Here is a 576,716-nt window from a genome sequence, read left to right as displayed (position 1 = left end):
TTTTATTAGACTTTAAGTCCAGTTTCTGTGGAGAGATCAAGGCTTTGTCATTTCGCCAGTGGTTGCTTCAAAAGTTATCTTTGAGGCTAGGAGCTGCTTGAATTTTCTCAGGAGCCAGAGCGGGAATATGGAACAGGTCTTGGCAGGTATCAGTTCCTAAAATCTCTTATTTTTTTCCCAGGGAAGTGTTTGAGACTTAGTCACACCAATAATTATGGTCAAGTTGACTTCAACAAGTGGCTACTGGTACGTGCAAACTTAATCAATACTTCTAGGAAATTTTACAGGTCTTGACCGCATTTATCTACTGAAGAATAATAAAGATTTATTGATGTTTGATGCAACAGCTACTCTTATAGTTGTTGTGATCTCTCTCAGTAAATCTGATAGTTGTGATTTCTTGTGATAGCTGAACCATCTGGTGCTCTGTCATGTCTCCATTTTCCCTAGTTAGGAACTAAGGCAGTTGCCTACAGTAGGTTATGGCCTGACAATGAGATCTAGAATTTAGGACAGAAAGTACCATGAAAGACCTAAGTAAGAGCTGCCTGTTAAGCATAAAAGGTGGGGTAAATTCCTAATCTACAAACTGTTTTATTAATAGTTATCATAATCCATACAAAACATTCAGCTAAATGTTGCATAAGCTCCTGAGCAACAGATGGGGGACCCAGTTCTTGCTTGGTGTTTAGTGAAACCACATGAGCACACAATTGCCAGTATGGGAAAATTCCTGAAAATATCCTCCTTCCATCATCTCAAAGGAGATAGTTTTAGTTTACCATGGCACCATATGGGAAAGAATCAACTTGGAGTCCTTTGGCTGGATTACTTTGTAATGCGAAAGGGGGAGAAGACTGTCTCCAATTATGGCAATATATTTTGCCAGTTTGCACTGATGGAGTGTTGCCAGGGAAAGTCTCTAATCATCAAAGAATGTATTAGTGTTAATGTGATTTTTTTTTTTTGTATGTCTCCTGAGGGAATGGCTTATGTCCTTCCACAAGAAAGGCACTGCTGAATTAATCATCAAGCATTCCTTACCAATGGGGCCCTGCTAAGTATATTGTACAAATGAAGATTATTTTCCTGAAAGGAGAGGTGCTTTTCCCCCAAGCATCACACCACGCATGCTGGCAGCAGCTGCTTGGAGGCATGTGAGCAGCTGAGGTTTTTCTCGGGGAACACTGCCCAGATAACCCTGCAAGTTAGCAGTGTGGCTGACGGGACAACAGAAACATCATGCAAGCAGGTCACTGTCCCTTTTGGGGAGACCATGAAGCCCAGCGCAGACGCTTCTGGAAACTAAGCTGTCCTGTGCTGGTTTGCTCCCTATGCATCCTTGCATCTGCTGTTGCGCTTTCTGATTTCGCTGTCCCTGCTACCCAAGGGCTTTCCTCTTTCTTGGCACTGCTGCAGAACTGTATCCAGACAAAATGCAAATGCATCTCCTAACCTGTGCAGAACTCTGCCTGGGGCAGCAGCCAGGATATCTCCCTAAGAGGACTGCAATGATCTGCTTTTCTCTCCAGTAGCCAGGTAGCATCTATGGAAATGGGATTTAAATGCAAGCAGTCTTCAACCACAGGGTTGTGATAAGTTGGAGTTTATAACCAGCCAAATCCCTTCAGGGATGTGTTGCTTTGTATTTGCTCTTTTGAGATGAGTCCCAGCAACCCCGAGCCTGTTTAAATAGCCTGTCCTGCCTTGTGGGTGTTAGATCTGGGAGGTTCTTACTGACTTTGAAGGTAAACAGGTACACGATTGTCTTTGATTCAGGATTTTGGGTGCTGATCATGGAGCTTGCCCTGCAGGGAACACGTGCAGATGACAGACACTGACTGATGGGACTTATATCTGCCCAAGCCATTGGCAGCCGTGGAAACTCATCTATACCCAGCATTAGCCCTGTCACTGATAACCCTCTGTCTCTGTCGGGAAACTGGCTGAAAATGGAGTGGGTAATGACTGCTCTGGTGGCTTAGAGCACAGGCTATCAGAAGGGTTTTCAGTCACTTTCAGTTGAGGACTGACACAGGCTGGCTGAGCATCAAGCAGGAGAGGGAGGGCTAGCAGAGGCTGGCAGCTGGTGACATGCTGGGCTGCCCAGTGGCATTGCAAAACTGGTAACACACAACCACCAGCACAGCCAGTGTATGAGGACACTGGGGACACCAGCATGGGTACCATCCACCCACCACGCTCTAGGAAATCCCCAGGAAAGCTCCCCAAATACAACCTTAAAGGTGCTTGGAAGAGTTTTGGGGTTCAGATGAGACTAGGAACCACTCAGTCATCTGTGTCCTCTCATTCAGCCTTGGGGACAAGGGTAGCAAACCCCAATGTCATGAGCAAAATCCCAGCATGGTTCTGCTTGGGCTGCTGCCTACTGACAGTCCCTTCACACCTCATTCTGTAAAGGCACGTTGCTACTCCCTGGCCATATTTCTTACCAGGACATAATGAAGATGGGAACATTCTAGCAGTTGGTACTGGGTCCTAAGGATGTAGGGCAGGATCCAGGTACACACCCTTGTTGGTCAACCTAGAACATCCCTAAACTTCCCATGGCACCAGGAATACCACCCAAGCCCCAGCAGCACCCACCAAAGCAGGAGCCCTCACAGATGCTGTGCTGTTTTTCTCCCTTTTTTCAGTCCCTCACACAGAGGTGGGAAGAACTTTGGTCTCTTGAACCCTCAATCCTTGACTCTGCCGAGGCCACAGTACCTCCAAGGTCGTGTGCAGCTCATCATATATAGGTTCTCTTGCTTCAGACTATTTTATTAGGTCTTCAGGAGGTGAAGGTGGAAGCACATTCCTTATCCCTTTTTGACTGGAAGACTCACCTTGAGGTCAGGCAGGTTGTCTTACTCTGTTTGCACATAGTCAAATTTATTTCTAGGACTGTTTTTCAGGAGCATAAGGTTTACCAGTGGGTTGCCGTGGAAAGCTTTTCTACTATACAACCTACATCAATTGTACTGTCTAAAGCAGTCTTCCCTGGGTGGCTTACTTTGTTCTGCCTTCTCTCTCCAGCTCTCTATAAACCAAACTACCTTGGCAAAAGTCAAAGAAACACACTGAAATCTTCCTGGCTGTCTGCCCACAAATACTCCCTAGTTACCCCTTGAGTGTTGAGGAGGGCTGGTGAAAACACATGGGGTAGCCTTGGTTGTGTCTGGCTCAAGGGTCCAGCACGCCCCTGAGATGCTGCCCGCACAGTGGTGCTCTTAGCCATGGAGCTGTGTAGATGGCGGTTTCCAGGCTGCGAGGAGTGAGCTGTCACAGCAGGCAGCCCAGGGAGCGATGGAGTTAATACTGACCAAGCTGGCTTCTCATCACCAGCGCCAGACTGTGCTAGAAAGCTGTTCATGCTCTTGTTCTTCATTCACGCTGCCAGGCAGGTCTCCAAGTACACACACAGAGCCCAATAACTGCAATAATTCAGAGAAGGAGGGAAGAGAGGGAAGCTGTGTTTGTGGGTTGCAGCAAAAAGATGTGAGTATTGGAGATTTCTACCCTGAGGCCAGAGAAGAGCTGGCAGTCCCCATGCTGAGCTCAGGGACTTTCTGGATTCTGTGGGTATTGGAAGCCACAAGAGAGGGCTCGATGCCTGCGTGCCTTGCTGTTTCCATGCAGTTGATGTGTTCAGAAGACAAATCGCAGACTAAACCTACCTGTGCCTTAAAGCATGTGAAACATCTCACCTCCTCCAGTGCTGCTGTTGTGAGCCTGGAAATTATACTGTTTCTCTGCTGGTCTTTGCCCTCAGATCCATGTGTGAATTTATTCTTTAGGCCTTAAAAATCTTTGCTAAAAGCAAACAGAGAACATAAGTTGTGGGAAAAGTTGACTTGGTCTGGGGGTGCTGGAACTGGACATGTAAGAGTTGAGTGCCCTTGTCAGATGGGGACAAGGTAGAGGTCTTATGCCTAGTTAAATGTTTCTGATGTGCAACAGCCTGCATGGCAAACTGCAGTTCCCACAGGAGCAGGGAAGTGCCCCAGGTTGCAGCAGGAGCTCTGCAGGTGCTGCTCTCTGGGTGGTGCAGGCAGGACTTGGTAACCAAGGCAGCTTCTTCCAGATGGAATTTTATTTTTTTTTTTTTCTCTGTGTACATTAACAAAACTAGAGCATTAATTAATGAAACTTTTCTGTTTGAAGGAAACTGCTAAAACTTCACCACAGAGCTGAGCAGAGAGAAATGTCCCTGTCCTCTACAGAAAGGAGCAGAGGCACAGAGCTGCTTTGTTAAATGTCCCCATGTACACGGACATCCCTCTCCCAGGCCAGGCCAACCATGCAGTCACTCTCTCAGCCATGTTCGGGTACTGCCAGCCCCCAGCTATGGCAGCAGTGGCATTTGTGGTGAGTGAAAACCCCATGGGAGATGCTGGTGAATGGTCAGCCTGTGTCAAGCTGTGCATACCACTGGCCCTGGTGAGGCTGGGCCAGCGTGGGCTTGTCCTTGTCCACACAGTCCTTGAGGACTCAGCAGCTCTGGCTGTGAGACACTGGGTGTTGAAGCTGGGGATGGAGCTGCTTGAAGTGGGTGGGAGCATTAGAAAAGTTTAGCTTCTGCGTCTAGATGGAGACCACTGGGACTCAACAAGCCAGCGCTGGGGACTCTTCAAACACTGTTCGTCTCCTTGGTCCAAGCTGTCACCTCTTGGTGCTTATCCCGTAACTCTGGATAACTTTGGCTAGTCGTGTTATGTGACAGTATCCCAATAGAGACAGAACTGGAAAATTTGGCCCATTTACTTTTACCAGAAGAGTAACAGCTGATCAACCAGATTTTAACTAATGTATAGTTGCTTTCTTGTTACAGTTAACAGTGTATGACAAACCATGTGTGATATTAAACAGGCGTTCATTAAAGGTTAGACATAATGTACTGTATCTCTTAATCTCCTCACTTTCCTTCTTTCTCCCAAAGCACCATTCATGTTTATATGGTTCTTTATATTTTTCAAAGCTCTCTGCAAACATGAATTAATCCTCACAGCCCACTATACATATGCTTTAATTAATTAGTACTCATTTACTTAACTCAAACTGTCTCATTAAATATAAATTGAATGTATGTTTGGGAACTTTAACTAGAAACATTACTGGGGATTTATACTAAGCATGAATGCAAAATATGTTAATAGTAGCTGGAGGCAGCAAAATTCAAATACCAAGGTATTTAGTGAAAAATATGTTGTGGTGTCAGTGAGCAGAGTCAGACAATTAGCTGTTCCTATAAAATGCACATTTTGTCATGGTCTCGAAGTCATCATTCACTCCGTGCTGTTACCATAGTAATCTTGATAATTTGCTTCCCATAATGTCTGTCTACACATTTTGTTCAGTTAGTTTAATTTTTCAGACTTGCAGAAGCTCAGTACTCTGTGGGCTGGCAGCTTGCTATGAATTACTCGGATCTGGAGCGTGCTGATATGGACACATAAATGCTAATGCTGAGACTTGCTATGGACAATGGGTAGTCTCCTGTGCTATAATCCACTCAGCAAAATTGTGATGAGACGAGTAACTGTGTTATGGTTGTCTCTTGATAGCTCTGTCTGGGGGTTGCCATTGGCAGGAGGCATAAAACTGAGTGTGTCTCAACTTCCCATAACAGACCATCACTCACAGTGAGAATGAGCATTTGCTGTCGTATGCTGACCAAACATTGTCTTGATTAACTGCATTGTCACAGCTACCTGTGGTTATTTAAGGCCCAGCCACCATGGATGTCAGTTAGAGTTAGAGCCAAAGTGCTCCTGAGGATTTGGGCTGTTTTGCCCAGGTATAATTCTCTTGGCTTCTTGTTGCATCCTCAAGCACTAAGCAGTTAAACAAGTATTGCCTGCCACCCAAGAGGCAATCATAGCTCAGTGATGACTGAAGTGTTTTCCTAGGAATAAATTTGTAAATCAGAAGATGAAGAGTTGAGGGAGTTTTTTACAAGGTTGTGAGTGTCATTTGCATCATGGAAATGTGGCTAGAAATGAAGCATTATTTATACACCTTAGACTTTGGTTGAGCCCTCCAAATCCTGTTATAGAAAATTATTGTTGTTTGAAGTATTGTGGGTTGTTTCACCTTTTCCATCTTCCCATACCTTGGAGCAATAGTGAGCCAGAGTTTTGAGTTGTTGCCAAGAGGCAGCTCCAAATGTAATTGATCCTTTCCTCCATCTGAAATTGAGACGTTTTTCTTTTTAAGTTTTGTTCCCAGGGGTCAGCTGTATTTTATCTCCTTTTGTTTTTACTGTCCTGTGAACAGCTCACTCTTCATATATAAGAGGCAAGAGTAATTTGCCAGGGCTTACTGGAGAGGTATGAGAAGGTGGAAGCTCCTGCTCATCCCACAGAGACCACTTGTTGTAGGAACAACAGCAGCAGGAACACTTCAGTTTCAACAGGGTTTGTACAAGTCTGAATGTATGTTCCTTTAAATGCTATACTTTTAAATTAGTAAGAGCTTTCCAGGCACAATCAAGCTCTTAGCGATGCTTGATCTTTTTACTAGAAGTATGTTTCTTTACAAACTATGTGTTATCTTGTTATCTCAAAGAGGTAACAGGGCTTTGAGAGTCAGTCTGGGTCTCCTCCTTCCCTTGACTTCTCTTTGTCAAGAAAACTCCTGCAAGCTGAGTACAAACTCTCTGTGCAACCCCCGATGCCTTCAGGAAGGCTTTCTTCAGATACTTGACTGAGTCTTTGCAATCAGTTTTCTTGGTAATACACAGGAGAGGCCAAAGCTCTTCATTTTTCAAGGCAGGCAGGAGCTAAAAGGAATAGAAATGTGTTCTGTTACTCAAGTCAGCAACTTGTTTAAGGATGCTCATAAAGAACAGCACGTATTGTATGGCATACTAACACTTCAGAGCATGCTTCACTTGAAAGTAATGAGGAGTGCATGGTGTGACACCAAAGTAACTACTGGCACAAGGAATCTGACTGTATTTTGGGAAGGACATTGTAAACATTCTTTTCAATTGAAGTTTTTGTAGCAGTAGTACTTCTTTCCCTTCTGTTTTTACCAGAATACTGAAAGCATGCAGTAACACTATTTCCTCATCTTGCTTTTCCTCCCAGCAATCTTTTGTCTTGTCCAAAAAAGAAAATCTTATAAGAATGTGAAAATAAACATGCTGGATCTAGCCCAGTGTCTCATTTACAGCAACATACAGGCAAGCATAGTGGTAGTTTTCCAAGCATTCTTGCCTCCAGCAATTTCTTGTGCAGGGCTTTCATAAAGCAGTGTCCGTCTTTGAGCATTTTTCTTCAGTGAAATTTTCCAGTTTTTAGCCAGTCTCAGCTTCTGTCATCCACAACATCTGGAACAAGGGTTTCTTTGGCTGCTGTACGCATTTATGAAGAACCATCTCCTTTAGATTGTTTTGAACCTGGTTTTATGGCTTTGTCTGATAGCCCTTAGTAATGGTTTGGAGAGAGCACATGTGCAGTCCGTACCTGTTCCCTGTCTCTGCCACTCCTGATTTTATGGACATTTTTGCACTTCCCTTAGCTGTCTCTTTTCAGGATTGAAGAAACCTAATCTATTTATACTGTAACCATTTCAACTTTCATTGACAGCTACCTCAGGATGAAGATATGAGTATGTGGAACTGCCATTCAAATAAATTCACTGGCTTGCCCTTAACTTGTGGGAACAGGTTTGTTGAAATCAGTGCCATTCTCAGAAAATGAAGCTTTGGGTAACAGGTATGTGGACCATTCAGATCAGTCTGAGGCCATGTGAATGTGGTGACTTTGCAGGATTTTGTTGATGGTGTTTTTGTGATAGATGAGTATGGGAGAAAAAGAGCTAAGAGCTCTTTCCTGTTTTATTTAAGATCTTTCTGGTAGATTGCAAGCCTGCAACACCACAGCTATGAGAAGTAAATGAAAGGCTAGTTCTTAGAGCACTGTAAAGGATGTAGGACGATTGATTATGCTGTTCCGTTCAGGGTGATATTATAGGTTTGGAAGAGATGTGGAACGTGTTAAAATGTTAGGCAAGTCTTGCTGGTGCTTTTTGATTTTCATTTTGATACCTAAGAATAATTCTTTTTGCTCCAGCTGAGATGTGTCTAAGTGAAAGGGTAAAAAGTCAAATTAAAAACCTCTTGAGACAGTTGCAAACAGAATAAACATTGCCTGAGAAGATGCACGCTGTTGGCCAGCTCTAAGTCAGTTGCTGCCTGTCCCTTTCTCTTGTACTATTTCAGACTCCTTCTTTGTGATTCATCAGTTCATTACAAAATTTACTGCATCAGACAGATTATTCTAGTCTCTTGAATAAAGCTACTCTAGTGCTGTCTTGAGGGCTTGTCTCGTGCAGGATGCCATTCATCCTGGGCAGCTACAACAGCACAGAGTCCTCAGGAGAAACCTGCAAATGCATTTCTCAGGGTCTTGGCTTTTAACTTCTTTCTTAAGTGACAGTATTTTTCTCCCGTAGTCTTTATTAGAAAATAATAGGGGTAAACCAGAGTCGTAATCAGTGTGCTCTGGTCCTTGGGGTTCTTGGTTCTGCTCTCTGAGCTGCTGTGAGATTCTGACTGCACGAGTAAGGGCTACGTGTGAATGTGTCTATAAAGCACCAGTGTAAAAGCCTATTTATCACTTGTACCAATAATCTCTTGGAAGAAGGACTGGGGAACAAGGTGTGAAGCAAAATCCTCAGGATGTGCCTGCACAAAGATTCTATCTAGTGATTAACTTTCCTAATAGCTGGAGTTGATTTCTGGGCTTTGCCAGCCTGTGAGAAGACCAGGTGAAGTCTGATAGCTTCACCAGTCACCCAAGACATGAGTGGAAAGAAAATACATGTTCCAACCCGAGCCTCTGTTTAGCCCAGAAAATAATGTGATTGATGACTGTGGACTGTGCTTGCATGTGAGTTTTCAATGTCTTCCAGACTCATGAATTTTGTTGGGAGCTGTTTAAAAGTGATGGCACACGAACTTTCATGTGGCTTCGGTTCCAGCCCTATTCCTATTCTTTTTTTCTGTTATAGTTCAGTTTGCCTCATTTAGTGCTTTTGGTCCTTGCCAGAGTTCTCAGATCAATATTTGCAAAAATACTTTTATGTGGAATCAGTTACAAACAAATGCACAATTGTTTTATGAGTATGTGTGTATACAAAATTTTAAGACCATTCTTCTTGACCAGCTGGAGAATGGAGACATGAAGTCAATGTCTGCAAAGAGTTCGCATGATTAGCTTTCAGAATTAGTTCAGTATGGTCCTAAAGAAAAGTCGCAGCTCTTGGCTTCCTTTTGGAAAATCTGGCCTCCAATTTGAATTTGGCATCTCTTTTCTTGGAATAAAGAAATACATTACTAAAAACTCTTGCTTGTTGCAAACCGTAGTAAAAATGTAAAAAGTTTTAATAATCCATTTGAAGCTGCTACTGAGGAGATTTTTCTGAAGTCAATTTTGCAGCCTTCAGAAATACCTGAGATGAATTTACCTGAGAAAGAAATTACTCTCTGCTTACCTAAATCCACCCCACATTCACACCAGAGTTTCCGCGGGTTACTGGAATCTGCTGTACTTCAAAGCCCTCACCAATTTGCAATGTTGCTCTGGGTTGTTAAGCACACAGAACCATGTGCTTCCTCAGAGTTACCATTACTGGTATCTTGATGAGTTCAGAGATAAACACCTCCATAAAGCCTGTCTGCTGCTCCTTCCTTCACTTCTTTATTTTTCAGTGGGGAAAAGAACATTTTTAGTTATTTTCATTTCAATAAGAAAAGCAATATTGCTTTTTTAATGGATTTGGGTTTTCTCCTCTCTGCAAAAACCTCCTGGGAGAATGTGGTTACAAAGAGATGACTTGACTGTTTTTCTGTTTTGTGGGAGATGGACGGGAGGTGAATGGAGAAGTTTCCAATTAAAATGCCTTTTTCCTTTGCTCTGTCTTTGACAAAGTATGTTCAAGGAAGATGAGAAACTGTTCCACTTTAGTGAAGCAAGTACTAACGATAGAAGTCACAGGAGTTGCGGAAAATTGGGTTGGAAAGGCCATGAGTCTATGCCTTTCTTCCTGTTTAAAGGCAGGATAGACTCACCTTGCTGTGCTCCTGACAAATGCTTTTCTAAACTGTTCTTGGAAGATTTTTATGGCCGGAGAATCCAGGTCTCTCATGTACAGGCAATACCAGCTCTTCTCTGTCCATTTTGCTTGGTTAAATATTAAGAATAATTTCTGAATTTCCTCTACTCCAGTTCAAGCCATTTGCCCAGACAACCACAGAAGAACTGATAACTTCTTTTCAGTAGTAACCTTTTATTTTACAGAACATCAAGTGCATACCCTCCCTTTTTTCTAAGTCAAACACTGATTTTTCTCTGTGCCTCTGCCCACTTATGCTTGCAGTCCCTGGATGTATTTCTGAGCTGTGATTCCAAAGCTGGACATAAGACCCTGGCAGAGCTGGGTGAAGAGGGAGACTTTCTAACTGTGTCTTCTGGGCAACATGTGGGTTTCTGCAGCCCTGGCCAGTGTCTTTTTGGCTTTACAGCAGCTGTCTGACCTCCTACCTCCTTTGGATCTGCTGCTTGGCCAGTGGCTGTCCAGTTTGCCTTGATGCCAGTGAAATTCAGACATTGTTTATGGGATTACATTGTTTAAATCTTTCAGTATTTTGTCAAGACTATTTTGAATTGTTTCTGTTCCACAACTTGTTCACAGCTGTCTCCAGCTTAGCAGTATCTGCAGATTTAGTAAGCGTGTTTGTCCCTTCTTTATCCCCTTATCTACTGGAAATCTCGAACAGCAGCAGATCAGGACTGCCATCTGCAGATACCACTGTTCAATTTGTCAGCAAGCTGTTGGAAATGTCTCCTGGGGTCTGTTTTTTCCAGTCTCCTCTGCCTTACCACAGCTCTACCTGTTTATGTTTCCATAACTTGTCTATGGCAATGCCAACAGAACAGCAATGGACACTTTCGAAAGTCAGGATACATAGGTCTTGTGGGTAAAGCACAAATATCAATTATTATTCTACCATTAAAAAGAAATTAGAGTGATTTTTAAGTGATTCAGTTTTGACTCATCTGTGTAGGGTATTACCTGTCTCCTATTGCTCTGTATATTTTAGGGGCTTTGGTAGAAGTTGACTGGTGCCTAACACCAAAGCTTCTCCTTTACCCCTCTCAAAAGTCTGAGCTCTCTGCTTGCCCCGTGCAGAGAGCTGGACCCTTCCGTACCCACCCCAGTCCTGAGGGTGATGCTTCATCTTGTGCTGATTTGCTTGAGGGTATTCTTACAAGGGCTGACTTCCTCCAGGAACTGAAAACAGATGAACAAAAATAATTTCAAATAAACAAGGAAAGGCTGAACAGTTTGAAACTCAATAAGACCTCATTGTTTTTCTCTGGTCTTCTTTCCCCCAGAGGAATATATATTTTATTCTTTCTAATCCTACTCCAGGCTAAGAGGGAGCTGAGGGTGGAGTGATAAGGACTTCGCTGAGGGATTCATGGAGGGCAGCAGAACAAGAACAGAAAAGTCAGAAGGACCGAATTTATGGTGCTCTGAGCTCATCTTGAGCGTGTCTTGTGTAGCATGCTGAAGACTATTAACTGGCACCAGCACTCCTTTCCTTTCTGTTGCATATCTGTGTGTATGTTACTTCTGTGCCTCGGTTTCCCCATCTTTTACAGTGGAATGCGTGATCCTGAAGACCTCTGTAAAGGACTTTGAGAGCTAGTGGAGAGGACAGCCAGGGATTCAGCACCAGTGCTCTCAGTGGGTGCTACAGCCTTAGGACTAAGCACAGTTTACCTGAGTTGCCCAATTCAGACTGTTGGGGTGACGTTTGTGCGAGGACATCTCTCTGAGGCTAGCAAGCAGCTGCCTTCCAGCTTCAAGAGAGAGAATTTATTCAGTTATTTGTCTTTGATTCCTTGCAGGTGCTACACAAGCCAGCACTTAAACTAGTCAGATGTAATGTGGTCAGAATTAGACACTAAAGGTGCATATCTGTGCACACACATATTCGTGGGTCATCTTGAAGGTCAAAAGAGTACTATACAGCCAAAGTGCTTTAGTTACCTAGAATATAAGGAATTTATACCAGAATGACTCGATCTGACATGCTTTTAAGGGGTGGCAGACTAAACTTGCCAATCCATGGAAATATTTCATATTCCTTCATGATATTGTACAGTTTCTCTTTTTTTCCTAGGCAGCTGTTCTTATGCATGTATTGAGAGGGATTTGTCCTGCTGTATTAGTGAATTTATTTTCTTTCTGAAACAAAAATACAACTGATGTAAATGAGTGCCTCATTTTTCTTTTGGGCTAGAGCTGTCTCAGAGGTGAGGCTGAGCAGCTGCTGCTGTGTCACATAATAGAAATCACACACTGTGTTCTTGCAGCTACCCAGATGAAATCTTCAGCAAATTAAGTCAGCCCCCAAACTATTTATATCATTGCTGCACATCCAGAGACCATTAGATAATGAAATGAGAAGAATAATGGGCTTGTTCAGAGGTGTCCCCCACCCCATCAAAATCCCACTTCTGAGATATGCCTGGATGTGCAAGCCTGCAGCTCTGCAGCTCTCCCCCTTGGCGTAGGGAGATACCTGTGAGCTGCTCTCTGCCTGCACGGAGGGTATTTCTCATGGGAAGAAACAAGTCCTTTGCTTCTCTTTTATCATCATTTTTCCCCGGTGTGTAATAGAGATCATGCAGAGCTCCCTTGTGGTCTGGAGAGAGTAATGGAGTGGTCTGGAGAAATGCCAAAGTCTGTGCTGCCATCTGAAAGGTCTCGGTCTCTCCCGGGAGGGAGGTGTAGCTGTCAAGGGTGGTGGCATTCACACACTGGCTGGGAGATGGACCTGAGCAGGATTGATTGCTCTCAGGCAGATCCTTTAAAACCAAGTGGCAGACTAAACTGTTGTTTCAATCAATAACATAAATACACTGCTCGCTTGGCCCTGAGAAGGTGGGAATTCTGTGTGGAAGAATAGGCATTAAGGTTATTTATCTTCATATGGCACAGAGGTAAAATATTGGACTTCCACAGCAGTTTGGAGGCATAAAGCTCATTTAAACCCACTTTTGAAATCTAATTAAACTGGGACAAATGTCTTTGAACATCCTTGCTTTGCTGTAAAAAGGGTTTCTTCTTCACCTAGGAATTTATAGCCCTCTGGTTACTTAATATAAAGGCCAAATTTGCTTGGTAATCAGGCACAGGTTATATTGCAAAACCATAACATCCTCTCATTTCTATGCTATATTATTAAGATGATCACAAATAGCCCAGACAGTGAAGAGAGAAATCCTGCAGCAGCAAGCATGAATGCAGTGAGATGATAACTGTGCAAACAAAGACATTCTTCAGTCTCTAATCACACCCGCTTGAAGAGGTTTCTGCAGTTTAAATCACAACAGCCAGGAGTGGCAGCTTTCACTGGGGAAGCCTCACATTTTGATTGCAGAAATTGCAGCTAGAATAAATTCTGAGCTGTGTTTGGATGTGCCTTCCTAAGTGCTGCTCCAGCAGCCTGGAGACCATTGCTTGTCTGCATAACTCTCCAGTGGTCTTGCTGCTTTTCTCCGTGCCTCACCCTGATCTAAAAGCTGGGCTGGAAAAGTGAATTTGAAGCTTTCTTATTTTTTTCGCCTTTTCCTGCAATGCCTACATTCCCCTAGCACTCACTCTACTCCTTCCTCCCTAGGCTTTCCCAAACATCTTGTCTCCTCTTTGAGGTAGCAACAACCTCTAAAAGTTGAAGCTTTGCAGAGATGGTGGTAGTTTTACCTTCTCTTCCCCTCCATGGGGATTAAGCAGGCAGTTATAAGGACTCAAGTGCTTTCCTTTCCTGGCTGAGACCTGCTGCTGAAATATCTGGTAGTCCAGTTTGCTTATTTGGCTGCTGGCCTTTGAAGGATGTGCTGCCACAGAGTTGTCATGAGCGCTGCTCGCTGGAGCAAATGAGAACAAATGAGAGGCAGAGAGATTATGGCCTGAGCAGCAGCAGTCCTGCCAAAACCTGGCCCGATGTCCAATAGCTCTAAAACCATCTAACGATTTAGACAAAGGTACAACAGGTACCAGCAACCAACAGCTCTGCCTGATTCACCTTCCAAGGGCAGCTCTGCAAACTGTATTTCCAAGGTGCTGCAAGCTCTGAACAATAAAGCAGCCAAAGCATTGCACTGCGCTCATCTTGTGGCACAGCATCACCTGCCTGCCCAGGAGATGGTGTGCCTCCACCTGTGGGGGTGTTTCATGATGTAATGAGTAACAAGGGCTAGAGATGGGAGGAAGAGGAAGGTGATGGTATCTGACACCCCTCCTGCACAGGGGTCCTGGGGACTTCAGCAGCTTTCAGTCAGTCTCTCGCTTCAGATAAATCTTCAGGCTGAATGCGAGCTGCATGAGACATGCTATCACTTTTTCTAAGCCCTTTCTGTGTCAGAGGGAGGGAAAATAAAGCCTGGAGAGGAGGAATGATGGGGGATCAAAGTCTGCAAGCAGCAGCAGGGATCAGCTTCCTAAGGGAGCTGCCCAAAGGCAAAGTAAGATTCTGCAGAGAGGAATGGTAACCCTGCGCAAAGGTCCCTTGCTTAGCAGAGGTTATTGACAACCCTTTCTATAAATTTCCTGTATAGGTATTTCCCTGAATTGTCATTCAGGGCCACATGGCACGGCAGTGCTCAGACGGGGTCTTGTTCCCTACTAGCGCCCTGAGTGACCATGGTGCCATGGAGTTCTTGTTTTAGTCCATGAAGAGATTTGATTTACTAATTGAATTTCTGTCACAGGGATTCTTTGGCAACTTTCACAGGTTTTAAAATGAGAAAAAGTATTTATAAGGCAACTATAAAACCAGAATTCCCCAAGTGAGGCAGGAAGCTGAAGCTCTTATCTTACATTTTAGAGGATATTTCTCAAAAAATGTAACCCAAAGCGAGTTGGCCTCAGAGAAAAGAACCTTTTTTTTTTTTTTTTTTAGCAGTTACATTGTCTTTCAAATCCACCTCCCCTCCCAGTGAGAGGAGATCAAAGGGACACAGCTAAGTGCATGCAATGAGTGAGCTCAGGGGTAGGCTGGAAGTTTTTTGAAATGCCTCATTATTTTAGTAGAAGCCCTTAAAGCAACCTCAAGGAAAGCAAGAGGAAAGCTATGTCAACCCTCAAATCTCGTTGGAAACAAACATGACAGAGCATGCATTGGTTTCTTAAAGAGATGGAAAGAAAAATAATTTAGGTTGTTCACAGAATACTTCCCTCTACAGTTAATAAATCAAAATATGCTGCTTCCTACCTTGTCCTCAGCTTAGAGGTCACAGCTGTGTCATTGGACATGGGATGTCATGAGATAAAGGGTTGGGAGCTGATGGGAAAGCAACAGCCCCTTCTGAATATGGCATAGGGAGTGCAGAAGGTAAAAGGAAAAAGAGGAGGAATTATCAAACTCTGCTTTGTCAGCCAACCAGTTCTCTTTATTTTCCTTTTGCATACTGAAAGTCACAAAGGAAGTTTTTTATGTTCCCACAGCACCCTCTTCTTGTGCTTAAATAAAGAAAAATATTTAGAAAATAACAGAATGAGGAACTGTAGCTTTACAAGGTCATATAATCGTAAACAGGTGAAGGTGATCTAATAAACATCTTCTTGGGAGACCTGAGCATGTACCAATGTCCAGTAACCTTTTATCCCAATATTTCTGAAGCACAGATCTATATTAGTCTTCCTCAACCCTCATTTAGTCTTCATGTGACAGTCCTGTCTCAAAGAGTTCTGAGAAGGGTCAGGAACAGGAAAGAAATCTGTGTTATTTTTTCTGTTGGTCAGTAATCACTGGCAGTTTTCACTCTACGAATGAGCCACCTCTGTACAGATAGGTTTGCTGTTCACTTGCTGATGTTGCTGAGAAATGAATTTTCTGAAATCCCACATTTCTCAGTGTGCTGGTAGAAAAGTGCGAAAGTAATAGATAAGTTTGTAGACATTTCTGGTAAGACAAGGGTTATATTGTATTAATTTATGATGGTGTAATTCCTAATGAGCTGGAATTTGGGATAATCATGCTGGATGGGAGATCTACAGACCCTAATAGCCTTGTTGTCTTTCAGTATTTGAGTCTACTCTTTCCCAATAAAGGCAGTTTGCAACTGCCTTGCAGAAGTTTCACCATCAGAAAGATATTTAAATATGAATAGCAGAAGCGATACTTACTTTTGCTCTGCATCCCTAGATGTAGCAGGGCAGTGATGAAGCTGAGGGGACAGGTAACCCTCACTAAGGCTGTGTTGCACCTGGGCCATAAGCAGGGATCAGTGCTGGGGCTGCAGGGCAGCTCTGGTGGCCAGCTGAGATACTTGGCCAGAATCTGACTTTCCAAATGGATTGCTGCATAGAGGAAAAAATAAATAACAAAACACGTTAGGACAGATGAGGTTTCTGATTTGCTTGAATGGTCGATGTGTGTGTGAAAAATCTGTGTGCAAGTTTATCACCACAGAAGCAACAGAAAAGACAATCTTTCTACCTTCTCTCTGACTCCTGTTGCCTTGGGGATGCTCATTCTATACCTGCCAAGCAAACCATTTGATTAAGTACTAAACTTGATAAAAAGTAAATAGCCTATTTAAACATGTTAAACACAACCTGTCACCTACTTGGAAGTTATTTAAACATAACCTATTTAAATATGCCTTCATCTAAGTCTATGTGGATCTTGTTTCATGCCACATACCTTGCAAATGAAATGCTTTATAATAACAAAATGAGGTGGTAAAATATGAGAAAAAACATAAGTTTTGCTTAAAAAATGCAATGAACACTGACATGGGGTTTCAAAATATTGTATTGCTAGTCTGTGGCATACATTGATGTTTGAGGGAGAAGGAAATTCATTAACACAGCTACACAGCTGGCACCAATGCTGCACTGCCATCACTGCTCTTTGTCAGAGACTTAAACTTTTGTGCCTCCTCTTCGTTCCACCATGTGCCTGAATTTGTCTTCTGTATTACTTATTGAGTTCAGAATGTGTCTGAAAAGGGAAGGGAGAGCCAGGATATAGCTCATCTTAATCACTTCCCATTTTTCTGTCCCACGTTCCAGTGAAATCCTTGTATAGACCAACAGGACAATCCTATTCTGCATCTCCTTGCACAGGCAGGGACTGTTCCATCCCATCCCTACCCTGTTATAGGTATGAGTCCAGAAAAGCTGACAAGTTTTGCAGGTTTGGGAGGTGGCAGTGTGGTTTAGGGATAGGCAGCAACGTAAAAGCGAGTCAGTAGCACTGTGTCCAGCTGTGGCATGGCCTTGCCCTGTGATCTCAGTCAACCATTTGACTTGCGTTTTGCCAGTCGTACTTAGTTCTTTATATAGAAACTGTAAGTTCCTTCTGTTCTTGTTAGGGTCTGTGAGAGTTATTTAGTGCCATGGCTTTGTTAAATTCTGGTATGACACTGCTAACAATGCCACACAAGACTCCAACAGCATCTTCTCCAACCTAGGAAAGAAAGTGGTTTGGACCATGACTTTTGGTAATGCTGTGGATTCCAAATTGAGGTTTATGTTAAGAAGAAAACATCTTTTCCCTTATCTTCATGGGAGTCCAGACAAGCAGACGGTCTTTGCTCTCTGGAGCTGTCTGTATGAGAACATGAAGGGTGAATTACTGCCATTTCCATTAGCAGTTCCTAATGCAAAGAGGAAATTCTAGTAGTCTCTCCTCCCTGGAGGAGAGGTGATGCTTGACCTTTTGTTGAGGAAGGGAATGAAAGAGGAAAAATGCTAAGAACGGATGATCTGCTGGGATGCTGTCATTGGCAATAGCAGTGACCTTTTCCCTGTGGTCAGCAACTGGCATCATGAAGACAAATGACTTCAACTCACAAGTTTAAAGATCTTTGTACTGAGCAAGAAAAATAAAAAAAAAAAACCTCTAGAAGTCAAACAGTATTTGCAACTGCAGTTAATGTTTTCCAGTTCTTTTATTAAAATAGTTGCTATGCATGAAAATGCAAGGCACCTATCATAGTTGGACACCTAAAACTGACTGGTGATTAATCTGTTGTAGAGGATTTTAGTTGCAGGGTTGCACCAAAATCCTCTATCATTCTAGTGAGAATGAGAGCTACTGGGAATATCCAGGCAATCCTGTCCTTAGGGGTCACTGCCACCCAAAGAATGCAGATATTTTTGTTTGTTTATATTGGTTTTGTTTTTCCACTGAACCTTGGAGTCTCTTTAGGAAGGATAATCAGTGACAACACATATGGTTCCACTTCATCCATACTTATTTTCACTTCTAGCACTATACACTCAGTAATACCTTGAGGTCAATATAGAACAGTCAGTAGTATTGTCATGGCGAAAGCTGCAATTCCTCCCTTGTGGTTTGGAACCACATGGGAGGGCAGCTCTGACAGGTACTTTCTAATTTATTGCTCAGCTTCATTTTCTGCCTATAGAGTTTATAGGTAAGGTCACTCCTCATATCTCATTTATTTAACCTTGCCTTTATTCTTTTTATTGAAAAGCAAAACTGGGAACAAATGATTGGGGCTGTGTGAAGGGAAATAGGAGCGAACATTTTTGAGCAGCTACGGACCTTCTCATTTTAGAGGTTGATATTGGACACTTGTTGGAAGGTGTCTATGGGAATGCAGACAAAGGCATGGGGAGTATGACTGTTGCCACTTCTTTTTGATTTTTTAAATGACAGGGTATTCCCTGAGAGTCACAGAGTTGATATTTAGTTGATTCTAAGTACTGAGACTTAGGATGCCTCCATTGCTGTTGACAATCAGTGGCATTGCAAGAGCCACAGTGGGAGGTTGATTTGGTTCTCAGGTTTGAAGTAAGACACAGGTTATTGGAATCCTAACAGCACAAAATGCATGGGAAAGAAACACTAGTGCTTTAAGGGCTTTTATTTGAGAAGGCAGACCCTCAACAGGACAGTCTAGCTGGCCATGATGAGGATGATGTGGTCTCCAGAACAGGTACTCACCATCTCTGTATTCTGCAAGCATTTTGTTTAGGAAACAACCTGAAACTGAAATACAGGCAAAAGTGGATTATGTTAGTCTTCATTGCTGAGTTGTTTCCTCCAGCCCAGGGAATTATTTTTCTTATAGTAAAACAACCAACCGTTCCCAAATGCATTACTTGAGAAGTCTCAGGCTGCATGCCAGGATATAGGAGCTAATAGGGAGCTCCAGGATGGGGATGGATGGGGATGGCTGCAGCCTGGAGATATTTATGTGTATCTACATATATTATTTCAGAGAGAGCGAGAGCAGCGTGCTTAGACTAAAATTTACCATTGAAACACCCTAAACCCATTTTCAAACTGGCAACATCATTTAAAAGGCCTTGCAGTCCCTGGGGTGACTCAAGCGAACCTCCTCCCTCCCCCTTTCCCTGTGTCGCTCACATCTCACCTTGACTGCAGGTGACTGGATGTGACTGTGCGAGCAGAAAGGGGACAGCAGGGGATGGCTGCTGTGACAGCAAGGGGACAGCTGGCAGACAGCAGAGCTGCAGCCCCAGGGTTTCTTGTTAGCTGTCCCTAGCTGAGAGGATGGGGATCAGCTGCGGGAACCCCAGCCTTGGTATTGGGAGGCTGGGGACAGGGAGCTGCAGAGGTGATGCCTCCGGCACTGTCTGCGTGAGCTGCGGCTGCCTGAGCTGCTCTGTGCTTGCTAACTTTGTCTCAATGAGTGCTTGGGCTTCAGTGATGAGAAAAGCAAATTCTGTACAAACCCGTAAAGTGTCTTGAGGGACTGGCTATATCGAAGCATCTCCTGGCACTGCAAAAAGTGGGATAGCCTTCCTTTTCCTGTTAGATTTTTACTGTGAATGGATTTTGAAGACAAAAGCTGTAAGTCAGCCCTTTTTCTTTCCTGTTTAGTATATAAAGATCTATGCTGTGTGCAAGAGTCCAGTCTGTGCAGGATGCATGCCAGTGAAGGGAACTTGGCACACATACTGCAGTATCATCCCTGCTCTGCAGTAGACGGTGCTGTAAGAAAATGAAGTTCATTGTCTGTTCCCAGCAGGAGCCTGTCCATCCATCTGCTACCTATCATTGTCTGTCTTAGAAATTTAAACAGCCACCTTCCTCTGTGCCTTTCACATAAAGCAGTAATAATAGTAGCCTTTGACATGTCCAGCCCTTTTCTCTCTCTCTTTTCAAAGCTTTGTTAAGCCAGGGCTTTTCTGATGGGGAGAAACAAGAATAGACAGAAACTGTGTTTGGACTGTAAATGACACTTTTCAGGGAAAAGGATTTTCATGCAGGGGAAAGTCATGCGGGGGAGCTGGTCTTCTTTGGGGACACAGTCCCTACCTGCTCCCCTGCCTGGACAACCCCTTTTCTTCAGCTCCCACCAGTTGCACTGGAGACCTTGGAGTCTACACTGTCCTTGGGCAGCAGAGTGTGTGTTTCACAGGGGGAAATACAGGTGTTGACATAGGTCTATGGATTTTGGGCAATGAGGACCTCCATTTCAGAGTGGTGGCAGGGAAGGGGCCCTATTTCCAGCTCTGGTATGCTCAGGGCTGCCCGATTGATGGGGTGGGCAGACAACTATGCTTCTCACCAGCAGGTGCCCATGTGTTACAGTCATCTTGGGCTGCAGCTACAGCCCCTAGGAGATGGCTGCAGTGACCTGGCTTGCAAGGGACACTGGCAGTTATAGACCTGATGGGAAAAGGGATGTTCAATTGCCATCATCCATTCATGCCTGCATCTCCTTATGGCAGGGGTGAACTTGAAATTTGACTTCATGCTTCCCATAGCAGGTACCATCTCCCACTTCACTGCTTGCTCTTAGGGTATGGCTGGAGTGGAGCTGCAGTGCTCCAGTGCAGAGTACCAGGGGTGCCAGGACATAGAATTAGTGGGAGACCAGAGCTTAAAAATGGGGGAAGGAAAACATTACCTCAGCATGCTCCAGTCTCTATAATGAATCGTCTTTTGAGAATTAATGTTTTCTTAGATTCTCATCTAAGAGAAAGATGGGGATGAAAAAGGGCAAGTCAGAAATCAAGACTTTTTGCTCATTGCACTCAGTGGGAAGTCCTGCTGGACCCCAGTGCTATGTGGCTATGAACTCCATGGCAAAAAAGGAGAAACTGTCTTGGCTGTGCCTCTGGAGTATGACCTACATCTGAGCGCCATCACTTCAGCCTTGCAGGGGTTCAACCTCAGCAGCTATTTATCCAAAAGCTAATTTCCTGGGTTGTTCTGACATTTCAGAAGTGGTTGCATCACTTGAAAGTGATGCTTGTTGCTTAATTTTGTAAGTGCAGTGCTGGCAGCTTGCTTTCTCTTGCAGAGGCATGTGGAGAGGCAGGGACTGTACAGATCCCCCTGGGAGGTGACAGATGAGCCCTTCACTCGGAGTGTTGCCTGGGCTTTCTTTCTGAAACCTTGAAGACAGCACACTAGCAAGAAAACTTGCTAAAACCACGGTATCATAGAACAGCTGCCAGCTTCATGGTGAGTCTGATGGTGAAGAATTCTCTGGGGTTTGACTGCTGAGTTCTTGGAGCTTAAGACACAGAAGGAGACTCAGGACTCCTGGGTTTACATCCTGTGAATTCCTAGCTCTCTGTAGGCCTCATAAGAGACACTTAATCTCTTTTTACTCCTAAAAATAATATGTGAATTATAAGAGCGGTAGAAGACCTAGGAGAAATTACGATGCAGGCTAATAAGTAAACAGTTCATCTAAGAAAGTGAAGATTAAAGAGGTTAAAGAGACTTGGTCTGGCTGTACGTGTATCATATGGTAAATACTGACCAAATATTAAAAAAAAAAATAAAAATCTTGGCCCTAAGAACTTATTAAAACAAGAGACTTTGATGCAGGAAGCTTGGTTCCTTTATGAGGCAGTTAAGCCTTAGGGTTGCTGAATGGTGCTAAATAGAGCTAAAAGGGCTAGGCAATTTGGAAAGAAAATTCCCCTCCAAAGAATTCAAGAACGACATAGAATAATGCCAGTATTTTTCAGCTTGCTTTACAGAAACACATCAGTAATATACTGCACAGTGGCAAAGCGACAGTCAGAATGGATATCAGATGGGATAAGAAATATGCTGATACTCTTATATTGGGTGAGGTCTTTCCCAACAGATAATTTCACTTCATCCCTCTGAGGAATATCAGTACACAGGCTTACAGCTTGGGTCTGGCTCCAGTTTTCAAAGGGCTTCTGAGATGGTTCTGTGTAAAGTTGACCTTGAGGAATTGCACACCCCAAACAACTGTGCGGAGTCACAGTGTAGCACTTCATGGTGGGTCAGGCCATGGTGAAACCCTACTTGTGCAACTGGAGGCCCTCCTGTGCATTGCTTTTCAGCTTGCAGAAAAGCTTTGTACTGAGCCAGGCTTGCAGTGAGCAAAGCTGAAGACCCCACTGGTTTTGTTGTCTCAGCTTTCACTGCTCAAGTAATACATGGCTTTCTGCACAAGTCCTTGCTTCATTTGGTTCTAACCTTTGGCAGTTGCAGATTCCTCTATGACAAAACCCACTCTAGCTGAGATCTTGGCCAAAACCTGAGCCCCTTTTCCCCTTCTGCAAGACCCAGCCATTCTTCATGAGATCCTTCAGACACGTTCATTTCCTAGGCTACCAAATGTGCTTCAGTGACCCCCTGCATAGCAACCAGTGAAAATGTGAATAATCTCTGTTATTGGAAACCACAGGACATTGTGTACCTGGGAGTGAATACAGATTTCACTTGTTTAAGCACTAAAACAAAAGCTTTGCAAGGATAAGTAGTTTCACTGTCAAATGAAAACTGCTTGAAAAATATATTAAGGACGTTTGAAGAGCTTTGGTAATAAAATAAAACATTTAATAAAGAATACTTTGCAGTTCTGTAATGTCTTTCAGCAATGGAGATTTACCATCAGGGTGCTGCCTGGATATTACAAAGAATGGTTTACTAGAAATACAATAGAAAATAAATTAAAGAGATTAAATCTCATCCCCTGTATATGTGTTAATAAAATATCCCTGTAATACTCCCAAAATACAGGAAGTATAAAAGATAATAGCAAAGGTATGCAGTGGAAATAAAATGTTGTGAGTGACTAAACTAATCAGTGGATTAATGCATGACCACTGCGAACAGAACCCTTTTGGCAGCCCACACAAATCCCAGCAGAGCTCACTGTTTTGTACTGAGAATAAAACTGACCTTGATATGGAGGGTTGCAAAATGTCTGAATGCACTTCCTTGAAATATTGTCCATAAAATCAATCCCATCATTAATAAATGACCCACGTTTTCCATTCTGATGAACCCAGCTTATCTTCTGGGAACCCACTGATCAAGGAGAGTATAGTTTCCAGAAAAGAAGGGGAGAACTGGAACTGTGTTATATTTGTACCTGTTAGCTTGATATACAGTGGGTAGGGGTAGATTAGCAGTAATATTAATCTTTCTGGGGAATTTGACATAAGAAAAAGTTCAGATACCTTAGTACCTTTAGTTATCTAGCTCGAGCGTATTGTCCAAAATAGTTGTTAGAGGATAGAAAGCTCATGCTTTGGACTCTAGTGACCTTTAACCCTTGCTTTTTGGTTCCTCACATAGTAAGTCAACTGGAGATTGCTCTGCTTGTTTCTGACAGCTTATCTTTTATTCGCAGCAGGTTTTTCTAGGGCTTTCAGGCATTTGTGAAATGCTGCTATTCTTAACAATGTAATATATAGAACTGGAATGGATGTCTTCCCAAATTAATCCTTGAAATCATTGCTAGGTTTTTCTTCATTTTATTCTGGATAGATTGTGTCTAAAAAATTGACATGTGCACGTGTACATACACACATGTATATACATATTCACAGACATATATTAATATATAAAATCCAATCTGGCCAAATACAAGTTTAAAAAAATATCAAGTGTATTACTCAGAGATCATAAGAGGATTGAAATTATAAAGCTCTTTAAAACATATGTTATTTTGAGTTGAATGTATAGTTACTTCAAGCTGCTCTGTAAAACCACAGAGATGAGAAAAGTACTTTAAGAACATGAAAGCTGGAAATTTTTTAACAGGATCACTCTAGTAGCTGGGGCTGTAAGTGGCATATTAAGAAGTCTTGGAACTTATAGTGACATGGCAAATTTGACAATGGTGAAAATGAAGTAGATTTGCAGAATGCATTTGTGTTACCTGACAGCCCGCAGAATGAAAATTCCCGTGTATGGCTACGAGTTGGCTATATTTCTTATGTCTGTGTCTTATTCTGTTTATTATCTCCTAGTTCTTGTGTAATGGAACAGATTAAAGATGTCAAGTTTTCTGCTTTTGGGACACACACCTGCAAGCGTAATTCACTTATGAACAAACTGGAACAGCCTGAAACAAAACAGGACCAGAGCACTGATATTTCACTGAGGTCTGACTGCAGACACCAAGTGTTCTATCAGCTCTTTAGGAGAACACAGATCTAGGAAATCTGGACAAACATGAGTCACAGAACTCAAGGAGAGGGGGATGATTTCAAAGCGAGACTGTCTGGGGTTAACATAAGAGACTGTAAAACACTAGAAAAATCTAATCAAGCATGTAGAGAGAGACCCTGAGACTGAGCATTTAGGGGGTGTTTGCCTCATTATTCTGACAGGCAACAGAGGATCCCTGAAAGATGCTCACCTCAACTGAGAAAGCATCCACACTGTAGCAAGGAAACAGCAGCACAGGCATGAATGAAGGGCATGTCCCCTTGAATCATGGCACTTTTTTTGTGCCAGGTAATGGGGAACATGCTTAGAAACCTACAAGTATGTTAGGGGTTTCTGCAGAGTTATATTCTGAAGTGCAGGAGGGTAATGAGCTAGGAAAAAGCAAACTTAAGCCATTGGTGAACTGGAGGAATTGGAGGCTGTTTGGGGCCACCTATTTCAGCAGTCCTATTTCAGCAAAGCAGGAAAAGCTACCTCAAGAAAACATACCTGAGAGAACAAGCTGGAGCTGGACAGCAGACCTGTGCTTCCCAAGGGAGGGGGATCCATGCCCTCCCCAGCACCAGAGTGGCACCTTGGGCTCCCAGCCCATGCCAAAGGCTCTGTGGGTGACCTGATGGCTGTGCCAGCCCCACACCAGCTCTGCTCATTTGACACTGTTGTTTGGAAGGCTCCTGCAGAGCTGGAGCGCAATGGTGCTGAAAGCACCAGCTCGCTATGAATATATAAGTAACTGAACGCATTCAATTAGCAGAAAATTTGGTTTGTCTCATTGCTGAACAATTGCAATGCGGAGAAATTTAATTTTATGGTGGCTGAAAACCTTTTGTATGCAATGACAAACTAAGGAAACTCCAGCAGTACAGTTATCTGTCATGGAGCTATTTTACAATTCCTTATACTATATAAATGACACAGTGAAAAATTCGCTTATTCATATAGATGGCTATGGTTCTCTTTCACTAACAGTAAATTAGTTGTATAGTGCTTGCACTGGCTGGTCATGACAAGAGGTCTCCCTCTCAATTAAGAGCAGGTAATTTCATAAAAAGCCAGATCTCCACATATCAGGATCATCAGCCACTCCCTGGCTCTAGTTCCTAGCAGAGAAGAAGGATGTAACTTTTATCTAGTGGAGTGATTTGTTCTCCTGTCTCTGTTTCCAAGGCATTACTTGGGAGTGCTTCAGTTTCGGGAAAGAAATATGAAGTAAAAGGCCTCAGGTGGGGCAGGATGGCTCAAGATAGAGCAAAATTTTCTCATTTGTCTGGTTCAGCTGTACTGTCTCTGGAAGGTACTTGCCTTCAGTCCTGTAGTTCTGGAAGAAAATAAACCCTTTCACTCCAGGGCTTCAGTAAATCATGTAGGAGGGATGAAGAAGTAGCTTGCTTTCTGTGCAGCTCATTCCATTAATGTCTCCTGAAGTTTCTTGCAAAGTTACTGGTGTTGACTACTTTCCTCAACACTTAAATTGGTTGTTTTTGAAGACTGGGTGATGCATTGTGGTTAGCCTTTTCAATACTATTATGGCAGGTATGGTGTACCTAGGCAGGAGGAACGATGAGGAGACAGAAAGATTTTTCCCAGCACTTTGTAAGTCATTTTTGTAAGTAAGAGGTATTACCCTGGATAACCAGCATCCAAAAGGAGAAATGGTTTCATTTTTCTTCCCTAGTAGCACTGTGTACAGAAAACAGCTCTGATCAGCACTAATGCGTTCTCCTTCCTGGAAACCTCACCCTAAAGACAAGGCTATGGACATCAATCCAGACTGCAAAATTCAGATCTAAAGTCTGATGTCTGGGTCATAAGTTCTGGCTTTGTTTCTTATCCTCAGTGGACTGACCTTTGACTTCAGAAGCTGTTGCAGATCTCAGCTTCCCCTGACACAGCAGTCGTGCAGAGCTGGTGTCCCTCCACAACCGAAGACAGGGACGGAGGATCAGAGGGTTGTGCCCTGGAGGTGACATTTGCAGGAAAAGGGGATAAAACATCAGAAAAGCTCTGTGGGGAGTATCTGTGTAGGTGGAGTTTGTTCTCACTCTGATGTCGAGCATTTAGAAACACTATTCCAAATACAGCTTGTACAGAAATATGAGCGAGAAAAACCTGCCTCAAGATTAAACATTTAAAAAAAGAGAGGTCAGAGGTGACTTGCTCAGAGTTTAAAAGGGCAGGAGATTTTCAAGAACGAAGGCATCACTAACTGAGCAAATATAATATTTGGTGACCGGAAGCGGAAGACATAAATTCCTGGTTAAATGAAAAATATAAGTTCACCAGGGAGGATAATTCAAAATTTGTTTGAAGATGAGGGGAGTCTTAAGTCTTGGAAGTTTTACATGAGCTCAATTATGAGACTCTTGCTGGTCATGGTTATTCTGGGTGATTTTTTCCTTTTTCCTTGGGCTGCAGGTTGGGGCAGATGATCACAACAGCTACTTCTGGCCTGGGAGTTGTGTGCTGTTGTTTATAGTGCAACAACTCTGTAGAGAGATCTTTGAGTCTCCATGTCTCTTGACAGAGCAGTTCTGCCAAGCAGGGAATGTACTTTAAATACACATTAAAGAACAATGAAGGTGTCTTGTTGGCAGTGCCTGATATATTAGTCTTTGATAAGGGATGCAGATTCCTTAAATTATTTAGATGAAAAGGGACATTTAGTTTGTCTGAATGTCAGATCTCCTGGGTGAGAGCAAACAATATATTTACAAAAAGAACTGCACTTAGTGTGTCTGGAGGGAATATTGATTAAAGGAAATGTTGGAAAGGAGATATAATTCAGGACAGGATGGGAGATGACCAACAGTTTATCATAGGTTAATTCTGAAAGAGAAGAAATTGTGTGCTCCAAATAATGAGCAGGGATGGAGGAAACCAGAGAAAGCTTTCAGAGCTTTTAGACGTGCCATTTGTATTTCAGACATGTTGGGCTTTTCATTCAGAGATGTGATACCCTTGAGTGATGAATAGGGAAGCTCCAGAATTGTGAGAGCTCCTTGAGATGGAGCCACGAGAACCTGCCCAAGCTAGGCTTGAGTGCTTGGGGAAGGTCAGTTCTTGGGAAGTGAGATGCGGTTAAGTGTGGGGTTAGGCTGTGAGGGAACACAAGAGAGAGGAAAACGTGAGGATGCAGAATATATAGCATGATATTTTGGAGACACTGGGCCAGTCTATGAGTCTCACTTGCATGATCCCACTATGGAACCCTGCCAATCTAAGGATTAGGTTTTACAAGCCCATGGAAAACAACTTGGAAAACAAAAGCTTCCCATCTGTAGACTGAAATGTGTGGCCTCAGAGGGCCACATTTCCATCTGAACATTTTTAGGAGTTTACAGATGTAAAGAATTTGGAAACTTCTCATGCAGGTTGAATTAGAAAAGCTGATTTAGAACTGAAGGAGACTTGCTAGAAAACCTCCAAACTCCAAGCTCTGAAAAGTTCTGCGTTACATGTTTGGAAGAGTCCAAATGACTGTGCACTAGCAGCTTAATGAATAAATGTAAGTGTAGAAGTAGGTGCATTTTTCTCCTAAAATACTCACCTAAAATATTTTCAGAAATCAAATAGCAATAAGAATGATGGATGAAATAGCTTCTGAGAGTAAGGCCTGGTTGCCCAGACTTTGTGGTCAGTTCTAAATACCTTCCATTGAAAAACAAGTGAACAATTGACCTCAAAGAAAGAAAATTGGCAACAGTTTGTTGCTGCTGGGACTGATTTACTTAATTGGGTTACTGATTATAATGAAGTTGCTACTGTAGGTCAAGTCAGATAGGAAATTCCCAATCCATATTTCTAGAACTTATATACATATATATATATATATATATATATATATGCACTTTATAAGTATATCCACGTATGTTGTCCTGAAACATGTCCTGGAGCATCTTTGTGATGGAATATAAGCATTTGCTGTCCTGTGGAACAGTATATTGTCTACAGCGATACCTTCAGTGGTTAATATGTAAGACATAATGTGTGTATGTGCATAATCAATCTGCGTTCATGAATAGACACATATTCTGATCTTCAGATTCTGATTTTTACATATATTAGCATAAATCTTCAACAACTCAAGAGATCTAATTCTGATCTTAGTGAATAAGTATGGATTTGCTCTACAGATGGCTATGAAGTTACTCTCTTTTTACATCATTTTGACAGAAGAATCAATTACAGTGAAATTGCTTTGTGTGTGTTTCCTGTTATCTGCAGGGCGTATTTTCAGTGTATATTATATTATATCCAAACTTGGTGGAATACCAGAAACAAACAAGCGTATTTCTAAACAGGATGAATGAGCCCTGTAGAAGCACCAAACTAACCTTACATTCCTGCTTATATCCAGCTAATTCACTGCATCATACAATATATCTCTGGATGTGTGATGAGATTTTTGAAGACATATATAGAAGCAATTCAATAGGTAATGTACACCAATTTTTTCAGAGTCTGGGTGCTTAGCTTATATTAAGACCTTTGGAAATTGTGTTTGATATTCTGAACAAAAAGTCAAAGAGGGTGTTTTTACTTTTGATTAAAAATTGACTGAGCAGGTGTAAAGATATATTGCCATTAGCTGGAGGGGAAACATTTTCCAACAAAGCCTACAAGGTCTTCCTTTGGTTTTTATTTATTATTCATCTTAAAGGTTGCAGGAATAGATGGATAGAGGATGAATATGTCACTTCATTACCTGAAGTTAATCAGATTGCCCTATTCTCCTCACCTTGAGGAAAGCCTGTTAGCCAGCAATGCCAGGCGGGGACCTGGGACCTTTGTTCTTCTATTTCTGAGCATCTGTCACATGGTGCTTAAATGTCTGCTTCACTCATCACAAACACTAGGAAAACCAGCTTGATCAAAGTGGTGGGGGGAATACAGATTTCCTTATGTCCTTCTGAGGTAGAAACTTTCCACTGCCCTACAAGTCATTGAATTTGTAACATCGAGGGAGACCAGAGGGAGCTGGCAGCTGAGTTGGAATGTCATTAAAAGGGAATTGTGTTGTGGCACTACATGTGGGCCAGGGAGGATAACCTTGTGAGGATGGCATTGAAGCAGAGAGGCTGGCATGGCTCACGTGGGGATGGCGTGACTCCAGGAGGGAGGGCTGTCAAGTCACAGCAAGCTGACAGTTTGGCACTGACCTACACATCTGAGATGGGATCAAGACCCTGTGATGTGAGACAGCACATACTTTTCAGAGGGTGTCATCCTCATGATGGTCTAAATTCTGAAGTAAGGGGGTTTATGCTTTCTAAAATTCCTATTTTACAGCAACCGTTAGAACTTGGGGCTTCTTCTCATTAAAAACTTCCATCCTTCCTTCAGACTTTACTTCATTCTTCAATGTCACAAGTGTCATGGTACCTATCAAAACTCATTTCTCCTCTATAAAAACACACCAGGATGTATGTTTTGGTCTCTCTCCACTCATCCTTGAGTCAGGACCACACTGGTTTTCTGTGTCTGTCTCACAACATCTGAACTGTACTTGCAAATGCAACGTTTTTCCCTGCATGGAAATTTTCCTGAGATACGATGTGTCACCTTCCTCTCTGGTGCCTACGTGGTGAGATGAACACCTTCAACCCCATTTGAGAACACTGGGTCTGTGATCATAGTCTTCACGTGCAGTGTGGAAATCCAACCAGAAGTCAAAGTCTGAGCAAGGATTTTCTTATTCTCACACTTTATTCTTAGAAAGGACTAAGGGAATTATACCCATGTGCATGAGGGAAACAACCAGTCTTGAACACAGCCTTTCACCCTGTCCACTGTTCACTTCTGATTGTTGCCTGTAAGTGAAGCTCCCTTCTGATTTTGCTTCTGTCTGGCTTAATATTTTTGTGTGTTGATGGAATGACCCCTATCAAATGGTTTTTGAAGCTCTCTTTTGTTCTGATTCTGCCATGTCCTTGCAAAAAGGAAATTTTAGCTTCCTCCTTGTTTGTGTGGGTGGCTGGGAGGTGAGTGGTTCCAGTGTGGAGAGTCCATCTCAGCATCTCAAGCACACAACACTCAGGATAGATGGATGGTACCTGACATAGTAGATTGATAGTACCAGGTAGTACCTGGTGGCCGTGTTTTCCCAATCTAGCATTATCAGTTAAGGACATGGTCATAGGTATGCTGATGGGAAAGAGATTCCACCAGCTGTTATGTGGGGAAATGTTTTAATTAAACATTGGTGTGGCATGCCTGCCCAGGCTTAGGATCAACCATGCTGTGAAGGCAAGGGCTGCTTCGACCTTCAACAGAGGTCAGCCCTGGACAGGACTGATAAAACCTGTAGAAGCAGTGAAATAGTATTTTCTCCATCTTTTACTGGATTATATTGGTGTTTGGGGTAAGGACAAGGCCTTATTCTCCTGAGACCTCAATCCAGCCGTTGTATCTAGTACTAAATTCATATTTTAATATTTTAATACTTTGTCGTTGTTAGAAATATGTGGTATAAAGGCAAGGAATTTCATCCTGGCTGCTCCTCTCTACAGAACAACAGTTTAGTGATCTCTTGAGTGGTCCTTGCTTTTCCCTTTTGCCCTTAACTGACCACTTCTCTTTTCTGCTGAACATGGTTGCAGCTGACAGCATTCATCTGTAAAGGAATAAAACAAACCTGAAGGGACAGGACAGGCAGTTTTCATCTGCATGCTTCATAACAGTCCTTTGTCTGATTTTTGTGCTCCAAAAGGAAGGGAAAAGGCATTTAATAAAACAGAAGTAAGCAAGTGCAAAGTGTGGCCTCTGCTCCCAAGCCCTCCTCCCTATCTGATGAGGGAAGGTGTAGTGCTTGGACCAACAGAGCCATGAAGAGCTGGTTCTTTAAACATGTTTTACAACTCTCGTCAAAGCAGTGGGTCTCTGCAGGGAAATGCTGGTATCAGGTCCCTTGAGGATGTTGTATTTCTGTCAGTTCGCACCTTCTGGTGATTACTTCAAAACCATCCTGTTTATTTTTAAATAAAGACAATCCCAGAAAAAAAAAAAAGGCATAAGACAGGAAAGCAGCTATTCTGCAGTCCCACTTGTTTTGGTTTAATTTCCACTTTGAGGGGGAAAAAGTCTCTAGCAGGAGGGATTAGAAGAAGAAAATTGGAAGCTACATTTAGTGATGATGATACTGACCATTTTAAAAAAGGATACTAGAATTAAAAAAAAATGTGGCAAAGCAACTTGGGAAGGTTTTGGGGAGCTGGTGAGAAGAGGAGGAGTCAATCCTAGAGCAGGGACTAAAGACATGTCACAATCAGATGAGCTCTGCTTGGCTTCAAGGCTTAGCTGAAAATATTTTTGTGTCTCTCTGACTATATTCTTCCTTTATCACTTGCATGGCAGGACTCAAACAGGCCACTCTCGGTCAGCGTGATTTTAAGCTAGTCTGGGACCAGACCAGGGCTGAGATACCCCCATTACTCATGAGAAGGTCTCATGCTGATGTCTGGAGCTCCTGCCCTTGTGTAGAAGTCATCTAATATCTGTAGGGTGCCTGCAGGACTGGTTGAACACAGACACACCTTGGTGTCCCTGCAGCCATTGTCACGGTCTGTCCCTGAAAACCTCCTGCTGCTGAAACAAGCCTAAAAATGTGTTCGTAGATCACAGGGTGCCAGACCTGAAAAAAGGAGTAGCCAGTGGGGAAAGCAACAGGCTAAAGAAGAATGAGGGAATGAGGACTGGCAGCAAATAATACAACACATGCTTCTCACACTTCACTGTTGGCATCCTCAGCACTGCACCCTGGGCGAACCCACCACTCCTCTTGAGATCCAGGGAGCATCAGGACTGTGGGTATCTCTAGGGAGATGCTGCAAATGTCTCACAGACAGAAGCAGAAGTGTGTCAGGACAAGATACAAAGATTAATCAAATGAATATCAGAAATGGAAACGTTTTAAATAAACTCAATTGTTTATGGCTAAATGAAGAGCCTCTCATTAATCCTCTAAGCTGGGGGGACAATGCCAAAGTATGAAAACTTAATAGTTCCCTCTAAAAATATCCTACCCAGAAAACAATTTAGAGTCTATTAGTAGATAGAGAGAACAATAAATAATTAGGACAGTTGATTTTAATGCTTCAGAATTGACAGCTGGAATTAGTATTTACAAGCTGAGTGAACTGATATCTCTAAAAGAAAATACATACATATATATGTATATATCCCTTGTGCAGATTAAATCTAGGCTATTTGCATATTTTGTCTTGAAAAGGAATCCAAACAGAGTCAAATATGATGTTCATTTAAAAAAATTTCTGGGGAAAAAGATGGAGTAGAAAGTGGCTGCTGGTGCTGCTACCTTTGACAAATAGCCGTACCCCCAGAGCACTGTGCAGAGCACAAGCCCACAAATCTTTTGGCAGATAATGAAGCTGCACTATGCAGCAGTGAAATGAGCAGATGTCTGCAGTACTGAGGAATTACATGCAGTTTAGATAAGGTGTCAAGAATAACTTCACTCACTGTCTTGCAGACTGTAATTTTAGGCAAGTACAGCATAATTACTGGACAAATGTTGCAAACTGAAAATGTCTATTATAATTCTTTAATTTAAAAATTCAATTACTGTAGCAACTCTTATGAACCTTTCATGCTCATATTCTGCTTTATTTGCAATAAAGTTTTACTGACATAAAATTTTCAGTGAAGTAAATTTTAGAGTTATGCATACTACTAAACTGAAATTAAAATTTCGTGAGGGTGATTGTCATTCTCTTTCCCCAGAAACCATATTGTGACCAATTTTCTCTATTTGCTACAAAGCAGCACATCAGAGGCTCATTGGTTTCAAACCTTCATGATTACCTGCTTGCAAGCCAACCCTAAACCACAAAGCATGAAAATATTTCAGTAGATGCAATGAATAGAATTGAATAGGAAATATATACGAAACAATAAATATCAGATCACATATAGCTCTTGAGAAGGAAAAGTAGCAAAAACCATACTATAAACTAACTGTTGCAAGTTATTAATTCAACTCATGAATGATTAACAAGTCTGGAATTTGGCCAAGACATGATGGATTTATTTGTTTATTGGAAGACCTGCAATGGTGATTATGATTTTGACACAGGACTAAGTTCGTCCTCTTGAGTAACTGCTGCTTTATCAAACTTACTCTTTAGTATTTAAAATGTCCTAACAATAATGCAAAATAAATGTACAAGGCAAGTGATATATTGCATCCAGAAAGTTAGAAGGATAAACCCTCTTTCCTTGTCAAAAGTGCCAGTAAGTCCTTATTGACCACTAATCCCGAATAAGCTGACTTTGAACTAATTTTCTAATTTACTTCCATATTCAGAGAGTTCAGCTGATATTGAGGGAACCATATGTGAAGTATGGTGTTAGAAACGAATATATGTAAATTTGGTCCAACAAGGAAACATCCTTTGCAAAGCCCTATGTTGTTGCATCATGAATGATCCAAAATCAATGCAAATTAGTTCTGGGAGAAAAACCCTCATAGTAAGACTTTTTTTTTTCTTTGTGTTTGAGGAAACAAAAATCCAAATTTGACTTACTGATTTTTTGGTGACTTTCCCACCCCCCTTAAATGGACATAGCTTTCACTTCTGTCAAAAAGGATATCCTACATCAGAGAGGAAACGGTTAACTGGATTGTCTGACCTGTCCTGATTTTTCTAGTGATTCTCAGGGAAAACTGACATCTCTGAAGCCACTACAATGAGGTATTACAGTGATAGCAACCCCTCAATCCAACACCAAGCATGGCAAAGTCCAGTCCTTGCCTGGACTCTAGGATCCAAATGCTTGCATTTCTTGCCACTAAAAAGAAAGGTATATTACCTATGTAGTTCAGATCCCTACGTTTAAATATTTAAATTTAAGTCAAAGGGATCCCAGTCTAGCAGTAGACACATTCCCAGCCAGAAACAGGAGATGAAAGGGTTGCCCTTCTGTCTCAGGAAACCTTCAATAAGAGAAAAATAATTGGCTATAAAAGCTGACAAAATGATTTGAAATGATGCAATTTCAAATCTGTTGAGCAATTCCTCTCTGAAAGACTGAGTAGGTCAGAATCACAGATGTGGGAATGTCTCTCTCATTAATGCCCTCCCTGTTCTTCAAGACCCTGCATATACACCATTATATATTCAATTTACAATTGAATTTAATTTACATGCTTAATGATCCAGAAATACAAGAACACAGTTATAGGTGAATAGGAAGTTTGGCAACATTAATGGAATAAAGAAAGGTTAATCAATCAGGTACCTAGGTTATAAGAAAAGGAAAAGATAATAAAGACAAGCAATGAGGGTTGATTCAGAAGCAGCGCATAGACCACTCAGAGAGTAGCTATTCAGGCAAAAGCATGAGAGTCCAAGTATTTTTTTTGTTTATCGTATCTGTTTCAATAGTTTTATTATTTGCTTGGTGTCTTTGAATCATAATGCAAATACGGTTCGAATAACTCTATACAAAGTCTGGGACAAATCTGTTGTTTTCTGGTTAATTTTGCAACAATACAGAGCAGTTAGGAGTTTAGCAGCACATTCTGTAGAACACGTTTATGATACATTGCATGAGCCATGGAGGCTGGAGAAAACTGGACTACAAAGGAAGACACATAGTTTGCTCCAATCGAGGGATCAGGGAGCAAGGAGTCATAGCAATATCTTTTAAATGACGTTTGCAGCAATGGCACATCTACAGAGAAGATCATCACATGCAGGGTGGGTAACCCAAGCTGATTTTCATCTGCTTAAGGAATTTCCAGAAATAAACATACACAAGGAAGAAGAATTTTGGCTGGAGATCTGAGTTGTTTACTAGATGGCTATTGCTGATGTGTGAGAATGTAGTATTGCCACCCATCACAAGAGTAATTTTTCCTTAATTTCCCACTTGACTGAGGCAGAATTTAAGCTTCTGGTTATTTTGTAGTCTTCAAGATTGCAGAGAGAAGTTTTTAAATGAGAGTTCTAAAGGCTAAAAAACCAGGAAAAGGTTAAAACAAACTGTCTACTATTGTGATGGTTTCATGATTTTTCAACCCATCTTCATGTACACTAAAACATACATTTGGGAGGCAGAAACGTTCAGTCTCATTCCAGCAATCTGTGGATCGTTAGCGGCTTCACCAGGATCATCAACTCACCCGAGAAATGTTGGTCTGACTGATCAGAAACTGAGGATGGGATGGTAAATCCTTTAGGTGTGATCCTCGAAGGGCAATACTGAGACATAGGAAGAGCAAAGTAACAGGGACTCATGTTATTGCTGTTCTCATGTGTTAAATCTGATTTTCTTCTAACTTATTGATTTCAGAAAATGAAGTCCTGATATACTCCAGACTAAGTGATAAAAATAAAAAAGGATTTCTTACAGCTATGGAACTGCTATGCTGTAATTTTAGGAATGCTGTAAGTGTTTGATTGGTGGCATAAAGTTACTCTTTACTGCATCCATCATCAGAGTTTCTTGTAGAGATGAATTGCTTTTGCTTAATAAGGGAGGAGAGACAGCAAAAGGAAGGATCCAGACACCAAACATAATTCTGTTGAAAACAGGTTGTGAGATTTGTTCCAATAACTCTGAGTACTAATAGATAATAGTCCATAAACAGTGTCAGAAAGTGACTTGGTCTGAACACACGTTTTCCTACTGCTTTCAACAGCAGCACCTGTGTTCATGTTTCCCTGCTTGTGAGCTAGACACCTGGCTCCAAACCTGAGCCAGTATGGTGGGTCATCACAGAAGCTTCAGAGGAGGTTGCTGGAGTTCAGGCTGAAGTGACAGCTGGGTCACGAGAGAGCACGACAACTCCTAGGTTGGCAGCATTACCAAAAAAACTAAGAAGGTTTTAAGCAGAGTGTCCCAAAACAAGAAAGGCTGGGAAATAGTGAGTGTGGGGAACATGGGCTGTACCAGACTTTAGAAGTTTTAAAGGAACCGTGTGTCAGGACTCCTACTGGGAAATTGTTTGATATCCAGTGAACAAAGTGTGTTAATATTCCATACATTTGTTGTTGGGTCTCTTTTGCCCTGAAATACTTTGAATTTATAAGAGCTTTCTGGTCACTGAGCAGCATTTTCACCACGTCCAGAGACAACAGAGTGACATGTCTGGATGCAGATCCTGTTGAGTTACCGAAGGTTTAAACTATTCAGTCAAAGACTGGGTTGAGACAGAAACTTGTAGGATCCCATTCTCAACCTAGAATCAGACTGAAAGAAGAAATATACTTGGTAAGATGTGATTGAGTCTATACAGTGAACACTTTCACAAAGCACCCAATCATCTTACTTAAAAGTGACAGCTACATTTACTTCATTTAAAATAAAGTTTTTGGATTGAGGCTCATTGTTGGTCATTACATCTACAAGAACAAGCGCCAATAACGTGCAAGCTCCCTTTCTCCAAACCTCAGATCATTTGCTGCTCTAGGTTGTTTGTAATGAGGTTGCTTAACTTCCCTTTATTGAAGTGTTTTATTCTCTCATTCCAGGGAGCAAGAAGGTAAAGGGAACCAAAGGGAAAGATTTCAACAAGATCACATCTGTTAGTGAGAGAAACATTACTAGAATATTGTCCTGTCATTTGCTAGATGGTCCTAATGAAAACATTATAAAATTTGCTGTGGGATAAGAGAGGCTTCTTGCAGATGCAAACAGATGTTTCAGTGCCGAAGTAAAAATGCTGGGAATAATTTAAGCTGTAATTAACATAGTGCACATTATAACAAGTTTGTACCTTTAAGAGTGTCTCAAAGCATTAACCTTGAATTATATGATTGCTTTACGATAGGCAGAGCGTTATGGAAATTTACTCCAGGAAGGGTGAAACCACCGCACTTCGCAAGTTCCCTCCTTGCCTTCCCAGCTCCATGATCACTTCAATCCATACCTTTCTGCCATAATGATCACTGAGGAGACATTTCTCCCTGTTTCCACCCGGTGATCAGCTCCAGCCCTGAAGCCTTGGGGCTGATTTGATAGCCCTTATAATTTCCATCCTGCCTAGCAGTAGAGGCTGTTTTCTAGGATATCTTGTGTATCACAGGGGATGAGTAATGGCATTTAGAGGTTTGTACTGAGAATGAAGACATTAAGAAATGAGTTTTTTGCAACAAATCACTCTTGCCCTGAAGAACGATGGTGACTGCGCTGTGTCTGAGCCCCGTGGTGTGAGTACAGCTGTCCTCCTATGTCAAAAGTGCACCAGCCTCATTAATGTCAGTGAGAAATGCTTGCATTAATAATCCCAAATAATCTACTCACTGTGCCAAAGTAAAAGGGATGTTCTTTTGTGCTAGGAAACAGCAGCCAAGTGAGTTATTGTCATGGAGGGTATATCCTTGTCAGCCTTAATGGTCATTTGTGTTCCTGGGTCAGGCGTTTACACGAAGTCAGCAGTGTCGCTAGGGAATGAATCAGCAGAAGCTGCATTTTGGAAAGTAACCTCTGGAGCAGGTCTGGAAACCAGCCTCCCTCCAGCTCTTATGCCTCCTGGTGAACTCAGAAGGATGCTCTGACAACCACTAGTGAGGATGGGACAAAACTGTCCCTCTAGTGTGTGGATCCAGGGCTGGGAGCCTTCTGCTTGGCCCAAGTCCATGCAAACCCATGGTGATGGGAGTGCTGACAGCAATGAGCAGCACAGGTGGGGGACTGGTCACAGTGGTTGCGTCTGCAGTATAACACATCTGTGGGACTGTTCATGCAGGCTCCAAAGGCGCAAAATTATATAAAAATAGGATTACGTATTGAATCTGGGACTACTGAGTCCAAAAGAGAAAGCATTCGCATCCTCACAGGGTGTGGGTATCTCAGAAGTGCAAAGTTTGGGACCAGTTCAAGCCCGGATCTCAGAGCACCCCAAGGGCAACCCCTGCATGGGGCAGTGCTGAGACCATGGCATCAGAAACACAGCTGCTCTCTGTTTAATGATGTTGTTCACTTCTCCCCCACTAAACCCAAAACTGGTTTCCTTCCTGATGCTGCCTGTGTAATAAAAGCCTGAGCATTATCCCAGCAACTGAAAACTTCTCTCCTTTTGCATTGAGATGTGGAGCATAAAATCAAAACTGTATGACAGTGCACATTCAGCCAATTGGAGTAAGCAAAAGAGCCAGTGCAATACATACACCTTCATATACACCTGTGTTGGTGGGGATACTAATTTGGACCAGATTTGTAGAGTATCCTCCAATTTTTTATGAGGATACATAGTCTGTGATGATGACTGCGATTCTTTTTTATCAAGTAGCATTTTTTCCTTCATGTCAGCGGAACATTACTGACTCTTAAGTCATTGCCAGACGTTTATTTACCTCTAAGTCACACACTCACAAAATCCCAAAGGATGCTTATTTACCAATGAACCAAATTCAGTAACTGTGCATCAATGGGAAAGGATTATTTGCAAATTCAGCCTATGTACATGCTTTTACTTTAATTCTGGCCTTACAGATAAGGAGATCTTGTTAAAGTGCTCTATTGACCTGCAGTATATCCTACTTGATTCACTCTATTCTGCCCAATTTTAATGATAATGGGTGGTATTTGATTGCTATTATTAAGGGGACAGATCCTGCTTCACAGTGCTGTAAATCCAGAGCAGGTCCATTACAGAGTTCCTTCACAACACTACTTCTGCATTGTATAGGAAAAAGGAACTGAAATTTCTTTTATTATAGAAAATGATAGACAAGCAGAAGCACAACTGAGTTAAAAATCCTGGTACAGGGTGTGAAATACCTGTAATGTTAAGGGCTAATCTGGTAAACTCTGGGAGAGGAAAAGAACTATCTTTCTATAAAACCTTTTCAAAATAAAAAAGTTGACACTTCTTTAGAAAACCTGGCATGTGATTCACTTCAGGAAAAAAAACCCAAAACAAAAAAACAAACCAACAGTAGATTGATTTTAATGTTGATTGCAGTGTGGTGAATTTGTGCTGGCCAGGGAATGGAGGGATGGAGTGTTCTAGGTGTAGTTGGCTAAATAGCAGGCACCTGGGGCACTTTACTAATGCTAATATGTTGGCATTTAGTTCAGGTGAGACTAGGGGTTGAACCTGAGATTAGTGTAGGAGTAGCTAGAAATAGGACTTGAAGTTTAAAAGACAAAATTGGAAGAGGGACTAAAATGCAGCTTTTTTTGTAAAGGAGTGCATGGGCTGGTTGAGTGCTATGGATGTAGTGGTTGAAAACAGCCAGGGTTAAGGTTTTGAATTTGAAGCTGTTGTAGGCTTTCCTTATTTCTGATCTTTACTAAAATAATGAGGAACCTCCCTTTCATGTTTGCAGTAACAGTAAGCATTGATTGCTGATTTCTTAAAGTTAAAGGTAAATAGAGAAGTTAGTGTCAAGGATCAATGTAGCAGCTAAACAAGTTTTCATGCTTTCTTCTCCATAAACCCTTGCATGCTGCCCTCTCTCCTTTGCCCTGTATTAACCCTGCACAATCCAATCTAGAAAACTGGCAGCAACCTACACTACCCTTACTGTGCTTTCAGACCATTTTAACCACTACAATTAAGCAGATATGCAAATTCAAACTTATGCAAATGCTTAATTTCATTGAAAAATGTTCATTAAAACGCCAGTGGCCCTTGTAAGGAGAGAAAAGTATAATGTTCCTTTTAGAGTTGAGTGTGGGGTTGTTCATGCACCTGGCTGTGCCTCCTCAGCTGTTTTCAATCACATTCAAAGTGCTGGGAGCCTTAGAGCCCTCGGAGGCAGTTTGCTTTTCATGCACAAACAGTAATTGTGCTGCTTTGCTTTTTCTCTCTATTTTGGAGTTTGTTGGTGTGGATGTTTTACTGAGATGTGCGTGACATGCTACAGCTCCACCAGCAGTATTTGTCCTCTGCTACCCAGCCTGGTCCTGTCCCTGTGCAGCTCAGAGCTCTGTAGCTGAACTGAGTCAGCCAAAGGTAAGATGCAATCCTCAGAGGTGCTCTAGGATGACGTGTGCAAAGAAACCCCTAACAACCTCTTCCTCTTGCCAGTTGTTCAGACTGTCAAAAGCAAAAGGATAAAAGAGATGGTGATTGTATTTGATGGGGAGAACACTGAGGAGGAATGAAAGGTGTTTTGAATTGATGGACAGTGTTAGTATAAAACTGTGAATATGTTTACGTTGGGAATTGCAGGGAGATTTCTGCACAGGAGATGCATAATTTTTGATGTCAGGACAGGTAGGGTATGTGGCTGTGCAGTGCCTTGCACTTGGAAGTGTGTAGTAGAAATAGCTCAAAACCAGCCCTTCTCAGCAGGTGTAGTAGATGCTAAATGCTTCCCCCTCATGCTGCCTTCCCAATAAAGCCCTGCGATAAGCTGTTTGAGTATGTATAAGCAAGGCAGATGGGCTGCCAGTCAATAGAAATAGAAAGAAGTTTCTTGAGAAGGGCAGAAATCTGTCAGATACTCAAAGGTGTAACCTGCTGCTGTTTCTTTTCCCTGCTCTTAATGTGCTGCATAGTTAAATATTTTCTTTTGCTGAACATTGGGCTCTGTTTGCAGTGTACAAGAGCTGTGAGCTGCTTGGCTTGTTGACACAGGCTATCTGCTCCATTGCTACGAGAAGGGTGAGGGCAGGAGGGAGGGGGTCAAAGTGTGCTCCAGGAACAGACTTGAGGGTTGAAGCCTCCAGCCTGAAATTTCCACAGCTCCTGGTCCCAGCCTGTGTATCCCAGAACAGCTGACTTAATGCTTTCTCCTCCTGTGACACAGCCAGGGTTTACTATGTGTTTTCATGCCTTTGGGCAGTTGTCCTGAGGGTTTTTTCAGTTGGTATTTGTGATTTCAGAACAGCTATTTAATGAGAAAGCATGTGCTTGAACACCGTGGTTAAAATGTCTCCTCTGTTGTTTTGTTATCTGCTGCTACAATACAAACCTTCACCTGAGATAATTACTTCAGGAACTGTTCTACTCGTTCTTGCTTGATTTTTCTAATGGTAAAGCTTGAGAATTTTTCAGGTGCTGAGTGAAAAGAATTATAAGCAGAGAGGGTGTGAGAAACAAGAACCTCCTCTTTCCTGCTTTTCCCATTAAGAAGAGAGAAACTAGAAATGTTAAGTTGGAGTCAGTGTTTTCCCTGGATAGCATTTTTCTTAATTCTTTGTCATCCTCATTTACTGTTTCCCAGACTGTGCCTCAGCGATTTGGATTAGGTGGAAACCCACAATAACTCACAGCAGCTCGGTGTGCACAGTACAAAAAGAAGATGTTTCTAATACAGGGATGCTGTATGCATTCTTGTCTCTGAAAAACAAAGTGGAATAGAGAGACTGTGTGGGAGGATGAAACTAGTCACTATTTCAGTGTCAAGTGCAGGATCAGTGAAGAATTGGATGGTGCAATTAGTTTCAATGACCCTGGATTACCAGGACTCCCTTTTTCATGACCTGCAGTCCACCATACTAGCATGCCCTTTCCTGAAAGGGATGCAGTCCAACACAGCATTGCCAGCAGGAATTAGATTCATGCAGAAGCCAAAGAACTGTGGGAGGAATAAAATCTGAAGTAGGGAAAAAGAGAGGCTGGTGTATTCCAACATGTGTACTAGAGATACAGCTGATGTCAGTGCCCAAAAAGGGTGACTTCATCTTTCTGCCTGTTTGTGAAAACAGGAATTGAGTTTGGAGCATAACTTCCACACCCCAGTGTGTGGCTTTGGATCAGACCTGGAGCTCTAGAGTATGTATGCAGCAAGCTGTTGCTTCTGGGGATTTTATATATTAATAAAAAGGAAGGACATTCTTTGTACTTGAGCCAAAAGGTAGTCCTAACCTGTTCTGTCACATCCATCCTTAAATGCTGGGAGGAGCAAATAGTGCATTGCAGAGCTATTGGACACTAATTGTAGAGGGACCAAGGTTAATGGTTATTAGCGTATATGCTCCACTCAGTTCTCTGCACTCACATTCTGTCCGCTGAATTTAAATTTTGTAGATTTCTGCAGTACTCATGACAAATGAGCAGGGTCTTTCTCTTAAATCTTTCTCTTAGAAACAGAATTCCCATGTGTTCAAGACCTTGCTGTTGGATCAAAATACAAGACAACCTAGAAAGATCCAGAAATCCAAATGCCTTTTCCTCATGTTGAGACAGCAGGATAATCAAAACAAAAAATGTGCACCATCCCTGGAACACTAACAAAGCAACAAGGGTAGATAGGCTGCTCTCTTGTGATAACCAGACCTGGTCCTCAGCCTCCAAAGGTATGGCTATCTTAGACAATTAGCTCATCTCACAGTGGTCCCTCACACAATCCAACTTACTATCTGCACATCCTTCTCAGGAGGGAGTTGGGGGCTCAGCCAGACTAACTCTTCCCTCATTGTTTCTTCTTAGTTAATAGAGAGTTATGGCAAAGAGATAAGCAGTAGGTCTGCCTGGATATAAACATAAGAAAGAGGAGGCTTTGAGTCTGGCTTATCTTGCCTCTCTATACTCCCAAAATGTCTAACAAACCACAGAAATAAAAGCAGAATCAAAATAGTTTTGTATTTGCTTTTTTCTTTTGTCTAACACTATTGGTTTTAAAAATATACTTTGAAAAGTGAGGTTAATTCTCAAGATATAAGATCCCTGCAGTAAACCTCAAGATGCTTGCAAACTGTCTCATTTCAGTCTTGTAAGTAGCTGTTGCCTTAATGTCTGATTTTGCTCATTTTCCTATACATCCTAGCAAGCAGCCTTCTAAATCCACTTCAGGTTAAGCCCCTGCATTAGTGACAATTTGAGCGAAGACCCCCAAAAAGCAGATCTTTGAACAGGAATCATCTTGGGTTAGGAAAGCATGCCTTTTAATGTTACTATGATACTTACTGTTTTATTTTTCCAAACTCTACTTCTGTGACCCCTGGCTTTCAGGTTTTACCTCTTGTTCATGGGAGGAACAAGGTTAAAATATGAGTAATGTAGGCTATGTGTATGGAGGATTACAGCAACTGACAAAGAATGCAGACTGTGCTGGAGTTTAGTCAGAAAATTTACAATTTCAAACTAATTTCATTAATTCAGTGGCATGACTCAGTGTTTTCTAACACATCTTGGTTCAGCAATAATATATTGTTCAGGTAATCTGCTAATAGCATCTTTAGATTGGTGATGCTGATTGTTGATGCAGCCTGTTTTGAAGCACTTACTGACCCCCCTTTATAATATTGCAACGGGGTATTTGTCCTGCTGCAGGGCAGGAATTCAACGAAGTATACTTCATGCTGTAAATTAGGAACATGATAGCAGGAGTTCAAGATAACTGTTCGGTGGAGGGTGCCACTGGGGGAATTACATCAGGTTCTCAAACAGCCTGATTTTAGGGCTGTATTTTTGCCAGTCATTTACAGACTGATTAAAAAAAGAGGGATTATCAACACAGGGGAAGGACTGAACTTGGAACTAATTAACTTTTATCTTATTTTAAGTACACATGCATGTATTGATAACTATTTCATTAAGTGTCTCAGTCCTCCAACAAACCATACGTTACAGAGCATCTCAGAGAATCTACTCATCCACTTGCCGTGCCTCCTCCCGTAAGCAGGAAACCTTTTGGTCTTATTTTTACTGATAAGAAATGTCAACTACTCTAGGCTTCCCAGCAGCAAAAGAGAGCCCAAGGGTTTACCTTCACAACCAGCTGGCTTGATATCTTTGTCTTTCAGGCATGTTGTATCTGTTAGACAAAAACTGTCATGCACATCAGCGTATCATGCAGCTTCTCTGGCAGTCAGCTGAGAGAGGCTGTAAATTTCACAACCAACGCTCTCAAGCACAGGCACCTTTTCTGTGTTTCTTGTTTTCTCTGCTCTTTGTACTCTATAGTGAAAGAATACATTTTACGATATAATAGGATTATTATTTTGACTTTTCCCCCCTTTCCTTTTTTATTTTTTTTCCAAGGCATATTGATATTTCTATTACTGTGTGCCCCTGTAAATCTCTAGCAAAAAATTTTGATAGAAAATACTCTCCTAACATATAATTTGTGGGTATTTCCTTGGCTTGTGGCTGAAGCTTTTAGACTTCTAGGCTTGCTGTTTTGAATCACTCCATAATGACTCCTTGCATGATGTGCTACCAAGTCACTCTGCAATACAGGGAAACCATAAAGAGGACAGGGCACAGGAGTATGCAAGAAGTGCTACAGTTTGCACTATCTGCCATAATATATTTATGTAAATCCTGTGTGTTTTCTAAGGGAAGGGTTTGGATCCAGACCTTCTTTTGAGAAACGTGTTCCAGTTGTGGGGACAGGAATTTCTTAGTTCTGCTCCATGCCCCTGCATGAGAAAGGACCATACCACTGGAAAAAAACAGCATTTGACTTATGGATTTTGCTGGTGGTGTGGTCTGGTACAAAACCACTACTCTACAGCTGGGCACAAGCAGTTAGAAATACTGACTTAAAAGAGTGCAGAGCAAATTCAGGAGGGGTAAGAATCATGGTTGCCCAGATTTGAGTAATGCTTAATTATGAACTGGTAGATTGACTTATGCCTGTATATAACAAGTTTATAGCCGTGGAGAATGCATGAATAGCGCACAAACATCTCCATTGCTCTCAGCAGATATAAGAGCGTTGTTCTTCCTCTCCTTCTACCATACTTAATTCTTTAGCCCTGACTCCCCACTACCTCTTGTTTTTCTGCTGTCAATTTGCTGAGGTTGCTCTCTGTTCTGTGAATATTTTAGCAGTTTACCAATAAAGGGTAAACTTGCATACTTCATGGAGAAATGAGGAAATGCTGCTCAGATTTGACAGTAAAGGCAGTTTGGAGGATGGGGTAGAGCAACCTTGTTGATCACACCAGAACAAAACCTGCTTGAAAGAGGCATTGACTTAACTATGTAGTCTATTGCTCATAATGGATGGTTGCCTGTTTCCTGTTGGGAATATTTAATATATCTGCTTTAAGGCTGCATGGGGACTTGAGGTTGGCTGATCTTATTAATAATGCATGGGATGGCTGAATTTAAGTAATAATTATGCACAGTGTATAGTGCAGTGACATATTGGTGCAGAAAATGATTCCTTTAATAGGCTTGTTCCTTTTGGCTAGATCCCTCAGATAGCCAGTTTGTTTGTTTGACAGGTTTATGCCTTTTTTCCCCTTAGCTTTTCATTAAAGCCAAACACTTTTGCTGAGCAACTTCATAGTGTTCAAGAAATCTCAGGGCTTTCAAGGGGAAAGGGGAGGTGGGGTGCTGCCCTGGGAACTGGTTTTCATTGGCATAAAACCTATCCCCACATCCCCTAAAGAGATGGGGCTGTTCAGAGGTATAAGGCAGACTACATAACCTCCATGTGTAGCAAGTGTTAAACAGAAACCCTTCCTGCTGCATGGACTTCCTGCAGGAATCTCTGAGAAGAGGAGGAGGTGCTGGAGCCCATTTTTCTGTCTTGTCCACAGTGCCCAGGGGATTTGTCTGTGCAGGACATACAGAGAGACCCTGCCCTGAAAGCTCACAGACACAGCAAGGGAACCCAAAGCTGAAATAAATGAAAATAATATACTTTGAATGAGTAGAAGGAGGGAAGAAAAAGTGAAAACTGAGAACCTAAGAGATGGCAGAGCTGGGATTCTTCATATTTGGATTCTCAGGGGTTATTACTGACATGGGAATAGCCCAGTCCTTAGTAGGATGATTTCTTTATGTGTAGGTTTCATGAGCACTTTCCTGCTTTATTTATCCATAAACTGTTGCCTTCGGAAGACAGCTATGGCTTGAAAGGGTGTGATCACTTAGTGCATTCCATTGTAATGCATACAATCATTTTCTTTGGATTAGTCAAACTGAAGTCATTTATAGAAAGAGGATCTTGTAGAGACTGATCGTTAAAGAAATTTCTATCTCCTTAAACATTGACACTGGTCTTACAACTGTGGGAGCAGGAACTGGTCAGGAATTCATTTTTGACTGCACAAAATTCTGCCATTTTACTTTCTCTGACAACATACGCTGTTTGTTCAAGACATGAATTTCTCTTTACTAAGTGTAACAAGAGATCAAGAGCACTGGCTCCTTTGGCAGAGCTCCTCATATTACATGAGCTCTCCAGGTAGACCAACCTTTGACTCTTTCTCCTCTGTGTTACCTCCATCAGTTAGAGCACTTTATCTAGAGAAGAAGATCTAGGAATCCCATGGCAGTTTGTGGCAATCTGGCAATCTTCACTTAATTAACTTACCACTAACTCTTAACAGCTTGTAATTTTTTTTTTTTTTCCCAGACAACATTTTCATGCTAGATCCCCCAAAAGCCCCACAGTGTGTTTAACTGAAGATATGATAATTGTGAACTACTTTGCTGCAGCTATTTAAAAAGGGGGGAAAAAAAATCCATTAAGGCTATCTGAATTATATCACAGGAAAAAGTTCCGCTTTTTATTATTTATGCTACCCTTAGGCTGAGCTAAATTGCTGCTTTCATAGCTCAAGTTGAGGGTGGTTGCTTGAGCTTTTTGTACTTTTTAATGTCCTTTCCTGAGTCAGACAAACCAAGAGAATATCATTGCATAGTTTAATACAAGAAAGAGTGTGTTTTATTCCTTTAGAACTTCAGTTTGATGGCGTCTTGAGTATTTTGACTTGCATGTCAAGTCCCTGCAACATTACAGAGAGCTGGCATTAGTGTGTGAATCTTGGAGTTGCCAGGCCACTTCTGCCCTTGTGGTGAAAGATGTGATGCATCCTTCACCGAGCACCTGTGCTGTGTCCCCTTCTGTCACATCCCTGCCTGTTCAGTTGGTGAATCCGTTGCTGTTCCATTTTTTGATCAGACAGGAAATGGGCAGGGTTTTTTGTGAAAGGCTTCACGTGGAGATTCTACCCAGGGAACTTTTGGCACAATCACACCCATCAGACAAGTGAAGTCATCTTGGAAAGTGGCAAAGTGGAGACACCTAGGGACATGTCCCCAGTTTTCCCTGGAGTCAGCAGGTTTAAGATCACTTATCCCACAGGGAGGTTTTTAGGCTCAGTCTAGATATAGCTGCATTGAGAGATGTCCTACAGAGAAAGACTACAGCTTCTCGTAATGGGAGCTTATTGCAAACTGCTAATTCTTTTGTTTGAACAGCAGGATGTGCCCTAAAGCTCTGTTATATTCCATTAATAAGGGAAAAAATGCTACAGCCTCAGACTGCAGCATTAGTAAGTGATAAAACTGTGTGTACGTGTGACTCTTTCAATAGGTAATTTGTTCTAATAGTGGAGATTGCTGGTAATAAACAGTATTTTTAAGGGTTTTACCTTGTTGCCTCTAGTTAGAAGATGTTAGCTCTCACTATTTATAAAGCTACTTCTTGCTGAAATCTACCCCTATATACATCTATCAGACAGACATGGACTGAACATTTTTAGATTTACTGACATGAGCTATGAACCCACCAGACTTGTGTTTTACAGAATCCTGATGCACATGTATGGCATGAGTCATTTTTTTTCTCTCTTGAGTCTTTAAGAATAATCTTGAATACTGAACAAACTGCTTGGGGAAATAATCTGACTCATCTCCAGGTAATCTCCAAGGCTGAGAGAGTTGGGGTTTGTTCAACCTGGAGAAGAGAAGGTTCTGGGAAGACCTTATTGCGTCTTTTCAGTACTTGAAACGGGCCTATAAGAAAGATGGGGACAAACTTTTTAGCAGTGCCTGTTGCAAGAAGACAAGGGATAATGGTTTTAAACTAAAAGAGGGGAGATTCAAACAAGATATGGGGAAGAAATTTTTATGGTAAGGGTGGCAAAATACTAGCACAGGTTGCCCAGAGAGGCGGTAGATGCCTCCTCCCTGGAAACATTCAAGGCGAGGCTGGACAGCGCTCTGAGAAACTTGATCTAGTTGAAGATGTCCCTGCTTGTTGCAGGGGGCTTGGCTAGATGACCTTTGAAGGTCCCTTCCAACCCAATCTATTCTATGATTATACATAAAAGGGGTTTCAGCCATTTGCTAGTGGGAGTTTCCCATGAAGCACAATTCAGCCTCACAGGAGCCCAACTTAATCCCGATTACTCCTTGCTCTCTGTCTAGCAGGCAGCCCAATGAGAGCAGATCTGCAGAGCAACACAGTGCTGAGGAGCTGATGTCTACACCATATGCATTTCATAGTATGTGTGCAGCAGTTGCTCTGTGCTAACTCTGACCTAGTCCCACAGTCCCCCCTAAGCAGGCGAAGCACACTGGTGCACATCTGCACAGCATCCTGCAGTGTGATTTCATTTGGAAGGAAACCAGTTCTTGCACTTAGACTGCTCCATGATACAGACCAAAGTGTGGTAAGGAAGGATGGGTGAGAGATTTCCTTCCAAAGCATATTCCTTATCTGAACTAAAATACTAATGCAGAAGCATCAATTACATCTTGAAATGTTTCAAGCAGCCCCAAAGTGAAAGAGAATCCCCTGTGTACATGGCCAGCTGCTACATGTTACCTGGAATAGGAGCTATGTTGCATCTGATTTATTTATTTGCATGCTGTCCACTCTTTGTGCTCAAGGACACACTGACCTTCCCTATAACCAAATGCTCAGGGTGTCTTGGGAGCTTTGAGGGACTAGAGGTGAAAGAGTTCACTATGTTATGAGCACAAGAAAATGTATTTTGTGTCCAGCACAATTGCCATTAGGAGGAGGTGCTTGAGGGAAATGTTCAAAACCTTATTCTCAATGATAATGAAGTGCAGTGAAGTAGAATGTTAAAATATAAGCCATCTTGAATGAATTACAGTCCTGGGGTTTGGTGGGTGTTTTCTTTCCCTGTAAGGATGGGGCATAGGCTCTCCTCTCATCCATTAAGAGTTCCTGAAATGACAGCCATTCCTATGGGATTAAAAGCATGCTGAATCAGAGATGGCTAAAAAGTTTTATTACAATCTCTAAGGAATAACTCTTCTGAATAGAGCTTGCTTTTAGACCAGCAATGTGTGACAAATCAGCCTCAGGGGCTGTTTGCAAAGGCATTGCAGTCTGTGACATTCTTCTAGCTCCTTGCATTTGAATTTCGCACCCATGGAATGCAAATGCTCTCTCTTGATTTTTGTGTTTTTAATATATTCTTAAAAAAATAACAAAACTTATGGGGTTTGGATCTGAGCTGTTGCTTCAGGGTTGATATTGGGTTGGTGAAGTTGGCATTGCATTAAACCTCATCCTTCCGTGCTTGTGGTATGGGTTGTGGTTTTTTTGTTTTGGTTTGGTTTGTTGGGTGTTTTTGTTGTTGTTGGTTTTTTGTTTTGTTTGTTTGGAGGTTTTTTTTGTTTCTGTGTGTGTGTTGTTCTTTCTTTTTTCTTTTCTTTCTTTATACGTACCAACAAGTGATCTAAGAAATTTCTCAACATCCTTCCCTACCTGTGTGCCCCGTGGCTTGACTGAAGCAGTTGGTGACCACAAATTATTTGTGCTGACTCCCATTCCTTAAATGTAAGCCTTGTGCACTAAGGCGACCAAACCAGAACTTCTTTGCCACTGCTACTATGCAGTCACATCACTGTGAACCCCAGTAATTTAATAGTACAGCTACATCAGCTGTTGTTCCTTGCTACTAGGATATGGGCTGATATAAACTGTAGCCCTGAGGAAGATTTACAGCGATATCCATCCAGGACAGTGTTGCTGAGCCATCACCCTTCAAGAGAAAACTGCCTAATTTTTTTTTTAAGACAGCTTTTATATAAGTGGCTCCTCTCACTTGGCTCCACTTTCCATTTTCTCCAGTGCTAAAATGCAAGCCTCTTTATTTCCTCTCTCTCTTTTTATTTCCTCTTCCCCCCCTTACCCTCCTTTTTTTTCCCCTTTCTTTTCTTCAAAGTTAATTTCCCCACAATTTGGGAATTGTTTAGAAAGCCACTAGAGAAATCTCATGCCTAAAATTTCACAGAATAAAAACAGAGCATAAATTACAAAAAACAATACTGTGACTTCAGATTTCTAAAGTAACTTTCCAAAAGAAAGTTGTGCTCTGAATTACTTAAACCACCTTCTTACCTCTGTCCCAGCTTAACCCATAGCCAAAGCATGCTCTGATGTTGGCAGCCTAGCAAAACTAATGTTTTTTTAAGGATGATCTGTTCCTGAATATATATATATATATATATTAGTATACTGGGCAAAAATAACCTCTCAGTCAAGGTTAGTACATGGACATCTTTTGGTCTAGCCATCTTTTTAGAGGAATGTATTAAGAGTAGTGTCAAGTATGATTTATCTTGCATTTCTTTGCTGTCCCTCTTACTCCCAGTAAAGGAATAAAACCTTTGCTTTGGCTAGTAGATAAAGTATTAAAAAGAGTACAGCATCCCCCGAGTCAAAGCATCTCTCTAATCTTCCTCCACCCAGGAGAGGGTGTGTGCCTGTGGGTTGTGGCCATGCTTCACGCTCCTGGTGCCAGTGCACATCTGGCTGAGAACCAGCTGCAAACCTGCTCCCAGTCATTACACCTGAACTTCTGCTTTCTCTTTCTGGAGAACATGTTTCTTTTGACCAAAGCCTTTTTTCCTCAAAGCCTCAGTGCTCACAGAGCCCACCTTTCCCTGGCTTAATATCTGAAGTTACCTCTGATAAACTCTTTGGCAAATTAAACTCTCTGCAAACTGTAGAAGTCAATCACAATTTTGCAGCCGTTGCTACTCTCTGATTGACCCAACTGTTGTGTTTTGCTGAAGCTCTCCTATATTTATAGAGAAGTTTCTGGAACAGATTTTAAAACCATGGCATATATAGTTTAAAATCTGAAATTCTCTGCTTGAGAACCACTCTACAAAGGACAAAAATCAGATCAGATTTTTTCCACTTTAAGTAGTGGCTCTGGTGCATTCCCGTTACAGTCATTTCTGATTTTCACTTTCTTTGTTTATGACAGAACAAATTAAAACAGTATCTCATCTCATTCTGAGAATAGTGCACTACAATGTACTAGGGTTACTAAATATTTAGGGCTCCATAGTGCTGTCAGCACTCGTTTGTAGCGCATACTTGAATTAACTGCAGTTACGCTATCGGATCCCAGTAGATTTAGAATCTCCTTGCCTGTGTGCAGCTGCAGGTCAGAGTCGCTCACGTGTGCAAATAACCTGTTTTCCTCTGTGGGTTTGAGAGGGCTCAGGCTATTTAGGGATGAGGCATCCTCTATTTCTCTCTGTAAATTGATTACCTGTTTTGTGCTTTAAAACCACCACCAACAAAATCACTTGTGATTTTCAGGGTGTAAGTATAGAAACTGTGCTGTCCCTGGGGTAGCAAGCTGAGAGGATGATTTCTTCCATGTGGGGGTGGCTTTGCTGGGAGAAATCACAGTCTGGCCTGTGCAGCAGGGTAGCTGCTTCATGAAAGATGATTTGTCTGTCTTTATATTGCACTTAGAGATGTCCTGGTGCCTCTTTCTGTGCTACTGGTTGAAATCGGCTTCAAGGCAGAAGGTGAAAGAACTTGGGTGTTTTGGGTGGGAAGGTAAAAGACATGGATGTTGCCAAACTGACTGTAGGGGAAACAGCCATCCTGCAACCTAGTAAGGGGAACCAAAGCAGCTGGTGCTTAATAAGTCTATTTGAATTCTTTTTTTTTTTTTTCCCCACTAACACGTTAGGATAAATAAGAGGTGCCTATATGAAAAAAGAAATACAACAGAATTAGCCCTACAGGAAGGGGGAATGTGTGCTCTTCAGCAGGGGCTGGCGCACTGTATCAGGTCATGGCCACTGCACCATTTTCACTGCTGCTGCATCCAGGTGGCAATGGGGTTTGTCTTGCTGGAAACTGATGGGGCTTGTATGTGGACATCTGATTGCAATTTGGTCAATAAAGGCTGAATGCTGAAGAATAGACATCAAAGGGTTCCTGTGGCATGCTTGGCGGTGAACCTGAAGTGACCCAGGAACTGCTCTGTGAGTTTATACATTAGAGGGTGTTGACTAGTCTTTCTCACTTCATACACTTTTCAAATTCCTGATGGTTGTTTCTGTAAGAACTATAGAAATTCCATGTTAGAAGAGGGAAAGATTTCTGGAGATTGTAAGAAAGATTTTGGAATAGTATTTGTGCTCATAATCAGCAGGTACAGAAGTCCTCTTCAGCACTGGTAAATTGAACTGCTTTGAGTTTCACCTGGGAGAGGAGAAACAAAAAACTTTTGCTTTGGTGACTGTTACTAAAAAATACTGATCAGGACTGTTCTTGAAAAGTAGGGCTGACTCAGATGACTCAGACTTCCCATTTACCTTTCGAAATATGAACCAGTCTTTCCTAAGTAGTGTATTGGGAATTGGATTGTCACTCCTTTGGCAGAGGCCAAGACTTCCCCGCAGACTAAGGTCTTGTAGTTATAAAAATATCATCTTTATAAACATCTGTTTTAACACCACATACATCCTAATACCTCTGTGATGGAGTCTCACCTAGAAGTGGCGATGGGATGGACTTTGGGAAGAGCTGCTTTCTTGTAGAAACTGATGCATTCCACTAAAAAAAAAAATAAATCAAAAAGGAAAATTTATTAAATGGCATAAAGCATTAATTATTATTGTAAAAGTGCTGAAAATCCTTGTAAAAATGGATGCAACATATCTTCAAAAAATTTATAGCTGTTTACAGACTCCAGCAGCTTGCTGTATCCTGGATGTGCTGTACCGGGGCTGTTCGTTCCCTCAGTTCTTGATGTTTGGTTAACACCTGTCCTTGAACACGAGGTAAAGCTTTCCTGCTTTTAAGTCATCTACAAGACCAGCCTTGAACAACAGATTTCCTACAGAATTGAGGTTTTTGTCAGTCACAAGAATCTGTATTTGAGCAGTGTATTCAGAGCTCTCAGTTTCTTCCCTTTACCAAAGGAAATTATATTTTCTTCAACTTTCTTCTGGAAAAGTAAATTCACTTAAAATGTGCATTACTTTTAGGGTCCTTTAAAGTTGTTATGTCAGTGAAAAAATTGGGCAGTGTCCAGCTCTGAATAACATTTCTTTTTTTCTTTTGCTCAGACCTTTTTATAAAAACACTGAGATTTGTTAACATGGCCTTATTTATTGCTGGTGTCATCAAACTTATGGCTTAAAAATGTCCTTTAAATTTTCAGGGAAAAAACTACAGTCAGTGGTTGTCAAAATAAAATATTCTGAACTGCTCTATTCCCCTAAATCCTTTGAAGATTGCAGGTTGTGTTGTGGGGTTTTTTGTTGTGGTTTTGGTTTGGTTGGTTGGTTTTGGTTGTTTGGGGTTCTTTTGTGTAGTGTGTGGGTTTGGTTTTGTTTTGTCTTCCCCTTCCAATTTGACTGTGAATAATTTTTAAAGGCCAGGGGAACTATGATGAGAAAGCTTCAGCCCTCCCTCAGTATTTGGGAGATGTGACCTGAGAGGAATAGATTAAATTATACCTAGGGTAAAAAAGTGATGCCATTTCCAATACTACTCTATTGCATGTGGCAAGCCTATTCCTGAAGTTTTAACACTGCTTGATATTGTGTTAGTCCTTGTGGAATTAAAAGCCTGTGGTCCTTGCTGCTGTACAAAACAAGGTTAAGCTGATGGCAAAGAAAGGTAGCACTGTGTGTGCAGAAGTGCCTCAGAAAGTCTTAATCTTTCACAACCACTTACAACCCCTCTGAGAAGAAATTATTAGGAAGCTGAATTGCAGTGTTTGAATACCCAAGGTCCCAGCAAGACGACTGTGTGGATGAGGGTGAAAATCGGAGTCTGATCGTTTTTCCGACCAAATTTCTGGCACTGTGCTGGTTTGCCTGGAGGTGGCTGTGACTCACTGCAAATTTTAGTTCTTGATTTTTCTTTCCCCTTTATTCCCCCTATCAAATCTGGGATGTTTTAGGATTTTTTTTTTCTTCTTTCATGCATTTGCAGATTTAAGTTATAGGAGAAGGGATGCAATTAATGACGATTTATTCAGCAGCCAGAGACCCATAGTACAGAGACAGCACCTTTCTTAGAAAGCTGTCATGGGAAACCCTCTTGCTGAGTCATCTGCCATCCAACCGTAATTTGTCATGCAGGTATCAGCGAGGCATTGGAACCAAGGCTTTTGCTTCACCTAATGGCTTTATAAATTGGAAAGCTTAATTCATTTTATTAGCTAGGTCTGGGGCAAGCTTTGGCTTCACCTGGTACCAGTCGCCCTCTCATCCTTTTGTCTCTGCCCTCCCTTTCATCTTTTTGGTTTCCTCTAGATGGCATTGCAGGAGAAACGGAATTCAGATGGAAAAGTAGTTGTTGGTTTGTTGTTTTGCTTTTTTCTAACTGCTGAAGAAGGAAAAGTTGCAGGAGCTGCTTTGCATTTTGATGGTGCTCGATTATCTTATCCGCTAGACAAGCATGTGCAATATTAACACCTCACATGTCAGTCTCCAACAGGATGCAGATAAATATTTCTTCTGAGCAGTTTTATTGATTGGTTCTTCAGCTAAGCAGTCTTTCCAGCTTTCTTTTTGTTTGGGTCATTTGTCTGTGGTTTCCCAGGATATTTGTGTTTATGCAAGGAAAAAAATAATACAATCATGTAAGTGTGTCTTTTGATACAAAAGGACAGTGGAAACTTTTTAAAAGCACCTTGCCTTTCTCTCACTTTTATCTCCTGGGATTTTATTTTATTTTTTTTACATGTAACTCACTTTGAGATAGCAGAAAGAATTTATTCTGTTCTATTTTTTCTAGTTTGTTTTCCTCCTGCATTTGACAGCACTATCTGCATAATCAATTTCTCTCTTTCACTGTAGTAATTCCTCTTTTTATGGGATGTTCAGGCAAGCTGAAAAAATAAAACCCAACTTCTAACACTGCCCACACTGGCTGCAGGACTGTGATGCAGATTGCTATCTGGGGAATTCAGTAGCTATCTTGTAGTCCTCGTAAAAGTATAGTGCAATGCCCAAATATTTTCTTTTTAAGAGATTTTTGGGAATCAAGCTCTTTGAGCAGGTTTTCCTATCAGCGAAGACAAGAGATACCAGCCCTGTTACCAAGCACACAGGCTGCGTCATCAGGTAGGATGATTTTTCCTTCCTTGCTTGTCTTATTAGGAACTGGTTACTTCTGACCCCTGTTTCTATGAGAGCTAAAACCTGCCATCTCACTGCCAGCCCAAGCGTATTCAGCGGCTTTTAGCCCAAAGAGTTCTCCTCCTACTACCGTTTAATCCTGGAGCAAAGGGATTGTGTCGCCTCTTATAGCCTTCTTTTTGACAGACTAAATCAATCCAGCTTGTTTAGTTCTTGTAAAGCAGTCTTTCCACTACTCAAACCACACTAAGAGTCCTCCTCCTACCATCTTCTAGAATTTATTCGTCTTGTGCTTAAACATCTCAGATAAATACCTCGCAGGTACTTTGTATGTGGTATCTAGCACTACCACACTTCCAGGTGCTTGATCTCCTCTGGAGTGGGCTAGGATCACAGTGACCTTTTTGGCTGCGTTATGGTGATTCAGTTGTCATAGGATCCACAGGTTTTCCTCCTCAAACACTTCCAATTATAAGCATCTAGCTTATAATTGAAATTCAGTTTTTGTTCCAAAATGAATCTATTTCTGTACTGGTTTTAAATACCAATTCTGTTGAGTATTCGATATCATCTGTACCTACATGATACTCAAGTCCTTTGCTGTCCCATTAAAGCCAAAAAAATTGGTGTCATTGCAAATGTCATCCATGTACCACTGTTCTCAGTGTTAGGAAATAATTGTTGCAAATGCAACCCACTCCTTTAGTAAATGTTACTGTGCTCAGATTTCCTTTGCTTCTCCTGACAGAGAAGGATGTTGGATCAAACAAATCAAATTCAAACTTCCTGTATGTAACACATGTTGTGTTTCAGTCTGGTCTTCATTCACTCACAATATACTTTGTTTCAAAATCTGTTCTGAAGGCTTGAAGGCTATTAAGTCAGACTAATAGTTCTCTTGCTCCATAGACTAGCATGCTTTTCCTCTTTGTTTCTTAAATATAGGTGCTCTTCTAAAGCTATAAGGCTATGTCTGCAAACTCAGGAGCTATTGAAAGCTATGTGGGTTTTTTGTTGTTTTTCCTCAGATATTTTAGCTGTGGTAATTTCTTTGCATCCCCTCCACTACCCGTTACCCTTCCCACGTGCTTTGCATGGTACGGCTGTGTTTCCAATATTCTTTTGCCCTTGGTATCCAACCATATTCAGATTTAAATATTTAGTTTTAATAATAAAGCTGTTATTAGGATTTTTTTTATTCACACCTTTAGAAAAAATACATCAAAGTAAGACTCATCCAAAACAAAGTGTATTTCTGAGATGATGTTTTTCTAATCTCTTCAGATCCTAACCTGTGTGCTCTGAGAATAAACAAACATCAGTTCAACTGCCTTATTCTGTCCAAGTTGAAATGTAGTTAAAAACTTTCTGGACTTGGCGATCTTTTCTATTAAGGGGGTTTTATATGTGGGAACTGAAATTGAATAGTCCCATATGCAGAAGGTCAAAGTCTTCACTGAATGGCTGGCTGCTCTGCATTGAAGATCTCTTGTTTGAGGGAAGTATTTAAAAATACTTCTCTGCTTTCACCTAGCCTTGTGAATTCATCAAATGAAGGCAAGTTGGTAGCAGCAAAATCACTGCAAATCCCTTGCCTGGTACAAGGAAGCTGGCACCCATTTAAAGTGCACCCACTGGCCTCTCCATTAATGATCTGGTGTGGAAAAGTGGGTATGGGCTGGTCCTGCTGTGTGCCATCCCCACAGGACCAACATACAGGGGACGACTCTAACTCCAGGATTCAGCCATGCGTGGTGTCTGATGGTGACATGCTGTTGCAAGTGAGACTTGGAATCCATATATTTGTGCCTGCAGGATTATTGATGTGCCTGGGTGAGGTGCAATGCCCTGGGGCTTTGGAAGAGGAGAGCCTGGGGAGATTGAAATCTTTGTGAAATTGAGTATTGATTCCTCTTGCTTAGAAAGCTTTAAAATCTAAGCTTAACTCAGGGTTCTAAAATTTTAAGGATATCACAAATTATTCGCTATGTTCCATTAAAGGGAACTTTTTATCAGTTGAATCTTCCACATGTAATGCACCTCTAGCACCAGCTCAGCTGTGGCGCACCAAGGGATGCTACTGGCTCTTTTACTTACACTTCATTTCTTCTTTCCCAGTGGTACCATTTAGGGCTGGTAAAGCTGTGACTTTAAACCAATATATTAGCTAAGACGTGGGAGGGAAGTTTAAATGAAACACTGATACCTGGGAGTGCAGTCCTAAGGACAGAGAGAGGTAACCAACATACAACCATGTTGGCATAACCCCTCAAGGTGTTCCCCTGTGGGGACGGTCTGACTCAGGGGAGGGTGAAAGAATTGACCCTGGCCTCTTTAAAACTACAAAATGGTCCCTAGGTGGGTTGTGTGTGTTAAGTTCTGTGACAGGTTTATGGTGTGCTCCCGTAGGACATGGGTCCAAATAATGATCACCTCTTTCTGAAGAAAAAAAGAATGCTTTGGAAGTAAGAGCTTATTTATGAAACAGAGTTTAAGGGTTTGCCCCTAAGTCTTTTAGGTTTTATTTTTCTCTGATTTCATTCTGGTTTCCGATCCTTTCTTTCTTTCTAATAAAATATTAACTTGGTCTGTTTATTGGTGCTATTTAATTAAATTTGTTTTCAAGAAACAGACTTTAAGTAACACTTGCAATAAATATTCTGGTTGCATTCTTTGAAGATTTAATTTGAAAATATTAACTTGAAAAATTAAGCAAGGTCCAGTGTCGACAGTTTGGACAAAGCATGTTTGTTTCCTCTCTGATTGATGACATTATCTTCCCAGAGCTGCTGCTCCTTCATAAGGAATGCTGCTTGTTGTATACAGCATATTCTTCGTCCCCTTTATTATTTGGTTGCTATTATTGAAAGGAAACAACTGAAGAAAATAATGACAGAAAAGATTGTTTGCTCAAATATATTTCTTGATACAAATATGAAATAGGGTTTACCTCCCAACTCGATGACTTCTTTTCAGTTGTGTCCATTTGTTTTCACCCTGGAAGATTTCTTGGTGCAGTTAACCAAGAAATATACCATTCCCTACCCTGAATTAGCTGATGTTTTGATCCCTGATTTCAGGCTCCTCTGTTTTCAGCAGGCCATATATATCTGGTCATATATATCTAGCCGTATCATAGTGGAGAAATACTGAGAAGAAAGAGATAAATTTAGGCAAGCTGGAAGTAGTGCATACTAGAACTAAGCTTTGTATTAACCTTTATCCTTCTGCTCGAAACCATCCCCTTTCATTTTGGCCAGGCAGACACTGCTGCTTTGCTTTCTACACAGGCATTGATTCACCTTCCCAGCCTTGAACCACCTCCCTGCTCCTTCCAGTCCACTTTTTCAGCTGCAGTGTTTTGGAGGAGTTACTCAGGTGCTGGAAACTCCTGATGCTGTGTGCCCCATGCTTGATTTTCTTCCCCCCCACCCCAGATAAAAAATTCAGGCTTTGGGACCACATAAGCTCAATTATCAGTGAGAGCTATCCTGACCTATGCTAACTAAACAGGGCTCTATCTTTCTTTATGTTGATCAACAATTTGCTTCACAGTCTGTGCCAAGGAAGTAGCATTATGGTCTGTGCAGAGCTATAAAGAGTCTCTATGGAAACAAAATTTATGAAATCTGGGGCAGTTTCAGCTTTTGTATCTTATACAGGGAACACTTGCTGCTGATACCAAAGTAAATTCAAGTTTTCTTCATTTAATTGTTCACAATTCATACTAGGTAACTTGGCAGATTCAGCTGTATATAATCTTTGGCCAGGCTTTGCATGGTACCTTATATCTTGATTAAATTTAGCATTGAGAATGGGGACACTGTCTTCCTGCAGTCCCATCAAGGCTGTTGAGATGTTCTCGTATGCTGACACCTGGCATCTTTCATGGAGATTGATACTTGTAATTGTGACTCTTCCTTTGTCTGAGGCTTTATTGCTTTCTCTATGGGCAGTTTGATTCTCCTCCATTGCCTTGTGAATGGACGGATGGGAAAAGCTTAAAGCTGGTGTAAAAGCCTTAGTAATGCAATATTCTCTTTACTAAGGAAATGCTAGGCAGTGTGTTGGGCATGAGACAAATCTGAGTTCCTCTGACAACAACTTCTTCCCCACTGAAGTCTGATCTGTTGAAGCAAAGTGTGCCAAACTGCTTAAGTCTCATTACATATTTTGAGCAGAGCTGGTAACTTCACATTTACACCAATGTTTCCTGCTCTCCATTGAATTGGGGGTTTGGATTAGTTGGTTATAATGGTAGAATCTTGTCTTTAGACCCCAGGGGTAGACTTGGGCATGAATCACCTCTAAAAAAAATCTCCTAACACCTTTGCAGTAAAGGGGCTGATGCCTAAATCAAAACAGAAATGTCTTCTCTGACCTTGTGCTCAGTTTGCGGAGGGAAAAGGATGTCACTAGCTTGCTTCCCAAAAAACTTCTTGTTCTATTTAATTCTCTGTCAGGAAGCATTTTCTTGTGCCAAGGGAAGAGAAACAGTGAAATTGAGGAATTCCCTGTTCAAACAAGCAAGTTGCATCTCAGTGGGGTGTTAAGAAACAACAGCTAGAACAGAAGTAGAGGCTGACAAATTGAAGGAGCTCTAAGAGGCATTTAGGTTGTTCTTCTGCAGCATTTTCTGTGACTGTCTGATGAAGCTCTTCATAGGAAAGAGACTTCTGCAGTAAAATCAAAGAAAAGGAGCAGCTGAGATAAAAATTCCAGTGCTCTCATGGATAAATGAAGTAGCTTTCTCACATCTCAGTTTGGAGAGGATTCTTGAAAGCCAGAAAAGGAGAATGTCTCCTGTGGGTTGGTTGGTTGTGGGTTTTGTGGTGTGGGTTGGTTTGTTTGGTGTGGGTTTGTGTTGGTATGTGGGATTTGTTGTTGTTGTCTGATTTTGGTTTTGTTTGGGTGTTGTTTTGTTTGTGGTTCTTGGATTGTGGGTGGGTTGGTTGTTTGGTTGGTTTCTTGTTTCTTTCTTTTTTTTGTGTCTGAGTGCTACCCAAATGAACGGTCTCTTCCAAGGAGAGCTGGGTGTTTAGCAGCACACGTATAATGTCACTTGTGGTGCTCGACACAGTTCTGGAAATGATGTGCCTTGCACACAAACCAGTGATGCGTGGGTCCCAGATTGTTCCTTCAGGTAGGCAGCAGCACTCAATGACACGTGTTGGTTTTGGCCATACAACAGCTGTTGGCGCCACTGGGACTGGACCTTCTGTTTGTAATCTGTGTGAACCTGTATGAGGAGAATGACTGGGTTTTTTTGGTATTCAGATCTTGTTTTCAGTACTGAAAAATTCCCTTTCCCTCATTGCAAATTTACATGCAGATAAAAAGAAAATGCAAGCTAAAACATTTTTCTGACCAGCATTAGTGTTTTATTTCTGAAAGCTGAAGATGAATGAAACCCAGTTCCAAACTTCCTGTACCAGATGTTGCTTTCATTCCTTGGCAACTGTTGTTGATGTTGCTCAAACCAATATTACCAAGAGGAAAGTCTTTCTGGGTTGCTTCATCTGTTTATTAGCATGTTTATTAGCTGGCTGGAAACGGCTTTCTTCCCAGACTGTATCATTCCCATTCCCTTTTCCTCAGTGTTTTTTTTTTTTTCCCCCTCTATTTTTTCTTTTTTTCCTTTTATTTTCCTTTTTGGTTGGGGACAAATTGGCATTTGAAAAGTCAAAAATTGACTCCAGCTTAGAGAACCATGTGTTTTAGTAAAAATGTCAATTAAATGTGAATTCTTTTGTTTTTTTCGGAAGGAGGAAACAAAAATAAAAGGCAGTTGAATGAAAATAGTGTATGTATATATATATGTATTTTTTTTTAATATAAAATCTCCTATTTTTTCATTAAAAACACTCGAAATGAAAAAGTCTTTACCACAATTTAATGTACATTAATCTTTCATTTTGGAAGCGTCTATTCCAAGCCACTGCTCCTCTAGATTGATATTATCATTCTTTCACCAAAGGTAAATTTCTGGTGCTGGCTGTGAAGATTTTTTTCAGAATCTTAATATTCAATTTTCTTGGTTATCCTTAGAAAACACTAAAGTGTTCCCCTCAAAACTACCAGCATTCTTCAACTGACATAGTGGATCATCCTGGGGATACATCATTAATATAAATTAGTCAGACCAGGTTCAAATTATGAAAGTTAAAAACCACTTAGTTCAATGTCAAATTCTAACGTTAATGCAGTGTTAAGGCTCAGTGGGCTCATTTGATGAATGACAATAATTAGTAAATATGAATTCTCATCAAGAATACATGTTTAAGCTGGTTGCTTTTGGGTATTATATACTGTATATATAATATGTTCTCTCTGAAATGCTCATTCAGAACCTCTTTTTAAGCCACACGGGGAAGCTAGAGGTGTGTGTCCTTCATCAGAAAGGCTTCTTTGCATGAAAGACCAGGTTATGGAATACAGAGGGCTCATTAGAGTAGGTCAAATACTGCAAAGCAGCATTTGCAAACATTCACTTCTATTCAGCAAAGCTGTTTGGTCCAACTATGTTTATCCTTGTTGTTTGCTATTCTTGAATATTTGCACATATGTTCTGGGGAAGCCTGCTGTTCCTGCCGATACCCAATCTGCATGTGAAACAAGGGATGTGTCAAATGAGTGCATCGCCTCCTGATTATTCATTATTCCCTAGGGTAAAAACTAAGAAAAACTTTTTATTCTTCCAAGCAAAAGAAGCAGGGAAGTAAAAGAATAAAGTACTTTGTGACTTCTTTTACTACTCATTGTGAATAGATGGAACTGTCATCAAAGAAGCCCCAAATCCCTGGAAGAAAACAGCTTTGACCAATTAATCAGTGCTGCCCTGCTTCATCCTCCTCAGTGCTTCAGTCCTGCTCAGCTGTGGATCGCTGGTGGCTGTTTCTGGAAGGATTGTTTGCCATGGTGTTAAGTTTTGTATGTGAAGAAACCCTCAGTGAGGCATGAGGAATAAAATAAGAGATGTGTTGCCAGCAAAACCGTCTTGGAACTGTTCTAGAAGAATGGAGTAAAATGAACTGATGGATTAGAAACAGACAGGGGTTTGTCCTTCTCAGCAAAATGTGGTCATCTGAAGTGGCACGCGTGAGAGATGCTGAAATGCCAAATATTTGAGGAAAAAAAAGATGTGTAGGTCATGTTTGCAGATTGGGGGACTGCCTTCAAAAATAGTGGCACTGAAAAAAATCCCCTAAAGTTACAATTAGGTATTGAGTAAGATTATTTTCCTGGTGTGAGGTTGTGGATGTGTGGTCTTGGGCATGTTGAGAAAAATTGATTGCAGGGTGCTGTAAATTTGCTTCTGGTTCTGGTGTCCTTGTTTCCAAAGGACCCCGAGAAGCTGGAAAACATCTAGAAATGTGCTCTTCAGGTGATTCCAAGCTGAAGAATCTCCAAAAATGGTTTAAGAAACTTTTTTTCTTTCAAGAGCAAATTAAGGGTGGGTCACAGTTTGCAAACTTCCACATAGAAGAGAGCTCAAGTATGTAGTAGATCTAACTAGGCTCATTAGAACACTGGAAGCTAGCAGTCAAATTTGAGCTATAAATAAATTGTTAATGAGTCAACTATTAGAATAGTTTAGTTAAAGCCATATTAGATACTCCAGCACTTGTCATATCTCTCTGAATTCTTACTGCCCTCTTCAAATAAGAGAAGTGAGGGATTTGTACAGGAGCACCTGGCAGCTGAAGGCTGTGGATCCATTGCAGGAGCTCAGGGTGGTCTCTGCTTTTGGGCTTGTGCTTGAACACAGAGGAGAGGGTGAGATTTGCATTATGAAGAGAAGGCATGATGGAAAGGATGGGAATAAGCAACAGTGCTTGTTTATTTTAAGAAAGAAAAAATGAAATGGCAGAAGCCAAGTAACACCATACTTCATTTACTAACTCTTCAGAGAGATTGGAGATTGCTTTTAATCAGTCTTTGTCAGCTATTTCACTTTTAATACATACATTTTCCTGTTTTCTGTGCTAAGAAAACTTTCATTAAGTGGGTGATTTATTTCCTGCATATAAGAATTGTTTCCATAGCTAGATCTCAAAAAATGCTGTGAGTGTTCATTCATCTTACCAAGACCAAGCCCCTGATCTTTAGGAGAGAGGCCTCAAGGAACATTTTTTTTTAAACAATATTAGTCTGTACCCACAAACACAGCATGTGCTGCAAGTCCAGCAGGCATTCAGGCAGTTATCTGGTAATGGAAAGGTGTCATCTGCTTGCATTTCTTCCAGGTAGTATTAAACTCTAGCAGGAAAGGTGTATGAGGTCTTTTTATTTGTAATTTTCATACTGGAAATGGGAAATGGCTGTGGTGGTAGAAGTATCACAAATATTGATCTAAAATAAAATCTTTCTACTGAGGGGAAGACGACATTGAATACCTAATCTGAAAAAAATGCAGTGTTGGCCCTGAGCCCACTCTCTTCAGCTTCTATTGAAGTGAAAGGCTTTCTGGATAGCTATACCCATGTCTTCACCTGATTTTTGCTGAGAGAAAACTGTTTTCCACATGTTGATGAGAATTGTGCATAGCAGCATTTCAATATGTTTTCCCTGGTGTAAATTAGGAGTAATTCAATTGACATGAGAAGTGTCTTGGGAAGAAGCAGGTATGAGATCAGGAAAAAAAATACTACTTAGGCTTGTTCAATGTGGAGTATGTTGGAAGTTATTGTTACCTTTGGGGCAAGAGGTTTAATTTAAGCTTTGAATAAATACCTAATGAAGCGTAGAAATGCTTCTCTACAGAGTTGCCCCCCCTTGACTCCTGCGGAGTGAATGGAGGAGGCAGATGAGGGAGCTGTTAGAGGTGTGACCTTGCCCAGCCAGTGTTGTTCAGGACCCTGTAGCAGCTGGGGACAGGCTCAGAGTTGTCTCAGACCCAGAGTAGCACCTAACCCAGCAGAACAAACACCCTCTGAAGACTGATGCATTTGGTTTTTTTCAGAATATTTTAACAGGCTTATGACCAAACTGGTATCTCTGCTTTATGCACAGAATAAAACCAGTCTAAGTGGTTGTTTCCAGACAGCTGTATATTTCTGTGTTGATCCTAAGCTCCTGCTCAGCTTAGCTGCTTGCTGGGGTGATTGAGGGGCTGCACAGCCCAGTGAAGAGATGGAGTTAATTGCCTTGAAGCTCATGTGTCAGGTTTGGAGACAAGTGACTCTCCTAGTTGTGACACAGAACACAATGTGTCTCTTGAGTGTGAAAGCCCTGGTGCGTGGAGAGGTGCCTGTCCCTGCACTGACAGAAAGTCTAGAAGAAGCCCCGTAAGTTTCACCCCTTGTGTGATGCTGTGGAAAGCTGCTTGGCATTCTGCCCGCACACGCAATGGACTGAAGGCTTCAGTGTGTGCCAGGATGAGAAGCAACCACAAGCTACCAGGCCAGTTTGGACCAGTGACCCATCTCATCCTGCCTTCTGGCCATCCTGGTGTGAAGAGCCATGGGCTCGAGGCTGGCACAGGAACAGGATGAGTATCCATGGGAAGTTCTTCTTTTAAATATATGCGTTAAGCAGTGCATTTGTATGAGGGATAGTTTAAATTCGATTTGGTCCAAAGATTATTTTATTGTTCATCTAAGCAAGTAGTCTTTTGGCTTACTTAGGCGGTTTATATCATTACCCATATAAATTTTGTAATTGCTTTTACTTCCCAAAATTGCGTGTCGTGATCTTCACAAAGATTAATACTTTTATCCACTGATCTGAAGTCAAGGCAGAACTGCTAACGGTTCCCAGCTACAAAGTAACAGGAGATAATTCATGGGAATCCCCTCCCAACTCAATCTCATCAATTTTTCTGCTACAAAGGCAAGATAAAGAATTTTTAAGCTCTTCCATGTAAATATTTGTCTGGGTTTTAAATCCTACAGATGTATTTACGGCCTTTCTTGTTTTTGTTGTCCCTAACAAGGAAGACAAGTGCTACAAGCATGGGTGACTTCCCCAAGGCTGTAATGAACCTTCATTAATGAGAGGGACAGAGCAATAATCTTCAGCTCATGGACCAGTTCAGTATTTTATTCCTGTCCTTTCTTTGATACTTCTTTTTGGGATTTAGCAACCAATGATGCTACAAGTCAGTTGGCAGTCTACTGCACTGGCTTGGAAATATATTTTATGATTACAATGTTGTCATTATTTTCCAGGGAGGGCTACCTTGCCTTTCTACCTAAATGTACTTACAATCTCAGTAGAATGTGTAATTTCTATGGATGGCTGTGTCTTAAAAAAATAAGTGGTCACCATAAAAGGAAATAAATGAGTTCATACCTGAAAACACTCCTTTGAGACAGTGAGGGGAAAACTTTACTGTAAAGCAACTTTCTTCTTCTCGTGAACTAAAGGAAATAAAATGTAAAGTAGTACAGCATCAGATAGAAAGGCTTGGTTTTGCGTGTAGGGAAATGAATGTACATGAAAAGTTACCATCATTTTTCAGATTACTATCTGAAGTTACAATCATTTTTCAGATTAGGGAAAGAGGAGAAGGGGCAGGGGAACCACACACACCACCATATCCCAAAATCACCAGAGCTAACTTCCCATTCTTGCCTAAACATCTAAGCCTGAGAGTGTATCTGTCAGAGCACAGCCTACATGAGGTTTTACACACACCTTCAGCTACTCAGGGGTTTAAACCAAAAGAAAAAAAAAAATCAAAACCCCCAAACACCATAGTCTTTGCTAGAAGAAAGAAGAGACAGGGTCCCAAAGCTAAAGGGAAGAGATTTGAACTCTGCTTTCATGGCATAAGAATGTCCAAAACTGGTGATGGGTAGTCCTGTGATGGGGAATTAACACTACTAAACTGCAGTGGCTTCTTTCACAGCTGCACCTTATAACACATGCACTATCTCCCCAACCCAGGTGGCTGCTTGCACCTCTCTGGGTGGGTTTTTTTCTTGGCCCTGGTGTAAGTGGGCAGATCCCTGCAGTTTGTAGCAGCAGACAGGATGTCTCCTGGTCTTTTTCTACACAGGCACCCAGAGTGACAGTGCTGCAAAGCCTTCAGCATTTGCAGTTACCTTTTGCCTTAGTACCAGCCTGGCCCCAAGATACCCTTGCTCCTCCATGAGTCTCCCCTGCCTCTCTGATGTGCTGCATCTTGTGCAGAATCACCCACAAATCATGAGAGTGCACATGCTGGTGGGTGCTCAGGCTGCAGGCAGTGTTGGGAGTGGCACAGGATGCCCTCTGAAGGAAAGGCTTTGCTGTCCAGAAATCCATGCCAGGTGGTGGCTGTTTGGCAAGTGCCTGTCCTCTCAGCGCTCGGGTTGTGGCAGCCACAGAGTTAAATGACTGCACCAGCTGAAATGTGCTAAACTCAGCTGATGGCAGAGCACTGATTCAATCTGTGGAATGACTCCTCTGAGCTGCAGAGATCACCTCCTTAAATCTTGTTTGCTTTGCTTTTTGTTTTGCACAGAGGGGAATCCCACAAGCTGGAGAAATATCCTAGCTTTGCTTATTATAAAGAATTGCAGCTGGCTTCCCCTGAGAGAGGGTAGGCGGTTGGGGGAGGGATGTCTAGGTTTGTGTAGGATGGCCCGCTGAGTTCCTTAGCATAACTCCATTGCTCCCAGATCTGCACAAGAACCAACTAAAACCTGATTTTTCCTCTATAGTCTGAGTTTAAATGCCAATAAAGGTCTGTCCTCTGTGCCTGGATCTTTGTGTCTGGGATTTTGTCTTCTCTCCCTTTCCCAGGTCTGGACCATTTCTCTAATTCAGATACTGAAGCCACCTTCATTTGAGATCTGTGCTTTCAGTTCTTGCTGTAAGGAGCAATGTTGTTTTTACAAAACTGGGGACCTGGTGCCTGACTCCCTGTAGAGGTGAAGGGCTGAGAGACATCAGACTATGAATCCTTAACGGAAAGCATAGTCTCTTCGAACTAATCCTGGAATGCAAACTGATTACTGTATTTAAAACATTAAGCTAGGGGGAAGGGTAACCAAAGATCCAGGAATCCATGTTTTAAATAAATCAATGAGGGAGAGGGCATTGTTAGAATTAGATGAATGAGATAGGTAAACTAAGGCAGGTGTCAGGTAGTCTGTAAACCCTGAAGTACCAACCAATGGGGAGCAGGGAAGGGCCAGGATTTGGGGGGGATATAAGCAGTGGCTTTTTGCCCTATTCCATGCACCTACCTTTAGGTAGAACACCCAGTCTTGCAAAATTGTTAATAAAATGTGCTTTGCTCAGAGATCCTGCCTGCGCCTATTATATTGGCAAGGTAATAGTCTCCTACACTACATTGCTATCCCAGATTCACAGGAGATCTAAAAATGGGTTAAAACACTGACTCTCATCCAACATTTTGGTTATGTTTACATCTAGTGTTTGGATTAATTTAAAATCAATTTAAATGTGACTTACGAATCTGTTGTGCTATTATTCAAGGTAATGAAACCAGCAAGGTGCAAATCTCCTGTGCCAGCCCCCAAAATGATTCAATACAGTTGGATCCTTTGTGGGTGGTTTTAAATGCAACTATTATGTGTTTGGCTGGTGGGATGCCTTGCTGTGAAGTGCGTGCAAACAGATACTTAGGCCATATCTGCCAAGGCTGAAGCTGCGGGCTGCAGCAAGTGAGATTTTTCTCTTTCTTTTGTTTGTTTGTTTTTGTTTTTCTTTACTGGTGTTTAGATGGCGAAGACACTCATCACTGCTCTGTAGATAACATAATCCTTGCCTTCAGTAGTTTTTTGGTCTGGTACTCAGCTGATGTTCCCAGTGCTGGAGGAAGGAAGAGGAGCAGTTCATCTTATGAACTAGAGGGAAGAGTGTGAGATGGAGTAATAGGGAAATCATCCCAGAATTCAAGAGAAGTGGTTCACCTTACAGTGAAAAGGATAAGAGACTGTACCACCTGCTACCTGTCATCACTTGCTAAAATAATGATTTTGATTTATAAATTAAAATCATAGCTGGATTCCTTTGAATTTCGTTACTTCATTTAAAAGTATGGAAATGACCCTTTGGATAAAGCAATTTTATTTTGTTTGCACACTGCTAAGCACTGTGAAGTCCTGATCAACCATCAGGCTCCTGGGTCCAATCTTGGTGCTACTAACAGTAAGTCAGAAATCAGAAGTGAATTGCAGCTCCTTGCCCTAGGCATCATCCTTCCTCCTCTGCAAAGTGGCAAACACCAACAGCACAGATGAAGTTCTGTTGTGTGTAACCGAGCGGTTCCTCACCTTTTTCAGTCGCTGCACAGAAAAATAGGGCCTTGTAGTATCATCTGTAGATCAGCAGCCCTGGGCTTCTTCAGAAGCTGAAGAAACTTTTGTTGTTTGGTGATGAGTGAAGAACATCTTGGCTTCGTGCCTTGAAGCCAAGTTATATAAATTCTTGTCCTAAATCTGTTCTTCTACATGGCCTTTTTTATGCTTTGACATAAACAGAGATAATGCTGCAATATTGACAAGCAGTAATACCAGAGCATCTAGCTCTGTAACAGGACTCTGCAGTCTCTTCTGGGCTGCACATGGTACAGAGAGTGATGAACCCTCAGTGTTGTCTTCACTGATCTCCCTAGAGTATGCTGGAGTTCAATGAGACTTGCCTTGGATTTACTTTCCACAAAAATAAGATGGAATAAATATTCTGCTTTTGGGGCCCTTTGGCTATCAGGGAGGTTTGTCGTGAAGCTGGGGAGCTTTCTCTGGGGGGTGCAGGAGCCCTGGACTGTTTGTTTTGTCCAAGGCTGAATACAGAGTGCAAGCTGTCTGAGATTGAGATGATGATGATGATTATTATTATTATTATTTTTAGTGAAAATACCACATTTACTTTTACAGACTGTTTTGGAGGTCTGTTTTCTAGTTTTGCTTCAAAAAAATCTAATTCTTGCATTAAATATTATTTGGGACTCTTTCTTTTAAATGAAAGACAGAGAAACTGGTGTTCCTTACTTCTTGTTGTTGTTGCTTTTTTCTTCCTCGCTCTAAAAATGACAGTATTTTGAGCCAGCTGTGCTCTTTCCTCTTTCACTAGGAGATACGTTTCAAGTGCATGAGATAAGAGTGGCAAGGGAAATTTGGGTTGAAGCAATTGCTTTTCTTATGCCAACTCTGTCCTGCAGGAGATCAGGAGCTGAAAGGCCAGCAGTTTATTTTGAGATTGCACTGATATGAAATCAGTCCTAAGCATGCCCATCTAAAGCTGCCAAACAGGCTTGGTGAGGTCTTAACTGGAAATTGCAGTGATGTCAGTAAATGAGAGACTGAACTATTTTCTTGACCCTGACAATAGGAGTTGAAGTCACTTGAGTGATGGGGACTGGTCCCAGTTTAAGACTAGTGGTGGGATATATGGAGATGGTGGCTTCTACAGTGAGTGGCTGAAACAGACTCCTCAGGCTTTTTGCCCTGGAGAAGGTCCTTGGGAATTTCTGTGGTTTTGAAAGCACTTTCAAACCTGTCCACCGTGTGCTTCAGGTTGATGACAAAACCCTGGGATGCTCCTCTCCCTTGGGCTACTCCTACCTGAGCTTAATAAAACACTCCAACTACTGTAGTGCTCTTCCTTAAAATAAAGGGCTCATTCCAGCAATAGTGAAGCTGTGTAATTTGATGGGTTTCGTAAAACAGTATGAATGAGAATGTGGTATGAATGATGTTACAGGTACAGTGCTCTCGCCAAGGTACACAAGGAAAGTTTATTTTTCTCATCTAAGATCTCTGAAGTTGAAGAAAACCTTTTACCAGTCAAGATGCCTCCCAGATAATGATGTCATCTGGAATGCAGCAAAGTCCTGGATGTTTTGTCATTACTGCACCATTTGTAATCTGGAGGGAAAAAAGGCATTAATAAATATTTAAGCCTTTTCATCCTGTTTTAGTTTCATTCTCTAAAAGCAAATATATGTCATGTTTAAAAATCTCAGTAATTCTAGCCCTCTGATCTGAAATGAAAGAGAACAGTATTAAAACTCTTTAAGCCTGTGTTTGTACCAATTTCTAAAGGATTGTGTCACCAACTGTATTAAAAAAATATGAGCTTTTCCAGCAGATTAAGATGTTTTCAGAAACAGATACTCAAACCAGCTGGCAAACTAATTTCAATATTTGCCCAGTCATTATATTTATTAATAAAATTGGATTGGGAAGGAGATGATGCCAAAACCAGGGAAACATTACAAATAGGTTCAGGGTTGTTTCTGCATGAAGTCTGTTTCATCCTAAAGTGGGCACCTCCATGCTGGAGAGCTGTGCCTCCTTCCTGGATGCTATTAATGGTATTATTAACCCCAAAAGATGCAGTCATGCTTGGAAAATCCATCTGTTTCCATATCACACAACCATCCTGTATATAACCACAGGACTGCAAGAGCTGAAACCAGCTGCTCTTCCATGAGCATCTCACATTTCCTACTGGAGATCCTTCCTCATCCTTCTGCCACAGCAGCTACTGGTTAGTATCCAGAATGTTCTGCTGAGGTAGGGTGATCCTTGGCTTTAGTGGTGCTGGGACTACTGGGGTTGGAAAACAAGTAGCTCTGGGCTGCACTGCCAAACCTATGAGGCTCATAATGTGGCTCAATTTCATGGATTTTTTTTTCACTCTGTTCCTTCATAGCAGCCAACCCTGAGACTTGGAGATATATTTTCTTTTGTATTTCTTTATTGTTAAAGCCTCTCAAAGCCAGCTCTAGTCTCAGAAGAACAGCAGGATTCCAGTCTCTGTCCTCCTAGCTGGTTGACTTTGCATTCCTAGAACTGTTGTTTGACCTCCAATTTCTTTGCATGTTCCTGGGGTAAAACTTGCTTCTCTCATCCTTACAAACCAAAGGACCTGCCTGAGTAGAGGGAGGGATGCAGATACTTGGTTTCTACCTTGCAGTTCTGCTGTAAGCATCAGAGCTTTGTGCTGGCCCTTCTCCATGTGTCAGAACTCAGACAACCCTCCAAGGTTAGTAAAAATATCTCCTGTAACATCTCTGTATGACTGCAGCTCACTACTCTCTGGTCCTTACACCAGAGATGCTTTCTGTCCCCAGATCTAAGACTTGGCTTTGAAACTCACACACTGATTTCCCTCACATCAGGGCATTTGTACTTGGGTGTTCTGGCATCACTGATGTATGTAACCAGTTGTTATTTTCTCTAAAATCTGTATGAAATCAATATGCCCCTCAGAAACACCTCTAGTCCTGACATGAAGACAAATGCCATTCTGCTGCTGCAGAAAGCCAGGATTTATCTTTTGAAGGCAGCTGTCTGCCAATGGCATCTTAATACCTGGAAGAGGTCACCAGGATTGGGGTGATAGAAATTTTCACTTTCAAATGCATGATTTTTTTCTCTGCTGTTAAGCAAAAGCATTTCAAGTGAGTCTTGTAAATTTTTGCCAGCCTGAGGCAATTGGCTCCTTTAAAAGGTATTTCTTATTTTAAAATACCATAAAATAGAAATAAGTGCATAGGGAGATATACAGTCCACCCACTACTGCTGTATGTCTTTATGGTATAGGCATACATTATATACAGTCCTATGTATCTGCCAACTGCTCAGCTTAAAATACTCTCAGGCTTTCCTTTCTAAATCAAATTTTGTGCTGAGAATTATAAAAGTCCCATGAGATATGCAGATTAAAAGATTTTGCCAATTAACTTAGAGCAAAGCAGAGCATCAAAACTGGAGACAAAAGGATACATTTCTGGGTCTTGCTTTTAATGCTTTGCAGCTTCTAGAATTGAAATACCTCTTGGAAAGGAAGGACCCCACCAAAGTTTAGTCCTTTCTTATAATTTTGCAAGTCTTGCCAATCAGAATCACAGTGTTAAGGTAACTTGTTTTCTACGAGAATGCTAAGTAAAGAATACACCTACACAAGCAGTGATGCAATCCTCGCAGATTCAGGCATGTGTGGCAGGGCAGATTGGCTGCGTGTTCCTCCTGAGAGAGTTCACCACCTCGCAGTCATCCTGGACAGCAGCCTTTGATGACACAGCCTTGGGCTTGTGGACATTGGGATGGTTCTGCAAGTGCTGGTCTAAACATCTTGTGTTACCTGCAGGTCCCTGGCTTGCTAAGAGCCACAGCGTGAGGTTGGGATTAGTGCCCATGTTTGCTAAATCCTCTGTCAAAACTAAATGGAGTTTCCTTAGAGTTTCGTTGGGATTAGCCAGAACTTTGCCAGTGCCCAAATTACACTAAGCAAAGGCATAGACTAACATATACATCTTACTTCATTCTTCTCACCTTGCAAGCAAACCGTAACAAATAGCCTGGTGTAGCTGGAAGGAGCTCAGTTAGCACCACACGGGCACTATTCATAGTTAAAAGTAGAGCATGGCGACCATTGGCCTTGACGCAATGAATGAAATGAACCCCATCAGCTGGTTAATTGGTGTAACCTTTGCCTGTGGCTGAACCCTTTAGTTCTGTTGCCCAGCCTGTTGGGGAGGAGGAGGAGGTATCAATAGGCTGAAAGGAGACCTGGGGGAAGATCTATGATACCCAAAACCAAATGTTAACAATGATAGGATAAATTATGGGAGCAAGGTCATTGCTGCAGTTTTAAAGCAGTTTCAAAGGGGGAGTTTGCTCAGTGCTAATGGCAAGTTACAGCCATTAGCCCATATTTATTGCCTTTAATAAAATAAAATTGTTAGTAATGCTGAGAGCTCCAGATTTGGAGGTCTGAGAACAGCTCAGCCTTCCCTGTGTTGTGTTTTTTGTTTGTTTAGTTGGGTTTTTTTTGCTATAACTCACAGATATTTCTTCTTAAGAATGTTGCTGTATTATTTTCATCCCAGTAATGCTATGAAGCTCAGGATACTGTTGTGCTGGATGCTGTATGTACTTCTACTAAGTTTTACAGAGAGGCAGCAGTAGCACAGGCAGTTCAGCACACTGGTAGAGGGCAGACTGGTTACATGGTGGGTACGGAAACAGGTCCTGTAATCCAAGGGCATTGAGGCCAAAGAAGTGAAGGGTTGGAGACAGCATGGGAGATGGATAAACAGTTATTCCTGGTTTGGGAAAGATGAAACGAGTTGTTCAAAGCCAGAAATCACAATTGGAACTCTTTCCTTCCTTCATTTTTCTTGTTTTGGTAGGTTACCGAACATTTTCTTGTCCCCTGTAAATCCTTAGTTTTGCCAGAAGCTGAGTAACTTTGGTCTTGTGCAATGTCTGTAGAAATCAGGTCTGCTGTTTCAGGCTGCCAGATTGTCTATAAGAGAAAGGCCAACGGGCACTGAAGGAGGTGTTAGGCAGACGTGGAAAAATATAAATTCAGTGATGACTACAGTTGGTTTCATGCTAGTCATGAGACTTCACATCATAACTCCCCTGGAAAGAGCACAGAGAATGGCCATGGAGCATGTGATAAGTGTTAATTGCTTTGTGTTGTCCTGCATAGGATGCAATTAATATGTCATTATCTATAATATACTTAGTGAAACAGGCTGAAAACCATCAGATGGGAAACTGGGGGAAGTATTTTTCATTATTTTCAGTTTCTTGTTGTTTTAATTTGTCTCCTTACCAGAGGACACTGAATTAGCCAAAACCACAGGAAGAACATCCTGATGAGCAATGTACTAGAAAACAGGAAAAAAAAAGAACAAACAAAAGTGGTTGAGCAATTTGAACTGTGTGACAGAGTTATCACTTATAAGTTCATTTGTCACTTTGAGGACTCTGTCTGCTGTGTCATACAGGTATTAAACTGGCAATTATATCAGTGTTATAGAGCAGAGAATTGGCTATAAAGCCCACATGAATGATCTTCTGTCTGTATGTGCTGTGTGCAGGTCATCAGTGCTGGGGACCTGGCTGGGTCTGGGGTGGGTGGCACAGGGCACAGAAATGCTTTTATCTTGGTAGTCCATCCCAAACCTGTCTGTAGTTGCTATGGACACTGCCAAGTTCATCCATCTTTGGATCACGCTCTAAATGTCAAAAAAACCTTTCTGAATAAATTTCAGAGGTGGGCTTGGGGAGAAAAAAGGCTCAATCCAGGCCAGCAGTGCTCTGTGGAGCTTACATGTTCTGGTTTCACCTATTAGACAAAGAGGCAATTGCATATTTCTTGGCTGGTTTTTACATTTCAGGAGTGCGTTTCTCCCCTGTCTATTTTAACTGTGTTGCTCTGCAGAGGTGTATAATGAGGGGGTTATGGCACTGGTCTTCTATTGTCACACGTAACATCCTCTAAAATATACACTTAGGTATATTTTCTTCAGGGTTATCAGTGGAATATATGGATTCCTGTGGGGGTGGGGGAAAGCCCAACTTTTTCCATTAGTTAACTATGTAGTACTGACGCTTGAAAATCACTGGCTCAAAGAATGTGGTTGTGTACAGCATTTTCATATTTGTCAACATAGAAAGAAATGGACACTTTGTCGCTTATAAGTTCAGTTTTGCTATTTTGTAAATCTGGTATGTGTAGTTGCATTTTTAATCTATATTTCCATATGGATCACAGCTCACTGAAATTGGGATATTTGCCATCACTGCATCTTGTGCAAAGCATTTTTCAGTAGCAGTCAACTTATCCCCACTCTTCCTACCCTCTCCTTGCCCCCATCCTGAAATAATTGATTTCATGTATTATCAGACATATGTCTGAACTGCTTTTTTAACTTGCAATGTCTGTCCTCATGATAGAAGAAACCGTCGCTTAGCCAGTGAACACTGTTGATATGTGTTGTCGGTGCATTGCATCAGTGGTTTCAAATGCTCTAATGCCCAACCATAAATAAATGCCTTTCCAAGTGAGACCTAGTCAGAGAGGGTTTTCTCTTCCCTTCTACTGCTGATGGAGCTTGTGTGTGCTATACTGCAACAGTCACCTTTTTCTACTTCTGTCATTGCCAATAATAAATCTACTTTATTTAAAATCAATAATTTGCAATAAACTTGAAAAGCTCAAGATGTGCTTGCCTCTTTTATATAGAGTACATTGCCACAACATTGGAGCATTTCCCTCAGGTGAAGCAATTTATCTGCACAGTACTCTAGAGAGGATGGAAACATCCCTGTTCTGTAGTGGAAACCCAGTTTTGTAATTTCTTCAATTGGAAAGCCAGGAGATTTGGGTTTTGTTCTGATATTCTCTCTGGCTATAATGTATGTTTGTTTTGCCTTTTTTTTTTTTTTTTTTTTCAAGGGTCTTAAGCTGAGCACTTCTGTTTTGAAGTAAATCAGAGTAAATAATCATGCTGCCTTTGTAAGATCAACCTGAATATCTTTTATAGCAGGGTACTAATTTATTGAGCAAGAGGAGATGACAGCCCTGTTAGCTCCCTGAAAAACTCCTGCCTGAAGTAGCCTTTCTAGGGAAGAGCTAGAAGTGCCTGTGTCATGGAATGAAAAACAGTCTGGCAACCATTTATTAAGAAAGAGCCTTCCACTGATAGGGGCAAGCCTACCTGCCCTTAATGGCTTTTTCTATTTGACCCTATCACCAACAGTTTGGCCCTTGTATGAGAGAAATTCAGTGAGTGACAGTCTTACCTTTTGTGTAGCACTGATTGAGAGAGATTATTTCTACTGAGATAAGAATTATTCTGACAGCCTCATTACTGTCAAGGGAAAATTAGAGCAGTCCTGAAACTGCAAGTCTTAGCCTGGAGTATCTGTTAATTGATGCCCAGATGGAAAGACACCCTCCATGGACTGCAACACTCTCCTTCATCAGGGATAAAACAACTTACCCGAAGTAATTACACAACTCAAAACCAGACACAGCCCTCTGAGAATGAGATGAGATGATCTGCTCTGCTCAGGCACTTTTTCACTTGCAAAGAAACTTAAAGGATAAAGGCAGAGTGGGCATGTTTGACATCTGTAGAAATAGCTTTTAGGAAGAAATAGTCCCAATTTCATTTTTAATATACAATGCATATAGCTATAAAATGGTTTGTGAAATTGCAATACATATATGAGAAATCAGTTTTTAAGAGTACTTACAGACAAATAATTGATAGCTAAAAAGTAATTTGGACCATCTTTGACCCTTCAACCCCTTGCTTTCTAAGGAAGTGCAATGGCTTCTTTCCTGGTTTTGGTAAAATTCTCAATAAGATAAATGACACTTTCCTTAAATGTTGCTAGTGCTGGTCACGAGAGACTGCTGAATAACTAGTTCTCTTTGATGGAGCACTCTGCTATATATAATGTGTGTGTCTACACTCATACTTTGAATAGATTAACTCCCTTCAGCCTCAGTATAAGTGATAGAAAAGCAAAGAGTTTAGAAAGGTTACAGAGACGATTATTGACTTTCATGCTTTGGTTGAAACTGAAGCATATTCTGCCTGGGTTATCCCAGCAGCACATTTTACAGGAAAGTTAGTGCATATTCCCTGAAATATTTCATTGTCTCCCTTTTCTATACCAGGGCTTTCCCTTTTCCACTCTTAATACTGAGAAATTCAGGAAATGCAGATTGATCTGGCTTTCCAGTACCTCTTGTCTACTTCTGACATGTTAATTAGATTCATATAGGGCCTGTCTTTTACATTTTACTGTGTATTTAAGAGTTTATTTGTGCTATAAGACTCTGACTGGTTTCAATGACTTGGAGAAGTAGTATTTTGCCCAGAGATGTGCATCATCCCTACCAGCCTCTGTGCACGCTATGGTCTTAGGCTGGCTCTGCACTTGAACTTTTCATTTCCTTTTCCTATTTTGAGTATGCTGCTGCCAAAAGTGACAAATATGACAAAATGGTGACACTTTCAAGTTGTTGGTACCTATGCCCTCAGACATTATGTCTTTTGGGGTGACTTGGAATCAAGGAATCCAGAACAAAGTGAAAGAGGATTGAATTATAGGTGTGAATCTGTTTGACTTCTTCACAATCCTAAATCCAGGATTGCAAACTGCTGAACTAGTAGCATGTGTCTTTTTAGAGCTGCCCTCACACCTTCTGGTTCATACTGGGACCTCATTCTATGTTTACAGGATTCTGTCAAAACATTGTTTTCTGTTTGACTTTGCACACTTATCCTGTGAACCTTTTCAATAATATTTTCTTCCAACCAACATTTTTCAAGTTTCATCATTGCAATATATTTGTGCCAGCCCCCAGCATCATTTCCACTCCATGGAAGGGCAAAGCTCACAGCCTGAGAATTCCGTAAAAGATTAACAGGCACCACAAGGCCACAGATCACAGGGAGCAGATCCCTTACAGGCTGGGGTGAGCTGAAGCTCTGAGAAGTCTTTGTGGTGCTTATCTAGACTAGGTGCTCTCTTGGTCTTCCCTGTGTATTTGTCCCTGAATATGTCCCCATGAAACTGCAAATGCAGAAGACAAAACAGGCTATTAAAACTCTCTGTATGTGCATTAAAAACAAATCATAGCCTCCCAGCTCGGGAAGGTAATTGACAAATGCAGAATGCATGAAATCTCTGCAAAGCTGGGAGCAAAGTAAGAAGTGATGAAAATATCAGTCTCCAGCCTGTGTGTTAGCCATGCATTCTGAGCCATAAATACCAATTACTGAACCACCAGCTGTCAGTCAGCCATATAGTTCAGGGCTGAAACACCCTCTTTCCCCTCCTTTAGTGATAAAAATAAATAAATAAAAATTAAATAGGTTAAGGAATAAAAGATCTCTTAGACCTCCAAGAACCCTAGTTTTTGCTTGTCTTTTGCACTAGTGAATTATACACAAGTAACCCTGGTAGAAATTACCCTTGCTGGAAACCCCTTAATTACATCCATGAAGAAGCCTTGTCCAACCTTTATCTCTCCTATAATCTTTTGTGCTGTTCTATTGAGGGTGATCTGCAAGGTCTTCCCTTTGAAAGACTCAGCCCTAGTGTTACATCTGAGAGGAGGCAGGGGAGCTGGAGTAGGTGGATGGAAACTTGAGAGTAACCTTCTTCCGTATTACAGCATTAAAAGGATGCAATTATGGGTATTTATTCTTGTGTTTCTCAACCTCTTCTTCTCCCTGAATCCAGAACAACAGTAGAACACATGTTGTTAATGCAAGCATTTTCCTTCTCACTATGAGCCAGGCAGCGCATGTACCTCAAAATCCCTGCAAAAGTAGTAATTAAAAGAAAGGTCTTTCTTAGCTCTCTAGACAGTGTCTTGCCTAGAACAGTATTTTCAGCTTGAAACTGGTGCTTGTTAGTCTTGTGCAAAGCTCTTTGGAGATAAGGATGGTGTGAACATGACCACAGGGCATATAATAAAAACATCAATCTAAAGGAAAAATTTAAAAATCTGTAGTTTCTCCCCACTTTCTCGCTATAGAGAACTGCTTGGTTTTGCACTGTGAATTTTGTGTATCCAAAACTTGGATTCACGTTTGATCACATTTCATAACGCTGGTAGAAGTTGTTTCTAGGATATACGACAAGAATGGGTTAATTTAACATGCTGCAGTATTAAGCTAAGCAGCATCCGTATCACTGTATACTATCCATAAGTATGTTTGAATTTGAATGTCATCAACAAATGGTCAGCAAATAAGGTTTATTGCCAGGCTAATAAACTCTGTTCCTCAGCCACTGATTGAAAAACCTTCATTGCCTCTGCTCCTTTCCAGTCCTCTATGTTTTTGTTTACCCTGATACCAAGACAGTGTCTGCATTTTTATAGCATCACTTATTACTTGTTTAACTACTATTACCCTCCCCTAAAAGCTGTTACTAACCTCAGAGCTTGTTCACCCTCCCCATTTTGCTTTGCCTAATTTGATAGTGATGCAATGCCAAGGCTGTCATCTCCCTTCAGACACATGAAATGAGGTTGATGATATTTGAAAACCCAATGAGCTGAAGTTTTAGTGAGCAAGAGCTCATTGCCTGTATTACGCATTGGTGAAAAGGGGGAGGATTTGTTTCCATTGCAGAAAACAGTAGTGAAAGACCAAAGGAGCTGAGTGGTGTTATCTCAAGTTTATTTAGTGATCAAATACAGTTAATCTGCAGAGGCTTTGTATCAATACTTGACTTTTTTTTTTGAAAGTTAACATTAACGCCTAAGAATCTCACACCTGGACGGTGGAACAAATTGAGAGAACTTTCTCTGAAAAAAAAATCTACTTTATGCTCCAAGTTCTTGTATCCTGATGAATTTTCTGCTGGGAAAATCCTGTCTCAGTGGAAAACAACGCACAAGTAGTTCTGTAGTAGTGATAAGTCAGAGATTGCTTGTTGTTAGAACTGGGTGACCCACCCTTTGAGTTGTGGGTTGGATAGTAAAGTTCTCAGACAAACCTGGACATTTTTTCCAAAGAGGAGGACCTGTTTCAGCTACACTGGGGATATGGGACAGTGATGCCCACTAGAACAAGTATTACTAGTTCTAAAAGACTCTTGTGTCTTTCCAAAACTGAAGGTAAAATCAAGCATTAATACAAAATGATTCTACAAACCTCATACCAACAGGACTTTTAATATGGATGATTAAGTAAAACATCTTATTAGGGTGCAGAGCACTTAAGCGGTTCTCAGGAGCAGACATGGTCCATTGTGTTTTATAAAATGAAGAAACTTCAAACATTTTTGTATTGTTCTCTGTAATGTGGAGCATTTAAACTGTCTTGGTTTTCCCTATAGTTTTTGCTCTGCTGACTTAATAAAATATTTGTAACAAACGGAAGTATGGATGAATGGAATAATCAGGAATCATCTCCCCGGTGCTCATAAAAATAGAGAAACGGGCATAAAAAAACCCATAATGCAAAAGTGTATGCTTTCTTCTATGTCTTCTCATTTGTATGCCCGTGGGCTTGGAGGATGCAGATTTTGTTTCCTGATCAAAAGTGTAATGGATGGAGATGACAAGGCTCATCAGTCCAGGGCTGCTGATAGTCCCCTTGTCAGCAGCACTTTTTCTTCAGATTTAGCTCCTGACTTACTGCCAGGGGGAAGAGGTTAATCAGTTCTGCCAGCCTCAGCCTTGGTGAGGGTGGCTGCTACTCTATTCCTCTGTTGAAATGCATTGCTGGTTGAGTGCCTGTGTGAAACTAAAACCTTCGAGATGAGAGGATCCTAAAATTTTGCCCCCTTCATGTCAGATCAGGCACTTCAGATATCACACAGAGGAGCAGGGTGGGTTTGTGTTTCATACAGTAGAAGAGAAACAGAGAGACTTGAGTTAATTTACTTTCTGTTTGTGTGTTTAGATGTACTATTTACTTGTAACCCATTTTTTTTTTTCACTAAAGTATCTATGCCTCGTTTTCCCATCTTGGCAACCTCAGTCATCCTACTTACTTACTCTATTGGGGGTCTTCTGAATGTTAATATTGATAATGCACTGTGTGATTCATTGTTGATCACAGGCAAGTATTTATGTGTCAAATACTATTAGTTCAGTCTTCTCTTAAATAATGTTTCTCAGTCTATGCACACTGATGATGGGGCTCCATATGAACACAATTTCCCTCTGTAGATCATCTGCCAGATGCCACAGCGATCCTTAATGTAAAGCTAATGACTTTTTCAAATGAATTTAAACAGCCTAACAATGAGATGTAACAGAGAAAATTAAGGATGCCATCATGTGGGATGTGTAATAGGAAGTATAAATGTGGTGTTAATCTCAAACTGCAAGTTCAGATACAAACTACAGCTCCCAACTTTATTCAAATAGCTAACAACAAAGACATAGAGGTGTGCTTTCATCCTTAAAGATGGAGGAAGTTTTTGCCTAGATCAGCTTTCATCTTCAGATATTGCTGGGTTGTAGTTATGGTTTGATTACTTACATAAATTGAAAATAAAGTGGTGTTTTCTAGTTGTGGATGTGAAAAGAGTCATTACCCAGAGCTGCTTAGTAATCAGTAGCTTTTCAAACTTTCTTGGGCGTGTTTAGTTACAGAAAACAATCCAGCATATGTGGGCCCATGGGCTGGACAGCAGCGCAATAACTCTCCATGGGAGATATTTTTGGGGAGGGGAGAAAGTGTGGTTTAAAAATGTGCTGTCGTGAAAAGTGACATTTTACTACGGCTACTCAACCTCCATTGCTATAAGTAGTCAAAAGTTTCTTACAAACTTAAGTGCTTCTATTTGAATGTTGGTGGTAGGAATTTAGATTTGGTACCTTATTACAGAATGTTAGGGAGTGGAAGGGACCTCAAAACATCATCTAGTCTGGGTAAGTGGATGTCATTCCTCCCTCCAGAAGCTGTTATTTCTTATGCTCTATAACCTAAACTTAAAAATGTATGTGGACTGGACACCACTTTGTGACTTAGGGTAAAGTACTGAGGTTAGAAAAGAAAGAGCCTCTTCTAGAAGCAATGACTTTGTTTTAAAATTTGCTTTTATTGTTCATTAGAAGCTGCTAAATGCTTCTTTCAGAAAGCATCAGGATAAATAAATGAACCTAAAATACATAGAAAAGATATTACTACGAGGAATTAAAAAACAAATGTCGTCTTTATCACCCAGCCCCAGTGTTAAACACAGCACAGTCTGCTGCAGAGTACCTAGTGTACAACCCCTTTTTGAGCCTTTGAAGGACTAAAGCATGACATTGATTTAATGTTTTTTCGCATTATCTACAACAGCCTGGACTCTTTTTATTTTTTTGGAAGCGAAACTCTGGGACCTCAATGTGAGATGTCAGATAAAGCCAGATGTGCATCATATAAATCAACACAGATAACAATACGTTTTTATTCTGAAGGCATTTATTGATTTCAAACATTTTACTAGAAAATGTATTGGAGTAATTTTATTATTAATGTAATGTTCTTCTGGCTGCATTTTTCTTTATTTTCCTTTTATTTTAGTTAATTTTATTTTATTGAGTAACAAGTGAGAATGAACTCTATTGATTTTATTCATTTGTTTTTTACCTCTGCTGCAGACTGGCTTTGTTTATTCTTCTGGTTTTAATTGTTTGAATAATTTAAATTTAGATTCAGTGCTGTTATTCAGCTTCTGTTCATTGCATTATGAGCTTCTATGTGTTCAGCCTACACTGAACTTACCGTGTCGGAGTGGGAATAAAGGAGATTTTAAAGGCACTCAACAATTTCTTAGCAGCTGCTAACACTGAGCACTGTTTCTGCTCTGAAATCTTCCTGTTTCAAAGTAATCCTGGCCCTGCAGATGTATTCATAGATAAAAGTTCCAGTCAGATTGAACATTTTATCTCTCTGAAGTGATGTACTAGCTATCACTTTTCATGTAGGTTTTTTTTAAAATGACTAAGCTTTTCCTATCTATTTTTTCCTAATGAAAATGGAAATGTGGTTAAAGCAGCTCAGAATAATTTGATCATAGACAAATTCTGGCACAGAGCTAAATCCTAATCTGGAAAGAGGGTGTTTCTTTGCTGCCAATGATGAGGTGTTTGTGTTGGCAGAGGTGAATCATTTAACAGCAATGGTTTGTTTGGCTGTTGATGTACAGTGTATGATAGGTTGATGTATATTCTTGTTGTGGTATGAAGCATTGTGGTGCTCCATGGGTTAGTCAGCAGAAATTATATCTAGGAACAAATAACAGTAGAGCTTTTGGTTGCCCACATGGCCATTTGTTCTTGCTTGGGACAGCGTGTATGACAGAAGCAGGTCACTTTCCCACAAAACAAGACCAACCAAGCCATTGATACTTGCTGGCCACATGTTCTTTGTCCACAGCAAATGCAGGATAACATAATGCATGTGAGTTACAACCAGGCACACTGATATCACTGGCAATCAGATGATGCCAGAGTGTTTTGTTAAGCTGACATACCTTATCTATGTGCCTTAATCCACATTGAATACCAGCAATATTTACACTGGGCCAACTTCTATGTGCTGTGCAATGCACAGCCGATAATGTTGTAGACCTCCCTCTCTTTAATGGCAAACAAGGTCATCTTGTAGAGTCCCTGAGTGTTTTCACTAAGATGCCAGAGAGTGGTAAGGGGCATCCCAAGGCTTGTCTCTGAGCTATGACAAAAGCAGGCAGCACAGGCATGGTTCTGGAAGCACCATGGGTGCTCTGATACCTGGGTGAAATTGCAAGAGGCACCACAGCTCTTTGCTTGTGTTATCTGAGCTCTGATGGTTAACGACTGGAGGAATGTAAGAATAGGAGAGAAGCACAATAATGGTGCCTGTGGTTTTCCTTCTGGGAAGTAACTTGCCCCTAGAGGTGCACAAATGTGGAGTAAAAGCTGGAGAAAAATATATGCTCTCATCCACTCATCCCCCTGGAAGGTCCAGCTCAAACCACGAAATTTTAATCCTTCCCAATGGATTAATTTACGGTGCAAACATGAAGATGTGAAGGATTTAGAAGGGCTGGGCCTTAATGCAGATTCCTGTTAGCTACTTCCTAGGGCACATTAAGAGTTTGGTGTATTAATGGCTCCAACTCTGCGTGCATTCACCACCCTTTTGACATGAGGGGAGCTACTTCCATGCACAGGGTCCTGTCCTGCACCCCCTGTGTCTCAAAGAACAAAATCTGAGAAATTCCAGAAGTACAAAGTGCTGTGCTCTTTGTCTCAGTACTTGAGAAATTGCTGAAAACTGGGAGGTGAACTCTTCGGAGCTTCAGCTATGAGAAACTACAGCAAAGGCTGATCCCTTCCACTCCTAGTTCCACTGTTATTGTACTGCAAGGCCCCCTGAGCCCCCTGATAAACTAAAGCATCCCCTCTACCCTGTCAAGGTGACAGCATCGTTACTCCTGACAAATTCACTTCCCATAAGATATTCAAAGGATACCCAGTTCATTCAAATGTACCAGATTTAAATGTATCTTAATTTATGACTGTGTTCTAATCACCAGAAGATGATGAATATAATTAAAGATAATGAATGGCCCCATTAGTCTTTTGCTTGCTGTGATAATTCCTTCAGACAGACACTTCCTTTGTCTCTGTGTGGTGTGGAAAGATGCCTTGGCAAGGGAAACTTATTTTGCAACTGCTCTTCACCCTGGAGCTTAAGAATTGTATTTAATAGTAAGGCTGGGAACAAAGAAGAGAGAAGGTGCAGACCTATGTGCTGAATAGTATGCAAGGAAATGCTGAAGATGGAGGTAGAAAGAACTGGTCACACCTATTAAATTTTGCATGTCCTGCATGGAAATCTTGGAGCTCCCTCACCATATACTGGTATCTGCATCTCCAGTGTCTCAGCTCCACATTTTTATCTTTGATTTTATACATCATAGAAAATATTGCTGGTAGCCTTATAATATCCACTATCCCTTCTTAACCTTGTAGCCACTCTGGACTGGCTCAAGATTGTGCAATCAATTTATTTGGCACATGGGTTTTCTGTCTCTCATCTGGTTACTGAATAAACCTGACACTGTGAAGCTTAGACACTTCAGTGGCATTGCAGACTTCCACTGATGGGGCTGCAGACAACTGAACCAGGACTGTGGTACTGTTCCTGGTAGGCTGTGTTATGCATGCTAAATGTATATCCTCACCCACCTCCTTCACGGCCATGTGATGAAGGCAAAATGCAAACTCTGTAGTGTTTTGTTTGATAGGAAGTGGTGAGGTGGTAAAAGCAGGTATAAAGTTGAAGTTTCTTGTTGGTGGAATTTGAGTGCTGAATCGGAAGTTGTGTCCCAGTGTGGTCTGTGAGATTCATGGTTTTTTTCTGTTAGTCATCACCCACATCATTGATGAAAACCTGGAATAGGACCGCTCTGGAAGGGTTTGCTTGAAGGAGCAGGAGAATGACGGCAGCAGGACCTTGGGTGTCCTCACAGACTTTGCATCCATATGGCAGCTATTTTCTTAGCTCACCAGGGTAGCAATGGTGAACCGACTCTTTTGCCTTAGAATATTTTTATGAGACCATGTTGAACTTTTGGGGGAGGATTTCTACCCTCTGCACCTTCCCCACAGCATTTTCGCTTAGACTGAGCTTTATGTTTGTCTGGACACTGACTCTGCAAAAGCTGTCACTAAAGACCTATCAACGTTTGCCAGGTTGCTCAGGAGTTCAGGCTTCTCTGACCATCATGGTACAAGCAAGAGGCAGGCTGCACACTTGTGTCTGCTGGGACTGCCCTTCCTCACTCACATCAGGCTATTGAAACCCATTTACTGGCCTGTAAATCTCTTTGAAAACACACACATGAGGAGAAAAGGTAGCCTTCAGAGCGTGTCGAAGACCAGAACATTTCTGCACCAAGTAAGAACCGTTTCAGACCAAAGAGCAGCAGATGCTGCTCATCTCCCCCTTCTGACACTATCCCTTCTGGGCCATACTCAGTAGATGTTTATGACTTAAACCTGTCAGCTGAGGCCATGTGATGCTTCACAGCTCTTTTGAGTCCCAGCAGGAAAATTTAATATCTCTGGATGAGGGAATGTCAAGCTTGTTCTCCTAGCTCGGAGATATCAGAGGTGTTGTGAAACCCAGAACTTCAACAATATGACTCCTGGCTTTTGATCTGGTTATTTCTTGTTGTTAATCTATGTGTAAAGAGGTCTGCATAATATTATAAAAGTATGCAGGAGATATGTGACAATGGTCCTGTTGAAATCACACACTGAAGTCCTGTTAACATGAAGGCAGCAGGGTTGAGTGGATATTAACCGAGTTAACAGTCTGGGTTAAATTATCTTAAAAAGCTGGAATTTGATGTTGACATGTACTGAGGGTTTTGTCCCTCTCGTTCTTCAAAGGGGAATTTTGTATGTAAAACTGTCCAGAAAGTTTTCAAATATTGTATCTATCACAGACTGTGTCATTTCAGCGTATGACAGAGCTAAGTCCACAGACCAGTGTGAATGCTATACCCGCTTCTCTGGGGAAAGCTACAGATGTGTGAGCTTGGGGAAAAGATGCAAACAAATAATAGGGAAGAGTGAGGAAGAGACAGAAAAGAAGCAGCTTAATGGGATGCCACTTCCTTGGCCCTAGAAGTTGTCTTGAGCTTGCCTTCTACAGGTTTTGTTCTGTATGTGCTAGTATTTTTGAGGTGTAGGGTTCTCAGCTAACAGTTGAGTTCTCAAAGGAGCAAACTTTTTGTGAAATTAGCTCTTGCTGAATAATTTCATGAAAAATGAAACTCCCTTTATTTTGTTAAGCGACAAAATATTTGATTTCTATTTTTAAAGAGCAAAAAGACCATTTATGATGGAACATGTTTTTTTAATTTTTAAAAATTGCCTAAGTTTAAAAAAATTAAAAAGAAAATTTGTAAAAGGAATTTAAAGCAAAGAGTGGAAATAAAACTGTTTAACAAAAAGAAGCAGGATGGAGTGCTGGGCTTGCTTGTGAGCTCTCCCATTAATGGAGCTGGAGTCACTTGCCACAGCTGGTAATGGGCTCTGGGAAGCTCAGCAGGGCTTGTGAACAAATTTCTCTAAAATGCAAGAATGAGCACCTTTTCTAGGAATAAGTTCCAAGGGATTTGCCTGGACCGTTTGCTGCTTCTTGTGCATATCTGAAGTCAGTCTCAGAGTGTTTTCCTTCTGCAGGAGGTGCCAGAAGCAAGGGCCTCACTTGTGGCGTGGTGCCCCATTTTCAAGGCTTCCTTGCCACACTCTTCAGCCATCCTGACAGTTGATTAATGCCTCAGCTGTGGAGTGACAATTCTGTTTCACACCTTCATCCATCATCCCTGCACCATTTCCTCAGGGCCTCAGGACCCTGGCAAATTGTCACATAACCTAGTGGGGACTTGCTGTTCCTCCAATTGTCTGTCTGAATAAATGTCCTGGGTTTTTTTTTCCAAAGTTTGCAAGAGGAAGAAAAAGAAAGGGCTGGAAAATGGCTTCCATACCTTTCATAGGAAAAGGAGATTGGTGTGATTTGGGAAGGTGCTTAATTCACCTTTTAAAACTTTTTGCCCACCCACATGACCAGGAAAGCTGATGGGAGTGCAAAGTGCAGCTCCTGATTCCCTATGGGTGGGGATGGTCCACAGTGGTGTTTTGCAGAACAGCTGTGATAGGGCTAGGAGATAGGTGTAAAAAATGAATCCTGGCGCTGAACCCAACTCTTCCTCCAGGTTTATAGGCATAACAAAAAATGTTGATCTTCTCTTCCCTCCATTTCCCATTGTAGCATGAGGATGAGTAAAGCAATTGGTCTGAACTACAGGAGCTGGGAAGGAGATCCAGTCTCTGCAGAGGAGTCCCAGCAAAGTGGAAGAGCCTGAACTGCTCATGGTATGGGCTGGGGGCTCCTCTGAAACACTCAGGCTTTGCCTCGTTTGCCTGCCTGTGCAGAAGGACAAGCTTCTGTCCAGGTCTGGCATTTTTTTCACTTTTTTTTTTTAAAAAGGAGCTTCCCTGATACCCTATACAGTGACACACTGTGATTTCACAATTGCTCTGCTTCTCTACCAAGATAACAAGATGATATCAAGTTAAAAGACGTCTACCTTTTTGCCTTTTGGGCAGGGATGTGCAGCTGCTTATTCAGCCACTTTTGTTCTGAACCAGAAAGGACCACTTGAAAGAGGGAATGGGTGTGTGTTGACAAGGGGCCCTTGTCTGCTGTCTGCTCAGTACAAGAGAGCTGCCACCTCAAGTGACAATTTCCCAGGGGCTGAACAGACAAAGGTGATTTATTCTCAATGCAAGGGCCTTCCATAAACCTGGTCTACCTCTGTAACAGCATCACTCCAAGCACAACACAAGTTTGTGTCGCTTAGTAGCGCAGAGCTCCGGACCCATCAGACTCCTACTACCGACACTGGTCAGAAGCTGCTCCTGCTGGTCTGCTCCCTTCCAAGCCCAGCAGCACACCAGCTCACCTACCTTGTAGCTTGCTTGCAGCTTCAATGTGTGGTTACCAAGAGGTACAGCCCAAGAGCCATAGATCTTGGTGGTGGCTAAAAAAAGTTTGCTTTCCAGTATCTGAAAAAGAGGCATTAAGTTTTTTTCTGATATATGGCTACAACCACTAAAGCATCTCCCATACAAACAGTTCAGCTTGTTGGTAAAGGAGGAGCCAGTGTGTGTACATAGATAGGTGAAGACCACAGCCCTCCTGACAGGTACATCTTTAAATGTACACAGAAGTAACTGATCTGAGTCTTTGAGGCACATGGTGCTGCAGGGGTGGGGCTTGTGTTAAGTACCAGTCACCTATGCGAAGGTTGGCCTCAGGGGTTTCTGGCCATCTAAGAGGGTTTCCTGATTTGCCCATTGGATATCACTGGAAGAACAGAAGAAATAATCTCTTTGGTGTTTACATTACTCAGGGTTGCTCAGTGATTCAGCTAAAAGTGCAGAGAGCTCTCTTCAGGCAGGGCTGGTTGGAAAGGGGCAATTCAGTGTTGGTTTGGTGAACTGCACCTGTGGGCATTACCATCCAATTAACACCAAACTCCAGCTTCCAGTAGGAAGCTTCCAGCTTTCATCACAGCGTGGTTTACTTATTTTGTTCAATTCTGTGCTGCAAAACTCTGAAGTGAGCCATTGCAGATCTGTGGTATCTCCAGGACCTGCTGGTGTGGTTCCTCCCACACAAGGAGTCAGTGTCACTGTTGGCCAAGGGAGCTTGTAGCAGAGGAAAGGAACCCATCTAGTCCTACCTGAGCATTCTTGGCTAGGGAGAGTTGCCATCTAGCAGAAGAGATGTACTGTGAATAAATAAGAAAAAAAAACCAAGCACATCTTTCAGGATGGTCTAGACAGCAGATCAGATTTCTTTGTAAAGCTCACACCTCCCTCTGGCATCTGTCTGAGAACTTCATGAAGGAGACAAGCCCTAGAAGTTCATGTGCAGAGCAAGTGGGAAAAGTTAACTCTGAGTGATCCCATTTGAGCACGTACTCAGAGCATCTTTTCCTGGCTTCAGCCAGCTCCCCTGTGCTGCCCATCTGCTCCATCTCAGGGTCTTGCTGCTCTGCCAGTACTAGTCTGAGCTAAATCCTTTCCAGAGCGTGGGTTGATTCTAGTGTCACAAACTGCTATTTCTGGCTGTCGGATCTAAGCTGGGTATTCCTCTAAGCTGAGGAACTGCCCCTCTGATTGCCCTGTGGTGAGTGATATGGGTGTTGCTTCCTCATCAGCCTACAGCTGCCAGCAGAGCAGAGCCTGGGGGTGGCAATCTCAGCAGCACCTCCAGTCACTCCACACCTTCCTTTCCTCACTCCCGAGTCATTCTCTTTGTGGGCAGCACATCCTAAAGTAACCACCATTGGGTGGGAAAGTTTCCATACCATGTCATTAGCTGGAGGAAACCCCATCTCCCCAGTGGGCAGGTCTGCTTCAGGGCACATCCAGCATATCCTCACATTTTATTAGTGGAAGTGTCAACAAAGATGCAGGCAACAGCTGGAGAAGACAAAAGCAATTTGATTATTTCATTAAAAAAACTTTTGTCCTTTTCTCAGCCCATGCCCTACAGACTTTCTTTTTGCTTTAATAACAAGCATGACATTTTGAGGCCTTTGGAACTTCTCCAGTCTCTGTCTCCACTTTCATACTTCAACTATTTTCTGAAATAAATGAAAGCCCTGGAGCCAACTGCATGGCTGAGAGGGACTGTCACCTCCACACCAGCACAGGATTGGGGTGTTCATAGTTTGATGGGACTGATACCATCTGCCTTCATTTAGAAACCAATCTGGGAATGTAACTGTGTGTGGTAGGTTATGGGGATTCCTTGGCTTTATTTTAAGGGGATGCAGAAATATCATCTTCTCAGATGCATGATATTTTTGTATGTAAATTATAATGGGATTTTCTAGAGTTGTTGCACACGCTGTACCTGCTCAATCCCAGAATCAATGGGGAAACAAACTCCTGCTGTCCACATGGAAAGGGAAAGCAGCACTGAGCACTCCAAGCAGTGTCTCTTGCTCACGGCCTGTGCTCCTTTGATCAGGTCTAGGACTGACAAACGTTGTTCCTGAGTTTGTTGTTGCTGTCATTTCTGTTTGTGTTTTGAATTCGAAGGGCAAATTTAATTTCAATCAACTATAGTCACATATAATCAAAGCTAATGAGCAGGTTCCTATCTGTATTAAAGTAAGTAAATAATTCAATAATTTTCAAAAATCTTTGCCAATGAGTCACTTTGCATTTGTCCAGCCAGGGATGATATTGCAAATCTAAACAAAACAAGTCAAAACATGTGTGCGAGCATGCTGAGTGGGGCTCGCATGGGAGCAGGTACCATCTGGAATCACAGTTGCTCTCACAGTTAGAAGGGGCAGAAAGATGCTGTCAAATGGGAGAGGTGCACAAGTGAGCCATGGGAGGCTCTTTGGGCAGGAGTGTAGAGACGGCTTTTTAGCTTTTTCCATCTTGTGACCAACCCTCTGCCCTTTACTCTCTATGCTGCATGTATTGTTCCAGCACAGGCACTGGTCCTTGCCTGTGTGTGTGTGACAAGCATGCTGGTGGGGGGTGACGGTGCTTCCTGTGTCAGCGGTACAAACCTGAACATGGGTCGGTCTTTGTATATGGACAACCAGCTGAGTAGATCTTATAGCCTTGAACCTTATCCATGGATACTTCTACTGCTTGATTTTGGAAGGCGCTCCATGTGTTGGCAGCAGAGGTAGGCAGATGCTGGGCAAAGTGCCATGCATGGTTCTGCAGCTCAGAGCATCTTGGTTTGACTGTGGGCTGGGCGGGAGGCATACGGCAAGCTGGCAATGGGAGCCTGCCCATGATCTGAAGGTGCTTTCATGTCCAGCCACCACATGGTACAAAAGATGCTTGTGCAGCTTCCATATTTTTGCTGCAAATAGCATCCTTTAACAAAATCATTTCTTGTGTACAGGATGCAAAAGGACAGTGAGTCTAGGCTGTATTTGTTGCCTTTGTAACTGTTTCATACGTTCCTAATGTCAGAGTCTCCTGGTTTATTTTTGGGTACAGCATTTTATGTCTGTTACCGTCCTTGACTAGCTCTTGTTTGTCTGAGTTGCAACCTGTATCCTTTTAGCTTCCATGTGCTTTGTTTGCTAGCACAACTACTGAAAGTAATGAGGTGGGACCATCATTACACAAAGGGCCTTGGTGGAAAAATACTGTTCTTAAACAAGTTGAGAGCATGATAACAACTTAGTAAATGCTTGGAGGAGTGACAGCATATGCTGTTCTGTCATTAAAACAAAAGCTGTATTTCAAAATATTTCAAAAGCTTTTTTCCCCCAAAGATTTTATGCAGCTATAGCTCGTCTAACAGGAATGTGAAGTGGAAGAGCTGACGAGAGTAACTGCCACTGAGAGAGGTGGGGGCAGGTGACAAGAATACAGATTTCAGTGGGATGCATTCAAGGAGAAAAGCTGCAATGTAATTTGCCAAAGACATCTTGGAGATAGTTAATAAGCAGATGGAAAACTCCCCTCGCTGCAGAAATAAATCAGCACAGAGCAAGGTGATGGATACCAAAATTATTTTTTGGCAGGGAGACGTTGGAGGGTGCTCTGGCATGGCTCCTCTTTGCCGGAAACATCCCACCCTCTTGCTGGATTTGGATTTTGCTGGCTCACTGGAGCAGGTTGCTATCTCCTGTGTACTCCCTGCTCTCAAGGGAAAAGAAGAGAGAGCATATGGGCAGAGCTGGAAGGAAGATCCTGAGGCAGAGCCAAGCTTGAGGATAAGCTCTGAGCTGATCTTCGTTCATAAATTCAAGCTGAAGGACAGGGTAGAGTTTGAACTTTGCAACTGTACTGCCACAATTCGTGCAGTGCTGATATTGCATTTTCTCAGAAAGCTTCATGACACACAGCGTTTTTTAAAACAGAACTTGGAAAAAAATGTGCTGCTTAGTCCACTCCAGACCTATGAGAATGGACAGTTCCAGTTCAGAATATACATCTACTGACAGGAAGCTTCTTCAGCTTTATCTGTATTTGGATGCACACACTATTAGCTTCAGAATCCCCACCACACTCAGTGGAGGACATTGTATAGAGCAATGTCTTGTTATATCCAGATTTTCACTAACATCATTTTAGTTTTAGGTCACAGAGGGTGAGAAAGTCTTGGGAGTGGACTTGACCTTTATTCTCACACAGACGTTATGGGACATTGAGCATGGAATGATGCTACACACAAAGAGTTGATTGCATTATTTTCCCATTGCCAGGTTGTAGATGATTTTAAATACTTGTGACCAACAAAAAGGGAGGAAGGAAAATGGGGAGGAATCGAGCTATCAGAATTGCTGTGGATGCCAGGATGCTGTGTCCTGGGGCTTCCAGGGGCACATCTGTATGTAGTAGCACTCTGCTTTCTGTAAGTTAGCATATATGATGTGTATGGTGTAGTGGGCTTTGAAAATACTGTTTCTGAGATGCAGCTGAATGAAAGAAAGAGTTTTGTGGGGATTTGTGCTATGTTGGAGTTGAAAACCAGGCAACACTGTGCTAAACGTGTGGGAACTGAGACTTTTCTAATAATGACCTCTGCTATTCCCATGTAAAACCTTACCATGAAGTTTGAGATAAGATTTGCAGAGGAAAAATCAACAGGGGACTCAGCAACAGCCAGCATGGTTTAAAATAAGTAATTATATCTGAGGACATACTAACAGACCTAAGTGGTTGCTGCATGCCTGGCCAGTCAGAACTGACCTGTGACAAGCTATTCAGTCTGAGTGACAGCTTTGTCAGCTCCCTTCACCTCTAAACCTTTTATTGCCATCCATATATGTGAGATTTTCAGCTTAGCACTAGCAGTGTGCATGTGCATTCAGATGACTAATAGGCACTGCATAACTTGTCTGCTATGGGCTAATTTGGCTGGGAAAAACCTGCACTGGACTAAAGCAAGCATCTCCAGGGATGCAAAGTGTGAAAAGAAGCACTGATAGATACTGATGGTGCAGGCCAAGGGGCTCATATGCCATGAGAGCGAGGGTGTCCAGAGCTACTCCATGCAAAATGCTTTGGCAGAGCTGAGACATCAAAACTGCTGCAAAAGAGGGAAAAGGAGTGGGAATATCAGTTTAAGGAAAGCTTTAAAATATGTTGTTCTCAGTAGTGCAATAGTTGAATGCAAAGGAAAAAGGCTGCTGAATGTGGCTTTCCAGTGTCTCCTCTCCAGCTTATTTTCATCAGAAATGGTGTGTACAAGTTTAAAAAAGTAAAGGTAAAAACTTATTGTGATTGTGTTCTTATTGCGATTTGCAAGCTTGACCAGATATGAATGGCGGAATTAGACAGGAAAGCTGGAAAATGCTTTGTGATGTTAGGTGAAGCACTTCCATAGCTGCAATTTAAAATATCCCCATCCCATTTCATGCCCCAAGGACATTCCTGCTGTGCAATAAATGAGGGTAATGTTACAGATCTTCAGAATGCTCCCAGCCTTTTGCCAGGTGAAGGGTAGTTGAAAAGTCTGTTAAAGGCAATTTAAAATTTATGGTGGATTTTTATTCTTTCAGAAGATGTCTAATTCATCTCTGTTATATCTGAAGCAAAGTGTACATGGGAAAGGTCTGTGCTGTGCAAGTTAAGTTAAACCATCAGTGCGGTCCCTCCTGACTTGACAGCAATGTTTGTGTTGCCCTTCTCTCAGAGGAGTCAGGGGGGAGCTCAGATCATATAGAATGGGCTGAAACAAAAAGCATACCCTTCCTCTTTCCCCAGGGAATCCCTTTTCATACCATTCCTGCGTCCCTTCATCTTTCCTAGTTCAGGAGTTTCTCTCACCATGCCAAATATGCAGCTTTTTCTTCTCTTGAACCCCTCTCCCCAGGCCTCTCCTCTAAACTTTTAAGTGTGTTTGCATCTTTAAGTCACTGTTGTTTTTAAATTTAATCATAAAGGGGAGGAGAAGGGAGGAAGAGAGAGAAAAACATGTTAAATGAAGAAGAAAATCAATTTTGCATTTGCCACATCTCAGCAAACATTTACCCAACCCTGCCCCTCCCCTGCCTGTCAGTGCCAGGCACCGTGGCTTAATCCTTTCTGCATCTTTTCAGGCTGGTTGCATCAGGAATGTGTTGCTTTTTGATGCTCCTGACCTTTAAGTGTGGACTGGTGTCCTTGAGGTATAAAGCAATTTAAAAACTCTCTTCTCTGCACTTCGCAGAAACCTGGTGTGGTTTGTATCAGCTCAGGAACCGGTGCTTGATGAGAAACATCTATTCTCATCCTGGGTGACACTTCCAGTGCTACCTGCTGCTGTGCTGCTTTAAACATACTGGAGGGACATTGGTGAAGCAAGGCAGAGAGCAGCAGTTGTGCTGTGGCCAGGCAAGGCTGCTCCAGCAAAGGGGACTGGAAAAGGGGGTACCCACCTGATGCTGCTCTGGTTGTGCTTTTAGCTCCCAGGGAAGAGGGTCTGATCAGTCTCCTCTGCACAAGGAGAGCAAAGGGCTGAGTGTGATCACAGCCAGGGATGCCTGAGTGCAGCATCTGCCAGAGGAACTGGAGCTTTGGGACCCAGCACTCACACAAGGTTTCTTCTACATGGTCTTGTTCTTAGCCTTGCAGCTTTATCCTCTCTGAAATTACCTCTTTTCATTGCTTTCAAGGCTTCTCTCCAGAAATGCTTGGCACTAGAAGAGGTGTGTACTCTTGTGAGTTACAGATGCCTTTCAGGTTACATATGAGGTGTTAAAGAAATGTTCTGCAGGGGTGAAGGTATGGCCTCCTGGCCAGGTCCATGTCATACTGCCTGTGGGCTCTGATTTCCTTCCATAAAACCCCACAGCTGACACAGGGAATGATGTGTGCTTGCCTGAAAGTAAAATATAGTGAGGCAGAAAGCAGTCTTGCATGCCAAAATTCAGGCATGCTTGTTGGGTCTCAGCAGGCTGTGTGGTATGAGGTTCTCAAAGAATCTGCCAAGCAGTGCAGCCAAAGAACCACAACCAACTAAAAGAATGTCTAAACTTTTGTTAGTGTCTGCTCACTGAAACAGAAATGTAAGAAAATGTCAATTTTGGAAGAAAAAAATATATTGTTTTTAAAGAGATTTTTGTTTCGTTTTAAAACCTATCATGTTCTTAAAGAAAAAGAGGGGCTTCTTATCCAAAGAAATTCTATGACTAATGCTGACAAAAAAACCCTAGAAAATGTGTCTCTATCTCATTTTACTAATATTTCCTATAATATAAGGGTTAAAAATAAAATAATAACAGTAATACTAATTCCTCCTCCAGCTCTCACGTGAATTAGATATTCAGCCTAGATGGCTCGAGCAACAAGAAATATAGCCAAGAATGCTTTTGTTTCTAATATTAATTGGCTTGTTTAATTTGAGTTGTCTGCATTATCAATAGCTATTCATGTGTGTGTTACGTGGCTTGAAATTGCCTTGCAAGCCTCAGGTTTCATCAAAGAGCTCAAAAGACAGCAGCACGAAGGATATATCTCTGCGTTTTATTCTTCTGCCAAACCTCAATTCCAAAGTACCAGCGTACTTAAGCAATTCCTGCTGGCGTTTCTGTTTGTAGCTGGGTTGTTTGGCTGACACACAGCTGTAAATGAGGCTATGAGAAATACTTCATCAAGATGGCTTGGTTCAAAGCCATCTTCTCAATAGAGGATGATTGTTACACTTGGGCCTAGTGCCTAGAGGAGATAATCTTACATAAGTAAATAAATGTTGTATCTGCTTTTCATCGGGGCGAAATGGACACTGGATACAAAATTTTCATAAGGACTTAATTTGTTTAGAGCATGAGTAAAACTTTGGGAGTTAGGAATGTCCTCGGTCATTTGAAGGCTTTGTCTTCATGCTCTGCAAAATGGTAAGAAGTTGGTTCTCTTTAAACTTTTGAAGTCCAGAGACACCTGCAAAGGTGCTCACCAAGATGAAACTCTTTGGTTCCTCCTTCTTCTCTGTCTTCAATGGTGGAAGAGTCTGAATTTCTCACTTTCAGTGTTTTGGTTTAGAAGGACATTCCCTTGTCATCTTGTCAGCTGAAGAAAGCATCACACTCGTGCAGTGTTAGGTGACCACAAAAGGAGGATTTTATGCATAATATTTTGCACACGTGAAAAACGTCAAACAAGGTTTGATGTAGTGGCAAATCCAGGCCTTTGTGGCCTCAGGCGTCCCTGGTCTGATGCAGTACCTGTTCTGGATGTGCTTGGGGCTGTGGCACATGCAGCATGCTTGCTGGATGCTGGTGTCTTTGCAGCCTTCAATACCATTGTGCACGAAGTCCCATCAGCTCACTGGTGTGCACTGGCTCACACGGAATACCAGTAACATGGGCATGTTCCTTCTTTGATTGCTGAGGCTTTTGCAATAGAACTGGTGTGTGACATTCAGCCTCTCCAGCAGCCTCCAGTCCAGCTCTGAGCTGGGCAGAGCCACAGACAAGGCGTATAATTGATATCAAAGAAAGGAATAAACATTTTTACGATCTAGTCTGACCTACAAAACAAAGGTAGGAGAAACTTCATAATTAGTTTTATCTTCCTCAAGCTCGTAACTCTTTTTTAAATTAAACTTGTGTTTGAATTAGCTCAAGTTTTTGATAAAGCTATGTGGTTCCCACTCACAGACTCACAAGATACTCTGTTCTCATTTTGGTTTGAATTTTTCTTTCTTCAGTGGCAGCAACTGGACCTTATTATTTCTTTGACTTTAAGTTAGGCAGCTGGGTGCCTCACCCCAAATCTAGCTTACCTGAGTGTTCTGCAAAATGAAATAGCCCACGATCACCTGTTCCCTCTGCTAAAATACCCTGTTAGGTCATTATATGATGAGATACTTCTTAGTAAGCGGTCCTCTAGATCAGACTCTCTGTAAAACTTCTGCAGCTGAGACACTGATCAGTTCTGTGACCTCAGCATAAAGGTAGCCAGCTAAAGGAATGTTTAGAAGTGCTGTAGAGAAAAGGCAGGAATCTAGAGTGTGAGCTTGGTTTGCAATGGAAGGATGCTGGCACTGCAGTTTTTAATGTCATCAGTCCTCGTTGTAGCTATTCCCGCTCCCCAGGTTACTACTACCATTTTCCCCCGCCTTCAGATCAAGGAGAGAGTGCCTCAGTCCTTCTTAGCCACATAAACCCGTGTGCTTTTCTGATTTAAATCTCTTTATTTACTTCCCTTTTTAAAACACACAGATGAGGATTATCCTTCCAACATCTAAACTATTTCCTTTGGTTTCTTCTTGCACCACAACCTCCTCAGTCATAATGTGGGCTGAAACCGTGCTTCCAGAGATGCCTTTCAGGGGAAGAGAGGCAAGGATGCTGGCTGGGTTTTGGTGCTGGGAGTGCCAGCTGGGTGATTGCTGTCAGTGCAGCCGCTGATGAGCTGCCTGGGACCATGTCTGTGCCCCTGTTCTGCCTTCCCCAGGCTGGCTGCTGTATCAGCTTGTTGTAGGGACCATCTGCCACAAAGGGTCTGCCCCATTGCTGGCTCCACTCAATTGCAACGAATGTTAGAAAATACAACTACCAATAATAATTTGACCAGTGTTTTCTACAGTAAAAACTTTAAGAGGAGACCTGCAGAAAGGCCTTTTCATGCTTTTCAGAATCCAAAATGCGGTCCTAGACTTAAGGACTACTTTAATTTTTTTTCGAATAAAAGAAACAACTGCTCCAACTCTTATTTCCCATTTAAAGGTCAGACTTCAAGTACAAAGTCCTTTCCACAGCCTTCTCACTAACAAGCTGCAAGGCCATCATCATTCTGAGAAATAAGTCAACAATAATTTTGCATAGCATGTCTGAGAGAATGGCATTCTCTACGCAGACACTTTCTGAACTGGAAAAATTATTTCTAATTTATTCAGTTTCCCATACATGTAATAAAGAATCCCATAAATTGAGTGATTCTAAAGGAAGAAAAAGTATTAAAATTGTTTTGAGTAACATCGGTAATCATGAAGAGAAATCCTTAATATATAGGAACAACCAGCAGTGGCACTAGCAAATGAACCACGTAAATTGCTCTGAAAATACTAATTGCAGCCTGCTGAAGTTTGCAGCATCTCTCTGATGTTTTGTGGTACAATGACAAGCCACCTACTCGATTTACATCAGCAATAGCAATTGACTGTCAGAGAAGGATCATTATTTAAATGAGTTCACTTTTAAAGATTAAATCAAGACAGTAAATTGCCAGAAAGTGTGAGTGAAAAGCGGAGAGGTTCAGATAATCCTCATTGCCAGACAGATGGTGATCTCCATCTCTTAAGTGCTTACCTCCTCTAGACGTGGGCTGTGATGGACCAGAACTACTCAGGAGCAGATGCAACCAGAGCACAAGACCTTCTGCAAACACAGAACAGAAAAGGAACCCTTGAAAAATATTGATGGCTGCTCATGGGAATGATCTCCTGGCTTCAGAAGTATCTTTACAAAACTATCCTGTTCATTGGTTACCTCTCATTCTGTTCCGTTTTAGAAATGCTCTGTTCATATATATGGTTATCCATTCTACTGTGGTTTTCAGGTCTATTTGAGGTAATATGATTAAAGTGATGCTCTGGATTAACCTATTAAACTTTCTAAGACAATTAAATTAAACTATTTCTTCTGTAAGACATAAACTGACCTTTGAGTCTTGTTGTTCTGGAAAGATTTAAGCTCCAGTTTTTCACACACGTACAATATGGAAAATTATTTTTCTTTTTAATTAAAGAAAACTATTTCATTTCCTTATCTGATATAAAAAAGCAGTCTGTCAACACTTGTTTTTCTTCTAAGCACTGCCATGTAAGCCTCTTTAAGTGTAAACCATCTGAGTCACATCGAATGAGAATAATTTAGAGATAATGTCAATGAAAACACTCTTGTCAAAGGGTAATGGTCTCCTGCTGGTACATGAATACAGAGTATTTATCAGAAATAAGCATTAAATGGAAGTGAAGGAGCTATATAATGCAGGGATATTGAAAAAGGATCAGTGCTCTTGTGCAATTGCAAGGGGGGCACACCAGAGCAACGAACATGTTCTGATGTCTGTGAGCATGAAGAAACTATGCATCTAATTGCCCACCTATCCAGACAAATGCCTGTGTTTCATGGTGGAAGTTTTCAGGTATTCACGGCAGGAGAGCAGTTATAGGTCTCCTCTTGTGTAGTAACATGGTGCCAGAATGGAATATCACCAACCACATTATTCCTATTTTTACTTTATCTTAGGACAAATAAAGCCAGGTGAAATTCCTGCTAGAATGTGCAGAATATTGTGGGGACAAGGAGGATTAAGATACAGCTTCAGCCAATGGACTTTTTGTTGAACCAGTCTTCTTTGTCTCTGATAGCCTTTTACAGAGGTGCACAGCATCTGTTAAATTGTCCAGCAAGGATCTCAGGCAGAGGGATGTTGTAACTCACCCTCTTATTAAACAGTCAGAAACAGAGTTTGTTACTAACACTGATGGGGCCAGGAATCAGTGCTTCGGGAGGTTTATTTGCATGGCTCAGTGTGGCACATCTACCTCTGAGCACGTCCACTCAGGAGAGAAATAAAGGAGCATGGGTTTCCTCGAGGGACTCCAGGCGGAGTAGCTGACCCTGCACTAGTGCAGAAGCATTAGCTGCCACTGTTGTTTTGGAAGCTGCGTCTCATCTCTCTTGCCAAATACCTGTCATTTTTGGAACATTAATAACTGTAATAACAAGCAGAAATGAAATTGAGAGGTTCTAGATTGGCAGACTTTTAAAGATAATTCAATACTATATAGTGACTTTTAAAATTAATTTATAAATATTTAAAGCTATGAATATTTCAGTCTTTTCAATTCATTTTGTTAATTATTTAGCTATAAAACACATCTCATACTCTTTCCCTCCTGTTCAAATTGTACTTTAATTGCATTTTGAAAGCCCCAGTCTGCAAACTGTAGCTGCAGCAGCTCAAGATTAAAAGCTGTATTTTGCAAGTGGTTGCTTTGGCTTGGCTTTCCAGGGAGGAAGGGGGGACTGTTAGATGCATTTATTTTACATGCCGAGTTTCTTATATCTGCAACCTGGGTAAGAATTCCAGTCACACAGGTACTTGCTGCCCTCATGTGCTTTTGCAAACCAAGGCTCAGCATATGCCCATCAAGTGGCTTAACTAAAAATGCATGTTCAGGAAAACAGTAATTCTGCCTCCTTGCTAGAGACCACTCCTTATATTCATGACCAGAAACAGTGACAGCCCCCCTTTGCAAATAACCGAACCATCAAGATTTAACAAAATTTAATTAACATCTTTGTGATAAATGGAGAGTATCACAGACCAGTCCTGCTGATTATCTTCATCACTCTTTTATTAGAAGAATCAGTAGGTCCTTCATAATCATCAATTTGTTGGAGCATAGACTGCTGTTTTATTGTTGGCTTGTGCAGGATCAAAAGCAAAGGTATACAAGTGCACCATAGCGGTAACAGGGACCGCTGCACTGCAGCCAGTCCATTTGGAAGTGCTGTTGGTTCTATAAGGGCAACAAAGTGTAGTGCTGAGCTACAGGAAGCTGAACCACAAAGTCTTGTTGGAAGTATGCTCATCATTGCATTTGAGGAAACACATGCCACACCTGAGGGGAAGATAGGTGGAGAGAGGAGACCTAGGGTAGGTGTTGCACAACCATGTGGACTTAAGTTGCTTTATTTTTCTTCAGAGACTATAAAGGAGGGTTAGATCAAATACAGGTGTAATTTAACTTCCGTTAGGTGCCTGAAGTTGGATAGGATGAGGAAAAAATCACATCTTCCTTTTCTGTATTCCCAGTGGTTTGTGTCCGTGTTTTTCACAGAATTCTCTGGGAGAATCTCTTACAGCATGAAAATATCAGGCACCCTAGAAACCCACATCTCATAGTGGGTACCCGAAACAAATTTGTGGCATTGCCTGCATCTTTAACATATGTAAAGTAATGGTAATACTTTTTGATGTCATAGAGCTGCTAGCAAGGTTAATTCATTAGTTTTTATGAAGCGTCTAAATCCTGTAGTGGAAGAGTCCTGCTGGAAAGCTAATGAGAAAATTTGAGATGGCTTTGGGGCCAGGCTGATGGGCAGGGAAACAAAACCTTTGGCCGCATGTGAGTTCGCTCTTTAAGAAGAAAATAAAAATTATCTTAAATAATGACTTTCTTGCCAATGAGAATTGCCCTTGTGTACCTGAAACAAACACTGCAGTCAGGATTCTCCTACTGCAGCTTGGTTTGCTGTAGACTAGTGAAAATCACCTCCTGTGCATTGGATGCCTGCCCTACAGAAAGGGGATCACCATTAGTGCTGCCTGCAATTGCCCTGCACTGTGCTTCCAACCGGAAAATGCTGCTTCCTTGAAACCAGACATTTTCCAGGAATCTTGTAATTGCAGGGACCTTTCATCAAAAGCAGAGAAATCTTGGCACTCCTTGTACAGCAGATCCTCTGCAGGGCAGATGATCTGAGAGTCAGTTGCTTTGGTTAGAAAGTGAAATAACTAAGTGCAATGGCAGCATTAATGACAGAATCTTCAGCTGCTTCCACCCCCCAGTGTGTACCTGGCTACTCGCCTGGGTGGCCATGGTCCTTGCCGGCAGTTCAGTGCGACTGGAGCTGTGGACTTGAAGTGCCACAGTGCTTCAGTGGGGAGAGAGAGGAGGAGGGTTCCATGGCTGTGGCACCTGCCTCCCCCTCATACCGCTGCTCCCAAGCAGGTGTCTGCATGGGCATCATCTGTGTGATTTGTGCAGCATTTTGAGTCTCCGCAGCAGCCAAATTCTTGCTCTGCTTAAGAGTGACCTTGGGAATACAACCCGGAGCCAGATGCAGTTATTCATGCCTCTGCAGGGATTCCCTTCTCCCATGAGAAATGCTGATAGCTGCAGGGCACTGTATTCTGCAGAGTGATGGAAATTTTGCTCATTCCTGTTGCTCTCACTTGTGGTGTCAGGATGATGATTATGATTTATACTAAGCATCTGCAGAATTTTTCTTTTTACCTTTCAATTTGCTTTCAGATCTTTCCAAATGTTTTTTGCTGTTAGATATGTCTTAATACTGCCATTATCTATGTTCTGATTTGTCTGACAACGGGACTACTCTGTGATGATGCATCTTTTCTCAGCTAGCTCTTAAATTGCCCAGCCTGTCCCCCCAGGTTCACTTGTCACTGTTTCAGAAGCCCCATGGTGCAGCAGACTTACCCAGCTGGATTTGACATGTGCTGATTCCATTCTCCTTTTTACCAAGTAAGTTTTGCTTGGCTTGATCAGCTCTGTTTCACTTCTTATTTTAATTGGGCTCTGAAGTTTTGTGGGAGATTTTCACACCACCATCTGTGGTGATTTGCCTGAGACTAAATGAGAGTCTGAGTGAGTATCGGACACTTCCCAAATCCAATCCCTGCTTTATCCCTGTAACTGAGCTTGGGGACAGCAGACCGGGCAATTCTGCTCAAGTTCACAGGTGGTGACTCATGGAAATATAGCTCAGAAATACAGCTGTGATGAAGTTAATGTAGCAGGAAGTAAATCAGCAAATGTGAGAAGGAAAAGCTTTTGAGGGAGGATGTATTTGTCTCTCTGCCAGAACAATCCTTAGTTCAGTAACAGTTCTTCAAAGTCGAGGCTGCATTTCACCTCAAGTCTTTTAAAGACTTTGTGCTTTCAAGCTGCCTTTAGCAGAGATACAGACACCGCTAGTCCCATTTTATCTTTCCCTTTATGTTTTTGTAATAGTTTTGTGGCCTTTCCTATGTCATCTGAGTGCATGTCTCGTTGCTGAAGCAATCCTTCGTGAAGAACTTGCCCTGATAAGCCAGGTACTTAGCAAGGGAAAGCGATGATCATGAAGAAAAACAAGAGTAAGCAAGTTTGCCACCTCCCTGCTGATGTTTCACCTGACTCAGCGCTGTATGAAGGGTTTCTGACAGGACTAACTCCTTAGCACCAAGGTTATACAGGCGTTGGAGAAATGTGATGCAGCTATCCATGAAGCCTATGAAGTCTCAGGATTGTAAGTGTGAGTGCCTCAAACCAGCTGCTTTTCAAGTCTTTCTTTTGGGATGCAAATCTTAACCCCAGGGGCTGTGAATTGCACACAAGTCAGATGGCTGAGCAAGGAAAAATACTTCAAAGGCTTGTTGTCCTGCTTTAGGGGAATCCTTGTTGCTTGTGCTGCTCCCTTTACAGATCTCAGCAATTTTAACTGGCTGCTTGAACTTCACTTTATAATCTCAAATCCCCAGCAAACTAGGGCGGAGCACAACACTTCAGAGTAAATAAAAACAGCTATCTGCAGCGGGCGAAAAAAAGATACTGTATTTTGAAAACTACCTCACGACTGTCATCACACACCTCTGCCATGTGGTGGGCACCTTCTGGGTGGAGGAAAGAGGAGAGCAAAAGGGACCTGGCTGTAGGATCTTCTTTCCACAAGAGCACACCCAGCTGCATGGAGGTGGCAGTGTGAAATCACTGCCACTGCCACATGCTTGAGGACTCAGGATGGGAGGAACAGGAGAGCCTGGTCCCTCCCCTGTGGTGGCAGTGGAGAGAGTATTAATGTAAGGAGGACAACGAAGGATAGGGTCTGATTCACACCTTGCTAGTTCTTAAGGGTGACTGCTGTCCTGGGGAGAAAAAGAGAAAGCCTGGCACAGCTCTACTTTTTTTTCCCTGGTTTTGTTCCACTGTTTTCTGTTCACTACCCAGGCTGCTGGAAGCCGATAATAGAAAAATACCTTCTGTTCCAGCTACATGTTTTTTATCCATTGCCTGTGGCATTGAATATCTCACCCACACTTGTGAGCATCAGGCAGGTTGTGATACCTACCTGCATATGTGTATTCAGTTGGCACCAGTGCAAGCGTGTTTAATGCCAGATGTATCTCTAAATATAACACAGGAAATCATGTTTTTGTTTGCAATAAGCATTTATTTTTTTTCTTGGTAACATAACAGGATCAGGTTTTAGAGAAAAGAAAACTGATTATTTGTGGACAGAGGTGATGTTCTTCAGAACTGTTTGTCCACTGGGTGTGTGTTATCGTAATTAAATTTATTGTTCCAGTTAAACAAAAGCAGGCTTTTCCCCAAAATTAATTAGTTCTCATAATTAGAAATTGTTTTTCAAGAATGCATTCAATTTATATGCTAGAAATTACCTAGATTATGTTTTGCTGACAGCTATCAGGGTTGGCCATGCATACCTAATGTTCAGAGATATATTAATTACCTTACTTAACTAGCATGCTCAAATACATTAATAACTCCCTGCCTTGGAGAACTGCTTACTGAAAGCTTTTTATTGAGATGCAATTTCTCTTGATGCAAAGTTCCTGTTCAGATGAGGTTCTTGTATAGACAGAGTTACTAAAAACAACCTGAAGGAGAACTAAGGTTGGAAGCCCTTTTGACTAAACCTGGTATACATGGACAACTGGAGACTAGTGGAAAGCGATGGCTTTCTGAAATTAAGATGAAGTGCACTAAAACCAGATGTTACTTCTTAAAAATGCACAGAAAAATGCCAGGTCCTGCTATTTTTCCAGTTTTCAGCTACTCCTGAAAGCTCTTGCCCTCCCACTTGTCTTTCCCTCTTTCAATCAAGCTAAAGTAACTGTGGCTTTTTTATTCTCTGTCTCTACTTTTCCTGGGGATGGCTGGAACCTGACTCCAGCTCTAATATGGACCTGTGTCCTGAGCAGAAGTGCTTGTCCCAGGGAGGCTGCACCAGCCCAGGCTCCAGCCCCTGCGGGCAGACCTGCAGCAGGTCTGGGCAGAAAACCTGGGGAAAAATCAGTGTCCAAAACTCAGCATCTGTTCCTAGTACTGCTGTGTTGCTTTCACCAGCTACACCATTAAATAAACTTCGTTCTCTCAAAACATGAATTTTCTTCCTCACTGCATGGAAGAGTAGCCATGGAATAGTAGGATTACACCAAAGAACAGACAAGAAGACCTGGCGGCCAGACTGGTGGCCTTGATCCCTTGCACTGAAAATCAGGGGCTGAGCTCAAGTCTTACTGGGCTCTCCAGTGTCTCCATACCGTGCTTTAACCTCATCTATATAGACAGCTTCTCTAGATTTGAAAGGCATGCCACATCTTAAACATGAAAGCATTATTCAGATCTTGAAACGCTCTTGCACGGTTATTCTACTTGCAGTTATTCTACTGTTTCTAATGTAAACAAGAAAGAGAGGACTTCTACCAACTTTCAAGATATGAGAGACACTGTGTACCTAATTTCCCATTCCAAGGCTTTTTTCTGATGCTGCTCTGTTTTTTTTTCTGGAACTTCTCTTCATGTTGATAACTGATTTTATATCTGGGCTTATGTCTCATCAGAAAATTTCTCTTTGTGCAAGGTATTCAGCAACGTCTCCCCTTCTTTATATTTAGTTCTAGTTTTGGAAGAAAGCAGCAGATATGGTGAGCTAAAAAGCTCCAGTTAAGCTTGTTCATCCTTATTCAGTTAACTACTTTGGCTGGAAGATTCAATGAAGGCAGGTTTAATTCCCCAAATCCTGCTAAAAGTCATTCAATCCTGTGAATAGTTTAGCCTTAAATGCCTGATTTAGTGGATCAAAATAAACTTATGCATGGACTTGTATACCTGGGGAGCTGCTACATCAATTATATTTGGCTGTAAAAGAAAGAGACCACTAAAGATTCAGCGACAGTGTACTGGCATACACTGTGTTTTTTAAAAACAATCTTTCTACCTGAAAAAAAGTATAGTACATTGCAGTTGATTCAATAACCGTGGCATTCAGCTGTATATAACTCTGAGTCAAGGTAGTATGAATATACATATGGTGCATATGGTATATACTGAAGCCAAGGTAGACAGAGCTGAGTTTGAATTCCCTGATGAAGCAACTTGTCCTTGTTTCTACCCATTTATTTTAATTGATCCTAGCCTGTGCTAAGTTATTTTAATGGTCTCATTATACTGAACTTTCTATAACTGACTTTTAAAAGGAGCATATTTCACCAAGACAACTTCAATAAATAAGATCAAAGCTATTCTGGGCTGACGGGTTTGCGTTTTGTCCTTTGCAAACAGAGACATATGCCTGATGCATTTTTCAGGAGTGGGGATTGAAGGAAAGTCAGTATGAGCATTAAAGGTAGGGAAGGTTGGCCATTCAGTACTTTGCTTTACAGATGTCAAAAATACCGTGCTGGTCATCTTCATGGGGCGGAGACAGAAGTTTATTAATAGCACATGAAATTTTAGGTGTTTAGTTCACAATTTGAAGACTTTTTCGACTGGAGTAGAGGGTCTCTTTTGTCTGCTTTGAAAGTCTCGCCTTTTTTAGGAATACAGAAATGTGAAAATGCAAAACAGCAGAGGAAAATGCCAGGCAATGATAATGTCAACTCCCAGAGCTATTTTGATAGCACCTGTGAGTAGCGAGGAATGCCACAGAGGCTGGAGGGGGTGGACTCTGCAGTCAGGAGTGTGCAGTAGTGACAGCTGGAAGGACAAGTAGAAGGAGAAATTACCTCATTATTTTTCTAGGTAGTACAAACAGCACTTGTATTGGTGTGTGGGAGCTCCCAGGAGCACAACACAGCTTTGCGATCAGGCATTGGAGAGGAACGCTTACAAACAGCCTTGAGTGCTGCTGGTGTTTTGATATCCTGCAAGAGAGAACTCATTTTTTGTTTTTCTGCACAGAAAGAGTCACTGGGCAGTCAAGGGTGGTTGTGTTTTGCCAGGATGCCACTTCCAAATGTGATACGGATGGGGATGTTTCTGGAGGAAGGGATTGTCGTGTGTGGTCTGCTCGAAAGTTTCAGGACCAATGCAAAAGTTACCAAAAAAAAAGAACTAAAAATAACACCCAGGTGCTGCATTCCTTAATTTTTATTTTCTTTTTCTATTGAGAAGCGAACTGAATTGCTGTGACATCTGATACTAACAAGCAGAGAGGTCAACAGGACATTACAAATGGGATTTGGGATATGACACCAGGTAAAACCTCAATAATCCAGAATTCCTCCTTTGCTCCTAAGACAGAGATATGGTATGACATCTCTAAAAACAAAAGGCATGTTTCTGTATTCCTTTGAGAGATAACAGAATTTAATTTTGTTTGCAACCAATCTTTTCATCATAGCCCAGTGCTTATAGGTTTACATCACAGGTGCAGTTTCTCTGTTACTCTTACATCTGGATCTGTGGATACTCAGCCAGTGCTAGAAATTGTATTTATGAGGTCTTCAAATTTCCCCTTCTGTAAGATGAAAGTAATGTTACTTATGCGGACGACCCACCATGGAAACTGGAGGAGATGTACTGGTTAATTTTTGTAAACAGCAATAAGGCGATAAAGTATCCTGTAGGTGATAAATACTAGTATTTTTAACATGACATTTTTGATGGCCGAGGCAGTTTCTCCACTGAGAGGTCCAGCAATGTCAGCCATCAATTTAACAACATGAATCTATCAGGACAGTAATACATTAGCTTCTAGTCATGCTATGTCCTCCCGTTGCAGTTACCTTGACAAATCACTCAGTTCGGAGGCATTGCATCAAGCATTATTTCTCTGATGGGTAAACCAGGATGCTCATAAATGCCGTGCTTGGAGGTGGAGGCGGAAAGCTCAGCTCAGGGAAAGACAAGTCACTCCTGGCTGCTACAGAGAGGGGCTGTCCCCTAAAGTAACCCAGTGGTGATGTGAAACATTGCTCCTCCAGAGGGATGGACCCCAGAGGTTATGCTAAATAAAGTCGAAGTGAAGAGTGGGTTGTGCAACCCTGGATGCTGAAGGAGGGGAGGAGGACCCTGGAGCTGCTTGTTTACTTCAGCAGGTTGGAAGGGAAGGCTGCAATTTTGGTTTTAAGGCAACTTGCATTTTCAGAGTTTGAGCTTTGCTGGTCTGGCACTAGGAGACTGTCTTTCTGTGGGCTGCAAAGCCAATTTCACCTTCAGTGCTGGAAAAAGTAATCAGGGTTGGTTTGACTTGCAGGTTGTTGTTCTTTTGTGTTCAAGATAATATTACAGTGGTCTCTTTTCAAGTGATTTTTCTCTTCCCTAAGTGTTCTCTCTCATGTCTTCACATCAGAGCTCAGTATTTATGCTTTTGGTTCAGGTTAATGTACTACAAGGCTTTTCAAAACCTGAGTACATGTGAAGAACGAAGCCCTTCCTGCTTGTGATGTGGTCAGTGTGGTGGTAGCAAAAGTTTCTCCCTCTGCCAGGAGAAGTTTTGTCTTTTCTGTATGTGAAGGACTTAAGGAAAAAAAGAATCTCCAAGTTGTGAATTTGAACTGTGCAACAATATAACTTCCTTCCCAGAACCCACTTTAGTGTGGACATTTACACCATAGATACTACAACAGTGTTTTTCCTGGCAAACATGTATTCACATTGAAAAGGAAAAAAGCTATGCTGAAACATATTGTGTGCAAGAATAAAACACACATATGGGATTTGTTCCTGGTTTGATAGGTTTCCTGGATCGTCAATGACAATGTAAGACAATGGAGGAACAAGCTGCTCCTCCAAGGGTTAGGTTGTGACTGTCCTGTGATTTTATCATTTCCTCTGTGAACACTACTGGGCTTGACAGAAGGACAGAAACAACACCTGGCACAGCTGGCAGCACTGAGTCCCTCTGCCTGCTCTTTGCTGACATACAGGAGTTTCTCTTGCCAGCCTGGAGCTGACCAGAGCTGTGGGATGTGCTATCAGGTGCCAAGCCTGAGTCAGTGCATGCTCATGGCTCCTCTGGTGCAGGCAGAGCCAGTTCAGGTCAATCAACAAGATGCATGAGTTTACAGGGGAGAAAAATATTGTTGCACACCTGCCCTGTATGGTATTTGTGTTCCTGATGCAGCGCAACAGTGAGGCTGTTTCATCTCACCTCCAGCCCCATCAGCATCCCAACTGTGTCTGTTACGTCTCCAGACATACAGAAAAAAACGCAGGCACTAAAAGTCCCCAGAGACTTTTGCTCAGGACAAAACCTGGGCTGCTTCTCTTGAGTCCCTGCTGTTACCTGGGTTGGCCAGACTGAGCTGCTGCAGACGCTCTAACACAAGGGTGTTAAACTCATTTTGTAGGAGTTGCTGCATTCTATACAGCCCTAAATTTACATTTGGCCTGTTATAGGCAACCGCGAGGCTGATGTGGGCCCCAGTGAAAATGAGTTTGACACCCCTGCTCTAATGCATCCTACCATCCCACCTACAGTGCTGGGCCAAAATACAGGTTGTCTTCTGGAGTGGGGGGAGAAGGGAGAGCAGCAGGCTGGATAGTATACGTTCAGGAGCTTGTTTTTGGCTATGTATTGCCTTGATGACAGAGTCAGGATTTGAATCCTAGTCCTTTGATCTAGTACCACAACAAATAGTGGACAGCCCGTGGCACTACAAACCCTCCTGAGCTGCTTGACAGTGGAACAATAAACATAATTGTTTTATTGGTAAGGCAGCCTCTGCCAGGATTCTAGCAACACTCCACCAAACAGTTTTGAAAGCAACAGAAAACAGCACAGGTAATAAAAGTGCAGTGCAGCATTATGCTGGTTTAGTGACTCCCAGAGAGAAACCATGGCCCTGACCCTGCAAAACTCCCAAATAGTCTCCTTGACTTCGGCAGGACTGTTTACTCGTGCAAAGCTGCAGAAGGAGCATTAATGCTTGTGAAGATGAGCTATTAAGGCTAAAATCCAGCAAAACTGTATCCAGCTGAATCTGTACAACATCCCAGTTAATGAGTGTATGCAATTTTATGTATTATATTTTTTTCACATTTGTTTGATTACCAAAAAGTAGTTCTTACAGGGAGAAAACCTCTTGAGAGCAAGAACAAAGTTTATTTTGCAGTCATTGGCAACTAAATATTTTCACCAAAATCAGAAGCATGCTATGTTAAAGTTGTGTACAGAAGCATTTTTTGGGGGAAAAACCAATTACAGATTTTTTTCCCAGTTTTCCTCAATCTCTCAGAGTAACAGAGAGATTAACATTATGAGTGATAAAAACGCCGAGCTAGAATTATAATAATTAACTCCGACATTGTATGTAATATCAAGAGAAAACTTTCTTATTATGTATGTTGTCTTTAATTATAATTTAAAGGTTTGAAAAGGAGAAATTAATTATAGTTTTTACCCTGAGATTGGTAAAACTCAAAACATCAAGCTGATAGAGGATGCTCTGGAGAACATCTTACCCACCGTTCAATTTAAATGTCATTTAAGAACCCAGCCTCCTGAGGAGTTGCTTAGATTTCCAAATCATGAGATTCCCTTGTCATTAAAAGCACAGTGTGAGACCAATTTCCAGATGTTGTGAAAATGATATTGTTCAATAACCTGAAATGTAAATTTTCAGGTCATCATACCTGGTATTTTGAAGTAACTTTCTTCTGAGGGCCTACAAACTTTAATTTATTTCTTCAGCTTGTAGTTGTTATTGTGGCACAGGTCTGAAAACAGCACTTTTGGGAAAGATCTTAAGCTATTTAGTCATCAGTGCATGTATTAGCAGCCCATAATCTTTGCAGAAACATGGTGTTACCCTTAATACCATGCTGTAGACCCTTTGAAGCACTACAGCAGAACAGAATAGAGACAAAATGACAATACCCACCCTAATCAGAGGTGTACAGGTCTAATACTGTGTTTATAATGTATCTGCTACTGCTCCTTTAGTAAACAGAAGCTGCTCTTAATAATTATTCCTTATCAATAAGCTTAGATACATTTTACAAGTCATAATACCCATCACATGCCTAATTAAATTAATTAGGGGTGTTTTTTGTTGCCAATTGCAAGTGATCTTCAGAACATTCCTGAAGCTGCTAATTATAACTTATCTCTGTCTATTTGTCTAATGGCTGAGCGTTGTGGCACTGGGAAGCAAAATAATATAATCAAATAAAGATGATATAATTACGTATTCTTTACCACCATGGAATTAATAAGGGTTGTACAAGTCCAGGTTTACAATTAAATGAGGCTTGGAGAAGATTTCTTGAGCCCAGAAGAGTTTTGTTTCAGATCTGAGAAAGTATTGTGTATTTTATTAACAGAAAACAAATGTTCTGTGTTCTGCAGCAGTGTAAGATGAAAGATGGAGATAGCACTGTTGTAAAAGTGATCTGTACATCATGGAAAGATGAATATTTATTCTCAAGTTGAGGGAGGATTATAATGCTATACCATGTCAAGTGTTCTAATTTAACACAGGTAATTAGTTATTTTAAGTGAGCCTCAGAGATTAATTTTGGGGTCTGTGTGAGATTTTTCTTTCAGTCTTAGCATGATTTCTAGAAGAGAAGGGACCATGTCAGAAGAGCTCACCTCTCCACTGGCAGCTCTTTGTGATACTGAGCAGGTTTATGTTACCCTTCAATGTATGGTGGGTACCTCTAGATCTCCATGTGACAAGTATGTCTTTACTGGGCTACATGTTTCTTGGTGTAATCACAGGCATCCCTTCTTTCATCCAGGAAGGCAGGAGATTTTGTTAATATAGTTAATAAAAAAGAGAGGTATGCACCATTTCCAGCTATTGATAAACAATAGGCTTTGTAAAGTGGTTTGAAAGAAGCAGTCGCCTGAGCTTTAAGTATCATGTCAAATTTCAGCTGCATTTAATGGCTTTTGGGGAGTCTTTCAGAAATGTTATTATGTGTACTTTTATGATTTTCTTCTATCTAAATGGACAAGCATTTTGATAGAGAGAAATGCCTGTTACCTTCTGCAATGCACTTTACCATCTGAACATATATCATTCAAGCCTGTGCTTCCTTCCTTTGATTATTATTTTTCCACTCATAGTTCATGTTCAGGAAGTTAGCAGCAGTATCAAGGGGCACTACTGTGGCTGAGCTGCCTCACAGCCAGGACCAGTTTGTCCTAATCACCAAAGCAGTAACATTTTAGCCCGGTTTCTGTTAGCTGCTTGGCAGGCTCTGCTTGTGCCATCACCAGATGCTTTTGTCTGTATTTTATTTAAGTTCATAAATTGAATCTCAAGGAGTTAATTCTAAACTCCAGATGCAATGGACTGAGTTGAGTATTGCCCATTGGTGTTGAAGCATGAGCAAATGCCAAGTGCGTGGAGGTGAGATTACATTTCTGGTACCAACCGTGTCCAGAGCAATCCTTTTGTGGGGGATAAAAGCCAGACCTCCTTCAAAGAGGTGAAACATTAAACGTGCTGCCAAAATCAGCTCTTAGAGTGTCAGCCTTGTCTGTTGTCAAGCTGCTGATCGACTATTAGCAGAGACAGTTTAATTTTGTAACGGTGCCAGGCAGATGGTGTAACTCAGAGCTGAGATCCTAGGGCTTGGGAGGAGTACAGGTCCCCAGGATGCTGGGGAACAGCTGCCTGATGGTGGTGACGGCAGGAGCAGTCTGCCCGCAGAGAGGGCAGGAGATGGGTAGGGGTCAGCTCAGGATGCCGTTTGCAAATTAAATGAGGTAACCAGCCCAAAGTAACGTTTTCCCTTGGACTGACCCTAGCATGTCCATGAAGGGTGTCCTTCCCGCAATGTGTTTTCTCTGATGTGGGATCTGACTGCAGGCTCGGGCACTGCTGCCACCTCTGCTCTCATATGGATTACCCACACCGTGAAGCACCTGATAAAGAAGATTTTGCCGAGTGCAGATGATAGAGAGTTCCTCTAGTGTTAAAGCAATCTGGAGAGCACAGAATTCCAGCATTTGACCCAGGGTGGGGTGTTGTCAGCACAACTTAATCTCTTTCAACACAACCAGAACTAAATGCTTTGCAGCCTCCAGCAGAAATATCAGGAGACGATACAGCCATCTCCTGCTGCCAGCTCTCCTCTGCTCTCCAGCCCCTGAATTGCAATGCAATTTGCTTAAGGGTGAATGTAAATTTTTGGTCTGATCTTTATCATAACTATAGAGGGCAATTTGTAATAAAACAACGGAATTGTTCTATGAGTATTGTAAGCCCTGGGAAAAAGTGTTCAGTCTGTACTTGATAGAATTTGCCTCCAGTGAGATTAAGGAACACCTTGCTTTTCTTTCCCCTGTCTAGGTTGGATTTTAATGTCCGAGTTGGGTTGCTGGCTGAGTTCCTAAAAGAGTTATTATTTCTGATTAAGGATAGAAATGCTCATTTATACCAAGTTCTTCGTGTGTCAAAGCAGCAGTAGAGCTGTTCTACATCACTGTGTTTTACTATGGTAGTGTTCAGTCACCATCCTATCATACCTGCTGCAGAACTGCTCCAATGTTGCATGGCAAAAAGGATTTATCCATGGAAAGTCTGTTTTCATTAACTTTTCTGATATGCAAATATTGGAGAGTAGCGCCTATTGTCTGTCATATGTAATGTGTTTCTGGCAGCCCTATCCATATGATTTTTATAGACAGCATTCTTTTCAGGTCCTCTGAAAATCCAAGAGGATGGTGCTCAGGTGCTTATGATTGGGAGAGTTGAAATAAGTAATTAATGCAATTATACTTATGCCTATGTGCTACAGTACTAATGAGACATATTACATCTTCTGTAACAGAGGAAGTCACTGCAGGAAAAAGTTAACTACAATTAGCTACTCCTTGAGCTGGTGTAGTCAGTTCCTCTGGTTTGAATATTCAGGCAAATTTTCCTGTTCACAGCCCCAGCTGACAGTCAGTGCATTACCTTGCTGGTTTTTTTCATTTTAAGCTGTGGATTAGCAGTCTTGCAGCCACAGGTGAGGTGAAGTTCATTGACCCCAAAAAGATCAGGCACATGAGTATGCAGGTCCACTTCTTAAAGTGGAAGTCCAAATCTGCATTCTGCAAAGGAAAGGATTAAAATGCCATCAAAGATGAAATAAGATATTTTCAGGGTGAAAACTCCAATTTCAATGAAATTACAGCAGTAGCCCTAGATAAATGTGAGGGTGGGTTGACAGTAAGATTGGAGGCAGTCCATTTACTGATTAAATTTGATTTTATACGTATAGCCATGCTAAACTCCAATTATCGTTATTCAAGAAAAGCACCTGGATTAATCAGACCTGCCATATCTATCTTTTTCTAATGCCTATTCCACATTTATCTGACTGGCTTTGACTCTGACAGAGGAAAATTTCACCAACTGATTTAAAACACTGATTAGTTTTACAGCCCTTATATTCCAAGCTGCCCGTAGGAAGAGTCAAAAGCAGACCTCCCCACCTTCTTGCCTTCCCTCCCAGATATGTTTAGAGAGTGATCTGTGTACCACCAGAGGAAGCGGGGAAACGTGTCCTTCAGCAGGGCTCCTGGAACATGGGGCCAGGTCTGGTGGCATGCCCAAGGTACAGGTCAGTGCTGGAGTTTCTCCGCTGTTCCATAAGTAATGTCACAAAAAAGCGAGATGCCCCAATATCACCAATTTTAATGTGGATGACAAAGCCTAGTTGAAGGGGGGCATGGTGAGATCCAGTGTGGGGATGAAGGCAGGAGCCTGTCTTGAGACATAGGAATATGCAAAACCCCCAGTGCAACAAGTGACAGACAAGAGACTGGGCATTGCAGACAGACACATGTGGCACCAGAGCTGCTTTGGTCAGGGGCTGCCTCTCCACAGGGAGGATGTTGTGCAGGAGAAGATGCGATGAGAGGAGAAGGTTTTAGGAACAGGGCTGCGTCTGAGCTGGCTGGCGGTACGTTATGGGCAGTGGTAGAGTGGCTGGAGACAGGCTTATTTGCCTGATCTGGAGTCCTTATCGCTAGGTTTGGCAGGTCATCCCCTTCACATCCAGTGATAACCTTGTGTCAAGGGATAAGAGGATGCTTTTTAATAACATATCTCAGGGAGAGGCAGTTCTGGCTCTTACTGCCAGCGATAGCTGGGCTGTCTGAGCAACACAGGCTGAAGAAACACCCAGCCGAGCTCTCTAATTGTTTCTGGCCACTGATTGAATATAACAGCCTGTGGATTCTCAGGCTATTCCCTGCTGGCTGAAATGCCTGCAGGAGGAGAGACTTTACCACTACTCAGACATTTCTCTTAAGCCAAAGGAAATCTCTCCTTTGTAGTTTCCTTCAGCAAGTGAGATGACATAAGTTCTGTGGGTGGATAAACGTATTGAAAACCTGTCAAAATTCGTAGTATTTTCAGAAATGTTCAAGCAAAAATGCTGTTATAATCAGCTAGTCTCAACTCCTTTCTATCACAAAGTCTGGAGAATCTCACCCAGGAACTTCTACAATTTGCAAAGCTAGAAAATTGAGTCTAAAAGCAGAGTTCAAATGTTCAGCAAGAAGGTAATTAGTACTGAACAGACAAACAAGAGACAAAGTAGATTTTCCATTGCTTATTACTTTTTCTTACAACCAGGTGACCTTCCTAGTGATAAACTGGTACTAATCAGAATTATTTTACTGATCAAAGATATGCCAGCTGGTATACTCTGTATTACACAGGGAATGTGAATGCTTTGCTCTACCTTTGGCGTCCACAAATCTTTGAAACGTGGAACGGCTGGGAAATGGGTTTGTGGGGTGTATTTTGTAACTTGTAACAAATCTGCTCGCCAGAAACCTAGCAATATAATGGGGAAAGTCTGAATGCTTGTGTGCATTTGTTTGGCTGCAGATTAAATATTAGCTATGAAACTACATGTCCTGAGAACATGCATGAATGAGGTTTTGCAATAGCCAGTGTGCAATATGAAGAAGGATTCAGAGAAGGCCAAAAATAAGCTTCTCACTTTTTGATCTTTGGCTTCACTGTATCTTTCTCCTGTGAGTAAAGAATGAAAGTTGCATGCTTGCTTTCTTAAACAATTCCAGCTTTCTTTTCTTTGTATGCAGAATGATTGTAGCCCTCCTGCCCTCTCCTGTTTCCGAGAACATTTTCTTCCTTCAGTTCTAATGGACCACTCTCCAACATTTAGAGTCAATGTTCTGAAGCCTCCCCTGGATTTAACAGTCATGTAGTTAGATTTTGAAAGTTAATAATGCATTTTCATGGAGAGGAAAAGCACTTGAAAAAAGGCACGGGAAATTATGCACAGATCAGAATTTCTGAAAGATTTTGCAAGTTCATAAAGCCTTATAAATACAAAATGGGCTTCTTAGAGGGACAGCCTGAACGCTTCCTGAAGGCAGGAAAATCACCATGTAAATAGTCTGAGCACAGTGCAGCGCTTTCTGCATACTGCCTGGCAATGCAAATGCTAGCAGCCCTCTTCTCACAGGTCCTGTCTTTATAAGCAACCAGCACAGCTTGTATCTTTGCTGGATTCCCCAACCTAGTTTTGAAGAGCTGCCTGACTTCTATTCCATGCACCGTTTTGCAGTTCCTCAACTGTCAAACGTGGGATGGGATTTCTACCCTTCCTTTACTGCATCACTGCCAGCTCCACATGGTTTCTGATCTCTCCCTAAGCCAACCCCACTTGCTCCACAACTTTTCTCATCACAGTCTGAGCTGGGTTTCCAGTGCAATCTCTGTTATTAACTAGAGGACAGCCCAGCAAGGGGAAATATTTTAGAACTTATTCCTCCTCGTTCCCTTCCTTTGCTTCAATCTGGTATCAAAATCTCTTCTTGAAGCATTCCTCTGGCTCTTGGAAAATATTCAGAATAATTCAGCTTTCCACCTTTATTCTGGAAAGATTTTTCTTTTCTCTCTGTCACTCAGGCACAGGCAAAAATCTGGTAATATGCCTGCTTTTGTGATGGCTCTTTGAAAGAATCTGAGATAATATAGCCAACAGGACTGAGGACTTGTGGTGATGACAAATTTGACCAGATTTTGGTGCTATGTGCCTTTATGCCATGTCACAGAGATGTGACTTCGTGGCAGAATAATACATTGCTGTGACAAAAGTAAGTGGTCAAGAGGTGAGAGAATCTTGACTTATTGAGGACACAGGTAGTAAAAGTCCTCATGAGCTAATGGGAATATGATGCAAAATATCCAGGGCCAGCCCAGGAGGTGAGGGTCTGTAGAGTCTCCTGATGAACAGTCTGTGAATGCTAATGCTGCTAATTAGTTAAGGGAGATGCTGTTATAAATTCAAGTGCCAAAAGAATCTTTTTGTGGCAGATAAGCTATACAATGAATTTATTCATTTCCTGTTTAAGAGCATGGTGATATCTATAAGGGTTTTTTTAATTGTTCATTGCCAATAATTACTTGGTTTTTAAAAGAGGAGACAGCATTATGAAATAATTGAACTATATATTTATCACAAATTAACACCAACCAATATGCCCCTGGCTACCAAGGAAGATTGTTGAGGTAGGAGCTGTGTACTTTTACCCAATACAACAATGGTTTTCTGGCTCTCACCTTGTTATTTTTTTAACTGTAAAATTACCTTCTTTTCCTCTGTCCATGGGCCGGGGGAGAGCAGGACTTTGTCTTAGGAAAAAGAGTCTCTGCAAAGCCCAGACTTTGTTTGAATTGCTGTTCCTACCAGAGGAGTGACATGAAATAAACTCCTGTATCAGAAAATTCCCTGGTCCTTAACACATGGGGAGCTGCAACAGGCTAACAGCTGGTGCTTCATTGCTTATGTCCAAATGTTGTTGCCCACGTGCTTGACAGTGAATTAGCTGCTAATCATGGATAGCCAGACTCTTCTGGAATTAAACATTTACAAGAACCGACATGCTGCCAAGTTTAAAGCCTGGGAACACAAGGCAATTTCAAACCTGTCATTTTCTCACAGAAAGGGGATTATTGCTTTGTTATCAGCAAAGATACTATGCTGTGTAGCTTTCCTGCCCTTGAATTATCTAAGTTATATGGGCTGGACACGGGTTATATTGAAATATACATCTTCTGGGTCTGTGTGTTTATATAACATATATATGTCTATATAAACCTCTAGCACAGAATCCACTGCTGATGTGCATACCCAGTGTAGTCACACAGGCCACATACATACAAGCGTTAGTGCTTACAGACTCACCAATTGCCTTAGACAGCCTCTGTAACAAAGATTTATTGTTAGCTTGGCTCCTGCTGTTTTCAGCATTCAAGGTGCTTCCTGTGATAGATGTAAGGAACCAGTGCACCACCTGAGGCCCTGATTGAAGGCAAAGTTGGCAAACACCCTTGCTTTATTCTTTGTGTTACAAGCCTTTGGCTTGTATAAGCTGAACTCTACTGCTTTGTTCAGAAAGGTGCTCTGAGAGCCATCTCTTGACCACGGCATTTCTATAGCCATGCTTATTTCTGTTCATCCACACATAAAGGATCTGGCAAATGATAAAGTTGCCAGATCACATAGACTGTGGATTGTGCTGTTGCAGTTGATCCTGCTTTGACTGTGGATAAGGTGTTTCATGCTTGTTACTGGGTTTTGCAAGGCATTTCTGTGGTTCCTGATGCTCAGAGTGTACATACTGGAGCTTCAAATAATGCGTTCATGTGCTTGTATTGCAGAAAAGTGAGAGATGCAGCTGGGCTGGACCTAGTTTTGGAAAAGACTTGGAATCCTAAATCATAAAAAGTACCTAAGTTTCGCTCTGGCTTTCCAGTAAAGCCTTGCTTCGGCTGCCGAGTGTCCCTTTTACTAGTGAGAGAACAAGAGCCAGGGTGGACAAATTCATAGTAAGCTACTTGTTTGTAGAAGAAACCTAAAACCGTTAGCCTTGTTTCAGTTTTGATGTGACATCAAAGCATACAGTGATAATAAAATGCAACAATATTTTGTCGCTGTATGGTCATTAACAATACAAATATTCTTAGGGTGCTCTGCAGTCTGTTTTTCTGCACGTTTATTTTCTCTACTGCACAGTATTTTGTTAACACTGTCCTGAAAAATCACATTATTTAGAATGTGTATATTTCTCAAGAATCAGTTTAAACTTGAATATAAGTTGTTTTCTTGCAGTTGCTCAAAAAGCTGAGAATGTATTTTCTGTATCCAAGGCTGATATCCTGTAGTTTTCCAACAGAAGTTGTCACCACGATCTACAGAAAATAGCATCCAGCTTTACATGAGATAAAACAATTATTTCATCAGCTTGTGTAGTGAAATATACATGTATGTGTGATGTATCTACACATCTGTAGTATATGCCTATACATATACATCTTTGGCACTTCACTTATAAAAGATGTGTCAGTTAAAATAATGTTTTAAAATATTTAGACTGTAAAGAAAATGTTGGGATGTTTTGAACTTCGAGTAAATTCTTGTAGTTAATATGCATATGTATTTACCTTTGCAGGGCAGTACCTGCTTAATGAAATGGTGCTGTGCTGCAGAATTTTCTTTGATTTACAGCAGCAACAACGTGCTGATCAGCTCAAAGGAATTGAGACAGCAGGGCTGGCTCTGTCATAAGATTTAATGTATTTCTTTTAACTGTTTCTTTCTAAGGGCAAGGCAGCTGCATCAGTCAGTAGACATTGGCATATTTTAAAAGGGCATTTCCCTCACAAAAGCAGGTTTAAGCCCTGGGAAATTTAAATTCCTCACTGTGTGAAAACCAGAGGGTAGAGAGAGGCTGTTTGGAGGGCTCATTGTTTGAGAATTTTTTTAGGAAGCATTTCATCAGTAAATCTGTAGACTTCCCTGCTGCTTATTCTAAGCCAAGTAGGAAAAAACATTTTTTTTTTCTGTCAACACCTGGGATTAAAAATGATGAAACAAGCATTTGTGGCAGGTTAATTGTTCCTCGGATATTTGCAACCCCTGCACAGAGTGGGTGTGAATATTAACTCCAGCAAGTCGCGGGCTTACCACACAGGGAGGCCGTATTAGCCAGACGTATATGGTCCCCAGTAGGCTCCTACCCAGACAGAGTGTGCATGGCAAGGTCAGCTCAACCTTCCCCAATTGTTAGCTGAATCAGTAAACCCAGCGTTACAGAGCTTGCAAAGCAGCAACGCAGCCTGCGATGGAGGGAGAGGAGGAAGCCGGGTTTGGAGTAAAACTGTTATTCTTCAAGAAGCCCATAGTTATAAAACCATCACACAAAAATGTTTGCCAGATGTTTCTGTCTCTCATTTAAATATCCAGCTTGCTTGTGCATCACACAGGCACACAAACACAGCTTCTCTTTTTTCCTAAAGACCTATATTCATGTTAAAGCAAATAGCTGGTGCACTAACATTTGGATTCACCCAAGATTAGCTGGAATAGCATGTATTTACACCTGGAAATTGTCAGGCTAACATACCATCAAAGCAAGAACCGTATTTTTATGACTGTATCTAAATATGTGTTTGAGGGCTTTGTTTTCTCTTGTATTTTGTTCTACTCAGACCTTTAGCTCACAGAGCGTGGGCACATCTGGAAATGTGGGGAAGTACTTTAAGTGAAGTGACAGCAGAACCAAATAGTGATGAGGGCTGGTCTTTCCACTCAGTTCCTAAGAAGAGGCTTTGGAGGAGACTGGCTTGTCTGTCTGACTCTCTGCTGGAGCTTTTTGACTGAAGTCAGGTTACTCGATCTTCTATAGGAGATAAAGTTAGAGATCAAATGTGCAGTAATCTTTCATATTCATCCCATCTTTCATTATTCTTGTGCATAAATACAGCTGTTAATGCATTTATTCTTCAATGCTGTCTCAAGGCACAGTAGCTCTATAATCCTGATTTTGCAGAGAGGGAGTTTAACTGCAGAGTCACCTGGCGAAGGTCGGGCAGAGGCAGAAAAGGGAGCACAACATCTTTCTTAAACCCTTATAGAAATTCCTGCCCATCAGACTAATCCTGTGGGGGATGAGGACTGAGCAGGGCAGGCACAGGCATGGAGCTGTGACTCACTTTTACCCTTTCAGTGCCTGATACTAACAGATGTCTCGGTGTTGGCCAGAGGTGACAGCAGTTCCAGCTGCATTCCTGGTATATGTATAGGTGACACCTGTTTTTGAGTTGGGGTACACAGAATAAGGACAAAGTGAAAGCATCCCCTCAGGTTTCATTTTAAAACTGCTTTGGATGGATCCAAAGGAGCCATGGTGAGAAGTGACAGCAGGGAGGGCAGGAGAGAGAACATGTAAAGAAGGAATTCTTGAAGCAAAGCACAAGGTTTTGGAACGAGGCATCCAACCTCACTCGGTGCTGGGAGGAGAGGCTCCCAGTTGTGATGGTGGTACTGCCAGCTCAGGAGTGAAAACTCTTTGCCTCTTTGTCATTGTATTTGCTTTGGATTTAGGCTGGTATATGCTGGGGAGCAGAAATGAGAGCCTGTTCTGCGCTCTTCATCTGTCTCAGGAGTCAAAGGAAAGAGTCACCTGGGGTCCTCTTCCCAGCCCGCTCCCTGGCTGCTGCCTTGCGTGTCCCACCCTGGCGCTGTCCTCCTCCCACCAACTGCAGTCCCAGCGACAGACGCTGACAGGTCTGGATGATGACACCTCTTTTCTCAGGACACACTCTCACTGGAGAATGCCAAGATATGTTGGACAGCACTGACAGCCATCACCCCCTGTCTGTCATCAGCAGCCTGTCTGATTTCAGGATGTCTCTTTGGGAAGGAATTAGGGGACACAACCCCAAGATGCATCTTATCAGCTGTGATTTTTTGCAGCAACACATTATCGTTGTTCTGCACCATGTATCATATTGTTCTTTCTTACAAAAAAAATGCTGCTTTTCTTTGATTTGCTTTCATTTTTCTTTGCTGTCCCCAGGGATTAATGCAGCCTGTTGTTGTGAATGTAGCTAGGCATGGAACAGAGCTGGGAGGTCATGTCGCAAAATAAAGTTTTGATCTTGTTTTCATTCCTATCCTTCGTTTTGTGACCAGGATGAAAATCAAATGTAAATACATGGACCTGAGTTTGTATCAGCTTTCTGAGATATCTTAATAGAGATGCTCTTGTTTGACACTGCTATATATGAAGAATTCTTCACCAATGAATTGGTAATCTGGATTCAACTTTTGGTTTTAGCTGGGTTTAGCTCCAGTGGTCCAAACCCTGTTGTCTTCTGCAGCTGAGGGGAGATGCAGGTGTCTCAGAAAGCAGCCACGGAGCTCATTTGTGAACTCTTTTTGTGGTGACCACTCAACACTTGATGCAGATAACTTAGTGCAGTGACCCAGCAGCAGCCCCCAATCGGATACCTCACTTGGTGCACCAGGAGAGCGTTGGGCTCTGCAGGGTGGGAGACAGCCAGGGCCCTTCCCTGGTGCAGCCCCTGCCCTGCAGCTCCTCTCAGGGTTTGCTCCCATCCAGGGCTGATGGAGCAGATGTGCGAGTGTGATAGCACCTCCTGAAAAACACCAGGTTTGTTCCTTTGCAGATGGGTTTTTTTTTTTTTCTTTCCTTCCTGCGCTATTTTTACTCTGGTTTGAACTGGTGTTTAATTTGCCTCTTTACATTTCTTGCCTCTAATAGAAACTCTCTCATCTCACTGTTTTCCCTGATCGTTTTTCCTCCTTCTTTGTTAGATGTCTGGTTTCTCATGTTCTCCTTTCTTCTCATCCTGTGTATTCAGTCTTGCACACTCCTCCTCATGTACATTTTCCTGTATTATTTATCTGCAAAGCTCTTCAGGGCATGTTTGGTGGGTGTATTTACAAGGCAGGGGAAAAGGTCCCGATCCTGCCAGCTGCTTGGACACGGGCTCACAAAGACCCATTTCCACGAATGTGGCAGATCAAGAGACTGATCTCTGCTAAAGAAAGCCCCTGCAGGACTCTTCCTTTTTGTTGCAACAGTCCCATACCTTATTCCTGAGCTCCAGCCTACCTTCTCACCTACTGAACTTGCTCTTTTGCTGGGGTGTCTCAGTCTTATCAAAAAGGCCTTCAGCCAGCTGTGGCATCTCACAAGATGGGCTGGCTTAGTTTCTGAAACCTGGTGACAGCAGGTTCCTTCAGACAAGTGTATGGCTGTGAGTCTGTGGGACCATCCCCAGACAATTCCCTGACCAAGGTCTCTCCATTTTCTCTGGGGCTCTTATCAACCCCCATAGGTAGCTGCAAGGCTCCAAACTAACAAAAGCAGAAGGAAGGGTACAAATAAGGATATTGCTGGGTGACTCTACCTTCATCTGGGATTTAAGCTCCCATCGAGCCAGCTCAGTCATGCACGCATGTATTTTGGGTTTTCAAAGAGTGGGAGTAGTCTGTTAAAATTTTCCTTTTGCATTTCAAACTTCCCTTTCTCCTCCATCACCAAAAGTCTCTCCCTAACAGGAAAGATCAGAAGATCTGCCAGATAAGTGACCCCTTGCAGATTGAAAAAGAAAAAAAAACAATAATAGCCAGAGGCCTGTTTAATTATTCTTGTATTGTTCAAAAGTGCTGAGAACCTGTCCTAGAAGCAGCTATTTAAATGCCCACCCAACCCCAAATCCTGCCAGGCCCCTCCGAAGGACCTTCCCGAACCATTCCTGGTGATGTTGGCTCAACCTTCAGTGACACCATGTCCTTTGTTGGCGCAGGATGGTGCGGGACAAGTGGCACTTCAGCCGCCTGCCCCGTGGGAACTGGACCTCCCGCAGGAGGACTCAGTGAGGTCCCATCACCTGCAGAATGGAGCTGGCTCCTGCCTTCACTGGTGTGGAGGTTGAGGTCTGACCCCAACAATCATGAGCTGGACCAGACAGTAGCTGTCCAGAGGGTTAAGTGGGAATGTTTTTCCCATTTCTGTAAGAGTTTTGAAGAATTAGTAAATTATTTTCTTGCTTGCTGTTTTGGAAGAGAAATTAAAATCTCAAGTCATTGACAACAAGTTTGTAAAAGAAACCAGAAGTCAGGACAACCTCAATATTTCATTTTTGATTTTGTCTTTTTAAGATTTTGTTTACTTCTTCATGAGACAAGAAATCAGTCAACATGCAGAATAAAAGTGTTTCTCATGAACAGAAAGGAAGAAATGTTTCTTCTGTCTTCTATTTCTTAGAAGTGGCTTAAACTTTCAGCAAAGAAACATTAAAAAAAATAAAAAAAAGAAAAAAAAATGAAACGAACTGATGGGTGAGAGGAATGACTGATGATTGAAGGGGATAATGGGAATGTGCTGTTTGTGCATACTGTATCATAAGCCGAAGCCTGAGAGTCAAACTAAAAGACATCCAATTAGTTAGCAACCTCTGAATTTAAGTACATTTTTAAAGTCAAATAATAGCAGGAAGAAGCTGGAGTTGCCACCACCCCTGTCCAAAAATATCATTGCTGATTCTCATAGCATGGCCAGAGGCCAGCTGCTTTTGGGCTTTTAGCCACAGGGTGCATTTAAAAACCATTCTGTACTCCTGTTTTCTTGTCAGTCCAAGTGAAAATAATTGTAAATAACCATTTTCAAGGTGCCCGTGTCCAAGCAGAGTGTGTTGTTGGGTTCCCTGGGATTGATTGGAACAGGGAACAGAGAGGATGAGGAGTCCCAGAGCACTCAGACCTCGCCAGGTTCATCTTCTACAAACATCTGCTGGAGTCTGAGGGTGGTTTTGCTGTAGGGATCAGGTTCTTCAGCAAATGTGTGGGGCTTGTTTGAGGTTTGCACGCACTCTAGTTGAAATCTGGCCAGTGCAATCATCTGATGGTGTCAGTTCACCACAGCCTTCTATGGGCTGGATGAAACTCCAAGGAAAAGACAAAGCCACCACACAGAGCTGTAGAAATACCCAGGTGAGGGAAGTAATTCTCCCAGGAAAGATTCCACCTGAGTGTGTTTGGCCATTGTTTCTTCCCATGGATCTAGGGATGGCTTTTGTGAGCATCCCAGATAACCTGATTGCTACGAGACAACATATGACTGGTGAAGTCCTCTTTTATTTCTTTTACAATATCTCTGCAAGAAAATGTGTTGGGTTTTTGTTGTTGTTGTTGGTTTTGTTTGTTTGTTATTTGTGTGTTCTGGTTGTTGTTTTTGTGTGTTTTTTTTTTTTCTCAGAGAAAAAAGACTTTTTTTTTTCTATTTTAGTCATCAGAGGGAGCAGGGAAGAGTGTTTTGGGGTTTTAAGCCTTCTGTATTTTCTATTGGTATTGACATTTTCCATTGAAAATAAGACAGACAGCAATCAAGCAGTAGAAAGCCAGCTCTGATTAAAACCCAAGTATCTCGGCTGTTACGTTCATTTCCTTTGCCCTGCAATCTAAAAAACATCTCCAATGTGTGGGGCCCTTTTGCTGTGGGGGTGGGATGTAGGCACTGGAGGTGATTGTTAAATTACTGTGACTACTAAAGCTGCTGCACTGCTCCACTCCAGCACTTGTTCCCACTTGCCACCATTTTTGTGGCACCCCTGGGGAACTGGTACTGCCAGATCACAGGAAAATAGATACCAGATCCCTTTTATGTGCTTGTGGCACTTCTCTTGAACTAGGGACTGAGGGCCACTCACAAAGTATAGGGGATGCAGTCAGAATGATCCTGTTTAACTTCCTGCAAGGCTTGCGCTCCTGCAGAGTTTGTGTGCTCCATATCCAATTTCCCCTGCATGCAGAGGACCTGCTCCCCAGAAGAGCAGAAGCATTTCCAGGCTTATTTCTATCCTTTCCTGTAAGCTACAGACTGGTTTAATCACGTCTCAGCACTCACGTATACATGTACTTATGGATATATATACACATTTGTAGCACGTCTCTGTGTCTGCCTGTGACTGTGTGTGCTCATACACACGCTCACACAAACTGTAGGTGGCACTTCAAGAATTAGCAAAGACGCTGCTGTGGCCTGTGCTGGAGCACGGCTCTATGCACACCAAGCAAGGGGGAACAAAAAAATGGATCAGTTAATAGTGAGGAAGGCAGAGAGAGAGCAGAGGCTCCCTGGAAAAAATACCCCTCTCCTTCCTCGCATTCACGGGGACTGCGGCACTCAGCTGCTGACAGCCTCTTTCGGAGAGATGTGCCAATACCCGTACTTTTCTTTATGGTATGCTTTACTTATCTGCCTCAGAGGAGGACGCCTGCTGTACTTATCACCCCAGGAGTTCAGCTGGGTACAAACGTTAACCGACTGGAGAAGAAACAGCGTGCTCCAAAGGTTTTATCTTTGTTTAGTACATAGCGAGCGAGTGCCAGGCACAGATTATGCATTTACAGAGCTGCTGGCCCTCGCCTGCCTGAATTGTCAGGCGAGAAATTCAAACCACGGTGTGATCAATTTGCTGTCTGTCAGCAACAGGGAACTGAAGGGCAACCCTGGATCAATTTGTTCTTGGAGCACTGTCCTCATTTCAGAGATTACCTCGTTTCTGCTGTGCTGTATTAACACTTCAGGTACCAGGTGTTAGAGAGCTTTGTGTGTGTGCATGTGGGTATCACCTTCGCATGGTGTCTGACAGAGTGGTATAGGAATTTTTCACAAAACTTGCTCTATATGTGTTTAATGCTGTTCTGTGTGAGATCGAGATTGGCCTCTTCAGTTGCATGCCATAGCTCTACAACACACAGAGGGTCCCTCCTTTCATTCTACACAACAGATTTTGGGAGATTATTCAATGTTTTCCATGAAGCTCTGAATGCCCCTGCAATGTGCATCACTGGGTGCAATATTAGAGGGTGATAATGGAGAAGAGTTTGCTGTGGTTCACAGTCTGAGAAGCTAAGAAATGTTTCTCAGTCTGCTGAAAGATCATCACATGAAAACTTGCAATGATAGTGGCCTTTTCAGCATCTGAGAGAGGATCTGGGAATGTCACTATTAATTTTTAAAGAGGACTAAATGTCATAGAAGTCTATAAGAGTGGGGCCATGATGGGAAGAGCTTTGATCATTTGTGTTTTGGAAGTTGTTACTCTCTTACTCATTGGAGATGGCTTTAGGCTCCCCAAGGTGCCAGACTTTGAGTGTCTCACTTAAAGAGCTGCTTTCAGCTGGTGTGAAGTGGATCCCATTAGCACCTGAATAAACAACCACGGTAGGGGAGTGCCATTTCATGGGCATGTGCTGTATCCTCACCTTCTTTGAACTGTGATTTAGCAGCCGAAAAGGTAGAAATGGACTAGGACCACATACCTGTAAGCTACTGGCAAAGGCAGACTCCTCTCTACGAGCTGTTGGGCAAACTATTTCCATTCTTCTTTCTCACTCATTTGTGCACTGACTGCTGCAAGTTTGGGTGGAGCAGAGTAAGCAGATGGACTTCTTTTCGCCCAAGGCTTTAGTCCGTACTTATCATCCACCCTGGTGCTGTTGAGTCTCAAGTTCTCTGCCTAGGGAAGTGAGCTGGATGTATGTATAATGTGGACTCTACTTTACAGTCTTTCATTCTCTTTTCATTTTGTTTCGGATGGGTACTATGAAGATGTCACTGTGTTAATCACGGTGTTTAAAGCGGAAGACTGCATCTTGCCTGTATCAGCATAAGCGAATGAATTTGCAGGGCTATCCAGGACCTTGTATGACAACGGTCTCAGGTAAATCTGCACTCATAATCAGAAGTATTCCTGCAGGTATTTGTCTAAGAAGGCTGCATTCCAAAAAGATATCAAGACTGCTGCACCATCAGAATTACATCTTCATCGTATCCCATTCTATCAAAACTTCTCTGGAGTTTTTTAATGATAACAAAAAACCCAGATGTGTAAAATCTACAGCCCTATTTCTTTTTTCTTCCCCCCCGTCATCCCCTGCCAAACTCCCTCGAATATGGCATCAGTTTAAGCACTGTTCATTTAGGATCTCCAGCTTTCAGTGCAGATAATAATGGAGCCAGGGAAGCGTGCTTTGTTAGCTTTGATTGTGTTCAGTGTGGTGCAGCACAACAACTGGAATAATTGAGATAATCTCTCAGTTTATGGGAGGGGGGACATGATGCTGAAGCAGGTAGAAGAATCAAAAAGGAAGGAGAACCGGCAGCACAGGAGCAAGGGTGCTGTAATACAGGGACATTTTGGCAGCCGGCAGATTTCAACAGCTCTTTGGAGTACTTGCACCAGGCGAATCTGGTCCAGTTGTGCGCTGGAGTGCAGTGGAAGGTACATTGTCACAGATTGTCTTTGTTGGAGACTCGTTTCCCCATGTATAAGATGGGACCAATGTTCTTTGCTGGTTTTGAGGCCCAATTCACTGCAATGTGAATGTGCTGGTGACTTTCACACTGAAGATTCACGAATGGCATTGAACAAATTCATTTCCAATCCTTGTTCATAAAGTCATCAGGGGGTCACAGTGTGGCAGCTCTGAGCAGCCGCTTCTTGGAGGAGGCAGAGGATGCTACTCCTCTGAAATGCACCGTGAGATCTGCCTGTGCACACAGGGACCTATTAACCCAGGAGCATGCTGCAGGACCAGGCTTTCTTAAGTATTTGCACTGGTTTATCTTAATCAAAAACATTTATCTGAGATTGGAAAAAGCTGAAGTTCACACTGATGCAAAGGCTGTCTACAAAACCAGTCAAGAAACAGTGGATCCTCCTCTTAGCTCGGGATTGCAGAGGATAGAGTTGTCACTCCTCCCTTCCAGGACCAAATATCTGTGAGGCTATTTCGAGATTTACAGAGGGGAAAGCAGTAAGTTACAACCTCATAACCATAGTAGTTGCAGAGTCTTGGAAATCAGTGATGATGGTTATACTTCAGGGCTCTCAGCAAGGTGTTATTCCAGCATTCAGTTCCATCTGACCTGACAATGACATCTTTCTGAATGGTAACTAGCACACTTGCAGCAGTTGCCTTCTGTTTCCAACATTTGTCACCAGCCCCTAAGCAAAAGATAAGATTTTCCTGTTAGATCTTTAAAGAACCTTTCTAACCCAAACCATTCTGTGATTCTGCTCTCCCTCTTCATTGCTCTGCCATCCTTCCTTTCTCTACCAAAACTGATACACCTGTTTTTGCAGGTGTCTACAGCTCCTTAGCAGTTTCTGGATCTCAGGTAACTCTTGTAAGGCAGTCATATATGCTTAAAAGAAAAAAGAACAGTCTGAAAAGTAAATTAAGGAGCCTGTGTTGGATGCAATGTATGTATAACTGTGTATTACAGAAACTCTAACATGCCATGGTAAACTTTACTTAACAGCTTGCTTAATCTCTACAAATGTTAACCTCCAGGTTTTTATTTACTGAACTGGTGGTTTATGATGCTTTTGTCTAATTGAAATGTGTTCATTCATTCTCCAAGTGTCACTGCTAAGCATTTTACTGATATATAGCAAGAGAACTGAAAGGGATTTGCTTTCTTTCAGACTAAACTTGGGAGACAGATGGTGTTCAGAAAGTACAGATGTGGCAGCTTCTATTGCCTTGTTTATGGAGTCTTTCTTGCCAGCTAAGCACTTTTGTTTTCAAATGACAAAATGGTAATTTCCACAGGCACCATCGAAAAACAGCCAGGAGTGCAGGAAGGAGATGTAGATTTGCACATTTTCAGCAACGAAGGCATTTACTTCCAAAACTAGAGCTGGAGGTAGCTGGAGCCCAGTTCACATTGTGTCTTGAGCTCAGGCCATGGCTAATAGAGCAGCAGTTTGGATAGTCTAAATCCTTCCCTTTCTTCACTGTTGCATTGCTTTCCTGAAGCTTTCAAAAAGAAACTAATGGTTCAGATGGGAAAACTGAGGCTCAGGGAAAGAATCTGAGCTGCACAGCATCATGAAGCAGAGGGAAGTCTGGGGACGGAGCCAAGGCAGCAGCGGGTACTAGACCCAGTCACCCCCACAGGGGCGAGGGGAGCAGAGAGTGAGCACAGGCAGACTTGGGGCTGCTAGTGGAAGCAGAACCCCAGAACTAGGTGGCATTTATTCCAGTATTCAAATCCTTGTAGTTTGGGCAGATTCAGAACAGCAGATTTGTTAGCAATGCTTTTTTTTTTCCCCTTGAACAGCTCAGATGCTTGCAACGGTGCTATTTCCTGTGACATTGTTAATATGGTGTTATTTACTATGGGGAGAAATTGTACGACTATTTCACATAGAGGATAACTAATCCTTTGAAACTCACTATTCTGGATTATCACAAAGGTAAAGAGCTCAGTAGAAATGGTGCAGTTCAACTCCTTCCCTGTAAAGCTTCTTATGGGTAGTCTTACCGAGATGTTACTGTGCACCCCAGACAGGGCTATCCTAGGAGATGGGTCAGAGATTTTGCCTCAAGCAGCCTTTGGGACCCTGCTGCTACTGTGGATGCTTTTCACTACCGGCTAGTCACCTGCCACTGGCACTAAAACCCTGGGAAAACAGTGGTAAGGAAGGCCAGTCCTGACTCCAGCCCATTTCTTATAAGTTGTTCACTTTTCATAAACTAGTGCTTTTAGCAGTGTAATTTAGAGAATGAAATCATACCTGCCCTGAAACCCATGGGAATTGTGCGAAGTGGGCTGGAGCTTCAGTCCAAAGCAGACTAGACCTCTCTGAAATACTACAAAATGTGAAATTTTGTCCATAAGCCTCTCTCACTTTCTAATTAAAATATTTGTTTATTTATACAAGGTGCTCTAGAAGCTGGTTTTCTTCCCTGGGAAGACAGCTGAATCTGTGCTGCCTTCACTGAGGGCCACTCTTCAAACCAGACTTGCTCCCTGCTCTGACACCAAGCTGGCAGGACAGACGTGGTTGGAACAGGCTCCCTGGTGCATCCAGAACAGAGCTGAGCACAGCTGGCAGCTTTGCACAATGCTGCTAGAAAGTTTAGGCAGTTTATTTGCTGTCATGAAGACCAGGCTGCTGTCAGCAGGCTGCTGTCATGCAGACTACCTGTGGACACAGGGCTGGGAGATCTCAGGGTCTGCTGTGACCATGGCTGTCCCTGACACAGTTAGTTAGCAACAGTGCTAGAAATAGGGCAGCGATCTGTGGCACGATAACCCTGCCTCGGTGTATTCATAGTAGCTGCATAGCTTTAACATGCTTCTGTTCATGGGTTGTTGTTAATTCTCATTTCTGAAAACAATCAACATAGAAAGTCTCTGATTCAGAGCAAAAGCCAACCTAAGACTGAGAGTCTCTCATTAATCTGACGGTGGCTAGAAATCTTCCACAGTCTCCTGATCTGACTGTTCTGTCTGCAGTGGGGATGGCAGGTGCTGAGGACGTGGCTTGACAGTATGGATAAGATGGGCTACCTGCTGCCAACTGTCATTGTCGTCAACGTGCTCCCACCCTGTCCCTTGTGCCGACACTGGCTCTTGGCTGCCCCTGGGGTGAGTCTCTTGAAGGGCTAAACCACCAAGTCAATTTCTTTAGGTTCAGTGCTTCGGACTAGCTCAGAGCTGGGCTCAGATAACAGGTGGCGTGAGCACGAGGGACAACCCCAGCCCCAGTTTGGCACCAGCTACTTGCCACATCAGTTTAGCTTGAATCCAAGATATGGGGACAAAGACTTTGCTGGTTTTCAACCAAACCTGACTTCAAACCCGTGGGTGGCTGGTGCAAAGATACGGAATGAATTCGCTATTTGCTTTCAAAGGGCATGAGCTGTCTGCAGTGAATCAGGCAGGCTTTGCCTGTGACTCTTCCTGACAGTGCAGTCTCTCTTGCAAATCGTTCTGCTGTTAGGTGGCTATGGTTTCAATTTATCCAGCTTCTAACATATTTTGCTTTTTATCAGTTTAATTACGAGGGGCCTGCTGTTGTGCTGTCTGACTACAGAGTGCCAATTTAAGTGTCTACAACCCTGAAAGTGCAGTGCCCCTATTCCCAGGCCCAAATCCCTCTGCCTCATGCAAGCACGCTGTGTCGAACTAGATAAGTGGGTAAATGCTAAAAATTTAGCAATTTAGCATGCGTGCAAAGCTGCCAACTGGCAAGAATCCTCAGAGCGGTAAGATGAAACATTCTGAGTTACAGAACAAAATGTCTGTGCTGGGGTACTGAAATACACGTATTTAATGTACTATTACTGAGGTTTAGTGGCAAATCAGAATGAAAGCTATTTAAACAAATCCTCACTTCATGTAGCATCGCTGTAGTCCAAGTCATTGCTCAGCATATCATGCAAGACAATATTATCCAGCTTTTGTTCAATACGAATTACTTTTCTGCTTCAAATAATAAGGAGCATTTTTCAAAAAAATGGGTTTTTCTTAGACATTAGGGAAAATAGAGTTAACAGACAATCACAACTCTCTGAGAAATTTGCTGCGAGGCAGGCACAAGTATAATAAAAGTAATTAAAAGTGAATACTGATCATTTATTTACTGGGATAGTAACATAGTTAGAGATGTCAAAATCCTATTTTATCTGTATTGACATGAGTAGGCTTTTTGAAAGGGTTTCCATGTTTCCAGCAGTGAGACTTTAAATTTCCAGTGAGGCTGTGAGAAGTACAATGACTTTTCCATTGCAGTGGAGAGGAGGGCTCACATTGGAATTTGGAGACAAGTGGGAGAGTTCAAGAGGAGTTCAGCCAGAAGGTCTAAGTCAGACTGGGCTCCTGTGTGAACATCAGTCTGGGTTGCATCGTGTAGGGATGGGTGTGAAAGTCACTTTGGCCATCTCAACAATGTTAAGTACATTGAGTGTTAGACAACAACTCTTGTAGAGGAAACAAAGTGAGGTGCAACAGATCTGATGTTCAATCTTCTTTCCTCAGGCAGGTTAATCAGGAAGGTGGAAGGTGGGAGAAATGCTGCAAAGAGCCTCCAGCTTCATCACAGACCTTGAACCCATGAGGAGCAGCCTGCAGCAAGAAGCCTCTGACTGGACACCAACTGATGCTTCGGTTTGAGGAGAGGTGAGGGAAAAATATTATGTCTCGGTAGCTGATAGGGCCCACAAAGTGTGTGACTGTCAGGAAGGGGAGAGAACAAGGCAATCTCTGCTCCTGGGCCACTGCATCTGGTCAATGAATTTAGGGCACATGATACTGCACTGCTCCATGTGTTGTGGCAGTGAGGGGATCATGGACATATGCTTTTAGTCACAGCCTGTCACCTCAGGTGCTGTGGGTGAGCTGTAGGGTCAGATCCCACCATCACACCTTCTGTAAAGGGTGTGTGGAGCTGTTCTTCACAGGCAAGCCATACTAACCCAGTTATCACTGGGTCTGCTCAGAAACCCAGGGAAGGTGAGGGACGGGTGATGATGGTATCATCATGGAGCTCACTATGGAGCTCCTGCCACTGAAGAAATCTTATTCTAGTAGGGGAGTTGCATTGCATCCCAAAGCAACAAAGCATATATGTGCTTAGCAAACTCAAGCTCAGCTCCTTTCACAAACAAAAATAAATTGTTTCCATGCCTGCTCAGATTCTAAATTAGCAGAACAAACAGTCATTTAAAATGAATGATTTTGAGTCAGAGGAATACAAATCAGAGAGTGTATTTCTTCTCATTGGAAGAATACTGTTACACCAAAAAATATTACCTAGATTTTCAGTCTTCTATAGACTGGGCAAAAGATCTTCATTATAAAGTGGTCACCATGGACTATAACCAGTCCTGACTTCTGACATGTCCAAACATGGAGAGATCATTCCCTTTGGTGCTTTTACACATAACAAGGGTTGACAGCTACAGGGTTCACGTCTTTATTTGGCTTATGTGGAGCTGCACCCAGAAAGATTTTACCCCAGAATTCACCAATATGAGCTGTTTCTCTGCTCTGTTGTGCACTGCAGGGACACCAGCAGCTGCAGCAAAAGACAATGTCCAGGTATTGGCAGAGGGAAATGGGGGTGCAGGAGAAAGGGAGGAAGGAGTGCCTGCACTGTCCTGTCTTGAAGGGGAAACAGAAAAGAGGGACCAGGCAACATTAGCTGAAACTTCACACAAAGTTATTTGGAGACCTTTCTACAACTCTGCCTCAACTGCTCCCAGCTCTCTTGAGCTGCAGTTCCATCTTTGCTACCATCCTTGTCAGCCTGGGCCAAAAAAACATTTTTGCATGGAAGGAGGTTAGCAAGTGATCCTGGTTCATAGCTGTTCTGAGAACGGTTATAAGAAGTTACCCTCAGGCAAGTATAGATGTGTGATGAACACATTACTCCAAAGGGAGCTCATAGCTTCATACAGACCTTTGGAAGCATCAGTACCAAATTCCAGTTGTGCAAATTTAAACTCTGAACGCTTCAGGTCTGATTCAGACTGCTGCAGTCAACAGGAGTACCTCACTGCCTCCAGTGGGTTTTTGAGATTATCTTTATTGAATAAAAAATCAAGAAATAAATATGTATCAAATTTGATTACATGGTCTCCAGATGCTGGATGAACTCTGCTGCATCATGAAAATACAACATTGGTATGTGAAATTCCAGCAAACCAGAGCAGCATTTCCATCACCCAGCTGGGTACCTGTGGCCAAGCTCATCTATGATTTCTGGTCCTAAGTCACTAGTCCTTGTTACACAACAGTTAAGACTATGATTTACAATGGTCCTTTCTGTTTTTAATAATCTGTGATGAGGTCTTCTTTCATGAACTCTAAGTAGCTGCAGGTGCTGGTACCAGCTGGCAAATCTGCCCCACAACCAGTCACCCTTTCCACAAGTCACCATGTTTCTAAGACTGTCAAGATGCTGCCCTGAGATGATCCAAAGGATCTCTTTTATTTTAACAGCGCAGCTGTTTGTTATTCTGTCCAGGAGCAGTAAAGCTATCAATTGCACAGAAGGAAAACATTTTAAAGTACACTAAACAACAAATAATCCTCTGCTCAGGATATTAAAATATCACAAACCACAAATTTCCCAGTGTTATTGCTTTGTAGCTGACATCTGTGTGTTTTAGCACCCCAGTCCATAGACTGAGGGGGTGACATGTTCATCTTAAACCTAGGGTAAAAAGGCTACACAAGATAGCCTTGTACAGTCTGCTTCCAGGCAGGAACTGTTTTTGAAGACCCTTTCTCTCCAATATACAGACTTAAAATCACTGCTGTGTTTGAATGGCATGTCGTCTTTGCCCTAATGGTGCTAGGTACTGCTGGATGTATCAGGTGGATCTTTGGCTGGTGTGTATGTCAGAGACCACCTTACTAAGGAGAGGATTCAGCCTCATTTTTGGGCCCATCTGCTGTTATCAGAGGTGTCCGCAGGGTCAGATCCACCCAGACATCATGTGTACTGTTACAAGGGGTATTACTGAGGAGATAAGAGGAGAACAAGGCTATAGGCATCGATAGATAGACAGACTCTCCCTCAAAAAAAAATAAGTTACGCTTGTGGTTTGTCCTTCTCAGTCCTTCAACCAACAGAAAAATGCTGGTCACACTGTTAGAGAAAATCCTACAGATGCGGAAAAGAGGAGCTTCCCTTAAGTTAAGATAGAGGATGAATGGTATCATCTGGCATTAAGGGAGATATTTTGGAAACAAAGTCCGCTGCTCTGTGGAAAGATATTGCATATGGCTTTGGGGGACAGGAGAAGTGGCACATAGCAAATATAAGGTCTGGATTTTACCACCAAGAATCTCTGTTATTTCCTGTGATTCCCTGACACTGTGTAATAATTTTCTAGCCCTGAAAATGATGGTCATGGTTTGATAAAAGGTATAACTCATCAGTATGTGCAGAAGCATCTGCAAAATCCAGATGGGAAAATGACCTTGGCTCCTGCAGTTAAAGAGAAAATGAGGCTTGGGCCAGATTAATTCCCAGGGTTGCATATTGATTTCACTGGAGTTGCCCTGAGGGTGAGTTCAATCCTCAACTCTTTAAAGTTTCCAAAACGAAGCAAAGTCCAGGTGGGTAGCAGTATGGATCTGGTGGGGCTTGGTTGGTTGTTTGGTTTTATTCCAGTTGTTTTGGTACAATCTACCATGCCTTAAAATTTATTTCTGGTGATCTGTAAGAACAGACAATTGCTTTACAAAGAAAAAGTAAAGCCTTCACCTGGAACCAGCTCATACTGCCTTTGGAAATATTTCTCTTCATTGATGAGATTGTATTTGAAGTACCCCCAGCTTTCACTCTCAGAACTGCATCAACTTAGTCTCTCTCTGAAGCTACCACCTGCTGATGTGTTTACAGAAGCTTCTCCCAAGGAACATATTTCTTAACAGGAAAATGGTTTTACTGAATTAATAATAGATAGGCTCAAGCTGCAACAGTCGAAGTTAAATTTTTACATGGATGTGGACTCCAAAGTTTGAGCATGTCTACAGTTAGGTTATTGTGCTCCTTGGCAATCAGATATAGCTGATACTTAACGTTTTCTTGTTTAAGATGCTACCACTTTATAAAAGGCCCAGTCAATCCTACAGATGGAATAAGATTCTGAAATAGTCCAGTTTTTGCATTTGGAGATTCAGGAAAAGAAAGGCGAGCACAGGATTTAGGAGTTAGGTTTGGTTTTATAGTGAAAAATATGAAAGGGGAATGAAAAAATGGTGAATTTGAACTAGACCATGGCAAATTTAGGTCTCTGAGTCCTCATGGTAAGCTTTCCCTGGGAAGATTTGATTACACACCCTGACTGCACAGTTTGAATTCAGATTTATGTCCTACCTTGCAGCCCTTTGACCTTGCTGGGACGATCGCTTGAACTTGCTCATGAAGAGCAAGCATTGTAGTGCTCTAAATGTGCTTGTGAAAGCTTGTGAAACCTTGTGAAAGCTCATTACGTACTCACATGAAAACTACGCATCTAGAGCCCAGAGGAATTTTTGTAGAGGTATGACTGGGCTGGGAATCACCAGAGCATCCAACTTTTCATTAGATAATGGTTTCTGTTTCCACACCAGAAGTCAATGTTTTTCCAGTGTATTTCTCTCTATTAGTTGTGCTTTCTGTTCTGTCTGATAGCAGGAAGCATAGAAAATAGTGAGAATTAAAAATGAAGATAATGCAAAGTAAAATACACCTCTTTTTGATCTTCGAATTGAGTTAATGTCAAGCAAAACTTGTGCTCTATGTACTGGCTTGCCTCTTTGTTTAATGGTGAATTGAGTGGAACTATTTCATTTGCCAGCTTGTGCAGTAAGTTGGAAAATAAAATTAATAAGATGCAGTGTCAGAGTCACAGTATGTAAGTCACTCCTCCGAGGCACAGTCAGATTGGAATCTCTTTGCCTCTGCAGGGTCCCGTTATCATTTGATCAGACCATTTTATAAGCCTAAATGCTGTGGTCCTTATGACATCCCTGCAGCAGGGCTGGCTGCTGGTGGTTGGAGCACTCTGGGCACAGACAAGGGACGGCAAAACAGGAGGGCTGACACCTCTGTGCCTCAGATTTTGGGTTCTTGCTATGGGGTCTGCACACATCAGGTGTTTGGAAGCAGAATTGTCCAGGACATTGAACCTTGTTTTCTTGTCTTTTCTGGCATGTCTGGAGATATGTGATGTTTTGGGGATGACTCTGTGAGGAGCCCCTCCGGGTTGGACCATCAGCTGAAAGCCTGAGCAGCGTACTTGGCTTGGGATCCCACTGCTGCCCAAACAGAAACTGCTCTGCCTCGTTTGGACTAGGATGCCCCAAGGACTCAGTAAGAACAACCTCCCAGGGAAACTTTGACCCCTGAGAAAGAAAAGCATTGCTGCATGCAGGACCCAACTCAGGAGCCGGATGTAGACACCTAAACGTCACCAAAGTCCTAGTTTAGGGACTGGTGCCAAGATGGAGCCACTGTTCGCTTTTCTTTTTGCATTTTTTCTCAGAGCTCAAGGAATTGGAATTCACCATAACCTTAATTTCTGAAGACATTAAGTCTGACATACTTTGACCTTCACAATGTCATTTAATTTGACTGTCTGACCAATATCTTCCTCCTCCCCTGTGCTGCCCCTTCGTTTTTGTATCGAGCAATGGGAAAGAAGGATAGTAACCAGCTACCTAAGATGCAGATTACACGCAAGGTTAGCACGGCAGAAGCATATTGCCTCCTTCTATCAGCTCTGCTCAGTATTTAAGCTGATATACTTAGTTCCCATGGGGAAAATTGTACTAGAATAGAAAAAGGCACAGCATGCAGCTATTATTGGGGCAGTGATTGTAATGAGCATGGAAAATGGAACAATATATAACCCATTCTTAATAGACTCTTGGGAGGGTTATCCTCTGCTTCTCCTCAGATCCCATAACCAGACACTTTTTTTTTTTTTTTTGGATAATAGTTGATAATGCTTTTTTTTTTTTTTTTTTGAGAGAGAGAGAGTGAGCACCCAGATCCATTTGTATTGCTCAATAAATATTAATGGTATTTCCCAAAGATGAATTATCCCAATCCCTGCACCAGAGTGTGGTTTGAATAAAACACGCTGCTGCTTTTCTTTTTCCAACCAGCTGTTTGACCAGAGTTCTTGTCTTTCCAGAAATCCACAAAAGGTCAAATCTTTCTGTGCTGATCCTCCAGTTGCCTTAGGTGGGAATGCTCTGGAGCCTGTGCGAGCTCCTTGCACTGTAACAACAACCTGTAGTGTTTGAACTGGTGAAATGAGTCCTGGAGCCATGCTGATTGAGACCTCCTTTGCCAAGGAGAAGGCGCCTGAAGTCCAAGAGGGAAGCAGGTTGGGAAGACGTCCAACTCTCTGCATGCAGAGATACGCAAGTATCACAAAAAGAAATGCTCTCTCCTGAAATGGTAGTTACTCAGCTTTAAGATGCTGATATATTTAAATGTGATGCTAAAAACCTATCAGTCTGGCTATGGGTTTTTTTTTTTTGGTATTTAATCACGGTGCCTAGGTAGAACATGGGGAAATTGGTTGATGCCAGGATTGTTGCTTACCTCTCAAAGCAGAGTAGTCTGCTCCGTGCTGGTGTGGAGGATGTAAGCCTTGCTGCCTTCTACTCCATGCAAAACAGGTTTCAGTTACCCTGAAGGCTAAAGCATTAGTGGTGGGAGAGGGAAGAGTTGAATTCCATGGAAACCTCTCTTCCTCACTGAGGAAGTGGTGTTATATTGATTTTACTCATAGGTGCTTGCAGTGGGTCATCTCATAGCAGCAATTAAAGATTTTGTTGCAGTTTTGGGAGAGGAATCTAGTCCTAAAGACACGCACTTTTTTCTTTTCTTGTCTTTTTTTTCTTTTTTCTCCCCTCTTGATGCGAAGTGGCACACAAAGTGAGCCCTGCCTTCCAGGGCCAGAACTAAGCTATGACACAGTTAATACAGGTCTAGCGTTGGACATGCTCTGGGGCCAACATCCTCCCCATGTTAAAAGTTGTGTATTTTAGTCTATGTATGTCCATTAGCAAAGGTTCATTTTATTTGCTGTAACCAATGATAATTCAGAATTTTATTTTTTTTTAGGAACTGTAGTCTTCAAAAAGCCATTTTTTTCACTTTTTTCGCTTTTACCATGCATGTATGCTGCAGCTTCGCTGGCATGAAACCAGGAAGGATGGCACACTTTGTTTCCTGCTGGCTCTAATCAGCCTGAGGAGCTTACAACACCACTTGTTTCAGCTTTGCTCAGAGTGTGGCAATGATGTCTTCCTGGTACAGTGACGCTCATGGCACACGATCAGTGCAGTTTAAGATGTGAAGGTGCGAAGTGAGGCCCGTGACAGCTTGAAGGATTGTGTGGAGCTTTGTCAGCCAGATCCTGAACACAAACAAAAAAAATGCTGTTGACAGACAACTTTCATGAATTGCTTTGTTGAGTGTCAGCTTCGCTTTGTAGCACATTGTCACACGCCAGTGTTGATTCTTGTGGCATAACTTGCTGGCACAGTATGGTGTGCTTGTCGTGCTGGTATGTTGGTGGCTTAGTTAGTTCAGAGACCTGCTAGCTCATCGTGTTGGTCGTGAGGCTCTACTTCTTTGAATGTCATCTCTTCGGTAAGTAAGCAGCCCCCTGCACCCCTTAATTTGGGGTGCTCTCTAGTTTGTGAGGGAGCTGAAATGTAGGCGATGGATTCTATTAGATGGAGTGTGTGAATGTTCCTGATCTGAATATGAATTAGTGATCTTGCCCTACTGTTGTGGGATTAAGGGATTGGAGGAGTGCAAGAGTCTCTTGACTCCCAGCATGACTGGGAGCCCCAGATAAACCTCATTGTTCTGTGCTGTTGGCACACAGGTGGTGGTGGCCTCTGTGTCCCTATAGCATGGAGGGACTGCCTGTTAAGCATAGCACTTAAGTGGCAGAGCCATGGTAAGAATCTCTTTATTTCAAGGTTTCAGCTTTTCAAAACACAAAAGGCCATACTTGACATTCAGTTCTTCATGCTGATCCTGGGAGTTTTCCATAACCTTGAAATCTGGCTCTCTCCTTAGCTTTCCCCACTCCCTCTGTGCCTGTATGGAGCTGCTCACCAATCCCTGCCACACATCAGTGCCAGCATGTGCCGCGGGGCTGGTGCTGCCGGGGTCAGCAGGAAGCATCACAGCCAGCCCAGGCACTCCTCACCTCCTGCAGCCACAACATCAACGAAGCCTCAAGATTTAAGGTACTATTTGATATTTTGTGTATGCCTAAAATTTATGAATGACTCAAACACTCCCACCTGGGGTTGTAACAGCAAGGCTTTAGGCTGTTTCCCCTTGTATAATGAGCATTTCTGTCCCACTCACCCCTCTCCATGCCCTTGGACCTTGGCTTATTCATTTTGCTTTTCACCTCACAGTGCCTGTTTTTTCTAACAGCAACCATATCACGTCTATGGTTTGCTGGTCCCGCCTGTAGGCCCTGGTTGCCTGAGGAGATGAAAAACTGGTGTTAATGTGTATGGGCAGAAAGGGGGCATCTGCCCTTATCTCCCTATTGAGTCACCATTCCTGGAGGTGTTTAAAAGACGCATAGATGAGGTTCTTAGGGACATGGTTTAAAGGCAGACTGGGCAGTGGTAACAGTTGGACTCAATCCTTTCCAGCCAAAACGATTCTATCACAGCAAGGGTACATGACTCGTTGCTGAGCCCTGGGCTACAAGTAAAGGAAGAGCTGGACATGGAGAGACTTGCAAATCCCAAATGCCCTAGTTGGTGCAGGTGGGCTCATGGCTTAGCATCCCTCACCCCATTGCCCTCTTCCTTGCCTTTCCCTGTCTGTGAATTTGTTACCTCCAAAGTGTTTCTCCAGCACCTGCAGCCCCAGTATCTGCAAGACACAGACCCACAGCCATTCCCAGGTTTCTGTAGCACCTCAGGGGTTCTCATCCCATAACAGTTTTGGCAGTGGCAAGGCTTTGGAGTTGTTTGATACTGGCTTTGAAAATGTGTAAAATGAAATGTGTGGGGAGCCGTAACACTTAGGGAAAGCCCAGCTGCTAGAAGGAACCAGCAGCATCTCCTTGTCCTGGCACAGCTGGACATGCACAACCACCCATATTCCCTGTAGCTGCCCCCTCCCCTGCACACCACACCTGCTCCCTCCCCACCCCCCTCTTTCTATCACTGAAATCCCTGCCACCCCCTCACATGCCCCATGCCTTGTAGTTTCCATCTGACAGCAAGGATTTCAGCAGTGTTTCTTGCTCTGTTTTGTATTTTAAAGCAAGCAGCCATCCCTCTTTCCCTTTATCTTCTAACTCTCCCCTAATAAATATGATTACTTCATCCTGCGAGACCTGAAAACCCATTTCCAAAATTCCCCTGGCAACTAATACAGTAAAATAAGCCTATAAATATAAATAATTGTGATAAAAAGGCATAAAATGCCCGACTTGGGTCAAACATACTCACACGCTGACACTAGCAACAAATAACTACACGGTGTTTGAATGGAGATGGCAAAAGCTGAATACAGAGTAGCTAGTTTGTTGCCCATAACTGCCAGACTCCTAATTCGGACAGGCCATATTTTATTGATAGCAGAACAAACAGAGACATAATCCACCCCTACCTTTCCTGCTTTGTGAAAAATCCCATCCATCCCCAGGGAAGCGGGGATGGAAAAAACAGTGGTGTGAATGTGAGGTGAAAGTATAAGATGGCAAGCACAGTCCCAGGCTGCGTTTCCCATGTGTTTCTCGCACATCATATGCTAAGTTCAATTTTCCAAAAGCTTTGTTTTATTTTTAAAGGTAACATCTTTATTGTTATTATTATTATATTTATTAGTACTTATTATTATTATTATTATGCAGAGATGAAATTTTTTCCCTCTTTGATCAGAGCAAACAGTTTGCTTTTGAAAATGTTAATGGAGTCCTGATTTAAAACATTTTTTTTCTTCACTTTTTTGTTGTTGTTGTTGTTGTTGTTGTTGTTTTTTAAAACGTTGCAACAGGCAGGATCTGGGATTCAATTTCTTCGTCCTACACAAAGAAAGATTCTGGAGTTCGGACTCCTAGCCACTACCGGTAGGTCCTGCCTTGCTCAGTTGTTGTCATCTCAGTGTGGTTTTGCCAGGTGGGGTGGGTGGTGGGTGGGAGGGGAGGAGTTGGAAGGAGGGAGGGTATTTGTCAGCTATGTCGAGTCTTGGTTAACAACTTTGCCTCCATTCATGGTTGGTGTCCCTGAACTTTTTCTTGAGCGTCCTTGTTTTTCTCCAATTTCATGCAGCGATGGCTCTCTGTACATGCACACTGCAAAGAGAAAAGACACCCGTTAACAGCCCTGAAGTCACAGACATTAGTGGCCATTACTGGTCTGTTCTCAGCACTTGGTATTTTTACCCCTGTAAATCACCAGAGACAGCCAAGGCTGTGAGCAGACAACAGGGATGAGTTCATAGACAGCAAGCCAGGAGCTCTGCGTGGTTACCTGGCCGCACCTGAGAATGGGGTGGATGGAGGGCACCTTCTATCCAGACCCTGATTGAGCAATGTGCCTCCTACAAAAACATACTTGCTGGAGCCTAGACAGCTCGAGAAAGAAATGTCTGCCCAAGGCACAGCACATCCCCATGTCCTGTGCAACATAAAGCATTTATCAACTCACCATCTCGCACCAAAGGGATCAGCTCTGATGAGCTCATCGCAAACGTGGTGGGGTGCATATGTGATTGAAATAGTGAGACACCTCAAGGGCAGGCATATTGGAGTTGAGGTAGGTCCAGACTGCTAAATGTCATGCCTGGATCTTTGCAAAAATTAGGATAGAAAGAAACGATTGTGTACTGCTTCATTTTGTAAAGCTGTCACAAGCAATGACACAGAGCTCAAACACAGGGATAGAGCACGTCAGGTTTTGGTTCCAGGTAATCAAGAAGAACAAAATTTCAAATATTATCTGAAGAAATGAAAAAAATACCCCATGTACAAAAAGGCGATGCAAGCACTTATAAATATAACCTCCACTGATTTGCAAATAAATCCTGGCAATTAGAGCCAGGCTACAAATGACATTATTGCTTTGCATTTTACTCCCAGCTAGATAAACAGTTATAGCAGTGTGCAACAATACAGGACAGAGATAAAGTGCAGTCAACTGTGTATTAATAGGAGGGATATTACATTGAATATATGAGCAGTGGAAAAACATTACTTTTCCCTTAGAGCATTTTTCAGGCAAGCCTTTCCAAGCAGTTTAAACAAACACAGACTGGCTGGGCCTCCCAGTGTGGCTGCAAGGTAGGTACTGTTCTGCAAAATGTTATTGCTACTAGAGCCATTTTTTTTTTATGAAAATGTAAAAAAAAAGAATGACTTATCCCTTGGGTCTGGACCAGGATGAGCAATGCCAGGATTGCCTGTCAGCTGCCCAGACTACCGGTGCTGTCTGAATGTTGCAAGTGAAGTGTATAGCATGGTTGCAAAAGGAGGAAAAGGGACCTCACGTCCTCTGTCAACCGCTGAGCTGCCCCTCATACTGTGAGTGTCACTCAACAGCCTGGTGATGGTGAATTTGCCTGTTGCTGTGAAATACCTAACAAACTCTTGAAAAAGTTAACTGAGGAAAACCTGTGCTCTTGTGACTTCTTGGCCGGACTTGCAGAGCCTTTTGATGACCATGAGGATGGGCATCACTTCTGTGACTGACCTTATTTGCCGACATCATGTTTGCCCAGCAGAGGTGGGTATCTGTGCTGGCACTACCGCAACATCCCACATGCACAGAAGTTCTGCCTCAATGCAGTGTTGTCTTCACCCTGAGCTCCCTGGTCCCAAGCTGGAGCTGAAGTGATCTCCATGAGCTCTTCCCTCAGGCAGCTGCATGTACTAACCTCATCTTCCTTGCTTTCATCTCCAACACCCTGTTGGGCTGGGCCAGATGCTTAACCACAAGGGTTAAGCCTGAGCAAAGCCCACAGCAGCAGCACCATGGCACGTTGCCTTTCTTCAGCTCCCTGCCACTCATCATGGCCTTTGGACAAAAATACTGAGCTGCTAACAAGGCCCACAGAGTAATGAATATAAATCAGGCTACAGAAATAAACAACATTTGCTGCTAAAAATTTAGGAAAGCCTGTACCTAGGAAGTAGGGCAGGAATTATAAGTTTATCTTCCAGTCTACAAGTACTAATATGGGGCATAGCTGGAGGCTGCTCACGTTGTACTTTTCAGACAGCACTATCAAAGCTTCTGTACCATGCCAGAAAAATCTGTAGCAGCATAGGACAAGTGTATTTTCAGGATTTAGATACACTTACAGTACCAGTGTATGAAGTATTTATATGGCATCAAGTACAAGGTAGTGCCTGCATATTCCCCCTGCACAAGAGGCTTGTGTGCATTTGCTAAGCTCTGGCCATCGCTCAGAAGTGGCTGAAAACCTACCTGCATGGGACAGGTGTGTGCACAGAGACACACAGGGTTTGTGTGCACACAGCCGCACATGCGTGGGACTTTAAGGACAGTGTGACGTGTTGTACAACACAGGCTCTTGGACTGCAGTTTGTTACTCCTTGTACTGAGGAAGCTTGAGTATGACTCATGCACAGAGATGTTAGTCATGGACTGGAGAGGGGGTGTCTGCAAATGGACTGTTGTGACTGCCCAGGTCTTCCTGGCTTTAAACTAAATCTTTGTGGTTCAGGACCAACACTCGCTGACAGGTCTGTTTAGGGTTCCTGTGTGTGCATTTGTGACACGCTGTCCCTGTCCTGCATCAAGGTAAAGTTGCAGCAGTGTGACAGTTGGCACATCCAGACACTTGGGAGGTCTGCTGGTGCACACAGCACAAGGCAGCTTTGGAAGGATGAGCAATTTGGCTAGAACAAGCGTCCCCTCCTGCTTTGCCTTGCTTCTCCCACCCACCCACACCCACACACCAAGCCAAATACAGCCCTTAACGTCTGGAAACCAAGCTAATGCTTTGGAGCTTCAATCAGATAATCAGCTCCTATGTCCCAGATTCTAATCAACACATCCATATTCATGCTTTAATTGGAAAGTGCCATTAGCTTGATCTGCTGAAGAGCCACAGGCATAAATGGAAGGGGGTGAGCAGCAGCGGGGCTGTGCTGATGTCTGCTTCTTGCGGCTTTTGATTCCCTGTTTCCCCGTTAACCAGCAGTGCCTGCCATTCGCACACTCAAGAAAACAATTCTGCACAAAGAAATGACTCACAGATTAGACAGGAGACTAGAGGTACAAGCAGGGGGAAGGGGGCAGTGGGGAGCACCCTTCCTGAAGGCAAAGGCATGGGGGGTGCTGTCTGTCATCCAGGAACAGCTCCATCCTTCACCTGCGTACTGGCACAGGATTTCAGCCTCATTTCTGCTTCTTGGCACACCACCCACATGGTGAAACCGAAATCATCCTGTGTGGTTTCCCTGGACATCAGGGACTGCCTGAATTTGGGAAGAACACACCCTTTTTGTGTCCTGACCCCAGTATTTCTCACTTGGCCTCAGTGCAAGTTGAGGAGGGCCACGGGATGCAACAAACTCCATCTCCTTTCTCTAGAATATGAGAAAAATCTTATCAAAGGACCTTACATATACTCCATCCATCCAGCTTCACTCCTGGCTTTCCCTGCCACAGACTCTAATGAGTGAAGAGGAACCAAATTTTTCCCAAGTTGCTGTTTAGCAGGTGGGCAGGTCATTATCCCGGCAGGATGACGGTGTGTCCTGATGGCAGCCTGGACCAGAGTCCGGCAGGGCTGGGCACACACCTGCTGGCAGGCAGCCCCGAGACAGGCTCTTCTCCTTGACAGATGCCACAGCTCAGGGTATCTGCAGTAGCAGATGCATTAGCTAATGCTTAGGTGGAGAGAATTGTCTGAGCAGCAGCTAGGGGCAGGAGGGAGCAAGTGATTATGCACCCTCGTTTTCTGCCTCTAATTACTGTGTTCTAAACCCTGTCCAGATGATGCATTTCAGAGACATTTGACCTCACATCTATCTGGCGGCTAAATCTGCAGGATGCTGTCAGATGGAATCACTGTTGGTTAAGGTAAGAAAGAAATGCAGTACAAGATGACAAAAAGCCAAGCAAAAGCATAGTTAAAATACATTGCATTTGACATTAGGAGTTTGATAGATGAACAAGTGAGTTAGTGTGGGATTGAAAACATACCAAAGCCTGCCCACCCAAAAGAGGAGCCGTATTAACAAAGACAAAGATCTTGCGGTTTGTCTTTTTTTTTTTTTAAGAACACCTTTTAGAATGTTTTGTGGCTTCAGGTGATCCCTTTAAAGCATTTTTACTAGGCCTGCTACATCTTCCTACTCAACAGCATCTTGTACTCCTTTGCAATCTCAGGGCTCTGCTTTAACAAAACCGGGATGTTGCATCCCTGGGAAAACACACTGGGAAAGATTCAGCTGCTGTTACTTGTTTGTCCATCATGAATCACTACAGACACTTAAAGAGAGTGAAACTGCTTCAAAAGATTATTTGGTGGGCAAGTGACAATTATACTCAGCTGATTTCTTGTGCAGTCTGGTTCAATCTATATGTCTGCACTTCAAGGGCTCATTTAGCTTGAATGATCAGTGATCAGAAATAATAATATCAAAAGAAATATGTTGCGTATATGTATTTTTAACTAAAAATGGTGCGACACAGTACATTAGCTGCTGCCTGCCAGGCTGTTTGCCTTGGCTTTGCTTGCGCACAGATGGGAGAGGAACTTAACGTTTCCCCTGTCATTACTTAGTAAGTTTTCTGTGCTTTTATATTGATTAAGCTTAATGTTATTTCCAAAAAACAAACAAATCCTACCTACCCTAAACCAAAACACCCCTCCTCCTAACCAGATCTGAAATTTTTTCCCGTTGTTATCTACTGACTTTTGCACAGAACACCTCAAGCATCCTGACAATCTACAGGAGCGAAAACAGTCAGTGGGATTAGCACAGCATAAAGCTGTAACTGCTAAAAGCAATAGATAACACACATCCATACAGATACCACTGTAGATATATGCACATGTACACATGTGTAGTCCTTAGAAATTATCTGGGAGGATATTTCATATTTATCAATTAATTTACTGGCCATTTGCAACTTCAAATAGAGGACTTCTAAATTCAGAAAGCAGTATGAAGCAACAGGAGTCAAAAGACCTCTGGGAGCAACCTGGACTTTCTCGTGTTGCCTTTCCCTGCGAACACTCCCTTCACTAAGCTGCCGCAGAATTTTTCTGCACACGGCAAACAACTGGAAAGTTTAATCTCAGAGATAATTGCCATTGAAGTGGTGGGTGAAGTGATTCCTAGCAATGCATGTAACACCTCTCCTTCCCAGGGGACCAGATTCCTCCTGGCATACATCACTGTGTCAGCCATCATGTGGCAGGACTAATGCTGCTGGAAACCTGGGTGAGTTACTGCAAATGGAAGCTGCAACGTATTGGCCTGAATAAACAGCAAACCCCACACTCCGGGACATGCCACAGCATTTAGTGAAAGGGACATGCAAATACAGCAGTAGAGTCCTTTGACTGCTTCCTTAGAGTCATGACAAAGAGAAAGAAGCTGCTAAAACAGAGAAGGAATTTCCCCATTTCTGTAACATGTCTGCTCGCAAGCTCTGCTCGCGGAGACTTTGACGGGTGCAGCACAGAAAAGTCACATGGAGCTGAGCGCATTTTACTCCAACCCTCCCCACAAGCCTCTGCTACCTACAATGAATCTTAGGCTTGGGAACAGAGTCCTCTGTCTGGAGTCACAGTCCCAGACAGCTGAATGCTTTGGGAAGCTGACACGTGCCTCGGCTTGGGAGACTGCCAGCCCTTTGATGCAGCACTGCTCACAGAGGCTGACTGCAAAGCGTGTGGAGGAGGGAAGAGGTGGAGGAGCCCTTAATTTGGCTGCCAACTCCCAAAGCGCTCACTCGCTCGGAAGGTTATGTGACAGCTGTGATTGAAGCAAGTGTGGGAGGATGCAACTGCAGGAAAGGGAAGGGAAGCTCTCAGGCTGGGCTGGGTTTTTCAAAATGAACGCCCGAGCGGCATTTGCTGCAATGAGAACTCCGCTGTAGGTCAGACACCTCTATTAAGGCAAAGCTTTCCATGAGGAGAGCCACAGGAATGGCCTAGTTTAATGCAGAAGACAACTATTGAGCCATTCAGCAGATGCCACGCACACTACATCAAAAAGAAACCTCGATTCAAAAGAATGTGCTGATCAGTGCCAACACCCAGCCAGGCAGCAAAGAAATACCAGAAGAAGCTGGAAACCCAGCTGTGAAAGCAAGTACTTGCAGAAGACTCTCCTCCCAGCCAAGACAGAAGAGGAGACAGAAGAGAAACTGGTGATCGACCCTAAGCCTGAAGCAAGACTTGTTCCTCAGCAAAACTCAGTGAGGACTTAGGGTACCAATTCCACTAATGCCTCAGATAAACAAGAAAAGGTTCCCGGCTGCAGAAAAGCTGTTGAAAACAAGCAAAGGACAAGAGGCTACAGACCATTCTCTGCTCTTGCAATATCTCCGTCTCCTGTGCAAAGGCCATGGATACTCTGGGAATGCTGAACTGAATTTCTCTCATCATGCCTCGCTTCAGTGGTCCAACAGATTTCAGCCTGCATTTCTGAACTGGCCTTTCAAGCAAATACACACACATGCTCATCTGCGCCTGCACCTTAGCTGGGAAGCTGTTAAAAGAGCTACTAATCCATGGACTTAGCTGTAGCCTCCACCACGCATGAGTGGCACCTATCCGGAAAGCATCCATTTATTCCTTCTCTCCACGTTTCCAGCCCTGATCCCACAGCCAACATGGGGTTAGTGAGAGGGGGCATGGAGCCGTGCAACCAGGGCCAGCCCCAGGATGCACTGTCCCTGAGGTGGCCACTGGCAAGTCTGAGATGCGGTTGGAAAGGTGTAACCTGATTTGGGGATCAGAAGGTAGTAAAATCTTTAAGCAACAGAAAAAAAGAGGTCTCCCTGTTTCTGGACTCAAGTTAGTACCTGTCAAATACTAGGTTAAGAGTGCAGCCCTGCAACTTTCTGAAATGTTACAAATATTGTCCTTGCTTTCTGGTCTTTCAGCCCAACACCCCCACCCAAGAAGCTCAAAACTGCACTTGCAAACTCCCCATTCCCCATGCTCCATGGATGGAGCGAGCGCGCAGATTCCATACCTTCAATGGGTTTGGGTACAAAATGTGATGAGGGTTTGGTTTTTTTCACTCGGTTTCCCTTCATAATTTGACCTTCTTTATTGAGTCCCAGGAACCACGCTCGTCCAGATTCCTGCTGCCGGTACAGCGTGGAAGAATAAATAACGTAGTAGTTTTCAAAGACGGATTCCTTAAATTTGCACTCTGGTGTGAAAACATCCTGCAGTGAGAGAGAAGAAAGAGCAATGGAAGGAATTAATCACTGATCTCCTAAATTAGGCATTGCTGAGTGATACACGATGGTCACGCATTGCAGATAGTTTGACAACGGAAAACAACAGGCATCAGCAATACCAGCTCCCAGCAATAACACACACCCAGAAAACTCCCCACTGAAAGGGAACATTCTCCTTCCCTGGCAGACCTGCGGTTTCCAAAAGAGCCTGTAGTGAACAGGCATGAAAAAATGTGCAGGGAAATCAGGCATTCTCCATGATTTAAACTGAAATACTAAGTAAGATAAAAAGAGAGCTGAGAAGTAGAGACAACCTTGCTGCTCATCTGCTGCTCCCGGTGCCTTCCTGTCACTCTTGCCTTCTCTGTCATGGGCAAGGAATGTGCAATGATAATTTTATAAAATATTAAGGCTTCTTCAAATTCTTACAAGGAAAAGGCAGTTGATCAGGGACATTTAAGTGGATTTGTAGAAATGTGGTACAAAAGCAAGTAAACAATATCCTTATTTTCAAAAGTGATGGGAGGAAATGCTGACACAAAGCCTGGAAAACTTTAAGCAAAGAGAAAGAAGTCATTTTAAAGATTTCTGACATGAGTATTTCTTCAGATACCAAGAACTGGTCCCACACCTGCCCAGAAACAGAGGACACATGGGCTTGGGGGTGGCTGTGTCTTTGCTGCTTGTGCTGGCTTTGCAGAAAGTCTCAAGAAGGAAACTACACTCAGCTATGGAACAAAACTTGTCACGTCCCTGTAACTTCTCAAGATATTAACAACAGGGAAATATTAAACCTCATTTAAAATAGCTGTCTGGCCAAGGGACTGTGTGGCAGTGGGTTCCCAAACCTTCCCAAGTCAGATGTGGCTGTTGGTGAGCTTGTGATTTTGTTTTGTCTTGGTGGTTGTTGTTGTTTTCCTCAGACTTTGATTTTGAGCAGAAGATTCATCCTGGTCGAACAAATTCTCCTACTGTATTCCTTAAAACTGTGACATCTTTGCAAAAAAAAAACAAAAGCAAACAAACAAAAAGCATTTTCAGAAGAAAAACTGTTTTAACAATGAAATCCCTTCTTGCAGGACCCAGACAAGGTATCTCAGAGCCCTGCGGGTGAGGGCAGGTGCTGCTATAGGTGAGCGATGCTCTTTCCCAAGCCCTTGCCACACAGAAGTCTTTGGGAGCTTCTCCAACCTTGCTAATGGAAAACCCATGACCAACATCTGAGCAAAGCATTTGGAGTAATGCCACATATTTACTGCAGACCTCATTTTAAGAGTGAACATTTTGAACATTCAGCAGCACTCAGGTATGTGTTCCCAAGCACATTGGGGTTATATAAAATGTTGCTGGCCTGACAATAAATCCTGCGTGCAACAGACCTATGCAGCCAGGTAGGCTTGAAGCCATGGAAGATTAAGCACAGCAGAAAGCACAGAGCTGTGCTGCACATGTGAATTTTGCATCAGTCATCAGCACCACACAGATAAAACCACCGTCAGCCCAATGGGTCATTTTGCTCTATCGGAAGGAGTCTTCCATCCTGCAGAAATAAATATTTTAAGAAGAGAGTGAAGCAAGTTAAAAGAGATCTAGATGACTTAGAGCGCTAAAAAACAGTGTTTGAAGTAGCTTCCCAGAAGATCAGTGTTTAAGCGCTCCTTAAATCCGCTCTTTATCTCCAGGCTTTGTCTGGCCTCGGAAGACACAGCTCACACAAACCCCGCAGTGGAGAGCGGCTCTAAAACCAAAATGGACAACTCAGTCCCCTTTCTCATGCCTTTGTTACTCCATCAATAAAAAGTTATCAAGAAAATTCCCTTTAGGGGGACTGAGAAGTTGGCAGGCTGCAAAAGATAGCTATCAACTTGACCAGAACATGAAATTTACTGTGTATGAGACACCTGCATTTCCAATATCTGTTTTAACAAGACTAGTTTTTATTTTCAAGAAGAGAAACATAAAAGCCAATGCATTTTTAAAATGTTGTTTCAGAAAGAAAAATAATCTAGATTTTGATATAAAAGTTATTGAAAGTTGAGTTTCCAGATGGATATCTATTTTTAAATTACCACATTATAAAATTTTATGACATGCAGTAGTTCAGAAAAGCAAATGCTGTGTCGTATATACACTTGTACCACTAAAGCATCAAAATTATTATATTCTTTTAAAATAAATGCATTTAAAGACATCAACCTAATGCAAAGACATCAACCTAATAAAGATTTAAGAAAAATAAATAAAAAAAATAGTGATTTCTTTTAAAAATCTCAGCTCCCCTACAAGCAAACGAAACTGTCCACAATTCAGTTGAAATAGCACTTCAGGACATTAACCATGGCAATACCACCAAGAAACATCACAGCTCTGTCCCTCTGGCAGTTTAGAAAACCCACAGATTTGAGAGTTAAGTTCTAGTTAAATAATGCCATTTTTACCCATTATCCTCCTTCTTACCTACATCACCTCATCAGCAACAGCTGATGTCCCACTGTGCCATGCAGGGACAAACACATCCTAGGACACAATTCATCCTGCCACCAAACTGACATGCCGTGGCGTCCTCACAGGTCTGAGCACCAGTAACCTTTGGTGTGGACACTACCATGGTGCAGATGTGACACAATGATCAAGCAGATGGAGAAGGTAAAACCAGTTGACCAGAAAGGAGATGAGACAGACAAGCAGGACACAGGCTACCCTCCCAAGCACGTCCTGGGGATATTTGGAGTGTCCTCTAAATTTATTTAACCTGCACCATTTTTGTCATTGATATCTTCTTGGTGGCCAACATGAAGCTTTCAGCTACACCCTGTCAGTTTCCACACGTGTCTCTTGCTGATGGCTTTGGGGCTACCAATAACAAATGACTACTGAGATATTAATGCCAGAATCTCTCTATAAGCTTTACTGTCAAAATTAATTGTGGAAATTATGTCGAATTAGGTGGGAACTGCTGTTTCAGATGTCCTGGGATGAGAAGAGCTTGGAAGAAAGAGTAAAGTGCAGGTGAGCTTAACAGGCTTCACACTAATAAAGCAGTTCTTAGTGGTCACTGCTGCACAGACTGAAATCTGAGATAACTGAAGGTATTTTTGGAAAATCAGTGATCTATTGGCCAGATCTCTGGGACATGCAAGCTTGTTTTGTTTGTTTGTTTTTTAAGATAAATTCAGTGTTGATTAAATATGCTTGATGGAGTCCAACACCTTCTCTTCATCCCACAGACACAGAGTGGGTATAAACAGCAAAGGGATCCTCAGGTTGTGTCCCTCACATGCTTCTGACAGTACACAAGGACATCCTCCTCCAGAGGTAACAGAATGGTCAAGAGTACCCCCTTGGTGCAGGGACCTTTTGAAATAGGCTTATAACAAACCCCTCTCAATTATTTTCCCAGCCTTCTCCTTGATAGCAATAGCATGACCAGATACAAGACAGTGAGAGGACAGCTGGCTTCATCTTTTAATCACTGGTCTTTTTTCAGTCTTTAAACAAATAAATCATGATTCTATTTTCTGTACAAACTTCACAATGCTCCCGGTCCCCTGTCAGCACCATCAGGAACTCAGCTCACTCAGAAAACCTACCAGTTCTGCTCATTAAAAACTATGCTTGTGATTTGGTGAAAGAAAAAAGGAAATTTGTCTGGTTTTATCTTCATCTGAAATACGTGTCTTTAGCTAAATTATTTTTTCATACAAAGTAAATAAATACATTTATTAGTTTACTATTTGGAGATTTAGAGCCGGAGGTATTTTGTTAAATGTCTATACATGTTACTGAAAGCAGTTTGAAAAAGCAAGTCTTTTTTTAATTGTTAAACTAAAAACCTGCATGAAATATTTGTAAAACAAATGCTAGTAATTTACATAGAAAACGTTTAACATCTGCCTGCAACTTGTTTTCTGTATCTCAATCCAATCCCTTGAACAAAACGCATTTCCAGTAAGAAGAGTAATTAGATTTGCTTTGAAAAACAAACATAAGTCTGGTTTGTGCTAACTCTCGTTCTAACAGAAACTGCACAGTCTAAGAGGAAAAAAAAAAGTTGCTATTACACAGAAAATTAGAGAGACCACATTCAATGAGACTTGGAATCAAAGTAGGGAGCAAAGTGGATGATGCAACTACCACTTGGGTGGGATTCAGTGTGTCAGATATGCTCAGGGAGGGTATAAGGTACCACAGATTGCCCCAAAAGCTTTTTCTGGTTTAAAAAAAACCAAGGTATTTCATTTATCCTCAATCCCACTAGTGTCTCCTGCCACCTGTAGATGGAAATGTGGACAGGACTTCCAGCCACAAGCCAGTTTCTGCATCACTCGGGCCGCTCTGGCCTTTCGGGAAGGTGATGGGAATGCCTGGCCCCATCTGTGCCCCTCGCTGCACAGGTTGGGGGTGATTTGTGAGAAGACAGATTTTTTTTCTAATCTACCTCAGCTTTCATCTGCCCTGGTTAGGTTAATCTAACCCAGTTTCTTGACCTTGAACATAATAAGCATGACTGGACTCTCTGCACTTCTGTAAAGCTGGAGAAGCTCCACAGACGTTGGTGGAGAAGCACTGCTGCCAGACCTGTGGGTGGGAGGCTGCAGGCTGTTCAGGGAATGCACCAACATGCTCGGATATCTCAGCTCCTTCAAAAAATGCCCATCTGGTGGTGTCGGGCGCAGCGCTGCCAGGACATGGGCAGCCCTGGTGTTGCTCGAAACATGAGAGACCAGTGTCAGCCCTTGCCTGTGCCAGGCTGGGGCCATCACTGCCACCAGCTCCCTCAGCTGGGAGATGAAAAGAAAGGGTCTCCTGTGAGCAACAACATGGTGCTCCTTGGTACTGATCACAATTTGGTCCCTTGTTCATTGAGTCCAAGTTCTGACCGGCACAGAAGCCTCTATAGTCACAATTAGGTTTCTTCAGCTTTTTTTTCTTTTTAATAGAAAATATTCTAGTCCTCCAAATTAGAACCTAAGTGTTATTCAAAAATTCTGCTTCATGTATTTCTATGTATTTGTTGGACTATGCTCAGATGCCAAAGGAAGGAAACATTACAAATCCCGTGAGGATGAATCGTGAGAGGATATTAACAGAAAGCTGGTTTTGGTTAAGCTCATAATAGGAAAATATTACACTTTTGAAGAGTGTGTAAGAACATTTATTGCTCTAACTTCAAATTTTACTTAAGGTATCCATTTGAAAAATCAATCACAAATGATGTGTGCCATTATGGGGATAACGAAAATGACGCACCCAAATTATATTTAGCGCTGTACAAACAGTAAAGAAACGTTAAAGAAACATTAAAGACCACAGCAGGATGGTGATGGGTTTCCAGGGGTGATGCTTGGGGACAGGAATGAAGCCAAAGGGAAGGCTGCCACTAGTTGTTGTACACAAATCCAGCTGCTCACTCAGCATCCCTCTGGACTGGGCCACTTGTTTGTATTGCTTGCCATTTCCCTACAAACATTCTCAAAATTGCCAGATAAATAAAATATTTTTTTTTTTCTTTTTCCCTCAAGATGTCCTTGTATTATAACCCAAAGGAAAATGGCAAATATACACATCCACACTTAAACCTAACGACTTAATAAATTTAGTCACTGAAACTAGCAGCAATAAAAGAAAAAGCCATTATGCAAGTAGTTTGTGACATTGTTTAGGAAAGGGATGTTAATGACGAGTACTGAAATATCTAACTAGCACACTCCCAAAGTAATAGTTTTCCTTTGTTTACAGCACTTACGGGTTTCTCTTTTATGTTCTGCACAATTACTGAGCCAGATCTTCAGATGGGATAAAAGCACTAAACTGCAGCCAAGTCTATGGCACGGCAAGGCTTCCCTCTCAGAGAATCTGGCTCCGGATACTTACTGATGTTAGCGTTAATACTTGGAGCTCATCAAGTCATTTAAAACATATTAAGTAGGAATCATAAATATCATCACAGTTATCAGCAGTGGCATTTCATTGTGGATGTGGAGGCAGATCACAGAATGGCTGGATCCTGTTCACTGTGTATAAGCGCAGCTCCATCCCAGAGGAAAGGATGGTGCCGCAGCAGAGCATCTGCTTTATGGTGCTCTTTACCCAGTAAAGCCCATTCTATATTCCTCACTGACCTCAGCCAGAACAGAGTTTAATCAACACCCCTCTGATGCCAACAGCACTGAGAAGTTCAGCATTGGTAGCAACACACATAGACCTGTGTGGATGAACAAAGACACTGGATTCTCATGGGCATCTGGGCTCCCAAATGAAATGCAAATGCCCAACTCCCATTTAAACCTGTGGAAGTTCAGTGACTAAACATTGTCTTTGAATCTCTCAGAATTTGTGACCAGAAACCTCATACCATAGCACTGGATCCAGGCACACTCTTATTCCCAGGACAGGTCTTGAACCACACAGGTCCTGTTCCCAGGACAATCTCTATGCAGACCACAGCAGCACTTGCATGGGCAATGATGCCTCGTGTACAGCCTGATCTTGTTCAGTGTCCTCCTGCTTCCATGCAGCTTCTCCCATGACCTAGGGTTGCATCTGTCTGGAAATGCTTTAGAATAATTGGAGCTGAGCTCTCTCTTTGGCAAGTGATCAAGAACCACAAATGTGCATCCAAACTTTACATCTCATCACATCTTTGTCCAGATGGCAGGTGATATTCTACTGTTCACACTCTACTTTTCCTCCCCCTTCTAGCTCCATAAGAGATTGGTGACAAGTCTTCTTGGTGGCCTTTTAGAAGTAGGAGAGAGCAGATACGTTTTAAAATAACAAGCTGCTACATGGGAGTGTACAGCCCTGCTGCACAGCAGAGATTCACTTGATGAGACAATATGCTATCTGCAAGTATTCTGAGTCTGCCTGGACCATCTGTGGGTTGGAGGGAGCACATTTTCAAATAAATTACCATCCATGCAGGTCTGTTCCCCAGCTCTGGGAGCTGAGAAGCAGCATTAGCAAGCAATCTGATTTACTGCCTCTGAAAACCATAACTAGAGGGCTATCTACCCTCACTTTTGTAGGAACGCTCTGTGCTCAAGGTACATATTTGTTCAGTTGGCTTCATTTTAAAATAACCAAGCAAGAGGTGGAGTGCAGCTCTGCTAAGTCTTGTAAACTGACTCAATATTCCTGGACAAGTAAAAAAAAAATCAAGTATTGGCCAAGCCTCTATAATCAAGCTACAGATCTTTACATGTGGACACAATCTGTCCTAAAGCACCTTTCTGTGTTCGAGGACTAATTAAATCATCCATGTGACCACAGAGGAAGTTTGTGAATGCTGGAGACAAAGGTGTGATTGCAGTGTGGACGTGCCCAAGGTAACCCTGCAGCAGCAAGGACATCTGCCCGAACAACAGAGTACTGACAAAACCTGTGTCAAGTTCTGCAGGACACGCGGAGCTCCAGTCTGCCCTGGCCAAGTGGTTACTTAGATCAAAACAAGCTTGTATATACCAGCACAAGCTACTGTCTCCCATTTAGCTACAAAGCAGATGAACCTCATGAGTTTTGGGGATCCAGATTCAGACCTGCCCATCCCTTCATATCTCAGTATTGTGTTATGCTTTCAGCTCTTGGCCTGTCCACTGTGCACGCACATTTCTAGCAAGCACTTCATAAAAATGACCAAATCCACTGCATTGGCCTTTAGCGAGCTGCTTATGCAAACCTGATAGGAATACAGCTTTCAACTTGATGAGCGCTGACAAAAATGTAACTCAGGATGACTCTGAGCTGGGCTGCTCACTTCCATGCCTCCCTGGAGAGCCTGGGTAGGCTGGGTGAGAGAACAGGCTCTGGAAGTACGATTCGGGTACAGCGTTATCTGGGGAATGCTGCACACCGAGCAACTCACCAATGTGGCACACGGAGCAAGTAATATGCATTGTCTTTTGCTTTGGTTTTTCTTAATCCTGGAATCATTTCAGTTCGAAGAGACCCTCAGGATCATCGATTCCAACCATAACCTAACCTAACTCTAGCACTAAACCATGTCCTTAAGAACCTCATCTAAACACCTTCTAAACACCTCCAGGGATGGTGACTCCACCATTTCCCTGGGCAGCCTGTTCCAACACCTGACAACCCTTTTAGCGAAGAATTTACCCTAATATCCAATCTAAACTTCTCCTTGTGCAACTTAAGACCATTTCCTCTCATCCTACCACTTACTACTTGGGAGAAGAGACCAAAACCCTCCATGCTACAACTTCCTTTCAGGTAGTTGTAGACAGCGATAAGGTCTCCCGTCAGCCTCCTTTCCTCAAGGCTGAAGAGCCCCAGTTCCTTCAACCACTCCTCAAAAGACTTGTGCTCAACTTCAAGTTCGTGGTTGAGTAGAATAAATTTTCATCCCTTCTTTTTAAAATATAAGGTATATTTGGATTTTAATTGATTGATTTGTTATTTAATTTTGGATCTTATTTCAAGCTGGAATTTTAAAACCTTTTAAAATTTGGAGCTGTTATGGACTCCAGTAGTGATGGCAGAATAACTCATCCACGTGGCACCTGGCCCATCCAGTTCAGCATTACTCTCAAAGAAAGCAACTGCTTCCTTCGAAGGGGATTTCCTGACAGCATTGTCTCTGGTACTGCATTCCTGGCAGCCTGGGGATCTGGTAAAACCCCAGGATCATTTCTAACCTCGGAACCCCAACTCATCCATTGTCTTCTCTACAGGCTGTTTTTCTGAAAAAGTGTCTGAAATTTGTAAAAATGTTATCAAGTCTGCTTACTCCAAAACAGCATCCTGAAATATATCTTTACATTTGGAGATAATGATCATGAGGCAAGATGGGACAAGGTGAAAATACGTTAGTTGCATACAAGAAAAACAAATTTCCTAACTTAGCATCATACTGCATCATCTGCTAAAGCCTGAAATAACTGTGAAGAAGAATAATAATCTAAAAACCCTAGAAACACAGCCATATGGGATACTTTGAACCTGTGATCTCTGTATGGGGCCAGAGAGAGTTTCTTGGCATCAGTTTGAGCGCAGGGCACAATAAATTAGTTTGTGGCCTTTGGTGACTTTTGCGATATTGCTATTTTTATTGCTGTTGATAAGAAAAACAACAATGTATAAACTAAAATAATGATTATGCATTTGTAAACATGACACTATTTTCTTCTGAAAGTCAAAAGAAAGCTCTTAGTGGGAAATCAGTAGTGAATATTAGGTTTATCATGTTATTATTTATATTAAAATTACCCTCAAAAGCTCAAACCAGAGTATGAATGCTTTCGACATTTAATAAAAATGCCCTCAGCATGACAGGAGTACAGGGGAGACCTCTTACTTCTAGATTTCTGTGCCAAGAACCTGAGCACTGAAAGACCAACTGGCTTGTTGGCTGTTCTGTAAAACAAGAGGGGTCAGAAATAGCAAGAGAAACTTATTTCCCCCAGGTTCTAGTTCAGTTACTTAGGCAAAAGCCCCCTCTTTGTCATGTAAGTTAAATAATGCGGCTATAACAAAGTCAGGGAGAAGGGGACTGCAAATGAGTCCCAGTCCTTGTCTCGCAGACCCTCCGGTGGCTGGTGTTTCAGCAGACAGACAAAACTGTGCTTGTTCATGCCCAGTGGTACCGAGCTACACATGGAGAGCAGGTCTGAAAAGAGAAAACAGCCTGCGCCCAATTTTCAGTGTAGTTCATTTTTTTGAAGTAACGCATCACATGGGCAGAAGATAAGAGGACTTGCCGGGGAGCTCACCAGGCCTATTACAACAATAAGCTGCTGATGTGCTGAGATAGCCTCTTCACTTCGACTCTTACATTGAAACCACGAGGCTCGGTGGAAACACACCATCTCTGACACTCTCCCTTATCTTCCCTAACGCTGGAAAGATCTCTCCTGCATTAAACCAATTTCAGAGCTGTCATACCCAGGGCTGGAAATTCAATTTCTTTGCTGCTAAAACTTCCACCCTGAAAATGAGTGGTGCCAGATTATTAATATTTTGACAGCTTAGTGACACGCTGGCTACAACTGGCCAATTAACAGTGAGTCCTGTGGTCTAAAGCATTCACCAAGGCTGGGGTGAGCTGGTCTTGGATAGGCAAGATCTTACAACAAGACAAAATGTTATGAAGTGTGACAATTTATGTGGCTTTTCCCTCCCCCTTGTACCAGCTGCTGTGGCGCCTACACAGAGAAAAGGAAAGGTTCATGGCATATTCTTGGATGGAGGCCAGCTCTGCTGCCCACCAGAAGAGCCAAGCAGAACCCATTGAGATCTGTACATCAAAGCCTGGGTCACAGCATCTTTTCTGCTCATGAAGCCAGCAAAAAATCTCAGTGGTGCTCCCCTAAAATCTGCCAGGGTGACCCTGAAGTGTCTCCCCCATCTCTGCCGGGGGCTGCTTTACCACAGCTAAACAAACAACGTGCCCAGCACTTCAAATCCCTCTGTTCATCATCCCAGCTACCAGTGAAGGTGGGTATGTGCCCTAAAGGAAGACTGTGAAGAGGGGTTGCAGGAACATTTCTGTTGGTCCTGAGCATCATCTGCTGCCAGTGAAGAGAGCTTGTTGAACACTTGTCACGTAACTGAGGGACTGGATTTTAATTCCTGAGAGCAGGCTCCTCTGCTGGTCCTGACTCCTCCAGGTTCTGTGTCCTTGAGTCAGACACTTTGGGCTGGTGTCTCATCTAATATTCTTTAAATTGCTCATTGTGGATGAGGAGCCTGTCCTTGGTTGTACACAACAAAGGGATATTCAGCCTGAGGAATGAACGAACCTCCAGTTCCTCAGAACATTTTTGGGAGAGAAAAAGAGAAGAAAGAAAGTGTTTTGCATGAAGCGCAGACAGCCCTTTGTTCATTTATTTTCTGAGAGTTCAGAAAATCAGCCAAGTTTGCTGCGATTTAAGTTCCATCCACATATTGACCATGTTATTTCTGCATAACCTGGAAGAGCTGACAAATCTCACAGCCCAAAACAACTTCACAGAGAAGACTCGGCTTTTTTATACTTTGAATAGATTTCCACCGTACGTATGGCTTTACAACATGACTTAGTCTTTTTCCGTTAGTTTCCTTTTGATGTGAAATAACCCATGGACAATGCACAAACATTTTGAATGGACCCAAACTATACCACAACTTAGATCTGACTGTTCCAGCATATGCAGCCAAGTGATCCACCAGAGCTGATGCTTTGCTTCCCAGGAATCAGACAGATGGAAGTGTGTCATCTGGGATTTTGCAGTGGTGGTTATAGTGAATTTTTTCACTCTGTTGCACACTTTGCTAGAGAACTCAGATGAATTTTGGCATCTGATCCTGTTCAGAAGCCAACTAATGACTGCAACTTCCAATCTAAGATAATATAGTCACTCTAGAGAGAGTAATTTAATAGACTAACTCTATTTGGCGCAATGCACAGTAAAGCAGGAGACCGTTTTATTGTGTTACTAGTATACAGAAGACTGTGCAACTGTCTTTAAATTATATGACCCAAAATACATCAACAAAGCAATCCAGAGTTAAAAATTGCTATTTCCTATTTGTAGCTACTTACTGCAGCATGTTGCCTCAGTGAGATCCAGGATTCACAATCAGACCTGTATACATTTGATTTTTTTTCACAGAGGCTGTGTCTACAGCACAGAGTGAAACTGTTGGTAGCAAGCGCTGGACACTCGCAGTATACACATTTCAGGATGGGTTCAGTCTTTCAGTCTTTTTTAGCTGCCACCTAGTCCCACTGCCTGAACATCTGGCACTTAAGGGGCACTCCTGGAGAGCACCCTTCACTTTAGCTTCAACCAAAAGGAATCCAGTTTGCACAGCCTAAGACCAGTCTCTGGTACAAACCAAAGAGGTGTACATGAGCATAGCTAGAGGACTTACTCCTAAAGTATACTCCTGATCTGAACTAAAACACTAATCCCAGAGATTACTGGGGTACTTGGCTTGCTGCAATGGGGTATAATAAAGCAGGTCTGTGATGGAAGTGAAATGTCAGCGACCAATTGCACAATGGTGATCCCTAAAAGAAGCCAGCAGCCCTGTGTCCACTCTGATCACAACACACACTGGAAAACAGGGATGTGAGCAGCATGCTGTAACCTGCCATGTGGAGTTTGCACTTCATAGAATCATAGAATAGAATAATGGAATCATTTTGGTTGGAAGAGACCCTTAAGATCATCAAGTCCAACTATAAGCTAACTCTAACATTAAACCATGTCTCTAAGAGCCTCATCTATACATCTTTTAAACACCTCCAGGGATGGTGACTCAACCACTTCCCTGGGCAGCCTGTTCCACTGCTTCACAACCCTTTCTGTGAAGAAATTTTTCCCCATACCCAATCTGAACCTTCTCTGGCACAACTCGAGGTCATTCCCTCCCATCCTGCCACTTGCTACTTGGGAGAAGAGACCAGCATCCTCCTTGGAAAGGGTTGTGAAGTACATTGTAGGGAGCGATAAGGTCTCCCCTCAGCCTCCTCTTCTCCAGGTTAAACAGCCCCAGTTCCCTCAGACGCTCCTCATAAGACTTCAAATTGTTCCTTTATGATCTGAAATGCCTCACAGCCACACTGGGTATAGGAATAAGAAGCTTTTCGAAAACCACTTAACCACTAACATCCACAAGGAGAAACAACCACATTATTGATAATAACAGAAAAGGTCAGCTGTCAAGCCCACCTATTTGAATCTCTGTACTTGCTTTCAGAGAGCCTGGCATTGACTACGTGTCACAGCTGGATCATTCAGAGGTCTGAAAAGAGTTTACTTAGCATGCTAAATTTTAAAGAAGTCACGTTCACCTGTTCTAACAAACACATTAGGAGGGGGATGGAAACATAGGGCTGTCCTGACTATTTTTGAAGAAGGAATGTGCCTTTACTGCTTCCTTCTGTGCTTATCCAGAACAGGGGGAGAAAAAACAAAAACAAACCCAAAACAAACCAAAAAGCCCCACAGAAGAGAAATCAGTTGCTCATAGGCATAACAGTCCTTTCTCACTATCCACAATATTTCATAGTTTTCCTATGTTTTCATCAATGCTAAGTCCTGAATCATTACTGCAGCAACAAGAGCAGAACTGGATCCTCTAAGAATCACTGAAGCTGGGCTACACATTCTGTTCAAGGAATAAACACTGATTCATTAATGTTTCAAAATGAATGGCTATGATCACTTTCAACAAGTGAAACAAAAGAGAAGATTACAAGACCTTTGGGAACGTAACTTCTGGTGCTTGGAAGAAAAGACACAAAGATAACCTGTCCCAAAGTGTCTGATTTAACTGAACCAAAGGCTTGGACTTCATGCAAGCAGAATGATTCAGCAAAACTCTGTTATCTGATGATGTTTTCATGCTAATGGACCTGAACAATCACTTCAGTCCCTGTAGTCTACGGTATTGGGGTCAGTAACAATAACAGTGTCCCACTCTGTCAAAATCTGTCATACAGGGCAATGAACAGTTTAGCCATGAACAACTGTCAGCGTATTTCACAATACAAAAGCATTCGGAGGGTGAAAACATGTGAAGCAAAAATTCAATCAGGCAAGTGGGAGAATGCTTACAAAATCATTGGGCTTTATTTACTAGTTCTACACCATTGCCTCTCTACTGACCTAACCAAAGCATATCAGCATATTGCTAATACACAGAGAAACACATGCAATAAGCCTGTGCACTTGGAGGAACACAGAAAGTAAGAGCACCGTGGGGATCATTTCACTTAGAAGAGGGCAGTAAAAAAAATATGAGGCATGTGAGGCACAAAAGAAAAATAATGAGAGCTGAGAGATTTTGCTTTTTAAGCTGGTCATAAGAAAAAATAAGCTTTCAACTGACAAGGATGCTTTAAAAAGTCTGCTTTCTAAATTTAACTTTGATATTGAAAAGTCTTGGGTTTTGGTTTTTTTTTTTTTTGTTAGTGCAAATTTGATAAAAAAGGGGCGTGATAATCCTGGTGCTACGCATTTTCAAAAGCCATTTCTCAGTTCTAGCCTCTTCAGAGGGTGAAGATAACATTTGCGTGGATACAAAGCCCTTGAAGAAAGAATGTTCCTTAAGGGCAGAGCTGGCTGTAGGGTTTAATATGGTAGGAACTGAGATTCAAAATCCGCAGCATTCACATTAATAGCCATTAAATTATTTATTCATATCAGGTTCTGGAAGCCTGTAAAAAGACTAGGTTGCTCTGAAGGCCTCAACTCTCATAAACTTTGTTGTATGAGTTACTTTCAGTTACTGTTCTGAGGAATGTACATTCATTTTTACAAGTCTTGAGGTATACTAAAGCCTTTTGTCCCGTCTTTCTCCAGTTCTGTGAACTGGGAAAAAAAACGTCCGTGCACCCAGTAACGTCCAAATCCAGGAAGCAGCTGCCATGGTACAGTACAGCAGGAGAGAGAAGGTGCAGTGTGGAAGAGGTTCCTTGAATTATTTGATGCAGTCCTTGCAATGGCACAGCACCAGTTCTCAGCAAAGCCCCATTTATAACCCCCTGATTTCTTCCCCCCACAACTCATACTACAAAGCTCTTTCAGAAGCAAACTGCTCCAAGAACTACAAACCTGCTTTCCAGACAAAATCTTGCCCAAAGCCCCCAGTGACACAGGCATCAGGCTCAGGGATCTTGAGGGGCTCCTGTGGAAAGGCTCTCCAAACGAACCGATCGTCTGCTCCCCCCAGCCAGCTGACCATGGTGCTGTTGCTGGCCACCTTATTACCATGTGAAAATGACCATCTTGCCTGTGAGGCCAGAGGGACAAGCAGCAGGGCCACACAAAAATAACCTGAGCTGAAAAAGATGCCAACAAGTTGGTATTCTGCACTAAAAAGCCCTCAGCCTTTTTTTCCCCCTGCTTGTGTCCTGAGCCCTACTGCTGACCTTGATCCATTTAATTACCTCCGTAACCAAATTACACTGTAGCAGAATGTAATTATGCAATCAAGTAATGAGCTATGGTTTTGCTCTTGGTCTTGTATGCAAAGCCACCTTTGAAGAGGGCGATAAAAGAAGTGATTATTATAAAAGGACAGCGCAGCCCCATGTACCAATTATTGGCCATGATGCAGGGGACAATGTCTGCTGGCAACTCTGATCCATCAGCTGCTTTTCGCGGACAGCTGGCAACCTTCTCTGAGCTGCAGCCTCACAGCCAGCTCTGTTGGTTCCATCCCGACGCCAGACATAAGCTCACGACAGGCATGCTGTGTGATGGGCCAGCATTCCTGAGGATAACCAGCTCCTCCAGTAAGTCATCTCTGCTTCAAACACACTTATTAAAACTGACTTCAAAAGACCTGTACGGAGCCAGACCAGCAGTTTGGCGATGGCCAGTAGCAGTACTGAGAGGAAGGTGTAAAACCAGGGCAAGCTTGTGGTGAAAGCTCCAACTTGCTCCCAGCAGCCAGGAGCCTCTGCCTGCTGCATCTGGTGACAATGACCTGGTGCTCAGGGAAAGTATCTGGTTCCCCATGGGAATGCACAAGTGTGGTGGGGGTTGTGTGTTCAGAGCAGGGTGCAGGAGCCAATGTAGCTCCCCAGGGAAAGGTGAGAAGGGTCTGAGCCAGGAGAGGCTTCAGGAAAACGTGATGGGAGTTTCTCTGATGGGGCTCAGCCTACAAGAGCAGTTCTAGGATTGCACTTTGCAGCCTAGCTCGGGGGAGGATGTACTCCTGTCAGGTCTCAGCCCATTGAAAATTTGCCTGTGTTGCATTAGATTTTGCAGTGGGTAGAAGGAAAGGGCAAAAGAGAACATGATATTTTTAGGGAAAAAATAAATTGTCAAACAGAGTTTTGACCATCATGATACTTGGCTGTATTGTGCTAGACTCACACACAGATGTGCAGCTCCGTGGGACAGAAGTAGGTTCAGCCCCATAATGCCACAAGTAAGGGTGGAAGTTTGCCCCTATAGGGAAGCAAATGATGCCTATCAGCAGAGCAACTGAGTATTTTCAGCTGCCTCGCTCACACAAGGGTCCTACAGTGAGGAGATAAAGGACACAGAGGAATGAGGTCAGGTGCATAAGATCCTTGGAAAGGCTGTGTCATATTTTCTGAACCCCAGCCCAATGCTTTCAGTGTAAAAGTTTTTCTCTGCCCCATTCAGGCCACAAAGGGAAGATGATGGTGTGACAGACAGAGCAGGATCCAATCTGCAGGAAAGGTCCACTCTACATCACCTTTTGAGCCCAAGAGCCCTGGCACTAAGGCACAACATTGCTGTAGCCTGTCTCATTTTTGTGACTCTAGCAGTAGTAGCATCAATGTTTGGGAAACATAAAGTTGTTCAGCAGCAACGCCAAGCACATGCATATCAAAAAGCCCCAAAAGGTCCATAGAAATGAATTCCCTGTCGTCAGCAGCAGCTTCTCCCTTTGCAAAGATAAATAGCTTTTTATGTATGCAGTATATGTGCTAGCATGTACTCTACCGCTGAAAATGTTCAGCCTCCAGTGTAACTTGTCAAAACCTGATATGCCTTCCCTTAATCAATGTGGCAAGCTCCTGAACACCATGTGCTTCAAGCAGTGGGCTGTTGTCCCTGCAGGCAAAAGAATGAAGCACACTGTCATTCTTGCTGCTGCTCTTCGACACATGCATCTCAGGGTGATCAAAAGCCAAAACAGAGCTGGATATAGCTTCACCACCACAATCCCTCTAAGCTACGGCTCCTCAAAAGGCCCTAAGATGAGATGCTACAACAACTCTTGCCTCCATTTGAAGACACAAAACAGAGAAAGCGAGGACACACAATGCCGGATGGCCACAGCACTTTAGAGGCTTCTTCTTGTCCCAGTTCTAACTGTACCATTTCTTGCTGTTTGCTTTGAACTGAATAGGATGAGGGTCATCTCAGCATGAATCATTCATAAAGCAAATTCCCCTGTATTAGCTGCTGGGACAAAAGACGAATCTGTGCAGACAGTGATGAAAATATCGTGGCGTTAGGAAAATTTGCGACCAGATACTCAGCAGTGTTTATAAGGGGAATTGCTGAAACCAGACAATTTATGAAAATCTGATGACCACAGAGCAGTGGGGGATGCCTGAGGCGTGGCAGGCAATCCCACAGCTCCCAAAGCCATTATTAAAGCTAAAGGTGTGCACTCAGGGACAGGGCACCAGGGAGATGTGTCTGCATTCACAGGTCATGCAGAACAGCTGCACTGACTGCACTTTCAGGAGAAATGTGCTGGGGACAGCAGGGAAGCAGAGTGATTTCATCTTCATCATATCTGACAACAGCCCTTTCGGGGATGACCCTGCAGAGCGTTTCTTCTTTGGGCCGCTTGGACTGGGAAAGGGATGTGCTCTCTCCCATGCTTTTTGGGATAACAAACAACTTGTCTCTTCAGTCTCGCAATATGGGCAATGCCACATCATACTAATTTCTTCCCCTTCCTTCAGTTCATAACCTACATGATCTTTAACCCACTTCTGATTCCTTTTTCTTTATTCCCTGGCACTTTACTTAACCACAGCAAGTTTCTGTTCCTGAGCCACAGTCTTAAACAAATGAGATCACCTATTCAGCTGTTCTGATGGGTCCTTCGGGCACAGGGCACACATTCTGTGCCGTACTCTAGAAACATTTAGACACAAACCCCCTCTGGTTCAACTTCAATTGACTGTAAGAAGCAACTTCTCTTCGGTCACTTCCATCAAACAGAAATGTGAGACAGGAAAAGGGCTTTTAAGCATAATGAGAAAGGGACATACTGTTTCCCCATGAGAAACTTCACAGGCATGATGGAGCAAAAAGTAACAGGACCGAGGTCACCATTAACATCTCATCCCAACACAGAGAGCCTCAGCCCCAGCAGTCATCAAATCTCAGACTGTTGAACATGCAAAATAAGTTTCATGCCACTGATTTTAGCACATCTGTTACCCTCTCTCTGCTGCAATCCTGCACAGAGCAGTGATGGAGAGAAGCCTCTTGGCTGGCAGTCTAATCACACAGGATAACACTGGAGTTAGGAGCTGTGAACTGGTCTAGCCTGGGCTAAGAGGGCATCTCGTGCCCACCAAGGAACAGCACTGGGTTTTCCTATCCCTCCCTTGCTCTCACACATGCAGTCCATGGCACGTAAGCATCCTTCATCACCTCCCCTCAGTGCTTAGGGTAGGAATTTAGGAAAGAGCCTCTGCAGCAGCAGATATTCAGCCTCTGAACTTCTCAAGCCACACTGAGGGCCCGCTGGGAAATATTTCTCAGTCCTGACCCCCCCGCAGACACACCATTCCTACGGCTGTGCAGAACGCGGGAGAGCTTGCCACACTGTGCTCAGGCTTATCTGTTCCTGTCACTCCCCTGCGGGAAATAGAAACGCACCTAGCAGACGCACATATTCAGCATGTCCTTGTACATCAATACTGCACAGTCGCTGCATAAAAAGGCTGGATGAGTTCAACACGCTGCATTTCAGACACACCAGGCTGACTCGTACATATTGTCCTGCCTACACATGCGCAGCAGCTGCTTGTGTGGGATTTCTCCCACTTGAGATGAAACCCCAGCAACAGCTAAATGTCTCTGCATCGACCTGGGGGAAATTTTGGTGTGAAAAAGGAGTTTTCTGTCCTGCTGCCACACTTCTGTAGCCAGGAAACCCTGGGTCTAGCCCCCCAACTCCTCCACACAACATGCAACCCTTGCAACAGCTGGTAAGTGGTGCAGAGATGTGGCTCCTACCCAAACACATGACAGTTTATTGCTGCTGTTGTCAACTCACTCTTGAAAATAATCCTAATGGGAACAGCAAGAATCTTTGTCCAAACAGGTTAATTTCCACAAAAAAAAGCTGTTTCCAAGGAAAGAAAGAGCTAGAGGCAATGTACAGTGATGGACGGTCAGGAAAAACTACTTGGAAATTCAGACCCTGAGTGTATCACCAGGACTGAGGGGGTTTGCACAGAGTGGTCCCCATGCAAGCGGCTGTCAGCATCCTTAGGAGAAAAGGAAAGAGTGGGACAGCAGAGACCACACACCACGGGCTGGCTGCTCTTCTCTGCAGCATGCACTGATGGCAATCCCAGAGCTGGGATTGCACTGTGAGCAGCCCCGTGCTCACACGGAAAAGAGAATCAGAAATTGAAAGTAAAAGCAACCTCAAGCCTGGCTTCCTCCAAAAGATAAACCCACTTGTTTGGCAACGCGGACTTAAATCCACTACCCCACAGCACCCTGCACACACAGAGTAGCAAAAGCATCATTTTCTCTTAGTAGGAAATGGCTTTCATATAATCACCCTCCCTCTCCCCAGCTACTGGGCTCATCATGTTTTCAGTCTAAATATACTACAACAGATATGCAAAATGTGCCTGGACCCTGCAAGCTGACAGAGGCATCTCCTCTCTTCTGTTTATCCCTGTATTTAAGAACAGGTCACTAGAGAGGATTTCAATAACTCTCGCTCATCGATTACCACCTTATCCAAACAGCACTCTTCCCAGGACAACCATGCTGAGACTAGACCTTGGCCTCAGCAGGGACAACATTGTCACTGGTGAGTGAAAGCAAGACAAAGCAAATTCCTAAGCCAGTTCTGTGTCCTGCACATGCATTCAGGTCCTTGCTTCCCAACTGTCTTCTCTTTATTAAAACCGATAAAACAGCTGTGTGCCACCAAAAAAAAAAATCTCAAAAAATAACACAAAATAACACACACGGATGGAAAAGGTGACAGAGGAAGGAGTGTGGCTGGCAGAGTCACAGCCTCCATGTCCTGTCACACTAGGGCAGCTCTGTGACAAAGCAGGGGACCTGACAGGTCCAGGAGAAAGGCACATTTTTAATAGAGGCTCTCTGCACAGACAGCAAGTTTGGTGCCAGCAGGTTACACGGTTTGTGCTTTTTAGGTTTGATTTTGTCCAAATTCATATACTCATGGATAGAAACCAGGGACCAGACTCTCCAGGGAATTTATGATGTCAGAGTCATCCCTCCTGTAAATAAGGGAGTATTTAGGGTAGCATTTCCCAAAGTCTGATTATTTCCTTGACAGTGTGGGGACTGGAAAACACACTGACATGCACTAAACTAACCCTCAGTACTCCCAACTTATTGCCTCCATCTTGGAAGGAATCATCAACGACCTCAACAGATTCTGAACATCCACTGTGGTCTGATGCTGCCTATGAAAAGCTGCACCATTTTGCTGTTAGGTGAAAACACTGGCGATAATTCTTGGAAGGCCTCTACTTCTGCCAGAGAAGGCACAAGTTGTAGTTGGCTGTGACTGACAACAGGATTTCTCTGCTGTTCTGTCAATACAGGTATAATATTAGATGTGATTTTATATGCCTTCAAAGAAGACAAATACACTACCCATGGATGGGTAAAACTTTTCTGATCTCCCCTGACCTTGAAGATCCCTTGACAAAACTTTCCTCTGTATTTAAACTGCTGTTTCTATATTATTGATGAACCCTTCAGTCACGCCTAGTGAAATTCCTTTAGACATTTGGAATATCAGAGATTGGCTATTTGGACAGGTGACAAGCCCAGTTCTGCTAAGCCAATATTTTTCAAATCAAGAGTCACCAAGCAACGGCAATAAGAGTGAAACACGATGAGAGCTGGAGATAACACCCCAGCTCCCAGCTGATTTCCTGAGTGTTCTGCCAGCCAGAGTGAGCTCCTGTGCTTGATTAATTTAAATTGGGAGTTTCTGAAAACAAAAAGTGTCACACTCAGCTTCTAATCAGAGCGTAAAGGTCCCGCAACTGATCAGCAGGCAGTGAACGCTCAACTGCACTGTGAGATACTCATTCTTCCGAGATCTTTTGCCAACAATGATATTTTCACTGTGCAGCTCTTTATACTGAGACAAATAACCTCAGCAGCAGGGCAAATAACCTCTCACAACTGTGGCTCCCAGGTAATTACTCCAGGGAACTCTATGCTGTGACAGCCCCACTCCAGGCACAGCCCCCACAGTTGGATTTTCTTATGGGATGAAGCTACAAAACAGGGCACAGCGCTGCCTGTCCGAGCATCCCTCTTGTCCTTCCAGCTGCTTTCCACATCCCTCTACCTGTTCGAGTTTCCATCAGAATCTGGGAAGATGGACTTTTCTTTATGCTGCATATTCCTGGCCCCAGGCTATCCAGCTGCAATGAAAATACAAACCAGTGGCTAACAGAAATGGCCATTACTAAAAGGTTTCTTGGTACATTACTTTTTATACAGACTCTCATTTTACATCGAAACAGTCACCTTTTTCTAACGCACGCCTGCACACTCAGTAATCTGTGAAAGTACAACTTTATTACCACGAATTTACCTCAAAGGGCAAAACTGAGCCAAAAATCAATTCAGGTTTGCTGACAAAAAGCAAAATGCTAATACAGTGTTAGGGAATCAAAATGTCACTCCTTAGCACCTGCATGAATATTAATCACCTCATTTTTTTACATAATATTTTCCTTTCCTTTGCTCCACAGCTACTTTGCAGTGCAGCTTATGCCTTTCTAGGTTTGGCTTGCAACCAATCTATGCCATTTTCTGTGCCAGATGTGGATTCAGGTTTGAGGGTCAGAGGCCCTTGGCATTAAAATTAATTGATTTTGAGCAGTTCCTTCAATTTTGTCATCAGTTCAGTAATAAGGTCCAGGTTTAATGGCTTCAGATCTGTATAAGTAATATCACAGTGGATGGTCACAAGTGGAAATCTGGCCCTGGATTTTTAGAGCTAAAAGCATCAGTCTTTCCTACTTTAATTACTGTCATAGAGAGACTGTACTGGAGTACAGTACATGCTTCGATGCCCATGTTCCAGGGCAGATATTTAGCAGCTTTGACATGAAGTTCATTTACTTACTAAGGTTAAGAAACAGCTTTGGCACCTAGCTCCCACTGAGTGTCAAAGGGAATTAGGCACCCAAGTCATTTAAGCACATTTGTAAATCCCACAAAGCTTCCATAAGCATCTTTCCACATTCAAATACTACTGGAAATCTGTATTGTAATGTAGGAAGTAGAAGATGCATAAAGATCTATAAGTAATCTAAATGTTAGTGCTATTAAACACTTATAAGTGGCTATGATACGTTATATACACAGGACTCTAATAATAACAGGATGTGGGACAAGGCTTGAATTCTGATGCAACAAAAAATATACAGTAAACAGCTGTGCACAAATCTGGATCATAATTATTATCCTGGTCCAAAACCACACAAAAAACCTTCAGTCTCATCTGAGCAACCAGGCAGACTACAGAAGAGCCACCTCGCAGGGGCACTAAGCATTTGCAGCTCTTTTTCACCTAGCCCTGATGGCCCTGCAGCCAGGGCATCATCTCTGCAGCGGAGACATTAAACTTGGCTGTGCTCACTCTCACTGTTTGAACTCTTTCAAGGGGAAATGTGCTTCTGTGATTAACTGGGGTTATTAGCGGTGCTCAATGACTTGTAATGCCATTGGTAATTGAACAGGTCTCAAAAAGTGGAAGAAGAGGAATTGAATAAGGTTAAAACACACTGACTGTCTACAGCCCATCATCCCAGGTCAGTGATGTGCCTGTGCCTACAGCCTCCTATGTATACACAGAAAATAATTCAGTGACTGCAGATGTACAGATGAGGACAGAATATGATTTTGAATGTCTTTGCTTAGAAGACACTCCAGCAGTCAAGCATCATTTTAATGTGAAAATACTGCTGTCATATAAATCACTGACTTCAGGGCCAGGATATATCTCTAGAGACCTCAAATCTATCTGCTCTGAAGAAGGAGCAAGTATACCAAAACCAATCCTTAGGGATATTTGCCTAACGTGGCCTTAAACACGCACAATGTGCCCTAACTACTTGGTCCAGTGCTCTCCTAGCTAGTGAAGTTCTTCCTTCCTCTGTTGCTGAGAGTTAAAGCTGTTGGTTTTTGCTATTCCCACAATACTGATACAGAACAAACGGTCACAACCACCCTATGAACAATTTCTGTGTCAGTGAATGCTGCTCTCATGTCTGTCAGTCATCCTTCACTCCTCTGTGCTATACTTAACCTTCTCTTTTCTAAGAAAAAAAATGCACTCCATCCTCCCAATATTTTATATTTTCCCCTTTAAACCTTACTGTTTTCCTCTGGATCTCTTTTTTTCTTCCTTGTCTTTTTTCCCAGCCATTTTCTTAAGCACAGTGCCCAGATCTGGCTCCAGTCCTCCACCTGAGTAGCAGAATAACAACCCCTTCCCAATGCCATCCATTGAGAGCCAGAATGAAAGTTGCCTTTTGTATAACCTTCCTGTGCGGTTTGACTCATGTTCGATTTGTGGTCTGCTGTAAGCTCCTGTTTCTTTCCTGCAGCGTTGCTGCCTTCAACATTTTTCATTTCCTATCTGTGCATTTAAGTTTTCTTTCTGGAGTCTAATTAATGAGAAACTCATGTTTACTAAATTCTGCTCTATTGATTTTGGTCTACTTCTCCAATGTATCAAGGTGATACTTGAATTCTGGCCACATCCTTCAAAGTGGATCGCAATCTGGCACAATCCACACGTTTTTCTAGGAGTACAGTCTCCTATCACATGCACCATGAATGAAAACACTGGCTTGAACCAGACTCAAGACAAACTTCTCAAAACTCTTCAGAGTTTGTTCCCCATTTAACCTCAACACACTGCTATGCACTGAGGGAGATTTTTGCACCCACCTTACATTAATTTAATCCAACCCCCTTTTGCCCAGATAGGAGTTCCTTGTGGAGAGTTCTCAAAAGGGTTACTAACACTGTAGTGCAGGGCTATCAAACTCATCTTTACCAGGGGCCACATCAGCCTCGTAGCTGCCTTCAAAGGGCCGAATGCAATTTTAGGACTGTATAAATGTGAAAATGAGTCTGACACTCCTGCTGTAGTATATTGCATCCCCATTCCTTCCCTTTTGACTGTTAGGTCTGTCAGCTCCTTTGCCAAGGGCAACAACTGCATTGGTTTAGAATGATCTGCTATAGCATCTCAAGTCCTTTATACTAATGCAAGATCACGGTCCTGGAAGAAACAAGCAGAGCTCATCACCCTGCAACCTGACTGCAGTCACCGTGCAGATGCGATGGGACTAAGAAAAGAGTAAGGCCGTTTTTTTTCAAACTTATATGCTTTTTAGATACATAAATCTTTTCTGTTCAGAAATATGGGTTCAGTCACTTAATAATGGCACTGGAGTGTGAAAAAATCAAGGTAAGTCTATAAAAAGTGGATGGACTTTCATGCAGCTAATTCTTTATACAGAGCTTTCTTTGCTGTATTCTCCAGCTGCTTAATAACTATTTCCCCTTGGAACAGCCCCTCTGTGTCCTTGCATTCTCTCTTCTCTTCTAACCTATGTTCAGTTCCTTTGAGAACAGGTTTGAAAGCTGCCTAGCTCAGCGATTTGCCCAAAGTGCTCCATTTGACAGAGGAGGGCTACCAGAGCTGGGCAAGCCCCAAGGGGAAGCAGCAAGTCCCTGGAACTGGTTCAGATTTTGTTAATGAGCCTGGCAGGTGAAAGGAGGAAGCCAAGTGTCTGTTTGGCTTATCAGCAAGGACCCTTTCTAACCTCTAGTTAATTGGCTTTTATTGATTTTCAGCATGAGAGAAATTTCTCTGAGATTCTGAGCAATTTCAGGGGATATGCTGGATCGCTTATCAGTTTGAATTCTTCCCCACCCAGGACCTGAGATTTCTCTATTTGCATTTTTCTCTCTCCTGGGCTCAAATTTCACCTTTGTCCAGGGATGAAGACACACATGGAGAGGAGAAGGACTGGAGACAGGACAGAAATGCCATGTTCTCGAGAGCTATGCCAGAGGAATCCGGGTGAGCATTCAAGCCCAGCCAACAGGCAGGGTGCTACACGGACTCAGTCCCCCCAGACCTGGAGAGATGGGTTCGTGTCTAAATTGCTGTGGCAACGCCCTGCAAAGACACACTCCTGTGTTCCCACAGCCCCTGGCCCACAGGCCAGGCTGTACAAGGTGCTCCTATGGCTCTGTCACACCATAGCCACTTGCTGCATGGTTCTTCAAGTCAAAGTGCTTGAAATAATGAGAGAGTCATGCTGAAGCCCAGTGGTGATGACGGTTTTAGAGCACCAAATTGAGTACTGGTTTGTAGCTTGTGGGGGCGTAAGAGATTAAAAGACCTGCCAAGATAATTGTGGAGGACTGTACAAGGAATGGAAGAAACCAAGCCTGGTCTGTTCTCTCCTCCACACTGCCTCCTGGGGAATCGTCACTACCCCACAGCCCTGGGGGAAACAGGTGGTTCACTCCAAAAATGAGCTTGGGAACAAGCTCATCCATTCAGTGTGATTAACTGGGGAAACTGGGCCAGGGAGAATAAGGAAGAATTATATTAACTGATGACACGTAAATGGGGTAGGGTTGGCAGATTACCTCAATCCTATCTACTGGAGAATATTTTTTCATCTTCTCTGAATGGGTAAGCTACAGGATGAGATGGGAATACACAGTTGACCTAGTATGGCAGCTACTGTGCTTTGTTTTTTTTATTATCACAAGAAAGCTGATTCTTGCTGTGTTTGCCATACTAATGATGTGAGAGTCACCACAAATGACTGAGTTTTGCAAACTCCAATGCAAGGGTTGACACACAATAACAAAAAGTAAAAAGGCAAAGGAGGAAGCTAAGAAGACATGCTCTGTTCATTTACTTGACATGAGCAGTTTGGTTTTTAATTATGCATGCCACTGCTTCGCAGGGTGCTGGGGACCATTTCATCGCAGCTTATTCTGAAAAGTAATTTAATTCTGAGTAAGAGGAATCCTCACTGCTGCTAAATCCTTGCTTGAGATCAAAATGGAAACTATCAGTGGCATATGAGTGGACAGTCCCCATGCAAGCCAGGAAAACATATATGGCTGCACACATGTATACATAGGCGCCTACACAGTGACAAGTTATCTACTAGTCATGAGGGTTGTAAATTCAATAAAATGATTCAACTTAACTTCAACCTCTACAAATTTCAGTTTTAAGTGCATGAAAACGTGTATTTGCACAAGCAAATGCATACTACAATGCCTCTGTTTAGCATAAGTCTTGTAGATTTAAATAGTAGGTAAATTACATTATTAAATATAAGACTGCAGAGCTACAATCTAAGGGCCCTGCAATCAGAGGGGAAGAGCAGCAATCCTGTTTCTCATCTTCCAACAGCCTCAGTCCTCAGCTGGAACAACGTCTAATGCCAGACGCCAACTGCTAGGGCAGAACAGAGGGAAAAGCATGCCCTTGGAGTTCTGATGGTTTTTACCATTATCTGCAGCCAATACTTGGGCCCTGCTGAGACTGAGGGGATACTGGTTACTGAACCAAGGGCAGAGGAGGAAGGAAATAATATTTGCAATAATCTAGTGACATGGCAATTTCAAATAACTGCTTCTGGGTGCTGTGCTAATGAACAACGGTGCAACTAGTGGTGCAGAGCTTAGTTCAGTATTGATCTTGACAGACTAGAAAATCTTTTTCATCACTAAAAGGGCACAAACTGTCAAAACCATCAAGTACTCCTTCAGACTGTATTTCTCCATTTTTATTTCCCGTCAGTGATTCCCAGTTAATATCTGTATTGGACACAGACAACTCCAGCCACAGGTTTTATTTTTTGCATGCAAGTTCTCTTACTATACGTAGGAGTTGCCACACCAGATACAACCTGAGGGGTGTCCAATAAAACATCCCCTCTCTGAGCAACACAAGCTGCTTCAGAGAGTGTGCAAGTGCCATGGCAGTAACAGCATAACTTGCCTCAAGGAAAATTTCCTCTGTAGCCTTAAAATTTAAAGGTTGGCTTAAATAAAAAGTCCTTACATCAGTTCAACTCCTGGGGAAGCCAAATCCACAGCCACAGCATTTCTGAACCTCTGTGTCCTACCAGAAAGCACTTCATTGCAGAAAGGGAGATTGAACTCATGCATAAAAAGATAATAGATTTTTAAGTAATAGAAGGGAAGATAATGTGGCCTATAAAGGGCCATCATAAAAAATGTCACACACTGACCAAGGACAGAAAATGACACTGGCAAGTCTGGCCTAACATGTCGCAACTGCGACATAATATTAATAATAACAAAAAAAAAAGCAAATAAATGTTACCACCCCACCAAACCTGCCACTTGTGCCCATAGGACTGTGATTTCCACAGCTCCACGTGGACACCCCCACCACAGGGTGGCTGCGATCCCTCAAAACATGAGGTTCTGCCTGAAGAGTTTCTCCCGTCCCTCCCAAGCAGGAGTGGGACAGCTGGATTAACCTCCAGCAGCACGTTTGATGTGCATGGAAACCCTGCCAAGGCAGCCCGTCACTTATTAAGAGCATTTGTCAAGGTTGTTAAACAACCTTGACAACAAACCCACAGGCAGTAGCAGCAGCAGAAAGGGGCCTGCGATGCTCCCTGGATTTGCTTTATTGAACGTAGCCTCATTTGATTCAAACATCAAATGAACTGGCAGTGACCTCTCCCATCTGAGGGCTGATAGGAACAGTCTGAGAACTGCAGCCTGCACAGGTAGCTGGTTGTCACCTATGGAAAATCTTTCCAAATCCTCCTGGGAGAAAACCCACATGGGCTGGCAGGGCACTAAGTTCCTGTCCAGTGCCTGAAACCCTCTCCTCTGTGTCCCCACCACAGCTGCTCTGGGGCTTTTCAAGGAGGATCCTCCTGACCTTTTCAGTGTTTCATCTGCTGGTGAGGACAGGTCAAGGGGTAGTTCCTTGGATGTGCTCAGCAGCTTAGAGACAGCAGAGGTGAATTAACTGGACAAGAAGGGAGGTGGCACATAGCAAGTCCCTGTAGTGCACGCTCCACACCTGTGCACCCACCCACCCTCCCATCCTCAGCCCCACCACAGCTACAGCAGCCCTGCCTACCCAAGAATGGGGGTTGTATGACCAACTTTGGGATCTCCAGCTTATATACACATCTCATTTCCTCAGGCTTTTGTTCAGTGGAGCTAACGAATGGCAAATAAGCAAAGCACAACACTGCCTAAAAAAAACCCCAAAGCTTAAAAGAAACTTGTTTCATTGAAAAGTGCTTCATCAAAATCAAAATATCTGTGCCTTGCACAGAGTTCCAGTGGGAGGTCTGAGGTCCCCGGGTTTGGGTGTTTCTGTGGACATCCCAATTTCATCTGCTCTCCTCAAACTGTTCCCAAGCTCTCATGCTTGTGTGGCACTGAGACCTCTGCAGAACAGAAAGATTTTCCAGCTGCCCCTTATCACTTTGCTCATCAAAATCTGGAAAGAGGCTCGATGACAGGCAGGAAGAAACCACACAAGGAGATTTTGGATAGCAGAGATGCTCTAGGCAAAGACTGAACCTGACGAAAGCAGTCCCAAGCACAGGAGTAACCACTGAATTTCAGTTAGTCCCAAAGGATTGTCCCCATGCGTCATGCAGCTCCTCTCCAACATAGACTGTTAGTTAAGAAGGTATTTTGGTTCACATTTCCTTATTCTATTTTTCATCTAGCAAACAGCTGCCTCTTAATAGGCTTTCTCAGTACAAAACATACCAGTTTTATATATGCTTTCATGTTCTATTCATAAACCTGTCAGCAGCAGGTAGTGAATGGTGTCCTGTCCACTGACAGTGCAGAGGACCAGGACTCAGAGCATGTATTATATAGAATAGATGAAGCAATAACTTATTTCTAGCCATACAGGGCAGGCCGAGGGTTAATTAATTCACAATTCATAAAGTTGTTTGCAGTGTGTGGGATCATTCAGCTATTTTAGTATTAATTAATAGCTATTATAACAAGAGGAGGCTGGTAATGGTTTAATTAACTATTAGCATAATTTTGGTGGAGTTTAGCTGTACTGCTAGAAAATTCTGGACATTTGAGTGGTTTATGGCTCACTATATGACCTCAGTGTTATTCCTCCACACATGCCTGTCCTTGCTTCTCTTCTCAAATTCAGTTTGAATGGGACCTCCTTCATCAACTACAGACAAGGAAATCTAGTATGTGTGTGAATGATGACCAAGGAATTACATATTTTATGAACAGAAGAGGCAGGCAAGTGGATTCTCTGATGGATATATTCTTCTAGATAAAGGACATGTCTATGTTTGGAACATCCTGTTTGGGAGAGAACAAGAGCCACTAAATAATATTAGGTCAAAATGTTCTGAGCTTTGGTTCGCATTTACATAAAAATATCGTTCGTATATGCAAAGTTCAAACATGATGTTTCATTTCTATCCTCTGTAGTCATAAAATCAACACTGTTGTTGCAGCCTTTCTTATTTCCTATTATGTCCTTCAAGTCTGATCTTTTTAGAGAAGCATTTTGTGGGACTCAGAGTGGATATTCTGTGAATTTGTATCTAATAAAAGTCAATGACATAGTTATCTGTGATTGTAGAAGAGCAGACATGAGGAACACACAGTGCATAACTTTCCCTACCACTTGTTCCTAGGACACTATGATGCCTCATCAGAGGTGATACTGAAGTGCCTTATGTCTGTATTCTCAATTTTGAGATAAGTCACACTCCTGTTTCTAGATGTCTTACTCATTTCTGCCCAGCTAAGCCACTCTGGTGGTTGGTGGGTAATCCACTGCCTGCACCAACTATAGATAGGACTTATGGGCCAGGTCACGAAATCACAAGGGAAAACAGCTGATTCTTTTTAGATTTGCAGTTATCATTCTTAAAGACTTTATATATGCCTATTTTCATCCTGACATGGAACATCAACACCTGTGTGTGGATACATGCAGAACCACCACAGAGTAGGGAGATCTCTAGAAGAAGGGGGAGAGAAATCAAAACCTTCTATCAAGTTTAACAGGCAGTTTGATACAGAAAAATCTGCAGGACCATTCTCTCAATGCAGATAAGGTTGAAAAAAAGAAGAGAGATTATGGATTTCTGAGGGCTCTTCAATCCCTAGTTACCCTGAAGATCAAAGACTGAGCTATCTCCTCCCTTGGCAGGAACAGGAACAACATTCATGTCAGTGATGAATCAGCCTTAGTGCACATGAAAAGAGATACTGTTTTATTTTGCTCAGGTTTATTATGTATGTATCAGGAAAAATCATGAAAAACTATTCTTCTTGATATACAACTAAATAAATATCTTTGGGTTTAAGACACTTTTTGTTTTCTTTATGGCTTTAAGCTTGGACAATTTAAAACTAACCCATAATGTATCACGATTGGAAAATACGCTTGAAACCAACAAACCAACAGAACTTCACTGGTGGCTGCAAGAGGGACCTGGAAAAACAGGCACTGCACAACCAGGCCAAAGTGCTGTTAAAATCTGGGGGTTCAGCACCCAGGTCCATGTTCACATTCTACAAATGAAGGCTATACAAGCTCTGTATAGCGACAGCTCTGCAGAACCAGAACATCTTTCTCAGTTTAGACTAGCTCAATATCACTGTGATAGAATGGCAATGCTATAAATGGCCTTTACATCCTCCAAAATCTCAGACTGGAGCCTGTTCCAGCATGGAGCAGAGACAGCAGGACAGATGCTTTGAGTCCTTAGAAAGTCTGTTTGGTGTACTTGGCAAGATTTTTTCCACGTATCATCTAAATTGCAACAGTTTTACTGAGGCTAGTCCTCAGGATGTGTCTATCTGCTTTTCAAGGCACCAGCAATGGCCACATCTAGGGAAGACAACCTTGTTCCTCCAGAACAATCAGCATATTTTTCAGTGTTTCCTCCTTAGCCTTGACTTCAGGCTCTCATTACACAAGCACTGTCCCTTCCTGACACCATCTGACAACCAGATCTGCAGATAAACCTAGCCAGAGTTTTTCCACAAGTACAAAGGAAACATTAAAAGTTCCCTTCATACCGGAATTTTCATGTGAAATAAAAGTCTTGGAACGAATGAGGATGAGCTTCTAGGGAAGGAAGAGGAAAGGAATCCCAAAGAGAATTCCACACTGCATTGCTTAAACTTACATTTCCTTGACATGAAAATCCAGAAAAAAACAACCAGCTAATTCTCCTTTCTGACAGCCTAATATTGATTTTAGACTAATTCTCTATATGTAAATGAAGTAATTAATATCCCCCATTCTTTGCAGTTAGTCTTTTATTGTATTTTTCTAATAAGCCAACCCTTTGAGATGGGCAAGAGTAAGAGGAGACGGATAGGAAAGATGAAGGGGTTTTATGCATCTCCTCAATGCTTCACTGAAGTATCTCAAACAAACTGAGATACAATGAGAACTATAAATCCTCAGCTATGTCCCAAAGGAATCTGATTTGAATTAACCTAGCAGCTCTTTTTCCATCCAGCAACCTTGCTTTTACCTTTCTTTCACTTTACTCTTTAGCCTTAAGAAATATAAAATGCTCCACAAGATTTAGTTACAATAATACTTTGGTTCCAAGGATGCAGTGAGGCCAAATTTTGCTCTCCAAAAGAAACAAAATGGCGAGATATGTAACTACCAGAATATACACAGCATGAGGCTGCAGGACCTCACATCACAGGCTGTACAATAACATACATGACAGTGGGAGTGAACCACCAACCTCACTAGGAAAAGTTTATTTTTCTGGGAATGTCTGGAATTTTCTTGGTTCAAAGCAGGACAAGATATTGATGTATTAACCAAACAAAAAAAAAAATTAAAAAAAAATCAAACAAATCATAATGTTATGACATATCAATGCCAAAATGAATTTTTTGTTTCAATTCATCTAATTGAAAAATTATAATATCTCATCAATTTGTCATTCTCCCTTTGAAAAAGTCTAGATCTATGAAAGTCAGATTTGCCATCTAGAAAATGTATTAGCTGAAAGAGTGGAAGTGGCTGCCTGTATCACCTGCTCTGACCTGTGGATGACGCTGAGCACAGCTCCACGTGGCATCAGTGCTTGTAACCTTCAGATGGTTCCAGTTCTCATGGGCTTGCTTAAACGGGGAGTTAAAGACAGGGTTTTGCACTTTTGCAGCATCTTTCGTCCTAACACGGCTCATAAATTATACATCTTTTAATGAAATGCATTGCTGCTGGATGAAACATGACGGTATCACGTACTATCATCTATGGTCCGGTTCCTCACACCTTCTAAGGTCATTTATATTTGAAGGCAAAGTGTCAGCTACTCAGAAACCTGTTGAACATTTATACAAGCTTGGACAAGAGGGCCCCTCTGTTTTAATCACACCCAGGATAATATGATTATATTCTGTGATTATGCTATGTTCTATTTGTGTCCCTTATTAAGCCCACGGCTGCTTGCAAAACGAATGGAGCCTGTGTGAATATTGCATGACACAATACGTTATTGACAGGCACAGAACTATTCAGTGTATCCTATACAGACCGATTCAGAGATGAGGTTCTCAAAAGCCAGCCTGGTAAACACAATATCCTTCTAGTGTGTATTGTAAAAGGGCAATAAATTACAAACGTCAATATGGATAGTAAAAATCTGAGCCTGTGGGGCAATCTTTTGCTGAATTAAAACAAATATCTCCTTGACTACAGCTGAGGGAAATGGCAGCAGCATCATATTTCATTTTAATAGACTGCAGAGAGGTTTGCCAGGGGAGAAATCAAAGTGACTTGATTATCCCGTCATGTTAACTAACATCACATTCAGGCTCTGTCCCTAAACCAATTTAAACCTCTACTATAAGAAGTTTTCAAAAGGGAGAACTGGGTTTAAAAGCATTCAGAATAACGTCTCTGCTTTTAGCCTTTATCCTGTGGTGTTACAAGCAAATGTCCAGGCAGTTTTTGTAGCAGAAAGAGGACAGAGGAAAAGTACTGGAGCAGGGCGTGATATAGCAGGAGCGGATGTTGGCACCCTGAATTCAACCAAAATTCTTGCTGTTTGGGATCCTGCGAGGACCTGGGTACAAAGTCCAGTCAAGGCTCTGTCCAAAACCCCACACCACAACTAAAGCTCTCCACCACCTTCTCACAGCCTCTTTACTTTCCATCTTCTGACTTCCCTTGCCCGTCAGGTGCAATCGCAAACCTGGAGGAGAAGAGGATGGACCCAATGCAACCTCTCAGCTGCTTCCCTCCCTACCTGCTGGAAAGACAAACCACTCTGCCCAGTAGTTCTCAGGGGCTTGTGACTGAGATTCATGGCTTTCAACGGTTTACTCCTGATTTACAAAGCAGTGCAGCTGTACAGGAGCTGCTCTGCTTCCCCTCTGTGCTCAGGCAGCCACCTGAAGCAGTCATCCACTGAGGAGCAGCTCACCATATCTTCAGTGGAATTCCCCATGCCTTTGAGTTTTGATGCATTTGTATAGAAAAGCCCAAGGAAGTGTTTTGTGATTATGAGAAACAGCAAAAAAAGATACTGCTAAAAACAAATAGCATCTGGCAACCAGTTTGAGAGGAAGAAGGCAGTATTATGTCTTGATTTTCCCTCCAAGAGGGAGAAGAGAAATAACTGAAGGAAAGAGAAAGTTTGGCACTCTCAGACACTGGTATTTTTCATTCCCTGAAATCTAAAACCCAAGAAATGTGGTTTTTTGGTAACAAATTAACAACTTTTCTATTTTCTCCCCAAAAATTTTCACATAGATGACTTCTCTTTCAGACAGCTTGGCTTCTTTTGCCATCAGCAGCTGTCAGGGCTAACCACATGGCAAGTCCTGTCTTTGAGGGAGCAGGAGGGACCCAGGACACAGGTGGTTCCTCTGTGTTATATCCTGCCAGCTCATGTACAAAAAAGACAGGATCTGCACCAATCTCTATCACCATCTTTCTATACATCTATTTTGGTTCTTATGCAGCATCCATAACCATGACAACTGCCTGCCCAAACTATCAGACATATCCAGAAGCTGTCTGGTTGTCTAGGCGGCATTTAAAGAAGTGACCAGCTGAAGGAGGGCCTGGGCTGAACTTCCTGAATCAAATTGCACAATTCAGCTCAATTAATGAGGAGATTGAGTGGAAACAACCCCACGTTTCCCACTTACATTATCCCACTGCAGCACTGGTTTCCTGCAGCAAGAAAAAAGTCACAAGCTAATGTCACAGCAAAGTGTTTCCGACATTGTTGTGCGGGTTGGGCTCAGCTCATCACCATGACCAGGATGACTCATGGAATGTCCTCCGTGCAGAACATTTTGGAAAGTATGGCAGCTGGCCAGGCCCAAGGTCTCTGACAGCAATTGGAAAGGGTAGTACCCTATATTGGGTCTCATCCTGTTCTCTAGAAGTTAGAGAACACCTTAAAGCTCAAAACACCTTCATAGTATCTTGCTACATGGCACTGAGTAGTCCACATAGCAGGTCTTTCTTAATTCAGCTCAGAAACAGAAACTGGACTTGACAAATCTGGAGAAGCGTCTCAAACATCCTCCCTACGGCCCCAGGCACCTCCCCAGCTGGTGAAAACTCATGAAGTGCTTTTTCTTTACTAGTCACCCTCACTTTACTACTTCCACATTTTCAGATGCATCCTGTTGGAATGCAGAAACTGAACTTGTATTAAGTCAATGTCATCTGTAACAGGACAGACCAAGGGCAACAAAATAAACTGTCAAGAAACTGAGCAAGAGAGGGTGAGCACAACTAGGTGGTGTACACTCCATCTGTCCCAGACTTTTTCTCTTCCATCTATTCAGCAAAGACAGGCTAAACTGACACACAGGCTTCAGGTTTAATCTGTTCATTACACGTGAGCAGATGAGAGAGATACACAAGGAGGAAACCTGCCCAGAATGGGTGTCTTGTACTCCTGGTACTAACACTGGGACAAGTTAGAAATTCTACCTTGCAAACATCAAACTGAACTGACAAATGACCCGGAGTCGCTATCTTGGATTTTCTTGGTTAGATTTGCTGGCACAGCCCGTGCTCTCAGGAAGGGCACTTCGGAAAATGAGATGGCAATCCATCAGTTTGGCACTGCCACAAATCTCCCTCAAACCTGAACCACAATGCAGAGATATGGGACAGGCGAAGAATCTAAGGTGTGACACAGTACTGGGGACGATGCACAGCATGGGTTTTGCTACATTCGCATTTTAGGAGTAACAAGCTGCTTTCCACTTTGTTGTTATGCTCATAACCCTTACATATATAAAAGTAGAGCCACAGCCTTAAGTGCCAGGGTACTGGTGTTCTGCACTCTCTTAGGTGCCATTTATCTAATGGTGTTCATCTGTGCAGTGCTGATGCCTCAGAATTACACTGCATTACCGAATTTTGCTGTTGTAGGTGAAACTATTATTAAGGTTGTCTGACAAATCCCATGATAACCCCCTGTTTTCAGATGCATATAACTTTGCCAAGGTTTAACCATTTGACTGATAATTTCAACTGTTGCAAGATGAATTCACCTGGAAACTTTCAGTCATGACAGCTCATACATTTCCAGGAAAAAAAAAAAAAAGTAAAAAAAAAAAAGATAATTCTGGTGAAGTTTTCTTGCAGAAACATTCCCCATCCTCATCATTCAGAGTGAAGTATATTCACCCAAGCTTTAGTTAAGCTGATGATCTGTGAAAATGAGCAGTTCACACATGAGTACAGGGGAGATGTGCTATAGTTCAAGAGCTGTTATTTCCTACTGATTCTGTCCAAACGGAAGGCATTCCAGTGAACAAATTCCTGGCAGTTTCAACTCTGGATGGTTACAGGCTGTGCCAGGACTGCTCTGAATTGACAGCAGAGAGATTTCTTTTCATCTATCTTCTCTGCTGGGTCCTGACAAAATAGACGAGATGGCCAATTTGAATACAAATGAGAGAAAGCTGGACCAGCAAACGAGAAAGAGAGATGAAGGGAAATGTGGGAAAATGAGGAAAGCAAGAGGTAAACTGGGACTGACTGGGCAGGAATCAATAAAGGAAGTTACTGAGATTATCCAATTTCAGAGGATAAGATGGAAGAAGAATTAGTAAGGAGACTGCTCGGAAGAAAGAAACTGGACCAGGAAGAAAGCAGGGTTAGGTTGGAAGGGAAGATCATTGACTCTCTTAGTCCAGCCACCAATGTTTCTGTGAACTGGAACACTTTCTCCAGGAGACACCAGAACAGCCCAGCCTCAGTACACCATGCTGCCTGGTGGTTACACCACTCCTCCTCAAGCCCTGAGGCCTTTGTTCAAAACCCCGATGCACTGGATATTTATTTACACAAAGTGGTAGTGTGCAACCAAACTAGTGTTCCAGTACTCCCAATTGCTGCTGTTTCACAAGACCTGCTGGGAGATGCAAGGTTCAATGTTCTCGGTAGACAAGGGTTTACCTTACCCTGATGAGTTACCAACAAGAAGTGAACACTGCCACCTGCTTTTCCTCCAGCATTTTTGTTTGAATCAAGCATTGTAACAAAGCCTGAATTCCCATCTGTTCACAGAACTGTCAATAAATACTGAGGATGAAGGGGAAAATTTTTAAAAAGTAATATTTATATCTATTCACCCTCAAGAAAGACACCCAGCCCTTACGCAAGCATCTGGGGAGGAAGAGCACAATCTGTGCATGGCTTACCCCCCCCCCGCCACAGTCAAACCAGCACCACTCCTGTGCATAATTCAGGACCATACCAAGGGAACATCACCAGAAACAGCTCCCTCCAACACAGCAAACTTTGCCATCCAGCCTCTTACATACTTCGTTGTCTAACCCATGTAGGTTTGAACTTCAGAATGCTCCTAGCTGAGTTTGATGTCATATTTTCTGCATTTTCTGTCTTCACTGGTTGCTTTCATACACAATTAACTCACCAGGTGGATATGAACAAGAGGAAGAAAAACAAACGAGGCTGACTTAAGTACCTTAAGTAGAACAGGAAATCACTGGTTTGCATAAGCTCAGTAACTTGTAGAATATTAATCACTGAGCCACAAGTGAGATGAAGACATCATAAACATCTTTGTCTCTCAGCAAAGAGCAAGGGAACCACAGAAGATGCAAAGAGATGAGGAGGTGATTAGTTTCATTTAGCTATGGAAAAAAGTGAGTGGTTTTCTAAAATAGCGCTCAGGTGGAATCACTAGCACAGCTCCCCCTTTTAAGTCCGACACTATACGAATAAAAGGTCTGGAACATGTATGACATTCCCCAGGATTCTTGCTGAGCAGCTTTAACAAATGGGTTGGGTTCAGGTACCAGAGAGCAGCCTGGCAGGCCATGGGACTCCTCTGCCTTTCATCTAACAAGAAGAAAGCTCTCCCACACTCAGGAAGGATTTACAAGCCCTTTCCCATAGCTGCGGACAGTGCTGATGGACCGAGACCATTGGCCACCGCTCTCGGCAAAGGCTGTGCCATGGACACAATGGGCACTTTCTGGGCACCCAGGTTTGTCCCTCCACACTGGAGACAACCAGGGCACAGCTGGGAAAAGTCCCTCAGTCATACATACGTTTAACAGGAAAACAACTTCAGCCATTTTCAGAGGCTTACATTACAATGTCCTCTGGCAGCACTGTGACCCATGTTTTATAATTTCCTTCTTTTTGTGTGTTCCAATTCACAAGCAGCATCCTACAAAGGTGCATTTATAAGTACTTTTGCAATTTTCCAAGGGAATACTTAGAGGGCTTTCAACATCTATAATTTGCTTCTCAATGTCGTTTATAAATTACTTCAATTTAAAAAAACAATCTCACCATAATTGGACTTCTAGCTATAAAAAAATGGCTGTTCCAAGACAGAGGAAAATTACTAGGAAGTACCCTCCTCGTTCACACTGTCAGTTCCTGGCAATATCTCATCATCCCTTTCATAAGTCCATCAAGTTTCACTTTTAAATGAGTTATTGGGTTGGATTCACTGCCAGGCAGTGACCATTTGTTCTTGTGCCAGCTTTGGCCTTCAGCATAAACATTGCTGGTATCTACCCCCTGGTGTTAATTTATAAAGTAATTATAATGCATTTTCATCTTCCATTTTGCTGCGGACTAAACAAATCAGTTGAATGCAGATTATACAAAAAAGACCTTCTCTGAACTTGCTCTACTCAATCTTTTTTAATACAATTAATCAGAAATGCATGCACAAGTTAGACTGGGTCTCCATGATGATTTCTTTAGCATTCCAGTATGCCTTTAGCTCTCTATGGCTAATCTGTGCCTATTACGACTTGCACAGTCATTTGGCATTTTCGAAGTTGTCTGATATAAATAATACAGCCAAGGTTTAAGCCATTGTTTCCAGTAAATTTAATAAGTCAGAGTGCAAATTCTTATTATTAGGCCAAATTCTCTAATATCCACTTAATATGACAGCTTTTTGTGTAACTGATGCTTCTATAACTCCAGTGCCCCATAATTACCTTGTTGTTCTTACGTAATATTCCTGTTGCCCACTGCAGTGACAGCATTTCCCAGATCCAGCTACACCAGACGCTTGTTTGTGCTTTGTTTGTTTTAAATCTGTTTGACTAAGTGTCTTTCCCTATCAGATTCTTCCTTTGTCTTCTATATTAATTCTACATGTTTTTCCCTCTCTCACATAGCAAAAAAAAATCCAAGCCACTTTGGCATTCAAGTCATGAGCTCTACAGTTTAGTTTGCCTCCATAACTAGTTTCCTTCACTTTCATGAAATACTAAATCTTATTTACAGTTGAATGTTTAGCTTTCCATTTAATTTAAACAACTCATGATCTCCCAGCTGAAGGTCGCTTTCTATGTCTAAGTCTTCTACAGTAATCTCAACACTTTGCAAATATGCATTGCTTTTTCTTAATGTAATAACTATTTGGAAAAGAAATCTATGAACTATCACGTCGTGGTACATCTGGGCACAGCATTAGTGGCAGTATTTGTTCTCCAACATCTATTCAGAGAATGAAAATCTCTCAAAACGACATAATTTCTGAGAGGTTTTATCTCACCAATAATACAAACGAGATTTTTGAGTCTCAAATATGCCTTAATACAATGAAACACTTTTTTTTTTGTGATTGAGTTTAACCTGGTATAATTTAATCACAAAATTACAGACAAATCTCAGTAAAGCAGGCTGACTACATATCTCTGCACCTCTGCCTTCACCAGAGCTCATTTGAAAAAATTCTCACCGTTTATATCCTGCTTATTTGTACCATAAGAAGGAATTATTTTCCCCTGATAATTCCAATTAAAATAATTAAATTTTGCAAGCCATTGTGTCCTAGCAAAGTTCTGTATGCAGTAGTATTATGGGTGCCTTTAGCTGCTAAGGCTGGGAACTAAACAGCCCTGCTGGGAGCAGAGGGAGAGGTGCCCACCCCGTGCCGTGTGCCAGGAATGCCCGTCTGCTCCCGCTGCCCACGGAATGCGCTTTGAGGCTCAGGACGAGGACGCCTGCCCAATAGCACAGCCACCCTATGCTGGAAGCAAAGCAATTCAGACTCCGCTTCTCCCCCAGTGTTATGATGAGCCCACTTGAGTCACGCCGGTATAAATGCAAACTGACTTGCGCAGCTCTGTGGTGAGTAATTCTCACTTTCCCCTGGTGAAAATAGAGCCAGGGTGGTCCTTACTGCCTTCCCAGGGAGATGAAGGAAGGAGGTGCCGAGGCATCAGACTGAGACACGCTGCTCGCATCTGTTCTGATGGGTAGCTGACAAGCTGGGACGAATCCCTGCTTGCATCCCTGCTGTCTTTTTCAGGTTTCCTACGGGCCCTAAACAGAGAAGCTCTGATCCCCAAAGGGAAACCGGACATGTTCACAGAGCAGTCCCCACTGCCTCAGTCACTATGATGTTTTTGCAGGAAAAGAAGTGGCACAGGAAATAAGTAGCAGGTAGTAACTGAGGAGAAGAGTAAAAAATCCTAATACAAAGTCATAAATGGAGGCCACACACCCAGCACAGATACAAATATAATAAATACTCACGACCTTCAGCCACAAATAGAGCAAATGGAAAAAAGCTACGTTCCCCTCCTGGCTATGCTGGAGCCCAACAGTCAAAAGTCAGGATGATGACATGTGCTGTTCCCCTAATCAGTTGGGAAAACATTGGCATCAGCTCAGAGCCAGAAGTCTAGAAGCTCCTTTAACTAGAAGTTTCTAAGATCAGATGCATCTATGCTACACATACATACATAACAGACCAAAATCCAGCAGCCTACAACACATGCAATGCAAATCGGAGAAGGTGCTTCCAGGAAAACCCAACAGGTAAAAAAGGTGAGTTAAAAGAATACTATCATCCCTTGAAACGAAAAGCTGCCAAGAGATCTAACAGAGCTAGCATGGAAATGCTGCCAGTGTCCTTGCTGGAGGATTGCTGCAGGCTCTCCTCAGTTCTGTGCCTGGGCTTCACAGCAGATCCCAACATCTTTTTTCCAGAGAAGATGGTAAAGAAGCAAAGTGGCAGCTTCAGGGCATTTTACTTAAGCACCTTCTACAAATAGTTCATTTGCGAGATGGACAGTTAATTAACACACACTGATTGGAAAAGAAAAGCTTTCTTCAACTCCCAAATTACTTGTTATCCTTTGCAAATGAGAGGGATTTTTCTTCTGTTGGAATAAAAGTGTCCCTTGCATACAGGTATCAAAAGGGAGGGTACTAGTAAAACCTGCCCTTCCCACCCTTGGTTATGAGCCAAGTCAAAGGACACATCCCTAGCAGTGTAAAGACAGGTATTTGAATCACATTCCTGTACCTATATTCACTACACACCTGGAAACCTCCATTTTGCAGAGCTAAAGTTACTGAATTAATGCACTGCCAACACCAGGTTTATGTTCATTGCTGGTTTCCTGAAATCATCCCGATTCTTGGCCAGTACAGCACAATACACACTCTATCTTCTCCTTTATCAAATGCTGTTACCATTCCCTTTCTTAATGCACCCCATCCAACCCAGCCCTCAGCCCTGTAGCTGTTTCTGTCACCCTTCTCTGAATTCCTTCCAATGTCTGACTCACGAAGGATTTATTGGACTAAAGATCTGCTTCTAATATGTCTCCTGCTGTATAATTTCACTGCTGAAGTAACTCAGGCACCTTCTGTCCTGTTGGATTGTGGCTTGGAACAATCCATGACAGCATGTCTGGAGGAATTTTGTTGAATAAACTCACGGTCACAGAAATGTCAGATACATAATGGCAGGAAAGATCCTCACAGGGAGAACTTGGGTGACTGGGGGAAGATGCCGCAGCGGGAGAACAGTGAGACAGCACTACTGACCTTAATAACGTCTGCTGTGAATGTGCCCACAGTGATCAATACACAAATGTGGAAGCAATTACAAACCATCAGCGTGCAACTCCTGCTCTCCCCCCACTAAAGGAATCAGTGGGAACAAATCCCAAATTGTAATAAAATCTCACAGATGGTTTCTGGAGACCTTTTAATTAACACTGCAGTTTCCAAACTGAACAAGATAATCTCCCTGGATTCTCGCTGAGTACCAGCAACAAATGAGCTCCCTTTAAAGGCACATCATTGGGAACGTTATCTTCTCCTTCTGAAATGAGAGTGCAAATTAAGTGGCAACATTTTTATTACCGATGATTGCAGGATCATCTCAAAGCTTCTGGAGTGTCTGGGAGGAGGGCTGGCGCACACTAAGGGAAGTGACACACATACCAACACAATATTCATTAAAACTTAGTAACACAAGAACAGCGAGTATCGTCCAAGACACGGAAACGCAGCATGGAAATTGTTGGGCAACAGTCAGCTGTAACAGCTCCTAGACCACACATCGCTGGCAGCAAACTTTTCTCTCTAGACTGGTTTCTCTCCCATCCCAGACAGTCTGTTCAAGATTGAATTTCTATACTGGCAATAATGACTAATAGCAATTGTCACCAGTGACTAATGACATGGCGCAGATGTGAACACTAGTCAAGAGGTGGAGATTTATTGGTGTGGTATTGAGTTGGACAGAGAGGAATCTGGACACGCAGGTGATAGGTTTTGCATCATGTAACAAATCTTCCCCACCACTTATTATACTTCCCCTTACCCAAGTCTTGTCTACCATTCCTGTTTAAGTTACCTTCCTGTCACTGTTTCTTTTAACCTCGTGGAAAAATAGGCGTTTTATGGGGCAGAAAAAGGAAACTATTAACACAAATGCAAACACGCAAATTTTTTGGGGAGAGATTTTTTTTTTATTGTTCCCTTTTTAATGGTAACCAGATTGCTCCTTCAAAACAACCAGGACTTTCAGCAATTTAATAGCTTCAGTCTGTATCTGAGCTCTCTATTAAAATTCCTGTGCCTCCCTCTTTTTTTTTTTTTATCACCTAAAGGCTGATACTGCAACACAAAAGACATTCATGTAGCATAATTCAAAAAGAGGCCCGTATGCTTCTGAGACATTGAAGACTGATTATTACCTTTCTCTTTGATTTCTGGCTTCCCCAGTAAGTTTTAGTGGTCTTTGCAGATGGCTCTGAACCTTTCTGCTGGGATATTTATGCACTAGCTTATTACAGCAGGTTGCCCTGCTGCTGCATTTGTTTCACTGGGTCTAATCTTGGTAACACATTTGCATTTGCACTTTAAAGCCATCTAAAGACATTCCATAGCTTTATTCTACTCTGTGGTCCTTTGTTAGCTTCCATAGCTAGGATGCCACTTCAGCTGAATTTTACAACTCGTCCCCAGGGCCATCTGCAAAGACCTCTAAAGCTTACTGGGAACTCCAGAAATCAAAGAAAGACGTAATCTCTCCAGTCACGATTCTAAGGAAATGCTCAGGTCTTCTATGGACATCCCGTGTGCCACTGGTGGAGTTGCATGAGCTTCCTCTAACTCCTGCTTTCAAATGGGCTTAGTCATCTGCCCTATTGTCAGCCTGCTGATACCCCATTGCTGTTTTTGAGGGGTGCTTGGAAGTTACAGGCAGATAAAGGTTCATTCAGAGCATCCTTTCCTATTCCTTTGCTCCTAGACTCTCTTGAACACATATTCCCTTCTGTCAGAAATCCATCCACATGAGTGTTTTGTTACTGGCAGGGATTGGTACTGGATGTACTAGTGTAGGAATATGGCTTACAGTCCTGAATCTCCAGCAATCTGTGCTGTCCTTGTCTTTAACATGCTATCATGTATTATGTGAAAATGATCTTCCTCCATCTTAAACTTGCTAATGTTCTTCTGGGAAATGTTGGCAGGGACACACAGAGAATGAGGCTCACCTTACTCTGAAGCTCTCAGTAGGGCTGTGTTTTCAAGGTCTCACCTCTAGGCTTGAACCTCACTCCTTGTTTTCTTTGTCTTTTCTGCACACAAACATGTACAACACTTTCACTGACTCTAGGACCTGTTTTGCTTCACCACTGTGTGCCTGTATCTAATTAGTCTCCTACTTGCTCTGCTCTGTCACATCACATGAAACTTTCCAAGCACCTTCCAAACTGCTGCAAGAGCACAGACAGTCACTCAGCACACGCCATCCTCCTTAAAGGACAGATGAAAACCCTCTAGTCCTGGCTCAGCTGCTTCATTAAAATATTGCTCCAGGTAAGCATGATTCAAGCAAGTTTGACAGAGGCCTCACAGTTTGCTTTCCACAGAAAGACAAACTGGTCGGTTCAATCACACTTTCCATCTTGCAACTAATTTCTCAAATAAATCTGCAGGTATTCTAACACCAAAGGTGATGGGATGTCCTAAGTAGAAAAAGGGTGGACTGACAAGCTACTGAGATGCTGTTGTTCCAGGCAATGAAGACCTTCTAAAAAAACCTCAAACATGAAAAAATTAAATAACAGAACTTCATAAGGAGTGTATATTTCAGTCAGTTGAGACTGAAAAGGCACAGTTATTAAATTGTTGAAGGCTGAAAACATCCAGGAACACATCTCTCCTCCTCATTTATTCACTGTAATCTAAAGACCAGGTTAAATAAGTTCTCCTTTGCAGTATGGGCAGTTACTTTCTGCTGACTCCACAGTCACACACTAAAGAACTATTCAATGGTTTTTATTACCTAGAAACCAGAAAAGGCTCAAAAATAAAATAGGAAAATGGCTGATAGGGAATTCTAAAGAGGTATCTAATCAGGAAATAGCATCATTTCAAATGCTTTCAAGCCAGAAAATACTGTAACAGGGGAAATAAAAACTGTAGATTTTTATTGGATTTGTGGATAATCCCCCTATTTACTGAAATAATTGTTTCTTAACCTTTATTTTTCTCTGAATAGACATATTTGAGGAGTCACACCATGTATTAAGCTAATGCACTAGCTGATTTATCTAAATGAACAAGACTCATACATAAGCCCACTTCTTCAAATACGTAAATCTGGTTTGTCCCCTCAGCATTATTGTTAAAACAGTCTCAGAGTATTATAATTTACATACCTAGCATGCACACTGTGCTTTTGCTTTGCAAGAATTTCTATGCAATTACCCATTCTGAGTATGTAAATTCATCTTTGTCCTAGTGAATGTGGATTTAGCTTTGTATAGCTGGCAATGTAGTTCCACTGAGGCATTCCTCCTTCCTTCCTCCATAAATTTTTCAAATGAAAAGTGGTCAATATTGGCATTATAGTCACAAGATAAGGGGCAACTGGGACGTCCATTTTAAAAATTACACTGCAGTTCTGAGTGGTGAAAGAAAGCAAGCAAGCAGCTGCAGAAAGGCTGCACAGTGCTTGCCATGCACTAGCAATCATTGCATCATTGGCTTCGTCATTAGAGGACTCTATTTGGATGGTCAAACTCTTCAGCACAGCCATCCGTTAGTGCTTGGGAAGATTGGAGAGACAGATGGCTCCTACAGAGAGATGAGTGAGAAAGATGCAGGGAGGGATATTTTCACCAGATGGATGCTGCCAACTTTTACAGGGCACATGAGGTGCCCTGAGGTCTAGATCAAAAGCTAGTCCCCCAGGATCTTCTGGAGGAAAATAGTTCTTCAGGTCAGCTAAACACTTGAACAGAAGAGTAACTGGTGACACAAGAGTTTTCCTCTTGAATTAAGGATGTGCTTGTGTCCTTGATGACTTAGTTACTGCATAAGAACACTGAATCAGTCAGAGAAATATCCAGCAAAACCTGTGTGGATATGAAGGACTCCTGACTCTAACTGCTAGCGTAGGAGGAATTGTGGCAACGGCCACTATGGCCTTCACTTAAAACTGTTTTCAGTAAAAACCCAAAGGATGAAAGTGAACTGAGAATCCACACAATGCCAGTGACTTACAAACGCACTCAGAAGCCCTCTATTGGCTTTTACTTACTTTCCGGATGTTCCAATGACTAGAGGTTCAAGTGTTGTGGGAGGGAAAGTATGTTGTTGATAATTACACGAATACATTGTTCATGGAAACTGAGAAACTGTTAACCACAAAGAATTTAACGCTTTGAAGTGCCACTACTAAGAGCAGATTATAGCCTAGTATTTGAGCATATGACTGATGACTACAGGGATGGAGAAAGGAGATACTGTGAAAGTGAAGATAAACAAAAGGACATAATGACCTAAAAACGTGCATGCTGCAGACTCTCTCACAGGTTCTTTGAAAACATATATGTGGTTACTCAGTTTCTTCTCTGAGAGTTGCATGGCTACAGCTTGTGCTGCAGAACATGGAGGTCTTCACAACCTCCTCTTACTGCCCCCAATGCACCCACCTCTCCCATTGCACAGGGGAGTCCTCTGCTGCAGAGAATAATTGCTTGATTTTTTCGGGGGAGACCTGAGGAGACAGACAACATAATAGCCCTGCCCTAGATTTCAATGGGGTATATAGCTGTAACTATCTATAGTGCCTACGATAGTTTGGTATCTTATGTCCCAGAGACTTCCACTATTGGGTTCCCACAGTAGAAACTTTGAACAAAATCTCTTGGCTATAGAAAATTTCTTTCAGACAGTCTCCAAATGGATGTCAGGAAACAGAGTTCTAAATGATGAGCATAAAACTGAGCTTTTGAAGTCTGTAAATAAAAGGGGAAAGAACTGCAGGGGTGGTGATTACTTTGAAATTCCACTAAAACCACAGGGAGCTGCACGTATTTACAGCACCACTGGCAATGAAGTAACTAGGTGCCAGAATAGTGATTTAGCTGAAAAATAAGATACCTAGTTCTGAGTTTATTCTCTCAGGTGGTGCCAGGTCAATTTATTCAATTTTGAAGTCAAACAGTAATTTCCCTACCTTCCCACACCATTCCAACTTGGCAGACTTGAAAACCAAGAGCCTTCTTTTGCTTTTTCTGTTTTTTTAAACAAATAATAAAGTTATCCCAAATGGAAGCTGCCTCCAAATGCTGCTGAGGCATAGGTACACTCCTTTGGTTGAGTGATGTGGGGCAAATTGGTAAAACAGGGCCAGGATGATTGGACTCAGAGAGAAACGCAGCTAGACCTGGAGCAATGTCAGCCTGGGAAGGATTCAGGTGTGAGAGGCTCATGTGAGCTCATCTCCCTTTCACAGCACTAACAACCTGATAGGAAAAGAACATGTGAAGGAGAAAATCTTTTGAGGTAAAAAACAAAGCAAAAACACCTCATGCTGTCATGTAGTCATTCTCTTATCTATTCAAACTCTTATGCAGTGCCCTCAACATAGCATCCAAGTGCCTGTCAATCACCGATGCACTTATCTCTACATTGTCTCTGTGGGAGTAGGAAAGAAATCTTATCTCTACCATATAGATGAGCAGCTGAGGCAGATAAATTAAGGCCTTGATCTAGTTACCTAAACTTCATTTTCTAGTGCCATCTAAGATGTCTTGGGGCATGCAAGACATGCACACAGCTGGCAGGTGGGACATAGGACCTAAGGGAGATCCACGGTCTTCTGGAGGCCAGGCAGGATATGCTGGCACATTGCCGAGGGAGATGAATGTCTAGGTTTAGGCAACTGAACTGAACCCTGCAATCATGGCAAGGTATTTGTGGCAGGGTGGGGAGCTGAACCCTACGAACTACCCTACTAGCACCCTAAATACAAGAATTGCCTTCCATCTGCAAAGAAGGACATTTAACATTTTCTTCACATTTTGACTGCAGGCCTGTATTGTTACTAAAGCCAGGTTTCATGTGCTTGGGACCTGCGAAATAACCACTGCTGTCAGGAGCCTGTGTATTTTCTTTTTCCCAGCTGAGTATAAACATACATCCACATTCATCTTTTCAGTCGCTATCAAGAAAATCCCACAGGACACAAAATTATTTTCTGTCAAACTCAATAGAAGCACTTAGATTGTAATACAAGGAGCCAGAATCAGCATCAGAGTGGCCTTCTTCCACCGTGTCTGCAAGCCCAGAGCTCACACCAAAAGGTGAATGTGCCTCCTTGTGACAGCATTTACTGAAAGAGACTTCCATTGTACCTCATGGCAAAACCCTCATGACAATTTAAGAGCTTGTAATGAGCTCACTGAGGAAGAATGAAAGGATGGTCAAGGTCATAGCCCCCATAGAAGTGCTATCAATCTTGACATGTACAGCAAATAAGGTTCTCAAACAGCTGCCAAATCAGAAATAAGCTGTATGCAGACAAGCTGTGCTGGCCTCACTGCAGGCTGTTATTTTGGTGCATTAGGCTGAGGACAGGTTTGCGAAACCACTCGAGCAATTCGGACATTTGGTTCCCCTTTGAAACAGCTCAGTGAAAGAGGTGGTGGTGAAGCACCAGCCTGGCAGGTGTGGTTGCTAGAGCAGCTTTCTACAGTGCAACCCAACCTGCAGCCACGCAAGCATTTGCCCAATTTGGGCTGTGTCCACACACCTTGCAGGTCTACATCTCAGCTGTCACTCAGAAACACGGGTGTAACCAAACAACTCCTAGGGATGAGACCAGTTTCCATCCTCCCTTCTGACCTCTCTTCAAAGATAAAATACACACATTAGACACAATTCTTTCCCCAACCACACCAGGTACCCTCCATTGTATTCACAGCTGCAACAGTGAGCAGAATCTGATCAATGTCTTAATTTACTTAAGGCTCCCAAATACTTGAAAGAAGAGAATTATTTTTGTGGTTTTTCTTTTTAATATGTTAAATCTGATTAGAATAATCCTGGTAAGGCAGAGAGTGATAAGTGAATAGAGTAGGTGAAAAAAGGTAGTTTTGAAGAAGGAAATTTATTTCCTTCCATCCTTCCAAATTTGAATAACAAACTTGCACAAAGAACTCCTTTGCAAGAAACTCCCAGATATGCAAGAAACAGTAATTAAAATACTTTAATAATAAATCATCTCTCAGAGTTCCTTAGAAAAATAGAGGTTGCTGCAGAGTAAAATGTTTGAGACATTCACACTCGGAATCCAGAAGCCAACACTTTCATGTAAGTGCAGAAGAATTTGATAAAACACTTTAAATTAGCCAGTGTTGTGCAAAAAATTGATGCTATGAGAGTCTTGGTGCTTTGCCTGCTTTTGCATCTAAGGACCTACAAACCAAAGACATATGTGGCCATCAGGCATCTTTTCTTTTTTTACACCTCAGTTTTCTAGTGTAAGAAAGTGGATAATCCTCTCAATTTTCTGGAAGTCACTTTGAGATTTCTAGTAGAAAATCCATTCTTGTTATGACTTCAGCAGAAAGACAATTTCCAATTTATGAAACAAGCACAGTTTCTAAGAGATTACCATTTATTCACTGAAATCATAAACCACTATTAACAAAGAAACTTAACTGAAAATTCATATTCCAATGCTTCAGAAAAGAATTTGTTTCCTATATATGTAGTAGTATGAGCATGCACACATCCACTGGACATCACCCACACGACTGAGCAGACTACAGTCTCAGATATGCTACAGTAAACACACGCACGTCAGTTTTCTGACTATATGACCATCAATTGGTTTACTGTAACCTGAAAAATCCCTCAATACCATGGAAAGTGTACTGTTCCTCCCACTGTTGACTTGCTATGTGATGCTTTACAGCCATGCTTCCATCACCAAAAAAATACTCCACAACATTTTCTGTTGAGTCACACTCAGTCCACCTCCAAGCAAAACCACTAGCGCAGAGTTTGGCCCACAGCTCTCATTGAGTCCTTGGACATGCCTGGACAGCACAAGATGTCCTGGAGAGAGCACGACACAGTGCATAGCGTCATATCGGAGCTCAAAAACGCTACTGAAGTACCGTAGAATGCTGGACAGACTGCTCAGCAATCCACCCAAGATGGTTTCTGGTACCCAACCTAGCTCTGAAAAGCCAGGTATTATTTGTGCACAGCTTAAGGCGATGTTTGCTCAGTGGTCAGATAGCTCATTAAGCTACTGTCTCAGTTACTGATTTCTCCTAGCTGCATTATGAATGGCACCTACTGGAGCTGAACACTGAGTTAAACAGACCCACGAAGGCCATCCTTACATTCGCCTCAGTGAAAGCAATGGATATATTAGATGCCCAACACCTCTGAAAGCCACACTTAAAACTGTCTGAAAATCCATGCCTGACTTTGTTACTGCAAACGGTTTTCTCGTAAGACCTGGCTGTTCGGCTCCGGGGGGCATCAGCACGTTACAAGTGCTTCTTTCCAGAGCACTGTTGCAATCCCGAGCTTCTCAGAAGCTGTTTCCAATTCTTCACCTACCATCTTGTGAAGCCAACATTGTAAACAGCCTCAGCTCCTCGGGTGGCTGAAAAAGAGATATCTGTGGAGCCCTGAGCAACTGCACTTGACATATGGTATTAAGATGTGCAAGGGAAGATGGCTGGCAGGGTATGACTCTCCTGTGGTTCTTTTGCCTGCTCCCATTATCCTCAATGAAGATTGCTAGGGACATAAATGCTGAGGAGCCAGAAAAGCAGTGAAACAGGAAGAAAGAGAGGGAGATGCAAGCCCTGCCTACACAGTGCACAGATTTCAAAGCAAATGGATTTGCTCAGACACAAGATACTACAGAAGCAAGTTGTACTGCTGCTGATGCGCCAGTTCCCTGAATAATCACAGCAATACAAAAGAAAGCTTGTGATTATGAATTAGGATCCGGAAGAACAGGAAGCCTAATCCAGTCTCCATGCACGACCTTGGGCATGTCACATCACTCCTCTATGCTCAGTTTCCTTAACTATGTGACGAAGCTTTCCAGCATGAGTAGAAAATTATTCAAGAACATCTGAGAGCCCAGGAGCAACTCACAGGTAAGTGGTAACAGATTCTTCCACACCATTGGCATCTTAAGCTGCAGCTAAGTGAACTCCTTCCACCACCAATGATCCGGATGACCCAGACACCATCAAATCAGCACATCCCTGAAGACCAAGCATGGCATGTAGCTTTAGGCAAAAGAATTGCATTGTAGCAACCCTATATCTACCAGATGTGAGAGCCACAGGCTGGGTCCTGCATTATGCTGACAATATTTGTGTGGTGCTCCCATCAGGGACTGAAGTGACACAGCACCTCTCTGAGCTGGTCTTCCATCAAAAGCTGGTGCTCAGCATGAGCTCTCACTCCTCCTCATCCAACATTGGCAGATACCACCAGACTAGTCAGCTTCTGATTTCACCTCAAGTACTTCTAGAGTCCTTCCCTTTGCTCCATTCCCTTCCTGCTCACCACAGACTACGGTGGGATTCCCCAGCATCCACATGGAAATTCTGCTACAGACAGTAAATGTGAATCATAAACCAGGTGACAGGGTTCAAACTGAAAACAGTCTCAAGTGCAACAGGACCATGACATGGTTGGCCAAGCTGCGGTTTGCTCTTAGAGGTGCTTTGTATTTTTTTTCTCCCTAAACAAAAACCCTTAGATGTGACTCTTGCAGAGATCCTCAGCTTTCTCTAGCTGGAGATACAATATCTGCTTTTGGCTTCAGTGTCTCCAAACTGCTTATTAGGGCAGGGCACAGCTTTGCAATCCAGAACTGGGAAAATGAAGGAGGGAAGTCCCTAAACAAGGTCTCCAGGTTTTTTTCCATGCCAAGTCAGTAAAAGGGTACGTCAGTTCCCAGGCATGCCTACAAGTTAAGAAGCATTGAACAGCAGTAGCATTTTAGACACCTTCCTATCATACCAGATGTCTCCAGGACATCCATAGACATCCACTGTAAACAAGACCATGCTGAACCTCTCTGCAGACACCGATCAGCTGTGTTAATGTGTTAATTCCTCAACCCACCAGGAGAGGGAAACAGTCACTTTAAAAGGCACCGGATGTCTGGCACAAGTGTACAGGCTTCAAACATAGCAACAGCAAGACCAAGAACTGCCTCTCTTGACCCCTACTTGCTTTGCAGAAATTCCTGCTGGCAGAAGCAATAGTCCAGCATTGCCACTGTGCTTGTGGGAATGTCAGAATCTTGCTCCTCATATCACTCTGCACGTGCCTAGAAACTTGGATATTATCTTTCTCAGTGCTTCCTCACCTAGCAGCCTTGTTCAAAAACCCCTGAGGTTCTATTTTCCTTTCTTCTGTTTCATGCTTACAATGATTTAATGGTGGAAAAGAAAAGGCTATGCAGGGGATTCATGCTGATTTCTATCTCAGAGGCTTTAGAGTGAAGGAAACAATCTCTGTCCAGCTGCAGTTAATGCCTCTGCAGCACTCCAGACAGCATCTGGGAGTCTGTAATGTGTGCATATGTGCATGCAACTCCAAGTACTGCTATCAATAATGCATTTAATGTGCAGCCTTCAGAGGAGCTGACCAAGGAAGCTTCTTATAAAGAGAAGTCAATCCTTCAGTCTTCTCAGGAGAAAAGTGGTGAGGAGATAGGAAGACTTACCATCTTCATGCCATGTCTTATTTATGTCAAGAGGGCATTCACATTTCAGAAAGCTTTTAGCATGGAGCTGGTGCCTAGGTTTGTATTTGGGGGATTAGAAAGCACATTGGGAATATTAAAATACTTCCAACTGTCTGGGATCTTGCTAACTTATACAAAAGAGCTGCATGAAAGGCTACCAGGCCCCCACAGAACTGTTTCTCTGCACCTCGGATGCCATTGGTATGTCAGAGGTGGTAGGACACAGTCTCTTTACTGCCTTCATGATGGCTAAGACGTCAAACCACATAACTTAGGCATGTGCAAGGGATTTATTGATTTCAGAGAGGGACAATTAGTCTAACATAGTTTGAAAGTTTCAGGGCCTGTCAGGCTTTTCCACAGAAGAGTAGCCACCTCCGTACAAAAAATGATGCAATCTGTAGTTCACCATCAGGGAAGAAGGCTCCTTTTTCAGTCAAGCAAAAGCTGCAGGGGAGGCCACAGGCATAAGCCTGCATTGCATCCACCCACCAAGACAAAACCTTCAGTTGAGTATGTTGCCTGAAACACATTGATTTGAGATTAATAAAAAGTGAAAAAGATGACAGCAACAAGGCAGGTAGTTATGCTCAAGCAATGCTAATCAGTCTCTTGCTTGAACAGGCAAAAGCTAAGTCTGACCTAACTCATTGATACAAGGTGCAGATCAGCACCCTCCCCATGGGAGTCCTGCTGGGTGCTGTGCTAGGAAAGTTCAAGGAATATAGGTCCCTCAGCAGGATGCCAGATGGGAAAACCTGCCCAAAAAAAGCCAGAGTATTGCACTGTCCCAGCTCTCCCCAGCTGACAAACAGTCCAGCAGTCCTGCCAAGTGAGGTCATCGCTATTTCTATCTCTTGCAACATCCTGAATAACCCCTCAGCCACTGTGGGCCAGCACTGGTCCTGGCCAACTTGCACCAGTCACACACAGGATGGGTGAGCTTGCTTTGCTGGGGTGAAAGGAAGTCAGACCACTGAAGAGCTCCAAAGAGTCACGCAGAGCAACATCAGCAGCAGCACCTCACCAAGAGAAAAGGGACCACTTTGCTATTGATGTCTGCATTTACAAGTTTCTGTGCTACATGGGTAGCAATGCCAGGGTGCCTGCCAGGAGCTGTATTTTAGGAACACTGGATGCAAGGCAGGAATCTGCTCCCAGGGGCTGGCTCTCCTAAGCACAGCTGCTTCCCTGAGCATCCATTTTGTTCTCTCCATATTTATGATTAAGCCAGGGGACAGGAGGAGTTATACATCTCCCAGTTCGTGCCTTAATTCAGCAAATCCCTTTAAACAGCCAGTGAAGAAGAATAGAGACTCTGATGGGAAATTAAAAACACATTACATTGGGTTCCTGCTGTGCTTCGCCTTTAGAGACATTTCTCTCTCTCCACTGACCTGGCTCCCTAATGAGGCATGTAACTAGGGAATCCCCCAGCAAGTGTGCTTGCAAAGTTCACAAAAGGGAGATGTCCAGGATACCTGTCTGGTCTCTCTGTACTTCTGACCCAATCAACCAGCACCACTGGAGGTCAAATAGGAATTAAAGAAATGGCATTGGCAGGAGCAGGTTTAACACCCCAAGCCTATTAGGGGAAAGAATGCAGCATTATTGAAGCCCCTGACCTTGAAATGATGTAAATAAGAGTGCGGCAACCCTAGAGGAGTTGAAGCAAGGTAGTTATGGCATTGCAAGCAGATTAAAAAAAATACAGTTAATATACATACTTCCCCAGATGCTTGTTTATTATTATGCAAGACATGTTTATTATGCAAAATGATAGAGCGGAAAAAAAAGCAGAGAAAAAGAAAATGCAAAGACACACTGAGCTCTTAATGTGACTTGGGCTTTTTCAACGCTGTTTAGAATTTTATTGTGCATAATCATTCCCTTATTAGCAGGAATCTTTGAAGTGATTCAAGCTTTAATTTCAGCATTTCAAACTCACAGGTTTATACTGTAAAATCATACTGAGCTCTTGTAAGCAACCCATTTTTTTCTTCTGTATTCTGCATCTCTGCTAGGGTTTTCTCAGTCTTTCCAATAAATTATGTATCACAATTTGCCATTTCAAAAATAATTAGAACTCCGAGTTAAACAACAAGGAATATCTGAGAGCAGTACATTTTAGAAGAGAAGTGTTATGCACTTGGGGCAAAACCAATCCCAGCTGTGATGCTGCTGAATTACACATATCACCATATTGAGAGCTGCAATTTCAGCATACTTGGAGTGATTGGGTGGGCCTGTGGAGGGTCTATTGCCCCATCATGAGCATCTACTCCAGGAGAGCCAGGTTTGTCACTCAGATAAAACACTTTGCAGGTGCTCCCTTCCCCATGCTCCTGTGAGCTGTTGCAACAGGGTGAAAAAGAGAAAGCTGGGTGCCAAGGAGCAAAACTTACCACAGAAAGGTTATACAGGAGTAGGAACCAATTTGGCAGGGGAGCTATTAACTCCAGGCAGAAACAGGTGAGCATGTTCTGTGTCTTCTCCTGTTACAATTAGGCTGTAAACTCACTGAAGCAGGACATACCTCTTTATTCTGTGTTCCTCTCTCCTCTGTAACTGCCAGCCTTTGGTCTCAGCTTCCCAAGAGCTAAGACAGCACAAGTAATACCCACTGCCCTTCATTATTCTGTATTTTTACTTTGGTATTAAAATGCTAACAGTGGATCCTCAGGAGACTTGTGTCACTCCCCAAAACAGGTGCTGTTAAAAACCTTCATGGACCATCAGGGAACTTACAGCTTCTCTACATTACAAGAAATCTCAAATGGGAGCACACCAATGACTCTGCAAGTTTGTTATGAAGACAGTATTTGCATCCTACTGTCTGCAGAGCCTGGTGCCTCAGACCAAGACCCATTTTTCTTGCCTACTAAGCACCTAATTTCCCAGCAGACCTCAGAAGTAACAATAACATAGTCTGGGGAAAAACAAATAAAACAAACATACCACACACCAAAAGCAAACAAATAAACCAACCCCCACACAACAAAAGAACACCAGGTATCAAGTGTAAGTAAACAACACATGAAAGTCATAAATAGCTTCTTCCCATGCAAAGAGGCTTTGGCATCCAACGCATTTAGGTCTCTGAAGTTGGCTAGGGATCTACGGTTGGCTTCAGCCCAGCAACCCAACCACACACTGTCCCTAACTGAACAAAAGAGATTAAGGAAACTCATTGCCAAAGGTATCAATGTGGCTTGAACACATAGGACGGTCTGGAGTGTTTCTGCAAAGAGCCCTCTCACCAAGTTCAGCTTTAGAGGACCCCACTCAACCCTGCTTTTGTGCTAATTGGCACCAGGAAAACTTTTCCAAAGGCTGGTTATTCTAAACCAATTCATTCAAGAGCCCATTGGACCAAACTCAGAATGAACTGGCACAAACCATCTCTGAGACCAGGTTGATAATAGCCTCTGGTTTTATCCAGGGCACAGGATGCCAGCCAAGGCCCCGGCTGACGCACAGAGATTAAACATCACCCAAAAAAACCCCACACCACCAAAGAGAAACAAAATAAACCCACAGTGATGATATGTTCAGTTACAGCCACAATCAGGGATCAAGAGGGGAAGAAAAATGTCAAAACCTACAAAAAACCCCACCATTTGCCTGGACAATTGCATTTTATCTGAAAGTACTCCTGGGCTTGAGGGTGCTCTAAGAAGTCCTAGCAGGGCTAAGCCTGGGACAGACAGCAGTGGAGGCAGCCAAGCAGCAGAAAAGGTTGGTTTATCAATGGATCTGTAGGAGTGAACAGTACCTATGGAGACCATTGACCCATTTTTCAGAAATCCCTCAGAAAAGGCTAGTGACAAAAAAAAGGTACAGGCACAACAGTGAAGGAATCTGGCCTGAGACAGAGCAAAGCCATAATTTAGGGTCTGCTAAGCAAAGGAACAGGGACAAGGTGTCCTTTGGTGTGAGCAGCAGTCAGGTCCAGGCAGCAAAGACGCAGGTCCTGCTTACCCAGAGAGGAACAGATCAAGTCCTGCCAAAGCAATTCACCAGCACAATCTTCTGAGACTGACACAGCCAGGCCAAATGTTGGCTTGGAGTGAGATCCTGGCCCCACAAGAAAAGCTGAAGCACCCAAAAGAGACTGAGTAGGTTGAGCTCTTCTCAGCCATATCCAGTTCTCTTATAGGATGCTGGTCTCATCCCTTGTCTTTGATGTTATGAGTGGCTTGAGCAACACTCCCTGCTCCTAACGGGCTTTATCCACAATTTTTCTTTTTCTTGGCTTGGGGTTTGCTCCAAAGCACAGTGTATTCATTGATTTACTGCTTTAAGACAGACAGAGCCACTAGACAACACAAGAAAATAGGGTCCAGTGAGTTCCATCTCCCTCGAGTAAAGGTGGCCCAGTAGCATCTATTTACTGCAAGTAGAACTCTTGGATCAAGTTAAGAAAATTAACAGTTTAACTTTAATTAGTTCAGCCAGAGCCATCAAGCCACAGCATGTAATGAGGTCCATTTCATTAACCACTGGCCATCACAGTGCATCCTTAGCCTTCCCTGATTAACCTTCCCTATTTAAGACAGGTTCACTTGCTGGGAATAAGCAGGCCCAATTAAACCACCCTCATTTGAACAGATGTGTGATCTGATGCCTTTCAGGAACCTTCATAGGACTAGCAGATGTATTTCCTGAACACTTTGTCCTCCTGCTGCCCGCCATCTCTTGGTATGTCCCTCCCACCCTTCACATCATCTCATTCCTGCTAACAAGAAATCCTTTTTCCCTGCATTGTCTCTCAAATGTCAATCATCACATTTCCAACTCCCATTTTTTTTCCCAAGCCTCACACCTTTCCCTCCCTTGCACTATTTGTTCAGAAAATTCTGACCCTCATTGCTCCAAACAGACCACCCAAGGCTGGATGTGGCTCTGGCACACACTGCTTTCCTGCAGTCCTCATTTGCAGGGCACTGGTGGTACAAGGAGCCTCAGCTCTGGGCCAGGACCCCTTTATGCCCAGCACTGCACAAACATGGGGCAAAACATCAGTCCTGACCTCCCAACTACACACCTAGAGGGAAGCACACACAATAATGCAGCACCACACCACACCTGGCATTACCTTTAGAACTCCAATAGCTTTACAAAAAGAGGTCGTTTTCATTGTTAGTAAACCGATGTAATTTATTTAGAAGCAGTCATTTATGTTTACTGGGCTATGAAAGAACAGGAAGTGTCTGGCATCCGCAGAGATCCAGATTGATCTCTGTCTCTTCTTGACAGGCAGCCAGTTTTGAGATCTATCTCGTCAAGCATACTAACACATCCACTTGCTGTGGAGACAGAACTTCATTACCTCCCAAGGAAAAAGGAAAAATCTCAACTATATGATCACTTTAAAACTGATCAGGAATGAAGACGGATAGTGAGAGTTTAGAAACATCGCATAGGAACAACTCGGACTGCTGTCCTTTCAGTGGTCCTATCTCCAATCTCACGTACACTTTTAAAACAAAGTAAATGCCTAGACAAGAGGAGAATTACTGCACTGTAAATTTACACAAAGGCAGATGAGATTAGAATCTCATCCAGACGCTTTAAAGATATCATAACCACAGAAATGAGAAGTGTATTATTAACTATCACTTTTTACTATGTAGAACTAGAGCAAAGTTATTTGAAGCATAAAAAATGCTGGCAAAGGGCTGCCATATTTAATAAATCACTGAATCAATTATTCACTGTGAAAATCAATTACTTACTTCAAATGAGAATCTTATGAATAACCTCATGCCCTTTCATGCCATCTAAGAAAGTTATAGGGAAATTAGTCAGTAAAAAATGCCTCACTTATCTTTTATGTGCATTAAAGAGACCACACAAATACAGGGAAACTCTCCTCCGCTGAAGCACTCTGCCAAAAGAACAATCCAGAACTGTTTTAATGAAGTCAGTGTATTGCTGTGGATTTACACTGCAGTCAGAAGCAGAGTATGACCCATTGGGGCATCACTCATGATCAGTTATCCAGGCACAATTCAGAAGCAATTCTGTTCAGCTCATGCCATTTCTCAAATATGAAACCAGAATATAACCAGCCAACCACACAACCTGTTCTACAGCGTGACCTACATTAAGTAACTACTCAAAGGAACACAAAGTGTATCTTCACAGGTCAGGAAATATTGCCATGAATCTCCATGGAGAGACTTTAAAGTGAATATTGCATGTCTTTGCAGCAGCTTCCCCATTCCCGCTTTTAAAGGTTTGGTGATCCGTGACTGTTTTCAGAAAAAGCAGCAAGTCCCAATGAAGTCTCCTCCCTCCCGCCTACAAAACCAAACCACTCCAGGATCCCAGCAGTGTAAAGTACTTACTGAGCTGTAGAGATATCCCTCAGCATTCATGGCAACGTACAGACCTGCCTTCACCCCTTGGATTGCCACCACACGAAGACCCACAGGAATTAGATTGAAAAGGGCTGCAGAAGGAACAGAAAAGCAAAGGTTACAGAGACATCACCCTGTGTGGTCGCTGCTGTTTTTTGCCCCAGGGCCAGCCCACCCCATTCCTGACTCTTACAAAAAGATACTGACCTAAAATCAAAACTCCTGCTTCCAGCTACAGGAAAGGTCTGCAGTCATGGGGCCAATGTTGAAAGTAAATTTTAAAAAGTACAGAATTTGGCTGCCTCCCAGAAGCTTTAACACACCCATCAGTCTGTCTGATCACTGCCTTTGCAGTGCCAAGGGCTCATACGTGCACTCAAGCTAGTGCATCTCATTGGCATCCTGTGGGCCAGCTGAGCTGTGGTAACTGCACATGTACCCAGTTTTGCCCCTGGCAAACACAACAACACAACTTAGTTTAGCTCTCTCTGAAACAGATTTTAGCCTAGTCACACTTTGTTGCATTTGCCATATGCTGTAAGAGTGTACAGACAGTGACCATGGCCAGCAGGATGCAAATTAACTTGACTATGTGTCTATCCCTGCGATCCCTGCTGCTAAAGGAATGAAGAAACTTGGGAAGAGACACAGCTCCACTCCAGGACCAGAGCACTGCTCCTCATTCAGAGGCAGCGCTAAACAAGACAGAAGAGGACAAGACCTTTCAATACTCAATTATACTGCAAACTTTTTGATTAAAGCATTGCAACCACTTCCAATTAATTACTTTATTGCCCAATTCCAAGTAGACCCTGTATCTCATTGAAAGACTTTTCCCATGAGCATATACATTGATGTACAGTCAGGCTTCTGCTACATTTCTAACAGAACGTGCTCAAAGAGGAGAGGATGTCACTGTTGATAGACTGAACGTTTCAGCATTAGCATGGTTTTATTCTCACTGAGATTTGCAGGACAAGGGTATCCAGATGTTGCAGGACCCTTTGTGCTTCAGCTTACAAAGAGCTGACTAGACCTTGTCCCAGGGAGCTCAGGATATGGAAAGAGGGACACTGGTTGGGAAGCAGCATGGGCACAGGTGCCATGGAAATGCTTCATTCAAGGTCTCTTCCCACACAAGTGCCCTGAAACAAGAATAGTGTTTTCTTGTTTCCTAGTCACGAGGTCAGACTGCCCTTTCCACATCCATGAAGCATTTCTCATGGCTTTTTAAATATGCTCTTTTGCAAAATGCCTGCTTTGAACTTCTCAAGAGCTTGGGGGTGTTCAAATTAGCCCAGAGGAAACCTGTTAATGGGAAGAGTGCAGAGAAAAGGCTGAGTGAGAGAACATACAATGAAGCATTCCTGTTTTCCAGCTGACTATTAAGGACATCAGCCTCTAGCTGATGCATCTCATAGATCGTTTACAAAGTTTTATGCCTGACACATCACAATGGAACAAGCACAGCACGAAGGGGTCTTTGCATAACAGTTGTAGGTAAAACAGTCCTCCTCACTGTGCCATCTCGCAGTTCTTTTCCCGGGAGATGGACCACTGCTAACTCAACATTAGCCCTGAAGCATAAAGCAGCTTTTGCTGAAATGGTCTATTCAAAATTCTATAGCTCCTCAGGTCAGGCTAGTGTTAATCCTCTTACAATGAGAGGGAGCAAAGTCTGGCTCAGCATCAACCCCCTGCTCTGAGGAAGCTGGTTAGATGTGCACACACCAGGTAACACATGGGTTTAACTCAACCATGAGATGTTTGCCAAGAACAACCCTGATGTACAGCATGTGAATTATCACAGAGTGAAGGACAAGAAGAAAAAAAATAACAGAAAACATGGAGAGAAAGGAGGGGGAAGATCTGAAACTGCAGCTTGATTCCTTCCTTGCAGGCAGTGTGCTTGTTCCAAAGTCCTAGGAGTTGTACAATTTTTAAGAGGAATAAAACAAAGCCCAAAGGGTGTGTGAAATGTATTGGGAAACTGGTTATGTTTGACCTAAAATCATGGTGGATTTGTTTAAAGGTCAGAGGTGGATACCTTTTTAGAAGTAAAACTTGAAAAGAACAAAGGAGATAGAAAGCCACTGTGCTTGAGATAGCTAACATGTACCCTGGCTCAGCCGGTTTTAGGACTGCCTCTAAGAAAAAAAAAGAAGGATTCAGGAAATGTATTTTCCAATGAAGACTCTTTTTTCCTCTCATGATTGCCAAGGAAGACAGGATGACTGTCCTCGGTGACCCACCTAAAAAGAAGGTACCTCAAGTCTGCTGAAAAGAAACCTAGCCCCAGGCCCTTTTATTGCCTTTAAGCACCATATTCAGTAAAATCTCAAAGCATGCGCTGAAGTCTCAAAGCTAGCACTTATATATTTATGTGATTTTTGTAGGAGGACATTAACAGGCATATATGGCAAATGAAGTCCCACCTGGATATTGGTCTGTGAGCACCTGGAGTTAAGGATGGTGCTACTCTGATACTGCCCCCAGATGAGACAAACACAACCCAGTGTAGCTAATCAGTCATAAACAGCTGCATTATAGCACAGTGCTACTGTTGAAAAACTCACTAACCAAGGCAAGCTTATATTTCTATTACTGTCTCACTACCATAAAGGTCTGAAATCCTCTGCAATTAACAATCTATTTATAAGCAATTCCCCTTCCCCAGTTTTTCTCCCTACTGAAAACTGGAACATATTACTGCTAATAATGAAACAAAATGGGCATCATCATTCATTCCCTACAGCCAACTTGTCTTGCATAAAAAACTTGTGACAGACCATTCAAAGCATTCATTAGGTAGCGTGGTGATAATACCAGAATTAGTGGGTGAGAAGTTTCACTTCGAAGCACCCACAGGTCTCCAAATCTCTCTCTTTCCACCTAGACAGCTAAGGGAGCAAAAGAACAATCCTGCTGTGCTTTGTGTTACAGAAGCAAGACGACACTCATGTCTCAAGCTCCCTGGGACCGTGCTCCAGACCACGGTAGCAACAATCACAGCTTTTGGGCAATGCAGAGCATCTCCTGCAATATCCTGCAGAGGAGGGGGGTAAGCAGGCAGGGAAGCAGGAAGACATGCATCCACCATAGGTAACTGACAGCCAAAGAAGTTTTAGGAAGCAAATGTCTTCCTCTGTTAAAAGTGGTTTGAGTCAATCAATACTTTATAAAAATCAGACCTGTTTCTGCACTCAAATCTAGAAATATCTTTGAAGAAGCTGAGGCTTTTTGTTATCATGCTTTCAAATGAATATTTCATCTTGTTTTGGAACAGATTTCAAAGCTTTTAAGTTTTACTGTAAGAATGTAAAAGTGTTCAGGGGGAAACCCTCAACCAATGTTGAAAGCAAATTTCATTTTTCATCAGGAAAAAAAATCTGGTTTACACGAAACAGCAGATTTAGAGATAGGGAAGAGGTGGTAGAACATGGCTGGCCACAGGGTGTGCTGATGTGAAAAAGAAAATTTAAGACTCTTCTAAAACCATCTACTGCAAATAGTAGATTTGATATGCCACCTACAATTACATGCTGTTCTATTTAATGGGAAAAAAAAATTGAATATTTCTGTCCATTTTCCTTCATTATGCCTTATTATTTTCAGCCAGCAGTAGATTTACACCTGACTGTGTTTACCAATGATACTCCTTTTAGCAAGCTCCAGTGCTAAACCCCTTGGCCACATGTATGTTGTTTGCTGTGATATCAGTTTATCAGCTGCATAACACATTTAAAATCTGAAAAATACTTGGCTGTGGGTCTGGGCTAACTTGTTTACAGAAATGGAACAGTAAGGCAAGACACACCATATACAAGATGTGGCCCAACACTCAGCTGATTTAAATAACAGTAAAACATAGGAGCTAGATTAATTTATACCAGGTGATTTGTTCTGGAGCAGGACTCAATCTTAAGGGTATCTTCACACCATAATGATTCTATGATTTGTGCTGCATGCAAACAAGAGCTAACAGAGGATGCAACACGCAACAGCAACCTCAGTGCACCATGAGACAGGAGGTTTAACATCCTGAGGGGAGTGAGGAAGGCTGCTAAGGTGATCAAGAGGCTGTGGTGCAACATATGAGAAACCGAGGGAACTGGGTTTGCTTAGCTCAAGGAAGGGAAAGATAACACTGCCAGACACAGACTTTTCTCAGAGGAACACCGCAAAAAGACAAGAGGCATTAGACAAAAGCCTCAGAAATAAATTATGACTGGATATAGATAAAATTCTCTACAATGAGAACAGTGCAGCACTGGAACCAGGGAGTTTATGAATCTATGAAATAGCTAATTCCTGGAGACATCTGAAATGACTAGACAAGGCTTTTGTGCAGCTGAAGATAACCCATCTCTGGGTAGGAATGTTGGACTAGAGACCTCTAGAGGTTTCCCCAGTCTTAACCTTTCCGTGTTTCTGGGTGGAAAGCCCCAAACAACATCCTAAATACACAGGGTTGTTTCCACCTGGTCAGCATAGCTGACCTGTCCTTTACGTACTGTCCACTTGCTGAGGCTTCTCAGACATTCAGGAGGATTATGTTGGCAAATTAAGAAGTCCATTTCCTCTCTCAAAGAACAGGAGTTACCCTGTTCAGCCCAAGAAAGAGCAATAATGGTGCAAACACTGAAAGCAACAGTCAGTCCTGAAAGACCATTTGAGATCACCAGAGCTGGAGAGAAAAAATACTGCCTTAAATTCAGGATCATATAGAACATTAAGAACACAAGCAAGAGCCTCATACACCATGAAACTGCACTCTGATTAAAATAAAATTATTCAAATATACCAGTGTAAGTAGGCAGAGAATCTGCCTTCTTGCTTACATTAAGATGGCATGCCTTTAGCTGCATGGTATAAGGAACAGATGTCCCAAGCGCTGTTTAGCGGGAAGCTGGCTGGATGCCCATTCAAATGCCATTAGAACTTGGCTTCTGGGTTTTTTTCTTTAAGTGAGAGGAGGTGGAAAATAAATGCCACCAGCCTCTCAAGAACATACATAAAATGGGCACCAGATAATTAATTTTAAAATTGCTTAAATATTAGCAGTTCCTCTTACATAAATAACTGGATTTTTATTAGAACTTTTAATTGCATCAGATGTATCTGAAGGACATTGTCGTGTCTCACTTTAAACATTTATTTTGCCAGAGTAAACCAACCTAATGTATTACACGAAAATTGAGTTTCCTTTCATAATGGTAATTTGAATAATCAGTTTGTGGCTAAAGAACACAGAGCAATGTATGGAACATGGTGTTCAACACATACTTTAACTATGCTATGATGACTTCTGCATGGAGAATAGACAATCATCCAGGGTGGGAAGTATGCTGCTGTGGCCATCAAGATTGTCCTTTTCCGTCAGTGGATGAGAGTTAACCAAACCCCCTCCAGGGACAGGGAAATACTGCTCATCTAGTCTTTGATCAGTTTTGCCCTTGCACAGAGATAGTGCACAGTGACTGGCCAGGAATCTTCTGGAGGCATATTTTTAAACAGAAAATATCAGTGAAGTAAATCTATAAGCTGTTCACTTAGACTAGTGAGTTTTGAGTTCTCTAGTCAGAAATTGAGATGTTTGGAGGAATAGAAAAGGAAAAGAGATAGTGTGCCTTAATTTGGCATTTCCAAAGTGAAATATATTATTTTGATTTGAAGCTGTAACTGGAAGCTTCATATAATATAAAATGTTGACTCAAACTGAAGATTTACAGAAGAGAGTGTGTGGTAATAAAGCACATTCTTAAGTTCATTTTCAGGAGTCAAATATCAGGTTGGATTTTTTCCCCCTTTTGATATCTGTGAGATCATAGGATGGGGAATCCTTTGGTCTCAATCTTCTCTCAAAAACTTCACTAAAATTTTCAACACAGCCCATGACTTTGAGCAAGTGGCTTGGCACACTTAACCTAGATGCCTCCTGTCCCACCAAGCTGCCAAGGCAAGGCTGCCATCTCACCACATAAATTTACGCTCTAGAAGTGCCCTTCAGCCCATCTATTTCCAATGAAGACGACTGGGTAGAAGTGGCTCACAAGTACTCAGCACCTTGCCAAACTCATCTCTAACATTTCTACCAGGATACATAAATAAGAGATGTTTGGGCAACTGGGGCTCACCAGATGCAGCTTCTCTCATCACCCACCAGCCTGAAATATTGCAGAACAGTTCTTACATTTTATTCTCCTCTGCTGTTTACCTAAATTCATCTCTGCTTCCATTTAAGCCCATTACTTTGTTGTTCAGTTCTCACTGATAGATGAGGGTAATGAATCCCTGTCACCTCTAGCAGCTCTTCCCATGTCATTGACAAATAGGGCTCCAATGGGATTTTCTGCAGATTGAGAACACCCTATGTCTTCTTTCTTTAAGAAAAAACAGCTAATACGACCTAACACTGGGTCATTACTCACTCACTAAAGCCCATTGAACTAATCACATATATTGGTGTCTGCCTGAGAAAAATCACAATGCCAGACTCTTCTTTTAGGAAGATATCTGCTCAGTCTCTCATGGAGTAAAAGTGTGTGTGGGGAGGGCCACAGGTTCTTCTGCTCCAATGCAGATTAAAAGTTGTGTCATTACAATTTGTGGTGCTTCATTTGTTCAGCAGTAGCATATGAAAAAAAGGGGACTAAAGCCTGACACATCTGCTACAGGACAAGTTTCTGGCAAACGAAGCCTTTTGGGTCATTTCACAAGGGCTTTGCCAGCCTCCTGTAACTTTAGTCACCATCTTCTCAGAGTTACTTTTTTACGAGCTGCTCCGCACACAGACCCCAGCCCTGAGCTGGCTGCAGCAGAACAGCCCCACCACAGCACCCTGGCAGCTTCTTGGGGATGGGGCAAGCACCATGGATGTGGGTCTGCAGTCACCTTGCACTCTTGTCCAAGCACAACTTCACAGGACAACACCCACGCCCTGAGATGTGTGCTGCACCACTGCAGAGACCTGTCACCCACAGCCCAGCCCCTGCCTTCCTGAAAGAACAATACCTTCAATACAACTTGGCACTTCTTTGAGTTAGAACATAATTTGTCCCCAAATTAAGTAGTTTCCACCTTTCACAAAGTACATGAAGTTTGCTTGAATCAACCCTACCACAGAGATTAACTTCTGTTCATCTCCAGTAAGGACTGGGAAGACACCTTCCATGCAGGACAGGCTAGATATTATGTCCCTTCAGCAGCAGCACAGGGAGTTTCAAACCAACTCAGAATGACCCAAATTGAGACTTAAGTCTTACTCTGTTGATGCAGTTTGTGGCACCAAGTATCTGAGCTTATTACTGGCCTCTCAGAAACATCAATCTGATTATGAAATGAAGAGTGGTGCAGAAAATATTCTACACCTTTAACCTTTTGAGGAGCCTTGATATTAACAAAACAATTTATTTTGCAAAAGAAATATTGGTTACTGCTTCACATTTGTTTAAACCAATATGGCCCCTGCACATGAGCATCATTTTTAAACCTATGTGGCTTGCTGCACTTCACTATCCTTTGTTGAACAGCATGAACCCAAATCCTTTGATTTGATACCTTCAACCTTGACACGAGCCTCAAAGCACTAGACTTTAGTGAACAGTTGTTTTTCTCCAACCTGGAAATTCCTGATGTTTGCTTAATTTTCCAGAATAAAATAGTGAAAATAATTTTCTCCCCTTCTCCTTGGAGAGAGAATTCCCTGTATCCTCTACCCATGTGGTATGTGTATAAATATAATCCCCTTTCTCTTCTGGCAGCAATTCAAATCATGGGTTTTATTCTCCACCGCACCCAGATGGCAGTTACAGAATCGGGGCGGGAGGGAAGAAGATCGGAGAGGAAACATATGAAATCATACAGGCAAGATTTAAAGGGGAAGGATAGATAGGAAAAATGTGCAGAAAACAGCTGGCTTCTTCCTAATTTGATCTTTTCAAAAATAAAGCTGCAATAAGTGAGATCCACTAGGTGATGTATTTGATTGTAACTAGGTGGCAAAACAGGCTATTTTTTCTTACTGTAGTCACTGTTTTCATCCTTGGTCCCATCAATTGTACCATCTGGGTGCATCTGCAGGAAGTATTCCTGCTGGCTGAATAACCTTGTCACAATTCCTTTCAGCTGGGGTTCTGTAAAAAAATAATAATAATTATTATTAGATATACCAAATATGCAGCAAGTAGCAAGAGACGCAATTTGCTTGGCCCCCATTAAGCTCTAAGTAAATGTAGAAGTGCTTGGCAGATAAGACAGCCTTCTGAGATTCCTTTCAAGTGTGGTTGTAAAATATTCATATAAACATAGACATACAGGCAAATAAAATGGAGACAGGTGAGCAGGCAAAATGCGATGCATAGCTGGTACAGCAGAAAGTAACAGTTTTATAGAACATCATTTTGCTGAAAGTTACCTACCAAATTAAAGACTTTAGACACCTTATGTATTCGAAATATGCCACTTGTTCAGAAGAATATTTGCCAGCAGTGTTAGAAAGAATTTGCTTATTGTTTCTCACACTGCCTGTGAAGCCAACTACTTTGCTTTTTCTATGGTTGATTCACTATTGTGCAGTTCCAGTTTTATGCCGATGAAATTCTAGTTAAATCAACGGTATTACAGTGGTGTAAAACCAAAGTAACTGAGTGCTGAATCAGGCTGCATTAGCCCAACCACGTGGGACTTGGGGAAAAAAAAAATCCGAAATGAACAGATGCAAGACACCTCAAAAAATGAGGTCTGAAGCATTTATGAGCACCTTAAAACATCTCTTTCAAAATCCTGCACATTCCTCCCTGCTAAAATACATCACATACTTTGGTACATGAGACTCACTCTTTGCTTCTACCAGGGTCCCTTCCCAGACCATGTACATCATGAGCCAGCCCAGGGGTTCCCTATTGCCTCTGCAACATTTGTACCTGTGCTGAAGAAGAAAAGTAAACCACAAAAAAAAAAAAGCAGAAACAATTTGAGCTCACATGACAGAGGTCTGCAGCATTGCTGCCTGTCTCCCTGACGTCCAACTGATCAAACACAAATTAAGTGGTCAAAAATAAATTCACTTCTAATCATGTGAGTCTTACAGTTTGTCACAGGCATTCCTTCTGGAAAGCAAGCTAGCTGTCTACACATGAGCTGACACCCTACCTGAGTGGCAGAAACCCTCCTTGTGTGACAGGAGTTTGTAGTTTTATGAGACTACCCGCCAAAAGTAAATAAGACAGACCGAGTTATTGCTGGCTCAATAGACGGGAAAAAAAATCCCACATAGCATATCAAAACCTCATCAGCCTCCCGTCTTCCATGCCTCTAGCGAGGCTATTTAATAAGCCATAGTCCTTATGTAACTCTGGTCACATTGCATGTTAAGTGTTTCCATCAGGAACCCCATCTCTAATGATTCTGCACCACCCTGCACAGCTCCCACTCTGAGCACCCACACAGACAAAACCCACTACAGCAAACAGGGGTCCTGAATGCAGATGCAAAAGATTTCAGCTTCAGCAACCCCTCCACTGGCTGGAGGAGAGTCAAGTACTATTTTGTAGCCACAAAAGCCACTGAATAAATCAGTATCAACTGGTTTCTATGTTGCCTTAAAAAAAAACGATTCATAGCAACAACAGTGCTGTAGACTGCAGGCAGGCTTTCTCCCAGCAAGACTCAATGCTGGGACAGTAAATATATACAATTGTACTGGTGATCTACTAAGAGCTAGCATTGGTCAAGCCGATATATATCAAATTGAGACTTAGATTGAGCCAAGTATTTTGCTTTCTTCACAAAATTAAATATCTATTTTGTTGAATGTAGGATCTTGCCTTAACTTGTTTTCTAACAAGCACATCAAAGTTGGAGGAAATGAAAAGCTGTATTCTCAGGCACAGATGACTGCACCACCCTCCTCAAGCCGGTACCCTTCCCCTCTTTTATCTAATAGCACAATACTTAAGGCACTATCTGATAGGAGACCTATGATTGAGTCCCTAAAAGAGTCTTGGCCTCATTTTTACTCTATACTTAAAACTTAGCTTTTAAGTACTTCACATAAAATGGAAGAGCTCTAAGCAGGAGAGATTTAGAAGATGTTCCTACAGCCTGATGCTGTGTACTGGGGAAGGGAGGAGATCTTCTCTTAAAGTCCCTCAGGGATAAGAAGAGGGCAGACAAAATAATCCTGACCTTTTCCTCCTTCTTGGAAAGATGATTTAGCTACAGAATACAAAGTCCTTTTCCTTCGGGGTGTGAACTATACTTCAATCATGCAAATAATTTTGGAATAACATGAAAACTTATCCCACTTTCACTAAATAGCCTATCAAGTATAGCACAAATCTGCTCATCATTAGGAGCTTCACATCATTTTTAGAGTTTATCAGAACAGCAGCCAAAATCCCCTGAAGGTCCCCCCACATCCTTGCTACAGATGCAAACACCATCACACCAGAAGGCTCAGTGTCACCAGAGTAAAACAGGATAAAGCCCCAGGGTCACTTTTTGTAACTGATCTGACATAGACACATGGCCAGGTCTGATTTAAGCTTTAACAACTGCCCTCTTCATAATCCCAGGCTTTTCTGAGTCAATGCCTACCTAGGGTCAGGCTGGAGGAGAAATCTTATCTTACATGTATTTTTTTTTATTTGACCTCTTCTTACTGGAGTTCAAGGCTCATGCCCAAACTCAAAGGAAATGGAGAGCTCTCAGCCACACACAAAACCACCACATTCCTCCTGGTCCTAACAGCCTGACTGCAGCAGTATTCCCGTCTCTCCTTACTGCACAGAGCTGCAGGAACATCCCTGCTCCCCAGACTCACTTAGAAACAGCATCAGCAAACAAATATCTTTTCTAGATATCAAAGAGTCAGGAAGCACTTTGGAGACATACAGATCTTTCTTTCCCTGTTTCCGCATTTTTCTTGGGTCTCTTTCTCTAAGAAGAACTGGTGAGCAGCTGCACCTTTGGGTACCTTCCTGAACTGAATACAAAAGCAGGTCAGAGACAGGCACAGCCAACATTGAGTTCTCTCCTCTAGTGTAGGGTTGGGGAGTTGCTTGGTCAGTGGGTGATTTGTCTCAGTACAGGTATCTCCACACCTGAACTGGCCTCCCTTTTCACCCCAACAATCAACAGGCAAGCCAGGCCAGGTCCATAGGGTCCTGAAACCACCTGCATCTCTCCACTGATTGCAGAGGAAACAGATCGAACAGAAGCAGTTACACTGGTGACAACAGCCGGCAGAGTAGCTGCTTCCCACCAGGGAACCTCCTGTCCCATGTCTGGGCATAAAGCAGGACACTGGGATTTGTCATTTCTACAGCAAGCGGTGTGGCTGGGAGGCCTACAGACAAAATTTTAGGTGAAGGCAGCTTTTAACAGAGAACAAAGATTCAGCCATCTTTTCCTCCCAAAGCTCACTATAAAGTTATTACCTGAAGATGGAACTGTATAATCACAGGACAGGATGTTTCCTGCTAGCCCAAAAGCAAAATTCAACACATGACTTAAGGAACATGCTACTTTTGTCACATCATATGTTTTAACATTATTACTTTCTACCTACAGAGATATTTTATCCATCTTCCAGCATTGCTATCCATTATGCTGCAGCAATCATGCTGAAAACCTCAGTTTGTAGAAAAATCTCAAAACCAGCAGGTCAGCTTGAAAATTAAGGATGGTGGGATGTGCTTGTAAGTCTGAACAGAAAGCAGAAAGACAATGAAACAGACTGAGAACTTTTCCCAGTTTCGCAATTAGAAAAAAGAACAACCATTCCCAGCAGGCAATAGTCCCAGTAGGCAATAGTCCTAGTACTTATTGGAGCACTGAGGAAAAAAAATAAATAAAATAGAATCCTACAACCTTGATACTTTTGTTTAAAGCCCCCTCAATGATACTGCTCCAGGCTATAATCAATAAGAGAAAGAGGCAAACTAAAACAGAAAACAAAAATGCAGCACAGGTAAGCATATACCCTGCCATGAACACTTTCTTTCTACAATTCACAAAATTTACAAGAAAGCAAACTCAATCCTACTCTGTAACCTCATCCGTGTGTAGCAAGGGGAACTCAAATCCTGTTGCTCTTAAAAGAGCAATACTACATAAAGCACTTGGGATAAACCTATTCCTCCCACTCAGGCTTCTCCATACACTATTTTGCCGTAGGAGCAGATTTCCCCGAAAAAAAATGGAACTGCACTAATATGGACAAGATTTCAGCACCAATTTACCACCTCCCTAAAGTCAAACACTTCAGAATGGATTCAAGAACAAAGTTATAACTGCCTTGATCCCAAAGTACCAGCTAAACACAAGAGATTTCCACACAGTATGCATTCCCAGCACAGACCCCATGCTATTAGGATCCCCATACAACATACAAAAGGATATTTTTACCCTTAATTTATAAGCAAGGCTGTTATACTTTAGGATGCTTACTTTAAAGATCCTGTTCTGGTTGCCCATACACAGCTGTCCAGGGCTCAGGGCTGTTGCAGAAAGCTCAGTGGACTCTCCCCATATGCAGATGCAGCAAGCTGAAATCCTTCATATGTGGCACTCCCAGAAGATGCAGGAAAAGATCATGCCCAGGAATCATCCCCAGTGGAGAGCAGACCAACCAGAGTAACAGGGAGTAAAAGCTAAGCCACAGGTCTGTTCCCAACCTGCAGCATCTGCCAGCCTAGGGGCTCTTCCTAGGGTGAAGACATAGTTCTCAGATGACAACCCTTCTCAGAACAGTCAGCCAGCAACCAAGTCACTGCACATCCCCTGAAGGACATCCTGCTTGCTCTACTTTCAACAGGACAAAATCAGTTGCTCTGCCTGCCCTGCTTTTAAGTTTCTGAGCCCTTTGACACAGCTGAGGCCAACTAAATCATGATCTGATTGCTAATCTCCTTGTCTCTGCTTAAATCGTAATGTCATGCTGTCATTATTCATTTCAGCTGTTCTGCTGCTGAGTCTTAAAGTCATCTCAGTTCACCATCAGCTGCTGTGTGTCCTGCCTTATTGTACAGCTATACAGTGATTTTCTCCCTCCTGGGGCTTGCCAAGGACATGATAGTTGCAGGGTGCTCACACACACTTTGCTTGATCTCTAGGGATATGCTCACAGAAGGCCAGGGGATCAGGTACAAATCAGCTACTCTACAGAGTCACATCCCTCACCCTCATATCACAGGCCTTGCTGGAGGGATTTGCTGTGTGCTATGGGAAAAAGAGCAAGAGCTCTGGCAAAAATGCTTCCTATCAGAAGTTCTGCTATTTAAGGTGAATATGGAACTCACCCAATTAACTGGAAAATGGAGAACGTACAAGCAGAATAACTCCCCTTAAGGCAGAGAGGATCCATGAAGTTATGCACCAATGCTGCATTTAGCAAAGCCTCATTGAGGGCTCTAACTCTTGTTTATTCCGATCAGCACAGCAGCAGCACAAAGACAATCTGGCCACGTGCAGCAGCCTAAACCCCTGGGCACAGAACCCTACGCTCTATCAAGCACTGTAGGGTAGCTCAATTCGATCCAAACCTTGGGCTCTGGAGGACGAAGGAATAAGGCACAACACTGATTTCAGGCTGAGACTCTATTGTGGAAGGCAGTCTGCCGTGGCCTCATTTCTTGCAATTCACAGAACACCTCTTATTACAGCAATACAATGACATGGGGCGGCAGCAAGCCAGACCCCGCTTTGCCTTGAGCTGGGAAATCTAACAGGACTCAACAAAACCCTACTAACAGAAGTCGCCTTAATCTGAACTCTCCAAGTTAATGGCAGGGATCTCGGATAGGGTTTTCAATGATATCTTGAAAAGATGAAGAGCTTAGTGACCTCTCAGGGATTAGAGCCACTGGCTCCAAGGATTCTTATAGCAATGCTCTGGTCAGCAGGCAGGCCTCCACTTGAGGTTGTTGGTGCAGAACTGCTTTTAAATCCATTCCAGAAGTTACTGTGCCAGGTGTCAGAGGTGCTCTGTGTTGGTTATAGGATAATCTCTGAAGCTCTTGGGGTTATTGTTCTTTGCACAACAGGCTGTCAAAAAACAGAGGACTCTGCTAGCTTAGACAGCAAGCAGCCATTTTATATTCAGCAACCTCCAACAAGGTAGAAGGTACCTGCTGCGTGATTTTGACAGCAGACTTGCTCGCTAGTTTGCTCTCTCTTTCTGCAGCAGGACACAGTCTGACTCAACACCTCAACCCGGGCTTAGCACAGCAAGGCTGTCAGAGATGCCAGAGGCAGGATCCCCAAAGAGCCCTTCTGGTTCCTGCTAACAACATTGGTCTGGCAAGGGAAGAGTCTCCAGCCCTGATGTGAGCCATGGCTGGGCACACTGCTGACTCTCTTGTGTGTCTGTGCAACAGTTTTGCTGAGGATGTGACTGCAAACATGGGACCTGGAATACCTCTCAGGAGCATATTTCACAGAAATGTTCTTTAAACATTTGTTTATTGTAATTAAACATTTTAGCCTGGAATTTACACATTTCATTATTCTTATTTTCCCCCATTCAGGCTGCAGCTGTCATAATGGGAGGCTGATTTATGACTCACCCAACCAGCACTCAAATCCTTAACGCACCAAAACCAGCATTCAAGTCAGAGCGTAAACTGCTCCTAATTTACTTAGATTAACTCCATGTTTAAAGTATCACTGCAGAAACCACAGTTCCCCCCCCTGAAAATGAGGGGTTCCAGAATACGCGATAAGCCAAATACACCAAACACATGCAGACAGAGAAGGGCAATGAAATCCCTTCTCTGGAAGTACAGTATTAACGAAGGCGTCTATTAACTTGGCACGAAAATGCACCAGTGAGCTCCATGCAGATTACTATGGTGACAGGCATTGCCACAGAACTCAGGGAAAAAGAAAAGATGAAAAGCTGAGGGAGAAAATTGTTGGGGATTTTTCCCAACCAGGAACTGCTAAATTCTCCAGGGTGTTTGGAGTTACAATGAAGTGGCTGTCTTCAATTAAATGCACTACTGTCAGCATAAGATTAATAGCTCAACTCACGACAACGATTCACTGAACCCACCCAAACTGGGAAGCTCAGGAATAAGAGTACTTGCGGCTGCACCAGGAGCTGCTGTCCTTGAAGGTCAAGGGTGTGTTTCCCCCAGCAGAACGCTGTGCCCAACTCTTCCAAGCTGTGACACGGTGGAGCATGAGGCTTTAGCAGACACTGCGCACAGGTGTCCGTGACTGCACCTGCAGTGACTCATGCATGGAGCAGGTCGAAGCCTCCTGAGCCACACAAGGGGATCCTGGAGGATGCTCCAGCTGCGTTGCTCAGGTGCGGACGCAGGAAATCCTGCTGCAAAGTGCTGAGCATTCTCTGCTCCCACAGGAGTCAGTGAGTGCAGAAAAGCACACAGGCGGAGGCAAGGAGGACATTTCCCAGCCCCACAAAATGTTTGCCACAGCTTCTGTGGCAAAACTCAGCAAAATTGGAGCAGAAGGACACGCTCTGCATTGAGGAAGCCTACAAGCAGGTGGCCTGGACAGACTGGGCAATGCAGCCTGTAGCATCTCCAGGAAGAGGCAGGGACAGGGCAAATGAACTGCCGAGCCAAAAGAGGTGAGCAGCGTAGGGGGCACTGGCATTTGGATGCTTCCTCAGGCTGCCTGCACAGACACCGCATCACGGTGGACAAGAGCAGTTGCCCAAGCATTAGGAGGGGCCCAGTAGCAAAGCTCAGCATCCAGCCTCGCCTTGCAAAGCTGCCACAAACCACTTCAGTTTAGATACAGCCATGCAGCCTAACACACGGGCACATCACCCAGTCTGTGAGTAGGATGGAGAGATGTAAACAGACCGATGATGCTAAGATTTATTCCCGAGGTCTGTGACTCTGTGTGTACCGAACAGTTGATCCCAGCTCCTTTCCCAATGATGCAGAATAAAGGCCATGCCCAGCTCCAGTTCAACATGATTACAGGGTTAGTGTCACCCTCCAATTACAGGGAATTTATTTTGAGAAGAAAATGACTCTCAGACAATAGGGCTGCATAGCAGACTCGTGTATTTACTCATCTCAAGTGCAAATTTCCACCCAGGGCTACTAACTACAGAGAGACAACTGGTGTTTCCAGGATGCATTACATGAAATAACAGGCTGTGCTGACAGGGATGGCCTCTGCGTTTGAAGGAGAAACTTCCGAAAATGACATTTCCCTAACTCAGAGAGATGACAGGCTCAAGCCGATGACAGCGCCCATCAAAGCAATTGCCTCCCGTCACTGTCAGTGAGTCACTAGAGCAGAATGGCACTTTGTAGGCAAAAAGAGCATCTAGAGAAGTGATTTCCTTTCCTGTGCTGATGCTTGTAAGGAGGAATAGTAATGAGCCCTCCAACACCGAGCACAGCTGCCTGCACCCTCCACCAAGAAGCAGACATGTGAAGCTCTGCACTACGACTGCTTTGCTCTTACAAAGAGGAGTCCCTCCAGAGAAGTCTTATTTCTCAGTTGTAGAGTAGGTGAAAAGGATGGGGTTGCATGGCACTGGCATTTATGCAGGCCCTCCCGTACCCAGTGAATCAGCTGTACACAGATGTTAATAAAAGTCAGAGGTAAGGAGTAGAGACAAGAGTCATAAAAAGCAATGAAAATATAAGACAGAACTTGGGACCACTGCTACATGTGTCTCCCAGACCATCCTCTTCCTAGGAGGCTATGGATGTTAGGACTTGGAGAAGCCACCCTGCAGAGTATGAGCAGGGGAAGCTATTAAAAAAACTCCATCTCATTAACAGGGAAAAAAAAAAGGAGATCTGAAAAGAGTACAAGTATTGATTTTTTTCTTTTGAGACGATGTTTTGTTTGGAAATCTAATGAAAAAAAGAGATGTTAAAAGAGTTGGACATGAAGGCCAAAGTTTAATTTTGAGTAGAATGAAATATTGCATTGGATTTGAATCCCCTCCTCCCCAGAAACTGCTTTTATTTGACCAGAGAGCTAAAAAAATCAATTATTCATACAGCCACACTCCTGGGTTTGTCTTTGCCTCCCCCAGGACATGGTTTGTGTTGCTCTGTTGATCCAGTGTGCTTTACCCACAGTCAAAATTTCGAAACATATCCCTTTAAAGAGCAATCTTCTATACCTGTATTGACTTGAGCTCCAATGAGGACAGAACCAAAGCCTGACAGAAATTAAAATCATAAAGGAGAGATGTAGGGCTGTTCCAGAATTTATGCAGGGTGAGCTTTTTCAGGTAAGGGAATTAAAAAAGCGAGAAGTTTAATGGGAAAGACGTCGTAGCTACAGCTCCTAAGCTGTCATTTTCTAGCACAATCAATGCCTTGGCTACTGAAGGTTAAAGCATACTCATAAGTATGGATAGCAGACCATGCAAAATATATTATTTATTTTGAGGAACACCCTGCAATTATTCCTGACATATTGTGTAATTAGCCAAGATTACAGCATATTCACCCAGAGTGAAACAGAGAATAGCACAAATATTATGTGTGAGCCCACAATCACAGAGCGCATTTCACTTGGGTGCAAACGTGACCACATGAACCAACCACACGGTTCGTGGCAGCTTCTCCCCAGTTCCCATGGGCCGCAGCAGCTCCCAAGTGGGCATCCACGAAGGGGAAACATCAGGAGTAAAATCCACATTTTCCCCATGCCAGCTTGAGTGTTACAGAAAGATTTAGCAAATGGTTATCCCTGCCCTGCAGAGCATTTGGGTTCAGGGATGATTGAGCCCAAAGCTCACACTGGCAAAGAAGGGGACCAAGCTCTGCTGTCCCCAAGGGCAGTGGGAAGGCAGGCACGGAGGATGATGCCCGGAGATGCTGCTTGCTGGGCTTCGCTGCCTGGAGCTGGCAGGAGGGAGAAATGGAAAAGGAGCCCTGTCCTCTCCCCCCACCTGCAGCACCTCTCACCCCACAAACAGATGGAGGGGGAGAGGGTATCCTACAGGGCCACACGTCACCCAGCTGCAACCCCAGGGGTTGTCTGATGGGTCAGAAATCCTGGGCAACCTTGTGGCAGCCCTTTGCTGCTTGCATGGTTAGGAAGGCTGTGTTACGCTTTGTTGACTCCAGTGTGCAACATAAAACTTTTTCACTGTGAATTAATCAGATTTCTTCCCATTTTTCTACAAAGATTTAGGTTGGATATTAGGAAATTCTTTCTACTTAGAATTGCTCCATGGGAGGGTGTAAAAAACAGGTTAAAGAAACGCCTGTCTGGGCAATGTACGTCTGGCGTCAGTGCAGGGCTGTGGCTGGACTAGTCAACCTTGGTGGTTGGTTTAGGAGACCCACAACTTGGTGACATTTCCACACCTCTGCACTCCAGGTTTGTTGAAAGGCTCCACGGCACCGTCCCCAGCTCCCCTCACCTTGAAGGTGCCCCACACAAGGCACCAGATCACTAACAGTCCTCGCACAAGCAGAGCAGATGATGCTGTGCTGTTCACATCTGCCACAGCCCTGTGATTTGTTTTGTTCTCAGATGCTACATCTCTCCGCTTCCCCCCACCAATCCAACATGTCTGAAACACCGCAGAAACACTAAGTTCCTCACATAAACAAAACACGCCATGGAAACAGCTATATCATTCTTCCACCCTGTTCCGCATGCCTGGGAAAATAAATTAATTAAAATAGAAAATGAAGAGAACATCTTATCAACAAGCACTGAGCAGAAATTAATCACTTAAGATGCTATTGGTCTTGAGCAGGGTACCTGGTGCTACCAACACCAGGCCACAGAAGAGCCCTAGGAAATCACTGGGTAAAATCTGGGTACCAGTGTCACTCTGCAAGCATTCAATAACATCAGGCAATAATGTTCCCTTTGGGCTCTTTCATGCACTCCCTCAGCATTTTTCCAGAGGGATGAGAGGTGTGAAACTTTATTTAACAGATAATCAGTCTGTGATGTGGAAAAATTAAAGCTTGAGTCAGTCAAGCCTGTATTGTAAGAACTTTTTGCTCTTTGCACCGATGTAGCTTCAGCCTGCCTGTAGAAGTTTACAATCATTTTTTGACCCAAAATTATGATGTTACTGAATTTCAACAAATCTTATGCAACACCTAAATGCATAAAGAAAACGTGTAGCATGTGCCACTCAGGTTTGAAACAACATTACAGTTCAAAGACCAAGATCATGTTAAAAAGAGCCAAAACCCACCATGTGACTCAAAGTTCTTTCCTTTTGCTTTGTGAAAATACACCTTCTTTTTTTTTTTTTTTTAAACCTGCAGATTTTCATTTTCCATCTGACCCAGAAGTTTCCTTCAACCTAATGAAAGCATAGTGTGAGAAACTCATCATTTTCCTCATTCCACCTAAAGCTCTGTTTTAAACAAGGATGGCATTTCATGGTTCATATCTCACTACAAACACCTCGTTCCTGATGCTGGGTGACCCTCAGAACTCCAGGGAGATAGGAAGGTTCACTGGCCGCTCCGTTGCTCTCTCAGAGCTGTAAACAGTGAGCTCCCTCCCCAGGGATGCATGTGCTCAGGATGACACAGTGCAGATGGAGCAAAACCAGAAAATCTGCCTCTCCAATAGGTCTCCAAACGCAGCTCCAGCTCCTGCAGCTGCCCAGGAGCCACTCGCTGCCTGAGGGCTCAGGGTGAAGGAGCTCTCAAACCTCACCTCGTGGTTCCTAATCATTCAGGAGCTGCTATCAGGCTCTAGCTCTAAAACCTAACATTTATTTAATGGAAATAAGAGCTGTGTTTTTGAAGAAACAGAAAGGAAAACAGTAGAAGAAACATTCAGGGAAGTGGAGAAGGTAGGAGTGGCACAGAAGGAAACAAAATAAAAGCGAAACCAAATGTTTATAAATTTTTAAATAACGATACTGTGTGCTAGGCAGCAGGCAGACCCTGCACTGAAGAGCATAAAACCAAATTATAAAAAGCCAACAGAGCACTGGTAGTTACTCTACACGCTCTGACAGCCCTTTTAGCCACCGTCACAGAAAATCCCCACAAGAGCGTGATGTCGGTCACCAGAGGATGCCTGCACGAAGGGCTGCAGATCAATACCGGAGGCGGAGGGTGCAGACAGCCAGCAGCTCAGACCCGATACGGTTACAGGAGCTGTGCCAGGGAAAGGACCAGCTCCGGAGCAGGTGGCCAGCATGTGATCCCTCCATCTCCTGCAGCCCCGCAGCTCCCAGGTCCCCAAGGAGCATCCTCAGGAATAGCATGTGCTTCCCAAATCCGAGCTGGTCCCTGGAAGCCAAAACCACCCTGTTATTTTGCTAATTTCTACTGCTTTTCAATTTTCTGGAAGATGTGTACTGGCTTAACTTGCAGCAGTCCCATAATGCTTGACCTTTTGCAAACAGTTTTGCTTTGGGGAATGAAGGAATATATTTATTTGGCAGTTAAGGCAATATGGGTGACAGCTGCTAAGCAAAGAAACTGTGCAGACAGCAAAGGGACGGGACTGCAAACTATGCTGTTCTAGATAAATATCAATTAAGTGAGCATGTTCTATTAACCTCAAGACCTGGCTCTTTTCTTCCTTTATTTTGATCCAAAATGTTTAAATATTTCAATAAAGGAACATTTCAGGGTTTTCTAATCTTTAGCATGATTGCAATCAGCTTTCAGCTAGGAAAGTAGAACAAGTAAGAGAATTAGATTGCCTCTCTGTGGATATTTTGCCAGTTCACAGCATGCAGCTGTCCACTGGATATAATACATCCCCTGAACAGAGCACGCTGCTGGAGGGGAGGCGAGACAGGAGAGCCACGGGGAGAGAGCTCTGCACAGTGCACTCCATAGGTGCTGCAGTGGGATGCGGGAGCACCTCTGTGCTCTCTGTCACTGGAGCTGCTGTATCTAGCCCTGGATCTTCATCCTCAAATCCAGACCCTGCCATTGAAGGCAACCAGCCACTTCACATCTCCCCTTTTCTGACATCCATCAATGGAGTCAAGTGCTCCAAATGTGAAATATCACACTGGAAAGGCCCCAGAAAGAAAGACGGGGAGCACAGGAAGGCACAGCATCACCGCTTCCCTTTCACCTCGGCTTCCCACCTTCTGGCCAGAGAAATGCCACAGGTCCCCAGCTGAGGGTTTCTCTTTGGGAACATGATGGTGCCAAGGATCATCCAAAATAGAGTTCATCCTTGTGCTCAGTAACACTGAAGGAGAAGGGGGCACTGATGCAAAGCAGAATCTGAAGAAGGTGGCCCTGGGACCAAATCCCCCCTTCCTCCCACATACGACTTCAGGTACAACAAATGCACATGTTGCTGAGCAGAAAGTAGAGCTGCCAACCTTCCCCCTTGACTTGAGCCAAGGTCTGCAAAAGGGGTCTGCACAAGAGCTCAATACTCCTCCAAAATCAGAGCTTTGCCAGGAACAACACAACCCCATACAGCATCTCCTTAGCAGGATCCCAGGAACAGTGGCACAGTCACCCCCTGCAATACTGGGGGAAAGGGACAAACCCAAAGCCACAGAGCAGATGCAGGAACAGAGCTGCAAAGCCCCATTCCACAATGATGCTGTTTCCAGCAATAGCGCTTATCTTGCAGCCCAGCACACTCCATGGGCAAAGGGCAGAGAGCAGAAATGCCCAGAGTCACTGCTCATAGCCAGCCTTCCCCACCACACCGGCTACCAGCCAGCAGCTCAGCCCTGAGGACAAGAAGGGCTCAGGTCACCACCCTGCCTCCAAGCCTGAGGCTTTGTCCCTCTGTCACCTTTAGTCAGGGTATCTCGTAATGCACAGAGGACAGCAGAGGTGTCTGACGGGTGTCAGGGAGTATCCAGCTGAATTTTCTCAGCAGCCACGGCAGCTCCATCAGGATTTCAGAGAGCCCCAGTTCAATACTTGGAATAAGCACACGGATACTTATCTGTGCTGCAGCCCGGGGGTTGGAAAAGCCAGCGTGGTCTGCCTGAATGGTAAATACCACAGACGTGTTCTGCAGCTCTCTTGAAAGCTGCTTTCTGGTTTACCATTTAAAAAATATGTTGTAGCTGCTATTTTCAGAGCCAGTACTGTCAGGAAGCTGTAGCCCTGCTATTGTGCTGCAAAACCTCAGCATCCACGTTGACTCCCCTCAAAGCACAAACCCTCCCTTTAAAAGTAATTTATTCCAGGAGCCTATGGTAGCAGTGTTCGCTGGGTGAGGGGCACAAAGTGTGTCCATGGTTCTATAACAGCTTTTAATAGGGATGCAAAATAAAACCAGCCTCCAGAAAGAATAAGTTATTTCAGGATTCTGCTACTTGTCAGAACAGGGTAAATGTAAAACAATAGGTGTAGTAGTTTGCCTTATGCTCAGAAAGGATAATGTATTAATATGAAGAATATTGTGTTAGCTAGGGAATAGAGACAATCCATGTATTAAACAAGAGAACGGAGTATAAAGATACCATTTCCCTGATAGAATGCAGTGCAAACAGCCTGAGTACTGGGTAGATGATTTTAGTACAAGTCACTTCACAAGAGACTTCCAACAGCAAGGCACAACAATAAGGCAGCCTTGGCAATGATACTACAGTAGCACACAGAGCATATGGAAATGTATGTATGTTTAAATATTAGTTCTTTGGAGTTGCTTTCCCTGACCTGCTCTCTTTAGTACTCTTGGTCACTTTCTGCCAAGCCATGGAACTTGCAAATACAAAAGGGACGTCAATCTCTTACATATTTTGCTTGTTAAAATTTTTACTTTGATTTCAATAATAATAAATCACAGCTTGGCTTCAACTGTGCAGGAGTAGGAAATTCCCAGGAATAATATGCACATGGCTTTTCAGAGGGATGGATCAAATGAAACGAATGCCAGAGGAACAGAATAAATGCCTAGCTGGCCGATTTGGCAGTTAATGGTGTGCCCACTTGGGGAGGGGAAAGAAAGCAGATAAGCCCAAGTGAATTTGCACTTGCTCCTCAACATAGTGAGACTCAGGATCATGTTTGTCCCTCACAGGAGTGAAATTCATACAACCTCTTCAGCTCCTGTGGCAGCCCTGCTCTCCACACTGCTCGAGTCAAACAGTCGAAGTTTTTTTTTGTAACAGATATCTATTAAAATATGTGGTATGTGGTATGTGGTCTACTGAAACTATTCTAAATGCATGCTGAATTCAGCAAAGCAAGGAAGGAAGGAAGAAAATCTTGTCTTCGTTTCAGTATTTTTGGAACTCAAGCTTTTGGTTTAGTATTTCAAAGCAACATTTGATTTAGAAGTATATCTGAAAGTTAAAGAAAAATACACATATAAAAATCCTCCAAATTAAATTGCACCTTTTTTCCCCCCAAAAAAACCCAGTTATATCAGTCAGTGATAAATTGATTTATATGGATCTTTTAGTTTATGGGGAGGGAAAATAATCACTCATGAACCTCTTTTCACCCTGACTTTTCCATTTGGCTGGTGACAGAGGAATCAATCATTTGTATTGCTCTAATGGTGAACCTCCTCTGCTGGCTAATGATTTTCAGTGCTCCCACAAGCACAGCTACCCCTGAGGCCATGGGGAGAGAAGATATCCATCCCTCTCAGAGCTTGGATGACTTCCACTGATTTTCTTGGCATCAACCAGTCCAGGAACAGTATGAAGTGACTTACTGACTGACATGCTCACCCACAAGCAGTGTTGCAAAGCAGGCTGGCTGCTGAGTTCTCCATGCTCTGGAGTGAGCCAGGAGCCTGCCCATCGTCCCCCAGATTTTGGAGCCAGAGAGCTTGGGGTTGCTATCTGCCCACTCCCCCCACCCAGTAACCGAGCACAGACACACACCGTGATAGTCACCACATCTGCAAGTCACGAACGTGTGTGATACCACCCCCGGGGATCAACTTGACAAAATGAAACTCATCTGCGGAGCTGTCATGAGCAGGAGGGAGCCTTTTCCCCCGCTCCTGATTATTTTGGCATTCATTAGCACCGGCGGATGCAGAAGGCGCTTACAGCACCAGCGGCAGACCTCTCCGAGGACAGACTGCCCCAAACAAGGAGGACACATGCCCTCAAGGCTGTGTCCGTTCCCCTTGACATTATCTAGGCTTGTTTGGCCAGCCACTTGGCATACATGCCCTCATCTCAGCTAGTACTTCCAACAAGTCCTGCTGGCAAAGCGATGCCAGGATTTCCAGGCATTTTTATTCACCAAAGCCACTCAGATGGGGCACAGCACCAAATTCTGCAGAGGAACAGGCAGAAGAATGCGACGGCCTCCCCCTTGGCTAGTGCACACCCAGAGACACATACACACGTTATGGAAAAGCACTGGGATCCAGCGGGAATCCTGCTGCCGACAGCAGCTACGTGCTGAAATAACGAAGACATCGGGACACAATAGCAACGGAGGGGCCAAATTCCACAGGTTAGGCAGATATTGCAGCTGTTCTGAGATGAACTACTCCATAAAAACAGGCAAGGATTATGACAAATTTAACGGGGTGCTAAAATGGTGGTTTTTTCCATGAGTTTCAATCATCGTTTTCATCCTGCAAGAAATCAGAAAGGACTTCAGGATTTAATTCGGGGAATTTAACAGCTTGCAAAGATGACAGACTTTTCAAATGTTTTAAATGGATCCCTGAATGAACAAAGTCCTTCTGTGTCCTTCAACTAAAGTTGCTCTTATATTTTACTTATACTGCTGTAAAAATACCAACATAGGTATATTTAAATTCCAAATCTCCGTTTATTATTCAAAACAAGAAATACCGCAAAAGGAAAACATGTTTGAAGTTACTGCTTTTTTTTCTATGCGTGAGCCATTTCCTTCAGTTTGGAAGAAGCCTTTATATTTTCCTTAATGAAAAGCATCCTTTCCTTAGAGGAGTGCAAAATACATATCAGACAGGGGAACAAAAACCAAAACAAAACAAAACAAAAGGCAGAATTATTTTCTTTTCCCTGGGGTAAAAAACCTGTTTGAGACTGAGCTCTGCATTCTGAGCTAGAAACTCATCTACAGAAGCAACACCCGAAGGGATGGAGATGATGCTACACAATACCTGGCACCGCCTGACCCAAAGCTGCCTAAATACAAATATTATTTCCCCAAGTAACGACACCCTTTCAGCAGGCTTCACTCAGAAAAAATCCCCACCAACCCTCACTGATGCCGTGCCTGATGCTCCAGCCTTTTTCACTTTGTGCATGGCCCCAAACTCCCCAGCTTTGCTGTTCAATGGCCATGGATGATGGAAAACCTGCTCCACCCCAGCTTTCCAGAATGAGCTCTGCCTGAGAACAGGTGGTGAAGCAATGGCCACAGCTTTCACAAACAAGCTGGATCCACCAGCCCAAGGCTTCCAGCCTATTACAAAACAGCCGAAAAAGGGATGAAGAAGCTGTAAAGCGGACACAACTGCTTGGTTCAACCATTTGTTGGCAGAGAAGTCATGTAGAGAGAGCTGCTTTGTCTAGTCTTCTGCATTCCCCTCTTGGATCCATCATTCTCTGATGGATGATCCATGTCTTGAACCTGCATCCAAAAGCCATGCCATACAGCAATTTATTTTGAATCCTCTATCAAGTTAATATAGTCACAGCAAAATATATACTTTAATCTTTTCCATCTGCACTTTATACATATAATTGTACAGGTGCTGTTGTACACACACATATTTTGCTTGGCACCTGCACAACTGCGGTCAATGACCTGCATTAATTCACAATAATGGGATTGAGCCCATGTGTCCAAATTTTCAGCTTGGTCCACGATACTCAGCATCTTTATTTGGCCTGTGTTAAACCGTTAAATCATATCGTGAAGTCAAACACATGCAAGAGATATAAAAGAACACAGAGTGTGCATATGCAAGAGCTGCCTTTGCCCATTGAAAAGGGAGATGGAACAAGTGCCCATTTCACAACATGGTGCTTATTGCAACTGACAAATAAGATGTTTACGCAGTCTGTTTGGTCTGTTTTCCCTAAGAGCTGATAGCTTTGATTATACAAGATGTCCCTTTGTGGCTCTGGGTCCCCATCGCTTGCCAAAACCTGCAACTTCTCATGCGTGAGCCTGAACCTCTACCGGGTGTGAATTCTCCCTTCCCATATAAGAGCAGGAGTATTTTGCTCTTGCTTCACACAAGCTTTGAAATGAAGCACAAGGTGCCAACCAGTGCAAAATGTAACTCCGCTCACGCACATCTTTACTGAATATTTTAGTTACAGCACTGAGTCGCATATAAAAACACTTAATTGATGTAAGCTCCGAGAGTTACTTTTACAAAAGCGAAGGGAACATAGACCACAGAGTTATATTTCTGCAATGGTGCGAGATGTTACAGCTCCACCATTGTCTCTTTGTAAGCTCACTGGCAGTGAGGGGCACAAAGTGCGTTGTGCTGGAACGAGCATCAGGAATTAGATCTCTGTTTCAGGTGATGCTCCATGCCTTGGTCTCACTTTCTGTAAAATGAGGAGAATCCTTTCCATTTGATAGACCTTGTTGAGTACTACAGATGAAAATCACTCTGTAAATGTGAAGTATTTTGACAGTTAGTCCCCTCAGCCATAAAACGAGGTCATGTTTAAAAAGGTAAAGACAGTTCCCCTACTACTGTACCATTTCCAAATGGGACTGTACCCCTTTTGAAAAAGGACGTTTCTCACGTTCCTTTCACTGGCTTGCAAAGTACTGAGCCAGCAGATCATTAAGAACACATAATCACTAGGGTTGAGGGTCACTGCACAATGTATGCATTTTTCTTTAAACCAGTTTCAATCCATTTGCATGTCATTTCCTATGCAGAAGAGCGACTCTGCAATGAATAAGTTATCTGGGCACAATACACTCCCTGAATAAACAATGTGAATAGCGGCAAACCCAGTGGCACGCTGCTTTCTGAGCAGCACACCTGAGTCCAGGAATAGAAGGCAATTTAAAATATTGATACAGGGAACTAAAGCAGACACAGTCCATAGACTAGGAAAGGATGCTTGAATTTTTTTCAAAGCGACTTAATTCCTCAGCTTCTTTAATTTTATAAAATGAATACTGTACTGGTTACAAGTGATTGACTGACAGCTCTAAAAACTGAACAGCTCTATTTTTACAACACTGAATAGCATCAATCCTTCTTCTAAGCCCATAAAAAGTCTTCCTTAAATCACTCTGGTCTGTAAGTCATCAATCACATTCCTCAGCCTGAAAGTCCATGCAAGTTGAGGGGATTCTTAGAACTCATCAGTTCTTCACAGGTATTTAGTGAGTCCAAAGGGAGCAGAATTGGATCTGTGAAGCTGGGAGTGCTGTGGCAGGATCAAAACAAAAAGCCTCACCAACTACACACTGCTGTGAAAGTCACTCAAACTTTAACGAGACAAAGCATCTTGAAATCTAGGAACAGGTCCAGACTTCCCAAGCACTTTTAGTCATTGAGGGACCTCATTCAATAGCAGATGGAGAAGCGAGAGGAAAGGGAAGAGATTTCAGCAGTGAGACTCCCAGGTCCTACTCTTGATCCTACCAAGAGTCATTCCTCAGACAAAATGACCACACTTTTTCGACAAGAGCCATATTTTGGTCTGTATTCACAGGACAAATAATATATAGGATGGTCCAGCAAGCTATCACTCATCAAAGCTTGGTAAGACAAACAAAAAAAGTATTTTTTTTTCTTTTTGAATATTTTAAGTCATGCTATATTTCAGGTATTTTGCATCCTCTTTTGGTAACTGCTCTAAAACACATCATTAAAGTGCCTACTTTTCACAGCCTAACCCCGTGCATTTCAAGTCTTGAAGCATTTTGCTAGCTACATGTAGTCCCTGCCCCACAGTCTGTGAATCAGGGGTGCCGTCAGCAATCCAGAGTAATTATTCCTTCCCCTTTGTTGACAGCAGTAAAAGTAAGCCATCTCCTATGGTGAGCAGCCTTCCCCCTATTTCTTTTTGTTCCTCACTTGAGTACAGGTTATGTACCCCAACCTAAGACCAGAAGAGCAGCCCTCAGCAAGCTCTGACACCTTGCTGTAGAGTCATGACTGACAGACTTCAGATGTGGAGAAGGGGCTTCATGAAGAGACTCATCAACAAAGTATCCATGTATATGGGAAACATAGGATTACACAGATCAATGGCACAACCCTAAGAACTGAAGTAAACGAGTGTGTCTCATTTTTAACCATGATACTGACAGACATCTGAGAAAAGCACATTCACAGTGGCTTTCTTACCTTAGTGGTGATTTACAGTAGTAAAAAAAATAAAGAAGTAAATACAAATTCCACCAAGAAATCACAGAGGGCCTACTCTTGCCAGGTACTGAACTGTCACACCTACCAAGGACGGGTGAGAAAACAAAGCACCTCTCAGAACTGGAATTGTGGGTGGTGGGACTTCATCACGGAAATGTGAGCAACATGTACACTAGGACTGAAGTTTTCCACTAGGAACCAAGATTACACATAAGCACACAAAGATATAGAGAGGAAAAAAGACTATCCTGAAATGCATTCCTAGGTCCTTGCAAGCTCACTGCTAGGTGTAACAGTTGTGCAGCTGCCATCTGGAAAGCTTTCTAAGCTAACAAAATTCCCTGTGCTCATGAAGTAGCACTTGATGGATCTAGTTATCAAATGGCCACAATTCTAATTGAGCCTCAGTTTATCGATTTCCTTGTCACCATGCAGAAAATAAGAGGAAACTGTTTAAAAAGTGAACCTACAGGGAAATGGAAAAATGCAGTTCTGGGCTAAGCTAGCACAGATTAAGTCACCGCGTGTCTCCTGCCGAAGGACCCACTTCGCTCCCGCTTCAGATAGGAGCAGAGGGATGCTGGCAGCTGGTCTGTGCCCACCCATCCCACCAGCCCGGAGAAGATCCGACGGGAACCAGGCGAAAGTTCAGCGTGGAGCAAGCCTGTCCCCAGCCGGCGGTGCCGGGAGAACCCCGGGGCCGGCCAGCCCCTCCGGAGCAGCCATCCCGGCAGGTCCAGGGCTGCCCCACCCCGCGGACCGGATCCCCACGGCCTCGGCCCGCCGTACTCACCCGGTCTCCTCCTCACCGGCCTTTTCCTGCCGCTGCAGAAGCGCACTTTGCTGAAGACGCCCAGGACGTGCCTCTCACAGAGGGAGCGCCCGTCCTTGCTAGGGCTGGAGCGGCGCTTGGAGGCGGACACCCGGTCGCTGTTGGACTCCCTCGCCTGCCGCTTCTGCCGGATCAACGAGCTGGCGATAGCCGCTGCCATCGCCGCTCATGGGCCCCCCACGCCGCTCCGCGCCGCTCCGGGGGGCGCCGCCCGGGCGCGCTGAGGCCGAGCCGCCGCCGCGCCCCGCGGGGACGGGGCTGGGGACACCCCGCTTAATGCGCTGCAGCCCCGTGTCCCGGCGCCGGGGAGGGCTCAGCCGGCCAGGCGGAGCAGGGCACCCGGGCTAACAACCATGGCTGGCCGCTGGACCCCGCCGCCCATCGGTCTGTCCCCGGTGAGCGCCAATCCCGGCGCGGGCGCCCGTCGGCGAGATCGCCGGCCGGCCTGGCAGCGGCCCCGCGCCTTGTAAATCCGAGAGGCTGCTGCCCCGCTTGCAAAGGTCCGCCGGCGGCAGCTATGTCCAAAGGGTGGGGGCGCGGAGGATCCGCGGGTCCCTGCGGCGCGATGCCGCTCTGCTCTGCCCGGCCGCAGGCGGCGGCGCTCCCTCTCGCCGGCCGCGTTCCGACGAGGGGCCGTGGGATGAGTCAGAGCCCCCCCGGCCCGCGGCGAGCCCGGACCCCAGCCCGGTGGCTCCGAGGCGCGGCGCGGCAATGCGCGCACATGGACGCGGCTCCGCTCCGCTCCCACGGCCGGGCTCAGGGCGAGCCGCGCTGCATCTCTATTCGCACTCCTCCTCTTTTCCCCCCCTCCCCACTCCGCTCTCAGAGAGGGCAGGAGGGGAAGGAAAAAGCAGCCACGGGGAAAAGCACCAGGCCAGCAAACAAACAAAAAGAGGCGATTAAATTAAATTAAATTAAAAAAAAAAAAAAAAAAAAGCGCCCCGGTCGCGGGTGCGAGCTCACATCGCCGCAGCTCGGCGGCCCGGGCTCATAGCGCCATGGCTGGCGCAGCTCTCCCAGCCCTGCTCGCCGTTTCTGCCCCGGCAGCGGCTCTCCCCGACAGCAGCAACCCACATCGTCCGGCCCGGCGGGAGGCCGCGGAGCGCTCGGCACCGGGGCGGCCCCGGGCCCGGCTGCCGCGGCGGGAACGGTGGCGGGAGGGGCGATGCGAGAAGGAGGTGGAGGGCGGGGGGTGCGGCTGCCTCTGCTGCTGCTCCGTGCGGGGCTCAGGATGCTCCGCGGTGCCGCCCGACGGTGGCGGGGCGAGGAGGAGCCAAGCCGCGCCCGCTGCCCGCCCGCATCCTCCGGTCCGGCCCCGGGAGCTGGGGGGGAGCGAGGCGGGGAGAGGGGAGGGAGTGGCCAGGGAAGCCCCCCCGGACGCCCACGCGGCACGGAGTTGCTGCCAAAGCGGCGGGGAGCCTCGCAGCACCGCGGCGGCCGGGTGGGTCGGTCGGTGTCGGCCGGGAGCTGGGCTCCGGGAGAATTGCAGCTGCTCCCGCTCGCCTTCCTCTACGCAATCCTACGTGATCGAGGTTTGGATGAGAAAAAACGCGCAGGCAGAGCGAGGCGACTGCAGCTCCGCGGCTGCTCTGCCCCTCCGCCCGGGCAGCCCCCGGCCGGCCCGCCGCCCCCTCTGGGAGCCGGGCTTCCCCGGAGCCGCAGCCCCGCCCGTCCCCTCCGAGGGAGTCGCCTGCAGCAGCCACCCCGGCCACCTCCTCGGCCATTGCTGCAGGTGCCCGAGTGCCCAGCCTGAGCAGTCGAGCATCTTCATCACTTTCCCTGCTTCTCCGTGCAAGGAGAGACCGGGGGACAGCTCCTGGCACCCCAAGGGCTGCGCTGCCGTGGGGCGGGGAGGTCGGTGCCTCGGCTGGGGACCGTGCAAGCCGGCTGCAGTGGCGGGCACCACCGCGCTGCCCCGTTTTAGAACGGTCCCAGGCAAACCACCAGGTGCTCTGCTCGGGCCAGTCCGCAGGAGCCGGACCGGCTCCCTCGTATCTCCAGCCACAGAACTGCACCAAACAAAATGTAAGGAGCAGAAATACATCTCCGGTTATCCAGAGAGGTGACTGCTGTAGTTTCCCTGAGAACAGTGCTCCCCAGTTTCACGTTCGAATAAGAGCTAACAAGCGTATATGCAGGAGGTGATGAGCAAGATGCTTGGGGGAGCATATAGCAGTCAGGGTGGAGGGAGATCTGCCCCAGCTACACTTCGGTGAGTACCAGTGGCACGACAAGACTAATGCAGTCCTGAAGATGCAGGGGTGAAGCATGTCCCTCGCTGAAGAGGGGACTTTAAACCAGTTGGTGATACACCCTGGGAATTACCAACTTCAGCAAAATAATCCTTTTAACTACTTCATTACAAGAACTCCAGCTCTAAACTCATGTAATGTATCGGGGAAAAAGGCAACTAGAACAACCACCCACTAAGTCCTTAAAGATTAACTAAAGTCTGGCATTTACTTCTTAATTTTCGCTCTTAATCCCTATGCATACCATAGGAGGTGGAATCAGGTTCTCCAAGAGAGAAAAGGGGAGGAAGATACTCAGAAACGTTTGGGAGATATAAATGTTTGACTGTTGATCTCTTTTTAACTGTTGCCAAGTTTTTTGAGCAGATTTCACTGTCCTGATCAATAAAGATTTTTCTTCCCTTTCCTGTAACTAAAATGCTTCATATTTTAATTTTCTCTGCTGGATTATTTCACTTGACATCAAAGAATGTAGCAGTACAAGGTACAGGCATGGCCTAAAGAAAGCTGTTTGCAATCAGAGAATCACGGTCTGAACTGCCAGTGATTTATCCAAAGCTTCATCTTCAAAGAATGTGAGCAAATCTGGTATCTTCCCAAGAAAGAGGTTTTACATCTATATATAAAGATACTTTTTTGCCTGTAGTCTTCAAATCTCTGTTGAAAGAATGCTGGTTTATTTCCCCCTCATATTAGATAAGTTTCAGTTATTTTGACATGCAACTAATTGGTTTTCTTGTGTAGCTGTAAACTAGGAGCAGCAGCTTGGCACTATAAAGTGATCCCAATCAGTGATAAGGTTGGTCACAGTATAATTTTTTTTCTGGTGATTTGTGCATCTGAAAGAAAAGCTACTGCAACTCTAAGAAGAAATGCTTCTCCCAGGTCTCTCTGCTTCTGCAGTGATGCAATTAAATTAAAGCAGAGTTTGTGAAACTGAATATAATGTTGCATTTGCTAGCACGTAGGTCTGTCTTTATTTATAGATGGCCAAGGAGTCCATGGGCTTTGGTTCTGAATACAGGCACAGCGCCATGAACTCATCCGTCATGACGTTACTGGCATGCGCATCTGCTCTGCACCATTCTGGATCATGCCCCAATTTCACAACGTTTTCTGAAGAGCCTTTGCTTTTATAAACACCAAGCAAGCCTAGAGCTGTCTTGAGCTGGAAAATTGAAGACAAACCTCATTGTGCTCCTGCACTGTCAGTCTTGCAGGTGAAACTTTACCTTTGGTGGGCTGCCAAGAAAAGCTTCCATGTGCTGTGGTCTCTGCCATTGGAAGTTCTCTCCTTCCACTTCCATTTTGGTAAAGAGGGCTCAAAACACCTCCCATTTTCATCTGCATCGGCCGCTCCTCTTTGAGGGTAGTACAGCTTACACTGTTTCATCCCAACTAGTCCCTGCTGAATCCAGGGGCTGCATTCTGTTGCCACCAATGGAAGCTGAATTGTTTGATCAAACTGGGCAAATATGGCATTTCTCCTTAAGGCACATTTTTTACATATTTATCCATCTATATTTAATAGAATAACCTCTATATTATAGAATTATTACAGCAAGTTTTTCTCTACTGCCTCTTCACCCCTGGGCAACCACTCCTCAACTTGAGTCCCAATCTGGAAAGCTGCACTGTGCACACTATGAAGACGGAAGGAAAGAATAGCACTGATTCATAAAATGAACAAGCAAGACAGTGTTTTGATCACACTGGAGACAAATGCAAATGTTCCTCCTGCAGTTTGTGAAGAAACACCCCATCCTGCACACAGGAGCAGGCAGAGGGTCAGACTCTCCACGGCTGTTGGAGAATCAGACTCAAAATGCTTATTAAATATCCTCACCCCACCCTAAGCATACAAGAAGCCTATGCATTAGGTACTCGCTATGGAAGGAGGCCAATACAAACATTAGAAGACACTGTCATTTCTGAGGTTTTGTTCGCTTTATATATTTCTCAACTCTTCCGTCCTCAGTTGCTGAAGTTTAAAATGAAGGCCTGGTTGAATTTCAGGGCTTTCATGGCTTGAACAGAGAAGAGATCTAGAATTGCATTCCCTTATCTTCCTAAACAGAACAATCTATCTAGGTCAAAACGGAGGTTATTGGCATCTTTCCTTAGTGAAGTGCAATAATTCCCGCAGGGTTGCTTACAGAATATCCTGTTTGTTTTTCATAGAGCCTTCAAAAGCCATGGGCTATGTTTTGTAGATTCAGTCATTAGGCATATCATGCTTTACTAATTCTGTACACATAGAGCTAACTACAGATAGAAGTGCATGCAGGTTTTATGCTGTTTTATCTGCATAGCTACTGAAAATGAACACACGAAAGTTAAGGAACAGATTTAAATTTAATACCACTTTAAAATGTGTATGTGTATTGCTGTGGTTGAATGGGAAAAAGAAAGACGCCCATCTCTGGCCAATAATTATGAATGGCCTAATTCACCATTTTGCAGCAGCATAGCAACAAATCTCTTCCAATAGGAAGGCACCGTTGAGTTGGAAAGTCTGCATGCAGACACCTCTTAAGAATTGTACTGAATTTCCACGCCATCTAAATTACATCTAAAATGTGCATTGCCAGGGCTGCTTATTAAGCAGTATTAAGCCCATATCCATGTTTTATTAACTTTATTCTTTACAAGGTAGCCCCTTGTTGCATGTCTAGCATAATTAAAATTCATGCAGCTTTGGCATTCCCCAGTCTCTCTGCGTGGGTGGACTTTTTTAAAAAGAAAAACATGCCTGGGTAACCTGATAAAGAAAAGACCTCACAGTATTTTGCTCATTTTATGTACAGGGTAATTCTGTTTACAATGCAAGGTTTTATATCTGTGTTTGGATGCCTAATAAGAACTCACATGGCCACTTAAAAATATGCTGTTCAGGGAGAGAGATCTGGCCCTAAAACAGCAGCAGAGTATGAAAACTGCCTGGCTTTCTGGGCTTTTCTCGCACAGCTGAGCTCTGAGCTGACTAGGATTTTAATATACACAGAAGAGCCTGCATCATCTGATTGCTATATTAAAATAATTTATTTAATAGGCCCCTTATCCCCCCCCCCCTTTTTTTTTTGCTTCAAAGATTCATTTAAAACAAAATTTGCAGCTCATCATGAGGTGTACTTATTAGCCTACCCGGTGTCTTTAAAAACAGCTCTAGCCGGGAGAGAAGTTAGGCTTGTCTGTGTCTTAAAGCACGTGGCAGGTAAGCAGGTACACAGATAGCAGAATGAATGAAACCACTGCTGCAAAAAGAGGGCCACAAGCAGCACCAACACAACAAAACAAACTGGAGCCCAGAAAAAGACATAATTTCACTCCTATTTTATATGTTCTTAAGTATTTTTTTCCTTTTTAAGGGAGGATTTCTACTTAAGGTTTTATTTCTCCTCAGTGACTTGTTGCCTATACCAGCTGGAGGCAGGGGAACACAAGAAAGCTTCGCTTCACTGAAGGCAACTGTAGCTGACTAGGAATGAAAATGCCATGATGCATGTCTTCTCCTGTGTGGCTGAATAGACTTTATCTCCTGGGTTCTGGAAGCACCTGCTGGAAACAGCAGGAAGGGACATCATCTGGGGTCAATTCTGCTTCCTACGTCTTGCTGCAAAGCTCGTCACCCCAAAACAAAGCCTGAAAAGGAGTAGTAGTGAAGGGGCATCTGAAATCATTGCCATGTACAAGGAGAGACCTCCCTGCAGACAAGTCAGCGCCTGTCGCATGTGCCAGAGCAAGACCTGGGGCTTGTTCAAGATGTGCTCATCTCAGAAGCTGCTCTTCCCAGGTCTTACATCTGCATTCACAGCATGCAAGAAAAAAGTTCATATCCCTTGCGCTTTTAATGCAGAGCAGGACCTTGAGGCTGAAATGGGTGAAACAGCTACCACAAAACAACGTCAGTCTTGAGCCTGAGACTGACTAAACACACATCATGCCTTCCTCTGTCTGCAACAGAGACCTAGCCCTCCAATCTCAGGGTAGTGGCACTTCGAAGACAACTCCTGCAACCTTCCCCTTCCTAGGAGAAGTCACCCATCCCCATCTTTTCATCTTGTTTGATGACTGCCTGTAGCCCATTTTTGCCTATGCTTTCAATAATGTGAGATTCAGCCATTTCCCACGGACATTGAACTGGTTGTGTCTGGCTTTACATCCCATCTGTCTGAAGGTGATGTGGTCTGGTGGAGAGTGTGACCCCACTAGTACAGTTTCAGACCCAGAGCCTCCAAAGACCTGGGCTCAGGAGGTCTAAGGGGCTACCCATGATATTTCCCCCTCCTTGGGAGGAAAGAAAGCTGCTTGAGCTGTGAAACCTTCTTATGCTTTAACCATACAGTCAGACACTGATTCTAAACAGAAATGTTTTTAAGCATGTCGGGAGAAGTCTTTCAATTTAAAGTTTCCATCAAGCTGACTTTGCTGAAAGTCAAACAGATCCTTCGTGATTAGATCTCGGCTGAGGCAAAACAGCCCGATGATGTGATTGAGAACGATAAAAAGAACGGAGGGATAACGAAACCCCTATCACATTCCTCCAGCAGGTCTGCTCCACAGCAAGTCAAGGTTTGGAGATTGAAAACATCAGCTTTGTTAATGCACATGTGTTACACTGGCAAAGGCCAGAAGAGGTGGAAGGGAGAGAAGCTGTCAAGGAGAAATAAACTCCCTCGAAACTCATAAATCTCTGTATTTGCATGTAATAGATTCCCTGATCCCAAACTTTGCTTGTCCCTTCATCCAGCCTCTAAATCTATAAGAAGCCCAGCATTTGCAGCCCGAACCAGGTTGTATCTCAAATCCTGCTGGGTCAGAAGAGCAGTGCTTCAGATGGGCAGCCCATTGCTCTGTCACTCGGCAAAGGCTCCTTGCAGTTCAGAGAGCTCACAGGAAATGCGGTGACTCTGACAAAACCTGGTACTCCCACTGCCATCAAGCTCTGCAGAACAGGAGTGCTGGGACATTAATCCTGCCCTCAGGATGCCTCTGAAGTTACATACATCCAGATTGCATCTTATTTAACCAAACCTGCTTATTTCTCCCACATACTGCATGGGCATACTCAACGCTAAATGTAAATAAGAGATAACAGCTGTCATACAGCTAGGACAAAGTTCGAAAATTCCCTCATCCCCTGCTGATCTAAAGTGTTGAGTAAAAAGGATCTGAGTGAATACACCACTTCCCCCACATACCCCTGGCCTCCAAACACACCTCTTGCAATTTGCATTGTAATTTATTTCCTTCCCCAGCAATAAATCAACTTTTCTATCTCCTCAGTGAAATGAAATCCCATGTCCTCTCTCCCTGCACTCTCACAGCTACTGCAATCCAGACACCAATAAAGATATCTGTAGCCTGGAAGCAAATCTAAGTTTGCCAAGGATACAAAGACTAATGCAGTAGTAATTGATGATCGCAGCAGGTCTGGTGAAGAGACTAAACTGAACTGACATGGAAACTGAGCATATATTATAGAAACAAGTTTCATTTTAATGCAGCCAGATCAGATCCCTGGGGATAAATCGTGCAGTCTGTATTACTTCAAGACTGGGCACCGTTTTGTTTTGGTTTTTTCCCCAGAAAGCAGAGTTCTGGGAATTGGGAACCATGAGAGAGAGAGAGAGCTGTAAAGGAGCTTTTTCCACAGAACTGCAGCTAGGACAGCCCAAGCCCAGACCCCTGAAGTACATGCATGGAGGAACAGGGAGCAGAATCAGAAATGCTCTGTCATATTTGTACCCACCAGTGCAGCAAACACCAGTATCACGAAAGTCACAAAGCCTGGTTGCCATACTTCGGAAGTGGCAGGAATCGGAACATAGCTCCAAGAGGGTCTGAGGTCTACAAATATGGGTATAGTGAGAAACTCAAGCAGTTCAATCTCTTCGTTGCAGTAATAAGCACATCTACAGGTGATTCACATGGTGCCACCCTGTGAAAATGCTCTTGGTAGTCAGCTGTATTTAGTCTGTTAATACTGTACCCACTGCTAGTTTGCTGTTGCTGAAAATCTGGCCACAGAAGAAAAATGGCTGTATCCACGAGAATGACAGAGAAGATTTGGCTCTGACTGATAAATCTCTTACTTCTCAGTAAGAACATTTTCAAAAGGAGGGGCTCTTTCAATCCAGCAAAGTCAGAATGAGATCTAGAGGCTATGAGTCAAGGCTAGGCTCATGTTTATTGTTACTAGGAAAGGTAATTCATCAAGAGAATGATATGGCAAGAGTTGTGATGGATTCTCTATCACTTCACCCTAAGAGACAACCTCTTTCAAAAATAGATGAGCTGATATCATAGTGTATAGGTACAAAGGACCCTGGAGAGGTCACCCCTGTACTGTGCCAGCAGTACCTTCATCATCACTGACAAGGTTGGTCTGATCACTGCTTAGGGACCTGCAGCAGTGGAAATCCCAATGCTGCCTTGGGAATATGGCTTTGCAGCACCCTCAGCTGAGAAAAGCTCCTCCTAACACCTAGTCCAAGCCCAACTTATGCAGAAGCTTCTTGCTCTATTGATATGTCTGCCACTGAGGACTTAACGGGCTTGTTCTGTGCAGTCCTGGCATGAGTGAAGCAGAAGACCAGACTGTACAACCACAAATACTTCCTTTCACCTGACTACTGAGACTCACCCAGTATGAGTCAGTATTAGAGCTAATATGAACAGAAATATGTTTTGCAGAAACACTTGGGTTCAAAGCTATGTTTCTTCTCCATGAAGAAAGAAAATGAGAGCTTTTGGAGCTCACTATGAAATGCCAGAAGAGCAAGAAAGCACACTGCTGTGGTAGAACTGGTTGTCTCACACCACTTTCAAGACCAAGACTCAAGTCTCTGCTTTTGCACTAGGCAGAGCAGCCGTGTGAAACCGGGTTTTTAAATCCCTGTACAACAGGCTCCTCTGAAATGATTATTTCTTTTCTCCGTCCCATAGTTTTGATTAAATGGCATTTTTCAACAGAAAAAAGCACCGCTACCAATTGTTTGGCTGCTCCTCCTGCAGGCATCCATCATACTCTCCCAAACCTGTATCACTCATATGTGTCTCCCTGACGAATTACAGTTTTGGCCTTTTCTGCCCTCAGACTGCTGAACTCCAGAAGCGTTTAAAGCAGAAGCTGCCATGGGCGCTCTAACCACTTTGTAGGGCCCTCTGGGGCTTTCCAAGGGTAGCTTTTGGACATGGGTAACCCCGATTCCTTGCATCCTTTATTCATGACCTCTCTACAGCCCCTGTCTTAAGCAAGGAATTCCTGTGTGATTTCTTTCCTCTTCTCTGGACATGCTTGCCTGTCCTCCCCCTTCACAAGCATATTTATTTTCCCACTTCAGGAAAAGAGTATCTCTTTGGTCTTATTCCATGTAAGGATTGTTGGAGTCTGCTACAAACAAGTCGTTGGTTGAACTTGGTGCCCAGAGACTACCCCAGTAAAACAGCAGAAATAAGCAGAGTGAGCAATGCCTTCTATCAGGCATGGAGAAACGAGCAACAGACCCTGCTTACCCATCAAAGTCACATCCTAAAGCCTTTCTTTTTGAATGCAGTTGGACAAGATCCCCTGAGTTTCCCTTTCACCCCCATAAAGAAGGCTGCAAGGTTGGGAATGCTCCATCCCCACTGCCCCAGTGACAGTGTCAGCTGCCCCTTGTGTAGTATCCAGCACAATGGCCATGGCTCATCTTTGCCATCTGCCCCATGGCATTTACAGGAGCCCATGGTCACTCCTGGGACAGATGTCTGCTGTCTAGTGCTGCTACCCCAGGGCAGAGGCAAGGGGCAGCCCCCAGTAATGAGAGGAGCTGGCAAGGCAGCCAAACGCTTCAACAAATGGTGCTGTAGCATTGCCAAATGTTGTCAGATATAGGGAAACTCACAATAAGAGCTTTCATCTTTCATTAAGTTTGAATGCTCCTGCTCTAGCCTGTTAGAAATACGATCTTCTGAGGTGCTATGGGTTCACAGAACTTCATGCAAGGTATTATAAACCAGGGGGCAAGTTATTTGCATTTTCTCTTGGCAGAAGCTTATACATAAAATAAGATGTGCTCAGCAATTGGAAAATGTACGAGTGTGGGGGTGAGCAGCCTAAATTAAAAGCCACTTAAGTGGGTACTTGAGTAATTATTGGGAGGCTTCTGAAGAGATATTTTTGTCAGTAATTAAGGAGAACATGGCTTTGTGCTGAGTACAGGTGGCAACATGGCGGCAGAGATCATCAGCACTCCACATAGAGATGACCAGCTATCCATTAGCTGCATGTTGGGATTTTTCTGCCCCAAGAGCATCCTTCAGAGTTGAAAGAGGTCCAGGACAACAGAGGGGCTGAAATCCTGATACTATCAGAGTCTCAGATCCTCTGCATGAGGGAAAGGGATGCACAAAATTATTTCTTTAAGCCACTTAGCTCCCGAGGTCCCTGTTCCTCAGCAGAGGTGGGTGCTGCTGGTGTCTCTGTCTTCAACAGCCCCAGAGGGTCCAAATTCCTGGAAAACCTTCCCACTCAAAGGAAAGGAAGCAAAAAGTCCTGGGCAGTTCCAGCCTGGAGGAGAGTTGGCTTATGCTTCCTATCAGTGACATGGGCAGGTCAATTGTGACCTGGTTCCAAGGGTGTGCGCTCTCTCTCTCTTCCCTGACTTGTTTTCATAAGCTTCTCACAAACTTTGTGTCCCATTTGCTTGGCTTTTCAGATCTGTTTGTTAAAGAATGCCAATAATAAATGCTCCCTTCTCAGTGTTCGTAGACAAATATATTATTTCTTTAGTCAATTATAGCAGATACTTCTAGAAACCAATGCCTCTAATACCCACACAAGCCCACCTCAAATACTTTAAAATGTAGAGTGCGAGAAGGTGCCCTCATATGTAAAGACTTATTTGACGATGAAGTGACTGAGAAGTAGAGCTACTCTTAAGTCTGCAGCAACTTCCTCATGACAAATTCAGGCACTTAGGAAATTAAGTGTGAAGCTCTGTAGCAACTAGGGCAACGTCTGCCTCCTCATTAAAGATTCAGGTAAAGAAGCTTGAAGACAGTAGCAGTAAAAGGCGCATATGCAACACAAACACGTCCTTGTGAAGGGGCATATTTCATAGACACTTCATTACCTTCAACAACTTTCAGGTCCTTGCTTATTCATCAGCAAATCTTAACTGTATTGAGCCAAAAAACATGGGTCATGATTATCAAAATGGACATAAATGAACCAGATTTCCCCATCTCACTGATGCTCCAGGGACGCCCCCCACCAGCTCCAGCACTCCAAGACTCTGTGCTGAACGTAGGGTGTGCAAGAGACCTCTGTGCAGCACGCACCAGCCCTCACCCCAATTAAACATGCAAGACAGACTCCTGCAAAGTTCCCCTTCAAAAAAATAGTTGACATAAAGAGGCAGGCACCAGACATTCGTTCTAGAAAAGGCTACATGCTACTCACAGCCTTGTTATATTTGCACTTGGATGGCTCCTGCAACTAATGCAATCCTCTCACTTTTCTTTCTTGACCCGTACCACGATGTAGGGTCTGAAAAGTCTTCTTTGTGTTGTTATTTATTTAACCATTTCACGTGGACTCTGTCAGCTTGAATTTGGCCAGGCTTTTCAATTTTGTGGGGGAAAAAAAAAAATTAAAATGGAGCATTCATAGACCTTCAATCAAACAGAAAATGTGCCCACAATATTGTACAGCTTGAATGAAAGCTTTTCTTTTTAAAACAAAGGATGCTCCCTTGTGTTGCTTGAAAACCTGGCACTGGAGCAATTAAGAAAGTGAAACTGGCTACAAACTAAAGCAGAATGGACGTGTTTCATAGATCTTCATTGTCCAGGCAGAAAGAAATGTAAACAGGGCATAAATTACAGCAGCCAGAGGACAGATAAGCTGAAGGACAATGCTGGCACAAGAGCAAACGGGTAGGAACTGGCCAAGAATAAATTTAGACTAGAAATTAGACATGGTTTCTAGCGATCAGAGGAGTAAGACACTTCCAATATGACCAGTGGGCACATCTCTGCTCTCATCCTGCTTCTTCCTTTCCAAGGAGGATTTTTGCACATATTTGTGAAAAGATGGTGTGACACAGCCTGTAACAACATGAGACAAGAGACCCTTTCTCCCATTGGTAGCACCAATACTTTCGATCTTTACAAAAATCCCTTTTTAATGCTCTGAGAATGGGTAGGTGTTTGATGCACACTCAGTAGTTTTTAATGAGCATTGTCCCTTTAACCTTTGCTAATTGTTCCTTCTTAAAATATATCTATCCTGATAGCCTTGATCATTTAATTGATGAATTAAAGTAAGCAACAGCAATTATTGAGTGTTTTTATTTAGTGGCATCACTAAATAAAGCTCAAGAAAATAAGATCCCATAAAATACAAATAGTCTTATGTAAGTGGTGTTAGGAATGCAATGACAGGAGGGCATTCAGTCAAGTGTTTATATTGCTACTAACATTCAGACTTCAGTGCCAAAACTCATTTAATTTCAAAGCCACTCCCTGCACATCTTTGCTGCTGATTGGTGCAGGCTGCAAAACCACCATTTTCCATAAACTCATACCTGAATAGGGAAGGTGTCAGCTCCCACGTGTGGGCCCCCCCCAGACAGCTGGTACCCACATCTGTCTGCATGTGTCTTTTCTGCTTGCCAGATTGGGAATAACCAGTATTATCTAGTCGGGGGGTATTCTGTTGGCAGGATGAGTTGGGGAGAGAAGTACCCTCAGCTCTTGGTCCTTGGAAGATCTCCCCTGACCAGGACTGCTGGGTTTTCCACTTAGCTACTACTCAGCCTAAGTAAAACTTATGTTTATGCCTGTAATTTCTGCACTGAACTGCTATATTGCCAGTTAATGTTGTTTAGAAATGAATTGCTACTGCATAATGTAGAGCAGAACAACAAATACACATTAGCTACATATCACAAATCAGATAATTACCAACCAAGATATCCTTACGCGTGTTTAACCTCTTACACGATGTAATAGGACACTATCAAAACAGAGCTTGCGTTACAATGACAGTTTTGGCTTCTAGCACTTTGGCTTTTATTGTAATAAATTCTAATTTTCTGATTTTTATCTGCTCCTCCCCCTGCTCCCAGTGGTGTAGAAATTATGAATATGCCAGCTCTAAAACGAGACTGCCTGTTTCTAAAGCAGTCCTTCTGTCTGATTCACAAGCACAGCACTGAAGCATTTGAGACACAAACATTGCAGATCATCCTCAATGCCAAGGGCAAAGCACCAAGTTCACAGGCTTCACTTTGACTCCCACGTCCACCACCAACCTGCAGAGTGACCCACAGGTGCGTACCCTCGTCCCCATCACTACACATTCCTCCTGTCTGTAAAATGAGGGCAACAAAACTGCTTTTGTGAGCCTTGCCAATAGGAAAGCTTGCAAAGATACTTCCATGGAGGGGGTCAGATGGATTTCAGAGTAGTATTTTTCAAGCAATGCAACCAAGGGGTGCCAAAAAAGGAGACTCCACTTTGCCCATCCTCACACAGATGGAGCTGTCAGGAAATGTCCCCCTGTTTCTTAAAGGACTGGTGGACTGATACACCTTTCACAGCATCCCCAGGGTGTCCAGCTCAGCTCCTCCCCACCACGAGTGGAGACCCTGTCACATCTCACCTCTCCCAGCAAGACCATAAGAAGAGGGCTTGGCATCACTGCTACAGAGGAACCCTGGCCCCACCACCCACATTCATAAGCTCTTTCAGCATATTTACAGCTCACAGGATTTCTGTGGAACTGCTATACAAGACAAGGTTACCACTTTGCTTCACCAGGACTTCATTTTTTAGCCTCACAGAACCATGATACACGAGCTTGGCAGCCCAGAAGCAGGAAGATGGAGGTGCCACAGCAAGCTGGGGCACACTTGACCCTGTGCCCCAACAGCCACTGGGCAAGCAGCAGGGACCCGCTAATCCCACCCAGTGCCCCGCTGGACTTCAGGCTGCACCTATTAAAAACATTTTAATTAGTAACAGACACTGCTCCTGGGTGTCGGGGAAGCCCTGCCTTTCCAGCATCATGAACAGGGGTCGGTCCTGCAGCCTTCACCCTGCTCCTGGGAAGTACTGGGGCTTCACAGAGATGGTTCCTGCTCAGATAGATCCTTTTCCATCCTGCATAAACAACTGAGGAATCCAACTACAGCAGCATGGCAAGAGTAACTGCACCCCACAGGGTGGGAGGATTAAAGCTGTCAGCATATGCAATTTCAGAAATTTTCAGAGCTTTTTTTTGTGCATGTAAGGCGAGTGAAAAGTAAGAAAAATACATAGTATTGCACTGAGGCATCTCTTTTCCCCCACAATGAATTAAAAAACCTGGAAAACAATACTGGGTTCACAGAACTATTTTTTTTTTTTTTTGCCTCAAATTGATCTTGTTTCTTTTCCACATTATTTAACCCTCAAAAGGTTAATTTTCAGGGAAACTCAAACTTTTTCAACCTTTTCAATATCTCATTTTTGGGCAGGGGGAGGGGATTGCAAAATAACTTGGAATTTGTCTCTCATGGAAAAACTTGAAGTGCAATTGGATAATGATTTGGAACAATGTAAAGCTCTCCAGGTCATGCTTTTTTAGTATTTTTTTCCGAAATTAGGAAAATATCTCATTTTGTCTCTAAATCCAATATCGTGTCTTGTTTGGGGGCATCCTGGTCACCACTGCATCTAAACCGAAGCTTCCCCAGTTTTGTTTGCGATGGTCTGTTGGTTAGAGCAAGCCTATTTTTTTTGTTGTTTTAATTTTATTTTTCCAGATGGGATAGTCCACATCGGGTATTCGCGGGCGGTCGCGGAGCGGCAGTGCCGCCCAGCGGCGGTTCAGCCGTCGCCACTGCTGCTCTGCAGCCGCGCACACACCGCGGGCCGAAGAGGAGCAACCCGGACCGCGGAGCCGCCTGCGCGCCCGCGACTCAAGGGAAAAGGGGGGACTTGGAAAGGGAAATAAAATAAAAAGAAAGAGGGAAAAAAAAAAAAAGGAGGAAAATAAAAAGGTGGAAAAGAAAAGGGAACAGGAAAACTAAGAAAAAAATATAAGGAAAACTTAAAAAAAACTAAGAAAAAATAAATAACAGAAAGGAAAAAAGGAAAAGAGGGAAGGGGGAAGAAAGGGAAGGGGGAAGAAAGGGAAGGGGGAAGAAAGGGAAGGGGGAAAAGGGGTAAGGGAAGGGGGGGAAGTGGGGGACAAAGGAGGGGAAAAGAGTGGGAAAAGGGTGGAAAGGGGAGGAAAAGGGGAAAAACTCCACACCTCCCCCCAAAAAAACCTAGAGTGTAAATGCAGAAGAAGGTTTTTCTATAGCTGTCTGGAAGACCTTTATTCATTTAAACTGGAACTTCTGCACACCGACTCTCCCACAAGCCAGGCTGGGAGTTTGACAGCGTTCACCTTCACCCAGAGACCTCTCTCACCCTTCTGCTGTCCACTGGCTCTGCAGCAGAGACCTGGATCTCACACAGGCTACAAAGCTGCCCCAGGAGATTTTACTAGGGGCCAGGACTTACTGCAGGGTCAGCTGGAGGGAAATGGGGCTGCTGGCAGCCAGGAAATCCTCCTCTAAATCCTCCGTTCAAGAGGAAGGAGGGAAACGAGGGCTCCGCTCCAGTGCCCCAGGGCCAGGCGGGGCAGAGCCGAGGCGCCTCGCCACCCCGCTTCCCACCAGGCAGAATTTGCAGCCCCAGTTCACTGTGTGCAGCAAACCACCCTCACCACATCACAGATAGAACTTGTAAATATGCATGCCCTGGAAATCATTGAACGGGGACAGAGATACTGAACACCTTCAAAGGAACGGGCTGAGGGATTTGCCGAGGAAGTCGGGTTGTTTCCCGAGCAGGACACTCTCCTGCATCCCAGCACCCTGCGGGTGTGTGGGCACACTGGGGACCCGTTGTCCCCGCGCCAGCACTGCCACCTGGTGCTCACAGCGACACGTGTGTGCTCTGACACCCCCCTTGGCACTACTCAGCAGCACTCCAGCAACCCATCTGCAACCACCCCAAGACCTTGCCCAGGTAAACCCATCCATCCTAGGCCCTTTCCTAAAGCAAGAGTTTTCTCCAGCTATACCATGGCTCTTCTGCCCATCCAGGGCCACCACTTGCTCCTGGTCAAGTGTTTCAGCTTTGCACTGTTTTTAGCAGGGCTTTTCACTTTGTCTAATAAGTGGCTCTTTAGCTTTAGAGCTCTTGGCATCTTTGTGAGAGATGCACAGATACTCAGCCCTTCAGGTGACACATCAATAAAATGATCTATGTCATCACCTCCATGTTTGAAAAAAAGACACCTGCATGTGGTTGGACCAGAATATTTGGTTGATTTGAGCCATTTCACAGTGCTTGTTTGAAGAAAACTTGAAAGAACTGAAAGCAAGGAAAATGTTTTTATCTGCAAACTGAACGCTTGCCTATTCTTTTATGCAAAGTATTTTTAACAAGTTTGAAACAGAGTGTGTTTTTGTTTTAGAGTTCTGGACTGTTTCAAATCTCATTCTTTCCCTCCAACATTTTTTGGCACTTCCTGAAACCCCAGATCTGTTTATCTCCCAGCAACTGCCTTTCCCCTTTGCAACCCACAGCCCTTGTGCTCTCCACCCAGAGAATCCACATGTAAATTCTAAGCTAGACTTGTCTGCTGCTAAATACAAAGGTCTGTGACTTACACTGGAAATGCCTACTCACCTCCATAGATGCTCTGCTTTACAGACTCGTGAAAACTGAGTACATACCAAGGTCACCTTCACTTGCCGCTGAAAATGCAACCAGCAACAGGGTGGAACAAATCACCTGTTTAAAAGCGCAGAGCACCACCCTGCAATGTCCCTGTGAGAGCAGCCAGGGGACAGCGCAGCAAAGGAAGACAGGGATTTCTGAGCAAGCCACAGGCAAGCCAGGAGCTGACCAGAGCGGGTATCATTAAACACCTTGGCATTGTTTCACAGCTCAGGGAGATCATATGTGTTTCAGTGCTTATGTTTTTCAACCCCATAAGGAGTATGCAACAGTTCCTTACACATTCATTCCCAGTCCTGGTCACTGCAAGCCAGGATTCCCTCAGAAGCAGGAGGCAGCTACCCAAATCTGGATGTGTAGTTGTTTCATACATAAAATTTACAAGAGGGAGTCAGGTTTTGCCCCTTTACCATTCATTTTAGCATAGTCACCCTATACAAATGGCAAGAGCTGGCAAGTTTAGATTCTGCACTTTAGTTGTCTGAATATATGCCCAGTAAAATCTGTTAGGTTCCTCAGGATACTGCCAAGCAATACAGGACACCACTCACACAGATGTACTAACCACATCAGTTCCAGATATTACAACCTTCAGGGTAATGCTGGTGCACAGATCACAAAGGAAAACATTAGCTGACTAGTTTGGCCTTAGCTGTATTGCTTGTTCATTTGTCTGCAAGTTGTTAAAATCCCCCCTCGCTCTGTTATTCATAGCTATTTGTTTATGTTGCCTTGAGCAGTTCTTGCTCTGCCAGTCATGCAAGCCCAACATTTGTAATTTGTCCTATAAAATCGGAAATTAATGTAGGAAAGAGGCCGCATACAGCTTTCCATTGCAGTATTAATGTCAAGTAGTATATTCAATTCCAATGGAATAAGGTGAGTTTGTGTTGTATTGGCTAGTTACTTGCCTGTGAAAAGGAAATTTCCACAGTCCTCTTGGTCTCACATCCTGACTCCACAGCAAGAACCGAGAATAGATCACGGGGATAAATCTTCTAAGTTTTGTTTCTCAGGAAACAGATCTATTCAATACTTGTGCTTCAGGAGATCTTCAAAATTTGCAGAAATAAACAGGAAAAAAAGCCACAAAGGCAGCTGTTCCTGTCCAAATACCCATTACTCCTACACATAGAAATGTGTTGGGTATTGCTTTAGCTGACCACAGAACAAGTTACTGCAGAGCTGTGGTTTAAATGAACCTATGGTATGAAAAGTCGTCGCCTTACTGCTAGTTGCTCTCTGATTAGCAAGTGTGTTACAAAGTGAGAATGTAGCAGTCACTCACATCTCTGGCCTATTTAAATAAATCTTCGAGGTTACCTTGCCCAACAAAATCACACTGATAGAGCCCATTATTGCTAACGCACCACTGCTTTCTCTCCTGGGTACTATTTTCCTTCCCAGTATAGCCTGTTTATACAATTAGGCTTTTCCTACCCTGGGACACAGCCTTTGCAGTGTCATTGATCACAGCAAATAATAAGTACATGTAGGATGCTGCAAAGTCTCAGTGGGCCAGCACTGAGCTCTCCTCTTAGCAATTTTTCCAGTAGATTTTGTTTTGAACAAGGTGCAATAACAGCCAGAACAGCCTCCTGTGTACCTGCAGCACAACCCTAGGTACAGCACAGGTATGAGTTTAACTCTATTAGGAATAAAATGACCTGAAAAGAACATAGATAGTGCTCTTCCTTCTTAGCTTTATGCTAGAGGAAGTATTTAGGGTTACTATGAGACTCATTTTATAAGATTCTTCCAGTTTTCTTGGTGCTAAGTAATTACAAAGACTTCCCAGCTGATGCCTGTTATACCAATGTGAACAGAAAGTGCAGCCACTTTTGTTTGAGCAGGACCCTGGATCGGGCACATGATGCTTCACCAAAAGCAAAGGAGGCACAAATGCTGAAATCCTGGGAGTCACCCTGAACTTCCGGAGTGGCTGCAAGGAGCAAGCCAAGCCCTGCTTACGTTTCTCATGCTGTTGAGTCCGCCGCAGACAGACACAGTGCCATGAGCTACTGTGCCGGGGTGCCGGTGACAATCCCAGTATGTAGCCTGCAGCTCAGCGTAGCATCGCGGGCTGGTATCACCCTCAGCAGCTGGACTGCGGACAGTAACCAGCTAGCCTGAAAACTCATCAAGGAACAAACCACAGCGGTACATTTATCACATCCTTTAACACAAGCTGGCTGTGAGCTTCCCTCTCCCACTCTCACCTTACAGTACCTAACTGGTGGTTTCTGTCTTAGGGAAGGGAAAAATGCATCTTGCAGCGCAATAAGCGCCTGGCTCCTCTGTGTATCTGCACAGTTGGAAAAATGTGGGTCCAGGACAGCTTTGGTTTTTGCAAGAGTATAGCATCCCAAGTAGGCTCCTGGGGTCCCTGAAGGGTTCATGCTCTGTTGTCATTGTCTCTGTGAGCTCATGGCAAGCTGGGACAGTGTCTCAGCCCTGCCAGCACCTACCTGCCCTTTGGGGAATGGGGTAGTGTCCTGGTAGGAGCTGCCGCTCTGGCAGGCTCTCAGGGGGCTCTGACCCACCGTGCTGCCATAGAGCAAGCCTGTGTCTCGGTGCCAGGTTTGTCTTCCTGTGGTCCCACAGGTGCCTTCTTGCAGACAGTGAAAATTCAAAATGACTCTTAGTGAATAATTAATTGTCCCCATCCCGGATTGTGTCTTTAATGAATGAAAGGTCAGGAAACCTGCTGGGCACAAGAACATGGCTCCATGATCAAGACACAGATGTGCATTTCTGCAGGTGTTCCCTGAACTCCCTAGTGAGAGATCCTGGGGCTGTGGGTTGAAATCCCCATTCATTATCTCCTTTCAGGGCCCAGAAACCTGAAAACGCTGCAGGAGAAATGTTAATTTCACTGAAGATGTCACATGCATCACAAACTGGGCACAGAAAATGCATTTCCCTGTGGAAAAGGCAGTCCTGTGACAGGTGCAGAGAGAACAGTGGAGAGAAATAAAACAGGCTGGGCTTTGCAGATACGTTAAATGACTTCTGTCTAAGAGTGGGTGTTTGGAGCTCCCTGAGCCATGTGACCACTTTCAGGCTGTCCCCCCCGAGGAAGAGGGGGCTCTCAGCCACCTGCCAGCTGCCGTCGCTGCACTGGTTCTGCAAAAGAGGGTTAATCTGTCCCTGCTGCCGTGCCACCAACGCACCGCAGTGCATGGCCCATTTATCCCTGCTGGGGCTGCCGCAGCGCTGCCAGCTCCGCAGGGGATTTGGCCGCTGATTGAGGTACCCAGGCTTAGGAAAAGGCTGATGAGGGTTCCAAACCTGCACAGCTTTCTGGTAGGGGTGAGTGCTCAAAAGGAAGCAACAAATTTATTTGCATTTTTAGAAGCCAAGATACTTGTTTAAGCAGCAAAATGTGCTCTTAGGACCTCTCCTTCCCTTTCCCAGCACTGAGCTTTGCAGGTGATGGTAGTGGCACTCTCCCCACCCCCAGGGGCTGAGGGTGAACCCACTCCAGCTTCTTGAAGCTGTGTGGCCCAGCAGCCACAGGGAGGCATCAAGGGGATGCTCTGGCTCCTCATTAAACCAGGAGAAGGAACGAAAGGCCTTGGGCAGAATTACCTTAATGAAGCTAGCAGCTCTGCATGCTAACAGCACCTGACGTGGGGGTTTGAAGCACAGCTGCATAAACAACCACCAATGCTTTCTGACCCTTTAAAAAAGCATAAGGACCTGGCAAAGCAAATACCTGTCTGAAAGGAGCCTAGATATCCGTGCTACAAAGCAGACAGCAAGTTTGCCTCTTAATTAAGCATATGTGTGTGGAAAGCATCTGTGCACTGAGAAGTCCCAGCCCTTCCATGGTCCAGCATAAAGCAGCTGGGTGACGATGTGGGTGACATTGGCCTTAATGCCCACAGCAGGCCTGCCTAGTGCCAGCAGCCACAGCACTGACAGCAATGAGAAGGCAGGGTGGTTTTTTCGTGGTTTGTTTTTTGGTTCGTTTTTGTTTGGTTTGGGTTTTCTTTCTTTTCTTTCTAGCTTTTAGAAAACACCAGTGACTTGCAGGTGATGAAAAACTGGAAAATACGGCAGCAAAAAGTGCAGAGAACGTTTTGGACAGCAGACAAAGAAGGATCCCATGTTCTGCCCAGCATGCATCTTTTGGACTCGGATTTTGTGTCATGCACAGCGGCAGATTAGGTTGGTGAGCGCAAGTAGTACTATAGCATACGGAAAGGAATGTTTTAAAGCCGTGGCTGCTCCCACCCTGATCAGACCCAGTTTGCAGATGGGAGGTGCGGCGGCTGCTCCTGTGCGGGCTGGGTGAGCCGCCAGCAGCGTTCGATCAGCCTGACTCGCTGAGGGATTTTTTTGCTTCGTTATGGAAATGTACCAGGACACATTCAAGTTCAGGCTGGCTCTGACAGGCCATTCTTCAAAACTGGCTTGATGAACTCCTCTTTCCTGACCATCACAGGAATTCGCAGCCAATATTCCCCATCTGCATCTCTGCTCCCCACATTTTACTTAACATTGGTTCCCTACACCACAGATATTTGCAGAGTGTCAGGAAAAGCAGAAAGAGCACAGAATTTTACACAACTGATCCATTCAGTGAAGCATGCAAGGCACTTTAAACAGGTATCACAAATTACATAAAAATGCTCTTTTCAGTTCGGTATTTTGCTGCACTCTATGAATATTACAGTACAGACAAAAAAACCAATAAGTAAATAAAAGACAGAAACATGGGCTGATATTTTGAGGCTGTGGCTGCCTTTAGGAATAGCTACCAATCCGTACTACTAATTTTCAAGCTTGGTGCCGGTTATCATTAAAATAAAAGGCGCACACATGCATCTAAACTAGATGATAGTTTGAAAAACTATGTAGCAGATTTGGATATGTATCTCATGCTAGTTTCAAGAATAAGCAGAAATTGAAATCCAGTACAGAAGAAACAGTAGCCAAAAAGTTAAGATTATTTTTTTAGAAAAGAATTTGGCCACTCCTTTCTGTCAAGGAGTTGACAACATCTGACATTCCCTTCAAGTGGTAGAAGCTGGGCACATCAGGAGCTTGGCTGAAAACAGTTGGTTGATCAATTTTCTTCTGTTTTGGGTATGATCACATTAACTGGAAGAATGCTATCTGTGGTCCAAGACAAGAGTAATCCTGGTGCTTCTTATGGGACATAAATTTTACTGGAAAGTCCAATGAAGGATGGGTTAGAGGTGGAGTGTTGCTGAACTGAAGGTGTATTTGAGCTATTGGTAGGAACACCTAACTGTAATCTATTTATCCTGCATAATAAAAATAGTAGAAAAAACCAAATACTTGAGCTGCAGCATAACTTACACCAGCACACTAGCTGTTCTGAGTATGTGCTTATGTGATGAATACATCAACATTGCTATTGCTGCTGGACCTAGCTAGATTAAAGCAAATTATGCAAATCTCTGCTCTGCATGTCCCCAAATTCAGTACAAGCATCCTAAAGGAAAAAAACAAAAAACAACCCACACACAAAAAGGACTACTACTACTACAAGAAAGATGGGGAGAGGAACGAGTCCAGCTAATGGACATGCCAGGAGACAGCACCATTGTGAGACGTTACTCAAAAATGTGACTCAGCCAAGGAGGGGACAGAGGTGACGCATAGACCTAGGCTGGGGGTCTCAGCTCTGTTCCATGAGGAGCTGGTTTGGTCTCAGGGACAGAAATTCCAAGGAAGCTGTCACTGCTGACCTAGAATCATCCAAAGTAGCACAACATGAAAAGCCTTCAACAGAGAGAGGTAGGAGCACCACAGCTGCCTCCACCGCTCTGTCAGAAGGGAACAGCAAGGACTCTTGTAACCAAGTGGTGGGTTTTCTCCCAGGTGGCCCTGAGGTCCCTGCTGACAAGTGTGCCCTGCTCTGCTATCGAGACTGCAGCAATGTTTAGGGTCAAGGGACATCCTACCCCAGCACAGCATCATCCCAAGTCTTCATCCCTTCTTTCATTATCAGCCTCTTGTCAGCAGTTTAAGGGACTCCAGATGCTTGCCAAGACCTGTAGGTCTGGCAAACGTACTGCTACTGGATCACTGATAAACCTCTGCTCTCCCCATACACTGTTCCAAGGACACGGCAATCCTGCTGCTATGTAGTTTTCCTGCATAGCTGCTGCAAATTTCCTTCTAGGCCCCGCAAAAGGGAGAAACCTCCTTTGAACTGCTGTGTGGGACAAGCTCATATGACCGGCTAAGACGTCTGTAGAGGGACCAGAAATTTCCCACCTGCTGCTGGGTCATGCACTGTGAGCTCCATTGGATGTCACAGAAACAAGGAGGAAACTGTGATTGATCACTGGAGCCAAAGCAACAGATCTGTCGCAGCTCCATATCACGAGCCCAAGCAATGGATCAGCTGCAATGCCATTAGCCTGGACTGCATGACAGATACCCTGGGCTCCTGCCCTTCCAAAACATTTCCCCTCCCTGCCCAAGCTGAGGAGGCATTTCTACTAATGCTACTGGGCTTACGAGACAGCCGTTGAGAGCTCACCCCAGGCACTGCAGGCAGTAGGAACACATGCGCAAATACATACACACTCACCAAACATTTCAGGACAGAGTGTGATTTGTAAAGCACCACTGCTTCCACATCCTCGAACGTTTAGGGAAAGACTTTTTAATCGGTAAAAATGCACCCACATTTCCACATTTCATCAGAGGAGAAATGGGATCTGGAAACAGCCTATGGAAAGATCCTTCTTTCTACAAGAAATGTCAACTTTTCCCCAACAGAGTAAAAAAATAAAAAAATAAATAAACAAACAAAAAAACCCCAACAAAAACAAAGCCAGTTTTGTTTGTTTTTTCCTCCACTTAGCAAGTTATGTTATAATGGGAAAAAACAAACCCCCAAACTCAAATGGCTTTTTTCTACTGGCTCTCCTCTCTACTGCCTTCACTAGGTAGCCATTTCTAGAGAACTTTTGAATCTTTGGGAGCAAAGCCAGAAAGCATCCCCCATGCTCCGCAGACTGCTGGGCTCAAATTACTTAGTGGATTATCTCTTTATGATTAAAGGATTTTGGCTCATGTTCAAAGATGTTACAGTCCTTCCCATGAGGGGTCCTGTTTACTCAGCTACATCGGCATTTGATGTCAGTGTAAATGCTTGGAGAAAGAGTGACTAGCCACCAATTTGGGTTTGGTTCATATATTCCTGTGAAAAGCTGCCAAGAGGTGCTGGGTTTGGGCACAAGATGGAAGAGAAGCAGGTATGGACTTGAGGTTTGTTTCATGGATGCATTTGCTTCCTGAATTACATGAAAATATGAAAAAAAAAAGCTCATGTCTAGAAGGGGTAGAAGAAGTAAATTATTCCAACAAAATCCTCAGGGACCTTCAGGTACAAACAAGGGCAAAATCATGTATTTATACATCTGCTGCCTACTAACCCAGCACCTGTTCTATGTAAATACTTATCCTACAACTCTGGCTGCTGTAAACGCATACAATAAAACACCATTTAATGAATTAATTCTAAACCCAAACCAAACAACATGCCGTACCTATCCTCACTTACCACGGGAACTTCCAAGCCCTGCTTGACAAAGGCTGGCAGAGACAGGGCACTGCTGCTTTACTCGCTGCCCCTGTTACCCTGTCACTCTTGTCATAGGCTGGTGACTGTCTTTGCATGGGACAGGCCATGTGGGCAGAAGGAAGAGAGGACTCATGCTCCAGAGCCTGTCTTGCTGGCTGCCACTCCTCCAGCCCTAATGCAACGGGATTCATAGCACTGACTGCCCTGAGCTTAAAAGTAACTCAACTAAAGCTGGTTAGAAAGATTTATACCTTTCAGCAAGTCCCTTGCTTCCATGCTGTATACCAGCAATCTCCTGACACGGCACAGAAACATCTTTATATTAGGAACAGGCTGTCACCACCCTGTTCACAAGGGTCATCCTAAACCTGATCAGGTGCCTTGCTCCAGTATTTGTCTCAAATCCTGGGCTGTACCTGCAGCCTCAGGGACCAGAGGGTGACTAGTCACAAGGTTGGCACCGTTCAATCCTCTTATTTGTTCCTGTGCATTCAACCTGATTGCCAATGCATCAAAAGGCCACACAGCAGCTCATGGGCAGTCCTACACAAAACCTCATGACTTGTGTGCAGGTTTGCCTTAAGTAAATCCTCCAGAACCCTGGATATGGCTGTCTGGGGGGATAAGCCAGGAATTGCCTTCTCCAAGACTTCTCCTTCCTGCTCTTCTGCTTTATAAGTCACCTTTCTTTGAAGCATGAAGTTGTAGTGTTAGAACTTAAAGTCATCCCACTGCCCACAAGACCACCTGGGAGTGAAGATGTTCTTCAGACCTCCCATGCCTCAGGCTGTGCTCCCCCCTGCCAAGGCTATGGCACTGCACAAGGGCTGTCCAGTGGGTAAACCAAGGAGCTGAGAGTCTCAGCATTTCCTGTACGCACCCAGTTGCTTTGCTCTCCTGTACAGCTGGCAGAATATAGATTCCCATATCAGGGGTCTGCCTAGCAAAACCCAGTGCAGGCTGTCTGATATCAAGGGCAGGATAATTATCCTGACTATCATTAATGGATAAATATATAAAGATAAAATCTCTGCAGCCCACTGCTAGGTGCATGTCAGAGTCTTGCTGAGATAACTGCATTGTAAGGGTAAGTGCAGAGACAGGTAAGTGACCTTGGTTTGCTCCATCACATGGTCAAATGAAGTTACTTATGAAAGCCTCCATGTGGCCTTTTGCATTTTTAACCATTTTCCCTTGCCAGTGGGCAGACACAGCTCCTTTTAAGATTCAAATGGCATGTTGGTAAGCACTCTGAATGCACAAGAACTTGCATTTCCAATGCAAAATTAAAATGCCTGAGTCACCATTTTATCAGGTGCTGAATAAGAAGAAGTTTATTTTTTTCATGTCTATAATTATACATTTGGGAGGGGCTGGAGAAGCTCTCAGAACAAGGAGGGAAGATGCTCAAGCAAGCTACGCTGATGGAGAGGGCCCTTGGTTGGACAGGGCAGGGATAAAAGCACTGCTGGGGTCAGCAGAAACTGATGATCCCTGGCAAAACACGTTCTGCTTGTTTCTTTCCCACGTTCTTCTTCACAGCACAAGAAATGTTTATGCTTTGCAAACGATCAGTAGGATTGGGCAGGAAGAAAATAAAAGTTTTGTTTTGCTTGGGAGACTTTTTGGCAATGGTACTACATTTCTATAATTAAATCAGTTCCAACCCAGGCCAGGAATAACAAGAATCAAGTTCCCCACTTGAAGTACATTGATGTCCCAGCATTTCCTAGCTAGCAGACAGGCCAGGATTGGCATATTTAACGTCTCATCCCTATAAATTGTTTCTTCTCAAAACGGAGAAGGAGCACAGAGGAAAAGAAGGAAATACACTGCTGGTATCATTCTTGACATATGGCTATATCTGGGTGTTTGCTTTTGGCCATTCAGTACCTGCCACATCGCCTGGCCCCTCCATCAGGCAGCTGTCGATACTGGGAAAATTGAGTTTACTCTTAATGAAAAGACCACAGCCAATAAACAATCAGCTGGTGTGCTCTCTATGCTGTGATTAATGATCCAGGGGATATTTGTCTTCCGCAGCACCGCTGTGGCTCTCCCATCTCTGCAACTATAGCTCCGAGTCACATCCCAAAATGGGATGGCCACCTAATCTTTAAATTTGACTTAATTGTTTATCAAGATGGAGAACATGTCAGGAGCAGCAAACATGACGCAAATGTCACCAGGAGGGGTGCAGTACCTCATCGCTTTCAAACACAGACAAGTAATTAAAAAAACAACAAAAAAAGTTAGTTTCCTGCTTTAACTTATAAACCCAGCACTAGCATCAGCTTAGGGATGGAATGAGAGTCTGTGCCTACCGGTAATGGGAGCACAGGCTTGTTCTCTGCTCTTACACAATAGTGAAGCCACTGGGGAACTGCAGCCTCAGTACCATCCCCAGGAAGAGAATACTCTGTAGACTCATTTATCTTACCTTTTTAATTCATCATGTTTAAAACAAAACACACAAAAAATTCCACTATGTTGCCAACAAATGTCTCCTGCATGCACAAGTCTCCTCAGGAGGGAGTAAGAGACTTGACAGATGAGAGCTATAATCCTTCATGAGTGCCTGGAAACTACTTAAATATTACTATGGCCATTTAAGAATCTATCGAGACCCGAATGGGATATGACTGTCTAAATTACAAGATCAACCACTTAGACGAAAGAACCTCTCTTACATTGAGTGAAGTGGACTTGAGAGGAAGCAGAAGGGAATAAGCATCCTCAGCCTTTTAACATCTGAAAGTGGAGAGTTAAGAGATGAAAGGAGATCAATAAACACATTACCAAATTAAGCTTCCGGGGTAATATTTAGATATCATAGAAGCTGGCACCTTAAGAAGACGAGAGAGAAAACAGGTCAGAAAAAAAGAGAGAAATCTCCAAAAGTCTGTTCTCAGATGCCAATTTCCAGTGGCAATCATGCTAATTGCACACACAAATTAGGCAAACAATCATGAATGCATTTTTCAAAATCAAGCCTCATTTGTGTTACTCTCACAAGAGTTTCCAATCAACAGTTTTCAATTGCAAATACAGAACAGTTTAGTCATCAAAAAGCAAAAGGATGAAGAATATAATGAACATGAAAGGAAAACAATCTCTTTCCTATCTTTTCTATGCTTCTGTAACCAATTCTTTCTGAATATTTAAAAGAATGTCTTCTATTGACACAAGCCATAAAAATACTTTGGTTTAATGAGCTCCTCTCAAAAACACAGAGATAAAAATGTAAATGCACCATAGTGTTTAAAGTAACTTTGAAGGGGCTGTTATCGAAGTACAAACATGACTACTGTCTGACATCCTGACTGCTACTAATATTCTTTATGAAAATCTGGATAATTGCTTCAAAGTGTAATTTACACTTTCACCATTAAAATCACTTATATGTTATAATTCACCTAGCTTGAGCAGTGAAAATGCAGTCTGCTTTCCTTCTCTGAATAAGCACAGTTTTAGCAAATCACTTAAGCATGGGCTTAAAATTAACTAGCTGATTGAGGTCACAGCCCACTTTGCCTATGTGTTAGCACGCTGCTGCAGGTGATGCAGAGAGGATAAGCAAGCCTCAAACAACAGAGAAAACCCTGTTTTCTCTGAAATCAACCTCCTGAGACATCTCCATTAACATCTAGTGTGTAGAAGTCATAACTCTGAGCACTTTAAAATCACTGCTGCTGCTGATTCCATTTTAGAAACCTTCACTGAGCAAGGCTGTCTTGGGAGGGATAGAAGGACAGGACATTTGTTATCCACACATCCACCACTGTGCTGCCCCAGCTGCTGGCTGGCCGCTTGCTAACCCTGTAGGTCTTGGCTTACCAGTCACACTTAACCCTTAGAAAGCAATTACCTTCATCTGTTTCTCTTAAGAGGCAGCCAACATATTCTCCCTGGCAAGTTGCACTCCCACTGAACCTTAAATACTTTTACATAAGAAATTTGGAATGCATGGGCTTTTAATGGGAGCTGACTAAATGCCTGGAAGTCTCAAATGCCTCTTAGAGCACAAATGAGGAATCTCAACTGTCCTCTAAAATTCTCACAGTGCGTCTTCTGCTAAATACCTAAAATCCTAACCCATTCCCCCAGTCACAGTGTCCAGACAGAGTAATACTAAACTACTTTGAAACGTACAGTTCTTCAGTGGTCCGTGCAGATCCTGGGTTAGTCCCACAGCTAACCTTGCAAAGAAGGCAGTGTTGCCTCCATGCTACAGACAGCGCAATGAGGCAGAAGGAGGTGTGGTGGCACCCAGGGTGGAGATACATGCAGACACCCACAGCCAGACTGAGCAACTCTCCCCAGCTTCCCCTACACTCGGTGGATATCCTGTCAATACAATTAATGGGGTTAATCTGCAGCTGATGTGTACTACAAAGGAGCTCAGTTGTACTCCATGTATTCTAGTTCCTCTCCTCTGGCTGCAGGACAAGCCCAGATCAGCTGCAGAGATCTGTACAGGATGGGCAGCATTTCATCCCTTGCTCCACCACCTCGAATCAGCATGGAACCAGTTCCCCCGCTCTTGTCTGGGCCATGGGCAGCAAACTACCATAGCAGCTCATCAGGAAGAATAGAGTTCAAACATCCAAAAGATGAAACCATGCCTCAAGGTGATCCCCCATGCTTCATCACACACAGAGCTTTCGGCATGGCAATCCTCATCTCGTGACATGGTTAAATGGCTGACTGAGATCACAAGCTCATAGGGACTGACACATCCAGGAACTCATCATTTGGCTGTAATAGCCTATTCACCAGCCTGCTCTCCTTTCTGCACTCCACAAGAAAATGATCACGTCTCCAGCTGAACAGACCCCACTGTTTGTGAGCCCCTGTGGATGGGAGCAGGGTCCCATCTGGTCCATTGTATTAATAAATGAAAGCAAAGAAAATAGATATCTTGCCTTTTTTTCTTGGTACTTGAGGTAGGAGAAGAAATTAAGAACTGAGATGCCTGCTTACAGCCCCAAGAAATTAACGGAAAAACTGCTTTTGTCAGCAGGCACTGCCAGGTGAGGATGGGGACTGCCACTGCACATGGCATGCCATGGAGGTCAGTCTGGCTCAGGTCCTCCTGGCTCTTCAAAAAGGGACTTCTCATTCTGGAGAACACACTGAACTTCATCAATTGTTGGGACTTGTATTTATCTATGATTCATTTATCCTCCCTGGCAAACTGGTTTGTGTGAGATGTCTACTGGAGCTTTTTGATGGAAGTGTAATGCAGAGATGGGCTGTTTGACAGTGCAACCAGTTGCCCCTTCAGCTCTAGTTCAGCCTCTGTTGGAGAGCTGAGCATGCAGCTGACAGCCACAGAGGGGAAATATCGTGGGGATGAACATGAAGAGCAAACCTGAACCACCAGTAAACCCAGGAGTATTTTCCTTCCATGCACAAGAATCAGAAAATCATTTAAGTGCAAAAAAATTAGAAAGAAGCATTAGAGGAGGCTTCAGTTAATTTTTCCCATTTACCCCTCCGATGTTCAAGCTATAGTTTGTGTGTGGTGTTGTGCTCCTCTCATTACAACAAGCACTTACTAGAAGTGGGAATGGTTTAGAAAAAGGCAACAAAGATCAAAGGCTTTAGACTGTGAGAGAGACAGCTTAAGAGAGGTATGCTGGAGGTTCCCAAAGGCAGGAATGCTCTTCGCAAGACCTGCCGCTTTGCCAGGAATGCCAAACAAGTTCAAAACTAATTCACAAAGGTATTTCCTCAGTAAAGGACACACTCCCACTTAGCCATGCTCCTTATTCATAGTTGTCATACCACTTAAAGACATTTGATTTTTCTAATTCGTTTTTTCTAACCTCAAAAAAATCCACAAAACCAACCCTAAAAAACAAAGTCATGTCACCTTCTTTGCTGAGGTGCCATGAATGAGCTGCAGGGCAGTAACAGATCTCCAGTAAGATGTTGTGAGATGCGTGTCAGCCATTTACCAGGCTAGGTGGAGGGAGGGAAGGAATATTTCACCTGCTGAGCAGCCTGCAAGTGGCTGGGAGATATGAATTATATCTCCAGAAGTGCCAGTTCAGGTTAAGGGTGAGAACAGTAAAGGATTCATCAGAGAAACTCCAGCTAGGGCAAAAACAGAGAAAAAAACCAAATACATTTCTTTATCTATTCCATAAATGGTAAATCCCAGTTATTGGAGAGGAACACCAAAGCACAGCTGCAGGATGTTGAGCCACAGGTGAGTATTTATATACATATTTGTCTGATCAAACAGCCAAATATTTACAAAGGATATACTTGTTTACACAGAACATGAATACCTGGGGAAATCAGCCTTTCAAAAGCAACACCTAAGAGTCCCTCCAGCCCCACTATTACACCATTTGGAATATCCGTACTCTGTTTCTAATTTCAAGAAGCAGGGAAGCAAAGGACCTGGGAACATGAGGAACACCATGCACTGGAACAGAGGAATGTGACCCCAGACTGTCAGGGTCTGCACTTGAATTTCGCTGCTGTGATTCCACATAGGGTCAGACACACTTAAATATGCTGTGTCAGTGCTATCCACTCATGAAACAAAAAGCTGATATCTCCACCAGCCAAAAAAAAACATAAACAAACCACAAAATTCAAAACATCAAACAAAAAAAACACCAAAACCAAAAACAACAACAAAAAAACAAAACAAAGGCAAAAAACCCCACAAAAAACAACAACAACAACAAACACCACACCACAAAACACCAAGGAAGAGGATAAGCAATGGCAACAGTAAGTCACAGGAATTCAGAAAAACAGTGGCAGCATGTTGGCTGCCCAGTCCCAGCAGGAGTATAATCACTACTGTTTGGTTTGGTTTTAATTTCACATTGCAACAGAAGATAAAATCCAGAACTTGAGAAGGAATTTGCAGCACAGAGCACTTGGCAATACCTTTCCAGAGGTAGATACACCAATATCATTGAGATGCTTAAGTATTGCCACTGTAAGAGTGGCAAAGACCCTTGTGTTTTTCCATCCCAAATACTCTAAGTATGTCCAGCTCAACCCCAAGCCCTGTAAAGAAGACCACTATGGCCAGTCCCTCCCACCTAGCAAACCTTGGATCCTCCCGGCAGACTTCTCCACCCTGAAAAGTCACTAGACCAAAATAAAGCAGGGAGCATTGTGTTGGGTACTTTTATCCTCAAAGAAAACACAGCACGTGTCACTAAATTTTTAAAGGTGGTTTCAATAGAAGTCGCCCTTCCTCCATTCCTCTTCCTCAGTGCTCTCAGCTCCTTATTCCACTCCCATGCTCATGTAGCCCTCCCACGCTGTCCATGTCTTCTCTACCTTTTGTGTGTCCAAATTTTGCACTTAAAACACTTCTCCATGTTTCTCTATGCCTACACACACATTCCCAATTCTGGACCTTTCCCATGAGGAACCCAGCATTTTCTCTACCTCCTGTCCACATTCCCTGCAGGTACACTTGCACAGTCACTGGCACACCAAAGAAGTCTGCTTGAGAAGCCACCCCGGAAGAGGGTTCAAAACTGGGACCAAACTGACTACATTTGTCACAATCCCAGCACAGGGCAGGGGGTTTTCTTGTCCTGTCTTCAGGAGGACCAGCAATCTCAGCAATGGGGTATCAGGCCTATGACCCTGAGGATAAAGCCAGTGTATTTCTCAGATAGAAGACTTCTGACCTACAGCAAATGGATGGCCCAGCTGGTCCCGTGCACAGCAGTAACTATAAAAAGACCTGCCAAGAAACTAGCAGGACACATATAAGAACAGAGAGCAGGAACTCCCCATCTCAGCTCTACCAGAGCCCAGCAACATCAAGTCGCTTCACCTCACTGTACTTACTGTTTGTTGCCCACACATCCTCTCAGTGGCACAAAAACGCTGATGAGGATTGAGCAGGGTGATTGCCAAGCTATGTACAAGTGAGTTTTCAAGTGAACAAATGGCTGTGAATGCACATTAAAGCAGGAAGAGAACACTAATAAGCAAACAATTAATTATTTCATGGTTTTTAGAACATTTTTTTCTCCTATTCTTCCTCTTATCTGAAACAAACAAAGCTATGAGGGAATAAATACAATTCCAGAGATAATCCACACTCTGAATCCTGGAAGCATTCGGTGCTGAATTCTGGAAAACAAAACAATGATAATGACTCACGCTGGGCCTGTGGGTGGCTGATCACAAAATTAGCAGCAGCTTCCATGCTCCCAGCTGAGATTGGCTTTGCTAGGTTGTTTTCACAGATCTCCAGGACTGCAATTTAGCACATGCAAATAGGCCCAGCAGCCAATCGCAGCCACAATACCAAAAAAGCATAAACATGCCATTTAGAAAAATGCTTTGCCATACAAAACATGATTACCTCCTTCCATGCCATTTCAGGCTATGGGAAGAAACGCTATTTTTATTATTAAACATTACACATCTCTTTTTCTCCAGGGAGAAGAATCTATTTAAAGGCCTTTTAAGCAAACATCTATTCATACAATTGAAAGCTTTGTATGCTACCACCACATAAGCAATCTCATCTAGCTTTCAGATATGATATCTTCTAATGATATCTTCAACACCTGGCTTAAAATGTTTACTAACTAGCATCAGCTCGGTTAAAAAGGAACTGATTACTTTTGGAAAGAAGCAGAAAGGACTGTGGGGAGAGAAATGGACTGATCTAGAGCCAAAGTTTAGTAAGCTACAAGTAGATAATTCTCACAAACAAAGCAGTAGGGTTGGGATTGCTTTAAGGAACAGGGCTTTTCAACTGGCAGCTGATGGCTGTGAATTCCTCCAGAGGGGTCCGCTGAAAACAGAAAACAAGTCTATTGTTGATGTTCTGTTGGACAGGGAAAACACAAAGAAAGCTAGGGATGATACAGGTTAAAAAAGATTAAAAGCCATTAATCTAAAACAATGATTCTGGTAAGTATTCAAGTACCTGATCTTCTTAAAATGGTGCACATGTAGAGTTAAATGTGCACTTAGACGGTTCACTGAACTGAGACCTACCTCCGGAAATGCTTCTTGGTCTTATGAGTAGACGTGACCTAATGATCTTCACACAGCTCTTAAGCTGAAAGCATTTGCTCTGAAAGTCATCAGCTTTAAATATTCGCTTATGAACCTAGATTCTTTTGTTACTTTTCAATTGGAAAAAGAGGAACACAGAAAACCGTATTTTTTGTACACAATTATTCAGGAAAACCAATGGAAAAGCTGGAGAAAACTTTTCATGAAATTCTTGGTTAACGTTTCCCACTCAGACTTACAGTTTAAAATGTGTTACAATTACACATGGTGTTTAAATTGAGAAAAACGCTTTCTCTTTCCTGGATTTAGTTTGGGAAGTGAAGAAAGTTAAACTTCATTCCTTTACAAAACCATGTAAACCTCTAGGTGAGAACAGCCACAAACTAGCCAACCTCTGCTTCAGAGAACTTTTAAATCACCTTAATTCCAGATAGTTAAGAAAATTCAGATGAAGCTTATTTTGCCTGAATTTGCTCATTTGCTGAAAGTAAAGCATTTCACAAATATGATTTGATATCAGTGATGTTCTGGTGGGACCCACACAAGTTTCAAGACTCAGAAGACTGAATGAAGATCTGGCAGTTCTAAATGCCCAGCTCTGTAATTCCACACACCTGGCTGACAACTATGCATTGCCAAAGCACTTCCCACCTAGAGAGTGTACCAGACCTGCATTTGCTTTTGAAGATTTCTAAAATACTTTATCGCAAACTGAAGTATAAAATACTGCATAATATCAAAGACTTCCCTTTCACATTGCTACACAGAACTGCCTATGAGCACTTAAAGTTATATGCATATAACTTTAAGTTCATTTTAATCTATATCTCTATATGTATATCTCTGATAGAAACCAAGCAATTTCACCAAATACTCCATCAAATTAATCATATCTAGTCATAGCTCAGCCAGAAGAGATTTCTCTACAAAGATGCAGAAGCAGTATAAGGTTCCAGGAGAGATGCTTGGCATATGTCTATATGAGAGGGTTACTTCAGAATAAAGGAAATTGTGGATTTAAAATGCTATAGCTATTCTTGAATAATACCCTAGAGGAGTGCTCCTATTACAAAATAAAAAAGATTTTTCAGAGTTTTGCTTAATTCATTTCCCAGGTGAATTAAACTAAATCAGACAAAGGTATTCTTTCCACTAGCATACGAGTGTCAACAACAGGAAATACCCCAGAACAGCAGAGGTACTTAATGTCCACTGGTCAGCAAGAGTCACTTTTCCAAAGACACACAGCAGGAAGAGGGACCCTAAGCAAAATATACAGAGGAACACTGAGACACTCTGAATAGTGGCAGAAAACAACATGCAAGGGACTTGATGCAGGAAGGAGAAATTGCCAATGACCTCCAGCAAAACACCACTGCTTCTCAGCTGTGTCACCAGCTCCCATCTCCAGCTCAGGGGCACTGAGCCACCACCGCCATCTCCCACCAGCAATGCATATACCATACTCTGAACTGCCACAGACCAGAAGGGCTCTCGGTGCTCCATAAACCCAGAAAGGAGTTGCAAGTTTTACTATTTGTCACTTACATACACAGAGCTATTGCTTCCATTAACTTGAAGCTGACTATACAGCATTTGCTACACGCTATAACCCCCTGTCTACTTGAATAAACAGCAATAGGAAAATTTCCTAGAACTAGTGTATGCAAGTAAAGCACACATGAATGCACAGATCATTGCACAAGCAAAACAAAGTATGTCTGTTCTGCTCATAAGTCAAATGTTAATCTTGCATATACAATTATACCTGGTATGCGTATGATTCCATTTCCATCTGCAGATGTCTTGCATGTGCAGACACTGCAGACGTGTTATGACAGTGCCCCAAATAGTCTCAAAACAAATGCACAGATACATATTGACAGAAACAGACAAGCTAATGGTAGAGCCACAATCCAACCATGTCTACCTAGACAAAATCCTCATTCATAGTGCCCCAAATATCAAACTCAAGTGTTGTAATGCTTAGAGATATGTGAAGACCTACTGTACCAGACATTGTTTTAATTTGCCATAAAGCCAGTATCAATCATCATCTTTCCAGGAGCATCTCCAAATTTTACCATTTGGAGAGTCCCATGGAAGTCAAGTTCTAGGTTTACTTTCAATATGAGCTTAATTTCTACTGAAAGCATCAATTTGCAGAATATGGATTTAAAATGACTACCACTCTTATCTGAATGTTTAGGAATAGATCAGTTTCCAGATACAACCACATCTCTACTACCGAAAACAAAGCTAAAAATGCATTGCTGCTGAATGTTGTTGCTAGTTGATATGATGACATGAAAAAAACTGTGGTTTTAGCAATGATGCATCCCACAGGGGAGTCAGTACAGGAGCCAAGGGCAGAACAAGCATAAGACAAAACCACTCATACAGTCAAATAAAAAGTCCTTATGGACGAGGACTGAAACACTTGCTAGTAGAAATCCTCACACTACTATTAAAGTAGGCTGTGAGTACATGGCCTTTTGCATCAGTGTATGCAAACCAGGTACAGGTCCATTCACAGTTATATCAACATTGTGATAATTATCTGGTGCCTACCTTGAACTTAACAACGTAGTAGTTATGTCATAATGTTGACTAGGAAGCTAAAAGCAAAAAAAAAATTCTGGACTGGCAAATAACACCTCCAAAGCAAAGGAGAAAAAGATGTCAGCAGAGAAAACAAATTCATTAAAAAATATTTAACAAAATTATTTATGATGGCGCCATCCAGAAGGGAAATAGCTCTGCACATGCAACACAATCAGTCAGGTTACAAATTCTGAAACTAAGATAACAAGTGAAGCACCTGGAAGATGGTACAGGACATTGCTGTGCTAAAATACTTGCAAAGAAATACACAGAGGACGAGGAATAAATCTCTTGCTCTGTACTACTATGAATTACTTGCACTTTTGTGGTGCCTTGGAGACCCATTAAACCCCATTTTGCAAGGTGCTGCTCAAGCTACCAAAGAAGCCTGCCCCTGCACAGACTAAGACAAGTATCGGCAGACCTCAGAAATGAAGCATAAAACAGGCTAGAGTTAGCTCAGAGTAAAGGTGAGAAATCTTAGCATGGTAATAACAATAATCTTAATAATATTTTTGCTAACATCACAATAGAGCTGCACAGTACTCTACAGTTGTCTTCAACATTTCACTGTTTTTCTTTGAAGTATCACACATTAGTTTCTGTCAGAATCAGAAGTGGTCTAAGGCTCTGAGTCAACACGATGCATGAGTATGAATCTGACTCTAAACATGTGCTTACATCCTTATAACTTGTTTGCATTAAAAAAAACATAGGAGGAAAACAAAGGCTTGGCCAAGACATAATTCAACTTAAGTACACAAAGCGCCAAATATTTTGGCATAAACCACCTACTATCAGGATATCACTTCAGATCAGAGGATTGAGGGCATTTAATAGCTCACAGCACTCTATGCCACCACTGTTGTAGTCCATGTTTCCATGGTCCTTCCTCTCCTGTAATTTATAATCCTTCTGTTGGTTTATATCTCTGATTGGCATAGCATCTACAGTGTCAAGCTGGATACAGTACTACACCTTTAGGGCTGTTGTAGGAGTACACATCTATCTCCTGAGGCATGCTTATCTGTCAAAGAAGTAGCAAGGAGATCCCTCCATCAGCAGATCTGGCCCACACTGACCCCTTTATGGAGGAAGCTTTCATTTTTATGATAAGTTTTTCAAGAATGTAAAGCTCAACCTTAACGGAAAAGGAACAAATGCAGCCAAAACCAGGAAACTTATTTTAGCAACCTGATTGACAGCAACAGACCACATCTGGAGTGCCCAGGTTTGTGGTGGCATTGGGCTAGTATCTAGAGAACAAGACTAGCTGGAGATAGTGAAAGGACGTAATTTCCATGGGTTGCTTCCTTACAGCACAACATCAGGAAATACAGAGACTATGAAATGTTCAGTATCATCCTATCAGAATAGTAGATCTAATGAAAGGCTCAGTCACTACATATCCATCAAGCATGCTTTAGCACAGGGTCCACCAGTAAAGCCAAACCAGTTCAGCAGGGCAACTATTAGGACACGACAACCAGCTTCTAATTCACTGAAGTTACAGCCTGGAGTGTCCTAATGACCTGAGCACAACCCCATTTTAACTAGTAGGTTATTGTACCCTTTACTGCCACAGGTAAGTTTCTAAGTAACAAAATGACACAAAACCAACATTCACAGCTAGCACTATAAAGAAAACTTCAGCACGGGTTTTCATTGAAAAGACAACTGTATGTAATGCTTCCAAGCACAGCCACAATTTGTTCTTTTTAGTGTGATCATATTTTTCATCAAAGCAGGGCAGAAAATACTTTCAAGGGAGTCAAGCCTACTCTCTCAAAGATTTCCAACATGTACCCTATTACCATGAGTCCATTGCAGGCAACAACTTGCACACACAAGTCTTGTGGATGGAAAAGGGATACTGAGGCATAAACAGGTGGCTATAACTATTAACAAATTCTCTTTAGCAGGGACAAAAGGAAACCCAGGCTACGTCAGCAACAGTGGTGCTCCCCCAGGCACAGCCTTTCTCTTCAATGGATGATACCAGAAGACAAAAATTTTTCTCCTCTAGGTTAAAAAAACAACACAAGCATTAGCAACTAATACTGTAAAATACATCCTTGTAAGCATCTGGTGTCTATAGATTACAACATTCAGGGTTTGATAAGCAAATCTACTCAAAAGTCAGATAGGAACTAAAACCAAGTCAAGCTCAAAGCGCTTGGGTTAGTGCTGTAACTTCTGCAGATCTTAATATAGTAAGATAGGGTTTCTTTCCATAGACCAGGGGTGTCAAAATGCACTGGGGGCCACATCAGCCTCAAGTCTGCCTTCAAAGGGCCAAATGTAATTTTAGGGCTGTATAAATGTAGGAGTAGTTACACTTATGCAGTCCTAAAATTACATTTGGCCCTTTGAAGGCAACTGTGAGGCTAATGTGGCCCTTGGTGAAAATGACTGACACCCCTGCACAGACATTTACCCAGCATTGTAGAAAGGGAAAGTTAGACTCATAAAACACACATAGTACAAAACAAATTACAGAGACATCACTTAAAAAGCTTCAACAAGATCACCCAAAGCTCAGGCATAGAGCCACACCAAGCCAAGGCACTTGTACATTTATTTCCCTATTCAAAAAGTGCTCAAATACAGCTCAAGATCTAGCACATCCTTCAGCCCTTCACCCCACTGCACTCCCCATACTGGTGCAGCTTCCAGCAATGTTCCCTCCCCAACAGGCTGGGAGCCGATAGAGGTGCTGGGACTCTCCTGCCCCCCCCATCAGGACCAGCCTGGGGAGAGGGAGGAAGAGTCTTTTGTTTCTAGGGACATCCCCACTCAAGAACACATTTAAAACCCTCCATCAGAAAAACATTGCAACATTGCTACTAAAAACACAGGATACGGAGAGCTCTCCCAGTGGGCTCAACCCCAATGCTAGAGTCACACAGAGCCATAAGCACACTGAGGAAGGTCATCTTTATCTTGACCAGGTAATAATAGAGACCATGGTCAGGGGTTCTACGTAGGATGGGTGATACAGGAGTCTTGTGTAGGGAAGAGGGAGCTGTGGGGCGGTTCTGTGTGGGTGTGGGCTGCAGGTGGGATGAGACACACAAATGAGGGTCATGTGTGAGGCAGAGATCCACATCGGGAAGAGGGACCTCTGTGGAGGTTCTGTTTGGGTGGGGGCTGCAAGTAGGGTGTAGAACCTAGGTAGGGAACACAGATCAGGTAGAGTCCTCAGGTGGATGACGGTCCGAGTTAGGGATGGTATAATGAGAGAGGCACCTGCGGGCGGACGGGACCCCTGTTTTGGGATCCCAGGTTTACGGGAACTCGGGGTCGGCGGATGCGCGGTGGGGTCAGCACCGCGGACAGCGCTCGGTCCCGCCCGCCACCTGTGCGCGGCGCCGGCGAGACAGCGTCGGAGGAGGAGGATGGTGGGGGAGAAAAGCGAGGAAACGGGGCCAGCCCGGGCGGGGAGCGGAGGGCGGTGGGGACAAGGACGCGCGCTCCCCACCTGGGCTGTGGCTGGATCTCAGGCGCCTTCCACAGAGACACTGCAGCATATGCGAGCCTTTCTCCAGGAGAAGCCCGAGAATCCTCATGGATTTCACTTTGTGGCGCCGTCCTGCTCCTCGGAAAAGGGACCGGCCCCGGAGCAGCCGGCTCTCAGCAGCAGGGCGCCGGCCCCCCTCGGCGCCAAACTTCCCGGCCCATCGCCGCGGCCCCGCCGCGCCCGGGGGAGAGTGGGGGACCCCGCCGCCACTTCTCGGGACTTCTCCGCCGGGGAAAGGCAGGCTTTGCTGGGAAGGGGGTCGGGCTAGCTGGAAGGACGTCAAGCCCTAGAAAGACAAGCGGCCGGTTCCCAGCCCTGCCCCCTGTCGGCACAGCCCCCGCCGGGGCGGGCAGCCGCCGTCGGGACCCCCCCAGCTGCCGGTAGATTCGGCCGCGCCGCTCCACTGGCAGGGAGACAGACGGAGGTAGTCGCTGTTCCCACCGCAGCTCCCTCCGCCGCCGCGGAGAACCCGGTCCCGCCGCTCTGTAGTTGCCCGAGTCCCGGCGGGGAGGGAGGCGGCCCGGCGTCCCTACCGCCCGCCCCGGGGCTGCTCTCCGGGGACGCTCTCCGAGGATGCTCTAAGGAGCAAGGCAAGCTTGGTCCGCCGAGATATTCCCAGCGCCGAGCACGGCCGGGAAGGCACCACGTGCAGGGGGCACTGAATGGCCCTTTCCGGGGCTCCCTGCCTGGCAGAAACCACGGGATCTGCAACGTGGCTGGGAAGAAGACACACCTCTTGTCTTAAATCACCAGTAGGAGCGTATGCCTGGAGCAAGGGGTGTTGCTATAAGCGAAAAACGGAAAGAAGGTTACAGTCTCACAGATTTAAATCTAGGCTCAGATTTGTGCTGCACAGAAATGTAGGGCCGATATTTCATAAGCAAGGAAGGTTGGGGAAATCTTTTCTCCTTAGAGATATCTTCAGTTAATGAAATTACCACGTGCAAAACCCACCACACAAGCCTGGAAAGCACAGAAAGCTCCTCAAAAGAAATAGTACATACAAAAACCTTTCAAATGAACTCCTGCACCTGAGTAGACTCCAATACTCTGCTGAAAGGCAGGTGCCTCTTGGACAAAACTGAGCCTTGCACCAGGCTGAATTTCTACCTGGATTATCTTGTGCTACCTACTCAAGCACCAACTTTCAAAGCTCTTACTGTTCCTGGCGCATAGCAAAAGCGTCTGGGCTTCTCAGACCAGTACATGAGATGAACGGTTTTAGAGAGTTCACTTGGAATGCAGCAGGCTTTTGGCCCACATTCCACAGAGATGCAAAACTGAGGACAAACACCTTACTGTTAACACTTCTTAGGGTATCTCTCAAGTCAAAACAAAAAGAATGAGGCAACAGTCCACATGTTATGGGATGCAACACTGGTTTGCTTACTGGAATTTCCATTAAGACGGAACAGTAAAAGCTAAAAAATACAAAGAGATCAGAGTATCAAGGCACATAAATCAGGTATAGCAAAGGAAATACTGTTCTAGTATGAGAGTTTGTTGAGGATTTGTGCCAGAACCAGTACCTGTGAGAGCACTTGGAGTCTTTCATACCCTCAGTAAACATCCAACAGTTTCAGTTTTCCTCTAGAATAAGAAAAAATAAATAGTTAAAATGCTAAATGTTTCATGAAATGGAAGCTCTAATTTTCCAGTCAGCCCTACTTCGTACACTGAAAACAGCACTCAGCTAGAAGCAAAGCCAGTAACATATAGTTCAGGACTGTTAAAAGGTTGCAAGGTATTAATAACTAATCTTTGGGATCCATGCTAAATTCAGTTTTTGTTGTCTGTTGTGCTGAAAACCACCACTTTGTATGTCTTAATTCATCAGCTATTTTACACAGGACCTTGCACATGTACCAAATCACAATAAAAAGCTAATTGAAACTGCCCTTCTCCCCTGTTTCTACATGTCCCTGCTTACCCAGGGTCATTGTTCCTGCTACAGTCCTTAGCAATACCCAATCTACGGCAATCACAGAAGACTATGGTGCCATATCAGGGCAAACCAAACTGAGACTATAGCTGATACCTCTCCTCTTCACTCACGGTTGTCCTTCAGTTCTACACTATACTGATCACTGAGCAAGCCTGTAGCCCCTCTGGAACAAGGCCAGAAGTAGCTCACACAGTGAAGTCCTAAACCACCACCAGTGGTTCTTGGGTACTTCTATAAAAGCACAAAGAATAATAGTCCTCTTTCTGTAAATGCATCAGCAGCATGTTTGAGATAAGAACAATTCTGGATCTGGCCGATCAAGGACAGTACAGTGAGATCTGAAGTCAAGGTGCCCTCCTTACTTAGCTGCCAACATGGTGCTGTAAATGAGGGGGCTCTGATTTAAAGATGCCAGTACTGAAGTGCAGCACCAGGTACCGGGAGAGAGGTGCACTCAGATGTTTCACATATTAAGCCAGCATGGGAACAATCAGGCATCATCACTTGGACATGTGAGGACAAGTGTATTGGACACAAGACAGATGTTTGTAAGAAGAAAAAAAACAAGAATGTAACAGGTAACTGAAGTTTGAGACCTCTGTTTATTAAACTAACAGAGTTGTTCTTAGAAAATTTATTCAGAATAACCCAAAAAAAACACTAATAACCTAAATTTCATCACCTTGCAGCAAGGCTGATGATCCAGGCTTAACAAGCACTGATCTGACAGGACTTCTGCCTTTGTGGGGCAGGCTCCAAGGGGTCAGGTCCTGATTTACATCAGAGCAAAGGGGAGCAGAATCAAAACAGGGAAAAGAATGAATGAGTGTTACTTGACATTTCCAAAGAAGGGCCATGAGGACTACTACAAGCACATGTTCTTCTTTCAAACCAAGTAGGTTCAAGTAAGTTTAAATAGTAAAATGGAAGCATAAAAATGGCACAGGATGATTCTTTAGGAACTGTAATGCATATGACTCAAGTGTTTACATGCCACAAAATACTCAGTAATATCATGTACCCAATTAGGTAAATCTTAAACCAGTAAACAAAGCTTATGGAACTTGGAAAGATAAACGGAGCTGACATGAATCAATATTGCTAGATGAGTTAACTCATTTTAATCAAAAAACAAGGTAAACCAAAATAAAATTTATTTCTCTGCAAAGGGACAACATGCACCCAAACAATATTTCAATGAGATGTAAGTGATGCATAAATCTTGCTGTTCCTTCATTGATGGGCTCCACTTCTAAATAATAATGCAAATAACATCTCAAAACTTACTGTGAAAATGCTATGGATATTTAAATTTTGTTCTTGAATAAAACCAGATATTGTATTTGCTGGAACACAAAGAAATCTGTGAAAGACTCATTGAGGTCAGAAGACAGTTACAGCAAACACAGTGTCATGTGTGTTTCTCCCTTATTAAATTAAAATGCCATTGGCCTTCTGAAGCACAGAGCAGAAACGAGAATATGTTTGGGATTATGGAATTTAAATTAATACCTTCTACTAAAAAGAGGAGTGCACTGTGCTCTGATCAGAGAAAAATAAGGTGATTTAGCAGACAAGGCTCTTTGCTAGGTATTAAAATAGCATAATATGCATGAGTTCATCAGTCACAAAAGCCAAAAATTAAAAGAAATCCACAAAAGCTCATAGAAGAGACTAGTCAGGAAAGGCAATTTCCTTTGTGTTCATACAAAAGCAGGCAATAATCTTTCAAGGTGCAGGGTCCATTCCACTTCTGTTTTCACCCATGTTGTCCACTTATAGTTCTTTGAACATTGCAACTGGTACACAAATAAACACCCTGTGCAGGTGGGTTGTGTTGCCTTTTTTTTTTTTTTCTTTTTTCCTCCTCAAGTCTTTGCCTTTGTTGTATTTTCTGGCCAAACACAGTTAGATATAGAGATAAATGTCTCATTAGCCTCAACAGCTTTGGTTAAGCTAGTGCTAATACATATCTCAGGCCTTGTGTCTCTCCATGAATTTACAAAACTCCTATGGGAGCACTTGGTGCTCATGTCTTGACACTCCATAAATCTTATTTGTGATCAGTGATAGTATATTCCTCAGTGATGGCAGATAAACACTTCTCAGCACCTTTCTTGCAGAAGCCATCTGAGCAAAATCTACTCTGGAATGGGCCAAAAAAGCACAGCCCTTTTCAGTGCAAACAAATACTTACCCCACTGTTATCACTGTGTTCTCTGAGTATTTCTGCTTATGTTCTGCTCTTGCTTTGTGAAGCAGAGCACTGCTGACAAGGAGGGAGAGCAGGCTCTGCTTTGGAGAAATACGAACCATGTACAAATAGTGACCACCTACAGCTCCTCCTGCATCCAGCTCCACCAAAGCACAGAGCACTTGCACCAGAGCCAGTGAAAGCCACAGCACAAAGTTCAGAGGTTTGCTGAAGGTCACACAATAAATATGTGGCCAAGTAGGGAATCATCTGTCAGTCCTCATTCGGGTGATTTAATGAGAGGATTAGCCTCTTCCTGATCAGTATAATATTGTGCAAAGATTGTAGCTATGCTGCTTTACCATGGAAAAAGTGTACCACACACCTTCTGACGGCAAATAGGAGATGAGACAGAAAAAAGACATAGCTTGATTTTGTACATCAGACAAGAAAGACCAATTTCTTGGTTGCTCTTCTGTAGTCAAAAAGCAGCGTTATCACATGAACAAGAGAGAACAGAAACCACTTACTCCAGCTCCTGGTAGAGAGACCGACTTGGTAAAATCTCAGCCTCCTCTCAGCTCACCAGGAGAAAAAGAAAAGATGTCTCACAGCCTTGATCATTTAATAGGTTTATCCTCAGACACATAAAAAGCTCATAGTAATAAGTACTTAGTAGTTACATTTCCAGACAGTAAGAAGAAACCTCAAATTACATGTAAAGGCGGCTTTGTGTATCAAATACCTTCGATCTAAATTAGTGAGAAGTGGTTGTTCTAGATGTTTTCCAGCACAGTGATGCTTCCTCAGAAGTTGGAACACCTAGGATTTCTCCAAACCTGTTTCAGTAGTAATACCCAGAGCTTGGAACAGACACACTTGAAAAAAGGGGCAGCCATACATTGCTCCTTCCACGTACTTCCAGAGCCCTGCAGCTTTGCAATTTCCTCTTTGACAGGATGTCTCACAATGTGTTTAATAACTCTTGGTAGATTTCTCTGCAATAAATATTTATAATAGTTTTTTGAAGCCAGCAATATTGTTCATCTCCTCGCTACCTTTTGCCGAGAAATTCTACAGGTTATCACGCACCAGGAAAAGCTTTTATTAGTTTAAAACTGTGTCTTGGTAGTTCCATTTAATGCTCATCTTAGTGGTTATATTGTGAAATGGTAATTTTATGTTCTCGGTGACAGTCATGGTTTTATACGCCTCTGTCGTATTTCCCTCCTCAATTGTTTCATTTCTGAAGACACCTGAAAATGCCTAATCTGTTCCATTGCTCCCCAGGCAGCAGCTATTCTGCAGGCTCTGTTGACCTTGTCACTCTTTCCTGTGTATTTCTAGTCCTAACGAATCTTTTTTGAGATGGGATAACTGGAGCTGCACACAGTAGTCAAGGTGTGAGTGCACCAGGGATTTCTACCACAGCAGGATGATGGGTCCTATTTGCTCTCTGTACCTCTCCCAGTAATTTCTGCTTGCTTCTGCTGAGCTAGCACTTTCAGAGAGATCCACACTGTCTCTTTCTTGCCCACTTCTGCTTTTTTTACTCCAAGTGATTTTGTTTGTCTTCTCTCTATCCCCCTCTCTCCTCAGGATCATTTAGGACCATACTGGACTACGCAGTCCTGACCCTCTCCACTGACGAGACTTGACATTTTTTCTTTAAAGGAAACAACCGGTAAGTGAAGTATTTTAGAAATCCAAGTGTGTGACTTCTGCATCACCTTTAACCAGATGCTTAGTGAATACCAAGATATTTGGAGGGTATATTCCCCTCTGCAAGAGCCACAGAGCCCCTTCCCCAGATGACCAAACCTGACTGCCAGCCCCCCATGGTGGAGGGAGCTGTGATTTGGGGTTTATTTTTGCAGGTGTCTGGATTTCAAGGCAAACCCTCAAATGTTGCCGCATTTGTCCTTTGCACCTGAGAGCAGCAGAAGCACCTTCTGGAGACCCCTCCTTGGTGGCTGCAACTTCCTTGCCAGTTCTGCTTGTTGTTTTGCATCCGATCAGTCTCTGCAGCCCCTCAACAAGGGAAAAAACATGCAGGAAGGCAGAAGATGCCCCTGGTCTGCCAATCCCCCCAGGCTCAGAAGTGATGAAAGAGGAAAGCAGGGCTATAACGCAGCCAGCATGGGGAAGATCTGACCCACTGGGCCCCAGCAACTGAGGTTACTAATCCACTGTAGGTAGCAATAGCTTTGCCTGAGGTATTGTCTAAGTTTAGAGGGCAACATCTTGCCCTTGTACCAAGCTTTTGGGGTGGGCAGGCATATTAGCTTGTTGGTCAACCCCTTGGCTCCTTTGCTGTCAGCAGGCAGCTAGTGAGGCAAAACCAGCACTTGAACAGGTACATCTTCCAAATTCAACCAGGGCACGCTCTTGGCTTTCCCCACCAATTTGCTGCATAAAACATGAACAACCAGCAGGCTATTTTCCTCACCTAACACTGCAACTATCCATCCATTCCACAGGAAAAAGTTGTGAGGCTTAATACAGGAGATATTCATAGGGCAAGTACAGTAGATCACCTCCCCAAGAAACCAACCGCCCTCCCAGCAAACTCACTCCTAATGTTCAGGAGTGCATCTGAGGTTGGGAGCAGCATCCATGGAAGTATGAACCTCCCCATCTGCCTACTTCCAGTGGCACATACAGAGCCTTTTATTGTCATCCATATCTGAAGCATATTTATTCTGACATGTTAATACAACATGTGTGGCACAGTCTCATGAAGACAAGCGCATATTTGCCTGCCTGACTCCCTGCCTGGGGAATGATGGTACAAGAAACATTTTCTGCTCCAATTCACAGCTTCTCCAATCACAGTAAAGCCACTATCAGGGTACTATGGTTCAGATTCTCACTCATTAACTGGCCACAGTGGTAGAACAGCACGTGAAGACACATTTGAAACAGATTGCACTGGCAAGACCACTATTCTGGAGCCTGTAACTCCCACCTCCTCCAGCATATCATCGCTACAGCAGCAGGGTCTTTACTAGACTCACAAACAGGTTTGTCCCTGTTGGTTCTGAAGGAAGTGTGGCTATACATGTAAAGGGAAGTTTTCATTTTAAAAGAGTTGCAGACAGGATTCACAAGACTTTTATAAGAGTCAGCATTGAAATCCTAGCTTCTTAGGAGTTAATATTTGGTACATCTTTTCCAGGTAACTTAGCTAAAAGGACTTTTTGTCTGGAAAAACTCCATTTCTAAGACTGTCTCATGCAATGAGACAACACATTCATTTTTCCTTAAAATAATGTTTTTCTAAAGTATTTCAACTTTGCTGAAATATTTTGACAATATTATGAAAAAGTTGCAAGGAAAGGTTCTGATCTTATCAAAATGAAACACATCTGTAAGTTTCTTAAGCAAAATTTGACAATTGAGGAATACCCAGGAGCATTTGTCTGGCACTGGTGTGAACTGGGAAGAACTTAAGTAGTTAACTCCTACCTCATTGGCCACAACTTCCACCCTGCTGCTGCAACCCCAGCTCCAAGCACAATGAGGTGCATGCACCACAGACCGACTTCACAGGACAGAGGAGACTTTTTGCTATTCATAGGTTCAGGATAAATGGGGAAGGCAGTTGATATTACAAGGCTCAGACAACGCCAGCTGCAAAGCAGATCCACTTCCTCCATCCTCTGCTAGGAGACTGAAAACAAACCTAAGTAATGAATCTGGGGTTCATTCTTGCTTTTGACTCATGGTTTAGGGTCTTTTAAGGTTTCTGTTGTTAGCTTTACTCCACAGCCATTAGAACCAGAAAATATTTAAATATGCCAAGTTGTCATTCTTACATAATGGTTTGGGGATTTAAGAAAGGCCCCAACTCTAAGAGTTAGCAACACCAGTTTGCAGCCATCACACCAGTGACAGGTAACATGTTTGGTTGCCAGAGACGCGAATCATTGCTGACTTGTGACATACTCAGTAATGGCCTTACTCTGCTTCTGCTGAAAATGGAGAGATGTTAGCCCATACTGCAGCTTAGACTGATTCACAGCCCCTGGGATGTTCTGCTTCCCTATGACAAGGTTAAAAAACCTCCTTTCCTCAGCAGCTGAAGATATTTCACCTATGTTAGAAGAAAATCTCCAGTGAGTCCCATTTCAAAACATGCATAATCGGGCAAAACTAGGGAGGAATGAAAAGGGTTCAAGTGAAAGATGAAGCACCATTCTATGAAGGTTGCTTCAGAGCACAGCAAGAAAGAGGAAATCACAAAAGATTAATGACCAACGGGTGGAATTCCAAGAAGAAAATAAAATACGAGAGACAAATACTTCCGCATGTGAGCGGATAAATCAGCGAGACCTTACTTTATCAGCAGGGAGACATGCACAAGGCATTACCAAAGGCCACTGCAGTGGCTGTCTAGTTCCTCTAAGCAAAGTTCAAAAACCAGACCACACAAAAGGCACATGTGATGGACTTATCATGGCACAAAATGCAGCTCAGCACAAGCTAAAGCTGTAACTGCAGCAGCAGAACAAACCAATGAAGGGTTGGACAAAGAGGTGGCTGCACAGGATTTACTGATAATGTTAGATAGCTAGGGTCAGATTCAGAGATTCAGACCTGCTATAAACTGATACTACTCCATAAGATCTTAATTCAGTCCATATATTTCAGGAACTGTTTGTTTTTATTTTGTTTTGTTTTGTTTTCCCCAGGCACTTTAGAGATTCAAAGCTGGAATGATAAAGCTGAGCTGCTGCCCCGTCAGCATGTGCTAAGTTATTTCTGAGTCACTAAAACACACCTTTTCTAATTCTCACCTTGGCTTGTGAATGGCATGTAGCCAATGCTCTTTCTCTGGCTACTTGAGAGAAGTCACCACAGCATGTTATCCATTGAGGCTGTCAGCAGAGCCACTGCAGCAACTCTGCTGCAGGACATGTTTGACCTCCAGCTAGTTCTGCATTAGCCATATCCCTGTTTACAACAAGACAGTCACAGACACTGTCCAAACAAGTGCCACACAACGGCAGCATTAAATTTTAGGAAGTGCATCCAGTGCTTTACAACCCTCAGACCAGAAAGTTCCTGCAGAATCAAAAAAACTTAAGTGCAGATTTGAGTCGTCTCAAGTCCTCAGTGCTGGCTGGCCCCACACACCATTTCTGTACCCACACAAGTGGTTCTACCAGGTATACTGGGCTCATGAGTGAGTGGAACCAGTCATCACTTTCCATTCCCAAAGAGCTGCATCCCACAATTCAGCAGTAAATCAGTAGTTATGATGGGGAAAAAATGTTCAATTAAAGCCAAACTGTTCTGAGCAAGCCCTCACATGTCACAGATCCATCCCAAGATCACTGGCAAAATTATTTCCTTCCAGCTGGCATTTGCTTAAACCCTCAACCACCTGTTGTAAAACACAAATTAAGCTATTTGCTTTTCACAATGGTAGAGCCACAAGCTCCTGAGGGCAGTGCCAGGCACACCATAAGGCAGCACATGACATCTGAGGATGCAAGGAATGGAAATGCAGGTTCCCAGGGGGGTGTCTTTCCTATTCCCCTGCTGAGTTACAGCAAGTATCATGGTTACATCACCTATTTTTCATTCTCTTGCGCCCAACATCAAGGCATAATGAAACCATAAGTAATCCAGCGTCTCTCAGCAGTATACAAAAGCACACTGATCCAGTTCTGCAGAGATGGACTGTACAGTGTGTGGTGTTGCAGGAAGGAGGAGAGTCTGATACCAAAAGCCAGGCTGCCCATTTTTATTTGCTACACTCCTTGAAGAGCAGTGATGGCAAGCAAGATAGAGGCATGGCAGAGAAAAGCCTTACTTCCTACCCTGCTCCCTCAAATCACCATCCTGGTTGACCAAGCAAGACCACAAATGTCCAAGATGGTTAATGCCAATTGCAAACTACATGGGGGAAAGCAGGTGAAAGCAGGAGGATTGTTCTCAGGATGATGCTCTCAGGAGACAGATTATCCAAAGTCACTTATAAAAGAACATGTAAGTGGGATTCTTGGGCCTCTACCCAGCTGCCTTTCCCCAGATCCAAGCCATCACTGACCTGAGGAGAAGGGTGTTTCCTGACAGAATCCATAGACCTGCACCATGGCCGTGAGTCAGGCTGTTCACGCAGAGGTGCAGGAACAACTCACCGGGAGACCTAAGGATGGTTCCTGCTGTGCTGCCACCCCCATGTCCCTTGGCAGATCACCTTGGCTCAGGCAGAAGGGCCTTGGAGCCACCTCTTTGCCCATTTATCCAGACCAAAAGAAGCAGGGACATTTCTCAGCAAGCATAGAAAGCGTTGACAGCCCATTATCTCCAGGTAAAACACGCAGCTGCTTTTGATGACAGGCAGAACAGACACCAGCTTTACATGCACACCATAGGGGAAGAGCCTGGTAGTGGGCCTACATTAAGAAAGAATAAATTAATAATCAGGAACAATCTCTGAGCTGACGTCTGCTCCAGCCTGTGAGATAGTCTCTGAGCAGCTAAAACTAGAACAAAGCAATTCCTGGGGAACAAGTCAAAGAGAAAAGCCTGCATTGGTCTGTCAGGAAGGTGGGCAGCAGTGCCTGGATAATCTCATTTCAAAGTTTCTTCCTTCTGTTTCACCCCAGCTTGCTTTCCCCACTTAGGCTCTTGCCTTGTAGAAACTGTTGGGCTATGCCTCTGGTACCCCATGATTTCTTCCTTAGTGTCTTTTTCACCAAGGGAAGTTTAATGTAGGATGCCTGAAGAGGACAGTTATCATTTGTCCCAGGGGTGTTAACACCGACTGCGACGGATGGAGATGGGCATGTGATGGCTTGGCCAGTCTGCTGCACAGCAGCTGTGCTTGCACTGCACTTCACTGGGACCCTGCTATTTCATTTAATATTCCAACTTCGCCAGATTGTGAAGGAATACGAAGTGTGTGATGCAGAATAAAAGTAATCTCTATGTAATTCCATGTTCCCATTAAGAACTTGCTCACCAGAAAAATCATGCTGAAAAGAGTGAGATTAAATAAACATGTGATGGTTCAGCCCAGGGTCAGGGTAGTTAACACAGACACAAAATGCTATGCATTGACCAGTATAAGGCTCTTCCCTTAGCACATGACTGAAATTACAGAAGGTAGAAGAGCTGCCATCCACTTTCACAAGGGCAATAGCCTCAAATGCCCTTCTAGAACTGCTGTCAGGATCTTCCCACCCTACAACTGCTCTTGAAAAATGGGAGAGGGCCTTGGTGGCTGGGACCATGCAGGAGCAACAAGGATGTTGCCGCTGTGTGTGGGTGCAATACAGCAGTTTTATAGTGTGGGAGGTCCAAATGGTCAGCATCCCCTCTCCAGTCTTTCTTGGAAAAAGGAGAAAAGGTTTTGGCTGATTTTTGTTCTTCACACAAACACTATGACCACAGTTTAAGCATTACAAGGGTTTACAGAAGTTCTCCCCTTTGGTGGTATAGGGTTGAGCAGCAGACTCTCTGCATATTTAAGGGTTATAAATGATACTATCTGTTTTTAAGACTACAGATAATATTTCCTATAGTTTAATAATTGCACTGAGAGGGTCCCTATAACTGCTGGCAGCAGTAGGAGTCACTGTAGTGTGTTAAGTGGAAGAATTCAACTAGAAGTAAAAGCCTAAGGGGGGGGAAAAACCCAACAAGCTGAAGTATCTTGTGACAACTTGCCCCAGAAGCCCTATCAGTCTGCTAGGATTGCACTACCCAGGAGTTGGGAGTGAAGCAAAGCCATCCACTGTCTAATGCTCGAGAGCTCTTTAACCCACTCCATCTTCAACTGCTTTCTGTTGCTGGCTGCTTTTAACCTAGTTTTCAGCCTCCAGAACTTTTATTTCTGGCTGCAGCTTTCATTAGCAGAGACATGGTCCCCATTCAGTTCCTTCCAGAGATGTAGGCTACATCCCCAAAGTGCCTTTTTGGGGAAGCTGATACACTCCCAGACTGAGTGTGCAGTGCCCTGGAAAACAAGGAGGAGCATAGCTTCAAGAGTGCATTTTCCCCTCAGTACAGAGGAGTTCAGCCTCACTGGTGAAGCTTTTAGATGGGATTGTTCTTTTCTAACCATTGCCAGTTTTGTCTCCAAATTGATAGGACTGTTGTTTTAAAGGACATGAAGCCGCCTTTTCCCTTTCTTTGTCTCTTTCCCTTTCCTTTCAGAGTGGGAACACTGGATGCAACACTTCTTTCTCTGCTTTTTCACACCTCCATTTTTGATGCCCTCTTATACAGGCAGCTAGGGAAGAGGTTACCTTGCACAAAAAGGGTCTCTGTGCATGGCAATGCAACAGCTTCCAGGAACTCCCAGTGATCAGACAGACCCTCATCCCCACCTGTCAAAGTGCTTTTCTGCTGAGCCTGTAGGAATCCCAATTTTCTGAAATACTCCTGATTTCCTGCATGTAAATCTTCTCCTGTTACTACGCAGACAGGCTCTACAAAGGGGAGTAGAGCAGGCTGGGGTCCCCCTTGCAGAGGTGCTCACAGACATCCTTGGTATCTCCCTTACTTTGAGGCTGCCAGCCTGCATCTCATCTTCCTCCAGACCTAGCTGTTGTCTGACAGTATCAAGACGGAGATTGAAAGTACAAAAAAAATTATTTTAAAGTGAAAATGCCTCAGTTGCAGCCTTCTCAGTCTCACGTCTCTGCCATCCACTTGGTCACTGAAGTCAGGAAGAGGGAATTGGGGTTTAAAAGCCGGTCCTCTCTTTTCAGAAGGGTCTATGCTCTCCTTTTGTTGGCAGGTGAGAAGTTTCCCTGAGAGGGATAGTTGTAAACTGTCTCCAGTCCCAAAGCCCTGTAACCATGTCAACAAAGCACAACACTTAGCTGTTTAGGTCTGCTGGGAGACTGGATTTATCAGCTCAGACACCCAAGCAATTACACCACCTGCAGTCTTGAACCAGAGTCCAGTCAGCCCAAAATACAGCCCAAACAAGTTTGCATCTGGCTGCTAAAGATTGTGTATGACATACCCATGTCTACTGGCATCAGCTCAAAACATTTCTTAGGTTTAGAAAGCATCAATGCCAGAAAGTGGATTTGGGATGCTGAACATCAATAGCAGAGCTGCTCCCACAACAGCTGTGTACATTAACAAATCCTCACAGTATGCCTTGGAAGAGATGCTGACATTGGCATTTCTGGCCCCTCTTCGCAAGCAGGGCCATTGCAGCAGGATTGAAATAAGCAGCTCCCAGAGTCTCACGCAAGCAGCCCACAAGACCATGAAAGGAACTATATTACAAGTGGGCTTTGCACTCAGGACTGCTGGGCTCAGACATCTTGACAAGAAGAGACAGAGCTTTGAAACCTAAAACTGTGTTGTACACCTCTACACTGACCACCTCTCCATCACGTTCTGTGGGGTTTCAAGTGGCTTTACAAACAGCAGGTTTGGCTTGATAAAGGTCAAACTACAGGAGATGGGTCATCTGCTACTGCAGCATATTCTGTGGTTGAGGTAACCCAAATATGCTGCATCCCCTTCTCCTGCCTCAACCATAAAAAGCTGTTTTTTCCTTTAAGGTGGCCTTCCAGCTGTGCTTGCTGCCCCAGTGGGCTTGTGGTCTTACTCTCTCTCAAGGCAAATCCAGCACAAAAGGCACTGGCTGCTCTCCACTCCAAACATCTGCCAGGTTATGAGATCGATGGAGTTCATTTTAAAGTGTATTGCGAATTGGAACAACGTAAGAAGCTAACAACAATCATTCTGCTGAATGTAGCAGCTTATATCCCAAAGGACCTCAGCACAGTCAATTTACAAAAAAAATGCACCCAAAACAGCAAGTGCTTTTATATTTCAAGTCATCTCTTGTGAAACTTGACCTCTGCAGGACTTTCACAATTAGATCTCTTTTGAAAACCTGTATAAGTCCTCCCTTACTATCCGTATGTTTTAAGTGTGTGAGCCCTAGAAATATCCAGTGCAGACATGCACTAGGGAAAAGTGTGCATGCACACACACACCAGCAGTGCCCTTGAATTGCTTTTCTTATGCCTTCCATGCAATGAGAATGTGATTTCACGTCACACCCCACAACTTCTCAGCCAACATTAGCAACTTTTCCTTTTCTTACAGTCAAGGTGCCTCTCAGAGCTCCACTCAATCAAGCCCTTGACTCCCTACACAGGACACAGTTTCAGCAGCACACAGCTTCTCAAATTAACAAGAAAACCCAAGGCTAGAAGCTGAAACTAAACAAAGTAAAGTGTGGAAGTATTTAACTTTGAAGGTGATAAAGCACTGGAACAATTTAACAAGGTGAATCTTCCATCACTGGAAAATTTTAAGCCAAGTGGGGATGTTTTCTATATTCAATGCTGCACTTCAAGGAGGAGTCAATTGAGGGCAGTCCTGTGACTTGCTCTCTGCAGGAGGTCAGTTGGAGAAGATCACAAGAGTCTTTCTGACCCCATAACCCAGGAATTAATGCCTGGGAGGAGTTTCTTGTAAAATCTGTCAAACCACTGCCCTTTAAATCCCTACCTACAGCTTCTCTGCTATGAAGTCACAATGTAGAATCAATTAAAGAGCAGGCAAGATGGAAAAGGGGGAAAAAAAATATTACTGAATAATGGAGACCAAGACACAGTAAAAGGATGATGGAAGTTTGAGCATTGCCCCTGCATCAGGCTGAATAGGAGCTATTCTGGGCTCCTGGAGATCATGGGAGTTTTGCTATTATTGACTTCACTGGTACTCACTTTGTGTCCTCTGCAGATAAGCAGAGGACACGGGTTTGCGTTCTGGTGGGTTGTGAAGCCTGTGTAATTCCCAAACACTAAACAGTCCCACTACATAGCCAACCTAGGTGTAAAGTTATTATTCTTTCATTTTAACCTCCCGACCAAGCTGCCTCTGTGATTATAACTCTAGACCAAAAGGAACTTCATATGGATAAAAGGAAAACAAAACAAAAAAAAGAGGGGGTTGGGGTGCAGAGAGAAACCCCAGAACTGCCTTTCTATTATTATCATACTGCTGTTTTAGAATCAGAAAATAAAAACCTTCGCTGGCGGATCTGGGTTTCTCAATGCATCCTATAGAGCTGGCAGGGGATTGTACAAGGAATGCAAACCAGACTGCACAAATCCTCAGAAAAGCCACCAGAGGGTAGCAAAACATTTTAGACAGCAGCTAATAGAGCTCAGGCAAACCAGCCTGATCCATACCTATATCTCCACCCTCACTTTCTGGTTGCTATTACCATAGTGACTGCAACACCCCCCAGGCCAACTCTCCCCTGCAGCAGTGGACAGCAGGCAATATCACACTAGAATAGCACAGCAGTACATACAGTACCACAGGATGAAGAGGCTGCAGGGAGGGGAAGAGGGAGGACAAACAGCTGTTTCCAGCTGTTTGGGGAAGACAGCCACACCATTAACTCCCCACATTAGGGGTCACAGGGTTACCCCACAGTCTTGCTTATGCAACATCCAAATAACGCCCAGCCTGAACTGCTGCTGGCCAGCCTTGAGGTTTTGACTTTCTCATAGCTGTGAAAAGTACAGGAGAAGGAGAGAGAGATACTATTTTTATAATATCGTGCTTTCCCCACCTCTCCAAAAGTCTTCATTTTCCACCTTGCAGATTCCCACCCCACTTACATGGAAAACCCTCAGCTCTGCAAGCGCTTCAAGAAACCAATGAATCAACCCATCCTGATCTCTCTCCCATGTTTTCTGTTGAGTGTTACAGACTTGCAGTAACTTTTGTTTTTAAAGTTCCTGTATTTAAAATTGTCACCAGGATTATTCAAGCCAGGATACAATGAGTCCTGTTGCCCTGTTTGGAGAAGCTTGTATGGAGCAAGGAGATCAGAGAAATAAGAAAAAAAAAAGATGACTTAAAAAGAGTCTGGTTTTTAAAAAGCTAACTTTTTTTCATGCACAGTCTGCAGGAACCAAAAAAAGCTCTTGAATATTTCAGCACATCATTCCCAATAATTAAAATTGTGATGTGTTTGCTGTCAATCCCAAATGCAGTGAAAGCCATCAGACATATTATTCACCACAAATTATTTATCCAGCTGCACTTGCAGAGTTGAAAATTTCCGTTCCCTTAGACTTAAGTTCCAAGAAACCCTCAAGCCCCTAAATGAGAAATTCTTTCATATCTGCCCATTGCTAAAAAATAAGTCAAACTAACCTTCCCTTGTCCTTCCTATTTATTTAATACAGGTGTGTATCACCAAGTAGGTTAACACCGCAGTGCAGCTGACACTTTGCATTGATTGTCAAGTTATGTCTATTCAGTATAGCTGCTTTCAGTGACTATTACATATGGATGGAAGTCATTAAATACATTTTCCACAAACAGTACTCCAAACTGGAGTATCCTACTTGCTCTGCCCAGGTACTATGCCATACCTGAAGATTAACTCTTTTCCACTTAGGAAGCAATGAGAGGCAGAGGAAAGGCTCTTGCAGACCTCCAGTTCTAGGGAAAAGCCTCTGCCCCTGTAGAGAACTTGATTATCAGTCCTGTCCTATCAATAGTAAAGAAAGACATTTACGCACAGGCTCCATGAAGCAGACACCAAATCTAGGATAGTTAGGGCATGGGCATTTCAGTTTGAGATTCCCTACTGCCTCACCCAATACATCTGAACATTTAATATAAATTCATATGTTATTACAAATCACTCGACCAAGTTCTAGCTGACCTTTGGTCTGAGACATTCTGGGGCAGGACAGTGAGCTCAAACAGACCCTTCCCCAAACTGACTGTTTACTGTGCATGGTTCCAAATACAAAAATCATTCCTCTTCTTTATTTTTGCCCCAGTAATCTTGTGTCTTTCACAACACACAAGAAAGCTGTTGACAGTCCAAAACATAACAAATACAGTGACAAAGAGGATCGACAGACATTTAGCTCAGGGAACAAGAAACCTAGTCAGGAGGTACAGAGCCCTTTCTCAGCTTTGTACTACTGATTTCTGCAGGACATTGCATCAAGCCCTGAAGGCAGGGACAGAGGCCAGAAGGTGCTTGTACATTAATAAGTCCTTCTTGCCCAACAGATGCCCTTTCTTGGCAAAACAGTCCCTTTCTATAGAGGATCAAGAATGCGTTGTGCAACTGATTGGTAATTTTACAGCTCAAACTTGGACACACTAGCTTTCCAGGGGCACAGAGAGATAAGACCACCCCTCCATCTGGGATATTCACGATGTCCTAATAAACACAGTTAGCTGTAGCTTCTCACTCAAGAAACATCCACTCTAGGAGCCTGTTTTTTCCTAAACTCCTCCTAGTTCTTGCAGAGTCAAAGCAGAAAATCAATAGTAGGCAAATATAGTAAGGCAGTGCAGGAAAGATGATCAAATCAGCAGAAAGAGGTGAGTTAAACTCAAGTTTATGTAGACAGAACAGGCACAGAAGTGCTGTGGGAAGACAAAGGCATTCATTTTCAGATCTGAATAAGTGAGAACTATATGAAATCTGGCCCAAAGGCTAATAAAAGCAAAAGCTTCCTAACAGTGGTTAGATCACATGTGTTCACATGGAGCCTGCTTGGGTGGTTCAGACCGCAATATTTTAGACCAAGAGGGTTTAGAAGAAGTTGTGGTCTAGAAAAATAAAGATAGTGATAAAACACACAGCACTACCTAGACAACATCTTGTATCTTCCCCGTTCATCCCTTAGACCCTGTTCTGGAAACTGTGACTCACAGAGGTGAAGCTTCAGATGAAGCAGCTCATTCCACACTGGTATGGACAAGGTCTGAGGGCTGAACCTTACACTGTAAGCTCTTCAGGAAGATATAAGTCCTCCTTCGTAAAACTTCCAAGATCCCATGCTGATGGAAATTATCCTACCAGATGAAACAACAACAACACACAAACACACAAAAAAATAAATAAAAACCAAACCAAACAACCACCACACACACCAAAACAAAAATCCACACAACAACACACCACAAAATTAACACATAGCAAGATGACAGCCCATTCAATTCTTTCAGTCTCTGCATCACTGCACTAATAAATATTCTCCAAGTAAAACCCTTACCACTTGCTTAGTATCTTGCTCCAGTTTTAGATTCAGTTTTGACCCACATTATTGCAGATCAAGATAAACAAAGTGCTTCAGATTCAGTCATGGCTCAAAGAAAAACAAAAAACTATGTAGTTTCACTAAGTTTTCAGTTCATTGGACATTTGGCCCCAGAGATCTATCCAGGAAAGACAGGGTTTGTTTCTCACTAACTGACCAGAGTTGTGGTACAGAATTAGCTAGGATTTGAGGCTGGACAATTGCTTTCCTCTCCTGAGAGGTGTTTTCCACTGCCTGAATTCACAGACATGCACACCCTTGTTTTGGTGACCACATAAGGTAACCGTGTGAGTGCATCAAGAGAACTGGTGAGCACTGTACACAGCTTACAGATCTTTCCGCGGAGAGACTGTGTTTACATGGCTTGGTGGGGTTTTACCCATTTGCTCCTGCCATTCCAGTGCAGATAAACATTCACCACCATTCCCACTTCTTCACTCAGTTTGGTCCCTCTGGCTCCTGTTATACCTGTGTAGATGTTGCTGGTGGGCTTCCACAAGCACCAGAAATGCACTTCTGTCTACCCAGAGCTTCACAATCCATGCTTCACTCATTCAGTTGTTCATTGCTGTTTCTTTTGTGGTCAAGAACCTTGTCAGGCATCGCATGTTACTCTGTAAATCCCAGGGCAGACCACATTAGGAAGCAAATTCAGACGTACACTCACACAGCAGCACACACACAAGGGAAATCAATCACCTAATATATGTATCCATTGCCACTTAAGGAGTCATACGGTGCCCTCCTTGGCCTGCAGGCTGTACTAGCTCTACCTGCACTACCATGGATATCTTGGGCTCCTTGGGTAGACTGAAATGGGACCAGACACCAGTGCTTGGCAAATGAGTCTCACCCATAAAGTCCTTCTGGTCAATCCCGTTTTTGCCTTAAGTTAGACAACATACAGGGTAAGTGGTTTTGCCAGCATTGTCAGCAAATATTTCTGCTAAAAGCCTTGTGTCAGGCTGAACAGTAAATTGCTGTATCAGTTTTTAGCCCAGCCCTGAACATTTTTGAGAGAATCACCTCAGAAATTTATCACACATTCTCTAGCCCATCCATTCCAACATCTTCCCTGAAATGAGGCCGAGACATACCAGGTGAGATGATATTGAATAATGACTGCCAGCTACTCCTTGAGAGTCGGCACTTACCCTAAAACACTGCAGTTTCTCAATTGTTCTATACACACAAACCCAGTAACACTGATGTGGACCTTGCAATGCCTGAAATACAGTTTTTCAGAGGGGGATCTCCTTTTCATACATAGTCTGGCTTTTCTGACATGGTCTGGCTGGTATCCACATAGAGAAGAACACAGCCTAGATCACAGGGCTGAAGCTCCAGGATGCCTGTCTGGGAGCTACACAAGCTGAGGAACAAGGACATGTGCTTAGTCTGTGCTCTGCCATACCTGGTGGCAAGTACATGTTGAACATTTTTTCCCTCTGTACACAAATTGCTTCATGATGACATTCTCTAGAGAAAAAATGCCATTGTGCCTGATTTCCCCCCCCTCTCCCGGTTTTTAAGTAGTACAGTAGTTTGGCTGACTGAGGGAAAAAACTTCACATTTCCCACTAAGAAAAACTGTGTGGGAAAAGTACATTTGCAGAGCATGTGGCATAACAAGAAAGGATTGTCAGATTACCTGGAGAACTGATATTTGTCTCCACTAAAATCCTACTTTTGTTCAAAGCCCTACTTGCAAACTCTCAGAGAGACAATAATACATATTTTTCTTATGGTATTTCAGATTAGTTGCTGCATAAGAAATGAAGTATCCTCCAAATGTAGTATCTTTAATAGAAGCTTCTGATTCACACATTTGCCGTTTGAGGATATTAGGTATGTATGTATTTTTAATGAAGATATAGAACATCATAAGGAAAACCACCAAATTCACAAATCTATTTATGTATAGAGTTTAGTGTGAAATGATGCCAGGTTCCACAATCACAGCATGCTGTGAGTGTGCTTCCATCACCAGCCCTCAGCACATTCACACCATCCAGCGGAGAAGCCACAGGCTGAGAAGGATCACACCCAAGGAGTTGTTCTAATGCATTAAAACATTTTTGTCTTAAATTAATTGGTATCCCATGCATATCCCTTTTCAGATATGCTGAGAGTTCAGAGACTCTTCTTTTTCTAGCTGATTTTAATATAACTTTCCAACTGGTGGAAACTGTGATATGAAGCTGTCTAAAAGAAGATTTTTAAAGATAAAAAGGGGCAGAAAAAGACCTAAATCCAAAATTTGAGGATAGACCACACTAGCTACATCCATACAGCTTCAGATACTCTCAAACACAGGCAAAAGGCTCTCCATCACTTAAACCATGAGTTACAGTTTAACCTCTGACCATCCAGGCATACAGAGCCAGTCTGGCAAACCTATGGTGGGCATAAAAAACCAACCCAGAGCACCCATGGAAAAAGCACCTCCTGGTTGCACCATGTTCACACAGGGAAATCAGCCCCAAACCCCACACCTACACGAACTGAGCCAAAAGTCCTTCCACACCTCCCACGGCCCCATCTCCCCAGATCACAGTTTTATTTGATGAGGTTTTTCAGAACATTATCTTTTCATTATCTGCTTGTATAAGCAAAAACTTCCCTATGTTTTCTTATTCAAGGGAGAACTTCAAAGAACAAAGGCTACTCTTCCATAATGCATCATCTTCATCAATAGATCAAACAAGGTCTCAACAAAAAACCACAAGCTTTTATTCATACCCATCAACCTACTAATAAATGCACAGAGAATAACCACAGAAATAAGGAGTTTGCCACCCTTGAAACCTTCCTGAGTGCCTTCCGGAGATGCAGTTCACTCCTGTACACCCATACACCACCAGTGGTCTTCAAAACACAATAGAAATTATTTGGCTGTGAGACACGGCATCTTCAGAAATACATGTTCAAAGTGATTAGGAAAGCTGATGAAGCACAGCAGTCATGGAGATTTGCTTTCTGCTTCTCAGCGGAGACAGAATAAATTGACTTGTCTTAGCTTAGTACCACAGTCTGTCCAAAATATTACACTTAAGAATGTTTTTATTTATGTTGTACACTACTAATGTTGTATGTTTTGCATATAGAAAGTGTAGAAATAATACTATGAAAGGAGTTAATAATTTTATGTCCCCAACTCTTTTTTTTTTTTTTTCCTCTAGCAGATGTAAGCATGCAAAGTGGGTTCTCAATTTAACCAAGAGCTAACTTTGGCATCAAATCAGTGCTGATACAACCAAGATGTTTTTCTCTCCCTCCGTTAGGTACCACCTCACATCTTGTAGACAACGTGTCTTATGACCACTATCACCGTCAATTATAAAACGCATCTGCCTTCAAAGACTGAGAACTGCAACTGGTATGATGAGGTGCAAAGGAAGCGCCAGGCTGCCCATGCTTACTGCAGTTCCCACTGATCACTGATGAGAGGGCACCAGCACATTTTAAATAAGATACTTACGCAACTCTGCTGCCAGCTTGTGGTGCAGGGTAAAGAGGTGTGACTGAGCTTTAAGAGACAGGGAGAAAGGGAAGGGATGGAATATTTGGGAGGAGCAAGCAGGTATTCAGGTACAGGGAGTATATGGGACTGGGGACACAGAGACATCCCAGACACTTTCCTGGCCTTCTTCAGCAGCCACCCTGCCACTCCTGCTGCCCCCCACACCTGAGGAGAGGTTCCTTGAAGTCAAACTTGCCCAGCTGTTGACAGCACAGAGGTAACCATCAGTGCAGATCCACAGAGCTTAGTGCCTCATACTCACACAAATGTCACTGGGATGTTTCTAGGTACAAAAGCATCTCCAAAGTCAAACGACCACATCTGCACAGTCCCATGCCAGGCTCCAGCCCTGCTGCTTCACGCAGAGGCACCCCAGTGACTGCACCTGAGGCACAGTTACTCTGCTAGTGGATAAAGTGATCACAGATAATCGAGATTACTGATGTTTCATCTCAGAAAGTGAAGTCATTGAAAATATGACATTGAATGAGGCCCACAGACAACTGCTATGGTCCCAAAATATCAAGTGCGCTGTCCCACACACCTACTAACATGCATCATCACTTCATATAGCCTCACCATAAACACCATTATTGCAGAATATCATTCTCATCTCCACTTTCAAAAACTTAAAATCAAAGCTACAGCCTGGGGAACATTTGCCTTGGTTTTCAAACACAGGGCAGAGAACTACCACCAAGCTAGATAAAAAGCAATGGTCTTCTGAGAGGATGCCACAGGCTAAATTAATTGAGCTGCAGATTACACAGACAAATACACAAGGCTAGATCTCGTACCAGTGGATTGCACCATTTGAATGGCAGTCTCAGAGTCTGGAGGGTGTGTGAATGCAGCTCTGTAAAAATGACCCTGTGTAGAGTTCAGCAGGTCAAGGCCATTAGGGACCTGGATGTTGGAGTCCCAAGCAAGTTGTTCAGCCTCTAACATCCGCAACACAAAGTTCCCTCGCTCACACGGTAAACTTTGAAAAATTTATGAACCTTGAAGAATGCCAGAAATCTACCACTGCAGTAACAACTCCTCCTCTTTTTTTTTTTTTTTTTTTAATTTGCAGAGATGAGCTTTTTTTATCAATGCGAATTTTAACTGAAATTCTGATTTAGGTAAGTTTTGGCCAAATACTTCTGCACACAAAGCAAACAGGTACAAGTCATAATTACTTGTGTATATTAAGTGTGGCCACACCATCACATGCTTAGTCACATCTGTCACTTTCAAATGAAGACCATATTTTTGCCTTATAAATATATTTACAGAATTGTTGGAAGGTTTCCATGTGAAGTTTTTGTACAGGCACTGTTTTCTATCCAGCTCTAATAATTTAACTTATTTTTAAGTGACTTGCTACTTTGACAGGGAGCAGAAGCTACAGAAGTACATCATCCTCTGGAGATTTTCCCTCCAAACAGGTTTCAACAGGGACAAGGAAAATGGTGACTACAAGCTGCAAGACAACTTTGCCATGGCTGTTGCCCATCTCCCAGCACTTATCCTGTGTCATTCCTAGGCATGGTAGCACTACAGCATCAACAGCAGGTAGAAGATTCAAGGAAGCACAAGATTTGAGGCATATCCCAGAAGGCTCAGAAATTGCTTTGCCATATCACAATGCTAAACACAGCAAGGACAAAGCAATGAAGAGATGACAGACCAAGACAAACTTCCGTGCAAAGTGGGACAGGCCAATAAATGCCATCACTAACTGCCATTCCCTAGGTAGGAGCCTGGGCACCCCTTAGAAACATTAGAAGCAGCTTGATTGCTTTATTGATATTTACTCTTCCCTCACCTTTGGTGATTTATACAAATAAAAGATAAGAAGAAGGTACAAAAGGCAGCAATAGCAGGAGGGAATAGAAGGGTAATTAGCGCTGTCAGAATTGAGAGGATCAGTAGGGTCCTAGTGACGAGGGAAAAGACAAGAGAAAAGAGACTGACAGGTATTTAGTATTTCAAGCACAGAAAGGTTCTTGCAGCTAAGGATGCCAAAGTGAGACTTGCTTATTATTATGACTATGACAAAGCAGAAAAAAACAGAACACACATTGATTAAAGCAGCAGGCATCTCCCTTGGATGCTGCAACTCGGCAAGGGGCTGCGGCTTCCCAAGGAGGCCAGCATTTAGATTTCAGCTATTCCGAGACATGGACCATATGTTGGGGCCATCTGGAGGCTGCTTTATTTGATGGATGTCAGGTACCTCTAAAAGCAACAGGGAAGGAAGTTGAAATATTGGTAACTGATTAATGCTGAGGGCACTTAACTAAAGATGACCCTACCACTTTAAAATTCACACCTGCTCTGCAGAAAAAGCTCAGAAATAGTCTTCCCAGTGGGGATGTTAGCTTCTATGGCTTTCAAAAAGCAGCAGCTTCTGATGAAGCATGCAGTCATCATTTAACTGACACAGCTGGTGAATTCAGTCAAGTGGCCTTAGCTGTGCTCTCAGCCAGCAGTCAACAGCTGACCCACAGCACCAACTGAAGCATCTCATTCAGCATCAGACCTGAATCGTCACCACATCTTAAAAAAAACGTGCTGTGTCAATGGATAAACCTGATGACACAAAGGGCCCTCCATGCCTTCAGAGACCTCCCTGCTCTTTCAGCATCTCTTGAGAAGGTTTGGCAGGAAGAGAAGCTCCACTGGGGCACCACCACAGTGCAATGCAAAGCAGCAGAGGACACCCATGCAGCAACTTCTGGCTGACAGTTTGACAGCACAGCTCATGAGGGACATTTTTCTTTCATCCCCAGAAGACAGGATGCTAGGGCCCTGGCACGAGCAGGTCAGATAGCAAAGGACTTGTCATGCCCCTGTCCAAGCCAGAGTAAATCTCTATTTTGCAGTTTTATTTAAAAACAAAAACACCCAAAAAATAACAAACAAAAACATAACCACACACACCGAAACAACTAAACAAAATCGAAGTCATAAAACACTCCTGAAGGCAGGCAGTGTTTCTCTTGTGTCTGAATATGCTTCATGTCTAGCACACATCAAAAGTATCTAAGTTATAAAGACCAGCAAGTAGAAACCCACCTGTTCAACCATAACTAGGCCTTCTGCTGAGACCTGTGCAAAGGATCATGTTTCATCTCACACCAACAGTAGGTGGAAGAAAGCACAGAGAGCTCTGACTGTCTGTGCAAGCAGAGAACAGGCAAAATAGCCCAAAAACCACATTTCTAAGAGCAGCTTTTAGAAAGCAGCTTGATAGACCAACTCTGCACTTTGTCCCTGCCTGGAAAAAACAACAGTAAACACATTTTCTTCCCCAACATTCAACAACAGAGCTTGGGAAATCTTCTGAATACAAATGTGCATTACCCTCAGCATACGGAGATCTCCATGACTCACATCCAAGGACAGAGTGTGAAACATGCTGCCATTTTCAGCTCTTCCCAACAGCCTCTCCCCCAGCTTGCTGTGCTGTCTTAATAGTCCCCGGAATTATGGTGCATGGTGCGATGAATTGCTGAATTATAAACCCCCGGGGCCTGGCGATGCAATACCATCCTGCGTTGTGCTCTGTTTCTCAGGGAAAAGAGGAATCCTTTCAGAGGAAACCAGCTGTGAGTCTGTCAGCACCCTTGGGCTGAGGTGTGAGATGCATGATGCCTGATTTCCCCAGTGTGGCTCTAGAGACCAGGAGTTGTCTTGATTTCTCTTGGCTGTTTCTGAACAGCAGGGCACAAGTCCTTTGTGAGGGCAAACTGAATCAGGTGGCAGAGCTGTGACAATTAACACTGGCTAAGAGTCAACCTCTACTTTGCAGTGTCATAGGGACATATATATCTGGGAAGGGCTCTGAGGAATTTGCCACTTATTGCTTGCCTGCAGAGGACCTCTGCTAGCTGTGCAGTGAAAGTCAACCAGTGTCTTGGAGCTGGTGGGATTTGACTAAGCACAGGTTGCATCCCACTGGATGTCTTCATTAGCAGGCAACAAAATTATGCCCTCTTACACATCTGGTGCTGAAAGTAGAACGAAGACAAAGGAGGAGAATCCTTCCAGCCCTCATCCTTGTTTTGGCTGCAGTTTGTGCTTTGTATTATCAACTCAAGAGAAGGACTGGGATTTGGTAAAGTCAAGTGACAAGAAAGTACAGAGGAAGCATAATAAATATGCATCAGTCTCAGGCTGAAGATCAAGGGCAATTTTATGAGAAAATAATTTTAGAATCAAAAAACTGGTGGTGAGGGTGTACGTGAATGTGTAAAGTTTCATAATGGCAAGCCAGCGATCCTATCCTTCCTCCTGGACAGGAGGGATGGAAAACAAAGCATCTTGACCATTATTTGATCCAGGAACTTTGAAGACTTAAATCTTCCTTTGTCTTCAAGTCTAAGCTTTTTGGGATGAAGGCTGTCTTTAGCATGCAACCGTTCACCTAGTAAAATGTCGAAGGAAGCTATCGCAGTTACTGACAAGCTAGAAAAACAATGCAGGTTTGGATGTAACCACACATCTCCATCAGGCAACCAGGGCAACCAAATATTCATCAATAATTGATTGGAAACCAGGTATTCATCAGTAAGTGTTAATATTGAAGAAATAGTAACACATTGACACATGACCAACCTAGATACATCAAAATAGGGACTTTTAAATCAGGTTCTGAAAAACTTCAAAGCAAAATGCACAGAAGGAGACTTCGTAGCATCATTTACTTGAACAGACTTCTGGTTGGTCAGCAGATCCAATGGTGATTTATTTCCCCTTGGCCTAGGAAACAAAGAATCATTACAAAAGGCATAAACTGACAGTAGTGCTGAGACTTCACCTACTAACAGAAGAACAGAGAAACATTGTTCTACTTGCACTTGGTGAAACCAGCTACCAGGAAACACATCAGATACACTTTGCAATATTAGCTCAGATTTTGAAAGACCCACACAGGCCCCTGCAATGCACAGGAGAGAATGAAGAGCAACAAGCAATGCTGCACTCACTGCCGTGGTGCAGGGACTGCTGACTTTTCTAGCTGATCATTGCGAACCCACGGTGAGTCAGTATCAGCTTTATCTTTGCAAGTAGTTGTCTCATTTCTGTATACTTGGAAAAACAACTAGCTTGGATGAATGCATGGGCTGATTTTCCTAATTATGAAAATAAGGCACAAAGCAGAGCCCTGCTCAGCCAAGAACTCTCCACACACTATTTGTTCACTACAACCATGGATTAGCATCAAGGTTTAGTGCTCACCTGGCTCAGTGATTCCTTGACAGGTTTAGGTTTGAGTCTTGGATTTCCTACAAATCTTCAAGCCTCCCAGTGCTCCAGCAGCACCCAGGCCAGGTGAGACCACATCTGCACACAGCAGCAGTGCAAACAGGGTCAAGGCAGCTGTTGTTCAAGACCAAATTGTTCTCTCTTACTATGCATGTAAGCAATCAACTCAAGTAAATACGGCTATTATCTGGGTCCACATGTTAAAACAAGTAATCTGTCTCTCTTCAGCAACATCCTTTCATCCAGATGCTCTACAAATAATGCATCTGGTCTTCCTTCCACAGCAAGGAGAGCCATTAAATTCAGTAGGTGCAGAAACAAAGTCCATTAAAGCTTACTGCATACGAGTACAATTGTCTCCATTAGCGTGGAGGTAAACTGAGACACGGAAGGACATTCTCCTCCAAGGTCATACAGTAAATCTACTGCAGAGCAGAAACAGAAATCAGTGCTTCTCATTTCCAGCCCAGGCTTTGACCATAATTACAAGTGAGAGATGAAATTTGGCTCCTATTCTAGAGGTTGGGGAAGTTCAGGACCCTGAATCTATTCTTGGCTTTTGCTTCCTGCTTCAATGTGTGACTTTGGATAGGTCAAATTTTGATGCCTGTTCATTTGGAGTGACTAGCCATGCTTAGGTTACCCATATACGCAAGATGTATCCATTTATAGCAGGTTAGGCAGTTTGTATGCAAATATAAGCATTTTGTGCAGAAGAGCTCTTGTTTTCATACTGTCATCTTCTGGTGACAAATAGTTCTTTACTGTACCCCACCAGAAAGCAGTAACAGCAATGTCCCTCACTTAGCAGATACCCTGATGCCACAGAGGAGTTCAGGCAGACCAAGGAAACCTCAAGAACACAAATCCCCGTTATCCTCTTACTATGCACTGAGGAACCTGCACGTTAACACAGAGAACAACCTTCCCATCTCCACCCAGCATACCTGCCCCTAACCATCTCCACCCCTATGAGAGGCAGCAAGCCTCAAAGGGTCCTCTCCTTGGCCAGGGACCATTCTGCTGTTACCAAAAACTGCTTAGGTAAAAATGCCACTGTTGGGAAATGCCAGTTCATTCAAATTAGTGTTTTAATTGAATTGCTGTTAAAAATGAAGCTTATGGTAAAAAAAAAAAAAAAAAAAAAAACACACCAAAAAAAAAAAACAAACAAAAAAACCCACAAAAACAAAAAAAAAACCACACACACACACACAAAACCAGAACAACATCCCTGAAAACCACCCGAACAAATAACCAAAACCACCAAAAAGCAGGGAGAGGTGATGTTCAGGTTCCCTCCTGCAGCAGCGCCTGCTCAGAGTCCTGCTCTGCCCAGCTTGGAGCAGCACTTGGATGCATCACCCACACAGCCTCTTCTTGGGTTTTACACAAGAGTTTGAAAAGTTTCAAATACAGACAACAAATGCAAGATCCAGACTACTTTTTTTTTGGTGGCAAGGCAGTCCTCGTGCTTTCTGGCCAGACAGCAGGTCAGCTCAGTCGCTCTGCGTCAAGCAGCACCGTGAACGTCAGACACCCGGCAGAGCAAGGGGGGACAAGTTTAACTGCACGCACCTTACTGTGAGACTTGCTCCAAATGCTCATTAGGTCACATACATGTCCTTGGGTTATAATAGCCAATATTACTCCTGTTTTCCAGATATCTAACCTCATCCTTGCAGCAAGGACAAGGCAAAATTTGAAGACATTGCTCCTCTTAACGCCCAGTTCTGGGGATGCTCATTTTCCCAGCTGCCTGCTGTATTTTCACAGCTGCTGAAACTGAAATGAATAGACTTTGAAGTGTTAACTACTATTGAAAGTCAGCACAGGAGAAATCTTGGCCCTGACAAATTCAGACATAATTTTGCCTTTGAAGTCCCCTGGAGCTGGGACTTCATCAATAGGGCTTAGAATTGCAATGTCCCAAGTAAACCTGCCCAAAGCCACAGAGTGAATGAATAAATAAGGGTCACTTACTATCAGTTTGGGTAGGCTGTATAACAGAGACCAAGAAATAGTTCTGAATCAATTCCTATGAAAGCTGAAGTAGAAAATAATTCAATCTTTATTTTAACATTTCTAGTGATGGAGAGTTCACTATAATCCTCAGAATCAGATACTGTTCCCATGTTAATTACCTTCACGGTTAAACTTCAATTTATCTCTGGTCAGAATGTGCCCACCTTTCATTTCCAACCACTGGATCTTGCTGGACGTTAAAAAGCTGTTCTCCATTTAGATACCAGACAAATCAAATCACTCTTTGATAAACTAAATTAATCACATTCCTGGAGCCTCTCATTATAAGCCAGATTTTCCAGTCATTGTCATCCTATTCTCTGAGTTTTCTCTAATATTCACCTCCATGCCCCTAAGCGCAGGCACAATGAATGGGAACAGTGAGCACTCAGATTAAATCCTGAGAGCTCTGTTCCTTCAGTTCCCTACAACCAAATGCCTCTTTTTACAGTAACACTTCGAACACCATTGGCTTGTGCAAATTCACCGAGCAACTGGATGGCTCTTTACAAATGACCTGTCCTCATCTTCCTAACTCTTCTTCCAATTCATTTATCATTGAACAGCAAACAGCCATAAGCTGATCTCAGAGACATCCCACTAAAAAGCCCCAAGAGCTGAACGCAATGTCCTGAACTGCAGTTTGCTACTCTAGGAGCCACATCATGGTCCCACTTGTAATTCTGAAGAATAGGCTCATAATTTTATAGATTAAGTTATTACTCTTCAAAACTGCCATAATAATAATACTTAACTTTCCTGGAGCAATTTACATTTTCAAAGCACTGCAAAAAATGTTAATTAACAGCATGCTTACACCAGCTTCAGGAACCAGTCACCTCAAAACTGCTGCTCTGCTGCTTAATTCACATCTACACTTATTCCAAAAAAAAGTACAAGGATTCATTTAACTCCCATGTTCCTGGTAATCTTTTATTTTACCAATTATTTGAGCTTAATTTAAGGTTCAGTAACAAAGTGGAACTAAGTATATTAATAAAGCCTTAATGAATTCATGTAATACTGTCTATTAGAAGACCAGAGAAAAACTTGTACTATAAGAGTCTCAGGCTTCACTGAGTATGTTCTATGTTTTCCATGTAATCCATACATACAAAGAATCCTGACTTGTAACTGGATCCCAGTATTTCCAAAATTCACAATATTTTCGCCTTGCACAACTCAGCAATAACAACCTTTGAAACTCACTGTGACAAGGCCTTATATTGGAAGAGAATGGCACAAATCCAAAAAGGATCATCTATTGCCCAGAAAAAAACATCCGCAGGTACCGGCCGACACATTTTATGAGGAATATAACACTCCTGATTTAGGGAATAAGCCAAATCTTGGAGGTGAGAAAGATGTTTTTCCTACAGTACCATTCATCTGCTGCTGCATTCTGAGAGGTCCCTGTGAAGCACTGGCCCTTGGACACTGTCAGAAATATAACGAACAAAATTAACCATACATCTTAGCTACTGTGACAGCTTCCATTAGTTGGCACTTGCCAGGCTCATAGCTGGATCTGAGCTTCATAAACCCTTTAAGGTATTTGGATCCAAATGTTTCTACATTCCTCAGCCTCTTCGGGGGTTGGCAGAGCTTAACAGGCACTTTAAGAAATGCTGGCACAAGAGTTGAAAATGAAGCCACAAAAAACCATCCCCTGCCATAGATCTGGATATACAACATCCAGAAGAAAGGTTGCCAGGAACTCTTGAAGCCTAATTTCATCCATCACCAAGAGCAATACACAACAGAAAGCAGCTTAGAGAGTGCCCTGCTGAGCATCATCTGTTTAGTGTGTATACTGCATTTTTTTAAATGTGTGAAAAATGAAAAACTATTTAAGTCCAAATGCTGAATTTGCAGACTCCAGCCTTATGCCAGACAAGATGTTGATCTTTAAGCCTGTCGATCTGAAAGGCTTTTATATTTAAAGAAGGTGGCTTGCTTGCGTTAGAGCATTTGAGTGAGATGAAGTCCATCTGGAACAGGTACAGAGCAGGGTCAGCAGGATCTGTGGACAATGGAGCTGCACACGACAAAGACTAAAGCAGCTTGGCCCATTTAAACTGAGCAAAATCAAATGCAAGAGGGAATATGATCATCCCTGAGGTATTTATAGGACAGCATCAGAGCCCAGTGCAGATAAATATGGCCAAGAATACATATAACCTAGAAATCACAAAGGTTTGATCAGCACAGGGAGGCTCTGAAACAGTTTCCCAGCAGAAATGCAGCTTTTGAGATGGCACTTGAAGTTCATAAACGTGGTGTACAATGTGGTTTTCAGCAATGGGAGAAAAGCATGAGAGGTCTCTGCCCCTCCTAGTTTGCTCTAGTGGCAGGATGTTAAGGCAGAGGTGGTTTAATCAATCCCCTCTCTCCAAACATGCTTCTGTTTCCCACCTATGGGCCAGCCACTGTCTAAACATTTTCTCTCTGTTTTGAAACACAAATACCTTGAGGGAAGATTCACATAGTTGTTCCTCTCAAGATAATAACAGCTGCTCTCTATTAGCATTTCTTACAGATTTACTCCTGCTAAATGCCCACTCAGCTCAGTGAAGGTTTGACAGGAAAAAGAACAAACTAGGAACTCAGGAATTTGATTAACGGAGAGCTAGAGCCAAAATCTGCCAGCTTCGAGTAAAAGCCAGTACTAGGGCTTGCACACATGCAGGAGTAAACTTTACTTATGTAAAAGCTCAGCTTTCCCCGGTCCGGTGCAGAACAAAAAAAACCACACTGCAGTAGTCAGCAGTATTTGTAGGCTCTGGGCAAAATCCAGGCAGCCAGCAGCAAAGCAGCCACAGCTAAGGGAGTCATCTGCAGCAAGAGGAGCTGCACCAGCCTTTTGCTGCATGAATGAAGCAAAGACCCAGCTACAACACTGTCCTTGTCATGGAACACTTCACCTCTAACTCAGGTCAGATGCTAAAGCGCCGCACCAGTCTACCAAGAATTCTTCAGGAGAGAGAAGATACCAGCTGCGTGGTACGTGATAGAAGCCTGGGCAAGCAGACGGTCATATTTTCTACTTAAGTGCTTTGAGATGAGGGATATTCCGCTTGGAAACACACTTCCACGCTATGTTTATTCTCTGTGCTTCCTCAGGAAACAATTCCAAACACCTAGACACCAAAATCCCAAATATCCATTGCAATTGATTTTGCTGCACTTGTGGAGAACATTTAAGCCATCAGACAGCTCCATCACAATTCTCCTTAACAGAAGCCAGACCGAGACAAAATCAGGTTAACGGGGGACAGAGCGAACTGAGAGAGAAGAAAGTTTATTTGACCACTGACATAGCCTGTGGGACTCGTGCTGAGAAAGTAAAGTATTGCTTATTAAGTCCAGAGAGAAATTTCCCTGAAAAATGTCAAGGCAACATTATCTGACTACTTTCTTCACACCTAGCAACTTGCTGGTGCTCCTTCCCACCACAGAGTCTGCCCCACTTTTCTAGACAAGTTACAGTATAGGCAGAAAACTGGCTTATTTTCTCTGCCACATTTACAATGACCTAGAGAAAGTACGCTTGACCCCAGGTAGTCTAACTTATGAATAAGATAGTCTCATAGCAAGTATCTCAGCTATGATTTATTTATAAAGCATACTTGATCTGACATGTTTCCAAAACATATTCCACTTAGCTCTAAAACATCTGTTTATTGGAAATCAATACATATAATAATTGCCCTGTATATACCTATGGAAGTCTGTAAATAAACTCATTGAAAGATTTGCAGCTTTATGTTAACGCATGCACCATGACCTAAGGATGGAAAGAGAAGCGACCACAGGCACAGCAGGCCTATTGGGTAAGTACCACCAGCACCTGGTTTCTCCCACTTGTGGGACATGATGTTTTTCCTCAGTAGGTGACCCACGATGAGCTCACAACATGAATGGCTGGGAGCTACAGGCTGCACTGCTGAATCAGATCAGTGCTCAGCTGGGCCAATGGTCTAAAAATTAGATAAGTTATAACATTACTCTTACAAAACAAGTCTCTATACTATTGCCTTCACTGACCATTTACTTTTCCCCATTTTATTGAGTATATACCACAGTTCTTGATACTTTAGGAACAAGCAGGTCAGAAAAGACGGATATACAATGAGGAAAAAAAATAATCTGGTTTTAACTCACCCGTGGGTAAATCCTCCATTAAACCAGTGAAATGCACCATGCTGACTCAAGGGCAGTATCTGACCCTGACAAACCTCAGCAGGCACTTTAAGCATGCCTGTCTACCTCCCTCCCTTCCTCATCCTCGGGCTCATCAGCAGTGCAGGTGCTTGCTACTCCCTGCATGTCCTGACAGAAAAGGATTGCCACATGAGCTCTTCCCAACCTCTGATGATTACAGGGTTGCATGTAAAAGAACTTGAGAAACTCTAAAATGTTTTCACGGAATTCATGGGTTTGTAAAAGAAGTAACATAGAGGCTATGCAACAATTAACCAGGAAAACAGATGCCTTCTAGCATCCTGCTGGAGAGTTAGAGCCACCAGAGTTTCAGGAAAGTTTTCCACCCCTTTCTTCTTTTACCTCTTGCAAAACAAATGTCTCATTGGCTGAATCAGGAATGGACTCGTGCTTCTCCTCCTCCCAGCCTACTTTTCCAAACTGCTCTCGCCTCCAGCAGCCTCCCTGAGCTAAAGTGACCAGGGGCTCTAGGGTAAAAGCTGCACTCATGACCACTGAAAATGTAAAATGGTTCAGCACTGTCTGACCTGCACTTGAGTGCGGTTAGTAGAGAAGCAATGGCAAGTATATTCAGAAACCCCTGGCAGATATTTGCAAGAGCAATGGGGAGAGCTTCCAGAGTCCAACACCAGCAGAATCTGAGCAGGTGGTCCTAAGCTCAGAGTGAAAGCCCTGATACCAAGAACCCATGTGACCTCTGCTCTGCCAATAGAAGTGTCAGATGTGATGTTTAGGAACGTTCTCAGGGCTCAAAATTATCATGAGATTACGAGTGGGTCAGCACAAACCTGCATCAAACTTGCGCCAGTGGAAAGGTGTTTCCGCTGAGATCAAGCACACATTCAGAGATGCTGTGGGGAAGGGTCTCTGAAGGTTGATGTTTTCTTTAATCAAAATTATAGCATGGCTGATAGCCCTAGGAAAATAAACTCTCAACTCCTTTGTTTTCATAAAGCTGGGGATAAACATCACAGCAGTGAGGCCTGCCACAACCACAGAGAGAACGCAGCTGAACTTAGGGAAAAAGCAGTTGATATCAAGCTCATTTTTTTCCCCATGTCACTAGGACACTGGCTCTGCAATGCACAGAACATCTGGCAATCAGTAGGAGATGAGATGACAGGTAGGAGGGCAGCAGCTGATATCAGACAGGTTTAAGCACTCAGAGATCTCTCAGTCCAGAGACAATCACACCTACAAAGGATATTCAGCCAACCTTAGCTGCTGCCACACCACCTTCTAAATGGACTGGTCTGATGGAGAAGAAAGCCAGGAGGCACCAGGCCCTTTCATTCTCAACTGCCCACACAGCACAGCAGGAACAAGCCATTCATATGGTTCTGAGCCCTTCTGGTTCTTGCCACAAGCTGACATTTCTCCACAGTTGCCCCAAATCATGAACCGCTACTGAACAAACTGGTCAAATTGTCCATCCCAGATGAGTTATGGTTTCACCCATGAAGGACAGGACCAAGGAATCCAGACACCAAAGCCGCTTTGAATCACCAAGGCTCAGGGCAGCAAATAGCTATTACATCTAACATATCACAGTGCCTTGGCTTGACCTCATGTGGGGTCAGTCAGAGACTTTTATATTGTATTTGTCCCTGCCCTCCTCAAGAAACAATTTATTTAAAATGATTAATTGTCCACAGCAGTAATTAATTATCCCCAAGCAGTGAACTGAAATGACAGACTGATATTTCTACTTGAATCCTTAAGGGAAAATCGGCTTGTCTTGCTACGCTCTCTAAACCTGACATAAAGTTAAAAATAGGAAGTTTAATATGCAGTCTGCGGGATTTTTTTTCTGCCTGTAAGGCAATCCCAAGGGGTGTCTCAGTTCAACTGAAAGCTCACAAAGTCCCGCTGTCCTAGAGAAGGCAGTGACATTTATTTCCTCCTTATGCAGTTGAGGCTCAGCAAAACACTAGCAAGAACCAAAAAACTTTGTGAATTAATACAACTGAAGATAAGCTACAGTAATAGCTTTTAAACATGTAAGTTGCCAGTCTAGCCTGCTTAGAGCTACATATTAGAAACAGCATGAGGAAAACCAGAGATTTTTAGCCCACAGCAGCTGACTGAGAGCAGATGTCACACCTACAGATGAGAGGCAACTGGCTGGGGAAGCACAAACACGTATTCACATTTCTGCTATCAATTAGCCTTGATGGGCTGGAAACTGTAACCTGAGGAACAAATCAGTTCTCTCTTAAAGACATTTTTCCAGCTCAGGTCTCTAGTCTTGAAATAGGTTCATATTTGTTACCTTTTCTGTACACATCAAAAATCAAGACTACTGAATCAATATTTTGCTTAATTCATATCTGTTCTTCATTCAAAGTAAAAGTTGTTGGAAGCTCATTTCATCAGCGTTTTTGTAAAAGAAATTCTGAAATCTCCTATTTTCCTGCTTCATTAATAAAGCAGTATCTTGGAGTAAAAATGGAAAAGTCCCCAAAGGATTAGTCTAATTTCTCTCCCTGCTGAACTGACAGTGCAATACTCTGTCACGTTTCTAATGAAAAAAACAACTACCGAAAGTGAACCAAGTCTTCACTCAGCTTTAAATCCCAGCGTGCTGCAAAAGCCAAGCTGATTGTCAGGTGTTCTTTAAAGTACTGAGAGTCTGTTTAGGGGAGATCTGCTTTCAGAAAAGAGGAAAAAAGTCTATTTTTCTAGATCATCTTCAGTAACAGTGCCTCTGTCTCCTTGGTGTTTGTTCAGCTATGCTAGAGAAACCCAACCCCTGGCACAGGCAGGCTCCCCAGGCTGCAGACCAACAACACCAGCACCTCCAGTTCCTCCTGGGTGACTAGTTCAGGTCTGGCAGAGTTTGTCACAACTGTCATGACTTTTGGCCTGAGTTAACAGGTCCAGAAGGATAATGTTTGTCTGCCAGACATCCTGCAGCACCATGCTGGTATAACAAGCCCTCCCAGAACATGGAGCAATGAGAAACACAATGAAAAGACACTCAACTGAGATTTGGAAACCAAAATCCTTCTACCAGCCAGGTTGTTTGGGTTTGTTGTTGTTTTGTTTGTGTGAGTAGGATTTGTTTGTTTTATTTATTTTTTTCTATTATCCACAGTATTCTAAATTCCTGTTACTCTCAACCACAGCACAGCAGTTCCTTAGGGTAACATTACAAATTTTTCGGTAACTGTGTAAGCTCACACCAGCAGCCATTTCAAGTAAAAATTCACCCCAACTCCTTTAAGCAAAAGGGTTCCTTGGCACAGATATGCTGATTTTTCTCCCGCCCAGCTTTCCACAGCCCACTTCTAGCTGTTACAAAAGGGTTGCCACAAGACACCGAATATTAATCTTTGTGGCATCTGCAATGGTCCTGCTTTGTCTGAGTGAAGAAACATTGCCACGCTTTTTGCTCCTGCCAGAGGACTTGGACACGTTTGCTTGAGAAACATGGCTGGCTCTCGGCAGCGGCACAACATAACCCTGCACAGTCTGGTTAAAAGTCTGAACACAACAGCAAACACAGCCTGAGCAGGCTCAGTTTAAGCCACAGTGCGCAGTTTACAATGTTCATTTCCCTGGGAGGATGGGACCCCAGCTAGTGGCAGCACCCTGTATGACAGCATCCAACACCATGCTGCCCCATATGCCATTTTCCATGGGCACACACTGGAGCTGCTCCAACATCACAGCAGAGCTCCCTGCCTGTGTCCAACACAACACGTACCTCAGTCACTCTGCAAGCACAAACACACAATTACACAACGGCAAAACTGACCACGATGAAGCCACCACATAGAACCCAGTGCACATCCAGTGCACCCCCTCCCTTTCCCCTCACCCTTCTGAGCTTCCAGCCCTGCAGCCCAGATGTGCTACCCCAGCTGCACTGGCTGGGAAGCCTTCAAGTCTGCAGCCTCTCTGAGCAGAAGGTAACCCCTCCTGCACACTTGAACCAGCACTACTCTCCACCTTGTGCTGCTGCATTCTCTGTGTTAACCCGTTTTGGAAAGAAGGTGTCACAGACTTTACCTATGCTTGCAGGTGGTGGGTTCTGTTTGGGTTTGTGGGGTTTTTTTGGTGTTTTTTGTTGTTGATGGTTATGGTTTTGTTTGTTTGGCGGTGTTTTGGTTTTTTTTCCTTCTCCTCTGAAACGGACGCAGTGCTAGGAGGCACAAGCTTTCTGGTGAAGTTTACAGGCTGCCTCTAAATTAACTGTCTGTGCACCCTCCAACCTAGTTTCATTTCACAACAGCACTATGCTTGCTAGCAAACTTTGTTGGCTTTCTTTAAGCTGATTAATGAGTTGATGTGTAAGAAAACTTTTGTGCCCACAGGCAAAAAATAAATATTTTACTAATCAAAAAGCGTAGAACCCCCCCAAGCTTCTGCTACATGTGCCTTTCCTGGGGCATCATACTGCTACTACCAAAACCTTTGCAAGTGACAAATCAGTTTCTCATTTCAGTTACCAGTTAAGGCAAAAAAAAATAAGAGCCAAAGAGAGAAAAAAGAGCAATCTTGCAAAAGAAAGTGTCATTTCTTATGTTTGAATAGCTCTGCTTGTGGTACAAGCACCAGGCTACTGCAAAAGCTGTGCCTTGGCACAAATGGCACTTCGTTCTTCCATTCAAATGATTTAAGCTACACTGCACACATGCAAATAAATACACAGGGACACCTTTTGGTAGGTGGTATCCTGCAGCAGAGATCTGTATTTCAGCTATAGGAACTCAGCACCTTGACCACATTCAGCCTGGAAGCCTCAAAGAAATAATCAAATTCCAGTCCAGGTTTCAAACCTATTGAGCCCCCAGAGGCCCAAGTCCTTGCATCTGGTGTTGGAGGGGCCCTTGCATTCACAGCCTTTTGCAGGGAGATTTGCAGCAAACCTCTCACACAGCTCAAATCAATGGCTACTTTTGCAAGTCTGGCTACAAGACACTCATTGCAGGTCACTGCCCACATGACTGCTGGAGCTCAGCAGAATTAAATCCTTGAACCAGTCAGAAGCTGCCGTAGTCCCTTATTAGCACAGTGGCAGCGCTGCATCATTTGCTACATAGCTTCTGCAGATGTTGCAAATATGGCACTTTGGGGGCATTTATTTTAAATGTCATTGTTTCCTGTGTATTAACATATGCTCCAGTCAAAACTTTTATTCATCATTACCAGATACGACGAGCCTTGTTACAGCCCAAATTAAAGTGTCTTTAAAGTAGTGCTTAAATTTATAACCAGAAGAAACACAGATTTTAATAAATTTAAGGAACTTAAACCCATTCAAAATCCTTTTTTGTGACAAGCATAGAAGATACAGCTTTTAGCTCTCCAAGAAACACCAGGTCCCTTGGGGGATTTAGTCAAACAGCTGAGATGGGACACTGGACAGCCCTTGCTGCTGCTTTCCCAGGAAGAGACACAAGGTCCCCTTGGAGTCACAGGTCATTCTCACCATTCCTTAGGCCTGCAAACGAAAGCTTTATCAAGCCAGCTTTTCTCAGTGGGAGATGAGCTTGCTGACCTTTGTATGTTAGTAAGTCCTCAACAGAGACAATACTATTTTAAATTGCTGTGACAAGCCTGAAGCATCAAAATTTCCAGATGATTGAGGCTATTTTATAGGATGGACTAAAATTACTAGAGGAAACTGAGGCACAGGACATCCACCCTTTCCCAGAGCAGCCTTTTTTAATGCTTTTGAGTTCAACAACATTGTCTTTTTTCAGAAATCAGATTTGCAGGATCCAAGTGCCTCAACCTCAGATCAGCTGGTAAAGTTCACTGAAGGCCCTGGGAATTATCACCCTAAGCGACAAGACCAAGTCTGGCACACAATTACGTTTGCACGCACATGAAAATCCCCACGAACCACCACAGCTCATGTCAACCTAAAATAAGGAAATCTAGTTAACAGCATGTTAAGAAGTTAAATTCCATTATTAATGAAGATGTTTCCAGCAGAGGAATTATGCAGCACCCTCAGAGGAAGTTGCCAGGAGATAGAGTGTTAGCAGGAGTGATGCAAAGTGATGTTTGTATAAGGACTGGTTGAACTGCTGCCATCCTGCACCTACTGTAACATCCCCAGGTAGAAAATATGATTGCAAACATCACTTGTGTAGCTAATTACTGATCTACAGCAGCAGGTTAATAAAAGGCCATATGTATGAAGAGGAGTAAAAAGACAAGATGCATTTGGTGCTTACAGTTAAAATCTCCACTAAGGGTAGGATATGGGGTAAATAAACCAACTCCACATAGACATCTAAGTGCCGAGAAATACAAATTCCACAGTGGAGACTGAAAAACAATCTGGGGTTAATTAACATCCATGAGTCAAAGCCTGCCTGACAGTGTGACCAGGGAGAGTTGATCAGCCCCCCTAGCTAAGTCAGAGTGCTGCACAATAACTCTCATCCCCGCTCTCAGACACCTGCAGGCTCATGCAATTTGCTAAAAAGTAGCCAGAAGCAACAGAGACATCAAATTCCTGAGCAATTCTTTATGTAACATTCTTCTTTCAGGGACCAAGGGAGACAGTGGAAAGATCTGCTTGAACATTCAGACACTATTTTGTGTGTTCATTTCACAACAAAATGTTTTCATAATTATAATCATATTTCAGCAGGAATGAACTCTTCCCAAATATGTTGCCCCCTTATCTTCCATTTTGCTTTGGTGTCCAGAAAAAAAAGAAGCCATCATCAGGTGCTACAAGCACAAGTTGCCATGACTGGACTGGAAGAAAGCCATCACTTTTCCATGGGGGACAATGACATTCAGAGAAATAACTGGCATTAAGTAGTTGTAGCAAAATCACTCTCTATGAGTGAGCTAAAGCAAAATCTGGTTTTGCAGTAGTTTGATTTTCACACTAATGAACAAGTTTAAGTTTATTTCTATCATCTTTATCATTCATAGTGGCAGGCAGCTGAGGAAGCACTTGAGTTTTCCATACATCAGCTTATAGGCATGTAGGCAGTTTTTATGGCTAAGCATTATGTCTCCTACTGTTACTTGTGATCCAGACCAGCCTCATGGTTTTTTCCTCTCAATGTGAAGAGTCTAGCTTTAAAGAGTTTTTGTTAAGCAGGCTGCAAACAAAATAAACATGGCAAATTAATTAGCAGAGACTGAGAAGCTCCCTGGGGTGCTACAAAAGTTACCAAAGGATGAGAAAGATGTACATACATGTACATGATCAAGTATGCTTGTATCCTCCCAAGGTATATGAAGTGTCTGTAAAAGCTGCAGTCCTGCAGGTTTTCAGACCAACCTTAGCACAAGTGCAAAATAAGAGATAAGATGTGCATGGAGAAACCTGCCAGTCAGAAGAACCACCACCACCACCACCCTGCCTTGGATGATGAGAACTCGCATTGCACAACAGCCGTTGCAGTCCCCTGGCAGTTGCTTTGCTGAAGCATAAGTGCTGGTTTCTGACCCAGTAATGTTTCCCTGCAGCAGCAATGGCAGCAGGAGGGCAGAATCAGGGGGGACCAGGTCTCTGCTCTTTCAAGATGACCCCTGAAATGCTGAGCATGTGATGTTGTTAGCATCAGCAAGCAAGGAAGCCAGCCAAGAGCAAAATGTGTTATATCTTTCCATCAGTAACTGAAGCAGGCCAGCATTCAACAGCACATTGTGCCAATATTTCTTCGAACACCAAACGGGTATGCATCTTTCAAACACAGGCTGCAGGGTGAACAGGGTGAACAGGCTGAACACTGTAGCTTCTGAATTTGAACTTCAATTGCTGCTCAAGATAGTAACTAGTTATGGGCTCTACATAACATCCACAAAGATTTTCTACTCTGGACCCATTTTTGCCATTGAGGTGATCAAAATAGGCTACTCAAGTCAAATTCAAACACACTGAGGAAAAGCCTGAACTTGCTCAGGTCTCTCTGTGATGCTTTAACCCAGATGAATAGTGAACACACCAGGACAGTCCCAGCTACATGAAGTGTTTGCAGTCTAGAGATACAAAAGCAAAAGTTCACGGCTACAGAAAGATAAACTGCTCTTCAGATTGAGACATTCAAAAAGGAAACAGAGTCTTCCTATAAACAGATGACATTAGGATGACTGGCGCAGGGTGCAGAAATGACTCCTGTAGGTATGTGGGTTGCACCAGCGAGACCATCACCATCTTTCACAAGTAGGCTGATCGGGATGGCACTTCTGCTGAGCAATTCAGTGCAGATCCCAACCCCACATGTGCTCCTTGCCCACATCTGCTCTCTGAGCAGCTCTGTGAGTGAGGAAGGGATACCCTCAGAGTCTACAACTAATTTGTCTCCCATACTTGTAAAGCCTACAACTGACTGGCAGCCTGTAAAGACAGCTCTCCAACAACTGGCATTACTTCTACTGGCAACACATTCCTTGCAAAAGCCCTTAGCATATTTGCTGGCCTGGAGCAAAGCAGATCCTGAGCAGCACTCCAGCACCTGAAGCTGGAGATATTCCCACCACAGCCATCAAGGAAACAGGTGTCCTCTGCCTGGCAGCTTACATCAGCCTAAGGAAAGGGGCAGCATTTTGAATGCAGACCAAAGGAGAAATAGGATAGACCTTAGTTCATAGAGCATGTAACCTGCTATGTCAAAGCATCCCCAAGCACTGCAAGCTTCAGCCACAATGCGCCTTAAACACATGTCAGAAATGCTGGTGTTCAGATGCTACAGTCCATATATTACACAGTAAATAGAAGCTAGTTGCATTTATCTTAACAGAACTGTCATCTCATATTGTAAGGGCAAAATAGCAAGATAAGACAAGTTTTTTGAGTGCCTGCAATCTGCAATGAACATCCACATTTATAAACCCAAGATCCTGAACAAGATAATTAAACATAGCATAATTGCCCTGTCCATTCCTGAAGAAAAACAAAATTACTTTGATTTCTGCAAAAACAACTGAAAGCTGTTCATTTGGGAGGGCTGTTTTGTTTAGAAAGGTTTTTAGCTTTTTTCTGGACTTCCAAGCTACAGTACATTTTCTTTAATTAGTTTAGCTTGACCAGCAAAGAGCAGAAGTTGAGCAACAAGGGTCTGTACATAAAAGCATTTGAAATTGCTGGCTAGCTAATACAGTCTACATAGACACTGCAATCTGCCTGTCAGACTTATTAGAGGGTAGTATTGTGTTCTGTATATTACATTACTATTATTGTATTTTCCAGGAGAATGAATTATCCACTGGTAACAATTTCATATGGGTAAATGAGGCTGCTAGGTTCGCTTCATTAACATCTTTTCTGCAGCATTTAAATTAGAGATTCTCCTGGACCATACAAAGAAACAAGTGTTTACTCAAGTGTTTTACCAGCCTGCCAACACAAACACCTCTGTCCCACAGCTCCTGCCTCTGCTGGGGCTTGCAGAAGCTACAGAAACAGGAGGGTGTCCCCATCTCCAAGACTACTTCTGTGTTGAGCCATTCACACTTGTATGAAGAGTAAGCAAGACTGAAGTCAACGACAGGACTGGGTAGAGAGAAGGGTCGTATGTTGTGACAGGACATGATATGATACAAACCCACATCTATGCGAGATACAACAGGCTGCTGGGAGGAACAAGAACATGGGCATATGGTAATATGAAGCTCCTGGAATGACTGATCAGACAAATTAATTTTAAAGGATATTCAAAAATCACTACTTTAACTCCCTTCTGCTCTATTAGTGAGGTGGTTAGTTGGATATATCACTAAATTAGAAAATGGAAATCCTTTCACATACAGAGCATGTGAAATAGTGCTGCTTGTAAACCCCTTTTATTATGTCTTTTTAAAGGTAATATTTGTTAGGTTAAGTAGTTGGTGTATTCCCAAAGAAAGTTTATTTCACCAGCACTCACTATGTCATCAGCTAATCATAGTGGCACTGCAGGCATCTGTGGTGTATCAATAGCTGTATCTGGTGTGTACAAATCAGCAATAGCCATATAACTAGTTTTCACTAACACTTCACAGGAAAGTTTCTTTACAGTTATTTGCACCTACACCTTCACGACTCCACAATTCACCAGTTATCTCACAGTCATGAAAACCCAGGAAGATACAAAGTGAGGCAGGCATGGAAGACTGAACTTCCCTTATTCAGAGAGAGGCTTTACTCCTGCTTGGATAGAGCAGCTCTCAAACTCCACTAGCCTTGAACAGAGAGCTGGGCTGCAAACTGCACAGGCAAATCAGTTGGTCTTTAATTCTAAGAAATGCCTTACATAGCCAGAAGGCCCCTATAATTAAAGGTTTGAGCTTTAGAAACAACTTTGGGGGCAGGGGAGGAAGGCTCTGTACAGCAGGTCCCTATATATCTAAAGAGACAATAATTAAACACCTAATTTCCCAATAATGTTTTCAATCTGGTGAGCAGTGCTCTGAGGTAAAAGCACCCTCAAACCTATAGACAAAATAAAAACAGCTTAGCATGGGGAACAGCTCTTCAATTTGTCAACAACACTGAGGACAGGTATCTCTTCTATATTGCCCTTCTAGCACAAGGATCTGCCTTCTCCAACAGATTTAGATCTTCTCCAAGAATACTTGGCTTCAGCTCCAAGCTGAATCCCGAGTTCCCAGAAAATTACAGCACTGATTGCATTTACGAGATGATTAAGAGCCTTTCCACACCCAAAATTCAGGTAGTTACACTGTAACAGGCTGTTCCACTACAAAACCCTAAAGGTAAAGCCAGTTTCAGGTTTAGTTTCCAAGAACAGCATGTACTCTGGAAAGATGCTGCACACTGCAAGGTCTGTCTGCAACAGCATCTTCAAGAAGTCACGCTGACAGTCACAAGCAATCAGTTGTTATGGGTCTGATGGACTTGACCTTTATAGCTCTTACATAGCCTCAATAACTACAGTATCTCTGGACTTCAATCCCTAAACATTATCTATAGAGTACATAAGCATAGTTCAGCCACAGCATGCTGGCACCTGCAATGGTGAGCCTTATGCATTCAAACTGGACCATCTTATAGTCAGTGTTCCTGAATTGAGAAGATAGAAGAGTATTTGCCCAACTTAACCCAGGGAGGGATGAGTCAAGAACTCTATGACCAAGCACACACCTCTGAGCATAAAGTAGGCTTGGCATCACTGGTACCATCACAACACACTGTAACTCTCAGACACAGCAAGGATGTGCACTCACACAGCACTGAAATCCCCACTGCGATGTATCAGAGCAAGACAAGTGAGCTTCAAAGCAGCCAGGTAGAGCCACATAGCAGGTTAGCAAGGACTGAGTAAAATTCAGCACATACTGCAAAAACAGCCTGAAAAACCTGCATAGCCCTAACCAGACCTGTGCACTGCTTGGGCTGAGCTGCTCTACCAGAGGCACCTCTGATAAAATAAACCAGGGCTGACATCACAACAATGCAGTGTAAATAGAGCCTGCAGACCTCTGCTATACCAGATAATGTAAGGCCCTCCTTTGGTAGCAAACAGCCCTGAAAAAGTAATCAGTTTTCCTTCAAGTTATTAGGAACGTAAGTAACCTTGTGTACAGTTATAACAGTGCTGTAGACACTTCACTCCGACCGAGGCAAAGGCAAAGCAGAAGAGGGATTTGTTTGCAGTCAGTAACTGTTCTCTACCCTGACTTTGCTCAAGAAGCTACAATTATTAATCCATAAATTTCAACATCAAACGCAGAGATAACTAAATAGAGGCAAGTTCACATGGAAAAAATAATCTAATTTTTTACATTACATTAATTTTTCCCAGCTGAGATATCTTTCTTTTTGAGCTGATATTAAGAGTATACATATTTTAAATAAGTCCCACTGGCCACATATGCCATCAGCAAAGTGCAGCATAGCAAAAAAATAATTAAAGTAATTGTTTTTAAGGACAAATTATATTCACTTCAATTTTGCCAGGATAACAATTTGCACAGCTGAAAAGAAGTCAGACATGAAACTTCACATTGAATTTATTTTCCTACTCCAAGTAAGTCTCTGGATTCTTCTCAGCAAAGAAGAAAGCTCCAGTTTATAAGGGAGGTAAGCCTTAAATATTGTTACCTGTGTGTGAAAAGAAGTAGCACAGGGGAAGAAAGCCCTATTGATGCTAAGTCTGCTCATAGGGGAAAAGCTGAAAAACACAGACTCCAGGACCTATGTTCACCTACAGCAAAGAGGGCAGGAAAATATTCTTAGCCTGAGGAGAAAAATAAACTAATGTAATTACTCCAAACAACAAGATAAAGTCTATTGCATAACAGAAGAGAAAATTCCCTCTTTAACAATTAAAGCAAACCAGTTTAATCTCTCCTACAGTCTAGTTCAAGTGAAAAGTGGGGAGAAAAAAAAAAAGAGAGAAAGGGGAACCTAGATGAGAAAATGTCCCCTTTTCCTCCCAAATCCTAAAACTAGAAACTGTTGCCAAATATCAAAATATTTTCATGGAGCACAGTGTCCGGGACCATTTCACATTGAAATCACATTAGCACATCTATTCCATAGCGCAGCCAGGTTGGTTCTCACCTCTTTAATATCTAAGCTGTAAAACCTCTTCCATCCACTAAGTAAGCAACCTTCGTGCTGTTACAAAAATATCTCACTATAAGGACAAATCTGTCTTGTGATTAACTCTGTACCAGCAGAATCCCACCAGGGATGAATTAACCAACATTTTTCCACCTTTACCAAAATGAGGACTCAGGTATTTTAAAAATCCTTTCTCCATTAATCTCTGCTCACAGCTTGTGTAGCTTGCAAAAAAAAACTAGTTCCCTTTATCATCTTCTGTAGTTACTTTTCACTGAGCTGGACAGCAGAAAACAATACACCCATGAGGAACTAATGCTCAGTCCATGGTGAACTGCAGCATCCTGGATCTGAGAAGTAGCCTCAGCATATTCAGCATGCTGCTGCACTGATTCATAGTCTTGTCATTGAATATAACTTTTATTAACAATGAGAACAAATACATTTTACCTTTTACACCAAGAACTGTCTTTCTGAATGCGAGCGGCACTATAGAAGGAACTGAGATATTGGTATACTTAAAAGTACAGAGCTGGAATCACAGTATTTGATTTAATAGTTACCACAAGAAGAACCTGAAGTTTAACAGAAAGTGTGAACTGCCAGAAACAACTCCAGTTTGTTTAGATTTCTCCACTCTCAACATAAAGATGGGCTGCATAGACCAGTACCCTGTCTCCTACAGGTTATGAGGAAAGCCAGGGAAAGGTATCTAGTCACACACCATAAATATTTGCTGCTTGCCCCCAGTATTCTCATATTCACTGATCATTCTCCACTTTTCAGGGTTTCCTGAACCCATGGTTTCTATTTAACAACACTCAGGGAATTGAGAGATCCACAGTGCTTATTAACCCCATCCACGTCTCCCTTTACTAGCACAGCTGCCCTGGGACAGAGGCAGCCCCCACGAAATCTCCCACAGGTGAGTCCATATCCCTGTGTGGAACAGCTCAGGGTATGGGCATGGACATTTCCCAGAGCAATCTCAGACTAGGATCTCAGCTCCAACATCACTGTGTAGTACCAATGATTTAAGAATCACAGTGGAGATGGTGGGCACAGAAGTTTTCTGACCATAGTTAGTACAGCTCTGCAGCAAGACCCCTGGTGATGCTTGGAGACATCTGATCTATCCAGGGGATTACAAATCTCTTTCACTCCCAAAGCCAGCTGCTCTGCTGGCAAGACACATCCTTAGACCTGATAGCTGCTCCAGTGACAGAGTCCTTTGGATCTCACAACTGCAGAGCTTTGTGACACCAAGCACACAGCAGCCCTGTGCTGGCTGGAGCTGGGTGACCCTGAGCATGTCCTGCACACAACACTTGGCCTCCACCCTGCTCAAAGGTGCAGCTCTCAGCTCAGCAGGAAACATCCAAAAATATCTGATCTCAAACATAGCATTAAGTAGGGCAAAAATACAGCTCTTGAAGGTGATCTTGAGTCAAGATCGTTTACCATAAGTCACTTCTGAGATGATTTAAATAACATCTGCCCTGCAATGAATTCATACCCCACTGCTAACAGAGTGTCAGAAACAGACTTGCCCATGGGCACAGGGTACTTTCTCCAAAGAAGACTGTAGCCATCTCTCAGAAATAATAATACAGCACAGGCATTACCATCATCAATAACAAATGAGACCTCGAAATATTCTTTAAAGTCTTGGGTTTGCTACATTAAGTTTAAAGCTTGCAGCTGAGTTTTTGGTAGAAGAGTTTCCAATGGCAAACTAATGTGCATGCCACTATTCAAGAAAATAAAAGATCCTGCCGCATAGCTCTAATTAATAAAGACTCAGTACCTTCAGTCCATGGCTAGAAGACAGATCAGTTGTTCTGTCTGGACAGAGCTAGCTGCCCTCTCTGTTACTGCTTTGGATGTTTAGGGCACACTCAGATGAAGCAGACTTAAAATACAGAGAAAAAAAAAAAACAACACAAACAACAACAACAAAAAAAAACAAACATGAAAAGCAAAAGGAAATAAAAATGCTGTTTGTGACTCTCACCTGTACCAGAACAATTCAAAACATCAGTTCCCAACTGCCCTTAATCTCAGACATCTTTCCTTTTGCAGGTACCACATGTGCTTGGTGACACCTGCAGTTACTCTCAAGGATTCCAACTTGCAAGTGCACCTTACTAGCAGAATTGACAAAGGCCATATTTAATCTCATATATGTTTACTGATTAAAAGCTACATTACAGCAGAGTGCAGGTTGAAAGCATACATACCAATAACATAGAACTAGCCACTCCAGAGAGACATGTAAGTTGTCATATCAAAACACTCAATTTCCAAGCCTGAGATGTTCAGACTTAAAGCTAACTTTCTACAATGTCAGGCAGGTTAAAAGTGATAGGCCTAATTACTGAGCTCATTTTATCTCAGTTGCACACAATTCAGGTGGGAGGGTCAAAACAATAAGGAAAAATCCTATGCAACCTCAAATACTTGTATCATCTATCAACACCACTGTTCCACATTAGCAATCTTTGCACAGTTATTTTGTGTAACAACATGCATCTTCATTCCCACCATGTCACAGCATAGGGAGAGAATTAAAGATGTCACATTCACCAGTTCCCCATATTGAAATCACATGGCTGTTGTATAAACTTTCAATTACGAAGGGAAGAGGCTGAGGGTGGAGGAGATAATCATTAAAAGAGCTACTTCAAATACAGAGTACGGATGAGATTTCAGAAAGGCTAACTTAGAAGGCGTGTGATATATCTGTTGTTTTGATATCAAGGTCACTCATAACTCAGACACTGTTTTCTCAAAGGAAGCCTTTTTAAAATATTTTCTATTTGTTTCTGCACATCAGCTGATTCTTGTAATAAAAATCCCACTAATTGAGTACCACACAAATCATCAAAGAATTCCTTCTCTTCTCAAAGAGTAAGGCTAAGAAATATAAGGTACAAGAAGGCAGCAAGATCATCAAGGAGCTCTGCTTACACCGAGCTGAGGAAATCCTGAGTTCAAGCCCAATACAAGACAACCTGAATCAGTCCAGCTCCCAGTGAAAGAAGACTGAGCTTGCCTGAACAGCTTTGCATTTGCTCCTCTGCCCCCAAAGGCTGAGCACTCGGTAGATGCTATGGATTAACTGATTCACACTAACTTATGCAGGTGGGTGAGCTCAAGCTACACCTTTTTTGGAAGAATACACTGTTCTGCCCTTGTGGAAGCACTAAAAAAAATTCTGGTTTTAACTATTAACAGTCCTTTCATAATACAAGCATTCAGGAGGGATTTTCATCCCCACAAGCCCTCTACACTTACAGCTTCCGGACTTTAGATGGAAAGTGTTCTTCAGGGAGGTAAGAGGACAACAGCATAGCCTGCTGTCCTCCCAGATCCAAGACAAGATGCAAATTTCAGGGCTTCTGAAGCTGGCTGGCAAATATCCCAATAGCAGTGCTTCAACGCATACAGCCACATCTGAGCAATTCATTGGAAGAGAACTCCTTGCTGTTCTTCAAAAATATCTTCCTCAGCTTGTAAGTACTCACCCAGGGAACCCTGTGGGCACAGGGGACAGTCACTGTGAGCAACAACGCACCATCAAGCCGCAGAAGTGGAATGTCTGTCTTAGCAAAAGACAGACCTTTTATTCTGGGTTTGGCCAGACAAGTGAGAAACCAACCGCAAAACATTGACACCCAAGGAAAAAAAACCTGAAGCAAATAAGCTTGTTTCTTCCCTGCATGTCTCCTATTAGGTTAATTTGCTTTATCTGTCCACACAGCAGAAGCAAGACTACAATACATCAGAGGAGCCAGGATTCCTCATTTCTGAAAACTCCACTACTCAGTGCTGCATCCTGGCAGACAGTCACACCACAGAAATAAAGAAATCAGTAGTTTTAACACTTTGGGGAATGGTTAGTGAAGAAGAAATGGAGCAACTCTCAGTATCTTCTGTCCTTGAGTCAATCATAGCTCAGAAAAAGAAAAGTTGAGATTTTACTCTTGTTCTTTAACCACCGTCATAAATAGATAAGGATAAACACTGGGATATTGCAGCAGATTTCAGCATGGAAAAACCAGCATGTTACCAAAATGCCCTCCAAACATTAACACCACCATCCAGATGACAACGTACTAACACAAAAGTGCTGTGTCCAACACTCAGCCACTTAGAAGGCACAGGACTAAACACACATCGCCCTGCAGAAAGGGAAAGGTGATGACAAGGAGCCAAAAGCTTGGAACCATAAATTTATAAATAAAGACACAGGGGTGAATCTAACTAGTAAAATTAAGAACCACATAGATTTTGAGGCAATTAAAGATTCCTTCAATGCTATTTCAATTATTTCCACATGGTAGAAGTAAAAAAAAGGCTACAAGCAATTTTTTAACACTTTTAATTGCATAGGGAAAGCAGTTTGGTGGTGTATGTTGTTATATCATCAGTTCTGTGCTCCTGATTCCTATTACCAACAAAGCAGAACCTTAAAGTGCAGCTTATTAAGCAGAACCTAAATTCAGCAGGTTTGGATGACTTGCACTACAGTTTTTAAAGAACATCCTGAAACACACCGTATTAATATTATCAGTTTTAAACACATCTTGGGCACATGGAAGTCGCAATAGCTGGAACAAAACCTGCTGATATGCTGAGTATTTTTAAAAGTAAATAGAAAATCCTAATGATCTCCAGTAAACTAAGAGAATGATAGAATTTCTCTGTATGAACTGGAAATTCTCCAGAATGGGGAGTATCTAGTATTATTGACTTTAAAAATAAAAGTTTAAAATAACAATTAAAATTTTACTTAACATTATTTTACTCTTTTGTCATTAAAATGACATTCTTGATTTTTCCATACAGAATTTAGCTTCAGACTACATGATAATTCAATTAAAACGAGGAAATAATATGACGTGTATTAATGGATGAAAGTCACCCCATGCAGTGGTGACTAAACAGTCACAGGTATACATGTATGTTCCCTACTGAAGACTTGGCAGAGGCTGTTCCTTGGCCCTATGCTGCAAACACATGTTAATGAATGGAAGAGAGCCTAAAATCATTACTTATCAAGCCTAAAGATGACAAACAGCATGGGACTGCTAAATAACTGAGAAGCGACTAATAGATCTGCATGGCTAAAGAAGCTGCACAAAGAATATGGTATAGACTTCAGTACTGCCACGCACACTGACACCAAAGATGAGAACAGCCTGTGAAGCCATTGATTTTGGCAGGAACTTCCTGGTCAACATGGGAAAAGGGCACCTGAGCATACTATGCTACAATGGTCCTGTGGTCAAGAATGCTCAGAGAGGCTTTGGGTGGGGGATGTTCAAATGAAAAATAAAAACAAAAGTTTAAATGTCACACACTGATTTTTTTTTTTTTTTAACATGAATATTGTCAAAAATACGTATAAGTTTTAATGCTTGCAATTCAGGAAGGATATTGAAGAACTGGATGTAGTGCAAAGAACCACCAGAAGGATGATTAAAGGACCAAAAGCTCAGCTTTGAGAAATGCTCCAGAAGCACCATCTGTTCTCCTTAACGAAGGGAGAAGGTTAATAGGACAATCTGATCATAGTTTGCAAGTACCTACGTAAGGAACAGAAACTTGATCAAAGAGCTCTGTCCTTTAGCAAATCCAGTCTAACAAGAGGCAGTATAAAACCAGACAAACTCAGGCCCAAAACAATAAATGTTTATTACAGTTAACTATCAGTTAATGCTGATGTTGACAGCATTACCAGCTCTGATACCTGTCAGTAAGGCTGAACGCAGAACAGTAAATCTGTCATAGATTCTCCATCACACATTAAAAACATGATGGGATAATTTTTTTCCTACTCAGATGCAACTTTCTAGCTAAAAAAATGAATTAATTCAGAGCAGCCAGGGAATTCTTTTCATAGCACAGACTTTCATGAGCAGCTCTGTGTGTCCCATGAGGCCCCTAGAGCAGGAGCATCGCTCCAAGCTGGGGACTGTGGCTGTGCCACCAGGGACAGGCTCTGTCACTCTGGCAGCCCTCAGGAATGACAGCTTAAGACTGAAGCATCTCTGCTGTACCACAGGCCAGCCAGCATTCCCCCACCAAACTGGTATTTACCAGAGTACCTCATATCCATCAGCATCTCACAAAAATGCGACTAGTGGGGGTAGAACACACACATTCATACAGAGCCCAGCCCCATGGAGCTCACCTCAGCCCACACCCTTGACCATGCAGCAAGGTAACAGCTATAACCAAATATAAATAAGAACTGGATTCCTTGCTAAAGAAATCCCACTTGAAGATTAAATATTCATTGTTTATTGTGGAATTCTTTTCTAAAAGGACTGGGAGTGATGGTTTTCCTCTTTGGCTCTGGAAGCTGAAGGAGCAGAGCATCAGCTGCAGGACTCCCTCCAGTTCCCAGTATGGACCAGTTGTTTCTGGCTCAATCGGCGAAGAACAGCCCTTGGCGGGGCGGGGGGTGGGACGGGCAGCTTAAGGATAAGTACACCCCAATAACAGACCTGGGCAGCCTATTTAACAGCCACCTTGTTAATAATCCAGCAGGATCAAGGAACAAGTAATTTAACCTCTTGAGTATGTTTTCTTTAACAAGCTCTTTGACTTCCGCACGCCATCTCAGGGCCAGGAATAAGAACACAGAAGTGGAGTTTGTTTTGCAGAGTGTCATACACTTTTAGGGAGCTCAAATGACACATGAGGTGCCTTAGGACTCCCTACTTCAAGCTCCAGTTCTCACAGGATGAATCTGTGGCTCCAACCTTTGAACACAGAACTATTTCTCCAACTTCTATCCCTTACACTTAGTGCAAATTGACACTTTCTGCCTTACACCCCACATACAGGCACTGTTTTTAAGTGGAATGCAACTACAGAGCAGAAGCTGATACCTCAAATCAGACGTGTAAGAAACTGCTGGTGGATTTCTAGAGATGGAGACCTGGGGGGATGTTGGAACGATAAAGGACTCAGCACTCCGATTCAATGTGAATCACGCCAAAGCCCTTTATTACAGAAACATGTCTCCTTATATACGCAACTATTCTCTAATCACGAATCCACGCTCCAAGCATGGATTCGCTAAATGAGTATCGTGGGCAGTCCACACGCTGGAGCCCCACCGATGATAGGTCCGACGACTCACGCCATGCTGAGGCCCTGTTAATGAAGAAACGCCCCTCTTTCTCACAGCAGATTCTGTTCTCAGCTTCTTGAAGTGGCCTTGAGATTCCTTTGGGCCTGACTAATTCAACAACATATCTCCTTCTAACGAAACCCCTTCACAATTCCCCCTTTTTGTTCTTGAACTAGTCAGGCCCCTTAAACAGCATGCTGAATCGTCTTTGAAATACACTGCAACATAGGACACGTGATTAACAACATAATTACAGTTACATATAATGTAGCTAAACCTTACTTAATAAGATTAAACAACTATCTGCTTATACTCAAACCTTCATATCATATATAAAACCTTAATTCTACTTATGACAACCTTACCAACGCACTATTTTAGAATAGTCAGACAACTTAATACAATATATTCTCTTAAATTCTTAAAAGATCTATAACTGCGCAGTTTATAGAGTAACGTACTTAATACCATCAGCATATGCTAATTATTGACTTAATATCGTAAAACTTATATTAACCTATTCATATGCTAATTATTGAATTAATATCTTAAAACTTATATTAACCTATTTAAAAGATCTATAGCTTAATCTTAATATCTCTTTTAAAACCTTACCAGTTGCTAAATTAGGTTACCATGGTAGAAATATCTTATACTTTTACCTTATCTATGCATAGATTATCTAATTGTAATATCACCCTTTTGGAATTCTTACCATCTGTTCAAATTAGCATTCTCTATGGAAGGTACCTTATCTGTTTACTAATAAGCTTTTAGACCACTGGGTCTAAGAGCATCTATAACACTGAATAAGAATTCATGGTTTACATTTGAGACAATTCTCACAACTTATCTCCCTCCTGTCCTTCTGCATCTGTCGAATCTTTGTTGTCTTTATTCAGCCATGGCTTGATCCATTTCGCAGGAATCCATTTTGATCCTTGGTCTGTAATGACACAAGCATAACCCTTTCCCCAAGTTATTAATTGGAAAGGACCCTCCCATTCACCAGTAACTCCATTGCGTATTTTGACCTGACACTGATTTTCTCTAAGGTCTGTCAAGTGTCCTTTTAAGCTTGTTCCATGACGAATCATAGGTGGAATGTCGAACCCTTGCGGAAGGCGTAAAAAGTTCAAGACATATAATGCTTTGCTTAGTCTGTCATGTGGAGTAGTACAGTCAGTTCCCCCTTTTTGTTTGTCAAGCTGATGCTTGAGAGTTCGATTCATCCTTTCTATCAAGGCCTGACCAGTAGGAGAATTTGGTATCCCTGTAATGTGCTTAACACCCCACAATTGAAAAAAGGTGGCAGTAGCTTTGGCGATATAACCAGGTGCGTTGTCTGTCTTGACCTGTGCAGGAACTCCCAAAGCTGCAAAAGCAGAACGTAAATGTCGTTGCACATGTGAACTAGTTTCACCAGTCTGAGCAGTGGCCCATATGGCGAAAGAATATGTATCAATAGACATATGCACATACTTCAGCCTGCCAAATTCAGGGACATGTGTGACGTCCATTTGCCACAATTCCAAGGCTCCTAATCCTCTTGGATTGACTCCTGCACCCAGCCCTACTGAGATGCGCTGACAATCTGCGCAACTTTTAACAATACCTCGGGCTTCACTTTCGGACAATGAAAATTGCCGCTGTAAGACCTGAGCAGACTGATGGAGGAAACTATGAGAGCATACTGCTTGCCCAAACCTATCTACTGGAGGTGGAACCGAGGCAGGAGATACAAGAAAATCAGCTCGGCGGTTTCCTTCAGCTAAATTGCCTTGAATTGTCAGATGACTACGGATATGTGTTATGAAGTATCGGTGTTGTCTCTCTTCGACCAACAACCATAGTTGCTTGAACAAAGACATCAGTTGTGCATCCTGAACCTCTTTGAGCAATGATCTTTCAATGCGAGCTACCACACCTACCACATACAAAGAATCACAAACAATATTCACTGGGCTATGAGCAAATCTGATAAACACTTCTATTACAGCCCTGAGTTCCAAATGCTGAGTTGATCCTTTCAGGTCAGTTAGTATCACATTGTGCCATTTTCCATCTGTTTTCCATGTAATTGCTGCTTTCTGCATTTTACCCCCTGCGTCAGTGAACACTGTGGGTCCTTTAACAGGAAATTCTGAGAGAAGAGGGGGACCCTCCTCCATTGATCCCATATTCAAAACTGACATTAACTTGTGTGGAGGGGAAAATGTCTTAATTAAAGCTTGAGAATCTAATAACGCAATCTGAAAAGGTAAGGAGTTCTGCAAAGCCCACTGTAAATATTCTGAAACGAGGGGAACAACGATATATGCAGGCTCAGCCCCTGAAATTTCGACTATTCTCTGCCTACCTTTCATTATAAGCTGAGCAAAGACCTCAACCCTGGTTATAATGGTTCGTTTGAGTCGAAAATGCAAAAACACCCACTCTAAGATCTTTAATGGCTCCTTACCAGTTGTCCATTGCATTATGAGAGCAAAAGGATAGTTAGTATTGTGTACAATTAGTAGTCTGATTACATAATCTGGGTTCCACCTATGGCTGAAAGCTTTTACAAGTTTGGACATAATCTTTTTCAGAGCAGCATCCGGCTCAGCAGTAAACGTTCTAGGAGAGCTAATGTCACTATCCTCTTCTAGCAGTTTTACAATTGGAGCTAAATCCTCATTAGTGATCCCACAAATGGTCCGGACCCAATTCAGATCACCCACTAGTTTCTGCACATCATTTAAGGATTGAATGACAGGCCGACATACTATTTTCTGAGGTTTCACTGTGGACTGAGAAATTTCCCAACCAAGATATTTCCATGCTGGTTGAATTTGTACCTTTTCTGGAGCAATTAGCAATCCTCTATGCTGCAATGTATCAGATACTTCATTTATCAACAAATCAGTTGAAAAAGTTTCCCCAGCTATTAATATGTCATCCATGTAGTGGTAAATCACTAACTCAGGATGAGATTTTCTGACTGATTGCAAGGCCCAAGCTACATAAATTTGACACATAGTTGGGGAATTTTTCATTCCCTGTGGCAAAACTACCCATTGATACCTTTTCGCAGGTTCAGCCTTATTTACAGAATTTATGGAAAATGTAAAACTTTTACAGTCATCAGGATGCAAAGCAATGGTGAAAAAACAATCTTTCAAGTCAATTATTAAGATCTGCCAGTTTTCTGGAATCATGACAGGGGATGGTAATCCCGGCTGTAATGCTCCCATGTCTTCCATGGTATCATTAATTTTTCGAAGATCATGTAACAACCTCCATTTCTTTGATTTTTTCTGAATAGTAAACACAGGAGTATTCCAGGGACTTGTAGACGGCTCTAAATGCCCTTTTTCAAGCTGTTCCTGTACTAGCTCTTCGACATGGGCGAGTTTTTCTTTACTGAGCGGCCATTGATTTACCCATACTGGATCATCATTTTTCCACTGTAATTTAAGTACTGGTCGCCCATCATCAATGGCCGCTTCTAGAAATGCTGTTGTTTTGTCACCAGAGTTGCTCCTAGTTGTCCTAACACATCCCGTCCTAATAGAGAAACAGGGATAGACATCACATTCATGCAGTAAAGAACTAAATTACTCATGTTCTTCTGTATTATCACAAAATGCACATTTTGAGTCAACGGAATCTCATGATTTAACAGACTGTGAACTTATCGTACCATGTAACAAAGACCTATCAAAATTGCAACATGCTTAAACAGATACCCACAAAGAAAACAGGTTAATAAGGAAAGCATCTTGCAGACTTTAACAAGTTTTCTTGTGTTATCAGTTAAGTCTCTCTCAGCTTGTTGAAGTTCAAATCGCCCTGCCTGTAAAACTGTCTGAAAAGATTTAATGATTTCTTGTCCGAGTGCTTTCCTATGTTTTAAAACACCTCCCAATACCGATTTTTTAGGAACACAACTGAAAACAATCATTCCTGACCCCATCTTGCAAGTAAAAACCTTGGGGGGGGGGGTGGAGGGGGGGGGGGGAAGCACAGGGCTGCTTGCAGCCTGAGTGGGAAGAGCAGGCAGAAGGTTTTATGGCGTACTTAAAAACAACTAGTAAAACAATTCACTCACATTCCTGACAAGCTGCTTGATTTTCAGAGAGACGGTACACAGGAACACATAATATGTACTGTAAAACTCGCAAATAACATGCTGATAGCAAACATTAGCATTTTCTACTGCTGATTTCAACACCAGTGCTTCCTTAACTTCTAAGTTTTCAATCTGCTTATTGATGGTCTCTTGAAGGTGGCCAATAAATTGCATGTAATTCTCATTGGGACCCTGATTAACAGTTGCAAATGATTTGGCTGCTTTGTTGGTTTCAGGCACCTCTCTCATAGCTTGATATGGCTGACTGTTGGATTCACTCACTAATAGCTGATCTGATCTTTCACACAGTTCTTTTGCCCAGTTCTTATCCGGCGGCTCCTTCTGTTCTCTTGTAGGAGTTAGAAGGATAGAAAGCGGTGAAGGCGGACACAAATCAGTAAAAGAATTGATATTACACTTATTTACGACTTTAGTATTCTCAACTTTCACCAGTCCTTTTGACAAATTATCTGACTCCAGTTCTTTGGACTTCTTGGTCTCTCCAGGGTCGTGTGATGGTACAGGAGGCCATCCACTCGGTAATTTTCCTCCCTCCACCCCGGACTGTTGTATCATTGGGGGTGCCGAAGGCACAACAGGGGATGGAGTAAGGAGGGTATCGAAAACACGAACTGGGTAAGCTTCACAGTTATTTTTAGAGTTCTTATCAGGCTGTAACGCTGCAAAAATTCCAGTAACCGCAGCCCCCTCAGCCTTAAATTCTTTTAAGGTGGAAATTATAAGCTTCCATGTAGTCGCTAATGATTTAGCTTCTTCATCTCCGTCGCTAACCTTATCCCATAATTTCTGCCCTATATCGTCCCAAAGTTCAATTTTAAAAGCTTTCTCAGCTTCTGTCGGGTAGCCGTTAGTTCTACAACAAACCAACAGTCTACGTATGTTACTTTCTTCATATTTAAGTCCTCTCATAGAGAGAATATGCAGGAGGATCTTAACTATAGCTTTTTCCTCAGAGGATATATTCTGCCCCATAACTTCACTCTTCCCTCCTCCTGCTCCCAGCCGCTCACCTTTCCCGGGGCCTTCTTCAACAAAATTTATCCGCGGAACGTCCGTACGTCTCCGCCCGGCTCTCAGTCCAGCTGAGCCGCCTCCAGCTGGGCCGCTCCAGGCTTTTCCCCGACCTTAGTGAGACGCCGTTCGGAGTATCACGTCGGGGTCACCATTTGTTGGAACGATAAAGGACTCAGCACTCCGATTCAATGTGAATCACGCCAAAGCCCTTTATTACAGAAACATGTCTCCTTATATACGCAACTATTCTCTAATCACGAATCCACGCTCCAAGCATGGATTCGCTAAATGAGTATCGTGGGCAGTCCACACGCTGGAGCCCCACCGATGATAGGTCCGACGACTCACGCCATGCTGAGGCCCTGTTAATGAAGAAACGCCCCTCTTTCTCACAGCAGATTCTGTTCTCAGCTTCTTGAAGTGGCCTTGAGATTCCTTTGGGCCTGACTAATTCAACAACATATCTCCTTCTAACGAAACCCCTTCACAGGGGGAGGAGAAGGGGAGGGAGAGTTTGGCTGAGGCAGGAGCAGCCTAGAGAGCAGCCAGCAGCAGGCTGGCTATGTGTAACCATTTATTAATTCAGTTTATAAGAGCCAGATCGCAGGAATGGCAGGAAGGAGTTGAACCCCACACTGCGTGTGGGTGCTTCATGCAGCAGCCTTCACAGGAAAGGCTCTGCTGAAAAATTCCCAGCCCGGTGGCTCTGCTGAGCCTGCTGCTCCACTCCCATCGTTCCTACACAGAACCGCTGATGTTTTGGAGGGGGAGGGAGCTCGTCCCTTTCTGGCAAAGCAGGCACCTCATGTAAATTCATTGAATAAATGCAGTCATTTCTCTCAGCTGATCCATCGCCACGTGTGCATGCTGAAGCTGTGCCAGACCGTCAATGCAGCCAACTCTCCCACAGTTCATCACTCCTGAAGGTGAAAATGTTCATCACCCTTATCAGCATTTCCCCCTTCCTTTCCCCTGGCTGCCCCAAACTGCCTTCCCTGAATTTCCTGGCCCTCTTACCTCACAGGAGCTTTGCTCTGCACAAGTCAAAATGCAACCCAGGCAGAGCCTTGAAAGACCTTGGAGAGTAAAAGGACGTTATAAATAAAGTTATTTTAAGCTGAGGAAAACTGCATTTCCCTTAAAGGTTGACATCAGTCTCCAGAGCCCTTGAATTTTTAGACTTAATGTCTCCTTGATAAGACTCCATAGTAGCCGAGACCCACAAAAATGTTTCCAAAGCACCAGCAGACATAAATAACCAGAAACAAAACTGGAGCATCCTCACTGGATATTCACACGAGCTTCAGCTTCTGCAATTCAGTCCATGTGAGCCTGTTAGTCATCTGAAACAGTACAACTCTTAGCTCTTCAAGGAAGAGGAGGACTGTGCTGGATTAGCTGAAACCGACTCTTTTCCCTTTATCTTAGAGTAACCACCAACTCCTAGTCCCAACCTGGCCTGAAGAAATTACTCCAATTGAGCAAATGAGGGCCCGAATGAGCAGGGCTGCAGTCTGGAGCCCACTCTACTCTCTACTGATTCTGAGATCCGTGCAGGTCTGCAACACCTTATCACGTCCCACAGGGCTGGACAGAACATCAAACAGAACTCCTAGGGGCTGGTGTGAGCAGAAGCCTCCATGCTGACCATAGAAATCCAGGGCTTTCAGGGTCTGTTTTGCTTTCTGCAACATAATTATTAGAAGCTCAAAACACATGGATGAGATATACTTAATTTATGGACTCTAAGCTTTCCTCCAGCTGTGGAAGCTCCATGTGCTTAGGTTTACGTCCTCTTCACTTCAGCTGCTTTAGGAGCCTTCTCAAGCAAGAAAATGGGGTTTGGTTCCCCAATATTAAGCATCTTCAAGAGTAAAGCAAGGGAGATACTGACAGCATGTAGCAAGAGATCTGTCATAGGAAGAGATGGAAAGAATCTATTATTTTAAAGAGCACACAAACAACTGGCCAGCTGAAGAATATTTTAACTAGAAACATTTTTTTTCTTTTTTTTTTTCTGGATTTGGGGATGGAACAATACATGGATTTGTATCAGGCCCTTTTCCAGGCTCAGTTACATAGCTCTAGCTCTGTATGCACTGCTAATGAGATGAAACATTACTTACTTTCCCAAAGTAACTGGTGATTGAAGATGCCTTAAATTGAGACTCTTCATAAGGCTTTTAATTGCATTTAAAATAGTGTGCAATCATTTATCAGATCTGTTACCTTTCAAAGCATCATTTCTTTGAATAAGCACAACTGCCTTCAACCACAGGAAAATTCCTGCCCATCCCTTGCCCCCTTTTCACACCCAAGTCACACAGGGCAGCAATGACAGAAGTAACCCTATGGAGACATGCATGGTAGCTTTAAAAACAGAGTAGCTCACATTTTTCAGTCTTGCTGCTTAAAAAAAATCTCCACATTTAGAACCAAACACAAAATTGAAGCCTCAGAACAGCCAAAAGTTTGGCACAGTAACTCAGATCCATTTGGTTCCCTTCTTGACTTCTCTGCCCAGTGAAGCAGCTTTTTGCACCTGCTCAGCACAGGCCCTATGGCACATGCAACCTTACCCTGCTGCAGGAGCATCAATGACACCTCACCTGGGAGAGGTGCAGCTTCAGACCCAGCTGAGCTCCAGACTCTGGGGGAACTGAGAGCCAAGGGCAAAAGTAGAGAAGCCCTCACATTTTACTCCCTGCTGTGTGTGTTGTACAAACCAAGCTACCTGTCCTGGATCATTTGAAATTGAGACTTGGATCATCGCTTGAAAAGCCAGAACAGGAATCTAGCTAAAAGGTCTCCTTGCAACTCAAGGATGCTCGCTTAACATAGCATGTACCTGCACACAGCCTTCTCTAGCAAAAAAGCTTATGATATACCAAAAAACAACCCATGGTCACTTCTTCACTTGAGAGTCCAAAATAAGCCACTGTAGTAAAGTGGTTTAATCTGCACTGCAGAACATAAGCCAGTGCTCTTAAGCTTTTAGTGCAGCATCTCTGGACCTCGCATTTTTAAGAAAAACTGTGTTTTGATCCCATTACTCCAAGATCAGCACTAACTTTTGCACAAGTAAAGCTACATACCTGCTTAGCTCTCTGCAGTCCTCACTCTTCAATGTGGACAATATCAGGTTTACACCTTTTTGCACACGGCTCCATCTGCATGCTTTAGGCTCAGATGTGACACATCTGCTTTAGCATCTGTAACTACACCATAATTTCTTAGTATGACTTCAGAGGCAGCAGTTCAAGACAGCATATAATATATGGTCAGTGAGCCCAGGCTGACACAGTGTAATTGTGTACTGCAGCACTAACAGCACTGAAGGGAGGCAGCACATCTGTAAGCAGGAGCTGAGCCCCATGCAGAGATTTACAAACCACTACAGCTTACAGCTACTTTGAATGAGCCACAGCCACCTCTAACTGGCCTCAGGCTACTGGAGTGAGAAGGTCTGAGCCCTGCACCAGTTCCAGAAGAGATAGAGCTGTAAAGCTTTGCCCAGTTCCTCATTGTTTTCCATGCTCCCTTCCTTCATGCATTAATAAGATCAACCCACTGCCTTCAGATTTCCCTCAGCTTTAGACAGCTTATTACTAAACATTAGAGAAACATGTAAACCATTAACAGACTCTCTAGTGACATGTCACCTGAAGGGGGAGATACTTTCCTTAGATGGTCACATTCAGCTCCTTCGTGTATCATAACTGCTACTAGATCATTTCCAGCTTAGTAATACCCTGAAGGAATGATTGGAATCTGGATTGAAAGCTCCAAGTATCAAAAAGAGACACAAAAAGGGACATTTACAGTATCAGCAGGTAAATTAAAAAAAAAAAAAAAAAACAATAACAAAAAACAAACATCCAAAACAAACCAACACCTGACTTTAGATCAAAAGCACAGTAAAGGAACAAGACTTGACTAAAGTCACAGAGCAAAATAAGTAGAGGGGCAAGATTACTTCCCAGGTGTCCTGAAACCACCACAGCAGCTTGTTCTCCTCTGCTGCTCAGTTGCCAACCTGCTGAATTTGACCCTTAGCTATAAGTTCTTTGCAGACCTGTCTCACTGATGCAAAAAATATTAACAGTAAGTGAAACCTGCACCACAACTTCAATCATCAAATATTGTCCTCAGCAGCTATGGGATGATTTCTCACTTCTGAATCCATTCAGCTGGGCTCCTCAGCTCCACAAATGTAGCCCAAACAGTAGTCACTCATTCACCATTTGATCCATAAATAGACTTGAGTTGGCAAGAAACAGGTCACCAGAAAAATGCAATTCAGCAGACAGAGCCAGCACCTACCACTAGTCCCAGAAAATCAAAGTCACCCCTGACAACTTCAAATCAACGGATCTACAAGAATCTCCTGCCCAGTTCCTGATGCTGACTTGCTCATCCTGAATAGACTTCCAGTCATTATCTCATCTCTACTGTTAAGATCCAACTCCAAGTCATTGTGCTTTCTAGCACAACTCAGAGAAGGTCCAACTTTGTGCCTACTTCCAGATGTGGTTATTTCTCTCGCACAGACCCCCATGTCTACATGACACCAACTGAATATTGTTAGAGCTTCAACCTCAACTCTGAAGTGGTGATACAGATATTAGCTTTGAACTTACTTGTGCTACATTATAAATGCCAGAGTCAATTTAGAGGAAAAAAAAAAAGGCACTATTTACAATATTGTTCTTATTAAGCTGATTTGCTACCAGAAATAGTTCAAGTGACATTTGCCATCACTACATCCCATTGGTTGCATGGACAGTGTGGTAAATGGCTACTATCGTACCAAAGTTAATAAGCATGTGCATTTTTTTAATATGTATGTGTGTTTATATATATATTTATATATATATATATATAAATGCATAGAGTATGTATATTCAAAGTCCATAGTCACTGGACAAATGGATCTGTTTGGTACTACCAGAGAAATCCCTATTACAAGAGGCCAAAAAACTACAAACCTGGAGCAGCCCAGGGTACCTTCCAACTGCGGTGCTGAGCATTGAAACAGCTCAGTGTACTTCTGGTGCATTCTGACATCTGACACAGCCAACAGCTGGAACTGCTGGCTCCTAGGAGCTCCTGTAGGGATAAAGTGCTCCCAGCTGGCTCTTGTGTTAACAAAAAGGTTTTTTGGTCATAAAATGTCTTTTAATTCAAGTTTAATTACAAGGAGCAACTATGATTAAATTTACTTGAGGAAAAGGTTCCTTGGGTCCAAGTTGGAAACAGAAACTAGTGCTCTGAACAGATGGGGATCCACATATCCTGATGAAAGATTGTTTCACTCTGTAAACAAGGAGTGGGAAAGCATCTGTAATACCAAAGCAGCTATGGGTTAAAAACATGGATTTTTAACGGCCAGTAAACTAAACTACAGCAGCTAATGTGTTTTATGGATGCACACAGGCAGGATCAGTTCCCGTGATCTTAACTTGGATTTTGTAGACAAGAGATCAGCATTTGTTTCTCTGCTCAACAAACACTCAAGGAGCCAGAAAACTAAAAAGTGTTTCTATGAAGCTTATTGTTCTTATAAGGCTATATCTAGTACAGCTATACTGGCCAGAGTCCTTACTGAAAGGGTAAGTTTGGTTCCCTGATTTGGTCCAGTCTTCTAAGACTGCAGGAACTGGTACGAAAACCTACCAGGCTGTTATAGAGAAAGCAGAGATTTATACTTGTCATGTCCACAAAGAAATGTGGACTCATCACACAGACCAGTGGCTCTGTGCTCACAGACAGAACATCAACAGCTATATTAAGCAGAGGTATGAAGCATTTCCCAAACAGCTTTTATTGTTCAAGCACTAACCTCAAACCTGGATTTCACCTGCTACCATTTTTCTATTCTTCATCCCCACACCATATCCATGTAGCTGTCAGATGAGTATTTTAGGTTTTACAAACATCCTGATTTTAACCTTTGAGTATTTCCCAGCACTTCTGTATACTGTACACCAGGAAGACATCGGTGTTTTCACGTACCTGCTGGATCAAAGACATTTGGGACAACTAGAAGTGCCTTCTACAGCAGGTACTATCCAAAAGTTCAGAGCATTTAACAAACAATAACTAATCCTTAAAGCATCCACAGTGAAATATTATCACCTCCATTTCACAGATGGACACAACAAGGCTGTGATTTGCCAGTGGACAAGGTTGCTTCTATTTCCGCCTCTGGTTTGTAGAGAGCCCTGGCACAGGTCACTGCACCAAACACCTCCCTGGTACAGGAACACACTTCTTCCCCCTTCCTTTTCCAAAAGCTTGTACCAGGCCTGCTCCCGCATTTAACAGAGACACAGGACTGGGTGCATTGGGAAAGGGGCACAGCCTTGCCAGCTCCTGCAATGCCTTTCTGAGAGACTGGCGGTCTGCAGGGCTTCTCCTGGAAGCCTGGAACACAGGGCCGTAACTGTGCTTAGCTTTTGTTTGACATATCTAGCTATCAAAGCCAATGAGGAAAATTTAAATATCAGCCTGTAAGAGATGCATGCATGTCTATGCAGAAATGCAGAAGAAAGAACTCTCTGAATTAGTTTTTAAGCCTCTTTTTAAAACACTTCTTACCATCTTTCCCCATGCTAACCAGTCTCACAACACTGGTAGAACTATGTTAGGGCCATGAGACACATTTATCAACATTTTTCCAATAATTAAGTGAAGGGCTGTACGAAGACATGCAGTTACCAAAGAGAGGCACTTTTCACATCTTAAAGCTTGTTTTATGCTCGCCAACTTATACCCTTATTCCTTCTCTGCTACAAGCGGTTTAAGGGGCTGCTAACTTAAAATGGAAAATGCCTTTTTTTAAAAAAACATTAAAGTCAAGGAAAGCTCCACATGCCCAGCACATCAAGCCAACACACGCAGTGAGACAACAAAAATACAACATTTTCTTATTCAGCTTCATAACACCTTCCTGCCTCTGGAGAGCCTTCCTTCACTCCCTACTTTCCCCTCCTGCCTGGCATATATTTATAAGCCCTTCAAGCTTTATCTCAGTATTGCTGCTTCACTCTGGTGGGCCAGGAGCCTGCTGGAGGTACTCAAGGGTTTTAGCATCCCAAGAGGTGCACACAACTAACTCGTGGCTTGCAGCCTTCTTTTTCCCAGGGAGACAGATGTTGAGTACAACTGAAGCTATTAGGGAAGACAAACCAGGTTTCCATGGTTATGGGAGCCTGAGCTTCCCACCTTGGGAAAAATGCAATGCACGAACCACTGTAAGGAAGAAACAAGGCTAGACTTATGGGCAGCTGTGTACTACAGCTCCTTGATATTTTACACGCAGGCACCAGGAAAAAAAAAAAAAACAACACACAAAGAAAAAAAGCCTTTCTTGACAGCTTGGAGATCTGTGGACTCAAACAGCAGCAGTGCTTTATACACGTTCTATTGCGCTTGTGCTGTAACAGTATTTGCAGTATGCGTATGGGTGGGAAGAGCTGTGTTTCTGGCCCTTGCTCATCTGGGCCAACCTCACTACCGCCTAAAGGGGTCAGTGCTGCAGGACGAGGTATTTATTACCAGAGAACAAAGTGTGAATTGATCTGAGCTGCCCGTCTCACAGGTGAGATGAAGCAGGTGCAGGCTGCTCTCTGGGCCATGAATAAAGAGCTTGCACACAAAGACCCTGGGAAGGCAGAATTTGCAGGTGTGAATTTGCAAATCTGTCCCATTAAGTTAGAAGGTTTGGGCTCAGTGTGCTGGAAAAATACACACAAAGTCATGGTTCTCCTCCTGCCCTCCCTCCAAACAAAGCATAATGCAGTTTCCTTCATGTTGTCCTGAAAGTGAAATGGTTTACAATCAAAAGCCCATGCTGCTTCAAACTGAAACACTGATGAGGCTGAGGATGCTGATACAATGGAGAAGTGACAACTGCAGAGCCCTGGTAGATTTCTGAGGCAGTGACTCTCCAGGGCACAGAACATCACAGCCTCAATCCCACTTCATGTGCTGGAATAGCATCACAGCCACATTAATTCCCAGGCAAGAAGAATATTCTTTCAGAGGAGAATAAAATAGATTTCAGGCTTATTTTTGGAATTCAATCCAGGGAACCAGTTGATCACCTTTCCCCATGCCCCTTCCTCTATTCTTCTCTACAGCTACACAGTGACTGCCTGTCCTCACGTCAGCTGTTTAAATCAGAGCTGCACAGGCTTAGCAACACCTACCCCTGGTAATCAAACTCCTCTAAACAGCACCTTGGAAATGTGTGAATTCTATGCTGGCGCAGCCTCCCTGAGCAGCAGCCACCCAAGGCTGAAGTGCATCCCCTCTCACCAGGGTAGGTACCGCACACCATCAGCAACAGGCATTGCCCACACACCCCTCAGTGCTTGTTTAATGCCCCAAACCCACTGTCATCACACAGTGCAGAGGTACCAACAGTAATGAATGCTGGAACTAAGACACTTATCCAATATGGAATCATATCAAGATAAGCCAATTACTTCTCCACAGTGTCTGACCCTGATCTGCAATTAACAAATCAATTAAAATATTATTTTCTCTTCTTAAAAGAGCCACATTTTCACCATCAATAATGCTGTACTCTAGACCCTGAGACTTTCCAGAAGAGCACAAAACAAGATTTGAGGGGAAGAAGCTCAGAAGCATCCAAGAACAATGAGGATGGATTTCTCCTTTTTCAGTGCATCTTTGGCTGGTTTTGACCACTCAAGGATTACATCACTTTCCAAGGAGTCACCTGTGGGACACTAATCTATTTGGCAAATGAGAATCTGTAGTGTGCAAAAGCATAAACATACATACGATGCCAAGACAGTGTTCAGATCCACATTAGAACTTCTCCAAATTGCCTAGATGGAAAATAAGCTTCCACAGATCCATATTCTGTAGGACAAACAATGATTTTGTATTATCTTTGACCGCACTCTACTGCATGTTGCAGCAGACTTAGTCTCACCATATCAACACAAAACTATCGGAGCTCAGCAACTGCCCATCAGGGTGTCTTATGTAAGTTGTTTTCCGAGGCAGACATTTGAGACTCTACTTAAAATATATTTGCTTAGCAAGGGTTATTCATAAGCAATTAACACCACTCTCATCAAGGCTATACGTTGTTCATTTAGCTCCTCTAAGCCACCTGGAAAGGATTCAAGATGTGTGTGTACAAGACTTGCAGACAACACAGACTCAGGGTAGGGATTTGACCCTGTTCTTTCTCTAGTGACCTCCAGAATGGCCAGAAAGTCATTGCTAGAACTCTGCTGGCCAAATGCATCCGAGAGCAACTTGTGAGTTGCTCATCTGTATGGCTTTTTTTTTTTTAAATCATTTGTCCAGCCTACCACTAACAGCAATGACTTGTATGCCATTAAATCTCATCTGCTTGACCTTCTCACTCTCAGATCCCTGTGATAAAAAGTGAAGTAATTCCTGCCCCTTGCAAACAAACCTTGACCCCTTCTGTGTATTCAAACCCAAGTACCTTTTAACAGCAGCTCACTGGAGACTCTTTAGGACACTCAAGCATATCTTCTGGGGTTTCTTTTCTTCTCTTAGGCAGAGATAAAGAAAAGCTACATGCACAGAGACGTTATGAGCGCTGCTGCTCTCTGAGGGGCTGCAGGTTCTCATGGGCACTGGAATAAAATGTCCCTTCTCCTACTGGTCACATTCCTCAACTCAGCTCGGTTTTGGTCAGTAACTTTCAGGTCCCTCTGGAATATCCAAATAGCTCTGGCTTTCCCAAAACAACCCAAGCTGTTTCCACAACATGATAAAGTCAGAGTTCGGAAGAAATTGGCTTGGACTGGACAGACAGGGATACCAAATGTCTGCTTCTCCATCCCACTAGGCATTCCTGCTATTGCCTGGAATGCCAGTAAGCAGGATAGCCTACAAATGAGTGAAGGTTGGGGTTGTCATATTTGTTTCCTCAAACGCCTATGCAAAGACTGAAAGGAGAGAATCTCTGGATCTATCAGATGATTCTCAATATAATCCTTCTATGTAATATGCTAATGAGCAGTGATTCAAAATAAATCAATAAACCTGAGTAACCAGAGGAAGGGATTTCTTGATGACAGAAATGTCCACTAATATCTTGTTGGTTGAGCTTCAGTAAAGGTCTGACAAATCTATATGTAGCATTTCACGTTCAAAAATAAGCACAAGTATGAAGTGTTAAGTCAAGCTAGTCTGTAATGCTGGTGTCTAGTGGTTGGGAGTGCTGGCACCCTATTTTCTATAATTCATATGGGGCAGGAGATTAAGTCAGTCCCTGCATGGTTAAAATACTTTTCCAAAAGTAGTGCTGGCATGGGGCAAGAGAGCAATGGAAGCAGGACTCCACTGTACCACAGCACATATCACAGAGCTGACACTTTTGACAGCTTTTCTCCCACTGCTCTGCACAGCAGCCATAGTTTGTCTCACCAGAACTGCAGATCTGGAAGGAGGTGAGCTCTCCACAGCGTGGCCCCAGATCCAGCACTCACCCAACCAAAAGCTAGACAACTCCAAAACCCAGCCAGCATCCCAGTCTCCTTCTGCACACCCCAGTCTTTGCTGGAGAGGGTCCTGACCAGGTACTCCCACAAGAAATGGGGGGCTAACACAGTGCAATCCACCTCCACAGCAATTATGTACAGACCACTTTCACAAGACTCTGGGCTGAGAAAAGACAGGCACAAGTGCGGAAAATAAAACTGAGATTGCACCAGCTTGAGAACCATGTCATATGTAGGACTAGCTCTGCAGCACCAGGATGACTCTGGAGTTCTGCACCGAATCAAAGACCACAATTTGTACACCAGGATAAACCCGCTTGTTTTCTGCTGTCGCCCTGCAAGAAAGGTCACCACCCACACTCAGAGTGGAGCACCGCTCTTTGGTTTTAACATATCACCACAAAGAAAGCATCTGGGACTTAAACTAATACACCATGGTCCTGCCAACCTTTCCATGGCCACTCTGGGCTTTTGACTAGTTTCCAGGTGGAATTCAACACTCAATTTATACAAGAAGCAGCCTGCCACCTGGTTATGTTGCCTGAAGATAACTAGCACAGACTTAACAAATCATTTCTTCTGACATATATTACTTTTTGAGGAAACAGCACACTGTAAAACAGTCCTTATCTGAAGTCTTTTTCTTCAAGTGTTGAGAAGCATCTTCCCATTTGTTTGTTGCTTTTGAATACTATCAGAGCAGAGATCAGACAGCTGCTGATACTGTGAACACTATGCATAGATCTTTGAGAAATATCCATCCCATCTTCCATACAGAGCAATCAACCATGAGGCACTGAACCACAGAGTGAACAGCTCAAATTTTGAGTAAAAGCAAAACACAAAACTACCCAGATGTATCTGTTATTTTCTGAATACAGGAATTCTAAGCTTTCTAACAAATTACTAAATTACTACACTTCATAAAAACTGGGGGACCAGAAAAGCTGTTTTATCTTTTTACAAAGTATATCCTTTTATGTATAGGCTACAAAAATAAACAGTATATATTTTTATATATCTTTTCCACAACATTCAGCAGCATCTCCTACACATAGATACTTCTGTATGCATCCATTTATATTAATTCCTTAGGACCCCAGGTCCTATCTATAGAAAGACACATCCTAATGAACATACACTCACCTCTAAATCACTGAGCAGCTCACACCCATCTCTGGGAAAAACACACATTTGAGTCTGCATTATGTAACTGATCCCCTGGACTCCCTGATTCTCCAGCAGGTAACTTTTTTTGAAGCTGCAATTCAAAGGCTGGCTTTGAAGGCTGGGTTACACCTCAGAGCACAACCTCCACCCTCACCACCCGAACAAAGGCATCGCTCGGTCCTCAGCGCGCTCCTCTTCTGTGTCAGTGTCACTCCTCCGGGGAGGGGGAGGCTGATGCTTGGAAGTGGTCAAAAGCTTCGCATGTATAGCACTGAACTCTGGTTTAGAAGGACCACAGTACTCCTGTGAGGATGGTCAGGATGCAGGCAGATGAAGGAAGAAAGTGAACACTTAAGAACCCTTAGCTTTCTCTTAACTCCACAGAAAAATGTTTATTTAAGACTAAGAACTGAAGCCTAACCTCTCTATATATGTAGATGGAGATATGTACTTACCTGGATCAATAGTGGGAAACATCCCATTCCCTCAAAGCCCCTGAACTCCAGGAATCATAAATACTAGAAGTAGGTATCAACTCTGTGCTGACTTATTGCTGCTCTCAGCTGAGCATCCTATGATTTCTTTATGCCAAAGGATGGGAACAATATCATCCTCCCTCAGAGAATGATCATCTGCTTATGAGCCAGGTCCACAGATGCATCTTCAGTGATCCCCCAGGCTTCCTTCATTACCACCAATGAGAATTGTCTTTCACTTTTTTTCCCTGTTATGCAAGAAAAAAAAACAAACAAACTGCATTTTAAACACTGAGACAGCCTCAGAGTAACTGCAGTGAAGGGTCCAGTACAGGGCCAACTAAGAATGTCCTGCCATGTTCAACTAACCAAAAACAGTTGAAGAATACATTTAATAAATTCAGCTGCCTTTCCCTACAAGTATAACTGCTTCAAACTTGTGGTTCATGCCCCCATTCTCTTCTTTGGAGAAAAACATCTTCCAAACTGCAATAAGGAGTCTCCCTGTCTTTCATTAAGGATATGAATTTTCTGATGTTCTACCTCAGACTATCATGGAAAAGGTGTTTTACTGCTAACTGTAATAGAATAAGAGTTATCCTAGCACTCTGAACTTGAACAAGTTGCTTCTATTCTGTGCCTTATTTTCCTTTGGAACACCAATAATGCTCTAGACTTCCTTTTTGTAGCCCCGATACCCATCAATGCAGAGTTACGCAACAACTTGGTGTTGTACGTTACAAATGCTGGTGTTTCACCAAGTACGCTGACTTGAGGAGAGCAAAGAGCGAAGTCCATCTGCCAGACAGCTCCAAAAGCCATGTGTCATTAGGAGAAAATACTGAAGTCAATGACAATGAAGCATTTTGGCTCTTTTGGCAAAAGATTAAATGCCATATGAGCATGTGTCAACTGAATATCCTTGAGACATTGAGCTGGCTTTGAACAGAAATATCAAAACAAAGCAATTCAGCATTTCTGAGCTGATTTCTTCGATGTCCCACAAATTTACTATTCCACTTTTTTCTTAATCTGGGCAAAAGCTAGTATTCGAAACATTGAATTTCCCAGTAGATGGGTCTTCCAAAAGTTATTCAAGCCTATACCACACCTGAAAGGCTTTGCCTTTGCCAATACTTCTAATTGACTGCTAAAACAGCTGCTGCATGTATGAGGTGAGCTGCCTTACCCCAAATGCACTCTAACATCATAAGGAGCTGACACCAATTATTCCTGGCTGGATTTTCCAAAAGAATAAGATAGAACATTTTCAGAAAATTATTTTTATTTCCTAGGGCTCTACCCTAGGAAATGGCTACAGTATTCAAACAGACTATGTTTGGTATAGAGTATTACAGGCATCTTTACTTAAGCACCACCAGCATAAATACAAATGCACAAAAGCCTGAGATGTTGACTTGAGATGTGCCAGTTCTACTGACTGGCACAGGCAGGTGTGCCAGGACAGGTATCACAGCAGAAGTCAAAGGAAACACGACAAGGCAAATACAGGAAAAGCGCACACTGATATTGATGCTTATTGATGCAGGTCCTTTGTTCTCCAATTGTGGACACACACTTATCAATGACCTCTAACTAGTGGTGCACCCTTAGCAGGGTTTGGCAAGATGGACCCACTGATCTCTCTATTACAGTCCCAAATGCATCCACCACCCACAAAACCAAGCCAACTAGTATCTGAGACACCTCAAGCATTAAGGAAGCACAATTCTCCTAAACCCTGTCATTCAAAATTCCCAAACCTCTCCCTGCATACAAAGGTGATTAAAACTAGTCACCAGTTAGAGGCACACACATCCAATAGCCCTGGCTATTTTCCTACAGTGAAGATCCATAAGGAAAAGAAAAACAACTACATGAAGAATAATTTTCTTAGACACTGTTTTGCCATGTTGCCTTTTCTATTACTGCAAATATTTGTCTTCAAAGATCTTTTTCTGCATGAAAAATGAGATTAACTGTGCATAGAAACTTTACAGACTACTACTCCAAACCAACTACATTATTTTAAGCTTAATAAAATATGGTCACTATACTAATTTTATAAAACATTTGTAGATTTTAAAACTGTCAGATTATATGCTAGATTAATAAAATTTTCATAGGTCTATAAAGATTCTCTGATATTTAAAAGTATGAAATATTTCACATAAGTGAAATGTGTCTTATATTGAAGGATTTTGACCCCCCCAGAAAGTGCATATAAGTCAGACCTTAACAGTATGAAAAAAATATTAGGATTATCATTCAGACAGAAGTCTAGTGTATCCTGCAAAATAGTGCAAACATCTGAACGAGTCCTTCAGTTATAGCTAATAGAAATGTTACACATGCAGTATAAAACGCGAAGAAGGCAGTGATGCACAGTGGCATTCAATCAAATGCACTTGGAACTTCCTTTACCATTCAAGGTAATTTCCATCCACTGGGTCTCACAGCAAACCAACTATAAAGCAGTTATGGGATCCCAATCTTCTGCCATGCCAATGAATGCGAGATTGTAAAGCAGCTATTGGAGTTGACAGTACAGGAGAAGAAAAAGATGTTATGAAATGCTAGGTGATTAGCAACTGCAACAAAAAATATCTGACAGTTACGTGGACTGCTACTTCAGTCCCTTCATCTTTGTTTCTGTAAGTATATCCCCCTGGGGTACAGCACACAGATCATTCTATAGGATATAACACATTTATAGAAACAGATCTCTAGGTCTCCAGTGCCTTCTGCATCAACATATTTACTAGAGAAAAGGCACAGAAGGGACATTGCCACATCATACCCACATCAGATGACTGCCTAAACATACAGGCCTGACAACAGCTACAAGGAAAAAAACACAGAACAAGAGAACATGGTACAACAGCAATCACCTGGAAGAAGGAGGGAAAAAAAAAAAAAGAAAAAAAACAGAACAGGTGTTTCCTAACACCCTTGTCTATCCTGCCAAACAGATCAGATGTGTTTTTATCCTTCTACAATCTTTGACCACCACTTAGGATGCTGCAGCACGAATGCATGCCTCCAGGCCTGACACTATGTTTTTCTGTTTTTAAACACTGCTGCTCTATTTGTTGCTAAAATGCTGGAAAACTATTAGTATCCATAACCCAAAAAAAAATAACTGGGAAACTTCAGCTTTGCTAGTTGTGATGACAGCTGGCACGGGATGCATCTTTCCAGTTAAACTCATTTGAGATGTTTCAGGCAGCACCTTTGAGCTATGAAAATCAGAAAACGGAAGATAGGGAAACAGAAAGCAGCCTACTAGGCTACAGGTAAACAGATGGTTTAGTAGTAAAATGGCTGAAAACATTTTGGATTAGCAGATAAAAAACAAAACAAAACCATCAGTGCTCTGGTTTCAGGGTGGCATTACCTTACCCATCTTCATACCATTCACAGCAGCACAGAGAGGGCTTAAAAGTTACTTTATAACATGTGATAACTCAGAGACAGGATTTAACCCAGGAGTCCTGCTACTCTGTATGATTCACTTCCTTACCACCATCAAGACCTCCTTCCAAAGCCTCCTAAGCTCTCTGGCCAACAGAACAACATCAAGATCTTGATCCAACCACTCCCCAGTTGCAAGTGCTACCCAAGCAAGGTCCCAGATCTGCAGGGTATGACACTAAAACCACATTGGATTACCTAATACTATTTCTAGATAAAGTAAGGAAGACATGCCTCAATCCCAGAGCGTGTACATAAACATATACTGCCCAGGCACTAGCTCACCTCCCATTCAACATAAACAATAGAGCCATACTGACATACAGTTCCCATTCACAATATCCACTAACCGGAGGTTTCTGTAGCCATTTTCTCACTGTGGAGTACAGACATAAGGGGCTGAACTCAGATGATTTACAAGCCAGTGTGTTGGACTTGGCACAGCTGTATGAAACTGGCTCTCCATCCCCACACTTCTTTTGCCAACAGGGGCTGAGCTGAGAGCCAAGGGTTTTCTTTTCCAGAGGAGCTGATTTATTGCCTCAAGCAGCTGTAACTAGCCCCTCCAGGAACAGAACTGATTGTCCAATAGGTCTTTCAGTGAAAAGGAAAGGTTCAATGCCAGACCCATCCAGTTTTGTCTTGTATCAAGGGGGTTCACTGCCCATGCCTGGCTATTTCTGGATTGCTCTGTCATCATCTGGGGTCATAATTAGAGACATTTTGATTGCATTTTCCCCTCAGTGATGTACTTGAGATTTTCAGTTCATTAGACTCAAAGCATTCAACCGCCATTGGCCGATAGCCACCTTGGTCACCATTTCTGGTACCCCACAGTATCACTATAAATAAAATAGTTCATAGCTAGCAGTAGCAACTGGGGCTATTCTAGGACATAGAGTGAAAACCACGTAGTTCACAAACCAAGACAATACAATCTGCTTTGAGTGATGCTTTTTTGGGAAAGCAACAAGATAATCCATCCAGGTGAGACCAGATCAGCCATCTTCATGGAACTAAACAAGTTCACAAGGCCTCAGAGCAAAGCATTTGAGCCAGGAACCGTTAGCAAAGTACAGCCAGAACATTTGCAGCTGAACTCTTCTGCGCAGAAATACTTGATATAGTCAGTTGTAACTCTTGCAATTTCACAACCAGTTCTGTTGAACTGTCCTGGGAAAATTAATGGAAAAAAGATAACTTTCAGAGCTTTAAATGAAGCATTACTCTTTGTTCTGTTCAAAATGGTTTTTGTTCTTTAGTTATTTTTTAAAGGAAACAGTTTCAAAACAAATTCAAACTAAAACATCTTAATATTGCAATACAGTATTTTTAGGAGAAAAATGCATTCTTTCCTATGTGTCTCTTTCCTTGCCAAGAGCACCATTTCCCTTTTACAACGGAAGTTAAAATGGAAAGCTGGAAACAACCATTTCCAACATCAACTTAACTTCCATATCTCAACAAATAAAAGAGCTATAAGGTTGATTAGGGAAATAATACAAGAACTAAAAACAATGATAAAGCTTTACGGTCCATATGTACCTCCACCTGGAAAGGCCTTAAAAGCACCACATGAAATCCACAGTGCTTCAGAGATCACTAAGTATTGTGGTACCTCCTTACTTAAACTGCACAGTGAAATTGTTTAGCTGAAAAACATGAGTCTCTAGATTCAGTTGTGTTGTTCGTAATACCTCATGTATCAACAAACTCTCACAGATCCAAGGCAGGACTCACCTGGACAATGCCCTTAAATGCACTGTAACTCCTGGTCAGCCCTGAAGTGGTCAGGCAATTGGACTAGATGATCGTGGCAGGTCCCCTTCCAACTGAAAATATTCTGTTCTGTCAGTAAGTGCAGGGTCCAAGAAGCCCCTGACTGTCCTGAATGGTAGGTAAAAATATTGGGTTCAATCCCATTCAGCACAAGAACTTTGTTAAATGGGATCTCCTGCAAAACAGAAAACCTGATTTTTAGGCAGCTCCTTTGCAAACAGGAGGGAGAAGATGCGTACACCAGTGTTCCTGACAGGCAGTGGACAGCCCAGAAATGTCATATATTATCTTTTGATAGACCATTAACTACTACCCCTAAGGTTGAACAGAACTCCTGACACTAAGAAGGACCTGCCCACAAGCAGGTATTCTGCAGGAGACAAAGCCTTCACACATCCCTTCCAAAACCTAATATTCTGTAATTCTGTGATCTGAGGAGCCAGGGAGAGGAGTAAAGCACTGAACACCTCCTGGGTGCCCCAGGCGGGTCTCAAGCCCAAGTCCAACTTCCAGCATTGATATGAAGCTACAAGGGAGAAAGAAGTGGGACATGTCAGCCTACATGGTCCTTCCCAATATTCTCCAAACTAACAGCCCACCACAGCCGCTTTCAATATAAGGTGGAAAGCTTCACTCAGAACTGTGTGGTTTGGACAACGAAAATGCTGGGCAGCTTCTGGGTAATAAAGATGACTTCAGGAAGACAAGAGTAGTAAAGCAGCTGAGCACCAGCCTTGCCTTTGAGATTACTGAATATAAACTCATGCTCCACGTGACCATAAATTTATTTCAGTGGTGGTGACGCCAGCTTTAATGGTGCTGACATTCAGTGAGACTCTTCTGAACTCACTGTTCCCAAAAACTTTCAAATAAAAAAGGAACTGCCTGTGTTTTCACATGTCAGTATGTCTATAACAGCCCATCAGTGCAAAAATTCGTATCATCTGACTGACTTGCACTGCATTGCATTGCTTGCAGTAGAGGATCCCAGGGCATTTAAAGCCCAGCATCAGCCTCAGTACATTGTTCTCAACTTCACAGACAGCAGAACATGAGACTAAATTCTCCATTCTGCTGCTGCCAACCTTAGTGCAGTACCACAGAAGGTACAATTTAATCAAAACCAGTACTTTCTTACTATAAATAATTAAGATTTTAAACACATTCTGTTCTTTGTCTCTGTATACTGCCCACGGCTGCATGCTTGCATTGCTTCAGTATATCAGGCTTGTCCTCACTATTTCTGGGAGCCTTCTAATCAAAGGAGGTGGAAAATTCAACCCTAGCTTCCCACACCCCCACAAAAAGAATAAAAAACAACACACAAAAAACCACCACACACACACAAAAAGCACACCACCACACATTTGCTATTCCTGGATGTTGATTTTTTGGGGAGGGGAATGCACTACAAATACAGTTTAGGTAGGAAAGCCTGAAACACATGTTACTGATAGATGAATCATGCAAATAAAATCTACAGGTAATTCTAGATACCTGATACTATGTTCAGTAGTAATGACAGAGAAATGTCTCAGCACAAAGCCACTTAAGTGTACTTCATAATTTTTAAGATGGGGTGGATATTCTGACTTTTGAAGATACTATAGAGTAATTTTAATAGCAGTTGCTAACAAAAAAAGCCTCAAAGTTATATAGTCTGTAGCAATAAAGTAAACTGCCTTCAAAGTAGCAGGAAGAAAGTCAAAGGTAAACAAGCTACAACTGTTTGTTATTTTAGCATTCCCTCAAACCAATATAAAATAACTTCTTCAAACCTCTACAACTTCTTAAGTAGTTAATAATTAAGGTCTAAAGGCATTTAAATTGGTCTTATATCACATAATCAGTGTTATTCCCGTTGTGTTTTCAGTTGGGTTAAGCATTAAAGGCTTTTGCCTACTGACCAAATGATGCATTTACCTACACAAGTGCAAAGCCAGAGTAGCTCCACAGTCTTTATTTAAAATCTTGACTGGAAGAGGAGACCCAGGACAGTAATTTTTAAAGCTTCTCTGCTGATTTCTCTCTCACTTCCCATATGGCAACAAAACGGCTATAATTTGCAGTATGTAACTTCTCCACTGAGACACAATGATAGGAATAGAAAGTTTAAAAATTAACAGCTGACTTAATCAATGCAATTATTCAATAATGTATGGCATTGATTAACATGCGATCTCATAATACGAGGAGAACTGGTCAATACTAAAAGGGAACGGGAATTTAAGGCTAGAAGATCTCTCAAAAGCTCAGACTCAGCCTTCAAAGAGATAAAATATGCTGGAAATATAACAGAAACCAGGTCTTGTTGAGGAAGCTCATTCTACTGTCAACCCAGTTATGCTGCAATGGGTTGTTAGTATCAAATTAGGAAATCCAAGTCCTCCTTTATGTACAAGTAATCTTTTTTTTCTCCACATACTAGAAAGTGCTGGATTCTACATTTTCCACATTTTATTTGCATTACTGCTGTTTCCCACTTGCTTACAGTATGCTTGAGCTGCTAGCACCTATAAAGCTGAATTTTGGGTTATTCTAAAGCAGCAACAAAATGGATGCATTTGTACTACAGCAAACACAGTATGTGCAAGGATGCTCAAGTAAATAATGAATTCATATTGTACATCTTTTCTTAAACAAAGACACAGAAAACTAACCTGAATCTCAAAATAATATCACCTATGATGAAACTGAGTAATTTTGGACATCTGGAATATTTTGGTGTTTTGTGTTTGTTTCTTCCATTCTAAAGCCATTGCTGCATGATATTCTTACCTGAAGGTCAGAAAAGTTTTATATTTAAAGCTCTCCCCCCAAAATACACATTTAGGACTGCACAAAGGGATAAAGCTCTTAGAGCTGTCCTCCAAGGCAGAAGTTTATTTCCACTGATGAATTTCATACAAGTTTGGTCTTTCAAAATGAATAGCCACCTGTAATCCCTCTCCTATACAATGTATAAATCACGGCCAAATTCCAGCCACAACATCTGGAGCCAGCTCTTCAATGCCCCAAGTGATGATAACTATCCAGATATGAAAAGGGGGTACAGACCAGTATGTGAATAGGAGGAGGAAGAGGCAAGATACAGAATTCAGAACCAGATTTAGAGTTCAGGTTCCTCAGTAGGGTCATATCAGAGACCAACAGCAGCTCGAAGAGACCTCAAGGTCTCTAATACAGTATTTGCTTGAACAGCAACTATCACAACACTTGAACACACCCATCCTACCAATAACCACTGGCTAGATTTGGAGAGAAAAAAAATCAGGATAGCTCTTTATGTTGGAATAAGCATGGAACAAGAGATTTAGCAACCAGTTAAGCTTCAATCTTCCTGAAGAAGCCTTCTTACTTGTCAGCCTCTTTTGGAGATAACATTAAATTCAAGGAAAGTGTTTTTGCATTAATAATACATTTCAGTGTCTGAGAAGCAAGGCAACTTTCTCTCATTATACCAATAAAACACTCAGCACTGCTGGATTTTCTACCTAAACCCTCCAAGTAGCTACATGCAATAAATTAACCTTACCTATTGAAGGCTGGTGGTGGGTAAAGCCAGTCTAAACCAGCTTCCAAGGGAAGGATGAAACACAAAAGGAAGCAGCACAGCTCAAGAAAAACTATTTTCCAAATGAGAAGACTCTATACTTTCCTGATTTCTTGCTTTGCATACACTACTAAAAATAGCACGTAAGGTGCCTTACTTCTGAAAGCACATATCCTGATGGATACACAGCCCTCCTTCAGCCACGTGGCTCAGGCACAGGATTGCTCCCGCACTCCGCTGAGCGGCCATCATCTCAAGCCACAAGATCTTTACTGAAACATGACGACACCATAAATAGTTTAATTCAATCCAAAGAAAAAAAGCTGTAGCTTTCAATGTGTATCCTGCATAAATATCAAATCACAAGGTTCATCCAAACCTGGGACCCAGGAGAAGAAACTCAATGAATTAGCATGATGATTCGTACTCTTATCGAATATAAAGAACTCTTAGTAAAAGCAGGGATATGAGCTATATAAAAAGGAAACATCCTTGTATCACTTACAGGAAAATAGTAAACTATTTCTTTAATCATTTCAGTAAAACAGTATTATTAAAATCTTTATACTTTGAGTGAAAGCATTAATTATTGTGCCCATCAGGAATATTTTTCATTGTCAAATTGCCTTTTACCATGCTAATAAACACTAAGCTTTGCATATAAAAATTAATCATGTTATCTCATTTGTAGGTCAAAAGACACAGACTAAAATAGTTTCTGCAATTCTCCCTAAATAACTAGCTTTTGCATATCAAGTTTTATGGCACATTAGAAATGAATGCAATTCAGACAAGATTTGAATAGCTGAGTAGATAGAGAGGGAAAGATAAGAGCAGATAAGAAAAATCTTGCTGTGAGCTAAGCCTTTTGAAAAAACTGCTTAAAAAAAAGTTCCTTCTTTTGAATTTCTGCACCCTAAATGAACTAATGATGAAACAGTTGCATGCAGGTCATTACTCAAAGTATCCACAGATTACACTTCCAGCCCCTGTACATATAAATGGTATATCAAAACAACTTAATGCATTTTTAAAAGAATTTAAAATTACTCCAGCATTTCATTCAGGCTAAAGGCAACTTCCACAGCTCCTACGTAACTTGTGGAAGTGGGGTGGAGGAATTTATCTTGTTCTTGGGTGTTTTAACAATAGCCAGATGACTAAGTCCTCCTCCCATTTTTATAGCATTTAAGTCTATTACTAGGGTCCTTTTTCCCCCTTTGTTTTAGTAACAAGGTGGGTTTGTAGGTATGCAGGAATATCAGCATGGTCACCTTTCCCTCCTCATTATGAGACCCATTAGAGCACAGACACTTCCTGGGGTATGAAGTCTACTTCCCCCAGCATCAGAGAGGCTTGGATGATCCTCTCATCCAGAAGCTGCAGATGCCAGCTCACAGTATTTCAACAGCTACCAACTGACAGTTAATAAAGGTATTAGATGTAAGTGCTCTTCTAGGTGGCAGCACATATCCAAGGTTTGCTCATTTGCCAGTCCCACATAGCAACCTGAGTTCTTGCCATCATTCAGCCCTCCCAGGACACAGTCACGTTTGTGCTGTGTTTTAGCATGGTTTCTCATGTAAGAGGAATGGACACTTAATTTCGCTTTTGCAACACATTAAAGAAATGTATGCAATGTGGTGCTAGCTTAGTGCCTTATCCTCCCTTCCCACATCTTTCCATGGAGATGGAGTCTGAGGCACAGGAGCAAAGCAATTTTCAGAGAACCCCACTCCAGCCTCAGGGATAAGGTGTTGAGGTCAATCAACCAGGGTGTTCCACTGTTATACAGAAAGCTGGTACCCATATGGAAATGCACAGCCTAAGGCATGTGGGGCATAAATGGCCTGACTTTTTTTTTACATCCCCAAATAAGCTCCCCTGTGTCAAACTTCAGGCAGCCAGTTTGAGAACTGTTGGCCTCAGTAACATGTCCCGGATCTCACACAGCACATCACTGTGAAGGGCAAAGAGCACACAGCTACCTCCTCTATGGAAAATAACCTTACTGGAGAAGCCTCTAACCATCTTGACAGAGGTGCAAATGTTCCTAAAGAAAGGAAGTTTCATAACAAAAAGTGACGATGTGCTTGGTTTCCATTACAAAGTAGTAACCAAGACGACTTGTATGACACAGTCTTAACCAGAGCAATCTTCATTTACTTCAACACACAAATGTTTTTAAGTAGATAATACGTGCTGCACACTCACCTCTGAAAAACACACAAGGTGTAAGGAAGATGCATGATGGGGTAGGTTTTGATGTCAACATTCCAAACAGCTTCAGGACATGAACTACAGCTGGGATCACCAAGATCATTTCTTTGATCATCAAAGAAAGCCACAAAGGTGGGAACAGTGCACAGCAATCTCCAGAACAGCATGTTCTCACTTGCCACCCTCTCTCACCTTGTCCACAAAGCCCATCTGCAATCTTAAGATTTGTCATCTCTTGTTGGGTTTTGATCACAAGTTCTTCAAGGTGAAGATTCTGTCCTTCACAGACACAGCACATGGAGAGCTGGGCAGAGAAAGCTAGTCCAAAAGGCTGGGTCTGGCCAAAGAGGCTTCAGAACAGCTCTGGTGGGGAAAGACAGATCAAGCCAATATGCCCACTCACATTGCCACAAAACAGTAAGAGCAGCAAAGAGCTCAGACCTTGTTTGCCAGTCCCAAGAAGAGCAACTCTGATCTAGATAAACTGGATCTTACTGCTGTTTTACAAGACCTCAGTTAACAGCCTGAACATTGCATGTCTATGAACAACAGCATTATCACTTTCCTGGAAAAGCAAAAAGCCTGCTCGCAGCTTTTGTGACTGGAAAGAGAACATGACTCAGATAGCACCACTGTGGCAGTTTTTGCCTGGGACAGTCACTCTGCAGAGATGTCTTCTGCAGACATCTCCTCAAAGCCCTGCTGCTGTGGGACTCTCCAGCAGAAGAGAGCTGTACAGCCAGATCCCCTGGCTTCTATTGCCCAGCCTTCTGAGCACAGGACGGTGCTCATGGGGGAAGACCCACTGCCTGGAGGATGACTCTCCAACTACTGACTCTCCTGACACTACTATCCCGCAGGACAAGACCAGGGTTCATAAGACTGACAAGAGCAACTCCAGATCTCAATGGGGTAGCCAACAGTGTACTTTAGCTTTGCTATGCCAGTAGACCAGCTGACAATAAGCCCTGTTGTAATTTGCAGCTGACAGCAGGCACCCAGTGTTGTCTGCAGCCTACCCCACACATAGGCAACGAAACCTCACCAGGGCCACCACAGTCCAGTGCTGACCTCCAGGGGCAAGAGAGAGCACTGAGAACTGGCTGGACCGTTGCAGAAGGGCCCAGCAGGCAGCATGCCCCTGACCCCATGCAACATTGACACATCAAGTCCCTGCTCCCCACCTCAGACAAGATAAAAGTATTAATGTCTTCTATCCCTCACTGCCAGAAAGGCATTTCTCTGTGTCTTCAGAGCTACAGAAAAGGGTACAGGCACCTTCAGAAGAAGAGAGCTTTCCCTGCAGCAAGGCCAGTCTGCAGTCCCTCTCTGCTCCCTCCAGAAGCCCTGGGATATGTTCCACACTGTGCAGTTCGACTCTTGCTTGGCTGATTTCTTTCCCAGCCTCCAAGTCTGAACATCACTCTCTGACGTCCCTTACCCTGCTAAGCGTCTTTCTGACTGTGACTGAAGAATCTGGCAAATGACCAAATATTCTTTAACCTCCACATTAACTATTGTTAGCTTTGGCAAAGCCCAGCTCCTGGGATGCCTGGAGTGGTATCGCTTACTGCTGCAGCCTACAGGAACTGCTGTAGTGGCGAGATTCAGAGAACAGGGATCAGGTAGCAGATGCAAAACAAAGTCCTCACTCACAATATCCTCCCTTCCCCCATTGCCTTAATGAGCTTTGGGAACAGCTACAACTTTTAAGTTCCTCACTGCTGGAAAAGGTTCGGAAACAGTGAATATGCAGAACAGAGTAAGTCAAAAAAGCTGAAAGTCAGATTAGGCCAAAGGTTACTTCTAAGACCACCAAGATGTTTTGGTAGCATTGCAGATCCATATAGTGCTACAATTACTTATATTTTAGGAGCTGGGATGAGATAGAGATATTCATCTCCAGCCAGATTTGACTGTTGGAAGGAGGCACAGGGTGCACCAGCTATTCATCCTCAGCCCACACCAGGACCCTCTTGCTTGCACTCTTATTCAAACAGTCCTAACAATGGTAAAGCTCTTAGTCCTGCACCACACTGCAGAAAAACTAGGGTGCATCCTTCTCCCCTCACTCTCCTGAAGGAGTCCAACCAGTTATGGCTGCTCTGAGCAGCACTAGAGATGGGTCTTCAACCCTTTTTACAGGGGACTGCAGGCTTTGCAAAGCATCAATCCTAGCCACATTCAGGCAACCAAGTTGTCCCGAGATGACAAATTCTAGGTATAAATGTCCACAGCAGTCACTAGAGACAACTGAATTCAGAGACCAGAAGGCAGGTTTTTTTAAACAGACTTTATGATGCTTAATATAGCACACTCTTCCCCAGCATCTGCATAATGCTGAGTTTGAAATGTTCTAAGATTTGCACCAAGGAGGACTGGAGGGGTGGAAGAAGGGCTGCAGGAGGAAGCATTTAAAAAGCAAGGGATGACTTAAGAGAAACACCATATATAAGCAGCAATATCTTAACACAGGACTTTCAATGCAGAGGCTTGGTTAGTAACGAAAACAAAATGTAAACAAGACCCTACTAAGGCAATGCAGCTGCACGTCCACCTAGGATTAGTCAAAAAAGCTGAAGATATGAAGAGTTCGGGCTGGCTCATACCTTCCCTCCAGGGCAACATCCTGCATTGTGTCTCACTATACATGTACACAAAATTAGTCTGTTGGATCTGTGCACCACAGGCCTTCTCATGCTACTCCAACATTAATCAAGTTTCAAGAATTATTTCAGTGCCAACACAACTGGATTCCTGCTGTGCACAGACTCCATCTGCCTTTTAATTTTCCCATCTAGATGCCAAAGTTGCCTGAGCATTCTCTTTAGGGTCATTTTTATTTAAGACCTGTCCCATTCTGGTGCCTTGATTTCTGCTGGTTTGCTCTGAAGAGCCCTTTTTTCTGCATAGGTAGAAGAAATCCAGAGAATATTTGTTCCCCACCTCTATCTCATCAAGACAAATCTCTAGTAAGAGCAAGTTGCTGAGAAATTTTTTTTTTTTTTCCCAAAAGAGTAGTGACTCTGTGTTCTTTCACCCCCAATAATCCTTCCCACAAAGCTCAGAGCCTAAGAATATGGGCTACTGTGGAGACCATCTCGCAACTAATAAATGCAAGTATCACTGGCCCGAAAGGCTGCCTTGTTCAGCTGCTCATTGCCAACTCAAGCAGTAACTGCATCCTAACAGTTACTGTTTGCACAAGATAGGATTGGGTGACCCTCCCTCAGGTGTTGCTTTTGCCACCAGGTAGCTAGATGCTTTTGCTTGTATTTTATTGCAGATGTTACCTTTCTGCTCCCTGTACAACTCTTCCAGCTCCATGAGCTCCATCAGAAGTTCCATGGAGAGCCTTTCACCTGCTTGAGTAGTGCATGATAGGGCACATAATATGTTATACTAAAGTCACAGTCTATTTGTTTCCCATCAAGACATGTACCAGTAGGACATGGAAAAAGAAGAAGGTGTCCCATCTCAGGTTAACTCTGAAAACAGTGGGGATAGCCAAACCAAAAAAAACCCAACAACACATACACAACAACACACAACCCACAAACAAAACCCACCAAACGCAAAGCTAACATGACTGCTGTGAGCTTTTAATTTAAGTCAAATCTTCGCAGATACACCTTTTCAAAAATATACTTACCTGTCCTCCAGCCTTGGTAATTCTGTTGATCACTGCCCACAAGAAACTGTACTTAATAGGACATACTGCCTCCATATGATTGAAATAGCTTCCTTCCTTAATCAGCATATAATCAGATATTCCCACACAGGAGAACTATAGCCCTGATTGACAAGATAGTTATAAAAATAAACCTGAGGTTTAAATATAGCTTCCTCGGCTCCCTGGAAGGTATGTAGTATTGTGTTATACAAGTCTACCATCATTTTCTTTGAATTAATATAGTCCATATTCTCCCACTGCCTTGATCTCTATCAGTTAAATAGCTACCAGATTTGTTATACAGGAGAGGTGGCAGCTAGGGTTAGGTGGGAATGATAACTAGCCTTTCCACTGCATGGACCAACTTACCATCAATATTTCATTGATAATTAACATGTACAGATTTTGAGTTCACATACCAGTTGAATGTGTGATGTCTGATGCAACTGTAGAGATAGGTAAATAAACATGCAATACTCCATATCTATTTTGGTTTCATACATAGCTATGTGCCCAACATGAAGGGATATATTTGCATGAGATATATGTCTCTATATGCAAACACACAAGCTAGGCAGGCAATTTTTAATTATTTCTTCTTCCTAGGGTGGATAGTTCAATACCACAATACTCATTGCATTTTTCCCAATCTATCAGGATGTTCTGATGTGTTAAATATGCAACGTAATGAGGGCAGAGCTCTACAGCCCTATTCTTCTCGTTTCAGAAAGAAAAGGAGAGATTTTTTTTAATTAAGCCATTCTAATTATGAAATGCTTTTCATCTCTTAAAAACCTCACTATTGCTGAGTGACTAAAAAAACACGGGACAGACCTCATATTTATTATGCAAATCCTTAGCATTAAGAAAACAAATTACCAACTAACATCTGTCTCACCCTAAAGGAAAAATAATTTTTTTTTTTTAAAGAAAAACCAAACAGCCCACCCTTCTCCACACTCCACTACGCAACTGACCGAATCCCACCCGCTGGGGCAGGCAGGGAAGCGCCTCCCCGGGTCCGCGCCCCCGCCGGTGCTGCAATGGACCCGACACAGCGCCTGGGCTCGGCTCGGCTGCTCCGGCCCCGAGCCGCGTACCCAGCCCGGCCACTGCGGTCCTTCCGCCGCCGCCCCCCCGCCCCGACCCACCTTTTCCTTCCATCGCGGAGCCTTGCAAGCGCCGGGAAGTTGCGGGGAAGTTGCCGGAAGATGCGTTCCTTCTTCAGCCGAAAGCTCCAAGAGCCCGGCGGGCACAGCCGGCCGCCGCTGCCTGCTCCGCGGTGAGGACGGCGCCGTCACAGCCTCGGAGCTGCAAGCAAGCAAGCAACCACCGGGGGAAAACGGCGTGAGCCGCCGAGCCCCCCCACGCCCCCGCCGCTGGGGCGGAAAGCGGCGCAGAGCGGAGCGCGGCCGCGGGAGGAGCGCGTTACCTGGGCGCCGGCGGGAGCTGTCCCTGGCCGAGCGGTGCTGCGGGGGCGAGTGGCTCCGCGGCCCGCCGCGCTGCCTGGCGCCGCCCGCATGCGCGCCCCGCCCGCGCCCCGCCTCCGCGGCCCGCACCGCGGCACCGCCGGGCTGCCGGCTGCGGGCTCCGCGGGGCACGGAGGAGGAGCGCCCGCTCGGCGGGGCCGGCCTGAGCCCGTCCCCACACCCCCGAGGTGGGCTGCACCTGCCGGCCGGAGAGCAGGGGCGCTGGGTTATGCAACGCGGGCACAAACACCCGCTGATTTGTTGTGGAGTCCTGCTGGAGCCCTCCTTGCCGAGCTGGGCACGTAAATCATCTCCTGGGTACACAGAGGTGGCATCCGTGCAGCACAACACAAAACACATCCCTGCTGCTGCATACGCGCTGATTTCCGCAGGTGATGTGTGTGCTGCACATGGTCCAAGGCAAACCCCCAGACCACAACACTCAAACTGGGGAGGTCAGAAGGATCACCTCACTGTACCACGTAAACCAGACTCAGCCCACAGCACCTGCAGACACAGAGAATCTGAGATGCCCAGTCTCAGGTTCAGGCCTTTTCTGGATATGTTGTTTCAAGATTAATTATGCTGATTCATAAAACATCCACCTCATGGCTAGTTTCTGCTTTTGCATCCAGCCACTGGATTTTGTTCTCCCTTTACTTAATAAAACAAGTCATCCCCTGCTAATGATAAGTTAATAAAACATTCATAGCAGGATCAAGTCATCTATTCTGAGAACATAGGCAGAACTCCTAAAGTTCATCCCCGTAAGGAAATTTCTCCCCACTGGAATTATTCCTGTAGCTCTTAAGTTTTTACAGATTTTTCGACTTTGGTACCACAGGGATGGTAAAATCCAGTTCTGTGCTTATTTTTACAATTTGTGTTACTGAAAAAGCAGCTCAAGGCATCCATCGTGCTGAGATCCGCACACAGAGGATAGATGGCTCCAGCACTACCTAAGTTTCTAAATACAGGAACAGTAATTCCCCTCTCCTACTGTTTCTTTTAATATCCTGGGTGTTTATATTCACCTTCTCACCTACAGCCCAGTTCTGGCAAACCAGTCAGTGGTTATATGGGCTTTCTTGTGCTCTTTGTTCTAAGCCACTGTAACCCATTCTGCAGGCACTGCTTACAGACTTCCCCATCCCAAAGGAGAACCCTGAATTTGGTTATGGAAGTGAACATTGTGCACACGATCCCATCTTAGTCCATGGTCAGGGCAGTTCTCATCACCACCTGCTCCTCTCTCAGATACCACCCCACAAGATGGCAGGGCACAGAAGTTAGAGATGACATATTAGTGCAAGAACATACCCCTGAAAAATCAACTCAAAACAACCCAGCTGAATGAAGGTCCACCATGTAAAATTCACATATTAAATGGCTATCCATTTACCAAGTCCTACACTATCAGGAAGAACAATATTAGTTTCATTTTATTTCAGTACTGAATATTCAGGTATTGTAGGTAAGTTTTGAGTCAAAATGCACTATAGAGAACGGATGAAACAAACTTAGTAAAAATTTAATTTGACCTTCTAGTCAAATAAAACACACTGTTTCCTCGATTTCTTTGATCAACTGATGGTATTCCATTTCCTCATTGCTATGTCTTTACTCACTGCCAATTCCAAACTGACTGGACTACACTTCCAGGGTCAACCTGCATGCTTTTTCTGAAAGGAAGTGAAACAATAACTCTTTCAAGGTCTATTAGTCCTTACTAATGTTCCAAAACGCAATCAGAATATACATCAGAGTGCTCAATAACTCCTTGGCCAGTTCTTTTCAAACTCTTAGGCTCAAGTTATCAGCTCCCACATATTAAAACCAAGCAAAGTCTCAGAGGACATTAGGGTTCCTGACATCCAAATTCAAGAACAACTTTCAACAGGAGGAAGTGAGGGCAAAGAAGCATCCAAACTTTTAAAGCCAGGCTAGTTACCAAGAGCATCATCTGAAGCACCATTGAAATACCAGGCACTGGACCAAGGAACCAGTAGACTCCTTTCAAAGCTGTGCACTCCCTGGAAAGCCAAGAGCCATCGATAATTCTGCTTCACAGAAAAAATGCCACGGGAATACATGAAGACCGAGTTTCCTGAACATAGGAAATATATTTTTCTAACGTCCTGAAAGGGACAGCCATAACATGGTCCCCATTAGCAAAGACAGGTTACTTTCTTCTGGGGCTCGTTTTCTTTGTGAATGTCCTCTCAATGGAGAAGTATGTGAATTAGGAGTTCAGAGGGCTTGTCCTTGGGGAGCAAGACAAAATAAACATTTCTGTTAATTTTTGTTCTGCTTTTGACCTCCAAACCCCTTCTTCCTTTGAGGTAGCAGCAGGTAGGAACACATTTCAAGCAAGACACTCAAACCCACCAATCCACACATTCATTTACTACCACAGTTTATCAGATCTCTTTCTGGATCACATCTGGGACATCACAATTTCAGTTCTAGATCATGAAACCTTCACAAGGCCTTAAGATACATGTTCTTAAAATAAAAAATGCAGCTTGAAGGAAGAAGCCCATCCCCCTATGCAGAACACAGATAAAGCCCCTTCAAGGCTTCTCTCCTCAATACAAATAAGCAAGTTCAAGGGAACAAGTCCAGTGGATATTTTCCCTTCCTAGCCATCTACAGGTCACCTTCCAAACTACTTATCAGTAGAAAGGAATTGCCTGTGCTTTACTCCAGATTCCAACTGTGCATCCTGCATTAAAGTATCAAGCAAGCTGGACCAGCTTGAGGTAGGATCACCGTTGCTCCTCTAGCCCCCTCAGGAAAGTTAGATCTGTGTCTACTGTGGTTTTGCAAGTAACAAGCAAATGAAGATACACACATTAATGGTATCTCAGTAATGCATCAAGTTGGTCTCCAAGCCACTGTAAGACAAAGCATCGCAGCACTCAGCAGATGCAGATGTGCTGAGACTGGACTCTTCCTTATCCATATCTTTTGAGCCAAAGTGGTTGGAGAGCTTCTGAAGCACCACTCTCCTATACCAAGTTCATGGAGTGCTCCCCTTGCACATTCAAGCTTTGTGAGTACAAATATCAAGGCAGCTCAGTCCAAGCACAAACAAACTGCTCTGTGAAGATGCTCTTCTTCATAATGCTTCAGTGTGTCCTTGGCTCTCATCAAGGCAGGGAGATGACTCTTTGGGAAAGGCAGAGTTTTCACCCTTGATGTTAGTTCCGAGTGGTTTTTCTGTGGGGCTACCAACACAGGGTTTATTCAGAGTCTCCTGCACTGTTTGACCAGCAGAGCATTTGCCCAGCATGTACTCCTGGAGACCTTCTCATCCCATCAGAGCAACTCACATTGTGAAGATCAGCCCCTAGAGCTACACCCTCTCCTCAGAATTAACAGGACAGTGTGTATGGAGGTAAGGCTTCTACTAAGCAGAGAATTGTTCAACCTCTACATATGACAAGAAACAGCAAGGTCTTAGCTTGTCTGCTCTCACATGGTGCTCCAGACAGAGGTGGAAATGTTACCCAGACCTCCAGCCCCTTACAAACCACCTACTTCCTCCACTGGTGGTGAGTAGCGGGTAGACCCCACCGCCTGCTGCAGTCAGTGCTGCCTGCCCCCTTTCCACACCCCACCTCTGGAAGCTGCTGGATTAGGAGCGATCCTGAGCACGGACATGATAAATCCAAGTGGCCATTTTGGCATTGCTGCAGGGAGTAAGCCCACGTGATGATCATACATGGTCTCCCAGCTGCTGCTGCTCCTGCCCATCTGCTACCCTGGCACAGTGCCTCATTCTCTAGAGGGAACCTCCATTCACGAGGACAGAGGCACCAGCCAGCCTGCAAGGTCATGCACATAGCCACGCACATGCTGCCATGCCTGCATGGGGCACATCTGCATGAGGTTGGATGTGCCAGGAGGGAGAAGGTCACTGGTGGTGAGATTTCATCTGCTCAGTGCCAGTTTCTGATGATGACCATCCAACATGGCAACAAACCCAGGCACAGAGGCATGGTCTCAAGGGCCAGAGGACCTGGTTTCTGTAGCAAGCTCTGCACAAAATTGGTCACAAGCCAGCTTCACTTAGATTTCAAGTGAGTGTGAATCTAGGTCCCAGTGTCTCAGCCTGTCCCCAGGCTGCCCAGAAGCCAACTTTAGCACCCAGATCAGACTTCCCAGCAAGAGACAGAGCCGCTCTCACCATAGGTGACAGACAGGCACATGTCTTGCCCAGAGCTTAAAGACAATATTCCTTAAACACAATGAACAGCTCAATCAAAAAGGAGCTGCACTGAGTTCTGATCTAGGTGGGGAAAATAACTACTAACCTTGATATTCAGTGTGGATCTAACTTTGAAACCAGTGCACCCCTTGAAACCAGCTGCAGTGAGGAACAGAACTCAGCCAAGTGCTTCTGTGAGTCCTTTTTTGACACTGAAGCATCTATTCCCCAAAACCAACGGGCATCATTAGCTAACTGCCATCGTTAACCAGCAAAACAGATTCCTTTAGGACAGAAAGCAAAACGTGTCTGTACCACACCATGTTCAAAAGATGACCACGTGCCATGAGCTGCACTCACATAAGCAAAAGCCAAAGCAGCAGGTTCCAAGAAAGTAGGCCATGACACAGCAGCAGCAGGAAGTACCTCTAACGCTACTGAAAAAGTAAAGAACACAGTGGGGGAGAAATGAAAGTAAACAGAGACTAGAAGTTTTTAAATCATAATATAGATATGGTAAAATGCAACATTCTGCAAGCTGTAATCCATCACCTGGAGAATGATGTACAAAGCTTCTGATTATGAAGAAGAAAAACAGTAACTGCTACATCATCAGCTGATGTCACTTCCTTACATCATGCAAGTTGCTCAAAGCATAGTGTAAGTGCATTAGGAGCTGGTGTGTGGAATAAAGACCAAAGCAAGCCACAACATTTGAGGAAGCACAGTCAGTTTAATTACATTGAATTACTGATCAAATGTTGTTGAGATTATTCAGTCAGCATTAATAAAGGAAAAAGCAATAACAAAGTCACAAAACTATCAAAACCAGGGAGTAGTTTTGCAATTACTTGCAACTAAGTAAAAAATTACTATGGAAGAAAAATCACAAATGGAGGTAACCATCCTGGTATTGATGCAGAGTAAGGTCCTTCTGTGCACCAGCATTGGCCTAGTAGAGTACCACCAGCTTTCTTCAGCTACTGTTCTTCATAAACATCCATATACAGCCATTTACATGAACAAGTGTCTTGATGTTGACTTTAACGGTAGTTGGATCTGACCTAAACAGCTTAATTCCAAATTTTAGTTTCCTGTGAGGTACTGAGCACCCTGAGCTCCTCAAAGTCCAGGAAAGATGGAGGTTGTCCTTAGTCCTTGAAGAAAAGTGCATTGTGTTTCCACAGCTGGCTCTCAGACCCTCTGAGCCCCACCACAGGCTTCTAGTTATTCTGTTTCATAAATAACTTTGTCACCTCCTCTGCAAGGTGTGAAAAGGGAGGAAGATGTCTGAAGTCAGGTTTTTATACCATTATAAAAGCCTGACACTTTCATGTAAAAAGGTAAAATATGAAAATAAGCTGTGGAGTGGAGCTACTTAAGCACTAGCCCCTTTCTGACTTGATTAGAAAAGGTAATTATGTGCATTGAGAATTCTTTACGCAAGTCAAAAACCTTCATAGGGCAGAGGCAGGAAGGAGCTTCCTGCTGTCAGCTCAGCCCTCCTAAGAACCAGGTGCTCAAATGCTTGCAGAGAATGGACTATTTATCTTAAAATCCTATTTGCTTACACTCATTTCCTACAACAAAAATATTAGATCATCACTACTCTACAGCCACCAGGGCTGAGCAACATTCCTATTCTTTATCTGCTCTTACAAGAAATCATAGCAGACTGACCTCTATCAAGGTCCAAATCCCAGGAGGCAATTTCTTTGCCTTATTGCTACCATGTAAGAGCAATTTCTAGAGCACTGAAGTCTGCCCTAAGACTCCCACCCCATTTCTGCAAGATGCCCACTAAGAAGGCTACTCAATGCCAATGGGCACACATCAAAACCTTAAGCATGAGCCTAAGTGGTCTAGTGATCCTGAGGTAGGCACAAGCAGAGCCTTGGGCACAAAGTAATCTCCTAGTTTGCTCCAAAGTTTTTTTCCACTTGTCTATGTTTACCCTGCTCATTTTAATGCTATGTTTTCTAGAATGTTGGAAAATGACAAATGCAATAAAACGTGCAGAGCCAAGACCATTAGCATCAATGTATTTGTAGTGCAGCTTTCCCATGCTTCAGGGAATTGGATCTTTCCGTGGTAAATCAAGCTGAAACTTTTTCCAAATACAAGGGGCAGGTAAGTGCTGCTTGATACCAGCACCACTGACAGCCATTTGACCAGACCAGTTCAGAGCTTGAGTTCTTCTTGGCAGATATAATGAAAAACATTGAAGAAGGGAGAATGACAAAAGCAGCAGGTAATATCAGCTAAACTAGCTACTCTCAGCTGCAAAGATGTGAAGCCCAACCTTTAGGTGTGAAGTTATCTACCTCCACACTGTATGGTTACATCAAGCAGTGACAGAAGCCTTAAACACTTGAACAGCCATGGTAAAGGCAAAAAAAAGAAATTCACATGCTTAGTCTGAAATGCAAACTCATGTATTTTGCTGATGGAAATCAAGAAGAAAGCTGGCTTGATTCTCCCCCAAAAAATCAAATCCACAGGAACACACAGCATCCACAGAGCACCTTCACCTCTGACGCTTCAGGAGGGTCAGAACAGAATCACTATTGCCCTTGCCCAGGATCTCATTTTTTACTGCACATAAAATTAATCTTTCCTCCCCTGGATGTCTAGAATCTTAGCTGACTAATGAAGTAAACAGGTATTTCTGTTTCTTAGTCAAAGCAGTTATCTTTCATAACTAAAATACCAGAACCAAGCAGCAGCTTTAGCAAACAGTGCTAAGAGGATGTTCCTCTCTGATAGAGAAGCACCTGCACAGAGAATGAATGGTGGGAAGAAGAAAACAGCTCCTTGGGCATTTTTTTTTTTACATTGTTTGCTGCATTAGTGGTTGGCTTTGCAGAAACATCAACTCCAAGAGATATTTTCCTGAGCTAGGAAAACGAGCACCTTGGATACAACACTCAGCACAGGCAGGAAGAAACTGATATCACTTCTATCATGGGCAAAAAAAATGTGTCATCAATGGAAAAGGTGCCAGGAAGGATGGTTGTGTGGTATGGGAGAAGGAACCTTAGAGAGCAGTATGCATTAAAACAGCTGTGACCTGAGAATCCAGTGACATACACAAGGCAAACGATATGCAGGTTGAGGGCCTGATGGCAATGTCCATTCTCACTGCAAAAGCAGGAATGGACTGGGGGTGAGGGGAAACTGAAGAGCTCTGCTCTGGACTGATTGAGGCAGATAGCTGGATCTGCACACAGATCTTCAGTATAGACCTGTCTCCTCCTGTTCTCAGACAGAGAAGTGGTGACAAGGCATCCACAAAGGCAATTTACAGCTTGGATGAGATCCGTCAAATAAGATGTAAAGGAAGGAGAGAAAGAGTCCAAGGACAGCGTGATATGGGACACCTGCACAAATTTAGATTGGAAACAGTCAAAGGGAAGAACAGCATCCTCCAAGGGACTTTGTGGAAGACAGTCTAGGGAGGGAAGAACAGAGGAGAAACATCCCAGGTGATAAGAGTAAGGACATGAGAGTAAAGAAGGGCTGGTTGATGAAGGCACTTTGCAAGTCAAAGTGCAGAGACGGGCCATATTTAGAGAAACATGTGGGGGCTTGACTAGCAAGTTTGTTTTGTAAGGAAGAACTGCCAGAAGAGGTGGGGACTGACAGAGAAGAATAACAGCATGGATAGGAATAGATACAGGCAAGCTGGGAGGTGGAAGAAGGTGCCTGCACTCATATTCGGGAGACAAGGACAAGAAAGGACATCATCTTGCATTTCTTTTTTAAACTTAGAAGAAGTAGAAGAGATTTTGGTCAGAAAAATAAATGAAGGCAGAGGAGGAAGGTTTCGACTGACTCAAGGTGGCAAGAAGCCAGTTGTGACTAAATCCCATGCCAGCAAGAAAGCTAGAGAAGAAAAACTATTTAGTCAGCAAGGTGCCAAAACTGGAAAAGTTTAGCACAATCAGCATGGCAATAGGGTTTGAAACCCTTTGAGTAACAGAAGCAGAGGAAGCCAAGTCTGGAGTGAACCAGGACTGGGAATCAACAAGCTCCACATTGCAGTGGGATAAGAAGGCAAGAGCTTCAGGATGATGGGAGATCAGCTGTAGCAATCAAAAGGACAGACAGCAGCAAAACAAGAAGATGCAATGTCAAGGCTGAGAGCAGCAGAAACACCAAGTGATGAGACATACAGCCAACTGGCAGCAGCAAATAAAAGCCAGTAGCAACAGCAAGTGGGAAAAGCAATGGGGTTGTCTTCCAGTGGGAAGATGTTTTCCTGCCAGCACCAAGAAAGGAGTAACTGCCAAATTGCTCCAAAATAAAAGCATTTTCTGGAAACACTTACTGTTTGATCCTGAAAATTCCCCATGTCATGAATATCTAAGCAACAAAAGTGCATCCTCAGTGCAGGGTACCACATTTAAGGGGACAGCCCCAAGTAAGAGTCTTAAGGACCTGAAACACCCTGTGCCAGTGTAGGCAGATTCCTTCCCAAGGAAGCTCTCTGTGAGCTCCAACTAAGCCATCTCCCCCATTCCCCAGCTGCAGCCCTCCTACATGCACAAAGCGTTACAATTCTGGCACACAGGCACAAGCCATGTTTGCCACATGGAAGAAAGCTTTCATCTCCCTCTCCAGCAGCCAGGCTTGCCATTGCCACCTGCTATTCCTCCCCTTCATGCAGCACCCATTCTCTCCCTTGGTTTTTTCATTCCTCCTTCCAGCTTATTCTGGGAAAGAGACCTGGGGGTCCTGGTGGACAGCAGGATGACCATGAGCCAGCACTGGGCCCTTGTGGCCAGGAAGGCCAATGGCATCCTGGGGTGTATTAGAAGGGAGGTGGTCAGTAGGTCGGAGAGGTTCTCCTGCCCCTCTACTCTGCCCTGGTGAGATCACAGCCTGGAATATTGTGTCCAGTTCTAGGCCCCTCAGTTCAGTGACAGGGAACTGCTGGAGAGAGTCCAGCATAAAGCCCCAAAGATAACTAAGGGAGTGTATCATCTCCCTTATGATGAAAGGCTGTGGGAGCTGGGTCTGTGGGAGCTTGGAGGAGAAGAGACTGAGGGGTAACCTTATCAATGTTTACAAATATGTAAAGGGTGAGTGTCAGGAGGATGGAGCCAGGCTCTTCTCAGTGACAACCAACAATAAGACAAGGGGCAATGCACGCAAACCGGAACACAGGAGGTTCCACTTAGTTATGAGAAGAAACCTTTCCACAGTGAGGGTGACAGAACACTGGAACAGACTGCCCAGGGAGGTTGTGGAGTCTCCTGCTCTGGAGACATTCAAAACCTGCCTGGACACACGCCTGTGTAACCTCATCTAAGTGTTCCTGCTCCGTCAGGGGGATCGGACTAGATGATCTCTCAAGGTCCCTCCCAATTCGTGACATTCTGTGATTTCTCTCCCCAGACCCAGCAGAGCGCTTGCTCTATCAGGCAGCTGCCCCGTGCTCCCTCCAAGGCCGTGATCTAGGGGGGGAACAGCACATGCCCGACCCCTCGACAGTGACCGCCGTGAAGCGCCAGCAGCCACCCGTGGTTGTGGATGAACCTCTGCCCTCTCCTGGCTGGAACAAGAAATGCCGAGCTCGTTTTTTTTAACTCATCCCCTGGCACTGTACACAGAATAAACACTTCCCAAAAGTTAGTATTTATGCTTATTTTAACGGTCCTTGCAAATTTGTGGGTCTGCACAGGATACATGTTTAATACGTCTAACCATATTAGCATTTATCAAATGCTTTTCCAATAGATCATGTGTGCACTGTGGCAAAAGCCCAACATAAATTGTGACACTCAGCTGCGTGTGGAGCTCCTGCAAGTGCACACATTACCCTCTAGCCTGTATCTTGCAGCACACATCTCAAATCCTAAGGCACTACTAATCATCCTTGAATAAGATTCTGCTTGGCTATTGTGTTCAGGTTCATAGAGTACATGAAGAAAGTCGCTTTTTTAATATTCCCTTTAGCAGTTCTTATTCCCATAGGCACATTTTTTCAGGTGGGTCTCACAAAGTCTTAGTTAATTTGAGGTTTAGGGAAGCTGGATACATCGGGTAGCAGTTTTTCTGTAGGACCTGGTGCTGCAGGTGTCAGGCAGTCTGAATTGCTGCCTTTTTAACCCAATTCAACAGCATGAACATGGCCCCACTTTAGGCACTTCTACAAACATGCTCAAGCAGCCTTTGCCAGAGATGGGATGAGGACATGGATCACTTCACCCAGCTCTCCCAGAGCAAGGAGTTCTGCATCTGCCTGACAGACAGGTTAACATCATCTGTTCTCCCTACTGGACTGGATTGTTCTATTTGCCATCCTATTTTTTTTTTAAATTGACATCACATACCAGTCCCCTCACACACATTCTCTTCGTGAGAACTCAAAGAAAGCAAATGCAGGAAATCTGTCACCTCAAGTCACTCAATAACTGATTTCTCACCTACAAACAGTGAGAAACAACAGGAGACTCCAGTTGCAATGTCAGTGGCAACACAGTATTAACACGCACATATATTTATTTAAATGCTTTGAAGATTTTGTCACAAACAAGGGGTTCCAAGTGCTACAGATGCACAAGGGGGCAATCACCCATTATTTCTGTCTGATCCTGGCCTTGCAATACCCATCCTGATTAAATTACTGAGGGCAGGATTATCAGCAAGATAATCAGATGCAGTATTTAATCTGGATAACCCAGTATTACTGGGCCTCACAGCACAGAATTTCACTGACCGGCCAGCCAGAGCATTCCAGAGCATTACATCTCATTTCCACCACTTAAAGGATTCAGACATCCAAGAGACTTGTGCAGGGCAGAAGGCTAAGGAACATAGTTGCAATTTCAGTCAAGTGCAATAGTTTGCTTAACTGCTTTGGTTCTGAGAGCCCCCAGATCCAGTGTAACCACAATTTCAGATAAATCACTCATCTGGGAATCTCAGTGTATTTAGAGGCTCCAGAATCTACACTTTTTTTTTAAATTAAAGCCTCAAGATATCAATCCATCTGTTAGGAGCAGGTAGGTGCAGCTTCACCTGTTTCAGAGCAACGGCAATGTCCAAACAGTTCTTTTTGATCTGCATACCTTCCTTGACTCTCCTTCAAACTGTCCATTTCTTTGGCCTTAGCCTCGCCAAACAACATATGTGCTCCCCGAGAGGGAGATCCTGAGGAGACCCTCGATAGGGACCAGATGTGGAAGAAAGGATTGTCTTGCGCTTGAAGGGCTTCAATATCTCAACAAAAGAATTGCCAAAATTCCTTGCCCATCACCTGCACATAATTGCTCAGCCCCACTCTTTCTTCCCCTCAGCTGAGACTTTCCTCCTCATGTTTCTACAAGTTTGTCATTCTGGAGGAGTGAGCAGGAGCTCAGTGATGCTCTGAAAAGAAGGTCCAGCTTTGAGCATCTGAACCTTGGCCAGCTGCTGCATCGCACAGCAAGAAGGGTTTTGTTCAGCAAGAAAATGGCCTGGATAGAGCACAAAGACAGAAAATGCACCTGATCTTTCACCAAGTCCTCTATTGTTCCCAGACAGCATGAGAGGGTATTTTAATCTCTTCTGCAGACCTGCACAACCTGAACTCCTGTTCCACTCAAAAAATGAATCACTTACAGGCTTTCATCACCTTATCAAAGTCCCCAGTGGCCCCTGCCTGCCCTCCCATGAAGAGTTTGATCTCCTTTCAGGAAGGGGATAAAGCTGTTCTTGAACAAAGCTGCTTTCCAATGAGGTATGATGCTGGTTTTGTGAGAACAGACACCTCCAGGTGTCCCTCAAACATGTTATCTATCAATAGTCACAGCTCAGATTTTTTCCAAGCAGCTCACAGAAAATAGACTGTATGCATCTGCCTTCTGTTTGAAGGGCATGATAGAAATGCTATTCAGAGAAGACATGTCTAGATTACATTTCTGATGCTGCATAACTACGTGGGTCCAGCTTATCTCCAATTACAAGGGTAAACAGGGAGAAGAGGACTGGGAAGGAAGAAGCTGAGCTGAGAACAGATGAAAATATTGCTGGCTGCCACCAGTTCATACTCACTGCCAAAAGCAAGGTCATGCAATACTATCTTTCCACATTGTTAAAAATCTCAAAGGTAAAAGGGCACTATCATTTCAAGAGTGTAAATGGCTGCATGAAAATCTCCCACCAGAGATTGTTACCCAAGATGACCAAATCCTTCAGCAATTATGAAAATCTGCAAGATCTAGAGCATTACTGCTGGTTTAGCCCATCTCTATATGGAAATCAACAAGCCTTGATCACTAAGCATCAGGGATGAGAAACAGGAACACCAGCTGGAGTCGGACACTGAGACTTGAGTCGTTCACATTTATAGCAAGGCTGTTCATCATGCATTTATACACATCACTTAAAAGCAGACAAACAACACCCTTGCCATCAGATTTTTCAGATTCATCCAGAGGTTGGAATCCAGACAAGAGGAACTCCCATTCTCCCTCCTGCAATGGAAACCAGTAGGAAAGAAAAAAAAACCCAAAAGGCTGATTAAATATTCAGCCAAAATGTATAGAGGCAGCTGGCAGAGTTTCACAGGCAGGAGGGTACAGAAGAAAGAAGGTGGTGGCTTTTCATACTCTAAAACTCTGAAGTTGAGAACTTCAACTTCTGCCCATTTCCACTGAGGTGCTAATTGGACTTTGCAGAGAGCAATGAAAATGCAATTACCACCTGTGGCTTAGGGACCTGCCTGAAATTCTTACTTCAGGACCAACAGAACAAGCCTCTCCAGCACTTGATGGATTTATTTATTTTAACATGTCATATATCCATAGGGAAGCTCTCCCGTGGGTCCACACGCTCAAGACAGCCCACATGAAGAGTTCACTGAAATAATCAGGCAGCAACCGCTCTCATCTCCATGTCCAGGGTCAGCAGAAATGGATAGTATAGTCATACCCCTCAGCTATGCTCAGAGCCAGAGCTGTAACAACAAAACTGGGATAAAAAGTGTTGTCAAAACAGTGCTCCTTCTCAAGAGCATAAATTTTCAGACTATATTTCTTGCTTCAGAAAAGTAGAGAAATGAAGTGATGTAGCGTGATGAGGAATTACTACCTTTAAAACACAATAAGCAAAAGTCAGGCTGCACAAGGCAAGCACTCACTGGTTATGGTTCACTGGAGAGCATATTGTTGCAAGTTTGTGCATTTAACAAGCTGGAAACTTTGTGGAGGCAATAAGGACCTTGAAAACACAGCCTGGAACAACCATGCATTAGCATTAAAAAAGTACACCTGTGCTCTGCTGATTACTCTTACACTCTTTGGGTTGGTGAAGTCACCACTCCAAGCATTTCAGGCAGGGATAATCCAAAGTCAATATGCAGACAACACATTACCAAGGTAAGGATCTAACCAAGCTACTGGATTTGCTCAGCTGTCTTCCCAGCTGGGGCAACCTCTCAGCTCCACAGCAGGCACCCCTGCAAGGCTGACAGCACTGCAGCCCAATGCACCCAGCACGAGCAGAAACAGGGCTCTTGGAACATACCTGCACCCAAACTGTGCTCAGGTGAGCAGCCCATAGGAGAGATACAAAGCACATGGACAACAAAACATAGGAGGTTTACATATCCTCAACTCACAGTGTAAGAGAATGCAACTTTCCTGACAATTTGTCACAGAAGCCAAGGAAATATTTCACCTTCGCTCCATGACTCCTCACAAGGGTTTGCAACCACTGATAAATACCTGCTGGTGTCCAGTTTACTAGTGATAGCAGTAAATAAAGTTGACTGTGTGCCAGGTTGTGTCCTTTCTTTACAGTCTAGCCACTTATTTCCCTGCAGATGAATGTGCAGGTGCTGCTGGCTGAGATCATGTTATCGCACCTAGAACCAACAGCTTCAGACCCCTTGAGCCCAGCAGCATTTCCAAGGTTCCTTGTCTTGAATATCAAGCAGCTCTTCACAAACCAAACTTCCCCAGATAGCACATCTGCAAGGCAGTCACACTAACAGCTTCTTGTTTTAATAGCTTAAGCCTTTCCTGGGGAAAAAACAGGCAAGCAGGACACTTGCTGTTTCAAATGCTCACAACATTGCCTCAGGCTCTCTAGGCACCCCAGCTCCTAGTACACACTAGCAGACCTTGGCTTTTCATCTTACTCAGCTTAGTCACTGTTATCTCCAGATAATAAGAAATGGAAAGACAAATGCACACGTCCTCTGAAACGAGAGATCACATTTTCCACCATTTCACAGCTCAGTTTCAAGCCCCCTCTTGACCACAGGGTCTGCCCAAAGCTCCTCAGGATGCCAGACCCAAGATGCACAACTGCTTCCTATTTTATACACAGATTCATAATAACCACACATAAAGGCTTACTTACTTCTGAGTCCATTGCTGACCTTCTTCTGACTGCAGTCCCCATCCAGTTACCTCTTAGAGCACAGTGACCCACCAGCATGACCTTCCTAGTAGCCCCTGTTCTTCCTTTATAACCTTGCTTTGCCAAATGTCTGCTAATGCACATCACCTGAGTGCTGCTGTACCCAGCCTTGCTGAGCAATTAGCTATGCTGGAGCCACCTGGTAAGTATAAACCTTCCCAGACAATGGCCAGGTGTACTGTAAAGGTCAGGGTTACTTTGCAGAAAGAAATAAGAAAACTAAGTTCTTTTTCTCTTTCTTCTATTCTACTTTTCTGTGTATTAGAGGGGAAAGGATGTCAGTACTGCTATGAAGCTCAGTCATCACTGCAATTACTCCAGCTTGCAGATGGAGAAAGAAAATTATTCCAGACCCTCAGGGCCTGCCTGTCATAACAGTGGTCTCCCTCCTTGCATCAGCTGTGTGTTTAGAGCAAATGAATTGGCTCTTAAGTGTGAGCAAATTCCAGGTCCAGCCACTGGAAACCCCGAGGACACGCAGCTCCTGTTAATCTGGTGTGAGCAGCCAAGTGCTCAGCTACTTGGGTAATCAGGTCCAGCTTCATGTGTGTCTGCTTTGGTCTGCGTCAGGATAGGGACTGGTAGGCACTGAGCAGATGAGAGGTATAGAAGACACCCAGCTGTGTCCTGACATGCTGGGAGATTTCCCAGGATGGCCCACCTGCCCTTGCGTGTGTGGGCAACCCACACTTGTCCCAGAAAGCGAAATGGTCTTTCCTTAATTTTGGCTGGTGCTACCCTATCCAGTTGCAGCAACTGTGGGGTTTGTTTTTGGTGTGGTTTGTTTGGTTGGTTTTGGTAGTTTTGCTTTCATTTTTTTGTTTGTTTGGTTTTTTGTTTGTTTGTTTGTTTTCCTTGAGATATGCAAACGACCAAAAAAAAAAGCCAACAAAATAACCACAGGAAATATTGAGAATCATTTAGCCAATAGAACAGTTAATCTTGTTTCTTTGCTCATTTGAGCAGGCATACTCTCTGGTGAGTGTTAATGTTTGCATAAGGAACATTAGAGTTGCACTTTGGAGTTTCAGCTCCCACTATTGATCACTGGCATTCAAGCCCAGCTCTAATTGCATTTCAGCAGACACAAGCTAGGAGGCATCTATGTCCCCACTAGGAGCAATGAAATATTATAATTATCTTCAAATGGACCTAGAGAAATACTCTCTATATATTTAACAGAAATTCCAGACTCTGACTGCAAAGGCATTTCAGTGGTTGCAGGAGTGCAAATCAACATAATCTCTCTGTGACTAGGCTGAAAACCAAGTACTAAAAGCGAGTTATGTATACAAGAGATTATTTTACAAGCACATTCAAGACTTCGTGTTGCTATTCTATCCCTGCCACCCCTTCCTTTGTCTTTTGAATCCCGATTGGCAAACACGGGCATCTGCTGAAGCGCTGTGTGTAGAATTTAGCCCAGCAGGTATCTTCTCCATCATCACCCTGACCCTCAAAATAATGTTTTATCGTGCCATTGGCATGAAGTGACAAGGCCACAGGCAGACAACACCAGAAGGCTATTTCCAGTAAGAACTGGGAAGCTGCAATATTGCTATGAGACATCATTGAGCTTCCTAAGCAGAGTGGCTATTTCCAACCTGGTGAATGCTGTGCAGCCAAGAGATACCTGAGGTGGCTCTAAACGAGCTCTTCCCAGAAACAGGAGCTGTGAGTGGTCTAATTAGTGCCACAGAAGAAACAAGCAAATGAGCTTGTGTGCCGAGTTGTCGCCCCTGCCAGAACTGGGCTGGTCCCGTGCAGGCACAGCAGCTTTGTTTGCGGGATGTCGACATTAAAGACCTGGGTCTTGCTTTCAAACCAAGCACAGGGATCTTTGAAAGGGAGGAAAGACACACCCTGTCTCCTCTGGGCTGGTGATGGCCCTTGGCTGCGTTACAGCCGGTCAGAGGTCTTTGGGTTTGCACAGTGCCTTGCGCGCAGTGCTGTGCTGATACATTGTTGAGGGAAGTGCTCAGTGACAGAGTGATAACTATCAACAGACAAATGGCATTTGGATCTGAAGGACCTTTTTGCAGTCAGGTCAGAGGAGAACATGCGTTTACATGCAGATCCAGCCAGCCACTGGATTCTCTATTTTCTCTGTAGCTTGCTTTCACTTGGGAGAGCATGAATTCTGTGCGTGCTGGACCAGTATGCCCTGGCAGCCCTGGGTAACACTCTGTATCAGAACAACAAGCCAGTGCCTCTGAATTATTTACTCCAACTCACATGAACTTGCATTTCTCTGCCTTTTTTGCACAGTCACCAGGATGCTTCCTGCTCCACAAGTAAACCAGAGAGACAGATGACACAGATGATGAGGTTGCTCTAGGTGATTATAACAAAATGCGATAAGGCAGTTATCCAGCTCCTTTCAGCAGTACTTTATTTCATTTTAGCTCATTACTGTGTAATAGAACACCTCTGAAAAGTTTATTTAAAGGTGCTTTGGAGGGGGATATGGGACAGGCTGGGTGCAATGGAGAAACAAACTGGGGGAACCAGTTGAGCGGCACTTGCTTTCCATGCCTCCTAGTGGGTTGGTTTCATATTCTACCTTCAGGGGCTTTTGATGCTGAATAGAGCTGTACCTTGGGGAAACAACAAGTGAGGAACTAGCTTTGTACTTCTAATCTGGTAACATACGCCTTGGTAGACTTATCAGTCCTTATTCACAACAGTCCAGTGGGATTCAGGACTGTTGGGTTCAGTTGCTAGAGTGTCCTCTAGCTGATGGGCTCCTGCTTTTTCTGGATGCTTTCTGTAGCAACTTCCCATACTTGTTCCCTCCATTTTCATTAGTAGTAGAGATGTTAGTGCAGCCAGTTCAAGTATCCAGCAAGATAACATCTAGATGTACTCATAACAATCCAGGAATTAAAAACACCACTTGCCAATCCTAGTTCTGTCACTGGTGGTTAACAAATTAATGTAATTAATATAGCATGGTCTACATCAACCAAGACTAGCCAGAACCATTGGCAAATAGAGGGAACCTCTGAGGGAAGCTAAATGAAGGTTTCAGCTTGGGGATTTTTCTTGCTACAACCCTTTTGCTTGTTATAGGGCATTAAGTGTGCGGCTGAGGGTAGACCAGACACTCTTTGGAACTTAAGCATCAAAAACACCAATACAGGCATTTTCAGCTGTAGGGGTGGTTGAACTCCATAACTGAAATGGCTCCTCTGAGCCCTGTATCAATAATTAAGAGTTGAAGATTTGTAGAATCCTCACAGGACAAGCACAGGTGAATGCACAGGTACTGGACACAGTGGGAGGTAGAGAGAAGGCATGTCTTTCACTAGAACCTTGTTCCTCACTGCCCCAACTCTTCTGCATTAGTTTACATGGCTGCAAAGAAGGTGTAAGGCTTTGCAGGCACTGAGCACTTCCCTGAGTATGAAGGCATAGGAACTGCTGGGCTGGCTGCAGGCTTTCCCCAGCAAGCAGTCTTTGCCAGGTAAGATCCTCTTTCTGAAAGCTCCACAAATGGTATCTTGTCATAGAAGCTGCAACCAGTTGCTGCAGCTATGGTGGTGTTGCAGAGATTGGAAGTGAGAGCAAGAAGAGAGTGTATCCTCAACCACTCCAGCTCCCCATCTGCCGTCCTTGCTGGGGGAGTCCTAAGACAGTCCTAGTCTCCCTCCCACGTGGGAGCAGGAGGCAGAAGACCGCCAGCACCTCTCAGGGACAGTGGATGCTGTGTGACATTCATGAGCTCCTAGACACAGAGACGTCTTCATGGTAGCACTGGTCATGCCTTCTCCTGGTCACTACACAAATCATGCTGCTGGTGGGAAAGGGTAGACTTCACAGTGGCCTCCCTGCCAGCAGGATTTTCTCCTCTGTGCTGTTTCAGATCAGCCAAGTGGAGCTATCTCTTGACAAGGCAGTTGTGGGAAGCCGTTCCCTGGCCTGCCATTATCTGCAGGTGCAGACTCAGGCTGTACTCTGCCAACACAACCACCCAAAGAATGCTCTGAGAGCACTGGCTTCACCTATCAGCAGACTTGTCCTGCAAGGGATGCCCAGGGCTGGGAAGGGGACCTGGCTGGTTTGCACAGAAGCACCTTCTCCTCTACTCTCTGATCAGCTGAAGCCTTTAGAAGTGGCTGTTAACACATTGTGTGGTGAGCCTCAGCACACAGGAGGCAGGAGACGGACACAGTGTTGCTAGCCCCATGACTGGATATTAGGAAAAACTTCTTCCCAAGAAGGGTTGTCGAGCTGCTCAGGGAAGCTTGGACAGGCTCCTCAGGGAAGTGATTGAGTCACCATCCCTGGAGGTGTTTAAAAGACACTCAGGCACTTAGGGAAATGGATTAGTGGTGAAGTTGGCAGTGTCAGGTTTATGGTTGGACTCAATGATCTTAGAGGTCTTTTCCAACCTAAATTATTCTATGATTCATGAAGAAAAACCCATTCCCTTCTTTGCACAGTTCTGCTGTGAACTGATTGAACAGGTCATAAAATCCTCTCCCCATCCTGCCAATGTCACGATAGGGCATAAAGCAATAGGGAACCCTGGAGACAGAGCCATTAATGAATCGAGTGTCTAACATCCTAAGACAAAGCTGTGATTTGTACTCACTGAAGTGGGCAAAAGCAGCTCATCTCTCTCCTCTCCACCTCTCAAAAAGCAAGCTAAAATAAAGGGGGCAGAGGAGTTGAGACAATCAAGGAGAAAAGCTCGACTTCCATGGTGCACTGGAGCTTGTTTGACTTCAGAATCGAGTATCATGTCTTCTCTGTACCTAGCAAGACCTCAGTCATGTCTTCCACATTGATATTCCTAACACACGAAAAGTGTGTGGGAGAGACAGGGCCGAGTCATTTTAAAGGGAGCCTGGTGCCCCTATGTGCACCCACATCTCTCTGCTCAGCATATCAGGCACTCTGGAAACCAAATGAGAGCATGTTGCTCTACACAGAAGGTCAGTAAGATAAAAATAACCCCCAGAAGCTTATATTCAGCTTGGAAGCACAGTGCTGAGCCAGGGACAATGATAATAGGAAAACACAATAGCTCCTCAGAGCAGCCCTAAAATAATAGATTATAAATGGGCAAAGGGAGAGGAAAAGGGATGGAGGACTATTTAATCACTATTCTAAAAGCATTCAGGGGAAACAAATTGGGTTCCATTTGATAGACAGTTCTCAAAAGCCAAAATGTCCTAAATATAATGCTGAATTTCCATAAATACAAAACATGTCAGCAAGAGTCCCTTGGCCAGCAACTTTTTAATATATGTGTCTTTTTTCCTTCCCCCCCCCCCCCCCCACTTTTTAGCCTTTGCCCCATGATGGTTTATTTGCCTTTCTGGAGAGCTTGATCAGGAGCTGTTAGAGACAGTCGCTCTCTAAGCTGTATAATGTTAAAAGTCCATTAGCTCACCTCAAATGAGGCTGGCAGGAGGGAGATGATGTACTTGCTGAGGTTGAACAAGCTATTGCATGCTGAATATTTCTAATCACTGAGCAATGCCAGGAGAACCTGAACATTATTGCGCTCAGCTGCCCAGTGACCTTTCAAACACACAAGCTTTAATACAAAACAAACTGGCAAAACGTGTCCAGCACTGAACCTGCAAAAAAGGACAGATGGTTGTTTTTAAGAAATTCTAGGCACCAACTATGCGCACATGAAAAAAGATAAATAATCATTAGCAAAGTCTATCATCCCCTTTCCCTCTGCCACATTCGTTTGTATTATGCGTGGTTGTTTGTATTACGCATGGGTTAATAAAATATGACAGATGTCTGGTGACTTTTGGTCTGATCACAATCAGCTTGATCCAGCAAAGCACACACACTTAGTTTCAAACACATTTTCAAGTCCCAATGGACTTTAATGGGATTTCGGTGCTGTCCTGTGACCCTCCAGCCCCAGCCACAACCTCCTGGACACTTTTGGTCTGATTACCCAGCTGCCATGTGCATTCATCACGACACAGCAAGCAGATTGGTGAGACACCTAAATAAACTTTCTCTACAGAAAAGTTTCCAGAGGCTGCAGCTGAGTGGAACCAGGTCTAAGCACCAGTCACAGCCTTTGGAGAGCAAAGCAATGAGACCTTCAGGAATCTCTGGCCTTCTAAGGCTTTTAAGTAGCCATTTTTCCATGTATCCTCAGATTTATCAGAAAATTTGAACAACTCATTTGAGACTGCAAGCTACTGGTGGATGCTCGGCAGCAGGACAGCATCTTGGGTCAAGCCAGCCACCCTGTACTTGTTTCAGAGCACAGTGCCCACCAAGGGAGTTTGGGGATCATTTCATATGGCCCAGAACACTGACCAACACAAGTTGGACTGAGGGCACATCTAACGTCAAGAGTGACTGCTGTCTTTCAGTGCCTGTTTCAGTCACTGACCTGCCAATTTGTAGCAGACACGGGCCTGTCCCACAGTGTACTACACCCTCCATGAGAAGGCCAAGAAGTGGAAGAGCACTGAGCTCAGATATTCCTGTCAAGCCCAGAACTATCACACCTGTCAGAACAAGGTTGATCTCAACTGGAACAAAGCAATCAGGGAAAGTCCAAGAATTTAAATAAAAATTAGAGCTGCTTCTCACAGTGACAGAGGGACAACAGAAAAGATACAGTGTTAAAAATGAGCTCTTTCAACAACTTTTGGGGATTGGCTTATATTTTGAGCAGTGGATGGTAAAAATCCTTCTGGTATTTTGCTGAATCTCCTGCAAAGAGTGACTCTGCTACTCAGTTGTAGTTCTTTTGGTTAGAGCACCAACATTTCTCCAGGCTACAGTATTGGAAAATGTGGATAAACCAATTTATCACAGCCAGCCAGAAGTGACTGAGGTTTCTCATAACATGCCTGAAGGAGCAAACTGCAGACTTCCACAAAGCTCTTGCATTGTTTTTCCTTTCTGCTCTGAGTACGCCCGTCAACACAGCACAGAGAATAACCCACACTGGCTGGTGGTTTTGTCAGATCTGCAGCAGCTCAAGTCTCCCCCTGAAGAAGTGACAGGTTCTTCAGGGTCTCCCAGAAGTGAGAACAACTGGAACTAGCCAAATTAGCTACTCCTCCTGCTGTGCTACTGGCCAGACGCTCTAGGGAAAGAGCAAAGACAAAAGCTTGTCCCAAGAGTAGGATGACAGCCAGGATGCCCAGGGAGGCTCACACTGCGAAATGGAAGCGGAGTCTCTGAAGGGCGCTTTTTCTTCCCCCCCACCTTCCTGGTGCCTAAAGGCCAGACCCTCTTGGCTGGGACTCCCCTCTCTTTTAACCATGTAGGAGGCAGCAATGTGCAGACACATAAAGGAGACCTCCTACATGATGCATGCACCCACCCCCTAACTAACTGTCCCAGTCCTTTTGCAACATTACTTGCCAAGAGGGAGAAGCCAGCAGGAAGGTAGCTAATGGGCAAAAGCAGAATAAAATCTTATCCCCCAAAAGCAGTGTATGCAGAACTGAAGCTCCCATTGAGATATGGGCTCACAGCACTGACTTGTCTCCTCTTAACATCAGTATGGAAGATGATTGTTGCTAGTTTAAAGCAAATCCCCTTTTTCTGCAGGGTTTGTCAGATTGTCTACATCTCAGACCTACCTGGGAAATTGCTTTCCAGTCCAGTAAAGGGACAAGTCTCTTCTCCCCACAGAAAACCCAACACGCACACACATTTTCTTCGTAATGCAGGAAGAACAAGATGGATAGTTTTCAAGATTTTTTTTTTAATTCAAACCAAAAAAAGGAGCACACACCAGAGCTTGACATGGGCTAGCCAAACTGCTGGTCATTGGGATGTTAAACTGGCATGAGGAATGCTGTGTTTCTGCATAACTCAGGAGCACCGGCACGGACACTGGGACTCTGTCTGCCGCGCTACTGCTGCTTTGTGCTGAGCAGATCCCTCTCGTGTGGTGATGGGAAACTTCATCCTGGAGGCCAGACTCTTTTTCCAGCAGACAGAAGTCCCAAGACTGGGGAAAAGACCATTTCAATGAATCTGCATTTTCCAAGCACTTCTGGAGAGGATTTCCAGTTGGTTCTCCTGCCTCCCCTGGCAGGTTACACAGGTTTAAATGGAGGCTCATCTTTGGCCAGAGCCACACTGGTAGGACACAGTTCTGCTTTCGCTGAAGTCAACACATGTCCTTCCCCGGACCATAATTGCAGCTGCACCAGGGCTCATGATCACTAACCACTTGTGCTTTAAAGTTAAATTCTCATCCACTCCATCTAGTCAGAAACTTCTGAGAGCTTCTTCAGGTTCATGTGGGTGTGTACCAGTAAATTCAGGTAATTGTGAACACCTTGACTACAGCAACAGGGTGAAGTTTTCAAATATGCCCAAGAGATGGAGGAGCCAAAGTTTTGTTTTAAGACATGACTTGGGCACTTGATCAAGTATTGAAACCTCCCTGCCATCTAATAAAGCAGTTTCCAAAGCTGCTGTTGTGTTGCTCCACCAGCCTGGTTTCTTTACCAGAAAGGCTGGGCTAAAAAAGTGACACATTCTTCATACACAATTTTTATCTGTTAGAATTTACTAGATATGCGCCACATTTGTCTGTCAAATATTTAAAAAATACTTCAACCTGCTCTAATAATCACATTTTAAAACATGCATCAAGTTTGGATCAGAACAGCTTCTCTGGGATAATCAGTAAGCCCAAATTGCTGATTTAAGGCCTAAATATCAGTCACTGGCCAGCCAGCCACAAAAAATTCAATCTGTCCTTGAACTCTTGGAATTATTTTTGGCTCAGACTAACCCTTGTTACCATACATCTTATCCTACACACAAAAGGAAAGCGTATGTGTTTTTCAAGGCTACTGTTGCACCACAAGTTTACATACAAACACAACTTCTGAAAATGTGATACCAAAGTAAGATCTCGCATGTCCCAGGGTAAGTCAGAAAGTCCACAGGAGCCAAGGGAATGATAACTGCCATACAGGATCAGGCCTAATACATGCATTAGAGAAGCAAGGCAGCTCCTTTGCTCAAGGTCTGGCTGATTCACTTTGCACATACCACTGCTTTAGCATTACATCCTTATCTAATGGTGAACCTGTTTCAACCACATGCAATACATATTAATGCAATATGCACTGCAACACACAATACGCATCCAAAGAAATATGTCAATGCAAAAAATCTGACTTCTCACACGTAGCAGGGCTAACAAGGAAGAGCCTTTTACAACAGACAATCAAGAAATCACCTGAAACCATAAGACCCAAGGGGCCTCAAGCAATCTGCAATCCTAAGACCTAATAACAGATGCTAATTCATGAAAGAAACACAAACAGTGGGACTGAGGTAATGGCAGAGATTTCATTAGTGCAATTAACATTTATAATGGTATGTTCTTTAATAGAATTTAAATAAGGCTTTGAATAATTACACACACTAAAACTAACATTCCATAACCTTATTCTGCATGGAAAAGCAGCAGAAACAACCTTCTGGACTGCACAAGGTCCAGTTAAGAACAATTACATTCAAAAAGTAGATCAAAACAGAACCAACTTTTCCCCCAAAAGCAACATCATCATCTTTGAAGTCAACTTTCTCCCCTAGTGTGAGAAGTGTGAAGAACAGATGAACTGGGCTTCAGCCCAGTAGATTTGGCCTCATCAATTTACCAATAGTGCTTTCCAACCCGGAGTCTCTCCTCATTTCTTTAGGGTGATGGAAGCTCATGGAAAAAGAAGTGAATTGCTGAAGCAAGGGAAGGTGAGTTTTCCCTTCCCCAGGTGCAACAATGTACATAAATTATGGAAGCTTGAAAAAAAAAATACATTACACTGTGGCATGTGTGTTTACGGCACATATTTGCCTTTAGAAACTACTCATAGACAATGGGGCTGGGTGGGTGGAAAAACTTAAAGCAGCATATGAAATAGTAATATACTGTTTCTAAATCTGCACCGTCCTGCAGAACCAGGAATTATAATTTATTCAGATTGTTTCTCAACAGATCCAATCTATACTGGATATGTAAAAAACAAGAGACTAAGTCACCAAGGAAAACCAAAAGAAAAAACCTGCACACTGCAGGAGTTTTTAAAAACAGAACGAAAGAAAAAGAAATCCCAAGAAACACTGATGAAAGCTCAGAAAAATTTATCATCAATTCTGAAGTGGGGCCTTGTGACATCATCTGGGTTAATGAAGACTGAGATGGACTTCCCAGGGTTCTCAGTCACTAGTTGTTGCAACTTTTTGGCTAATCGGTCATCAGGCTGGTTGGTGTCCCCTCCATCTGACTGCGGGGAGGGGATGCTGGTGGTGCTGCCCCGCCGTTGGAGCTCTAGCGTTAGCCGGTTGGCTGCTTTGACATGTTCGATGGCAGTTCGAAGGTGTTCGGCAGGGTCTGAGCGGACTGAGGACAGCTTCCGCGCATGTAGCATGACCGTTTCTTCAGAGAGATGTTCCAGCATGTTGCACTGGGGGATGAAATAGTTAGGGCACATCTTGTTGACCAAGCAGTGCTGAAGATCATCAATGAGACCCAGGAGAAAATGGGCTGCGTAATCCTCCTGGGCCAAGTAGCTGGCTGGTAGCCTGTCGCAAGCCCACAGCATCATGCTCCTTAAGTGATATGGACTAATGGCTTTGGGGCGGGACAGCAGTTTGATGATGATAGCTTTGCAGGCCTGATAGGCTTGCATGAGGCTGCTGGAGATGCACTTTTTCAACTGCACTTCACTTCTGGCAAATGACAGCCTCCATTCATTGTCCTTCTTCCCCTTGTAGGAACAGGCAGGCACTAAGTAAAACCCACTTATGACTTCCTCCTCTGTGATCTTCCCGTCCCAGAAGTGGTTCTCCATCAGCCAGCTCTGGGCCACAGCTGGCCAACCTTTGAAGGACACCACCGGGACAATGTCGTACAGCATGCGGCTGCTGCCCACTCCCAAAATGATGGATATGATAGTCCCATTCTTTTCTACCTTCTCCACCTTTGGCATCCCTCGCTGAGGCTTTTTCTGGATCTCAGACAGCACGATGCTAATGGAGTCATAGAACCAGTCTGCGACTTTCGTCGGAGAGAAGAAATAATTGGTAGCTCCATTGATATGGTCCACAATGGTGCAACAGTCCTTCCATTTGCTGATAGTTCCTTCGTCAAACAGACGCAGGCTCAGCCAGGAGTGGCACAAAGCTGAGTGGCGCATGTCCAGTGTGACTGGTTGGTTGCGGTCATGCAGCTTCAGTGCGGGCACAAGCAGGGTGAAGTCCATGTCATAGTCTGTGCCTCGTGCATAAACATTCAGCTCATCAAGATCAATGTCCACCACACCTTCCCGCACACCACCTGAAAGCAGCAGGTACTCGTTGGCTACAGGCAGCTTCTGGTCAAGTTTCTGAACCATGCCTGCAAAAGAGAAAAAGAAGACCTTTCAAGAGAAGGTAAACTGATCTGGGATACAGGAAATAACCAGGATTAAAACCCATCCCACGCCCAGCAGGAAAAAGAGCAACCAGAGGTATTCATCACTGTTCATGTAACACAAATGTACATCAAGGCCCAGCACTCAGCCAACCTTTAGTCCCACCTGACTCAGGGCAGTACCTTTCCTGTACTCCTGGGAATGGGTGAAGTCCATCCTAAATATCATACTGGGAACAACAGAAAAAGGCAAAGCCTCTGGTAAAATCCAGCAAAGCTACTTCCAGGACTAAAATTAACTTCTTAAACACCTTCTAAACTAGTTTTTAACTATATTTTCACTCACTTCCATGGTATCCAACACTTCAAAAAGAAAAGGGAATGTTAATTGACTCACTGTTCTTATTTTCTCACTGGTATAAGAAAAAAGCTGGACCGGCACCAGAGGGTTGGTTTGTGGATGAATGAATGAATAGCTACAGACATTAGTTCAAGCAAGTTTGACTTTACAATTTGCTTTACACTTACTAATGAAGAAGGCAACATGTACGAAGGCAATATGTTCTCCTCTTATGGGGGAATGGAGACAGGTTAAACTATCAGGCAAATATAGAAGCCAGCTCTGAAATTGGTTCTTCAAGCTATAATGACAGTATCATGCCATAGAATATCAGATCAGCTCCCCAGAGCACACACATGAAGACAGATTTCTACTTTCATCACCAAAACCAGACACTTCCCTTCACCTTGTACTGGCTGCAGCAGCTGCATGAAGCCAGTTTTTCACTGTGCATTCTATATTTACCACTATACTCTGTTCACAGAACATGAACAGCAGACTGAGACTCCACACAGTACCCAAGGTATTAGCACCTCATTCAGTGTTCTTATTAGGCTTAAAATTGAGTTCTGCACTTCAACTGCTCTGTCATCTGCTTCTGCTATCTGGGCTGTTTCACTCCTGGTGTTCATGTTGTGGTTAAATGCTCTTGATTCCTTCCCAGCCTCAGTTCAGAAAACACAACCTGGCCACGAGGGAACTAAGACCAATGACTCTGAATGGAGAAGCTGAATCTCTTATAAGCACTGCAAAAGAGATATATCATTATTTCTTACAAGCACAAGTGTACTAGTTTTTGTTGGCATATGTTACTTATTGCACCTTTCCAAAAGCACTATAACTTGCTTATAGCAAGAGTGGTCAAATGGAGACCTTCCATTATGAGGGAGCCAGTCTTAGAGAGACATCAGTGGGAGTAAGTAGCCAGAGGCATGACAATGTGAGCCAGAGAGCTGCCAATCACACTGTCAGAGCAGGAACCACAGACAGATACATTAGGAGTGTTTCTTTACTGAAATGCTAACACAAATGATCAGCACCATAGTCCGAGCACCCATTCTGTCACAGCCCCAGGCACTGCAGAGCCTTTCCTGAGTTAGCACATCCCCAAGGAATCACAGACACTGCCTGAACTGTGCGGATCTCCCAAGCAGAGTGCAGCAGCAGCACCACCAGCTCCCCAAGGCACCGAGTGCTCACCAGCCTGAGTGGCCCTACAGCACTATTAGAGAGACTCTCCTGTCCTTTCCTGCATGCTAGGACAAGGGCAAGGAAAAGCCATCTGCATGTACACAGGTAAGCCACGACCCGAGTGAACTCTGAAGCTATGCTGACGTTGATTCCTTGGAAGAGCCAAGGAGATTGTATGAAGAGGCCTGTGCGTTATGGGGAATGTGTCTTGGGGCAATAGTCAGAGTAACTGTACAATCCCCCATGTGAAATGCCTTGTTAAATATACTTTACTTGTTTTCTTGCTTCCAAGAGCTCTGGACCCAGTCCATTTCTCTGTACTGAGCTGAGATGATTTTCCTGCCAGGCAGGAATGGCCACTACCTTTTCCATTTCATGCAGCTCCAGAGGCTGCAAGAGAAGGAAATAGCTCTGGAAGAATGCTAAGAAACTTCTCCTGCTAAATCCTGAGCTAATCCCAGTCTGTGATCCTAACACGTGCTGCCCCATTCATCCTTAAAGGATAATAACCAAGAAAAGCTTCTGTCAACCTCAAAGACATTTTCTGAGGATTAGATATACAGTGAGGTACTTTACCCTGATCTATGGAGTGGCAAAACCTTGCACAGGCTTCTCTATCCATGAGGCCAAGTAAGCAGTAGTCACTCCCTCAATGCACCCAGAAAGACATTTCTAATGGGTACTCCAATTCATGTGGCTTCTAGAGACAGCACTGACACACTGCTTCCAAATGCTGTCCTTGAACAGCCTTGGTGCTTTACACCCCAGTTGTAAGTTGAGTCCAAGACCCATTGAGTACAATCTGAGTCAATCAAATCATAGGGACAGGGAGCAATTGCTCTTTTCTGAGCATACAAGTCAGTACCAATCCTTACCGTGGGGCAGCACAGCTATTCAGGACATGTAGGGTCCTGATGGCCCATCCTGCCTCTACACTTACCCAAATTTTCCACTCAGAACTGTGATCTGCAGCATCTGCCATGCAGATCTGCAGATGTTCCTGAAAGAGGCAGACAGAACGTAACCATCTTACAGTCAAAACTGTTCAAACCTATAGAATTCAATAAAGGATGCATTTCCCTAAATATTTTTTTAACTTACAGAATGAAAAATGTCCTGTGAAGTTCTGCAGTGTGCCCTTTGCACCAAAACCTCTCTCCTACGGTACAGCCAGAGCCTTTGACTGAAAAAGAAAATAATATGATTTTTCTAAAAGATAGAGATTTTCCACTATGGAATCCACCATGGGATGAGCTGCTCTCCTTGGCCTGAAGAGATCCTCTGTCCTTATGTTGGAACAGTAGGTAGAATTGACAGTCTGACCCCATTCAATCAACAGCAAGTGGGACTCAAGCCTTGCTTTCTGAATGCCCCATGCTCATCTGCCTGGAAAATAACAGTGAACACATAAGATCAACCTCCAAAGCCAGATGAGAACAGGAATCACTCCTGTCATGTTAGTTCGACACCATTTTATAGCACTCCTGCCCGCACTAACACAAAGCAAAGCTTGCACAGCACAAAGCCCGCACAGCCTGCTCTACTGCTGGAGGGGTTACAATATCCCAATATTGTAACAATATTACACCATTTTCAAACATCCTTGCAATAGGAAATGCTTTCTGCCCACAGAACACTATTTACACTTCCTCTAGAAAGAAAATGCTTCATGTGCTCACCATTTAAGCCTAGTTGGCAATGCTGAAGACTCCTGGAAGGGAAAGGTGCCATACACTGCCAATAAGTCACTTGTTTTCCCCCCTCCAGAACTCCAGACCTACCAGGGGGGGAGGAATATGTAAAAAAAACACCAAGCAATGGCTACAGGAAATGATCCAATGTATCACCAGTAATCTCTCTATCTGGCTGGCTGCAGAGTTTAAGTACACAATTTCCCCTTCAAGGCCTGGATCATCAACATCTGCAGCTCTGCCACAGAGCTAGAGAAGGAATTTTTGCTAACAGATCATAGCAGCATTGCTGATCCAATTTAAGCTGTGGAGCAAGGGGTTGAGATGAGGCTCCCTTGAGGAAAATATATTTAGAATAGGCATAGAATTTTCTATAAATAACTGATATGGCTAGGGCTTCAAGGGTTGTACCATGTTTAAACTGTCCCCCTTATTTATAAATCTATTTTAAATGTAAAGGGATTTCAAAGAATCCCATTAGCCAACATGGTATGGCATACACGACCCTGGCACAAAGCTTTCATCCCAAGTTTCAACAGCTCAGACACAAGCTGAGAGACCCAAGTGTATGTACAAGAGAAGCAGGCACTCCAGCCCAGTAAGCAAGTGCAAATACAAAGAAGAAAAATATCAAGACTGGTACTTGACCCAAGTACTTAAGATAACAGCACCAGTGGGCCGTTTGAGCTCTCTTCACCTCAGTACCAGGGCCATTTGGGAGGAGGAGGGAACAGGGGCTACAGGGGTTTCACCTTGTGAAGTTTGTAGGCAGCCTGTAGAGTTGTTTGCAAAGACCGAAACCAGAACGTGTAGGGTCAAACACACACAACAAGTTATTTTAGCTGAAGGACAACCAGCTCTCATGGCATTAAAGTAGGTTCATTGATATTTAAGAAGTCTCTTGCTGCTACCAGGCAAAACACACACTTTGCAGCCATATCTTGTGTGACATGTTCTTTTGAAAAGGTTGTTTGGCAAAGCTGGTATTTTGCTAAGTAAGAGATTAGTGTTCAGTTACCATTTCTGTCTAAAGCACCTTAAAGAGGTTCTGTTTTCCTAGCTGCTTAACTAGTTTAAGACCTTTGCAAGCTATAAAACTTGACATCTTAACACGTAAGTATGCTTAGAAGCATGAGAAAAGCAGGGAAAGTAAGAATTAGGAGCAGCACCTGTAGGCGAAGCCTGCTGGTTATTTTACTGAACAGATCAGAGTAACACAGGTGAGCAAATGAGTTCTACAGACAGACTTTCATTCCATCATTGTTGCTTCAGTGGCAGGAAAATAGGATTTATTTCTACTCTAAGCCCTGTCATACAAGGAGAATAAAGACAAAGAAAAGAGGTTTTACTTTTACGTAACACCTACATTTGCGATATATTCTTGAATGAACTGGGACTCTGATGCACATGACACAGACACAATTTTCCCCGCTGGAAAAAAAAATAAGTGGATGCTCTGCATCCATTACCGAATTTCATATGAACTGACTTCATGACCATTGCAATGCATGCTGGAATCTGCTGCTATTTCATGACCAGCTTTGTGAAAATAAGGAGGAACCTACAGACTCATCTTTGAAGAAACTGACCACAAGAAAAAACTACACAAAAACTTATTTCTAACATTTGCATTTCCTAATTTGGGGTTCCTTCTTGAAGACTTCCTTCATGATGCCTTAGATACGCAACCACTGCCACCAAAAGAAAATGTGAGCAAAGAAAAATGTCATTCTGTTTGTCTAGCCTGGTCTCATCAAGCTGAATGAGGTGATATTCAGGGCAGGTACTGCATTAAGGGACAGTTCTGCTGCACATGAACTAAAGAGAGGTCAAAGGAGCAGTGAGGTGCTCAGAAAGGCTCCACAAAGGAGGATTTGCAGAACCTTGCATGCAGAAGCATAGCATAGGAGTTCTTCTGGGAGCCAAGCCAGACCCAGGCACTAGCTCTGTGCTGCTCCTGTAAGCTGCTGGGACCATGAGTTACTGTAACATCCCTGTCCTTGAAGACTTGCTGTGCCAGGAAGGGTTTGCAAGCTGGCTAAGAAGCTAACATGGTCCCTCACAGGTCATCTTTAACTTCTTAAAATCACAAATGTATTCTATACATCAAAAATGTATTCTATACATCAACAGCACAGGAGGTAAGCAAGAGGCTACTAAACCATAAGGACTGACTGCTGAAGACTTCAGGGCACGGTGATCCCCAGATGTGTAAATGACAGACACAACCTTATCTGTGGGGTACACAGCCAGGAGCTGGCCCCTTTCTCCAGAAGGAAAAGACCCCGGGTTAATGGCAAGGGGCTGGCTGCAGCCCGCAGACAGCTGTGCAGTGCAATTCAGCACAGAAAAGCTATGTTGGCTGCAGCTTCTCGTTACCGAGCTTCTCTGCTCACCTCTTGATTTTGCCATCTAATCTGATTTGAAAAGCAGCATGTGTCTGTGTAAAATCAGCTGTTAAAAATCGCTGCAGCACAGAATAAACATGCCTGGTACCTGCCCTTCAGCCCCACACTGGAGTTCAGAAGATGCCAGAGAACCCCCTCCAACACTGCTCAAAGAGCCAAAGCACTGTGGGTTCAGCCTAGGGACAGGGTGCTGTCTGTGAATGATCAGAAGAACTGGGACATTCGGATGCTTTACACACTTCAACATGTGCACATGGACAGATGGGAGAGAAAGGAAAACTGGACAAAATTAGGAGTGTCCTGTCCTCCCTCCTCTCTCTCCCTCACACACCACAAGAAAGCCTACAGAACTAAAATTGAGATTTTCTCTAGAGAAATCCAACACCTGAGCTGGCATTCCCATTGATGCCTTCTTCCCCCAGTTCCTTCTTTCTTTGCAAGTAACTTAATCCCCACAAAACAAGAGGTTTGGATGCCTGTTTCATCAATCAAAAGCAATGATGTGGCGTTTTGGCACTGATCATTGTCTGACCTTGCATTTAAAACGTACCCTCTCCAAATCACTAGCTTGTGCTCTAGCAGAAGTCTCATGTTACTTGCAGCCAGTCTTATACAGACCCGACTATTGTCTTAAGCAACATTTTTAATAATCGTATTGAAAGAAAGCAATCATCATACTGCTGCTATTGCACTCCCAGCACCTGGGAATAAAACACAGGTACATCCCCTTCATAAAAGAAGTCAGTGTAAGTCCCCACTGACATCAGTAGGTCTTTATGTTTAAATTCCTCCATGGACACATCCAAGGCCCTGGAACAAGTGAACTCCCACAAAGGGAAACTCTCCAGAGGCGTGCTAGAAAGAAATTGTGTCTCTGAGGAGACCATAAATGATGGGAATTGCTTTTAACTCAACAGATCTGATTTGCCTTCATTGGTTCAGCACTTCCAGCAAAAAGCAGCACAGACCCCTTTTAGGGAGGCTTGCTCTGTGGCACTGCGTGCCCCAACTCCAGACGTGTTTTCTGGGACATGCAGAAATGTGTCACTGGGAAACTACCCACACTTTGCAGGGGTGCAGAGCCTGAGCCCAGTGTCTAAGACAAGCTGAGCCCACCCAGGTTTGCAGGGAGCTGACATCCTGCTGTCAAAGGCAGGTGTAGTGCCCGTTCATCTCACCGGGGTGGCCAAAAAACATTATGCTGGGTGTATGTCCCCCTCATGCCCCCTGGCAGCCTAGGGAGAAGACATATAGAAGGGATCTTCCTTCCATAGGGAAATTTAGGGATCAACCACATGTACCACTGCCTCCCTCCTTTCTACTGCTTAATTCTTCAACAGGACTCAGCATAGTTGGGGGTCTTGATTCTTCCCTCCAGTTCTACCCAATGCATAACCTTGGCCATGTTTCCTTTCTCTCCTGTATAAAATCTTTATCCTCCTGTAAGCCCCAGAAGCTAAGGACGTTTGATGTCCTGGATGCCCAGAAAGTGCTTGTAATTGCTCAGACAGCACTAACCACACACCAGATGTTATTAGCTGAGAACCAATTTGTAAGCACATGATAAACCACAGGATACTCCACTTTGGCCAGGCAACTCTTACCCTTGTCTGCTAAAATACATAAACCCCCAAGCTAGTCAAAAAACCAAAAAGCTTTTGCCATTTTCCCTAAACACACTAGACAGGCACTCTGCAGTTCCTTGACAGTTCTGCTGCAAACTGCAGATCCTGAAGAAGAGGAACATTGTTCAAAGGAAAGATCACCACAGAGGTCTCCCAGCAATGCCTGAGTGATGCGTGTTGAATTCCAGGGGCTCCTTTAAGACAGGATGGGAAGCCAGCTCTGATGCAGCTGGGTAGCACTGATTCTTCTGTTTCCCTTGGTAATTGTAAATCTATTTCTGAGCAACATAAGTTTTTGTTATGCAGAAGAACTGAAAAAGTCAGCTCTTTGGGAGAGTCTTTAGTTACAAGGCACGTTTTGAGAGGACTGCTGGTGGAAGCAGGCAGGGGGTGGGAAGGGAGTGGGGAGACTGAACCGTGTGATACCAGTTTAGCCAAATACAGGAGGCGAGTGAAGGAAGCTGCTCTTTGCAGACTGATACACCAGTGTCCTACTGATTCTGCTCCTTTTAGAAATCTTGTGACATGGTGACAGAACACCCTGCAGGAACAAAGCATGCCCTCATAAAACAAATCAGCTTCTTTCTCCAAAGTCTTCTTTAAAAACAATCTCAAGAGTAGCATCCTAGCTTTTTTCCAGTTCCCATGTGCCCTGGTGGAAGCCACCCAGCTAGCTGAAATCCTGTATGCCGATGGAGAGGGGTATTTCAGGGTGCAAGGGGAAAAAAGCCTGTATAGCAAAAGTCAGTGCTGTGACAAACACCCAAACTCATTCTGGCACTAAAACCAGCAGCGGTGTTACTGTAGTGACCTGTTTGGCTAAAATACTCAGGTCTCAGAGACCACAATAGTAGGGCTGACTGCTTCCAGAGCTTGAACTGAACTTTCAGAGGGAGCCCCTGCATTGCTGTGCAACTCTCCTTTGGATAGTGAGGACTTGTAAGAGTCACCCTCCAAACTGACGTCGGGGGTTCTAGCCTGACAGCCTGTGTATCCAACAGGCTTATTCCAGAGTCACATTAACCAAAGTAAGATGAGTGGCTGAAAGCCTACAAAGAATATGTAGTGCAAAGCAAGGAGGTGCTTTAAGGTCTGAAAAATATGTGTGATCAGGTCTGAAAGCAGCTGACTAGGAGAACTGAAGTAAGAAAGGGCAGAAAGTGGGCTTGTAAGAACAGCTTGCTTCTACACCCTGCTTAACACTGTACACTGTGTCCATACGGCATCCATATTTTTAAGTGTGCATAACACATAAAATTCCCATTGGAAATGGCACAAGATGTCATTTATTCTGGAAATGCAATCCCAGAGAGAAAATCTGTCAGAGAACAGATTGCTTTATCAGTTCCACCCTGAACTGAGCATACACATTCGGCAAGGGCTACTCAGGGTCTAGATGGGCCATGTCTGCTCACACCCTTAGGGAGCACTGCTGAGTATCCAGCAAGATGTAACATTGAGGGAGATTCACCCAGGACTCCACTGTTGGATCTGCTTAACAAAGTAACAACAGTGGGCACAAACCAGGCTGAGCTGTGAGAGCAAATATGCAGGTCCTTGCAGGAGAGGCTGTTCTGCCCTTGTTTTCCTCATCCCTTCACTGTTAGTGTGCTCTTCACAACAGCATAACAACCTTGGTGAGGTGCATAACAAGTCCATTTATCCTGGCCTCCCTTTTCAGGCATCTGCTGCTGACGGATTCCAGGGGAAGAGCACAAGAGCAAGGAAAGAACAGCATGATGACCTTCTGTCTGCAACCTTCAAGCAATGTCTGGCTTTGGGATTTCCCAAACCAGAGGCAGCATTTGCAGCTTTGTCTTCAACAGCACTGATGGACTTATCTGCTGGGAATGTCTCTCATTGCTTTCTAAATCATTTATACTTTTGGTATAGTCAGTGCCTTGCAGCACCATGTTTCGCCAACTACATGTTGTGTCAAAAAGTATTTCCTGTTGCTGGCTTGCTAGGAAATGAAGAAACTCATCTAAAGATGGCACTTTCCACTCCACAGGTCACTCAAGATTTTACATGGCTTAGTCAGCCATCTTTCTTCCATGTTGAAAAGGACAATTTATTTAAACTTCATATACCTGATTGTCCTTCTCAGCACTTGCGTGGGCCCTAGAATTGCTATGTTTGATGTGAAATGAGGTGGTCAATACTGCATGTCGCATGAAAAGGTGACTTCTGTGTGGATGTCTTCACAGAACTCTAAGAAATACTTCAGCAGCCCTGCCTGCTAAATTAGCCCCACTGCACTGCTGGTTTGCTCAGTGTAATGGAGTCCTCTCTAAAATTTAATTTCACCTTCAGGATGTTCCTCATGAAGAAGCCAACACCAAACCCACGACTTTACAAAGGGTGTTGACGATGCTGGAAAAGAACAGTGGAAGTAAGATAGGGGAAGGTTTTGAAAGCTGCACGGGAGAAAAAACGTCCCCAGCCTTCCGCGAACTCTCATCCCAATCTGACTTGTCAGCACCAGGTGCCTCTCTGAGAAGACACATGGCAGCTCTCCAGCGATGAGCAAAGCCATTCCTTCCAGACCTGGGAACACATTCTCCTCTCCAAGTCATCCAGAGGGGCACGTGTATGTGTCAGGCAGAACTTGACTCCAAGGTTGCAAAAGCACTTTGGGCTCCTCTGGGGTGTTTTTCTGTTCTCAGTCACTGTCTGGTTTCCGTGTGCCTATCCTGAAAGGGTTAAGTTGCTACACCGCTTTATGTCCAGGTGCCAGCCAGGGGGCTATGCCGAGAGGAATGCCACTACACCTTCACATCCTGTAAATAACACAAGAGCTCCCATTGTAAATGCATTTTGAGCCGTTCTGCCAAGACTTCTGCTTACAGTTTTCCAACACACTGGAAATTCTCTCCCCAGCTGCTTATCTACCAGCTTGTGTTCTGCTCCCATAGTACAGTTGTTTTCTACAAAGACAAGTCACATCAGAGCAAATCACAGCACTACTCCTTATGAACTGGGCCTGAACCACCACTGCCCATCCTCAGTGCCTGCTCATTCTTTAATAACAGCTCTGCCTCACTGCAGAGCAGCAGATTTGTCCTTGACTCAAAAATTTTCCACTAAATGTTCCAGCAAAGCTAAAACATACATGTGGAGTATACATGGCAACAAACAGCCATCAGAGCCTTGATGGAAAACCACAGCTGTAATTCAATCTAATGGTCTTGATTTTCCCTTAAAATTCATCAAACTTGGCTCCTGGGGTCAATGATATGACCAGAATGGCATCCCCTTCAATCACTTTCATTCTCTTCTATCTACCAATGACTAAGTCTATTTAGCTTCATACCATGGGACAGGTCAGAAAAAGGGGGAATTAAGGATGTATCTAGGAAACCAGGCAAGCACCAAAAGAGCACTGGACACAGGAGAAACCCATTCTCTGAGTGCAGAAGGAAAGCAGGTGTCTTCAGAAGTCTTTCTGAGGCATCTGGCAGAGAAGAAGACATGAAGCTAACCCCTCTCTTCAGCCCCCAGAGTTCACTGGACTCCATCCATACAGCCATGACCTGGGCCCTTTGACAGATCCTATATCCAAACACTGGGGGAAGCCAAAACAGGCCAAATATGGCTGAGACACCCAATGCCAGAACCACAATACCATGTTTCTCTGTCCTTGCAGATATGCATGGATTGGACTAGCAAGATGAGGCAAGGAATACAGATCCTCAGTCGTAAAGTCCTACCAGTAAACAGGTAGATTTTGTCCTAGCAGTTCTATTGCATTTGAAATTTTGCTCAAAAATAAACTATGTTCTTTATTGTCTTAGACAGCGCATAATGTGGAATTTTAATCCTACAAATTCCCTAATATATCTGTAGCAATAATGAAAAATGCTAAAAGGCTTTGTTCACAAATGCTAATAAAGACGTTAGGCTTAGAAGAGGCAGATACATGGAGAATACAGGCCTTTCGAATGAATTCTGTAATTAGAAATCTCACCTATATTTTATAGATGTTTCTGTGAAAACACTGTGAAATTTCCCAGTGGATGCTCAGCTCCTGCAGGGCTTGCTACCATCCCTTGCATGAAAACACTTCCCAGCACAACAGGAATGGATATTGTTTGAATACAGTCCTGCTACACAGAAAGCAATGACTAACACTGTCCTCACTAGTCTCCCACTGACAGCTGCCCCCCCCCCCCAGTCTCCGATTAATACACAAACAAAGAGTATAGATCTCCTTAAATTTGCTAACACAGTTCTGTAGAATTAATTTAACAAGTCGGAAGCAGGAATACAAGGATGTGAGCTGGCCATTTAACAAGGGTGTTTGTCCCTGAAGTCAGACAAAGCTGAGGAACAGCTCATGCCCAGAAGACATCTGAGCACAATTCTACTTATTTGTTCCTGGCTGCACTTGGGGAAGGGGCTGGCAAGGACAGATAAATACTGATTTGTAGCAGAAGCCAATCAGCAACAAAACACAAGGTGTATACTGAGCCCTTCTGGCTGGGGTTGTTCTGCTTGTGCCTATGTAGACCTACCTTGTATGGCTGGCCAGACTTGTGGCCCCAGGGTGGTCTTCTACCTAAAGACACGCTACTCTGCTCTCCCTGGCTCACAAAACAACCCACCAGAAGGAGTGTCACCATCAAAGACATCTCAGATTTGCTTCCCCGTTGGCGTGGGAGGTGTCATGCTGATCGGGGTTTGGGACACCTCCAAGCCAAGCTCAGACAGCAGGCATAGCCCAGACGAAACCAAATGTATGTCGATTCCCAAAGAGGAAACATTTGTTTGTGTTCAAGTGTGTCACTGTTATTCTCTGCCTATACATAGGGCAGCACTCCGAGGACCCTATAAAGTAGAACTGGTTGCTAAACCACATATTCGTGCCCCAAATTATATTCTGAGTACTCAGAAAGCAAGCAAGAAATATTTCACAGAAGTTTGTGTCTGAGGAAAAAGCACCATTTTACCCCTTCCCAGGAAGATGGCTTATGAAATCAGGATGCTACTAAAACATCTGTTTTCCTGAGCTTAGGACATTCTGCTTTGTTGCTCATTCTTTAGATCATAATATTGAGTTTCAAACCTTATTTCAAATTTTACAGCCAGTTATCCAGCCACCTTAACAAGAAGATAGGAAACATTCCCCTTTTTTGCGGACATGTTGATTGTCCTTCTGTGTATGAGATCCTCACAAAAACTGTGAAAAAACTCCCATCAAAACTGGTACGTGCAATCATCCTTTCTGTCAGTAGATGGCACTAAAGCATCAGCGTGTCTGCTGAGCTCTGCAGCCCAGACCTGTGGGATTTGTGAGCGGAGAGAAAAAGCAGCATTCAAAACAAAAGGCGATCAGAGTTTTCACACTGCAGTATGGGCAAGGGAAGAAGCCACATGCAGGCAGGCAAACATCTTTCCCTGTCACCTGCTAGGGTTTACAGTGAAGGGGAAGCCAGCTCTGACACAGTTATTGCTATGAGAGGAAACAGACCTCCAGTACCAGGCTATCTTCTATCAAACCAGATTGGGTACATAATTTTCATCTAGTGTATGTCTCTGATAGTATCCAGCACACAGGGTGGGAGCAAGAAGTAAAATTAAGAGGGGATAAGCCAGAACACAGACACCAAACTTGTCTACAAATCCTATTTAATGCCAGATTTCCAGCTTGTGATGACTGAAGGGAAAGGCCAGCATTTTACCCGAGCCGTCTGTACAGGGCTCCTTTTGTGCCATTTCTCTTTGAGTATTTATGCCACTTCCCACAGAGGCATAACTGAGCAGGCAGTGTGCATCATGGCTTCAAAGCAGAACAATTGCTGTTTATAGAAGCACTGTTTAGAATTTATTGCTAATGCATTTCAATAGGTTATGACAACAGCAGTGCTCTGAATGAATCACTGCGAGCAAATTTCATTCAAAATTTAGATTTTCTATTTCTTCATTGAAAAGGACACAAACTCAGAGCAAGCACACACCTGCACACAGCAGAGGGGCAGTTCCTGCATTTAATGGAAGCAGGTACTTCGGTTTAAGGACAGAGCCCCCTAGTGATTCAGAAAAGGTGAAATCAACACCTAGCTAATCAGTTTCCCTTCCTTATTTTCATCCTCAGAACAAGCAAACACAACAAAAGTAATCTAGGAGCATTAGAAATTCAATGCAAAGGGGGTCATGTAGGAACGCACATGTATCCATGCTATATATTTGAGGAGCAGGACTGGGATTTTGGAGCTGTTACAGGGCAATAAATGGAGAGCCTACACTGCAAATTGGGGTTGCGGGAGGAAGAAAGCATTAAGGAAAAAGCAACACTGTTCTTGTGAAGTGGTATTTGCATGTTTTATTCCAGTCTATAAAACTTTTGAACTAAATGAATTCTAAATGGACCTAAATAGCAGAGACATGTGGAAGCCAAAACTTGTTTCTTACTCAAAGAGATTTTATTCCTATTTTGTAAGTGTGATTCCTCAGAGGTTCAAGACACAGACCTTCTGCTGTGAGCAATGTGCTGTAGCACAAGCAAAGAGGTTACAGCTTGACTCCACCAGTAGTACTGAGATCCACCAAACTGCATGTCAGCTGAGTGATGGGCAAGCAAAGGAGTAAGTCCAGAGTGGTTAGTGGGTGCACTTAGTGCAGCCTTAGATGTGTGTACTTTAACATTATAACATGTTATGAACATCTGGCAATGCATAACACATCCGGAATGAGGGAGCATCAAAGGAACAAAACCAAGTATCCTTTGCGTTTACAGAAATAGCAAACTAGCTACTGCAAGCAATGTGTTAGTAACGCTGCTGCTGCACACACTGTAGCACTGTGCCAAGCAACAGCAACCAGCTCTCATGGGATACTGGGTATCTCCTACAAACAATTCTGAAGCTGCATTTAAATAGCTGTTGTCAAGCCCACACCTTAGGTGTGAGCCAGCAAAAATCTAAGTGGATGACACTAACACATATTTCTCATTACCAGAACACTCCCCACCCTGGAAACACAGCTCAGAGGCTCTCTCACAGGAGATACTGTTGGGTACCTCTCTTGCTGGCTGAAGACAAACATAACCAGAAGCAACCCACCAGTGAGTCCATTTCAAGCTCCACAACTGGTTTCCAGGTATTGGAACATAACCCCTGGACAGCACTCCATATGGCACAGGTTCACTGATGCTCCAGGGCAGGATGCAGGGTCTCCTGTCATGTCCTTGTTCCCTCTCAAACCCGTCCTCAGTCAGGAGCGTGGAAAACATGGAGGTGGATAGATAACCCCAAATCTTCATATCCATTTTCCCATTCCACCCCAGTTAAAAGGAAAGGGGTGGTATGCAGGGCATGTTTGCCCAGCCCCAGCAGTCAGACAGCATGAGGGGCAGATCACTTGTTGCAAAGGGGCTGGGTTGAGGAGTAGTTTACAGACCACAAGAGGAAATCTTCTCGTTTGGGGAAGTCAGGGTAGCAGGAACGATAAAGGTCCTGAGGACAGACAAACATATGTAAAATAGCAGAGGAAACAGAAGAAATGAACATGCCAAACTGAGCCCTCACATGGCCACAAAGCTTGCAGATTCCCTGAGGAACAATTGTTGAATCTGACAGAGAGCAGTTTGGGTTTAAAGCAAAATTGTAGCAGTTCAGAAGATGTGCATGGGTTTTAAGCACTGAACAGCAGCACTCACTAGCTCCCTGACTTCATTGCTCACTCTACCAAGGGTAAGATGAGCTGGGCACATAGCAGAGAGGAACCACGTACTCTGCAATTCAGTCATGCTTTTGAAAGCCCACAGTACTTCAGCTCAGAGGCCAGAGAGCAGAATTTATGTAACAGAAGAAACAAATATGGAAACAAGTGAAGTAAAGACTGCTTAAGGCAGGGACAAAATGCAGGAATTGGGCTTCAGGGGAGCCTGTGTTGCTAAAGAGCAAGTGCTTTATTGCATGAAGGATGAATGCTGGGAGATGGTTGGCCCTCTTGCATGCTTGAGATGCTCAGCACCTAAACAGCCCCAGTTTAGTGAGTCCCCAGACCACATCTGCATTCCCCACACCAATGGCTTAAGTGACAGCAGCCTCTCACTTTCCCCTCTGCTCAGCTGAGCTGACCTGAACATGTGGCCATCACGCAATCCCTCGCAAGTTGAAGCATTCTTCCTGCTTTTCCCAACACGCCAGCTAGATCAGAGCTGCTCTGCCAATCCTTGTGTTCACACCTGTCACAGGAGCTCACGTATGGACTTGGCCCATGGAAACATGGAAGGAACACAGGGTTCACAGCTACCTTTGCCTCTAGGCTGCAAACTGCCAGACTGCCTCTCTAGACTTCCTTCTCCTGCTCAGAAACAAAGCTGGGATTCTCACAGTATCATTTACTGGCTCTGGAAGCTGGACCTTTAATGAGAGCATAACATTTAACATTGCTCTTGATTAAAAACAGAAGCAAAAAATGCAATTATGAGTTGGCACCACTGCAAGGCACTCAACTGGTATTTTGCCCCCTGCACTGGAGAATGGCAGGGGCATGCCACAACCACTAGAGACCTGCACCAGCTCAAGTGTAAACCACCTTGGTCCCTGACTGCTCAGGGCAGAGCTGGTGTGTGATGGTGGAGAGCCAGACTGTCTGCTCCCCTATTAGGGGAAGACAACTTTTACCTCTTCTCTGTTGTTTCAAATGCCTGTCTCCACACTGATGGCTGTATGAATGCCCTTCCTCTGTTTTACTGTCTTTTAAATGCTGTTAAGTTGAAGGGAGGAGAAAAAGAATCAATAAATAGAGAAGTTGCAATCTCTTGTGAGTAACTGAAGAGCCTGGCTTTCAGCTATTTTCAGCATATTAGCGTGGGGCTCTTAGACACTTACTTCTGCTCTCTGCAAGGTGAAAGCAGGACCATCTCCAGCTCCATGACTCACACAAACACAGGGAAGCAAACATAAAACAAGCTGCCCGCTTGCTTTTTCCCAGGGCTTATTCACACCCTTCATAACTATTTGATCTGCCTGCTCCAGCACATCCCGAGCTGTGGAATGAGAACAAGCATCGCTGGGGCTGGTCTTAGACAGCTTTTGCTTGCAGAGTTTGAGCCAGATTTCAAACTTCCCAGTGAACAGAGAGAGAAAAACAGAGACTTGTCTGCATGGTTGAGGCAGTAGCTACCAACAGCCCCTGTCAGCGGGACAGTAATGACTTATGTGTTTTGTTACAAACCGTCATTGCTGTGACACAGAAAAGGTCCATTCTCATTCACTATCTCCATGTACTAATCTAACAGACACCTGTGACCTATGCCTCCCAAAGCCTCTTAATCCTGAACCATTGGCAAGTGGTTGTATTGTGTTCAGGTCCTAACACTAAGCAAAGATGTGCTGGAGTTGCTTGGTAAGTTTTCGATACACAGCATTTGGCCATATTGCCAATTGTTGCTTGTCTTCTTCATCTGTCTTCTCATTGAAGACCCCAGTTCCTGGTGGTCTAAGACAGGGCAAAAGTCTCAGTTTAAATTTCTGAAAAAAAAAAAGTGAGTAATTCCTATCCATCACAGCTGCAAATAACCAAAAATACTCTGAAGGAGATGAGGCTCAGGAAGACTTAAAAAGCTGAAGAAAACAGAACAGAAATAAAAATACACCAGGAGTTTTTATTTTTAGTGTCTAACTCATAGCTTTTGAGTGCCTCACGTTTAGCAAACCAGCTCACTGCTTTTCCCTCTGAAGTTCCCCTTGGATGGCTGGTGTCACCTCGCTCCACAAATTTACCAGGTAAAACAATGGCAGAGTAAAGCCCACTGGGCCTCATATAGGGAGGTAGAGAGGTGGCACTGCTAGAAAAGGGATAAATGATACCATGTATTGCTCCCTGGGACAGAGATATCCTGGGAAAACACTCCAAAAAGGGATCTGTCTGCAGGTCTAGGGTTGATGAGGGCAGGGATGCAGTGCATGTTTTCCCAGCACCTAATGGTCCCTGCCTCGCTGTGATATTATAGGTGGCCACTTTCACATCAGGAACTCGGCCGGATTTTCTAATATCCCTTCACACATCTTCCACCCAGCCAAACTCTCTGCAGTCTCAAAGCAAAACAGCATCAACATAGAATCATACTGGAGGAGTTAAAAATGCCACAGAAAGCAGGAGCTCTATGAGGCTCTATGACAGGGACCACCAGCTGCCTGACAGATTCTGCAGTGCAGCACAATTTGGATGCCTCTGCCAGGGGCAGTAGCAAGTGGCTTCCGGGGGCCTGGGGAGCCCTCACTGACTCACTAGCTCTAGTGCTGGGCTTCTCACTTGCTTCCCTGCTCAGCATGAGTCAATCATTCCCACCAGAGCGCCTCACTTGCCCCACTGGGGCATCTGGGAAGAACCATTGAGACAGGGCAGAGTGCAGTGACTTGGTGCAAAGAGGGACAAAAATGCAAGTTGAGCTCAGCAGTTATTCTAAGGCAACACACACCAGCATATCCAAATGCCAGCTCCAGCCACACACTGCCTTCCCTGCCAGCGACTGTCACAGGTCTTACAACCCCACTCCACGCAGGGCAAGGCTCTGCCCAAGGCTTGTCTACATTCAGCTGATTGTCCCAGAATGTCCCTGGGACTCTGACCAAAGGAAGAGGACAAGCTGGTCAGCACCCACTTCACTCAGCTCTGAAGTCTGGCAGATTTGTGCTGATGCCCACAGCACAGCAGCAGCAAACTTCTGCAGTGCCACGCTCTAACACCAACAGCTGCAGCCTTTATCATTGCTTGAGGATTATCCTCCTCTGACCTCGCTCCAGCTCTGTGATCTGCCCACCCCATTCCACAGGCTGGCACAATGCCAGGCTCCCCCGCCTCCCATCTCCCTTCCTCCATCTGTCTGAGTCCTGGACTTTTCCAGCACTCAGCTGATGCATCAGGGACACAGTTGCTCAGCCCCAGAGCCCAGAGTCTTCCACCCTCCAGACCCTCTCACAAAAGGCTCCCCCAGGGGTTCAGAACCTGCGACAAAACAGTTTTGAATATGGTGTTCCCTGAGACCACCAATTTTTCCTTAAATCCATCCACGTGCATGCAGGGAGCCAAGAGACTTGCTGCCTGCCTATTTCTGGATGTGGGCAGTCCCTCCTCTGTCTTTGCCATTGCAGATGTCTGACATAGCAGACAGGCCAGCTCCTGGCATTTGGTTACCTTCCAGGCTCTCTGTTTAGCTTCCATCTATAATATATCACTGCCAAAAAACTTAGTTGTCAAGGAGACCTCTTTCAAACAACAGTTTGGTAGAAACTGTTATCATCTAGGGTAGCACATCTCCAAGGTAGAGAGCACTCAGGTTAACTGCCTGCTAGCTCTGCTTCAGTTAAAATACAGGCTCAGACATAGAGGAGAAAGCCAAAATTGAGTTGGCAGCATAACCTAGTCCCAGAGTTCGTAATTTCACATACATACAGGATGCTCTGGAGGCAATGCAGGTCACCAAAAAGGGCTGAGGTCCTCCTAGTTCCATGGCTCAGCCTTCCCCTCACTCTCCCACACTGATTTATAACCCAAATTCAACCTTAAATGCCAAGAAACAGATCCTAGCCATGCACTGTGTCACCTCTGGGAACTGCATATTTCAGCTGGCAATATCTGACCTAGCAATAGATGAAAGCAGAAGCACCTATTTGGAGAGAGCACAAGACCAGACAGGTGGGTCGGGATCAGCGCTCAGCAGAGGGTTGGCAGGCGCTTCCTAATGAAAGATGTAGCCGAAGGGTATGCAAAGAGTTTCACTCTATCAGTGCAATTCTCCAGCTCTTGCTGCATGTTTCCTCCCAGTCGTAGTAGAAGGCACAGTTCTAGGGCAATAGAAACTGCTTTTTTGTTTGTCTCCACCTTCAGCAATACCAGCTTCTATTTTCTGTTTCCTTCCTCAGAGACTGGGTTAACTAGGAGGGAGAAATTTGCCACTTCCACCCCTCTTACACTTTAAATAAAGCTACATCACAGCAGCAGTACTAGCTATCAAAAACTTCACCAACAAATGAAAAAGCAGCCAGAGAACAGCAGCCAGAAATAAAAGAGTGCATGCGGGTAACCAGGAAGAGTCACCCTGCACGTAATCTTCAAAACCAGCTAGAAATGAAGCAGTTGCAGGAAAGCAAGGTATTTGCAGAACTACCAAGCGTCAGCTGATCTATTTCTAATTGCCTGAAATGACAGCTCCTGACAGCATAAATCTAATCTTTCATCTCTCGAGAGGAGATTCAAAGGTAGGAGACATTTCCTGGCATGGGGAAAAAGCTGAGTTGGGAATTCAGGTTTTAAAGCACACAATGGAGTAGGAGCCATTTTGAAGTCCGCAAGCGCCTACTATAATACAACACGTAGCTGTATTTCGTGCAGCCTCTTCCACACAAAACACATAAAAATAGCAACTGGTGAGACATGAAAATGAGAGACAGTGAGCCCGTGCCAGAGACATTTAAAAGGAATGATGATCTGCTGTTACGGCTTCAAGCAGTGATTTAAGACTCCATAATTAATTATTTGCTCAACACTAGCCACAGAGTGGGGAAGCACCAAGGTTTATGGCTCTATCCTCAAGATAAAGCAAGCCTAAAAAATCACTGGATGTATAGGAACAAAGCAAAGAACTCAGAATGTGAAGTTGAGAGTTTCATTCTCATACTGTTCACTCCATCTCCTACTATCACAAAGACCTGGACAGTTAAGGTTTCACACAGTTTGTCTTGTAGATGAAATGCAGCACCATTTTATCACATGGCAAGGTCTTCTCTAAAAAACCTTCCGCTAAAGGAGAAGGAAGTATTAACAGGTAAACTGGTAAATCCTTTTTACTAGATACTTTTAAAGAAATCCAAGGGCTGAAGTCAGCCTACAGGGTCAAGCCAAAGACTACAATAAAAATTTAAGCCAACAATTTCTTTTTCTTTTAGGAAAGACAGGCCACTACAGCGGCACACTTTCCTCCCAGTTATGTGCATTTAGGATCTCTGCCAAATTGTATAAACTCTACACGTTATCAATCACACCGAGCGCCACTTTATACCCTCAGCACCATGGAGACTCCCTTAACCCAAGTGGCATGTTCTTATCCTGGGAAAACGGGTTCACAGCCCAGCACCGAAAGACCATTTGCTCCACTGGTGGGCCACTAGAGGCCCCAGAATTAGGGCTTGGTGGAGGGAGAAAGTAACCATAGAGTAGAGAAAGCAATTCCCAAAATGTTACTCCAGTGAAATGGTGGGTTTGAAAAAAAAAAAAAGGAAAAAGGTAAAATTTGTCCTCCTCTGTGCTAAATTCTGTGTTTGTTAAATATTGAATAAATTCACAGAGCAGTACAAAAGACAAAAATCCATTATGGCTAGGATTTAAACATTCTGAAATTTTACTTCCTTTTGAGTTGGAACAAAGGCAATAAAACCTCTGAAATTATTCACAAGAGAAAGAATCTAAAAATATTTCAGGTAGTTGGGTACAGGCACAACAAATAGAAAATATGCAAAATATTTTTTAAAAAATCTCAAGTGCTCTGTTCCATACACACACACAAAAAAGTCAGATCTTGTTATTTTCCCTTTACAATGGAAAATGGAGGCAAAGCAGTTTTGTGAGTTATTCCCTTCAGATGAAAAATGATCAAAGGTTTTTGCAACAGCCCTGCTTATCAGGTGTTTAAATCAGGCCTTTGCCTTCCAGAACAGGATGGTCTCTTGACCGCAAGGCCAAACTGTTGGCTGTGAGAAGTAGAAGAAAGCTTTTCCCTCTTGTAAACCAGTGGAGGACACGTGCGTAGCTTCCCTTTCCCTTGCTTCTACACAAGGGAGAGGTCATGCCCATGCGGATGGACAGGAGTGGGATCCCATCCAGCAATACCGGAAACCCACAGCCAGGCTTGGCTGCCCCAACACATGCGGGACAAAGGCGGACAAGCTGGAACTCAGCCTGGAGCACTCTGCCAAAGCTGTTTGCCAGGGGGAAATCCCAAAAGAGTATGGCCTGGAGCCAAGGATGTGGGGAGAGAGAATTAAAGAAGCCCATCTGAAGTTGACGGAATTTCCTTCTCCTCCAATTGCTATGCGGTGTCCTCAGGACTGATGCGAAGTAGCTATAGGACTTTCTGCAAAACAGGTATCAGGACAAGGAGGGGACCTCCTTTGGAAAAATGCAGGAGAATGGAGCAGAAAAATATTTGTGAGGGTGTCTTACCCTCAACGCAAACCACCCCTTGCTTTCATGCTGGAACGACCACACAAACCACTGTTCCCACACAAACAAACATGTCAGTGTCTTGTGCATCTTAAGTGACATATGAACAGGCAGCATCACATAAGGACATATGCAAGATTTGAGTGAGACACCCAGCAGCTGGTTCAGGACCACAAAACAGGATTGAATCCTCTACAGAGTAGGAAAGGACCCAGGCAATCCAAGTAATATCTAATCCTGGAAAGCACAACAAAACCATAGAGTTTGGTATCTGTAGCTCACACCAGCGCTTGGCCCTCTCTGTTCAAAAAAAGCCCTAGGGATACTCAAACAGAAAGAAATGAAACAGGGAGACCAACCAGAACCAATTAGCAGACTCCAGCCAGAAGGCAGAGTTATCCGAGCCATTACTGGCATGCTGAATTTCAGCTGCAGACAAAGGCTGCAAACTTTGACAGGAGGAGAAAAATCAGCTTCAGGGGTTCCAACACACCAATCCCAACCCACATAGTTAGGTTTATTTAACAAACAAAATGCATTACGACTAGCCCTTTCTCGCATCAGTCTTAGCTGGGGATTTTCAAGGTTGGGGTTTTTTTACTATTTGTGGTTTCCTTAAAAATTCCAGGGGAGGCACTGACTTTCTTAGTCAATTTATAGCTTCCAGTAAACTTGTTTCTCCCAGTCACCTTCCACAAGCCCTGGAGGAGTTGAACATTTTTCTTCTTTTAAGTTAATTACTTGGGCTGAATGAGTAAAATGACAATCAGCAAAGTATCAGCATGTTCTCAGGGCTCAAAGATCCAGAGGGGCAGAGGTAGAAATGAAGAGCTGAAAAGGATGCGGTGTACACATCCGTGGAACTCAACGGATCCCTTTCATGAGATACCTCTGGCCCTTCTTTACATGGCCAGTTATCCATGCTCATGTCTGTGTGCAGGCAGATAACAATCCCCTTCTTCATGATGCACAGCAAGTAGTAATCCCAAAATAGCTCTACTGACATCCAAGAGATTTCTCCAAGAGTAAGGTACAACTCAGTGAAAGCAAGGACACCGAACATAGCCTATAGCAAGCCTGTAGCTTTCTTTCCCTGGATCGATTTATTAATTTCTTCTGTGTTTGTGACTATAAAGAGGAGGAAGGGGATGGGGAGACAGAGACAAGGCCCTTGTGTGCAATGAAATTAAATGCACAGCAGCAGCCATCATTAATGATGCATTATGGAGTAACAAAGGGAGTCTGGTTGATTGACAGTCACTAACAAGTTGTGTATAATAAACACTTCTCTCTAGACAGAATGTTCCTGATTATGGGATATGTTCCCCCTCATGTTACTGATGGATCCATTGTGATAGACGCACCCCACTTCAAAGGGGAGAGACACCCAAAACAAAAGAAGGATTGACTGAGAGATGCTTGACTGAAGGAGACACGAGGCCACCTTGCTGAGGTCTGCACAGAGCAAAATGGATAAGGCTGAGAAGTCATCCAGGAAAATAAATGGCTGCAAAACAAGTATGAAGATTGGGGCAAATGTCAGCCAGCAATATCAAAATAAACCCTTCAAATACCACTACAGATGCTCTGGGTTTAGATTCCTTGGAATAGGAGCTGAACCGTATTTTTATGATCTTCTCTATATGGAGTAGTATTAGTGCAGATCCTTGATTCCTCACATCCTGCGTCAACTTCTATGTATAGCACAGAAGCTGTCTGGTGTAGCCTGCTCAGGGATACAGGCAGCTCTGCGTGCTAAGAGGAGCACCCCAAGAGAGGAGACAGGCTCCTTCCCTTCTCCCAGCACCAGCCTGGCTCAGGGCTTGATGGACCAGATCTGAAGCCTCCGCACTTAACCAGGACTTTCCTCTCTGAATCGGTTATAAATCTAGCCAGCTCAAGCTGATGTTCCTGGCCCCCCAGCATCTCACTTGTCCTCAATGGCCCGAGTCCTTCTCTCCCCTAACAACTCTTAGTGCAATCCTTCTCATCTCCCTCCTGGATCCCTCTACCAGTGCTGTCTTCACCTTCCCATTTGACTGCAATGATTAGAGGCTGCACAGAGCTCTTGAGGGTCAATGGGTGACAGACAAGCCACTACTGGCTGGGTTCAAGACACAGCCCCTGAAGCAAGGTTTAAGCTGCACTGGCAGAGTGCATCAGCGGTGCAGTCCAAAGAGAGGGCAGTTTTGTCTTTGCAGGACTAGGACAGATCCCAGGCCACATCAACTATGTAGAACTGCTCCAGTTCAGACTTCCCAAACCCCATCCCCCCAGCAGAGAGGATACCTTGAACAGAAACAGGCTTATCTAGCAGCTCCTACACCAATTCCTCAGTTACTAGTATTAAGGCTACAGCTCACATTAGCTAGAGAAATTGCATTTCCTAGAGAGGACAGAATTCCCTTAAACGGAAGGGTAACATCATTGCGGGTTTTAAACATCTCTTGCTCCTCAGGACTGAATTGAAAATGAAATGGGATGGAACGACACAAGGTCAAGAGAAGAAGAGGTAATATTCCTAGTACATAAGCGTTCACTCTCAGAAAGGTACCGAGCAAGCCCCCAACAGCCTATTTCCAGGTGGTGCTACAAGCCAGGGGTTAAGCCCTATAGCATGTGATGAGGGAGTTTGCTGGCAGACGTTAAACAGAGGGCATAAAAACCGAGTTTCCCAGAGAGCGATTAAAAGGGAAAGGCACGAAATTTGCAGCTCTGTAATTAATGTGAGCGAGAAGTCAGAACAGAGGGTGACATCACAGCTAATTACAACTAGGGGGAAGGGTAAGACTAATCGTTATCCTGACCCTGTGATCCATATCTGACTTGCTCCAATTGTGCCCCTGGCCAGCTTTCCCAGGAAAATAGTCTTTCCCATGCTCAGAGGCAAGTTTCTGTCTCTGTTCATGCCAAGCACATGTGAGGTCAGACCCCTACATATTCCACGTGAATGTTAAAAAAGGAGAGTAGTTAAGAGTGAGTTCGGACAGATCATGGGGCTGCCCATGTTTGTTGCAGCAGGACACTCAGCCCCGTAAGGCTTCTGTTGTAAGAAGATCCTGTAAGACACTGAGGAGCAGCCAGGCCTGATGCCACTCTCCCATCCTGCATTTAACTGCCCAAATCCCTTTTTCCACACCCACCCCAGAGCTGGCATTACTCCAGTAGCCAGAAATAAGCAGACATCTGGCACCAAATGTGAGTGAAGCACTTCTGCACTCCTTGTGCCAAGATGATTCTCCCCAGGCTGCCACCATCAGTGGCCTGGAAGATGCTATTTGCAAATCCACCCACAGGATGGACAGCAGGCTCTACAATTCATTGTCATTGCTGCATAAATGGGTCCCTCAGAGCAACAAAAGCCAGAAAAAGCAGGAATGGCTTAAGGAAGGTCTGCTCTCATCTACCAGCAAGGCCTGGGAAGACACTATTGACACATCTTGTCCTGACGCTATCAGCATACTGGGATGATCCCATGAAATGAACTCTTTTATACCACAGGAAAAAGTCAAAGGCAGGTCACTTTCTGAAAAACAATTGCTGGAGTGCTGCACAAGGTCGCTAAGACTTGAGGGTACCAAACTTTCAACCAAGGGCTTTGGCTGCCCCACTCAGCCATTGCAACTGATTCTGACTCAGTGGCATTTGGCTCTCCCACTGCCATGCAAAAGGATACAAAAAGGTTGACAACTGGTCTGCAGAAAAGCAACGCTACAGCAAAAAGTCCTTCTGAAACAGGAACCAAAACAAGGCAGCCAGCACACTGTGTCTTGTGCCCTCCATCACCCTGAAAACACATGCATCCACTCTGCCATGTAAAGGAAATGATTTGCAAAGCTGTTTCATATAAATGGCACATCAGTAGTGAGAGCTGTCACTTCCAAGGAAAAATAAATGAGGTTAAAAGTTAACCAGCTTTTACAAACAGAAAAAAAAGCACTGTATCCAGAGGAAAGGGAAGGGGAAGTTGCATGTTCTTGGTTTTATTAAGAAGATTGTTCTTTACAGTAATTGTGACGTTAGTATCTGCAGCCACTATTTTGGCACTAAATGAAGGAAACAGGTTCAACACAGAAGCAGAGAAAGCAGCTGGTTTCTGATAAACTCTTCAGGATTAATCCAGTGCAGCAAGTTAAACCTGTCAGCATAAAGAAAGAAAACCCACCATATAGGATTCTACTTCATGTCTCCGTACAGGAGGTGTTAGCAACATACAAAAACTATTTTTAAACTCCTTTCTAAATCTCCGTGTATATGCAGAACTCCATAAAACCTGCCAAAATTATTTAAATATTCTATTGAAACATTGTCAGAGACCCCACATATATATAAGTCACTGAAAACTTCGTGGTAGCATTTAGATGTGCTTCAATAATGCTACAAAGACTGAAAACATGACAAAACTACAGAGCAGCTTCCAAGTAAGACATCAGTCAGTTTAGACAGAAAACCACAGTAACAGACCTGTAATACCTAACTGTTTGTCTGCAATGGTTCAACACAAATTCCTTCTAAAATCTTTCTCACATCCTGCTCCCCTTTCCCTATCCTAGTTTTCAAAAAGACTGTAGGATTTCCCCTGGATTAAGGGGGAACTCATAGTTCAGTAGCATGCAATATTCAATCAGTCCTAAGGCTATTACAGCACAGTGCTCCCATGCAGAGATAAGCAATGGTTTAGAAAAATATCTGAGCAGTTCCAAACATCAAGATGATTTCACACTCTGATGAAAAATACGCAGGCTAATATTGCAACAGTCATTATGGCATTCAGCATTCAATCATGCTAAAATCCACAGAAGAATACAGCTACATTCCTTCATAGGATTAGAAGTCTGATCCATACATCACTGAAACCAATAAGATTTTTTTCCATTAAATGGGAACTGGATTGGATCCTATAAAACATTTATGCTATGAGTTCTGATGAGACACGAAGGCGCAGAACAGCTACACAGTCGGTGCTGAGACACACAAACATGCTAAAAATTTGTAACACAGACTGTGCTATGTGCTTATTTTCTTTCATACTAGACAGGTACAACTGATTACAGAATGGGGTAAGCAATGAGGTTACATAGCTGGGCATTGCAAATAATAAATAAATATGAATAAATACATGAACTTGTGACTAGCTAGGGAACAAAGCTAAGGTAAAACCAATAGCACCTCTTTTGCATATGCCAGAAAGGCTGTACATGTAGCTTTTGAGAACAGACCCACGTTTTAATGTCAAGTTTTGAGAAGGGAGTTTAGTTGAAACACACAAGTAGTCCTCAAGGAATGCAACAGTTCTTTTTAATGAAACAGCTTTAAGTTGCAAGTTTTTATAGCACATAGACTAGTGTTGTATTATTTCTGAGCACACAGGCTCCCTGAAGTCACAGAAACACAATAAGGTAACTTAACACATATATATGACCTCAAAAATCAACCCAGCCATCTGTCTCACCTGCTGTTGGAGGTGAGGAGGCTGACCCAGTGTGCATTTGAAAGTCTCACCCAAAGCCCCATGGTGGGTGCTACGGTGACAGGAACAGAACGAGGGCTATGGAAGAGAGAGGCGCATGTATTGGGAAGAAAACTGGAACAGGAACCCTGCAACATCAATGTGCTGTGGGAAGAGTTTGGTAGGAGGAAAAAAGCTGGCACTGAACAGTCAGGACATCTTAGCCTCGCAGTCCAGGCCAGGTGTCCATCTGCAGCAGGTAACAGGCCACAGACCAGCATTTCCAACACTGCAAGTCTCTTTCCACCTCGAAGTGCAGGATGGACACAAAAGTTTGAACTCCTGCTAGGAAGAAGCCATGTCAACATAGATCCAAAGCACCTAATGAATGCTGACGATATTCCTGTCTACCAAGAAATACATAAACTTCATGAAAAGCAATTAGTGGAGAGGAACGTAGGAACACACACAACTAATCAAGCCCATAAACTAAGAGCAGCTCATGTTTGGTCATAAACGTTTACTCTGGCAAGACAGGCTTTGTGAATTACATGTTTTGGATTAAAATCCTTAAGACAGCCTCTGCCCCACATTCTGCTACAGAGCACATCTGGCTGATCCCAGAGAGAAAGACCTGTGGTATACAAGCCACCCCTTCAGACACTAGTGAAACACTAAACAGCATCACCTTCCCTGTAGCAAAACTCTTGAGTTTCATACACACGCCCCTTGATAAAGAGGGGCTGAAAAGGAGGTTGGATAATATACTTTATACTCCACTGCCATGAGTGAGGGCAGTATAAGATGCCAGAAAAATGAGTTATTAATCTCTTTAACATTTATCTCTTTAACATAGAGATCCTTGTGGCTGAAATGGCAGAGACAATGGCTCAGCAAACAAAGGAGGAAGGAGAAGGTATCAAGCTGCAAAACACAATGGCGGGCACATCAGAGCAGCTCACACAGGTGAAAAAAAGCAAAACAGCTGATCTGTCTGCACAACTGAACTGCTGTGCCATTTATTTTTAAACACCCTCATTGCTCATGATACTTGCGTCTGCCTTTCCTCTCTCACCCACACTGAAGCAGCTGCCCTACTTGTGTGCAAAGAGAACTTCAGAGCCCCGGCGCTCATTAGGATGATGCCTCACACAAGCAGGTTCCGACTGGGATGCATGTGTGACAAGATGCCGTGGAAAAGGCAAAAATGACAGGGGTGGGAGAGAGATCGTTGCAAAGCAACAGTCAGCATTCAACAACAGTTGAAAAACAATCCTGGATCAGTTCATCTACTGCAAACTGATGGTGACAAGGAGTAGAAACTTCAGGATTAGCACAAAGAGGAGACTCCTCTTAAAATGCAGTAGCAAATGCCACAGGTCAGGAGTTCACTATTTTAAGCTGCATCTTTCCTAGAGCATTATCTCAACAGTTTGGGCTGCTCTGTGGCTATTTCAGAAGGTGCAGAAATTATATTCTGGCCCAGGACTGATGATAATAATAATAAAGAAAAACAAACAAACAAACAAAAAAAAAAACCCAAAACAAAACAAAAAAACACCACACCACAAAAACCCCAAACTTCTCTACCAGCCAATGGCAGGTCTAGGCAGAGTGTTTCTGTAACTGGTATCAGTATTATTAGTCCAGACAAATCCCATTGCATAACAGAGAATGGAGCAAAGAGAGGAAGGCACCAGAGCACACACATCCCTTCTAGCACTGCTGGCTAATAAATCCTGCTACAGGGGAAAGAACTGACAAACTTACTCTGTCTGGTTTGTGCACTGCTAAATTAAAGCTGATATATGGGAGATTAGTAAGAAGAGCTGTAATAGAAGCATGCTGTCAGGATGAAAGGGAAGATATGGGGATTTGTTAGCAAAAAATACTTCCCCCTGTCCATCCCACCTTACAGATAGCTCTGCATCAGTCAGATTAGAGCTACGAACACCTCAGAACAGAAGCAACTGCCTATGAGTCCACCACCCTGCCTCTAAGACCAGCTACTTGGTTGCTTCAGGAAAGGATGTAAGACCAAAGCAGGGCACCTGCCCTAACAGGACACTCATAGCACATATGTTTTCTTCTTTGTTGAAGCAGAATCATAGATTTAAGGTCTTTTTCTCAGGGTCTATTTCCCTGGCTCCTGACCGAGTCTACCTGTCCAGTAGCACTTCCCTTGAACAGCTCAGGCCAAGCAAAGGGAGGCAATTCCAGAAACAACTGGACTCCATGCAACTCTCAAATTAGAAATAATCTCTCCTGTGCACAAAGCTAGCCAGATAGCAAGTAGGGTGCTGAGATGTCCCTCTGCCCATCACACACTGCCTAATGTGAAGAGCGAAACTCACACCTGAGAGCACACCGAGCCTCAGTGAATGGTTTCAGATCCGTGCCTTGAGCCTGCTGGGCTACAGCAGGGCCAGGCAGTGGCTTCTAGGACATCATTGCAACCATTCATTTGTTCTTCCCAGCAGCACCACAGGGTTCTGCACCAAGCTCTGCCTTGAAAGCGAGGATAAAGACAGTGGTGTTGCACAGGGATTTCATTTCCATAAACCCAACAGCATTGTGGGTTGTTAGAAGCAATTTTTGTATCCAGGACATTTCAGGCCCAAGGCTAGAATTCAAGACAAGGACAGAGAAGAATAATACTTCACAAGTTCTGTTTTCCAGCCTTTCCTTCAAGTGTCCTCTAAGTCCCAGTACGGAGTGGAGTCCATACTTAGTAGTGTTGCATACAAATCTTAACTACTGACTAACGACTGGCTAGACATGGATAGAGGAAAGAAAGAACAAGCCCAGCTTGTTTCACGATGAACTCAGTACAAGTTGCATTCCTGGTGTTCCTGTCAACTTAGAAGATCCCCACGTGATCTGCTAACAAAATTCATGTTGGCTCTTCCTGTGCCTCTATGATACGATAAAGCATGCTGTAAAATGATGTTGCAAAATGTTTGCGTTGCCAAAAAAGCTGCTTTAGCTAAAGAAATTATTTATTCAAGCTACCTTGCAGTCTAAAAACCTCTTTTCCATGAAGGTGATTGGGCAGTACCATAACCTCTGCTAGGCAGTGTTGTAACCTCCTCTAAATGCAGTTGTAAGGTCTGCTCCCATCTAGAGCCCTGATAGAGGTGTCAAATTGTCTAAGTTTTGCATTTTCATGTTCACATTTACTCCAGATAAGCAATCTGGGTAGACAGAGTATCCCTTTTTATCTAACCTGTATTCTTTGCTATGTTCTATTTTCTGTTTCTGTTAAAACTAACCAGCCAAGGGAATGTGCTGCAATCTCTTACTGAGAGATCTGCCGCTCCCCTTCAAGCACCTTAAGGCATTTATTATAAAGGAACTTTGACCTTCGGTTCCTTCCTCCCTGCTTGTCTCTGCTTATAGCTTTGCACTCAAACTAAGCAAAGATACTGGTAGAATAGCCATCTGCGTAATCAGATCAGCTTCTAGTACCATCACATACTTAATGACAGAGTAACTCCATCTTTGACCTCAGGAGGTTTCCTTGCAGCATCATTCTCCCACTCAGCTGCTCACTTCACCCACAGACCAGCACACACATGACATTTTTGAGGGCTGCCTCCCATCAGTTTCATCCTTGGCTTTGTGTTCCTCTCCACTGATGAGCTCCTGGCACACATCAGACCCTTTTGTGCTGGCATCATGCAGTCTTCTGTTGTTCAGAGGCACTTGTTGGCTCATCTGAAGCTTAGTGATGTGCTGGGTTTTCCCTCCAATTTCTCTTGCTAAGGGTGAATCTGTCTCCAAAGGCTCTTCCTAGCACCTAAGGTGCCCCATGCCATAAAAGACAGAAGAAGATAAAAACACTGGGTGCAGAAACACAGATTCTTTCTGTTTTGTTTTTGTTGGTTTGGTTTTTATTTGTTTTGTTTGATTTTTTTGTTTGTTTTCGTTTTGATTGGTTGGTTTTGGTTTTTGTATGTTTGTTTGTTTCCAGTCCTGCAGTCAGAGGGTCCCTGAAGTGTGGTGCAATTGTGCCTACTAGGGACACTATGTTTAACACCTTAGCAGTCTCCATTGCTTAATATTTCAAGTGATTAGTTCTGAAACAAACCCAGGATTAGCTCATAAGATTGATTCAGCACCAGCCTCTTCTCTTGCCTATTGCTTTACCAGCCTCACTTGTCTCTCCACTGTCACTGTTTGGCTTTCAAATTGTTTTTTCCAGACCACTGCAGCAGCCTAGGCCTGCCAGCTTGCTCAGCTCCACGGGCCACACCATGTGTGCTGTGATATTGTGGTGCCGACTCTTCCCTTAACATTATGTCACCCATTACAGTTTAGGGAGGTGTTTGGGGACTCCTATATTCCTTTCGCACCTCTATAACATAATATGTCTGTCCCTATAGTTTATAGCCACAAATTAGAGAATCCCATCACTTTAAATCAAATCATCATGCTTCAGTGCCACCTACAATAACAAAGTCCCGATTTGTCTTTCACTGTGTGGGTTCATCAAACTTGAGCCTTGGGGGAGAAACTGAAAGGCCAGAGAGATTTGTGACTGGTTCTATAAGGCTATATGTGACTTTTTGCCACGAACGCTATCTGCAGCTCCCAGCTGTGCCATAATCACTAGGCATGCATTCAAAAAAGAAGACATCAGCCATTTCACTCAGCACCATGGAACTTTTCTCTCCTCTTGAATGCCTCTGCTCAGCTCAGCCCTGGTTTTCATCCCATTCACTAATACAGAGATACCTCTGTGTCCATCACACCCATAAGAGACTTTTCCTGTCCAATCCAGTCAGCTCTGCAAATACCTACCAGCAGGCTCCCAGTTCTCACATCACTGCACCAAGTCATCATCTCTCTAGCACCCGCCTGCTTGTTACCTTTGGTTAAGGTAGAACCATTCCCACTCTGAACAGACATCCCAGGTTTATAGACTTTATACTGTCTCCCAGATGGCTATTTTTCTGACAGCTAGGAAGAAAGTCATGGAAAGATACACAGGAAACTCAACATCCACAACTTAAGAATGTCCCACATCAACCTTACTGGTGCCAGTGGGTGCCACAACCATTGGTTTATGCCTTAAGACACTTCTAAGAGCCTGGGAAAACTCTTAAAGGAACCATCTGCTCCTGCATTCTGTGGCTTAGCTCATAAAAGTGTTGTCGGCCACATTTTATTAGTTTGAGATGAATGTATCACACCCTTGGCATTTTTTAACATGCTGATTACTACAGAGCTTTTGTTTTCAGATATGACACTTAAGAGGGGAAACCTAATATTCATGCATGCAGCTGCTGACACAACAGGAGGACTGAAGCAGTAGATGTGTGCAACCTGATCTCTTATATCAACCATCCCAGGCTGAGCATAAAGCACAACAGGCACAGCCAGGAGAAGGGCACTTAAACCCATTAGAGTGGTCTTCACTGTGACTAAGCAGCACAATGAGATTAGGCAGGAGGAGCAGGGGGATGGGGAGGACCCCGCAGCTCTGTGCTTATGGCCACAAGATTTTAAGCACTATATATAACAAGAGCAAAATATGGATGGGAGGTGAGCATGCTTTGGATCCAGAGGACAAGATAATTTTGCTCTTTCTCCAGGGCTTCTGTTTAGTTTGCTGCTTCCCAGACTGTGGTCGTATATGGGCAGTGCAGGGCTCATCCTGGAGAGGGGAGTGCAGCATCTGGGTCAGTACAGCAGAGGCACCCACCCTGAGGCGGAGGAGAGAGATGGCTACCACGGAGATTTGCCTTCTCTTTGAAAGGGACACAAAGGGACTCAGAGTCTCCTGGATTTAAATCCTAGCAGAGGTCAGTGCCAGCTTCTTTTCAACATCCCCTAAGAAGGTCAACATGATAAAAGCTCACCCCCTCAGCACTCAACAATCAGCGATTAGCAACCACTTGAACAGCAGCAATAGGTTCTCCTTCTCTCCCCCAGTTTTATTACCAAGCAAGTCTGTGAGTGGGTTCAAAGGAACAGATGTCTTCATTGTGCCTTCCCCCTCCTTTTGCTCACAGGAAGAGGTGGGGCAGAGAGAAATTAATGTGCTCAAAATTATGTTTTTAGCCTACTGTACCCTCTCCACTATTCAGTGATCACAGAGCTAGGGAGGGAACTGCAAAGATCTGATACTGCAGCAAGTTACTCAGAGTGCAAGCTATCAAAAACTTTTCAACTTTGAATACACAAAACAGCCTCTTTATCCCATTAGCACCCACACTTCCATTTAAAATCTTTGTAGCCAAAATAAACAAAAGCTTGGTAAAGACATTTTGCTTCATCTTTGCATCCACCTGGGCTTGGGTTTGTGTTTACTGGGTGTTTTTTTACCAACGCACACCTCAGTCTGCAATATGCAGCATTTCACTGTTTAGCATCAAAGCATGCATGCAGTTCTAAGTGAAATTCAAGGGACCACTAAGTACTCTATCATTAAAGAGAATTTCCTAGCAACACGAAAGTGCTATTAACCCAGCTCTTATGTCAGCATTGCCAAAAGGCGGAAGACATGCAATTCATAATTAGCAAAGCGTTACCATTGAAACCCTGCAGTGTGAGCCTAGTCCATTTGCCACTTGATGCCGCTCAGGCTCACGCAAAGGTAAGAAAGAGTCTTCCTGGCAAAAACTACTAGCAACTTGTCAAGATTTTGCTGACAGAGCCTGCCCTTACTAACCTGAAATGACATCAAGCCTCCTGCTTTCAAAGTTCCAGCCCCTGAACTTCAAGCTGCATGAAAATCTTCAGTGGCTGGTAGAGAACAGAAGACACAACATCAAACACAAAAGAAACCAGAGGCACAGCTGGGACCCCACTTGCCTTATTTAAAAATTATATAGAAAGAGGCGAGCCAGACTGTGCAAACACTGTCCCCTCCCCAGGCAGCTGGACTGTAAAGGCACAGAGCATGGAGAGCACCACTTGATGTTCGAAGGATCACCACCAAGGTGACATGGTATGGTATGCAGCGGCCCAAGCATGCCACGTTTGACCTCTCCCAAATTACCAGGAGACATGCTAAGGACATTGAGTAGAGACTGCTTTTTTGGCTCTTCTGCTCACTGGCACAGATTTGGTTTACAAACTGCAGTCCAGAACTAAGCAGCAACAGGAGATGACCCAATTACTAACAGAAGGCAGGTAGGGCTGCTGAACCAGCAAGAGCTCCCAGGGGACAGAGACGGAGAGGAACTGTTGTGCCAAGGTAGGAACAGCTTTCCCATGGGAACAGAATGACAACTCTGTGCTTCTCATCTCCACCCCCTCCTGACTCAGCAATCGCACAAACCAACCACAGCTCTTCCTACAGTTAGTTCTCTTTATTAAGGCAAAATGTAGTATAGATTTCAATACAAGACTGACTGAGCTTAAGCTTTTTTGGGAACTGGGAGGACACAGAATCCCCACCGCCACCTGTAAACATTTCCTTTGGATGGACCCATGAGTGAGGCTACTAGCACTCAATGTTCTGGCTGCTGAAGGCAGCTGGTATCCTGCAATCATTTTGCATAAATGTGATTTCTGACAGTCATAGACACAACACTGTAGACTCCACATTCCCCAGTGCCAAGACTTGCTACTCTGTATTCACCATAAATGCCCTCTGTGCAGTGAAAAATATGTCTGGTTCAGCTGTTCATCAGTAGAGCTTAATAATTCCCTATTATGGGTTACAAAACAGCCAGTTTCTGCTCTTTGGGCTGGATTCCCCAGGCACTGACAGCAGGACGCTTCACTTGGACTTCACCCATGTATAAAAGTTTAACCTGATTTAGGGTTAAAGTGCTCAGATTTACAACATCAGCAATAAAGTCCAAAGAGCCACACTGTTAAGACATATTGACTGAATTCGATCAGGCATTTCCGCTCATTCTCTGCACTCCTCAGTCTACATATAAGCAAGAAGTGTGTATTTACAGTGCTAGACATTCAGGCAGCCACCCAGTCCCACCTCCGACATGAGTCTGTGTATATATCTAGTCTCAAAAAGTTTATTCCAGTGGCTTTCTGGGAGACTGCCAAGTGTGACTGCAAAGGGAAAAATAGGTGAGCTAATCACATTCCTATTTGTGAAAACAGAATTTCCTCCATCTAAACCAAAGGGAACTGTACCCAACGTGGCTGCAGTTACAGACACAGACGGCAGAGCCAGCCCAGCACTTCTAGCAAGTTATTCCTTTTCTCAACTTAACAGCCAGCCAAGAGTTCTGGAAGATGTTTTGGCGCCAGTTTTAGCTGAATCATCTAGTAATACAAACCACGTCTGTTCCACACACATGATCTGGAAACCATCTTATCTTTAGCAATTTCACAGGAGGAGAAGGTAAAATTGATAGCAGCTTGGCTGGTGGCCTTGAGTGCACAGCAAACCAAGGGAATCAGCTTTTCTAGTCCAGGCTGCAAAAGGGAAATCAATCCAGTTTATTCTCTACAACTCACTAAACCAGCTCAATTATTGCTAGAGACAGCGAGCAAACCCCTGCCAAGCTCCTCAACAAGGGAACTTCCAGAAACAAATAAGACAAACCCTGAAGAAAGATCAGCATGGATTTTTGCTGAGATGCAAAGAGAAGCAATCAAAAAAAACCCAAGCAACTGAAACAGTCCAGTCAATGGCTGAAACAACACAATGAAAGTGGACGGTAACAAAGTAGCAGAAGGTCAGGACTACTCAAACTACATCTGCCTCTTATATCCTAAAAACAACTTCAAAGCAAAGATCACAGTTCTCCAATAATCTTTGCACAGACCTGAGTACTACAGGGCTCTGTGCCCAGCCAAGAACTCCTAGAGGTACCAGCAATATAACCCAAAAGCCTTTGTTTCTACATGAAATGCTACTTTAAGTATTACTGCTAACCATTAGCCTGATACTTGTGGGAAGGCTTTGCTGGATGTGCATCAGATGAAAGGCTACTGCTGGTTCAGCCCCTGCTAAGACGTCACCCAACAGTGTGGGTGCCGCTCATGGCTGAAGCAGCAGGAGCTACATGAAAATGTGTGTCAAGAGAATATTCTTCTGGGGCAGAAATCTTGGGTAGCAAAGCCAGCTATCATGTTGCCTCTTTTCTGGAGCCTGACATTTGGAAATCTGGCATGTACAACATCACCTGTGTTAAGCACAAGGTGTATGCATCGCTTGGTGTCTAGAATAAAAGATGAAGATGAAGGAACCTGAGCTCCTTGCAGAGTGCTCAGTACCACCAGGCACAATACCCCATTTCAGATCAGTGATTGAGCTCTCAGCTCTTCAGAAGGCAGATTAAAACTCCTTGTTGCATTGGGACAGAAAGAAAAACAAAGAAAATATAAAGAGATTTAATAGTTTTGCTCACTCCCTTAAAGAAAAACTGCAAAGAGTTAAGTAGAGACTGACCATAGCTTAAGTTTTGCCCTCATCAACCTTGGCTGCATTCTTTCAATACCAAGGAAGACAAGAGTTAGAAGAAAAATAAAGTGAGAACAGGCAGATAAGGGGATTTTGCAATGCCTGAAGCCAAGCACCACTGTCTTATGCTGCTCTTGCAATGGAAAGTGAGAGATCTTTTCAGAGAGCGCACCAGAAGTACAAAAGTGATGCGTCTAAGAGTATTTTAGGTTGCAAAGGCCACATTATGACCTGAATGATAAAAAATTCCCCCTTCTGTTTCTCTTGGGCACTAAAAACATCTAAGCAAGATTGCAAAAAAAAGAGTCCAACCTTCCATTTGCTTTCCTTCCCCCTCCTCAACCACCATTTCAGTCTCTCCTTGATCTGATCTTCCCTTGTAGCAAGTTAGCACAAAGAAAGTTTGGGGTTTTTTACTTATATAGTGCCAAGTTATAGAGAAAACTGAGGAAGCATGGACAGGAAAAAACAGGAGCTGTAAACTGCAGTGGACAGAGTGATCAAAATTACTTCAGGAATGGTCCTAAAAACAAAATGGGGGTAGGGAAGCAAACACCTTTCTAGGCAATTAACAAGATATACCACAACTGGTTTCACAGTTAAGCTGCAAATGAGACTCCATAGTACCATTTTCAAGCTCAGTTCAAGGCAGCAAAGTTTCACATTAAGAAGAACATGGTGACTTGGTCAGGCCCTCTGTTATGTGCATCTGCCTTCTCAACTCTTTACTGTCACATGCAGAGACTTCATTTTGTATCCCTACTTGGAAAAGCACACTTTATAAACCTACCAACCTGACAAGAAATGCAGGGACCATTGCTCCATTTATTACAGATCTTCCCTAGGAAGCACTTTCTTTATGTAACAGAAGAGCTAGAACTAATTTTATTTGCTCTTAAGAAAGTAAAAATAAAAATAAACCTCCCCAAAAGCCTCCAAGCTTGCCCTCTCTCCAAGAACTAGGAATTTGTACAAAGCATACTTGACCTGACAAAAACACGGTTTAGAAGAATGCTACACAGTATCAAAGAAAAGGTGAACAAAAAACATTCTATATGCACATTATATGCCTTATGATATAGCACCATGAACCACAGTTTGCTGATGTTTTCATAACTTAGCTTGTGTGTTTGTATCTAACCAGTGTGCACCAATCAGCCATCCTCTCCGAACAGCTAAATACAACAGTTATTTGTGGCTAGAGACATTTTGTTTCAAAATAGCCCCATGTAAACTTTGCAACACTGAAGCAAAACACGATATTAATTTGCTCCTGCTGGCCTAGGAGACAAACATTTTGGAATTATTATAATTTTATTATTGCAAAGAAAAGAACTTTGTTTTTACAGGAAATAATCATGGAGTTTGAACAGAGAGTGATCAAAATTACATGGATGGATGGATGGATGGATGGATGGAGGAAAAGAGGGAGGGAGGATGGGAGAAAGGGTGAAGCTTGAGTGCAAACCCAACCCTGTCTGTGAAATGGAAACAAGTGGCACATTTTCACCACAGGCTGAGGCTGGACAAGGAAATCCGCATCTCCTTGGTCTGTGCAGACAGATGCCACCAGGGAAGATGAAGTTCTCCCTGTGGGGCAGAACATGCTTGTGGTAGGTCAGTCTGGTGGCTCCGTCAGTTGGGAATGCACTTCAATGTTCACGCCACTTCAGTAGCAAAGCAGACTGCAGTCTAGGTTAGCACTGTGTGTACCTCTCATTTAGGAGTGCTTCTGGCAATTTTACAGGTAAGGAAAATATGGATGCTGGGAAAAAAAACAGGTCATAAAAGACCAAGACTGTTTAAATCTAAAATGAAATGCAGCAAATTGCACTCTGTAGCCACAGCAAGTCCCTTAGGAATCATGAGACACTTCCTGACAGATCGCTGGTAAGCACAGACTATTTCTCTCTGCCTTGAGCAGCTAACAGGATCCAGCCCTTCCCACCACTTAAAATTCAATACTGTAAGAGACTGCCGACTCCTCTGTGCATCGGAAGCGATGGGGGAAGCGAACAAAGCTGCTTTACTTTCCTCTAATCTTTCTCCCTTGTGTGCCTGCACCAGATGGTGCCGAGCTGCAGGTTGGAAGGAGATAATAAACCCAGAGGAAAAAAAAAATTGTAATATTAGGTTATAAAACAGCTGACCTTCAAATATGACGTCAGCTCCTATTTAATTGATGGGACGGGTCCAGGCAGACATACGCACGCACACTGGGATATCCATATTCAGCACCTTCCTTTCTAATATGAGAAGAAGCCATACGGCAGCGCCATTAAAATGGTCTGTTCAAACTTTACAGGTGTGAGAATAAGCAGAGAAAAAGTCTCCATTTATCCACTCTGGGAAAGAACTCTTGCTGAAAGTGGTTTTGCTTAAAGCCCTGGTCCAGTATCACTAGTCCCTATTGATGACAGCCTGTCTCTCCCATTGTAAGCAAAATGAAGTAACTCCAGAGTTGGAGAGCACAGACCTTCCAGAAGAGGAAAATTAACAAATACAAGATGGTTTTGAGCTTGTGGCTACTCTGGTCCAGAGCTTTGCTTCCAGCTGCCATCATTGTAAACACTGCTATGAACATCACATTGAGGACCAGGGATATCCTGTTCCAATCAAGCATAAGCTCTGGAAAACTCTGCTGCAGAATACAGTAAAATTTTGCAGCCTTTTTTGTTATGCTCATCTCAAACATTTCCCACCAGCCTAGTGTTGGACAATGATTTGGTATGATGTCCAACTATGGGATAAAGAAAGCAAAACACACTTAGTAGCATTCCTGTTGATGAAAAGGAAAGCCCTGTGCTAGGCTGCTGTGAGGAAGATGGAGCAGTGTGAAAAGCACAGGCTGGAGAATGGGGAGCCCTGGGTAGCTCTCTGCTTCCCCACTAAACACATGCAACACAGAACAAGGCACCTCGCTCTCCTTGGCAAGTAAGTCATCTCCTGCCCACCTGCCACAGCTGTCTTTGCAAGTCACTGAAAAGGGCTTTAGGACTATTAAGTGGCTTGAGAAACATTAGATTCTGTTTTAGTGCTTTTAGTGCTCTCCAGGCAAAGGTGACAGATAACAGCCTCAGCCAGAACACTGCACATCTCACGTCACACTTGAGGAAGTAGCCTGCATCGTACAATGAGTCACAGGACTTCATGGCTATGTTTTGCCAGTCTCAAGGGAAATCTATACAGAGGCTCCCAGTAGCAAGGGACAAAGCCACATCAAGTGACAACACTGAACAGTTCAGTATTTATTAGACATGGACAAAAATAAAATAGCTTTCTGTAAGCAGCTCAGTGCTGAAACACTGAATTTCAGTTTTCTTACTGCTTCAGAGATGCTTTAATCAGAGAGGAACGAAGCCAAGAGCAGAGCCACTCAATCACTGTGTCCCAGCAGAGTGTCTGCACCCAGACACCAATACAAACATCTCCAGTTCACACCACAGCCGTACCAGGTCTGCCTGGCTCTGCCCCCTAGAGCCAGAGAGATGCCTGGACATCAGCCAGCATACAGATCCCTCACCAAACTACTGCTTTCTTGTCATGTAAACAGCCTTGTAGCTTCTTGTCCTTCTCAGAAACCAAAGTTTGCCACAGGCTGCTGGGAGGGGAAATGCCTTCCTAAGAACTCAGAAATTTTGCACAGTTCTTGGAACTGGGACTGCAGTGATTTAACATCTACCATTAAAAGTAGTTTAAAATTTAATGGTCAGAGTATAATAAATCCTATCCAGACATATCCAGCTTGCAAGCCAGGCCATCAGCAGCACAGAAATAGATTTGCTGCAAGGCAACCAGGAACGATTTTAAGTGTATTTTGTAGAGAACACAAGCCCTGCATTGTCTCAAATGACAGTTTTGTCCAGCATCTAGATGAGAAGACACAGAGTCAGGAAAGGAGGTACTCAAGCAATCAATATTTGCCAGTTAAAACAGATGGAACCAATCAACAAAGAGTAAGGCAGAATAATGCTGACCCATAGAGCAAAACTGGGGCATTACCCTCCTTGGTGCAGAACAGGACAGCAACAATCCTAAGAATAACCCTGCATTTTCCTCCAGAATCACACCAGGTTTTCATTTGTGTCCAGGTTGCTTCTTATACTGCACTTAGCATCTCAAATATCTTGAATCACTGCCTAGTTATCAAATGTGGCACTGAACACCTGCGTGCATAAGATTTGGATGGAACTCCAAGATGCACTGTTGGGATCTTTCAGAGATGCTGTTCTGTCATGCTGAGGACACAAACTGCATTGCCTGCCTTTGTCAGCAGGTTTTCAAAGCAAATAGAAGGACCTTTTACTGTCCACCAGAAGCAGAGACAGGGACTAGGGAGTGCATTCCTTCACTCCTTCTTAACACACCTGCTAGAAAACAAACCCACAGACTCAGGCTGCCTTGCTGTGGAAGACATATACACAGCAAAGACACACAGGACAGAGCTGTGGACAAAGCCAAGCAGGCGATGGGGCCCATATGACCAGCTGAGTTCCCACGTACCTCCCATGTGAGTCAACAGCAGACCTCCCACATCCACCAACAGGAACAATTCAAGTAGCTGGAGGCTAAAGCTGGGGTTGCTCTTACATGGAGAGGACATCAAAAGAGAGAGGTTTGCACCATTGATACCAGCCCCATCCTCCCAGACTTCTTCCTCTTGCCTCTTTAGATCAATTGCCCTTGTAATTTGGGGCAATACACCAGCAACTGCCACCTCTTTGATAGCCCAGTCACTAACGTTTTAATGCCTTAAAATCAAAAGGACTGGGAGAGGGGATGGTGCAGGGAGAGGGGTGATGCTGTGCTGTGCCAGGGATGGGAAGAGGTCTGTCTGCTGCTCTTTGATGTTGGCTCCTGCTGTTCTGCTGGAACCTTACCCAGGAAAATAAATCTTTAGTTAAAGAATTCTGCAAACAACCACAATAGGGCTTTATCATGGCAATACCAACCCCACTACAGCTTCCAAAGCTCTTGGTTGAACAGAGGGTGAGCAGCAGCAACCCCACACCGTGCTGAGATCCACATTCCTAAAATTCCCCAAGGCATGCAGGCATGCTCAGGGAAGGCAGCTTACAGACTTAGGGGTTATTAGCTTTGAGGTCACATTCAGATGTGCCAAGGGACGCAGTTTAGGGCACAGATACAGCTCATTGTCTCTCCTGGGCTTTCGTTCGAAAATCTTCCAAGTGTTCTCAGTGCAGCACGTTTAGTGTCGTCTCTCCACTCACTATTGCACAGTTTGTGCCTGTGTTCCTCCAGGTATTACAGCCTGAGTAGGTGCTGTAAGGTTTCTGTGGCAGGAGTGCAGGAGATCCACACTGAGCAGCCTCCTGGGAGGTCTTGTGAAAAACGTAGTTTCCCCTTAACCCCCAATAACCACCACATCAGCGTGAGGGAGGAGGAGAGCGTTAATGCAGCAGGAATCAACAAGCCTGCTTGTTTCTTATTCCAAAGCGAACACAAAGGTGGGGTTTGTTCAGCTAGGCAGTACAGCCAAGCCTTGCAATGAAGGCAGGAAAAAATGTAGATATTTTTGATTTTGGTTTGGATTGAGGCCCCTGAAACACAGAGTATTTTATAAAGACAAGTAAAAAACTGGAAATGCAAAAGAAAAATACTTGTAAGTGCTCTACACCTGTCAGGTAACACTGCACCGCTGGAGACAAAGGGGACTGGGAGGAGGGGACAAAACAAGGGAAAAAATCCAATGCTTCAAGCTTATTTAATCCTAACTTTAGAACAGGAAGCAGCCACTAAACCTTCCCGAGTTTTGGAGCAGAAGAAAAATGGAAACAAACATTTGATTTTGGGGTATATTTTAGGAAAAAAATAAGGCACACTAACACTAAAAAAATCAGAGTTGAAATGTGGCAGGGAAGTCTGGACATAAAACAACACAATAAAAGAGTGAAAGAAGGCCTCTAAATTCCCTATGCTTCCAGTACACATGCAGCAATTGGAAAAAATGAACTGTGAAGGTAGAGATTAATTCCTATTATTTGCTAGAAGTTCTCTGACAAATCAGTTTGCTAGTCAAATCACACAATATTTTTTTTAAGCTATTCATTTGTGGTGTTTAACAGGAACATTTTCAGCCTTAGCCTCTGAGCTGAGTTTGCCAGCTACAGTGCTAATAATAAACTGATAAAATATCTTGCTCCTTCAGCTGGCTAGTTCCCTTAAAATGTCTTGTGGCACAAGCCGATGTGCTGTTTGACCAGGAAATTAGTTGTCTGGGAGACATCTTCACATACAAGAGCAGCTCAGTCAGTCACTTTGAGTGACACCACCTAGCAATCTGCACATTAACTTCAAACAGAAAATGAGGATATCAAAGCCACTGAAAGAGAAATCATCACCTGCAAGAAACATGCTGTTCTTCTCCATGCAGTGCCAGCCGAAGGGAAAGCTGTAGCAAGATGAGAATTTTGATCTCAAAACGCACTGCTACCTCCCTGCGTAATTAGGTCCCTCAGAGGCTAATCGTGTTCCTGTTCATACAACCATTTATACGAAAATTATAATCTATGCTGTTCTTTCAAAATCAATTTCAGGTCAAACCTGCAGGCATCACTTCTGAAAAAGAAAGTTACCAAAAGGTTGAACAAAGAGGCAATCCAGAAGAGCTATCACTTAGCTATAACTAAACCTCACAGATTAGAAAGAGGGTTGTAACTACAAAACAATGTGTGCAGTGGCACAGCACCAGGCATCAGTTTACAAAGACAATCAAATAGTTATTTCCAAGGTAAACCATTCAAACCAGGGTATTATATGATGATAAAGAAAATAAAAATAAAAATGTTTATCTTCTAGTCACCCTAATAGAATACTAAAAAGAGATGCTATTCTTGCAAATAAAAGTAGAACCAACCCTGCCCAGCTCAAAGATACTGACAGAGATGCATCAAACTCTTCCTCACCAGCTCTACACACATACACAAAATGCCAAGGCAGACAGTGAGTGAAAAGCCAGACAAATTTTATTTCTGCCAATGCATGTATTACTCCATGTTTGGGATTCAGGATTGTGAACAATAGGACATAATGTCTTAATTGCCCTCAAAACACCTCTCTTACCTGGCAATAGGTCTTCTGTTGGGCTTTCTCCTGCCCCAAAAGACAGATTGGTGCTCTAGCAGGTGCTGAATCTATAGAAACATGGAGCAAAGCCATCCACCAAGCATCCTCAATTCTCTTTAGCACACAGTCTGATGATCCAGCATAGTTAGAACTGACAGGTGTTTGCTCCCCTCCTGAGCCCTGAGGTTCACTGGAGATGGTGTTCCCCCCAGGCCTTATGCAAGCACCTTAAGATGCTCTTAATGTGTCAACATCTTTGCTAACTCAATAGCTTCTGAAACCACAAATCTGTTAACTATGGGTCTGCATATTTGCAGCACAGAACATACAGGCAAGACTCCTGCATAATTTTCTTAAAAGCATCACATATGACTTGGGAGTAGTCCAATTCCTGTGCAAACAGGGGTGCACTCAAAGGCTTAAAAACTTCAGGGAGAAAGACACTGTCCCTGTATAGAACATTCCTGCCAACAGCTCCAGTTAAGGGGAAAAAGAAAGCCTTGTCCCCACTGTAATAAAAGGTTCCCCTGGGCAGCAAGAAGAGTAGCTTTACACACAGAGTATTTGCATCTCAGCTGAATTAGTTAACATGTGTTGAACGCTCAGAAGATTGTGAAGTGGTATATAAACACTAAGGATTGTTATTTATTATTGTCTTGGTGCACAACAGCGGAAACTAGTGCCATTTACAGACGCGAATTAAGAACAACAGGAGGTCTATCAACATGCTGTGGGTCTGGGGATTTTGTTCATTTGTCTCCCCCACTCCTGTCTCCCTCAGACAGAAACCTTTTCTGTAGGACTCCTACAGTCCTCGCTGAGCAGGACTGGCCTTGGCTTAGTGAAGCCTGTCCCACTGGAAGAGCTCTGCTGGGAGGCGATGAGCCCCCCACCTGCAAACCTCGGTTGTATCACTTCTCAGCAGCACTCTCCTGCACTCCAAAGCTCACTCATCACTGCCCTTGAACAGCAAATATTTTCCACCTATATTATTTGTTTGGGGAAAAGTAAAACAGAAAATAGACTAACATAAACACACATACACATTTCAAGGTAAAGAAAGGGTTAGTTAAAAAGAAGTTGAGAACTCAGACATACACTAGCACAACAGAGTGATTCATAAACACAAGCGATGTCTTACAAGACTGGTCTCAGCATAAGAGCAGATTTTTAAACACTGATTTCTTTACCTGCATAGTTACGAAGCAGCTTCGATACAAACATGATTCTAAACTTCCTGTCTGCAGCCTGAGTCCAGGAGTGAGAGGGATTATCCAGTTTTTAAAGTAACTCGGGAGTGCCTTTTGTTTCCAGAACCATAATTTAGGTTTAAGAGGATCAAAATCACTTTTTTTATACTTTGATTTTACAGACTAACCTGCAACTTAACTCTGCAGCTCTGATAACGTGCAGATAGTTTTGCTAAGCGCCTGCATAGAACATATTAATTCCTCCCGGGATAATTAAAATAATTGCACAGACATAGCCATTCTTTGATATCACAAGCCTGTGTCAAAGTAGTTATTTTCAATATAACATTGCTGCCTCAACAGCATACTTCGCACATTCACAAAAAAAAAATAAAAATTGGAGGTACAGGATCAAGCTTTTACAGACAACTTAGCACACAAAACAAGCCTCTGACAGATGCCAAATCAAATTTTAATAGCTCCTTTTTCTCAATACCGCACTTGGATGTGCATTACAGCTTGCATACTGAAAAGAAATCCAGGCATTTAATTCAGAAGGTGCAGCTTGTTCAGAGACATGCTGCACTTGCAGAGAGACTTGCATTCCTCTTATTTTCCTGATTGCATAGCATATGATTGCCCTACTGTCTACGAAATAGACATTTCAGTAAGTCAGGCTTTGAGGGCCTAGTATCAAGGGGCCAATATCAATACCTGATCTGCCATTCAGCACACTGTATGCAACTTTGAAAAGGCAAATTTCAAAGACAGAAGGCAACAGAGCCCCCGAAGTGTTGTTACAGTGACATTCCTACCTCTACTTGCAGAGCTGCAAATCGTTTTATGAACACCATTCAACCAAAAGTTTAAAATAAACAGCAATTCACTGTCCATGCTGGAACAGAAGCAAGCTCTGCTGATTGTATCATAAGGAATAACCACTGGAGAGTAGCTGCACAGCTATCTCTGTGTACAGATCTGCATCTGTATGCAGGCTTCAGAATCATTCACAATAACAAAGAGCAGTGAGTTTAGGTACCACTGAATCAAGATAACCACATCACCCTTAATGCTAGAAAATAAGAAGGGTTTTTAGAAAGAGATTAGGGTATTTTCTCCCTCCTCTCAGGACAAGCCTTATTTCATTTGAATACAGTCAGTTAGCTCCTTTGTTTGCACTGAACTCCAGATTCCTCAGTGCACCAGCCAATGTTGTACAATCACATTCAAGAGTGGCAATGTACAAAAAAAAGTTTACACAGATTGGTCACAAAGTACTTACAAGAGCTTGCAAGCTCCTACAGAATGTCCTCTAAAACAGGCTCCTGTCGCACTGAGCTAGGGACAGAGATTAGAGTTATCAGCTTTGACACTCAGCAGGAATGTGTCACAAAGGATTAAATCATTATGTCATGAAGTGTCACCAAACGCAGCTGTCCTGCTGTTCTACCACTAAGTTATACATTAATTAGTGAGGTACAAAACAAACATGAAATATCTCCAAGCATCTGCCTGTGGATCAGGCCCAGCCAGAGCTATTAGCGTGAGATTCATTTCCAAGAGGAGTCACCCAAAGCATCACCAGCTCTTCAAGAGATCCATTAAAATGCAAAGAGTAGAAGTGCTAAAGGGAAAAGTGCAGAAGCTAGTTGCAGTGTTTGTCTTAGCATTTTTGATAGCTGCTTAACACAAGTCCTTCCTCCCAATCTCAGCACCTGATTTCCTAAACAGCGTCATCTATGCACCACTGAATAAAAACGTACTCCTTGAGAGGCGTGCAGCAGTGTCAGAAGATCCAACAACATGAACAGGAGAGTTCGGATAAGACGTTTTAGAACAGAAAAAGCACATGGGCTAACATAAAGCAAGAAGCGACTTTGTTATTTCTAGATTCAGCTGCAAAAGTTCCCTGGCTGCTCAGCAGTTCTGGACCAAATGTTTTATGAACTCTTACTGTGTCAGTGGGTGGAAGAAATTCCACACAGTCTCACTACAAGCCACAGCAGAGAAAACCTAAGCAGACAAACAACGTCCCACACATAAACTTCCACGTTTAATCTAAAACATGACCTTAGAAAGGTGTCATTGGACAAAAAAAAATATATACAGTCTGTGCCAATTCCTTATGGCTATCCCAGCAGGATTTCTACTTTTGGCCATGTTTTGTATTTTTCTTTTGTTTTCTGTCCCAAACTGCTGCCTTCTACTGCTTGTCACTGCCTGACTCTGCCAAATTGTATCAGCATGCACACTGTGGCCAGGAAGCAATATTTAAACTACTTTGTTCCGATTTTGCTTTGGGATCCCTTCAGTATAAAATAAGATTACTTGCTAGAACTGCCTAACTAGGTCAAGTTGTAATCTCTCTCTCAGAAGCTGAACTGTACTTGGATCTCAACACCACTAGATTGACACCCAATGACAGAGCAACTATTTGCCTTTACTATCGAAATACTTTTCAAGGCTAGACTCTCAAAACCAGACTCCCTTTTCCAGCTTCAGTCTCCAAGGGTTGCTGTATTAAACAACCCTACCATGAAGAACAGCAACACCACCATATTCCCCCATGCTGGTACCATCCCACCTCTCACAGATTGCTGAAGCACAGGAGACGAGGAAGGCTTCTGGCAGTACCAGCATCCCACTACAGATCATCATATTCAGAAACTTGTGCAGCTCTGTGTAAATTTGGGGGCAGTTCAAAATAGAACAAAGGTCTAGGGTGTCCTGACTCAGTGTTTTACCTACAGAGTAGGGTGAAATGGATGACATCCACCTCTTATTCTACAAGCCAAAGCCATCCAGTACTGTGCAAACTTCTGCCCACAGCCCTAAACATGAGTGGGTGGAAGTAGCTACCGCTGCTGTTTCAAATACACAGATATAATGAACCTGAAAGTAATTAATCTCCCCCACTCAGTGGTATGCAAATTGTACTTTCAACACCAGCATGCTCGTAACAAAATGCATTAACAACCTTCTAATTAAATGCTTTAAATTAGATTAAAATCACGCTGTTTGACAGAGGAAATATAATGCATTAACAGGATTGCTGTAACTTCCTTAGCATCAAGTGTTTCTTAAAAGCTCAAAAGATCAATATTTTAGGGAGAAAGGTCTGTCTTCCTCAATCTGAATGCTACAGCACACGTTGATCCCCTTCTAACCATAAAGTCACTGAAATGGTGCTTTGAAAGAACTGCAGAAAGTTTATGTAATGCAGAAGTACATGATTCAGGGACCCATCCAGTTGGCTCAAGTACTAAGGTGCAGATTAATCCACTCAGTCCAGGACAATTGCTATTTGCAGTAAACAGGAATGAAACAGAATGGTAGAAATGAAAGCAAACAGTGGAGGTCTCTATTCAAGAGAGCAAAATCCATAGCAGCATCTGTCAATTGGAACATCAGCTGCTGCTGAAAGATTTATTTTGAATGTCTCATAAGCTGCCTTTTTGCATTAGCAAAAAAAAGAAGCCAACCCTCATATTTTTGCTAGTCAGACAGTAAGACAGGTTTGTGCTAGCGGAAATCATAAGCCTTCACTGGATACAAAATCCACAGTTAGGATGGGAAACTTATGAAGTATGGTTGCAAGTTCCAAAAAAGCTCCAGTTCAGTCTCCTGAACTCACATATGCTACTAGTGATCAGAACAACACTTGGGCAAATAACTTGAGACACCCAACTGAAGGTCATTTTTCAGCTCTCTCATTGCTTGCTCCCATGCAGGCACACTCCTCTCAATAATGGAAAGTTCTGCGGGTACAACATCCAAAGTTGCCTTCTGCTTTAGCTCCCATGATGGGTCCTCTGCTTCACCCAGTCAAAAAGCAAGGCAGATACCTTTCCTTGCTTCCTCAGAACTCCATCTACGCTACTGCTTGTTTCATACTCCAAAGACAGACAAACTAAAGAAAGTCTGAATGTTGCCCAGACAAATGGACTGCTTCTTCAAGGAATTTTATCTCCTTGTTCAGACAATAGCTGGGAAAGCTACTGATGAGCAGAACAAATGGTTTGCATTTTCGATATGGAACTTAACCTACCCTAGCTGTAAGTTACTACAGGAAAACCTGGCTCAAGAGGTACATCACCGTACATAATGCATTCTATCCTTAAGCCTCTGTTTTCATAGGAAATGAGCTACAGCTCTTGCTTTTCAAGTTAGTTTCATACACTAACATCACCCAGTCATAAGTAATAGACTCAATGGTGGGTCATTTTTCTTAGACTCAAAGAGAGTTGAAAGGTCTATGCCAGAGCCTCTACCTTCAGCTGCCACCACAGGGTCTCATAGAGACATGCCTGGAGGTAGAGCTGTCATCTCACAGCATCATGCTGAAGCAGCCCTGGCAACTGAAGCCCCCATGACTGGAGGCCAGAGCTAATCTCTTGGCATAAACCACATTTCTTCCTGACACTTTCTCACCCAGCCCATTTTGCAGAGTACAAAGAGCTAGGGTCTGACCTGGACAGAGGAGGGAACACAGGGAAGGGTTTAAGAGATGTGCCCATTGAAACCATCTTCGCAGCAAAAGGACTGGGACATGCACACAATCAATGTACATGTCAAGGCCCAGGAAAAGATGCAAAAATTTTAGCTGTACAGAAGATGGTTAAAGCCAGCAGGAACCTGGCATTTGTAAAATTAAAATTAAGAAAGGCAATCCTAGCTATCCAAAAAACCTGCACAACTTAGAGATTCCCTTTGAGAAGTCCAGGCAGCACTACTACATCCTGGGCCTCCTCTAGACTGGAGTCTGCCTATGGGCTGCTCTGGGTCTCCAAGTACACATCCGTCTCACAAATTACACAAGCTATAATAAAACATGTCCTCCAACCTTCCTGAGCAATGTTGTATTTCCCTTTAATTTAGCTTCCCTTAGAAAAATAACCAGCTGCCAATAAGAAAGTTGAACAACTGGTTTCTGACTAGAATTGCTCCGAATGTTTTAGCATTCATGCAAAGTCACGTGGAAGAGAAAAAGAAAAGTCAAAAACGCAACAACTCGCGTTTCCTGGTTACCATCCTCCACTGTAATTATAAAATTGCCCTTAAAACATAATTGCATAATTGGGCTTGGCAAGTATTCACCCAAATCTTTTACAAATATTTCCACAGACTGAAGGAACAGGCAGCGGGCAGTCTGACAAGCCTGCCATGAGAATTTGTGCCCTTAGGACATGTTCCTAGCTATTACACTAAATACTTTGCATCACAGCCTACTGTTTCAAAACAGCAGTTGAGCAAGCAAAGTAGCAGCATCTTAAAACCAACTGAGAGAAAGATTTCCAAGCTATTTTCACTGCGCATATGGAGCAGCAATAGCTTTGAACAAAGAGAGGAGGCTTCGACCCTTTTCAACTAGTTACAGAGAACGAACCCCCAGTTAGATGAAATTCCTTGACTTCTGGTAGTTATAACCAAATAGAAGGAACCAATGCCTTGCATAGGCTTACTTTACCAGCATAGCACCCTTTCCCTTAAGAAAAAAAAAACCAAAAAACACAAAACCCCCACAACCTCAAATGCAAATAGAGGAATATGCAGCCTGCATGGAGAGGAAACCCAACAGAAGACAGAAATGAAATCTGCAATACAGTAAGGTTGTTTTTAACAGCTGTGCATTATGCATTCAGCAGCACAGGGAATGCCAGCAGGGAGCCTTTATTAACATAGGCCTCAGAGTACAGTGTGCTCCTATCATGATTGGCCTCTCTTGAGAAAAGGCACACACACACAAAAGACTTAACCCTAGAGAGATCACTCCAATCCTGTTGCTATTTCATCAGCTTGACACCACAACAGAAACAGGAGAATATCCGTGATGTATCACAGACAAACAGGTAACACTTCCAACAATGCCTGAAATCCAGTCTACAGTAGGTTTCATCAGTAAGTTATGCTAGGTGGGGAAAGGGAGAAAAAATGCTGCACAAACCCACACAACAGAGTCACGCTACCAAGGCTGTTCTGCTATACAGACCTCAGGTACAGGGGAGGACCACGAAATGCATCTCCTGTAGAAGATGCTAATCAAAGCAAGCTGTTGTCAGGACACCTATGTTCTCAGCACAGCAATCTGCACCTCTACTGCACATATTTTAGGAGCCTGTCAGTCCAAGAAACAGCTGGAAGCCTTGCTACAGATGCAGGCGTTCAGCAGGGCAATTCATTCCATTTGGGAAGCTGGTACTGGCAGCAGAAACCTTTTGCTGATGCCAGCTCTGCCTCCACTATGAGACTTGCCTCTATCACAAACACTTGTTCGCATACCCAGCTCAGCATCAAGCCAACACCAAGGAAAAAGGAAACGCTCTCAGAACAGGCTCACCACCTCTCCTGTATCAGGCACTGATACAAGCTCTCCAGAAGTCTTGTCAACAGCTCTAAGTAGCAGCTCGCTGCAAATCCTCTGTGGCCTGTCCTGGCGGGCAGCTCCAGTCCTCTCCCACAGAAGCAAGATGCAAGCACTGAAGTGACAAAAACATACACTAGAGGCATTAAAAAAAAGGCCACTTTAGCATCAATCTAAACCAGTCCTCCCCCTGATTAAGTACAGGAGGGAGGGCAATGAGAGAAAAGAGAATGCCGTGAAATGTCCTGAGCATCACTCTTCTGACTCAACAGAGAAGAAAAAGAATCTCATGACAGAAAAGGGAAACAAAATACCAACCTGAAGAGCTTGAAAACTGCTCTAGATGACTGAACACCAGTGTGTGTCTGGAGTGGAGGAAACAGCTTTGTATCATCTGTATTTATTCATACCTCCTTGCTCTTTTATTTTCTTCCCCTCTTGTTAAAAAGTAAAACACAGGAATCAGTTTACCTAATAACATGATCTGGTTTGAGGCAGCAATAGCACTAGAAATTTCAAGGGGCTGTTTAATATGCAATGTTCTAGTTCCCAAGAGCATAATATATGGGCTTTTTTAAGCCTAGCACATCTGTGCATTGCAGCACCTTTTTATTTAGGTGCTGAACAGAAAGAGATAGGTTGTGTTCATTAAAGAAGTTTCTTGGAGGTACTTGTACTGCGCAAACAACACTCTCCAGGCCAGGTGTCCCTAAAAGGTTTTGTAATATGAGTGCTACACACTTCTCATCACAATAGCAAGCCCTTTAAAAATCAAAATATCATTGACTGTAATAGCATCACTCGATAAAAATACTCCTTTATCACTCTATAAGCACAAAAACCCCTCAAAACTGAGTCACAGGGAGAGTAAATAATTAGCTTCTTTCACAACTGGCAGGCAGAGACTTGGTCTCAGTCACTCCCAGCCAGCCTGCTGCCCAGAACACAGACTGTCTTCCCTCCACATGTTTTCTTGATTAATACAACCCTTCCCTCCTTTGAGGCTCAGAACACCTGTGTCAAAAAGACAAGTAATGACCAGGCACAGCTCAGTGTACCAGAAGTTATCCATCAAAGGCACCAAAAGACACCAGTTGTTTCAGTGTAAGGTTCTGGTGAGACCATATGGTCTTTATGACTATGAACAGGATGCCCAGAAATTGCCCACATTCAGAAAATACTTCCCCCACCAGATAGGCAGGTCATTTACAGTCCTATTCTAATGCTTGGGGGGAAAGATTTTGGACAAGCAGTACCTCTTCCTAATTTTATCACAGCCCAACTCTTAAGATCTCCCAGAATTCAGTTGCTAATAGCAAGGGCAAGACAACACAGACATAAAAGAGTTAATATAAAGATCTGACCTAGAGGGCAAGCCATGCAGAGTACAAACATCTGAGAATCCACAGTCTCTTTGCCTATCATTCATCCACGAATTACACACCAATGTAATTAAATCAGGAAAGCTACGTTTAATTTTCCTATCATCACCCGATGAGATAAGAGCAGTACGTATGGGAGGGAGCAGGCACAGGGGAAAGAGCTATTTATTAATAAGTTAAATCCTTTTATATTTAAGAGCGTCTCTGGCTAAGAAGAGCCTGATCCACAAACAACTTCTGTGTCTAATGAAGACAAATTAGACATCCCATCTCCATTTCTGTCCTGGGCTTGGTCCTTAGGGCTCGTCTTTTTTTTTTCTTGCAGAAAAATGTGAGGTATAACTTAAACAGAATTATAGCTTTTGTTTAAATCCTTGTTTTAGTCTATACATTTAAAACTGAAGAACACCCATCTCCCAGCCATTATACTAACAAAGACAGCCACATTAATTTGCCTTATTTCTAAACAGCCTGAGGCTCACTGTTTTCACAAACAGCAAGGCATCAGGATGCATTTGCAAGTGTACAACGCACACTACAGCCCGTTCTTCCTTGTTTTTTCTATTGCCTTCTCCCGCATGAGGCAGGAAGAAATGCTGTAGTCCCTGTTCCCTGCAAAGACTACTAGTAATGCTTGAGCAGGATCATTTAAAGCTTTCTGTACTTGCTAGCCACACACCCAGAACTGCTGCTCTGGCTTTTTTCTCTCCACACTTCTTCGCTTCATCCCACCCAGCCCTGCTTCCTCAGCCAGTTATTTAAATGTATCGAATCATAACAGTGAATGACTTCCACAGGATCAGACTTTCAATAACAAAAAATCCTACAGGTTTTGATGCAAGCGTGCCTTCACCACATCATTTTTTTTTAAACAGGAAGGGACAAAAATATTTATAACAGCAACTATAAATATACATGCTACTGACTTTTCAACTTGTTGTCCTTCTTCTCAAGCTAAATTTAGTCTGCTATATCCTGTCCAGCCTTTGGTGAAAAAGCAATACACACACAAAACTGTGCAAATCCCACAGCAGTCAATTATGCTTTTCCAGGTACCTTACAAGATAACCAGCTGGACAAGTAGATGCGCATTTAGTGAGTGTAAATTCACGTGTTCATGGCTATAGATGAAGTGATCTATTATAGTGATTACCCTCTATACAGAAAATAATTATTATTGCAACAGGATAGCTCTGCATCTCTGAATGAGGAAAGTGGTGTAGGTTATTTACGGTGTACATGTAGACCACACATTTGGTTTGTACCAAATCAGCTTTGAGTGTGTATGCGCACCTCTGAGATCCAAAGAACCATTCACTGGCCACACCTGCTGTTTACTCATGTTCTCATTTTATATACAAAAATATTTGAGATATTGAATCAAACCTGAATGCTGGTTTCCAAGGTCCAACCTGCATGTTAAAGAGCATCCTTTCGTATCCCGAAGGCTCCCATTCGTGTGAGTGATTTCTTAGTCAAAACAAGGTAAATATTTATGAGGAACTGACTACCTAGAGAATCAGAGTTGTTAGTCATTCCCCTAGTAATCTTGAGAAGCCTTAGTCATGCCAAAGCCCAGGTGATTTCTGCAAGTGCCAACACTTTTCACCCCGGTTTAAGGACCCCTGCCCGTGATTCAAAGTTTCACGCAAATGAGGACTCCCCCACCACAATCTGACTTGCTCCGCTCGCGGCAAGTTTTGCAACCTAAGCAAGAAACGCAGTTCAGAGGATGCTCCTGTACAAGCAACCAGCCAGTCTAATAAGCAAAATAAGCAGTCCAGAAAAAAAAATACCCGTTTCCTACAGCCTTGATAGTTGGGGGCAAAAACAATAAAGGGCCGGGCTCGCCGTGTTTCTCGGGTACCGGCCAGCTCTGCGACCCAGCCTTTCCTCTGTGCTTATAAATACATCGCTACTGAAGGCAAGGTGGACGGGGTAGGAAAAAATAGATTCCTGGGGCTGAGACCTGCCCTTCGGCCGAGAACCCCCAGCCCGGTGCGGGGAAAGGGTCCGCCGGTACAGCAGCCCTGCCCCGTGGTCCCCAGCCAGCCCCGCCGTTGCCCCCGCTCCGCACGGTCCTTGCCCTACCCAGCATGGAGAAGATGAAGTCCTTCGCCGTGTGGATTTCTAGGGCTCTCTGGTCGTCGTACTCCCTCTGATCGTGTTTGGTGAATTCCTGGATGAGTTTATTCAATTCCTCCACCCTGGCTCCCGATCGGAAATCCAGCTCCGGGAAGGGAGGCTTGCTGGTGGTGCCGGCGGACCCTGCCTTGCTGGCGAGAGGCGCCGCCATCTTCATGCAAAAAAAAAAAAAAAAAAAAAAGGAAAGGAAAGAAAGGGAGAGAAAGGAAAAGAAAAGAAAAAAAGGAGGGGTTTGCAACGTTGCAAAGGAAGAATGCCAGCGGCGCCGCAGCGCAGCGGCCAGCCCGGGCGCGGGGCTGCTGCCTGCGCGGCGCGGAGCGGGGCCCGGGAGGCGCGGAGCGGCGCCGGCCGCCGCGATCAACAAGCGGCCGCACTGGCTGAGCCCCCGCCCGCGCCGCGCCCGCCCGCGGCACCGCGGAGCCGCCCGCCGCGCTGGGGGGCCGGGCCGGAGCCGAGCGGGGCGGGGGCCGCCTGCTGCCGGGGCTGCGGGGAGCGGGGGGGGCTCGGTACTCGGCCGGCGTCACGGCAGGCGGGCGCGGAGGCTGCAGCCAGACCTCTCGCTGGGGATATATTTTTTTAATTTAATTTTAGACTTGAGCAAAAGCCTTGTCCTGCAAGCGGATTAATAACCGGCTGGGAACTCTGCTCTTCCCACATGTTCCCGAGACATTCTGCGTTTATTCCTTTTTTGCTCCATAAGGCATCCTGAAGATTGTTTTATATATTTAGGAATTAATTTTAATAGTGTGTTTTATAAGCAATGACCAAGATAGAGTATCCCCACTGCTGCACTTGAGACCAACCCCGCCTAGGAGCTCCTGGGAGCTACATAGACAAAGGGTAGGGTGGGGAAATGGGATCTCGGAAGACTTGCCTGAGGTCAAGCAGCCTGTGGCAAGAAGCCGGGACTTCTAATCTCCATCCATTCCCCCACCGTCAATACTACATGCTTTTCTTCTGTTTGTATTTTTTATGCCTTATAACTTTTCAATTTGCAGGGGTTTTCTCCCTTTAGCCTGATCTTCAGTGCCTTGTCCCATCATTGAACAGTTACAGCACAATCCATTATTTACCTTCAGGCATCCACTGGAAGAACTGTCTGTCTTCCTGCTCAGGGAGTGTACAAATACATCGTGTTAGCCTTTTACAGGGCATTTCAGATACTGTGGCATTGATGCAAACTGCTTGGATATGTATTATCCCCTCAAGATTCTTGGCAGGAAACAAAGCTTTCAGCTCAGTCCCAGACTGTGGTAAAATGTGTCTACCAAAATTAGACATTTAGAGAAAAACCAGGAAGATGGAACTGAGCTCAGTGTGAAGAGGTTACAGGCTGGTTTCTCTGATGTGTAATAAACACAGATGCTAGTGTTTAGACCTGAACTCAGGGATGTGGCATGAATCCTCTGGACCACTAATCTTGATCAAATAATGGGTGTTCAGCACCTCTTGCAGTGGGACCTTATCTGAAATAAGAATGAAAAATTAAAGGTAGGTTTGGACCCTGTGACAGAAACCGCAGCCTATTCAAAGGAGAACGGGTGATGCCTCTGGCTTTGTCCTGTAACAACTCACACAGCCTCTGAGGGCGCTGATATGCTCATTATCTAAGAAATGATGTCCCAAAGGTAAAAGTAGGAACGTGTGTGTGTGTGCGCACATGCCCTCTGCTGGGTACACAGACCCTGCTGTGTTCAATAATACTGTTCACAGCCGACTCTGATACACATCAACTTCATTCTCCATCTGAACATTGGTGATCAGCTGCATTGTCACATGAACCTCGCACCAGCACCATGTTTGACTTTGACCAAGCACCTTTCCTTCATTTCCCTCCCCAGCAAAGCCTACAAAGAAAAACAATTCACTGATAGGGTTAACATAATACAGGATCTGACTTGCAAAAGAGCGGTCAGCAGTGTTCGGTGTTGCTGGCCTGCCCAGCAAGATTAGTTCTGCTAACCCGGCTCAGCCCGTGCGCTCCCACCCTGGCCTGCTGTGATCACCTCTCACCTCCTGCCCCTCACAGGGTTTGGGAGCCCCGTTGCTGTTTCCCCTCTGTGTTTTCGTCTGGGGTGACAATCTCGTACAGGCGGACAGCTCCCTCTTGTGATAACACCACATCCACAGAAGTCACAGTAGCTGCTGAACTCTACATCACTTCTAGACCTTCTGTTTCGCACTGCCCATCTCTGAACATCTGTAAGACCCGTGCCCCTGCCGTAACTATTTCTAGTTGTGCGAGCATCCTTGTTCCCGTTCTGTGTGGTGCAAACTGCTAGCAGCTATGATGTGCGCCCCACTAGCACCCCTTGTCAAAGTTAGCTGGATCTTTTGACATGAGCTACATTGTTCACCCCCAACATTCTTGCCTCATCTTTTTCAACCTGAGGTTCTCCATAGGCTTCATGCACTGAGTAGCTTTCTTTCCTAACTATATCTTAATCTGCTGCATCATATTTCAAGACTGGGACTTCCAGTAGCTCCTTCAGGAGCATTTCGTCTCAGATTCTGGTTTTCTGTGAGTCTCCAAATGGTCACACTGACTCTTCACCCACATCAATCACAGACTTCCGTTATCCTTTTTCCCCTCTCTTCATTTAAAATGTTTGAAACACATTCAGTAACAGCTTAGTTGCTAGCTTTGATTGCCTGAATTCACCACACACCTATTGGAAACATAAAGTGCTTCAGAGACAGCTAATGCCAGAAGCAACGGAGATTTCAGTTTGATTGCCTTTCTTAATGGCACCTCTGCTCGAAGTTTTACTCTCCTTCATATCTGCAGAAAGATTCTGTTAATTCAGGATGTTAAGGGCTCCATACTTCTTGCTCATCTGGAGTTTGTTATATTCCTGGCACCATGCATTATTCAGAAATTGTTCAGACCCAAAGATTGTGCTTCATTTATGGTCTGAGCTCAAATGAACATTGTTCACCAAGAGCAGCACCAAGCAAGCAGTTTAAATTTTCTTCCAGAGTCTCTGACAGGTGCCTTAACTCTTTGCCCCACCCCAGCGCTAAGGGAAATTCTTCTTCATGAAAAGCAGTTGCACTTGAAAAAGAAGGAGCTTTTTACCACCTTCTCTGGAAACCTTTCAATGGGCTTGGGTCCCTCAATGACAAATGGAATCTGTTGCACTGTCATATGCTTGTTAATACACTTGAAACTGCATCAGCTTGCAATTTTACCTCATCACATCAGTGCAATTTAAGATCTCTGAATAAATACACAGTTAATTCAAGTCTTACGTAAATCAAGCATGGGGGATTACTTGAGCAAATAAATGAGAATGGGATGGCAAGTATGGCTGGCCAGGACTTTTTCTACTGAATATTTTTTCTTTCTGAAATGGAACTCTGTGGAAATACTGCAGCGTCCTCAAAGCTCTTCTTGTGAGCATTATTTGCAGCCTTGGAGGAACCTATGGCCTCTATCAAACTGAGCTCAAGACTGAATGAGGAGACTTTCCTTATTTGGGGTAGGGATTGAACACCCTGGCTACTGAACTGTTTCTCACCCGCACTAGAATCTGTGCCCTCCCTCGCACACGCACTCTTCCTTTCTCCCGTGTGTTTTCTCTTCCCTTCAAAGCATCTTCCTCTTTTTCTCCTGCGGAACAGATATCCTCTTTTCTGCCCAGTGCCACTCCCAGCATTTAGAAATAGAACAGGCCGCAGAGAAATGAAGCGAAAGAGAAGAAATAACTGTTCTCACTTCTGTAGCATGACCTGAGACCTCAAAATGCTTTTCACACTTGAATAGGCTGTCTCAAAAAACTGCTGGATAACAGGTGAGTATTAATACCACCATCCTAAGACTGGCAAAACTGTTCTGCAGTAGTTATGAAGAGCAACTGGCTTGGGATATCAAGGAAACAAAACCATGCAACCCAGGGCCCAGTGCTTAGTGCATCTCATTTAGATGCTGCAAAGTCATGGAGGGAATTAACTGGAACAAGGTCCAGAAATAAAATAGATCCTCAGATACTCATCTTAGGACATTTCACTGCAGCTGGTAATTAGAGTATGATGCACACTGAGCTAGATTCATCCCTCATTTCATAGAAATTGCACTCAGATTTTCTGAGTCTAAAAGTAGACTCAAGAAACATCTTCCCTTTCTGTACTAAGCACTAAAGCAGCTGTAGCTCAGAGTTTTATGTGGCAAGGGGCTTTATGAGGAACAAAGTTATTGAGCAGAAGTGCCCTATTTTTCCAATCTGGTGGCTGCAATTGTGATTGTTAGAGGGCACTTTGTGCCTTGTGCTGCAGAAACCTGGCCCTGACCTACAGAACAGGAGTCTGTCTGTGCAGATACGATGCAGGGCAGTGAGGTGCCCACAGGGAGGGATTTGCACAGCGGCAAACCAAAGATCCTGCTGTCCCATCCTCCTACCTCTCCTTCACTGGCTCTGCACTCAACTCTGCTCTTCCCACCAATAACTGAACCCAGGCAGAGATTTCCGTCTTTTCCCTTTTCTCCTCCTTGCACAATTTCTCTGTGTGGCCTTAATTCCTAGATCTGCAACAGACCCAGGAGGAAGGAGCCCAGAGTAGCACCAAAACTGCTTCCACATTTATCAGGAGCTCACTTTGACTAGGCTGCCCTGCTGATATCCTTATTTGCTTCAGTTGCTTCACTGCTCTTCAGGTCTTTCTCTCCACTAGCAGTCCTTAGTCTGGTTCTGGACTCCCAGACAGGACTGGAATGTCACAGCATGTCATGACGTCACAAAAGTACCCTTTGTGTTTCTCAGCATCAGGGCTTCCACTCATTCTGGTGCCAGAATCTTTGCCTCTGTTTCACACACCCCAAAAATGTCTTCAAAACAGCACTTACAGGTAGCAGTCTTCAGGCTCCACAAGGCTGGGATCAACAAAGACTAAGTTTAGCACAGACTCAAGACAGAGAGTCTTTCAGATGACTTTTGGACTCATGATCTCTCCCTGACTCTGCTATTCAAGTTGTTTACTTTAAAGAGGCAAGACTTGAAGGAACTGTGGTGAACATAAAGCCACACCAGAGCACTCCCAGACTTTGAAATCTGGAGCTGGAAAGGAATTTGGCTTCTGGTCTGTATCTAGGGCTCCCTCTTGCCTTCCCTCATTTATTGAGGAAAGCCCATCCCACTCTGGCCCATTGATGCTATTAATTTCACCACCTGAGCTGTTTCCACATGAGGACATGTGTGGTACCAGGTGCAAAATTTGCTAGCCAAAGCAGCGTGGATTATACTCGTCTGTCCCTCTCCAAACACCTGGTATGTCCCAGGTGTTTCCCAGAGACCATGAGAAGCTCTGTCTGCCCTTGTTCCCCCTCCAGCCACCAGAGACTTTGTCTAAGTTAGTGTCTATAAATAAAATTCTGGGTGATTTACAGGCAAGGGATTATGATAGACCAATATCATCCAGCACACACCACAATCTTGAGACAGTTTTAAAAAGGAGTGCGTAGTCTCCTTGACAGACTTAAAGTTTTCTTCCAGATTCGAAAAAAAAAAGCCTCCTCCTGTGAAGAGTTGTGATCTCCTACACGCTGTCAGCAGAACACAGCATCCAGCCATCCACATGGCAGTGGAGCTGTGCTCATTAAAATCCTTTGAAACAATGGCATTGCATCTGTCATAGCCAGCTTGAAAGTACCCATACATTTTCTAAAATAATAGCAGATGCTTAGTGCATATCCCAAGCTAGAAATATATCTAGCTCGTACATCCACCAAGGCTTTTGGAGTTAGCTGATTCTCAATCAGCTTCAGACACTAACTATTGAAAGACCACAGCTAGATCATTCATTATTCTTTCCTTCGTGTCTTTTTTTCTCTTTTGTGAAAATATATTGGTGATCTGTTTATCTCATTGTTAAGTGTAATTAGATTGTACACAGACACCATTGAAGTTAATCTGATGAACTTCATAGTCTGTAAGTGGGTTGTCTCAGGGTTTCCATAAGCAATGTTTGGAAATATTTCTGCTGCTCATTTCCCAGGCTTATGTCAATTTTCTGACATTAGTTTTATTTTTAAGTTGGGATTATCTCATGTAGTAAAATTTGGATTCAGATCTGAGTGGTGAGGAGCATTGTCGTGCTGCACTGGAACTAATACCCTGGTACAGCGATATGGCCAGAACATGAAATCCCTGATCTATGTGCAAATTCCCCATACCTGGAGAAGATGCAGCTTTGGTGTTTGGGTTTGGTTCTGTACATAATAAATAAATTCTGGTGGGGCAGATGGGAGAATACAAACAGCAGGACACACTCCCTTACACATCTACATGCATTACGTATGGCTTGATGACACCCATTGCTATTGTTCCTTTCTAGCTAATTACTTATATTACAGCAATATCAAAAGCCACAAATGAGAATCAGGGCCCTATTGTACTGGAAACCAGATATAAACATAATGAAGAACTGGTCGTTAGCACTTCTGTTTCATTTCACTGTATCCTCAGAGACCTCACTCAGCAACTTTCTTCCTCTTCCGGAGCTTAGAAAAGTTACCAGGGGGTCTGTACCTGCAGTGACATATAGATCAAGGGTGAGAAGAACCAATTACACGCCCTGCTCAAGGTGGCTGTCAGCAGCAGTTTAAACCTCACATCACATTCTTCAGGTCATGAGAAGATTTCAATATGGCACTTTTCATGAAGTCTCTGTTAAATGGCAACTGTCCTTGTGATTAAGACATGCCTGCTAATTCTTTGGAGACTCATAATGTATCAATCCTGGCATAATTTGTTATTTAAAATCCCACACTGAGTTCACGGGTGACTGAGTTCTCCAGACCTCTAGATAGTGGTTGTAGTTGTAGAAGATGGGTATTTTTCCAAATTTGAAAACAAGAAAGGCTCCAGTCCCTAGACCCTTTCATGTGCCCCTAGAGAATATACTTCTTACAAGTCATCATAAAGCAGTAGGGAAAAGGAGGCTTGCAGGAAATGCTGTAGATCCCTGTGGTAGCATCCACACAAAGAGAAAACAGAGTCCCTTGGTCATGTATCGAAAGCCAATAGTCCCTTTCCTCCACCTTTCCCCACATTATGTTTACTGTTAGAATATTCTAATCTGTAACTGATAGTCAAACCACTGACTTTTATATCAATTTTCCTTTCATTAACATGAAGATCCAAGAGCTTTCTGAGTGTCTTTCTATAAAAATACATCAGCATAAAATGAAATCCAGGAGCTCTGCAGTGTATTTAACTGCCTTAATTCACTAAAAATCTTTCTGCATCTGATGGCTAAAGGAACATCCCCTGGCCAATGCAAACATATTTTTAAGAGCATTTTTGTTTGTTTGGTTTGGTTTGGTTTGGTTTTTGTTTTGTTTTTTTGTTACCGAGAAGCAGAATTCAGCACAGCTCTGGCTGGTAGACGGGTACATATCTGAGGAAGAGAAGACCAGAGACGGATAAACAAAAGGCAGCAACAATCTATAATGAAAACAATCTCCTGTAATGCTTGTGACAGACCACAAGTCTGTCAGATGAAATGTTTTAGTGGTCTATAATAAGGAGTAAGAGTTTGTGTCCTGAACAAAGAGTTTGTTTTTCTGCCAAGACAGACAATTGCAAACAAAAAATATTTTTTAAGAAATGTGAGGGGGGAAGTTATAGGAAATCAAGGGAATTGTGATTTTCAAAAGAGAAAGATATTAGTGAGCCAGGACTTGGCAATGTGCATGAGTGGGTTTTTCCGGCTTCAGTTCAATTTATAAATCTAATAACTAAAATAATGTATTTTCTACTTCTAGTATTGGACATCCTGTTTTCTGCTTGCTGGAATTATCTGTATGTACTGTTAAGTGAATACATTTTTGAATAACATTGAATAACATTTTTGTGCTAGCAGGTGGCATATAAATACCCAAAATATATCTGGACCCCTGGGAAATGAAAAACATCCTTTAGTCTGAGATTATCAAACACCTTTTGTCATGTGGACTTTCAATGCATTCACATGCAATGTTGGGATACATGCCACAGAAGGAACTTTATGACATTTTCCTAATCTAATTTTTCTCAAAAAAGCTACAACATTCTTTCGTGCTGGAATCCCTCAGTGACTCCTGTTCTGAAAGCCTGGCATGTTGTCACCTGGGAAGAAAGTCACACAAAGTCACTGTGTTTCCTCTTCCCTGCCCAGCTCTTTTGCAGACACAGGCAAATCCTGACACTGCTGTTATCTTTCTTCTATTTTCCCTGCTGTGAACTTGCAAGAGGTGAATGAGGATAGAAGCCTAGACATTTGCCGTGACTTCTGTTGTTCTCAGCTCTGCAAACACTTGCATCTGGCAACCTTCGCTGTACTGCTGAAACTCAGGGGAACTGTGGCAGAGAGCACTAGTGTCACGCACTGTTCAGCATGTCCCCATCAGGTGGTGGAATAACAAATCCATTGAAAAGCATACAACTAGACTCAGCAAGGTCTTTTCCTTCAGGGATCTATAACAGAGCAAAAACAATTAACTTAGGCAGAAAAAGGTACAGAAATGCCCGTCAGAAATGGAAAAGTCACAACGCAGATATCGCATAGCCATTACTTAAAGCCCCTTGACCAGGGAGTTTGGAAGAAGAGCTTAGCATCACCCCTAAATAAACCAAGTGCATGACAGCACCCCGCTGTGCTCTGAATGCAAGAATTCCTCAGAAGATTAAGCAAGGCAGATGCCGCTGGAGATATCTTTGCACCAGGGCTCAGTTCTTGGTACAGCACTCCTGTCATTGTCATTTCTTTGCTGAAGAAATGCCATTGCAAACTGCCTCCTCACTGGAGACCTCATCCCCTGTGGCACCAGGGTCATTAAGGAGATTGTAACAGTAGGATGCGACCTGGAGGAGTGAGTACCATGAGTACCCCCAACAAGCAGTAGAAGTGATAGCTGTAGAGGAGACTCCCCAGAGCTGGGAGAGGATTCAAGGATTTACATCAGGAATCGGACAACCAGTTGCCATCATTAGAGATAACCATGATGTTGACTGTGAGGCTGGATCTGTAGCAGATAACTGCATGACTAAGACCTGGTTCTTCTTATAGTTACGTGACAGTGTTGATGTCTGTGAGGTGGGAGTGAGGTTGCAGAGCATGGTCCAGGGACTCCTCATCTGTTGGTGTGACAAGTGCTAGGGGAGAAAGAAGCAGGCTGTGTACAGCACAGTCTGCTCAGGAGGGCTTTGTAATTGCTATTGAAAGACCAGACTGCTCAGCTAAAGGAAGTAAACAAGGAATTGATCAGTTATTGCTGCATTACATGTGCACTCACAGTTTCTTGCGTGCAAGCTTCCAGGGTATGATCAAAGTCCATTATCAATTTACAGTGTCAGTCTATGAAGCTGTAATCCAAAGTAAAGCTCTTTGCGCCTTCCTAGAGCTGTAGAGTTTAGGTGGGAACAAGGGTCTGCCAGCAGGAACTCCATGCAGGATCAAAACCTTTGCTTTTTTCTGCCTTTCTCGGCTATATGTGATGCATTTTCCTGGGGTTATGAGGATGGTCTCCTGTGACTTCATGCTGTCGTTTTTTCACAGAAACCAGATCACTGGTCTCTGCTGCCTATTTTTGCTTTTCTTACTCTAATGAGTGTGCATTAAAAACAGAGGTGTACAGCATAATAGAACCCCCCCTGGAAGTATTTGTAAATAAAAGGCTTTTAGAAACCTTTTATATGGAAGCTCTACAGACATTAATAGATAGTGAACACTTCTCTATAGGCATTGTTTTTTCACTAGCCTATACAATTCAATAGCAAATTATATTCCTGCTATCAAATCCCAAAGGATGATTTAGAAAACCATTAGAAAGGATCTAATTCTCTGTAATTTTCTGCAGTAATTAAGATAAAAGCCTTTCAGGGTCTCCTCTATTACAGTTCATAGGATTTTTACAAAGGAAAATAAATGATCAGTTTAAATTCTCCTTGGTTACTTAAGCAAAGTAAATCCAGCAAATTCTGGAGGTTTATTCTGATAAAATTTCCTTTTGTTTCTGTGGGAAATTTACTTAATTTTAGGAGACAGTGAGGTCCAAGGATTAGGCTCTTTTTTTTGTGTGTGATTTTTATAACAGGACATCAAACTCCACCTTCTGCTAGAGCCAAACAACTTCAGTGATTTGGGTGCTTCTTCCCTCTTTGCTGGCAGGGCACATGTGCTTTGGGGAGGGTTGCACACAGCGGCAGGTCCCAGTCCATGAACACATGGAGCCTCAGTGTGGTGCTGAACTCAGAGCTCCGAGGACCGTGGCGTATCTGGAGAGCTGCAGAGTGCTAATTAAAACATAGCCAGTTATTATGCCATCATGTGCTTGGAAAGCCATGTGAGGACCAGCTCAGCTCTGTGCCTACCTGTATCTTGTCCAGGAAGCAGAGATGATGTTTCTAGAATGTTGTGTTGAGTTCCTGTGAAACTCAAATGTTTCTTTTCCCCTTGACTCCACATTTGCTGCTTCAGGAGAGGTACTAATGACCTTTGCAGGTATCTCACTGCAGAGCCTTGGAAAGAAGTCACACATATGAGAGAAAAAGGGGTCATAAAAGCCATGGTGACATATTGAAGAGCTTAAAGGCAAAAATCACTCCTTTGCCCTCCTTTGTTTGGGCTCCCCTTATGAGGCTGTGACCTATACTTTGGACAACATAGAGCTGAGTGTCAGACCTCTGTGAAATCCTGACCTTGCTGACAACAATAAGAGCTTTTTCATTGACTTCCCTGGGTTTCTGGTATGAGAGATTTGTCCATAGCCCTATCATAATCCCACTCCAGGTAGCGCCCTCTCTGGTGTTCCTAGCGGTTTTTCCTCCTGCCCCATCCATTCCATCCTTATCTTCTACCTCTCTTTGATGTCGACAGGGAACTGCCCACAGTCAAATGACAACAGTAATAGCTTCTTCTGTGTGGCATTTTTGATTCCCAGGTCTTTTCAGAGCCAAGTGCTTTAATATCACTGGCCTTTCCCATGCAGTTTGTAGCTGGCTCTTCCTTGAAAATGCCAGAGCCAAAGCTGGGTGCAGAATACAGTATGTTGGACCTAGTTGTCCTCACTGGTTCTTGTGTCTGTACATCTCCCTGTCTCATTATCTGCCTCCCAGATACAGAATGAAAGGAAGCTATTCCTATTTTCAGGAGTTGTAAATGGCAGATGCCAGCTGATGGTATAGGAAGGTTGTTAGGGGCTAGGAGGGCTGTGGAAGCCTGCAGAAAATGCCTTATCAAAGATGTTCATTATCTCCACTTCCTAGGGGACTTTCAGAGGTGTTGGATATACTCATCAGTAACAAGACTTCCTGCTGGAATTATTGCATCAATTAGCCATGTGAAAAACAACTTTCTGCACTCTCCACTTCAGACAGATCCTTCCTCTCAGTGCGTGGTGCCCTCTTCATCTTTATTCCAGAGTGATTTATTTCATCTGGTGGCACATTTATTGCAAAATTTCCTGACCTAGCGTTGATACCAACGACCTATTTCGCCTCTGTGTACCAAAGTGTGATTTTGGTTACATCATTGTCATCTAAATCCCAGCCACTTAGTAGCAAACTTAAAGTAGGCCACAATGAGTTCAAAAACAAATGGCTTACGAAGCTAAATCTTCACTCCAACACGTCAATGCCAGTATTGTATAGGCAAGTAAATCGTAAATCCTCACAGCACCACTACAGAATGTCACTGTAATACTCCAGAGACCAAAGAAGAACAGAGCACTCTGAATTGATGTTGCTGCTTTTATTAATTTCAATGGTTTGTGTCTGATGCTTTATGAAATTACTATAACTCATGAACAGTGCTCCTTCTTCATTTGACACTGGGAGAGTGGGGGAAAGGACCTGACTCAAGGATTTTTCACTGTGCTCCAGACTAAATTGTTCTGTGACAGGCAAGCCACCATAATTGTGTGTGCCTGTTTCTCCACTTGCCAAGCAGAAACATTGTTTGCTGTGCAGGTGAGTTGCGTGCCACTGACCCTAATTCGTCAAGTCCCTTAACAGTCTGCCTACCTTTTAGCTCTTGTGGAAGTCCTTTGGGGAACCTTACTGTGGCTGTTGACCACAGTGGACTTCATGATGCCCTGAGTCCTGCTGCAAAACTGAAGAATTCAGAGCACCAAAAAGTCTGCTGTGGCAAACAACCACCACTAGCAATGTCTTCACTAAGTTCATTTCAATTAGGAGTTTGCACATGACTATAAAGTCCTAGTTTCCCAACGAATATTTTTTCCATGACTGCACCAGTGTGTTTTTTCTGAAGTTTCCAGGAGGCTTGTTTTAGTTATCTGTGCAAATATCCATTCAGCTGTAGTCAAACTATCATAAATCTTTTCCTGCTATTTTTACGGACAGGTGTTTTGTTCCTATGTGACAGTGAGTTCCCACATTTTCAAAAGCCTTGTGCCCTAAGGTGATGTTTGCTTTAGTGCACAGTCTAAGCGTACAAGAGCTCTCAGTGTACTTTTTGGTGAGATTTTTGCTGCACACAAGTCTTTCAGCAGTCCCTTTACTTGAATGAATTCCATCCACCAAAGGAAAAAAAAAAAAAAAAGTTGTAACAAGATTTTGAGCTGAAAATCACTTTGTAAGTGCCTAGGGTTATTTTCAATTAACAGTATCTAATTCCAAGCACGCCATGAATCACATTTTTCTTCTCTCTTTAGAGCCAATGTATTAATCCTTTGAAACAAAAATGGCTGCATTTTAATGAGAGTTTAAAAGGGTGAAAGTTCTGCTCTAGTACACCATGCATAATAGAATATTTTTGTGATGTGTATCTTCCATCCACTCACTTTAATTTTCAGAATAATATCTGGAGAGCAGCCTGTTTTATCTCTGCGCTCTCCTCATTCACTCCACTTAGCTTTCAGTGTGTGTATCACAGCTAATTTGAAGTTGATATTTGTTATTCCTTATGGACAATATGTTACAATAACGCCAAAAGGATTACAGTGTTGTCCCTCCAGGTTGGCTTGCACAACATAGAGAAGTATTAGTTTTAATTGTGTTTTTCCACATTACTTCCTGGCACTAGAACATAAAGAATCCCTTGTTAGATGAAGTTCTCAGCTGATGACATGGGGCATTAGCATGGGAAAGCCTTCCACTGCCTGGCGCAGACCCCATGCAGGTCTGCAGTGGGTTGGCCCATGTCTGTTTTCTTTCAGTGGCAGCTCAAGTCATGCGGTGTGGTTTGGAGAGGAAGGGACAAGTTTGTCCACCAGTGGAACACAGTAAAGCAGCGGGCAATGCCAGCAGAAAGGGTAGAAGTTGCAAACTAAGAAGGAAATTGCCTATCCCATTCATGGAAGACATCAAGGCTGGCACCTTGTCCATGTCCCTTGCCTGTATGTGGTTGTACACACCTCCTCTTCAGTGTGATTTTGACCATCTCATAGCGTGCTTCTCTGTTGCTTTAGCTGGCGTTCAGGCAAGGAGGGTGAGGAAGAAGGGAGGTGTCTAAAAATACCTCTGTGAGCTCTTTTCCAGGCTTCCACAGGTCCACTGTACTGTCTGTGTCCTGCAGAAAATAAACATGAATAAATGGATACAGAACATAGCAAAACTCTCTGGTACAGGAGAATGCCTGCTGGAAGCTGGGAGCTGTTGCCCTAGAAATAGTAAATAATTTAATCTGTCAGTTCTAGCTGCTAGCTCCTAGTGATGGCCAAGTGCCAAGATTTCATCCTGATCCAGGTCAACATCCCAGCTCACTCACCACCTTGAATTTCATAAATTTTGGGACCCATGGGATCTTCCTACAACATACATTCATTCATTCATTCATTCATTCATTCATTCATTCATTCATTCATTCTCCTCCTGCATTGTTTCACTATGTGTGACTTAGAGGAAATCCAAAGTAAGACAGGAGTCCTGAGAATGCATCAGGAGTAACTACTGACTAACAGCTAGCTGATATATTCCAGAAGGCATCACAGAGCTGAGAAATTGCCTCATTTTACCTGTGAAAATGATGAGGAAAGATGTTCACAGGACTGCTTCCCAATTGATTTGCTAAGGAGGAATGCTACTGCTTGGAAAGGACCTTGGAAGGTCCCCATGGTTTCATCCTGGCCCACTTGTGACTAAAACAATAGTGTGCGTGCATGTTTGAACAAACATGACAATCTGTCTTGCCTGTCTCCATTGTGAAAAGAGAGGTAAACAATGGCATGTCCTAAATGTGGGCATTACATTGCGTGACCAGATGCTACCACACATTCCCTCCTTCCACCCCGCACTTTTCAAGTGATTGTATCCTGAAACAAGGGCATAGCATGGAAACTGTCTAATAACTGTCTTCGTCATAGCGCAGATATGTCTTTATACAGTTGTAACAAAATCTCTGCTAAAACATCAGTTTCAACATCAAGAAATCCACTGGAACAGGTTCAGATACTTCAGCAGCTTAGCTGTAAATAGTACTGTTTTTATGGCTTGTATTAGATTAATGTATGGCACCTAGACCCTATGTATGCAGGAAATAAAAGGCATTCCTCATTCACAGAGCTCTGCACTGCAGTAGGTGAAGCAGGTGGATGAAACTAGGCAGTGGCTGTAAGCCCAGAGTGATAGCAATTCACTGCAGATATTTGTGTTTTCCACTGATGTAGAGATAGCTACAGGCTGACCTCAAAAAGCATCTTGAGCTGGGCAAAAGGGGCTTCTTCATTTTCTGGGAAAAGGGGGATTTGAGAAAGCCATTATAACATTACTCAAATGTTTAAAGAAAGAGCCTACCTTTCTGCAGAAAATCGAACTGAACGAACTTGCCATCTCTCAGGTTCCTTTGATTACTCCCATCAGGGCATGTAAACAACAGGCTCCTAGAGGAGAAGAAAATGAGGACTTTAAGTATGCAGAAGAAAGACTCTAACATCTGCTCATGGAAGAGTAAAACAGAGATACAGGAACAGTTTGCAAAATGTTATGGATAAAAGGACAATAATTCATGCCTTCAGCCAGGCCAGCACAGGTATATTATAAGCAAAAGTTATTGAGTCATTGACACATACTACATTGTGTATAACAGGCAAGCAGAGATGGGCAGACCCATAATGCAGAGATGTTATGGAGGTGGGTAGATGTCTGGCTGATCGGCATTTTGGCTATAATACACAGTGGCTGATGACTGTGGTACTGTCTGATTTGTGTATCCCTATCTCTCTGCATTCTCCGTAGGTAATTTGGCTCCTGACTCCTTGAGCTATCCTTTTATTCCTTTCTCGGTTCTGCTGTTATTGTTAATGGGCTGTGCGTTTTTAGTTTGCTTTGGTTTAAGTATGTTTACTCAATTTCCAGCAGGAAAGCTGTAATAGAAACTATGCCTCGCAGCATGTTGGGGAGTTGGCACTGATGACTGTGTATTAAACCCAAAAGTTTGGTCAGCCAGTCAGCTGTCTGTCCATCTCCGTAACATCAGCAAGATTTACTGTAAAATTTGGGTAGCTGTCAACAGTTTTCCCCATATAGCCCCCTGTAATGAAGATGTCAAGGGTAAACTATATCTCATTTTCTTGCTAGCAGGTTTCTCTAACTACGTCATCTTGCCTTTTCTAACCAGCTTACATTGTGTTGGAATATTCGACTGCAGTATGGCTTCCTCAAGCAGATCTATGTGAGCTTACCGAAGTAAAGAAGTTTCAAGGTTGTTTATCTGTCTACTTGAGTGTCCTTCACCTCAGAAGGGAAAACAGTCAGCAACTATGCACTCTTCAGGGAAAGCAGAGGGTGAAAAGAGGCCTCCAAATTTAAAATACAATGTTGTGTGTGCAAATCCTTCCAGATACAAGAATTTGTACCTGCTCAGTTACCAGAATTAAGGATGGGTTTGAACTGTAGCTATAATGATGAGGGAGACGATGACAACAAAAGAACACCTGCCAGTTCTATTCATATCCATGAGCCATGAGATATTCTGTAGTTGTACGTGAGGTAAGACCATGAGGTAATTGGACACATACTCAGTCAACAGTCTGCTGAAGTTTTTAGTCCACTTTGGTTTACATATGAATTTACAGTCTCTTGCATTACAAGTGACATCGTAAAATCACATCCTTTTCTTCCATTAGGTTTGCAGATGTGCACAGTCCTCTCCTGGGCTCGTTTGTCACGGTGTCTCCCTGCTTCCCTGTTAGTTCATGTTCCTGCAATTTCCTTTCTCTGCCACATCCACTTACCCTGGCTGAAATCACTCCAGAAGCAATTGATGTCACTTGTGTCCAAATCAACTCAGGACAGGAGAGAAGCAGTAGACAGGAAAGGACACTGCTACCAGTGTTAGCACACATACTTGTAATGATGGCTGGATTCTCATGGCTCATTTAAACAAAAGCAAACTAAAATTAAGTTGTTAATGGCAATTAACCCTATAGCCATAACAGAGACCTTTCAAGACCTGATCCTATTATCTATCGCTCTGAGAGATTTCAGATGCAATTTTCATTGTGTTCAATAGAATTTCTCTGGATTTTGCGAAGAAGATCAGTCCTTGCTTTCAGTGTACTGTTTAAAATATACATGAGAATTCTTCTCTCCATTGTGGTAGAACAAAAGCCATTCTCACAGCTCTAGCTGGAAAGGTTTTGGGGCAAAATGCATGTCAGCGTGTTACCTCAACTGACTGATTTCTCTGCTGCACAGATGAGCAAACTAGGAGTCAACAGCTTCAGCTCATCACAGGAATCGGAGCCCCTGTCTCTTTGCACACTGTGCTCGGCGTGAGATGAGAGAAAAAGCAAGTAGAACGCTGCTTGTGAAGCAGAGCTGCTAAACGTAGCACCAAAACAGATTCTTGCAACACCCCTGGCCTGGCCTGACCTGACCGGTCTCTGTTGACCCAGATTTACACCTCTGCCAATTCAGTTAATGAGCATCAGCTCCATGCTCCTAGTCCCTCCTAACCAGCATTTCCCATAAAAGCAAAGGCGTCTGGCTTTTAATAAGCGAGTAGGAGGGTTCATTACTTTAATGGGGTCAAAGAGAAACTAGAAGGAAGACAACACTTCAGAGCATCACTTCCAGACTGTGTTTCAGCATGTCAAGTATTTAGCAGCCATACTGGTTACCATGCTCAACCCAGTACTACTGTTGGTACCTGTTCACTTGCTGCAATGAACTCCCTTGGTTGTACAGGGGTCTGAGACTTTGCTTAGCGGGCCAGCAGTGAATATACAGTTTTATTCTTTAGCCATTTTCTTCTTCATAAGGGCAGATTAGTTCCCTGTTCTGGTTCTTAGTATGGGCCTCAACAACAGTCACACTAAGAAAACCAAGTGGATAGGCAGGGTGAGATGCAGGGCACAAGAATTTCCTAAATTGTTGCCTTTGTCACATCTTGAGAGCATGAAACCCTGCTCTATAATGAGCTCTCAAAGGATGGAGTTCACCTGTACACAGAAGCCTAATGCAAGAGCAACACGCAGTTTTAGAAGCCTGATATGTTCTTAAATAGTGCTCACGTCAGAAACACTTCATGCTGGCACGCAAGAGCTGGTTGTGAATTCAAACTCTACTGTGTCGGATGCTGTACAAAAAAAAAGGAGAATCTCTGCCTCAGCTGCCTCAGAAAGCTCTCACAGAAGCATAGGTCTGTAAAGAAACACAGAAACAAGGCAATATTGGCCAGCATGACAGATGGAGAGTCCTGCACCCACATTCACCCAGAATCACATTCCTGTTGGTGTTGCAGGAAAGGAGACTTTCAAAGAAATGAAAATCATAAGTTTATTTTGTTTTTCTCCCTTCTTGTGGAAGGCCTGTCGAAATCTCAGATTTATATCACCTGTCACAGACTGATTGGCACAGGTTTAGTGGATACTTCAGCCTATCTAAACCTTTAGTTGTGAGACTCAAGGCATGAGGTACATGATAGGCATTGTCCTGCAGTCTCACCATATTTGAGTCTGGTTACCCTTAACCAAGCTGAATAACTCCGCAGACATTTTTCTCATCTCTTTTCAAAGCCAAATGCTGAAAGCTGCAGAAACAGAGCCAGGCTTTGGTCACAGCCAGTGAAAACACACAGACTGAAAGACCTAGGAAGTTTTCCAGAGTCTCAAAAGGCTGATATTTGCCTTGCCATGTTTCTAACTGTCATGAAATGCTTCACTTTTACTGTAGAGCAGAAGTAGGTGTTTGGATTATGGGCACTAACGATGCATTTTCACAGGTCTATCAACCATAAATAAAATATAAACTTTCCTTGTGCTGCAGACAACAAACATAATTGCAAAATTCTGTTCCTGCTGCAAACAAATTCAGCCCAAAAGTTTCCTAACACCCACTGAAGAACTCAAGGTAAATCCATGTATTTGACTTCACTCTGCTGTGGCTGGGTTCTCATGAGGCAGAAGCCATAGGGGATACATGGGGCACTGCAGGCAGGATGTAGATGCGAATGGAGCTGCTTGGACACCAAAATTGGGCTCTGAACAATAGCCTGAACAAAGTAGCAGCCATTTCCTACAGCCTTGTTGCCAGGCAGTTTCATAGGACTCTCCCGCTGCTCTGGGTCTTTGCCCTTGTTCTGGTGATGATGTAGCTTATGAGCTCAGAGACTGCGAGTCAGTGAGGTTTTGAAAGGCAGTCTGCACAATGGTAAGTTGCAAAGTAAAAATGGAAAAGCCATTCTCCACATGGAAGTGCTGGTAACCCAAAAGCAGAGTGTCTCTCCCTCTGGGCATCGCCAAACCATTTTGTGAAGCCAAATCAAAGGAACATCATAGTTGGTTACCTCTTCAAATCACATGAATTTCAAGAGATACTGCTCCTATGAACAATGAAAGAGAAATGGATTTAAGAAGGTAAATGTCAGTGGAATGCCTAGGCTCAGAGACAGGCTATAGTGAAGTGTGAATTCAGCACACAAGCATCAATATTTCAGTCCCTCAAGCATCAAGAAGGCTCCTGCTTCTCTTCCCAACTGATTAGGCAATAAGGTGGCATACTGAGCTCAAGGGCAGCTGTTATTCACACCTGTATCTTGTTTATCTTTGAATTCAGAAGCAATTTTACTCATTGGTTGACAGAAACAGGTCCACATATATTTCAAAGGTGTGTGGGAGAATGCAGCCATGAAACAGACAGCAACAAGACCCCCAGTGCAGCTGCCTGGTTGATGGCTTAAGATGATCCTAAATGGTGAATTGAATATGGGGACTGGCTGGACAGGAGCCCCACATTGTTCTCTGCACCAGGACTCATGTCAATCACTCTGCAATAATGGATGTAGAGACTTAATTTGGGGAATTTCCCCCACAAGTCTGCCTCTGACAATGAGGCACAGCGATGTCTGTGTTCTGCTTCTGCAGCTGCCTCATCATTAGAGGTGTTCCTTTCCCAGGTGGGCATGTGATTTCCCATATCTCTGGGTTAGAAATATAACATAATTATACACTGAATTTAAACCTGCTCTGTCTTACGGATGTGCATGATTTGTAAATGGACATCACATTGCCGTTCCATAGGCAGCACTCTCTATTTCTCCTATTAGTTTTTTCTTCAGCATTTCAAGAGTCACTTCCATTTTTTATTTTACTTCATTTAATTTTAAATACTTAAAGCCCACAATGAGTCAGTGCCAGCATGGACTTTGCAAAAAAATATGCTCAGTAGAAATGAAGAGGCAAGTGGTCAACTACCTTACTAACTTCTGTCCAAGGAGACTGACTAGTTGCACTGGTGACCACAGAAGCATAACTGTAATCTGACAACAGATTTTCACTTTTATGCAGGTATTTTTTTCATTTAATTTGAATTTTTTTTTTTCATTTAGTCATCTGGTACATGACTGTGATTTTGCACAGTGAATATCTCATATTTAAAATATAAATTCATTATTTTACTGTAAAACCAGGCAGAACTCTTTTTTCTAAGGCTCACACATGAAAATTTCACAGATGGGAAGTTCAAGCACTAGACTCATGCAGACCTGACCTATAAACAAACTCCCTGCATCGAAAAGGCCCTGATTTTCACAGATACTTTACTCAGAAAAGCTTTGGGCTTAAAATGCCTGTAGTTGAGAAATGGAAATTAGGTTGTAAGTTGCTGGCTGGAGATAAGCCAGCTCTGTTCAGCTTTGCTTCCAGTTTTCTGGGCAAGAGGATCATTGACCCCGAGTGGCCTTGAATTTGGATCGAGAGCTCACTTCAGCACTTCACTGTGGCCTGCTGATCATGTGAAAGGGTCTGTGTTTTTGGGATGCATAGCAGTCCAAACCTTGAGCAAAGGCTGAAGAGTACCCTAAGGCCTTTCTTGCTCTCCCCTCTATGCTAATATGATATCTGGACTGCTCTAAGTGGATAATTTCTGCTCTCATTTGTCTCATCTCACAGAACTCTGGAGGTTTGCTCACATATATTTTAGGCTCTGGTGGAGCCAATTTCCATGTTTCAGTTTGATTTCTCTTAATTCTCAGGCAATTGCATTTCCCCTTCTTAGAGAGGCCAGTTCTTGGATTAAGTAAAACCAACCTGACATTATTTTTGTTATTAGTATTTTGCTCCTCATTCACCAGGATACTGGATAGCCTGCCTCCATCAGTAAACTGACGACCAACTGAAAGGGTACCCTGACTATGTAGACACGCACGCTGCCCCACAGAAGCAGAAATCCATGAGGTTTCTCCTCTGGAGAGCTCAGCTTCTAGCCTTTTGTCCTGAACAAATGTCATTCCCTACCTGGCACATGCTTTGCTGCTGGGTAGTGATTGAGTAATGAGAACTGCATACTGCTGCAAAGCCTTGGAGAAGGGCATGTTCTTGTGAGGGTGGAAGTGCCTGGGGGCTCGCAGTCAGCACAGACCAGCACAACATTCTCTCCTCGAGCCCTTTGGACAGAAGTTCACTGGATGTCTCAAATTGGAGACACAAATGTGCTTCTGGAGCTGTTACGGAGCCATTGGAGGGTGCATCTTCAGTCCTTACTCCATTTGCATTGAAGTCAATGCAACTTGGACAGACACAGACATTATCCCTCACCCCCTAAGATTCATATCTAGGATCCATGGACTGGGCTGACAAGGACATTACAAAGCCTATTTACTGGTGGGGTTAACATGCTTTGCTCCCACAGGTGGAAGGCACAGCTCAGTCCCTGCAGACAGAAATACTGAACAGAATATTATTCCTTACATCCAGCTGTAATTGAAAGAGAAAGGGAGAGCTGCTCCCTCCCCCTCACCATGTTTCAGGACAGGGATTATGGTGTCTAAGGAACCATGAAGGAGAAACTCTCTACGGTATTTCTAGTCATCTCTGCAGCCTTTTCTTGCCACTGTCCTCACAAATGTAAATCATGTTTTGGTGTAAATCTGAACCCAGTACATTTGTCATGTCTGGGTGGCAATGCTGGCTATGCTGTTTGTAAATCCACTGAGAATAATGTATTTGTGCTGTGGTATGACATCCCATAATGAGATTGTGATATTCCATGGCCCAAGATTTGCAATTTCTGACAAAGACAGATTTCATGAACAGCAAGGCTGCTGGGAGACCTGCTGGACTTAGGGGACATTCATAAGCTAAGATCCTTCTAACCTACTCAGCCATAACTCAGATACAGCGGAGACAGCTTCTAGTGCTTTTTAGACCAATCACTAATCACCAGTAGCTACATACTTGATAATATATTTGCATTCAAAACACCACACTGCACAAAATAACTAACCATAGAAGAGCACAGTCAAAAACTGCATTTATTTACAAGCCAGCCTATCATATTGATCCAACTACACTTGATATAGCACGTACAATAGTAAAAAAATTCATTTCCATGTCTAGAACCACTCCATTTATTCTCCTCGGAGATTTAGAAAGCTAATCCTTTTAATCATGAGATTCTGCTTTTTTCTTTTTTTGCTCCCAGTTGTAGTTTATTTATGGAAAGCTTAAAAAAAAATTCTTCAACCTTATTTGTGGAAATACACATATGCCACATCCTTCCCTTCTGTGCTGTGAGAAGAATTTGTATATGTGTGTACTTATGCATATATACAAATCTGCATTTAAATTCATGCCTCTCTAACACTCATAGCTAGTAAAACACACTAACTTGTTTCCTCTGTCTCGCTGGGAAATAGTCTGGACTTAGTAAAGTAGGCAAATTAATACATTTCTATCATTTTATAAAAGCAGCCTTAGAAATGTTGTCGTGTTCAAGGCCAGAGAATAGGAAGAAAATTGTTAAATTACAGCTTCTGTATAGAGCCCAGCAGAATTAGGAACTCAGCCTAAGCCTCCTGAGTCTCAGTCTTGTTTCTCTGGCACTGAAACCAGCTGTCTATTTAAAAGCACAGTACTTTTAAATGACTATTTTGTCCTATTAGACTTCTTGTTCTTTGCTTACATCAGCATATATACAAACATGGAAAAGTGTTTCATGTAAGTTAATAAAAGAGAAGCCAGAGTACAACGCAAACTCCAAATCCCCTATCCATGCCCAGCCCAGGCCAAGGGAAATGCATGGAGCAGTGACGAGGTTACCGGAAGCTGAAGGCCTTCTTACTGGTCTGAACTGGAAGTTGAGTTAAAGTCACTGTGAAGCTGATGCTGCTGGTTCTACCATGGAGCTGCACTCAGTGACTCAGGGTGTGCTCCTAGCCCTAATTTCTCACAATTGGATCACAGACATCCCACTTTACAGGCAGGTGAAAATACAAAAAAGCGGAGCAAAGCAATCTGTCTGTGGTCACACAACATCTGTGACAACACAGAAGTCTCAGTGTATCTCAAGCCTGTCCTATCGGTCCCTGAAGGTAAAGCTGCATGCATACCACCTATGCTGGGTACTGTGCATTCACATGTATAAGCAAATGTATTTCTGTTGTTTATTTGTTTGGTTTCCCACCTCCACGTCTCCTGGCAAAACAGCTGACCAGGCCTGCGGATGGGTAAGAGAGATGATTACACATGAAATGAGTACATCTTTGAAAGCTGCCACTTCCCAGGACTGTCCTGCAGATGTGGACATCCAGGGCCAAATCCTGCCCTGGAAGGAGTGGACAGGGTTTCTCTGCCATCAGCAGTGTTGTGTCTCCTGAGCCACAGTGCGTACTTGGCTCACTCTCTATGGCCTCAATCAAGCAAAGGGCTTGTAAAGTGGCGCAAAAGAAGCATTGATGGGGTTTAACATAAAAGGTAGAATCAGGCCACTAGAGCTGACCATTTAAATCCAGCAGGTCACTGATTCTTTTCTGTTGATCTGAACTGGCATAATCAAAGCCTGGCTGGGTTCCACTTGCCGTCTCTTCATCACACATTACTTACCATCTGAATTTCCCTGCATTCAGAGAACACTCCCACCCCCTCCTGCCCTGCTCTCTGAAGGAACAGTTAGCTTGAATAATAAGATCTCTTTTTAACAACATTCTCTCAGAAATCCCAAATGCCAGAGACTGCACATCAGCATGTACCATCTCAGTCATTCACACACACACACACACCAGTGATTTTTTCCCATCTCTGGTATGTCAATGCTGTTTACAAATCAAATACTTACATATATTTCTGCCCTTTAAAAAAATGTAGCGTGTTGTGACCAGTGACAGTCCAGCATGATCACAAAAGTTGTATTCCTGAGATACTACAGACAATGGGCGAGCTTGTCTGTGAACAAGAGGCTTGTATAGCCCATGGGCACAGTCTCAAGCCAGTGTTTGCATGCAAAGTCCCTTAGGTTTTGTAAAGCAGGTAACAGAAGGGCTTTTTTTGAGTGTTTTGTGACCCATATTTCAGTTTTATTATTACCAAAAGACAGAAACTTCCCCTTGAATTACTAATCTTCAACAAAATGTCATGGTCAGTGCCACTAAAAGCGCTAATACCAAATTTATTGCTGGAGTCATGGCTGGATGCCATTCCAGTGGTATCTCCATTTCTACCACACCTGTCCAGGCATTTGGTGGAGCTGGGTTCTGCTGCCTCAGGGAAGGCAGCACAGTTGTGCCTGTGGATGTTTGGCAACAGAGATCCTGCAGTGAGGTTGGTTCTTCTGAGCATTTGGCCTCAGCCAGTATTTTGCAAAAGAGAAGAAAATCAGGGAAAAAAAATCTTAGAAAATGATCCTGGAAGAACATTTCCAAAAACCTAAGATACTTCTGTGGACCTCCAGCAGAACTCTGAGCACTTATTTTGCAGCCAGGCCCTCTGATCTCTACATCTGATCAATGTGGCGCCCTGAATACTTAGTAGCAGATGTCCTTGAAAAATGGAGCTTTCTCCTCTATAAATGGTTACCATGAATGATGCAACATTTGGAGAAGTGTCTGTGCTAATTTTTTTATATTTATTTTAAATCCAATTTCACTAGACTCTACCCCACATATTCAGCTTCACGTGTTCTGATCTCTATGTTGATAGCTCAGCATGGGGCTGGAGAAGCTGTCCCTGTTGGAGACAGTGGGAATAGTGGGAAGAGAATGCAATGAGTGCCAGCAAGACCGTCACAGAAGGCAATTAGGGATAATGAAATAAGTAAATTAGCTGGATGCTTCTGTAATATGATCAGTGGCAAAGCAGAACTGAGAAATGCACTGTTGTGGCAGTAACAGTAGTAACTTGGTTGTCATAACTGCATGTGAATCTCTCAAAACTAGTTTTCCACACTGTTCGCAGTACCAGGAAAGAAGTAGTAGTTTATCAGTGGTATATATTCCTCTTCGATTTCTGAAGTTTCCTCCACAGCTATAAACACTTGTGATACTGGTCTTACTGACATCTCCCCCTGCAGAGGAACATCAGTTGGTGAGAAGCACCAAACAACCAGGCTGGTCCTGGAGCAGGGCAGCGCAGAGCAGGCAGGCCTGAGGATCTTAAAAAACTCCTGCCAGCTGCAGCGGGACCTGTGCCTGTGTGCGTCAGCACTTAATTCACCCTGAAAAAAAAGCCTAATGATGGGCTGGATTTGTTCTTAGTACAAGTCTCTTGACTTCAGTGGATTTTCCCTTGCAGCGAGATTGTCCTGACGCACTCACATTGTGCAGCCAAGCAGAGCAGTAGAGGCTCTGGCTGGCAGACCATAATCAAATCCCACTTCAAGTAATCCAGCCAGCCTGCTGCCAAGGGTTTGGAGCAGGGAGAGAGGCAGCGTGCCAAAACCATCTCCTGCAGAACTGCATTCTTCCCTATTATTTAGTTATACTGATGCTGACAAATGTATTTTTAATCTTTAATTTTTACCATCTCCTGCAGAACTGCATTCTTCCCTATTATTTAGTTATACTGATGCTGACAAATGTATTTTTAATCTTTAATTTTTACCATCTCCTGCAGAACTGCATTCTTCCCTATTATTTAGTTATACTGTTGCTGACAAATGTATTTTTAATCTTTAATTTTTACTCTTTGGGGCTACCTCACCAGTGTTCAAAGCTCAGGGCGGCTTCTGAATGAAGAGCCTGATCACCCTCCACGGAGCTCAACACTGAGTGTCCAGCACCATTCGCTGTGGTCACAACCAGCACCAGGACTGCTGTGAAGGACTCTGGGTGCCATCTGCGTCAGTGGCTTCGGGTGGCACTAGTGCTCCTCTGCACAGCAAGATGAAGATTCTGGTCCTGAGCATGGCAGTTCCTGCCTTAGCAGCACAAGAAAAATGAGCAGATTCTGTTCCATTTCGTCAAACAGATGCTGAGTGAGAGATTTAAAGTCATTTACTTCTCTAGAAAATTCCAGCATGAGGAAGAAAAATGAAGAGAAGTCCTTCTGGGATGAGCATACTGATTTCCCAAAGCAGTGACCACAGCCTAGTTGGAAGTGGGCTGAATTCATGAATTCGGTTCACATTGTTGTCACTGTAAGACTTCACCTACTGATGCAGCAGAGATTGCTGGCTCAGTGCATCCCCATTTTTCTTCTGTAGGTAATTTAATCCCTTTGGCCTTTTATATTCCACAGTGAGACATAGGAAGCTATCCACTACCATGCATCTGTACTGCAGCATAGGCAGGGCTGGCTGAGGCAGGGATGGTCACATGTCACATTTAAATAGCGGCTTGCTTTTGCTATCTCATTATTACATAAGAGTCATTAATTGGAAGTCTGCAGAACAGAGGTTATTTGAGAGAGCTGACGCCTCCCACCAGGGATCCAAGAGATAGAAACTTCCTGACTCCACATGTGCATCCTCTGCCAAAGGCTTATACAGCCCACACTTCCTTATGATGACAACTTTCTTCGAGGGAAAAATATATTCTAACAAGCAGCCCTTAATCCTTCAACTACTGCTACAAAGAAACCTTAAAATTAGAGTTCCTGCAGTATAACACTTTTAAAATGTATGTGTCAGGAGCGATAAAAACCCTCTTTTATACTTAGAAAACAAATCTGTTTCAGTTGGGTGCACTCAGACATTCCTTCTGATTTGTTTAACATGCATCTTCTGTCCAGTCTGTCTGAATAGAGACCAGCTTAATGAAGCCCAAAGATGTAAGGCTTTTAGATCTTTTTTATGTTGTGGATGAAGCAAAAGCAAAACTGCTGTGGGATGGTGAGGATCAGACAACAGAAATAACATTGATGTGTGCCTTGATTTGTTGTATAGCAGCCATATGGTGAGGTTTGTAGTTTCTGAATAGATAGCAGAATTCTCCCAGAAGTTGCCACACAGGAAATCCATGAGGAATCTTTACACCAGAGACAGGTGGCCAAGAGCTGCCCCATCACACATGCTGCTGTCAGAATGGAAATACACCCATACCAGAGCTGCAGCGCTCTGCCCATAGTAGCAGCCAGCTCCTGCCTGCCTCATCTCAACATTCCTTTAGTAAAGAGCTGCTTTTTCTGCTGTACATGCTTGCTCTCTGGTTTGGGTCATCTCCATGGCAGAGAGAAATTTGTGGAAGCTGACAACACCTTCAGCTGCAGTCACTGAACACCTTCCTCATCTTTAGGCAGTGAGCTTTGTCATCTCCTCCTTCTCTGTTGGCATCCTTTCGTGATAGGCAGTGGAACTTTGTTTATTGAGTTGTCTTGTGGGTTGAACATTTTTGTGTTCATAGAACAAGATAATCCCAACTTGTACATTAACATTTATTTGACTGCAAAAACAAGCTCTTCACACCCAGTGACCTGTGCCCTTCCCCACCCTCAGACAGGGGCCTCACCCAACATATAACTCACGTTCATTGTCCTGCCAATCTACACAATCTTGTCGAACTGAGGGAAGATTTGATGATCAAAGGCATAGCTCTCAGTAATTCTTTTGGTTCCCCAATGGGCAGGTCTAGTGGACACACTCTGCTTGATCTCTGCTGTGATAACACATTGGCAGAGAGGGGCTCTGTAAGGCAGAATGGGTCATGTCCGAAAGGTTTCTTAGATCAAAGTCAGCAAGTAAACCACCAGCAAACTGGAAAACAGTGCATTTTATTGAGTCATGACAGGCTGCAGCAAAATTGCGTTCATCAGACAAGGCTTTATTGCCACCCACAGACTTCGTCTCTGCTGAGATCAGGCTTCACATCAGAAAAGGCATAGTACGAAAGTACTTTGGCAGATGAGCAGTGCCCAAGAGAGTTTGTAGTCCTAATAGATGAAGATGAGAGAAATAGTGGATTTTTGTCTCTACCCTATTGATAGACAATGGTGCCAGTGTACCTCCAAACTGTACACTGCCCCTCAGGGCCCTGAACCAGCTCATAATGCTTGGTGTTGTTAAAAGTCACCATTTGGACAGGCAAGGGCAGCACCATAGGGCATTGCCTTGAGCTAGCACACTTCTCATCCTGACTTATCAGATTTGTGCTGTGTGAGTATGGCTAGATTGCTTCTAGACTGACTGGTGGTTACACAGCTGGTCTGGCTCTCCACCCCTCAGTTTCTTTGGATTTCTTGACATCAAAGTTACCTGGATGTACACTAGAACATCCACCCATCACATGTGAATAGGCTGTAAGAACCAGGATTTAACCTCGGGTCTTCTGTCCAGTATGTAACAACATAAACTTTCAAGTCAGCTTCCAGTAAAGGGGCACGTATTTCAAAGTTGAAGAGTTAACAGAGAGAAATACCTAGTTGCAATCATTTTACCATCAACTTGTTTGAGTTAAAGTTTCCTGCTGGCAATAGCTGGGAAGTAAAACTGTGACGCTTCTTTAGCAATTACTGCAGCAATGTTAGATAAATAGATTGTGTTGTTCAGCATCATCCATCACCACATAAGTCACTCAAAGAATCCTGATAGAAAGAGACAAAGAAACAACCTCAAAGAAAAAGATAGTTTTCCTCAAAGTTTCAAACTCTTTCAGAAATTTGAGGGAAATTCATAGATAATCTTTTACAGATTCATTTTATATTCCTAAAGAATCTTTCATGAACCATCTTTCATCCATATGTACCTCAGAGTATGTCTCTTTCATATTGAGACTAGTTTTTACCCACAGGTTTCAGGAAGGGCTGATGATTTGGGATGTTCCCATGCTAAGGACCCTACCTTGACATACCTGGAAATGTTGAAAAATATTTAAGCTGCCTGAACCGCACCATTCATCACTAGTAAATCTGGTTGACTACACGACCCCTGTTCAGCTCCTACTTTCTTCCATTAACCTGAGAACCAGACAACTCCTAAGCTTTCATTTACACTGTGGTCCCAGTCATGCAATGTCAAAGGACACCATTTAAGGTAGTCACGCTACTGTTGGAGGATTCCTTTCATTTTTGTACTTTCTACAGTTGTAATCTGAGGCAATTAAAGAGTGTGACTCAGAACGTGTCTACACAATGCAGAGATTTCCAGTCTACCACTGATTCATCTCATTGTGCAAATTGCCATGACTCATACGAGTCATTACAAAAAAATGAGATTATGAACAGCATCCAGACCTGTGACTTCTGTTACTTCAGATTTCTCAGTGCTTTCAAAGTACCATAGATTGTTAGCTGGGAAGAGTTAAAATATTTTTATGCATGGACAAACATTTAGAAGGCATCATTTTGTAGTTCCTAGTCAAAGGGTTTCTAAAAGACCAACAGATATCTGATGTAAATTTACAGACTTTCATTTTAAAGTGTCAGGTGATCAGGATGCTTCACTCCTCCTGCCTAGCTTAAAATTACCCTGAAGTAGCTTGGTTTTCAGAGGCCATCAGGCACTGAGCACTTGAACGTCTTGAATTCAGGTGGTCAGAACAACTACTTACTTTTGAGAATTTGAGCAATTAAAAGTACATCTCTGCAGCTTTCTTCAGTTACTGATGATATAGCCAGAATGAACTGTTTGAGACAACATTTTCCTTAGGATTATGAGCTTCAGGTTTTGCTTTCCTGGTGTTCTCTAACCATAACACAAGTCATTTAAAAGAAACTCCTCTGAAACAAGACAAAAAAATTATATTTAATCTATGTTTTAAAATTTTAGTGACCCTTACCTCATTAGCAGGTAGTACTCTCTTCATTAAAAAAAATTAAAAAGAGGCTTGGGGGGAGTGCATTTATTAAAACCGTGATTTTTGGCACTGTGTCTGTCCAACTTCATGAAGTATCAAATTTCAGGCCAGAATACAGTTTGGCTACACACCAATAACTGAATTTCCTATTCTGGCTGCATTAAGTGCATACAGCAAGCTCCAGACCAACTGCAGGTGAACAAAGCCCCATTTACACAGTACCAAAGTGTTCCTACAGATGAAACAGGTAAATTATGAGGAACTAGATTTGTTATCCTGCTTCCTCTTCACTGTTCAAGCTGCTGCCCCTATACCAATGGGCACACACAGGTAGGAAAATAACAACATTCAGTTCAGATCTGGACATAGGGCCATGTGAAAAGCATATTGGGACAGACACCAGTGTAGCAGTAAGAAAGGAAACCAAGTCGCAAGCAGCAGGAGCTGGAAATACATTTGTGGAGAAACTGCCAAGACATAACCAGGTTAGTTAATCAGATCCTGAGGAGAGAGGAAGAAAAATGCATGTGGTGGTAAAAGTTCAGTAAGTGAGGACCGGATCTGCTGTGCTCTGCTCCTAGAAAGCAGTGTTAGAGTGCGTAGATCATCTGCAAGTACTGGAACAGCTGAGATGTGAGGAACTAACAAAACCCACCGGTAACACCATGAGGCAGCAGAGCTTAGGTGGTCCCACCTCACTGGGAACTCTAATGTATGATTACAAACCTGAGGAAACGCTTCTCTTTTTAGTATGCTCTAACAGAGAGGAAATTATTGACGCACAAGAAAAATACTCTGTCACATGCAGAACTATGTTAAAAAACCCCACAAAAACAAACCAAAGAAACCTCACACCTTTATACAACTTCTAGAATCCCAAACTCAGTAATTTATTAATGGCAGACTTTAAAACTATCTTTTCTACTTCCTTCACTTTGGGCTTATTCTCTGTAAGCATTATGACATTTAAGTACATTATTGCATATTATTTATCCAACAATATAATGTTTTTCTATATTCTAAGGTTCTTCTACCTGTTCTCTTCCATATCAACATTTTCAGCAGATTTCTTGAACCTTTGACTCCAGACTAAACCAGCATGAGCAAAACGCTTTGTTGATTATAGCTGTTGATTATAGCTCCCATAGCTGACTCAGCATTCCATCCCAAATCACATCAGCCCTTCTGTTTATGATACAGAATTCTGCAGAATACTGTGAACACCCAATCTTTTCAAAAACTTCTTTTGTCCTGTTACCTTCCTTTATGTATAACCTGTATTTTGGTAACAGAAGTACAACTCTGTATTGAGCTTCAGTGAACGCGCGTGCATATTACAAATGCTACAGATCTCTGTACCACTGTTCTGTTGGCTTCCTCATCTAATACGTCCATAAATCCGTGTCACCCGCACACCTCATCAGTCATGATTTTTATGGCATACGCCCCAGAGCTGAGCCTGAAGCTACACACCCAGGCTGTGTAGGGCAATACACCCAGACTGTGATAATTCCTTGTTTATAGTTACCCTCTGGGCTTCATCAAATAACAGAACTGGAAAAGGAACTCCCCAAGAATAAAAATCTATTCTCACAAAAGCATTTTGCACAGTGCATAGAATGTGGCTTTGCTAGGGGATTGCATTTACTTAGAACTCAATCAGCTGCCAGGTAGGGACTACGTAGAAGTATCTATACTTACAATGTTTATTTAGGTACTCACAGTGTGTGAATAATCATGCAAAGAAAGCTTAGATGTCAGACCTACAGAAGCAGCATGCCTTTTTGAAGACATCCTTAGACATCTCTTCTACAGCCTAAGGCATCAGAAAATCTTTAATTAAAGGACTGCAGCATGGATGACATTGCCTGTAATCTACAGTGTTGGGATTACCCAGGCATTACCACAGACTGGTCCTAACGGTTGCTCCCTCCCCATGCTCTTACCTTTGTTTCATTTTAGGCAGCCTCCTCAGTGTCTGGTGATCTCTGGAGACAGCAGAGGTGACAGAAATGAGCAGGAATATCACCAAACAAGTAGATTAGAGAAGTTATTGTATTTCCTCTGCTCCTGTCCACAGTTTTGATGCCAGGATGTCTGACTTCATCGATTTTCCTTTGTACTATTAAAGACAGAAAGTTAGTCGTGAAATTCAGCCCTAAACTTTGGAGGAAAAAGAAGACAGGACTGTGTGTAAAGATACGTACAAGCGTGGAAACAAAAATGTTTGCCAATCATTAAGGAGATTTATCCTCAGTTTCATAACATCCAGGGCTGGAGAACACAAAATGTCTAAGAAAGCTCAAAAGCACTTGAGGCCTTGGCTAAACTCACTGAGATCAATAGGGAAAACACAGGACTGTTAGATGATGTTCTTAAATGTCTCATTGAACCAGGTCTGAAAGGCGAAAGAGTGGACTCAATCTTATCCAATCTCAGGAAATTAATCAGGCAAAGGTCACGATATCTGGCTGTTTGACTCAACCTTTGAGAAATACCCATTCTTTTCAGATCTATGCAAACTTCATACCAACATTAAAATCTGGAGGGATAAACAAAACAATAGTTCTTTTCTTATTTTCTTCATTTTGTCAGCAGCTATCAAAGAAGTTGATGACTTTGCACAAACATCAAGACGAAGCGGCTTGCAATGCAGAGCTAACTCAGCAGGTCTGCAGACAGACACAGGTACTGGACTCCAGCCAGCTATGTGCTGGGCCGTACTGTCACGGTGCGTATCAAAGCTCACTCTTTGGAACACCAGGTGTGGTGAAGATGGAGTTTGGACTCAAGGAAGAAATCACTGCCGTGGTGCTTGCTCAACTTCTCTACAAACTGAACCAACACAACAGAAAAAATGAGACCAGACACAGGAAACGAAACTGAAGAGCAACTCCAGCATTAACAGAAAATTGCTACGGTGTTGCCGCACAGTCCCCTGGTCGTGGAAGCCCCATAGGGGATTGATTAATGGGTAAAACAATCTAAGCCTGGAGAATCTCCTCCTGTTTGAGACAGATGTTGTGAGACAATGGGGGCCTGCCCACTACAGCTTCCATCCCTGTACCAGTCTTTTCTTCTTCCCTGTCAAATGGGACACCACACCACCAGCTTCCATGACCAGCTACAACACCAGTACCTCACGTACCAACTCCTGAGCCAGCTGGAGCCATCTCTGACCAGCCCTGGGCAGTTCCAGACCCCCAGGCTGAGCCTATGTGTAAGGGTCAGGATGAAGCCCAATAAGGGGAAACAGAATCAGACACAACCTGGTATGGCCAGGGCCATGAGAGCAGGCCAGAGTATCAGCCCATAGGACCCAGAGCAAGGCCAGAGAGTGGCCTTGGGCTGGGCTGATATGGGGCTGCCAGGTTTGTGGGTGGAACCCTCAGGTGAGGCTGATCAGGGCTGGTAAGATCTCTTAGGGCACTCAGTGCCCTGAGGTTATGCTCAACACAGGCTGTCTTGCTTTTTAGCTTAGTTTTTAAGTACCAAAACACGACTCCTTGCTTACTACCAGCTACTGAAACCTGCATCTCTGGCACATCTCAGCCTGCTGACAGGCTCAAGGGAGTGTCCTTAACCAGAACAGCTGTCCCCAGGGTTTACCATGGCAACTCCCAAAAGTGATTCACCACCTTCTCACCAAAAGCACAATTGCATTCAAGAAAGCCAGGGGAAGTTTGGCAGTGTCTCACCTGCCTGCCTGCCAGGAAGAAGCCTCGCTCTTCACTGCCCTTCACAAATACACAGTTTTTTCTTTCCTAGATGACTGACACAATGCAATTTGACCACCTTCATGTCTTAAGCATTGCTCATCTGCTTGTGTACTCACAGCCTCCATCGCTGCCACTATTTCGCTTTGGTGAAACTTTAGTGTTTTATTGATCAGATGAGTGCTCCAGTCCCTGAGCTAACCAGGAATATTCGTTCATGCTTTTCTTCTTTAGATCTGCTCATTCTCTGTGAAAAATTAAACCTCTCTTTATTAGAAAGATGGATTTCTGTGGAATATGGAAGACCAAAGTACAAGAGCTCTGCAGAACAGGTGTTTGAGATAAAGCGCTTCCTTTCCACTCTGTGACCTGCAGCAAGTCCTGTCATGTCATACTGCTCCACTACGTGAAATGGGAACAAACCAGCAGGTCTTAAACCTGAGCCTGGGCAAAAATTTTCAGAAATAAGGGGCAAACCCATGTGGCTTTACTGAGTGAATGCAGCTGGAGTAATTTATTGCACCTGGTTCTTTGAGCACAGGTTTCTCTGGAAACCTGTCCCTAGCTGTCTGTGTGTAAATTGAGCCCAGAGCAATGCTTTACAACTTATGGTTGCTTGAAAGATTTTTCTAAGTATATTATCATCTTCTTCATTTTATTTCTCTTCTGGATTTACATGTTAACACAAGGCAATAGAAGCACTATGGATAAAATGGAAGCTATTTTTTCATAGTAAAATCTTAACTGGTTAGTATACTTAAATTTATGTACGGTTTTGTTCATAAAGCTTTTCTCACAGATTATCCTCTGATATATTCCTAGTATATCAGGTCTAGAATAAAGAGAATTTGCCAGGTCTTAGGGGTGTTGCATGCTCCATCTGTAAAAGGCTTATTCAAAACTACAGGGAAGATTTACATGTTTGCCTCTCTTGGAAGCCTTGTATTTACAACATTAACAGGGTAAAGGGAATTGCTTCTGTTTCCCAGCTTTACTCAGATATTTCACTGACATTTCTAACTCTTCTATTTTGATCCTAGTCTTCAGAAATTTTTTCCTGAACCAAAGCCTAAGTGGATATTTTTGACCTATAGTTGGTGTTTTGCTTAAAAACAAACAAAGGAGAGAAGCATTCTACTTCTTTGAAAACCTGAAAACATAACCTGATGGTGGCCTGGAGGCTTTGAGCTTTTAAGGTGGTGAAGAAAAAGCAGAGATGTGAGCTTCGTGAGTATTAAGCCATCACAAAATTATTTCTGAATCCTAGTATTAGTTTTTTACACAGTCGTAAGTCCTTCTCATGGCACAGATGCAGTGTATACTGTCCAGGTGAATCATATGTTCTGTTTTGTCTGGTTTGACTGTCAAAGAAAGGTCTGTCTGCTCTGTATTGAGTTACTCCTGAGTAGAGCACATTTGCAGATACTTCTGCTTTCATTCCTGAATGCAAGCATGAAGAGAAGCTTATTGCCTGATGGGTATATATTCACAGTAATCATAGAGGGACCCAGAAGGTCATGGTGTTTCCATCATGACTGGACAAAACCTAGACCAACTTAACACAATTTTGAAGTTACTTAGGCTTTAAGCAGGCTGTGAGCTGGGTGACTTTCAGAGTTCCCTTCCTCCTTTACTTATTGTATGATTCTGCAATTTTTATGCATTGTCATGGGCCTGTCCAGCTGAGGAATTTTGGCTGATATAATTCCAGATGAATCAAAGGATTGCAATAGTTCTATTCATACAATCACACACGTGGGCATAGTATCCTGAAATAAGGGTAGCATATTCTGATACTATTGATCTGCTTTTGCAACTACAGTATTATTGTTCAGTTTCCCTATGCACAAGAGAGATGAAGGAAGATTGTATGTGGCAGATGTATCTGTTCTCAATGAGGCATCACAGCAGGGGTCTAGTAAAAGCGCTTTCCAGCTCTGCATTGTTGAGCGTGCAAAGCTTACTTATTTCTGTAGAAGCTTCTAGATTTCTTGACTCATATATGATTTTAGTATAATGGCAACATCTTTCTGAATCATCTTAATAGCTACTCATCTCCTTATTCTTATCAGTATAACATGGATCAGTGATGATCAGCAAACACTGGCTGTCTAATAAATCATTGACACTGACTTTGCTGGCAATAACTTTGGCATGTCTGTTTCCAAGAACTAGTTGTTTCCTTTGTTTGGTGTTCATTTCCCAGGTCGCATCCTTCACTCAGGCTCATTCTTTCACCAGTGAGAAGCTACGTTGCCACCCTCTTCTACCTACTAAACTCTGAAATAATATATCCAGAGCCTTTCCTCTTGGGTCCATATCCACTGCTGTGGGCACTTTTTCTCAACAGAGCATATCATATTTAAAGGTTGAAAGATAGTTTTCTAATTTAGACCATAAAAGCAATTTATATGCATGTGTTCTGTTTAATAATCAACATTTCCCTTTATAGCGGCATGGTACCTAGTACTCTTCGTCCTTTATCTACGTGTGTTTTATTATCCATAATTTTTAGATTCAGTGGCAAAGAGGGAAGCTTGGAGATATGAAATGCGTAAAGTTTGAATTTTGACCGCCAGAACACAAACCAAAGCATTTTACCCTGATTAAACTACAATTATCATTTCTAGAATGTCATACTTTGAGCAGAGTCAACCTGACAGAAAATGCTATCCAATTGTCTTTGGTTTCTGGTAAAGGAAACCACAGTCATGCACTAAAATTAATAATCTCCTGTGGTCAGCTATAATTCCTGAACTTTGACACAATTTTTTATGTGTATACAAGTATACGAACACACCCAGATATGATCTAGAGTCCTAAATGCTTTGCTGATAAGGAGCCCTGCTTACCTCCTGAGACATAATCCTCGTTTTCCTGCATAGCTCAAAACTCAAGTACTCTTTTATAAATACAGTTCACTCCAAAGCAAAGAGCAGAATGCTGATCACTTACCCTGAACCCATCAATGACATGAGTGATCTCCATTTCAGCTTAGTTCATTTCATACAGAGCTTGCAGAACAAATAGCAATGCCTTTCATAAGCTTCATACCTTGCTAGAGCCCAACATAGGCTTAGTTTGTGATGTGAGACAGGCTGAGCAACAGGTTAACTTTCCCATCCCTTTCTGCTTGTAAAAGTGGCAGGAGCCACCAGACTGAACCTTTTTTAAGCTCAACTCAGTCACCTCTCAGTGGGTTTTCCTGTAGACTGGGCAGGGAGATGTCTGTGATCTGGGTAATGGAGGGCAATACAAACCTCCAGTAGTCATAAGAAGTGCAGGATTTAGATCAGAAAAGGCCATATGAATACATGTTGAAAAATTTCTTTATTTTTAAAGTAATTTATAATTTTACATCTCTATATATTTACATTAAAAGGAAATTATGCTATGATTTTTTGCGAAGCAACTGCAATAACAAAGTTTAATAGCCTAATTGCAGGAAGCATTGCATACCCAGAGGGCTCTCTTGCCCTAACAAGTGACCATACCTTAGGAATATACCTTGAGAGGAAGTAGCCTGATCCAGGAGGTAACAGATGGGAGAAGTCACCCTTCCTGTAATGACCAGGAAGAGGTTAGAGGTTTGCAGTATTACTCAGGACATGAGGAACAGGGTTGGAAGGCAAAGAACCGCACCAGTCCATTTAGGATCTGTAGAAAAAAATCAGGCCCCAAAGAGCTGTTCAAAATGGGGTTGAAGTGAAAGGCTTGTTGATGTTACAGTGCTGAGGATGGAAGGGACAACGTAGACTTCATCATTTTCAAAGGAGTGTGCAACAGTGAGCTGAAAATTCAAACAGATTTCAGCATTCATTAAGCCAAGCCTGAGATTTCTGATTTTAAACACAGCTGCATCTGTAGTACCAGTTATGTTATAGAGAATGAGCCAGGAGTCCCTTTTGTTCACACTAGAATGAACTAGGAGCAGCACAATCAGCTTTTACAGTAGAATATTGGAACTGAAACAGGAAAATCCTTTATCTTGTAGGTAGCCTGGTTTTACAAACCTCTGTCAGAAACAGAAAGCACCACTCTTCCTCTGAAACTACTATTAGAGAATAGTCTTTGCACACCACCAGTTTATTGTGTATCTTAGAACCAAGCCAATAAATACAATAAATACATCAAGGTGCAGATATGAAATTGCTAAACTCCAGTGAGCCAGAAGCAGCTGATCAGATTATCACCGAACAAAAAAACAACGCTACATAAATAAGGCAGTTAGAGAGATAAATATCAGCAGTTTCCTCCTGCCAGAGGTCTGCTCCCAAAATTCATATTCAAATCTGTCATTTATATCTTATCTATAATAAATAGACAGACTTGGAAAGATTTCTGGGCTTTAATGAACTGAATAACTAACCTCATGTTTGCAAGTGTAGCACCCCAAAATCAAGTAGTTTTACTTATGAAAGTATTTTCTTTATTCAAATACCTGCTAGAATGCCAGCAAAAACTCTTTCTCACGTTGAGGGGAATGTTATGTTCCTTACCTTGGAATGCTGGAAATCAAATACATTGTGAGTGTATTTCAACTCAAAGACAAGAAAGGCCTTGATAGTTATTATTTTAGTAATACATTATCCATATAGTACGTGTAGGCAATTGACAACTGAGAATACTGACCAAAAAGCTGCTATCTTTTAATTTGTTATCTCTGCACTGTTCAAAGCATAAGAAAGAGAATGAAACTTTAGTGTGGCACCTGCATTGTAATAAGAATGCTACATTCCATTTTCAAAATCATTACAGCTCTCAGACCAGGAAAAAGCTTGAATTTTAAATCTAAGCTTTGGTTTAGAGAACTAGCGGTTAGAAAAACAATCCCAGCCTGTGCTCAACAGAACACAAGTACACTTTACTCATCGAAGAGACACCCATTTAGTTTCCAGCAACAGAAATATCTATGTACTTCCTTCTCAGCCCATCAAAGCATGTTACTCAACAGAGCAAAGGTGGCATTAGTTGCACCTCTGTATAATCTAAATTTATCTGATTATGGATTTATGGGTGCTGATTGTTTGTTTCCTAGCTCCCTAGTGAAGCTTTACCACAGCAGTGACTTGGGAATAACTCCAACAGGAGCCAAGCATAGACTGATATCTGAAGGAACCAGAGGTTTGGCAGTGCCTTCTCACACACAACGTCAGTAACGGCTGAGTGGATCCCAGAGGGCACTGGGAGTTCCAGAAACAGAAACAGAGACACGCTACAAAAGCTGACTCAGGCATATGTTAGAATAGAGGAAGAACTTAATAATTAACTGGATAGAAACGACAGAGGGATCCTTTTACTCACGCAAATTCTATCAGTTTAACTAAAATTAATACAAAACCCCAATGCAGTTAAATCTGTGCAAAGCCCAACGAGACACGTTCATGTTGTCTGAAAATCAGGTAACAATGTTTAGTTTTTATGTGGAAATTTATTGAACCTGATGTATTTCAAACTCAGAGAATTTGCACAGAATTCTACCATTTAAGAACAGCTATTTAGCTAATCCAATTAAAATGTTGTCTAGATATAGTCTCAGACAGAATAAGTCCTGGGATACACATGTGCTGTGAGTGTATTTCATATCAGCCAGTGATCTCTCTGCTTTGCTCTAGGTAGCAGCAGAGCAGTCTCCCATAGTGTCACTGAAGATCAACTAGCCCCAAATCTATGGCTTAGGAGAAAAAGGTTTTGTATAATTTTCCCTGTTTTTTAAGATTGCTGAGCTCCCCAGCTTTCTACTGATTACAATACCACAGACTGAGCACCAGCAACATGGTGAAGTTCAATTGCTATTCATCAGAGAACACATGGATTCAAGAAAATGAAGTAACCAGATTTAGGTACTTGAGGACCGTCACATATGCTAGAATAACAGTGCAGCAAAAGCACACACTAAAATGGGGTAACTGCTGAGTTTGATCCTTTTACTGTTTGATTTTTCTTGCTTGGGACAATTTTTTGGTTGTCTTCACTGTGCTGTCCCTTTGTGGGGGTTTCAGGCTGATCCTGCCTCCTGAGAAACCACTTCATCCCGCAAAAATGAAAATGAAAAAAAATAGACTCTGTTTAAGAGCCTCTTTCTGACCACTAGTCAGAAATGAAGTTGTATGCGGTATTATCTGTGTCCTTTTGGGGATGTTGCACGTCACACTGCTCAGTGACAAGACCTACTATTGGCATTTTCTGCTAATTTTGTGTGGGAAATCTGTGTGTGTAACCTAAAGGCAATTAATTCCCATGAGCAGCCTCAGTGTGCCTTGTCAACAGGGAGCAGGTGAGGAGAATTTCTAATACTGGCTACAGATGGGGCAAAATCTGGTGTCTGGTTTCAAAAAGTAACACAGCAGTACAGGGCACTAGGAAACCAGTCACAGGGATTAGCTGCCAGGTGTGCATCACTTGCATCCTTGGTTTAAGGCAGAAGAAAAACATAACTTCTTCGTAGGATTGTCTGCAGATGCCTTTCCTTGGAAAAGAATTTTAGCTTCATTGATCAGAAATTAAGAACTGCTGTTTTTCTTCTTCCTCGGGCTGCTGTGCTGTCCAGACCAGTGTTTTCCTACAAATGGCCATGTCTTCCAGGTGCCTTCAAGGGATACAAAGTGTGCAGATGGAGAAGAGAAGCAATAGGCATGCAAGGTGATCAGTTTGACCATCAGAAATGCAGAACTGTCACATCTCACTGGAATCAAACCGCAAGTCATTTCCTTGTCATCCTTCCTGTATGGCAACCAGGTTATTAATATTTGTCTCTTGCTGAAAAGTCCTGATCAGTACTCAGTTTCACATTTCACAGAGTACCTGAACTGGCATTAAACAGGAATGACAAAGTGACAGAAAAGGTCACATAGCATGGCTGGAGAGCGTACCGCGTTCGATTGACAGGAGTGTTCATGGTGCATATTTGTCATGGGTGTGGAGGGGTCAATGAGAGTGCATCATCTGGATGGGCAGATTTACCAGGGGGTTGCTTTCTTTCCAAGCTGGACTCACATCTTTCTGTCAGAATCATACAGAGCAGCATCAGATTCATGAGGCATCCCTAAATTTTCTGTGGAAGGAAAGCATGTGTGCACATGGAGGGCCCCTTGCTACCCGTTACAGTGCTAAGGACAGTTGCTGCCCAGATTACCACTTGTTGGACAATCATCTCAGCAGCCCTGCTGAAAATGCAGTGCTCAACACAACTTTTATCTGAAGGTCATTTGTATTCTTCACACTGAGCTCTCCTCAACAGAACTGGAAAAGTGTGGTCAACAGTTTTGTATGGGGAATGAGTCTCTCTCGTCTCAAAATCACAGAAATCCTCTTCTCCGTTTATTTATTGCAAAAATACATGTTTTCCCAGGAGAGAATTTTTAGCAGAGAGGGATGATTACCAGTCAAGTCAACATCCACCCTTTGGTTTTGGAGGGGGTCATGTGGGGCTTGTTGCAGAATGCAGCCACAGGCCCACTCTAACACAGCAGTTAACACCTAACTTGAAAAATATCTGTTTCTGCTTAGCATCCCTTGATCCTTCCTTTTTTGTCTTGTTTCTGTAAGCAACCTCCTCAGTTATTTGTTAATATCAAGTGAAAATACTTTTGTGATGAGCAGAGGGATGGAGTTGAAGAAATTTCAGACTTAAATTATGAAACCTTCATGATCTTAATCACTGGAATATAATCACAAAGTGAAAGTCATTGTAACTAAGAGGCCACTTTTCCAGAAAACCCCACTACCAGAGACATCCTCCTTTTAGACAAAAAAAAGAGCCATGGTTTGGGGTTTCCAGGCAATGCAGGAAAATGCTGTATACTTTCTGATACTCCTTTGATTCTCATGACTCATTAAATACAGGTGGCATAGGGAATTTGACTGACTTTGAACCATTTCCTTGCAGACCCCAGCGCAAGGAAAGCTACAAAGGAACAGAACAGCGAAGGCTGAAGTCGCAGTGGAAATGATGCACCTACTTTTCTGCTTTTCCTGCGTCAACAACCAACGGAGACTTCATTGCAACCCAGAAAATATTTATTTTCTTTTCAATCAGGGGCAATAAGGTAGCAATAATATTTCAGCAAGTTTCTGAATTGTACCCACAGCAACTGACTGTTGTGAGGAAATTGAAAGCTTGTTATCTCATATCATGAATGCCAGTTTCAGAAAGGGAGAAAATTCAATCAATATGAGAAACGTCACTTTTACTAGCAATGAAAGCTGCACAGGAGTTTTGAAATTAAGAACGTTGTCTTGCTATCAATGTGAGAAAAAATCCCTTTAAAATTGCAGACTTTTAAAATATGCAACAGCAGCAATAAAAATTGCCCAAAACAAATAAATTTATCCAGGAAACAACTAAGGCTGCCAAAGTAAGCGACAGAGAATACGAGCTTTCCGATTGTATGTGCTTTTCTTGGGGTAGATAACCCAGGGAACATAACTGATACATGTTTAGACAGACTTTTATAATCGCCTCCACCCTCTGGTCAATATATACTTCTGCTTCTGTAAGGTCATCCTCATTTACTCCTTGCTGAGCGTAGCTGGTGGATTACAATGCAAACTGTACCACACAGAAGAATTTATTCTGTTTTCTAGCATGGGAACCCTCTGGCACTTACAATACATTTTGATTTTATCGTGTATTTCAGTGCTGAATACTGCAGGGTAAGTAACACAGTACTGAATGTAGCTTAATTCAGGAAGCTTAGCTGTTAATGATGAATATCCTTTCTTCACTTTTTCAATGTGGAATGTTTCTTCAGTTTGTAAATATGGAATGTTGTACAATTGAACTATGTCATTTAAAAAAAAAAAAAAAAAAAAAAAAAAACCAAGAAATAATTGAATTTTGTGGTTGCCTAATTCTGCGCTGACTCCTGTCTTTGTAAGAAATCTGTAACCCATGGATTTCTAATGACACATCTGAAGAGAAGAGATCTTGACAAAATACCCGCAGTAGTCATGAAGCAGTTTCAGCTCTGAATATACCTATGATAACCTTTGCCTTAGGACTTGCCTGACGTGTAACAGTTTAAAGACAGCACTGTGTAGAAATCAAGTGGCAACTTGTCACAGCTTTCCCTTTCTTGTGGAAGAAGAAATCCATGAAGGAACAGCAAAGAAAATTTTCTTTATCTGTCTTCACATATTCTCTTTCCTCCTTAGCCATAGCTCAATCTGTTTTCAAGTTACTTGCTGTATTTAATTGATGAACGGATTGTGAGGTATTTGCTCCTAATCTCCCTAATTTCTCTAAATGTCATTGCTTAGATTTTGAGGGGCAGTGGGGACATTCACTGCGGTGCATTCGCTTAAGGACAGATTCTCTATACTATGTCAAGTACAATAAGGATAATTAAGGTGGGTGCAACACAAAGGCTGGAACTGAATCCTGCATCCTGAAACTGTGGACCACTTCCAGAGCATGTTATTGTAGACTTGCAGTCCCGGAAACTCCTTCCCTATGCAAAATACCCAAAGAGCATAGCCATCTATGCTGTGATCTGCGGTGAGATGTTGGTCTTGTGACAACTCATCCCTGCAGGACTGTGTAGCATCACAAGGAATGTGCATTTGTAACTGCTTTTGTTCCGCAGCACTTTCAGGGTGAATTAGAAGAGCCGAATGAGATGACAGCTCTGTGTCATGAAGAAATTTGCAGGGGTTAAAGGAAATATATAGCCTTCCAACAAATAACAGAGCTACACAGTACTCTAGTTTACTGGCATTTATACACTTTGCTTTGCAACAGTGGGAATGACAATGCCGTGGGCAAGTTAGTAACATGTCTTTGCTATTATGCTGGTATTGTCTGAGCTGAGCTGCATCCATCCATCCCTTCAGTAGCTCCCTGTACCTAGGAGAGCTGGTCTTCTTTCAGTTCAGGGGGATACAGAGCAGAGAATCCTTCCAAAGATGAAGAATGGAAGGTCTCAGAGCTTCCTCATGAAGGAAGAAGTAAATACAGGAAGAAAAAGAGTCAGACATGAATGAAATCCTGGGTCTATTCAGTTATTCAGTGAAACACCCAAAGACATGTTGGCATCCCAGCCATTCTTTCTTAAACAATTTTTGAGTCACTAATTCCACAAGGGCTTCATTGTGTTGTTTTTCTTGGCAGGATCAAGCAAAGACCAACTGGTGGCCTGAGAACATGGGATCCTGAAACAGGTAACTGCATGTCATTAGTGTTTTTAGCATCCAAGGCACATTTTAAACATACTAGCTCCTCTTCCTTACTTTCATGTACTGTATTTCAGCTTACCTCACCAGATGTGATTTTAACAACAACTCAAGACCATTTTGTGACTGGACTCAGCCTTGCAATGCCAACCAGGGACTGTGGATACGAACCAAGCATGACACTCCAACTCATGGAACGGGTCCTGATGGAGACTATCCTGATGGAAGTAAGTGCTTGGTTGTGGCATTGTTGATTTCCTTTGGAAGACAGCTTGACTACCTTTATTTTTCTTTCCTGTAAAGAGGGAGAGATTCATGAAACCCTTTGAAGCGTGTCAGTTTTGTTTCATGCTGACACCTGTCTTTGACTTTTCACTATGTCAGGTATGAGTAAATTAAACTGGGTTGCCCTGTTATGGGTTGGAAATCTTTATCAGTGCAGAAAGCAGAAGAAATTAAAGAATATCTTTAAAAAGCTTGTCCTTAGCTATATACGATTGAAAAACTGGGGTCTAACGTGGTCATTTCATCAAATGTGTGCTTAGTACGGCTCCATCTCTATCTGTTTGAGCTGCTATCCTTGTACTAGCAGATCCATTTAGGGAGGATCAGTCTGCGGTCATGCTGCTTTCTGTAATCATCCCAAGACTGGAAGGTCAGCTGCTGTCAGACTCAGTAAGCAGATTAGAACAGTATTAGTTGGGATTTTTGTTAAATAATTTTCTGCATTTTTAGTATTTTGATAATAAAAATTAAAATTGCTTGTTGAAAGAATAAGTATTTTTAATTTGGATTCACACAAAAAATTACGTTTTGCTTTTTCAATTGACACAGATCATATAACTTTAAATATGACTTACACATTCTTGCGAACTAAAACATACGACTGAATGTTAGAGGCTGTGTGGAGCCATACTTCAGCACTTAAAAATGGTCATGTATTTCTTTTGATTCCTTTCCATAGTCAGATGGAGAGACTTTATTTTCACTGGGGAAATGTAGCTTTGATCTTAGCACATTGGGGCAAAAAACTTCAGCCCTAGTAAAGCAAAATGTGTTCTCATATTGAACCAATTCAGACCAAAGTATTTCAAATCCTAAAGGAAATGCTGTGAGTTTCTGAATTTTGAAAAGTTTCCTTCCTTTTCATAAGGTCAAACCTAACTATTTTCATGGAAATACCTGCATTGCATTCTGTCCCTTCCATTTTGAGACAAAACCAGATGCTGATGGCTTGAAATTCTCCTTGTGCTAGGGATTTGCAGATCTTGAGACCAAAACCTTTAGAAAAAAAGTATGTGCTGCAAGAGGAGGTCTATAGCACATTGCATTATTTTCCTTTAAGGAAAGAGGAAACTGAACAATGGATCAGTGTGGCACTGTGTTTGGAGGTGCTGTCTCTTGAAAGAGGCCTACATCTTTATTTGTGATCCTAAAACAACTATTCGTGTGAGCTCACGTTCCAGGTTGGGTAACTACATGGTGCTAACTATTGCAATGTAAATTCCAAACACCGTTTATTTCGCTTTTTGTGAAAAAATTCAACCATTTTTAATTTTTTTTCACTCCGCAGAAGGCTATTTCATCTACCAAGAAGCAAGTAATCTGGTCCCATTTGACACTAACAGGCTTGAGAGCCCAAATATTTTCGTTTCTGAAAAAATATGCATAGACTTCTGGTACTATATGTTCGGGTCAGAAGAGATGAATGAGCTGAGAGTGCTTGTCCAAGACAGCACAGGGGAGTCTGTGGTGTGGAGTCGGAAGGGAAATCAGAGTTCCTTGTGGACCTATGGTGCTGTCACTCACACATTTCCAACACAACAAACAATAAAGGTAATATATTTTCAGAATAAACTTCTTTGTACAGTGTCAGCATTTGTTCTCCCCTTGCAGGCTGCAAATGTTTGTGTATGTAAGCTAGAAAATATAACCCAGATTTGCATGGTCTATATTTTGTGAATATAATGGCCTTCGTACTCTGTGCCAATGACTTTAGAGAAGAAAGAAACAGTCCCCTGGGTTTTATTGGTGGTGTTAGTTAGGGGGTGAAATATTTTTAGTTTTTTCTCCTCTTCCCTTTATCACTCAGTCAACAACTTTAGGTGCCTTAGTTAAATGCAGATTTTTCCACTGTCAGTTAAGGTTTAAACTTTGGGATGCTGCCTACATCAAACTCTGTAGAATCCAGAAAACTAATTGTCATTAATCATTTAGAAGTCAGTAAAACAGAGGGCAATGTTTCTTGAAGCCCTTACCTTATTACGGGCTTCTGAGGGAAGCTAGGAAAACTATTATAACCTCAGCTTACTTGATGCCTTTGGAGACAGACCAGAAATAATATTTTGAAAACATGCTAAGGGAAATAGTCTCGTATTTGACTAAGCAAGTCCGATGTAGTGATTCACTTTGTGCCCTGCCTAGGTAATTTTTGAGGCTGTCCGAGGACTGACAGAGTATGGGGATACAGCACTGGACAATGTGAGAGTAAGGGATGGACCCTGTGGTAAGTTTATATTTGCACCTTAGTGTATACTCCTTTCTCATCTCTGTTTAAGCTGTTAACCGTTACTCAAATCCAGATAAAACAGAGAAACCCCTCATAACTTCACACCACAAAAGAGAAATGGCAAAAACTTTACAGCTCGCTTTGTTTGAACATAATCTCTTTCGTTGTAGTTTCTTCCCAAATCTCACCACCTCAAATGTTGAGGACAAGTTATCCCTTTCTCCACAAATGTGACAATTTTCACAAGGTCTAGCAAAATTTATCTTCATTTTAAGTCTGAAGAGTATCTCTAAACCCAGTCAAGCCTATGCACATTAGTCTTGGATTCCAGATTAAACGCTCTAATCGGCATTTTACAGCAAATCTCAGTTCTTACAAGCTCAGCAAATACACAGCACTGCCAAATATCACAAAAAGAGATAATGGTGAGTCCATAAAGCTGAATTGCGCTACCAGCTCTGACCACGAGTTGGCAATTTGAGCTTGATCCTTGATCCTGTAACAAATCAGCCGAGACTGGCACAAGCTGTGGATGACTAGGATCTGGAAGTGAATTACAGTTTCAGTCCGTCTTTACTGGCCAGCATGCAATACTTGTGAAATGCGAACTGAACAAGAAATTTCCTGAAAATGATACATAAAGTGTCATTAGGTCTTAATAGGCCTTGCTCTCTATGAAATGCTACTCATATAATGACAACAAAATGTTTCAAATTTACGCTAGCAAGGATGAGGATTTCCATTCAGGTCCATACCCTCAGACATACAATTTTCTTTAAAATCCTGTGCAAAATACTTGGGGTCTTTGGGAGGAAGGGCTAGAGGGAGCCAGTTCTTTATTTTCCCAGGTGTATTAGCACAAGATTCAGCCAATGGTGAATGTGCACTACTGGTGCACTAATGTAATTCCAAGGCACAAGAGAAAAGTGCTCCTCCCACTGTTCAATTGTATGACTACAAATATGATGAAAATGAAGTGTATTATTAGGTCTGGTAAAAGCCAAAGTCCTCCCAATCTTTTTTGTTTCTGCAAGAATGTTTGATAGAATGGACATTTTAACCAAACTCATTAAAAAAAACAAATATATGTCCATCTGTCCCACGAAAAATTGGCTTCCAAGGCAACTTTAATGGGCGGTGTTTAGGTTAGGATGATGACTTCACCTTAGATCTCAAGGGACAATAATCTTAGGAAAAGGTTTTCCTCTGTCCTGGTGGGTTTTGTTTGATTTTGTTGTTTTTGTTTTGGGTTTTCTGTTCATTTGTTTGTTTTGTTTGGGTTGTTGGTGGTGGTTTGGTTTTTGTTTTGGTTGGTTGATTTGAGGGGTTTTGTTTGCATTTTTTGTAGGTGGTTTGGTTTGGTTTGGTTTTTTGTTTGTTGATTTGGTTTTGGGGTTTTTTGTTGTTGTTTTTTTTCCCTAGTTTTACAACAAAATTAACTTAAAGCTTGTTGGGAACTATCTACTGTGGGAATACAGCCATTATCAGGATTGCTGTAATTTTTCACCAATGTTGAAAGAGCAAAAAGAGTAATTCTGGGCCAGATACGCAAAAACTGCATTTACACTGGCATAGGGAACTGGATATGAAGAAATGAGCATATGAGAAACAGGTGTACAAGAATCCAGTGCATGCAAAGGAGCTGATTCCATTTGATAGGCAGGTCATTAAAAAATATCTTTGGCTTCGAAGTTAGAGCTCATTAAGTGAATGGGATCATTTTGTGCAAGGATTTATCGGTATACACTAGACTTCAAGTTATGTGAAGTCTATTGGCTTCTTCCAAATTATAATCATATGTACCTTGCAAAACCTCCACATCCACATGGGTTGGAATCATGTTTAGCACAAAAGCAGTACCATTGTAGGATGCATTACTTCATCATTATTCAAAAATCTCTAACTTTTTCTCATATGACTTGTTTTCTGTATTACAACTTAATCCCTATAAATAAAGTTGTTAGCAATGTCAGTAATATGGAAGACCATCTGCTTTAATTATGGATTCATTTGGATGATTATATAGCTATAGTGCATCTATAAATAGGTTGGAAAGGTTTGTTCTCCATGAATCAATTGGTTATCGCTTTGTACACTGACTGTTATTGTACACTCCGTGCACAGCGGAGGGCTCACAAGGGTACAATAGGAGAGTACCTGAATGCAGAGTTGTTCTTAGTTCTGCATAGGGACAGGAGTGAATGCATGAGTGCTCTGAAGGGTTTAGTCAGTCTGTTGTACTTACAGAGACTCAGATGCATCACTTATTCACGCGTCACCAGGTAAACGAACATGACATTGAAAGAATACTCACCCTGGTGTTACTAGCTCACACACACAAGTACACCAAAAGAACCACTTCTTTTAGAAAAAATCTTTGTGATGGATAAAGAATAGGTGGAGGGGATGATAATATTTGTTAGCAAGGAGGAGCAGGCAGGAGGAGAGACTCCAAAACACAATTGCTTGTTGTGTTTGTCAGGAGAAAGCTCTTACAGCTGTCACATTCTTTAGAAATAAATATCATTTTAAAGAAACAACAAAACTCTCTGATTAGAAACCACCAGTGCCCTGAGAGTTTTTTTTTTTTTTCCATTATATGGCATCTGCTGGCAGGCTACTCACTCACAGACCTGCCAACACTTGCAGACAGTATGACCTTCATGTCTTAACATGTACACCAGAGGGAGTCACATATACAGTTGTGAATACAATTCCAGCTCCAGAAAAGCACACCGGTACAAGCTCAGTCACTGTCACCAAGCTAATGATCAGAGGAGCTTCCCTTAGCATTCAGAAGACCCACACATCATTGTTTTTAAATACAGGTGGTTCCACTTGTTTCAAAAAAAAACTTCTAACTTTATGCTCTTGAAGAATAAGTGGAATTCATGTATGTTAACTGTATGTATGTTCATTGCGTTCATTGCGTTAACCCTGCAATGTTATAACTCACTGTATTGCCTGGTCTTTTCTACTACCAGAAGCTGTCCCTACCCCTGTACCACCAACACCTACACCAACAGAATCTACACCACCTCCTGTGACAGGTAACATTAGCCAATCACATATGCTACTCAATGAGTTTTAGAAGGGCACCTAAATTTTTTATTACCAACGCTGCTTTTTTGCTTCAGTGAATTTCTTTGGGTACCTATCTATGTAACTACTTATGCCATATAAATCTGCCATTTCTGTTTCAGTTCTTTCATATGTAATCTATAAAATGGGGGTTACTGTCTTTTCCCACTGCACAATGAAGGTATGAGGTGGCTTTTCTGGATGTATCCATGTGTTAATGAGAACATATTCCTTTTTCCTGTCTCCAGTAGGAATCTGCAGTATACACAGGGATCCTCACTATTACACATTTGACAAGCAGCATCATGCAGGGCTCAGCTTAGGGAAGGGCAGCTTGAGGAATGTCATGATTCTTCTGGGAGTCAATGCAGTTTCTGTCTTGAAAAAGAGCTGGTCTGGATTGATTTGTTGTACTATTGTCTCTTCCATAGGCAATGTGACTACAACACCACCAGGAACTGTCACCACCACACCTTCACCACCCATACCAAGCTTAGGTGAGCTGAGTAGACCAGTCATGGGGCTGATGTGCTTTGTTCAAGGTGGGAAGGGGAGAAAAGGTGGCAGGAGGGGCTTGGTTGAATGTTTCCTCTGGTCTTTCCACTGTCAGGCACCTGTGTGGTGGAAGGAGACCCTCACTACCACACGTTTGACAACCAGCTCCACCACTTCATGGGCACCTGCACCTACACCCTCTCCAAGCTGTGTGAGAGCAACAGCTCACTGCCCTACTTCAACGTGGAAGCAGCCAACGAGCACAGGGGAGGCAACACTCGTGTGTCCTATGTCAAATATGTGGACATTGATGTGTATGGCTACAGGATTAATCTGGGTCAAAACAGAGTTGTTAAGGTAAGGTTAGAGCCCATCAGTTGATCATCAGTTACTCACAGTGTGAATGAAGAAATTGTTGTACAATGACTACCAATTTCCAGCATACCTAGTGATATTTGGAGGGCAGTCAGATATTTAGGAGTAGTGTGGAGTTCTTAAACATTGGAATTTCAGGACTGAAAATATAGGTGAAAATTTTGGGCAGTGTTGCTCAATGGTAGGATTAGAGCTGACACTCCAGCTGGGCTTGGTGGGCTAGCCTACCTTTATAGCTCGCAGCTTATGCTCACGCTTGGTCTGCTTCAGGGAATAAAAATGCCCTGCATTAACTGAGTCCATGCTGGTGATTCTTTCCCAATCCTGTATGGCAGCTTGTAAAGCTGCATGTTCACCCGTTTTCTAGTTATTCTGTATCACTGTTATCTTCACTTAACTCCTGGCATTTGCCATAAAGCACATACAGATGAGCGAGTCCTAGAGTGACAGTCTGATGATGCTCCTCACACTGATTCTGTCATTTGGCCAGTTACTGTATTTCAAGACACTCATATGGCTCCTTTCCAGAAAAGGCTGAGACAGCAGACATGTTTGATTCAAATCCCCAATAAATGAATTGTTCACCTTACTTCTTTACCACCCTTCTTATAAGAAAATAATACAGTGATTTATGTGACAGGAGACAAAGGTTTAAATGTGCACTGAGACTTTTCCCACCTGATCTTAGAAACATAATGAACTCATATATCCACGTTTGTCCAAAAGCTTCTATTTTATACATTTCCCCTGTATTTACTATTGCTATTATACATATGTTTCTAAGTAAATCAAACTTTCTTACATATGTAATAAGAACTAGTATTTAAAGTAGAGGTTAATTTTAGTAAACTTTAATTAAATTTAAAATTTTTACTTGGGAGCTTGCTTCCTATTGTCTGGCTTTTCAAATGCGAAAATTAAAAGAGAAAGAGGAAGAAACAAAACTAATCTTTTTCAAGCTTCATCCAATCCTGAAAATTTTCTGCAAATCCATTCTAACTATATTTTTTAATATTTTTTGATCCAAAATAAAAGATAGGTCAGTAAGCAGTTACTGCTGACAAACCATGCCAAGACTTGGACTTTTTCCAGCTGGGTCTGGTTCATCAAGCTCATTTTCACTGCACTTGGAAAGTATGTCGTTACATTATTAGGGCCTCAAGGCCCTACATTATGTGCCCATATACAACATTCATGTTAAATAATACTTAACACAATGTGGGTTCTTACTGCATACTGTGCAAGTCCTATGATCAAAATATGATCAATATGCTCAATATGATCTAAGAGTGTCACCACTAAAAATGCTTCTTTTAAAGTGATTACAATGATTGTCCTTCTTTGTGCCTGCAGGTTGATGGAGTCACCCAGGTGGTCCCTGTGACCCTGGCACAAGGTGTCAGTATTTCCCTCAGTGGGCAGTATGTTGTGGTTACTACTGACTTTGGGCTGAAGGTCAAGTTTGATGGAAATCACAGAATAGAAATCACTCTTCCTGGTAGCTATACGTCTAAAGTCTGTGGAATATGTGGAAATTATAATGGGGACAAAGCAGATGACTTTCTTAACCCAGATGGAGAGATGGAAACAAACTCAGCCAACCTTGGCAACAGTTGGCAGGTTTACAATGACTCCAGGTAGGACTCCAACCAGGATGTTAGGCCTTAGCTGTTGCTTATGCAATGACCAGTATTTTAAGCAACTGTTGTTTGTGGGCCAAAAATTTCAGGCACGTGAGAGAAAATATGTTCTTATGAGTGTAGTTACTTAATCTGGATAAAGTTTCACAGCAAATGTAACTGTGCTTTGAAAGAGAAAATGTGAATAAATATTGCAGATGTCCACTAAGATTTCAGTTATTATTACAGTATATTAATGCTAATACTTGAAGATTTTGTTCAAACTCTTCTCAGATACTTTACTGTTTATTTTACACTTTCACAATATATTACTTAATGACAGGAGAGTTTTAACTTTGAATGCTTTTACTTTTTGTGTGCCCTTCGTAGGTACCTTCTGTATAGAAAGCTTGACTTAAAAGAAAGCTAAAATAAATATTCGGGTGTCTTCCAGGCCTCTTAAAGCTCATAATATTGAAATCATATTAAAATCTGAATTTCTATCCTAAGTGTTTGAAATACAGAGTTTTAAAATACCTCCTACTTAGCCTGGGGACAGCCCTGCAGTTTTGTTAGGTGTGATTTGAAAAGCATCTTAGATGTCAGGGTATCTAAAGTTAATCGATTAATTTTCTCTTACATTTTTTTTTTTTGCACTAGTTGCTTGCCAGGTGATGACCATACTCCAAACTGCACTGCTGATGAAAAAGATATGATCCAAAGCAATGAATACTGTGGTCTGATCACAGATCCCAGTGGTCCATTCCAGAATTGCCACTCCGTAATTGATGCACAAAGTTATTTTTCATCCTGCCAGTATGATCTCTGTGAGCTTCATCTGAACAATGCAGCCCTTTGTCAAAATCTGCAGGCTTATGCAGATGTGTGCCAAGCTGCAGGAGTCCAGCTGACACCATGGAGAAATGCAACCTTCTGCCGTAAGTATCAAAGAAATTACCACTTGTCAGGAAGATATAATTAGTACTTCCTGAAGACAAAGCATTACAAGACACTATTTGGAATTCATATAACATTGTGAATCTTGACTGATCAGGATAAAGATTTCAGGATTACTTACAGTCCTCAGTTTAATTCCTTTGGGAAGATTCTAGTGCAAATAGTTAAGCTACTTCAGATGAAAGGTTAAAATACTGTCTAGTTCATCTTAAAATAGAATTAGAGGGTTTTCCTTTTAATTCCTCTCGTGTACCTATATTTTTCTTCAGGGGTATTAAGTGTGTCAGGGACATGTGACTTAGAGGGTTTTTTACCTTCTGAAGAAGCTATACCTAAACTTGAGTCCTTGGGGAAAAGAAAATTTATGCACCAAACTGCCTCAGAAATCCAAGATGTACTCACATATTTCAAGCCAAAACAGAATATGATATTAAAAAACAAACCAAACCAAAATACAATATTTAGTAGTTGAAAAGGATTAATAAATAGGTTTATCTTTTATTTCACAGCACTAACCTGCCCTGACAACACTCACTACGAGCCCTGTGCTGCGGCCTGCCCTGCCACCTGTGTTGATCCAATAGCACCCTACAACTGCAGCCAACCATGCCTGGAGGGATGTGTGTGTGACAGCGGGTACCTGCTCTACAACGACCGATGCGTACCCAGCCAGCAGTGCGGATGCTGGCACAACGGGCAGCACTACCCCGTGGGCTCAGAGTTCTGGGCCGACAACACCTGCTCCTTAAAGTGCACGTGTCCTGCGCGGGGAAGCAAAGTCCAGTGCTCCAGTGCCTCGTGCCCTGACGGCCAGTACTGTGGTGTGCAGAATGGGAAACCTGAGTGCCTCGAACAATCCTACGGCATCTGCCACGTCCACGGTGACCCTCACTACTTGACCTTTGACAAGGTGACGCACAACTTCATGGGCACCTGCACCTACACCCTGGCCAAAGTGTGCTCCAACACCACCTCCCTGCCATACTTCAATATCGAGGCCAAGAACGAGCATCGTGGCAGCACCAGCGTGTCCTATGTGCGCGAGGTCGTTGTTGAAGTCTACGGGGAGCGCATCACCATGGTCAAGGCGGAGACGAGCCAAGTGCTGGTAGGCAGCGCGGCGGCATTCACATTTCCTGGCGGGGCCTGGCATGTACCAGCCATCTCCATTGTGCTGGACATGTCCATTTTCCCAGACTAGGGTGGGTTCCCCTGAAGCCTGTGGGTTGCTTTGTTTTTCCTTTCTGGAGGGTCTGAAGCCTGAAGAGTCAAATGGGGAATGTGGCTCAAGTTGAACAGAGGCCCCTGCAGAGTGCAGAGTACAGACACGGGTCTGCAAGCCACAGGGCGGGGCGTCTGGGTGTGAGGGCATCACCGGCACTGGTTTGCCGTGCCCAAACTGGCAGCTGACTTCCATGGGGTAGGAAACCCCAGGGAGGCCAGGGACAAGTGCAGGGTCCATCGTGGTGTGTTTGCCCCAGGTGAACAACGTGCGCCGGACCTTGCCGGTGAGCGCAGCGGGAGGTGCCATCACGGTGAGCAGGAGCGGCCGCTACATCGTCCTGGAGACAGACTTCAACCTCATAGTGTCCTACGACACTGACCACTCGGTGGAGGTGAAGGTGCCCACCACCTACTTCAACCTGACCTGTGGCATGTGCGGGAACTTCAACAACCGGGGAGAGGACGATTACATGATGCCCAACGGGCAGCAAGCTGCAAACACCAATGAGCTTGGGGAGAGCTGGCAGGTCCCAGACGGAGACACCTCTTGCGGTGTCCCCGAAGCCTCCCCACCCTGCAGTGCAGAAGAGGAGGCACTCTACCGATCGGACGAGTTCTGTGGCATACTGACTGCCAGGCCTGGCTCTTTTGAGAGCTGCCACGCCGTCATCAACCCCCAGAGCTACTTTGAGACCTGCCTCTATGACCTTTGTGCCCTGCACGGTGGCCAGGAGGTCCTGTGTGCTGCTCTGGAGGCCTACGCGGACGCATGCCAGGCGGCGGGCGTGACTCTTCTTCCCTGGCGGAATGCCACCTTCTGCCGTGAGTTTACATCGAGAACTGAATCTTTGAATAGCTCCCTTGTTGTTTTAAGAGGTTGATTTTAACCAATAACTGACATAACTTAGAGATCTGAAATTCTTCACATAATTACATAGAAAATATTGAGAAATAAAATGGTCTAGAAGTCACCTATTATTGATTTCTGCCAGTGAGGAGAGGAGAATTTCATTCATTACCTCATGAATCTGTGTGAAACCACTAATCATATGTTCTTGCTCATGTGGGATCACCTTTGAGTTTTATACAATATTTTGCCTTTAATAGGTTTGTTAATTTCCAGACTACATCTAACATCTTTAGCTATTTGTGTACTTCCATGAATGTATCACCTAATTTTTAGATCTAGTGTAGAGGTGTCTAGTTTCCACTTATATTTGGAGATGCTTTACATCCAGGATGTGTGTGTTAAACATTCATGCTTTTTTTCTTGTAGAATGTTTTCTTTTTTGCTTTCTGATATCAAAATAGGGAATGAATTTCAAGCTTCAAAAACCCCGACATTGTCACCAGTTCAAAGTAATCCCATCTTTTGATTATGGTTTCAAGTGAGTTGTGATTCTCAATTCAGTGCCTTTTATTGTTTTTCAGCTGTTCCATGCCCACCCAATAGTCATTACAATCCATGCGCCAGTGCTTGTCCAGCAACCTGCATTGATCCTCTTGCATCAATGAACTGCAGCAGGCCTTGTGTAGAAGGATGTGAATGCAACAATGGTTTTGTTGCCAGTGGGGATCAGTGTGTGTCCATGAGCAACTGCGGCTGCCTTCAGAATGGCCAATATTATGAGGTTTGTTCTGGCACCTACTTCAGGGCCTTATTTCACAGTTCATCATTACCATTAACTCTTTTAATTTAATTTTATTTTGTTGTTTCGAACAGAAAGGAGAAACATTTTGGCAAACCAACTGTGTAGGCTACTGTGTATGTACTGGAAATGGGAATATAGTTTGCAATCCAGACACATGTGAAGTAAGCGAAGTTTGCAAGGTGCAGAATGGACTCCTGGGATGTTATCCATTGAATCCCAGCACCTGTCACATTTTTGGAGATCCACATTATATAACCTTTGATGGGAGACTGTACCATTTCCAAGGAGACTGCAATTATACTGCTGTTGAGACATGCACAAATTCCTCTGAAAGGTTTTCAGTGACAACCAGAAACGAACATAGAGGAAACCCAGACTGGACAGCCTTGGACTCAGTTGCTGTCACTCTGCAAAACCTTCACATTGTTTTGAGCAAAAATAGAGAGACATATGTAAGTGTTCTACTTGAAGCATAAACCTTCCATCACATCTATTTGTTTTACATTTCTGTCCAAAAGAACTAAATTAAGCTTCTCTGCTTTATTCACTTCCAAGACTCTATGTGCTAAAAGTCACAGAATTTTTTCAAAAAGGCAGAAATCAGCATAGCTTCCTTCTGTCCATTAAAATGTTTTCTAAATTATGTTCTAGGAAAAAAAAAACAACAACATCATCCATAGCTTCATCTGTAATAGAAAGCTTTTACTGAGATAAATCTCAGTTTGAATTTTACAGATCTGGTCTTTTAAATAAAAATAGTATATTTGCTATACACTCTCAGGCTCATACATACCCGAGCTAGCTAGCTTTAAATTAGCTATTCCAAGTATTGCTACGTGTATAGCTGTGACAGCACAGAGTTCAGCTTGTGCTACAAAGCTCTATTCAAGATGCGGGATAAGTTTACAGCCCATTAGTCTCTGTTAAGCTTCTAACTTCTGTGTCTACATTTTTCACTAGAATAAGGCTGACTTGGTGAAAAAAAGCCATAGTACTGGCAGTGTAGACCTACCCTTTGTTCCTGGGAGCTTTATTGACTTACCTGGTTTTGTGGGTTTTGTTTTCTTTAGGTGAATGGAGTCAAGGTTGATCTTCCTGTGGATTTGAATCACCAAGTGAGAGTAGCTATAAAAGGACATTATCTGGTCATTGATACCTCTGTAGGGATCCAGGTGAAGTTTGATGGTGATCAGGAGCTTTTTGTTCTGGTTGATGAAAGTCTCAAAGGACAGCTGTGTGGTCTATGTGGGACATTCAATGACAACCAACTGGATGATTTTCTAAAACCGGATCAAGTCCTAGAACAGGATGCAAATAAATTTGGTGACAGCTGGCTAGTGAAGGATGACAACAGGACGTAAGTATCTGGTAACACTTTAGGAAAGAGCAAAATCCCTGAAACATAACTCATCTAGATGTACAATTAACATACATTACTTACATTTCAAAGTACCCCTTCTTTGATATTTCTAGTTTGCTAGCATTTTCACCTTGGAATAACTCTACTTTTCAATAGAAAGCATTGAAATTCTAAAACCACCCTTCAGAGGTTTTCCACATAAACTTTCTGTATTTTACTTGAAATTAGGTTCCTAGTTTGCATATAACTTGATTTTTTTTTAACTTCTCTTTTCTAAAATATCTCCTTCGCATTATCTTGCTATAAGAAGTCTAAATAAATCTCTCAGATTCAGTTCCTAAGATAAGTCCTCACTGATTAATAGAGGCACAGGGTATTTATCTGTCCATCAATGCTTTCACATACAAATTACTGTTCTTACTAGACACAATAGTGAATTGAAACTGTCTTGCTTGTGTTAGCTGATTTGTTGGTTTCATATGGACTTCGGTCTATGGATAGACAGTCATGCAATCAACAATTCACAACTCTTAATATAGTCTTCATGGGGAATTATGAGTCAAATCATAATATTTCTCAGTGTTGGGTTTAACGCACTAAAGATTGCTGTATACAGCAAATCCACAGATTTTGGCACAGGCTTATAGTACTGCTGAGGTATGCCTTGCAGGATGGAACAAAATATAAGGATTTATCATATAACCATGCTTTCATTTGGTTTTGATGCAGGTGTAATCCAGATACAGTTGTATCACCTGTTTGTGACACAGCAAAAGAGAAAGAATATGAAGAACTTTGCAAAATTATTTTGAAAAATAATGGGCCTTTTCAGGTCTGCCATTGGCACATTCCCCCACAGCTGTACTTTGAGAGCTGTGTCTATGACCTGTGTGCCACAGAGGGGAATTCTGCACAGTTTTGCAAGATTTTAGAGGCATATGCTGCTGCCTGTGAACTTGGAGGTGTAAATCTGGGTGAATGGAGGGAAGATACCATCTGTGGTAAGTTGTTAGGTCGTTTAGCAAATAGTCATCCAATTAAATCCTCATACTACAAATATAAATTCAAATTACTAAGAAGTTGAGCAGAATTTCAGAAAAGGACATTCAAGAAGACGCAGGAAGCTTTCAAGTGCTTAGTACCTCTGGAAATTTGGCTTCTAATCTAAGCTTCTAATGGGCTTCCGGTATTCACTTTAGAAAGTGATGTTTGGACACTTTTGACCTACAACTGATGTTCAGCATTGGATATGAAAGACAACATACACTGTCACTTAAGGGCTCAGCCAGGGACAACCAAGCTCCTGCTTAACAAATGACTACTTTGACTTTAGTAAAATATTTTGGTTTTTTGAGAAGTGTTAATACATCAGTTACCCAACATATTTGTAGCTCCAGGTTTTCACCAAGCATGTGAAATAAATTCAGAAGTATTTAAACCAGGGCTTTAATAATGGAGATTTCTGCAGTTTGAGGTCCATTCAGACTTCCAGTCATAAAACTATTAGGCCTTTATTATCTAGGTAGACTAGTTAGCATAGATGTAAGGCTGGAGGCAAGAAATTGCATCTTCTAGAACTGCCAGAGTGATTACCAAAGTCATCAGAAATGGCAGCCTAAGCATGAGGCTATGACATGAAAAGGCATTCCATAACCTCTTTCCAATTATGAGACAATACTTTTCATTCCAGTTTATAAGAAGTAATAAGAAATGTCAGACCATTTTGATTATGATGTCTAGATTTCCATCTAGGCAGGATTTTGAGAGCCATTTGAATGCTACTGTGCCAAATAGGACAGTTTTGTGCAATTTGCAATGACCAAGAATTATGACTGTGTAGAGTGTATAAAGATAGCATATTAATGTATTATATTATGAGGACAAATGAGGAAGGGACTTGCAAAATAACATGCATTCTCAGGAACTTAAAATTTCATATTTTATGGTCAATTTTTCAGTACTGGTCACTTCTACACATTCCACTATAATATCTCTAAATTTTTCATGAACATGGGTGCACGAGACCTAGAAGGGCATTGTAAGAACAGAGAGAAGATTCCAGACCTCATTGTGGAAACTCTGCTTTTCTTTCTGCACCATATACAGATACAACCTGCAATATGTCCTGTACATTTGATGTCGACTTCTGTGGGTGGGAACAGGCAACCAACGACAACTTTGACTGGACAAGGCACAGGGGGCCGACACCCACACCAAATACCGGCCCTTCCCATGACCACACGACTGGAGGTAGGAAGAGCAAACAATGCCTGGCTGTGCTTCTCTTGGAAGAGGGTGGGAAGCCTCTTTTGACAGCAAATCTAGGCCACATATTTCTCAGACTCAATCCAGAGCCTTCTGCAGCAGTCAGGAATCTGTTGTGGGCTGGATGAACTGTGCAGGACATCAATGAGCATGTGACCTGTCAGCATAAGTTCCTGTAAAAAAACTTCAGCAAAAGCATATCCAGGCTGACACTGGATCACTGTGGTACTCTACATTTCCATCAGAAGGTTTTCCTTTCCTTAAGTAGGATATCAGTGTAATCTACTGGAAATCCATTTGGGGACTGGAAGTTTAATGTAGGTGCTGTGTGAGGAAATGCAGTACTATCCACAATCTGTAAATGAAGTGACTTTGTCTTGTCCTGGCCAATTACTGTGAAAAATTGACACTCTGCTTTTTCCAGAGGGCTATTATATCTACCTGCAAGGAAGTGAGCACGAGCCAAGTGATGTAGCCCGCTTGGTCAGCCCAGAATGCAGTTCAGAAGGACCACACTGCTTCCGTTTCTGGTATCACATGTATGGAGAGGCTGAAGCAATGGCCTTACGCGTGTATGTAGTTCATGATGAAACATCCACACTGGAATGGAAAGTTGCTGGAAACAAAGGGGACATGTGGAACTTGGGAGAGATCACGGTGTTCAGCGAAGGAAACATGCAGGTAAGGGCAGAGTCCCCTAACGCCAACTGAGCTTAACACTGCTTTGTAACAGCACTTCACATGCATGACTGAAGCTAACACTAGGAACTTTCCCTTCCCTTAGATTGTCTTGGAGGGCATGATAGGTGAAGATTTCCGGAGCGACATAGCATTGGATGACCTGTCCATTAAAAAGGGACCCTGCACAGGTAGAGCACAGGGCTTAGACGAGGGTGGCTTGAGGAATGTCATGGTTCTTCCAGAAGTCAATGCAGTTTCTATATTGGTGAAGTTCCTCTGGATTGATTTGTTGTACTGCTGGCTCTTTCATAGGCGATGTGACTACGACAACACCAGGAACTGCAACCACCACACCTTCAGCGCCCATACCAATCTTAGGTGAGGAGACCAGTCAAGGCACTGATAATATTTGTAGAAGAAGGAAAGGGGAGAATAGTCAAAAGGATGGGGCTTAACTGAACATTTCCTCTGCTCTTTCCATTGTCAGGCACCTGTGTGGTGGAAGGAGACCCTCACTACCACACGTTTGACAACCAGCTCCACCACTTCATGGGCACCTGCACCTACACCCTCTCCAAGCTGTGTGAGAGCAACAGCTCACTGCCCTACTTCAACGTGGAAGCAGCCAACGAGCACAGGGGAGGCAACACTCGCGTGTCCTATGTCCAATACGTGGATGTCGATGTGTATGGCCAGAGGATAAGGCTGGAAAAAGGCGGAGCAGTGACGGTAAGCACAAGGGGAAGAGGTGGTGGAGCTCTGTGAGAGGAGAGAGCTGTGCCAGCTGGGTTGCTCCAACCCTGTGTTGGTTTCTGTCCTTCCAGGTCAACGGAGTGGCAGAGATCCTGCCCTGCACCCCAGCCGTGGGCGTGCAGGTCTCATCCAGTGGGTTCTACACAGTGATCACAACAGACTTTGGCTTGACAGTGAAGTTTGATGGGTCCCATCGGGTGGAGGTGACACTTCCGAGCACCTTTGGGCAGAAGGTTTGTGGCATGTGCGGTAACTTCAACGGAATGGCAGCAGATGACTTCCTGAACCCAGAAGGGGTGCTGGAGCCAGACTCCACCAGCCTGGGCAACAGCTGGCAGGTGTCCAACGACAGCAGGTGTGTGTGGCCCTCCAGCAGGTCTGGGGACATGTTGGGCAAGGGGAGGGGGCACCAGGAGAAGCCCCCAGATGACCCAGGGTCCCTTCTCCCTTTCTTTCCACAGCTGCTCAGCCGGACCGCTGCCCACCCCACCCTGCACTGAGACGGACAAGGAAGTCATTGCCAGCAGCAGCTTCTGTGGGCTCCTTACTGACACCAGCGGCCCGTTTCAGATGTGCCACGCTGTGCTGAGCCCCAGCGCTTACTTTGACACCTGCCTTTATGACCTGTGTGAGCTGGGGCTGGACCACGAGACCCTGTGCAAGAGCCTGCAGTCCTACGCAGATGCCTGCCAGTCGCTTGGTGTCAAGATCCCTGCATGGAGGAACGCAACCTTCTGCCGTAAGTCCACAGACAGGACCACGGATGCTTACTCTCAGGAGAGCACAGCGTAGGGATGAAAGTGGGGTGGGGAATAAGAAATATTTGCATTCCATACCACGTGGGTATGCAGGGGATTTTCGATTTTCAGTATTAGAGGCAGCATATGCTGGTCCATTTGGTCAGGTATGGCTTAATATATTGTGCTGAGCCAAGTAGACCACAGGGGAAAATACAGAATATTAGTCGTTCAGAACGGAGAACAGAGCCCAGAGAAGTGTGATATGCTCCAAGTAATGGCCACATCTTCTGTCTCGGCAGCCATCACCTGTCCAGCCAACAGTCACTACGAGCCCTGTGCTGCGGCCTGCCCTGCCACCTGTGTTGACCCAATGGCTCCTGTTACCTGCAGCCAACCATGCGTGGAGGGATGTGTGTGTGACAGCGGGTACCTGCTCTACAACGACCGATGCGTACCCAGCCAGCAGTGCGGATGCTGGCACAACGGGCAGCACTACCCCGTGGGCTCAGAGTTCTGGGCCGACAACACCTGCTCCTTAAAGTGCACGTGTCCTGCGCGGGGAAGCAAAGTCCAGTGCTCCAGTGCCTCGTGCCCTGACGGCCAGTACTGTGGTGTGCAGAATGGGAAAACTGAGTGCCTCGAACAATCCTACGGCATCTGCCACGTCCACGGTGACCCTCACTACTTGACCTTTGACAAGGTGACGCACAACTTCATGGGCACCTGCACCTACACCCTGGCCAAAGTGTGCTCCAACACCACCTCCCTGCCATACTTCAATATCGAGGCCAAGAACGAGCATCGTGGCAGCTCCAGCGTGTCCTATGTGCGCGAGGTCGTTGTTGAAGTCTACGGGGAGCGCATCACCATGGTCAAGGCGGAGACGAGCCAAGTGCTGGTAGGCAGCGCGGCGGCATTCACATTTCCTGGTGGGGCGTGGCATGTACCAGCCATCTCCGTTGTGCCGGACATGTCCATTTTCCCAGACTAGGGTGGGTTCCCCTGAAGCCTGTGGGTTGCTTTGTTTTTCCTTTCTGGAGGGTCTGAAGCCTGAAGAGTCAAATGGGGAATGTGGCTCAAGTTGAACAGAGGCCCCTGCAGAGTGCAGAGTACAGACACGGGTCTGCAAGCCACAGGGCGGGGCGTCTGGGTGTGAGGGCATCACCGGCACTGGTTTGCCGTGCCCAAACTGGCAGCTGACTTCCATGGGGTAGGAAACCCCAGGGAGGCCAGGGACAAGTGCAGGGTCCATCGTGGTGTGTTTGCCCCAGGTGAACAACGTGCGCCGGACCTTGCCGGTGAGCGCAGCGGGAGGTGCCATCACGGTGAGCAGGAGCGGCCGCTACATCGTCCTGGAGACAGACTTCAACCTCATAGTGTCCTACGACACTGACCACTCGGTGGAGGTGAAGGTGCCCACCACCTACTTCAACCTGACCTGTGGCATGTGCGGGAACTTCAACAACCGGGGAGAGGACGATTACATGATGCCCAACGGGCAGCAAGCTGCAAACACCAATGAGCTTGGGGAGAGCTGGCAGGTCCCAGACGGAGACACCTCTTGCGGTGTCCCCGAAGCCTCCCCACCCTGCGGTGCAGAAGAGGAGGCACTCTACCGATCGGACGAGTTCTGTGGCATACTGACTGCCAGGCCTGGCTCTTTTGAGAGCTGCCACGCCGTCATCAACCCCCAGAGCTACTTTGAGACCTGCCTCTATGACCTTTGTGCCCTGCACGGTGGCCAGGAGGTCCTGTGTGCTGCTCTGGAGGCCTACGCGGACGCATGCCAGGCGGCGGGCGTGACTCTTCTTCCCTGGCGGAATGCCACCTTCTGCCGTGAGTACCTGCCTTGCCGTTGCCAGGAGGGAAATGTGCTGCTCCTTGTGCCCAGAATCCCTGGCCAAAGCAAGCCTTTGGTGTTCCCTTTCCCCGGATGTCATCTTTCCTTGACAGCTTGCTGGACCTAATTGTCCCCTTCCCATTGCAGCACTGTTGTGCCCCGCCAACAGCTACTATGACCCTTGCATGACCGGCTGTCCTGCCACCTGTGTTGACCGCCAAGCCCCACAGAACTGCTCCAAGCCCTGCGTGGAGGGCTGTGCATGTACCTCTGGCTTCCTCCTCAGCGGAGACACCTGTGTGGCCGAGGCCAACTGTGGCTGCTTCTTTGAGGGCAACTACTACAGCGTGAGTAAAAACCTTGCCCTGGCTTGCAGCCCTCCCAGGACACTCCTTTGCCTCTAGTTTTCCTGCCTGATACACTGACGCTCGCTGTTTCTCTGCCTGCAGGAAGGCGAGTACTCTGTGAGCGAGAACTGCACTCGCCAGTGCCGGTGTGAAGCCAATGGCCAAATGAATTGCTCTGCATTGTCCTGTGCTGAGGACGAGGTGTGCAAGATCCAGAACGGCCAGAGGGGCTGTTACCCACCCAGCACTGCTATCTGCCACATCTATGGCGACCCTCATTACAGCACCTTCGATGGGAAGCTTCACCACTTCCAGGGCGCCTGCAACTACACGGTGGTGACAGGCTGTGACAACTCCTCCGTTGGGTTCAGCATCACCACCCGCAACGAACATCGCGGCAGTCAGAGCTGGACAGCACTGAACTCCGTGGCACTGTCCATGGAAGGCCTCCACATTGAGCTGCGCAAGAACAAGGCCGTCTACGTAAGCCCCTCCTTTTTACACCTAAGAACTGTAGGTGCCATTAAGTACCACTGTGTCCCCAGGAAGAGCTTGATATTCCCCGAAACTGGTGACAAGCTCACAGAAGAGCATGGGAAGGCTCTGAGCGGGGCAGATGCAGCTGCTCGTGCAGCACCAGATTTTCGGCTTGATTTCCTGAGCTTTTGGTGTGCTGTATGTAGAGCAGCTGCTCTTCTCATAGGCCTGAGCAGGGTTTCTCAGGCCAGCAGTGCTTCTGGCTCACTGGGCCCTGGCACCAGCCCAGGAAAGAACAGTGACTTCTCAGTGGCGGGCATCTCCTTATGTTTCTGTCTCCTTCTGTCCACCTTGTTCAGATCAACGGTGCTCTGGCCTCCCTGCCTGCTTCTCCTGCCCCCGGGGTGACCATTTCCTTGAGCGGCTCCTACGTGCGGGTGTCTACCAGTCTGGGCCTGCAGCTGCAGTTCAATGGGGACCATGAGCTCCTAGTGACTGTTTCTGAGAAGTACAAGGGCAAACTGTGTGGGCTGTGTGGGACCTACACCGGGAGCCCGGAGGACGACTTCACGCGACCCGATGGGGTTGTTGTGCCCAACTTCAATGACTTTGGAAACAGCTGGATGGTGCCGGACGATGAGTGGCCGTGAGTGCTTGTTCGGTCTCAGAGATGGCAGACAGAAGGGGGAGTGGGAGAGTGGAGCTGTGAGGGGCACCAGGAGGGAGGGTAGGTAATGGCAGGCACAGGGCAAGGCAGAGGAGCCAGGCAGTTGTGGGAAAGCATGTGAGATGACGTGGAGGCTCCACAGCAGCACATATATTCTTGTGGCGTCTCACCTCTGCACTCCACCCACCAGCGGGATGTTCGTCTGCAACTGGGTGCAAGACATGTGGCCGTTCCCCTTTCCCCTCGCGGATGGCTTGCTAGTGGCAGCGTCCAGGTCCCTCCGTGCAGTCAGGGTGCCCCGTGGTCTCTCCCCATGGGCGGGAGAGAGGGGTCCTGTTCTGAGACCTCGGTGACCTCTGTGCAGGGCCCTGCCATCCCACTCCACGTCTTACCGTTCCTGACCCCAGAAAGAGTGGGCTGAGGCCTTAGCATGAGGCTTTTCCCAAGCTGTTGAGTCATGGGTTTCTGTCCACCTGATGCCACGGAAGGTAATGGTGACTGTGGTGCGTACTGCCCGCCCTCGCAAGCGACACCCTTGGATGCCTTGTCTTAGCAAGGGGTCAGGACTCCAGAGACTGAGGTTTTGGCTGGGGAAGAGGTCTGGAAATGGTGTGGTTGGGGTCCACAGGCTGCTGTGAGCTCAGTGCTGCCCGTCTGCTTTGTAGGTGTGACCCGACCATCAGCCCGCCTGTGTCTTGCTCCCCCGAGGAGGAGGAGGAAGCTGAGCAGCAGTGTGCAATCCTCACACAGCTCGGTGGCGTGTTCCAGCCGTGCCACGCAGTTCTGCCACCCAATACGTACTTTGAGAGCTGTGTCTATGACCAGTGTGCCACGGGTGGCAGCACGGAGCAGCTCTGCAATGACCTGGGGGCCTATGCCGCAGCCTGTGCTGAGGCAGGCGTTTCTCTGGGAGACTGGAGTGCTGGCACGATCTGTGGTAAGTGTTCCATTGACCTCCTTTGGAGGTCTACATGCTCGTGGCAGAGGCCGTGACAAGCAGGGCTCGTTCTGAGATATGACACTCTTTGATTCCTGCTATTCGCCTCCCTGGTCACAGTGTTGGTTTGGTGTTTGGGATGGGTGGACCAGCTGTCTGCAACAAACATGTGGTGTTGGTCAAGTTCTCCACTAACTATCTCTTGTGCTAGGCCCATCAGCCAGAGAACTTGGGACCACCTTGCCAAGCACCACAACACCACCTCTGCTTACACCAAGACCCACACCAAGCTCAGATGCTCTCATGCTCCATCCCCATCTTCTATTTCTAGTGCCGAGTGTTCAGTTCACTTTACTTGACCTCATGGCAAGGGGAGGCAGTTCCTCTATCCAATAGCTGCTTGTTTCCTTCTATCCTCCAGCTATGCTGGTGTGGGAACACTTGAGTGCAGGAATCTCTGCTGAGGAGTTGCTGTGTGATCCCTGCCCTGTGCCTCTCTGGTCACGATGTTGGGTTGTTTGGAAAGGGTGGACCAGATGCCTGGAACAAATCTCCTGTGTTGACAAACATCACTTCTACCTCTGTCTCTCCATAGGTCCACTTCCTTCTACACCCTGGACCCCACTGCCGGATACCACAACACCACCACCATCTCCTGGGCTGACTTCAGGTACTGCTGGCTTTGGTGGTCTTTTGTGTCATCTTCAACACCCATAGTGGACACATGGTGAATTTGCATCGGATGGCTGTTACTTGCTTTGTGTAGCTATCCTGCAAAATAGAGACACACATTGAGAGCCATTCTCTTTCTGAGGGCTGGTTGGGGCCCCTATCTTTCTGGCGTTTAGGTGTTTGAGGAGGTATGAGCCAGACACCTAGAAAAAAAAAAATCCTGTCTTAACACAGGTCTCCTCTGACTCTGTCTCTTGGTAAAAGGAGTAGACCGTTCATTTGGCTGATGTTCTTTGTGCAAGGCGGGCAGTGGAGAAGAGGTGGAAGAATGGGGCTTAACTGAACATTTCCTCTGCTCTTTCCATTGTCAGGCACCTGTGTGGTGGAAGGAGACCCTCACTACCACACGTTTGACAACCAGCTCCACCACTTCATGGGCACCTGCACCTACACCCTCTCCAAGCTGTGTGAGAGCAACAGCTCACTGCCCTACTTCAACGTGGAAGCAGCCAACGAGCACAGGGGAGGCAACACTCGCGTGTCCTATGTCCAATACGTGGATGTCGATGTGTATGGCCAGAGGATAAGGCTGGAAAAAGGCGGAGCAGTGACGGTAAGCACAAGGGGAAGAGGTGGCGGAGCTCTGTGAGAGGAGAGAGCTGTGCCAGCTGGGTTGCTCCAACCCTGTGTTGGTTTCTGTCCTTCCAGGTCAACGGAGTGGCAGAGATCCTGCCCTGCACCCCAGCCGTGGGCGTGCAGGTCTCATCCAGTGGGTTCTACACAGTGATCACAACAGACTTTGGCTTGACAGTGAAGTTTGATGGGTCCCATCGGGTGGAGGTGACACTTCCGAGCACCTTTGGGCAGAAGGTTTGTGGCATGTGCGGTAACTTCAACGGAATGGCAGCAGATGACTTCCTGAACCCAGAAGGGGTGCTGGAGCCAGACTCCACCAGCCTGGGCAACAGCTGGCAGGTGTCCAACGACAGCAGGTGTGTGTGGCCCTCCAGCAGGTCTGGGGACATGTTGGGCAAGGGGAGGGGGCACCAGGAGAAGCCCCCAGATGACCCAGGGTCCCTTCTCCCTTTCTTTCCACAGCTGCTCAGCCGGACCGCTGCCCACCCCACCCTGCACTGAGACGGACAAGGAAGTCATTGCCAGCAGCAGCTTCTGTGGGCTCCTTACTGACACCAGCGGCCCGTTTCAGATGTGCCACGCTGTGCTGAGCCCCAGCGCTTACTTTGACACCTGCCTTTATGACCTGTGTGAGCTGGGGCTGGACCACGAGACCCTGTGCAAGAGCCTGCAGTCCTACGCAGATGCCTGCCAGTCGCTTGGTGTCAAGATCCCTGCATGGAGGAACGCAACCTTCTGCCGTAAGTCCACAGACAGGACCACGGATGCTTACTCTCAGGAGAGCACAGCGTAGGGATGAAAGTGGGGTGGGGAATAAGAAATATTTGCATTCCATACCACGTGGGTATGCAGGGGATTTTCGATTTTCAGTATTAGAGGCAGCATATGCTGGTCCATTTGGTCAGGTATGGCTTAATATATTGTGCTGAGCCAAGTAGACCACAGGGGAAAATACAGAATATTAGTCGTTCAGAACGGAGAACAGAGCCCAGAGAAGTGTGATATGCTCCAAGTAATGGCCACATCTTCTGTCTCGGCAGCCATCACCTGTCCAGCCAACAGTCACTACGAGCCCTGTGCTGCGGCCTGCCCTGCCACCTGTGTTGACCCAATGGCTCCTGTTACCTGCAGCCAACCATGCGTGGAGGGATGTGTGTGTGACAGCGGGTACCTGCTCTACAACGACCGATGCGTACCCAGCCAGCAGTGCGGATGCTGGCACAACGGGCAGCACTACCCCGTGGGCTCAGAGTTCTGGGCCGACAACACCTGCTCCTTAAAGTGCACGTGTCCTGCGCGGGGAAGCAAAGTCCAGTGCTCCAGTGCCTCGTGCCCTGACGGCCAGTACTGTGGTGTGCAGAATGGGAAAACTGAGTGCCTCGAACAATCCTACGGCATCTGCCACGTCCACGGTGACCCTCACTACTTGACCTTTGACAAGGTGACGCACAACTTCATGGGCACCTGCACCTACACCCTGGCCAAAGTGTGCTCCAACACCACCTCCCTGCCATACTTCAATATCGAGGCCAAGAACGAGCATCGTGGCAGCTCCAGCGTGTCCTATGTGCGCGAGGTCGTTGTTGAAGTCTACGGGGAGCGCATCACCATGGTCAAGGCGGAGACGAGCCAAGTGCTGGTAGGCAGCGCGGCGGCATTCACATTTCCTGGCGGGGCCTGGCATGTACCAGCCATCTCCGTTGTGCCGGACATGTCCATTTTCCCAGACTAGGGTGGGTTCCCCTGAAGCCTGTGGGTTGCTTTGTTTTTCCTTTCTGGAGGGTCTGAAGCCTGAAGAGTCAAATGGGGAATGTGGCTCAAGTTGAACAGAGGCCCCTGCAGAGTGCAGAGTACAGACACGGGTCTGCAAGCCACAGGGCGGGGCGTCTGGGTGTGAGGGCATCACCGGCACTGGTTTGCCGTGCCCAAACTGGCAGCTGACTTCCATGGGGTAGGAAACCCCAGGGAGGCCAGGGACAAGTGCAGGGTCCATCGTGGTGTGTTTGCCCCAGGTGAACAACGTGCGCCGGACCTTGCCGGTGAGCGCAGCGGGAGGTGCCATCACGGTGAGCAGGAGCGGCCGCTACATCGTCCTGGAGACAGACTTCAACCTCATAGTGTCCTACGACACTGACCACTCGGTGGAGGTGAAGGTGCCCACCACCTACTTCAACCTGACCTGTGGCATGTGCGGGAACTTCAACAACCGGGGAGAGGACGATTACATGATGCCCAACGGGCAGCAAGCTGCAAACACCAATGAGCTTGGGGAGAGCTGGCAGGTCCCAGACGGAGACACCTCTTGCGGTGTCCCCGAAGCCTCCCCACCCTGCGGTGCAGAAGAGGAGGCACTCTACCGATCGGACGAGTTCTGTGGCATACTGACTGCCAGGCCTGGCTCTTTTGAGAGCTGCCACGCCGTCATCAACCCCCAGAGCTACTTTGAGACCTGCCTCTATGACCTTTGTGCCCTGCACGGTGGCCAGGAGGTCCTGTGTGCTGCTCTGGAGGCCTACGCGGACGCATGCCAGGCGGCGGGCGTGACTCTTCTTCCCTGGCGGAATGCCACCTTCTGCCGTGAGTACCTGCCTTGCCGTTGCCAGGAGGGAAATGTGCTGCTCCTTGTGCCCAGAATCCCTGGCCAAAGCAAGCCTTTGGTGTTCCCTTTCCCCGGATGTCATCTTTCCTTGACAGCTTGCTGGACCTAATTGTCCCCTTCCCATTGCAGCACTGTTGTGCCCCGCCAACAGCTACTATGACCCTTGCATGACCGGCTGTCCTGCCACCTGTGTTGACCGCCAAGCCCCACAGAACTGCTCCAAGCCCTGCGTGGAGGGCTGTGCATGTACCTCTGGCTTCCTCCTCAGCGGAGACACCTGTGTGGCCGAGGCCAACTGTGGCTGCTTCTTTGAGGGCAACTACTACAGCGTGAGTAAAAACCTTGCCCTGGCTTGCAGCCCTCCCAGGACACTCCTTTGCCTCTAGTTTTCCTGCCTGATACACTGACGCTCGCTGTTTCTCTGCCTGCAGGAAGGCGAGTACTCTGTGAGCGAGAACTGCACTCGCCAGTGCCGGTGTGAAGCCAATGGCCAAATGAATTGCTCTGCATTGTCCTGTGCTGAGGACGAGGTGTGCAAGATCCAGAACGGCCAGAGGGGCTGTTACCCACCCAGCACTGCTATCTGCCACATCTATGGCGACCCTCATTACAGCACCTTCGATGGGAAGCTTCACCACTTCCAGGGCGCCTGCAACTACACGGTGGTGACAGGCTGTGACAACTCCTCCGTTGGGTTCAGCATCACCACCCGCAACGAACATCGCGGCAGTCAGAGCTGGACAGCACTGAACTCCGTGGCACTGTCCATGGAAGGCCTCCACATTGAGCTGCGCAAGAACAAGGCCGTCTACGTAAGCCCCTCCTTTTTACACCTAAGAACTGTAGGTGCCATTAAGTACCACTGTGTCCCCAGGAAGAGCTTGATATTCCCCGAAACTGGTGACAAGCTCACAGAAGAGCATGGGAAGGCTCTGAGCGGGGCAGATGCAGCTGCTCGTGCAGCACCAGATTTTCGGCTTGATTTCCTGAGCTTTTGGTGTGCTGTATGTAGAGCAGCTGCTCTTCTCATAGGCCTGAGCAGGGTTTCTCAGGCCAGCAGTGCTTCTGGCTCACTGGGCCCTGGCACCAGCCCAGGAAAGAACAGTGACTTCTCAGTGGCGGGCATCTCCTTATGTTTCTGTCTCCTTCTGTCCACCTTGTTCAGATCAACGGTGCTCTGGCCTCCCTGCCTGCTTCTCCTGCCCCCGGGGTGACCATTTCCTTGAGCGGCTCCTACGTGCGGGTGTCTACCAGTCTGGGCCTGCAGCTGCAGTTCAATGGGGACCATGAGCTCCTAGTGACTGTTTCTGAGAAGTACAAGGGCAAACTGTGTGGGCTGTGTGGGACCTACACCGGGAGCCCGGAGGACGACTTCACGCGACCCGATGGGGTTGTTGTGCCCAACTTCAATGACTTTGGAAACAGCTGGATGGTGCCGGACGATGAGTGGCCGTGAGTGCTTGTTCGGTCTCAGAGATGGCAGACAGAAGGGGGAGTGGGAGAGTGGAGCTGTGAGGGGCACCAGGAGGGAGGGTAGGTAATGGCAGGCACAGGGCAAGGCAGAGGAGCCAGGCAGTTGTGGGAAAGCATGTGAGATGACGTGGAGGCTCCACAGCAGCACATATATTCTTGTGGCGTCTCACCTCTGCACTCCACCCACCAGCGGGATGTTCGTCTGCAACTGGGTGCAAGACATGTGGCCGTTCCCCTTTCCCCTCGCGGATGGCTTGCTAGTGGCAGCGTCCAGGTCCCTCCGTGCAGTCAGGGTGCCCCGTGGTCTCTCCCCATGGGCGGGAGAGAGGGGTCCTGTTCTGAGACCTCGGTGACCTCTGTGCAGGGCCCTGCCATCCCACTCCACGTCTTACCGTTCCTGACCCCAGAAAGAGTGGGCTGAGGCCTTAGCATGAGGCTTTTCCCAAGCTGTTGAGTCATGGGTTTCTGTCCACCTGATGCCACGGAAGGTAATGGTGACTGTGGTGCGTACTGCCCGCCCTCGCAAGCGACACCCTTGGATGCCTTGTCTTAGCAAGGGGTCAGGACTCCAGAGACTGAGGTTTTGGCTGGGGAAGAGGTCTGGAAATGGTGTGGTTGGGGTCCACAGGCTGCTGTGAGCTCAGTGCTGCCCGTCTGCTTTGTAGGTGTGACCCGACCATCAGCCCGCCTGTGTCTTGCTCCCCCGAGGAGGAGGAGGAAGCTGAGCAGCAGTGTGCAATCCTCACACAGCTCGGTGGCGTGTTCCAGCCGTGCCACGCAGTTCTGCCACCCAATACGTACTTTGAGAGCTGTGTCTATGACCAGTGTGCCACGGGTGGCAGCACGGAGCAGCTCTGCAATGACCTGGGGGCCTATGCCGCAGCCTGTGCTGAGGCAGGCGTTTCTCTGGGAGACTGGAGTGCTGGCACGATCTGTGGTAAGTGTTCCATTGACCTCCTTTGGAGGTCTACATGCTCGTGGCAGAGGCCGTGACAAGCAGGGCTCGTTCTGAGATATGACACTCTTTGATTCCTGCTATTCGCCTCCCTGGTCACAGTGTTGGTTTGGTGTTTGGGATGGGTGGACCAGCTGTCTGCAACAAACATGTGGTGTTGGTCAAGTTCTCCACTAACTATCTCTTGTGCTAGGCCCATCAGCCAGAGAACTTGGGACCACCTTGCCAAGCACCACAACACCACCTCTGCTTACACCAAGACCCACACCAAGCTCAGATGCTCTCATGCTCCATCCCCATCTTCTATTTCTAGTGCCGAGTGTTCAGTTCACTTTACTTGACCTCATGGCAAGGGGAGGCAGTTCCTCTATCCAATAGCTGCTTGTTTCCTTCTATCCTCCAGCTATGCTGGTGTGGGAACACTTGAGTGCAGGAATCTCTGCTGAGGAGTTGCTGTGTGATCCCTGCCCTGTGCCTCTCTGGTCACGATGTTGGGTTGTTTGGAAAGGGTGGACCAGATGCCTGGAACAAATCTCCTGTGTTGACAAACATCACTTCTACCTCTGTCTCTCCATAGGTCCACTTCCTTCTACACCCTGGACCCCACTGCCGGATACCACAACACCACCACCATCTCCTGGGCTGACTTCAGGTACTGCTGGCTTTGGTGGTCTTTTGTGTCATCTTCAACACCCATAGTGGACACATGGTGAATTTGCATCGGATGGCTGTTACTTGCTTTGTGTAGCTATCCTGCAAAATAGAGACACACATTGAGAGCCATTCTCTTTCTGAGGGCTGGTTGGGGCCCCTATCTTTCTGGCGTTTAGGTGTTTGAGGAGGTATGAGCCAGACACCTAGAAAAAAAAAAATCCTGTCTTAACACAGGTCTCCTCTGACTCTGTCTCTTGGTAAAAGGAGTAGACCGTTCATTTGGCTGATGTTCTTTGTGCAAGGCGGGCAGTGGAGAAGAGGTGGAAGAATGGGGCTTAACTGAACATTTCCTCTGCTCTTTCCATTGTCAGGCACCTGTGTGGTGGAAGGAGACCCTCACTACCACACGTTTGACAACCAGCTCCACCACTTCATGGGCACCTGCACCTACACCCTCTCCAAGCTGTGTGAGAGCAACAGCTCACTGCCCTACTTCAACGTGGAAGCAGCCAACGAGCACAGGGGAGGCAACACTCGCGTGTCCTATGTCCAATACGTGGATGTCGATGTGTATGGCCAGAGGATAAGGCTGGAAAAAGGCGGAGCAGTGACGGTAAGCACAAGGGGAAGAGGTGGCGGAGCTCTGTGAGAGGAGAGAGCTGTGCCAGCTGGGTTGCTCCAACCCTGTGTTGGTTTCTGTCCTTCCAGGTCAACGGAGTGGCAGAGATCCTGCCCTGCACCCCAGCCGTGGGCGTGCAGGTCTCATCCAGTGGGTTCTACACAGTGATCACAACAGACTTTGGCTTGACAGTGAAGTTTGATGGGTCCCATCGGGTGGAGGTGACACTTCCGAGCACCTTTGGGCAGAAGGTTTGTGGCATGTGCGGTAACTTCAACGGAATGGCAGCAGATGACTTCCTGAACCCAGAAGGGGTGCTGGAGCCAGACTCCACCAGCCTGGGCAACAGCTGGCAGGTGTCCAACGACAGCAGGTGTGTGTGGCCCTCCAGCAGGTCTGGGGACATGTTGGGCAAGGGGAGGGGGGACCAGGAGAAGCCCCCAGATGACCCAGGGTCCCTTCTCCCTTTCTTTCCACAGCTGCTCAGCCGGACCGCTGCCCACCCCACCCTGCACTGAGACGGACAAGGAAGTCATTGCCAGCAGCAGCTTCTGTGGGCTCCTTACTGACACCAGCGGCCCGTTTCAGATGTGCCACGCTGTGCTGAGCCCCAGCGCTTACTTTGACACCTGCCTTTATGACCTGTGTGAGCTGGGGCTGGACCACGAGACCCTGTGCAAGAGCCTGCAGTCCTACGCAGATGCCTGCCAGTCGCTTGGTGTCAAGATCCCTGCATGGAGGAACGCAACCTTCTGCCGTAAGTCCACAGACAGGACCACGGATGCTTACTCTCAGGAGAGCACAGCGTAGGGATGAAAGTGGGGTGGGGAATAAGAAATATTTGCATTCCATACCACGTGGGTATGCAGGGGATTTTCGATTTTCAGTATTAGAGGCAGCATATGCTGGTCCATTTGGTCAGGTATGGCTTAATATATTGTGCTGAGCCAAGTAGACCACAGGGGAAAATACAGAATATTAGTCGTTCAGAACGGAGAACAGAGCCCAGAGAAGTGTGATATGCTCCAAGTAATGGCCACATCTTCTGTCTCGGCAGCCATCACCTGTCCAGCCAACAGTCACTACGAGCCCTGTGCTGCGGCCTGCCCTGCCACCTGTGTTGACCCAATGGCTCCTGTTACCTGCAGCCAACCATGCGTGGAGGGATGTGTGTGTGACAGCGGGTACCTGCTCTACAACGACCGATGCGTACCCAGCCAGCAGTGCGGATGCTGGCACAACGGGCAGCACTACCCCGTGGGCTCAGAGTTCTGGGCCGACAACACCTGCTCCTTAAAGTGCACGTGTCCTGCGCGGGGAAGCAAAGTCCAGTGCTCCAGTGCCTCGTGCCCTGACGGCCAGTACTGTGGTGTGCAGAATGGGAAAACTGAGTGCCTCGAACAATCCTACGGCATCTGCCACGTCCACGGTGACCCTCACTACTTGACCTTTGACAAGGTGACGCACAACTTCATGGGCACCTGCACCTACACCCTGGCCAAAGTGTGCTCCAACACCACCTCCCTGCCATACTTCAATATCGAGGCCAAGAACGAGCATCGTGGCAGCACCAGCGTGTCCTATGTGCGCGAGGTCGTTGTTGAAGTCTACGGGGAGCGCATCACCATGGTCAAGGCGGAGACGAGCCAAGTGCTGGTAGGCAGCGCGGCGGCATTCACATTTCCTGGCGGGGCCTGGCATGTACCAGCCATCTCCGTTGTGCCGGACATGTCCATTTTCCCAGACTAGGGTGGGTTCCCCTGAAGCCTGTGGGTTGCTTTGTTTTTCCTTTCTGGAGGGTCTGAAGCCTGAAGAGTCAAATGGGGAATGTGGCTCAAGTTGAACAGAGGCCCCTGCAGAGTGCAGAGTACAGACACGGGTCTGCAAGCCACAGGGCGGGGCGTCTGGGTGTGAGGGCATCACCGGCACTGGTTTGCCGTGCCCAAACTGGCAGCTGACTTCCATGGGGTAGGAAACCCCAGGGAGGCCAGGGACAAGTGCAGGGTCCATCGTGGTGTGTTTGCCCCAGGTGAACAACGTGCGCCGGACCTTGCCGGTGAGCGCAGCGGGAGGTGCCATCACGGTGAGCAGGAGCGGCCGCTACATTGTCCTGGAGACAGACTTCAACCTCATAGTGTCCTACGACACTGACCACTCGGTGGAGGTGAAGGTGCCCACCACCTACTTCAACCTGACCTGTGGCATGTGCGGGAACTTCAACAGCCGGGGAGAGGACGATTACATGATGCCCAACGGGCAGCAAGCTGCAAACACCAATGAGCTTGGGGAGAGCTGGCAGGTCCCAGACGGAGACACCTCTTGCGGTGTCCCCGAAGCCTCCCCACCCTGCGGTGCAGAAGAGGAGGCACTCTACCGATCGGACGAGTTCTGTGGCATACTGACTGCCAGGCCTGGCTCTTTTGAGAGCTGCCACGCCGTCATCAACCCCCAGAGCTACTTTGAGACCTGCCTCTATGACCTTTGTGCCCTGCACGGTGGCCAGGAGGTCCTGTGTGCTGCTCTGGAGGCCTACGCGGACGCATGCCAGGCGGCGGGCGTGACTCTTCTTCCCTGGCGGAATGCCACCTTCTGCCGTGAGTACCTGCCTTGCCGTTGCCAGGAGGGAAATGTGCTGCTCCTTGTGCCCAGAATCCCTGGCCAAAGCAAGCCTTTGGTGTTCCCTTTCCCCGGATGTCATCCTTCCTTGACGGCTTGCTGGACCTAATTGTCCCCTTCCCATTGCAGCACTGTTGTGCCCCGCCAACAGCTACTATGACCCTTGCATGACCGGCTGTCCTGCCACCTGTGTTGACCGCCAAGCCCCACAGAACTGCTCCAAGCCCTGCGTGGAGGGCTGTGCATGTACCTCTGGCTTCCTCCTCAGCGGAGACACCTGTGTGGCCGAGGCCAACTGTGGCTGCTTCTTTGAGGGCAACTACTACAGCGTGAGTAAAAACCTTGCCCTGGCTTGCAGCCCTCCCAGGACACTCCTTTGCCTCTAGTTTTCCTGCCTGATACACTGACGCTCGCTGTTTCTCTGCCTGCAGGAAGGCGAGTACTCTGTGAGCGAGAACTGCACTCGCCAGTGCCGGTGTGAAGCCAATGGCCAAATGAATTGCTCTGCATTGTCCTGTGCTGAGGACGAGGTGTGCAAGATCCAGAACGGCCAGAGGGGCTGTTACCCACCCAGCACTGCTATCTGCCACATCTATGGCGACCCTCATTACAGCACCTTCGATGGGAAGCTTCACCACTTCCAGGGCGCCTGCAACTACACGGTGGTGACAGGCTGTGACAACTCCTCCGTTGGGTTCAGCATCACCACCCGCAACGAACATCGCGGCAGTCAGAGCTGGACAGCACTGAACTCCGTGGCACTGTCCATGGAAGGCCTCCACATTGAGCTGCGCAAGAACAAGGCCGTCTACGTAAGCCCCTCCTTTTTACACCTAAGAACTGTAGGTGCCATTAAGTACCACTGTGTCCCCAGGAAGAGCTTGATATTCCCCGAAACTGGTGACAAGCTCACAGAAGAGCATGGGAAGGCTCTGAGCGGGGCAGATGCAGCTGCTCGTGCAGCACCAGATTTTCGGCTTGATTTCCTGAGCTTTTGGTGTGCTGTATGTAGAGCAGCTGCTCTTCTCATAGGCCTGAGCAGGGTTTCTCAGGCCAGCAGTGCTTCTGGCTCACTGGGCCCTGGCACCAGCCCAGGAAAGAACAGTGACTTCTCAGTGGCGGGCATCTCCTTATGTTTCTGTCTCCTTCTGTCCACCTTGTTCAGATCAACGGTGCTCTGGCCTCCCTGCCTGCTTCTCCTGCCCCCGGGGTGACCATTTCCTTGAGCGGCTCCTACGTGCGGGTGTCTACCAGTCTGGGCCTGCAGCTGCAGTTCAATGGGGACCATGAGCTCCTAGTGACTGTTTCTGAGAAGTACAAGGGCAAACTGTGTGGGCTGTGTGGGACCTACACCGGGAGCCCGGAGGACGACTTCACGCGACCCGATGGGGTTGTTGTGCCCAACTTCAATGACTTTGGAAACAGCTGGATGGTGCCGGACGATGAGTGGCCGTGAGTGCTTGTTCGGTCTCAGAGATGGCAGACAGAAGGGGGAGTGGGAGAGTGGAGCTGTGAGGGGCACCAGGAGGGAGGGTAGGTAATGGCAGGCACAGGGCAAGGCAGAGGAGCCAGGCAGTTGTGGGAAAGCATGTGAGATGACGTGGAGGCTCCACAGCAGCACATATATTCTTGTGGCGTCTCACCTCTGCACTCCACCCACCAGCGGGATGTTCGTCTGCAACTGGGTGCAAGACATGTGGCCGTTCCCCTTTCCCCTCGCGGATGGCTTGCTAGTGGCAGCGTCCAGGTCCCTCCGTGCAGTCAGGGTGCCCCGTGGTCTCTCCCCATGGGCGGGAGAGAGGGGTCCTGTTCTGAGACCTCGGTGACCTCTGTGCAGGGCCCTGCCATCCCACTCCACGTCTTACCGTTCCTGACCCCAGAAAGAGTGGGCTGAGGCCTTAGCATGAGGCTTTTCCCAAGCTGTTGAGTCATGGGTTTCTGTCCACCTGATGCCACGGAAGGTAATGGTGACTGTGGTGCGTACTGCCCGCCCTCGCAAGCGACACCCTTGGATGCCTTGTCTTAGCAAGGGGTCAGGACTCCAGAGACTGAGGTTTTGGCTGGGGAAGAGGTCTGGAAATGGTGTGGTTGGGGTCCACAGGCTGCTGTGAGCTCAGTGCTGCCCGTCTGCTTTGTAGGTGTGACCCGACCATCAGCCCGCCTGTGTCTTGCTCCCCCGAGGAGGAGGAGGAAGCTGAGCAGCAGTGTGCAATCCTCACACAGCTCGGTGGCGTGTTCCAGCCGTGCCACGCAGTTCTGCCACCCAATACGTACTTTGAGAGCTGTGTCTATGACCAGTGTGCCACGGGTGGCAGCACGGAGCAGCTCTGCAATGACCTGGGGGCCTATGCCGCAGCCTGTGCTGAGGCAGGCGTTTCTCTGGGAGACTGGAGTGCTGGCACGATCTGTGGTAAGTGTTCCATTGACCTCCTTTGGAGGTCTACATGCTCGTGGCAGAGGCCGTGACAAGCAGGGCTCGTTCTGAGATATGACACTCTTTGATTCCTGCTATTCGCCTCCCTGGTCACAGTGTTGGTTTGGTGTTTGGGATGGGTGGACCAGCTGTCTGCAACAAACATGTGGTGTTGGTCAAGTTCTCCACTAACTATCTCTTGTGCTAGGCCCATCAGCCAGAGAACTTGGGACCACCTTGCCAAGCACCACAACACCACCTCTGCTTACACCAAGACCCACACCAAGCTCAGATGCTCTCATGCTCCATCCCCATCTTCTATTTCTAGTGCCGAGTGTTCAGTTCACTTTACTTGACCTCATGGCAAGGGGAGGCAGTTCCTCTATCCAATAGCTGCTTGTTTCCTTCTATCCTCCAGCTATGCTGGTGTGGGAACACTTGAGTGCAGGAATCTCTGCTGAGGAGTTGCTGTGTGATCCCTGCCCTGTGCCTCTCTGGTCACGATGTTGGGTTGTTTGGAAAGGGTGGACCAGATGCCTGGAACAAATCTCCTGTGTTGACAAACATCACTTCTACCTCTGTCTCTCCATAGGTCCACTTCCTTCTACACCCTCGACCCCACTGCCGGATACCACAACACCACCACCATCTCCTGGGCTGACTTCAGGTACTGCTGGCTTTGGTGGTCTTTTGTGTCATCTTCAACACCCATAGTGGACACATGGTGAATTTGCATCGGATGGCTGTTACTTGCTTTGTGTAGCTATCCTGCAAAATAGAGACACACATTGAGAGCCATTCTCTTTCTGAGGGCTGGTTGGGGCCCCTATCTTTCTGGCGTTTAGGTGTTTGAGGAGGTATGAGCCAGACACCTAGAAAAAAAAAATCCTGTCTTAACACAGGTCTCCTCTGACTCTGTCTCTTGGTAAAAGGAGTAGACCGTTCATTTGGCTGATGTTCTTTGTGCAAGGCGGGCAGTGGAGAAGAGGTGGAAGAATGGGGCTTAACTGAACATTTCCTCTGCTCTTTCCATTGTCAGGCACCTGTGTGGTGGAAGGAGACCCTCACTACCACACGTTTGACAACCAGCTCCACCACTTCATGGGCACCTGCACCTACACCCTCTCCAAGCTGTGTGAGAGCAACAGCTCACTGCCCTACTTCAACGTGGAAGCAGCCAACGAGCACAGGGGAGGCAACACTCGCGTGTCCTATGTCCAATACGTGGATGTCGATGTGTATGGCCAGAGGATAAGGCTGGAAAAAGGCGGAGCAGTGACGGTAAGCACAAGGGGAAGAGGTGGCGGAGCTCTGTGAGAGGAGAGAGCTGTGCCAGCTGGGTTGCTCCAACCCTGTGTTGGTTTCTGTCCTTCCAGGTCAACGGAGTGGCAGAGATCCTGCCCTGCACCCCAGCCGTGGGCGTGCAGGTCTCATCCAGTGGGTTCTACACAGTGATCACAACAGACTTTGGCTTGACAGTGAAGTTTGATGGGTCCCATCGGGTGGAGGTGACACTTCCGAGCACCTTTGGGCAGAAGGTTTGTGGCATGTGCGGTAACTTCAACGGAATGGCAGCAGATGACTTCCTGAACCCAGAAGGGGTGCTGGAGCCAGACTCCACCAGCCTGGGCAACAGCTGGCAGGTGTCCAACGACAGCAGGTGTGTGTGGCCCTCCAGCAGGTCTGGGGACATGTTGGGCAAGGGGAGGGGGCACCAGGAGAAGCCCCCAGATGACCCAGGGTCCCTTCTCCCTTTCTTTCCACAGCTGCTCAGCCGGACCGCTGCCCACCCCACCCTGCACTGAGACGGACAAGGAAGTCATTGCCAGCAGCAGCTTCTGTGGGCTCCTTACTGACACCAGCGGCCCGTTTCAGATGTGCCACGCTGTGCTGAGCCCCAGCGCTTACTTTGACACCTGCCTTTATGACCTGTGTGAGCTGGGGCTGGACCACGAGACCCTGTGCAAGAGCCTGCAGTCCTACGCAGATGCCTGCCAGTCGCTTGGTGTCAAGATCCCTGCATGGAGGAACGCAACCTTCTGCCGTAAGTCCACAGACAGGACCACGGATGCTTACTCTCAGGAGAGCACAGCGTAGGGATGAAAGTGGGGTGGGGAATAAGAAATATTTGCATTCCATACCACGTGGGTATGCAGGGGATTTTCGATTTTCAGTATTAGAGGCAGCATATGCTGGTCCATTTGGTCAGGTATGGCTTAATATATTGTGCTGAGCCAAGTAGACCACAGGGGAAAATACAGAATATTAGTCGTTCAGAACGGAGAACAGAGCCCAGAGAAGTGTGATATGCTCCAAGTAATGGCCACATCTTCTGTCTCGGCAGCCATCACCTGTCCAGCCAACAGTCACTACGAGCCCTGTGCTGCGGCCTGCCCTGCCACCTGTGTTGACCCAATGGCTCCTGTTACCTGCAGCCAACCATGCGTGGAGGGATGTGTGTGTGACAGCGGGTACCTGCTCTACAACGACCGATGCGTACCCAGCCAGCAGTGCGGATGCTGGCACAACGGGCAGCACTACCCCGTGGGCTCAGAGTTCTGGGCCGACAACACCTGCTCCTTAAAGTGCACGTGTCCTGCGCGGGGAAGCAAAGTCCAGTGCTCCAGTGCCTCGTGCCCTGACGGCCAGTACTGTGGTGTGCAGAATGGGAAAACTGAGTGCCTCGAACAATCCTACGGCATCTGCCACGTCCACGGTGACCCTCACTACTTGACCTTTGACAAGGTGACGCACAACTTCATGGGCACCTGCACCTACACCCTGGCCAAAGTGTGCTCCAACACCACCTCCCTGCCATACTTCAATATCGAGGCCAAGAACGAGCATCGTGGCAGCACCAGCGTGTCCTATGTGCGCGAGGTCGTTGTTGAAGTCTACGGGGAGCGCATCACCATGGTCAAGGCGGAGACGAGCCAAGTGCTGGTAGGCAGCGCGGCGGCATTCACATTTCCTGGCGGGGCCTGGCATGTACCAGCCATCTCCGTTGTGCCGGACATGTCCATTTTCCCAGACTAGGGTGGGTTCCCCTGAAGCCTGTGGGTTGCTTTGTTTTTCCTTTCTGGAGGGTCTGAAGCCTGAAGAGTCAAATGGGGAATGTGGCTCAAGTTGAACAGAGGCCCCTGCAGAGTGCAGAGTACAGACACGGGTCTGCAAGCCACAGGGCGGGGCGTCTGGGTGTGAGGGCATCACCGGCACTGGTTTGCCGTGCCCAAACTGGCAGCTGACTTCCATGGGGTAGGAAACCCCAGGGAGGCCAGGGACAAGTGCAGGGTCCATCGTGGTGTGTTTGCCCCAGGTGAACAACGTGCGCCGGACCTTGCCGGTGAGCGCAGCGGGAGGTGCCATCACGGTGAGCAGGAGCGGCCGCTACATCGTCCTGGAGACAGACTTCAACCTCATAGTGTCCTACGACACTGACCACTCGGTGGAGGTGAAGGTGCCCACCACCTACTTCAACCTGACCTGTGGCATGTGCGGGAACTTCAACAACCGGGGAGAGGACGATTACATGATGCCCAACGGGCAGCAAGCTGCAAACACCAATGAGCTTGGGGAGAGCTGGCAGGTCCCAGACGGAGACACCTCTTGCGGTGTCCCCGAAGCCTCCCCACCCTGCGGTGCAGAAGAGGAGGCACTCTACCGATCGGACGAGTTCTGTGGCATACTGACTGCCAGGCCTGGCTCTTTTGAGAGCTGCCACGCCGTCATCAACCCCCAGAGCTACTTTGAGACCTGCCTCTATGACCTTTGTGCCCTGCACGGTGGCCAGGAGGTCCTGTGTGCTGCTCTGGAGGCCTACGCGGACGCATGCCAGGCGGCGGGCGTGACTCTTCTTCCCTGGCGGAATGCCACCTTCTGCCGTGAGTACCTGCCTTGCCGTTGCCAGGAGGGAAATGTGCTGCTCCTTGTGCCCAGAATCCCTGGCCAAAGCAAGCCTTTGGTGTTCCCTTTCCCCGGATGTCATCCTTCCTTGACGGCTTGCTGGACCTAATTGTCCCCTTCCCATTGCAGCACTGTTGTGCCCCGCCAACAGCTACTATGACCCTTGCATGACCGGCTGTCCTGCCACCTGTGTTGACCGCCAAGCCCCACAGAACTGCTCCAAGCCCTGCGTGGAGGGCTGTGCATGTACCTCTGGCTTCCTCCTCAGCGGAGACACCTGTGTGGCCGAGGCCAACTGTGGCTGCTTCTTTGAGGGCAACTACTACAGCGTGAGTAAAAACCTTGCCCTGGCTTGCAGCCCTCCCAGGACACTCCTTTGCCTCTAGTTTTCCTGCCTGATACACTGACGCTCGCTGTTTCTCTGCCTGCAGGAAGGCGAGTACTCTGTGAGCGAGAACTGCACTCGCCAGTGCCGGTGTGAAGCCAATGGCCAAATGAATTGCTCTGCATTGTCCTGTGCTGAGGACGAGGTGTGCAAGATCCAGAACGGCCAGAGGGGCTGTTACCCACCCAGCACTGCTATCTGCCACATCTATGGCGACCCTCATTACAGCACCTTCGATGGGAAGCTTCACCACTTCCAGGGCGCCTGCAACTACACGGTGGTGACAGGCTGTGACAACTCCTCCGTTGGGTTCAGCATCACCACCCGCAACGAACATCGCGGCAGTCAGAGCTGGACAGCACTGAACTCCGTGGCACTGTCCATGGAAGGCCTCCACATTGAGCTGCGCAAGAACAAGGCCGTCTACGTAAGCCCCTCCTTTTTACACCTAAGAACTGTAGGTGCCATTAAGTACCACTGTGTCCCCAGGAAGAGCTTGATATTCCCCGAAACTGGTGACAAGCTCACAGAAGAGCATGGGAAGGCTCTGAGCGGGGCAGATGCAGCTGCTCGTGCAGCACCAGATTTTCGGCTTGATTTCCTGAGCTTTTGGTGTGCTGTATGTAGAGCAGCTGCTCTTCTCATAGGCCTGAGCAGGGTTTCTCAGGCCAGCAGTGCTTCTGGCTCACTGGGCCCTGGCACCAGCCCAGGAAAGAACAGTGACTTCTCAGTGGCGGGCATCTCCTTATGTTTCTGTCTCCTTCTGTCCACCTTGTTCAGATCAACGGTGCTCTGGCCTCCCTGCCTGCTTCTCCTGCCCCCGGGGTGACCATTTCCTTGAGCGGCTCCTACGTGCGGGTGTCTACCAGTCTGGGCCTGCAGCTGCAGTTCAATGGGGACCATGAGCTCCTAGTGACTGTTTCTGAGAAGTACAAGGGCAAACTGTGTGGGCTGTGTGGGACCTACACCGGGAGCCCGGAGGACGACTTCACGCGACCCGATGGGGTTGTTGTGCCCAACTTCAATGACTTTGGAAACAGCTGGATGGTGCCGGACGATGAGTGGCCGTGAGTGCTTGTTCGGTCTCAGAGATGGCAGACAGAAGGGGGAGTGGGAGAGTGGAGCTGTGAGGGGCACCAGGAGGGAGGGTAGGTAATGGCAGGCACAGGGCAAGGCAGAGGAGCCAGGCAGTTGTGGGAAAGCATGTGAGATGACGTGGAGGCTCCACAGCAGCACATATATTCTTGTGGCGTCTCACCTCTGCACTCCACCCACCAGCGGGATGTTCGTCTGCAACTGGGTGCAAGACATGTGGCCGTTCCCCTTTCCCCTCGCGGATGGCTTGCTAGTGGCAGCGTCCAGGTCCCTCCGTGCAGTCAGGGTGCCCCGTGGTCTCTCCCCATGGGCGGGAGAGAGGGGTCCTGTTCTGAGACCTCGGTGACCTCTGTGCAGGGCCCTGCCATCCCACTCCACGTCTTACCGTTCCTGACCCCAGAAAGAGTGGGCTGAGGCCTTAGCATGAGGCTTTTCCCAAGCTGTTGAGTCATGGGTTTCTGTCCACCTGATGCCACGGAAGGTAATGGTGACTGTGGTGCGTACTGCCCGCCCTCGCAAGCGACACCCTTGGATGCCTTGTCTTAGCAAGGGGTCAGGACTCCAGAGACTGAGGTTTTGGCTGGGGAAGAGGTCTGGAAATGGTGTGGTTGGGGTCCACAGGCTGCTGTGAGCTCAGTGCTGCCCGTCTGCTTTGTAGGTGTGACCCGACCATCAGCCCGCCTGTGTCTTGCTCCCCCGAGGAGGAGGAGGAAGCTGAGCAGCAGTGTGCAATCCTCACACAGCTCGGTGGCGTGTTCCAGCCGTGCCACGCAGTTCTGCCACCCAATACGTACTTTGAGAGCTGTGTCTATGACCAGTGTGCCACGGGTGGCAGCACGGAGCAGCTCTGCAATGACCTGGGGGCCTATGCCGCAGCCTGTGCTGAGGCAGGCGTTTCTCTGGGAGACTGGAGTGCTGGCACGATCTGTGGTAAGTGTTCCATTGACCTCCTTTGGAGGTCTACATGCTCGTGGCAGAGGCCGTGACAAGCAGGGCTCGTTCTGAGATATGACACTCTTTGATTCCTGCTATTCGCCTCCCTGGTCACAGTGTTGGTTTGGTGTTTGGGATGGGTGGACCAGCTGTCTGCAACAAACATGTGGTGTTGGTCAAGTTCTCCACTAACTATCTCTTGTGCTAGGCCCATCAGCCAGAGAACTTGGGACCACCTTGCCAAGCACCACAACACCACCTCTGCTTACACCAAGACCCACACCAAGCTCAGATGCTCTCATGCTCCATCCCCATCTTCTATTTCTAGTGCCGAGTGTTCAGTTCACTTTACTTGACCTCATGGCAAGGGGAGGCAGTTCCTCTATCCAATAGCTGCTTGTTTCCTTCTATCCTCCAGCTATGCTGGTGTGGGAACACTTGAGTGCAGGAATCTCTGCTGAGGAGTTGCTGTGTGATCCCTGCCCTGTGCCTCTCTGGTCACGATGTTGGGTTGTTTGGAAAGGGTGGACCAGATGCCTGGAACAAATCTCCTGTGTTGACAAACATCACTTCTACCTCTGTCTCTCCATAGGTCCACTTCCTTCTACACCCTCGACCCCACTGCCGGATACCACAACACCACCACCATCTCCTGGGCTGACTTCAGGTACTGCTGGCTTTGGTGGTCTTTTGTGTCATCTTCAACACCCATAGTGGACACATGGTGAATTTGCATCGGATGGCTGTTACTTGCTTTGTGTAGCTATCCTGCAAAATAGAGACACACATTGAGAGCCATTCTCTTTCTGAGGGCTGGTTGGGGCCCCTATCTTTCTGGCGTTTAGGTGTTTGAGGAGGTATGAGCCAGACACCTAGAAAAAAAAAATCCTGTCTTAACACAGGTCTCCTCTGACTCTGTCTCTTGGTAAAAGGAGTAGACCGTTCATTTGGCTGATGTTCTTTGTGCAAGGCGGGCAGTGGAGAAGAGGTGGAAGAATGGGGCTTAACTGAACATTTCCTCTGCTCTTTCCATTGTCAGGCACCTGTGTGGTGGAAGGAGACCCTCACTACCACACGTTTGACAACCAGCTCCACCACTTCATGGGCACCTGCACCTACACCCTCTCCAAGCTGTGTGAGAGCAACAGCTCACTGCCCTACTTCAACGTGGAAGCAGCCAACGAGCACAGGGGAGGCAACACTCGCGTGTCCTATGTCCAATACGTGGATGTCGATGTGTATGGCCAGAGGATAAGGCTGGAAAAAGGCGGAGCAGTGACGGTAAGCACAAGGGGAAGAGGTGGTGGAGCTCTGTGAGAGGAGAGAGCTGTGCCAGCTGGGTTGCTCCAACCCTGTGTTGGTTTCTGTCCTTCCAGGTCAACGGAGTGGCAGAGATCCTGCCCTGCACCCCAGCCGTGGGCGTGCAGGTCTCATCCAGTGGGTTCTACACAGTGATCACAACAGACTTTGGCTTGACAGTGAAGTTTGATGGGTCCCATCGGGTGGAGGTGACACTTCCGAGCACCTTTGGGCAGAAGGTTTGTGGCATGTGCGGTAACTTCAACGGAATGGCAGCAGATGACTTCCTGAACCCAGAAGGGGTGCTGGAGCCAGACTCCACCAGCCTGGGCAACAGCTGGCAGGTGTCCAACGACAGCAGGTGTGTGTGGCCCTCCAGCAGGTCTGGGGACATGTTGGGCAAGGGGAGGGGGCACCAGGAGAAGCCCCCAGATGACCCAGGGTCCCTTCTCCCTTTCTTTCCACAGCTGCTCAGCCGGACCGCTGCCCACCCCACCCTGCACTGAGACGGACAAGGAAGTCATTGCCAGCAGCAGCTTCTGTGGGCTCCTTACTGACACCAGCGGCCCGTTTCAGATGTGCCACGCTGTGCTGAGCCCCAGCGCTTACTTTGACACCTGCCTTTATGACCTGTGTGAGCTGGGGCTGGACCACGAGACCCTGTGCAAGAGCCTGCAGTCCTACGCAGATGCCTGCCAGTCGCTTGGTGTCAAGATCCCTGCATGGAGGAACGCAACCTTCTGCCGTAAGTCCACAGACAGGACCACGGATGCTTACTCTCAGGAGAGCACAGCGTAGGGATGAAAGTGGGGTGGGGAATAAGAAATATTTGCATTCCATACCACGTGGGTATGCAGGGGATTTTCGATTTTCAGTATTAGAGGCAGCATATGCTGGTCCATTTGGTCAGGTATGGCTTAATATATTGTGCTGAGCCAAGTAGACCACAGGGGAAAATACAGAATATTAGTCGTTCAGAACGGAGAACAGAGCCCAGAGAAGTGTGATATGCTCCAAGTAATGGCCACATCTTCTGTCTCGGCAGCCATCACCTGTCCAGCCAACAGTCACTACGAGCCCTGTGCTGCGGCCTGCCCTGCCACCTGTGTTGACCCAATGGCTCCTGTTACCTGCAGCCAACCATGCGTGGAGGGATGTGTGTGTGACAGCGGGTACCTGCTCTACAACGACCGATGCGTACCCAGCCAGCAGTGCGGATGCTGGCACAACGGGCAGCACTACCCCGTGGGCTCAGAGTTCTGGGCCGACAACACCTGCTCCTTAAAGTGCACGTGTCCTGCGCGGGGAAGCAAAGTCCAGTGCTCCAGTGCCTCGTGCCCTGACGGCCAGTACTGTGGTGTGCAGAATGGGAAAACTGAGTGCCTCGAACAATCCTACGGCATCTGCCACGTCCACGGTGACCCTCACTACTTGACCTTTGACAAGGTGACGCACAACTTCATGGGCACCTGCACCTACACCCTGGCCAAAGTGTGCTCCAACACCACCTCCCTGCCATACTTCAATATCGAGGCCAAGAACGAGCATCGTGGCAGCACCAGCGTGTCCTATGTGCGCGAGGTCGTTGTTGAAGTCTACGGGGAGCGCATCACCATGGTCAAGGCGGAGACGAGCCAAGTGCTGGTAGGCAGCGCGGCGGCATTCACATTTCCTGGCGGGGCCTGGCATGTACCAGCCATTTCCGTTGTGCCGGACATGTCCATTTTCCCAGACTAGGGTGGGTTCCCCTGAAGCCTGTGGGTTGCTTTGTTTTTCCTTTCTGGAGGGTCTGAAGCCTGAAGAGTCAAATGGGGAATGTGGCTCAAGTTGAACAGAGGCCCCTGCAGAGTGCAGAGTACAGACACGGGTCTGCAAGCCACAGGGCGGGGCGTCTGGGTGTGAGGGCATCACCGGCACTGGTTTGCCGTGCCCAAACTGGCAGCTGACTTCCATGGGGTAGGAAACCCCAGGGAGGCCAGGGACAAGTGCAGGGTCCATCGTGGTGTGTTTGCCCCAGGTGAACAACGTGCGCCGGACCTTGCCGGTGAGCGCAGCGGGAGGTGCCATCACGGTGAGCAGGAGCGGCCGCTACATCGTCCTGGAGACAGACTTCAACCTCATAGTGTCCTACGACACTGACCACTCGGTGGAGGTGAAGGTGCCCACCACCTACTTCAACCTGACCTGTGGCATGTGCGGGAACTTCAACAACCGGGGAGAGGACGATTACATGATGCCCAACGGGCAGCAAGCTGCAAACACCAATGAGCTTGGGGAGAGCTGGCAGGTCCCAGACGGAGACACCTCTTGCGGTGTCCCCGAAGCCTCCCCACCCTGCGGTGCAGAAGAGGAGGCACTCTACCGATCGGACGAGTTCTGTGGCATACTGACTGCCAGGCCTGGCTCTTTTGAGAGCTGCCACGCCGTCATCAACCCCCAGAGCTACTTTGAGACCTGCCTCTATGACCTTTGTGCCCTGCACGGTGGCCAGGAGGTCCTGTGTGCTGCTCTGGAGGCCTACGCGGACGCATGCCAGGCGGCGGGCGTGACTCTTCTTCCCTGGCGGAATGCCACCTTCTGCCGTGAGTACCTGCCTTGCCGTTGCCAGGAGGGAAATGTGCTGCTCCTTGTGCCCAGAATCCCTGGCCAAAGCAAGCCTTTGGTGTTCCCTTTCCCCGGATGTCATCCTTCCTTGACGGCTTGCTGGACCTAATTGTCCCCTTCCCATTGCAGCACTGTTGTGCCCCGCCAACAGCTACTATGACCCTTGCATGACCGGCTGTCCTGCCACCTGTGTTGACCGCCAAGCCCCACAGAACTGCTCCAAGCCCTGCGTGGAGGGCTGTGCATGTACCTCTGGCTTCCTCCTCAGCGGAGACACCTGTGTGGCCGAGGCCAACTGTGGCTGCTTCTTTGAGGGCAACTACTACAGCGTGAGTAAAAACCTTGCCCTGGCTTGCAGCCCTCCCAGGACACTCCTTTGCCTCTAGTTTTCCTGCCTGATACACTGACGCTCGCTGTTTCTCTGCCTGCAGGAAGGCGAGTACTCTGTGAGCGAGAACTGCACTCGCCAGTGCCGGTGTGAAGCCAATGGCCAAATGAATTGCTCTGCATTGTCCTGTGCTGAGGACGAGGTGTGCAAGATCCAGAACGGCCAGAGGGGCTGTTACCCACCCAGCACTGCTATCTGCCACATCTATGGCGACCCTCATTACAGCACCTTCGATGGGAAGCTTCACCACTTCCAGGGCGCCTGCAACTACACGGTGGTGACAGGCTGTGACAACTCCTCCGTTGGGTTCAGCATCACCACCCGCAACGAACATCGCGGCAGTCAGAGCTGGACAGCACTGAACTCCGTGGCACTGTCCATGGAAGGCCTCCACATTGAGCTGCGCAAGAACAAGGCCGTCTACGTAAGCCCCTCCTTTTTACACCTAAGAACTGTAGGTGCCATTAAGTACCACTGTGTCCCCAGGAAGAGCTTGATATTCCCCGAAACTGGTGACAAGCTCACAGAAGAGCATGGGAAGGCTCTGAGCGGGGCAGATGCAGCTGCTCGTGCAGCACCAGATTTTCGGCTTGATTTCCTGAGCTTTTGGTGTGCTGTATGTAGAGCAGCTGCTCTTCTCATAGGCCTGAGCAGGGTTTCTCAGGCCAGCAGTGCTTCTGGCTCACTGGGCCCTGGCACCAGCCCAGGAAAGAACAGTGACTTCTCAGTGGCGGGCATCTCCTTATGTTTCTGTCTCCTTCTGTCCACCTTGTTCAGATCAACGGTGCTCTGGCCTCCCTGCCTGCTTCTCCTGCCCCCGGGGTGACCATTTCCTTGAGCGGCTCCTACGTGCGGGTGTCTACCAGTCTGGGCCTGCAGCTGCAGTTCAATGGGGACCATGAGCTCCTAGTGACTGTTTCTGAGAAGTACAAGGGCAAACTGTGTGGGCTGTGTGGGACCTACACCGGGAGCCCGGAGGACGACTTCACGCGACCCGATGGGGTTGTTGTGCCCAACTTCAATGACTTTGGAAACAGCTGGATGGTGCCGGACGATGAGTGGCCGTGAGTGCTTGTTCGGTCTCAGAGATGGCAGACAGAAGGGGGAGTGGGAGAGTGGAGCTGTGAGGGGCACCAGGAGGGAGGGTAGGTAATGGCAGGCACAGGGCAAGGCAGAGGAGCCAGGCAGTTGTGGGAAAGCATGTGAGATGACGTGGAGGCTCCACAGCAGCACATATATTCTTGTGGCGTCTCACCTCTGCACTCCACCCACCAGCGGGATGTTCGTCTGCAACTGGGTGCAAGACATGTGGCCGTTCCCCTTTCCCCTCGCGGATGGCTTGCTAGTGGCAGCGTCCAGGTCCCTCCGTGCAGTCAGGGTGCCCCGTGGTCTCTCCCCATGGGCGGGAGAGAGGGGTCCTGTTCTGAGACCTCGGTGACCTCTGTGCAGGGCCCTGCCATCCCACTCCACGTCTTACCGTTCCTGACCCCAGAAAGAGTGGGCTGAGGCCTTAGCATGAGGCTTTTCCCAAGCTGTTGAGTCATGGGTTTCTGTCCACCTGATGCCACGGAAGGTAATGGTGACTGTGGTGCGTACTGCCCGCCCTCGCAAGCGACACCCTTGGATGCCTTGTCTTAGCAAGGGGTCAGGACTCCAGAGACTGAGGTTTTGGCTGGGGAAGAGGTCTGGAAATGGTGTGGTTGGGGTCCACAGGCTGCTGTGAGCTCAGTGCTGCCCGTCTGCTTTGTAGGTGTGACCCGACCATCAGCCCGCCTGTGTCTTGCTCCCCCGAGGAGGAGGAGGAAGCTGAGCAGCAGTGTGCAATCCTCACACAGCTCGGTGGCGTGTTCCAGCCGTGCCACGCAGTTCTGCCACCCAATACGTACTTTGAGAGCTGTGTCTATGACCAGTGTGCCACGGGTGGCAGCACGGAGCAGCTCTGCAATGACCTGGGGGCCTATGCCGCAGCCTGTGCTGAGGCAGGCGTTTCTCTGGGAGACTGGAGTGCTGGCACGATCTGTGGTAAGTGTTCCATTGACCTCCTTTGGAGGTCTACATGCTCGTGGCAGAGGCCGTGACAAGCAGGGCTCGTTCTGAGATATGACACTCTTTGATTCCTGCTATTCGCCTCCCTGGTCACAGTGTTGGTTTGGTGTTTGGGATGGGTGGACCAGCTGTCTGCAACAAACATGTGGTGTTGGTCAAGTTCTCCACTAACTATCTCTTGTGCTAGGCCCATCAGCCAGAGAACTTGGGACCACCTTGCCAAGCACCACAACACCACCTCTGCTTACACCAAGACCCACACCAAGCTCAGATGCTCTCATGCTCCATCCCCATCTTCTATTTCTAGTGCCGAGTGTTCAGTTCACTTTACTTGACCTCATGGCAAGGGGAGGCAGTTCCTCTATCCAATAGCTGCTTGTTTCCTTCTATCCTCCAGCTATGCTGGTGTGGGAACACTTGAGTGCAGGAATCTCTGCTGAGGAGTTGCTGTGTGATCCCTGCCCTGTGCCTCTCTGGTCACGATGTTGGGTTGTTTGGAAAGGGTGGACCAGATGCCTGGAACAAATCTCCTGTGTTGACAAACATCACTTCTACCTCTGTCTCTCCATAGGTCCACTTCCTTCTACACCCTCGACCCCACTGCCGGATACCACAACACCACCACCATCTCCTGGGCTGACTTCAGGTACTGCTGGCTTTGGTGGTCTTTTGTGTCATCTTCAACACCCATAGTGGACACATGGTGAATTTGCATCGGATGGCTGTTACTTGCTTTGTGTAGCTATCCTGCAAAATAGAGACACACATTGAGAGCCATTCTCTTTCTGAGGGCTGGTTGGGGCCCCTATCTTTCTGGCGTTTAGGTGTTTGAGGAGGTATGAGCCAGACACCTAGAAAAAAAAAATCCTGTCTTAACACAGGTCTCCTCTGACTCTGTCTCTTGGTAAAAGGAGTAGACCGTTCATTTGGCTGATGTTCTTTGTGCAAGGCGGGCAGTGGAGAAGAGGTGGAAGAATGGGGCTTAACTGAACATTTCCTCTGCTCTTTCCATTGTCAGGCACCTGTGTGGTGGAAGGAGACCCTCACTACCACACGTTTGACAACCAGCTCCACCACTTCATGGGCACCTGCACCTACACCCTCTCCAAGCTGTGTGAGAGCAACAGCTCACTGCCCTACTTCAACGTGGAAGCAGCCAACGAGCACAGGGGAGGCAACACTCGCGTGTCCTATGTCCAATACGTGGATGTCGATGTGTATGGCCAGAGGATAAGGCTGGAAAAAGGCGGAGCAGTGACGGTAAGCACAAGGGGAAGAGGTGGCGGAGCTCTGTGAGAGGAGAGAGCTGTGCCAGCTGGGTTGCTCCAACCCTGTGTTGGTTTCTGTCCTTCCAGGTCAACGGAGTGGCAGAGATCCTGCCCTGCACCCCAGCCGTGGGCGTGCAGGTCTCATCCAGTGGGTTCTACACAGTGATCACAACAGACTTTGGCTTGACAGTGAAGTTTGATGGGTCCCATCGGGTGGAGGTGACACTTCCGAGCACCTTTGGGCAGAAGGTTTGTGGCATGTGCGGTAACTTCAACGGAATGGCAGCAGATGACTTCCTGAACCCAGAAGGGGTGCTGGAGCCAGACTCCACCAGCCTGGGCAACAGCTGGCAGGTGTCCAACGACAGCAGGTGTGTGTGGCCCTCCAGCAGGTCTGGGGACATGTTGGGCAAGGGGAGGGGGCACCAGGAGAAGCCCCCAGATGACCCAGGGTCCCTTCTCCCTTTCTTTCCACAGCTGCTCAGCCGGACCGCTGCCCACCCCACCCTGCACTGAGACGGACAAGGAAGTCATTGCCAGCAGCAGCTTCTGTGGGCTCCTTACTGACACCAGCGGCCCGTTTCAGATGTGCCACGCTGTGCTGAGCCCCAGCGCTTACTTTGACACCTGCCTTTATGACCTGTGTGAGCTGGGGCTGGACCACGAGACCCTGTGCAAGAGCCTGCAGTCCTACGCAGATGCCTGCCAGTCGCTTGGTGTCAAGATCCCTGCATGGAGGAACGCAACCTTCTGCCGTAAGTCCACAGACAGGACCACGGATGCTTACTCTCAGGAGAGCACAGCGTAGGGATGAAAGTGGGGTGGGGAATAAGAAATATTTGCATTCCATACCACGTGGGTATGCAGGGGATTTTCGATTTTCAGTATTAGAGGCAGCATATGCTGGTCCATTTGGTCAGGTATGGCTTAATATATTGTGCTGAGCCAAGTAGACCACAGGGGAAAATACAGAATATTAGTCGTTCAGAACGGAGAACAGAGCCCAGAGAAGTGTGATATGCTCCAAGTAATGGCCACATCTTCTGTCTCGGCAGCCATCACCTGTCCAGCCAACAGTCACTACGAGCCCTGTGCTGCGGCCTGCCCTGCCACCTGTGTTGACCCAATGGCTCCTGTTACCTGCAGCCAACCATGCGTGGAGGGATGTGTGTGTGACAGCGGGTACCTGCTCTACAACGACCGATGCGTACCCAGCCAGCAGTGCGGATGCTGGCACAACGGGCAGCACTACCCCGTGGGCTCAGAGTTCTGGGCCGACAACACCTGCTCCTTAAAGTGCACGTGTCCTGCGCGGGGAAGCAAAGTCCAGTGCTCCAGTGCCTCGTGCCCTGACGGCCAGTACTGTGGTGTGCAGAATGGGAAAACTGAGTGCCTCGAACAATCCTACGGCATCTGCCACGTCCACGGTGACCCTCACTACTTGACCTTTGACAAGGTGACGCACAACTTCATGGGCACCTGCACCTACACCCTGGCCAAAGTGTGCTCCAACACCACCTCCCTGCCATACTTCAATATCGAGGCCAAGAACGAGCATCGTGGCAGCACCAGCGTGTCCTATGTGCGCGAGGTCGTTGTTGAAGTCTACGGGGAGCGCATCACCATGGTCAAGGCGGAGACGAGCCAAGTGCTGGTAGGCAGCGCGGCGGCATTCACATTTCCTGGCGGGGCCTGGCATGTACCAGCCATCTCCGTTGTGCCGGACATGTCCATTTTCCCAGACTAGGGTGGGTTCCCCTGAAGCCTGTGGGTTGCTTTGTTTTTCCTTTCTGGAGGGTCTGAAGCCTGAAGAGTCAAATGGGGAATGTGGCTCAAGTTGAACAGAGGCCCCTGCAGAGTGCAGAGTACAGACACGGGTCTGCAAGCCACAGGGCGGGGCGTCTGGGTGTGAGGGCATCACCGGCACTGGTTTGCCGTGCCCAAACTGGCAGCTGACTTCCATGGGGTAGGAAACCCCAGGGAGGCCAGGGACAAGTGCAGGGTCCATCGTGGTGTGTTTGCCCCAGGTGAACAACGTGCGCCGGACCTTGCCGGTGAGCGCAGCGGGAGGTGCCATCACGGTGAGCAGGAGCGGCCGCTACATCGTCCTGGAGACAGACTTCAACCTCATAGTGTCCTACGACACTGACCACTCGGTGGAGGTGAAGGTGCCCACCACCTACTTCAACCTGACCTGTGGCATGTGCGGGAACTTCAACAACCGGGGAGAGGACGATTACATGATGCCCAACGGGCAGCAAGCTGCAAACACCAATGAGCTTGGGGAGAGCTGGCAGGTCCCAGACGGAGACACCTCTTGCGGTGTCCCCGAAGCCTCCCCACCCTGCGGTGCAGAAGAGGAGGCACTCTACCGATCGGACGAGTTCTGTGGCATACTGACTGCCAGGCCTGGCTCTTTTGAGAGCTGCCACGCCGTCATCAACCCCCAGAGCTACTTTGAGACCTGCCTCTATGACCTTTGTGCCCTGCACGGTGGCCAGGAGGTCCTGTGTGCTGCTCTGGAGGCCTACGCGGACGCATGCCAGGCGGCGGGCGTGACTCTTCTTCCCTGGCGGAATGCCACCTTCTGCCGTGAGTACCTGCCTTGCCGTTGCCAGGAGGGAAATGTGCTGCTCCTTGTGCCCAGAATCCCTGGCCAAAGCAAGCCTTTGGTGTTCCCTTTCCCCGGATGTCATCCTTCCTTGACGGCTTGCTGGACCTAATTGTCCCCTTCCCATTGCAGCACTGTTGTGCCCCGCCAACAGCTACTATGACCCTTGCATGACCGGCTGTCCTGCCACCTGTGTTGACCGCCAAGCCCCACAGAACTGCTCCAAGCCCTGCGTGGAGGGCTGTGCATGTACCTCTGGCTTCCTCCTCAGCGGAGACACCTGTGTGGCCGAGGCCAACTGTGGCTGCTTCTTTGAGGGCAACTACTACAGCGTGAGTAAAAACCTTGCCCTGGCTTGCAGCCCTCCCAGGACACTCCTTTGCCTCTAGTTTTCCTGCCTGATACACTGACGCTCGCTGTTTCTCTGCCTGCAGGAAGGCGAGTACTCTGTGAGCGAGAACTGCACTCGCCAGTGCCGGTGTGAAGCCAATGGCCAAATGAATTGCTCTGCATTGTCCTGTGCTGAGGACGAGGTGTGCAAGATCCAGAACGGCCAGAGGGGCTGTTACCCACCCAGCACTGCTATCTGCCACATCTATGGCGACCCTCATTACAGCACCTTCGATGGGAAGCTTCACCACTTCCAGGGCGCCTGCAACTACACGGTGGTGACAGGCTGTGACAACTCCTCCGTTGGGTTCAGCATCACCACCCGCAACGAACATCGCGGCAGTCAGAGCTGGACAGCACTGAACTCCGTGGCACTGTCCATGGAAGGCCTCCACATTGAGCTGCGCAAGAACAAGGCCGTCTACGTAAGCCCCTCCTTTTTACACCTAAGAACTGTAGGTGCCATTAAGTACCACTGTGTCCCCAGGAAGAGCTTGATATTCCCCGAAACTGGTGACAAGCTCACAGAAGAGCATGGGAAGGCTCTGAGCGGGGCAGATGCAGCTGCTCGTGCAGCACCAGATTTTCGGCTTGATTTCCTGAGCTTTTGGTGTGCTGTATGTAGAGCAGCTGCTCTTCTCATAGGCCTGAGCAGGGTTTCTCAGGCCAGCAGTGCTTCTGGCTCACTGGGCCCTGGCACCAGCCCAGGAAAGAACAGTGACTTCTCAGTGGCGGGCATCTCCTTATGTTTCTGTCTCCTTCTGTCCACCTTGTTCAGATCAACGGTGCTCTGGCCTCCCTGCCTGCTTCTCCTGCCCCCGGGGTGACCATTTCCTTGAGCGGCTCCTACGTGCGGGTGTCTACCAGTCTGGGCCTGCAGCTGCAGTTCAATGGGGACCATGAGCTCCTAGTGACTGTTTCTGAGAAGTACAAGGGCAAACTGTGTGGGCTGTGTGGGACCTACACCGGGAGCCCGGAGGACGACTTCACGCGACCCGATGGGGTTGTTGTGCCCAACTTCAATGACTTTGGAAACAGCTGGATGGTGCCGGACGATGAGTGGCCGTGAGTGCTTGTTCGGTCTCAGAGATGGCAGACAGAAGGGGGAGTGGGAGAGTGGAGCTGTGAGGGGCACCAGGAGGGAGGGTAGGTAATGGCAGGCACAGGGCAAGGCAGAGGAGCCAGGCAGTTGTGGGAAAGCATGTGAGATGACGTGGAGGCTCCACAGCAGCACATATATTCTTGTGGCGTCTCACCTCTGCACTCCACCCACCAGCGGGATGTTCGTCTGCAACTGGGTGCAAGACATGTGGCCGTTCCCCTTTCCCCTCGCGGATGGCTTGCTAGTGGCAGCGTCCAGGTCCCTCCGTGCAGTCAGGGTGCCCCGTGGTCTCTCCCCATGGGCGGGAGAGAGGGGTCCTGTTCTGAGACCTCGGTGACCTCTGTGCAGGGCCCTGCCATCCCACTCCACGTCTTACCGTTCCTGACCCCAGAAAGAGTGGGCTGAGGCCTTAGCATGAGGCTTTTCCCAAGCTGTTGAGTCATGGGTTTCTGTCCACCTGATGCCACGGAAGGTAATGGTGACTGTGGTGCGTACTGCCCGCCCTCGCAAGCGACACCCTTGGATGCCTTGTCTTAGCAAGGGGTCAGGACTCCAGAGACTGAGGTTTTGGCTGGGGAAGAGGTCTGGAAATGGTGTGGTTGGGGTCCACAGGCTGCTGTGAGCTCAGTGCTGCCCGTCTGCTTTGTAGGTGTGACCCGACCATCAGCCCGCCTGTGTCTTGCTCCCCCGAGGAGGAGGAGGAAGCTGAGCAGCAGTGTGCAATCCTCACACAGCTCGGTGGCGTGTTCCAGCCGTGCCACGCAGTTCTGCCACCCAATACGTACTTTGAGAGCTGTGTCTATGACCAGTGTGCCACGGGTGGCAGCACGGAGCAGCTCTGCAATGACCTGGGGGCCTATGCCGCAGCCTGTGCTGAGGCAGGCGTTTCTCTGGGAGACTGGAGTGCTGGCACGATCTGTGGTAAGTGTTCCATTGACCTCCTTTGGAGGTCTACATGCTCGTGGCAGAGGCCGTGACAAGCAGGGCTCGTTCTGAGATATGACACTCTTTGATTCCTGCTATTCGCCTCCCTGGTCACAGTGTTGGTTTGGTGTTTGGGATGGGTGGACCAGCTGTCTGCAACAAACATGTGGTGTTGGTCAAGTTCTCCACTAACTATCTCTTGTGCTAGGCCCATCAGCCAGAGAACTTGGGACCACCTTGCCAAGCACCACAACACCACCTCTGCTTACACCAAGACCCACACCAAGCTCAGATGCTCTCATGCTCCATCCCCATCTTCTATTTCTAGTGCCGAGTGTTCAGTTCACTTTACTTGACCTCATGGCAAGGGGAGGCAGTTCCTCTATCCAATAGCTGCTTGTTTCCTTCTATCCTCCAGCTATGCTGGTGTGGGAACACTTGAGTGCAGGAATCTCTGCTGAGGAGTTGCTGTGTGATCCCTGCCCTGTGCCTCTCTGGTCACGATGTTGGGTTGTTTGGAAAGGGTGGACCAGATGCCTGGAACAAATCTCCTGTGTTGACAAACATCACTTCTACCTCTGTCTCTCCATAGGTCCACTTCCTTCTACACCCTCGACCCCACTGCCGGATACCACAACACCACCACCATCTCCTGGGCTGACTTCAGGTACTGCTGGCTTTGGTGGTCTTTTGTGTCATCTTCAACACCCATAGTGGACACATGGTGAATTTGCATCGGATGGCTGTTACTTGCTTTGTGTAGCTATCCTGCAAAATAGAGACACACATTGAGAGCCATTCTCTTTCTGAGGGCTGGTTGGGGCCCCTATCTTTCTGGCGTTTAGGTGTTTGAGGAGGTATGAGCCAGACACCTAGAAAAAAAAAATCCTGTCTTAACACAGGTCTCCTCTGACTCTGTCTCTTGGTAAAAGGAGTAGACCGTTCATTTGGCTGATGTTCTTTGTGCAAGGCGGGCAGTGGAGAAGAGGTGGAAGAATGGGGCTTAACTGAACATTTCCTCTGCTCTTTCCATTGTCAGGCACCTGTGTGGTGGAAGGAGACCCTCACTACCACACGTTTGACAACCAGCTTCACCACTTCATGGGCACCTGCACCTACACCCTCTCCAAGCTGTGTGAGAGCAACAGCTCACTGCCCTACTTCAACGTGGAAGCAGCCAACGAGCACAGGGGAGGCAACACTCGCGTGTCCTATGTCCAATACGTGGATGTCGATGTGTATGGCCAGAGGATAAGGCTGGAAAAAGGCGGAGCAGTGACGGTAAGCACAAGGGGAAGAGGTGGCGGAGCTCTGTGAGAGGAGAGAGCTGTGCCAGCTGGGTTGCTCCAACCCTGTGTTGGTTTCTGTCCTTCCAGGTCAACGGAGTGGCAGAGATCCTGCCCTGCACCCCAGCCGTGGGCGTGCAGGTCTCATCCAGTGGGTTCTACACAGTGATCACAACAGACTTTGGCTTGACAGTGAAGTTTGATGGGTCCCATCGGGTGGAGGTGACACTTCCGAGCACCTTTGGGCAGAAGGTTTGTGGCATGTGCGGTAACTTCAACGGAATGGCAGCAGATGACTTCCTGAACCCAGAAGGGGTGCTGGAGCCAGACTCCACCAGCCTGGGCAACAGCTGGCAGGTGTCCAACGACAGCAGGTGTGTGTGGCCCTCCAGCAGGTCTGGGGACATGTTGGGCAAGGGGAGGGGGCACCAGGAGAAGCCCCCAGATGACCCAGGGTCCCTTCTCCCTTTCTTTCCACAGCTGCTCAGCCGGACCGCTGCCCACCCCACCCTGCACTGAGACGGACAAGGAAGTCATTGCCAGCAGCAGCTTCTGTGGGCTCCTTACTGACACCAGCGGCCCGTTTCAGATGTGCCACGCTGTGCTGAGCCCCAGCGCTTACTTTGACACCTGCCTTTATGACCTGTGTGAGCTGGGGCTGGACCACGAGACCCTGTGCAAGAGCCTGCAGTCCTACGCAGATGCCTGCCAGTCGCTTGGTGTCAAGATCCCTGCATGGAGGAACGCAACCTTCTGCCGTAAGTCCACAGACAGGACCACGGATGCTTACTCTCAGGAGAGCACAGCGTAGGGATGAAAGTGGGGTGGGGAATAAGAAATATTTGCATTCCATACCACGTGGGTATGCAGGGGATTTTCGATTTTCAGTATTAGAGGCAGCATATGCTGGTCCATTTGGTCAGGTATGGCTTAATATATTGTGCTGAGCCAAGTAGACCACAGGGGAAAATACAGAATATTAGTCATTCAGAACGGAGAACAGAGCCCAGAGAAGTGTGATATGCTCCAAGTAATGGCCACATCTTCTGTCTCGGCAGCCATCACCTGTCCAGCCAACAGTCACTACGAGCCCTGTGCTGCGGCCTGCCCTGCCACCTGTGTTGACCCAATGGCTCCTGTTACCTGCAGCCAACCATGCGTGGAGGGATGTGTGTGTGACAGCGGGTACCTGCTCTACAACGACCGATGCGTACCCAGCCAGCAGTGCGGATGCTGGCACAACGGGCAGCACTACCCCGTGGGCTCAGAGTTCTGGGCCGACAACACCTGCTCCTTAAAGTGCACGTGTCCTGCGCGGGGAAGCAAAGTCCAGTGCTCCAGTGCCTCGTGCCCTGACGGCCAGTACTGTGGTGTGCAGAATGGGAAAACTGAGTGCCTCGAACAATCCTACGGCATCTGCCACGTCCACGGTGACCCTCACTACTTGACCTTTGACAAGGTGACGCACAACTTCATGGGCACCTGCACCTACACCCTGGCCAAAGTGTGCTCCAACACCACCTCCCTGCCATACTTCAATATCGAGGCCAAGAACGAGCATCGTGGCAGCACCAGCGTGTCCTATGTGCGCGAGGTCGTTGTTGAAGTCTACGGGGAGCGCATCACCATGGTCAAGGCGGAGACGAGCCAAGTGCTGGTAGGCAGCGCGGCGGCATTCACATTTCCTGGCGGGGCCTGGCATGTACCAGCCATCTCCGTTGTGCCGGACATGTCCATTTTCCCAGACTAGGGTGGGTTCCCCTGAAGCCTGTGGGTTGCTTTGTTTTTCCTTTCTGGAGGGTCTGAAGCCTGAAGAGTCAAATGGGGAATGTGGCTCAAGTTGAACAGAGGCCCCTGCAGAGTGCAGAGTACAGACACGGGTCTGCAAGCCACAGGGCGGGGCGTCTGGGTGTGAGGGCATCACCGGCACTGGTTTGCCGTGCCCAAACTGGCAGCTGACTTCCATGGGGTAGGAAACCCCAGGGAGGCCAGGGACAAGTGCAGGGTCCATCGTGGTGTGTTTGCCCCAGGTGAACAACGTGCGCCGGACCTTGCCGGTGAGCGCAGCGGGAGGTGCCATCACGGTGAGCAGGAGCGGCCGCTACATCGTCCTGGAGACAGACTTCAACCTCATAGTGTCCTACGACACTGACCACTCGGTGGAGGTGAAGGTGCCCACCACCTACTTCAACCTGACCTGTGGCATGTGCGGGAACTTCAACAACCGGGGAGAGGACGATTACATGATGCCCAACGGGCAGCAAGCTGCAAACACCAATGAGCTTGGGGAGAGCTGGCAGGTCCCAGACGGAGACACCTCTTGCGGTGTCCCCGAAGCCTCCCCACCCTGCGGTGCAGAAGAGGAGGCACTCTACCGATCGGACGAGTTCTGTGGCATACTGACTGCCAGGCCTGGCTCTTTTGAGAGCTGCCACGCCGTCATCAACCCCCAGAGCTACTTTGAGACCTGCCTCTATGACCTTTGTGCCCTGCACGGTGGCCAGGAGGTCCTGTGTGCTGCTCTGGAGGCCTACGCGGACGCATGCCAGGCGGCGGGCGTGACTCTTCTTCCCTGGCGGAATGCCACCTTCTGCCGTGAGTACCTGCCTTGCCGTTGCCAGGAGGGAAATGTGCTGCTCCTTGTGCCCAGAATCCCTGGCCAAAGCAAGCCTTTGGTGTTCCCTTTCCCCGGATGTCATCCTTCCTTGACGGCTTGCTGGACCTAATTGTCCCCTTCCCATTGCAGCACTGTTGTGCCCCGCCAACAGCTACTATGACCCTTGCATGACCGGCTGTCCTGCCACCTGTGTTGACCGCCAAGCCCCACAGAACTGCTCCAAGCCCTGCGTGGAGGGCTGTGCATGTACCTCTGGCTTCCTCCTCAGCGGAGACACCTGTGTGGCCGAGGCCAACTGTGGCTGCTTCTTTGAGGGCAACTACTACAGCGTGAGTAAAAACCTTGCCCTGGCTTGCAGCCCTCCCAGGACACTCCTTTGCCTCTAGTTTTCCTGCCTGATACACTGACGCTCGCTGTTTCTCTGCCTGCAGGAAGGCGAGTACTCTGTGAGCGAGAACTGCACTCGCCAGTGCCGGTGTGAAGCCAATGGCCAAATGAATTGCTCTGCATTGTCCTGTGCTGAGGACGAGGTGTGCAAGATCCAGAACGGCCAGAGGGGCTGTTACCCACCCAGCACTGCTATCTGCCACATCTATGGCGACCCTCATTACAGCACCTTCGATGGGAAGCTTCACCACTTCCAGGGCGCCTGCAACTACACGGTGGTGACAGGCTGTGACAACTCCTCCGTTGGGTTCAGCATCACCACCCGCAACGAACATCGCGGCAGTCAGAGCTGGACAGCACTGAACTCCGTGGCACTGTCCATGGAAGGCCTCCACATTGAGCTGCGCAAGAACAAGGCCGTCTACGTAAGCCCCTCCTTTTTACACCTAAGAACTGTAGGTGCCATTAAGTACCACTGTGTCCCCAGGAAGAGCTTGATATTCCCCGAAACTGGTGACAAGCTCACAGAAGAGCATGGGAAGGCTCTGAGCGGGGCAGATGCAGCTGCTCGTGCAGCACCAGATTTTCGGCTTGATTTCCTGAGCTTTTGGTGTGCTGTATGTAGAGCAGCTGCTCTTCTCATAGGCCTGAGCAGGGTTTCTCAGGCCAGCAGTGCTTCTGGCTCACTGGGCCCTGGCACCAGCCCAGGAAAGAACAGTGACTTCTCAGTGGCGGGCATCTCCTTATGTTTCTGTCTCCTTCTGTCCACCTTGTTCAGATCAACGGTGCTCTGGCCTCCCTGCCTGCTTCTCCTGCCCCCGGGGTGACCATTTCCTTGAGCGGCTCCTACGTGCGGGTGTCTACCAGTCTGGGCCTGCAGCTGCAGTTCAATGGGGACCATGAGCTCCTAGTGACTGTTTCTGAGAAGTACAAGGGCAAACTGTGTGGGCTGTGTGGGACCTACACCGGGAGCCCGGAGGACGACTTCACGCGACCCGATGGGGTTGTTGTGCCCAACTTCAATGACTTTGGAAACAGCTGGATGGTGCCGGACGATGAGTGGCCGTGAGTGCTTGTTCGGTCTCAGAGATGGCAGACAGAAGGGGGAGTGGGAGAGTGGAGCTGTGAGGGGCACCAGGAGGGAGGGTAGGTAATGGCAGGCACAGGGCAAGGCAGAGGAGCCAGGCAGTTGTGGGAAAGCATGTGAGATGACGTGGAGGCTCCACAGCAGCACATATATTCTTGTGGCGTCTCACCTCTGCACTCCACCCACCAGCGGGATGTTCGTCTGCAACTGGGTGCAAGACATGTGGCCGTTCCCCTTTCCCCTCGCGGATGGCTTGCTAGTGGCAGCGTCCAGGTCCCTCCGTGCAGTCAGGGTGCCCCGTGGTCTCTCCCCATGGGCGGGAGAGAGGGGTCCTGTTCTGAGACCTCGGTGACCTCTGTGCAGGGCCCTGCCATCCCACTCCACGTCTTACCGTTCCTGACCCCAGAAAGAGTGGGCTGAGGCCTTAGCATGAGGCTTTTCCCAAGCTGTTGAGTCATGGGTTTCTGTCCACCTGATGCCACGGAAGGTAATGGTGACTGTGGTGCGTACTGCCCGCCCTCGCAAGCGACACCCTTGGATGCCTTGTCTTAGCAAGGGGTCAGGACTCCAGAGACTGAGGTTTTGGCTGGGGAAGAGGTCTGGAAATGGTGTGGTTGGGGTCCACAGGCTGCTGTGAGCTCAGTGCTGCCCGTCTGCTTTGTAGGTGTGACCCGACCATCAGCCCGCCTGTGTCTTGCTCCCCCGAGGAGGAGGAGGAAGCTGAGCAGCAGTGTGCAATCCTCACACAGCTCGGTGGCGTGTTCCAGCCGTGCCACGCAGTTCTGCCACCCAATACGTACTTTGAGAGCTGTGTCTATGACCAGTGTGCCACGGGTGGCAGCACGGAGCAGCTCTGCAATGACCTGGGGGCCTATGCCGCAGCCTGTGCTGAGGCAGGCGTTTCTCTGGGAGACTGGAGTGCTGGCACGATCTGTGGTAAGTGTTCCATTGACCTCCTTTGGAGGTCTACATGCTCGTGGCAGAGGCCGTGACAAGCAGGGCTCGTTCTGAGATATGACACTCTTTGATTCCTGCTATTCGCCTCCCTGGTCACAGTGTTGGTTTGGTGTTTGGGATGGGTGGACCAGCTGTCTGCAACAAACATGTGGTGTTGGTCAAGTTCTCCACTAACTATCTCTTGTGCTAGGCCCATCAGCCAGAGAACTTGGGACCACCTTGCCAAGCACCACAACACCACCTCTGCTTACACCAAGACCCACACCAAGCTCAGATGCTCTCATGCTCCATCCCCATCTTCTATTTCTAGTGCCGAGTGTTCAGTTCACTTTACTTGACCTCATGGCAAGGGGAGGCAGTTCCTCTATCCAATAGCTGCTTGTTTCCTTCTATCCTCCAGCTATGCTGGTGTGGGAACACTTGAGTGCAGGAATCTCTGCTGAGGAGTTGCTGTGTGATCCCTGCCCTGTGCCTCTCTGGTCACGATGTTGGGTTGTTTGGAAAGGGTGGACCAGATGCCTGGAACAAATCTCCTGTGTTGACAAACATCACTTCTACCTCTGTCTCTCCATAGGTCCACTTCCTTCTACACCCTCGACCCCACTGCCGGATACCACAACACCACCACCATCTCCTGGGCTGACTTCAGGTACTGCTGGCTTTGGTGGTCTTTTGTGTCATCTTCAACACCCATAGTGGACACATGGTGAATTTGCATCGGATGGCTGTTACTTGCTTTGTGTAGCTATCCTGCAAAATAGAGACACACATTGAGAGCCATTCTCTTTCTGAGGGCTGGTTGGGGCCCCTATCTTTCTGGCGTTTAGGTGTTTGAGGAGGTATGAGCCAGACACCTAGAAAAAAAAAATCCTGTCTTAACACAGGTCTCCTCTGACTCTGTCTCTTGGTAAAAGGAGTAGACCGTTCATTTGGCTGATGTTCTTTGTGCAAGGCGGGCAGTGGAGAAGAGGTGGAAGAATGGGGCTTAACTGAACATTTCCTCTGCTCTTTCCATTGTCAGGCACCTGTGTGGTGGAAGGAGACCCTCACTACCACACGTTTGACAACCAGCTTCACCACTTCATGGGCACCTGCACCTACACCCTCTCCAAGCTGTGTGAGAGCAACAGCTCACTGCCCTACTTCAACGTGGAAGCAGCCAACGAGCACAGGGGAGGCAACACTCGCGTGTCCTATGTCCAATACGTGGATGTCGATGTGTATGGCCAGAGGATAAGGCTGGAAAAAGGCGGAGCAGTGACGGTAAGCACAAGGGGAAGAGGTGGCGGAGCTCTGTGAGAGGAGAGAGCTGTGCCAGCTGGGTTGCTCCAACCCTGTGTTGGTTTCTGTCCTTCCAGGTCAACGGAGTGGCAGAGATCCTGCCCTGCACCCCAGCCGTGGGCGTGCAGGTCTCATCCAGTGGGTTCTACACAGTGATCACAACAGACTTTGGCTTGACAGTGAAGTTTGATGGGTCCCATCGGGTGGAGGTGACACTTCCGAGCACCTTTGGGCAGAAGGTTTGTGGCATGTGCGGTAACTTCAACGGAATGGCAGCAGATGACTTCCTGAACCCAGAAGGGGTGCTGGAGCCAGACTCCACCAGCCTGGGCAACAGCTGGCAGGTGTCCAACGACAGCAGGTGTGTGTGGCCCTCCAGCAGGTCTGGGGACATGTTGGGCAAGGGGAGGGGGCACCAGGAGAAGCCCCCAGATGACCCAGGGTCCCTTCTCCCTTTCTTTCCACAGCTGCTCAGCCGGACCGCTGCCCACCCCACCCTGCACTGAGACGGACAAGGAAGTCATTGCCAGCAGCAGCTTCTGTGGGCTCCTTACTGACACCAGCGGCCCGTTTCAGATGTGCCACGCTGTGCTGAGCCCCAGCGCTTACTTTGACACCTGCCTTTATGACCTGTGTGAGCTGGGGCTGGACCACGAGACCCTGTGCAAGAGCCTGCAGTCCTACGCAGATGCCTGCCAGTCGCTTGGTGTCAAGATCCCTGCATGGAGGAACGCAACCTTCTGCCGTAAGTCCACAGACAGGACCACGGATGCTTACTCTCAGGAGAGCACAGCGTAGGGATGAAAGTGGGGTGGGGAATAAGAAATATTTGCATTCCATACCACGTGGGTATGCAGGGGATTTTCGATTTTCAGTATTAGAGGCAGCATATGCTGGTCCATTTGGTCAGGTATGGCTTAATATATTGTGCTGAGCCAAGTAGACCACAGGGGAAAATACAGAATATTAGTCATTCAGAACGGAGAACAGAGCCCAGAGAAGTGTGATATGCTCCAAGTAATGGCCACATCTTCTGTCTCGGCAGCCATCACCTGTCCAGCCAACAGTCACTACGAGCCCTGTGCTGCGGCCTGCCCTGCCACCTGTGTTGACCCAATGGCTCCTGTTACCTGCAGCCAACCATGCGTGGAGGGATGTGTGTGTGACAGCGGGTACCTGCTCTACAACGACCGATGCGTACCCAGCCAGCAGTGCGGATGCTGGCACAACGGGCAGCACTACCCCGTGGGCTCAGAGTTCTGGGCCGACAACACCTGCTCCTTAAAGTGCACGTGTCCTGCGCGGGGAAGCAAAGTCCAGTGCTCCAGTGCCTCGTGCCCTGACGGCCAGTACTGTGGTGTGCAGAATGGGAAAACTGAGTGCCTCGAACAATCCTACGGCATCTGCCACGTCCACGGTGACCCTCACTACTTGACCTTTGACAAGGTGACGCACAACTTCATGGGCACCTGCACCTACACCCTGGCCAAAGTGTGCTCCAACACCACCTCCCTGCCATACTTCAATATCGAGGCCAAGAACGAGCATCGTGGCAGCACCAGCGTGTCCTATGTGCGCGAGGTCGTTGTTGAAGTCTACGGGGAGCGCATCACCATGGTCAAGGCGGAGACGAGCCAAGTGCTGGTAGGCAGCGCGGCGGCATTCACATTTCCTGGCGGGGCCTGGCATGTACCAGCCATCTCCGTTGTGCCGGACATGTCCATTTTCCCAGACTAGGGTGGGTTCCCCTGAAGCCTGTGGGTTGCTTTGTTTTTCCTTTCTGGAGGGTCTGAAGCCTGAAGAGTCAAATGGGGAATGTGGCTCAAGTTGAACAGAGGCCCCTGCAGAGTGCAGAGTACAGACACGGGTCTGCAAGCCACAGGGCGGGGCGTCTGGGTGTGAGGGCATCACCGGCACTGGTTTGCCGTGCCCAAACTGGCAGCTGACTTCCATGGGGTAGGAAACCCCAGGGAGGCCAGGGACAAGTGCAGGGTCCATCGTGGTGTGTTTGCCCCAGGTGAACAACGTGCGCCGGACCTTGCCGGTGAGCGCAGCGGGAGGTGCCATCACGGTGAGCAGGAGCGGCCGCTACATCGTCCTGGAGACAGACTTCAACCTCATAGTGTCCTACGACACTGACCACTCGGTGGAGGTGAAGGTGCCCACCACCTACTTCAACCTGACCTGTGGCATGTGCGGGAACTTCAACAACCGGGGAGAGGACGATTACATGATGCCCAACGGGCAGCAAGCTGCAAACACCAATGAGCTTGGGGAGAGCTGGCAGGTCCCAGACGGAGACACCTCTTGCGGTGTCCCCGAAGCCTCCCCACCCTGCGGTGCAGAAGAGGAGGCACTCTACCGATCGGACGAGTTCTGTGGCATACTGACTGCCAGGCCTGGCTCTTTTGAGAGCTGCCACGCCGTCATCAACCCCCAGAGCTACTTTGAGACCTGCCTCTATGACCTTTGTGCCCTGCACGGTGGCCAGGAGGTCCTGTGTGCTGCTCTGGAGGCCTACGCGGACGCATGCCAGGCGGCGGGCGTGACTCTTCTTCCCTGGCGGAATGCCACCTTCTGCCGTGAGTTTACATCGAGAACTGAATCTTTGAATAGCTCCCTTGTTGTTTTAAGAGGTTGATTTTAACCAATAACTGACATAACTTAGAGATCTGAAATTCTTCACATAATTACATAGAAAATATTGAGAAATAAAATGGTCTAGAAGTCACCTATTATTGATTTCTGCCAGTGAGGAGAGGAGAATTTCATTCATTACCTCATGAATCTGTGTGAAACCACTAATCATATGTTCTTGCTCATGTGGGATCACCTTTGAGTTTTATACAATATTTTGCCTTTAATAGGTTTGTTAATTTCCAGACTACATCTAACATCTTTAGCTATTTGTGTACTTCCATGAATGTATCACCTAATTTTTAGATCTAGTGTAGAGGTGTCTAGTTTCCACTCATATTTGGAGATGCTTTACATCCAGGATGTGTGTGTTAAACATTCATGCTTTTTTTCTTGTAGAATGTTTTCTTTTTTGCTTTCTGATATCAAAATAGGGAATGAATTTCAAGCTTCAAAAACCCCGACATTGTCACCAGTTCAAAGTAATCCCATCTTTTGATTATGGTTTCAAGTGAGTTGTGATTCTCAATTCAGTGCCTTTTATTGTTTTTCAGCTGTTCCATGCCCACCCAATAGTCATTACAATCCATGCGCCAGTGCTTGTCCAGCAACCTGCATTGATCCTCTTGCATCAATGAACTGCAGCAGGCCTTGTGTAGAAGGATGTGAATGCAACAATGGTTTTGTTGCCAGTGGGGATCAGTGTGTGTCCATGAGCAACTGCGGCTGCCTTCAGAATGGCCAATATTATGAGGTTTGTTCTGGCACCTACTTCAGGGCCTTATTTCACAGTTCATCATTACCATTAACTCTTTTAATTTAATTTTATTTTGTTGTTTCGAACAGAAAGGAGAAACATTTTGGCAAACCAACTGTGTAGGCTACTGTGTATGTACTGGAAATGGGAATATAGTTTGCAATCCAGACACATGTGAAGTAAGCGAAGTTTGCAAGGTGCAGAATGGACTCCTGGGATGTTATCCATTGAATCCCAGCACCTGTCACATTTTTGGAGATCCACATTATATAACCTTTGATGGGAGACTGTACCATTTCCAAGGAGACTGCAATTATACTGCTGTTGAGACATGCACAAATTCCTCTGAAAGGTTTTCAGTGACAACCAGAAACGAACATAGAGGAAACCCAGACTGGACAGCCTTGGACTCAGTTGCTGTCACTCTGCAAAACCTTCACATTGTTTTGAGCAAAAATAGAGAGACATATGTAAGTGTTCTACTTGAAGCATAAACCTTCCATCACATCTATTTGTTTTACATTTCTGTCCAAAAGAACTAAATTAAGCTTCTCTGCTTTATTCACTTCCAAGACTCTATGTGCTAAAAGTCACAGAATTTTTTCAAAAAGGCAGAAATCAGCATAGCTTCCTTCTGTCCATTAAAATGTTTTCTAAATTATGTTCTAGGAAAAAAAAAACAACAACATCATCCATAGCTTCATCTGTAATAGAAAGCTTTTACTGAGATAAATCTCAGTTTGAATTTTACAGATCTGGTCTTTTAAATAAAAATAGTATATTTGCTATACACTCTCAGGCTCATACATACCTGAGCTAGCTAGCTTTAAATTAGCTATTCCAAGTATTGCTACGTGTATAGCTGTGACAGCACAGAGTTCAGCTTGTGCTACAAAGCTCTATTCAAGATGCGGGATAAGTTTACAGCCCATTAGTCTCTGTTAAGCTTCTAACTTCTGTGTCTACATTTTTCACTAGAATAAGGCTGACTTGGTGAAAAAAAGCCATAGTACTGGCAGTGTAGACCTACCCTTTGTTCCTGGGAGCTTTATTGACTTACCTGGTTTTGTGGGTTTTGTTTTCTTTAGGTGAATGGAGTCAAGGTTGATCTTCCTGTGGATTTGAATCACCAAGTGAGAGTAGCTATAAAAGGACATTATCTGGTCATTGATACCTCTGTAGGGATCCAGGTGAAGTTTGATGGTGATCAGGAGCTTTTTGTTCTGGTTGATGAAAGTCTCAAAGGACAGCTGTGTGGTCTATGTGGGACATTCAATGACAACCAACTGGATGATTTTCTAAAACCGGATCAAGTCCTAGAACAGGATGCAAATAAATTTGGTGACAGCTGGCTAGTGAAGGATGACAACAGGACGTAAGTATCTGGTAACACTTTAGGAAAGAGCAAAATCCCTGAAACATAACTCATCTAGATGTACAATTAACATACATTACTTACATTTCAAAGTACCCCTTCTTTGATATTTCTAGTTTGCTAGCATTTTCACCTTGGAATAACTCTACTTTTCAATAGAAAGCATTGAAATTCTAAAACCACCCTTCAGAGGTTTTCCACATAAACTTTCTGTATTTTACTTGAAATTAGGTTCCTAGTTTGCATATAACTTGATTTTTTTTTAACTTCTCTTTTCTAAAATATCTCCTTCGCATTATCTTGCTATAAGAAGTCTAAATAAATCTCTCAGATTCAGTTCCTAAGATAAGTCCTCACTGATTAATAGAGGCACAGGGTATTTATCTGTCCATCAATGCTTTCACATACAAATTACTGTTCTTACTAGACACAATAGTGAATTGAAACTGTCTTGCTTGTGTTAGCTGATTTGTTGGTTTCATATGGACTTCAGTCTATGGATAGACAGTCATGCAATCAACAATTCACAACTCTTAATATAGTCTTCATGGGGAATTATGAGTCAAATCGTAATATTTCTCAGTGTTGGGTTTAACGCACTAAAGATTACTGTATACAGCAAATCCACAGATTTTGGCACAGGCTTATAGTACTGCTGAGGTATGCCTTGCAGGATGGAACAAAATATAAGGATTTATCATATAACCATGCTTTCATTTGGTTTTGATGCAGGTGTAATCCAGATACAGTTGTATCACCTGTTTGTGACACAGCAAAAGAGAAAGAATATGAAGAACTTTGCAAAATTATTTTGAAAAATAATGGGCCTTTTCAGGTCTGCCATTGGCACATTCCCCCACAGCTGTACTTTGAGAGCTGTGTCTATGACCTGTGTGCCACAGAGGGGAATTCTGCACAGTTTTGCAAGATTTTAGAGGCATATGCTGCTGCCTGTGAACTTGGAGGTGTAAATCTGGGTGAATGGAGGGAAGATACCATCTGTGGTAAGTTGTTAGGTCGTTTAGCAAATAGTCATCCAATTAAATCCTCATATTACAAATATAAATTCAAATTACTAAGAAGTTGAGCAGAATTTCAGAAAAGGACATTCAAGGAGACGCAGGAAGCTTTCAAGTGCTTAGTACCTCTGGAAATTTGGCTTCTAATCTAAGCTTCTAATGGGCTTCCGGTATTCACTTTAGAAAGTGATGTTTGGACACTTTTGACCTACAACTGATGTTCAGCATTGGATATGAAAGACAACATACACTGTCACTTAAGGGCTCAGCCAGGGACAACCAAGCTCCTGCTTAACAAATGACTACTTTGACTTTAGTAAAATATTTTGGTTTTTTGAGAAGTGTTAATACATCAGTTACCCAACATATTTGTAGCTCCAGGTTTTCACCAAGCATGTGAAATAAATTCAGAAGTATTTAAACCAGGGCTTTAATAATGGAGATTTCTGCAGTTTGAGGTCCATTCAGACTTCCAGTCATAAAACTATTAGGCCTTTATTATCTAGGTAGACTAGTTAGCATAGATGTAAGGCTGGAGGCAAGAAATTGCATCTTCTAGAACTGCCAGAGTGATTACCAAAGTCATCAGAAATGGCAGCCTAAGCATGAGGCTATGACATGAAAAGGCATTCCATAACCTCTTTCCAATTATGAGACAATACTTTTCATTCCAGTTTATAAGAAGTAATAAGAAATGTCAGACCATTTTGATTATGATGTCTAGATTTCCATCTAGGCAGGATTTTGAGAGCCATTTGAATGCTACTGTGCCAAATAGGACAGTTTTGTGCAATTTGCAATGACCAAGAATTATGACTGTGTAGAGTGTATAAAGATAGCATATTAATGTATTATATTATGAGGACAAATGAAGAAGGGACTTGCAAAATAACATGCATTCTCAGGAACTTAAAATTTCATATTTTATAGTCAATTTTTCAGTACTGGTCACTTCTACACATTCCACTATAATATCTCTAAATTTTTCATGAACATGGGTGCACGAGACCTAGAAGGGCATTGTAAGAACAGAGAGAAGATTCCAGACCTCATTGTGGAAACTCTGCTTTTCTTTCTGCACCATATACAGATACAACCTGCAATATGTCCTGTACATTTGATGTCGACTTCTGTGGGTGGGAACAGGCAACCAACGACAACTTTGACTGGACAAGGCACAGGGGGCCGACACCCACACCAAATACCGGCCCTTCCCATGACCACACGACTGGAGGTAGGAAGAGCAAACAATGCCTGGCTGTGCTTCTCTTGGAAGAGGGTGGGAAGCCTCTTTTGACAGCAAATCTAGGCCACATATTTCTCAGACTCAATCCAGAGCCTTCTGCAGCAGTCAGGAATCTGTTGTGGGCTGGATGAACTGTGCAGGACATCAATGAGCATGTGACCTGTCAGCATAAGTTCCTGTAAAAAAACTTCAGCAAAAGCATATCCAGGCTGACACTGGATCACTGTGGTACTCTACATTTCCATCAGAAGGTTTTCCTTTCCTTAAGTAGGATATCAGTGTAATCTACTGGAAATCCATTTGGGGACTGGAAGTTTAATGTAGGTGCTGTGTGAGGAAATGCAGTACTATCCACAATCTGTAAATGAAGTGACTTTGTCTTGTCCTGGCCAATTACTGTGAAAAATTGACACTCTGCTTTTTCCAGAGGGCTATTATATCTACCTGCAAGGAAGTGAGCACGAGCCAAGTGATGTAGCCCGCTTGGTCAGCCCAGAATGCAGTTCAGAAGGACCACACTGCTTCCGTTTCTGGTATCACATGTATGGAGAGGCTGAAGCAATGGCCTTACGCGTGTATGTAGTTCATGATGAAACATCCACACTGGAATGGAAAGTTGCTGGAAACAAAGGGGACATGTGGAACTTGGGAGAGATCACGGTGTTCAGCGAAGGAAACATGCAGGTAAGGGCAGAGTCCCCTAACGCCAACTGAGCTTAACACTGCTTTGTAACAGCACTTCACATGCATGACTGAAGCTAACACTAGGAACTTTCCCTTCCCTTAGATTGTCTTGGAGGGCATGATAGGTGAAGATTTCCGGAGCGACATAGCATTGGATGACCTGTCCATTAAAAAGGGACCCTGCACAGGTAGAGCACAGGGCTTAGACGAGGGTGGCTTGAGGAATGTCATGGTTCTTCCAGAAGTCAATGCAGTTTCTATATTGGTGAAGTTCCTCTGGATTGATTTGTTGTACTGCTGGCTCTTTCATAGGCGATGTGACTACGACAACACCAGGAACTGCAACCACCACACCTTCAGCGCCCATACCAATCTTAGGTGAGGAGACCAGTCAAGGCACTGATAATATTTGTAGAAGAAGGAAAGGGGAGAATAGTCAAAAGGATGGGGCTTAACTGAACATTTCCTCTGCTCTTTCCATTGTCAGGCACCTGTGTGGTGGAAGGAGACCCTCACTACCACACGTTTGACAACCAGCTCCACCACTTCATGGGCACCTGCACCTACACCCTCTCCAAGCTGTGTGAGAGCAACAGCTCACTGCCCTACTTCAACGTGGAAGCAGCCAACGAGCACAGGGGAGGCAACACTCGCGTGTCCTATGTCCAATACGTGGATGTCGATGTGTATGGCCAGAGGATAAGGCTGGAAAAAGGCGGAGCAGTGACGGTAAGCACAAGGGGAAGAGGTGGCGGAGCTCTGTGAGAGGAGAGAGCTGTGCCAGCTGGGTTGCTCCAACCCTGTGTTGGTTTCTGTCCTTCCAGGTCAACGGAGTGGCAGAGATCCTGCCCTGCACCCCAGCCGTGGGCGTGCAGGTCTCATCCAGTGGGTTCTACACAGTGATCACAACAGACTTTGGCTTGACAGTGAAGTTTGATGGGTCCCATCGGGTGGAGGTGACACTTCCGAGCACCTTTGGGCAGAAGGTTTGTGGCATGTGCGGTAACTTCAACGGAATGGCAGCAGATGACTTCCTGAACCCAGAAGGGGTGCTGGAGCCAGACTCCACCAGCCTGGGCAACAGCTGGCAGGTGTCCAACGACAGCAGGTGTGTGTGGCCCTCCAGCAGGTCTGGGGACATGTTGGGCAAGGGGAGGGGGCACCAGGAGAAGCCCCCAGATGACCCAGGGTCCCTTCTCCCTTTCTTTCCACAGCTGCTCAGCCGGACCGCTGCCCACCCCACCCTGCACTGAGACGGACAAGGAAGTCATTGCCAGCAGCAGCTTCTGTGGGCTCCTTACTGACACCAGCGGCCCGTTTCAGATGTGCCACGCTGTGCTGAGCCCCAGCGCTTACTTTGACACCTGCCTTTATGACCTGTGTGAGCTGGGGCTGGACCACGAGACCCTGTGCAAGAGCCTGCAGTCCTACGCAGATGCCTGCCAGTCGCTTGGTGTCAAGATCCCTGCATGGAGGAACGCAACCTTCTGCCGTAAGTCCACAGACAGGACCACGGATGCTTACTCTCAGGAGAGCACAGCGTAGGGATGAAAGTGGGGTGGGGAATAAGAAATATTTGCATTCCATACCACGTGGGTATGCAGGGGATTTTCGATTTTCAGTATTAGAGGCAGCATATGCTGGTCCATTTGGTCAGGTATGGCTTAATATATTGTGCTGAGCCAAGTAGACCACAGGGGAAAATACAGAATATTAGTCGTTCAGAACGGAGAACAGAGCCCAGAGAAGTGTGATATGCTCCAAGTAATGGCCACATCTTCTGTCTCGGCAGCCATCACCTGTCCAGCCAACAGTCACTACGAGCCCTGTGCTGCGGCCTGCCCTGCCACCTGTGTTGACCCAATGGCTCCTGTTACCTGCAGCCAACCATGCGTGGAGGGATGTGTGTGTGACAGCGGGTACCTGCTCTACAACGACCGATGCGTACCCAGCCAGCAGTGCGGATGCTGGCACAACGGGCAGCACTACCCCGTGGGCTCAGAGTTCTGGGCCGACAACACCTGCTCCTTAAAGTGCACGTGTCCTGCGCGGGGAAGCAAAGTCCAGTGCTCCAGTGCCTCGTGCCCTGACGGCCAGTACTGTGGTGTGCAGAATGGGAAAACTGAGTGCCTCGAACAATCCTACGGCATCTGCCACGTCCACGGTGACCCTCACTACTTGACCTTTGACAAGGTGACGCACAACTTCATGGGCACCTGCACCTACACCCTGGCCAAAGTGTGCTCCAACACCACCTCCCTGCCATACTTCAATATCGAGGCCAAGAACGAGCATCGTGGCAGCACCAGCGTGTCCTATGTGCGCGAGGTCGTTGTTGAAGTCTACGGGGAGCGCATCACCATGGTCAAGGCGGAGACGAGCCAAGTGCTGGTAGGCAGCGCGGCGGCATTCACATTTCCTGGCGGGGCCTGGCATGTACCAGCCATCTCCGTTGTGCCGGACATGTCCATTTTCCCAGACTAGGGTGGGTTCCCCTGAAGCCTGTGGGTTGCTTTGTTTTTCCTTTCTGGAGGGTCTGAAGCCTGAAGAGTCAAATGGGGAATGTGGCTCAAGTTGAACAGAGGCCCCTGCAGAGTGCAGAGTACAGACACGGGTCTGCAAGCCACAGGGCGGGGCGTCTGGGTGTGAGGGCATCACCGGCACTGGTTTGCCGTGCCCAAACTGGCAGCTGACTTCCATGGGGTAGGAAACCCCAGGGAGGCCAGGGACAAGTGCAGGGTCCATCGTGGTGTGTTTGCCCCAGGTGAACAACGTGCGCCGGACCTTGCCGGTGAGCGCAGCGGGAGGTGCCATCACGGTGAGCAGGAGCGGCCGCTACATCGTCCTGGAGACAGACTTCAACCTCATAGTGTCCTACGACACTGACCACTCGGTGGAGGTGAAGGTGCCCACCACCTACTTCAACCTGACCTGTGGCATGTGCGGGAACTTCAACAGCCGGGGAGAGGACGATTACATGATGCCCAACGGGCAGCAAGCTGCAAACACCAATGAGCTTGGGGAGAGCTGGCAGGTCCCAGACGGAGACACCTCTTGCGGTGTCCCCGAAGCCTCCCCACCCTGCAGTGCAGAAGAGGAGGCACTCTACCGATCGGACGAGTTCTGTGGCATACTGACTGCCAGGCCTGGCTCTTTTGAGAGCTGCCACGCCGTCATCAACCCCCAGAGCTACTTTGAGACCTGCCTCTATGACCTTTGTGCCCTGCACGGTGGCCAGGAGGTCCTGTGTGCTGCTCTGGAGGCCTACGCGGACGCATGCCAGGCGGCGGGCGTGACTCTTCTTCCCTGGCGGAATGCCACCTTCTGCCGTGAGTACCTGCCTTGCCGTTGCCAGGAGGGAAATGTGCTGCTCCTTGTGCCCAGAATCCCTGGCCAAAGCAAGCCTTTGGTGTTCCCTTTCCCCGGATGTCATCCTTCCTTGACGGCTTGCTGGACCTAATTGTCCCCTTCCCATTGCAGCACTGTTGTGCCCCGCCAACAGCTACTATGACCCTTGCATGACCGGCTGTCCTGCCACCTGTGTTGACCGCCAAGCCCCACAGAACTGCTCCAAGTCCTGCGTGGAGGGCTGTGCATGTACCTCTGGCTTCCTCCTCAGCGGAGACACCTGTGTGGCCGAGGCCAACTGTGGCTGCTTCTTTGAGGGCAACTACTACAGCGTGAGTAAAAACCTTGCCCTGGCTTGCAGCCCTCCCAGGACACTCCTTTGCCTCTAGTTTTCCTGCCTGATACACTGACGCTCGCTGTTTCTCTGACTGCAGGAAGGCGAGTACTCTGTGAGCGAGAACTGCACTCGCCAGTGCCGGTGTGAAGCCAATGGCCAAATGAATTGCTCTGCATTGTCCTGTGCTGAGGACGAGGTGTGCAAGATCCAGAACGGCCAGAGGGGCTGTTACCCACCCAGCACTGCTATCTGCCACATCTATGGCGACCCTCATTACAGCACCTTCGATGGGAAGCTTCACCACTTCCAGGGCGCCTGCAACTACACGGTGGTGACAGGCTGTGACAACTCCTCCGTTGGGTTCAGCATCACCACCCGCAACGAACATCGCGGCAGTCAGAGCTGGACAGCACTGAACTCCGTGGCACTGTCCATGGAAGGCCTCCACATTGAGCTGCGCAAGAACAAGGCCGTCTACGTAAGCCCCTCCTTTTTACACCTAAGAACTGTAGGTGCCATTAAGTACCACTGTGTCCCCAGGAAGAGCTTGATATTCCCCGAAACTGGTGACAAGCTCACAGAAGAGCATGGGAAGGCTCTGAGCGGGGCAGATGCAGCTGCTCGTGCAGCACCAGATTTTCGGCTTGATTTCCTGAGCTTTTGGTGTGCTGTATGTAGAGCAGCTGCTCTTCTCATAGGCCTGAGCAGGGTTTCTCAGGCCAGCAGTGCTTCTGGCTCACTGGGCCCTGGCACCAGCCCAGGAAAGAACAGTGACTTCTCAGTGGCGGGCATCTCCTTATGTTTCTGTCTCCTTCTGTCCACCTTGTTCAGATCAACGGTGCTCTGGCCTCCCTGCCTGCTTCTCCTGCCCCCGGGGTGACCATTTCCTTGAGCGGCTCCTACGTGCGGGTGTCTACCAGTCTGGGCCTGCAGCTGCAGTTCAATGGGGACCATGAGCTCCTAGTGACTGTTTCTGAGAAGTACAAGGGCAAACTGTGTGGGCTGTGTGGGACCTACACCGGGAGCCCGGAGGACGACTTCACGCGACCCGATGGGGTTGTTGTGCCCAACTTCAATGACTTTGGAAACAGCTGGATGGTGCCGGACGATGAGTGGCCGTGAGTGCTTGTTCGGTCTCAGAGATGGCAGACAGAAGGGGGAGTGGGAGAGTGGAGCTGTGAGGGGCACCAGGAGGGAGGGTAGGTAATGGCAGGCACAGGGCAAGGCAGAGGAGCCAGGCAGTTGTGGGAAAGCATGTGAGATGACGTGGAGGCTCCACAGCAGCACATATATTCTTGTGGCGTCTCACCTCTGCACTCCACCCACCAGCGGGATGTTCGTCTGCAACTGGGTGCAAGACATGTGGCCGTTCCCCTTTCCCCTCGCGGATGGCTTGCTAGTGGCAGCGTCCAGGTCCCTCCGTGCAGTCAGGGTGCCCCGTGGTCTCTCCCCATGGGCGGGAGAGAGGAGTCCTGTTCTGAGACCTCGGTGACCTCTGTGCAGGGCCCTGCCATCCCACTCCACGTCTTACCGTTCCTGACCCCAGAAAGAGTGGGCTGAGGCCTTAGCATGAGACTTTTCCCAAGCTGTTGAGTCATGGGTTTCTGTCCACCTGATGCCACGGAAGGTAATGGTGACTGTGGTGCGTACTGCCCGCCCTCGCAAGCGACACCCTTGGATGCCTTGTCTTAGCAAGGGGTCAGGACTCCAGAGACTGAGGTTTTGGCTGGGGAAGAGGTCTGGAAATGGTGTGGTTGGGGTCCACAGGCTGCTGTGAGCTCAGTGCTGCCCGTCTGCTTTGTAGGTGTGACCCGACCATCAGCCCGCCTGTGTCTTGCTCCCCCGAGGAGGAGGAGGAAGCTGAGCAGCAGTGTGCAATCCTCACACAGCTCGGTGGCGTGTTCCAGCCGTGCCACGCAGTTCTGCCACCCAATACGTACTTTGAGAGCTGTGTCTATGACCAGTGTGCCACGGGTGGCAGCACGGAGCAGCTCTGCAATGACCTGGGGGCCTATGCCGCAGCCTGTGCTGAGGCAGGCGTTTCTCTGGGAGACTGGAGTGCTGGCACGATCTGTGGTAAGTGTTCCATTGACCTCCTTTGGGGCAGCTGTGGTGTAGGTTTCTCCGTGTGTCACCTTACTGCTCTGGTTGGACAGCCCCTGTGTGAACATATACTTTGTCTGTGAGATACCATGGAATTTCTGCCCTGTCCTCCTTCTCCCATGGTGTGGGCATAGGGGTGCAACATCTCAACTTGGGAACAAATCCCCACTTTGAAAAACATCTTTCCCATGAATGTTTTACTATAGGTCTTACAACCCCGGCCCCAATGCCAGACACCTCAACTCGGTGTTGATGCTCTGTTTCCATCCACATCTTCTACTGCTGGTGCAAGGGTTCTGTTAGCTTTCGATCAGTCCTGTCTCCTACTCTGGAGACATTCAAAACCCGCCTGGACACCTTCCTGTATAGCCTCATCTAAGTCTTCCTCATCCAGCAGGGGGATGATCTCGAGGTCCTTTCCAATCCCTAATATTCTGTGATTCTGTGAGTCTCATGGCCTAGGAATGCAGTGGCTGTAGTCAAGAGGCTGCACGTCTCTGCTGAGGCGTCGCTGTGTGATCCCTGCACGGGGTCTGTCTGATGATGGTGTTGGGTGTTTGAGACACGTGGCCAGCTGCCTGCCACAAAAGTCTCGTGTTGGTATGGATTTCCTCTCACCCCCTCTTGTGCCAGGTCCATCGACACCAAAACCCACAATCCCCTTGCCAAACACATCAACGCAGCCTCCACATACAACACCACCACCACCAGCGCCTGGGACAAGCACAGGTACTGCTTTTTCCCATCAATGTTCTTTACTGGCTGTGCTACGCGCTGAGCTCGTGCGCTTCCACTGTGCTGGCCATCCTCACCTGGCCCCCAGCATGCCAGGGATGTAGGTGTGCCCTGTGGAACACAGGGAAAAGGTGGCACCACCCTCACCCTAGAATCTCTGCTTTCTTTTCTGCATCATATCCAGCTCCTCCAGGCGACTGCAATTTTGCCTGCACATTCGACAACGACTTCTGTGACTGGGTCCTGGCAGATTACAGCAGCATTGAGTGGATAAGGCACAAAGGTCCAACGCCCACGCAGAATACCGGCCCTTCCTCTGACCACACGACAGGAGGTAGGAACAGCAATCAGTACACAGTGGTCCTTCAGGCAGAGGCGTGTCCCTGGCAAGATGGCAATAAACCCCTTGTATCAGCAAATACAGGCCCCGTGTTTCCTGTCCTTGATCCAGAGCCATTTGTGGCAGTCTCCCACAGAGCCAGAGCCTCCCTGGAGAACACTGTTCATAGGTGGACTCAGGGCTGGGCAGGGTGGTGGCGAGCGAAGGACCTGTGTTTGCTCTTCCCTCCTTTTGCCTGCCTCGAACTGCAGCAGGGGCTGCTTGCAGGACTGTGCTTGGGTTGTCCCTGGCTGCTTGGTCTAGGTTTGGTGGTGTGGTGTGTGACAGTGTGGCTCACGCTTTGTTTCAGACGGCTACTACATCTACCTGCAAGGGAGAGATGCCCTCCCCGGCTTTGTGGCTGAGCTGGTCAGTCCGGTGTGCAGTTCGGAAGGACCGCACTGCTTCCACTTCTGGTATCACATGTACGGAGAGGCTGCAACAATGGCCCTGCGGGTGTACGTGGTTACGGGCGAAGACAGAGTGCTGGTATGGAGCAGCGTTGGGAACCACGGGGACACATGGAACTTGGGAGAGGTCACGTTGCAGAGCACGGGAGACTTCCAGGTAAGGGCAGAGGCTCTCACTGCCATCTGAGATGAACCGTTCTTTGTAATGGCACTTGACACAAGGGGCTGGAGCTAATGCTGGGAATGTCTCCCTTCCCTTAGATTATCCTGGAGGGAGAATGGGGTGAAAATGTCTGGAGCGACGTAGCCTTGGATGACCTGTCCCTTGAAAAGGGATCCTGCACAGGTACAGGGTTTGGCTTGGGAAGGGCAGCTCGAGAGCCTTCACCAACTGAGGTGGCAGGCTGTGCTACAGGCAGGAGCACAGATTGTCTCTGCAGTGTCCTGTAGGCACTGGAAGGCTGAAGTGCTGGCAGGGCTTGCAGTCACTGCTTAGTTCGTGTATTACAGGGCCCACAGCCAAGACATTGAGCACAGATACTGAAGTGCCTACTCTGCTTTTGTCAGCCAGCTATGCTGGTGGCAGAGCCCTTGACAAGCAGGACTCATTTGGAAATATGACACTCTGTGATTCCTGATATGGGCCACCCTGGTCCTGCTCTTGGGCTGTTTGAGATGAATGGACAAGCTTTCCAGAACAAACTCTGGTGTTGGTGCAGATCTCCTCTAACTATCTCTTGTGCTAGGTCCATCAACTACGGCACCTGGAACCTCCTTGCCAGACACCACAACGCCACCTCTGAATACACCAAGACCCACACCAAGTTCAGGTACTACTGCTGTGTTTCCATCCACATCTCCTACTGCTGGTGCAAGGGTTCAGTTAGCTTTTGCTGAGTCTCAGGGCCTAGGGATGCAGTGTGTGTAGTCAAGAAGCTGCACGTCTCTGCTGAGGCGTCACTGTGTGATCCCTGCACGGGGTCTGTCTGGTGATGGTGTTGGGTGTTTGGGCCAGGTGGGCCAGGTGCCTGCAACAGAAGTCTCATGTTGGTGTGGATTTCCTCTCACCCTCTCTTGTGCTAGGTCCATCGACATCGAAACCTACAATCCCCTTGCCAGGCACTACAACACAGCCTCCACACACGCCATCACCACCACGACCCACACCGAGCTCAGGTACTGTTGTTTCCCATCCCCATCTCTTAGTGCCTGTCATAACTTCCCAGTTTTCTTAATCTGCCAAGTGACGGGTTTTATGCAGGAGGGTCTGAGATTTTTTTTCGCACTCACCCACACTGGTGGGACAGTCCTTCAGTGCTGGGACCCTTTCTGAGGAGTCACTATGGAAGTCCTGCCCTGGGTTTCTTTTGCCACTGTGTCGGGGTTTTTTGGTAACTGTGGACCAGCTGACAGGAACAAATCTGCCCTATTGACAATTACCACTTCTACTTCTGTCTCTCCATAGGTCCACTTCCCCCTACACCCTGGACCCCGCTGCCGAACACCACAACGCAACTACCCCACACACAAGCAACATCGTCTCCCGGGACAACCTCAGGTACTGCTGTTTTTGGAGAGGCTCATTCTGCAATATGACACTCTGTGATTCTTGCTATGGGCCTCCCTGGTCACACTGTTGGGGTCTTTGGGATGGGTGGACCAGCTGCCTGCAACAAAACCCGGTGTTGATGCAGATCTCCTCTAACTATCTCTTGTGCTAGGTCCGTCAACCACGGCACCTGGGACCTCCTTGCCAGACACCACAACACCACCTCTGAATACACCAAGACCCACACCAAGTTCAGGTACTACTGCTCTGTTTCCATCCACATCTTCTACTGCTGGTGCAAGGGTTCTGTTAGCTTTCGATCAGTCCTGTCTCCTACTCTGGAGACATTCAAAACCCGCCTGGACACCTTCCTGTATAGCCTCATCTAAGTCTTCCTCATCCAGCAGGGGGATGATCTCTTGAGGTCCTTTCCAATCCCTAATATTCTGTGATTCTGTGAGTCTCATGGCCTAGGGATGCAGTGGCTGTAGTCAAGAGGCTGCACGTCTCTGCTGAGGCGTCGCTGTGTGATCCCTGCACGGGGTCTGTCTGATGATGGTGTTGGGTGTTTGAGACACGTGGCCAGCTGCCTGCCACAAAAGTCTCGTGTTGGTATGGATTTCCTCTCACCCTCTCTTGTGCCAGGTCCATCGACACCAAAACCCACAATCCCCTTGCCAAACACCTCAACGCAGCCTCCACATACAACACCACCACCACCAGCGCCTGGGACAAGCACAGGTACTGCTTTTTCCCATCAATGTTCTTTACTGGCTGTGCTACGCGCTGAGCTCGTGCACTTCCACTGTGCTGGCCATCCTCACCTGGCCCCCAGCATGCCAGGGATGTAGGTGTGCCCTGTGGAACACAGGGAAAAGGTGGCACCACCCTCACCCTAGAATCTCTGCTTTCTTTTCTGCATCATATCCAGCTCCTCCAGGCGACTGCAATTTTGCCTGCACATTCGACAACGACTTCTGTGACTGGGTCCTGGCAGATTACAGCAGCATTGAGTGGATAAGGCACAAAGGTCCAACGCCCACGCAGAATACCGGCCCTTCCTCTGACCACACGACAGGAGGTAGGAACAGCAATCAGTACACAGTGGTCCTTCAGGCAGAGGCGTGTCCCTGGCAAGATGGCAATAAACCCCTTGTATCAGCAAATACAGGCCCCGTGTTTCCTGTCCTTGATCCAGAGCCATTTGTGGCAGTCTCCCACAGAGCCAGAGCCTCCCTGGAGAACAGTGTTCATAGGTGGACTCAGGGCTGGGCAGGGTGGTGGCGAGCGAAGGACCTGTGTTTGCTCTTCCCTCCTTTTGCCTGCCTCGAACTGCAGCAGGGGCTGCTTGCAGGACTGTGCTTGGGTTGTCCCTGGCTGCTTGGTCTAGGTTTGGTGGTGTGGTGTGTGACAGTGTGGCTCACGCTTTGTTTCAGACGGCTACTACATCTACCTGCAAGGGAGAGATGCCCTCCCCGGCTTTGTGGCTGAGCTGGTCAGTCCGGTGTGCAGTTTGGAAGGACCGCACTGCTTCCGCTTCTGGTATCACATGTACGGAGAGGCTGCAACAATGGCCCTGCGGGTGTACGTGGTTACGGGCGAAGACAGAGTGCTGGTATGGAGCAGCGTTGGGAACCACGGGGACACATGGAACTTGGGAGAGGTCACGTTGCAGAGCACGGGAGACTTCCAGGTAAGGGCAGAGGCTCTCACTGCCATCTGAGATGAACCGTTCTCTGTAATGGCACTTGACACAAGGGGCTGGAGCTAATGGGGGGAATGTCTCCCTTCCCTTAGATTATCCTGGAGGGAGAATGGGGTGAAAATGTCTGGAGCGACGTAGCCTTGGATGACCTGTCCCTTGAAAAGGGATCCTGCACAGGTACAGGGTTTGGCTTGGGAAGGGCAGCTCGAGAGCCTTCACCAACTGAGGTGGCAGGCTGTGCTACAGGCAGGAGCACAGATTGTCTCTGCAGTGTCCTGTAGGCACTGGAAGGCTGAAGTGCTGGCAGGGCTTGCAGTCACTGCTTAGTTCATGTATTACAGGGCCCACAGCCAAGACATTGAGCACAGATCCTGAAGTGCCTACTCTGCTTTTGTCAGCCAGCTATGCTGGTGGCAGAGCCCTTGACAAGCAGGACTCATTTGGAAATATGACACTCTGTGATTCCTGATATGGGCCACCCTGGTCCTGCTCTTGGGCTGTTTGAGACGAATGGACAAGCTTTCCAGAACAAACTCCGGTGTTGGTGCAGATCTCCTCTAACTATCTCTTGTGCTAGGTCCATCAACTACGGCACCTGGAACCTCCTTGCCAGACACCACAACGCCACCTCTGAATACACCAAGACCCACACCAAGTTCAGGTACTACTGCTGTGTTTCCATCCACATCTCCTACTGCTGGTGCAAGGGTTCAGTTAGCTTTTGCTGAGTCTCATGGCCTAGGGATGCAGTGTGTGTAGTCAAGAAGCTGCACGTCTCTGCTGAGGCGTCACTGTGTGATCCCTGCACGGGGTCTGTCTGGTGATGGTGTTGGGTGTTTGGGCCAGGTGGGCCAGGTGCCTGCAACAGAAGTCTCATGTTGGTGTGGATTTCCTCTCACCCTCTCTTGTGCTAGGTCCATCGACATCGAAACCTACAATCCCCTTGCCAGGCACTACAACACAGCCTCCACACACGCCATCACCACCACGACCCACACCGAGCTCAGGTACTGTTGTTTCCCATCCCCATCTCTTAGTGCCTGTCATAACTTCTCAGTTTTCTTAATCTGCCAAGTGACGGGTTTTATGCAGGAGGGTCTGAGATTTTTTTTCGCACTCACCCACACTGGTGGGACAGTCCTTCAGTGCTGGGACCCTTTCTGAGGAGTCACTATGGAAGTCCTGCCCTGGGTTTCTTTTGCCACTGTGTCGGGGTTTTTTGGTAACTGTGGACCAGCTGACTGGAACAAATCTGCCCTATTGACAATTACCACTTCTACTTCTGTCTCTCCATAGGTCCACTTCCCCCTACACCCTGGACCCCGCTGCCGAACACCACAACGCAACTACCCCACACACAAGCAACATCGTCTCCCGGGACAACCTCAGGTACTGCTGTTTTTGGAGAGGCTCATTCTGCAATATGACACTCTGTGATTCTTGCTATGGGCCTCCCTGGTCACACTGTTGGGGTCTTTGGGATGGGTGGACCAGCTGCCTGCAACAAAACCCGGTGTTGATGCAGATCTCCTCTAACTATCTCTTGTGCTAGGTCCGTCAACCACGGCACCTGGGACCTCCTTGCCAGACACCACAACACCACCTCTGAATACACCAAGACCCACACCAAGTTCAGGTACTACTGCTCTGTTTCCATCCACATCTTCTACTGCTGGTGCAAGGGTTCTGTTAGCTTTCGATCAGTCCTGTCTCCTACTCTGGAGACATTCAAAACCCGCCTGGACACCTTCCTGTATAGCCTCATCTAAGTCTTCCTCATCCAGCAGGGGGATGATCTCTTGAGGTCCTTTCCAATCCCTAATATTCTGTGATTCTGTGAGTCTCATGGCCTAGGGATGCAGTGGCTGTAGTCAAGAGGCTGCACGTCTCTGCTGAGGCGTCGCTGTGTGATCCCTGCACGGGGTCTGTCTGATGATGGTGTTGGGTGTTTGAGACACGTGGCCAGCTGCCTGCCACAAAAGTCTCATGTTGGTATGGATTTCCTCTCACCCTCTCTTGTGCCAGGTCCATCGACACCAAAACCCACAATCCCCTTGCCAAACACCTCAACGCAGCCTCCACATACAACACCACCACCACCAGCGCCTGGGACAAGCACAGGTACTGCTTTTTCCCATCAATGTTCTTTACTGGCTGTGCTACGCGCTGAGCTCGTGCACTTCCACTGTGCTGGCCATCCTCACCTGGCCCCCAGCATGCCAGGGATGTAGGTGTGCCCTGTGGAACACAGGGAAAAGGTGGCACCACCCTCACCCTAGAATCTCTGCTTTCTTTTCTGCATCATATCCAGCTCCTCCAGGCGACTGCAATTTTGCCTGCACATTCGACAACGACTTCTGTGACTGGGTCCTGGCAGATTACAGCAGCATTGAGTGGATAAGGCACAAAGGTCCAACGCCCACGCAGAATACCGGCCCTTCCTCTGACCACACGACAGGAGGTAGGAACAGCAATCAGTACACAGTGGTCCTTCAGGCAGAGGCGTGTCCCTGGCAAGATGGCAATAAACCCCTTGTATCAGCAAATGCAGGCCCCGTGTTTCCTGTCCTTGATCCAGAGCCATTTCTGGCAGTCTCCCACAGAGCCAGAGCCTCCCTGGAGAACAGTATTCATAGGTGGACTCAGGGCTGGGCAGGGTGGTGGCGAGCGAAGGACCTGTGTTTGCTCTTCCCTCCTTTTGCCTGCCTCGAACTGCAGCAGGGGCTGCTTGCAGGACTGTGCTTGGGTTGTCCCTGGCTGCTTGGTCTAGGTTTGGTGGTGTGGTGTGTGACAGTGTGGCTCACGCTTTGTTTCAGACGGCTACTACATCTACCTGCAAGGGAGAGATGCCCTCCCCGGCTTTGTGGCTGAGCTGGTCAGTCCGGTGTGCAGTTTGGAAGGACCGCACTGCTTCCGCTTCTGGTATCACATGTACGGAGAGGCTGCAACAATGGCCCTGCGGGTGTACATGGTTACGGGCGAAGACAGAGTGCTGGTATGGAGCAGCGTTGGGAACCACGGGGACACATGGAACTTGGGAGAGGTCACGTTGCAGAGCACGGGAGACTTCCAGGTAAGGGCAGAGGCTCTCACTGCCATCTGAGATGAACCGTTCTCTGTAATGGCACTTGACACAAGGGGCTGGAGCTAATGGGGGGAATGTCTCCCTTCCCTTAGATTATCCTGGAGGGAGAATGGGGTGAAAATGTCTGGAGCGACGTAGCCTTGGATGACCTGTCCCTTGAAAAGGGATCCTGCACAGGTACAGGGTTTGGCTTGGGAAGGGCAGCTCGAGAGCCTTCACCAACTGAGGTGGCAGGCTGTGCTACAGGCAGGAGCACAGATTGTCTCTGCAGTGTCCTGTAGGCACTGGAAGGCTGAAGTGCTGGCAGGGCTTGCAGTCACTGCTTAGTTCATGTATTACAGGGCCCACAGCCAAGACATTGAGCACAGATCCTGAAGTGCCTACTCTGCTTTTGTCAGCCAGCTATGCTGGTGGCAGAGCCCTTGACAAGCAGGACTCATTTGGAAATATGACACTCTGTGATTCCTGATATGGGCCACCCTGGTCCTGCTCTTGGGCTGTTTGAGACGAATGGACAAGCTTTCCAGAACAAACTCCGGTGTTGGTGCAGATCTCCTCTAACTATCTCTTGTGCTAGGTCCATCAACTACGGCACCTGGAACCTCCTTGCCAGACACCACAACGCCACCTCTGAATACACCAAGACCCACACCAAGTTCAGGTACTACTGCTGTGTTTCCATCCACATCTCCTACTGCTGGTGCAAGGGTTCAGTTAGCTTTTGCTGAGTCTCATGGCCTAGGGATGCAGTGTGTGTAGTCAAGAAGCTGCACGTCTCTGCTGAGGCGTCACTGTGTGATCCCTGCACGGGGTCTGTCTGGTGATGGTGTTGGGTGTTTGGGCCAGGTGGGCCAGGTGCCTGCAACAGAAGTCTCATGTTGGTGTGGATTTCCTCTCACCCTCTCTTGTGCTAGGTCCATCGACATCGAAACCTACAATCCCCTTGCCAGGCACTACAACACAGCCTCCACACACGCCATCACCACCACGACCCACACCGAGCTCAGGTACTGTTGTTTCCCATCCCCATCTCTTAGTGCCTGTCATAACTTCTCAGTTTTCTTAATCTGCCAAGTGACGGGTTTTATGCAGGAGGGTCTGAGATTTTTTTTCGCACTCACCCACACTGGTGGGACAGTCCTTCAGTGCTGGGACCCTTTCTGAGGAGTCACTATGGAAGTCCTGCCCTGGGTTTCTTTTGCCACTGTGTCGGGGTTTTTTGGTAACTGTGGACCAGCTGACTGGAACAAATCTGCCCTATTGACAATTACCACTTCTACTTCTGTCTCTCCATAGGTCCACTTCCCCCTACACCCTGGACCCCGCTGCCGAACACCACAACGCAACTACCCCACACACAAGCAACATCGTCTCCCGGGACAACCTCAGGTACTGCTGTTTTTGGAGAGGCTCATTCTGCAATATGACACTCTGTGATTCTTGCTATGGGCCTCCCTGGTCACACTGTTGGGGTCTTTGGGATGGGTGGACCAGCTGCCTGCAACAAAACCCGGTGTTGATGCAGATCTCCTCTAACTATCTCTTGTGCTAGGTCCGTCAACCACGGCACCTGGGACCTCCTTGCCAGACACCACAACACCACCTCTGAATACACCAAGACCCACACCAAGTTCAGGTACTACTGCTCTGTTTCCATCCACATCTTCTACTGCTGGTGCAAGGGTTCTGTTAGCTTTCGATCAGTCCTGTCTCCTACTCTGGAGACATTCAAAACCCGCCTGGACACCTTCCTGTATAGCCTCATCTAAGTCTTCCTCATCCAGCAGGGGGATGATCTCTTGAGGTCCTTTCCAATCCCTAATATTCTGTGATTCTGTGAGTCTCATGGCCTAGGGATGCAGTGGCTGTAGTCAAGAGGCTGCACGTCTCTGCTGAGGCGTCGCTGTGTGATCCCTGCACGGGGTCTGTCTGATGATGGTGTTGGGTGTTTGAGACACGTGGCCAGCTGCCTGCCACAAAAGTCTCATGTTGGTATGGATTTCCTCTCACCCTCTCTTGTGCCAGGTCCATCGACACCAAAACCCACAATCCCCTTGCCAAACACCTCAACGCAGCCTCCACATACAACACCACCACCACCAGCGCCTGGGACAAGCACAGGTACTGCTTTTTCCCATCAATGTTCTTTACTGGCTGTGCTACGCGCTGAGCTCGTGCACTTCCACTGTGCTGGCCATCCTCACCTGGCCCCCAGCATGCCAGGGATGTAGGTGTGCCCTGTGGAACACAGGGAAAAGGTGGCACCACCCTCACCCTAGAATCTCTGCTTTCTTTTCTGCATCATATCCAGCTCCTCCAGGCGACTGCAATTTTGCCTGCACATTCGACAACGACTTCTGTGACTGGGTCCTGGCAGATTACAGCAGCATTGAGTGGATAAGGCACAAAGGTCCAACGCCCACGCAGAATACCGGCCCTTCCTCTGACCACACGACAGGAGGTAGGAACAGCAATCAGTACACAGTGGTCCTTCAGGCAGAGGCGTGTCCCTGGCAAGATGGCAATAAACCCCTTGTATCAGCAAATGCAGGCCCCGTGTTTCCTGTCCTTGATCCAGAGCCATTTGTGGCAGTCTCCCACAGAGCCAGAGCCTCCCTGGAGAACACTGTTCATAGGTGGACTCAGGGCTGGGCAGGGTGGTGGCGAGCGAAGGACCTGTGTTTGCTCTTCCCTCCTTTTGCCTGCCTCCAACTGCAGCAGGGGCTGCTTGCAGGACTGTGCTTGGGTTGTCCCTGGCTGCTTGGTCTAGGTTTGGTGGTGTGGTGTGTGACAGTGTGGCTCACGCTTTGTTTCAGACGGCTACTACATCTACCTGCAAGGGAGAGATGCCCTCCCCGGCTTTGTGGCTGAGCTGGTCAGTCCGGTGTGCAGTTTGGAAGGACCGCACTGCTTCCGCTTCTGGTATCACATGTACGGAGAGGCTGCAACAATGGCCCTGCGGGTGTACGTGGTTACGGGCGAAGACAGAGTGCTGGTATGGAGCAGCGTTGGGAACCACGGGGACACATGGAACTTGGGAGAGGTCACGTTGCAGAGCACGGGAGACTTCCAGGTAAGGGCAGAGGCTCTCACTGCCATCTGAGATGAACCGTTCTCTGTAATGGCACTTGACACAAGGGGCTGGAGCTAATGCTGGGAATGTCTCCCTTCCCTTAGATTATCCTGGAGGGAGAATGGGGTGAAAATGTCTGGAGCGACGTAGCCTTGGATGACCTGTCCCTTGAAAAGGGATCCTGCACAGGTACAGGGTTTGGCTTGGGAAGGGCAGCTCGAGAGCCTTCACCAACTGAGGTGGCAGGCTGTGCTACAGGCAGGAGCACAGATTGTCTCTGCAGTGTCCTGTAGGCACTGGAAGGCTGAAGTGCTGGCAGGGCTTGCAGTCACTGCTTAGTTCATGTATTACAGGGCCCACAGCCAAGACATTGAGCACAGATCCTGAAGTGCCTACTCTGCTTTTGTCAGCCAGCTATGCTGGTGGCAGAGCCCTTGACAAGCAGGACTCGTTTGGAAATATGACACTCTGTGATTCCTGATATGGGCCACCCTGGTCCTGCTCTTGGGCTGTTTGAGACGAATGGACAAGCTTTCCAGAACAAACTCCGGTGTTGGTGCAGGTCTCCTCTAACTATCTCTTGTGCTAGGTCCATCAACTACGGCACCTGGGACCTCCTTGCCAGACACCACAACGCCACCTCTGAATACACCAAGACCCACACCAAGTTCAGGTACTACTGCTCTGTTTCCATCCACATCTCCTACTGCTGGTGCAAGGGTTCTGTTAGCTTTCGATCAGTCCTGTCTCCTACTCTGGAGACATTCAAAACCCGCCTGGACACCTTCCTGTATAGCCTCATCTACGTCTTCCTCATCCAGCAGGGGGATGATCTCTTGAGGTCCTTTCCAATCCCTAATATTCTGTGATTCTGTAAGTCTCATGGCCTAGGGATGCAGTGGCTGTAGTCAAGAGGCTGCACGTCTCTGCTGAGGCATCGCTGTGTGATCCCTGCACGGGGTCTGTCTGATGATGGTGTTGGGTGTTTGAGACACGTGGCCAGCTGCCTGCCACAAAAGTCTCATGTTGGTATGGATTTCCTCTCACCCTCTCTTGTGCCAGGTCCATCGACACCAAAACCCACAATCCCCTTGCCAAACACCTCAACGCAGCCTCCACATACAACACCACCACCACCAGCGCCTGGGACAAGCACAGGTACTGCTTTTTCCCATCAATGTTCTTTACTGGCTGTGCTACGCGCTGAGCTCGTGCACTTCCACTGTGCTGGCCATCCTCACCTGGCCCCCAGCATGCCAGGGATGTAGGTGTGCCCTGTGGAACACAGGGAAAAGGTGGCACCACCCTCACCCTAGAATCTCTGCTTTCTTTTCTGCATCATATCCAGCTCCTCCAGGCGACTGCAATTTTGCCTGCACATTCGACAACGACTTCTGTGACTGGGTCCTGGCAGATTACAGCAGCATTGAGTGGATAAGGCACAAAGGTCCAACGCCCACACAGAATACCGGCCCTTCCTCTGACCACACAACAGGAGGTAGGAACAGCAATCAGTACACAGTGGTCCTTCAGGCAGAGGCGTGTCCCTGGCAAGATGGCAATAAACCCCTTGTATCAGCAAATACAGGCCCCGTGTTTCCTGTCCTTGATCCAGAGCCATTTCTGGCAGTCTCCCACAGAGCCAGAGCCTCCCTGGAGAACACTGTTCATAGGTGGACTCAGGGCTGGGCAGGGTGGTAGCGAGCGAAGGACCTGTGTTTGCTCTTCCCTCCTTTTGCCTGCCTCGAACTGCAGCAGGGGCTGCTTGCAGGACTGTGCTTGGGTTGTCCCTGGCTGCTTGGTCTAGGTTTGGTGGTGTGGTGTGTGACAGTGTGGCTCACGCTTTGTTTCAGACGGCTACTACATCTACCTGCAAGGGAGAGATGCCCTCCCCGGCTTTGTGGCTGAGCTGGTCAGTCCGGTGTGCAGTTTGGAAGGACCGCACTGCTTCCGCTTCTGGTATCACATGTACGGAGAGGCTGCAACAATGGCCCTGCGGGTGTACGTGGTTACGGGCGAAGACAGAGTGCTGGTATGGAGCAGCGTTGGGAACCACGGGGACACATGGAACTTGGGAGAGGTCACGTTGCAGAGCACGGGAGACTTCCAGGTAAGGGCAGAGGCTCTCACTGCCATCTGAGATGAACCGTTCTCTGTAATGGCACTTGACACAAGGGGCTGGAGCTAATGGGGGGAATGTCTCCCTTCCCTTAGATTATCCTGGAGGGAGAATGGGGTGAAAATGTCTGGAGCGACGTAGCCTTGGATGACCTGTCCCTTGAAAAGGGATCCTGCACAGGTACAGGGTTTGGCTTGGGAAGGGCAGCTCGAGAGCCTTCACCAACTGAGGTGGCAGGCTGTGCTACAGGCAGGAGCACAGATTGTCTCTGCAGTGTCCTGTAGGCACTGGAAGGCTGAAGTGCTGGCAGGGCTTGCAGTCACTGCTTAGTTCATGTATTACAGGGCCCACAGCCAAGACATTGAGCACAGATCCTGAAGTGCCTACTCTGCTTTTGTCAGCCAGCTATGCTGGTGGCAGAGCCCTTGACAAGCAGGACTCGTTTGGAAATATGACACTCTGTGATTCCTGATATGGGCCACCCTGGTCCTGCTCTTGGGCTGTTTGAGACGAATGGACAAGCTTTCCAGAACAAACTCCGGTGTTGGTGCAGGTCTCCTCTAACTATCTCTTGTGCTAGGTCCATCAACTACGGCACCTGGGACCTCCTTGCCAGACACCACAACGCCACCTCTGAATACACCAAGACCCACACCAAGTTCAGGTACTACTGCTCTGTTTCCATCCACATCTCCTACTGCTGGTGCAAGGGTTCTGTTAGCTTTCGATCAGTCCTGTCTCCTACTCTGGAGACATTCAAAACCCGCCTGGACACCTTCCTGTATAGCCTCATCTACGTCTTCCTCATCCAGCAGGGGGATGATCTCTTGAGGTCCTTTCCAATCCCTAATATTCTGTGATTCTGTAAGTCTCATGGCCTAGGGATGCAGTGGCTGTAGTCAAGAGGCTGCACGTCTCTGCTGAGGCGTCGCTGTGTGATCCCTGCACGGGGTCTGTCTGATGATGGTGTTGGGTGTTTGAGACACGTGGCCAGCTGCCTGCCACAAAAGTCTCATGTTGGTATGGATTTCCTCTCACCCTCTCTTGTGCCAGGTCCATCGACACCAAAACCCACAATCCCCTTGCCAAACACCTCAACGCAGCCTCCACATACAACACCACCACCACCAGCGCCTGGGACAAGCACAGGTACTGCTTTTTCCCATCAATGTTCTTTACTGGCTGTGCTACGCGCTGAGCTCGTGCACTTCCACTGTGCTGGCCATCCTCACCTGGCCCCCAGCATGCCAGGGATGTAGGTGTGCCCTGTGGAACACAGGGAAAAGGTGGCACCACCCTCACCCTAGAATCTCTGCTTTCTTTTCTGCATCATATCCAGCTCCTCCAGGCGACTGCAATTTTGCCTGCACATTCGACAACGACTTCTGTGACTGGGTCCTGGCAGATTACAGCAGCATTGAGTGGATAAGGCACAAAGGTCCAACGCCCACACAGAATACCGGCCCTTCCTCTGACCACACAACAGGAGGTAGGAACAGCAATCAGTACACAGTGGTCCTTCAGGCAGAGGCGTGTCCCTGGCAAGATGGCAATAAACCCCTTGTATCAGCAAATACAGGCCCCGTGTTTCCTGTCCTTGATCCAGAGCCATTTCTGGCAGTCTCCCACAGAGCCAGAGCCTCCCTGGAGAACACTGTTCATAGGTGGACTCAGGGCTGGGCAGGGTGGTAGCGAGCGAAGGACCTGTGTTTGCTCTTCCCTCCTTTTGCCTGCCTCCAACTGCAGCAGGGGCTGCTTGCAGGACTGTGCTTGGGTTGTCCCTGGCTGCTTGGTCTAGGTTTGGTGGTGTGGTGTGTGACAGTGTGGCTCACGCTTTGTTTCAGACGGCTACTACATCTACCTGCAAGGGAGAGATGCCCTCCCCGGCTTTGTGGCTGAGCTGGTCAGTCCGGTGTGCAGTTCGGAAGGACCGCACTGCTTCCGCTTCTGGTATCACATGTACGGAGAGGCTGCAACAATGGCCCTGCGGGTGTACGTGGTTACGGGCGAAGACAGAGTGCTGGTATGGAGCAGCGTTGGGAACCACGGGGACACATGGAACTTGGGAGAGGTCACGTTGCAGAGCACGGGAGACTTCCAGGTAAGGGCAGAGGCTCTCACTGCCATCTGAGATGAACCGTTCTTTGTAATGGCACTTGACACAAGGGGCTGGAGCTAATGCTGGGAATGTCTCCCTTCCCTTAGATTATCCTGGAGGGAGAATGGGGTGAAAATGTCTGGAGCGACGTAGCCTTGGATGACCTGTCCCTTGAAAAGGGATCCTGCACAGGTACAGGGTTTGGCTTGGGAAGGGCAGCTCGAGAGCCTTCACCAACTGAGGTGGCAGGCTGTGCTACAGGCAGGAGCACAGATTGTCTCTGCAGTGTCCTGTAGGCACTGGAAGGCTGAAGTGCTGGCAGGGCTTGCAGTCACTGCTTAGTTCGTGTATTACAGGGCCCACAGCCAAGACATTGAGCACAGATCCTGAAGTGCCTACTCTGCTTTTGTCAGCCAGCTATGCTGGTGGCAGAGCCCTTGACAAGCAGGACTCATTTGGAAATATGACACTCTGTGATTCCTGATATGGGCCACCCTGGTCCTGCTCTTGGGCTGTTTGAGATGAATGG

At 44.7% G+C, this 576,716-nt stretch overlaps 3 protein-coding genes across 6 annotated transcripts; 1 reads left to right on the top strand and 2 right to left on the bottom strand.

Moving 5' to 3' along the window:
- Positions 1–141,886: 141,886 nt before the first annotated feature.
- FGF12 (fibroblast growth factor 12) lies at positions 141,887–362,687 on the bottom strand. 4 transcript variants are annotated; one of them, XM_065845053.2, is made up of 6 exons: positions 362,611–362,687; positions 362,330–362,489; positions 215,530–215,640; positions 207,494–207,597; positions 149,317–149,515; positions 141,887–142,425 (listed from the first exon to the last, which is right to left on the bottom strand). In XM_065845053.2, exons 2-6 carry the CDS (start codon positions 362,340–362,342, stop codon positions 142,307–142,309), a joined length of 546 nt encoding a protein of 181 aa, XP_065701125.1. In that variant the 5' UTR covers positions 362,343–362,489; positions 362,611–362,687; the 3' UTR covers positions 141,887–142,306. The 4 variants fall into 4 exon arrangements, with proteins under 4 accessions (XP_065701125.1, XP_071668744.1, XP_065701124.1 ...); XM_071812643.1 differs by lacking the exons at positions 362,330–362,489; positions 362,611–362,687 and adding an exon at positions 276,241–276,343; XM_065845052.2 differs by lacking the exons at positions 362,330–362,489; positions 362,611–362,687 and adding an exon at positions 236,496–237,858.
- A 22,277-nt stretch (positions 362,688–384,964) lies between these two features.
- MB21D2 (Mab-21 domain containing 2) lies at positions 384,965–443,437 on the bottom strand. The gene is made up of 2 exons (XM_065845065.2): positions 443,028–443,437; positions 384,965–388,641 (listed from the first exon to the last, which is right to left on the bottom strand). Exons 1-2 carry the CDS (start codon positions 443,236–443,238, stop codon positions 387,377–387,379), a joined length of 1,476 nt encoding a protein of 491 aa, XP_065701137.1. The 5' UTR covers positions 443,239–443,437; the 3' UTR covers positions 384,965–387,376.
- A 43,055-nt stretch (positions 443,438–486,492) lies between these two features.
- LOC139828586 (IgGFc-binding protein-like) lies at positions 486,493–529,378 on the top strand. The gene is made up of 61 exons (XM_071812300.1): positions 486,493–486,576; positions 487,923–487,949; positions 488,774–488,855; positions 489,218–489,283; positions 491,843–491,908; positions 492,371–492,436; positions 492,550–492,791; positions 494,163–494,446; positions 495,089–495,255; positions 495,895–496,493; positions 496,867–497,431; positions 498,041–498,240; positions 499,332–499,618; positions 501,580–501,659; positions 501,728–501,871; positions 502,311–502,567; positions 502,671–502,755; positions 502,880–502,945; positions 503,055–503,296; positions 503,392–503,675; positions 503,782–504,059; positions 504,360–504,958; positions 505,332–505,896; positions 506,048–506,247; positions 506,350–506,730; positions 507,084–507,370; positions 508,057–508,328; positions 508,924–508,998; positions 509,372–509,613; positions 509,709–509,992; positions 510,099–510,376; positions 510,677–511,275; positions 511,649–512,213; positions 512,365–512,564; positions 512,667–513,047; positions 513,401–513,687; positions 514,374–514,645; positions 515,241–515,315; positions 515,689–515,930; positions 516,026–516,309; positions 516,416–516,693; positions 516,994–517,592; positions 517,966–518,530; positions 518,682–518,881; positions 518,984–519,364; positions 519,718–520,004; positions 520,691–520,962; positions 521,558–521,632; positions 522,005–522,246; positions 522,342–522,625; positions 522,732–523,009; positions 523,310–523,908; positions 524,282–524,846; positions 524,998–525,197; positions 525,300–525,680; positions 526,034–526,320; positions 527,007–527,278; positions 527,874–527,948; positions 528,321–528,562; positions 528,658–528,941; positions 529,048–529,378. Exons 1-61 carry the CDS (start codon positions 486,493–486,495, stop codon positions 529,376–529,378), a joined length of 16,956 nt encoding a protein of 5,651 aa, XP_071668401.1.
- The last annotated feature ends 47,338 nt before the right edge of the window (positions 529,379–576,716 follow it).

This window comes from Patagioenas fasciata, chromosome 9 (genome assembly GCF_037038585.1).
Source record: "Patagioenas fasciata isolate bPatFas1 chromosome 9, bPatFas1.hap1, whole genome shotgun sequence".
Taxonomy (NCBI): domain Eukaryota; kingdom Metazoa; phylum Chordata; class Aves; order Columbiformes; family Columbidae; genus Patagioenas; species Patagioenas fasciata.
Note: the sequence above shows the minus strand (reverse complement) of the source record. Positions and strands in the feature narration are given on the sequence as shown.

Excerpts from the sequence above, each read along its gene's own strand:
- MB21D2 (XM_065845065.2), bottom strand. The coding sequence starts at position 443,238 with ATGAAGATGGCGGCGCCTCTCGCCAGCAAGGCAGGGTCCGCCGGCACC. Across the intron at positions 388,642-443,027 it reads CTTCATCTTCTCCATGCTGG|GCATGGTTCAGAAACTTGAC; the intron begins GTAGGGCAAGGA and ends TCTCTTTTGCAG.
- FGF12 (XM_065845052.2), bottom strand. The coding sequence starts at position 236,694 with ATGGCAGCGGCTATCGCCAGCTCGTTGATCCGGCAGAAGCGGCAGGCG. Across the intron at positions 207,598-215,529 it reads GGATGAAAACAGTGACTACA|CCCTTTTCAATCTAATTCCT; the intron begins GTAAGAAAAAAT and ends TTCCTTCTGCAG. Across the intron at positions 149,516-207,493 it reads AGGGATATCTCTACAGCTCA|GATGTTTTCACACCAGAGTG; the intron begins GTAAGTACTTTA and ends CTCTCACTGCAG.
- LOC139828586 (XM_071812300.1), top strand. The coding sequence starts at position 486,493 with ATGCCAACCAGGGACTGTGGATACGAACCAAGCATGACACTCCAACTC. Across the intron at positions 486,577-487,922 it reads TGGAGACTATCCTGATGGAA|AAGGCTATTTCATCTACCAA; the intron begins GTAAGTGCTTGG and ends TTCACTCCGCAG. Across the intron at positions 522,626-522,731 it reads CAGGTGTCCAACGACAGCAG|CTGCTCAGCCGGACCGCTGC; the intron begins GTGTGTGTGGCC and ends TTCTTTCCACAG.